At 38.3% G+C, this 576,716-nt stretch overlaps 3 protein-coding genes across 6 annotated transcripts in view; all 3 read left to right on the top strand.

The window, feature by feature from the left end:
* Positions 1-11,656, top strand: part of MOB1B (MOB kinase activator 1B) — a gene marked incomplete at both ends in the record, with an annotated part of 18,888 nt that extends 7,232 nt beyond the window's left edge. Inside the window, 3 exons of the mRNA XM_080697061.1 lie at positions 3,229-3,362; positions 7,418-7,581; positions 11,579-11,656. Of these exons, the coding sequence (XP_080553187.1) occupies positions 3,229-3,362; positions 7,418-7,581; positions 11,579-11,656 (376 nt within the window). The remainder of the gene's footprint in view (positions 1-3,228; positions 3,363-7,417; positions 7,582-11,578) is intronic.
* Positions 11,657-19,414: 7,758 nt separating this feature from the next.
* DCK (deoxycytidine kinase) lies at positions 19,415-46,654 on the top strand (the record flags this gene model as incomplete). Its single annotated transcript, XM_080697341.1, has 7 exons — positions 19,415-19,505; positions 23,216-23,331; positions 35,960-36,153; positions 38,246-38,393; positions 41,287-41,402; positions 44,003-44,093; positions 46,628-46,654. 7 exons carry the CDS (start codon positions 19,415-19,417, stop codon positions 46,652-46,654), a joined length of 783 nt encoding a protein of 260 aa, XP_080553467.1.
* A 179,138-nt stretch (positions 46,655-225,792) lies between these two features.
* Positions 225,793-518,763, top strand: SLC4A4 (solute carrier family 4 member 4; the record flags this gene model as incomplete). Of its 4 annotated transcripts, XM_080697459.1 has the most annotated exons (26): positions 225,828-225,910; positions 226,264-226,337; positions 246,142-246,321; positions 321,086-321,221; positions 330,053-330,213; positions 337,868-338,047; positions 347,748-347,843; positions 374,182-374,258; positions 408,220-408,377; positions 414,844-414,931; positions 417,883-418,037; positions 418,651-418,764; positions 421,386-421,560; positions 436,699-436,832; positions 442,069-442,340; positions 452,804-452,871; positions 462,942-463,133; positions 479,591-479,704; positions 481,947-482,108; positions 496,706-496,884; positions 498,000-498,072; positions 506,126-506,194; positions 509,198-509,371; positions 511,919-512,080; positions 516,160-516,256; positions 518,720-518,763. In XM_080697459.1, the coding sequence occupies 25 exons, from the start codon at positions 226,265-226,267 to the stop codon at positions 518,761-518,763; spliced, it is 3,333 nt and encodes a 1,110-aa protein (XP_080553585.1). The 4 variants fall into 4 exon arrangements, with proteins under 4 accessions (XP_080553586.1, XP_080553585.1, XP_080553583.1 ...); XM_080697460.1 differs by lacking the exon at positions 347,748-347,843 and having other exon boundaries at positions 225,793-225,910; XM_080697457.1 differs by lacking the exons at positions 225,828-225,910; positions 347,748-347,843 and having other exon boundaries at positions 226,160-226,337.
* Between the last annotated feature and the right edge of the window lie 57,953 nt (positions 518,764-576,716).

The following is a 576,716-nucleotide window of genomic DNA, read 5'->3' as shown; positions in this document are numbered from 1 at the left end:
TTTTATTTTTAAAAAGCTAGGTATACTGCCGGGTGTGGTGGCACACGCTTGTAATCCCCTCACTTGGGAGGCTGAGACAGGAGGATAGCACAGGTTCAAAGCCAACTTCAGCTACTTAGTGAGACTCTCAGCAACTTAGTGCGACCCTGTCTCCAAATAAAATATAAAAATAGGTCGGGAGAAAGCCTCTGGGTCCCACCTCCAGTACCACCAAAAAAAAAAAAAAAAGAAAGAAAGAAAGAAAAAAAAGGTAGGTATACCTTTAAGCTACAGCCCAAGCCCTTTTTCCTTTTTTTTTTTTTTTTTTTTTTAAAGAGACAGGATCTTGCTAAGTTGCTGACAGCCTCACTGAGTTGCTGAGGCTGGCTTCAAACTTGTGATCTTCCTATCTCAGCCTCCCAAGTAGGTATTACAGGCTTGCACCAACTTTTGCCTGTTGATAATGCTAAGATGTAGTTTTGAGGGTTCTTTATCTTTCCTAGTAGAGGCATAGTTGTACCAAGGAGATGCATTTGTTAATAGAAATTTAGTATCTCTTGCCCAAAATACTTGGGATTAGAGGAATTTGGCATTTTTAAAATTTTGGAATATTTGCATAAGCATAGAGTTATCTCAAGGATGGTATTCAAATCTTAGCATGAAATTAATTTGTATTTCATATATACCTTACATATATATTGGCTGAAGATAATGTTATACAATATGTTTAGTACATCTTTGTTTTGACTGCAACTATCACATGAGGTCAAGTGCAGAATTTTCTGCTTGTGGCATCTTGTTGGAAGGCAAACAGTTCCTGATTTTGGAGTATTTCAGATTTTGGTTTGAGTATTTTCAACCTGCTTAATATTTGCCTTTTAAAGTTGTATTGAATGATGACTCACAGGATTTGTTCTCAGTTACTGTTTATTATTATTAAAAAACAAAATGGTGAATGTTTTGGAGTTGTAGGTTACAGGCTCATATCATGATGACAAATAAATTTCAAAGAAAATCGCCTGTCATAGGTGCAATTTAAAAAAAGGTGCAATAAAAATAGTTGGGGGCAAAACAGAGCTACAAAGTGAAGAAGTCATCTTAAGTATATAGGTAAAAGAAAAAAGATTAGGAAATCATAGTTGTAAACTTTATAGGTATAAGCAACCTAGAGTTATAGGTATAAAGCTTTTAAAAAAAGCTTTAGGGTATTGAGTATGATTTATTGTTTACCATGCCTCATTTTGATTTTACATTTGAAAATTAATATCAAAAACCTGAAAATCAGCTGGGCATAGTGCCGCACACTTGTAATCTCAGCATTTGGGAGGCTGAGACAGGAGGATCGTGGTTCAGTTCTCTGACAGCCTCAGCTACTTAGTGAGACCTTCTGCAACTCAGTGAGATCTTGTTTCAGAATAAAGAATAAAAAATGGGGCTGGGGGTGTAGCTCAGAGGCAGAATGCCCCTGGGTTCCATCCCTACTACCACACACACACACACACACACACAAAAAAAAAAAAAAAAAAAAAAAAAAACAACCCCCCCCCCAAAAAAAAATCCCCTGTAAATCATTAACAAGATAAAGAACATTATTGTGAGGGAAGAGTAGAAGTGTTAAGGTTTCTTAACAAGAGGGCTAAAACATGGATGAATTACTGTCTCTAAGTGATGAGTAATGATGATTAAAGTTCTGCTATCCATGATCTGTCTCCTAAGAGGATCAAACAAGAAGAAATAGGCTTAAATTACACTAAGAACTTTAGTGTGTGTGTGTGTGTGTGTGTGTGTGTGTGTGTGGTACTGGGGATTGAACCCAGGGGCCTTCTACCTCTGAGATACATCCCTCACCTATTTTATGTTTTATTTGGAAACAGGGTTTCACTAAATTGCTGAGAGCCTCACTAAGTAGCTGAGGCTGGGAACCTACAGAATCCTCCTGTCTTAGCATCCCATTATGGGTGTGTGCCACCATGCCCGGCTAAAGACTTTAATTTTTTTTTTTTTTTTTTTTTTTTTTTGCAGTACTGGGAATTGAACCCAGGGGGATTCTACCTCAAAGCTACACACCCAGCCCTATTTTTAAATTCTTTATCTTTTTTTTTTTTTCCATACTAGGGGTTGAACCCAGGGGCATGCTACCAGCGACACTCCCAGAAGTAATAGAATGCCCCTGTGTTCAACCCCCAGCACCAAAAAAAGTAATTTAAAAAAATACATCTTTGCCAGGCATAGTGGTGCATACCTATAATCCTAGTACATTGGAGGTTGATACTGGAGGACCCCAAGTTTGTGGCCAGCCTCAGCAACCTCATGAGGCTCTCTACAATTTAGTGATACCCTGTTTCAAAATAAAAAATAAGCCAGAGGCCCAGCATGGTGGCACACACTTGTAAGCCCAGTATTCAGAAGGCTGAGAGAGGAGGATCGCAGTTCACAGCCAGCCTTAGCTACTTAGTGAGGTCCATTGCAACTAAGTGAGACCCTGTTTCAAAATAAAGAATAAAATATAGGGCTGGGGGTGTAGCTTGGAGGTAGACTGCCCATTGGTTCCATACTAAGTACCGCAAAAAAAAAAAAAAAAAAGGCCAGATATAGTGGTGCATGTGTCTAATTTCAGTGTTCCGGAGGCTGAAACAGGAGATTGCTGTTTCATAGCCAGCCTCAGCCACTTGGTGAAGACCTCTGCAACTTAGTGAGACCCTGTTTTAAAATAAAAAAGAAATAGGGCTTGGGTTGTAGTTTGGAGGTAGACTGCACCTGGGTACTGCAAAAATATAAAAATAAAGTTGGGAGTGATGGCTCATGCTTTTAATCCTAGTACTTGGGAGGTTGAGACAGGATGATCACAAGTTTGTAGCCAGCCTCAGCAATTTAGTGATTCCCCTTGTAACTTAGTGAGACCCTCTTTCAAAATAAAGAACAAAATAGTGCTGTGGGGTATAGCTCAGAGGTAGAATGACCCTGGGTTCAATCACCAATACCACCCCCCCCAAAAAAAAAAATAGGGCTATAGGTGTAGCTCAGAGGTAGAATGCCTCTGGGTTTAATCCCCAGTAAACACACACACACACACACACACACACACACACACACACACACACACACACACACACTACATCTTTATTTGGCAAAATAGATTTTTAGAACATATTTATGTTTTAATAACACATGAATCTGTAATATAAAAATGAGTATACTTTATATAATTGCATACTGATATTCTTTGTGATTTTTATCTTTCCATTGCAGATATGAGTATCATTGGGCAGATGGAACAAACATAAAGAAGCCTATTAAGTGCTCCGCACCAAAGTATATTGATTATCTGATGACTTGGGTCCAGGATCAGTTGGATGATGAGACATTATTTCCATCAAAAATTGGTATTTTTTTTTTATATAATTGGGACCCATCATAGTTTATCAAATTTTATGGTTCTAGAATTGTCCTTACTCTTCCTACTCTATTAATTTGGATAATTCTATAGAGCTATGTTGATATATGTGTATATTGTGCAATTCCCAAGAAGAGGTACAAAAATTTGTTAACAGTCATAAAATAAGCAACATATTTCATGTAAATTAATTTTTTTTGCCTTTTAACTTAGTGTAATTAATAGAATAGGTTTATTAGAAAATGAATATTGTATTTCTCTTGACTTAAGATAATTGTTTTATATGATAGATTTTTGTGATATTAAATAAAGATTAAAAATTATTGGATTTACTTCCAAAGAGGGCTTTTTTGGAGGGATATATATATATATATATATATATATATATATATATATATACACACACACACACACACACACACACACACACACACATACATATGAATTATGAAGCTCAACCCTTTCAGTAGAAAGTTCAAGATACAGGCTTATTACCATTTTAGGAACCACACTAGGTGACCATATCTACCAAAGTAGTTCTAAACTCATGCATTCATTTGAAAGTGTCCTCTCTTAGTCGGGCATGGTGGTACACGCTTGTAATTTCAGCATTCAGGAGGCGGAGACCAGAAGATTGCAGTTCAGGGACAGCCTCAGCTACTCAGTGAGGTCCTTTGCGACTCTCTTAGACCCTGTTTCAAAAATAAAAAGACCAAAAAAATAGGGCTAGGGGTGTAGCTCAGAGGTACATTGCCCTTGGGTTCCATCCCCAGTACTAAAAAAAAAAAAAAAAAAAAAAAAAAAAAGTGTTCTATCTTCTTCATGCCAAGTTTGTCCTAAACATCAAGGTGAGCTTCTAATTTCAAATAAACAATATATTCTTCAATTTGTAGGTCTTGTTCAGGTTTTTCATGTGTTCTGAGTAATACCTTTATAGTTAAAGAGAAGTTTTAATATTTGTTTTCATTCAGTTGTGTTCTTTCTTTTAGTCTTTTTAAATCCATGAGATGTGTATTTTAGTCCTTTTTGCTTGCTCATTCACGACATTGATAGTTTTTAATAGTGTTTTGTTTTGTTTTGGTATTACAGGGGATTAAGCTCAGGGGCATTTTACCTCTGAGCTACACCTCCAGCCCTATTCATTTTTTATTTTGAAATGAGGTTTTGCTAGGTTGATGAGAGTCTTACTACGTACTGAGGCTGTCCTTGAACATGTGATCTTCTTGTCTTAGACTCCCAAGTACTGGGATTATAGGTGTGTGCCACCTTGCCCAGCTTGAAATTTTTTTTTCCTCTGTACTGGGGATAGAACCCAGGGTATATTCTACCCCCCGAGCTACTCTCATCCCTATTCTTTTATTCTTTATTTTGAAACAGAGTCTCACTAAGTTGCAGTAGCTAAGGCTGGCCTGGCACCTATGATTGATTATCCTGCCTCAGCCTCCCAAGTACTAGGATTATAGTTATATATTATCATATACCCAGTTTAGAATTTTAGGGGGGGATAGTGGGGATTGAATCCAAGGGCATCCTACCTCCAAGCTACAACCCAGCCCTATTTTTTATTCTTTATTTTGAAACAGGGTCTCACCAAGTTGTGGAGGACCTCACTGAGTTGCTGAGCCTGTCCTTGAACCTGCAATCCTCTTTATTCAGCCTTCCAAATACTGGAAGTACATGTGTGTCCCAGCATGTTTGGCCAGTTTAGAATAATTTTAAATGAGCAATGGGCAACATCATGACATTGAACCTGGTAGTATCAGTATTCAGCTGTTTTGCCAGTTTAGATCATTTAGTCAGTTTAACAATGAATATAGGATTTTGTATTTTTTTTTTAATACTAGAGGTTAAGCCCAGAGGCATTCTACTGAGCTACATCCCCAGCCTTGCTTTTTTTTAAATTACTTTTCCTATTTAATTAATTAATTAATTAATTATTTTTGTGGTACTGGAGATGGAATCCAGAGGCATTCTACCTCCAAGCTATACTCTTAGTCCTATTTTTTATTCTTTATTTTGAAACAGGGTCTCACTGAGTTGCAAAGGGCCTCCTCACTAAGTAGTAACTGAGGCTGTCTGTGAAGCACAATCTTCCTGTCTCAGCCTCCCAAATGCTGGGATTGCAAGCATGTGCCACCACACCTGGTTTTGTTTTTTATTTGGAAACAGGGTCTTGCTAAATTGCTGAGACCTCACTAAATTGTGAAATCCTCCTATCTTGACCTGGGATTACAGGCATGTGCCATCATGCCCAGCTGATTTTGTTTTTTTTGTTTTTTGTTTGGCGGTACAGGGGATGGAACCAAGGGACAGTCTACCTTCACACTACACTCCCAGCCCTATATTTTATTCTTTATTTTGAAGCAGGATCTCACTGAGTTACAACGGGTCTTGCTAAGGAGTAGCTGAGGCTGTCTTCAAACCACGATCTTCCTCTCTCAGCTTCCCAAATGCTGGGATTACAAGCATGGGTCACCACACCTGCCTCTTAATTTTGTATTTTTTTAAAGGATAAATTTTATTATATGTATTTAAGTTATATAACATGGTAAGATTTTGTGCGCGCGCGCTTGTGTGTGTGTGTGTGTGTGTGTGTGTGTAAATGGTTATTATGGTGAAACAAGTGAACACATTCATGATCTCAGTTATATATTACCCCATACACCTTGGCAAAAGCAGCTACAACTTATTTAATAAAAATTCCTGATACAGTACACTATTAATAGTTACAGTCTTAATATTGTACATTAGATTTTTAGACTTCGTCATCCTATGAATCTGCTACTTTGTATTCTTTGACCTACAACTCTTGGTAGCTTACCACATTTTTATTCTCCTTTTATTTAAACCCCTTCCCTAAATATAAATGAGATCATGCAATATCTTGTTATTATTATTGTTTAATTTATACTTAGTGTAATGTCCTCCAAGTCCATTCATGTTATAACAAAAGGCAGGATCTTTTCCCTTTTAAGACTGAATAATATTTTTGCATACATGTATCTCAGTTTCTTTATACATTCATCCATTTATGAACATTTAAGTTGTTTAAATATCTTGGGTATTATGAATAAAAGTACGGTCCACATAGGAGTGCAATATCTTTTTTGTGTGTTACTGGGGATGGAACCCAGGGGCATTCTACCTCTGAGCTATTTTTATTTTTTACTCTTTTTTATTTTTTTAACCCTATTTTTTATTCTTTACTTTGAAACAAGGTCTCAGTGGGTTGCAAAGGACCTCACTGAGTAGCTGAAGCTGTCCACGAACTGCGGTCCTCCTGTCTCAGCCTCCCAAATGCTGGGATTACAAGCATCTGCCACCATGCCCATCTGGGAGTGCAATATCTTATGTTGTGATGATTTCATCTATTTTAAATATATACTCAGAAGAAGGATTGCTAAGTCATATTGTAATTTTCTTTTTGATATTTTTAGGAACCTTTGTACTGTTTCCAAAGTGGCTATACCAGTCTACCAAACAGTGTATAAAGGTTTTCTTTTCCTTGCAGGGACTTTGTATTTTTCTAGTTTTGTATCTATTTAATGCTGTAAAAGTGTTCTAGTTCACAAAACAAGGCGTCTAATTGAACAGAGACTGCAGCTGATTTCAGCGCCAATATAGACCTGGAGTAGTAATAATGAAATAGTTATATAGAAAAAGTACAAAATGTAAGTACCTTAAATGGAAGTAAACATGGCTCATACATTATTTATGTTCACATACATGTGGAAATTTGAATATCTAAGTGTGGGTTTTTAGCTTTTTTTCCATCTTAGGTGTTTGTTTCATTTTAGTAAAGTGGTGATGTGTTAGAGGCTTACTAGGCTTTGATAAAGATTAGTTCTTATTTTGTAGAAGTTCTGGAGTTTCCATTCACAGCTTGAGAATTCTGAAGGGCATAATGGATAATATAAACTAGTAATTTGTAAAAACTACTTTTCACCCTTATCTTAGTAATTTATGTTGCCATTTGCTGTCAAAATCATGTTGCCTTGCTCTCTTTTTATTTATAACAAAGGGTGTTGTTTATTTCTTTACTAGGTGTTCCATTCCCAAAGAATTTCATGTCTGTGGCAAAGACTATACTCAAACGTCTCTTTAGGGTTTATGCTCACATTTATCATCAACATTTTGACCCTGTGATCCAGCTTCAGGAGGAAGCACATCTCAATACATCTTTCAAGCACTTTATTTTTTTTGTCCAGGTAAGTTGAATTAGGGGGGCCTTAGCTGCTGAATGTAAAAATTTTTCCTTAAAATTCAGTGATGAGTACTGCTTATTTACTGTCAAGACAGAATTTGACATCTCTCTATCCTGTATCTTCTATACTTTCCATGATGATAGGAACTGGCCTTTTATTTGTGAATTTTATGTGTTCAAGTTGAGGGCAGTCAAGTCTAAAATGGATCCGAGAGGCTTTGTCTTGGATTTACTTTAGTTCTTAGGCCATATGGAGTGGCTGAATATGAACCTGACTAGTTGGGTTGATTTGTAGATAAAATTGGTCTCTTGACTATGCTTATACTCCTACTTTCCTTAACCCTCTACTTTTTTCTGTTTTGTATTATTGTTGTTGTTGTTGTTGTTGTTGTTGTTGTTGTTGTTGTTATTATTGTTGTTTGTGTGTGTGTGTGTTACTGATGATTGAACCCAGGGGCATTCCACCATCTGAGCTGCACTCCAAGTCCTTTTAATTTTTTATTTTGAAGCAGGAGATAACCTGTATAATAGCCTGCTGGCCTTCAACCTGTGGTCCTCTGTCTTGGTCTCTCAAGTAGTAGGATTACAGATATGTACCCTGATTCTAGCCCATCCTTGATCTTTACTAGTAGATTCCATCTTGGAAATACACTTTTTTGAATATTTTCCTCTTCCCCTTCTTTATTTTTGAGGGTCTGGGAATTAAACTCAGGGGCATTATACCTCCAACGTTCACCCTTGGCTTTTTTTTTTAATGTTGAAACAGGGTCTCGTTAAGTTGCTGAGGATCTTACTAAGTTCCTAAGGCTGGTGTCAAACCTGTGATCCTCCTACTTTATTCTCCTAAGTACTAGATTTAAAGGAGTGTACTACCATTACCTCTCCCCCCTTTTTATTATTTTGTTTTGAAATAGGGTTTTGCTGTGTTTCCAAGGCTATCCATGAATCTGTGATCCTCCTGTCTCAGCCCCTCAAGTACTGAGATTACAGGCCTGTGCTACCATATCCAGCTTCCCTTACCCTTCTCTTGAGAACACATTCTAAATAATTTCTAAGTTAAGGACCACCCATCATGTCTGAGGGTAAAATATATCAGAGTGTTTCTGTTCTATAGGTCTGTTAGTCTTCAATCTGACCTGTAGCTGATCTCCTCTTTGTTTAGTCCTCAAATAACTGGCCTTAGAAATAGAGACTAAGAGCACTAAAAAAATATTCTTACTTAATTCTCTAATTAGAGAAATAATAAATGAAAGTTGGAATTGACTGATCTAGCCAGTTTTATTATTTACTTATTTTTGTAGAGGTTAAAAGAAGGAGGTGATGGAGAGGAGAAGCCCAGGTTTGAATTTATGAATATATGTTGTTTTGTACATCTGTGGGCATGTTTATAAATGCCTCCTTCACTTCCAATCTCCTTTGAAGAAAACTGTCCCTTTCCCCTATTTATATACTGCTCACACTGAAGACATACATTTTATATCTCAATTTCTCGTACATCAACACATTTTAGGTGACTTTAATTTGCCAAAACTGTTGTTTTAATATCCCCTCTGCAGATCCATAGAAATGTAATTCTTAATTTTTCATCTTTGCAAAATTTGTACTGTGGTTTAAGGCCGAATATAACTCTAAAAGTTAAGGCTTTGGTGTTTTAGGAGAGCATGTTCTCCCAAACAAAGGGTTAGTTTTACTTTATTTTGTAATCCTTTTTTTTTTTTTTGGTGGTACTGGGGATTGAACTCAGAAGCATTCTACCTCCAAGCAATACCCCTAGCTCTATTTTTTATTCTTTATTTTGAAACAGGGTCTCACTAAGTTGATGAGTTTCACTACTTGCTGAGGCTATCCTTGAACCTGTGATCCTCCTGTCTCAGCCTCCCAAGTACTGGAATTATAGGTGTGTGCCACCATGGCCAGCTTTATTCTCTGATCTTAAAAGTATACAGTTTCCTAAATCCTAATACATATATGGAGATCAGTGTGCTTAATTTATAACATCTGATCGCACTTACACTTCAGACTTCTGTGAGCTTCTTATTAATTACATAGTCTCATCCTTTGTTAATGAGGGATATCTAACTTGGCCCCACAATTTTTAGAATCTTGCTCTGTCCTTTCTCCAACTGCAGCTCCTCCCTACAGAATGAGAGATCTACAAGGCCAAGAACCAGATCTCTTTTGGTGTTTATACTTTTACCGGAGACTCCAGAGTTCTTTGCCCACCTGGTCCCAAGTGCATTGCCAGGATCTCTGTGGATCTTTTCCTTGAGTCTGTTATTGGGAGAGCAGGCCATATCTCTGATAGGTATACTTGTCAGTCTGAGGAGTAGCCTGATGACAGCTGTTTGTAAGGACTTGTGGATCATCTTACCCATATGTGCCAGCCAAGGTGTCTCCATTCATTCTGTGGTACAGAATGGAGCTAGCGGTTAGAAGAGCACTTGAGGCTGGTTCTCCTTATGTCACTGCTTTATAATGTAAGGAGCAATCCTGAGGCATCTTGAGAATTTTAAATTTGAGTCTGCTTTCCTGGTCACTATAAAGGTATATTTGTCAAGGTAGGAGGATAGATCATGTTTTATTTAGCAAGATTAGATTAATGTAAGCGGGGCGTGGTAGTATACCCTTGTAATCCTAGTACTTTGGAGGCCGCGGTAAGAGGATCACAAGTTCAAAGCCAGCCTCAGCAATTTAGTGAGGCTGTCAGCAACTTATTTCCACTTGCTGGGGCTGTAGCTCAGAGGTGGAATGTGCCTTGGTTCAATACCCAGTATACCCCCTCTCTCACATACACATTAGATTAATATAAAATTTAATAATTAAGTCATTGATATATTTCCATTTGTGCCCAGACCCCACAAGTCTTAAGTGGCAAGCTTTTGAATGTCTCCTAATGCTTCTTGATAATTCTCATTGTAGATTTTTGACACCTAATGGATGCTCATGAATTAATTATGTTGGAAATTGAGAATGCTTCATCATGGCAGAAGCCTGGAAATATAGACATCCCTTATTTCTTAGCCTTATAGTTAGTAATTCATGGGAATTCTGTTCAGAAGTAGATTTCAGAATGATATTTCAGAACTACTTTATTATTATTATTTAGGGGTGCTTAGGGTTGAACCCAAGGCTTTGTACATGGTCTTCCAACTTAGGGGTGGAACTTTTAAAGAAGCACCACAATTTAGGGTTGGCAGCATAGATTAGTGGTAAATGTGGGAGGCCCTGGGTTTACTCTCCAGCACCTTAAAAAAGGCACAAATTGAATCCAGTTGTTCTCATTTGTTTTTTTCAGAATTTTAATTATTCATGTTACTTGTATACTGTATCTTATGATAGCCTATAGATCTATTAGTTTACAGCCAAGCTTTTACTCTTCATATAATGCCCAAGTTTGCCTGCTAAGCTAAATATTTTGATCCCTGTTTGTTTTTTCTGTACTTAAAATGGTGCCTAGGTTATTGCTTTCAACAGGAAGAAACAATTACCATTGATTGATTTACTTCATGCCAGATATTACATAAAATGGTTAGCATCCATTATCACATTCAGTGTCCCCACAATATTTTAATGAGGTAAGGATTTATCCTACTATTAGAGATGTAAAAATATAACATCAGGCAAATTAAGCCAAAGACACAGAGCTAGTGATTAGAAAAAATATATCAAATCTATCTTTACTTCAAGCCAGGTAGGGTGGTGCATGCTTTGTAATCCCAGTACTTGGGAGCCTGAGACAGGAGGATCACAGGTTTGCAACCAACCTCAGCTACTTAGTGAGGCCCTCCACAACCTAGTGAGACCCTGTTTCAAAATAAAAAATAGGGCTAAGGGTATAGCTCAGAGGTAGAATGGTCTTGGGTTCAATTCCCAGTACCACAACAAAAGAATAAAAATCTATCTTTATTTCAAAAACTAATTTCTAATCAGTTAATGGTAATCTGCTTTGGGATGAAACACAAATTATATGTTTTTGTTATTTCTTCTACCTTTTTGTCTAGGAGTTCAACCTTATTGATAGAAGAGAACTTGCACCACTTCAAGAACTGATTGAAAAACTCACCTCAAAGGACAGATAAAAGGATGCAGAGCTGTGCAAATTGTTCCTCAAATGAAGCTGTGTGGAGTGTGTTTCTGTAAAATTATGTTTTTAATCTAGATTGTTTCATCTTAGGTTTGGGGGGCTTGTTTGGGTTCCCTTTTCTTCATTCTGAGTATTTGAAAACATATTCTATTGCTAGAGGAAGCCAGGAACCATTCTCTACATTTAATAGGGGGGTAAATTTTGTCTTTGTGGCCTACAGTATTGCTTTTAAACTGGTTTTGGTTACTTGAAGAGTTTTTAATAATACTGTGCACTCAAAGAAAATGCTTACTTACTGAATTGCTGATGGATTTTGTGTTGTATAAATTGTAGCCCATTTTGAAGTCCCCAAAAGACTTATGTTTTTAAGTGCCTTGGCAGGCTCACATCTGAGGTGCAAAGCACAGACATGGAACTGAACAGGGCTTGAAACTATTAGGATTACTACCCAGGGCACTTAATGGTGCATGTTGTAAAATAATCTACGATAAAAGCCATAGTTTACCTAAATTGGTGATCTTCAGCTTTTACTACATTGAAGAATCATAATTTGTAAAGGTGTGCATGTAGAACATAAAAATTAGTATTTCTTAATTATTTTTTATATTGATTGTAATGTATTCTCTTCAACAAATGCTTAAAGTTCTACAAGCAGATCTTTCTCCATCTCTTAATATCTGTGATATTGAAACTTGAGAATGTTGAAATGTAATACTATTGCATTTTGGCTTCTTTCTCCATGTTAACTGCACTGTAGGAGTAAAACTTCAGGTTATATATAGGATTGCCATCTTCAGAGGTGATGCTGAACTGTGAGGTTTCTTAGCAATTGCCAAATGAGCCATAGGTCGGCAGAATCCCCTTCTGATTTGAAGAGGAGAGGATAGAAGAGTGTGTTTGATTGGGGAGGGGGATTAGTTTGTGTGGGGAGTCAAGTTCTAGGAAGTCTTGTTTTTAAACCTTTGAATAGAATGGCAAGATTTTAATCAATTACTTGTAAACACAGTCTTAGAGACTTCCTTTTAGGGATCAACTTCCATGAGAAGTTAAAAATAAATTATTAATTGTAGGTACTGATATTAAACATGGAATTTAAGGACTGGGGAAATTGATCACTTTTTAGCATTTCCATTCAGTGAATGGAGCTGGTGTTTGCCTATCATTTTAAAATGATACAGTACCTTCTTTGCTTATTATAGGCCCAGTTGAAGCATTCTGACTTCTGATTTTTCCACTGTGAAAGAAATCTTTTTCTTTTCAGTGAAAATACTAATTCAGTAGTTATTAACTCTTTAAATTTTATTTGCCATGACATTCTAGTGAATTATTACCATCAATAAGTTCAGGAACTTAGTTTTTAGAATATATATTATTTTTGTCAGTTTTGTTCTTGAGATTGAGAAATGCCCTTTTCAGACTTGCATTTTTAATTTTGTTGATTTTTGGTAATTCTGCTTCTTTTAGTTAGAAATACATACCCTCCCTTTAGTTAGAAACATATACCTTTTTCCTTATGGAATAGAAATTTTTGCTTTGGAATTATATAGATTACAATGTTTAGTGTGGAAAAGAATCTAAAATGAAATAAATTTGTTTTTGTTATAACAAGTAGAGCAGTGGTACAATTTAACACCCTTACAATTATAAGCACTAGGAACTGCCTTTTTCTCCACTTCATTTCTAGCAATTATTTGTCAAGTACCAACTGGTATTAATGGGAGAGCCTGGTAGTGATAAATATATTGGACATTTACTTGTAGTTTTTATTTATAAACCACAATGAGAACTGGCTGATTTCCTTAAAATGAATAGTATCCAAGTGAATAATATTATCCACTATAGGTTGATTCAATTTGGTGATGTGATTGAATCTTATCTATATAGGAAATAATGAGCATGATTACTCAGTGAGTCTTCCATATAGCAGTTGACTTCATATCAACTTACAAAGGAGTTGCAGTAGTCAAATACGGGGAAGATAGTATAAAATTATTTTAGTTCTTTTAAGCCTTACATTTTAGTATACTGTAAAAATAGAAAAATATTTCTATAAATTAATATTTGGTGATAGGATTTACCATATCATTTATTTAGGTAGGAGTTTGTTTTCACTGTGCCAGAATCTCAGGTGCCTGTTTCTGAGTATTCATTTAACCAGAGTTATTGGGAAACAAGGAGATAAGTACGCATGTATATATGGTAAAAGTATAAATGTTTCAGGGAAAGAAGCCTGGCATTGTACATGGTGTTATATGGCTACAAGTAAGAAAACACTCACCAAGCAGATGAGAAAACACTGATTTCATTAAAAGTTGTTTGGATTTGGTAAGATGCCTTTTATAAAATATGTGTCCATGTCTGATTTTGCAGCAGAGCTTGCTTATAAATGTCTATTCTTTTTACATCTCTTTATTTAACTTATAAATAACTCAAATAATTATTTCCCCTTACTCTTTATACAGATTATAAAGCAGAAGTTGATTTTCTCTTCCTTTGATAAAATTATTCTATGAAATGTAAAGTAGTAGTTAACATATGATTGTAACTAACAGTGCTTTGGTTGATATGAAGCAAGTTGATATGAAGTTTTAGGAATGACTTTAATTGATGAAGGAGAGGAATAGTGGTAGTGTAGAGAAATAACAGAAAGGTTTTTTTGTGTGTGTGGTACTGGGGATGGAACCCAGGGACATTCTATCTCTGAGCTACACCCCAGACCTATTTTTTTTCTTCTTTATTTTGAAACCGGGTTTTACTAGGTTGCAAAGGGCCTCACTAAGTAGCTGAGGCTATCCGTGAACCACGATCTTTTAGTCTCAGCCTCCCAAATGCTAGGATTATAAGCGTGCACCACCATACCCGAAAGATAAATCTTTTTTTCAGTTAACAGTAGTAATGGACTTTATCATTTCATTTCCTATAAAAACCATGGAATTGGGCTGTTCTAAAAGCACACAAGTGTGTTAATGGTGGCTTTGGAAGTCAGTTTACCTTAAAATGAATGGTTTTAGATTGCTGTCTCTTTTTTTTCTTTTTTTTCCTCCTCCCTAACCTACCCTCCCTTTTTCCTTTCTCCCTTCCTCTCCCTCTTTTTTTCTGAGGATTGAAATTAGGAACAGTCTACCTCTGAGCTACACCTCCAGCCCTATTTTTTTAAAAACAGGGTCTTCTTAGGTTGATGAGAGTTTCACTACTTGCTGAGGTCGTCCTCAAACTTGTGAGTCTCTTGTCTTAGACTCTCAACTACGGGGATTACAGGTGTGTGCCACCACACCCAGCCCTAGATTGCTATCTCTTTCTACCTTCCCTATGTTAGTCATTTATAAATTATAAATGGTCAGTATAGAATGGTAACAGAAGACATGTTTAATGTATAATATATTTCAGGCACAGTTACTGCCTTTTTTTTTTATCAGAATGGATAAAGCACTAAAATCTCTTAAAAAATAGAGATGAGGTGTATATTTATATTTTACTCATGTACTCTCCAGACCCCATTTTATGTATTAGTATTTTCCTTGCTTATGGGAAAATAGAAAAATGACAGATTTCTTTTATAGCTTTTTCTACACCCTCTCTGAGAGAGGTTAGTTATAATGACTGAAATGGCAGGCTATGTGAGATGCAAATATTAAGTTGTAGAACTTTCATATTAAAGGTATGTCATGCTCGTACCTTCGCATCCAAATGAGAGTTGATCTTCATAGTAGCTCCCCTGGGATCATTTCTTATTCCAGCTATGCTGTAGAAGTCTAATGATTTTACAGGTTTTTTAGAGATGCCATGAGAATTGGCCTGTAACTATGCAAGAAAATCAGTTTCATCATTTTATTTGCACAAAACTTTTTTGGCAAATTCACACGACCTACCCTAATCACCAAACCAAGTCAATCATTTGAGTGTTCTCTGAGAACTAAGCCTGCAAGGAAGTTCAAAAGAATGTGTCATAGACTGAATCTGTAGAAGAGAATGTTTTAAGCATTGATTGCCTCACTGAATAAAAAATGGTTTCCCAGTGTTACTATTTTGAATAGTATCATTTGGATGTGTAGGTTGAATTTTTAAAATTCAGTTTAATTACTTTGTAGTTAAATAATCATTTTTTTAACCTTAGGTATTTTCTTAGAACTTGTTTTCTTCCTTCCTTCCTTCCTTCCTTCCTTCCTTCCTTCCTTCCTTCCTTCCTTCCTTTTTTCCTTTCCTTTCCTTTCCTTTCCTTCTATCTTGACTACTGTAGGATAGTTTTAATTGAATGGATGGTATGGGAAAATGGATCCAATACTTAAGATAGAAGTTTAAGGAAACAGACTTTACCTCCATCTTTTTATTTTAAGCATGTTTTCTCTCAAGTGAACAATTCTACTTTAAAGTCGAGCTTATTGTACAATGAAATTGGAGTAAGTTTTATGTTCTAATTAATTATGCTGGATTTTAAGCCTACATGTCACAAATAAAATATTTAGAATTGTGTAGCTATTTCATATATCCTAACTTTAAATCTTGTCTTTTGGAAAAATGGAGGCCAAAATATATTTGTAATTTTAAAATGTGACTTCATATCTTATTTTGAAACTTATCTGGGTTATTAAAGAATATGCTAATTCTCAGAAACACAGATCTACACTTTAAGGACCATCCCTAAAATAATTCAGATAGTTTTGTTATGATACTGAGATTTATAGGAATCACTGGTTGTTGAGCTCACAGCAAAATTGTATATGAGATGATAAATGGTTAGCAGTAAAACTGTGTCAACATTAATAGAAAAGTTTAAATGTCACGAAATTCTGACTGCAGATGATTTGAGTTTTCAGGGCTTTCCTTTAAGTTAATTAGAGTTCTCTCTCTTTTGGTGATACTGGGTATTGAACCCATGGACATTCTACCTCTGAGCTACTATCCCCTTGCCCTATTTTATTTTTTAGTTTGAAAAAAGGTCTCACTAAGTTGTGGAGGGCCTCACTAAGTTGCTGAGGCTTGCTGAGAAACTGTGATTCTCCTGTCTCAGCCTCCCAAAACTGGGATTACAGGCATAAGCCACCATACCTGGCAAAGAGAATTCATTTTGAAGTTATAAAACTGTACTCCGTCTGCCACTCATAGATGAAATGATTTACATTTTCACAAAAGAGAAAATATACAGATAAAAATATTAGCACTCAATTTTACAAGTGCAATTTGGGTTTGTTTTTTGCATATGGTGTTATGGAAAACTTTGGACTATAATCTTAAAGTTACTATAATAAGCCTTTTCCAACTATATGTTTTCCCCTTTTCATCTTCTATTTGAAACACACATACACACTCACACACACACACACACACACACACACACAGACACACACACACCAGTGAGGTTGATTTTTGTAGGTATTCAGTGTTAGTAATTTTGAAGTGCTTAACTGTCATTTTTTAGGTTTTGGTTTGTTTTGGTTGACAGCTTTCTTTAAATTATATCACTGAAGCTAAGATGAGTGATATAAAATTAAACTCAATATTTAATTTATCACATATTAAATTCTTATAAGTGGGTGTTTCTTACAGTTTTGCACAAGTGTTTCTGAAATACTTAATTGTGCAGGTTGTAAAATAGATTAGTGCATTTTCATTTAAGAACTCTTAGATTGTTCTGCAGAAATAACTATTTTTAGGGAAAATAGTTTTTTATAGCCACTAAATTGTATTTGTTATTTTTGTACATGCATAACCAGGGTGGTAAGGTCACTAATCTTTTAGGGAATACTTTGTTCTATTGAATTTTTTCTGTATATTTAAGTTACTACTTAAAATTACCGCTAGGATCAGTGTCATGAAGTCCAGGTTGTGAGAGAAAACAGTACATATGAGAACACTTAAAGTTTGAATAGAAATAATTTTTGAAGACAAAAGCAGGGAAATACTGCCACTGCTAAGTAATGGTAGCATGAAGATAGATTCACATTGTGCAGGTATTTAGGAGAATGCACAAAGATGGCGATCCTGCTCAAGTAGCTGGAAGGGGAAAATGGTCTAAAATATGAAGTGCAACACCAGAGCTATATTGTAAGCTGTGCCAAGATTATATACAAATTGTTTCTGATCAAAGTCTAACTGCTTCATCATTTTTAGTTGAAAAGAGGATACTGAATGTCAGAAAATCTGTAATAATGTTTTATTTGAAAGATGTAAATAATGTATACTTGTATGTGATGGGATGGGGAGTATATAAACTAGGTTTTTTTTTTTCCAAAGGAAGAAACAATGTTTATAAGAAAAAATTAATAAATAGTTATGTTTGGCCATGACCTGACTTTGCACTAGTATTTATTTTTACTTTTAAGTATTCCATTACACATTCCAAGGGAAATTAAAGATATATGGAGTATGATAAACATTACAAGTTTGGCAGGTTATATTTTCTGCAAAGTTAACAACCCTGGAAGTTAATATCTCATGTCTTATGTTACTAGAAAACTAAATCTCAGAAATTGTACAATGATTGATTTGGTCTAGGTTAAACGTATATGGCTGAATCTGAAACTGTGGGGTTTTTTTTCTTCATTTTTTGGTATTGGGGATGGAACCTGGAGAAAATTCTATCATCAAGTTATACCCCCAACCCGGTTTTATTTATTTTGAAACAGAGTCTCACTAAATTGTCGAGGTTGACTTTGAATCTGTGATCTCCCTGTCTCAGCCTCCTAAGTACTGGGATTATAAGCGTGTGTCACCAGCCTGGCTTCTTTTTCTCCTTTACTACATACTATTACAGTGAGAACAGTTAGGAAAAATAGTGAATTATTTGTGGGCCATTCAATCTATTAACTAATACTTGTCTTCATCATAAGGAATATTAAATATTGGAGAATCATTTATCCGGATACCTAGGTCCCAAAAGGGAATGTGGCAAGTGGCAGCCATGCTTGGTGGTGCACATTTACTTGGGAGACAAGACAGGAGGATCTCAGGTTCGCCGGCCAGCCTCAGCTACTTGAGCCCTCTGCAATTTAGTGAGACCTTGCTTCAAAATAGTAAATAAGGCTGAAGATGTAGCCCCTGGGTTCAGTAACCAGTACTGAAAAAAATGTTTTTGAAGTATTAGAACTTAGAGGTATTTAGTTGGAGGCTTTGTCAGATGTAGAGGGGTAATGGACATCAGGACAGGCTTTCTGTGAGCGGCTGACCTAAATTCTCATGCCAGTGCCACTGGCCGACTTCGTCAGTGCCTGTCTGCTAAGCTCAGTCAGTGCCCGCCCGTCTGGGGTGCTGACGGGCACTGGGCTGCTCGCTTGTTCGTGAACCGCGCTCAGCACACTTCCGGCACACTGGTACGTTTTCCTGGCCGCGCTTCGCTGATGGGTCTTCCAGGCGAGCAGAATGGGGGTGACCTGTTTGATTTTTCTCTCCTGACGAGAAAGCTTCATTTATTCCCCCACGAGCCTCACAGGAGAAGCGCGTTCACCAACCCGGCCCGCCTAGGTGGGTGCCCGCAGGTCCCGCGCCGCCCGGCCCGCCCCACGGCGGCCCCGCCCGGCCCTGGCCCCGCCCCACGGCGGCCCCGCCCGGCCCTGGCCCCGCCCCACGGCGGCCCCGCCCGGTCCTGGCCCCGCCCCGCGGCGGCCTCACGTGACGCACGCAGCGGGCGGGCGGGGCGTGGAGGGGGAGGGGCCGCGGCCTCCGCGCGCCAAAGTCAAACGGGCCGGCCCCCCGCCGCCGGCTCCCGCGGCGTCCCGGACGAGGTCGGCCCCCGCGCGGCGGCCGCCGGAGGACCAGGATGGCCACCCCGCCCAAAAGAAGCTGCCCTTCTCCGGCCAGCACCTCGGAGGGGACTCGCATCAAGAAAATCTCCATCGAGGGGAACATCGGTGAGGAGCCCCGCCTGCCCCCCGCGAGCCCCTCGGCGGCCGCCGGCGAGCCCCCCGCGCCCTCCCGCCGCGCCGGCCCCCCGCGCCCTCCCGCGCCCTCCCGGGCACTTCCCGCCGCCTCCCTCGCAGGCCCGCGCGCTGGGGCAGCTGCAGCCTCTTTGTTGGCAACTCGCAAAGCGGGGATTGTTTGTTTTTTGAGAGGGGCGAATCGTAGCCCTCAGGCTCATTATGATTATTATTGTTGTTGCTATTATTATTTTTAGTAGTAGTTATTAGTATTTTTGGTCCTGGGGATTGAACACAGGGACATTCTACTTCCATTTTGAAACAGGATCTCACAAAGTTGCCGATCCTGGCTTCAATCCTGAGATACTCTTGACTCAACCTCCCAAGTACTGGGATTACCGGCTGTTTAAATTCATCCATATAAGTGTATTCTTCCGTAAGGTTTCGAAAACATAATGCCGTTTCATCACATCAAGATTGAGAACATTTCTGCCACCTGTCAAAGTTCCTTTGTATTTTTTGTAGTCACCTTCCTCTCCCTACCCGCTGGCAACTACTGACCTGATTTTTTTCTCTTTAATCCCTGTAAGTTTTGCTTTTTCCATATTATATAAGTAGAATCAGAGTGTCTAGCCTTTGTGTCTTGTTTCTTTTTCTCTGCTTTTGAGATTTATTCACGTTATTTCTATAATTGGTTCCTTTTTATTGTTGCGTACTATTGCACGGATATACTGTCTCAATTCCCCAGTAGATGTTTCCAGTTTTTGGCAATTATTAATAAAACTACTACAAGCCTTCAAATACAAGAAAACGAGGGTTTTAATTATCTTATTAGAATGTAATTTCTTCAACCCCCCTATTGCACATTCAAGTGTACTTTGGGTTGGTTAAGATTTAAAGAGATGAACAAATAGGGTGACCTAACTGATGGGAATGGGAGAGAAGAAAATTTTCGAATGTACATCATCTACATTCACAAATACATCAAAGTCAGTCACTAAGCCAAACATGAGGAGGGGGAGAGGGGATGAGGTGGGAATTGGGTAAGGGCTAAATGCATGATGGTGCATGTATGCCTCTACCATCTTGTACCCCATTTAGATGTATGACTACAATGCACCAACAAAAATAAAGAGCATTAACATTTCTGTTCTTAATCCTGATGGGGGCAAACTAAATCATGCATGTCATTTTGCAAGGTGAACATGAATTTCTGACTCTTCTGTATTTCCTACCACAGGAAACCTACTCCTAACACTTCCTGTTTTGATATAAATTTTATTTTTTTGGCTGCAGGTTGGGTACTGGCCACCCATGCATATAGAATGTTTTTAAAATTTTTACCACATTCAACGCACTGCCCCTTTTTTAAAAAGGCAAGGTAAGCTGGTACCTTAACTGTTCAAGTGAACAGAAGAAAGCTGAACACACCCTCAAAGAGGATTTATAATATTGCTTTTCTTCCTCTTAGCAGTATAATTTTTTTTTTTTTTTTTTTGCTGGTCTAGGGATGGAACCTAGGGGCATTCGCCCTCTGAGCTACATCCCCTGCTCTATTTTTTATTCTTTACTTTGAAACAGGGTCTCACTAAGTTGCAAAAAGCCTCACTAAGTATATGTGAACCACTATCTTCCGGTCTCAACATTCCGAATGCTGGGATTACAAGAGTGAGCCACCATGCCCAGCTAGTAGTATGAATTCTTTGAGGATGTATGTTTACTAGTGTGAATCCCCATAGTCTCTGGTGGATAAAGAAGGCCATATGTAAAGACAAGAGAAAGTAGTTAACAAAGCTGTAAAAATATATTTGAATGGACAACTCTACAAATCAGTACCACAGTGGATTAATCCCCTTTTCTCTGTCAAATCCTGTTAGGCAGCATATCGTATCTAGAAATCTACTTTCCTCTGAGCGTCTTTTATCTTCCCAGCACCTGAAATAATTTCCTGTTGTGTCACTCCATCTCCAGTTTCTCTTAATTACTTCCAGAACGGTCATTTATATATAAATGGAGTTATTCCATGCTTAAAATTTCTCACTGATTTCCCTATTACTAAACCCATGATGGTGCTTGCTTGTAATACCAGCATTTGGGAGGCTGAGACAGGAGGCTCACGGTTCACAGACAGCCTCAGCTATTCAGTGAGACCCTGTATCAAAATAAAGAATAAAAAATAAAGCTGGAGGTGTAGCTCAGAAGTAAAATGCCCCTGGATTCCATCCCTAGTACTGCAAAATAAATAAAGAAATAAAGAAATACAGAAATGAATGAATAAATAAATGAATAAAAAATGAAAAAATAAAAATTCTTAGACTTCTAATAAACATTTAGATTCTTTGCTGCTTATGAAAACTGGGCCTACTTTTCTCTATGACGATAATTGATGTTTAGGTGGACTATGTTCCTCAATATTTATTGTCTCTCTTATACTGAGGCTTTGTCAGTTGCTGTTTATTATTCTTATACTGTTGTTCATGTCCCCTCCACCTTAACTTGCCATATCCAAACAAGCTATCAATGTAGAAGACTATTTTGTGATTCTCTATTCTTCCTAGAATTTGTCTGAACTGTTCTGCATCACCTTCTTAAGTATTCCCCTCCCTTTTGCGCTGTATGATCCTTTTAAGTTCTTTCTTTACTGGGAATTGAAACCAGGACCTCTTGCAAAACAAAGTGTTCTGCCATTGAGCTACATTTCCACTCCTTTCTCTTCTTTCCTGTTGCCCTATGTAATGTTGGAGTTTAAATATAATTCTGCAAGTCAAAGGTAAGTTTTTTGTCCCTCTTTTGGTCCAATTTATAAGGAAGAGGAAGCTTTGCTTGTAAATATACTTAAGTACTGTATCATCTGTGTGTGTGTGTGTGTGTGTGTGTGTGTGTGCACGCATGCATGAGTGTGTAGAGTGCAGAGAGCACGTGGGTGTGTGCTTTATGCTGATCATTGATGTCTAATATAAACGCATTGGTGACTTCAGATAGAAAGGGTGTGGTGGTTTTTAGGGGTATTGCTGCACCCTGTTAGATTCTAGGTCAAGACTGTCCCTGATATATTTCTGAGTAATTTTGACATAGGGAACACAATTTGTCCTAATTACACATGAAGTATTTTCCTCATGAAATATCTTAGAAATAAATGAATGATCAGAGAAAAGTAAAATACATTTTTTTAAGGGTTTGGTAGGGTGCACAGAACCATGATAGTAGACAGAGAAAACAACTATTGTTTGTAAGGAGTGCTTTGCAGAAATGCCTTATAATTTGTTAGCCATAGTGCTTATTGTCAGTAATACTTTTTCCTTTTCTAATTAAAACTTGGCATTGGGTGTGTCTATATTTATTTTATAGTTGCTTATTAATTGTTTTTAGATAAAAGAGAACTGAACTTCTTTGTGGACTGAGAAAAAGGAGTTAGTAGAAAAGAAAGATTTGAAAATATGAGAGCCTGGAATGATTGTCACTGTAATTAGTTTACTGGCTATTATTTGCTATTGTAAATCTTATAAAAGCTGATGACTGTTCTTTCTTTTCCTTTCTTTCTTCCTTTCTCTTCTTTCTTTTCTTCTTTCTTTTCTTCTTTCTTTCTTTCTTTCTTTCTTTCTTTCTTTCTTTCTTTCTTTCTTTCTTTCTTTCTTTCTTTCTTTCTTTCTTTCTTTCTTTCCTGACAAGTTGCCTTTCTCAATTTACCTTTCTTCCTACAACAGCTGCAGGGAAGTCAACATTTGTGAATATCCTTAAACAAGTGTGTGAAGATTGGGAAGTGGTTCCTGAGCCTGTTGCCAGATGGTGCAATGTTCAAAGTACTCAAGATGAATTTGAGGTATGAAAATAAAACTTAGGTGAATAAAATAAAAACCTTTTGAGTTTGGGGGAAAGCTTTTCCAATAAAACTTTCAAGTCTGGCTTTAAGTCTATCTTCAACTCAATTGTAGTTAATGGGTACATAGGTATATATGTATCTTAAATGCACAGCCCAACAAATCTTTACACACACACACACACACACACACACACACACACACACACACATGCACTATTGCAGCTAAGCAAAGTTTTAAAAGCTTAATAAAAGTTTAAAAATTGAAGTTTTATAAAATCGAATTGCAAGTTAAATTTCTTGAGTGACTTTTTATATTTTGTTTAAAAACAAGCAAATAAGAAAATTTTTTATTAGTTTATCTTTCAAGTCTTTTGTAATAGAGAAAATGATTTATCCCTCATTTCTTTGCACCGTACTCTCATTCTTGGTAGACTTGGGCACAAGTTATTTTCCCAGCACTTTTACACTGCCTTACAAATGAGAGAGGAAGGTAGTAACAGTTACATTGAATTTTTTTAATAGCAGAACTTTTGGTTGTATGTGTATGGTAGTGATTATTAAGATTTTCATTTCTGGAGAAGTAGAAATTGAAACAGAAGTAAGATTTTTTTTTTTTTTTGTATTGGGGATTGAACCTAGGGGCATTCTATCTCTGAGCTACACCTTCAGCCTTTAAGGTTTTTTTTTTTTTTTTTTCAGTACTGGGAATGGAAACCAGGGGCATTCTACCTCCAAGCTAGACACCCAGCCCTATTTAACTAACTTCCTTCCTTCCTCCCTCCCTCCCTCCCTTCCTTCCTTTCTTTTTTTTTTTTTTTTTTTCAGTTCTGGGGATGGAACCCAGGGACATTTAACCTCCAAGTTACACCCCCTGCCCTATTTTTTAATCTTTATTTTGAAACAGGGTCTTGCTAAATTGCGGAGGGCCTCACTAAATAGCCGAGGCTGTCTGTGAACCGGGATCCTCCAGTCTCAGCCTTCTGAATGCTGGGATTACAAGCGTGCGCCACCACGCCTGGCTTTATTCTTTATTTTGAAACCGGGTTTCACTGAGTTGCAAAGGGTCTCACTAAGTAGCTGAGGCTGTCCTTGAATCAGTCTCAGCCTCCCAAATCCTGGGATTACAAGCATGCGCCACCACACTTGGCTCTCTTTTTTAGTTTTTATTTTGAGACAGGGTCTACGTTGCTGGGGGCCTTCCTAAATTGACATAGCTAGCTTCAAACCTATAATCGTCCTGTCTCATCCTCCCAAGTACTGGGCTCATAGGCATGCACTACCATGCTTGGCCAAGAAATTTTTAACACTGGAAATGTGCCCTAGAAACTTTGTTTCATTTGAGAAGAACAGAGGATTGAAAAATATTTTTATTTCTTTGTTTACTTAATTTTTGGTGCCTGGGATTGAACCCAGGGACATTCTATCTCCAAGCTGCACCTCCAGCCCTATTTTTTAATTCTTTATTTTGAAACAAGGTTTCACTACGTTTTGGAGGGCCTTACTAAGGCTGAGGCTGTCTGCAAACCTGTGAGGAGCCTCTCTCAGCCTCTTTTTTAAAGTTTAGGTATTGTTATGAGGATTTCTGGGAATAATAATTGAATATTTAAAATGTAAATCACAAATACAAGGAAGAATCACTAGTAGGATACTCCTAGACTGAGAATATATGGTTTTAAATTAATAAGAACATTTTTTCATGAACCTTCTATTTGATAAGTGTAGTTAACTAAGCGTGTGTCCCAGTTAAGTATACTTAAACTTTAATCTTTGGCATATCTAGAGCTAATACCTACATAATTAGAGTATCTAGAACTAGATATTTAAGATATCTAGGACTAAACTTTAAAGGGACTTTCCATTTTTTAAAAAAGAAATGTATGTTTCTGATATTTTGGAGAGACAGGGTTAGCCTTAAGTTTTGTTTTTTTTTTTGTTTTTTTTTTTGTGGTACTGAGGGTGGAACCCAGGGGCTTTTCTACCTCTGGGCTATACTCCCAGACCTATTTTATACTTTATTTGGGAACAAGGGTCTCAGTAAGTTGCTGAGAGCCTCACTAAGTAGCAGAGGCTGGCTTCAAACCTGTGTGATCCTCCTGTCTCAGCCTTCCAAGTGCTGGGATTACATGCATGTGCCACAGTGTTAAGAATTTTTGAAGTGGATAAATATATTTGTTTCTTTCACCATTTTTAATTGACAAATGATATAACTATAGATAAGTGTATGAAATCTATGTATATTGTTTGAATAACAATTTTAAAGCTATTATCTTTGTAAACATGATCTAGACAATACAGTAGAATACTATCATTTCAGAAATCCCTGTTTGTTCAGTTACATCTCTTTGAACCAGGGCTCAAATATCTGAAGTAAAATTATTATTAATTAAAAATTATTGCTGTAGTCAGTCACTGTTACTCTTGAGAGTATATTGAACTCTTTAGTTACATTGCAGAGTAGAGGTTGGAAACATTATAATAAATGGAAACATTGCATTAATATACTTGGGAAGATAGTTTATTAATTTACTTGGGAAGATATAAGGTTGTCTGCTGAATTTGGAATCAGTGCAGAAGAATTGGTTAGATTATATTAATGACTGACATCATTACATCATTAGACTATAGTACATTGATATATCTGTCTTTATTTTAAAACTTTGTAGTACATGAATCTGATACTTTTGTCTATGAGTTGGGCCTTTTTAAAAATAACCAGCATACCCATGATCCTATTGGTGTTATTATTAATAAATTCTTTTTTCTTTTTTCAGTAACTGGGGATGGAACCCAAGGGCATTCTACCTCTGAGCTACACCCTCAGACCTGTTTTTTATTCTTTATTTTGAAACAGGGTCTCACTGAGTTGCAGAGGGCCTCACTAAGTAGCTGAATAGCTGAGACTGTCCATGAACCTCGATCTTTCTGTGTCAGCTTCCCAAATGCTGGAATTACAAGCATTTGTAATTCTTTCAGCCGACAATCATTGTAATCTGGTCATGTCCTTTTGATGCTACTGTTTTATTTCCTTTGTTGAATTTTGAATTTTGATGCCCTCGTTAGACATTCTAGCTTAATTTTTCTTGTATATTTTCAAGGGCTGTTATATCATTATTTTTCTTACTTTAAAGCAGTGGGAACAATATTTTGGGGATAAGATTGTAGAATGTAAGGGGGATGGGTAGATGGATGGCTTCTCTATGTCTTTGGATATTTTCTTCCTGAACTTCCATGAAACTCAAGAAGTAGAGTGTTCTTCATACTGGATTTTTTCTTAGTCTATATTTTAAAATTATAATGTGAATCATCAACTCTTTAAATCTCAGTTTCTTAGAATACCATCAACAGGGAAAAGTGGACTGTTTTTAGGCTCAACCCTGGTGAGTCCTGTTTTGGATGTTATCTATTAGATTATACTTTCTGGTTGTAGAATTGGAAGAGTTGGGCACTGGGTACCTTTTTCATTTCCCTAGCACACTTCCATACAATTTAGTTTTAGCTATTTGTTTTTTTGCCTGCCACCTAGTGGCTGAAATGTTACTGTACTATTGATGGGCTACCATTAATTTTGCTATAGTAACAAGAGGCAAAATGTTGTGTGTGTGTGTGTGTGTGTGTGTGTGTGTGTGTGTGTGTGTGAGAGAGAGAGAGAGAGAGAGAGAGATAGAGAGATAGATAGATAGATAGATAGATAGAGATAGATAGATAGATACTGGGGATGAAACCCAGGGGCTTTTCTACCTCCGGGGTATACTCCCAGATCTATTTTTTTTTATACTTTATTTGGAAATAGGGTCTCACTAAGTTGCTCAGAGCCTAAGTATCTGAGGCTGGCTTCAAACCTGTGTGAAACTACTGTCTTAGCCTCCCAAGTGTGAGGGACTACAAGCCACCACACCCCACCACTCCCAGCGAGGCCAAATACTTGAAAAGATAATGTAGGCCATCGTGGTGGCGCATGCTTGTGAGAGGCTGAGACAGGAGGATCGCACAGATTCGGAGCCAGCCTCAGCTACTTAGTGAAGCTCTCAGTAACTTAGTGAGACCCTGTTTCCAAATAAAATATAAATAGGTTTGGGTTCCAACCGCAGTACCACCAAAAATAAATACATAAATAAAAGATAATGTAGTCTTCTTTCTCCTTCTCTTCCCTCACCTCCTCTGGCAAAGGTGGTTTTTTTTTTATGTTTTTATGTGTGTGTGTATGTATCAGGTACTAGGGATTGAATCCAGGGGCATCCTACCTCTGATTTACACTCCTAGCCCTTTTAATTTTTTGTTTTTCAAACAGATTTTTTTACTTTATTTTTTTGTTTTTAAGACATGAGGAGCCTGCAATTTATCTGTCTCAACCTCCCAAGAAGCTAAAGATAATCTTTAAAACTTAGCACCCAGATGATTATCATTATCAATCTTTACATTAAAGGTTCATTTCAAATACTAATGTATTTTATGCTTTTATTTAGGCCCAAAACTTGTATTTAATTATTTCTTTTTATTTTTGAGATATACAGGTCCTGAAGGATCATCTCTAGAGTCCCTTTTATTAAATAAAAAAAAAACATTAAATATACAAAGTGAAAAACTATAATATAAAAGTATTTCACATTTTTAAGCAAATAATACCTTCTAAATTACTTAACAGAAGATAGAGATCCACATTCCTTTATCTGAAACCAGAATTATGAAATTCTCAGATTTTAGAAACATATTTCAAATACATACACCATCTATAATAACTCAACTATGGCAGCACCCCTTTCCCCCAAATCAGACACATTAATATGGCAGCAAAATAAATGAATATTCACACTAAATGGGATAAGTAGATTTCAGTGTCAGTTTAGATTTGTAAGCAAATGAATTGTGTCACCAAGCTTATAAAACCTTGTTTTCAGGACTTCTTAGATTTTGAAATTACAGTTAAAAGGGAATACAGACCTTTATAAACTTGTGTAACATAGTATGAGGCTTTTATTTTTTTTCCAGTACTGGGGATAGAACCCAGGGGCATCCTACCTCTACGTTATACCCCCACTCTTAGTTTTTATTCTTAATTTTGAAACAGGGTCTCACTGAGTTGTAAAGGGCCTCAGTAAGTAGTAGCTAAGGTGTCCATAAACTGTGAGCCTCCTGTCTCAGCCTCCCAAATGCTGGGATTACAAATGTGTGCCATCACGCTTGGCCATAGTATGAAACTTAAAAAAAAAATTTTACAAGTTGAAAAAAATATTTTAAATATATTTCAAATTAACATACACATTTGATATTATTAAATGTACATCTTAAATACATATGCACATAGCATATGATTTATGACAGTCAACTGGCATTCAAGGCGCAGATACATAGCATTATCTATAAGAAGGCAATATGGCTAAATGTGCAATAACAAAAATGAAATTAAGCCTATCTTTTCATTGCATGAAAATGTACCTTTGGACCCTTAATCTCATGCCTGGTAAATGGCTATAGATGATACAAAAAGGTGTATATCCAGCAATATATTCAAATATGATCCCAAAGCTCTAATAATCAACAGTGGCTGTGTAAGGATTATTTTCAAGAGTTCTGGGGCCAGATACTGCATTCTTCCCACAGACTATTTCCAGAAACTTCCCTGATCAACATCTTTGGCATATCTCAGATCACATTTTTTTTGTGTGTGTATTATCTTTCTACCAACATCCAGAACTGGAAGGTTTTAAATTTCAATGTATAATTTTATTTTAGTGCAAATATCAAATCAGGCCCTGTAACACTTATAAAAAAATTCTCTGACTTTAAGTCCACAATAGTTTTCTGGTTTGTTGCATAGCTTACATAGATCTCCAGAAAAGTATTTCATTGCTAGAAGGGGTAGATCATTAATCAAAAAAATTCCATTCAGCCGGGCTTGGTGGTACATGCTTATAAACCCAGCACTTGGGAGACTGAGAAGGAGGATCACAGGTTCACAGCCTCAGGTCCTTAGGCCCTAGGCAATTAGTGAGACCTTGTTTCAAAATAAAGAATAAAAGCCGGGTGTGGTGGCGCACGCTTGTAATCCCCGCGCTTGGGAGGCTTGGGAGTCACTGCAATGCGGGCTGCTTTCTTTTCTGGTCTCTGGTTGTTCTTCTAGTCTTTTTTTCTGCCCCTTGTGTTTACATTTTTTATTTCTCTGCTGATAGTGTTTTCTGGCTATGAAAAGCGCTGATTTTGTGGAACTAGAGATAGAGTGTTAACAGGACTCGTAAATGCTGCTTTTCTCAGTCGCCATCTTCCCGGAAGTCCCCTTATTTTTATTTTGAAACAGGGTCTTGCTAAGTTGCGGAGGCTGTTCTTGAACTTGTGCTCTTCCCGTTTCAGCGTCTCAAGTACTGGGATTACAGGGTTGCACCACCATGCCTGGCTATCATTTGTTGATTCTTGCTGATTTCTGGAGCTAGTGGAATCCTGTTCAGGAAGTTGTTTCCCATCTCTACGTGTGTAACATGTTTTCTGGTTTTTTTTTCTTTTTTTTTGTGGTACTGGAGATTGAACCCAGGAGCATTCTACCTTCTAGCTAAATCTCAGCCTTATTTTGTGTTCTTTATTTTTGAAATAGGGTCTCACTAAGTTGCAGAGGACCTCACTAGTAGCTGAGGCTGGTTGTGAACCTTCAATCTTCTTGTCTGAGCCTCCTAATTCTGGGATTTACGAGCGCCTGCCACCACACCTTCCTGTGTTTTCTCTTTTCTTCTATCAATTTTAAAATTTCAGGTCTTACCGTTAGGTCTTTTATCCATTTTGGGGTTGATTTTTGTACAGAATGATCGGGATCTAGTTGCAGTCTTTTACATATGGATATGCTGTTCTTTCTCCAATGTATGTTTTTACCTTTGTCAAGAATCAGATGGCAGTTGCACAGGTTTTTCTTTCTCCTCTGTGCTATTCCATTGACTTATATGACTTTTTTTTTTTTTTTTTTTTTTTTGCCAGTACCATGCTGCTTTTGTTACTATTATTTTTTAGTAGTATATTTTGAAATTGGGTATTGTGATAATTCAAGCAGTGCCCTTTTATTGCTCAGGGTTATTTTAACTATCTGGGATTTTTTGTGTTTCCATATGAACTTAAGGGTTTTTTTTCTCTAGCTCTATAAGGAATGTTATTGATTTTTTTTTTTTTTTTTTTTTTTGTGGTACTGGGGTTCCTGGAAGCCCTTCTACCTCCGGGCTACACTCCAAGACCTATTTTTACTTTTTTTTTTTTTTTGAAACAGGGTCTCCTAAGCCAGTGCGCGTGGCTGGCTTCAAGCCTGTGCGATCCTCCTGTCTCTGCCTCCCAAGCGTGGGGATTACAAGCGTGTGCCACCACGCCCAGCTAATGTTATTGATATTTTGATGGGAATTACATTGAATCTATAGATTGTTTTCAATAATATGGTCATTTTAGCAATATTAATTTTGCCAGTCCCTGAACATGGGAAGTTTTTAATCTTCTATTGTCTTCTCTAGCTTCTTTTTCAGTTATTTTATGCTTATCCCTAGGTATTTAATTTATTTTGAAATTGTTGTAAATGAAATTTTTGGGGGGACTCATTTTCTTCTCTTTTCTTTTCTATTTTGGTGGTACTGGGGTTTCTGGAAACCCTTCTACCTCCGGGTTACACTCCCAGGCCTATTTTATATTTTTATATGGAAACAGGGTCTCTTAAGTCAGTGCAGCTGGCTTCAAACCTGCGCGATCCTCCTGTCTCCGTCTCCCAAGCGCGGGGATTACAAGCAAACGCCACCACGCCTGGCTGGGACTGATTTTCTGAGTTTATTATTGGTACATAGAATAGTGATTGATTTTATGTTGATTCTATGTTGACACTGCCACTTTGCTGAATTTGTGAGATCTTTTAAAAGTCTTCTAGCATAGAATTATATCATCTACAAGTAGGAATAATTTCACATCTTTTTCTTTTTGTATCTTATTTTTTCTCATTTAATTGCTTTGGCTAAAATTTCAAGTACTATATTGAGAAGAAGTAGTGAGAATGGATATTCTTGTTTCATTTCTGATTATAGAGAAATTGTCTTCAGTTTTTTCCCCTTTAGCATGATACTTGCTATAGTTGTCCTGTATAAAGCCTTTATTATGTTGAAGTATGATTCTTTGATACCTGTCTTCTTCAGGGTTTTCATCATGAAGGGATGCTGAATTTTGTCAAGACTTTATTGAGATGATCATGTGACTTTTATCTTTGACTTGATTTATGTGGCATATTAGTTTTATTGATTTGTACTTGTTGAATCATCCTTGTCTTCTTGGAATGAAACCAACTAGATCATAATGTATGATATATTTACTATTTTGTTGAATTTAGTTTTCAGGTGCTTTACTGAGAATTTCTGCATATATGTTCATCAAGGATATCGGTCTGTTGTTTTGTTGTTGTGTCCTTTTCTGGTTTTTATATCAAGTTGAAACTGGCTTTGTAGAATGAGTTTGAAGCATTCCTACTCTATTTCATGGAACAATTTGAAGAGCACGGGTGTGAGGTCTTCAAAGGTGGTAAAATTTACCAGTGAATACATCTAGTCCTGGGCTTTTAATTATTAGGAGACATTTATTAACTGTTTCAATCTCTTTGCTTGTTGTTGATCTTTTTTTTTTTTTCTATCCTTTTGGTTCAACTTTGGTGGGTCATAATGTATCTACTAGAAATTAATTTTTTCTTTTACTGATGTTGGGTTTGGTTTTTTTTTTAACACCTTGAGATGCATCATTAGGTTACTTATTTAGATTTTCCCAATTCTTTAATGTAGGGCACAATAGCTATAAACTTTCCTTTTAGAATTGCCTTCCCTGTATCTCATAGATTCTGGTATGTTGTACTTCCATTTTCAGTCAATTCTAGGAATTTTAAAATTCTCTCATTTCTTCAGTGACTCATTCATTATTCAGAAGTATTATTGCTCAAGTCTTCTGTGTTTGTATAGTTCCTGTACTTTTTCTTGCTGTTGGTTTTTAGTTTTATTTCATTATGACTTGATGAGATGCAAGAAATTCTTACTTTTTGCTTTTATTAAAATTTGCTTGCCGGGCATGGTGGTGCATGCTTATAATCCCTGAGCTTGGGAGGTGGAGACAGGAGGATCAAGCAGGTGCAAAGCCAGCTGCACTGGCTTAAGAGACCCTGTTTCCAAATTTAAAAAAAAGTATAAAAAGAGGTCTGGGAGTGTAGTCTGGAGGTAGAAGGGTTTCCAGAAACCCCAGTACCACCCCCCCCCCCCCCGCAAAAAAATTGCTTTATGGTCTATTTTGGAGAGGTTTTCATAGGCTGCTAAAAAGAATGTGTATTCTGTTGTTGGATGAAATATTTGTAGATGTCTGTTTAGTTTCTTTGGTTTTAGTGTAGTTTAACTCTGTATCTTTGTTGATTTGTTGTTGTTCTGGATGATCTATCTATTTGTGAGAATAGGGTATTGAAGTCATTCACTATTATTGTGTTTGTTCCCTATATGTCCCTGTATGTCTAGTAGTGTTTGTTTTATAAAATTGTGTGCACTGATGTTTAGTGTGGATATATTTATAATTGTTATATCTACTTGGTGGATTGTTCCCTTTACTGGTAGGTAGTGACATTCTTTGTCTCTCCTGACTAATTTTGGTTTGATATCTTCTTTGTTAAATATGAGTGTATTTATTCTGGCTTGATTTCAGATTCCATGCAATTTATAATTTTCCATCCTTTTACTTTCAGTCTGTGTGAAGTGTGTTTCTTAGAGGTAATGAATAGTTTGGCCTTGTTTTTAATCCAATTGTCCAGTCTGTATTTTAATCATGAAATTAAAACCATTTATACTCAGGATTATTATTGAAAGGAATGTACTAATTCCAGGCATTTTGCTGTTTTTCTGATGTTTGATTCTTTCCTAATTCCCATGTTCTATTGCTTGTGTTTGTCTTCCTTTTCTGTGTATATATTTAAGTATCTTCTGTGATGCTCGCTGGTTTAGTGGTCATGAAATTCTTTATACTTATTATGGAAGATCTTTATTTCTTTTTCAATTCTGACGGTTAGCTTTGCTGGGTATAGTAATCCAATTTTACATTTTTTTGTTTTATTTTTTTAGGGCCTGAACTACATCATTCCATACCTTCCTGACCTTTCAGATTTCTATTGAGAAATCCACTGTTATTTTGATAGATTTGCCTTTACAAGTGACCTGGCACTTTTATCTTGCAGCTTTTAAGAATTTATCTTTGTTTTGAAATTTTGGCATTTTAGCTGTACTGTGTCATGGAGAGTATGTCTTTTCTGGTCCTATCTATTTGCTGATTCTAAATGCCTTCAGTACCTGAGTGTCTATTTCATTCCCAAGATTTGGGGAATTTTCTTCTATTTCACAGAATGTTTTTCTATGCCATTAACTTATATCTCTACTCCTTCCTCTAGAGCTATGTTGTTCCATAGACCTGTATATTCTGTTTTTGGTTCATTATTTTTTTTCTTTATTACTATTTTAATTGTTCTGCTTTGTTCACCTTGTCTTCAAGCCCTGAAATTTTCTCTTCTGCTTGATATAGTCTATTGGTTAAGATTTACACAAAAGTTTATATTTCACTTACTGAGCTTTTCATTTTCAAAATTTCTCTTTGGTTCTTTTTCAAAATTTTCTTTATTGAATCGCCTATCCTGTTTATATTCTGTATTGTCTTCCTTAATTTGCTGAGTTGTTTTTCCTAGTTTTCTTAGAATTCATTAATCTGGGGTTTTGTTTTGTTTTTGTTTGTTTGTAATACTGGGGATTGAACACAGGGACATTCTGACTCTAAGCTACACACCCAGTCTTATTATTTTATTTTGAACAGGGCCTCATTAAGATGCAGAGGCGGGCTGCCGACCTGTGATTTTTGTGTCTCAGCCTCTCAAATACTGGGATTGTAAGCATGCCCCCACCACACTTGGCTTATTGATCTATTTTGGTCTTTTTAGTTCTTAACCTGGTATTTCTTCTACTTCGTATGTTGGGAGTCAGTTGCTAGCAAATAATAATCTTTAAGAGGAGTCATGCTGCCTTGTTTTTTCATACTTCTCATATTCTATTTTGAGATTTGTACTTTTTTGGGTTAGATTTTTCTTCCTTTATTTATTTATTTACTTTTATTTATGGTACTGGGGGTGGAACCCAGGGGCTTTTCTACCTCTGGGCTATACTCCCAGACCTATTTTATACTTTATTTGGAAACAGGGTCTCACTAAGTTGCTGAGAGCTTCACTAAGTAGCTGAGGCTGGCTTTGAACCTGTGCAATCCTCCTGTCTCAGCCTCCCAAGTGCTAGGATTACAAGTGTGCACCACCATGCCCAATGTTCTTCCATTTTTATATGAGGGCCTTTTTAGGGAACTACCTTCTCTTGATAATATGTTGTGGGATATCACATTATTGTTTATGTTGGCTGTGTTTCCAAGTGGATTTAATAGTATAGTTTCCATGTTACTTTTTTGGTGACAGTTAATGCATTTTGACAGTATATATTATGTTAGAGTCTGAGAATCTCACTTTCTCTGTAGGTTGCTATAGGTCACAAGACAGGAGTTCCTTTAGTGGATCAGGCAGTTGTGTTGTAGACTTGAGTAAACTCTTTGTGATCACTCCTCTAGACTTGTTAATAGTATATATTATGAGGGTGTGGGAATGACCTATGCTGAGGCCCCTCATTGCTGTTGTGTCCACAATCTTTGTGTTGTCTTTCTCCTATTGATGTAGGGGTGGATGTCTAGGAGTGGGTCTTCAGGACCCCTTGGCCATGCTTATGTTGTGCCTGGTCATCAGCTGGTCTTTATTAAGTTTCCCATTAGTATTTAAGTATTTACCAAAGTTTAAGTGGGGCTGGGATATGTGTAGAGCAAGATGTATTGTCTTTTAGCTGATCTGGTAGCTCAGTAGCAGAGCATCTACCCAGTGAACTTAAGGTGTTCTGCTTAATCCCTAGCACCTTCTGTACCTGAAGAATAAGGCTTGAGTTTAGGATTTTGAAAAACTTTAGATTGCAGTCAGAGGAATGTAGCTCTAACAATAGTATTGAATTGTAAAATTATTGAATCCTAAAACCTATTATTGGGGTTACAAACTCAAATGCTTAAAGCATCTAGGCAGCAACCCCGACTTACAATGGTTCAGTTCATGATATTTTGATGTTATGATGGTGTGAAAGTGATGCATATTTAGTATAGACTATGCTTTGAGTTTTCAATTTAATCTTTTCCCAGGATAGAAATATGTGGTATGGTACTCTCTTGTGGTGCTGAGTAGCATCAGTGAACCACAGCTCCCAGCCAGCCACATAATTTAGAGGGTCTCAACCTATTCACTACACTGTACCATTTTACTAAGCTGTAAAGTTCAGGAGCTGGTTTGTATTCAGTACATTTTCAGCTTAACAGTATTTTGAACTTATAATTGACTTATCTGAAGGAAATCTAGCCATGAGGTATGAAGACCATCTGTTAATCAGGTCAGTTAGAGAATCATCAGGAAATGATGGGAAAAGTCCCATTTAGGTCAAATAAGTAATTTCTTCCATAGGTTATTAGTTTTTTGAGCCTTTTAAAATGTTAAAATAGCTCTATTACTAATTAACTTTGCTTTTTTATTTTTTAAAATTCAAAATAGGAACTGACAACATCTCAGAAAAGTGGTGGGAATGTTCTTCAGATGATGTATGAAAAACCTGAACGATGGTCTTTCACCTTCCAGTCATATGCCTGTCTCAGTCGAATACGAGCTCAACTTGCCTCACTCAATGGGAAGCTCAAAGATGCAGAGAAGCCTGTATTATTTTTTGAACGATCTGTGTATAGTGACAGGTATATATAAGTGGCATAAATTTGGCTGTTTTCAGTCTTGGCTTAGAATTGTACATCTCTTTTTTTAATTTGTTTATTACAAATCATAATGCTAGAGATTGAGTTGGAGATTTGAGTTACAGAATGACACTTAATAACCTCAGCATTCTAGCACTAGTAGTATTAGGAAGTCCTAGTATTTATAACCTCTAGCTTCCATGGAAATGGTAGGGAATAAGTGGCCATCTAATTCAAATTTGCAGGAGTTTTTCCCTCCAATCCTTTTTTAAATTCTATTTGCTCTGTTTAAACCAGGTGATAAATCTTTGACTTGTACCTGCAACAAGGAGATAAAATTCTTTTAAGTGTATTTAGAATTTCCTTGTTTATTATGCAAGGATTCTTTTGACTTTTTTCCTTCCCTTTTTTTTTTCTTCTTGGTGGTACTAGGGATGGAACCAAGGGGTGTTCTACCTCTGAGCTATAGTGCCAGCCCTATTTATTTATTTATTTATTTATTTATTTATTTATTTATTTATTTATTGGTGGTACTCGGGATGGAACCCTTCTCTGGGATACACTCCCAGACCTATTTTGTATTTTTATTTGGAAACAGGGTCTCTTAAGCCAGCAAGGCTGGCTTCAAACCTGCGCGATCCTCCTGTCTCCGCCTCCCAAGCGCGGGGATTACAAATGTACACCATGTCTGGATATTTTTTTATTCTTTATTTTGAAACAGGGTCTCACTAAGTTGCAGAGGGCCTCACTAAGTAGCTGAGGCTGGCTGTGAATCAGCAATACTCCTGTCTGAGCCTCCCAAGTACTGGGATTATAAGTTGGTACCACCAAGCCCAGTGATTCTTTTGACTTCTAAAGTTAGCTTAGAACAGAAGTTTTAAAACTTTCAGTCTCAGAACTCTTTCCATTCTTGGTAATTAGGAGTCCAAAGAACTTTGTGCTTTATTAATGCTTATGTTATTAGAAATTTAGATTATAAAATATAAAATTTCTTAATTTATTTAAAATTAGTAATAAGCCAGGCATGGTGACTCACGCTTGTAATCCCTGTGCTTGAGAGGCGGAGACAGGAGGATAGCCCAGTTTTGAAGCCAGCCTTGCTGGCTTAAGAGACCCTGTTTCCAAATAAAAATACAAAATAGGTCTGGGAGTATAGCCTGGAGGTAGAAGGGTTCAATCCCCAGTACCACCAAAAAAAATAAAAATAAAAATAAAATAAAATTAGTAATAAATTTCTTATTAGTATTGATAACATACTTTTGAACTTCTGATAGATTTTTTTTAAGACAAAAAGCAGTGTTTATATTTGACTTAAGAGATTTTTATTCATGCTCTATATTTAGTCTGTTCTGATATCTTTTTTTTTTTTTTTTTTTTGCAGTACTGAGGATGGAACCCTAGGCATTCTACCTCTGAGTACACCCCAGTCCTATTTTTTAGTCTTTTGGGATTTTTTTTTTTTTTTTTTTTTTTTTTTTTGGTGGTACTAGGATTCCTGGAAACCCTTCTACCTCCGGGCTACACTCCCAGACCTATTTTATATTTTTATTTGGAAACAGGGTCTCTTAAGCCAGCAAGGCTGGCTTCGAACCTGCACAGTCCTCCCGTCTCTGCCTCCGAAGCATGGGGATTACAAGTGTGAGCCACCATGCCCGGCAGTCTTTTTAGTTTTTGAAACAGCATCTCACTGAGTTATGAAGGCCTCGCTCAGTAGCTGAGGCTGTCCGCATCCTCCAGTCTCCGCCTCCCGAATGCTGGGATTACAAGCATGTGCCACCACACCCAGCCTGATGTCTTCTTTGGATTGACATATGATTGTATATGAAGTAATATAATCTCTCACAGAACCTCTGGAGGGATCTTAGAGACTTCCAGTGATCCCCCCCACACAGTATTTTGAAAACCACTGGCCAATAACATATTTCCTATAGTTGAAGAGATTCATTTTTTGTTTTGTTTTTCCTGCTATGTGAGGCACCATCTGCCACAGGACTTAGAGTGTTTCATGCCCATTTAATAGATTCATTTTTTTCTTTATACTTAGAAAAGAGTTTTTAAAATAATTATATATGTATTGATGGAGACTCTCTTTCAGGTATATTTTTGCATCTAATTTGTATGAATCTGACTGCATGAATGAAACAGAGTGGACAATATATCAAGATTGGCATGATTGGATGAATAATCAATTTGGCCAAAGACTTGAATTAGATGGGATCATTTATCTTAGAGCTACTCCAGAGGTGAGACCCAATTAAAATTTGTTCCATTTAATTTTTTTTTTTTTTTTTTTTTAGGTATTGGGGATGGAACCCATGGCGCATTCTGCTTCCAAGCCACACCACCCCCTCCCAGGCCTATTTTTTATTCTTTATTTTGAAATAGGATTTCACTGAATTACAAAGGACCTCACTAAATAGCTGAGGCTGGCCATGAACCAAGATCCTACTGCCTTAGCCTCCTGAATGCTTGGGAGGCTGAGACAGGAAGATTGCAGGTTCAAGGACAGTCTCAGCAAGTAGTGAGATTCTCAACAACCTAGTGAGGCCCTATTTCCAAAAAGAAATAAACTTGGGCTGGGAGTGTAGCTCAAAGGTAGAATGCCTCTGAGTTCAATCCCCAGTACCACACACACACACAAAATTAGAAATATTTTTATGTAGTTCAACTTTTCACATCTGTACCTCCAAATTTATTACTGGTACAGATAGAAACATTTTATTTTCTTAGAAAACTACATGACCAGACTTGGCGGGTTGCTCTATTAGGCCTTCCTCAGGAATTTCCTGTAGCAACTTCTAAAATATATGCTTTAGCTGGGTGTGGTGATACACACTTGTAATCCCAATACTTGGGAGGCTGAGACAGGAGGGTCACAGGTTCTTGGCCAGCCTCAGCTACTTAGTGAGGCCCTCTGCAACTCAGTGAGACCCTGTTTCAAAATAAAGAATAAAAAGTAGGGCTTGGGGGTGTAGCTTGGAGGTAGAATGCAACTGAGTTCCACAAAAAATAAATAAAATTTGAAACACACACACACACACACACACACACACACATACACACACACATATATTTTGGCTTCACAAGGTGGGACTATGGATATTTTAATTGCTGTTGAATTTCCAGTTCCTATACCAGGATCTAGGTGCGATATAGGAGCTTGATAAGTATTGCTGAATGACTGGTAAAAAGTTGATGGAGGTTCATTTCAAGAAATCTTTTATGGTTGTTGGTGACTTGAAATGACTGCATGGTGGCAGCTGCAGTTGTGAAGAGACTTAGAGGGCTTGTATTTTTCAGTTATATGGACTCCCCTGAAAATATGCCTTTTGTGATAGGTTGTAACAGCTCTTTTGTTCTTAAATATATTTTGTAATGAGTCCAGGAAACTCATGAATGCCTTTTATGAAACTAACATAAATAATTAGTTCTTACATATAACAGAATGCACTTTGGTTTTGATGCTTGTGTCTCCTTGTGTGTTTTTAAATTTTTCCTATTTTTTCAGGAAGTGGCAAGGTAGAATTTGATGAATATAAATGTCATAACTTCTAGCATGAAATGAATTAGAATACTGTGTTACGATTGAAGCTAAATTTTCAAAGAAACTAGATTTCTGGTTCCAAGATCATAGATGGATGATCTTATTCCTTCTTCTTCTTCTTTTTTTTTTTTTTTTTTTGCAGTACTGGGGATGGAACTCAGAGTCATTCTGCCTCCAAGCTACATCCCCAACCTTATTTTTTTTACTCTTTATTTTGAAACAAGGTCTCACTGAGTTGCCAAGGACCTCACTAAGTAGCTGAGGCTGGCCACAAACCATGGCCCTCCTGGCTCAGCCTCCTGAATGCTGGGATTACAAGCGTGCCCCACCACGCCCAGCCTTATTCCTCTTTTAATATGTTTACTTTTGCAAAGTATCTTTGTTTTTTTATTACAAAACTAGTAATACAAATGTTTAAAAAGAACATAAAGAGTACTAATGATTTCATTCTGCTGGAACTATTCATGGGCTATAATACAAACTTTTTTGTCTGTAGTACTAAGGATTGAACCTAGGGCCTCATGTATACTAGGCAAGTGCTTTACTGCTGAGCCACATCCTCAGCCTAAACTACTATTTTTATCAATATTATTTATGATATCCTTTGACTAAAGAGTAATTATTGAAAAGAAAATAAATAATAGACTTTAAAGGACCGTTTATATGCTGCCATGGTCTTATGCATATTGTTTAGGTTGGAGGTTTCCTTTTATGGTGTTAGGAATCAAACCCAGGTCTTTCTGCATATGCTTTACCACTGAGCTAGGGTTGGAAGGTTCTTATATGTTTGGAAACATGAATAAGTTCCTAAGGTAAATGCCCACAGTTATGTGACATTTTTAATGTATGTATATTTTCAGGGGAAAATTATATTGAACAATACTGTCCCATGTGACTATTTAAACTTACGGTTATAAAAACTAAACTAGCCAGACATGGTGGTACACGCTTGTAATTCCAGTACTTGGGAGGCTGAGACAGTAGGATTGTAAGTTTGTGGCCAACCTCACTTACTTAGTAAGGCCCTCCACAACTTAGTGAGGCCTTGTTTAAAAGTAAAGAATAAAAAATAGGGCTGGGAGTGTAGTTTGAAGGTAAAATGCCTCTGGGTTCAATCCCCAGTAAAACCCCAGTAAAATCCCCATTTCCTTTTTGGTTGTGGTAGTTTCAGCTTTCATTATACTAAAAACTACTATCTTTAGTGATTTTACATTAAGTGAATATAGACATTTTATAGTCAAATTTGGTAAACAACAAAGTAGGATTGATAGATTGGCATACCTTTTAGCTCCTCTAAAAATTTTAAGCAGATGTTTAATGAACTTTTCTTCCACTTTTAACCAAACTTATATTAGTTAATATATATCATGATTGGATACTGAAAATTAATCGTTATTTTATTTTGAAAGTACTATTTAATTTACAGCCACCAAATGGCTGAAAAAAAATGTGGAAGGAAAAATGAACTACTACAACTTACTAGAAAAAAGGAATATTTGGCTAGCATAACTAAAGAGACACTAGGAAAGAAATTTTTGATGGCAGCAGAAAATGAAATAATTGTTTTTTGTCTTTTTATTGCTTGCTTTTAGAAATGCTTAAGTAGAATATATTTACGAGGAAGAAATGAAGAGCAAGACATTCCTCTTGAATATTTAGAGAAGCTTCACTATAAACATGAAAGTTGGCTCCTGCACAGAACACTGAAGTAAGACTTATTTTTATTTACTATTTTTTTGAATAACTATATCTTGTGTGTATGTGTTGGGAGAGGAGTACTGGGGATTGAACCCAGTTGGATTCTACCTCTGAGCTATATCCCTGGCCCTATTTTATTTTGAAAGAAGCTCTCATTAATTTGCTCAGCTGGCCTCAAACCTGCATTCTCCTATCTCAGCCTCCTAAGTACTGGGATTAGTCATGTGCCACCACACCTGGCCCTATAAAGATGTAGTAGTCCCCCCTTATCTGTGATTTTACTTTCCACAGTTTGTTACCCTCTATTATATTTGGTCTGAATATATTAATGGGAAAATTCAGCCGGGCGTGGTGGCGCACGCTTGTAATCCACGCTCTTGGGAGGCTGAGACAGGAGGATTGCACAGGTTCGAAGCCAGCCTCAGCTACTTAGTTAGGCTCTCAGCAACTTAGTGAGACCTAAAATATAAAATAGGTCTGGGAGTATAGCCCAGAGGTAGAAAGCCTCTGGGTTCCAACCCAAGTACTACCAAAAAAAAAAAAAAAAAGGGGAAAATTCAGATATAAACAATTCATAAAATCCTCCATTTAAAATTTTTTTTTTTTTTTTTTTTTTTTTTTGGTGGTACTGGGGGTGGAACCCAGGGACTTTCCACCTCAGGGCTATATTCCCAGACCCATATTTTAAAAATAATTTATTTGGAAACAAGGTCTTACTAAGTTACTGAGATCCTACTAAGTAACCTAGGCTGGCTTTGGACATGTGTGATCCTCCTGTCTCAGCCTCCCAAGCATGGGGATTACAAGCTTGTGTGACCACACCCAGCAAAATTCACCATTAAAAAAAAAATTTTTTTCTGAGCTGGGCGTGGTGGCGCATGCTTGTAATCCCAGCATTTGGGAGGCTTAGAAGGATCGTGGTTCACAGCCAGCCTCAGCTAGTTAGTGCAACTCAGTGAGACCCTGTTTCAGAATAAAGAATACAAAATAGGGCTGGGGGTATGGGGTGTAGCTCAGTGATAGAATGCCCCTGGGTTCCATCCTCCGTACCGCCAAAAAAAAAAAAAAAAAAAAATTCCCCATCATTCTGAGTAGTGTGATGAACTCTTGTGCTGTCCTATCTGTCCATCCTGCCTTGTACAGCACAGGAAATGAATCATCTTTATCCAGTGTATTTATGTTGTATACACTACCTGCCTTGTAGTAATTGAACAGCTGTTTCTCTTATCAGATAAAAGACACAATATCACCGTGCTTGTGATCCATTAATCCTTGTTTTACTTTATAATAGGTACAAACTGGGAGTGCTGGTGCATGCCTGCAATCCCACTACTTGGGAGGCTGAGACAGGATTGCAGGTTTAATGCAGCCTCAGCAATGTAGCTAGACTCTCAGCAACTTATTGAGACCCTATTTAAAAATAAAAAGGGATAGGTGTGTAGCTCAGAGTTAGAATGCCCTGGGTTCAATCCCCAATACCAAAAAAAAAAAAAAAAAAAAAAAGCCCCAAAGTGTATGAGAATAGTATGTTCTTAATAAGAAAAGAGAGAAAAACAAAAAACCACTTTAAAGATGTACCTAAAGAGAAAATCATAGTGTATATGGCCATTTACTGGGATCCTTGGACTATTTTCTGCATGAATAAAGTTGGGGGGTACTGTAATATATTTCAAATTTGTTCCTTAGAACATGATTTGGGAGGTAGTGTAACATAGTTGTTGAGTCAGTAGCATAGATTTTGTCTTTAGCCAGCTCTTGGTTCAAGTAACTTCTCACTAATTAGTGTGTAACCTTAGCTGCTGGGCTTCAGAATGGCTTTTTTGAATTTTAGTTTTCTCTCTCCTTTTTCTCTCTTTTTTCTCTCTCTTCTTTCTTTTGGTGGTGTTGGGGATCAAAACCCAGGGCCTGAGACATGCTAGGTAAGTTCTCTACCACTGAGCTACATCACCAATCCTCCTCCTCTTTAAAATAGAAAATTTTCAACTTTATTATATGACTTTTGTTGTTGAGAATCATATGTCACAGTGCCTGGTTTTATGTATTTTTGTAGCTTAATATTTTTCTTTACATATAGTAAATCTACATGAGAAGGAAGAGGCTTGCAGTTTTATTACTTACAGGGTAACTTTAATATAAAATGATAACATTTTTATTTTTCAGTGACATGAGTTTTTGTTGTTTGTGGTGCTGGGGATTGAACCCAGGGGCATTCTACTACTGCGCTACATCCCTAGCCCTTTTTTAAAATTTTTATTTTGAAACAGGGTCTTGCTAAGTTGCTGAGGCTGGTCTCAAACTTGTAGTCCTCTTGTTTCAGCCTCTCAACTACTGTGATTACAGATTTGTGCTACCATACCCTGCTAAGAATGGGTTTTTATAACTAGACATGGTACTACATTCCTGTAACCCCACCTACTTAGGAGGCTGAGGTAGGAGGATTGCAAAATCAAAACTAGTTTGGGCAATTTAGTAAGACTTTGTCTCAAAATAAATTTTTTTAAAAAGTTGAGGATTAGTAGGGGTAGAGCATTTTTCTAGCATGTGTGAAAAGTTTTAATGTTTCTCTTTTTCTTACTGCTTTTTTGATTTTTTTAATCTCTTTTTAAACAGAACCAACTTTGATTATCTACAAGAGGTGCCTGTCTTAACATTGGATGTTAATGAAGACTTTAAAGACAAACATGAAAGTCTGGTTGAAAAGGTAGAGTTAGGCAAAGACTGCAACAATATTTGTTTTGTGCTAAAAAAAAAAAAGTACTGAACTTTCGAGAACATTTTCTAACAGAAAAGCTTCCATAAAATTACTTTGAGAGATAGTTAGTAGCTTTCGAGGGCTTCATACTGTTTAGATTTTAATCCTGACTTTAATTTCTAGCTTTGGCTTGAGTAAAATAAAATAAGAATCTTATCCTTTTGATTCTTTATAAGACAGATAATTGCAATAATGTATTCTTTCTCACTTCCTTCTCACTTTGTCCTTTTTCTCCCTACTCACATCACCAATATTTAGATATCTTAATGATAAACTGTTTATATAGGATTAGATTTTTTTTTTTAACTTAATTCATTATGGGGGCTTTTTTTGTGTGTGTGGTACTGGGGATTGAACCCAGGGCCATTCTACCTATGAGCTACATCCCCATCTCTATTTTTTATTCTTTATTTTTGAAACAGAGTCTCACTCTGGAGGGCCTTAATAAGTAGCTGAGGTTGGCTACAAACCTGGGATCCTCCTGTTTCAGCCTCCGAAATACTGGGATTACAAAGCATGCACCACCATGCCTTTCTATGGCGGATATTTATTTTATTATTATTATTATTATTATTATTATTATTATCATTATCATTATTATTATTATTTTGTTTTGGTGGTACTGGGGTTCCTGGAAGCCCTTCTACCTCTGGGCTACACTCCCAGACCTATTTTTTTTATACTTTTTTATTTTGGAAACAGGGTCTCTTAAGCCAGCGTGGCTGGCTTCAAACCTGCACGATCCTCCTATCTCCACCTCCCAAGCGCGGGGCTTACAAGTGTGCACCACCACGCTCGGCTTATGGGGGATATTTAAAGTTGTAGGATATAGATCTCATACAGTTTTAGCTGAAGTTTTGAGATTAAGAGATTTTGAGTTTTGTTTGTAACCATGTCAGTGGTGGTTGACATTACCTAATCATTGTCTTAAACAAAATTAATTTATCCTTCAGTCAATTGGAAGTTGAACATATTCTAAATGAGTGGTGCCATATTGATAAAGGTATGGGGAGAAAATTTATTATGAGCATTTGAGACAATAGTAGAGGAAGTCATGTAATAAATAATTCCTATACCCACATATTCTAAGATAAAAGATACTTTTTTTGTTTAGTTTTGAGAAAAACTTGTCTTGTCACAAAATGTTTGCTGTTTACTGTAATAGGGACTTGATATTTGTAGGGTGTATTTCTCAAGAGTTTTGAAAATTTCAGCATTTTACATTGGTACAGTATATGGTTGTTTTTCTCATAAAGTAAAGCATATCTAAAAAATTCAAGTGATTTTTTTTCTATTAGTGATGTTAAAAATATAGAAGAGGCTTCATTTAAGATACTACTAAAATAAATAAAATTATTGGTCATTGTACTAACAGCCAATCATCAATTTACCTAAATTTGTAAAAGTATTTTTAAATTTTCGATACTAGAGATTGAACCCAGAGGCATTCTGCCTCCAAGCTAAACCTACCCCCAGCCTTTCTTAGTTTTTGTTTCAAAACAGGGTTGAGCTAGGTTACTGATCATCTTTTAAGTTGCTGAGACTGTCCTTGAACCTCCAGTGCTCCTGTCTCAGCCTCCCAAGAACTAGATTTTAAGCATATGTCATCCTGCCTAGACTGTAAAAACTCTTTTTGATTTTATCTCTTTGTTTGACTAGGAATTCTTTTATATTGCCATTTGTCTTTAATAATAAAAAGCAACATTTGGCTTTCTTTCTTAAGGTGTTTTACAAGGAAATAACCTTTGTGTTCTCAGGAGAATTTTTGTGTAGTCTAGAATACACAGAGAATATGAGTATTATATTATGGTGTTGGCCAGCTGGTTAGATTCATTTAGAACTTATAACTTCTTTTATACACTAAAATTGCAGAGTGTAGGCTGAAATTTGATTCAGAAATGTTAAAATTCTATTATATGTCTCATCTTAAAAGTTGTTTAAAATATTGTAGTCATTATCAATATTATAGGTGGGTATGGTTATACATACTTGTAATCCCAATACTTGGAAGGCTGAGACAGAAGGTTTGTGGCCAACTTCAGCTACTAAATGAAGCCCACCTCAACTTAATGAGACTCTATTTCAAAATAGAGAATAAAAGAAATAGGACTGGGGGTGTAGGTTGGAGGTAGAATATCTCCGAGTTCAATCCCCAGGACCTAAATAAGGAAATAAATATATAAATAATCAACATTAAAGCTGTACATATTATTGGTCTTTGGTATTTAAGTAGAGTATAAAAACCATGTTATGGCTGTTTTAGAACTGTATTAATCTTAGACCTAAATTAAATAACTTCTGTAATGACCCTTTAGGCTACTCATCTTTTACTATAGAATAATTTAACAGTAGTTCTTTGGAAAGGCTATAGTCTGGTAATAGTTACTTAGACAGTTGGGTCTTCATCTGTTATATGCTCTTACATTAATATCAGATATATCAAATTAGTCAAGGAATTATGTTAATTTTTTTTCTTCCTTCAGGTCAAAGAATTTTTGAGTACTCTGTAATCTTTCCGAAGACGGCCAAAATGTTTCCAGATCCTTCAGCCTTGTGTGTCTTCATAGCTCTTCATAGCTCCAGACTTGCGTTTTGAACTATTTTTAATGAGTCCTATGTAAAACTTTATGCGCTCTCCTTTCTGTAGTTTTAAAAAAAACCAAATACAAGTAATTATCTCTCACAGCAGAAAGTCTGGAGGTAGATGGTTCCAGAATCAGCTTAGTAGTAAACTACATAATAAAAGACCCAGGCATCTCCTGTCTTTCCCCTCTGTTTCCTGGTACTTCTCACCTCAGGGGTGACCAGTTTCTTAACTAGAAACATAATTATGTTACATAGTAAATGGTGTGTGTCCTGTGTAAATTTGTGTACCTATTTATTATAAGTTGAAAAGTAGAATTTAAGAATTCCTAGAATTAGGATATGAAGTTTTTTTTTTTTTTTTTTTTTTTTTTCCTGTCAGTGCTGAGGTTTGAACTCAGGGCCTCATGCTTGTTAGGCAAGTGCTCCACCATTGAGCCCTATCCTAATTCCTGAAGTTTTATGTTGAATGTTTTTGATCAAGTGCCTCCCCTTCCACTCTAATTTATGTTGAAGATAAGACCAGGCTTACTATTTAATTACTTCATTGATATTTATTTGTGTCTTTAACACATTTATGGAGGAGCAGGTTACACTTTGTCCCAGTTTGTTGATGGCATAACCTATCATTCATATATATGTATATACCATTTAATCTTAACTTTGTTTCTTCATCTACATATGGGAGATACTTTCATCCTTTTACATGGGATTTTGGAGGATTAAGGAGAAAATTGTTCTATATTTAAAGGTAGCTGAAGCTGGGCATGGTGGTGCACACCTGTAATCCCAATACTTTGGAGACTGAGACAGAAGAATCATAGGTTCAGTGTCAGCCTCAGCAGTTTAGGAAGATCCTATTTGAGAACAAAAAAATAAGTAAAAAGGGCCGGGAATGTAGCTTAGAGGTAAAATAACCCTAGGTTCTATTCACAGTACCACAAAAGAAAATTAAAAGGTAGATGAAAAGTTATTACCTGAGTATAAAAATTTAGTTTACAGGGAGTTTAACTAGGAGTTTAATTCAGATACTGTTTTGGAAGGGAATATTCTTATTATTTGTAATATGAATATCACAAATATAAGAATATTACAAATTGTAATTTGTAATATGTAAGTAATATATTCTTATATTACTATATTAAGATTGTCCTAAATCACATGAGGCAGAAGTATATGTTTCCTTAAATTTCTCTTCATTTTTTACTTTTTGTGTGTGGTTCTGGGAATTGAACCTAGGGCCTTGAACACAGTAGGCAAGAGCTCTACCACTGGGTTATAGTCCCAGACCTTTTCATTTTTATAAGAAATGTTAGTGGAACAAGTGAGTGACAAGTTTTTATTTTCCATTCTTGCACTGGGAATGAGCAGAATTTCTTTAACTTTATATTTGTTAAGAATTCAAAAGAGAAGCCGGGCGTGGTGGGGCACGCTTGTAATCCCAGCATTCAGGAGGCTGAGACCAGAGGATCACAGTTCGCGGACAGCCTCAGCTCCTTAGCGAGGCCCTTTGCAACTCAGTGAGACCCTGTTTCAAAAATAAAAAGACCAAAAAATAGGACTGGGGATGTAGCTCAGGGAGAATGTCTCTGAGTTCCATCCTCGGTATTAAAAAAAAAAAAGAATTCAAAAGAGAAGCTGAGGCCAAAGTGGGATATTAGCAGTTAAGACTCACCCCTTATTTCTTCCCTCATTCTGCTTTGCTTACTGTCTGGATTAATTAAGCAGTCTGCTAATTTAAAATTTAAATGAAAGTCACGCATTTTGACTTTGAGAACATTGTGGTCACTCTATGCTTCATAGTGTACTTTGCTTTGTAGGATTTTGCCTTAAGTTTTCCCCATCTTTCAGAGAAATTACTGCTAAAAATTATCTTGCTTTATATGTAATGTATCATGAAAGCATTATCACTTTTTACTGAGCTAGGAAATAAAATTAACATACAGGGAGTCTGAATGCTCACTTATCTCCATACTATATACATGGATAGTTATTATGCATGGATTAATCTTAGGTCTGATAAAATTAAAGTACCTTTTTTGCTTTTTTTTAAAGTTAAGATGTGTAATATTTTTTCTGTGTAATTAACCTTTCTATTTACATTTTAGAAATTTTTTGAAATGAGAGCATTACTTTCATTCTGAAACTAAATTCTTTCTAAAATGTCAACTTTTGCTTTTGTTATTAAAAATGAAAAATTTGTGGTTAATCAGTCCTTATGCACTGATCTTTGAAAAGGGGACTTGATTTCAAATATGATAACCATAAATATTTAAATTGTCTCATGATATGTATGAGCTTTTTGGTTTTTGTTTGGTGTAAATGAATTTGTGTACTTTAATATTTGTCAATAAATAAATTTAAATCTCATGACTTGCACTTGAGGTAAACTCAGTATCTTTTTTAAAATTAAAATTTACTTTTGAATAAAAATTATGAATATAAAAAGATGAAAATTACATTATATTGTAGAGATTAATAATTCACTTATTTTCAGTGACTGAATGTTTATTGACTTTATTCTGTAGAATTTAAAATAAGCTAATAAATTTTTTTATTTACTTGCCGAGATTAAAAATTTTTACTAGTTTGTTAGGCATATAAGAATTAAGCCTAGTGGCCTATATTATATATTGGATCCCATTTCCCAAATATCATCTCCCATTAGCACTTATTTATTGCTTTTGTTAGTTTACTTTTCTGAGGAAATAATAATGCAAGACTTATTTTCCTCATTCAGAATTTTCTCTTTTGCTATACCTTAAAAAAGTGTTATATACTGAGTCACCTAGAAATTAGGTCTGTCGTATTTAAATGACAAAGTCCAGCCAGGTGTGATGGTACTCACTTTTAATCCCAGTATTTGGGAGGCTGAGACAGGAGGATCAAATGCTTATAACCAGCTTCAGCTACTTGGCCCTCCGCAACTTAGTGAGACCCTGATTCAAAATAAGAAATAAAACAGTGCTGGGGGTTTAACTTGGAGATAGAATGCCCCTGCGTTCAACAACTGCACCAAAAAAAAAAAAAAAAAAAAAAAAATCCTAAAGTGTTCTTAAAATAGAGATGAAAATTTTATTACCTCAAGAAAATGTCTTGATAAGTTAAAACATTAAAATGTTTGCAAATCTTGGGGCTGAATGTATAGCTCAGTGGTAGACCACATGCTTAGCCGGTACGAGGCTCTGGGTTCAATCCCTAGTATCAAAATAAAGAAAAATTGACAAAATGTGGTAAATAACCTTCATTTGGCAGATTTCTCTTATTTATTTATTTATTTATTTATTTATTTATTCATTCATTTATTTTGCAGGTCTGGGGATGGAACCCAGGGGCATTTGACCTCTGAGCTATAGCCCCTACCCTATTTTTTAAAATTCTTTATTTTGAAACAGGGTCTCATTAAGTTGCAGAGGGCCTCACTAAGTAGCTGTCCAGGAAGTCTCAGTCTTGCAAATGCTGTGATTACAAGCATGCACCACCACTCCTGGCTCTTTCTCTCTTTTAAAAGAATTGTTTTGATAGCTGGGTGTGGTGGTGCACGCATATAATCCCAGCATTTGGGAGGCTGAGACAGGAGGATCGTGAGGTTTTCCAGACAGCCTCAGCTACTACTTAGGCCCTTTGCAACTCAATGAGACCCTGTTTCGAAATAGAAAAATAAAAATAGGGCTGGGGGTGTAGCTCAGAGGTAGAATGCCTCTGGATCCCCCCCCTCCCACCATACACGCAAAAAAAGAATTGTGGTTGTTTTTTCCTTTGAGGTACTAGGGATGGAATTCAGGGCATTGTACCTTCAGGCTACACCCCCAGCCCTATTTTTGTCTATTTATTTGTTTATTTTATTTATTTATTTATTTATTAATTATTTTATTTTTGGTGGTACTGGGGTTCCTGGAAGCCCTTCTATCTTAGGGCTATATTCCCAGACCTATTTTATATTTTTTTATTTGGAAACGGTCTCTTAAGCCAGCACAGCTGGCTTCTAACCTGTGTGATCCTCCTGTTTCTGCCTCCCAAGCGCGGGGATTACAAGCGTGTGCCACCACGCCTGGCTATTTTATTTATTTCGTGGTACTGAGGATGGAACCCAGGGGCATTCTACCTTTGAGCTACACCCCTGGTCCTATTTTTTAGTCTTTTAATTTTTTGAAATTGGTTTGCGAAGGGCCTGACTAAGTAGCTGAGGCTGTCTGCAAACTGCGATCCTCCGGTCTCAGCCTCCTGAATGCTAGGATTACAAGTGTGCACCACTATGCCCAGCTGAGAATTGTTTTGAAATAATTTCAGAGCTGGACATAGTGGCACTTGTAATTCTAGTACTTGGGAGGCTGAGAGAGGAGAATCTCACGTTCAAAGTCAGCCTCACTAATTCAGTGAGGTCCTCCCTAGCTTAGCGAGACTCTGTTTCAAAGTAATAATGGTGGCACACACTTGCAGTCCGAGCGCTTGGGAGGCTGAGACAGGAGGACTGCGCAGGCTTAAAGCCAGCCTCAACTACTTATGCTCTCAGTTCCACCCCCAGTACCACCACAAAAAAACAAAAGAATAAAATAGGGCTAATAAAATAAGGCTCAGAGGTAAAATGCCTCTGGGTTCAATCTCCAGTACCACATACACACAACAAATTTAGACTCACAAAATGTTGCCAAAATATTGAAGTCTCTCTACTCACCACCCAAATTTTTCCAATGGTAACATTTTACTACGTAGTCATTGTATTTTATCAAGACCAAAGTTAATTTTCATGCACTCTTAACTAAATTACATATCTAATTTGGGTTTTACTTCTTTTTTAAAAAAATTAGTAAACCTCTTTCTGCTTGCTCCAACAAAATCCATCCTCTCTTCCTGGTTTCAGAGGTTTCAGTCCACAGGGCTAGATCCAAAGCATGTATGTCAGCGGCCACGGTGGCAGGAAGCTGGAGGCATGCTGCTCCCACATCGTGGAGGACGGAAGCCAAAGCTGTTGTCACATCATGGTTGCTGATTTCTTTTTAAGGCTGAGTAATGTTTTATTGGATGGATATACCAGGTTATCTATTCACCTAATAAAGGGCATCTTGGGTGTTTCCAAACTTTCACAATTTTTTTTTTTTTATATGTGTGTGTGGTACTGGGGTTTGAACACAAAGACATTCTACTTCTGAGCTACACCCCCAGCTTTTTTTTTTTTTTTAATTTTGAAACAGTCTAACTAAATTATGCATGCTGGTCTCAAACCTGCCATCCTCTGTCAATCTCAAGTACTGGGGCCACAGACCTGTACAACCCTCCTGGTGAGTTTTTATAGTTTCGAATAATGTTCCTGTACACATCCATGTGTAGGCTTTTGTGAGAATATAAGTTTTTCAGCTCCTTTGGGTAAATATCAGGGAGCCCAATTGCTGGATTTCACATTAGATTGTTATTTTATTGTTTTATCAGAAACTGCCAAACTATTCCAAAGTGGCTACTCTACCTTGGATTCCCACTAGCAGTGAATTCAGGTACCTTTTGCTCCACATCATTTTCAACATTTGGCATTGCCAGTGCTTTTTAATTTTTTTCTTAATTTATTAAAGATAATTGTAATTTTCCTTATTGTAGTTACAGTTGCATTGTAATTGTATGTTATACTGAGGTTCAAAGTGACAGCCATGCACGCATGTGGCACTTGATCTATTTCCCTCCAGATCCCACCCATTACCCACCCTCCCTGTGTACTTGCAAAGTTTCTGGTCTAATTTCCAGGTTTTTGGTCCATCTTGAGTTGACTGTTATGCAGGGTGAGAGATAGCCACCACGCCCGGCTTAACACTGCAATCTTGTTGAACCAATAATGTATTAGATCTAAGCATATTTTTTGCTGTTTATTTTGGCTTTCCTACATAAATGATCATGTTATCTGTAAACAGATATATTTTTGCTCTATTCTTTCAAATCTATCTTTTTTCTCTTGTTTTATTGCATTCACTAGGATTTCCACTGTGAAATCAATTTTGCATACCTAGGGTTAATCCCACTTGATCATTGTGTATATTTTTTATACATTGTTGGATTTGATTTGTTAATACTTTGTTAAAGACTTTGCATCTATCATTATGAAAGAGGCATGTTGATCTAGTTTTCTTGTAATGACTTTGATTTTGATGTTAGAAAAATACTGGCTTCAGAAAGAATTAGGACATATTCCCACTACTCTGGAAGAGATTCTACAATTCTATTGTGTCTCAAGAACTAGTGTTATTTTTTCCTTCAAATGCTTAGTATTTAAAGTAAGCAGTATTAGCATCAGCAAACTAGTCTGGGCCTGGTGCTTTATGTCTTGGAATTCAATTTCTTTAATAGATATAGACTTATTTACATTGCTTATTTCTTTTTATAGGAGTTCTGACAGATTGCATCTTTCAAGAAATTGATCTATTTTATCTAGTTTTCAAATTCATTGGCATAGACTTGTTCATAATATTTTTGTTATCTTTTTAATACCCTGAGGTTTATAGTGATGCCCACTCTTTCTGATATTAGTAATTTTTGTCTTCTGTTTTCTTAGTTTGATTAGAGGCTTAGCAATTTTATTTTTATTCTTTCAAAACCACCTTTTAGTTTCTTTTGGTATTGTTGATTTTTCTCTATAGACTCCCTGTTTTCCATTTCAGTAATTTCTGATCTAATTTTGATTGTTTCTTGTGTTTACTTTGAATTTAATTTGCTCTTGTTTCTATGGTGCAAATCTAGACTATTGATTTAGTTCTGTGTGTGTGTGTGTGTGTGTGTGTGTGTGTGTGTGTGTGTGTGTGTGTGTGTGTGTTACTGGGGATGGAATCCAGGGATATTCTACCTCAGCCCTATTTTTTATTCTTTATTTTGAAACAGGGTCTTAACTGAGTTGCAAGGGACTTCACTAAATAGCTGATCTGCAAACCATGATTCTCCTGTCTCAGCCTCCCAAATTTTGGGATTACAAGCCTGCACCACCACACCTAGCCTTTAGTTTTTAAAATAAATTTTCTTTTTTTAATGCTGGAGATTGAACTCAGGGGCATTCTGTCTCTTAGATACACCCCAACTTCTTAAAATTTTTTTTTTTTAAATTGGATCTCACTAAGTTGCTGAGGCTAACCCTGAACCTATGATCATCCTGTCTCAGCCTCCCAAGTATTGGGGGTCACAGGTACCACACAGGCTTAGTTCTTATTTTTTAACATGATTATATGTCATAAGTTTCCTTGAAACCACTGCTTTCACTCCATTCTTTTAAAATGTTTATCAACTAATACATAAAAATTGTATTTATTTTAGGGTACTCTGCCAATGTTTTGATACATGTATATATTACATAATGTTCAGATCAGAATAAATATACTTATGTCCTCAATTTACTGAATGTTATACATTTTGGTAAGTTGAGTTTTTGTTTTCATTTAGTTCAAAATATTTTACAACTTGAAATTTTTTCTCTAACATATGTGTTTTTTAGAAATGTACTTAATCTCCTGTGCTTTAGGAGTTTCCCAGCTATCTTTCTGTAATTGATTTCTAGTTTAATTCCACTGTGGTTTGGGAGCCGACATTGGACCCAGGGTCTTGTGTTTGCCAGGCAGCACTTTACCACCGAGCCACATTCCTAGCCCCTTTTGTTTTTATTTTGAGACCGAGTCTCGCTATGTTGCCCGGGCTGGCTTTGAACCTGCAATACTGCCTCAGGTTTCTGTGTAGCTGGGATTACAGGCATCCGCCACCACTTCCATATGATTTCTATTTTTAATTTTGGTTGAGATATATTTTATAACCCCAAATGTAGTCTGTCTAGATGAATGTTCCATTTCAGAATAAGAAGAAATGTGTATTATGCTATTGGATGAAGTAGTCTATCAATATTAATTATATCCAGTTGATGGATAGTATTGTTGAGTTCAAATATATTCATAATGATTTTCTGCCTGCCGGATCTGTCTGTTGTTCCTTGAGAGGTGTTAAAATCTCCAGTTATGGCTGGGTTCAGTGGCATACACCTGTAATCCCAGCTACGCCAGAGGCTGAAGCAGAATCATAAGTTTGAGGCCAGTCTGGTCAAGTTAGTGAAATCCTTTCTCATAATAAAAATAAGATAAACTAAAAAGGGCTAGATATGTAGCTCAGTGGTATAGCACCCAGGGTTCAGTCACCAGTACTTCCCCCTTCAGACACACACTAAAATAATTAAAATCTCCAACTATAATAGAGTACACAACATATACTTGGGTTTTGTTTTTCACCCACTCTGGCAGCCTATCTTTGGTATATGAAAACTACTGACATTTAAGGTGATTTTAAAATTTGGATTAATATATACAACATTTGTTATTTGAAAAGGGTTCCAAGAACAGTCTGAAAAAGGTCTTCAGGAAAGGGTGTTAGGAAAACTGGATATCCACATGCAGAAGATTGAAATTGGACCTTTGCTAAACTGTGAAGGTATAAAATTTCTAAGGGAAAAAAAAAAAAACAAGAAAAACTCTGATATTGAGCCTGGCAATGAGTTTTTGGATTTGACCCCAACAGCTAGACAACAAAAGCAAAACTAGAGAATTGTGGTACCTGAAGCTAAAAAGCTGCACAGCCAATGAAACAACTGAGTGAAGAGACAACCTACAGATCAGGAAAAATGATCTGCAATACATACATCTAACGGAGTTAAGACCCAAAATATATAAGGAATACAATTAGATAATAAAATAACCCAATTAAAAATGGGCAAAGGATCTGGATAGACCTTTTTCTAAAGAAGATTTATAAATGGCCAGCAAAAACAATACCAAAAAGTATAATGTCAGTAATCATTAAATAAATGCCAATCAAAATCATGAGATATAATCTCATACCTGTCAGAATGGCTATTATCAAAAAATCAAAAAGAAGTCAGCCGTGGTGGCGCACACTTGTAATCCCAGCATTTGGGAGGCTGAGACCAGAGGATGGCGATTCTTGGACAGCCTCAGCTCCTTAGCAAGGCCCTTCGCAACTCAGTGAGACCCTGTTTCAAAAATGAAAAGACTAAAAATAGGGCTGGGAGTGTAGCTGGGAGCTACAATGTTCCTGGGTTTCATCCCCGTTATTGCAATAAATAAATAAATGAATAATTTAAAAAATTTTTAAAAGTAAAAAAGAAGTAAAGATGTTGAGTGAAGGAAACTCGTGTACATTAGAAGGTTGGAAGGTAAATTAATATAGCCATTGTGGAAAACAATATGAAATTTCCTCAAAAAATAGATTTATATGACTTGGCAATCTTACTTCTGGGTATAGAAATTAGCATATTGAAGAGATAATATGTACTCTCATTTCATTGCAGCATTCACGGTATTTAAGATGTGGAATCATCCTAAGTGTCCATCAGCTGATGAATTGTTAATGAAAATGTGGTATATATACATAACTGATTACTATTTAGCTTTTAAGAAGAGGAAAAGGAAAATCCTTTCATTTTTGACAACATGGATAAACCTGGAGGGCATTATATGAAGTAACCCAGTCAAAGAAGAGCAATAAGTGTCACATGATCTCACTCACTTGTGGAATCTAAATCAAACTCAGAAGTAGAGAGGAGAATTCTGGTTGTCAGAGGCTTGAGGAGTAGGAGAAATGAGGAAGTGTTGGTCGAAGGGCACAAAGTTAGCCAGGCATGGTGGCGCTTGTAATCCCGTGCTTGGGAGGCTGAGACAGGAAGATCGCACGGGTTCGAAGCCGGCCTCAGCTACTTAGTGAGGCTTTCCGCAAATTAGTGAGACCCTGTTTCCAAATAAAATATAAAAAAAAAAGGTCTGGGAAGATAGCCCAGAGGTAGAAAACCCCTGAGTTCCACCCACAGTACCACCAAAAAAAAAAAAAAAAAAAAAAAAAAAAAAAAAAAAAAAGGGCACGGAGTTTGGACAGGAGGAATATATTTTTTGAGATCTGTTGCTCAGCAACGGTAATGTATATTTCAAAATTACCAAATAAATTTTAAACATTCTCACTACAAAAATGTTGAGTATTTGAGGTGAAATGTTAGCTTGATTTACTCTTTCTATACATGTGACATCACTTTGTAGTGTAGATATATAGAGTAAGAGAAAATAAGTGAAATTCTGCTTCAGCAGGGAAAAGTCAGTAGTAGTAGTTGTAGTCACTTGCCACATGAGGTCATTATATACTTGATTCTTTACTAAGCTCTGGCAATAATCCAAGTATCATGATGATGAGAGGCTGGAAAAAGATAGAAGCCAGGCCAAAAGCTTTACTAATAAACATGTCATTGAGTGGGATTTTATGTGTATAGATGCCTGGGGAAGGATAGAATGAGCGGTTAGACTAAATATAAACAATAAAAAGATAATGTCTTTAGAATTGTTTTTTGTTTGTCTTTGTAATATTAAGCATAGAACTCAGGGTCCTTTTACCTCTGAGATATGGCCCCCCAGCCTTATTTTTATTTTTTATTTAGAAACAGGGTCTTGCTAAGTTGCAGAGATCCTTACTAAGTTGCTGAGGCTACCTTGAAATCTGAGACTGACTTGATTCTCCTGTCTTAGCCTCCTAAGTAGGATTACAGGCATGTGCCACCATGCTAAGCTTAGAATTATTTTAATATAAGAAAGTCTACTACAGACTTCTAGAAGATTCTCTAGGAGTTAGATTGAATAAGATTATTTGGGGATTTTATGGGATAGTACTAGATTAGGTAATTATGCTTAATAAGTTGCCAGAAATGTAACATCCTAATGTTCCCTCATTAGACTGCATAGTAAGGGCTGTCCTGTAAAACTGTTTACTGTTTACTTCACAATAATGCATGCAAGAGGCTTCCAGTTACACCATTCTATGGAATGACATGGAGCTTGGACAGGTGTTTCTTTTTCCAGGAAAAAAAAAAGTTTACTCAAAATCATGACCTTGGAAGTGGTTCAATAACAGAGGTGGGTGAAACTTGATCTTTCATTGACTGAAGAATATGTTCTGAAACTTAATGTCCTATAACAATCCCTGGTGTCATTTCAAAATGGGGGTGACACTGCTTTTTGGGTGATATTAAATATATGTATGTGTGTATGCCTGCACTACTTTTATTGTTTGTGCAGTTATCCTCTAAATAAGGTTCAGTCAGAGGTCAAACATATGCCATTTTGTCCTTGTTACTGTCAGCCAGAGTAGAATCAGTTTGTGTTAAGAGTACATTTGAAGCTGGGTGTGGTGTCACATCCCTGTAATCCTAGTTCTTGGGAGGCTGATATAGGAAGATTACAGGTTCAAGGACAGCCTCAGCAATGTAGTGAGACTCTCAGCAATCTAGAAAGACCCTGTTTCAAAACAAAACATAAAGAGGGATGGGAATGTAGCTCAAAGGTAGAATGTCCCTGAATTCAATCTCCAGTACCACAACCACACACCAAAGAAGTACATTTTAAAGTTGACTAATGCTATAAAACAATTTAAGATCGTGGATCGACAACACTATTTGGATATACAGTACTTATAGCTATCAGATTACTGGTTTGGGAACAGAATAATCTATACGGACATAAAGTCTTAGAGAGTTAAGGGTCATATATTTCTCACTAATATGCATGAGGAGGGTGGAGGGGGAAGGGGTGGGATTTGCAAGGAAACACACCAAGTGAGACATGCATACACAGATGTATCACTCTGAACTTTGCCATGTTGTATGATTGCAATGCATCATAAAATAGTATTTATTTTAAATACTTTTATTGGCACATTATAATCTCACATCATATATAGTTCATAGTGATGGTGACAAGACAGGCATACAGCACTTGTGGGCTTTCCCCTCCAGCTTCCTCCCCACACCCCTCCTTCCCCATTCAGGGTATTGAGATTGACTTTTGTATTCTCACATATGTGCATAATGTCAACGGAAGTGATCCCTTCATCGATCCTCTGTTTCCCTCAGAACACCTCCCTGGCTGCACTGAAGTTTCTCCTCCATTATCTGAAGTCCCTCTTATATCCGAATTTTTCCCTAGCTTTGTAATCCACATCTTGGCTGGTTCCATAGTTTGGCAATTGTGAATTGTGCAGCTATGTACATAGATACACATGCATTAGTTTGGTAGTTTGGTTTCCTTTCTTTTGGGTAGATACCCAGAAGTGATATTGGTGGATCAAATGGTAGATTTGTTCCCATTCTTCTGAGGATTCTCCATACTGTTTTCCCAAGTGGTTGCACTAATTTGCAATCTCACCAACAGTGTTTCAGAGTTCCCACTTCTCCACATCCTTGCCAGCATTTGTTGCTGTTTGTGTTTTGAATGGTTGCCATTCTAGTTGGAGTAAGGTGAAATCTCAGGGTAGTTTTGATTTGCATCTCTCTGATTACTAATGATGTTGAACATTTTTTTATGCACTTATTGGCCATTTAAATTTCTTCTTTGTGAAATGTTTATTTAGTTCACTTGCCCATTTTTTGATTGGAGTATTTGTTTTCTTAACAGTGAGTTTCTTGAGTTCTCTGTATATTCTAAATATTACTCCTCTATCAGAGGAATAGTTGGTAAAAATTTTCTCCCATTCTGTTGGCTCTTGGTTGAAGTTCTTGATAGTTTCCTTTGCTGTACAGAACGTCTTCAGTTTAATGAATCCCATGTATTGATCTGCCTTTTGGTTTCTTGTGTTTTTGCTTTTGCATATGAGAGAAAACAGGACCCTTCACTTTCTGTCACTAGCTAATTCATTTAGCATGATCTTCAAATCCATCTTTTTTCCTGCAAATCACATAATTCTGTTCTTCATTGCTCAGTAGAATTCCATTGTGTGTATATCTCATACTTTTATAATCCATCTGTTGATGGATACCTGGGTTGGTTCCATAATTAGATTATTATGAATTTTGCTGCTATAAACATGGATATGCACATATTACTATAATAATCTGATTTCATTCCCTTTGGAATGACACCCAGGAGTGGTCTAGCTGGATCATATGGTGGATCCATTCCCAATTTTCTGAGGAATCTCCACACTGGTCTCCATAGCTACTGCACTAATTTTTCTTTTTTTTTTTTAACTTTTTATTGGTACATTGTAGTCATATTTCTTTTTTTTTGGGGGGGGGTCTGGGGATGGAACTCAGGGGCATTCAAACTCCAAGCTACATCCCCTGCCCTATTTTTTATTCTTTGTTTTCAGAGTCTAAGTTGTGGAGGGCCTCACTAAGTAGCTGAGGCTGTCTGTGAACCATGATTTTCTGGTCTTAGCCTCCCAAAAGCTGGGATTACAAGTATGCACCACCACACCCGGCTGTAGTTATACTTATTAATGGAGTACAAGATGGTGGAGGCATACATGCACACATCACCCAATTAGCCCTTACCTAATTCCCACCCCATTTCCTCCCCCCTCCCTCCTTCTCATTTTGTCTTAGTAATATGTTTGTTAAAGTATATCACGTGTATTAGAGGATTTCCCTCTTCCCCTCTCCCATCCCTTCAGGCTGCCTTATTTGCTATAGTATCTCCTTTTTCATCTAGAGTTCCTCCTATGATCCATTTTCTCCCTAGCTTTTGCATATTAGGGAAAGCATCCAATTTCTTGTTTTTTTGACTGACTAATCTCACTAGCATAATGTTCTCCAATTCCATCCATTTCCCTGTAAATGATGTAATTGTGTTTTTCATTATGGCTGGGTAAAATTTCATTGTGTACATATCCCATAGTTTTGTAATCCATTCATCTGTTGATGGATATCTTGGTGGTTCCATAGTTTGGCAGTTGTGAATTGTGCAGGTATGAACATAGACACACATGCATTAGTTTGGTAGTTTGGTTTTCTTTCTTTTGGGTAGATACCCAGAAGTGGTATTGCTGGATTGTATGGTAAGCTTGTTCCCATTCTTCTTTTTTTTTTTCTCTCTTTGGTGGTACTGGGGTTCCTGGAAGCCCTTCTACCTCTGGGCTACACTCCCAGACCTATTTGAAATTTTTGAAACAGGGTATCACGCCAGCGCGACTGGCTTCGAACCTGCGTGATCCTCCTGTCTCTGCCTCCCAAGCGTGGGGATTACAAGCGTGCGCCACCATGCCCGGCCTTTGTTCCCATTCTTCTGAGGATCCTCCATACAGTTTTCCAAAGTGGTTGCACTTATTTGCAATCCCACCAACAGTGTTTTAGAGTTCCCACTTCTCCACATCCTCGCCAGCATCTGTTGTTGTTTGTGTTTTGAATGATTGCCATTCTAGTTGGAGTTAGGTGGAATCTCAGGTAGTTTTGATTTGCATATCTCTGATTGCCAGTGATGTTGAGCATTTTTTATGTACTTATTGGCCATTTGAATTTCTTCTTTTGTGAAGTGTTTATTTAGTTCACTTGTCCATTTTTGATTGAGTTATTTGTTTTTTTTTTTTTTTAGTACTGAGTTTCTTGAGTTCTCTGTATAGTCTAGATATTAGTCCTCTATTGGAGGAGTAGGTGGCCAAAATCTTCTCATATTCTGTTGGCTCTCAGTTGAGGTTCTTGACAGTTTCCTTTGCTGTACAGAAGATCTTCAGTTTCATGCAATCCCACATATTGATCCACCTTTTAGTTTCTTGTGCCTTTGGGATCTTGTTGAGAAAGTTTTTACCTGTGCCTATGTGTTGCAGTGTTAGACCTATTTATACTCTTCAAGAAGCTTCAAGGTCTCTGGTCTAATTTCCAAGTCTTTGATCTATCTTAACCTTACTCTTGTGCAGGGTGAGAAAGTGTGATTTATTTCCATTTTTGTGTATATGGTTAACCAGTTTTGCCAACACCATTTGTTGAACAGGCTATTTTTTTTTTTTTTTAATGGGTCTGGGGATGGAACCCAGGGGCATTCGACCTCCGAGCTACACCCCTGCCCTATTTTTTATTCTTTTTTTGAAACTGGGTCTCACTGAGTTGCAGAGGGCCTCATTAAGTAGCTGAGGTTGTCCGTGAACCGTGATCCTCCAGTCTCAGCCTCCCAAATGCTGGGATTACAAGTGTGTACCACCACACCTGCCCAGGCTATCTTTTTTCCAGTGTATGTTTTTGTCTCCTTTGTGAAAAAATCAATTGGCCATAAGTGTGCGGATTTGTTTCTGAGTCTTCTATCCTGCTTCGTTGGTCTTTGTATCTGTTTTTGTGCCTGTACCATGCTGTTTTATTTTTTTTATTACCATGGCTTTGTAGTATAGTTTAAAGTCAGGTATTGTGATTTCTCCTGCATGGTTTTTGTTGCTGAGAACTCTTTTGGCTATTCTGGGTTTTTGTGGTTCCAAATGAATTTAAGGACTGAATTTCCTATGTCTTTAAGGAATGACCTTGGTAATTTAATGGGTAGTGCTTTGAATCTGTAGGTCACTTTTGGAAGTATGGTTATTTTGATAATATTTATTCTGCCTATCCATGAAAATGGAAGATCTTTCCATCTTCTAAGGTCTTCTTGGATTTCTTTTTTTTGATGTTTTATACTTTTCTTTGTAGAAGTCTTTTACCTCCTTGGTTAAGTTTATTCCTAAGTATTTTATTTTTTGTGAGATATCCTGAGTGGAAATGTTTTCTGGATTTCTTTTTTAGTGAATTTATGGTTGGTTGGAAAAGCTTCCAATTTTTTAAGATTGATTTTGTATCAAGACACCATGCTGAATTTGTTGATCAGTTCTATAAGCCTTTGGTTGAGTTTGTTGGAGGATCTAAGTATAGTATCATTTCATCTGCAAATAGTGAAAATTTTAGTTCTTCTTTTTCTATTTGTACTCCTTTGATTTCCTTTTCTTACCTTATTGCTCTGGCTAGAGTCTCAAGTATTATATTTAAAAGAAATGGTGATAATGGACATCCTTGTCTTGTCTTGTTTTGGGGGGAAATTCTCAGTTTTTCCCCATTTAATGTTATGTTGGCTGTGGACCTATTGTAGATTGCCTTTATGATGTTGAGTGTGTTCCTTATATTCTGATTATCTACAGTGCTTTTAGCATAAATGGACATTGGATTTTGTCAAATGCATTTTCAGCATCTATTGAAATAATCGTGTGATTTTTGTTTTTGCTTCTGTTTATGTGATGAATTATATGGATTGATTTTCATATGTTGAACCAGCCTTGCATCCCTGGGATGAACTGTACCTGGTCATGGTGTATGATTTTCTTGATGTAGTTTTTAATGCATGTTACTGGTATTTTGTTTAGCAGTTTTGCATCAAAGTTCATCAATGATATAGATCTGTAGTTTTCCTTCTTTGAGCTGTCTTTATTTGATTTTGGTATTAATGTGATGTTGGCTTCATAGAATGTATTTGGGAGAGTCCTGTTTTTTTTCTATTTCATGAAATAGATTGAGGAGTATTGGGATTAGCTCATCTATAAAAATTTGATAAAATTCACTTGGGAAACTTTCTGGTCCTGGGCTTTTCTTTGATGGTAGGCTCTTTATTGCTTTTTCACTCTCTTTGATTGCTATTGGGTGGTTTAAATTTTCTATATCTTCTTGACTCAGTTTAGGAAGATTGTATTTATCTAGAAAGTTGTCAATTCCTTCCAGATTATTCAATTTTGTTGGAGTATAGTTTTTCAAAGTAATTTTGGATAATCCTCTGGATTTCTACCCTGAAGCTGTCAGTGGTAATATCACCTTTATTCTCTACTTTGTTGTTTTCTGCTCTGATTTTAATAATTTCCTGCCTTCTACTGGCTATGGAGTTAGATCTCCCCACCCACACACACTTTCTACTCATGCAGAGCCTGAGTCTGTCTGAACCTCTGCTATGCCCAACAGCAGACTCAATCCCCACCTTTGCTGGGTTGAACCACAACGTCTCAGACCCAGGAAGTTTATCATGGCTACTGAGTCCCTGGGAGTCCTGGGCTGTGTGGTCTCCCATGGGGACAGCAGCTTCACTTATGGTGTTGCTGAGAGCCAGTCTGGATCTTTGGAGGGGTGGTGAGCTCAACTGCCACTGTTACAAGTTGTAGCCAGTGTTTATGCAGGAGGAACTGATGGCTTACATTTCCAATGATCTGCAGCTGCTTTCTTCAGGTCCTTGTTGTTTTCCTGTTCGTCTCTAGAGTTGGGTTCAGTGAGGCAAGATGGTGCTGCTGTGGTGCCTGTGGCCATGAGGCAAACAGGTTTTTTTCCTGGTTTTGAATGGCACTCTGGATCTCTGAGGGTGTGGTGAGCTCAGCCATCACTGCTGGAAGTGGTAGCCAGTGTTTGCCCAGGAGGAACTGATGGCTTACAGTTCGGATGATCTGCAGCCACTTATTTCAGATCTTTGGTTATTTTCCTCTTCGTCTCTGGGGTTGGGTATAGTGAGGCAAGATGGCGCCACTGTGGTGCCCTCAGCCATGAGGCAGGAAGGCCTCTTCCCTGCTCTCAGATCAATCTTCTAGCCTTCTTTTCCTGCTGCTTTTTTTTCCCTTTTAAAGTTGTGTTTTCTGGCTTTTGTAAAAATGTTGTTTTTAAGGCAATGGAGGTCAGGTGTCAGCAGGACTGGTATGTGCTACTTCCCTAGGTCACCATCTTCCTGAAATTAAAAATTAGATGCACCAATTTTTAATCCCACTAACAGTGTAAAAGAGTTCCTATTTTCCCATATCCTCATAAGCATTTACTGTTTGACATCTTGATGATTGCCATTCTAGCTATGCTTAGATGGAATCTCAGTGTAGTTTTGATTGCATCTCCCTGGTTGCTAATGATGTTACACATTTTTTTATATAATTATTGGCCATCTGTATTTTTATCTTTGTGAAGTACCTATTTAGTTAAAATGCCCATTTCTTGATTTGTTTTTAGTGTTAAGTCTTTTAAGTACTTTGTATATTCTAGATATCTGTCCTTTCACAGAGGACTAGTCCACAAAATCTCCCATTTTGTATGCTCTTTAAACACTTGATGGCTTCCTTTCATAAACAGATGAAAAGTTCTCTCATGCTCTTTGATAGGCAGAATAAATATTATCAAAATTTTCATTCTACTAAAGCAATCTATAAAGTCAGTGCATTCTCTACAAAATAACCAATGTTATTCTTCACAGAGCTGGAAAAATCAATACTATATTTCATACAGAAAAACAAAGAATTCAGAATAGCCAAAGCAATTCTCAGCAATAAGAGCCATACAGGAGACATCACAATTTCTGACTTAAAATTATATTACAGAGCAATAGTAAAAAATCCAGCATGGTATTGGCATAAAAACAGACACAGTCAATGGAACAGAATAGAAGATACAGAAACAAATCCAAACACTTATAACCAACTGATTTTCGACAAAGGTGCCAAAAACAAGTTGGAGAAAAAACCAGCCATTTTAACAAGCAGTGTTGGGAAAACTGGTTATCCATCTGTTAAAAAAAAAAAAAAAAGGAATTAAATTTCTACCTCTCATCCTGCACAAAAGTAAACTCAGGATGGATCAAAGACCTGGAAATTAGACCAGAGACTTTGAAATGACTAGAGGAAGGCATAGATTTAACTCTCCAGCATATAGGCACAGGTACTTTCTCAACAAGAACTCCAAAGCTCAGAGAATTAAAACAACAATAAAATTACATTTAAAAAAGAATAGAAATTGGCTTTTTCATAGTTCTGGAGGCTGGAAGTTCAAGATCAAGGTCCTAGTAGGTTTGGTGTTTGGTTAGGGCACAGTCTCTGCTTCTGTGATAGCCCTGGGCTCTGTATCCTCCATAGGGGAGGAACACTTTGTGTACATAGTAGAAGGGATGAGCGCAAACTCACTCCTGTGGCCACATGATCTTAAGCTGCCAATTAAATATTGTCTTCTTCAGAATAGTTACTTTCATGTACCCTTTGTTTATTTTAAGCATTCTACCATTAATCAAAACACTTCTGGATCTGAATTTAAAGTCCAAGATATATTTTTAAAATGTGATTGTGTGTGTGTGTGTGTGTGTGTGTGTGTGTAAGCAGATGTGCATGTAATACTTTAAAAATAGCCATAAATCATTTAGTGACAGGTTAATGGATAAGATTGTGTATCAAACTTGAAAAAAGCTGCTTTAGGCCATAAAAAGGTAACAAGAAAGCACTTAGATCTATTTTCTGGTTCAATTTATGAAGTATATGTGATATTCATATTTGTTTTCTGAGTTGATTTGGTTTTGACTAATGACAGACTCTTAAACTAAACATATAACCTTCCATATGGTTGCTTTGAAACCACTACTAAGTATATAGAAATTCAGGGAGAGTTAAAAAACATCCATCCATCCATCTATCCATCCTTCCTTCCTTCATTTCCTCTTCCTTCTTTTCTCTCTCTCTCTTTTTCTTTCTTTTTCTCTTTTCTCTCCTTCTTCTTTTGTACTGGGGACTGAATCCAGGGGAATTTACCTCTGAGATGCATCCCTAGTCCTTTTTATTTTTTATTTTTTATTTTGAAACAGAGTCTCACTAAGTTGCTATGGATCTTGCTAAGTTACTGAGGCTGGCCTTGAACCTGTGATCCTTCTGTCTCAGCTTCTCAAGTACTGGTATTACAGGCATGCACCACCACACCCATCTGAAACATGTCCTATTATGTTTACATTTGGTATATACCAGCAGTCATTGTTAAATAAGAATTTATCTTTACTACTTTTAATATCAGAGAAGTGGTAATAATTAAGAACATAGGCTACCATGACAAAATGCTGGCTGCAAATCTTAGCCCTGTTAATCACTCTTTAACCTTGGGAAATATGTTTTCCAACTTCTTTATCTATAAAAGGACCATAAATAATAGTATCTACCTATAAATCACACAGTTTAAATGTGAAGTATTTAGAACGGTGCTCATAAATTTTAGCCATTACTATTATTATCATAATATTTCTTAATGTCTTGGCTGATGAAAGTATCTGGATAATTGATAAGTTTGTGCAGTTATTAAAATAATTAATAAAGTAGCATTATAGTAATATATTCATTATAGATTTTGTTTTGGTGATACTGGGGATGGAACCCTTCTACCTCTGGGCTACACTCCCAGACATGTATATATATGTGTGTATATATATATACATACACATACATACATACATACATACATGTATATATAATTTGGAAACAGGGTCTTTTAAGCCAGCGAGGCTGGTTTTGAACCTGCACGATCTTCCTGTCTCCACCTCCCAAGCGTGGGGATTGCAAGCATGTGCCACCACACTCGGCTATCCACTATAATTTTAAGAGGAAATAGCTATTATTCTGTTTTCCTTTCTTTTTTCCAGTGATATAAAGATAAATGTGTAGAAAGAGTTTAACCAGCTTTTAATTGTGGAGTGGGACTATTGTAGTGGTAGAGATTCTTAGGAGCATGTGGTTGGTATAAAAATTAAACAGGAGCTGGAAGTGGTGGTGCAGCCTATAATCCCAGGACTTGGGAGGCTAAAACAGGAGGATCACAGGTTTCAGGACAGCCTCAGCAATGTAACAAGACTCTTAGCAGCCTAATGAGACCCTATTTCAAAACTCAAAATAAAAAAAAATAAAAAAGGACTAGGACTGTAGCTTAGAAGCTTAGACATAAAATGCCCCTCAGTCCAATCCCCAATTACACACACACACACACACACACACACACACACACACACACACACACACACATACACACACACTCACACACATTAGGCAATTTGCTGGGCGTGGTGGCATATACCTGTAATCTCAGTACTTGGGAGGCTGAGACAGGATTGCAGGTTAGTAGTAAGCCTCAGCAATTCAGTAAGGCCCTCAGCAACTTAGTGAGATCCTGTTTCAAAATAAAAATTTATAATAGAATGGAAAGTGTAGCTTAGAGGTATAATGTCCCTAATTAAATCCCCAGTATCATAAAACAAACAAACAAAGAAACATTAAGCAATTCCTTTAATGTTTAATTTCTTCATTTGACCTAGTGAAACCCTGTTTCAGGATAAAAATAAAAAAATTAGGCGGGCGTGGTGGTGCACGCTTGTAATCCCTGCACTTGGGAGGCAGAGACTGGAGGATCACGCAGGTTTGAAGCCAGCCATGCTGGCTTAAGAGACACTGTTTCCAAATAAAAATATATATAAAAAATAGGTCTGGGTGTGTAGCCCGGAGGTAGAAGGGCTTCCAGGAACCTCAGTACCACCAAAAAAAAAAAAAAAAAAAAAAAAGATTAAGTTGCTACCCATATTCTTGGCATTTTCTTAATTTTTTATTTTTGTACATTATTCCTCAAATGGTGTTGAATATAAATATTTTTATATCTCCATTCTTTAAAAAATTATATCTATCTATCTATCTATCTATCTATCATCTATCTAGCTTGTAATCCCAGCATTTGAGAAGCTGAGACAGGAGGATTGCAGTTCACAGCCAGCCTCAGCTACTTAGTGAGGCCCTTTGCAACTCAGTGAGACCCTGTTTCAAAATAAAGAATAAAAAATAGCTCAGAGGTAGAATGCCCTTGGGTTCCATTCCAGTACCACACACACATACACAAAATTATAGGTTTTCCTTTGTGAATGTAAGAATTCTAATTTCAAGTAAAAAACTACTTAAAAACTTTGTTTTAACATTATAAAAATTATAAATATTTGTTACATAAAACTAAGAACTTGATGATTGATTCTTTAAATACAAGAGATCTTTCTTATCTTGGGAAGTCAATGGGACTAATGATCTGCTGTGATTTTAGTCTGTTATTTGCAAACAATATACATAAAGATCCACAAGGCCCAGCACCCCCAGCCCTTTTTATTTTTATTTTGAAACAGGGCCTCACTTAAGTGCACACTGTCTTTGAACCTACAATTCTCCATATTGAACATTTAAAATTTATCCTTAATCTTTGTTTTCTAATTTCTTTACTTTTATTTATTTATTTATTTGCTTATTTGTTGACTAAATCCAGGGCACTCTATCAGTGGGCTACATCCCTAGCCCCCTTTCTGAGTCTAGTTGAGTTGCTGAGGCTGGCCTTGAACTTGTGATCTTTCTTCTTTAGCCTGCATGTAGCTGGAATTGCAGGCATGGGCCATCACACCTGGCTTTTAGTCACTTTTTGCTCCTTTGTCTCCAACTAAAGCAATCGGCTTTCTCTTCTAGTTAAGAAAATTTTCATTCTTTCTTTTTCTTTTTCTTTTTTTTTTTTTTTTTTTTTTTTTTTTTTGCGGGTCTGAGGATGGAACCCAGGGACACTTGACCTCCGAGCTACACCCCCTGCCCTATTTTTATTCTTTATTTTGAAACAGGGTCTCACTAAGTTGCAGAGGGCCTCACTGAGTAGCTGAGGCTGTCCGTGAACTGCGATCCTCCAGTCTTAGCCTCCCGAATGCTAGGATTACAAGAGTGCGCCACCACGCCCAGCTTCATTATTTCTTATAGTTGCCTACTATAATTAGCAGACATTTTAATATGTAGAAGCTATGCTAAGCACTCTATAAATCACCTGCTCCCTCACTCTTAATGTGGGATCAATATTTGTGTTTCAGCAAATCACAATTTATTACATATTTTGTGTGTGTGTGTTTGTATGTGTGTGTAACTGGGGATTAAACTCAGGGCCATTCTACTGCTAAGCTCCAACCCCAGCCCTATTTTATTTTAAAACAAGGTCTCACTGAATTGCTGATCCTCCTGTCTTAGTCTTCCAAGTACTGGGGTCATAGGCATGCATCACCACTCCTGGCTAATTCATTATTTGTTAAGGGTTTTCTGAGTTGCCCTCCAGTTGCTGAAATTTTAAATGTTAAATTTTTAGGCGTCATTTATGTTGGAATCTTTAGGGAGATTTTGTGTGTGTGTGTGTGTGTGTGTGTGTGTGTGTGTGTGTGTGTGTGTAAGAGAGAGAGAGAGAGAGAGAGAGAGAGAGAGAGAGAGAGAGAGAGAGAGAGAGAGAGAAAGGAGAGAGAATTTGAAGGATCTGCCTCTTATTGACCAGGGCCTTGGGGCCAGCTTTATCTCCTGTGGGCCTTGGTTTTCCCATTTTTCAAATTGCAGTGCTAGAACCTTTCCAAAGCATAGACTTGTTATAGGGAGCCAATAAGATAAAATCTGTGAAAGGACTTTGTAAATGATGACACGTACAAATGTTAATAGTTATTATTCAAAGAGCTCCAGGAAAGGGGAGTAAAAAGCAGAGGCCACTCTTGATCTCTGTGGTATGGGTCGTTCTCCTTTAAAGACAGACAGAAATCTGGTGTGGGAACCTTCCTATAAGAAATGCAGAAAGAACTACGCCCTGACTCTCACATGTTCCATAGCGTAGCATAAATATTTTCTAACTAACCATTTCTCAAGATCTTAGGGCAAGAGGGAATATAACTCTTGTGTCTGTGTGTGTGCGGGTATACCTGCACCGGGGATCGAACCCAGAACCAGCCACGTGTGAGGCAAGTGCTCTTCCGCTGAGCTAATGCCTGGGTGGAAAGATGATTTTTTTTTGTATTGCATTAATTTTGAAAAAAAGCCATGTACCTTAAATCTTAGGGAAAGAGAGAGAACGAGGGAGCGAGGTTGAAATGGTCTCTCTGTCCACCACCTCCTGCTATTTTTAGGTTGGCGAGGAAGCCCTGTTTGGCTGCCTTTGCCCGTCTCATTTGGCAACTCTTGAGCTTGCATCTTTCAGGAGATATAAGAAGCTTAAAAGGTGGAAAAGTGGATTTCTTTGATTTTTCCAGACATCATTACTGAAAGCAAAACCTCACCACAGAAAATTGTCAAGACATTGACTGTAAGTAAAACATCAAGTTTTCATTTAGTGTGGTGGGCATATGTGTCACAAGAGACATAATGTTATTTCTACCTTACTGTCTTAATAGGGGGGTGAGGAAGCGACGGACCTTCTGTCCTAATTTGGTTTTCGTTCATTGTCAAGAGAAATATTAATTTATGGAAAGATGCAAATATCTCACATACACACACAAATACATATATGCTCATACGTTTTCATGGACTTTTAGAATAAAATCCTTTAGAAAAGAAAGGGAAACATTGTGAATGACAAAAGAAAAGGAACACAGAAGCAATTCTGGAAATGACAGGTTTTAAGATTAATGTACTAATTTGGATGGATGAATTTGAAAACTAAAGAAATACAAGGTAAATAGAGAAATCTAATTTGCACTTACTGTTATACCTATGGATCAGTTTTAAATGAGCATATATGTGGACATTTTAAAGATAATGATATTTAAATAAATTTATTTGTAGTTTAAATAAAGTATTCTGAAACACTGTTATTATTGGGTATAATAACTTACCAAAATCTCTGTTGTCAGGTTTATATGCCACACACTGCTTTTTTTTTGCTTATTTTATTTTATTTTATTTTATTAGCTTTCTACACTATTTTTATTGGTAAATTATCATTTTTCTATAACTAAAGAAGTTTATTAAATGAGTTAATAAATGGTAAGTGCTTAATAAATATTTTTCTTACGTTGATTGTATTTGGTATTTTATTTTATTATTATTTTTTGTTACTGGGGATTGAACCCAGGGGCATTCTGGCATTCTACCTCTGTGCTATACCCCCAACCCGATTTTTTTATTCTTTATTTTGAAACAGGGTCTCACTGAGTTGCAAAGGGCCTCATTAAGTAATTGACGCTTCACCAAGTAGCTGAGGCTGTCCTTGAACCATGATCATCCTGTCTCAGCCTCCAAAATGCTGGGATTATAAGCATGAGCCATCACACCCAGCTTTTATTTAGTATTTTAGCATGTGCAGAAATTCTAATAATATTATATTAGAAAATCCATTTAAAGCTAGCCCTAAACTAATTCATATAATAATTTTATGTATCTGTGCACTTAAGATGAAATTCACTTTTTCATAGTTATTTCAAAGTTGGTATTTTCCTCTTCCAAAAGAGCTTAAAAAAACTTTTTAAGTATAGCCTTATGTATAATTGTAATATAAAACAATTTTGCCTATTAGGAAGGGTATGGATATATTGCTCTATTTAAACTTGTAATTATGAAATCACCGATATATAAAGGAATAGGAACTTAGGATGACTTAAATGTTAAGTTACATTTAGCTTTACAGGTCAAACTTGGCTTATAAAGAAAGTTTAGGGAGCATTTGTAAAGTAATTTATTATTTATAAAGAACTTTTGCATACTTTAATATTTAGTACTCATGATAACTCTGTGAGGTAAACAATTTCCTTTCATAGGTGAGGAAACTGAATTCCAGAGAGGTCACATTTGTACACGACAAGCCAGGAGTATAACAAGAGACTGAATCGTTGGAAAAGATTTTGTAGAGATGATGCCTACACAGGGAGGGATGATAAAAGATCCTATAGGCTCCTTTGATATCCACATTTCTGTGATTCTGATAGTTTTAGAGAGGCAGTATGCTATACTAGGAGTTCCACCAGAAGACCTGAATTTACTATAGCCTGGCCTTGAGCAAGTAATTCAGCACCTGAAACTGGATTCCTCCTCTGTAGAACAGGGACATTTTTAAATAACTTGCAGTGCTACTGAAAAGATGAAATGAGATAAGATATAAAAGGGCCATGCTCTTAACTACTTAGTGCTAGAGCTGTTGTTAATACATGTAGTTCCAAATATAGTCACTCTGCCAGTCTCCCACAGTTGCTATAGCTCAAAAGAGGAGTGTAATGCTACTCATCGGCAAATGTGTTTGGTGAATTAGGTAAGTGAATGGAGAATGTATTGAGGATGGTAAGCACAGAGTTCAGAATTGGATAAAATAGAACTTGCAGAGATATTTTGAAATAGAAACCCAAATCACAATTTAATGTGATATAGATGAAAGGAAGAACACCTCCGAAGTAAGAGATACAACAGGATCCAGCTTGAAAAAAAGACGTTTGAAACCTGCCTGGCTGTGCAGTTGCAGGACCAACCATGTATCTGGGATGCTTCCAGTGACCTCTGTGGTTTGTGTATCTGGAGAGACCTCTGTGGTGGTGTCGATGGCATGGAGCAGAATGACTTACATTGAACACGAGCTTTACTGTCTGAAAGTACTAGGTTAAAATTTTGGCTGTGCCACTGACCGGCTCTCTGATCTTATACTGGTTATGTAAAATTCTCGTGTTTCTTTTCTGAAAAAAGGTGATAAATTTTATCTCGTGGATTTGTTTTGAAGATTCAATAAGAGACACATGTAAAGTGCTATTAACTTTTGTTTTGTTTATTACTTCTTCCTCTGCCAACAAAAATATAAGATCTCTGTGGGCGGGACCTTTTTTTCTGCACCTGGCATATAATATGTAATAACAGATCCTCAAATACTTGTTGAATGACTGAACAAATAAAGTTATTAAAGTGTCTGTATATAATATCCAAATACCTAGCTGAATGTGAGGAAAATTTTCCTAACTTGCTATGGTATATGTAAGATTTTTATTGTATCTAAGTTTCTATCACATTTATTGTCTGATCACTTAAAATATTTAACTACTTGCTGCTTTATATCCTTATCTTTTTTGTGTGTGTGGGTCTGGGGATGGAACCAAGGGGCATTTAACCTCCGAGCTACACCCCCTGCCCTATTTTTTTTCCTTTTATTTTGAAACCAGTCTCACTGAGCTGCAGAGGGCCTCACTAAGTAGCTGAGGCTGTCCGCCATCCGCGATCCTCTGGTCTCAGCCTCCCGAATGCTGGGATTACAAGCGTGCGCCACCACACCCGGCTATATCCTTTTAGTTGGACCATTAAGATCATTAAGAGTAGAGAGTGGTGTTTGTCCATTATCATCCCATGCAGCGCTATATGTTATAAATTTACCAGGAATTTATACTAGATAATGATGATTGGTGAATGAAATTTGTACGTGATAATGGTAGGATTTGGGCTAAGGATGAAAAGATATTTTTAAGTCTGATAACATGATATTAATAGTTGAGAAAAAGAAAGATCTTTATGAGAGTATTTATGTTCTAATCACAGAACAAAGTATGTGTTGGTGGGTTTTGAGATCATATTTGACAAACATGATCTCTCTTGAGTTTGGACCTCTGTACATGTCTTTGTCTAAAAAAATTCTTTACTCCCTCCTCCTTATTTGCTAATTGTTCCTCTCAGTTTTCACTCACTGTCATTTTCTCCAAGAAACCTCTAACAAACCTGTCTGGATGAGGTGTTTCTCCCCTAGCACTGTATACATTCCATGTGAGAATACGTAAAGAAGTGTGTATGCAGCCAGGAGTGGTGGCGCATGCTTGTAATCCCAGCATTTGGGAGGCTGAGACTAGAGGATCACACTTTGAGGACAGCCTTAGCTACTTAGTGAGGACCTTTGCAACTCAGTGAGACCCTGTTTCAAAATAAAGAATAAAAAATAGGCCGGGGGTGTAGTTCAGAGGCAGAATGCCCTGGGTTCCATCCCCAGTACTGCAGAAAAAGTATGTGTGTATGTGTATGTGTGTTTCCTCTCCTAGATGATAACTCCTTGAGTATACAAGTTGTAAATATTTTATTCATCCTTATATTCTAATACAGTGCCTGGTACTCAGTATTTTTTTAAAAATAAATTTATGAAAAATCACCCATGAGAAAGGGAAAACCCTTAAAGTAAAAGTTGTCACTTACTGGGTATCTTTTAAGCAATTAGGCCTTCATAGATGTTAATATTTAATCCTTGCAATTATCCAGGTAGGGCAAATGAGGTTCAAAGAACTTAACTTGCCCAAAGTGATACTACTTAGATTTGAACCACTATCTCTCCGAATCCAAAGCCTCTGATCTTTCTACTTGGTGATATTGCCTTTCTCAGACTTTACATCCGTGTAGGTTGTTGCAGGTTGCAGAACTTCTTTATTCTTTAACAACCTTGTGAAGCTAGGTATTACTCCCTGTTTTTTCTCTAGTAAGCGAAAGCCACGACTTTCAAAATAGATATTCTGGATGCAAGTGTATTCACTTTCCATGACAACACGGCAGTCTCATTCTGGAGAACTAAAAAGATATTAAGGTCTTAAAAAATGGTTACATGATAAGAGTTTAAAAATTAACAAGGAGTTTTAGATTCATAAATACAGAAGCAAAGATGGATGTCTTTCAGCAGGGCTAAAACAAGTTCTGTATTTGCTTTCTCATTTTTCCAAGATAAATTAATAAAGCTGAGAATAATTGATATGAATACTAACAAGTTCTTTCTTCTTCTACTTCTTTTGTGTGTGTGTGTGGGGGGGGGGTACTGAAGATTGAACCCAGGGATGTTTTACCTCCAAACTATACCCTAAACCCTTTTAATTTTTTATTTTGTTCTCAGTTCTATTCATGTGGTGAATAAGTTGCTGAGGGCTTTGCTAAGTTCTGAGGCTGCTCTTGAACCTGCAATCATCTTATCTCAGCTTCCCAAGTTCTGGGATTACAGGCATGTGCTGTCATGCCCTGCTCTTCCTTTTCTTTGATGTCTGATTATTTCTTGGCTTCATATTGCTGGGAGCTTAGAATTCATAGAATCCCTACAAAAGAGATTAGTGCTTATGGATCAAAATGATGCTCTTAGGTGCATCTGATGCAGCCCCTTCCTACCACTGGCCTCCTTGCAGCACTTTCTTTTGCAGTTCCTTTGCTAAGTACATATTCTTCAAATTGCAGCTTCTGGCAGGAGGTGGCTCAGTGGCTTTGCCCCAGAGGTCGTTGACTTTGGCTACCCTTGGCCTATGACTTGGCTTGCTCTTTACCCTCCCACAAATAATTACTTCTGTTGTGAAGTAAGGAATCAGGAATAATGTGTGGTTTTTTTTTTTTTTTTTTTCTGAAAGAAGCAAAGGCCTAGATCTAAGGAAAGCAATTCTCCTTAACTCCTTCCCCCAAATGGAGAAGTCTCTCGTGCAGGCAGAGAAAAGAAAGTTAGGTGAAAAGAAATTCAAATCTATTTTCTTAGTGCTTCCTAATATTTGGCCACTATGTTAGCACATATAGATCACTGGACTATAGAACAATGGAAATACAAAGTCTCAAAAATGAAAGTGTAGTGTTTAAATTTTAAAAACATTTTAAAAAGCAGATTATTGTTTTCTAAAACTATAGTTACCCAAAAGTTTATGATAATCTCTTAGCAAATATTAGATTTTAATCAGAGACTTAAAAAGCAATTGCTATGTGAAAATAATTTTGTCTAAAAACAAACGTAACCCTAGCATATATCTTGAATATCGTCTATTTTGTTCTGCCTTGTTCTGTTCTGTAAATGTTTGATGAAGCTGAAGCTCAGTATTTACTTTTCTTTGATCTCCCACCAGCTAAAAATATTTGTGTTTCTGTTTTCCTTGTGACTTTGCATTTGTGCTATCTGGCATTGGAATTTTGTTGAATCTGTGAGTTTGTTTGTGGGAGAGAAAGAGAGAAGACTGGATAACATAGACCCAAGCATGTTGTGGTTGAATAAAAGAAAATCTCAGATTAGCTTTTTAAAAATTGAAACATAATATATACAAAGATTATTAATAACTCTAAAACAAATATTTAATATATAATATATCTAATCACCACCCAGATCAAAATACAGAATATTTCCATAACTGTAAGAGGTGCTTTGGTGTGCCTGTGTGGGCATTACCTACTCCAAAGGTTAACCACTATTCTCATTTCTATCACCATAACTTAGTTTTATTAAAAAAAAAAAGCCCTTTTGTTAACACTTTTTACACAAAACATCATGAATGGGGATGATTCATAGAGAGTTTCTGAAGTGGGACTAAGTTCAAATTCCTCAGCATGATGCTGGGCGTGGTGGCGCACACTTGTAATCCCAGCATTTGGGATGTTGAGACTGGAGGATCGCGGTTCGCGGACAGCCTCAGCTACCTAGTGAGGTCCTCCGCAACTCAGTGAGACCCCGTTTCAAAATAAAGAATAAAAAATAGGGCAGGGGGTGTAGCTCAGAGGTCAAATGCCCCTGGATTCCATCCCCAGACCCACAAAAAAAACAAAAAGAAATTCCTCAGCATGAAGTCCATGGCAGTTATGGTGTGTCCGCAGAGTCTCCAAACGACAGTCCCTCCCAACTGGTTCTATTCAGTTCCACATTGGCCAGACAACAGAATTTTTCCTTTAGTGTAGGCTATCCAAGTGCTCCACATTAAGTCCCATTCTCTCCTCAAGGGATACTTTATAAGGGCATCCAGTTTTATTGGATGGCTAATGTTCACAGGTAAATTATCAGCATGGGGTCCACACTTGAAAACAAGTCTTGACTCAGTCCACTTTTCTCTGTTCCTGGGTCTTCTTTTCCTTCCCACTTTGAAAGGGCTCCCCGTCCTGAACCCTACCACTCGATTCCTCTGGCTCCAACTCTTCTTTGCCTCTCTTACCATCATGTCTCTGTGATGGAAGTGTATCAAGCTTACGGTTCTTTCCAGGCTTTACAAAGCTCTTTCCAGAGTGCCTCATCATTTCTACTTCTTCCCAGCTAATTTCTGCTTCATCCCCAAGATCTAAAACGTTTCTTTTTGGATAAAGTTTTCTCCTGTGTTCCCAGGAAGTTGATTGGTGTCTTCATTATTATATCAAAATATTTTGTTCACATAACGACTATAGCTATTATCACTTAGCTTTAAATTATTTGTTTATGTGTTTCTATTTCAAGCTATATCACAAGTTCGTTGAAAGCATGGACCTTTGGACCTTTTCTTAGTTGTATTATTCCCCAATGCTAGCACAATGCCTTGTGGTACGTAATACTGTACACTGAAATTGTTTTGATTTGTGAGTGCATCATCTGCAGGTTATCTATGGACAAATAGAGTTAGTAACAAGAGGACTATATCTTTTTTGAACATCCCTTTCACTTGTTGAAAATAAAAGATACTTCTGAATAATAAAAGTTGACTAAAAACACATAGTAGAAAATAAAATGTGTATCTTTGAGGCCTCTATTCTTGCCTCTCTCTTAAATGTTATCATTCCTTATAAATTTTTTTTTAGGTACTGGGGATGGAACCTAGGGGCATTCTACCTCTGGGCTACACCCCCAGCCCTATTTTATAATTTATTTGGAAACAGGGTCTCACTAAATTGCCGAGAGCCTCACTAAGTAGTTGTGGCTGGTTTTGAAGCTGTGCGATCCTCCTGTCTCAGCCTCGTAAGCACTGGGATTACAAGTGTGCACCACCATGCCCAGCTTAGGGTTTTGTTTTTTGATGTTGCCTTAAGAAAAAAAAAGCTTTATATATGCTGTCTGTGACTATATTCATTCCTGTGTTTTCAGTTACTGTTTTTGTTTTAGTGATATTTTTTAGGCTGACTCAAATATTTGTCTATACAATATCAGTAGTCTCTATTTCCTTACTGAGAGGAACCATTATTTCTTTCAGGGCAGGCACATCAATAGATAAAATATGCACTGCCCCCAAACTTCATTTCAAATAAAAGTAGTTCTGTAACTAGTTCCGGCTAATAATATGAAAAGGGAAATATGTGGGTCAACAGTCTTTCAAGACAACAACAAAGCATCTCACAAGAATCAGACATTTCGCCGTCTTGCCTTTCTGCATGGAACATGAACAAAGTGCCCCAAGGTACCTAATCAACCTAGTGACCTAAGGACAAAACCCCCTCCGTGTTAAAGATGACCGAGGGAGGGAAAAAAAAAGAAGGAAGTCATTTCCTTGACAACATTTTTGACAAGCTGACTGGCTTTCGTCCATTTATTTCTGGGTTTCTTGCCACAAGAGGAAATTAAACTCTTCTCTTGTTAAATTACTATTTATAGGGTTTTCTGTTATTCACAGATGATTGCATTTCTACTATATAGTCCCCAAATCCAGGGCTCGATTGAGACCATTAGCGACCATGGTCTAAAATATTATGTTATTGAAACAAGTTTTTCTTAACATCTTCAAGTCACCTTATTTTTATTACATACAGTGGCTTAAACCCTAAAACACGGGTTGAAAACCCTTTAGCTTATTTCTACTTTGTAAATTCACAACTGCCTTAAACTAGAACAGTGATTATTGATATCCCTATGTACTCACACAACTCTTAGTTTCTGAAGAGTTCTCTCTTCCTAAAAGTTACATTTAATTTTCTTAAAATTAGTTTTATTTTCTAGAATCAGTATAACCCCTTTCAAACATCTATAGGGAAACTAAGAATTGGAATGGGAACCAACCTCTTTCAGGATTTCTATTCTCATAATCATTACAAATCTGTCATTAGATAAACTTCAGATCAAAGAATCAGAATACTTCGTTTTCTATGTTCATGTTTATTTTTGATCTCCCGTTTACTATTATTTCTTTAGAGTCTCTAGAGAATTAAATGGCACATGGATAATATTTAATATTTATTAAATGAATGATTTAGTCAACTAATGAACTTAGTAATATAAAGAGTAATAGACTTCTGTGTATCAGCCTGTATAGGTTAAGTGACTACAAACTACAGAATTAACAAACTATTAACACACTACAGAATCTGAATGTCTTAATGAAAGCTTATTTCTCAATTATATTCTGTTCCAAAGTGGCTTCCATTAGGCCATAGATGAAGGAGCCTTTTCTTCTTTTCTCTCTCCCCCCCCCCCTTCTTCTTCTGGTGGTACTGGGGTTCCTGGAAGCCCTTCTCTGGGCTTCCCAGACCTATTTTTATACTTTTTATTTGGAAACAGGGTCTCTTTTTTTTTTTTTTTTTTTGGTGGTACTGGGGTTCCTGGAAGCCCTTCTACCTCCGGGCTACACTCCCAGACCTATTTTATATTTTTGAAACAGGGTCTCTTACGCCAGCGCGGCTGGCTTCGAACCTGCGCGATCCTCCTGTCTCCGCCTCCCAAGCGCGGGGATTACAAGCGTGCGCCACCACGCCCGGCGCTATTTTTTATTCTTTCTTTTGAAACAGTGTCTCAGGAGTTGCAAAGGGCCTCACTAAGTAGCTAAGGCTGTCTTTGAACCACAATCCTCCTTTCTCTGCCTCCCAGATGCTAGGATTACAAGTGTGCACCACCACACCTAGCTGGTTACATATATATATATATATATATATATATATATATATATATATATATATATATATATATATATATATATTTTATATATATATAATTTTTTTTTTTTTTTTTTTGGTGGTACTGGGATTCCTGGAAGCCCTTCTACCTCCGGGCTACACTCCCAGACCTATTTTATATTTTTGAAACAGGGTCTCTTACGCCAGCGCGGCTGGCTTCGAACCTGCGCGATCCTCCTGTCTCCGCCTCCCAAGCGCGGGGATTACAAACGTGCGCCACCACGCCCGGCAGGAAACAGGGTCTCTTAAGCCAGCACGGCTGGCTTCCAACCTGCACGATCCTTCTGTCTCTGCCTCCCGAGCGCGGGGATTACAAATGTGCACCACCATGCCTGTCTTAGGAGCCTTTTCTTTATCAGGTGCTTCTGTAATTGCCAAAGTTAAGAAAATATATAGACCAGTTCTGAAAGACCTCTTCCTACAAGTGACATGTAACACTTATACATTTTATTTGCCAAGGTAAGGTACATGGTCAATCGCCAGGTCATAGGGAAGTGAAATGCTATCCTGAGCAGCAACAAATAGTTGTGTGATTAATACAAAACTAGGGATAGGATACTGACTTATAAGTTTAGTTTCCAGCAAGTGAGCAAGGTTGTTCATTGTAGTAAAAAAAAAAAATTCTGACTTCAATATGAAATAGCTCCTGAATGCTTCCACAACCAAAAAATAAAACAAACTTTCAGGTAAAAGAAAGAATGAAGGTGAGAACCACAAAGAAGACTACCTTTTGAACTTTAAGGTGCTAAGAGGGGTAGAAGGTTGAAGGCAGAAGATCCAGAAATCTTTAAGAAGATCCAGAAATATGTAACTAAAAAACAAAAGACTACCCAGGCTTTGTGAGTAGCTATAATCTGTTGCGTAAGTTTCTCAGAAAGTTTTAGAAATTCAGAAGCTAGGAAAAGTTCAGCCTTTAAAAATAAGTTGTTTTGGTCCTCAAGTTTGGCAGAAAGACCAGAATTTAACTTTCCCTTTTCTTGTCTAGCGATTTAAGGAATATGTTTCCTTTACTTGAAGAGTGTGGGGCTATTCATAAAGAGAATTTTTAATAAACATAATTGTTAGTTTTAACGTTGAAGCATTAAAGTGTTTTTATTTATTTATTTATTTGGTGCTGAAGATCAGACCCAGGGCCTCATGGATGCTTTGCAAGCATTCAACCACTCAACTACACTCCAGCCCAGGATGTTATTTTCTTTATTGTTGGGGGGCAGTTAGAGAGTCCTGGGTACTGAACCCAGGGCTCTCTACCACTGAGCCACATCCCCAGCCCTTTTTATATTTTACTTTGACACAAAGTCTTACTACGTGGCCCAGCCTGGCCTTGAACTTTCCATTTTCTACCTCATGGCTGTATGCTACTACACCTGGCTTCTTTGTTTTGAATAAACTCTATTCATGCAGTAAAAAATTCACAACCCATAAATGGACATAAGTGAAAATTAAATCATTTTTTGTTGTCTGCCCCTAGTTCCCTTCCCAGGAGCAGACTTTGCCACCAGCTTTTTAAATGTCCTTTCCAGAGGTGCATGAATGCGTACATACCTTTCCAGGGAGAACTTTCCTGCTCCCTGTGGAAATTTGAACCCTCTTCCTTCCTAATCTCCCTTCCTGGCTCATTTTGTGTCCTTAATTGGCACTTATCACCAGTTCATAAATTGTATATTTCACTGACTTATTTTTATGATGTATGTTTGTTTTCCTCTGCTGAATGGAAGCTTCATTAGAGCAGAGATTTTTGCCCTTTGTTGGGTAATTCTGTATTTCTAACACCTGGAATAATATCTGACACATAAAAAATTCAATAAATAGCCGGGTGTGGTGGCACATGCTTGTAATCCCCGCGCTTGGGAGGCTGAGACAGGAGGATTGTGCAGGTTCGAAGCCAGCCTCAGATACTTAGTGAGGCTCTCAGCAACTTAGTGAGACCCTGTTTCCAAATAAAATATAAAATGGGTCTGGGAGTATAGCCCGGAAGTAGAACGCCTCTAGGTTCCACTCCCAGTACCACCAAAAAAACAAACAAAAAAACCAAAAAGAATTCAATAAATATTTAATACATGGAATTTCCTAAGATAATCCAGGAAAGGTATAAAAACAGAGATTTGCTTGCTTCCAGTTACATGTCACTATAGAATAAGACTTAAATTCTGAAAGCACTTGGGATTAAAAAAATTTTCTGTGACATCACATTTTAAAATTTCAGTTACCCTTGCTGGGCATGGTGGCACATGCTTGTAATCCCAGCATTTGGGAGGCTGAGACCGGAGGATCATGGTTCACGGACAGCCTCAGCTACTACTTAGTGAGGCCCTCTGCAACTTAGTGAGACCCAGTTTCAAAATAAAGAATAAAAAATAGGGCAGGGGTGTAGCTTGGAGGTTGAATGCCTCTGGGTTCCATCCCCAGACCTAAAATTATATATATATATATATATATATATATATATATATATATATAATCAGTTACCTTTATCTGCTTCTCCATGGAAATAAACCACACATGAGACTTTTCAAATCTCAGCCTGGGGAGATTAGGATCCAGGTGGTGGTAGGCACAGGGAGGAAAAGAAGCTGAAACTTAAGGTCACACTAGTGAGAGTTCCCTTAATGGGTCTCTGACTGGCATCTGTTTTGAAGAAAAAAATATTTTTCATCTGTTTTGCAGAAATGACTTCTCTTTCACTAGAAAGAGTTTGATGGGAGAACTTGAGCTCTGTACAACAACTATCACGTTGTTCAGAAGAGATGTTCATTGTGCCCAATTCACCATTAAAATCAAACACAGCAGGGATCTTTTATAGAAGCATAGAGAAGTTCTTTCTAAAGGACTTGGGTCTTGGATGCAATGATTTTTATAAAGAAAAAGAAAGCAGGAAGGGGAAGGAAGAGGGAAAGAGACTGAGAATGAGGGAGAAAGGTAGGTTGTGAGATTTAAGCAAAGTAGCCAGTGAACCTGTTGGGAAATTGTCCTTGTGGCTTCGAGGTGGGAAAAAGAGATGCTCACTGGCAAAGTTACTTCCTGCCCAGCTAGTGCTTGGCAGTTGTTTGTCTGGATTCTGGTTTGGTACGGTGTCAGTACCTCTCTTTAAAGTTTACTCACCGCCAGAGAGCGATTAATCTGAACCTGGAGGGCATGTAGCAGGCTTAATTCAGGAGCAGAAACTGGGATCTCTAGCTCAGAGGCATTCTTTACATTTGTGCTATTATTAGCACCGTGATCAGGCTGAATTTAGACTGACATTCCTGACTCACCTGGTGGGAAAATAGGAGGTTACTGTGTTTAGACTGAAGGAAATCACAAATGTCAGCCTCCTTTGCGCAATGTTTTTGGACAAAAATTGCAAGAACCTCACGCTATGTATGACCTTACAGTGACTTCGCAGTGTTGTTCAGGGTTCTTTCTTCTTTGCTTGTGATTGTGAGTCCTGTTAAGGTATTGCTTTCCTTCCTTCATGTAATCCCAGGAGGAAATCAAGTTCTGCCTTCTTTGTGAGCAAAGGAAATGTAACGCCAGTTTTTGTCTTTTATTTCAAGCAGAAAAAAGACAAAGACCTTGCTTAACGAGCTCTTAGAGGGCCTTCCTGATCTCCAGCTTCACTCCCCAGCGCCCTCCTCCTCGCTCATTTCACACCAGCCAGGTGATAGGCTGCTCTTTGACACGCCCACCCTGTCTCAGGAACTCTGCCCTTGCCACGCACTCTGCCTGGGATCCTTTCCCCACATCTCTTCATGGATCGCTGCAGCACTTCCTTCCTGTTTCTGGACAATGTCATCTTATTAAATAGGCCTTATCTGACCACCCGATCTAAAACAGCAGCCCCTCCACCTGCCTCTGTCTCCCTCACCCTACCGCATGTTTATTGGTTTTGTCATCACCTGGCAAGTTACGTGTGCATTTGCTTGTAGTCCATAAGCTTTAGAGGATGTGATCACCGCAAGGACCGGGATTTTCTCTGTTTGCTTCTGTCTTCGAGGCACCTAGAATGGTGACAGTAAACGAAGCAGACACTTGATAAATATTGGTTAATGAATGATCTACTTTAATCCTTAGCATTTTAGAATACAGATTTGCTTGCTTTATTTTTCTGTAATGTGCTTAATTCTTCTGTGGCATATGGAAATGTATTTGTCACTTAGCATTAACCATCATTTATTTTTTATTTTTATTTTTTGCAGAACTAGGAATTGAACCCAGGGACATTCTACCTCCGAGCTTCATCCCTAGCCCTATTTTTTATTCTTTATTTTGAAACAGAGTCTCACTGAGTTTCAAAGGGCCTCACTAAGTAGTAGCTAAGGCTGTCCGCGAACCACCATCCTTCTCAGCCTCCCATATGCTAAGATTACAAGCACGCACCACTAAGACTTGCAATAGTCATTTATTTATGTAAAGTGTCTTATAAATATAAACTTAAAAATACAATAGGATATGTATGAAGGTTTCATATGAAGTTGGATGTTAAAGAATGTTTGGAGTTCTCAGGTTATTGATTTTATTTTTAGTTTATTTTTGTGGTACTGGGGATGGAACCCAGGGGCATTCTGCCTCCAAGCTACACCCCCAGCCCTATTTTTTATTCTTTATTTTTTTGAAACAGGGTCTCACTGAGTTGCAAAGAGCTTCACTAAGTAGCTGAGGCTGTCCCAAACTCCTGTCTCAGCCTCCCAAGGCTGGGATTACAGGTGTGCACTACCACACTCGGCTAGTTTCTACATTTTTCTATCACATTTTATGTTACTTAGGTTTAATTATGCCTAAGAATTTGAAAGCAAGATTTGCCACAGATTACTCTCCACCAGTGTTTCTTCCTACTGCACTCCCTTAGTTTCTTCCAACAAAAATAGATTATTCAGAGTTTTATGTACATTAACAGGCAAAAGGATTTCTATCCAGCATGTATACCTGTTGAGTAGATATTTATTATTTAGAAAAACCAATGCAAATATATTTGTTGAAAATCAAGTGTGAGTCTCAAGAAAATGCAAGTTCAGAAAGGGTGGATCTTTTTTTTTCATTCCATTACTTGAAAAAGTTTTGAAAAGAAAAGATAAAATTCTAGGAACAATCAGAATAAATAGTGTATTCTATGTAGAAAGATGGCACAAGAGTTGGAAATAGGGATATTACCATCTCCTGAACAGGTTCTGGAGGTTATCCAACACATTGTGGACCCTCAAAATGCGCCAAACTGTCTTTGAATTTACTACTAGAATTTATTTATTCATTCACATATTCATTTATTTATTTTTATTTTAATTAATTGATTTTTTAGTGTTGAGAAATCAAACTAGAGATTCACGTGGTAATGTACATGTATAGAGCTTGTAATGATATAATGTGTTGATCAAACTGGGGTAATTAGCATTTCCATCTTCTTAAACATTCATCATTTCTTTGTGTTGACAGTCTTTCACAAAAATAGCTCCTTTCTTTCAGTTCTATTTGTGTGTGTGTGTGTGTGTGTGTGTGTATCACTAGGGGTTGAACTCAGGGAGGTTCTACCACTGAGCTACACTCCTCCCATATTTTATTTTATTTTTTATTTTGAAACAGGATTTTGCTAAATTCCTCTGCACTGGCCTTACACCTGTGATACTCTTGCCTAGCCTTCCAAGAACTGGTTTTATGGCATAGGCCACCATACCTGTTTTCTTCATTTTTGTTTTTGTATTCTACCTCTGAGCTACACCCCCAGCCATTTTGATTTTTTTTTTTTTGAAACAGTTACCCAGTGCTGGCCTTGAATTTGTGATCTGCTTGACTTATCCTCCCAAGCACTGCGATTGCTGGCATGCAGTACAGGAGATTTGCACTCCAAGTCCAGGCTCAGCAAGTTAGTGAGGCCCTGTTTAAAAAAAAATGTGTATGTGATGGCTTCTTCTAGTTTTTTATAAACTATATAGTCAATTGTTGTGAACTATAGTCACCCTACTGTGCTACAAAAGTCATTCCTTCTATCTAATTCCATGTAGGTAACTATTTTCTGACCTCTATCTCATCCTACCCTTCCTACCCTCTAGTGACCATTATACAAATTGCCAGCAAGTATATGAAAAAAAATGTTCAACAAGACTAAGCATCATAGAAATGCAAATCAAAACTAGAATGAGATATCATCTCACCTGAATTAGAATAGCCATTACCCAAAAGTCTAAAAATAAATGCTATTGAGGATGTAGAGAAGGGGAAAGTGTCATACATTATTGGTGGGTATGTGAATGAGAATAGCCATCATGGAAAACAATATGGAGGCTACTTGAAAAACTAAAAATAGAACTACCACATATACAGCTCTTCCACCACTGGGTACATATTACAAAAGAAATAAAATCAATACACTAAAGAGCTACCTATGCTTCCGTGTTTACTGCAGCACTATTCACAGTAGACAGGGTATGGAATCAACCAAGGTGTTCATCATAAAATCAATAGAGAAAGAAAATGTAGCACATTACAAAAGGGAACACTATCCTAAAGAGAACAAAATTCTTTTGTTTAAGACAACATGTCTGGAACTGGAAGATGTTATATTAATTGAAATAAACTAGACACAGGAAGACAAATACCACATGTTCTAACTCATATGTGGAAGCATCATTCATTCATTTACCAGACACTACCTAAATGCCCACTGTGTGCCAGAATTTCTTTTCTCTTTTTTTATAGGGGGTGGAACCCAGGGGCATTGTACCTCTGAGCTACACCCCCAGCCATATTTTTTAGTATTTTTATGTTTTGAAACAGGGTCTCACTGAGTTGCAAAGGGCCTCGCTAAGTAGCTGAGGCAGTCCATGAACTGTGACCCTCTGGTCTCAGCCTCCTGAATGCTGGGATTACAAGCATGCGCCACCATGCCCAACCTCAGAATTTATTTTCTTAACACCTAAGAATATAAAGTAGAGCTGGGCATGATGGTGCATGCCTATAATCTTGGTACTTGAGAAGCTGAAAAAGGAGAATCACAGGTTTGAGACCAGCTTTGGCGACTTAGTGAGATTCTCAACAACTTAGCAAGACCCTGTTGCAGAACAAAAAATAAAAAGGGCTGGAGGTGTAGCATGGAGGTAAAATGCTTCTGGGTGCAATCCACAGAATCAATGCTAATGCTGCTGCTGCTGCTGCTGCTGATAATAATAATAATAATAATAATAATAATACAAAGTTGAGTAACAGGCCCTAACCTCAAGTTGCTCAGAGCCTTTTAAGGAAGAAAAATGCATTGATGGGTAAGTATACTGAATTCCTTAGAAGTCTATACAAAGGAGCAGAGGGAAGTGGTAGTGTTGGCGTGAAGAAGGGAACTGTCAACTCATATTGGTTGGGGGTTTGTCTGAGGGGCACACAGAGGAATTCTTCATTCAGTTCACACTCCTTCCCGCTCCATGGAGCCTTGTCTGTGTAGGCAATGCCTAGAAGTAAAATCTCCAGGAGACGTGTTCATGGAACTCTTGGCACATTAGGACAACAAAGTGCTGCTGTTCTGGGGCCCATGTAACAGTCTAACCTAGGGTCGTGACGCGCACCTCTGGTGGAACTGCGATGTGCCGTTTGCGCTTTGATAGTTCAGGGTGGTTCTCTGGCAAGGCTGGGAGTCCCTGAGGTACTGGCCGTCATCTCAGGGAGCCAGAAAGCAGGAAAATGGTGTTTGTTGTGTGGTAGCTGAGAGAACTGTGATCGTTGTTACTCGTGAGCCACCTCATGAGGAGGAGAGAGGACACCTGGGGTCTTGCAGTGTCCGGGCACAATCTACACACCTGTCGTTATCTGAGGCGGGGGAAGCACAGGACACAAATGCAACAGTGTGGGGACAAAAAAGGCTGTAGGAGGGACACGCCCTCCTGTGCTTCAAAATTCAGGTATTGCATTCAAATTTGTAGTCAGAATGATCTCCAAGAATCTTCAAACCCTCAAGTCTTATGGCTATAGGATTTGGATCACCAGATCCCTTTTCTGAAGGCCAGGCCGTTGGCACATTATCGTGTGCCTCTATCTGGAGACAGACCCCTCTGTGAGTACTGATGACTGTAAGCAGCAAGAAGGTGTGAAGTCTAAGGACAGTGGGGCTGTGTCACCCACAATAGAGAGGTGTGAGGAAGGGGCTCTCCTGCCTCTGTGATGCCGGCCACACCCCTCTCTAGAGGGATGGATGTATTGACTGGCTCACTAGAGTTCCGTGACCTAGGGGGAGAAATCTAGTTAATCCCTTAGTTTCTCTGAGGGCAGGCCCTGAAGGATCCTGTTGCCAGGAGTCGAAGGTAATTGTTACCTTGACAGCAGGAGCACAGCATGCGTGCGTCTTTCCTGGTCCCTGTGTGATCCTTCGCTGTGGCGCTTATGTTTGCACCTGTGCACCGCTCAGGGAGGTAGAGGCAGCCACGTGCCTCCTATGTCCTCTTCAGGAGGCAGGGCCTGGCCCGCTGGGGTCAGTGTGAACGTCCTCTCTGCCGCTCTCCTGGATGCCAATTGATGGGAACGCTTAAGCCAGAGGGGCTCTCTCAGGGAAGACAGCATGATTTCTGATAAGGACAAAGTGCTGGGTAAGTAGGAGTACCTACACGTTCTTTGAACCAGTTGCTAAAATGCTTCTCGGTGTAGGGCGTGAGTAAGATGAAGGGCATTCTCTCTCTCTTAGTGGCTATTGCCAGTTGCATCAGAATGCTCTCAGGTGTTTCCCCACCATTCCTGCCTTTCTTATTCTATTGCAAACTGCAGACTAGAATTCTAGCTACTTTAAAAAGCTCCATGTTAAAAAAAAAAAGCTCATTTTACAGGTTGATCATGTTTATCAATGAAGATACTGTCATCATAGAATATTTATTAGTGGGTATATTTAATCATTTGCTGTCTCTTCCACCCTATCCCTATATCCCTTCTTTAATTGAAAATCATCTTGGATTCCATATCTTAGAGAGCAATATAAAAACATTGGGAAGAATGATCTGATTCAAACTTAATGTTTTATTTCATGTTGTTTCTTTTTCTTCTGAAACACAAAAATTTACAGAAAAATGCTATCTTTCACAGCAGCCATTTACTGTGACTTGATTATTCCAGCCTTTCCCACGCTGGGAGCACAGAAGGATTCAGGTCTTCATTGCTATGCACCCCACCACCTACCCACTACATTTCTTCTGTGGAGTGCTTTTCTTCAAATATTTGTGGAAATTCTCCCACAAACTGCTTTTCATTTATCCACACAGATCCTGGGCTCAAGCTCACCACTGGCACTTCCTAAAACTGAGTGGTCACAGCTGCTGAAACTGGGACTCTGCACTCTCGCTGCAGATCTCAGACCAAGCTGAGCCCACTGCCGCGCGTCGTCGGTGCTGGCATGCTCAAAGTGTGGGATAGCATACTGTGTTACAGTATTACTGAAGGATTCTAGAACAGGGTTGGTTAGCCTCACAGCATAGTGACCACAGAAAGCTTCCTCCTGGCCGAAACTGTTTTGCCCCTCGCTGTAGCCAGAACTACCAGCTGGAACTAATCTAGTTGGAACTCTGACATTGCAGCTGCCTTGGGGGCTGGTAAGCTAGGACTTTGCTACCACCAGCACCTATTCATTTGGGATCCCTGCTAATATCTTGGCCAATTTTGTTTTTGAGGATTAAAATAAAGGAATGTTTCTTTGTTTTTGGGAATGGTGGGAAGGCTCATGCTCCAAAGTTTTTAAGTTGTGAGACAGCTGTTAGTTCACATACAGTAGGCTCAAATACACAGAGGGGAGGCCTGGGTCTGCTCATGGCTAACCTCTCTGCCCTCCAATGCTTAGGTCCTTTAGCTGAGATTATTGTACCAGGCATCTTTTCCCTTTGGTAAAGTTTCTGTTGTCTCTCCTTCTGTCTTATTGACTTGGCTTCCTCCAATTAATCAGAGATAGCTGTCTGCGCAGAACCTAATCGACGTCAGTATTTAATTATTTTCCCAGGAGAATCTGCAGTCCCAAGTGATTCCAGCTTATTCCAATGGAGTCTATGACTACAGCAAGGATGAAGGGTTGTGTATCCTCTTCTTCTCCCCAGCTTGAATAAGTCTGGGTCTCGGCTCCAATCCGACCCAGTTAAGGCTCTCTCTATTTGCAGCCAGTGACAGTTCAAGTTTCTAACACTTTTTATGAATAGTTCCCTGCACCCATAGCACACTCTATCCTCTTACCACTTCCCTTTCTCCTCCTTCACTCTGTCTAACCCTTACTCTGACATCTTCCCCTTCCCCAACGAGCCTGTGAAGAATAGTCACCAAACCACTCCACGTTCAGTTAGTGGCCAGCGATCAGCAGGGGTGGGGTGGGGGGTTCTTCTGTCTTGCTCTTTCCCAGGACTGATTTGCTTTTTCCTGAGTCAGTCTCTAGCCGCCCCCCCCAAATATTCAGAAAATTATGTTGAAGTAAAAATTGTTTCCAATGTTCTGGGAACTACAGATTAATAAGACATATAGCATGTAGCCACCAGCTACACTGAACAGAGGTCAACACTTTGCCAGCTTTGCCTTGGATTCCCCCACCCCTTTTCTTGTGGTTCTGGGGATTGAACCCAGGGGTGTTCTACCTCTGAGATACAATCCCTGACCTATTTTATATTTTATTTGGAAACAGAGTCTTATTAAGTTGCAGAGAGCCTCACTAGGTTGATAATGCTGGCCACGAACCTTCAATCCTCCTATCTCAGCCTCCCAAGTACTGGGATTATAAGCTTGCATCATCATGCTTCATATTTTTAGATTAATGCAATACATATATGTAGCCAAAGTCCTCTGTTTATCTCTCTCAAGCTTATGGCCCTTAAGTCCCTCAGAAATAATTCTTCATTTCTTAAGTAGACTTTTTCCTTCCTTTTCACTGTTTTAATGCATTTTGCATGTCTGTGTGCATACCCATATTATTATAAATATTATTTTAAGGATTTAAAAGTTAAAGTTGTTGGAGTCTCAGTACTTGGTAGACTGAGATTGGGGGATTGCAGGTTTGAGGAGAGCCTCAGCAATATGGCAAGACTCTTACCAACCTAGCAAGACTTTGTTTCAAAACAAAATAAAGATAAGGCTGGGGGTGTAATTTACAAGTAGAATGCTCCTGAGTTCAATTCCCAGTTACCACACACACAAAAATAAATGCATAAATATATTAAATAAATTTGTGCTATCATTTAGTATACAACATATTCCAACTTGATTTCTCCATTCATATATAGATTTTTCAGATTTTTCCATGTTCATGTGTTTTATGTAATTCATTGATTTTATAACTACGATAAATAACTACACTTGAAACCATTATAAGTAATCCATTTCTCCATCGATAGGTCAAATTACTACTTCAAGTTTTCTTTTCCCTACTCTTTAAACTTTTGACTAAATATCTCTGAAAAATCATGATTACTTCCTGAATCTGGTTATTAATTAAATTCTAGAAGCCTCTTACCTTATTTGGCTCTAATATTGAGGGAAATAGATTAATATTAAACCTCAAGACATGGAGGTGTAAGGACAAGAATAAAGTAGAGTTATGAGCTCTGAAATAATTATTGAGGATTTTTCAAGATTTTTAAAAAATGAGATTGGTCAAGATGCCATGACTGTGGCAGTAAAGATGTGAAACTCAGGGGTAAGAAAACTTGAACTTGAAATTCCAGCTTCACTCCTTTCTAGATGTATGACTCTAAAATACTCTATAAGACTCAAATTCCTCATAGATAGCTTATAGAGTATAAAGTGAAAAAATTCATCTAAAGCTTGTCATGCAGTGCTGGGCACATGGTAAGCTTGCTGTTCACCTTTGTTATGAGTAATGGGCCTTTGCTTAGTTGAAGGCACACACTCCCGTTTGGTAATGGGGTTGACAGAGGAATCTGCCGCCTTGTGGCTTTAGCTGTGTGTGTCTCTGTTGTATTTGCATGTTCAAGAAGGAACGGGATGGAGTTGCTGTAAAGCTTTTGTAACTGCAAAGTTACACGGAAGACCCCTTTACTTCTGCTTTAAAGGCAAGTTGGACTTCCTGATGTATTGAAATTTCTAAACTAATTTCAAGGAAATTAATAATGAGTTAGCTTCCATGTTAATTTAAGGGAATTCATATAGAGTTAACTAACATCTTCTAAGAGCATTATTAAGAAAGGGATGTAGCTGGGCGTGGTGGCGCACGCTGGTAATCCCTGCGCTTTGGAGGCTGAGACAGGAGGATAGCGCAGGTTCGAAGCCTGCCTCAGCTACTTAGTGAGGCTCTCAGCAACTTAGTGAGACCCTTGTTTCCAAATAAAATATAAAATGGGTCTGGGAGTATAGCCCAGAAAAAGCCTCTGTGTTCCACCCCGCCCAGTACCACCGCCAAAAAAAAAAAAAAAAGGATGTAAAAATTGCCTTGAAATATATTATATAAAAATAAGTTGGCGGGGCGTGGTGGCGCACGCTTGTAATCCCCGCGTTTGGGAGGCAGAGACAGGAGGATCGCACAGGTTCAAAGCCAGCCAGGCGCGTGCGCTGGCTTAGGAGACCCTGTTTCCAAATATAAAATGTAAAAATAGGTCTGGGAGTGTAGCCTGGAGGTAGAAGGGCTTCCAGGAACCCCAGTACCACCAAAAAAATTAAAAAATAATAAGTTGAGTAATTCCAATACGTTAAATACAATTTAAGATGGTCTTTTTATATGTATATTTTAGCTTATCTGAGGCCTCCATGAGCCTAGTCAATCCACTATTTAAATCTACTTTATTTCTTAAGTGACACTTTTTTTTATGAAGTAAAAATGAATCTATGCAGATACAGGTAGTGAGAGGTTATCAGTTTGGGTGGGGAAACTTTGTGGCCTGAAAGGATTTTGGTGACTCTATTTTCATTCTTAACAGTTTTGAGTTCTGCTCTTTGCAAGCATCATTCAGTCAAACACATACAGATACTAAAGAGACAAGGTTTGTTGTTTGCTGGGAAAAACACTGGGCTAAAAGTAGAATGGTAGAGCTAAAGGTGGAACCACTTCAGGTTGGATTTTTCTTTCCAAGTCTAAAATAATGTTGGTCAGATATTGGCTCTCTCAAAGGGTTCTACTAAGACAAAACCGTTATTGTGATGATTATAGCCAGAGATATAGAAAGAAGTGGGGCTAACTGGGGACATTCAACATGAGGAGAATTCACACAGAAAGCTGTTCATATTGAGGAAATAGTTTTAAATATTGGTGTACCAATCCTGTGGATGAACTGAGGGGGCTGTGTTGGTTAAGTCCCAAATTCTCATGTAGCCAATAATAGGGTCATGACCTACTCACAGTTAGTCAGAGTTATTAGTCTCTTTATTCTATGAGCATTCTGAAAAGTTCATTTCTTTTGCAGGGACAAAATAAAAAGATACAGAATTTGGAGAAATATTGCATGTCTCTTTTAGGACTTGGCTCCTACTATTAATTTTGTACTGATTTTCCAAAACTGCACACATTGTGCAAAGACTTCCCTCTCCCAAATAGAACAATATCTGTAATAAAAACATGAAAGAAAACCTGAAAAAAATCCTATTGGATTTGTACAATAACTTTTAAGTCCATTAATGGACTATATGTAGAATTATTAAGTAAGGCAATACAAAGATGATTTTCATTAAGAGACACAAAGTAATATAAACTTGAAGTCCACTAAATGAGGATAACTTGGACACAGTTTATATTCTAAGCCTGATTTTAAGTGTGATTTTTGTGTGTGTATGTGTGCATGTGTGGCACTGGGGATTGGACCCAGGTGCATTCTACCTCTGAGCTACAGTTCCAACCCTATTTGAAACAGGGTCTTCTCACTAGGTTGATGAGAGACTTACTACTTGCTGAGACTGTCCTAGAACCTGTGATCCTCCTGTCTCAGCCTCTTGAGCACTAGAATTACATGTGTGCACCACTATGCCAGCTCTAAGTGTGATTATTTTTCAGGGAATTAAAATCCTCAGGGTTGATCGATTTTAATAGATTTTTATTTTTCTATATTTCAATCAGATTCTATTTTTCTCTCCTTTTTATAAGAAAAGTTTAATTTTTTTGCGGCACTGGAGATGGAACCCAGGGCATTCTACCTCTGAGGTACACCCGCAGCCCCATTTTTTATTCTTTATTTTGAAACAGGGTCTCACTGAGTTGCAGAGGGCCTCACTAAGTAGCTGAGGCTGTCCGCAAACCGTGATCCTCCAGGTCTCAGCCTCCCAAATGCTGGGATTACAAGCGTGTGCCACCACGCCTGGCTAAAAAAATTTAATTTTGATGAACATGTAAAAAGAGTTATTTATATTTATAATTTCAAATCCCAGTAAGAGATTAGTAGATGTATTTATAGATTTTTCTTAAGTGGCCATTTGCTGAAACAATGTTTTTATACATTTTCTAAGAAGAGATTTTTGATTTTAAGTTACTTTGTCAGTTAAAGAGAATTTGCATATCATACAGATAAGCAATAACAGTGCAGAAACCTAAAAATAGAATGCTGAGAATAGAACCTACAAGAGGGGCAGGAAAAAGGTATTCTTATTTAGGATCATATAACTCAAAATTTTTATATTGTTTGAGATTCACAAGTAATTGCTATTTTTCTTTTTATAGGTATCCACACTTGTTTTATAACCTCATCTGGCTATACAGCTGAGCACCGATGCTTGACCTACTGTAAGTCAGAAAGTCACGTATGAAAAAAACCAGTCTTGTATTTGAACCTCTTTTCTGTCTTTACTTTAAAATGATTTAAGTTATAAATGGTTAGGAACAGAAAAGGCTTTTTGTTCTTGTGAGCAAATGTTCTGACCTTGTTCTGAGTTGATAAACTGCATAAGTCTAGCTTTACAATTTAAATTCCCAGAGTTCCTCTTGTGATACTGGTGGTTCTCAATAAATCATTGCTATTGTTGTTGATGATGAATATAGGTAATAAAAGAGTGTGGAGATGCATTTTCCCTTTTGTGGCTTGATAAAAAAATGTCTTTTTCAAATTACTATAGGGAAATATCTATTTGTTGGTCTTACAATGGTGTGTCATTTATGCATCTTATTGTAATTTCATCCAAAATACAATAGTTTTTATCTTCAAATAGAAACAAATTAGAGAGAAAATAATGAGACACCATTTGGGATTGCTGGCAACTTGAAATGTTCAAAAAACCAAAATCACAAAAGCAAGAGAACAAAAAGCCTCATCCTGGCTGATTAGATGATTTAACCAGCAGTTGGTATTGGCACCAAATTGTCAGCCAGACTGGTAAAGAAAAATCCTTCAGCGGCTGGTAACTCTGTCCTCTGGGGGAAAGGATCTAAACGTGTCCCTTATTAGACTTTTTGGTACTCAGATTTCCCTTATGAATTTCTCATTGGAAAAAAAAAATTCCTCTTAAGATGGCATTGAAAAGAAAGCCAGGACACTCAGTAGTTGGATGTGGCCATCTCTGCAGTTTGGGAGGTGGTTGGAATATCAAGTCTTGTGTTATCAGGATGTCTCATCCTGCCTGGATTTAAGAATCCGTGGTGGTGTTCACATACTGAAGTTTCGAGGGAAAGGCCCTAGGAAAAATGGATTGGAAAAGTACTTGCCTTTATTCTAGGAGCCTGTGCAGTGTAGCATGGCACGTATAGCTCTGTCCCAAACATTAAGTACTGTGAGTCTATTTTTGGCATTACATTATAAATAGAGCTCATGCTTATTATGAGACAGAAAAAAACACTTCCAAGGAAATTTACATTCAGCTCTACCTTGCTCTAACACTTAAGGCTTTAAGTGTTATAACAATGTCTTTTTTATAGGTAAAGCTAAATTGCTAGTGAAGTCTATTAGCTCTCCAAGTCTCTGTTGCTACTTAGTTCATGTAAGGATATGTGGCCTGGGAAGCTTGAGGATCTTCTCAGGCAAACTCCAGATCTTCATAGGGATTGTCACTCACACACACAGTGTAGCTTTAGTGAGGATCGCTAGTTCCTGCTTAATTTTTTATTTATTATTTCACACTGTTAGAGTATAACAAGAAGCTCGATTTTTGTTTGTTTTTGTTGTTTTGGTGGTCTGAGGATTGAACAGAGAGGCATTCCATCCTTGGGCTATACCCTAATCCCATTTAAAAAAATTTTGAAGTCTTGCTAAGTTGCTGAGGCTGGCTTTGAACTTGTATTCCTCTTGTCTCAGCCTCCCAAGTCCAGTTTTTGTTGTTGTACTGGGGATTAAACCCAGAGGCATTCTACCTTCAAGCTACAACTTGATCACTATTTTTTAAATTTTGAAACAGGATCTTGCTAGGTTGCTAAAGGTTTCACTAAGTTGCTTAGTGCTTGTCTCGAAAGTCTAGCTTTACTAATTTAAATTCCCAGAGTTCCTCTTGTAGTACTGGTTGGTACTCAATAAGTCATTGCTATTGTTATTGATGATGAATATAGGTAATAGAAGAGCGTTTCCAATCCCAAAGCACTGGGATTACAGGTGTGCACCGCTGTGGCCACTAAACTGGATGTTTTGTCCTAAAGTATATGCCCAGTTTATGTAAGAATTATCATTATACTCAGATATGATAGAGTTCTTCCTTTTCCTGGAGTCTTCAATGAAGACTCTACCCTTTATCAGCTCGATTGTGTTGCTTTTATTTTATATATGCCCCTCACTTTTTAATGGTCAGGTTAAAAGTTAGGCAATTTTTTTTTAATCTTGCAGGATTGGACTTGTTTCAAATTGTCAGTAAAACTATATGCTCTGGTTTTACATGCTCTATTGTATGAGCATTCTGTCTATCAGCATGATGTTTTCTGAGAGTACTGGAAACCTATGTTGAAAAGATGTTCTAGACTTTTTTTTTCTTCTTCTTCTTTTTTTTTTTACGAGCTTTGGGGATCTGGAAAACTTGAATCTCTTCCCTACTGCTATGTAAAGCCATTTTGTGCTACTGTTTGGTGAGATGCAGTTGCCAGCAAACAGCAAGTAAAATCATGTATCCTGGAAAAAATCAATGGGCAGAACATTTGATCACAGAAGAACAGAAATGAGTTTCAGGAGGGATGCCATAGGCCAGATGGTCCTGTAGGGTCTGCCAAGATGTACAGAGGCCCCAGGACAGCCAAGCCAAGCCAACAAAAAGGCTGTGTTCTGCCTGTTATATGAGCAGCACTAGTCATATGAGAAGTTCTGGTTATTTAGCAAAAAAAAAAAAAAAAAAAAAAAAAAAGAAGAAGAAGAAAAGATGAAACCAGTATTAAGAAAAGAAGGGGACTTCCTAATTAGCTGCTTCCTACTGGGAGCTGGACTTTGTGATCTCTGGCTTTGCTGTGTTTTGCACATTTGTTCAATTGCTCAGTACTGTACAGTTGCTGTTTGAATGGGATTTGATGTTCACTGGTGGCTGCTTCCTTGCACAAGCACTTATTGAATGTCTCTTCAGTGTGAGGCACCGTGTCAGGGCTGAATCTACAATAGTAAACAAAATGGAGCATTATGGTCTAGTGGGGAAAATAAAAAGTGGAATAAATAGTTTTAGTGAGGCATAATGAGGGATCTGAAAGGGAAGAAGGTAGAGGATTCCTATGCCTGCACCTAGTGGGAGACCTAGTATAGGGGTCAGAGAAGATCTCCCTGGAAGGTATATGCAGACTGAGACCTGAAGGGTGAGTAGAAGTTTGTTGGCAAAGCAAGGCAATATTTTATATAGTTAAGATAGTGTGTGGGAAGTTGTGAAACAGACTGTGGCATATTTGAGCAACTTGGAGGGTGAAGCGGCAACAGGATGAAATGGAGGGAGGATCTGGAGGATGCATGCTGCCTTTCCCTTCCTACATGGTAGGATATAAGCCAGGCATGAAAAAGGTGGAGAGAAGATTTTGGTGAGTTCATAGGTTTAAATTTTGGCAAGATAGGGTGCTTCATTGAAAGTGGAAAGTCTATCTCTGAAAACGTGTCACAGGAATAGGAAATGACCAACCCACACAGGTAGGAGATTGGGGTAAAACGGGGTTGAGGTCTCATTGTATGGCTGGAGGGTGTAGCAAAGGCAAAGCAGTTTGGGAATCAATAGAATTTGGAAGCCACTGGGATAACCCAGATGGCATGTGTAGGCAAAGAGGAGAAGTCCTAAAACAGAACACTGGAAAAACACTGGTATTCGGTTGACTGACAGACAGCGGGAAAAGTGCAAAAAAGACTAGGAGAGTTTTAAAATGAGCAGAAAAGCCAGTAAGCTGTGGTACTGCAGAAGTGAAAAGAAGAGTGTCTTTCAGGGCTGGGGCTTGCTTTGGCACAAACTTTAAGAGAGTGATAAAAGCTCAGTAATTAAGATAAATAACATTATTAAAACCAGTTAATGCAAAATATTCCATGATGAACAAAACAAAATTTAAAATACAGATAAATTGGAATTCCTGAATTTTCGCTTTGCCTCAAACTCCAGTATGGCTGATAGGGCACTATTATGCTGTTATATTTAGAAATCACATATTTTGAAGTTTGATATTTTGTCAAATAGTGCTAAAAATGGCTGAGAAATCAGTCAAAATAAAGGCTGAAATGGGTCTATTGGACTTAGGAGAAAGCAATTGTTATGGAATCTTTTCTCTATTTTGTTTTAATCAACCTTGATAAAAGATATATTACTGACTCAGCAAATATAATAATCACTTCTATAAAAACTGACTTAAAGGATTAAATAATACTATGCATATTTTTTTTTTTGTGGCACTAGAAATTGAACCCAGACACATTCTCCCTTCAAGCTAAACTCCCAATACAATTTTATTTCTTATTTGGAAACAGTTGCAGAGGGCCTTGCTTAGTGGTGGAGGCTGGCTTTGAACCTGCGATCCCCCTGTCTCAGCCTCCCAAGTACTGGAATTACAAGTGTGCACTACTATGCCAAGATTTAATATGCATATTTCTTTTTTTCGAATTTTAATTGTGATACAATGCCCATAAATGAAATTTTCCATCTTAACCATTTTAGGTATAGAGCTCAATGATACTACATATATTTGTATTGTTGTGCAGTAATCACCACTAATCATTTCAGAATTCTTTAAATCTTTCTTTCTTTCTTTCTTTCTTTCTTTCTTTCTTTCATTCTTTCTTTCTTTCTTTCTTTCTTTCTTTTTAGTGGTACTGGGGTTCCTGGAAGCCCTTCTACCTCTGGGCTACACTCCCAGTACCTACTTTTTATACTTTTTTATTTGGAAACAGGGTCCCTTAAGCCAGCGTGGCTGGCTTCAAACCTGCGCGATTCTCCTGTCTCCGCCTTCCAAGTGCGGGATTACAAGCATGCTCCACCATGCCTGGCTCTCTTTAAATCTTTCAAAACAGAAACTCTATACTCATGTATGCTTTTTTGATTTAAAATCATTTTTTGTTAAATAAATTTTTCTTGGTGCATTGTAGTCATACATCTTTTTTTTTTTTTTTTTTTTTTTTTCGGGTCTGGGGATGGAACCCAGAGGCATTTGACCTCCGAGCTACACCCCCTGCCCTATTTTTTATTCTTTATTTTGAAACCGGGTCTCACTGAGTTGCAGAGGGCCTCACTAAGTAGCTGAGGCTGTCCTTGAACCATGATCCTCCGATCTCAGTCTCCTGAATGCTGGGATTACAAGCGTGCGCCCCACGCCCGGCTGTAGTCATACATCTTAATGGGATAAAAAACTTGTGGAGATATACATGCACACATCACCCAATTAGCCCTTACCCAATCCCTAACGTTTCCCTCCCCCTCCCTCCTTCTCATGCTTGGTTTCCTGACTAACTTTGATATATGTTTTTTTTTCTTCCATATATGGTCAAGTTATTTTTGACAAGGTTTCCAAGAACATTTGGTGAAGAAAAAATAATCTCACTAAATATTGTTGAAAAATAATAACTACATGAAAAATAATAAAATTGGGCCCTTACCTAATACCATATACAAATATTAACTCAACATAGATAAAAGACCTAAATGTAAATCTTAAGACTAAAAACTTTTAGAAGAAAACCAGGGTCATAAAGCTTCAAAACATTGAAATTGGCAGTGATTTCTTAGATATGATTCCAAAGGCACAGGTAACAAAAGAATAAACAAACAAATTTCATTAAAAAATAAAAAATTGTACATCCAAAGACAATGTAAACAGAATTTAAAGTAACTGATAGAATGGGATAAAATATTTCCAAATCCTATATCTGAAGGTATATTAATATTCCAAATAGAAATCCTAAAAATTAGCAACAATAAAAGCAAACAATATAATTTAGAAATAGGTAAAAGACTAAAATAGATAATGAATCTCTAATGATTTTTACATGACCAATAAACACATGAATATCACTCATCATTATCATAATATAACTAATATTTAAGGAAATACAAATAAAAACTATACTGAAATACTACTTCACATTTTTTGGATGGCTACTTAACATGAATTATCTTGCTCTACCCTTTACCTTGAGTTTGTTACTATCTTTACTTGGAAAGTGTGTTTCTTGTAAGCAGCAGATGGATGGATTCTGGTTTTTAATCCATTTTGCCACTTTATGTCTTTTTATTGGTGAATTGAGGCCATTTACATTCAGTGTGATTATTGAGAGATAACTTTTAATTCCTAACATGTTAAGTTATAAATTATGCATTCATTTTTGGAGTGATCATTTTCTAGGATCAAGATTCTATTCTCCATGTGGTCTAATCGATTGTTTATAGTTTGAATTGATGCCTTTACTTCAATGATTGCATCCTTTATTTCTTTTAGACTCTCCCTAAATTCTTTTCAAAAGTCCTGTATTATTTCTACAGTTATATTCCTGATTTGATCTTCTGGAGATCTCTGAATTTCTGTGTTATCAGGTTCTGATATTATGGGTTGTGGGCGTGCATTGGTCTATTGTTATTCCTCTTTCCCATGATTTTAGAAGTTTGTGCCTTCTCTGCGTCCTTCCCCGGGTCACCACGACTTCACTTAGGGTGCTCTACATCTCAAGTTTGTGGTAATCTCAGCCACTATTCCTTTACTGAGTTGTATCGTAAAGACTCAGACCCAGGGAGTTAATCGAGGTTGCGCGAGACCTTGGGGGTGCCAAGCTGGGTGTTTTCCCACAGGAAGCTGTGACTAGGGTGTGGTATCTTTGCCACCACTACTCCTTCACTGGGTTGGACTACAAAATCTCAGACCCAGGAAGATCATCAAAGCTGCACAAGTCCTTGGGGGCGCAGTGCTGGGATTTCTCCTGTAGAAGCCGCAATTTAACTTACAGTTATTGTGCACGCTGATCTGGAGCTGTCACGGGTGTGGTGAATTCGCTGCTGCTGCTGCTGGCAATGTGGCGTCGCTGCCATGCCCTCGGCCGTGAGGCTGGTGTATTTCTTTTCTGGTTTTGAGCTCTGTTCTGAGTCCCTGGAAGGCATGATGTGCTTGGCCTCTGGAGTTTTAGACGTTCTTTGCACTGAAAGAACTGCTGAATTACACGAAATGATCTGCAGCTGCTAACTTTAGCTCCTTGTTTAGCTTTCCTCTCTGGAGCCTGGTGCTGTGAGGCATGATGGCAGTAGTGTGGCTCTGCAATGTGGGGAGCCTGGTGCTGTGAGGCATGATGGCAGTAGTGTGGCTCTGCAATGCGGGCTGGTTTCTTTTCTGGTCTTCTAGTCTTCTTTTTCTCTGTCCCTGTGTTTATATTTTTTATTTCTCTGCTGATAGTGTTTTCTGGCTATAAAAAGCACCGATTTTGTGGCAAAAGAGATCGAGTGTTAGCAGAACTCGTAAATGCTTCTTTTCTCAATCGCCATCTTCCCGGAAGTCTTGATTTAAAATCTTTATTGTCTATTATTAGTATAGCAATTCTGTTGTCTTTTGGTTCCTGATAGCATGGAATATATTTTTTCATTCTTTAACTTTGATCCTATTAGTGTATTTGGATCTAAAGTGAGTCTCTTGTAGATATTATGTAGTGGGATTATGTGTTTTCATACATTTTGCCACTCTGTTTTTTGACTGAAAAACTTAATCCATTTATGTTTAAAGAAATTGCTAAAGCAGGTGTGATGGTGCATGCCTGTAATTCAAGTACTTGGGAGGCTGAGACAAGAGGATCATAGCTTTGAGGACAGCCTCAGCATTGTAGCAAGACTTAGAGCAACTTAGTGAAAACTTGACTCAAAAAATAAACAAAATAGGACTGGGGGAGATGTATGTAGCATGGAAGTAGAACGCCCCTGGATTCAATCCCTAGCACCAAAAAATTGCTATATATGTGTCCTTAATTAAATTTTTTTTTGTGTGTGGTACTAGGGTTCCTGGGAGCCCTTCTATCTATGGGATACACTCCCAGATCTATTTTTTATATTTTTATTTGAAAACAGAGTCTCTTAAGCCAGCACGGCTGGCTTCATGATCCTCCTGTCTCTGCCTCCCAAGCACGGGGATTACAGGTGTGCACCACCACGCCCGGCTGTCCTTAATTTTTTTACATTTCTGTCTTCTCTGTGCTTAGTTTATTTTATTTATTTATTTATTTATTTATTTATTATTTATTTACTTTATTGGTGCATTGTAGTCATACATCTTAACGGGGCACAAGATGGCAGAGGCACACATGTACACATCATTCATATAGCCATTCCCCACTTCTCATCTCATTACTTCCCCTCTCCCTCCTTCTCATGTTTGGCTTAGTGATTGACTTTGTTATGTTAGGTCACCTTATTTGTTCATCTAAGGCTTCTCCTTTGCATAGAGTTCCTTCTATGACCCATTTTTTTCCTAGCTTCCAAGTATTAGGAATGACTAATCTCACTTAGCATAAAGTTCTCCAGTTTCATCCATTTCCCTGCAGATGGTATAGTTTTGTTCTTCTTCATGGCTGAGTAAAATTCCATTGTGTATATTTTCCAGAGTTTTGTAATCCATTTACCTGTTGATGGACATTTTGGCTGGTTCCATAATTTGGCAATTGTGAATTGTGTGGCTATGAACATAGATGCACATGGATTAATTTGTTAGTTTGGTTTCTATTCTTTTGGGTATATACTCAGAAGTGGTGTTTCTGGATCATATGGTAGGTTCATTCCCATTCTTCTGAGAAAACTACATACTTTTTTCCAAAGTGGTTGCACTAATTTACAGTCCCATCGAGAATGTGTCAGAATTCCCACTTCTCTACATCCTCACCAGCATTTGTTGTTTGTGTTTTTAATGATTGTCATTTTAGTTGGAGTTAGGCAAAATCTCAGGGGAGTTTTGATTTGTATCTCTCTGATTGCCAATGATGTTGAGCATTTTTTCATACATTTATTGGCCATTTGAATTTCTTGTCTTGTGAAGTGTCTATTTAGTTCATTTGCCTATTTTTTTGATTGGGTTATTTTTTTCTGTAGTGCTGAATTTCTTGAGTTCTCTGTATATTCTAGATATTAGTCTTCTATCAGAGGAGTAGTAGAAAACAATTATAGCCTCTTGTTACCCCTGGGTAACATGAATGAAATCACCCTCTGTTGAGGTTCTTGATAGTTTTCTTTGCTGTACAGAAGTTCTTTGGTTAAATGCAATTCCACATATTTATCCACCTTTTAATTTTTTGTACCTTTAGGGTCTTGTTGAGAAAGTTTTTTATCTGTGCCTATGTATTGCAGTGTTGGACCTATGCCCTCTTCTAGGAGTCTCAAGGTCTCTGGTCTAATTTCTAAGTCTTTGATCCATTTAGAATTGACTCTTGTACAGGGTGAGAAAGTAGGATTTATTTCTATTTTTTTTTTTTTTTTTTGCATATGGTTAACCAGTTCTGCCAACACCATTTGTTGAACAGGCTTTTTTCCAGTGTATGTTTTTGGCCCCTTTGTAAAAAATAAATTGTCTGTAAAGTGTGTAGATTTGTTTCTGATCTTCTATTCTGCTTTATTTTTCTATGTATTTGTTTTTTGTGTCAATACCACACTGCTTTTATTACTATAGCTTTGTAGTATAGTTTGAAGTCAGGACTTGTGATGTCTCCTGCATGGTTCTTGTTGCTGAGAACTACTTTGGCTATTTTGTTTTTTTTGTTGTCCCAAATGAATTTAAGGACTGATTTTTCAATGTCTGTGAGGAATAATCTTGGTACTTTAATGGGTATTGTGCTGAATCTGTAAATCACTTTTGGAATAATGGCCATTTTGACAATATTTATTCTGCCTATTCAAGAGCATGAAAGATTTTTTCATGTCCTAAAGTCTTCTTTGATTTCTTCTTTCCATGTTTTATAATTTTCCTTATAGAGGTCTTTTATATCTTTGGCTAGGTTTATTCCGAAGTATTTTCTTTTTTGTGAGATATCATGAGTGGAAGTATTTTCTGGATTTCTTTTTCAGTGGATTTATGGTTGGCATACAGGAAAGCTTCTGACTTTTTTTTTTTTTTTTGGTGGTACTGGGGTTCCTGGAAGCCCTCCTTCCTCCGGGCTACACTCCCAGACCTATTTTATATTTTTGAAACAGGGTCTCTTACGCCAGCACGGCTGGCTTCGAACCTGCGCGATCCTCCTGTCTCCGCCTCCCAAGCGCGGGGATTACAAGCGTGCGCCACCACGCCCGGCAAGCTTCTGACTTTTTAAAGATGGATTTTGTATCAGACACTCTGCTGAATTTGTTGATCAGCTCTATAAGCCTTTTGGTTGAGTTTGTTGGGTCTTCTAAGTATAGTATCATGTCATCTGCAAATAGGGATAGTTTTAGTTCTTTTTTTTTATTTGTACTACTTTGATTTACTTCTCTTGCCTTATTGCTCTGGCTAGAGTATCAAGTACTATATTGAAAAGAAGTGATGTTAATAGACATCCCTGTCTTGTTCCTGTTTTTACCTGAAACTTTTGCAATTTTTCCTCATTTAATATCATGTTGGCTGTGGGCCTATTGTACATTGCCTTTATGATATTGGAATATGTTTCTTCTATTCTGATTCTCTGCAGTGATTTTAGCATGAATGGGTGCTGAATTTTATTGAATGCTTTTCCAGCATCATGTGATTTTTGTCTTGATTCTGGTTATGTGGTGAATTTCATAGATTGTTTGTTGTAACTGAACCAGCCTTGCCTTCCTGGCATGAACCCTACTTGGTCATGGTGCATGATTTTCTTGATATAGTTTTGAATGTGTTGCTAATATTTTGTTTTACAGTTTTGCATCTATAGTCATCAATGATAATAGTTTTCTTTCCTTGAGCTTTTTTAAATTTGGTTTTGGTATTAATGTGATGTTGACTTTGTAGAATGTATTTGGGAGAGTCCTGTTTCTTTCTATTTCATGGAATAGATTGAGGAGTATTAGATTTAATTCATTTGGGAAACCATCTGGTCCTGGGCTTTTTGTTTGATGATAGGCTCTTTATCGCTGCTTCAATTTCTTTGATTGCTATTGGTCAGTTTAAAATTTCTGCATCTTCTTGACTCAGTTTAGGAAAGTTGTATGTATCTAGAAGTTGTCAATTTCTTTTAGGTTTTCCATTTTGTTGGAGTATATTATGTCAAAGTAGTTTCTTATAATCCTCTGAATTTCCATACTGTCAGTGATAATATATCTCTTTTCATCTATTATTTTAGTAATTTGGATTGATTTTCTCTTTCTTTTGGTTAAATTGGGTAGTAGTTATCTAGTTTTTTTTTTCTTTTTTAAAAAAATCTTTTGGTTTTGTTGATTATCTCTATTTTTCTTTTATTCTTTACTTCATTAATTTCTGCTCTGATTTTAACAATTTTCTGTCTTCTACTGGCTTTGGCATTAGACTGTTCCTGGTTTTTTAAAATATTTTATTTGGAAACAGGGTCTCACTAAGTTGCTGAGAGCCTCACTAAATAGCTAAGGCTTGCTTCGAACCTGTGCAATCCTCCTGACTCAACCTCCCAAGAGCGGGAATTATAAGCATGCGCCAACATGCCCAGCAGACTGTTCCTGTTTTTTAAGAGCTTTGAGGTGTGTCATTAGATTATTTATTTTGTGATTTTCTTTTCTTATGTAGATATTCAGTGCTACGAATTTTCCTCTAAATACTGCCTTCAAGGTGTCCCAGAGGTTTTGATATGTTGTGTCTCTATATTTGTTTGTTTCTAAGAATTTCTTAATTTTACCCCTTACTTCTTCTATGACCCATTTCTCATTCAGCAGTGTGGTGTTCAGTCTCCATGTGTTTATGTGATTACTCTAGGTCATCTGATAGTTGATTTCCAGCTTCATTCCATTGTGGTCTGAAAAGGTGCAAGGGACTATGTCACATTTATTTGAATTTGCTAGTGTTCACTTTATGGCCCAGGATGTGATGTATTTTGGAGAAGGTTCTGTGAGCAGCTGAGAAAAATGTGAACTCTACTGTAGTTGGGTGGAATATTCTCTGTATGTCAAATAGGTCCATTTGGTTTATATTCTTCTTTATGTCTGAGGCATCTTTACCGACCTTTTGTCTAGAAGATTTGTCTAACAGTGTGAGAGGAGTGTTGAAGTGTCCAAGTATTATTGTATTAGAATCCATGTGTGATATAATGCCACAAAGAGTTTGTTTTATGAAAGTGACTGCGCCTATGTTTGGGGCATAATTATTGACTATTATTATTTCCTCTTGCTGGATTGTTTCTTTTACGAATAAGAAATAACTTCCTTTGTCTGTTCTGATAAGCTTAGGCTTGAAATCTAATTTGTCTGATATCATAGTACTACTCCTACTTGTCTTCGAGTTCCATTGGCTCCAGCCCTTCATCTTTAGTTTGTGACTATCTTTACTCATAAGGTATGTTTCTTGCAGGCAGCATATAAAAAGATTTTTATTTTTAATCCATTTTGCCACCTTATATCTTTTTATTGGGGGAGTTGAGGCCATTATATTCAGTGTGATTATTGAAAGATGAATTTTAATTCCTAACATTTTTTTTTTTTTTTTGCAGGTCTGGGGATGGAACCCCGGGGCATTTGATCTCCGAGCTACACCCCCTGCCCTATTTTTTATTCTTTATTTTGAAACCGGGTCTCACTGAGTTGCAGAGGGCCTCACTAAGTAGCTGAGGCTGTCCACCAATTGTGATCCTCCAGGTCTCAGCCTCCTGAATGCTGGGATTACAAGCGTGTGCCACCACACCCGACTTAATTCCTAACATTTTGAATTTTAACTTCTGTTTGAGATAGCATTTGTTCTTCTTTGCTTAGTTGTTTGTTTGATGGAAATTGTTTCTCTGTTTCTGGCATTTATTATTTCTACTTCACAATTAATCTCTTTGATTACAGGAGATTAATTTTACTTACTTATTTTCTCTTGTGTTCATTTGGAAGACGTAAATTCTTTCAGATTCTGTTTGTAAAAGATTTGCATTTCCCCATCAAATTTGAGAGGTATTTTTGCTGGTTAGGAAAATTTTGGCTGCAAGTTTTAGTTCTTAGAACTGAGGATTGAACTCAGGGATGTTTTACCTATGAGCTATACCCCAAAGCCCTATTTTTATACTTTTTTGTTTGGAAATAGGGTCTTTTAAACCAGTGTGGCTGGCTTCAAACCTGCGTGATCCTCCTGTCTTTGTCTCCCAAGCATGGGGATTACAAGTGTATGCCATCACACCCAGCTATTTTCAGTTATTTTACCTTTAGCTACAGAATATCCTGTTGGGTTCTTTCTTAGACTTTCTCTTTATTGATAGAGCCATTTTGTTCATATATTATTTTCTTGACTTTCTCCTTGTTTTCTCTTAAGCATTTTTAAGGTACTTTTGTGTGTATGTGTGTTAGGTGCTAAGGATCAAACATAGGGCCTAGCATGTGCTAGGAAAACACTTTACCACTGAGCTATAACCCAGCCCTAAGAGAGTTTTGTAAATGTCTATTAGACCTGCCACCAGGTCTTTCTCAGGGAGTTTCTGTGTGTTCTGCCAGGGCAAAGGGGCTTACTGCGGTGGAAGGGGTGGCACAGCAAGAATGGCCACTGTTTCTCTGTTGTACTTCTGGAACCAGAAGTCAACATTTTCTTTGAAATGGATAATACCTTCCTGTTTCTTTATATTCCTTGTGATTTTGTTGGCGAAATCTGGATGTTTTAATTAGTAATGTTGGGTGTGGTTGTGCACAACTATAATCCCTGTACTTGGGAGGCTGAGACAGGAGGATCACAGGTTTGTGGACAGCATTCATGTAGCAAGACTCTCAGCAACCTAGTGAGACCCTATTTCAAAACAAAAAAAACAAAAACGTTTGGGCATATAGGTTGGAGGTAGCATGTCCATGGGTTTGATCCATAGTACCACAAATAAATAAATAAATAAATAAATAAATAAATAAATAAATAGCATGGTATCTCTGGAAGTGACAATCTCCCCTTCCCCAGAATTGGCTGATTTTTGCTTGATTTTTATTTTTAGCTTGTTGTAGGCTGTCTCTGTGCTAAGAATCAGCCCAAGGTGTAACCTTAAGGTTTTTCAAGATTTTTTTTCCTGAACCTTTATCCTATTCTAGGCATGCATGATGGTGTTCCAATTTCTTTTTTTTTAAAAAATATACTTTTATTGGTGTGTTGCCAATTTCTACCATATATACAGTTCCTTTTGAATGTTTTAACCTTTAATGTCTGCCTCCTGAAAGATGACAAAGGGAAAAAAAGAATGGGGAAAAACGAACCTGTCCTTTAAATCCCCTGGAAGCCAAGAATGGCCACTGTCTCTCTGTTGTACCTCAGGAACCAGAAGTCAACATCAGTGGCCAGAACACAGCCGCCTCATATTTGGAGTACAGTGTCCTTTACGCCTACCAGGGTTTCCACACACTGTGGGCAAACTCCTTCAGAAACACATGCACAGCTTTCTGTTAGGGAGTAGGGGTGGAGGAAGATAGGTAAAGCTGAACTGGCCAAAAATAATTAGTCATCCAAGCCTTCTCTTAGAAGTTACCTTCAGTAGGTTGGAGCTGTGACACTGAAATGTCATAGTGTTCTAGTATAATGTCTGGGTGGAGAGAAGGATTCCTGGTGTTTCCTTTTCATCTGTCATCCAAGAATCCTCTTTCAACAAATGTACATTTTAAACCTCATGGCTATCTTTCATATTAACTTTATGGTGAAATAAGACAGTTCCTTAATTTTATGAATTAATCTTTAGAAGTTCTCTGGATGGATCCTTATTCTTTCCTAAGTGCACGAAGCAGGTATTTATGAGGATCAGAAACAGAGGTGGAAAAGCCAGGTAACTGGTTGTAATTGCTAATCAAATCCATGTTTACCTCTGAGAGAAGCCAACTGGTATTTTGTTTGTAGATCTTTTTATCTGTTTGGGATGTTCTGTATTCTTTTTAAATAATTTGCTTCCTGACGGACTCTTCAATTTGAAGGACTATAGATAATTCAGTTCACACCTAACGTATTCAGCTCTTTATACCCTTTATTCAGCTCACACCTAATTTAAAAAGGTCAGGTCCTTTTACTCTCTGGTGTCATTATATGTTCTGATCATGGTCAATGATACTTTAGCATTTTGGAAGTCATTTGTCATGTCTCAGCCACCTGTTCAAAACTTTTAAAATTTCAGCTTTAACTCTCAGTGTGTTAAAAAGGCTAGTTCTATTTACAGGGTAAACATACTTACAAATGGAACCTCTGGCTTTTTTTGTGTGTGTGGTACTGGGGTTCCTGGAAACCCTTCTACCCCCGGGTTACACTCCCAGACACACACACACACACACACACACACACACACACACACACACACATATATATATATATATATATATATATATATATATTGGAAACAGGGTCTCTTAAACCAGTGAGGCTGGCTTCGAACCTGCGCAATCCTCCTGTCTCCGCCTCCCAAGCGCGGGGATTACAAGGGTGCGCCACCATGCCCGGCAACCTCTGGCTTTAAGATGACCAGTCATCCTAGTTCTCAGACTGTCCAGGTTTTAGCACTGAAAATACGATGTCTTGCAAAACCTCTCAGTTCTGAGAAAACCTAGACAAAGGGTCGCCTAGAAATTTTTCCTGCTTCCTTTATTAAAGCCACCTAATCCACTGGGCGTGGTGGCACATGCTTGTAATCCAAGCATTTGAGAGGCTGAGACCCCAGCTACTTAGTGAGATCCTCCACAACTTAGTGAGACCCTGTTTCAAAATAAAGAATAAAAAATAGGGCAGGGGGTGTAGATCGAAGGCCGAATGCCCCTGGATTCTATCTCTAGACCTAAAGTCACCTAATCCTTCCAGGGATGAGTAGCAGGTGACTTTGCTTATTTTGCATTTCAATATTGCTAAATTTCTGAACGTGTTGGACTCCTGGCAGTTTTTAGAAAGAAGGGAATTGAGAGATCTTGCACTACAACTATTTCATTTACAGATGAATAAAGTCTAAATTGCACTGGCAAGATTAAGCTGTCTTTATTCCACTCTGGCTGCCACGATACCAAATTTCTGCAATGTCTTCAAACATCTCCTTCTCACTAATTAAAAACAAACCATTATGTTGGAACATCAGCTACAGTAACAGGAAAAAGTAGTAGTCAGTTAGTTTTAAATTGTCCAATAATCTTTTTCTAATGCCTCTATGTGCGTCATAGGCATTTCAACTTCCCTTGTGTCTAAAGTTCAGCGTCTCTCATGGATTACGCATATTATCTGAGTGTGAAAATAAATATGGTCAGGTTAATTAGCATCAATTTTAATAAGATCCCAAAGTAATTTTACACAATGCTTCCTGAGAAAAAAAGAAATTAAACTTGGTAACTGAGATGATGGGATCTAAAATAGAAGCTATGCATGAATGAAAGAAAATAAGCAGAGTAATGGGAGAACTATATTGCAGTATATGTGGTATATAGATAAGGGCTCCTTTTTTGAATCACACAATGGGGCTTTGTTATTTTGCCTCCAGAGGAAGTCAGAGTCTTGGTTCTCAGAAGTAGATTGACCTTGAGAGCTTGTTGCGACTTCAAATACCTGGCTCCTTACTTGGTCATTCAGTAGGTCTGAACTAGATCCTGGGAATCTCTATTTTTAATGATCTTCAAAGGTGATGCAGGTGCCTTTGGTCAATGGAGTGATGTCTGGGAGCCATTGAACTAGGTGATTTGAAAATCCTTTCCTGCCGGGCGTGGTGGCGCACGCTTGTAATCCCCGCGCTTGGGAGGCAGAGACAGGAGGATCGCGCAGGTTCGAAGCCAGCCACGCGTGCTGGCTTAGGAGACCCTGTTTCCAAATAAAAATGTAAAAATAGGTCTGGGAGTGTAGCCCGGAGGTAAAAGAGCTTCCAGGAACCCCAGTACCACCAAAAAAAAAAAAATAATAATAATAATAAAAATAAAAAATCCTTTCCTACTTTTAACTTGGAGAAAAAATATATCTTGTGGTCATTCCTGAGACTTGTTTTGAGATGGCAAAGAGGAGAAAACTGAAGAAGGCAGAGTCATATTTTAATGTAAAAATATGAGAAATAAGAATCGTTACCTCGCCATCTCACCTTGAAGAATACTTCAAGGTCCCGAAACAACACCTGCTATAAAGTGTGAAGGTGAATGCAATCGGAGTGTGTGTGTGTGTGTGTGTGTGTGTGTGTGTGTGTGTGTGTGAAGCAATTTGTATGTTTTACACTTTATTATAATAAGGAACCAGAGTATGGATGGATCCCAGATATGTCTTAGAGTCCAGCATTTGTCAACCCTAGAGAGACTTGCACTGTGGAAATTGTCCAGCCCTGATCAGGTAAGAGAAGAGATGGTTGAAATCTTTCCTGTTTATTACCTGGTATGGAAGTACTTCTTACAAAGTGTATGTTTACATGGCCAGGTACACATACCCACGCACCCTGAAAAATCCTCTGGGAAACTAACACAATGCCCTAAGTTCTTAATTAACAGAGTAGATTCCCCAGCTCTGTCACCTAATGGTATAGCAGAAGAGGTGCATGGTAATTAATTGGATGAGCTGTAAAACTGGAATCCTGACCACTTGTGGTCATTAAAGATCCCAGGATACTTTCCTTATGGCAGGTAGAGTCCTGAACAAATTCCAACTCTGATAATTAAATTACATTCTGCCCAGCTTCCTTGTATACTTTCAGTTGGACTCTGTTCCCTTTTTATCCTTAATTGCAGTGGACTTGTACATTAATAGAAAACCCCCGGATGCCTGCAATACGCTAGCAATCTCACCTAACTTGTGGAGTGAGATTCACTGGGTTAGTGATTGAGAGGCACAAAAGGGAAATTGCTGAATTGGTATCTAAAGATATGGGGCCACTCCTGAAAAATTTGGTCTACTAAACATTTTAGTACATAATTAAAGCTCACATCCTGTTAGCTTTTAGAAGCCATGTTTTGCCTATTCTTTTATGGAAGAAATCTTTCTATAAACAAAGTAATTAATAGACATACTTTATTAAAAACTAAATCTGTATGTTTAAAAAATCATACAAAAATAAAATGGCTGATATCAGTCACTAGAATACAATTAAAGAAAAGAACAGTGAGATATACTGGGAATCAACTGAGTGAGCTGAAATTTTTTGATGTTGAACTGAGTGAGCTGAAATTTTTTGATGTTGAATTTGTCCTTATGTGTTACACTATAAAGAATTAGCCTACTTCTAATCTACTATGTTTTTCCAAAGTGAGGATGTTTGAAGAGCAATGTGTTTTTTCTTAACTGTTAGAGTTTGTTATTATTATGAGTTGTTTTATAGATATAAATGCTGTTTTTTAAATAAAACTTATTTTGTGTATTTAAGGCAAAAGACATGATGTTATAAGATATACATAAAATAAAATGATTACCATAATAAAATGAGTTAACATCATTTCACATAGTTGTCTATGTGAGATGGATATCCATATCTCACATTTCTCTCCATAAAAAAACGAGGTATAATCTCATGTCATAAAAATTGTGAATATACTACTATTAGCTATAGTCTTCTGTTGTGCATTAGACATTTTGACTTATTCATCCTATATATTTTCTACTTTGTATCCTTTGACCTAAATCTCTCCTTTACTCTTCCAAATGCTGATCATCATAACTACTGTTTTATTCTCTATCTCTGTAGAGTTAACCTTTTAAAGATGATTCTACATATAAATGAGGTCATACAATATTTTTTCTCATATGTCTGGCTTTGTTCACTTAGCATAATGTCCTCTAAGTCCACCCATGTGCTGACAAATGGCAAATTTCCTCTTTTTAAATGGTATATCATATTCTATTACTCTCTCTCTCTTACACACACACACACACACACACACACACACACACACACACTAGTTTCTTTACCCATTTGTCCACTGATGAATACCTAGATACCTAGGTTGTTTCCATATCTTTTAGCTACTGGGAATAGTGCTGCAGTAAGCATGGGTGTGCAGATGTCTTCACAAGGTTGTGATTTCATTTCCATTGGCTATTTATCCAGAAGAGGGATTACTGGGTCTTAGGGTAATTCTGTTTCTAGTTTCTTTAGGAGTCTCCACACTGTTTTCCATAGTTGCTGTCCCAACCTATGTTACCACCAACAGTGTATATGGAAGGATTCCTTTTCCTCCACACCCTCACCAACAGTTATCTCTTGTCTTTTTGATAAAAGCCATCCTGGCAGGTGTGTGATGGTATTTTATTGTGGTTTTTGTTTATGTTTCCCTGATGATAAGCACTGTTGAGCACCTTTTCATATACTTTTGGCCATTTTATGTCAATTTTGGAGAAATTTCTGTTTAATTTCTTTGCCCATTTTAAAATCAGGTTATATGTTTTCTTGCTCTTGAGTTGCATGAGTTCTTTATAAATTTTGGATATTAACCCTTTGTCTGGAATATGATTTGCAAGTATTTTTCCCAATGCATAAGTTGATTTTTTTCACTTTTTGCTAGTTTACCTTGCTATGCAGAAGATTTTTAGTTTGAAGAAGTGCCACTTATTTACTTTCTTCTTTTGTAGCTTGAGCTTTTCGTGATCACAAAGAAAGCATTGCCAAAGTCAATGTGGAGGAACAGAAATAAATTTAACCATGGAAATGAAAGATCATTCACTGAAAACTATAAAACATTGATGAAAGAAGTTGTGGAGAACATAGAGGGAAAAATAGTCTATGCTCATGGTTCAGAAGAATTATTATTGCTTAAATGCCCATACTGCCTAGGTCAATATATAGATTCAGTGTAGTCCCTATCAAAATCTCAATGGCATAGCCAGGCATGGTAGCACATGCTTGTAAACCCAGCGTTTGGGAGGCGGAGACAGGAGGATTACGCAGGTTCGAAGCCAGCCTCGCTGGCTTAAGAGACCCTGTTTCCAAATTAAAAATATATAAAAGATAGGTGTCTGGGACTGTAGCCCAGAGGTAGAAGGATTACAAAGAACCCCAGTACCACACACACAAAAAAAAGTGTGGTGGCACACACTTTTAATCCCAGTACTGTAATCCTCCCAGGTTGAGAAAGGAGGATCCTGAAGGTTTGAAACCAGCTTCAGCTACTTAGTGAGGTTCTCAGCAACTTAGTGAGACTCTGTTTCCAAATAAAATAGAAAATAGGTCTGGGAGTCTAGCTCGAAGGTAGAAAGCCTCTGGGTTCCATCCTCAGGACTACAAAAACAAAACAAACAAACAAACAACAAAAGAAAATAAAACACAACTCAATGGCAGTCTTCACAGAAATAGAGAAACAGTCTTAAAATTTGTAAGGAACCACAAAAGACTCTAAGTAGCCAAAGCAATTCTGAGTGGAAAAAACAGTTTGAAGCATCACACTTCCTGATATAAAATTTAGTTACAAACCTATAGTAATCAAAGCAGTATCTTTCTGGCATAAAAACAGACACAAAAACCAATGGAATGAAATATAGATCCCATAAGTAAATTTAAATATATGGCTATAATGGCTAGTTTTCAATTACCAAAAAGACACACGGGGAAAAGGATAGTCTTTTAAATTAATGGCACTGAGAAATCTAGATTTTTACATGAAACAAAAGAACTATACAACAACCAATCTCCATTGCCACAAAATCAGCGCCTTTCATAGCCAGAAAACACCATCACCAGAGAAACAAAAATATCACCAGGCTCCAGAGAAAAAGCGGACTGAGAATAGAGCTCAGAGCCACAGAGGAGATAACCAGCCTCACGCCCGAGGACGCGGCAAGAGCGCCATACTGCCGGCGGCAGTGGCAAATTCACCGGACGGCTACAGTAAGCCGAGGTGAGCCGCTGTGGAACAGCCAGGCGGGATTTCTCGCCGCAGGTAAAATCTAAAGCTCCCAGTGGCTGAGCTCAGCACACGCCGCAGGGATTCAGAGTGGAAATCAAAACCAAGAAGAAATACGCCAGCCTCACGGCCAAGGGCGTAGCAGCGGCGCCATATTGCCACCGGCGGCAGCAGCAGAGAATTCACCGAGTCCAGTACAGCTACATCTGTGTACTCAAGAACAGTGAGTCAAATTGCGGGCCACAGAGGAGAAATCCCAGTACTGTACTCCCTGGGACTTGACCCAGTGGGGGAGGGGCGGTGGCAGAGATATCACACCATAGGAGAACGTGCAACCTGGCACCCCCCACAGTCTAAAGCAGCCTCTATTGACTCTCTGGGTCGGAGACTCTGTGATACAACCCAGTAAAGGAGTAGTGGGGTCTGAGATACTACTGACTCGAGATCCAGAACACCTTAAGTGAAGTCATAGTGAACCAAGGGAAGAACCCAGAGAAGGCACAAACTTCCGAAATCATGGGAAAGAGGAATAATACTGGAGCAATTAATGCCCACAACCCCACAACATCAGAACCCGATAAAACAGAAAATCAGAGATTTCTAGAAGATCAAATCAGGAGAATAACTGTAGAAATAATAGAGGTGCTTCGAAAAGAACTCAGAGAGAGCCAAAAAGAGATAAAGGATGCAATTAATGAAGTAAAGGCCTCAATTCAAAGCACAAACAACCGATTAGACCACATGGAGAACAGAATCTCGCTCTTAGAAGATGATAATTCCAAAAATGAACGCATAGTTTCTAATCTAGGAAAAAATATCCGACAGCAGGAATCTGATATTGAAGAAATATGGGCCTATTTTAAGAGAGCTAACCTAAGAATAATTGGAATAGAGGAGGGAAAAGAAAGTGAAACCAAAGGGATCAACAATCTCTTCAAGGAAGTAATAGCAGAAAATTTTCCAAACATAAAGCAAGAGGTTGATACACAGGTCCAGGAAACTTATAGAACTCCCTTTAGACAGGATCGGAGAAGAGGATCCCCACGCCACATAATTGTCAAAATGACCAATGTGGAAGCCAAGCAGAGAATCTTAAAGGCAACAAAAACAAAGGGCCAAGTGACATTCAGAGGCAAGCCAATTAGAATCACTCCAGACTTCCCAAACCAAGTCATGAGAGCCAGAAAGGCTTGGAGTAACATATTCCAAACTGAAAGAAAACAACTTCCAGCCAAAAATTTCCTACCCAGCAAAACTTTCTATCAAATTAGATGGAGAAATAAGAAGCTTCCATGACAAACAGAAACTGAAGGAATTTTTGTCTTCAAAACCAGCACTAGAGAAAATACTCAAAGAGATTAACTACAAAGAAGAAATAGGTAACACACGCCAGAACCAGAAAAACAAGAGTTTCCATCCAACAGTCAACTAAGATTGATTATCTGTGGAGATTCATTACTTATGTTAGTCTTTTACCTATCTCTAAATGGTATTGTTTGCCTTTATTGTTGTTAATTTTTAGGATTTCTAGTTGGAATATTAATATACCTTCAGATATAGCATTTGGAAATATTTTATCCCATTCTATTAGTAACTGTTAACTCTGTTTACATTGTCTTTGGATATACAATATTTTTTTTTATTTTTTAGGGAGTTTGTATACTCTTCTGTTGCCTGTGCCATTGAAATCATATACAAGAAATCACTGCCAATTTCAATGTTGTGAGGTTTTATGACCCAGATTTTCTCCTAAAAGTTTATAGTCTTAAGATTTATATTTAGGTATTTTATCTATTTTGAGTTAATATTTGTATATGGGATTAGGTAAGGGTCCAACTTTATTCTTTTCCATGAAATTATTATGTTTCAACAATATTTAGTTAAAATATTATTATTTCCACCACCAAATGTTCGTGGAAACCTTGTCAAAAATAACTTGACAATATAGGGAAGAATTTAGGTCTAGGCTTTTATTTAACTCCAATGGTTTATATATCTGCCTTTAGAATAGTACTATACTGTTTCAATTATTGTAGCTTTATATGGTTTGAAATCAGAAAATATATATCTTCTAGCTTTGTTCTATTTCAAGATCGTTTTGGGTATCTAGAGTCCATATTCCATATTAGGATAGAGTTTTTTTCTGAAAAATAAATATATAAATATATGATAGTTTCACCTAAAAAAAATAGAAAAAAATATTCTCTGGTAAGAAAGAAAGCAAAAAGAAATATTGAATGTTATCTTTAAGTCATCAAAAGCTTGGTATCAGACAAATGAAACTGTTATGTGAGATTATCATTTTTAATTTTGGATAAATTGCTATAATACTAGATGTCAACCACTAAGCCAAGCATGGGAAGGAGGGATGGGGAGAGAATGGGGTGGGGATCGGGTGGGGGCTGACTGGGCGATGTGTGCATGTATGTCTACAAAAGTTTGTATCCCACTATGATGTATGAATACAGTGCACCAATAAAAAAAAAAAGAACTATACACAAAAATTCAACTCAAAGTGGACAATAAAAGACCTAAATGTAAGAACCCAAACCCAAAAAACTCTAGGAAAAAAAATCTTTTAAAAAAGAAGAATTTAGTGAATTGCATACTTAATGATATGGGAACACTTTATATATGGTGAACAAAATCATAAATTATTATTTATAAGATTATCTGTTTCTGAAATAAAATATTCTCCAAAACATTTGAAATATATAAATGTGATATTACTTTTTCACTGTTGATAAATTTTTACTTAAGAAGTATTTAACGCATACTCTGTTAGTGGACCAAAAAAAGCCCTTTATTTGGTACACTGATTAACTCATCCATATTCAGGAAAGCAAAATGTACTTCTCAGTTTATGTGGTTCGTCACAGTTTGTTTGAGGATAAGTCCAATTGGAGATTGTTTTTGTTTTCTTTTGTTATTATTGTTAAGCTAATTATTTTGTTTCAGATTATATACCTAGCTCAAACTTTTCTGCCTTTAATGCAAAATGAGTCGACACACTCCCCCACACCCATACACAAAATGCTTACATTTCTGTGCACCTGTTTTCTGAGCCATTATAAATATTTCTTACTTCAATTTTATTTACAAGGGGAAAAAAAGAAACCAGAAGGCAGGCAATGGCTGGTTTTCATCATAAGAAAACTGGTTTTATAGTCTGGTTTAATGTGAAAAAATTTCTTGGAACTATATTAAGAATGCTTATAAAATGTTTATGGCCGGGCATGGTGGCGTGCGCTTGTAATCCCCGCATTCGGGAGGCTGAGACCAGAAGATGGCGGTTCGCGGACAGTCTCAGCTACTTGGCGAGGCCCTTTGCGATTCATTGAGACCCTGTTTCAAAAATAAAAAGACTAACTAAAACACCTAGGGCTGGAGGTGTAGCTCGGAGGTACAGTGCCCCTGGGTTCCATCCACAGTACCAAAAAAAAAAAGTTTTTTATTTATTTTCAGGCATGGTGGCTCACGTCTATAATTCTGGTACTAGGGAGGCTGAGACAGGAAGATCATAGGTTGAGGCCAGCACATGATAACTGTCTGTCTGTCTCTCTTACACACACACACACACACACACACACACACACACACACACCTTCAGAAATATACTTTGTAAATGATGTCCTGTGCTTGAAACAAAATATATGTAAGTAGGAATTATTTGTCTGTTGGCCTTAACTGTAAATTTTACAATGCCTAAAGAAAGGGAAAAAGGAAGAAATACTTTATCATATTGTGCTGTTTGTTATAGAGGACTAAAACGACTAAATGTCATTGTGGCTATTTGTGGCCAGTTGCAATATGTTCACCTCCTTTTCCTTTAGATATATCTAAAACTAAAGTAAAGAATAAAATCTTTTTATACCTACAGTGTCAAAGAGGATGAGATAGAGGCCGTTATCTTCTGGGAGGGATTCCATGCTATTAATGTGGTCTGGGGCTCTATCCTTCTAAGGGTGAACTGCTGGTCCTTCTAAGAGGTGTGTTTACATACATATATATACACATATACAACACCAAATATATATATATATATATATATAATATATATATATATAATCTTTACCATATGATCATTCAAAATATTTTCTAATTTTCATTGTTTCTTCTTTGACCCATGTAAAATTGGAAGTTTTTTTTTCTTAATTTTTAAACATTTTTTAGTTTTTAATTCTAACATTACAAAGTTCTTAGGACACCTTGGCCATATTTATCTCACTCTTATCTTACATAGTATTGCCATGAATTGACTAAGCGCAGGATATTATTAATTATTATTATTATTATTATTGTATTATACAAATAATGCTTATTTGGATTTACACACACACACACACACACACACACACACACACACAGTACTGGGGATTGAACCCAGGGCTATTCTAGCTTCAAGGTATAACTTCTGCCCTTTTTAAATTTTTGTGTTTGAAAGAGGATCTCACTAGGTTGTTGAGAGTTTCTCTAAAATGCCGAGGCTGGTCTAGAACTTGTGATCCTCTTGTCTCAGCTTCTCATGTACTGGGATTACAGATGTGTACCACCATACCCAACTAGATTTTTCTACATATTTACCCCTTTATTTTACTCTTCGTTTCTTTCGTTTGCTTTAGCATGCTATCTGGTAGTACATTTCTTTTGCTCAAAATACACCCTTTAGAATTTTCTTTGCCAATGATCTATTTATTTATGATGAAATGTCTTCATTTTTTGTTTGTCTGAAAATCTTTGTTTTGCTTTTATTCTGTTAACATTATTGGATGTAACATTCCAGTTGTCAAATATTTTCCCTTAGCATACCGAACATATCATTTCAGAAATTCTACTTTTATTTTGAAAAATGCTGGTCACTTTATATCCATATTCTGTAGCTGCTCAAGACTCCAGGGACAGAAATGTGCAAAGGCTTTATGGTCTGCTTTGAATTTAGCTTGTTCTAGAAGAATAGACAAGGTGTGTCTGGGGAGGGCGACGAGGGCATTTTAGGGAAGCAGAGCGTCAGAAGATAGGACTAGAGAATATCATGCTGAGTGCGAGCACAGACAGCCAGGGCTCATAGGTCTTCTCATAGAGGTGGAAGCTAGAGAGAAAATAGAAAACAAAAAGATATCAGCCAAATGAAGAGAGAGACCAGTGCAATAGCAGAAGGAGGAGGAGAGGGAAAAGAGGAGGTTTGGTGGAAGTAATAGTTCAAATAATTCTATCCATGTAGGAAGGCATCACTACCGATCCACTGACGTGCACACGGGGCGGTAGGGACCTGGAGGAAAGCGCGCCAAGTGCTGTGCGCGCGAATGTTTGTATCCCTTTGAATCTCACTATGATGGGTATTTACAACGCACCAAAGTGCGTAAAAGTGACTGGTGCACAGAGGATGTTCTGGCTAGTAAACCTCTTCTGTGTGATGCAACAGCGGTGAGAACATATTATTACCCACCCATCTAAAGCACGGGAAGTACTCCACTAAGAGTGAACCTTAACGTAAACTTCGTAATAATGACGTGTCAGCGGAGGTTCTTCCGTTGTAACATAGGGTATCCCTCTGGCATGAGAGGCTGCTAGTGGGGGAGGCCATGCATGGATGGGGTCAGGAGAAATACGGGAGCCCCTAGACTTTCTGCTCAATCTTACTGGGCAAAATTGGCCTGATAATTGCTCTAAAAATAGTCCGTTAAAGAAAAAAAAATTTCAGCTTTCTTTTGGCTTTTAGACTCGGCTATTGTAGAAGTTAGCTGCCATCTTATTGCTCCTATGTAGCTAATTTCCTGTGCGGAGGGGTGGGGTGTGTTAGGGGTTGAACTCAGGGCCTCCTCAAGCACTTTGCTGCTGAGCTGCACTCCCAGCCCTTTTATTTCATTTTCAGACAGGGTCTTACGGAATCGCCCAGGCTTGCCGCAAGCTCGCAATCCTCTGGCCTCATGCCCCGAATAGCTGGGATTACAAGCATGTACCACTGCTCCCGGCAGTTAATTTTCTTTGAATTCTTTGAAAATATTTCGTGGTAGTTTCAGAAATATTTTGTTGTAGTTGGGGATTCTGCAGTTTCATCATGCTGAATGTCAGGTTGAACTTTTTCTTGCTTGAGATTTGGTTGGCTTGAATCTTTCATTGGGTCTGGGAACTATTACTTCTTTTTCTCCATATCTTTTAAATTCTATAGGAAGTTTAGTATTTTTGTTTTTTAAGTTGTGTGTTGTAACCATACATTTGAATGCAGCTCAGGGTGATAGAAGCGTGCTTGTACACAGAGCCCATCGAGCCTCCCCCAGTCCCCACACTACTCTTCCTCACCTTCCTGTGCCTAGCACAGTGATTGGCTTTGATACATTTGTATGTGTGCATCATGTTGTTGGAAGTGTTTCCCCCTCCAAGTCTTCCTCCCCGCTCCGTCTCCCTCAGGTCCCCTCCTTCACTCCACTTAGGTTTCTCCTCCTTCGTTTGGAGTCCCTCTTGTGTCCCAATTTCTCTCTAGCTTCCACATATGAGGGAGAACATCTGACCTCACTTTTTGACTGATTAATATCACTTATCATACTATTCCCCAGTTCCATCCATTTCCCTTCAAATAATATAATTTTGTTCTTTATGGCTGAGTAGAATTCCATTGTGCATATATTTCATAATTTTGTAACCCATTTATCTGTTGATGGACATCTCAGCTGGTATCTTAGTTTGGCAATTATGAATTGTGCAGCTATAAACATAGATATGTATGCATTACTAAGAAACTCATTGCAAAAAAAGCCTAATAATACAATAAAAAATAGGCAAGTGAACTAAATAGACACTACACAAAAGGGGAAATACAAATGGCCAATACATATAAGAAAAAGTGTTCACCATCATTAGCAATCAGAGAGATGCAAATCAAAACTACCCTGAGATTTCACCTAACCACAATTAGAATGACAATCATTAAAAACACAAACAAGCTGGGCGTGGTGGCCCACGCTTGTAATCTCAGCATTTGGGAGGCTGAGACAGGAGGATGTGGTTTGTAAACAGCCTCAGCTACTTCCTGAGGCCTTCGCAACTCAGTGAGACCGTTTCAAAATAAAATATAAAAAATTGGGCAGGGGGTGTAGCTTGGAGGTCAAACGCCTCTGGGTTCCATCCCCAGACTTGCAAAAAAAAAAAAAAAAAAAGAAAGAAAGAAAAAAAAAAAAAGAAAAACACAAACAATAATAAATGTTGGCGAGGATGTGGAGAAGTAGAAATTCTTATACATTGTTGGTGGAATTGCAAATTAGTGCAACCACTTTGGAAAAACATATGAAGGATCCTCAAAAGAATGGGAATGAACCTTCTATATAACCCAGCTATATGACTCCTGGGTATCCCGGAAAGTGTGTAAGTGTGTGTGTGTGTGTGTGTGTGTGTGTGTGTGTGTGTGTGTGTGACTAGGGATTGAGCCTAAGGCCATTCTACTGAGTTACAGACCCGGTTCTTTATATTATGAAATGGTGTCTTGCTAAGTTGCTAAGGCTGAACTTGAACCTGTAATCCTCCTGTCTCAATCTCTCAAGTACTGGGATTACAGGTGTGTGCCATCATGCCTGGTCACTTTCATCTTTACAATTTCATCTTTTTAAATAAATTTTTCTAGCTATATCTCTTTGGCTTTGTTTAATCTTCAGTTAAATTAGTCCATTGGCTATTTTATTTTTATTTTTAGTCAGTCTGAAAAAAATCAACAGAAAAACCCCCTGTAAAACAAAAAGTCACAAATATGGAAAATAGGAGAGGAGAGATATAAAGCCAATTAATAGGTATTGTAGGAAGATACATACAGAAGAAACGGAGAGAAGCAATTTATCAAACATGTAGGGTGACAGCTAAAGTACAGCAGGTTGCAAGATCAAAAGGGCACAGAGATGCTTTAAAAATGGATGAGAAGAGCTCCTATTAAAGCACACAACGATTGCTTTGCAATTTGCTGGGGAAAAACAGGAGAAGTTTCCAAAGAGTACATTTAGCTTACTGTCAAAGTATAAATACTTAGAAAATCATTGCATTTCTCAAGGCAGCACTAACTGCTAGAAGAAAACAGAATAACTCCAACATTAGAGAGAAAATTAATTCAGACTTAGAATTCTATACCCAGTTACACTATCAATAAAAGTAGGGTAGAATCAAGACTTTTTAAGATGCCCTTAGTGAAATTATATACTATGCACTCTTAAGAATTTTGTCAAGTATATGTTCTAGTAAAACAAAAGACGAAACTTGAGAAAAAAGATTTGGGATGTAAACAACTAAAGAAAAGGCACGAATTTCCTAGGAAAACTGCTCTGTCATAGTCCTAGGATATAATCACACATTTCAGGAAGATGCCAGAGGAGTCTGGGAGGGAGTTATTTTTCTCCACATCTTATAAAACACTCTAGTATTTCTGATACAATGGAGCTTTTAGGAATAAAAATAAAGAATTATTATAGCAAAAATTCTACAGGAAAAGAACAATTAGAAGTGTAAGGAAGAACGCTGGGCGTGCTGGCGCACGCTTGTAATCCCCGCGCTTGGGAGGGGGAGACAGGAGGATCGCGCTGGTTCGGAGCCAGCCTCGCTGGTTTAAGAGACCCTGTTTCCACATAAAGTTAAAAAATAGGTCTGGGAGTGTAGCCCGTGAGAATGTAGCCCGGAGGTAGAAGGGCTTCCAGGAACCCCAGTACCACCACCAAAAAAAAAAAAAAAAAAAAAATGTAAGGAAGAACGCCGGGCGTGGTGGCGCACACTTGTAATCCCCGCACTTAGGAGGCTGAGACAGGAGGATCGCATGGGTTCGAAGCCAGCCTCAGCTACTTAGTGAGGCTTTCAGCAACTTGGTGAGACCCTGTTTCCAAATAAAATACATATATATATATATATATATATATATATGTATATATATAGGTCTGGGAGTATAGCCCGGAGGTAGAAAGCCTCTGGGTTCCACCCCCAGTACCACCAGAAATGTAGGAAGAACAAACAACTAACCAAGAAAAAAATATACCTGGTTTTTCAGTGGATAGTTGTATGTTTATATTATGCAAATACTATTAATTTAACAAAAATAATTATATAACCATTTATCTACTGATAAAAACTGAACAAAGAACTCCAAAATGCATACATTTATATACATGCATTTATTCTAAATTTTACTTATATAAAGGACATAGAGCCCACACAAAGTATAGTAAATATGCAAAGTTTTCCTATTATAAATTTTTTATAGTAATCAATTCTCACATAATGTTTTTATTGATTTTTGATCAATTCTTGGGACCAATAACTATAAATGACAATATCTCTGATGTAAATTTTAGTTGATTTTTTTGTTTATCTCAACAAGTAATAAAAATGAAACAATGAGGAAATATTTAGACCGTCACTCATTTTCCAATGATAGGAGCAAATTATTTTCTGAAATAAATAATAGAAAAATTTTCCTCATTGTTGTCTTATTTATACTTTAATGGGTATGGGCATAACATGGTTTTATGTTTTATTTACCTGAATTATTAAAAATTTCTCTATCATTTTTCTGAGTCTAAAGTCAGACAATCAACAAAACCATCAATCAAGCTCAAGTTTAGGGTATTTGCTGATTTCTGTGGTAAAATTCCTCCAACCATGATCAAAATCACACTCTAGTGTGGTATCACTGAACACAGGAGCAGAAAGATATGCATAGTAACACAGTATAGTATTTCTTGCCATATAAATGTAATAAACAGCCAGGCATGGTGGCGCACACTTGTAATCCCCACACTTGGGAGGCGGAGACAGGAGGATCACACAGGTTCAAAGTTTCCAAATAAAAATAATATAAAAAATAGGTCTGGGAGTGTAGCCTTGAGGTAGCAGGGTTTCCAGGAACCCCAGTACCAGCAATAAATAAATAAATAAATAAATAAATAAATAAATAAATAAATAAATAAATAAAATGTAATAAATATAAGTAATTTCAAGAATGTAGATAGTAGTAAAATTTAGTAATGTATGGAATGGTAACTTAGCAAGGCCCTTTAAAAAATAATAAAATAGGGCAGAGGGTGTAGTTCAGAGATAGAATGACCCTGAGTTCAATTCTCAGTACCACAAAAGAAAGAAAGAAAGAAAGAAAGAAAGAAAGAAAGAAAGAAAGAAAGAAAGAAAGAAAAAAAAGAAAAAGGGCTGGGAATATGATTCAGAGGTAGAATGCCCTTGGGTTCAATCCTCAGCAAGCACCCAAAACAAGCAACAAATTGGTAACATAATTAGGAAGTGTACATTTTGATTGTCATCGTTGTTTTAATATACTTAATTTTTTCCTAAGTTTGGGCAATTTTTAATGACTTTGTTTAGCAACTGGTTTTTAAAATTCTTGAAACAACTGGCTCTTACAAAGTCTTACAACCAGGCTCCAACCTATCACTGACTGTAGCTCTGACTGGTAGATTGGGGAAAACTAGGTTGGACGTAATATGAAACAGATAAATCCTCATTTCTCATAGCTTAAAGAAAAAAGATAATGATTAAAGATGTTAAATGATAAATAATTTTTTTCTAAAGAGTTTATATAATCACTAAATTATTTAAACATAATTACAGGAAGAAGGATGGAAAGCTGAGTACTTACAAAAAGGGATAGAGCTTTTATTTAATATTTATTCCGAAGTATGTGCTGATTAAAAACAATTAGTAAAAGTAGCCAGGCACGGTGGCACATGCCTGTAATCCCAGTACTTGGGAGGCTAAGACAGGCTGATGGCAGATTTGAGATAAGTCTCAACAATGTAGTGACTCTTTAGAACCTTGGGAGACCCTGTTTCAAAACAAAAAATAAGAGAGCTGAGGGAAGCTGGGCATGGTGGCACACACTTGTAATCCCAGCATTTGGGAGGCTGAGACATGAGGATCGCGGTTTGAGACAGCCTCAGCTACTTAGTGAGGCCCTTTGCAACTCAGTGAGACCCTGTTTCAAAATCAGGAGTTAAAAACAGGGCTGGGAGTGTAGCTCAGAGGTAGAATGTCCCTGGGTTCCATCCCCCAGTACCGAAAAAAAAAAAGGGGGGGGGACTGAGGGTGTGGTTCAGAGGCCCAGTACTCCTCTCCCTAAATTTACAAAGGTAAAATACTATTTTTTGGTGGTACTGTGGATTGAACCCTGGGTCATTCTACCTCTGAGCTACACCCCCAACCTTATTAAAAATTTTTTTTTTATTGGTGCATTGTAGTTATATATCTTAATGGGGTACAAGATGGTGGAGACATACATACACACATCACCCAATTAGCCCTTACCTGCCCCATTCCCTCCCCCTCTCTCCTCATGTTTGGTTTAGTGATTGACTTTGATATGTTTGTTAAAGTATATCATGTGCATTAGAGAATTTCTCTCTTCTCCCCTTCCATGCCCTCAGTTAGGTTGGCTTATTTGCTCATCTATAGTATCTCCTTCTTTGTCTAGAGTTCCCTCTATGACCCATTTTCTCCCTAGTTTCCACATATTAGGGAGAGCATCTGATTTCTTATTTTTTTGTGACTGACTAATCTCATTTAGCATATGTCCTCCAGTTTCATGCATGTCCTGTAAATGACAATTATGTTTTTCTTTATGGCTGAGTAAAATTCCATCGAGTACATATCCCATAGTTTTGTAATCCATTCATCTGTTGATGGACATCTTGGCTGGTTCCACAGTTTGGCAATGGTGAATTGTGCAGATCTGGACATAGATATGTAAGCATTACTTTGGTAGTTTGGTTTCCATTCTTTTGGGTAGCTACTCAGAAGTGGTATTGCTGGATCATATCCCAGCCCTATTTTTATTTGTTCCCTTGAAACAGGGTCCCACTAAGTTGCAGAGGGCCTCACTAAGTAGCTGAGGCTGTCCATGAACCTCAGATTCTTCTGTCTCAGCCTCTTAAGTAATGGAATTACAAGCGTGCACCACCACACCTGGTATAAAATACTAATTTCTAAAAGAGTTTAATTGTTTATGTATATCTTGAATAGTGAGATGGCTTTCTGTCTCATTTTGTCCTGTCTTATTTACTGCTCTGGTATCAAGAACAATAGTCTAGTTCACTGAGAACTGTGCATCAAATCATTCTACACATCTTAAATTTGAACATTAAAGTATTTACTAATTTTTGATTGAAAGCCTCCATTGGGATATCTTTGAGCAGGTTTTTCTTTGGGTGTCTAATTTGCTGCTTCCTTTTGGCAGTCACTGAACTTTTACAGTTTAAGTCATTGTTGGCTCACTAGGATTTTAATTAGGCAGCTGAATTCCATATGTTTATGAACACTGCTTTAAATTTTTTACTATGTTTATTTTGGTTGTTATGGCACTTTGGGACCCTGTTTTCCCAGGTTGTGGCACTTTGGGACCCTGTTCCCAGGGGACACACACACACACACACACACACACACACACACACACACACATAACATACAGAGTCTGGTCATTTGAATGTGCTATAACCACAGGACATATACTATGTCATATTATACAGTATCAAATATCCTAGTCCCACCTCTTCAAAGCCTAAATGGTAAATGAGCACATTGTAAATTATGCACATTCTTCTTATCAGATCAGTCACTCTCGTTGTTCCTCCTTTTTCATTCTCATTTCCACACTACTACTAATTTGCATTCACAGCACCTCATATTTGCATTGTTACACTAGCCTCTTAACTCATCTTTCCAACTCCCAACCCTAGCATTCCATCCATCCATCTATCTTTTTCTTATAGTATTGGAGTTGAACCCAGAAGCAGTCTATCTTTTGAACTACACCCCTAGCCCTTTTTTCTTTTTTGAAACAGGGTAACACTAAGTTGCTGAGGCTGGCTCTGAACTTGAGTGTCTCAGCCTCCAAAGTACTGGGAGTATGGGTATGCACCACCATGCCCCAATTCAATCCATTTTGAATAGTATTGTTAAACTTAATTTCTAAAAACATTGATTTAATGTCTCTCACTGCTTTAAAATCATTAATATATATGGTATAATCAAATTAATATTCTGTTGCATATATTGACTTATTGATAAGTACGTAAGTATAAGTTGAAAGTTTTGAATGAAACTAGAAATTTTGTCATAGGAATGTTTTGTCTTTATTTTGCTATGTCTGTGGCAATTTTGCACGCCACTCTATCTAGAACTGTCAGATTTCATCTGAATGAAATACTGAGACACGCTAAGAAGTGTTCTGAAACTGGGATACATAAAATATGTGACTCTACATGTAGATATACTCATTGATTGTAGTGTTGTAAGAGGCTTTGTGCCTTAGAAACACAGGCATTATTTAAAAATTTTGTCTCATGCAATTATAATAAAAATAAAAATAAGAAATTTATGACTTATTTCAAACTGAATATGTTTGTAGGAAAGAATTTCCACCAGAACCAAATCTCTTGCTTATAATGTTACCTATCTGATGCCTAGAAGTTCTCATGGACTGGCTTTTGGTTCCCTAATTTCAAACTTTCTCTTCCACTTCCATGTACCCTTGGTCCTACATTTCATAGACAATGTTCACACATAATATGACCTATAATTCTGTACCTTCATGTCAAAGCCTCAAAAGGGTCAGACCCTAAAGGATCCCACGTCTTCAGCTAGCCCGAGTCATTCCCAGTCCCTAAAACAAGTCTTTGTATTCCTGTGTTAGTGTCTTTACCCAAGTAAATGCTACTCCAGCCCCCAACCTGGAATATCTCCTCTTCCTTTGGTTTACTCAAATCTTACCTGTTTTCAGGGACCTATTCTCCCTAACCTGTTCAGTTTTCCAGGTTCTCTCATTTTGTGAAGTGAATAGCACTTACTGTTTTCAGTATGTTCTTAGCTCCAAGAGATAATCACACTCTAGGGCATCTCTTTTACTGTATTATTTTATTGTATTTGTTCTAATACATATGTATCTTATTTTTGCAGCTTCTCAAAGGCAAAACCCTCTCAATATACTCTTCTATCACCCACTGAACCTAGCATAAGTCTATGCAAATATCAGATCCCCTCTGAATATTAAGGAAAATCAGTACCTTTTTTGGAAAAATCATGTTAAGAGGAGGTATCCTTGGAGTTCACAGAACCCTCTGTGGGAGAAGAGCATGTGAGAGCAGTCACGGTGACGGCCTTTCGCCCCAGTGACAGTGGGGGAAGTTCTCCTTTTTACATGTCTCTCTCATGCTGAGAATCATCCCCAGGATGAATATCAAGTACGGGGTGTATCCGAGAATCTCAAACTGCGACGCTAAAGGGAAAGAACGATATTATTTAGCGGTACAACGCAACTGATATATTCTCCTGCCCAAACTAGATCATCGCATCTTCTCAATGACTTATCCTTCTGCCTTGTTCACCATAAGATCTCATTTGCTGACAATGGCAGATGGGAGATGGGAGAGTGGGGTGTGTCTGTCCATCTTGTGTGGATCTGGCATATCGGCAGAATGAAAACAAATGGAAAACAAGGAAGTCCTGCTTCCTTTTTCGGTATCTGTCTGGGAACTCGTTTCCTTTCACCTTTCTGAAGCACACTGCCACTGTTCCCCTGAAGATGTTGGTTCTGTTTTAACAGCAGAGGTCCTCCTTGCTCAGCAGTCCTCCAGGATCAAGAAGCTACTCATCCTAAAACCATGAGCTAGTTAGGAACCGGGGGACTTAAACAGACGATTAAAAAGCCATTGTCTGTGCTGTAGCAGGGTTTCCGATGTCTTTTTATCTCAACACCTGCCAACATCTCAGGGTTCTAATTAGCTGCCAATCAGGAGGAGAAGCTCAGAATAAGCAGCGTTGTGCCTGGAATCACTGGGTTGGAAGTGTATGCAAATTACTCAGGTTAAAGATAAGAAAGAATCTGTACTGCTGAGAATGAAGCGTGATATTAATCTAGGATTATCAAACTCCATTCAGCCTATTACTGACCTTGTCGTGATGCCAGACAGAATAATGCGATGACCCAGAGACAGGCCAGATCTCCCGGACGAGGGTATAAAGCACGTTGGCCCTGACCTGGCTCGTTCCACTTGAATAGCAGGGAATGGAAAGAACCGAAGCCCGTGCTAATCTGCGTGTGGCTGGAGTCCTAAGCCCATGAGATCAGGACGAGCTCTACCCTGTGCCACCCACCTTTTTCCATCTGTAGCCATCTCCCACTGTGCTATCAGACGCTCCAGATGGAGCTTCCTGTGCACTTGTTAATTATTATTATTATTATTTTTATCCCTTCACCCATAATGTCTCTAAATCTTCTGGCACTGCAACTGTTGTCTTTGTTGGAAAGAGATGATAGCTGCCTGGAATGGGGATGGTGGCATTTCTTTGTGAGCTCTCAGGAGCAATGTGGGTGCTATTTAAGTTTTTTTAAAAAATAATAATTATGTCCTGACACTTTTTAAAAAGTGAATTTCTTTGTAATTAGTTCTAGTGTTTAAGATTGCTTTGAAATTCACTAGGGTTCTTCCTTGAAACAAGGAGAAAAGATTCAGCCTGTTTCACTTGTTTGGGATTGTTGGGGAAGAGAAGTACTATAGAAACGTAAGCTATTATTAACCCACCCCTTCTCCAGACACATGCTGAAGGGGGTTCTGAAATGTGTATCAGCTGACGGTGAGTCTTGGCTCAAAGGAAGCTACAAAATTATTTTTAAATTCCTCCAAGGTTTGTCTATTTCTGTGGAAATAGAAGTGGCATCCTGTGGCTGAAGCCCTGCTGGTTTTCATAGTTATAGTGGCTTCAACTGGGCTGCTGTTACATCCAGAACAATAACACTTAATGCTTTTCCTTAAACGTTTTGCATAGCAAGGGTAGGGAGTAGGTTGGGTTATGCGTTTATGCAGAGGAGTAATCAGAGAGATCTTGCATATTTCCTCCAACATCTTGCAATCCATCAGAGCACCTTAATAACTGTCATCTCATTTGCAACTGCATGCTGACGTCGCATAGTAAGGAGAGAAAATCATAAGGTCTTGCCCATGTGGCTTTACCAGCTCTGCCTAGCGGGAATTGTCTGAATAGTACTTCCTTTTCCAGTGCTGTCTTACAGCTGGTTGTTGACTGACTCTGTTTTCTATGATCTGGAAATCATGGTCTCTGCTATTGCTGTCCTCTGAGGGATAAGTTCCTGTGTGCATGTCCACTGTGTAGGTCACTGCATATGCAAGGCAGAGAAACAACGCAAGACCACTCCAATATAGCTGGTTCTGTGGGGAGTGTGGTGGGAACTGGTAAGCTCTGCACATCAAAGCAATAGACGTACAATTGTGCGCTGCATTCCAGCTCAGGTGCATGGATTTAGTGAATTTCTATTTTTACTAAGGTGAGATTTGTGGGAGTTTGTGGAAAATTGGAGCATTTTCATTATAATTTGGAACCAAGTGATAACACCAACCCCGTTTTCAGTTCCTGTCCCTGAACCCCTCAGGGAGATATTTTAGGAGCCTTAGGCTAGTGGAATGAAAAGCATAGAGACCTTATCAGGCCCCCGATTGGGACATTATTTCCTAAATAGCTCTGTGAAGCTAAAGCTTTACCATGTTTCGATTCCGTTATGAGTTCTCCTCAAAGCTTAGTGGTTCCAGCAACAACATTTATCTGCTCTGATTCTTCAAGTTAGCTGTGGCTCAGCAGGAACAGTGTGAGTCTGTTCCATGCAGTGCCAGTTCTCGAGACAACCAACTAACATGGCTGACAAGTTTGTGCTCAGCTGGGTGGTTAGCCACGGGCACCTTGGCTGGCAGGATTCCCAGGTTCTTCTCATGTGGCCTCTCCATGTGGCCAGTGTGGGCTTCCTCGCAGCAAGCTAGTCCAGAGGTCAGGCTACCTTCCCCCCAGGGAAAACTCAGAAGCTGCCAGATCTTGTTTAAGCCTCCTCTGCACACTAGCGCGGATTCTAACAGGTCACAGGTGGCTGGATTCGAGGGGAGGGTCCACACAAGGATGCAAGTAGCCGAGGTGTCATTCATCCAGGTGATCAGTTTGGTTCCCTGGCTCTCCTGGCTGTCCCTGCCCTGATACCTCACTTGGCACCTTCATTGCTCAAAGTTTAAAGGGCCTGCCTTCTTCCTAGAACTCCCAAGGACTGACATTCTTCTTTTTATTTACTTATTGAAATTCTCCTTTTTATTTTATTTATTTATTTATTTATTTATTTATTTTTGCGGGTCTGAGGATGGAACCCAGAGTGATTTGACCTCCGAGCTACACCCTCTGCCCTATTTTTTATTCTTTATTTTGAAACCGGGTCTCACTGAGTTGCAGAGGGCCTCACTAAGTAGCTGAGGCTGTCCGCGAACCGCGGTCCTCAGGTCTCAGCCTCCCGAATGCTGGGATTACAAGCGTGCGCCACTATGCCCTGCTGAAATTCTCCTTTTTAAACATTGGGCTCTTGGTAGCTACCAAAGCCTTGCAGGCATTGAGCCCCCCATGAAGTTTTCCGGAGGCTGCCTGCTTGACTGCCTGGTCGTCCTATGCCTGATTCCCAAAGGCCTGAGCACCTAGGTATTTGGACATGTGCCAAAGAGTATGGGGAACTGTGAGACATGTATGAATCATCTTCCCTGAAAGTTGATTTTACTTGAAAATGTAGCTTAAACAATTCTCATTGCAATAAATTATTTTTATATAAAAGCTTTTATGTATATAAATTAATGTGAATATGTTTTGAATAAAACATGGAGTTTTATTGCATTTTTTTATGTGTGTGATACTGGGGGATGAATCCAGGGGTATCCTACCTCTGAGTGACACCTCCCACCTCTATTTTTATTTTTTATTTGAAACAGTCTGTCTAGGTTGCTGAAAGCCTTGCTAAGTTGATGAGTCTGTCCGTGAACCTGTGATTTTCTTATCTCAGCCTCCCAAGTATTGGAATTACAGGCATGTACCACCATACCTTGGCTTTTATTTGAAAAAAATTTTTTTTTGCAGTACTGGGGATGGAACTCAGGGACATTCTACCTCCGAGCTATACCCCAGCCCTATTTTTTAGTCTTAGTCTTTTAAAATTAACTAACTAATTAATTAATTAATTAATTAATTTTTTGGTGGTACTAGGGTTCCTGGAAACCCTTCTACCTCCGGGCTACACTCCCAGGCCTATTTTATACTTTTTTATTTGGAAACAGTGTCTCTTAAGCCATCACAGCTGGCTTCAAACCTGTGCCATCCTCCCGTCTCCGCCTCCCAAGCACGGGGATTACAAGCGTTCGTCACTGTGCCCGGCGTTAGTCTTTTTATTTTTGAAACAGCGTCTCACTAAGTTGCATAGGGCCTTGCTAAGTAGCTGAGGCATCTGCAAACCGAAATCCTCCAGTCTCAGCTTCCTGAGTGCTGGGATTACAAGCGTGTGCCACCACGCCCGGCTTCTATTTGAATTTTTAATATTGGAAACAAGTGTTCCAGGACATTTGAAGCTTAGTGTGTTTGCTTAAAACTATGGCCCAGATTCCTGGGATATAGGTGTGTTCCCCCCTCTCGCTGCAGGTCTGCTCAGTTTTTATTAGTAGAAAGTCACCTTCTAGCCTGGCTTATCCTACCACACATCCAGGTCCGGATTACAACATGAGCCTGGACTGTGGTACTTACAGTGCTTGCCATCGACACCAGCTTTCTTGTAAAGGGAGAAAGCCATGTGGTGAAGGTGGAGGAAATGTACATTTTCTCTGCATCCTATTCCCGGGGTGCAAACTTTGCTCTAAACTTTGCTCCACTGACACGAATTTCGCTGTCTGCTTGTGTGCCTCCTTTACTGCCTGCTTCCCCAGCCTCTCCGTATCACCGAATGCCAGAGTGTTGCTTTGGTGGGAGCCGCAGAGGCTGCGGGTGTCCTCTGCCGCTGATCTCACTGTGGCTGAGGTGCTCTGGCAGAGCTGCGGGGACTCCAGCAACTCCTCCATTCTGATTCCCAGTCTTCTGTGAGGTCTTTGGGGCTGAGTTGGTAACGTAGACCCCAGTCCTACTTCTCTAATAGGTGGTTCTTGGGGGTCTCAGTGGGGAAGAGGATGCAGGGCCTCAGGAATGCTAGCAAGCTTTAGCTCCGCTGTGTGCAGCAGGGGCCGGGGCCTTCGGCTCTGCATGTGCCAGGACTCTGAGGCCTCCTCCTCAAGCCGGTGGACCATGATCAGAGCTTGCTGGGACAATGGCTGCCGTGAGTCCACTGGAATAAAGTGTGTGTGTGTGTGTGTGTGTGTGTGTGTGTGTGTGTTACTGGGACTTGAACCCTGGGGCATTATATCTCCAAGCTACACCCCCAGCTCTTTTCATTTTGAAACAGGGATTTCCTAAATTGTTTGGCTGTCCTCAAACCTGTGATCCTCTTGTCTCAGTTTCCCAAGTACTGGGATCATAGGCCTACCAACTGTTCTTCAACAGGTCTCAAATCTTAGCCCAAGTTTTAGGGTACTTACTTATGCTCTAAGTTGCTATTTTATTATTTCTTCAACTAACAAAATTATATATATTTATTGTGTGCAACATGTTTTAAAATGTGAATATATTATGGAATGGCTAAATCAAGTTAACTAACATGTGTACTACCTCACATGTATAACTATCATTTTTTGAGGTGGGAACAATAAAATATATTCTCTTAACAATTTTCAAGAACACATATATTGTAGCCAGGCATGGTGGCTCACACCTATAATCCCAGTACTTGGGAGACTGAGACAAGAGGACCTCGCGTTTGAGGACAGCCTCAGAAAACTAGGGAGACCTTGTTTCAAAACAAAACAAAACAAAAAAACAAAACAAAAGAAGGGCTGGGGAGAGTTTATCTTGGAGGTTCAATGCCCCTGGGTTCAATCCCCAGTATCATACAAAACAAAGAATATGTACATTATTATTAACTATGGTCACTATATTAGAAGATACACCTCTTGATCTTATTTCTCCTATCTAAACTGAATTTTTTTTTGCCCTCTGACCATAAATTTCCCACTCCTACGCCAGCCCCACGTAACCACCATTCTACCCTGTGTTTCTATAAGTTTTTCTTTTTCTTTTTTGTTTTTGCAGTACTGTGGATTGAACCCAGGGGCATTCTACCTCGGAGCTATAAACCCCCAGCCCTATTTTTTATTCTTTGTTTTGAAACAGGGTCTCACTGAGTTATGGAGGGCCTCACTAAGTAGCTGAGGCTGGCCATGAACCTGTGATCCTCCTGCTTCAGCATCCCAAGTACTGGGATTACAAGTGTGCACCACCACAACTGGCTAAATTCATCTTTTTAAGATTCCATATATAAACAAGATCATGCAGTGTCCCATGGTATTTGAATCTTGTCCCATCTGCACTGAATCCCAGAGGTGAATTAAGGACTTTCCTTCTCTGAGTCCAGCCCAGCAAGTCTTCTCTATTAAGAACTTAGTACTTATCTGGGTGTGGTGGCACACACCTGTAATCCCAGTACTTGGGAGGCTGAGACAGGAGGATTTGCAGGTTCAAGGACAACCTTAGCAAGCAGTGAGACTCTCAGCAACCTAAAGAGACTTTGTTTCAAAATAAAAATAAAAAGAGGGCTGGGGGTGTAGCTTAGAGGAAGAATGCCCCTGGTGATTCAATCCCTGTTACCATGGGGTGAGAGAGAGAGAGAGAGAGAGAGAGAGAGAGAGAGAGAGAGAGAGAGAGAGAGAGAGAGAGAGAGAGAGAGAGAGATTATAGTTACTTTGGGTTCAATGGAGATTGTCAGTGTTTTTTATGTTGTTCTGGTTAAGTGTTCAAACCCTCATCACGTCTCCGCTTGTGGTTCATAGTGCTGCAGAGACAGAAGTAGGCAGCCTTTACGATCTTGAAGCTCCTCACCTATGGTCTTGCACGTTCGGATGAACAGCTCTAGAGCCTGGTCCAGCCAAGCCCTCTGTAAACACAGGCTCAGTGTTAGCTGCAACCCTGTTTTACTGCTAATACCCAGCGTTAGTCTCATCTCAGGCCCTTTTGCTGGGAATTCTGTGGCCTGGGAACTTAATGCTGTATATATCCTGATGACCTAGAGACCAACAGAACTGAATTCAAACCCAGTGGGCTAGAGAAGAAGCCTAATGCATAGCTGGATGCTTTTCTCGCTACTCTTCTGTGGGAATGTGTGTTCTGAGTTGAGAGGTGTGTTCACCTGCCACTTGGAACAGAGTAGAGCAGAGCTAATTATTCAGAGAAAAGAAGTAGAAATGAATAGAAGAGCTGCAGCTAAGGTTGGTGCACTACGTGGGGGAATATTTCCCATTTCTCTTCGTTCTGCTCACAGTTTAAAGGCAAAGGACTACTTTAATGAAAAGTTTCATTTGCAAAGTAATTTCATAAAATTGACTCCATACTTTAATTGGTGAAGGAGGCTCTTGATATACAGAGAAAATACACAGGGTTTTTGTTGATATTGGGCTCTAAGAGAAAGATCATGTTAGCTTTTCCTAAGACTGTTCCAAGGATGTATTTGCCAAAATGCACTTTTATATTTAACAGTGTTACAGAAGGGCTCCCAGAGATAGACTTCATGTGTTATGTTAGTGTGCCCTTGGAATGACAAACCAGGTAGTTAAGTTGATTAATGGAGATGTGTTTATTCACCACTTTGAATGCAATGAAGTCAAAGGGGTCAAAAAGTGAACTCTTTGTGGAGGCCAGTGTTATCACCCCTATTAAAATATTAACATTGTCCATTCCCTGGCTGCCTCACTAATCAATTCTTTTTTTTTTCATAGTCATTTAGTTTTCAGGCTGAGTTTTTTTTTCCAGAGTGTGTCCAGGAAAACAAGATAAATCATAGGTAACAATCACATCAATTGATCGTCATGATTAGTGTCAACTTTCTTGGAATACTCCATGCAGGGTCCATGGGAAAGAACTGTCCTTTGTTGGAAAAGAAGGCCATGACCAAGGTCACACCAAGCCTTTCCATCGTTCCGGCTTGAGAAATCACTGCACTGTTAAATCTCACTCAATTCCCATTATCTCCAAGGATCTGTACAGTCAGTGAGCAAAGTTCCCTTGAACAAGCTAATCTCAAGGTTCACAGATTATCCAAACACCATTTCTTTTCTGGACTGACTATCCTTCCACCTTTGTCACCGTGATTTACACTTCCCTGCCAGGGAAATTGAGTTTTCTATTTTGCAGGCAAAAAGGGGGCTGGTGGATTTATTGGGGAGAAGGGTCAGGTAAAGAATCAATGAGTCAATGATTGATCCATTTTCCTCTATTTAATCACAAGGGATCATCCAGTTGGGAGGGCAATGATGATTAATCCAAGTCATAAAGCTAAGCTGCCTGGTTTTTATGTGTTTCTAGCTTTGGTTGGAAAATAAGAGTCTCTGCACTTATTACCCACACCGCCCCTTCTATATCGATTAACAACGCCTGCCTTGCCCTGCCCCTGAGAACTGAGGCTGGGTGCCACTAGAATCCTGGCTAATGACTAGCAGGACAATTTACAATTTCTAGAAGCCAGAAGCTCAAGTCAGAAGGGCTTCGACCCTGTAGGCCTCTGGTAGATGTAGTGAAGCCGTGCCCCTAGACTTTCCCCTATCCCTTTGTTCCACCCACCTCTAGCCTCAGATTCTCCACCTCTGTACGGGAGGTTATTTTTTTCCAGAGCTCTGTAGGTCACTCTGGCCATGCATATACTAAACTGCTTCTTTGTGTGTGTGTGTGTGTGTGTGTGTGTGTGTGTGTGTGTGTGTGTGAACCAGAGTTCTAATTTCGATGTCCCCCTTTTCTTGGATTTTCTAAAAATACCTTAAAATTTTTTAATAATTTAAAAAATAATTTTAAACTTTTCTAAAAGTTTTAGTGAAACTATTTTGTTATTATTATTATTATTTTTTTTTTTGGTGGTACTGGGGTTCCTGGAAGCCCTTCTACCTCTGGGCTACACTCCCAGACCTATTTTTTTAAATTTTGGAATCAGGGTCTCTTAAGCCAGCGCGGCTGGCTTTGAACCTGCGTGATCCTCCTGTCTCTGCCTCCCAAGCGCAGGGATTACAAGTGTGTGCGCCACCATGCCCGGCTAGATAGTGAAACTATTTTGAAATGGGTTGTTTTGAATACATCATAGAACTTAATAAAAATAAATATACTCACTGATCATGGGGCAGGAGGATATTATCTGGGTGCATGCTCCAGTACTGCCAAAAAAAAAAAAAAAAAAAAAAATTGAGCCAGGCGTGGTGGCTCATGCTTGTAATCCCAGCATTTGGGAGGCTGAGACAGGAGGATTGTGGTTCCCAGAAGCCTCAGCTACTTAGTGAGGCCCTTTGCAACTCAGTGAGACCATGTTTCACAACAAAGAATAAAAAATAGGGCTAGGGTGTAGCTTGGAGGTAGACTTCCCCTGGGTTCCATGCCCAGTACTGAAAAAAGAAAAATCACTGCTGAGGACTTAAAAATTTTTATCTCCAATTTGACTTCTCTGTCATCTCCAGACTTCTGTATTAAATTGCTTTGGATTTTCAATTGCATATATAACAGGCACTGCAAACACATTGCTTTGATTATTTTCCTTCCAAAGCTGCCCCCTACCAATGCCTCCGCCTGCCTCAATGGCACCATTTACATGTCATTAAGTTGCTCAACCCAGTCATCGCACTCCTTCTTGAGTTCTCTCTTCCTTTCTCATAGTGTGGCAACCTGATGGGTTACTTCCAAGATACGTATCAAATATGAATAATTTTTGTTACCTCCACTGTAGTTCAAAACACTTCTAATTATCTCGATTTTGGACTATTGCAAAGTCTCTTAAACTTTCCTTCTTTCCCCCTTTAGTACAATTCTATTAGCCAAAGCAGCTGTGCCGCTTCCTTGTTCAAACCTTGAATGACTTCCTGCTGCAACTGGAACCATGTGTGCAAGGCCTGTATGATCCCTCAGCCGCCGCTGGGGATTGAACCTGGAGGCATTCTACCTCTGAGCTACATCTCAGCCCTATTTATTTCTCACTTGGAAACAGGCCCTCACTACGTTGTCCAGGGTCTCACTACATTGCTGAGGCTGCCCTCCAACCTGCAACCCTCCAGTCTCAGCCTCGAGTACTGGGATCAGAGGCATGGCCACTGCGCCTGCCACCCTTATGATCTTTTAAAGTTCATTTTCTACTGTTCTTTCCCCCAGTCATACTTATCACCTACACGGCCTCAAAGATCTCAAGACTGTGTCCCTTTCAGAGTTTCTTCTCTTGCATCACCCTTCCCTCACGTGAGCCTTTGCCTGGCGCAGTCTCTCTCTCTCTCTCTCTCTCTCTCTCTCTCTCTCTCTCTCTCTCTCTCTCTCGTCATTTTAATCTCTTCACCCCTTCAGAAATGTCTTCTTCATTGTTGTGTCATAAAGGAAGAAGACTGGCCGGGCGTGGTGGCGCACGCTTGTAATCCCTGCGCTTGGGAGGCGGAGACAGGAGGATCGCGCAGGTTCGAAGCCAGCCGCGCGCGCTGGCTTAGGAGACCCTGTTTCCAAATATAAAATGTAAAAAGAGGTCTGGGAGTGTAGCCCGGAGGTAGAAGGGCTTCCAGGAACCCCAGTACCACCAAAAAAATAATAATAAAAATAAATAAATAAAGGAAGAAGATAGTGCCTGGAACATGTTATTCTTACTAAACAGTGCATGATTGAATTCATTTGTGTCAACCAGAGAGGATTAAATTAAAGATGAGGAAAGCTCTCAAGCTAGGTTCAGTAATAATAACAATAAGTGAGTGAATAAGGAAGAAGACAATACTGGATGCTAGATAGCTGCTATCTGACATTTCTCATCTTTTTAACTTTTATTGTTATTGTGTGGCACTGTGAGTTGAAACTAGGGACATTCTACCTCGGAGCCACATCCCCAGACAGACCTTTTTTATTTTTGGTTTTGAAACAGGGTCTCACTAGGTTGCTGAGAGTATCTCTAAATTGCTGAGGCTGTCCTTGAACCTGCGATCCTCCTGTCTCAGCCTCCCAAGTACTGGGATTACAGACATGGGTCACCAACCTATCTTTTAATCAAAAAAGCTTAAACTAAAATAAAAGTTTTAAAAATAAAGTAGCATTTACTGATTTTCTTGTCTGTTGCATGAAAGCAGTGAATACAAATTGCATAATATAAGATCTCGTGTGTGTGTGTGTGTGTGTGTGTGTGTGTGTGTGTGCGTGTCTGGGTATATAATGGGGCAGATCTTAGTCAAAAAGGAGCAAGGAGCTGGGCGTGGTGGCGCACACTTGTAATCCCAGCATTTGGGAGGCGGAGATCAGAGGATAGCGGTTCATGGATGGCCTCAGCTACTTAGCGAGGCTCTTTGCAACTCAGTGAAATCCTGTTTAAAAAAAAAAAAAAGACTAAAAAATAGGGCTGGGGGTGTAGCTTGGAGGTAGAATGTCCCTGGGTTCCATCCCCAGTAACACACACACACACACACACACACACACACACACACACACACACACGGAGCAAGGAAACTTCTATGAACTACAGATACTCTTTGCTTTACAACCAGACCCATTTTGCAGCAATTCTATAAGATATTTTGCAGCACGCAGTCTAAGCTCTAGGACATAGCTTCTCAGTGAGCTCGACAGTGACAGGTCCCCATGAGTAGCCTCCTCCTTTGACTAAAATTGAAGAAATTAAAACTAAAACTAAGTATTATGCATAAAGGGTGTGGGAAATACGCTCCAGAGGAGAGAGAGATTTGTTGGACTCTGCTGAGAGTCCTTCTAAACGTACTGGGGACTTAGTGGGGCCATTTCCAACCACACAGTTTGGTGTTCAAGCTCAATTCGTGAGGCTCTTGCTATTTTAGTTGAAGACAGCGCCTCATCAATGTTACCAATATCGGTCACTCACCCATGACGTAGCAAGTTTCCATTCTGTTACTGGCAATTCACCAACCTGAGTTTTAGTTTTTTGGGGGCACCTTCTCATTTCTCTCCTTGGAGATGGTACCTAGCAGTTGGAAATATGGTAGAGTGAACTCAGCTCTCTTCAGACATTTGAAAAGACGAAATTTTATTAATATAATCATCATATTTTTGTAGAGCATTATGTGGAGTTTGGGGATTGTGTGGGTTCCATTGTCAGTCATATTGTCTCTTGTTTGCCTTTCAAATTTTTCCTCTTAATTTATTAATTTTTCTTCCTCCCCCGTGTGGCGTTTGCTTTTTCTCCTCCCCAACTGCTCCTCCTGTCTTTTATTTATTTTTTCCCGCTCTCCTCACCTCTGTTGTCTTCTCCCCTAACCCTCTCCAGTGGTGGTTGGTGACATCACTGAGTAATGTGCAGCCAGAGAGATGGACTCCAAGGTCAACTCTGGGAAACCAAGCCACACACCACAGCGATGCTTTTTCTTCCTCTCTTCTTGTGCTTCTTCTCTGGATGGACCAGGGACCTGGGTTTTTCTGCTAGTGCCCAATGATGGAGTGGAATCAGAGAAAGAGGAAATAGGAAACAAATGGGACTTGACTTAATCACACCAGGAGCTTGGTTGTCAGAATACCAAGTTAATTTATACTCTCGTGACACAGATCATTGTATTTCAGGACACAGAATTAAATCCAGTCAGATCTGATTTTTCTGATAGAATCTATCTGAGGAGGGATACCTATGGAGGCCTTACAACCCTCTGCCTGTTTTATAGCCAGAAAAATAGCCATTTTCCAAATTTCCAAGGCTGAGTTTGTTTTGGCTGAACTCCATGTACCTGGTAATAGACTGGTCTGACCTGGTCGTCCAGAGGGAGGATCAAGTACTTCCCACAAAATGTGACTCTAGAGGGATCTGGGCTGGCCTCAAGGAAACTGTGCCTGCCAACGAGAGACACAGTTCTTTCTTCCAGTAGTGGTTCAGGCAAGTGATTAGACTCAGAGCTTATCTCCGGATCCTGGGATGCGACTCATGGACTCTTTGATGCTTAGGACTAGAAAGAACTTTAGAGGTCATTTATATTTTTGTTTTCTACTTCTTTTTTTTAGCTAATACACTTTTATTGGTGCATTGTAATTATATATCACAATGAGACCCAGAGTGATAGGGACATACATGCATATAGTCCTTGGTGTGTTTCCCTCCAGATGCCCTCCCACTTCACCTCCTTCCTCCCTGTACATATTATTGAGATTGGTATTGATAATTTCACATTTATTCTTAGCATTACCTAAATTGTTTCCTTTATCTCGTCTCCCCGCCTCCTCCCCCAAACCCTCTGCACCTTCCTTCTGTTATCTCTCCGTCTTTATCTCAAGTCCCTTCTGTTTCTCCATTTCTCTATGGCTTTCAAATTTGAGAGAAAACATAATCTTCCACTTTCTGAGACTGGTTAATCTCACTTAGCATAATACTCTCTAGTTTCCATTTTTCTACAAATTACATAATTTTTTTCCTTCTTCATGGCTAAATAAGATTCCATTGTGTGCCTATGCCATGGTTTTATTACCCATTTATGCGTTGACGGACATCTAGGTTGGTTTCATAATTTGGCTATTGTGAATTGTGCTGCTATAAACATGAGTGTGCATGTGACACTATAATATTCTGGCTCCAGTTCCTTTGGAAAGATACCCAGGGGTAGAGTGTTACTCCATAAGACCTCTAACGCTCATGAAATTAAGACAAGAATTAATAAATGGGATGGCACTAAATTAAAAGGCAGCAAGTAAGACCGTCAAAAATTTAGCCGGGCGTGGTGGCGCACACTTGTAATCCCAGCATTCGGGAGGCTGAGACCGGAAGATCGCGGTTCGCGGACAGCCTCAGCTACTTAGTGAGGCCCTCTGCAACTTAGTGAGACCTAGTTTCAAAATAAAGAACAAAAAATAGGGCACGGGGTGTAGCTCGGGATTGAATGCCCCTGGGTTCCATCCTCAGACCCTCAAAAAAAAAAAAAAATCTAAAGAGCTGGGTGTGTGGCACACACTTGTAATCCTAGTACTTGGGAGGCTGAGACAGGAAGATCACGGGTTTGCCACCAGCCTCAGCTACTTAGTGAGCCTCTCCACAACTTAGTGAGACCCTGTTTCAAAATAAAGCATAAAAAAAGAGCTGGGGGTGTAGCTTGGAAGTAGAATGCCCCTACACACACACACACACACACACACACACACACACACACACACGCACGTTTAAAGAAAGCTGACGGAATGGGAGAAAATCTTTGCTAGACACTCCTCTGGTAGAGTACTAATAAGTAAAATACACAAAGAATTTAAAAAGTTTTCTACTTCTGCTACAAGGCGACTGGGGTGGTGTGTGTGTGTGTGTGTGTGTGGGGGAGCATACCAGTGCTAATAGTTTCAGAAACAGCTCTAACAATCGGAAATCCCTTTTTGCTTTTGTGTCATTCCCGCTCTAGTAATTTTCCCCATTGGCTGTCACGTCCCTCGACCAGCGATTAAGACGCAACACGAAGCTCTTCTTGCAAGCCGTTTATTCAGGATACTAGTAATGGCGGAATGGCAGAATGGCATGGCCTGGCAAAGATCTGCCTTGCGCAGGGGATTATAAACATTAACCCTCCCAATCACTCCCTGCCACGTCTCACTCACTCATTGGCTCATGCTCGTCAGGCCACCACCACGTCATGCGTTACATAACCTTAGCCTCCAAATATGGAGTTGCTTCCTGCACAGCCATGTGTCAATCAAGCTCAGAGGCAGGAAGCTGGCGCCATTTTCTAGTTCAGAGGCAGGAAGCCGGCGCCATCTTCTAATGGCGGCTCGCCACAATTGGCCTCTCTCTAGGTTCTTCTAGGACCCTCTGAAATAAGTCTTGGGTACATCTGATAGGGAGCTGCATCTCTTACCCCTCTGAAGTAATCAATTCCTTGAGGTGCTCAGTAGAAAGAGCTGTGGACCCTTGAAGCTGATGTATGAGGGAGTGGTCAAAGCGAGATGTGTCACGAAATCACTGAGTTTAATGAGGAAGCATTATTCTCTTCCTTGAATGTTCTCACTATTAATTCTTTAGGAGTTTTATCATAGAGACACTCTTGTTATTATTGTTATTATTATTATTCTAAGTTGAAAATCAAGGGCTTAAGAATAGATTCAACACTGAGAAAAAATTATAAGGAAAGCCTCCAAATGACTATCTTTTTCTCATAGGATTTTGGACCATTGATTCACAAAGGTCATAAAAATAAGACAGCTCTTCTTTAGCAGGGAGCAGGATGTCATTTATTTATTTTGTGTTAAAAGCCCTAGATGGCCGGGCGTGGTGGCGCACGCTTGTAATCTCCAGGCTTGGGAGGCGGAGACAGGAGGATCGTGCAGGTTTGAAGCCAGCCTCGGTGGCTTAAGAGACCCTGTTTCCAAATAAAAAATATAAAAAAATTGGTCTGGGAGTCTAGCCCAGAGGTAGAAGGGTTTCCAGGAACCCCAGTACCACCACCAAAAACAAACAAACAAACAAGCCCTAGAGGTGAGAGCATGAGAGCATTAAAATCTTTCAGCTACTAGAGAGGAGTCCTCTAAATTTCTATCAGGTGTGAATCTGAAATGCTAAAACTACTTTAGATACACAGAAACTTTCTACTCTTTCTCATTATTTATTTGTTTAACAAATGTTTGTTAAGCACCCATCACGTATCGGGCACGGTGCTCTATGTGGGCGGGCTGGAGAGGGGCACTGGTCTCCTCTTACCTTCTGAAGCTTAGCTTGGAACTAGTGTCATCAATTCTGCTGATAGGTTTGGATGAGATGCGCTGTTCACTAATGGCTTTTCTCTTCCTAGGGCTATGAAAATGCAGGTGGGGCCAGAGTTTTACTGGCCTACTTTCAATAATGGCATTATTTTTTGATTCATCAAATGGAACCCCTAAATCCAATTAACCATCTGGCTTAACTTAATTGTTCATCGATTAAGTGTGAATTTATTATTACATATGAATGCATATACTTAGAAATACGTATCTACCGTATCTGCTTCTAGACCATTTTAATGCTTCAATATTCCTTGAATTTTATGACCAAAAAAGAAAATATGTCTCCAATCTTAGGTATTGTTATGAAAATAGTTACTGAGCCCTGAAAATCCTTGGCGTGTACTAGCAGCGAGTTTCTGTACCTAGTGTTGTTGCCTGGGGAAACACAGTAGCTGGAAACAGAGAAACCAAATTGGAGTTGGGGAGGGGGAGGTAGCAACTAGGATCCATGGAGAACCAAGGGCCACGAGGCAAGACGTGGCTGGTGAAACAGATGCCCTTCTCCTGGGTGGAGATGGTCTGCAAGCCCCATACCTTTGGGACCCAAGGTTTAGCTTCAGCCAGAAACAGTGGTATGGAAACACCCTGATTCCCTCATGTGCAGGCAAAGAACTGAGCCAGCAAATGCAAAGAGCCTTTTTTTTTTTTGTCAGCAGAAAGCAAACGAAAGCTCAGTTAAGTGTGTTACCTAAATGGATAGGTAAATTCAATTTGTAAAATGCTATGAAGGTCCTGATATTCAGCATGACAAGCAGAAAAGATGATTTAAAAAATGAAATCCATTGCCTTATCCCATCAGTGGCATCCAATGAGTAAACTCTTCTAATAAGTGCGCAGAGATCAAAAGGGGAGGAGCATAAGTGAGCATGCTCTGGAGCCGTGACCTGAATTCTCCTGTGGCAGCTTACTTGTCAGTCAGGTTGCTGAGTGTTCTGGGATCACCTGTGCCTGCCCATTCCACTCATTCATTCATTCATTCATTCATTCGTTTTTGTGGTACTGGGGATTGAACCCAGAGACATTCTACATTCAAGCTACGCTCTCAGCCAAATATTATTTCTTATTTGGAAACAGGGTCTCACTAGGTTGCTGAAAGTCTCACTGCTTCCTGAAGCTGTCCTCGAACCTGCGATCCTCCTGTCTCAGCCTCCCAAGTACAGGGATTGCAGGCATGAGCCACCATGCCCGGCTTATTTTTTATTTTTTAATATACTTTTATTGGTGCGTTGCAGTCTCACATCATAACATAGTTCAGAGTGATACATGCACATAGCTCTTATTCCCTTTAGCTCTCCTCATTTTTCTTTCGTGTTTCTTCTTCTTCTCATGAGTCTGAAGGATCCAGAGATGATGGTGGAAGAGTTATGGGGCGATCAGGAGTGTTGGGGGGATCTTTTGCTGTGTGGCAGTCCATGCCTCAGATTGTTCTCACATGGTTTTGTTTCATTCCTAATCATGAGATGAGGATATTCTACATTGTCCATCACAGTAGCCACTAGCTACTTGTGAGTATTTATATTTAAGTTTCAAGTAATTCAAATTAAATTAGAGTTTCCATTCTGTAATCACTCTAAATCACTTCCAGTGTTCAGTAGCCACTTGGATGTGAGAATATGGAACATTTCCAGGATCCCAGAGTGTTGTGGACAGCACTGGTAGACTGTGTCTTCCAGAGATACTAGTTTGTTGCTAACCTCTTCTATTTCCCTATATATCCTTTGAAAAAACTTTTTCTCAAACCTGGCTGTAAGTGTCTTGGTATTTGTGTCACCTGTATAGTTTCTTCTTTCTCTTCCTTCAAAAACATGTGCATGCACACAAATGCACACACACACACACACACACACACACACACACACACACAGTCTATTCAACTGTACGTATGTGTGTGAAAAAGATTGCCTTCCTATCAGGTTTAAATTGAATCTATGCCAAAAGGAAAGGTTGCTTGAAAATACATTGAGAATTCAGAAAGTCTTACAACACATGACTAACATTTTCTGGGTGTTCAACTTGCACATGCATTCCTAATAACAAACATCTTACTCACTTTAACTGAGGGGTGAGTTTTATGGCTTACTAATCTCACTTCTCCAGAGTACTGGAAGCAGTGGCTGGATCGGTGATGTGCTCTTGTTCTGCCCAGCTGACAACTTCTCAGACGGTTTAAGGTGATTTCAGAAATCTTCATTTTCTCTTTCTCACATAGCTTCTGTCATTTGAATATTTATGACATATTTTTAATGCCACCTGCTCTTTACTCTGCTTACCCTTTCCTTCCTACATTTTAATTCTTTATTCTCTGTGTGTTTGTGTGTGTGTGTGTGTGTGTGTGTGTGTGTGTGTGTGTATGACTGGTACTGGGGATTGAGCCCTGGGGTTCTTCCTCTGAGCAACAACCCCAGCCCTTCTTATCTGTTTATTATTATTATTTTTATTGGTGCATTGTAGTCATACATTTTAATGGGGTACAAGATAGTAGAGGCATACATGCACACATCACTCATTTAGCCCTTCCCCAACTCCCTCCTTCTCATCTTTGGCTTAGTGTTTGACATGTTTGTGAATGTACATCATGTATATTAGGGAATTTCCCTCTTCCCCCTCCCATCCCCATCAGTTAGGTTGCCTTATTTGCTCATCTATGGCTTCTTCATCTAGAGTTCTTCCTATGACCCTTTTTCTCCCTAGCTTTCATATTTTTGGGAAAGCATCTCATTTCTTATGTTTTGTGACTGACTAATCTTTCTTAGCATTATGTTCCCCAGTTAGATCCATTTTTTGCAAATGACATAATTTTGTTCTTCTTTATGACTGAGTAAAATTCCATTGTGTACATATCCCAGTTTTTTAATCCATTCATCTGTTGATGGACATCTTGGCTGGTTTCATAGTTTGGCAATTGTGAATTTTGTGGCTAAGAACATAGGTAATTGGCTTTCCATTCCTTTGAGTAGATGCCCAGAAGTGGTATTGCTGGATCCTATGGTAGGCTCGTTCCCATTCTTCTGAGGATCCTCCATACAGTTTTCCAAAGTGGTTGCGGTACTGGAGATGAAACCCAGGGCATTCTACCTCTGAGCTACACCTCCAGCCCTATTTTTTATTCTTTATTTTGAAACAGAGTCTCACTGAGTTGCAGAGGGCCTCACTAAGTATCTGAGGCTGTCTGCGAACTGTGATCCTCCTGTCTCAGCCTCCGAATGCTGGGATTACAAGTGTGTGCCACCATGCCCAACTTCGGAGTAGTTTTGATTTCCATCTCTCTGATTGCTAATGACGCTAAACATTTTTTATACATTTATTGGCCATTTGAATTTCTTCTATTATGAAATATTTATTTAGTCCCCTTGCCCATTTTGATTGGGTTATTTGTTTTCTTAGCAGTGAGTTTATTGAGTTCTCTGTATATTCTAGATATGAGTCCTCTATCCAAGGAGTAGTTGGCAAAAATCTTCTCCCATTCTGTCAGCTCTCTGTTGAGGGGCTTGACAGTTTCCTTTGCTGTACAGAAGTTCTTCAGTGTAGTGCAGTCTCACTTAGTGATGCTTCTTTTAATTTCTTGTGCCTTTGAGGTCTTTTTGAGAAAATTTTTACCTGTGCCTGTGTGTTGAAGTGTTGTACCTATGCCCTCTTCAAAGAACTATAAGGTCTCTGGTCTGATTTCAAAGTCTTTGATCCATCTTGAATCGACTCTTGTGCAGGGTGAGAAAGTGGGGTTTATTTTCATTTTTCTGCATATGTTTAACTAATTTTTGCCAACATCATCTGTTGAAGAGGCTATCTTTTTTCCAGTGCATTTGTTTGGTGCTTTTGTCAAACATCAATTGGTTATAAGTCTGTGGATTTGTTTCTGAGTCTTCTATTCTTGCCTATTGGTCTATGCATCTTTTTTGTGTGAATACCATGTTGTTTTTTATTACTATGGCTTTGTAGTATAGTATAAAATCAAATATTGTGATGCCTCCTGCATAGTTCTTCTTGAGAACTACGTTTGTTATTCTGAGTTTTTTGTTGTTTCAAATTAATTTAAGAACTAAATTTCTATGTGAGGAGTGGTGTTGGTAATTTAATGGTTATTGTGTTAAATCTGTAGATCACTTTTGGAAGAATGGCCATTTTGATAACATTTATTCTATTAAGAACATGGAAGATATTTTCATCTCCTAAGGTCTTTTTCAATTTCTTTTTTCAGTGTTTTATAACACTGAACGGCAGCACATCCCTGCACCACTGCATTCCCTGCTCTGAGGGGTAACCAGCATTCTAAATTTTGTGTTAATATTTCACTTTATTTTAATACCTTTGCTACATAGATATTGACCTATAAATAATATAGCATACTTTTCACTACATTTTGAATTTATATATATTTATGTACATGCTATATACTTCTTCTTTACTTTTTTTTCTTTGCTCAACATTACATTTGGGGAGTTCTTCCGTGATGACATGTTATTCTGTGAGACCTGGTTATTTCACCCAAAATTAAATTTTTGAGGATGACAAGTGTTAATATGGGTGCCCCGAGTTCATACTTTTGTATCTATCTGTGAATCTATCATGTGAAAATACTACACTTTATTTACCCTTCTTACTCTTGTTAAGCATTTGGGGTCTTTCCAGTATTTCTTTTGCCATCATGGTGTTAGGCACTGTGGTGCTCAGATGTCTTCAGGTGCGGGTGTGCAGGCCCCTGGAGGATGCCCGATGGCTGGGCCTGCTTCTCACTTTCTTTGGGCTCATTTCACCTTCACTCTTTCTTTTCTGCCCACTTCTATACTGCAAAGTGCTCTTCATTTACTCATTTATTAAATACAGAGGATAATTATTTTCTCAGTGTCACTTTGGAAGAAAAGACTGGACTTTTAGGAAGAACTAGGAAATGGGGAAAATACGTGTGTGTGTGTGTGTGTGTGTGTGTGTGTGTGTGTGTGTGTATTGGGGATTGAAGCCAGGGACATTCCACCTCTGAGTTAGACCCCCAGAATTTTTTTTTCCTTTTTCTTTTTTTTTTTTTTTTTTTTTTTGGAGTACTAGGGATGGAACCCAGAGGCATTCTACCTCTGAGCTACATCCCCAGCCATATGTTTTTTTTTTTTTTTTTTTTTTTGGTGGTACTGGGGTTCGTGGAAGCCCTTCTACCTCCGGGCTACACTCCCAGACCTCTTTTTACATTTTATATTTGGAAACAGGGTCTCCTAAGCCAGCGCGCGCGGCTGGCTTCGAACCTGCGCGATCCTCCTGTCTCTGCCTCCCAAGCGCGGGGATTACAAGCGTGCGCCACCACGCCCGGCTGTTTTATTCTTTATTTTGAAACAGAGTCTCACTAAATTGCACTAAGTACCCGAGATTGTCCATGAACTACTAGCTGGGGCTGTCCACAAACTATGATTCCCCTGTTTCAGCCTCCCAAGGACTAAGATTACAAGTGTGCATCACCATGGCCGGGTTACCCTCAGCACTTTTGATTTCCTGTTCTGAAACAATGCTGAGGCCCTTAGATTCTTGAACCTGGATCCTCCTGTCTCAGCCGCCCAAGTCTTGGGATTACAGGCATGTGCCACCACACCCAGCCACTTCTGGCTTTCAATCCCATTTATTCCATCTATAAGACGTGTGAGCAGCATGGACTAGTCATTTGCCTCACTGAGCTTCAGTTCCTTTATCAGTGAAATGAAGGACAGCAACTTTTTCAGAGAGAGACATGAGGATTAAATGAGATAACTCATGGGCAGCCTTCAGTACTCGCATGGAGGCGAATAGGCAGTCGGTATAACTTGGCTTTTCTCCTCCATCCTTGTTAGAAATAAAACATTCCATCATGTGCCTTGTCTTACACGGAGGCCAGAGTTCCATCCAGTCCCCTGGTCAGTAGCTGGTGAAGAGGCAGACGTGTCCTAGTGCTCCTCAGTTGCTGTGGATCCTCTCCTGACCCTTTAGTAGGCGCCTCGCTCCGGCCACCGGTCACCGCAGGCACAGTCGGGTGTCAATGTGTGATGTGGAGCATCTCCAGAAGTGGGTCTGGTCTAGGCCAGGAAGGATGACGAGGCAGCCGAGTGATGCAAACAATGCCACACACTCTTGGATGTTCAGACCCACGAGGACCAGTTGGCGGGGAATTCCTTCCAGGACAGGTGAATGCCGCTTTAGCCTCAAGGCAGGGGCTGGAACAGCCAAAGTGAGGCATGCTTGGGAAGGTTTGCGATTGTTCAAGGACCTTTGCCTCTACTGATGTGGTAATAATCTTTTTGCCTCGTTGGAAATGAGTTTATGCCTATGGTTCTTCAAAGGTTTGGGACCACGAGGGCGGGAGAGCCAGCTGGGCCAGGGCTGCTGATGCTGACCTGAAAGCATGTCGGTCATCCGTGCTGCCTGCAGTGAGAAGGAAAGATGCTGGTCATGGGATGGGGTGTGGAATCTCCCATGTGCAAGAACTGTGCTTTAGCCAGGCGTGGTGGTGCACACGTATAATTCCAGCATTTGGGAGGCTGAGATAGGATTGCAGTTCAAGGACAGCCTCAGCTACTTGTGAGGCCCTCTGCAACTTAGTGAGACCTTGTGTCCAAATAAAGAATAAGATAGGGTTAGGGGTGTAGCTTGAAGGTAGAATGCCCCTGGGTTCTGTCCCCAGTACTGGAAAAAAAAAAAAAGAGAGAAAGAAATACACTTCACTTAAAAAGATATTTCCTATCACTGATGTGAGAGTAGACACCAAGAGTAGAATTTCTGGATCACTTCCAGATTAGAAAGATTATGATAGCTTTCCTTCATGACAGCTTATTTGTTATTGTTTTTTTATACAAACTCAAGCTCTTGACAAAATTATAGGGTAGGTTCATTAGCTCAAAAACTAATGAAACTGCATATTATGAAATGCTTCCATTTTTGTTAAGCTTTAGTTAGGGAAAACAATACATTATTTCCTTGAAATTGAACCTCTTTTCTCCCATTTACAGGATATTAGGGATTACTCTTTTGTGACTTGCCAGTTAATGTCCTTTGCTATTTTTTTATTAGGTTATTTTTTCTTATTAATTAACTAAAGATTTCTTCAGGATATCATTGTGTGTGTGTGTGTGTGTGTGTGTGTGTGTGTGTGTGTGTGTGTTATAATTCAGTAGCTATTTTATTGTCTAATATTTTTTACAAATACATTTTACTAACTTGGGAAAATATTTAAGATAATATTAATTGAAATAAGTATGTAAATCTGGGTGTGGTGGTGCATACCTATAATCCTAGTACTTGAGAGGCTGAGACAGGAGGACAGCTTCAGCAGTGTAGCAAAACTCTTAGCAACCTAGGGAGACCCTGTTTCCAAACAAAAAAAAAAATAAAGACTGGGGGTATGGCTCAGAGGTAGAATGCCCTTGGGCTCAATTCCTGGTAAAACACAAACACACACACACACACACACACACACACACGAACAAACAAACAACAACTACAAAAACAACAAAAACTGTGAAAGCTTAGAAACACCCAAGTGAGTAGATAACCAGATCTAATAAAAAGAAATGTGGTTTGCTGCTATTATTATTGTTGGTATACATATATACTATATACATATGGGTCTATGCTTGAATAGTTTGAAAGCCACCAACACAGAAGATTTCTCATGGATACTTTCAATGATTCACTACATTAAACAATTTGAATTCTATAGATGGAAATAATTTTGTTGGATTTCAGATAGGTCTTTCATCTGGGAATAGTATTGCTTTCTATTGAGTAAAATTTAAATTAAGGTGTTTCTATTTTGGACTGCAAAAAGGGTGTTTAATTATTAAAAAGCCAAATAAAGAAGAAATACCATTGGTCCCATCTTTAAAATGTTCCAGAAAGCTGGGCATGGTGGCGTACATTTAATCCCAGCATTTGGGAGGATGAGATAGGAGGATTGCGGTTCGCGGACAGCCTCAGCTACTTAGTGAGGCCCTTTGCAATTCAGTGAGACCCTGTTTCAAAATAAAGAATAAAAAATAGGGCTGGGGGTGTAGCTCGGAGGTAGAATGTCCTGGATTCCATCTCCTGTATTGCAAAAAAAAAAAAAAAAAAAAGTTCCAGGGGTGTGGAGCTGGTAGCCACAGTTAACAGGAAGCTCCATGATATGAAATTATTTCTTCTCTATCGTTTCATGGCATGAGTTTACTAGATTTGTTTATTTAATTAGGGGGCACTCTTAAGTGTATGTTAGAATAAATGAATAAATGTCTGCAGGTATTTTCTTTTTCTTATTATTGAGGATTGAACCCAGGGATATTCTACTTCCAATCTACACCCTCAGCCCTATTTTTTTAATTCTTTATTTTGAAACAGAGTCTTGCTATGTTGCAGAGGGCCTCACTAAGTAGCTGAGACTGGCCAGGAACCTGAGATCCTCCTGTCTCATCTACTCAAGTACTGGTGTTATAAACATGTGTCATCATATCCAGCCACACGTATGTTCTTTTGTGTATGTGTTGTACTGGGGATTGAACTCAGGGTTGGGGAGAGGTTCTATCTCTGAGATATATCCTCAGCCCTTTTGTTTAATTTTTTAATTTGAAATAGGCCCTCAATGCTGAGGGCCTTGCTGAGTTAATAAGTTATGTTATAAAATAATGGTAGCAATTAATATTAGTAATAGTATGATAACATATAAGCTCTAGATTATGATTTTCAGCTTATTTTAATGTACCTGTGTCACTTTCATTGAAATATTAGCAGAATTAAAATCTTGGGACTTAAAAAATTAATGTGTTTGCAATAAGACCAAACTGGTAATTGGAAAATACCTTTTTGCATAATGTGAATCAAAATTGTTATTAGAATATTTATTTTAATTAAATTTTCTAGATTTTGTATATGAAGTATACATTTTATTTACATACAAAAGGGTGACAATTTAGCACAAGTAATATTTTATGGACTTTGCATTTACTACTTTTGTACATATTGCAGAATGTAATGTACAAATTCAAAGTTCTAAGATTAGAAAATTCTGAATAAAATGTGATGTTCTAAATGCATTAACTCAATACATGACATTCTTTTTCTTTTTGGCACTGAGGATTGAACCCAGGGTCATTCTACCTCCCAACTCTTTTTTTAATTTTTATTTTGAAACAGGGTCTCACTAAGTTGCTGAGGCTGTCCTCAAACCTGTAATCCTCTGTCTCAGCCTCCCAAGTATCAGGATTACAAGTGTATACCATTACACCTGGTTCCTGTACTTTTTAAAATTCCATTTGGACTTACAGGTATTGCAGACATTTCTTTGCATTTTTTGGTAACAAACATATGCATAAACTTGTATGTTTTATAGAGCAGTCAGTACAGAATTTACAAGAATACACATGATCTTTGCTGGCATTTTACACACTAATTTAATAATCAGGAGCCCAGGCTGCCCTTCCTTATTATGTTCCTTTGCTATTCTCCATAAAAGCCCAGTTTTGGGCTTGTGGGAAGGATGATGCACTGTCTCAACAGGCCAACGCTGTGGCTCATAATTCTACAGAGTGCTGCCAGCCAACTGCTACGGTGGGAAGTGGGTTAGGTTTCCTGAGAGCCTGTTTTCATCAAGCATTGGTCAGAGATTTTGGTGAACCTCATAAAGGCTTCTTGACACCTGACCTCAGTCTGGTGAGGTAAATGAGGTCTTTTGATCTGCAGCCCTAACAAAAACTTCATTACTATGTTTTTTCAGTTTGTGCATAGTTACGTGTATATGTCATGTACACACAACATGTATTGGGGATGTCCTTATCATCTTTGGCTATTCCATAGTCATAAATTTTACAAGTAAAATCAGAGGGTTTTAATCGTGATTGACTGATAGGATTAAACCTATTGGTATAAAGACAGTAAAACTATACTTTGAGAGAAGTTTGCTATGTCCAAATACACATAAAAATGCCACATCAAAAGTGATGCAATGGCCCTGAAGTGCAGCCATCTTTGCCACCACTGATATTCTTCTCTGGTTTTCTTGTGTTTCGTCAGCAGTAGTTTTTGGCCTCATTTTAGCAATGCTGAAGCAACATTTCCTTTCTGCTCCAAACCCTTAACAGTTTTAATTAATAGTACTTATTCAGCTCACGCATAGCAGTTTTATTTTTGCAAAGTGATTTATAATCATTTTTATTAGTTACCCTAAATTGAGGTTTAGAATGGCATGGCATAAAGAAAATGCTTTATGTTTGATTCCTACCCAGCATTTGTCTAAATAGCAAAATTATGACTACATTACTCACAGATTGTTTTATTATTTATTCCTTAATCTGTAGATGTAAACACACCACTCCAACCTACAATTATGAAAGGTCTGCGAACCTGAGTTGTGATGTTCAACTGATTCTTATAAGAATTCTGGGGCCCAAAATGAGGATGTGTCTATAGCTAAGACACTTTTAAAGATAAGTTGGAGTGATGATATTAATTACCAGACACTAATGACAATTCAAATTTTGTACTGTGTAAAATGAATCCATGCCATTTAGAGACTAAGAGTATCAAAATAGTGTCCTCACTTTTACTCATAAAAGTGTACAAGTATAATAAGAATCAGCTTATTTTGATCCGTGTGCCAGATGTGCAGCACCTATAAAAACTTAAATATAGTGTACAATGTGATTATATAAAATAAGAATTATAACACAATATTAATGTGATAACATATAAGCTCTAGATTATAATTTTCAACCTATTTTAATGCATCTGTGTCACTTTCTCTGAAATAGTAGCAAAATTGATAACTTGGGATTTAGAAGTTGTTAAGGTGTTTGCAACAAACTAAACCAGTAATTTTTACATGATATGAATCAAAATTATCACCAGAATATGTTTTTTTCCCTTTTTTTTCAATACTGGGGTTGGAACCCAGAGGCATTATACTTTCCAGCTACACCCCATCCCCATTTTTATTCTTTATTTTGAAACAGGATCTTACTGAGCTGCAAATGGTCTCACTAAGTAGCTGAGGCTGGCTGCGAACCGAGATCCTCCTGTCTCTGTCTCCCAAATGCTGGGGTTACACGCGTGCGTCACCATGCCCGGCTACCAGAATGTGTTTTTAATGAACTTTTCTAGAGTTTATATATCTAGATCTTTTGTATACAAAAGGACAAAAATTTAGCAGACATAATATTCTATCAACTTTGCATTTATTATTTTTGCATACATTATAGGATATAATGTACAAATTCAAAGCTCTGAAATTAGGAAATTTGAAATGAAATGTAATGTCCAAAATACATTAATTCAGTACATAATTTTCTTTTTCTTTTCTTTTTAGTACTAGAGATTGAAATCAGGTTCATTCTACCTCCGAGCTACAGTCTCAGCCCCTTTTTTATTTTTAATTTTGAAGCAAGGTCACTAAGTTGCTGAGATCATTCTGTCTCAGCTTCCCAAGTAGTAGGATTATAGGTATACTCCATCATATCCGGCTTAGTACATGATTTTCAATTGATTTTTGATTATTGAAAGACTTTTAAATTTTTGAACGATGTGTATGTTAGTTTGTCTTTTGTCCCTGACTTTCAGATATGATATTATTTATGTAAGAATCTTTTCAAAAGGAAGCTTTGAGGACATATTTACCAGCTTCCTTGCTTACTTATTGGTATTTCTTTCTTTCTTTTTTTTCTTCTTTTGGTGGTACTGGGGTTCCTGGAAACCCTTCTACCTCCAGGCTACACTCCCAGACCTATTTTATATTTTTATTTGGAAACAGGGTCTCTTAAGCCAACGAGGCTGGCTTTGAACCTGTGCGATCTTCCTGTCTCTGCTTCCCAAGCGCGGGGATCACAAGCATGCGCCACCTCGCCCGGCTACTTACTGGCATTTCTGACAAGGAAGGCAATTGTGAGAAGAGAGAAATAAAACCAACTAAAACCCTATATACCAGGGATCTGTCACTTACTTGATTTAAAGCCTTATTTTCAAAATTTAAATTCAAATTTTAGCCTATCAAATGGTGAAAAATGGCCAGGCATGGTGGCACATGCTTGTAATTCCAGCATTTGGGAGGCTGAGACAGGAGAATTGAGGTTCAATGACAGCCTCAGCTACTTAGTAAGGCCCTTTCAACTCAGTAAGACTGTTTCAAAATAAAGAATAAAAAATAGGGCTGGGGTGTGGCTCGGAGGTCGAATGCCCCTGGGTTCCATCCCTAGTACTGAAAAAAAAAAAAAAAAAAGGTGAAAAATGGGTTTTATAAAAATTTTCTTTTTCTTGTTATTGTAGTGTTTATACCACCCCCCCCCCAAACAATCTAGGGTTTATGGGAATAGACCCAATTAAAGAACAAAATGTCAAGCAAACACATCCTTGGCTCAGTACCTCTCTCTCTCTCTCTCTCTCTCTCTCTCTCTCTCTCTCTCTCTCTGGAACAAGTAATATAAACATGTAGACACATAGCATCTGCATAGATATTAAATATGATAAAAAGATTGATGAATGTTCAACTGTGACCTGACTGAGAGGGCATGTCTAAACACAATGGATCCAAATTTCTGCTTACACTGGCAGAGAAACCAACTACGGTGCCTAAAAAAACAGTTTAATTTTATTAGCTAAATAAACAGACTAATCAACACTGCCGATCCCGGGATCCCATTTACTCAAAGCACTTTGAAAAGCTGGGATGTTTCTCAAAGGCGGGATGTGGGTTTCATATGGTGAACTGAGGTTTTATCCACTCCAGGATTCAAGTGATGTTTCCATGGTGACCTTCCCTTGGCTACTTACTGGAATGGCAAAGTACTTTCCCTTCAGATACCAAGTCCTCCCCAAGTCCCTTTAACCTTGTAGTCCTGTGCTGAGAAAGTAGCCGACTTTGGTGTTGGCAGGTACTTATTGCATGAGAATAGATCTGTGATTCCTCATCAGACCAGTTTCTGGACATTAATGAATCTCTGGCTCTCTTGGCCACCCATGGTGTTGGTCTCTGGTCAGGGCAGAAGGAGAGTATGCATCATTTGTGAGTGCGCCGGCAAAAGATGAATTAGTTTGTGCGTGCTTTCCAGATTGCAAGTACCCGAAGGTGAATCTGATGTGAATTGGAGAAAGGAGTGCGAAAGTGGCAGCTTTCATTATTTTTACCTGGGATACCTGAAAGGGCCAGTCTTTTCATCTGTGAAACATCTGAGTGGATTTCTTAGTACTTCATAGGTAGTTTAAAAATATAAACATGGCTTATTAAAAATGAAGTAACCACAAACCCCAAGATTTATTTAAATTATAAAAACATAAAGTGTGTGTATGTCTATGTATGAGTGTGTGTGTATCACTTTCTATCTATATAATGAAAATAAACCTGACATACATACCTCCCTGCAACTTAATGCTTTTTCTTAATATTGCATTGTGGATAGCTGAAAGGATGGGACATATATCATATTTCACTGGCTCTCAGGTAATTTTTCAGTTTTCTTATTTTATAACTTCAAACAAAGATGCAGAGTCTGTCTTTGTGTGATATTCTTTCTCTTTCTTGACTTGGGCAAATGTTTCCTAGGAAAAGTTCTTAGAAAAGGGATTTCTGGGTTAAAGATGTCATCTTTATCGTTGCTCTTTCCATTAACTATGAAGACACAGTACATTCTGTAAATGTCTTTTTTGCTAAAAAGTGATCAAAAAGACTATGTGAAAACCTGTGTTTTCCAAGACATACTATTTTTGTAATGTTAGGGATCTTTAGGAAAGAAAGATCTGGATTGTTGTAATTTGGAATCTGCCATAATAATAGCTAACATTTATTGAATGTTTACTATGTATTAGATACTGTAAGCACATTATGTCTATTTAATTCATCTATGTTGTATAACAAACTGACGAAGTAGATACTTTTTACTAATGTGGAAACTGGGCCACTGAGAAGTTAGCTCACATTGACCATGATCACACAATTAGCAAGTGAATATATCATGGGTTAAATCAATATCATTTGAGTCTAGAGTTGACAGTCTTAATCACAACCTAATATATCCTCTTGTTGATTATTTTTTGTTGGAAGAAATTAAACACATTCTTTATTATTTTTTCCTACGTACATGTTTAGGTAAATGTTGACTATAGGCTTTAACAACAACAACAACAACAACAACAACAACAACAACAACAACAACAACACAGGGAAAGCCACTGTAAATACTATTTAAAAAAAAAATTTTGGTACTGGTTGTTGAACCCAGGGGCATTCTGCCTCCAAGCTATGCCCCCAGGCCTTTAAAAAATCTTTTTTTGGTGTGTGTTTTGTTTTGAAATAAGGTCTCACTACGTTGTTGATAGTCTTGCTTTGTTGCTGAGGCTGGTCTTGAACCTGCAATCCTCTTGTCTTAGCCTCCCAAGTAATGGGATTACAGGCATGCTCCACCATGCCCAGGTAAATGCCTTTTTTTTTTTTTTTTTGGTGGTACTGAGGATGGCCCCCTTATACCTCTGGGCTACAGTCCCAGACCTATTTTTTTTTTATATTGTATTTGAAAACAGGGTCTCTTAAGCCAGTGAGGCTGGCTTCGAACCTGCGTGATAATCCTGTCTCCACCTCCCAAGTGTGGGGATTACAAGCGTGTGCCACCACGCCTGGCTAAATGCCATTTTTAATGCTATTTTTGGGTGCTTGATAAAATTGTAATTCTTCTACTATACACTGAGTTGTTCTCATGTTGAACTCCATTTTATTTTATTTATTTTTTGTTTTTTGGTGGTACTAGGGATGGAACCCTTCTACATCCGGGTTACACACACACACACACACACACACACACAACACACACACATATAATATATTACATATATCACACTTGTAAAATAAATAAATAAATAAACAAAAAGGCTGATACAGTTTTTAAAAGGGTGTTGTATTAATTTCTCTTTGCTGGCATATAATTCTTTCATTAAAACCTCATTTTAATGAACTCTGAGGATGATCTATATTTTGAAGAAGTAGGGTACCTTTAATAATAAATATTTACCCTCCAGATCAATATAAAAGTCTTAGGAATACATAAAATTACAACTTCCCCCTCCCCCATATTTCTGCAATCTTGATTGGGGATCTATGCCTGAATAGGGATATGCCAATCCAGGGCCAAAAAAGGGAGAGACCTTCAGTACTTCCAACTTGGCTTTCTTTCCTTGAAGAAGATGAAAACTGAGTGAGCCACAGGGTTGTGATGAAGACATCAACCTGGGCTCTTCTCCACAAAGGGAGCAGGCCTCTCACGGTGCATTAAATAAACCATTTGTGTGCTTTCCCTAAAGGCAAGTACAGTGTTACAGAGTGAGAAAAACTGTCATGTGGCAGTATGATTATTTCATTAATTTACTCTACAAGAACATTTACTGCCCCACCCAAGTATCACCATGCACATCCCATTGTTGTGTTTTACTGAAGGGATGATGTCAGTGGCAGGGAATGTGGAGATGGGAAAGCTGTCTCCAGTTGCCATCCCTTTAGGTACAGAGGCCACAGCTCACCAGACTTCCACAGGGTGGATCCGCAGCAATTCTTTTCCAGTGCCGACTGTTGTCTAACCTTATTTGTCACTACTGACTTGCCTATTTGTGTATTAATACCGATCTTCCTTAAGAAGCTCAGTGAGTACAAGTACCATACCATGTCTTTCTGCTTGCTTTTTGGCACTGGGGATTGAACTCAGGGGCATTCTTCCTCTGAGCTAGACCTCTCAACATCTCCGGATTCCAGCTCTAGTTTATTTTTATTTTCAGAGTCTTGCTAAGTTGGTAACTGGCCTTGAACTTGCAATCCTCCTAGCTCAGCTTCCCGGGTGTGACATGAATTTTAGGTGTGCCCCACCAAGTCCTGCTCCTGTACCATGTCTTATTGACTGCTTAGTGCCCAACGTATGATAGACTCTGCAAGCTGTTGAGTGAATGGAAGCTGCCCAGCAGCATTGGAGCATGGCAGGGGCACAAGAGCACCACTGGCTCTAAGTCCAGCATCATGCAGCTAACTTTGTTAAGACCTTTTCAGAGATGAGAGGACACGTGACACAATGAGAGGGAATAACATAGACCTACAGGGGTTATTCTGTTTTCGACGTTTAAGAAGGGAACAAAGAAGTGAATAAACAGAAATGAATCTGTTCCTCTCTTCTGTAATTCTGACCATTCTCCTGCTCCAATGAATTAACAGGATGTAGGATTACAATGAGGTTTTCAGTTCCATAGGAAACCAGATAAACTTAATAATGAAGATTATTACAGCCATTATTTTGATGCCAAGCAATGGCCTTAATCCAATCAACACCACAGAAGAGATAATAGTCTTCGTGTATGCAACTGAAGATAGGAAAAAAAATACATTCAATATATTTGGTGGTACTATACATAATTTGCTTTGGTACTACAAATTGTGTCTTTACAGGCTCACTTAAATACTAGTACCAGCACTAACATTGCCACCACCACCACCATAATAGAAGTTAAGAGAAGTAAGCCGGGCGTGGTGGTGCAAGCTTGTAATCCCACATTTGGGAGGCTGAGACCAGAGAACTGTGGTTCACGGACAGCCTCAGCTACTTAGCAAGGTCCTTCACAACTCAGTGAGACCCTGTTTCAAAAATAAAGAAACTAAAAAATAGGGCTGGGGGTGTAGCTCAGCTCAGAGGTACAATGCCACGGGTTCCATCCTCAGTACCAAAAAAAAAAAAAAAAAAAAAAAAAAAAAGCGGGGTTGGGGAGTAGTAGAACCAAGCTTTGAGTCCAGGGTGTTTCGACTCTAGTGTTTGCACTTTTTCTATTCTTGTTGCAAAGTATAGTCTTCACAGGCAGGTCATGTAAGAAGGATAGTTATACTAGTTATACTCCATTTGATATCATGACGGTCAGTTATGTATGTGAACAGCTGGTAATCTGGTAATTCCCAGGTCTTAGTGATCCAGTTTCAAGGCTACACAGTAGAACACTGGAGCTCAGCTTCTGGTCTTCTTGTCCTGCTCCCTTAACGTTCTTTGGTGTTTTATCTTTTAAATAGAGTAATAGTTCACGGGAGTGGGGTGTGAACCACCGATGACTAGAGCACAGGGAAAGCAGCTTCAGTAGAGTAGCTCAGGAGAGAACTGTAGATTACCACTTTTAAAGAATGTATTATCTTGAGCTGGGCGTGGTGGCGCATGCTTGTACTTCCCGCGCTTGGGAGGCAGAGACAGGAGGATCGCATGGTTCGAAGCCAGCCTCAGCTACTTACTTAGTGAGGCTCTCAGCAACTTAGTGAGACCGTTTCCAAATAAAATATAAAATAGGTCTGGTAGTATAGCTTGGAGGTAGAAAAAAGCCTCCTCTGGGTTCCCACCCCCAGTACCACACACACAAAAAAAGAATGTATTATGTTCATGGTTGAGTTGGGACCTAGATGTGTTCAAACTTGGAGAATACATTCCTTATGGCTACCACATACAGCCAAAGTTTTGTTATATAAAGTTAGGAAGATGAGTCACACAAGGGCCCATCAAACACACTTATGTGAGATTTCAGTTACACTTCTTTTATTGCTCTTGACTTTGTTGTATATACTACTCTTGATATACTTTTTCATTAAAACAATTTTCCTAAAAGTGTGCTATAGTTCTTTATCAGGAATAATTTAATCTTTGGCAATGACTAAAAGTTCCAAGAGCTAGAAATAAAAATCACATAGGAGGTAAAAGGGAGATGACTCTTTTTTACTTTGTATGTGATGTGTGTGTGAGTATATATATGTGTGTGTATTTGTGTGAGTGTGTGTGTGTGTGTGTGTGTGTGTGTGTAGTACTGAGGATTTAACACACTGATCTGAGCTATATTCCCAGTCCTTTATTTTTTATTTTGAGAGAGGGTCTTGCTAAATTGCCCCAGCTGTTCTCTAATTTGTTGTCCTCCTATCTCAGCCTCACAAGTACTGGGATTACAAATGTGCGCCCTTGTGCCCAGCAGGAAATGACTTTTTCAAAAAGGAGTAAAATGATAGCAAAAGGCTTATTACACTGTGAAAAATACCAGTCCCCTTCCACAAGCTCACTGCCATTTCTTGGCTCACATGGGAAACTATTTTCAACTAGTTTAGTCACTCCTTTTGGTACTTGACTTTTGAATTATTTATTTATGTGACATAGTTATTAATGTTACTTTTAGATGCTTTGCTTTTAGGCATTATCTAATGACTTCCTATGAAATAGTAGAAATTAACTTTTTTTGTTTTGTACTGGGGATTAAACCCAGGAGTGCTCTACCACTGTGCTAAGCCCCTAGCCCTTCTCAGTTTTTTATTTGGAAACAGGGTCTTGCTAAATTGTGGGCCAACCACATCTGGTAGAAATGACTTTTTAGAAAATGATAGTAACATTGATAAAATATCAGACCAGGTTGATATCAGATGGATCATTTGGCTACAGAATTATATACTTCCCAGAGTATAAAAAGGAGGCCCTTAAATACTTTTTAATCTTTTAATCTACTTTTTCTCTTCACAACGAGAATGGTTAGGGCATGGCCCTTTGTCACTCTGTTTTATTGGGGGTAACTGAGGTGTGATTGGCCACTTCACTGGGTGCAATCTGAGTGCCTTTGGGGAGCGTACCCCATGCCAGCCCTGCTCACTTAGACATATCTGTACAAGCTAACAGATGGCTTTGCTAAATATTCTATTTTTTTTTTTTTTTTGCAGTACTGGGGAAGGAACCCAGGGGCATTCTACCTCCGAGATACACCCCCACCCCAATTTTTTATTCTTTATTTTTGAAACAGGGTCTCACTGAGTTGCAAAGGGCCTCACTAAGTAGCTGAGGCTGTCCGTGAACCGTGATCCTCCTGTCTCAGCTTCCCGAATGCTGGGATTAAAAGCGTGCGCCACCTTGGCTTTGCTAAATGTTCTGAACTAGTGTTTTTATTCCTTCCTCCCACTCTGAAATACCAGATACAGTCTTGTACTCTGTTTCTTTCTTCTGCAGTGTCCCAGAGCAGTTTTGTAGCATTCCAATCACTGACGTAATACAGTAACTGACTTATCTCAGCCGCTGCAATATGGGAGGTTGGGGACAGGCATGGCATAGTCTTAAATAGAATAAAATAATAGGTATAGAGACTAGTGTATTTCAATAAATATAAAAGATTATGTTTTAATATGTTTAGTCATTCCTATATGTTTAGTTATTAAATTAAGAATTATTATTATTTAATCCATATTCCAATATGTTTTTTTTTTTTTTTTTTGGTGGTACTGGGGTTCCTGGAAACCCTTCTACCTCCGGGCTACACTCCCAGACCTATTTTATATTTTTATTTGGAAACAGGGTCTTTTTATTTTTTTGGTGGTCCTGGGGGGTAGAACCCAGAGGCTTTCTACTTCCGGGCTATACTCCCAGACCTTTTTTATATTTTATTTGGAAACAAGGTCTCACTAAGTTGCTGAGAGCCTCATTAAGTAGCTGAGGCTGGCCTCGAACTTGCGCGATCCTCCTGTCTCAGCCTACCAAGCGCGGGGATTACAAGCGTGCACCACCATGCCCTGCGGAAACAGGTCTCTTAAGCCAGCGCAGCTGGCTTTGAACCTGCACAATCCTTCTGTCTCTGCCTCCCAAGCGCAGGGATTACAAGCGTGCACCACCATGCCCGGCCCCAATATGTTTAAATAATGTAGTCTTCCTTAGTATATATTTCATAGCGGGAAGTGAACCCAGGGGCCTTCTATCTCTGAGCTGTACCCCCAACTTAATTTTTTAATTTTACTTTTTAATTTGAAACAGGGTCTCTTTTTCTTGAAGATAGGGGAAATTATATATATATATATGCATTCAACTAAGTTGCAGAGGGCACTGCTAAATTGCTGAGGCTGGCTGCAAACCTTTTATTCTCCAGTCTCAGCCTCCCAAGTATGGAATTACAAGCATGCGCCACCATGCCTGGCTTCCTTTAGTTTAAACCAGAGGTTGTCAAAGGGTGGCCCTCTGGCCAAACCTGGCCACACCCGCCATCTGCATAGCGCCTTCCTGGCTTTCACACCACCACTATAGAGGTGAGTAGTTGAGACAGAGAATGCAAATCTGACAAAGCCAAAAACATCTGACTCTTTACAGGAAAAGCTTCATAACTCCCAGTTCAAATAATTTCTTATAGCTGGCTGGGGTGGTGCACACTTGTAATCCTAGTACTTAGGAGTCTGACCAGAGAAGCACAGTTTTAAAGCCAGCCTTGTCAATTTAGCAAGGCTCTCAGAAACCCAGTAAAACCCTGTTTCCAAAGAGAAAATAAAGTCAGTCTGGGGTGTAGAGTTAGATCACCTTTGGGTCCAATCCCCAGAACCAAAAATCAATCAATCAATCAATCAATCAATCAATCAATAAATTCTTATCCCATTTCTTATTATGTCTACATTACTGAAAAATAATTTCCTAAATCCAAAGTCTTCAGAAAACAACAAAAAACCATTTCTTTTATTGTTAGTTCTTGTTTAGTACATCACTTTAAAAAAAAAAAAAAGAGGTGGTCCAGGAAGTCTCAAAATAAACATTTCCCTATGGTAGCCAGAACAGTCAGAGGCTTTAAATGAGGCATGTTAGTTTATTTCCTTGTAAAAAAAAAAAAAAAAAAAAAAAAAAGATAAAATATTTAAGCACATGTGGTTACTATTTTCAGGGAGGAAGATGTCTAGAATCTTAAGACAGAATAGAGAATGCCAATGTTGAGATTATCCATAAGGAGTGATAGTGAGAAGGCAGAAGTGAGCCGAGAGCACGGAGTTCACTTTATTTTGTTCAGAAATGCCAAAAAGGTTTATATTGATTATGCATCTCCAGTGGTCATAAAATTCTATTGGCTTATTTAGGAGTAAAACACTATTAAATAGCAGCTCTGTCAGAGCCAGGAGTCAGTAGCTAAAATCACTGTTGTCTTAGGGAATACTGTTTATTATCAACTCTTGCTCATATGGAGTACTTACTCGCTTACCTCCCTATTACTGATTGCTGTAAAGGAAAAATAAATGGATTTGATTCACTTCTGGCATAAAAGCTCAGAATTCCTAGGAAAATAATTTACTTTCAAATTTTAATAGGTTGTGATAAAATAGTACTCAAAGTTTCTTTTTTTTTTGTACTGAGGTTGGAACCCATGGGCCTTCTACCTCGGGGCTACACCCCCAGACTTATTTTATTTTATTTTGTAACAGGGTCTCACTAAGTTGCTGAGAGCCTCTCTAAGTTGTTGAGGCTGTTCAGACCTGCAATCCTTTCTGTCTCAGCCTCCCAAGTACTGGGATTACTAGTATGTACTACCATGCCTAGCTCAAAATATTACTTTCAAAAAAATTATAATAACCAAGGCCAAATTCTTCTCTTTTACACTTCTTTCAGAAAGGTGAAGAGAAGATATTGGGTGTTAAAAAGAGAAAAATAGAAAGGGTTGTTTCTGAAAACAAAATGACTTTGTGTTTCAATTCCCTAATCATCTGCTGTGCATAGGAATTTTATCCATAAGCTGTGGATTCTATTTATGGCTCCACTTATGTGAACTTAGAGATATCTGCAGGAAAACTGTTTGTGGAATGTAAGGGAAATCACGAGATTTAAAATATGCATCAGGGTTTTATAACATGCTTTCCTTTGATTCTAGCTTTTATTATACTTGAGTATACTTTATTATCAAACTTTATTTTATCAAGAAGAATTAAGTGCCAATTTTATGCCTGAACTTCGGATTCCTTGTCTGTTTCATAGTTATCACTAATACTTAAACTTCATTTGAATAGTGAAATGACATTTCGTTTATACGTCTTGTTGGGGCTTGCATGTTATTCTAGAATCTAGTGTTGAGCTATACATGCAGCAAAGTGTTAGGATTATACCTTAAATGAATTTATTATTTTAATGTTTGATTAATCAGCTGCTCTGATTAGTTGCTGCTCTGATACTATTGCTACTTAATGAACTGTGCCAAAATGTAGGGGCTTACAACAATAATTATTGTATTATGCATGTGGATTTTCTGGGTTAGGACAGCTAGATAGCTTATCTCTGCTCTACAGTGTTTAGGATTCCAGCTGAGAAGATGTGAGGGCTGGGGTGATTAGATGGCTGGGGGTTAGAATCATCTGGGGGCCTCTTTGGCTCACATGTCTGTGTTGAGAAAACCTGAAGACTAGGACTGGCAGCCATTCTGCCTACAGGTGGTCGCTACTCCATGTGGCCACTCTAAGTGTCTTGGTACCAAGAATGGCAGCCTTAGGGCAACTGGATTTCTTACATGGCGACCAAGGCTCCAAGCATGACGGTTCCAGCAAGGACAGGGGTAGCTGCAGCAGCTATGTGACACAGCCTTTACTTTCATGACGCTCTATCGGTCAGAGCAGTCTCAAGTTCACTTGGGTTCAAGGAGAAGAGAATTAGAAGATGAGGAGAATGGGAGGAGATGTCACAGACACTCTCTTTGGGTATAGTCTGTCACACTGGCCAAGGAAACAGTGAGTACACATTTGGGAGAATGTGTTACGTTAACAGTGAAATGTTAACACTTTTTTGTGATGTTGGTTGTTTATTAGAATTGGATGTCAAAAAGATATACTCAAAATGTTCAAAATAGTGTTCTTTGTCTTTTTCAAAAATCAAGATAGCAACACCATCAGTGCTCACCTCCTGTCTTGGTCTGTCTCATGCTGCCAGAATAGAATTCCTGAGAATGGCTAGTTTATAATGAACAGATATTTGTTGGCTCACATTTTTGGAGGCTGGCAAGACTAGAATCAAGGGTTTGGCATTTATTGAGGGCCTTCTTGCTGCATCATCATGGGGTGGAAGGTAAGAGAGCAAGGGATAGCCCGAGGGGCCAGAACTCGCTCTTTCAAATGGTACCAATCCCACCCTGAGGGTGGAGTCCTGGTGGACTATTTTTCAGTCTTTATCTTAAAACAGGGTCTCACTAAGTTGTGGAGGGCCTCACTAAGTAGCTGAGGCTGGTTGCAAACCTTTGATCCTCCTGTCTCAGCCTCCCAAGCACTGGGACTACAGACGTGCAGCACTACCCCTGATCTATTTGAATTTTGAAGACTCTGGGTGTGGTGGCGCATGCTTGTAATCCCAGCACTTGGGAGGCTGAGACAGGAGGATCGCACAGGTTTGAAGCCAGCCTCAGCTACTTAGTGAGGCTCTCAGCAACTTAGTGAGACCCTGTTTCCAAATAAAAATATAAAATAGGTCTGGGAGTATAGGCAGGGGGCAGAAAAGCCCCTGGGTTCCACCCCCAGTACCACAAAAATAAATAAATAAATGAATTTTGGAGAGGACGAGCATTGAGCCATTGCCTGCCCTAACTCCCCAATTTTTTCTCCATTCAGTTCTAAGTATGAACTGTCCAAACTTGATCATGTGACACTCTTGCTTCTAATTCTTTGGTAGCTTCAGAGTGAGATCTTAACTCCTTCCTGAGCTACAAGGCCCTGTAGGAGCTGGCTCCTGCTTCCTTCTCCAAACCTCCTGTCGGTGGGCTCTACCTCACCAAGCTCCTTTTCCCCTCAGTCCTGAAGAGTCTTTGAACTGGCTGTTGTGTCTTCCTGGATGGCCTTCCCCACAGCGCCCTGCACATCTGGCTCTTTTACGGCCAGCTAGCTCCTCCCCACGCCTTCCCAGGCCAGTGTTAGCTAAAGGGTGTGATCTCAGTACTCTCTCCTTTACCTTCCCTTTAACATATACAGGAACATTTACCTTATCGTTTTATGTTTACTTACTTATTACCACTTTTCAACTAGAATTTAAGCGCCCTGTAGCCAGTGGCCTTGCCTATCTTGCCCATCTGTGTTTCTTTAGTACTCTGCTAGATCTTGTGCATAATAGGCATTCCATAAATGTTTTCTAAATGAATAAGCCAAAATAGTTTTAAACAAGGAGAAAAATGGATGTTTAAGTCATAAAAACTTATGTTTTATTCAAGTCCATGGCTGGACCCAAAAGATGGCTTTTACATTAATAGCCACAGAAAAATAAAACTTTCCAAGTGTTTTTTGGGCTCATTCTGACTTTACAAGGGAGTTCTGCATTTGAACTAACCTGTGTACTGACTTGTACTTGCTATTAACTAAACCTAAGCTTCATTTATTCATGTGGCTTTTAACAGGTCACTGTATGCATGAGACTGCACTAAAGGAGATTAAGCAGTGTAAGAGTGTTTTAAACACATTTGCTACCTTTATAGAGGCTACAATTCAGTGGGAGAAATAATGAAAGTATGCCGAAAGCCCCATGCCTTGGTGATGGTGTAAGTGACATGGAAGTGACACAATCTGCATGCTATCAGTTTGGAGGAGATAGATGTCTCTAGGGTAGAAGGAATCAGAAGAGATTATCTGGATTAGAGACTTGGGACTGGATGCTTAAAAACAAGGCTTTTGATAGGTGGAGGAAACAAAGCATTCCTGGTAAAATAAATAGCATGAGCAAGGGACCAGGACCTGGAATATAAAATGCCCAATGAGGATCCAGGCGTGGTGGCGCACGCTTGTAATCCCCCACGCTTGGGAGGCTGAGACAGGAGGAACTCGCAGGTTCGAAGCCAGCCTTAGCTGGCTTAAGAAACTCTGTTTCCAAATACAAAAAATATAAAATAGGTCTGGGAGTGTAGCCCGGAGGTAGAAGGCCCCTGGGTTCCATCCCCAGTACCACCACCAAAAAAAAAAAAAAAAAAAAAAAATGCCCGATGAGGAAACGGTGAGAAGCCTGGGTTGCGTGGAGAGCAAGCTGCAGAAGGGATGAGTGGCAGGGACGGCAGGTCCAAGCCAGGTCCTGGAACGTTACATCCTCCCAGTGAAATAATGTGGACTTCTTTCAATAGCTGATGAAGACGTGCCCAAAGTTTCTTGTTTGTTGGTTTGGTTTGGTTGTTTGAGGGAGGGGAAGAGCTTAAGAAAGCAGTGTTTTAGGGAGATTAACCTGGCGTTGTGTGCAGGCTAGACTGGAAATGGGGGTGTGCCGAGGAAGGGAATGTGGAGGTGAGGCAAGGTATCTACTAAGGATAAAGTTTGGTACATGTATGACCTGAGGCCAGTCACTTGATATCTCTGAGCCTGCTTCTTTAGTTGTAGGATAATTATATGTATATAATTATTGGTTATATGGTTATATGATAGTGGGGATTGAACTCAGGGGCATTCTTCCTCTCAGGTACACCACCTGTCATATTTTATTTATTTTTATTTTTTGCAGTACTGGGGGTGGAACCCAGGAGGATCTAACCTCCAAGCTACACCCCCAGTCCTATTTTTTATTCTATTTTCTTTTTTCATTTTTTTGGTGGTACTGGGGTTCCTGGAAGCCCTTCTACCTCCGGGCTACACTCCCAGACCTATTTTTTCTTTTTATATATTTGAAACAGGGTCTCTTACGCCAGCGTGGCTGGCTTCGAACCTGCGCGATCCTCCTGTCTCTGCCTCCCAAGCGCGGGGATTACAAGCGTGCGCCACCACGCCCGGCCTATTCTTTATTTTTTTGAAACAGGGTCTCACTGTGTTACAAAGGGTCTCACAAAGTAGCTGAGACTGTCCTCAAACTGTGATCCTCCTGTCTCAGCCTCTCAAATGCTGGAATTACAAGTGTGCGCCACCACACCTGGCTTATTTTATTTTAAATAGAGTTTCATTAAGTTATTGTGTGTTGGCCTTTAATCCGCAATCCTTCTGTCTCAGCCTCCCAAATACTGGGATTACAAGTGTGCACCACCACACTTGGCAGAATAGAAATAATTTTTAATCCTATTGTGCAAGGCTTCTGTAAGAATCACAAAGCACTTGACAGAAATAGCTATTACTAATTACTGAGTGTGGCCTGGAGTTTATTGGATTACATTTTTAGTATTATACTAGACTATTTCAATTTCCCTTGACTAACGGTCTATGCTAAAGGAAGACCATGTGGTTTGTTAGTATAGCACCACTACACCTAGTAAGTAACATTTTCTTCAATATTCTCTGAAAAATCACCTCCATCCACTTGATTACTCTGCTCTTTATTCCACTTAGTAGCTGCAGTGTCAGCGGAAGCTTTTGCATAGTTGTTTCTCTAAATGGAATGTCTTTTACTCTTGCCAGAATAGACAGAGTGTTAAATAAACAGTCAATACTTTTTGTATTTTAATCAAAGAAGCAGTAATGGAGTTTGAGGGCCACTGACGGGGGTGGCACAAGTGGCCCAGCACTCTTTCACTTTATGCCATTTGCTTCTTATTCCTTCTTCCTCTTTCCAGTTTATTTTAATATCTTCCCAGACTAGGAGGCCAAGTTATTCCTTCAAAAGCATCACTAAGCCTATGAAGAAACAGGAGTTCTGAGTAATGATTTGGGGCTCAGTTTTCTTGGAGCAAAGTTGCTCCAGCAATTAGATGGAAACGAGGAAAAATGAAATCACCTGTCAATAACTTGAGACTGATTTTCTTGTTCCAGCTTCTGATTTCTTATTACATATGGTAGCATGGATGTATTCTGGCCAGTTTTTCCTAAATCCTAACCTTCTTTAGGTTTAATTAAAAATTGCAGACTAAAAGGAGACATGTTGGCATTGTTCACCAATTTTGGTGTAATTCTGAGTGAAATGTCAATAGGTTTTTGTAAACAGAGATAAAAGCCTTAAAATTTCATTTATAAATGAAGATTGCCTGTATTGGGCCCACTACTCAGATGTCCAAACAATAATAACTGCAGAGCACCAAGAGGATTTTTCTCCCCTATTTCTTTTAAAATGCAAAGTCAAGTCATTAAAGATTTATGTGGTTAAAGATTAAGATTACTATGGTGCTACTCATTCACTGAACATTACTAATGGCCTTCAAACCTATATGTTGTATATATATATATACTGTGCGCCCTATCGGGACTGTGGATATAAAGCACATAAACATAATTTCAGTTAGAAGAAAACACCACTAAAATCTCATTTTAAATAGTGATGATAGTCATGCTAAAAAAAGATATAGTGTCTCTAAATTTCAAAATTCTGCCTTAAGATAGCTGAACTCTGAGGAGTATACATAGGTGTTGATATAATATATATATATATATATATATATATATATATATATATAATGTTATGTTGTATGGATTTCCTCAATACTTAACTAAGTCTTTTAGATCAGATGTTCAGGTTCCCAGAGAAAGACCAACTTCAACTCTACAATTCCTGAAATATTGAAGAAATCTAAAACAGTTTGCCATGAATGGAAACTCAGGGAGTTCTGAAAGCCATGGAGCTTCTTCTGAATGGAGGAGTGATACCACTACCAATAATAGGATATTATGAATATTAATTCCATTTACTAGAACATGGTAACTCAACTGTAGGTGTGGCAATTGCTATTATTATTGTTAGTAAGGGTATCGATGTTTTTATTGCCAGATAGTAGAAACTGCAATTAGAGACCAATTCCATTAGAATTTTCATAAACAGAAGAAGGACAAATCTAGAAATGTTTGAGAGAGAAAAGAGCACAGCAGCCTTTAACTGGATTTAAAAAGATGAAAATAAATTCAGATTAACCCTTTTTTTCCCCCAAATGGGACCAAATTCAGATTAAGCCCTTTCCTAGTCCTATTTCTTAAAACTTGTGTTTCATGCCAAGAGAGATTATTCTTATTCAAAATTAGCCTCAGTGACCACACTATATTTTCTATGTAATATGATCAATCATCTGGAAATCACAAATATAAATTATGCAAAGAAAATAAGCCAAATATTAGTAGTCTTCTCTGAAAGACATTATTTTCACTATCTTTCATCTATTTCTATTTTAAAACTTTTTTGTGTGTGATACTGGAAATGGGAATACCCAGGGGCATTCTACCTCTGTGCTATATCCCCAACCTTATTCTTTATCCTTTATTTAATTTCATTTTATTTGGTGGTACTGGGGTTCTTGGAAACCCTTCTAACTCCGGGATACACTCCCAGACCTATTTTTATTTTTTATTTGGCAACGGGGTCTCTTAAGCCAGTAAGGCTGGCTTCGAACCTGCGCGATCCTCCTGTCTCGGCCTCCCAAGCGCTAGGATTACAAGCGTGTGCCATCACGCCCCACCATGCCCGGCTTTATCCTTTATTTTGAAACAAGGTTTCACTAAGTTGTGAAGGGCCTCACTAAATTGCTGAATCTGGCTTTGAACCTGCAATACTCCTGCCCCCGCCTCCCAAGTACAGGGATTATTACAGGTGTGTGCCACATGCCTGCTCAGCTGATGTCTCACGTTTGAGCATGAAAGGGCGTGCTCTAATCATTACATAGTGATAACTGGGCAAACTGACACCTCACATGGGTAGCTGTCCACACTATGCAAAGTATTTACCACTCACAGCATTCAGCATTCCGAGATAATATAAATGATCTCGTCCATTTATCTGTTTACTTGTCAGCACAAAGTATGAGCTTGGCGCGCTTTAGGAATCCCTTCACCTAGAAGAGTCCTTGACGCAAAGTAATTAGGTTCTTAATAAATACTTGCTGACTCTATGGATGGACCAATTGTGTTCCACGATCAGTGTGGAACTGAACAGCCGTTGGTCAGCAGTAAGACAGTGGAGAGCCAGAAGGGAAAATCTGCTCAGAGTGTTATTTCTCTAAAGAGAGGGAGGAAAAGAGGACAATTTCTTTAATATTCATATTTCAGTCTTGCAGTGTCTCCCAAAAGGACATTTATCTGCCAGATGTGAACTTGGAGAGTCAGTTGTTTTGTTACTCACAAGGAGACCCAGGTGCTGCGGTCTGGGTAGGAGATCAGTGGGATGTGAATGGTTTCAGCCCAGTTTGATCCAATGGTGGTTGAGTCTGCGGGGAAATCTGTGTCCGAGCAATGGAACAGCTGGATCCACATGACTCAGTTCACAGGCAGAAAAGGAAGAGCAGCTTTGGAGCAGACTGCCATCTGGAATTATTCATCTCTCAAGGAGGTGGGAGGTCAGTGCAAGACAAAGGAACAAGCACCTGTCTGTATCTGGGTTGTGGCTGGTGTGAATCAATCTCTCTCTCTCTCTCTCTCTCTCTCTCTCTCTCTCTCTCTCTCTCTCATAGGATCAGAGACCATTCTAAAAGAAAAGTGTGACACAATTCTGTACCATCTTAACCTAAAACCAGACAATCTTTTTAATCGGGAACATAGGTTTTAATGGCATAGCAGCTCCTTTTAAGTTTTCCTTTCCCTTTCCAGACACAGAGGCCTGTGTCCTGTGTTATTCGGATCCATGGGAGAATTCCTGTAGGAGGAAGAGGCTGAAACACTGGCCTGAGGTTACTAAACAGAGCACTCAATAATAAATATGCCAATAACATTTCTGAAAGATTTGCATGTTTCTCTATCACTCCATTGTTCAGGTTTTATTAGAGGAAATTATCCTCTTATCCCATTGGAGTTATTGAATTTGGATGTAATTTAAGCCCCTTGATTTTTCTACTGATGGAAATGATGCCCAGGAAAGGTAGAATATCCCGCTTTCCTTGACATTAACAAAGACAAGCTCCTGTTTGTAGAAGTCAGAGTCTCTAATATTTAATTTGAGGCATGTGTTCCAAAAATGACAGTTGGGAGAACTTAGTTGTTAAAACTGTGAAGCAACTTATGACACATGTTTAACCAAATAATTTTATTTTTCCCAGCTCATGCCATACTGGCAGCTTGCAAAAAAAAATTTGTTCCCCTTTCTTCTTTCCTCATAAAAAGGGGCTGCAGCTATTTTTAGACTTGGGTTTTGTAGAAGGGAATATAGATTATGAATCTAGGTTAGTTAAGTTTATTCAGGAAATTTTCAGACTGAATATGAATTTTCTGAAGTATAAGTGAAATAAATGTTATTATAATAACACTATATATAATATATAATAAATATTGTTATTATTATATACTGTTAGTGATCTATCTATCTATCCACTCTTTTATCTATCTTTAGTTTCATCCCAGGCTGATTGCAGAATGAGAAGAAAGTAATTTTTTTCCTTACACTTATGTAATAAAGTCATTGACTAAGTTGATGCGGAGGGGCAACTTTGATGATTATTCTGTTGCAATATTATTTAATAACCAAACAGTTCCTAGTCAAAACAAATAGCATCACAAAGATAACCTTTATTTCTTTATTCTGTATAGCAAAATATGTGTCAAGCTTTCACAATGAGCCGCATATTTAAAAAGGACTTGATACTGAGAAACATTTCCAATCATTCTTTGAAGTTTACAATAACAAGACATAAAATATCTACTACTACCTTTCTATTTAGGCTCCAGTATGTGTATAAATGTTATAATTTTTATAACTTCAGGATAAACATCAATGTTTTCACCTTTTTGTCCTAATAAAGTGAAATAATAAAGAACCACTCAAATATGATAGTTATATTTATGGCTTCAGCTGTGTTGAACACAGTGCTTCACTACTTTACTAGTTAGCAGTGCTTTACTAATTTACTACTTATCTAGTGGCAAGCCATCATTATTCTTATTTTATGTAGTGAGGAAACTTAAGTATAGAAGTCTTTAGGACCTAATCAGAATTGCCCACAGATTGAGAAAATTCTATGGTGATAATCCTATCTAGATGGGTGTGGTGGCGCTTGCCTGTAATCCCAGTACTTGGGAGGCTGAGACAGGAGGATCACAGGTTCAAGGCCAGCTTCAGATACTTATGAGGACCTCCTCAATTTAGTGAGACCCTTTTTCAAAATAAGGAATAAAACAAGGCTGGGGGCACAGCTCAGAGGTATAATGCTCCTGGGTTCAATCCCCAGTAAAACACAGACAAACAGACAGACACACACACACACACACACACACACACACACACACACACACACTTTGCAGTTCAGACCTCCACTCCACTTTTATTTAATAATCAGTACAGGACCTATTGTGTTATTTTGCTACATACAACCTTCCGTGTTAGTCCTAGAATGCCATGTGTATGTGAGACTGGGACTGCTTGGACTACTTACTCAAAAACCCGTCACATAGCCGGGCGTGGTGGCCCACGCTTGTAATCCCCGCACTTGGGAGGCAGAGACAGGAGGTTCGCGCAGGTTCGAAGCCAGCAGCGCGTGCTGGCTTAGGAGATCCTGTTTCCAAATAAAAATGTTAAAAAAAAATAGGTCTGGGAGTGTAGCCCGGAGGTAGAAGGGCTTCCAGGAACCCCAGTACCACCAAAACAAACAAACAAACAAACCCCCGTCACATTCCTTCTGGTAGAACAGGAGACCTCAGGAGACTTCATCGCCTGCTACCACTAGGTGGTGCCTGTCACTGAATCAAGGTTTCTTCCATTTTTCTAGTTTGCTTAGGTGCCTATGAGGACTTTGGGTGATAGGAAAGAAATTTGAGTAATCAGCTAAACAGTGGATGGATACTCCTGAAAGTCATTAAGCACAGAGAGTTATTGATTAAAGAGTAAACAAGCCAGTAAGGATTACTTCTACTGTTTTCTCTAATTCTGTCAATTTTTCTGTTCATTCTTTTTTTTTTGGTCACCAACCTGAGTGAAGCCCAAGACAAAAAGAACAACAACAACAACAACCTTTCTTTGGGTTTATAAGGAAAATAACCCAAGTTTTAGGATAAGTGAAAAAAATCAACAACTCAGGATTAATTGTTCTCACCTGGAAATAGAACCGGAAAGGTGGCCACATGCAGAGTTAACAAGAAAAGTTAATCAATGACTCTACAAAGGGAAAACACATGAATCTCAATTACGGACAATAATCAATAGGAAAAGGAATGGAACATGCTCTTTTAATGGTGGGACAGCAAATATCAAGTAGTGAGAATGATAAGAAAGGTTGCTGGCTGCTGGCTCGTGGCCAAAGACAACTCTTTTTTTCTCATTAATTTAAGCCAGGCACAAAATCTCACCCCATGGTACTCGAATTTTCTCTCTCCCTCCCAGCTGGCTTGCCAGCTTTACACCCCTTTCAGGGTACAACTTGGCCAGTGTTGATAGTAAAATGTCTCCAGGAATTACCTTTCTAGCTTGTGTAAAGGACACTTTGACATACTTTGCAGCAGAATGCATAGAAAATGTGTTTGTTGTACTTGTGAGATATTGCCAGTTATGTTGAAATACATAATCCACAGTGTGAAAGCCTTCTGAACGGCAGTGGCAAATTCTTAATACAAAAGTGATTTAACCTTTCGTCTCATATTTCCCATGTCACTGCAGTGGTAATAAAAAACGTGTGAACATATATTTGAGCCAGATGTGACAACAGCCAAACACATAACATGAATACATTTTAATTTCATACATTAGGCAGCTTGGGGTGGTTCCCAGTGCTTTCAGAGCACTGACTAGGGAGTTTGTACATAGAAGCTTTTTGTGGTACTGTGGATTGAATCTAGGAACACTCAACCTCTGAGTTACATCCCCAGCCCTATTTTTTATTCTTTATTTTGAAACAGGGTCTCACTAAGTTGCTGAGGGCCTAAGTAGCTGCAGCTGGCTGCAAACCTGCTATCCTGTTTCAGCCTCTGAAGTACTGGGATTACAAGCGTGGATCACCACACCTTGGCCACACACAAGGTTTCCAAGGCTTTGTTTGTTTGTTTGTTTAACTTATTTTGGTACTGGGGAGTGAACCCGGAGCAGTCTACCTCTGAGCTACATCCCCAGCTCTATCTCCCCTATTTTATTCTTTAATTTGAAACAGGGTCTCACTAAGTTGCTGAAGCTGGCCATGAACCAGCGAGCCTCCTGTCTTAGACTCCCGAGTACTGGGATTACAAGCGTGTTCCACCACGTTGGGCTCAAGCTTGTATAAAGCACCATGGATCTCTTCTCGTTTTATACACTGAAAACAAAACTCAGATTTATCTCTGTTCTCAGATTTATATCTCCTTACCCCCCCCCCCCCGACTTATTCGCCATAGCTTTATATTGAGGAAACAGCGAGTCAGATGTGAAATCATTTCTCTTGGTCTTGTGTGTTTGGTGGCTACCACTGAAAACGCAGTTGGACCTGCGACTTCCACGCATAGATTATGGACTGTGCGTTAGCAGGAAGTGCAGACACACTTCCATCAGATCCTGTGTGGCTCAACTCCATGGAGTGGCTACTCTGTAGCAGTTTTCAGAATTAGATGGTGTCTGTGGCGACAGTCTGTTCATATCTTAATGGCTTTTACTTAACTGATTGTAATGGTGCTGGGTCATTGATATATTATTATTTGCTTGGCAAAGCATACTTAAATCTCATTAATTAGACTTTAGGAACAGAGTATATATACTCATGCTCGCTTTACAGGCTCAAGACCCCCCACCCCCCACCCCAATGACGAAGGGTGTTTTCCTAACTCCGGAGGAAGACAGAGAAGCCTTTGGCGACATCAACAAAGGACAGAGTGGAGAACCGCGAAGTCCCTAGACATCCTTCGCTTTAGCAAAAGAACGCGCCTGGTCTGGCCACGGCGCGCCGGCCGCAGGCTGCTACCCACACGCCCAACTTTCCTAAAGTGGCCTCGGGAGCGACCCGGGGCTGGGCGAGGCGCGTCCGCGGGGCCCCGCCGGCGGGTCCGGAGCGGAGCGGAGCCGGGTCCGGGGCGGCGCGGGCGGGGGCGGAGGCCAGGCCCCTCCCCGCGCGATGCCCGGGCTGCTGACGCCGAGCGGCGGCCGGGCGCGGCGGGGGCCGGGCCGCGGGCGGGCGCGGGCGAGGGCAGGGCCGGGGGCGGCCGCGGCCACTCGCGGCTTTAAATATGGATCGCGGGCTCGCGCTCGGGGCTCCGCCGCTGCCGAGTCGCCCGATCCCGGGCTAGCGCCGCGGGCGCCCCGCAGCCCAGCGCCCTCCCGGCTGCAACCTCGGGGATCCCCATAAATATGCAGGCGCCGCAGGAGGCAAACTAGAGTAGACACCCGCGCCCTCCCCGCCCGCCGCGCCGCACGCGCGCGGTGTAGACCTCGCCCCGCGCCAAAGTTGTGACTTCTCGGAGCGGGGGCCGGCGCCGCGCCCCCCACCCCGGGACCCCGATCCGATCTCCCCGGGACCCCGCCCCCGCGCCTCCCGGACCACGATCCCCCCCCCCCCACCGGGACCCCAACCCTCCCCGGGCAGCGCTTCGGTGGCGGCGGCCGTGGTGGCGGCGAGGGCGGCGGTGGCGGCGGCGGCCGCTGCAGCCCCACACTCGGCCGCCAAGCTGGAGGAGCGACGGAAGCACGACCCCCGGAGGTGAGCACGGCCCGGCCGCGGCGGGGAGGGTCGGCCGAGCCCCCCCCGGGCGCGCAGGCGAGGAGGGAGAGGGCAGCTGCCGGCCGGGCATCCCCCCCGGCTGGGCGCCCGGCGCCTGCACAGTCCTTGGGCGGAAAAGTACTTTTTCCGTGTTGGTGTCTAGAGCGGACTTTGGGTGGTCCCGATCGCGCCCCCCCGCGCGGGGCCGGCGCCCTGGCCGGACCCTGCGGCCAGTGTGGGCGGCGGGCTGGGCTCGCGCGGGGACACGCGTGTTCCGGTGAGCCTGGGTGGTCGCAGTGTGAGCGGGCACCTGCCCAAGGGGGACCCCTCCCCAGCTCCACCAGCCGGGGAGAGTCGGTGCCCTCGGGGCCGCGGCCCCGCTCCACTGACCGCTCCAGGACGGAGCCGTCACCTCGCGTCCTGGCACGCCGAAGGCGGGGGGTGAGTCAGGCGGATTTCTCTGCAAGTGGCACACACACATTTATTTGCAATGGATCTGGGAGCGAGAGACAGAGGTTAAACTGGGATTTGTCTTGGCCGGCGGCAGCGAGCTCCTCCTCAGGTGCTGGGCAGCTCGTGCATCTTGGCAGGCACAGGTGATTTCTTTCTTCTTAAGTGCATTTCGCTCAGCCGTTGCCAGTCTGTTAATAACAGGCACTGAAGGAAGGCAAGAGTTGGGAACTACATCAGCGAACTGCAGCAAGTGCGGCCACAGGAAAGTTCTTGAAGAACAAAAGGAGAAAACCTGCACTTGTGGAAGACGATGAAGCCAGTTAACTTTGGTCCCAACCTTGTAGCATTTTCCAGTCCCCCCTCCCCACCTCAGCCTAATTGCCTGCAGCAAGCGCTTTCCAGTTTTAACACCAGAGAGAGGTAGCCGCGCTGTGAGTTACTCTCCCCTCTTCTCCCATAGCTGTAGCGGTGGAGAAAGTTGCTCGAATGAGAATTCTAGGACCAGGGTGGTACCCAACACACAGTGTCTCAAACCCTGGAACTCTTCTCTTCTGCGAAGGCTGACCCTCATTGTACTGAACTTCCCTTGTCTCTGTATCTGGGGCTTAGAGTTGGAGTGGTACCTGAATTAAAGTGTATCTTCCTTGTTAGGGTTTATTTTTATTCTGATTTGAATAGATTTTCCCCATGCAGTCAGAACAGTGCTTAGAAGCTTCTGATAGCCAGTGTAATGCCTTTTGACATCCTTCCTAAGAACTCTTCCTTCCCATTAGCACTTAAATAATTTTTGTGGTCATTCTTGTACTTAGGTGGAGGTTGTTAGTATAACTTCATTCAAATGAAGTGTGCCTGTTTATTTTTCTAATAGCTTTCATAACTGGGAAAATAAAAACTTTTACTTTCATTTTAAAGTTAAAGGTAGCGATAGGTTTCTGTATCCGACCAAGCACTGTGTGCATGTATATCCTCGTCAACGTGATTTTACGTTATGAACTGAGACTATAGGGCACCAATAAAAGCACATAAAAACCCAAAGAAGAAAAACCCTCGACATTTCATTGCTTTAACTTTGACCCAGGGTTCTAGGTAAAGTGACACAAACCCTTCCATGTACATAGATAGGAACAGAAAAGTAGCACTGTTCTGTACGGACTGTTGAGGCACAGGGCTCATAGGAATAAAATCCATGGCCGGTGTTGATAGAATAAGATTGGGATTGGAGAGAATCTTGAGGAAAACGTAATGATAAAGTTCCTAAGTGGCTTCCTATGGCAAGAATCAGGGCACATGATTGTCGGGATGAGGAACGCTGTAATTTTAGGATTGGAGGTGGGAAGGATCAGATGGGACATTCTGATAGTTATAAGTATGTTTGAGAAAGCAGGAAGCTGCTTTGGCATCCCCCAACATTTTATAGTTGAGAGATTTGCAAGATGAGGTGTCCCGTGTCATTTGCTGTTTTGGGGTTACTTCTGGACACTTACAAATGTGTACGTGACACCTTAGCCAATCTGAAGGCCAGAATGCCCTTCCAGTTTTGAGTGATACGTTCCTTTTAGTTCATCTTGTCAACACAAAATAACTTGAAATGTGTCAGTGTTAATCCCTTATTTCATTCTTTTAAATGATTAGGGGACGGTTTGGATTTACAAAAATATTTTGCAAGAGGAATATAGGCAATTGTATTTAGAGAGAAAATGTGTTAGAAATAGGGAAGCCTTCGGGACAACTTCCAGCATGCTCTTGGTAGTAATCTCATTTTTTCACTGAGCTCTGGCAAGTACAGTTTTGACGTTCTGATCCCTTGTTCTGATAACAAGCAAGATAGTCTGGCCATAGCTTGCATCTGAAAACACAACACTCAAGGGAAGGAAACACAGGTTAGTGGGTGAGACATGTAGATCATCGGGTTTCTCTGCCTGCCTCTGAGGGCGCTGTAGTCCACCAGGATTACTGTTGGAGAAAAACATTCTGGGAGAATTCACCGCTTCTGAAATGGGGCACTTCATAAGCTTCTTTTCTGTTGTCTCTTTGTGTTCATCTTAAACAATAGAGACAAAATCTAACACTGGGGTTGACAGACAATAAGATTGGGTTTGGAAAGAACAAACTGAGAGGAGGAAAATCTAGTGATGATTGAAGTTTCTAAGTAGTTTTTTGTTTTTTAATGGTTAATGGCAGGAATTCAGGGTACCTGAGTGTTGGGAAGCTGTAAGCAGGACGTGTGTCTCAGTTGACCCATTTTCCAGGACATTTTATGATATATAAACTTTATGTAGCTTTTAGGAAGTCATTTAGCAAAATGGATGGTTAAGGACCATCTTGGGAAGTTGGAGACTTTACAAAACTATATCTTACTACTTTTGCATATAGGGATTTTAGAGAAGGGAAGATTAATGTTCCTTTCCTGTAAGATCAGGGCTAAGTTGAATTCCAATACCTTTGGCCTTTGTTCCCCTATTTAAACACTTGATAGACTTGTGTCACAAATTGGAAACTATGCCTCTGTCCTAACAAAGATATTTTATATCCTCAGTAATGCCTGCCTTTAGTTATAATTCTCTTTTGTAGAAATACACAAATTGGTAGAGGTGGCCACCTTTATTTTAGCTCAAGCCATATTTACTGCTGACAATGGCCTTGTGGCAGTGAGTTTTAGTGCATTTCTATAGTCCCAGCAGAGCAACGACCCTTTAAACAAGGCATCAGATGGACAATGAGAGTATGGATCGTGGTGGCTCTATTTACCTCCTGTGGCAACTTTTCTTCCAATCTTCTTTATATGTTCATCATTTTATTCCTTCCTATGTTTCACTTGCCTCTGAATTAAGTTGTATATTCCAAAGAGATGGTGGTAGAAATAGTAACGGTGAAACCATGTTCATCAGTAGTTGTTCGCCTAAGTCCAAACATCATGTCTTCGTTCCTAAAAATCAAGTGTATGTAAGGGAGGGATTATTATGCTCAGTAAAGGAAAAACTAAAACACAGAGAACTTTTTAAAAATATCACTTTAAGCTGGACATGGTGGCATACACTTGTAATCCCAGTACTTCAGAGGCGGAGACAGGAGGATCTCAGGTTCAAGGACAAGCCTCAGCAAGCAGGGAGACTCTCATCAACCTAGAGAGACCCAGTTTCAAAATAAAAATAAAATAGGGCTGAGGGTGTGGCTCAGAGGTAGAAAACCCCTGGGTTCAGTCTCCAGTACCAATAAATAAATGAATAAATAATTTTGCTAGTACATTGAAATTAGGCATCATAGTGCAGGTGTACGTGATAAAAGCATGCATGCTTGCTATGTATGTATTTCCCTCCATGTCCCTCCCTGCACACCCCTTCTTACCTTCTCATGCAAATCAGTGATATTGGTAGTCATGCCTTCACTTAATGCCGCAGTATTATTTGAAGTCTTTTCTTCTTCAGTCTCTCCTCTCTCCCTCCTTAACTCCCTTTTCACAAACTTAAAACTATTTGTGGAGGTAGGAATGAACCCCGTATCTGTTGATTAGTGTGATTCATGATGATTGAGTGACTGTCATGAGATGGACGAATGCCCTTTTGGTCACAGCAGATGGTACTAAAGCAGATAAAAGTTATCCACTTCCAAGCGATGGTCTCTGTTCCTGGGTGGCAGATTTTTGCTCAGCGGCAGCAGTGCCCATGTGTCTCAGTTTCATTTCAAATCCTGCAGTGTGTTTCAACTAGTAAAGGATGTTTAGGTTGGGTGCATTAGTTGTAGCTCCAGTCTTATTAACAAATTAACACAGAAGTTAGGTGAAATTGGAATGGTTATAAGAAGTAGATATTACCAAGTGAATGGATATGTGTGTGTGCACCTATATCTGGATAATTGTGTGGAAAAAAATCTCAGTTGAACTTGAAATTTTATATTAGAAACCTTAAAAGAGATTTAGCTGGGTGCATACTTGTAATCCCAGTACTCGAGAGGCTGAGACAGGAGTATCACGCAGGTTTGAAGCCAGCCTACTTAGTGAGGCTTTTGGCAACTTAGACTCTGTTTTCAAATAAAATATAAAATAGGTCTGGGAGTGTAGCCTGGAGGTAGAAGGCCATGGGTTCCATCCTTAGTACCACACGCACACACAAAATTTTATCTAAATCGATAAAACTTGTATGATACTGCCGGGCGTGGTGGCGCACACTTGTAATCCCTGCTTGGGAGGCAGAGACAGGAGGATCGCGCAGGTTTGAAGCCAGCCGCGTGCACTGGCTTAGGAGACCCTGTTTCTAAATAAAAAAAATGTAAAAATAGGTCTGGGAGTGTAGCCCAGAGGTAGAAGGGCTTCCAGGAACCCCAGTTACAACCAAAAAACAAACAAACAAACAAAAAAACTTGTATGGTTTTTTTTGGGGATCTTAAAAATGCATTACAATGCAAAATGAGAAAGGTACACATTGTGTTTAAACTATTGGGTTTAAACTGTTGTGTTCTGTGGGTGATAAAACTAGAGAAGCTGTTCATAATGTCTTCAATAAGAAGTTGGCAGTAGTCGGGCGTGGTGGCGCACACTTGTAATCCCCGCATTCAGGAGGCTGAGACCGGGGGATCACGGTTCGTGGACAGCCTCAGCTACTTAGTGAGGCCCTCTGCAGCTCAGTGAGACCGGTTTCAAAATAAAGAAAAAATAGGGCAGGGGATGTAGCTCAGAGCTCGAATGCCCCTGGGTTCCATCCCCGGACCCGCAAAAAAAAGTTGGCAGTTTCTTTTTTATAAATATATTTACTGATTAATATTCTCCTTTATACTATTTGCAAATAAGTAAACTTGAGGGACCTGTTCTTTTGTGTGATGTGAGGTGCTGGGAATTAAGCCCAGAGGTGTTTTACCTCCGAGGTACACCCTCAGTCCTATTTTATTTTGAAACAGGGTCCCACTAGGTTGAGGAGAACCTCGCTACTTGCTGAGGCAGTCCCTGAACCTGTCTTGCCTCCCAAGTACTGGGATTACAGGCATGGGCTACCACGCCCCACTGGACCTGGACTTCTATGGCCTGGAGAGCTAGTATTAACTGATAGGATCTAGTGACACACTCATCTATATGACATATTCTCCAGCATAAAAAGCCTCTTTGCAGGCAAAATAAAGGTCAAAAAAGGACATACATTAAAGAGGATTCACTTTAGTCTTAGGAGATCCGTCATAGTCTCCTCAATTTTAACACACATACGTTCTAATATGATTGATGGTAAGGTTTCTTATCTTGTAGCAAATAGTGACTATAAAATAGAAGGTAGATAAGTAGAAAAGGGCTGATGTTGGTAGAGACCTGGAAAACATTGAAAGGTGCCAGAGGATGGCTTGGTAGTAGAGGAAAAGGTAGAGCCCTGTAAGCAGGAGTAAGACTCAGCCCAGTGGGGAGAACTGTGTAGGTGGAGGATGCAGAGCACCACTTCTTACATTTCCTTCTTCCTGCCTTTCTCTTTTTCTCCTTCTTTCTTTTCTATTTACATTTTTATTGAAATATGTATATGGGAAATTTCAAATGTTTTCAAATAATCAGTAAACAGTCCACTGATTTACTAGAGTAAATACGTCTGTGTCACCAGCACTAAGACCAGGGTGTTAAACTATTGGGCACATAGGAAGCCATCCCTTCCCCCTCTTGCAAGTCAGCATTTCCTCCTAATGTAACTTCTCCCAACTTCTGAAACTATGTTACCGTTACCCAGTTTGTTTATTCTTATAGTGCTATCATGTTTTACTTTGAAAATCAATCCTTTCCTCCTCTCCTCTCTTTCTTTGCATAGTGGGGATTGTACCCAGGGGCATTCAACCGCAGAGCTATACCCACAGCCTTATTTTTATGTGGAAACACAGTCTCAATTTCTGAGTATATCACTAAGTTGCTGAGGCTGTTCTCAAACCTGTGACCTCCTGTTTTAGCCTCTTGGCTACTGGAATTACAGGCTTGTACTACCATATGTGGCTCCACTTTATTCTTTTTTTGTGTGGTACTGGGGTTCCTGGAAGCTTTTCTACCTCCGGGCTACACTCCCAGACCTATTTTATAGGTTTTTATTTTTGGAAACAGGGTCTCTTAAGCCAGCACGGCTGGCTTTGAACCTGCGCGATCCTCCTGTCTGCGCCTCCCAAGTGCGGGGATTACAAGCCTGCGCCACCACGCCTGACATTCCACTTTATTCTTGATGGACGCTTGAGTTTCCAGTTTGGAACTGTTATGAATTACATTGCTATGAACATTCCTGCATCTATCTTTGAGTAAATGTGGGAATTTTAGTTGTGTGTGTGCTGTTAGTCGATTTGCTAGGTCAGTTTAGGTAGACGGCATCTTCCTTCAAAGTTGGTAGAAATTCACTCCTTCCAGCACTGTATGGGAATTTTGTCTACTCAACATCTTTATAAACAGTTGTTATTATCTTTTCTAGCCATTCTGGTAGATGTATACTTGTATCACATTCTGATTTTAATTTGTATTTCAGGGTGCCTTTTCTTAATTGGTTATAGTCTTTGTGATATACTTGTTCAGATTTTTGCTCATAAAGTATTTGTCCAATAAGTTATCCTAAGTAAGGAAGATTGTAATACCTAGGGGGTTAACTTCTCCTATTTGTTTAGAAAACTCAGCTAACCAGGCAAATTCATTTATAACTTTGTCCATCTAATATGCAAAGTAAGAAATTAGATATATTTCAACTTAAATATTATAGTCTAGGTATGTAAAGCCCTGTCCTTTCAAAATTAGAAAACCTAAAAATCAGCTTTAACACAACACTTAAAAATGTGCAGAACTTGAATTCATTTTTTCTCTGTAACAAGATATGATATTTATTATTATAATCAGACAAAGGTTGAATGGACTATTTCATTTTTAAATAAAACAACTTAATCATTTCAAAGGTCAAGTAACTTACCTTTATGAAATAATTTCCTTTCCTTTTTTTTTTTTTTCTCGTATTGGGGTTGAACTCAGGGACATTACTCAGAATTATACCCTCAGCCCTTTTTTACTTTTTGTTTTGAAAGAAAAAACTTGGTTGCTGAAAGTTTCACTTTGCTGCTGAGGCTGGTCTCTAACCTGGGTCTCACCAGTCTCAGCCTCCCAAGTACTGGGATTATGGGAGTGTGTCACTGTACCAAACTTGAATTTTCTTAACAGTTAAATTCTCATCATTTTTATCTCTCAAATTTAAGTACTGTACTCTCATTTTTAATACCCATAACGAGGTGTGCTTACCTATTTTATTGAAGCAAAATTATAAGAATTTCCTTCTAACTCTAGGGTAGAACATATCGGAACTTTGCCTTTGGACGTGAGTTGAAGACCCAGCTGTCATAATTTACTCATTGTCTGACTTTGCAAATTTAAAAGTCACCTGTGTTTCTATTTTGTCAATATTAAAATGACTGCAAAACCTAATTCACAGAGAATTTACACGGGACCGATACAGTGATCTTTATAAAACCTCGTTTCTAACTGTAAATGACCACACATATGTTAGTTGTTATTGTTGTACAACATTCCTGACTCCTGAGTTGAGTTGTACCTACACTGAGAACAGTTCCTGGCATATTAATAAGTGTTTATTGGCTGAATGAATGAATGGCATATTTGACCATCTTCTTAAGCTCTTACTCTGAGTGACTCAAATTGTGTTTTCCATTTTTTCCCCTCTAAGACTCTTAATTTTTTAAGCTAAAGCTGGGTTGAGAACAGAGTTTGTCAAACGTTAGACTGAAAAATTGAGACTAATAGCCAGCAGTTTGAGATCACCCGTTCCACTATATAGTTCACATTAAAGCTGTGCCCCCAGGCGACACAGAGCAGACCTGGAGAACCCTTGAAGATGATTACACTGCCCTTCACTCCATGGGTGATCCCCCGAAGCCTACGCACTGAATATTTTTAGCCTCTCTAATTAGAGTGCTGGCCAACGACTATCCAGATTTAAAATATTTTAGTGGGTTCTCCAGTGCCGATACCTTGGAAACCATGTTTCTTACAGAATTGAACTTTGATGGGTGAATAATAGCTTAAAACCGAAGCTTTTATAAAGCCTTTTCAGCTTAGTATGGATAAGACACTTCTCAGATAATGTTCATTATAATATCAAAGTAAATAGCCAGCATATAACTATATGTACATTTTTGTAAAGCAGCAATTCTTAGCCCTCTGAAAAGTCTAATTCTCAGCTTCAGTTGATTTGAATTTGTGATTTTTTTGTCTTCATCTGAAAAGTGGTTTAGTGGCATATTTTAAAATTAAATTGAATTAAAAATTGTTTTTTTTTGGAGAATTACATGATATTCCTTTAAACAATACTGAGTATCTCTGCAAAATCAGGCTGTGGCAAAAGGAACATGAATTTTTAGGTGGAAATCGAATTAGATTTTTTTACCTAAAGACTGGTATCTTTTTTTTTAAAATTTGAGTCATTCATTCACATATTCATTCATAAAGCTGGTGGTGGTCTCCGGTGGTTTGCTTTCATTATGTAAGTACAGCTATTTTATGGTACTCAGAGTACTGAGCAGGTAAGACATTACTTCAGGATAATATGCCAGTCTGTGTTGTAGAAGGAAGTTTACATTTTAGGAAGTATACTCCATGTGTGCTTGGTCCAAATGTAGCCGATTAGTGGAAAATGGAATCATCTGATATAGTAGACAGCTTTTGTTTTCTGTTACAGACATAATGCTATAGAAAATTGATACACAAAGGGTAATTATGGAAAGGATTGTCAAACTTCTGTTTAAAAACTAGTGCGTTTCAAAAAACCACATTTTTGTTCTGGGCAATTTCCTTCCTTTGAGAAGTTACATTGGGTTGTTTTAAAACAAAGGCTCAGCCATGTCTGGATACTGCTGTGCTTAATGCTGAACACAAGGTTCCTAATTTTGATGTTCACTCAGGCCGTGGGACATTAAGAAAAATTGGTCTCATGGATTTAGGGAAGAATACTGTTAAAAGAAAGGAGTCTTGCTGGATGTGGTGGCGCACGCTTGTAACCCCAGCATTTGGGAGGCTGAGACAGGAGGATCGTGGTTTGAGGGCAGCCTCAGCTCCTTAGTGAGGCCCTTTGCAACTCAGTGAGACCCTCTTTCAAAATAAAGAATAAGAAATAGGGCTGAGGGTATAGCTCGGAGGTAGAATGCCCCTGGGTTCCATCTCCAGTATCGCAACAAACAAACAAAAACAAAAAACCCAAAAAAGGAAAATCAGGTCATGACAACCACAGAATCTCAGCTGCTGTCGGAAGGGAATGGGGTTATAACTTCCAAATTCTCCTGCTCTTCAGCATGGAAAGCTGTTGTTTATTGACTGGATTGAAGTATTTCTGATGTCTTTAATACAAATCGGTTTTTGCGCCTCCTTCCCTAGGAGGATCATGAATGAAGTCTTGACATGGTTACCTGGAGGAGCACGCTCGTTCTGAGTGAGGACTCTGAACACCAGGTGGACAGAAAGCTGGGTGTGACCTTGCGTGTGTGTGGATGGCTGCACCCTGGGGGGCCTCTTCTCATGTGTTGCATGACTGGCTGCTGCGAAGCATTGCAGTTCAACTCTGTGAATTCCCTCCATTCCTTTGACCTCTAGAGACCGTGTCCTTAGGAATGTGCGATGAGCATGCATGATGTTAGCTGAGAGTAGGGCCTCCTGGTTGGGAGTTTGCTAAACTACTGATTGCATTTGCCTTTAGAAATGACTGGGCATGAACAGATTAAGCAGAAACACACAGCTCACACATTTGCACTTTTCCAAGTTGAGTTGCTATGCCAGGGAAAAGTGAGAAGGTGGATAGGAAATGTCTCAAAAGATTTAGATAAATGAGATCAGATAATTTCCCTTGAACAATTAAGAAATGAAACATTAAGCATTAAGAAATGAAACAAAAACACTCATCCAAAAACATCAGAAGAAAATATAGTTCAAGCACTCAAATGTGTTTACTGCCAAATCTGGAGGCAGTGAGTTCTGTACTTGAATTGCTCTCTTCACACTGCTTTGCGCTGCCCTGTAACGGTTTCCTGTGTGTTCCTCTCGAGCCCCAGACTCTCCCTGCTCACGGTCTGTGGGCATGTCGTGTCCAGTGGTCCTCACAGTGGCCGGCATATTCTAGAGCATACTGGAATGGTACTTAGTCATTTCAGAAATCTGGGCAGACCAAGCAGAGAGGCCCAGTCATCTCTCCCAACTTCTTCTAAACTCAGTTTCTTCTGGAGATCTTCCCCCAGTGTAGTAGGCCCATGGATCATTGTCAGGCCCTTTTTAGACATTTCTTGTTGTGAAGTTTGCTGTAATGAAGTTTGAAATAACCAGTAAGTCTGGGGAGAAGCTTTGATATACGAATCTGTGATATGTTACAGTTCCTTGAAAAAATTACTTAATCTATTTTGAAATGACTGTATTTTATCTGTGCATAATTTTACTGACTATTCATTTGAGGTAAAAATGAGTTGATAGCAGTTTTCTTTTTAAAAAACTTTATAGTTTTGAAATAACTGTAGGTTAAAAAGAAGTTGCAAAAATATAGTATTTTTTTCACATCTTTTATCTAGCTTTCCCTAATGAATGCCACTTTTAAGATTCCTAAAGACCATTTATCTAAAAAGATTTATATGGGCTTACATAATTTTTATGTCTGCTCTGAAGAAATACCTTTTAATAATCATTGATTATGTATGAACACTTGATAATCACTGATATGTATAAATAATCACTGATTATAAAAATGCAGAATTAAATATACCTATGCTTGTGGGTTTCAATGGAAATGGATGTTTATGTAATAGGCAAAGAACGAGAGTCATGAATTCCCTTATTTTTCCTCATCTCTGTGAATTTTGTGTTTGCTGCATTCATATTATTTTTTTATTGATCACATTGAGCTAGAAGTTTTAAATTCAAATGTTGTTCCCATAACATTTTTGGAAGCTATATTCCAAACATAAATGAGTGAGAACAGAACTCTTTTATGTTAATACCAGATTTTATGTATAGTTGGGAGAATATTATTACAAAATATGTGAAAATACAATATACTGAGATGTTTTAGAACAGGTACTTATTACATACAGGCACTACTTACAACTGAATTAGGTTTAGCATAAATAAAAAGGTTGTATGTATTGTAGGTATTTGAGTAGGTTTTCACCCCAAGAAGAGGAACTAACACTTCCAGGAGGAGAGGGTTCAAAGCAAATCTTTATGTGAGTTACATATTCATACAGTTCTAAAGAGAAGGTGAGCATATTTGGCAAATAAACCTAGTCTTTCATCTAGGTTCTCAATCAGGGGTCCTCTTTTTACACAACTTTGTTCAAGTCGCCCCTCCTGTTCTTTGATGATACTGTCAGATGTGGTTGCGAGTTGGCCTAGGAGTCTGTGGGTCTGACCCCACACGACAGTCCCTGTAAAAGTTACCTGCCTTGGCCTGTCTTATCTCAGCTCTTGACCTTGGTCAGGAGGCACTAGTGTATGTACCTTGTTACTGTGAGATTATACAAATGAGCACTTGGACTACTTTGTAAAATTTCTCTAAATCAAGCCTACTTTGCTACTGATAAAATGAGATTGGATATTATTTGTGGATGGAAACCAACACTTTTGTCTCCGGGTTCATTTGAGATAACCCCACTAATCAGAAATAGTTTGTTTTCTGAAATAAGTTAAATATGTTATTTGATGTGATTTAAAAAAAATCCTTGTGTTGTATAACTTTTTTTTCCCCATATAACACTATGTTTACAAATTAAAGAGAGGGTCTGGAAGTCTAGTGCCATATATTCCCGTTTGGCCTACAGCTTTTTAGGTTCTGTAATGGTTGGGCTGCAGTATATAGGCTTGAACAATATAGTGTCCTTCATATAAAGACCAGAGTAGTAGAAAAGAGCAGTTCAGATACCACCTGTTAGCCCAGGTTCAGACAGGTTGCTGCTTCAGTTGGAAGCTGGAGAAGTCATTTCTTAGTCCTGCGGAGAATTCAGTTGTAGGTCCTGAGGGATTCAGTTCTAGGGCATTCATCCACAGAGATGGGGTTCGTGGAAGGCCAGTCGCTTGGGGAGTGGCGGAGTAGGATGTGAGTTACCAGGACAAGGTCCCAGGTAGAATCTGTGAATCAGGGAAGGAGAAATTATATGTTGATGCACAGGAAGCTGTGAACCTGTCTCCTTCAACTGCAAGAGTGATCCATTTATCTGCCACCACGAGAGTGTGAATATTCACTTGAGTAGAATTTTCTGATTGCTGAAGCTTAACGAATTAAGCGTACAAACTAAAATGCTCTTCAAATATTTTTCAATATACAGCATTCCAGAATATATTTCACATCCTGAATATGTCTTAGTGACATATTGGGTGTATTTTTTCCTTTTGTTCATCTATCTTGGTCTTCGTCCTATGATTCAGAGAGGATCACCAGGCTGGAGATACATGGTCTGTTGCTCTCCATCAGGTACTCCTTCTTGGTAGGTCTTAATCCCCGTGTAGACAGCTGTGCCACCCTCTTTACAACACAGGCAAGAGTGAAGAGTCGATAAGAATAGATAAATGTATCCTGGGCAGAAAAGTGGCATTCTCCTCTGATCCCACCAGGTGTGCTAGAGCTGGGGAGACCCTTGAGTTGCACCCCTTGGAATGGAGGATCTGGGTCATTTTAAGCCACATCCACCACTCATGAGATGCAGCTGCCTCTGGATAAGCGTGTGACCTTGGGTCAGGTGTTCTCTTTGGCTAAGGTAATTTCTGATACAAAACTGAGCTCAGCCAAATGACCACCCTCAGTTCTGAAGGGGAGATCTGGGCAGCTCAACGTAGCACTGAAAGACTGTGAAATGGGTGACTCTTGGCTTTCGGTTCTTCACCTGAACCTACCTCACTTCTTTGGGCTCAGGTAAACTAATGTATGTGTAATGCTTAGAAAAGTGATGTGTGCATGTATGCTTCTATCATCTTGTATCCCGTTAAGTTGTATGACTACAATGCACCAATAAAAATAAAAGTGTATGTACAATTTAGGTATTTGTGTTCATCACCATATCTAGCTTATTCAGCCCTACCCTTTATAATGTGGATCTTCTAATTGCTATGAGCTTAAAGCTAATACTCTCATTATCAATTTCTTCTAATTCTCTTTCCAAGAACAAAACATCTGAAATAATATTAATAATACATAATAGAACATGTGCTTTAGTATTTATATTTTAAGATTTTTACTGGAAAGATGCAAAAAGAGTAATTATTGGTGGTGAAAGTTGAAGGATTTGGACATAGAGTGAAAATTTGTGTGTGTGTGTGTGTGTGTGTGTGTGTGTGTGTGTGTGTATGTATGTATGTATGTATGTGTGAGAGTTCTAGGCTTCCCTCAAAGAAATACAGATAGTACTTTCCAAAGCAATGGGGCATTGGTCCGTTGACTGCTGTTGATTTGGGGGCAGATGCTACAAAAGGAGTTTAAGGCCAGGCGACAGTGTCCAGTGAAGAAAGTCCTTAGTCTTTATTTCCACCTTACATACCATTGTGGTTCTAGATCTAAGTATTACCACATACAGCCAATAAATGGAACACTGCTGGTTAAATTGCTACATTTCTTAAACATTCTAGAATCAGCCATTTAAAGGTTTCAGTATTTAAGTTCCATAAATGCAGAGCAGGACCACCTAGAGTGTTTTAAGAATTTGGTTTTGATTCAAGTAATGTTCTCATGGAAGTTTAGCCGCTGCCAATTCATTTTGTATTCACTTGTACTCAGTTTATGTGGCTAATTTCCTTGGGAAAGTTTTCTCTTTCATACTTATATACATGCAAAATACTTTATTTGAAATGACTAAACCCCTTTATGGTAAACATTTATTTATTTATTTATTTATTTATTTATTTATTTATTGGACTGGGAATTGAAACCAGGGGCATTCTACCTCTGAGCTACACTCCCAGCCCTTTTCTAGTTTCTGTTTTTAAAACAGGGTCTCACTAGATTGCTGAGACTATCACTAAGTTGCTGAGGCTGTCTTTGAGCCTGTGATCCTCCTGTCTCAGCCCCTCAGATACTGGGATTACAGGAGTGTGCCAGTGTACCTGGCCATGTGGTTTATTTTTAAAGGACTATCATATTGCACTGTTAACAAAGTACTTCTTTAAAATGAAGTATGCATATTTCTTCTGTTTGTACTGATACCCAATTACTGGCACACCCTAATAATGCCAGAAGAGATAATGACATCTCCTTTCAAAGATTCTTGGGGAAAAAAAAAGACTTCTCTGAATACACTTTTCTCTCAGTTTTAATTGATGTTGCTTTTACTTATTCTCAATTTCTTTCAAAGTAATGAGAATGTTAGAAGTGAACCATGAAAAATAGTTTATCTACATATTTATTATGCAACTATGTTTAAAGATGAGGGTTATATGAATACATAGTATTAAGCTGAGTCCATGAGAAATTTTAACTTGGCTTAAACTTCTTTGATATTGGCTACATATTTGAGTTAAATAGCATTTTGTGGGTTCTATACAGAATTCCATAGTTAGGTGAAACAGGAACCTAACAGATTTTCTTCAGCAACTAGCAGTTTTTTGTTTTCCTCTTGAGACTGGGAATGTCTCATACATTTTAAGATTTCATTTCCATATTTGATTTGGAATGTTTTTGCAAGGAGGAAATATGAGTCAAAGAATTACTGTTAGCTAATAGATATGTGAAAATGTATTAATGTTTAAATATGACGAATGGCAAAACTCATCACATAACAAATCCTTTCTAAAAGCAAAAGTGACTTCAAAACTGTGCATTTTGGGGATTAAAATACATAAACCCTCTTTTTTAAAAAAAACATTAAGCTTGATATAATTAGAAATAAGTTCAGATCCAAGAAGATTCTGCCATTATACCTTTTAATTCTAAAAACCAAGATATTATGTTTGTATAACTTACCTTTCACTGTGTAGAAGATATGAAGTAAAAAATAGTATTTGGACAAAACTATTGCCTCCAAAATGGACATCGGTGATGATGATTTCTGCTCTTGTATATCTAATCCCAAGTGGGCACAATTACTGTGTAAGGACTTTGCAGAGGGCTTGCTCGTGACTCCTCATTTTAGAAACCACTTACTAACTTCTCCTTTCTTTTCCCCTTTTCATTTCTTTGCATGAATGCAAGTGAAATTTTATGTTGTCTTAGTTATACATTGGTAAAAAAAAAAAAACCCTCAATCTTACACCATACTTATGAGACTTAAAATGAATAGATGCAAGCCAGGCGTTGTGGCGCACACTTGTAATCCCCGTGCTTGGGAGGCGGAGACGGGAGGGTCGCGCAGGTGTGAAGCCAGCCTTGCTGGCTTAAGAGATCCTGTTTCCAAATAAAATATAAAATATAAAATAGGTTGGAGGTAGAAGGGTTCCATCCCCAGATCCCCAGTACCACCAAAAAAAAAAAAAAAAAAAAAAAGAATGCAAACTAGAATGTATTGTAAGAAAGAAAAATTATTTATCAAAAAAACTTTGTATTTAAGTAGAATGGCTTATTTTCATTTAGAGTATAATGGTTAATTCTTATTTGTACATGTAATGCAGCCATGGATACACAAATTTTGAACTGGTATAGAAGTATGGTAAGCTATATTTTAACTATTTACAAAACTTTACAAGTGAAGTATTTAGTTCATTTTATTACATATCTTAAAGGCAGATGAGGAAGTATAACTAATCAGCAAAACACTCTAAATTCTAGCCAAAACACAGTATCAGAATTTATATTTTCTCCAAAATTCAAGAACTAGTTTTTCACCTACAGGACACTCAGAGGTTAGTCAAAAGGGGAGGAAGGTCTCACATGGGGGCTGACCATTTGGTCTAATGGTCTAAATGAAATGGAAAAAGAAAGCATAGGCTTATACTAATGGTTCAGTTTCCCACAGTAAACCTGGCGAGTTCACTTTCAGTGTGGTTTCCTGAAAATTGATGGTGATTTTTAGCACTTAGCATCTTATCTTCAAAGCACTTTCCAAATGTTGAATAATTAATTGCCATAACTCTCATGTGGGGTTAGAATAGCAAACATGTCTTTCTGTGTACCAGGAAACCATTATGGCAGAGCCTGGAATTGTTGATTTTTATTTTTAGAGGCGTCTTTGCTTTCCAAGGTGACCGGATTTTTCAGTGCTGTCCTGGTTTCCAATCACAGGGTCTTGAGAAAGGTAACCAAAGATATTGAATATTTGAAAACCTTTTCTTCTCATTGTTTCCATTTAGATTTCAATGTTCATCCCACTTTTGCCTGATTGTCATTTTGCAATGCTAGTTTTTTTAAAAAAATGACACATTAAATATTAGCAGTTCTAGAATTTGCAACTAGTATAGTCTCTTTTGCCTGTTAGATACAGAATTTGGGGAACTTGATGAAATTATGTGGAAATTAAGTGGTCTTCCCTCAGAAATCATATTGAAAAAGACTTTTAGCAAATTAAAGAAGTGAATTGTTAAAGAGTAGCTTTTCTAGCTTTGACTTAATCCTGTAGTCTGAAGACTAATGAATGTAGACTATATATGTTTAGATTGAGCTATATTAAAACTGAGCTATATTACATATAAACGATGATGAAAAACTAGAGGACAAGAAAGACTATAAGAGAGGTTAATTAATTTTTTAATTTTTTATGAAACTAGGAGTTGAACCTAGGGGTATTCTACCTCCAAGATACACCCCCAGCCCCATTTTATTTTGTTTTGAAACGGGGCCTTGGTAGGTTCCTGAGGGTCTCACTAAGTTGCTGGGGCTGGCTTTCAACTTGTGGTCCTCCTTTTCCAGCCTTCCAAATACTGGGATTTCATGGTATATACCACCATGCCTGGCTTAATGTATTTTTTAAAAAAAACGTAATTGGGTTGAGACAGGAGTATCACAGGTTCTCAGCCAGCCTCAACAATTTATTGAGGCCCTCCACAATTTAGGCCCTCTTTCAAAGGGCTGTGTGTATAGCTCAGAGGTACAATGCCCCTGGGTTCAATCCCTAGTACCCCACCCCCAAATTTAGTTGACACACCATAATTATTCATATTATGGGATACAGAGTGATATTTCAACATACACACACATATCATCTGTGATCAGAGCAAGGTAATTGGCATGCCCATCAACTCAAACATTTATCATTTCTTTGTGTTGAGAACATTCAAAATCTCCTCTCCAAGCTGTTTTGAAATATGCAGTTAGTTGTTGTCGACCATAGTTACCCTACTGTTATAGAACACGAGAAGTTATTCCTCTAATCCGATTGCACCCTTGTATCTGTTAACTATCTTTCTCCATCTGTTTCCCACAACCTTTCCCAGCTGAAAGAGACTAAATTAGACTAAGTATCAGATAAAGTGACGAGATGTCAGGCTGGACTCTGTGCACATGAACAAAGCTTGAGAAGAGAGGTTGTAAGTGAAGGCCCAGGGTCTCAAGGAAGGCAGGTGGGTTGGAATTCACGAGATGCGCGGTGACCGTGCCCTTCTCGATGCCTACATTAGCCAGACTAATTCCTGGCTTGTTTGTGTCGCCAGCGTCAGGATGTCTGCTGATTAGCTCTCTGGAGAGACTCAGAATGAAGTCACTGTGGCAGATGCAGAAGGCCATCCATCCCCCAGGTTCTCAGCCTTTGAAATAGGAAATAGGAAATAGCCACAACCTTACTTGGTGAGCGGTCAATCCCTTTCTGCTTTGAACAACCCACCGGATAATGGGGTATGCTTGGTAATTATTTCTGATGAAGGCAGTTTCTTTGAGTATGATGAACACTTTCTAGGCAGAACAGATTTAGATTCTTCATCATTTTTAAGGAGATGAAGTCCTAGAAATCATAGTAGTCCTGTCTCATACTTGTTTTCTGAATATAGCTATAGGTTATTAATCATCAGGTTTTAGGGACCATAGCTGGGCTTCAGGGAGGCCCTGGAACACCCCACGTATTATATACCGAATTTGTGTGTGTGCATCTTATATTATACATTGAACAATACCTGTGTCATGATAGGGATTGACACACACACACACACACACACACACACACATATATATACTAATATATATATATTTTGAGGAGTGGATTCATAATATTGCTAAAACTTTAACATACAAAAAGCATTTAATATGGACTAGTGTGTCGTATGTTTAATGTAAACCCCTCCAAATAACAGAACACGATACGAGCATCTAGCTTCCATTGCGCCAAAGTCTCTGTGGAAAGGAAGTGAGAACCTGTCTGCTCCAGGACATCACCTCTGAAAGATCCGACATTTTTATGCTATCTGAAAGAGCAGTGATGCAATCAAAACTAGTGAACAAGGTTATTTAACTACAGTCCATTAATCTGGGAAGGCAGTGATCTAGCCTATCTCACCTGTGGTCAGTCATGAGAATTTCTTACTGTAAGATACGAAGGCGGCATAGGCAGCTTCGTGTGTGTTTCTGACTTGGCTCACTTTCAGATGCAGGGTCCTTTGGTAACGCGTTTGTGGGAAATTGCTCACTGATACGTGATGAATCTCATAGAAAATTCTTTGCTTCTCTTCTTCCTATAAGTAATGTAATAGTTTTCCTAAAAATTTGTATATTAGTTTAATATTTGTAAGATCAGCATTTTATGTTTATGAGATTTTGTAAATAAGATCATGATTATCTTATTAGGTTCCTGGAAGTTCAGTATTGATAGAAATATTACAATATAAACTGGGCGTGGTGGTACACCCTTGTAATCTCAGCATTTGGGAGGCTGAGACAGGAGGATCATTGTTCGAGGACAGCCTCAGCTACTTAGTTAGGCCCTTTGCAACTCAGTGAGACCCTGTTTTAAAATAAGAATAAAAAATTGGGCTGGGAGTATAGCTCGGTGGTAGAATGCCCCCAGCTTCTATCCCCGATATTCCCCCCTCCCCAGAAATCTTACAATATAAGAGAACCAGTAAATATGTGATACAAGACCAAAAATTAGGGTTCTTTACTTGAAGTTCATGGTTGGTGTTTAGTATATGGTTCAGTAACCCCCTGAAATTAGAGCAACATTTAATTTTATTTCAATTCAATTTTGCAGCACTGGGGATTGAACCCAGGGGCATTCTATCTCTGGGCTATACTACCAGCCCTATTTTTTTTATATTTTATTATTATTATTATTATTTTTTTTTGGTGGTACTGGGGTTCCTGGGAGCCCTTCTACCTCCGGGATACACTCCCACAGGCTACACTCCCAGACCTATTTTATATTTTTTATTTGGAAACAGGGTCTCTTAAGCCAGCGGGGCTGGCTCCGAACCAGCGCGATCCTCCTGTCTCTGCCTCCCAAGCGCGGGGATTACAAGCGTGCGCCACCACGCCCGGCTATACTTTATTTTTAAAACAGGGTCTCACTAAGTTGCGAAGGACCTCACTAAGTAGCTGAGGCTGTCAGCGAACCTGAGATCCGCCTGTCTCAGCCTCCCGAAGTACTGGGATTACAAACGTGCACCACCATGCCCAGCTAGAGCATCATTTAAATTATATATTCATATATCCATTTCGTTTTGAGGTAGAGCTCACAGCTTTCATCAGATTAAAAGAAAAAAATCTCTTCCCTCCCCCTCAAAAATCTACTAAGGATCATTAGCTTCTAGTACCAGTCTCTCATATATACTTATCTAAAAATAAGCTGTCTACAATTTTGAGGATTTTGTAAAACTTTAGAACTCTAAAGACAGGTTATTGGTAAGGAATAAAATGATACAACAAGAAGAAGTTAAAAAATGTTTAGGGCTGAGTATACTGCTTGATAAAGATTAGAGCTAACAAATGCATAGGGAGATAAACCATGACAGTTAAACCAGTAACTCTGAATTAACAGAGGGCCTGGTACTGAATCTATACATAGCCCATTGATCTGATTAAAACCAGAGGTTGGAGCCATTTCACCATGTAATTCTCATTTATTTTTATTATTGCCAAGAAAATAAAGGGTATGTTTCTGATTCTAGTGATTGATTTGGTTTTGTTACTGTAGTTATCTACTGAAGATTAATCGTGCGGTAGTTAAGTATTCAGGCTTGGCCATCATTCTGGATGGTGATAATTGCTTTACCCCTTAGGATTGTGGTCTCAGCGGATTCACTCACCATCCTGCTGCCTCTCACTTTTTTTTCCAAGCATCATAATAGTACTGATTTCAGAGGGCAACTGTGGAAAACCAAAAGCTGTCATATCTGTTAAGAACAATACCTGTATCATGGTTAAGGACTTGATAATTTTACATTTCTTATTGCTCCTGTAGTGATGCCTGATAATAGATATTGGGACAGAAAGGACAGTAAGAAGAAATGAGGCATGGGGTAAATTACAGACACCGGTTTCTTGAATAAATGAGAATTATTGGTTTATATTATTGACTAGTCTGAGGCCTCATGGAGATGTTTCATTTGATTTAGTCTGTCTAGACATGTGGGTCTTCAGAATATTCCTAAGTTTATTAATTCAGAATTATAAACATTATTAAAGTCTGTAACCACTTGTGAGGATAAATTCCTAAGATAGGCTTCTGTGTCCTCAAAGGAAAGTATGTCCAAGGAGTACAAATCCCTTGTTGATTTAAAAACTGATTAGATATCTTTTCCCATAATTTTGTGAGTATTTAACTTTCTTCTTTTGTTCGCCAGAAGACTAAGTGAAGGTCTCTGACAATGAAGTACATTAAAAAATCTTGAAACCAGATCTCTTTGTGATCGAGGTGAGATGATCGTCTTTCTGCAGTGGTAAAGGAAGCTTTGGGAGGGAGAAGATGCAGAACTTTACATTTTCCTCTGTGAATTGCTTCTTGCTCTTCCAAGAAACTTTGCATTTCTAAGAACTGCATGAAGGCTTAGTTTCTTTATGGAGAAAAAAATAGTACTCGAAATCTATTTTTTTTGTTCCTTTCATTTATGTTAGAGTTTAAGGAATTTTTGGAAGATGTCTTTTCTTTGAAAAATTAAAATAATATGATGTAAAAATTATTACAGAGCTCTGGATACATTATAGGCCAGTCAGAATTAGAACAATTATTGGAAGTGAAATGTGATGTTGTAAGTTTATAACATTGCATTAATTAATATTAATTAATTGTAAATGTATTATAATGTGTGGAAGCAAACTTGGTTCTTTTGTTATGTACTAAAATGTCACCTCATTTAATCATCTATTGATTATTCTTTCCAACTGTGGTCTTTTATTATTATCATTTGGACTCTATTATTATTATTATTATTTTTGTGATACTGGGGATTGAGCGAGTCCAGGGGCCTTCTACTTCTGAGCTACACCTTCAGCCATATTTTATTTTCCCACTAAGTAGCTGGGAGCCTTGATTCATTGCTGAGCCTGGCCTTGAACCTGTGATCCTCCAGTCTCAGCCTCCCAAGTACTGGATTATGGGTGTGTACTGTCACATCCAGATGGACTCTTCTATTTTAAATCACCTTCCTGCTTAGGACTGAGAGGAAAGCAAGTTAATCTAATTAAATTGTATGCCCGAATCATCTCTCAGGCCATTTGTACAATTTTTGATGCCCCTACATGATATTCAGAGATGACCCTCAATTGAGCAGCCATGGCCAGAAGTTTTCCATAAAATTAAATATTTTTTCTTGTTTCTAGACTTGCAATTGGCTGGTGATTACTTGGAATATTTCATTATGAAAATTGACTTTAGTTTTACCAGAGACCTTCTGGTCTTCAGAATGGTTCAATGCTCTTTATGCAATGCTGAAACTTCTCAGAAAATTCACTCCAAACTCTCTTGCACGATCAGGATGAGAATGGCCTCATGTTACTTATGTGACATGGACATTTACTTATACTCAATGAAATATGAAAATCAAAAGGTCCCCATGTATAATTTGTGTTTTTGAACATAATATGTTTTTAACTTCTGAAATTAATAGTGGCATTTTATTTATTTATTTTTTATTTTTATTATTATTATTATTTTTTGTGGTACTGGGGGTGGAACCCAGAGGCTTTCTACCTCCAGGCTATACTCCCAGACCTATTTTATACTTTATTTGGAAACAGGGTCTCACTAAGTTGCTGAGAGCCTCACTAAGTAGCTGAGGCTGGCTTTGAACCTGTGCGATCCTCCTGACTCAGCCTCCCAAGCGCAGGGATTACAAGCGTGCACCACCACGCCCGGCTAATAGTGGCATTTTAATAGTCACTGGTTGTTTTGAGCATGTTAGGAAAAAGAAGCCACGTGGCTATGCCCACCACGATGTGTGGCAGCCTATCAGGGGAGACAATTGAGACACATTGAGCTACAGAATATTCTAAGGACCTCCTAAGAAGGTTCTAGAGAGTAGAGGGTAAGTGAGGTCCACAGTTGCTGAGACAGTTGAAATATTCCTTTTTAACCTACTTTTTTGTTTTTTTTAAATATAATACTTAGATCACATAGTTTCAGAATAATCAAGATGCATTCTAGAATATGGCTATCAGTAAGCTCTATGTAGTGGATTTTGGATATTAGTGTATTTTCAGAATATTACAGGAATTTCAGCTTGTTAGTACTTCTCTGCAGTTACATATTATATACACTCAACTTGCTCAATCTCTGATTTTCAGACATATCCCCCCCAGTATTGTGAGAAACCACAATAAATTTAGGTTTTAAAAATAGCTGACTTTCCTATTGTGGGTTATCTATGTCCAGTAATGAAAAATAATTACAGATGCTGGAAATGGGAAAAATAAATTATGGCTTATTCTTGGATCAATAATTATTTATAGCTTCCAGGAGATTTCAGAGTTTGATTTGGTTATTATTTTCAATTGTTATTAATTATTTTACTGTTATGTATTTTTGGAGGAGTTTTCCATTAATATCTGTGATCTATGTCCATTTTTCCTAAGGTGCTTAGCTATGAAAGTCTCTGAGAACATTTATACATTTTTCCCCCCTAGGAATTTTGTGACCATGTTTTTCTCTTCATTTCTGCTTACTTCTCACCGTGGTCACCTGTCTTTTGAAGACTGCTTTGCCAACATTATGCTCTTGTTTCTGGTGTTCTTTTTAACTACCATATGGAGTCCTGTGTAACTGGGGTACCTGTGTGAGCACACCTGGGCTCTGGCCTGAGCCTGACTAGTGTCCTAGGGAAAATGTCATTGACTGCTTCCTTAGGGGAAGCAGATGCTGAAGGTTTGGACCCTGTAATTTCTAGAGTGAGCGAAGTCATGGGGTAGCACTGCCTTACTCTTGGGCTGCTCAGTAGCCTTTATCTGGTTTAAGGAGAAGCCATGACATTTATAGTCTCTGTGGAAAGAGGAAATGACTTTAGCATACTCAGTAAGTAGCGAGGGCCAAAGTGACAATTGTCAGAAATGTTGATGAAGTTGTCTCTTCTTTCAGCAAGTTTAGTTTGTGGTCTGTGTCATGTATTAAAATAAGTAACCATTGGTAATATTTTGGAAACATTTTCTTGTGGGTTTTTTTTTTTTGCACAGAAGAATATATTTGTGATCTCTCTTTTCTACACCCATCTCTGTCACCCTCCCATGCCAAATAAAAGCCTAGAAAAATTAATCCAACAGAGGAGGAGGCTCTCTTCTTGCCACTGTGAATTCTGTGTTTGTAGAGAAGAAGGTTGGAAGAAATAGCTCTGTTAAATTTTGAAAAGGTGTGTTTCTTTCCTTGGAGTTTGAAGGTATGCAAAATTACCTGTTTACATATGTTTCTTCCTCTTCCCCTCAGCAAAGTGGCTATATTTTTTATATTACCAGCCTCTGGTGTGGACTGGCACAGAGTAGGTAATCAGTAAGGAGTTGTCCGAGTGAGCAGACCCGGTGTCATGCAGCTGGAATTACAAAGATGAAGAGTGGAAGAGAAACAGTATTTGATATTCAGGGTTCCAAAGGATTAGCTGAAAATCTGAACAGATTTTAAACTAAAATGACAAAGGAAACTCACCTTTCAGAATGTCTTTCATTATAATTAATCTTGGGAACATTTATTCATTTGTACATCCATGTGATTTTTAGATTGCTTTCAAATAATAATCTTTGTATGCCAGGGTGACTACATCATATACTTTTGCCATGAGACACCTTAAAAAACAGTTAATATTTTTATAATTACTTTCCCTCTTTTCCTTTGCTTACTCCTACAGATTTTGGGCTTTAGCTGATGATTTTAAAAAGATTTACCACTTATTTTCTTTTAACTATATCAAGGCTTAATGATTCTGGATACTGGTAAGTTTGATCTGTCATTACCGTGCTTTATTTAAAAAAACAGAAGCTTTTGTGTATCCCCTCAGAAACTCCAAATAGGGTGTAGAATTAAAACATAATGGTAGATGATAGCTTATACCATTCCTGAGGTTCTTCTGCCAGGGGATAGAAACATATTTTGAGTCTATAATGCAAAATATAAACAACAAATCATTCTTTAATTCTTTTTCTTTTATGGTATTGGGAATGGAACCCAGGGGCATTCTGCCTCCAAAATACACCCCATCCCTATTTTTTTTTTGTGGTACTGGGGTTCCTTTAAGCCCTTCTACCTCTGGGCTATACTCCCAGACCTATTTTATATTTTTTTTATTTGGAAACAGGGTCTCTTAAGCCAGCGAGGCTGGCTTCGAACCTGCCAGATCCTCCTGTCTCTGCCTCCCAAGCGCAGGGATTACAAGCATGCGCCACCATGCCCGGCATCAGCCCTATTTTTTTTATCTTTATTTTAAAACAGGGTCTCGTTGAGTTGCAAAGGGCCTCACTAAGTAGCTGAGGTTGTCCTCGAACAATGATCCTCCTGTCTCAGCCTCCCAAATGCTGAGATTATAAGCGTGCACCACTAAGCCTGACAAATTATGCTTTATATTATTCAGAATATGCCAGCATTTAAGCAGAGGCCATGTATTGGTGTGTGTGTGCTGCATGTATGGATGTATAATGAGGGTAGTTCGAGCAGATCTTAATATATTGCTTTATTTTGAAGTCTTAAAACATGTGGGTGAATTTCATCTAACTTTTTGATTTGAATGAGCATAAACTTGAAGAGCTGGAGGCCTGTGCTCATGGGGCAGACAAATCTCACAAATTTCTCTTGCAAAAATGTGGAGGATTTGGCAATTTAAAGTCATGTTCTCCATGAGCTGGGATTAGACACATGTTAGTGATAGTATCACTTGAATTTATCTGATGGCTTTTTTTTTTTTGTTATGTGAAGAGCTCGTAAGTGCTTCACAGATATTGCCAGAACCACATAGCATTCTCAGGCTGGAGGTCATACAGAAGTCTCTTGCAGCTGAGGAAACACACACACACACACACACACACACACACACACACACACACCCACCCACCCACCCACCCACCCACCCACCAGGGACTTATTCAGGGTTACCTAGGTCAGGGGTTGTAAGATTTACCAAATTCATGGATTTGAAGATTGCAGTGCCACATGACTCAGGAAGTCAGCCAACTGTCAGGACGTCTTGTTGGCTGTGTGTGGAGACAATTTAGATGCCATCTAAGGAAATCTAACCCTCCAGCCTTTGCTTGCACAAGTGTGTCTGCCCTAAGAGGGTCAGGCTAGCTTTCTGTCTTCCATCTGCAATGATAAATTCAGGTCTAATGTCAAACTGATCTAACTTCTCCCTCAAGTTTTGAGGTCCATATCTTTATTATCAGTGGTTATGGTTTGGAGTCCTTTGGCTTTTCCCCTAATGACCCATGTAATAAGCTTAGGTTTTTCACTTGATTATTTGCAAGGTTATTTTTTGATATAGTCACCATCATGGGTTGAATTCTCTGGATGAAGAATGGATCCAGGTAGATCATGCCTGGCTGGGAGAGCAGTCCTCTAGGCCGGGTAAAAGGCCCTTGCTTGGAGGAGAGGGTAAATATCAGTGCTGACCTACCACTGGAGGGCTCACCAAAAACGAGTGAGAAGAGCCAGGAGGTCTCTAGGACCAGAGCTGGGACCACAGGGCAGAGCCATGAGATGTGAGAGCATGAGGCAGAGATGGAGACCAGATGGGCCAGTTGGTGGTTGGCTATTTCATAATTGCCCATATGGCCATGTGCTGGTGCGTGTGTGCTGCAGGTATGGATGTATAAAGAAGGTAGTTTGGGCAGGCCAGGTCATGGTGAGGAGCTTGGAATGGGATCAGTAGCAGGAAGCCAAGCACAATGAGTACCATAGGCTGCAACTCTCCTGGGCAAAGTTATGATGAGAGCTGAGAACTGATGACGTCTCAAGAGTTTTGTTCTCTCTTGTGTGCACTGTGTTGTTGACATACACGTTTGTACCTTTCTTTATTTTTATGATCAGTTGTAATCCTGAATTTTGCCTCGTAAAGTACTGGCTTGTGATTACAGCTCTTGACATGTTACAAGGGGCTAGTAAAGCAGAAACAGGGCAGCCTCTGTTCTTGTTTTTGGAACTGAAGCCACAAGAGAGCTCTGCTTCCCGGCCGGTGGTCTTGAAGGCAGGGCTTATTTGGCCACTGCAAAGCCTATCCTACCTTGGAGTACTGAGTTTTCACTATTGCTATCTCAACAGTTGCTTCTGTAGCTACTGTTATGATTATACATCTTACTGAGTATTGGCAAATACAGTGAGCTGTTGCAGAGGTCAGAAGGAGATCTCCCTTCATGGACTGAATATTTGTGCCGCTCCCATATGTTAAAGCCCCAATCCCCAGTGTGATGCTATTGGAAGGTGAGGCCTTTGGAAGGTCATTAGGTCAGGAGGGTGGAGCTATAATGAATAGGGTTAGTGTCCTAGTAAGAGAGATGGTCTCCCTCTCTGCCACATGAAGATAAAATGAGAGGATGACCTTCTGCAAGGTAGAAAGAGGGCCATTGCCCAGATGGGAATCATCTAGTATCTTCATCTTGGACTTTACAGCCTCTGGAACTGTGCAAAGTTAAGGCCTGTGGTTAAGCATCCAGTCTGTGGTCTTATGTTGCAGCAGTCTGAGCTGCTGAGACCTGCCCTCTTCCCTGCTGCCTCTTAGGCTGTCCCTCACGGTATCTTTGAGTATTTCTTTGGCATCAGTCATTTTTCTTGAGGGGGCCTCTAGGCACCCGTGTGCATTGGGGTTTTGTGGTGAATTGAGTGGAGAACTGAATTTGTGAACACTACCTTAGTCCTCAGGTGATCTGTACTGAGGGATACAGGGGTGCCCCAGCTGTGGCCTCCTGACTTGGTTTACAGAGTGCTTTGGTGTGTGCGTCACCCTCAGCCTGGGATGATGCCAGCCAACTGCTGTTGGAAAATTATAGTCTCATGGGGGCAGGAAGAGGACTAAAGGGAAATAGTTACTGAAGCAATGTAGGCACATTGTAGGCTTTCTAGGCTGTTGGCATTTCTTGATCAAAAAAATTGGCAAAATGATAGGTTCATCTACTAAAGTTTCTGAGTCTTCTTCATGTCACAGAATGCTTAAGGAGAATATTTGTATGGCACACTAGGTAAGTGGTATTGACCTCCTGTAGCTGGAGGCAACTGGATGGACGCTCTGGGCTGTTCCTGACCCTTTCTGGTAGCACCCAGGAGTTGAACAGGGACATCTCATCCCACCTGAAGCTTGTTCCTCATACTGGCTGAGAGCTGTCATGATCCAAAGTTGACACCTTAGCAGCTTTATCCAGCGAGATCAATTCTAGATGGGGGGGGGGCTGGGTTATGGTTTTGCTTCTGTTGTGATTTCCTCGTAGGCTTTTGAACCTTTTGTCTGAATTGCCTGATCTCCAACACCTAGACTCAACATAGTGCATATCTTCTTATTTAGTTACTAGGCATGATGGTAAAATAAATAGTGTGGAACTCTATGTGGAAAGCAATACCCTCTACCCCTCACTGTGGCGTCACAAAACTCTGGAAGTCACTGAGTGTGAACTCCTGTCCTCTGCCCAGTTTGGTTGATGGAGCAGGGTAGGCTACAACACCACAGATGGGCTTGTTTTTGTTTTTTGTTTTTCTAAAGTCACTAATTTGCTTTTGACAGTTTTTTTTGATTTCCTAAGAACTTTGTATTCTGTTCGTGTCCAGGGTGCAGATGGTTGTGCTTTCAAAACACCTTATTGTCATAACTGCACCCGTTTAAACTCATCAATGCCCTACTCTCGTTCTCAGCACCATTGATTTGGTGCCGAAGGAGCCGGTGAGGCGGTCCACCGATGCTCAGCGGAGGTTTTGTTCACCTTGTTGCTCCTTCCTGGGGTTCCTAAGGGCAGCCACATCCAGTGAGGCGGCACGTGGGTTTTGGAGTCAGGCGGATATGAGTGTGAATTTCCCTTTCCTCTCAGACTCTGCATCCTAGGCCCTTTGCGGGGTGGCTCAGGGTCAGAATTCCTCCTCTGTAAAGTGGAGCTAATAGTAACCACAGGGCTTGCGAGTCCTCGTGTAGATCACCAAAGAACCACCCCAAAGGGGCTGGCAAGCACGAGCGCACAGAGCGTATGTCTAATTCTCATTACTGATAGCTTGCCACAGCGTGGTAAGTTGTTTTATTACACAAGAGCAATTATTATTGCTCACCTACGCAGTTTTTTTTATCCCTATTTTAGGACATAGTTGGTTTTAGGAAAGTAGTTATTATTGTAGTGAAGACCCCAGGGACACATTTTTTCCTTCTCTCCTAGCATTTGTCCCTCTGTCACTTCTCTTTAAATAATTTCCCTTATCCTGATTTTAAAAAGTTGGCATGTGGGCTCATTTTCAAGTAGCCATAAACATTACACAAGCAGTGTGCGTTTCCCAGGGTGACCACCTTTCAAAAATACCCTGCGGGCTTCTTGCCAGTCCTCAGCACGCTTTCGGCCAGTCCTCTTGAGAATTACCAACAAGCTGAGAAATTTGACCTTTGGTATATGAGCAGGTATATGCCCGATTTCTTCCCTCTGTCCACCTGCATTTTATTTGTAGAAGAGGGGAACGTCTCTTGCCCCCTATTCCTTGCCTACACCTTGGTACTAAGCACATCCAAACTCCTTTGGAAGAGCTGTCTGGTTATTCCTCTTACTGCGTGCTGAGCAGACAGTGGAGGGAGTGCTGGGTTGAGGCAGAGCTGGGGTTTGCTTTGCTCTCTGCCACTTGTTACCAGTGTGACCGTCATGAACTTTTGCCTGTCGGGGACAAATGAAGAACCCCACTGCATAAGAATATTGGCCACGTGTGTTGTCTACCTGCTTTTTGCCAAGTACCTACCACGCAGGGTGCTTTTGGTATATTACCTCATAGCCTCTCCACAGTTGAATGATGTAGGTATTACTAAGCCCATTTTTCAGATGAGAAATTTGAGAATTGAGAGTTAAGAACTTGAATTACATTCATTTTTATAAAAATTCTTTATAATTTTGTTCAAAGAAATTATGTAGGTGGAACAAGTTTGGGAGAATTATAACTGGACAAGAAGTGCCACTTCAGATTTGCCTAGACAACAAAATTCTTAGTATATTTGGTACTGGGAAGTGAACCCAGGGACATTTTACCTCTGAGCTATACTCCCAGCCCTTTTTATTTATTTATTTTTCTTTGAAACAGCATATCACTAAGCTGCTGAGGCTCTAAGTTGCCGTGGCTGGCCTCAAATCTGTGATCCTCCTGTCTCAGACTCTCAAGTACTAGGATTATAGGCATGCATCACTGAACCTGGCTACAAAATTACCTTTTAAAAGAAGCTCAATCTTTATTGAGACTGAATAATAAAATATTTCTACTAATAAGTGAGATAACAGCCCTAGTGACGAAACAGTGCAAACCAATAGTAGTGTAATGAAGCAATAAAAGATTTGGCTACTAACAGAATGTCATTTATACAGCTTAATGAGTAATTTTTATATGTAAGGAATATATATATATATATATGTATATGTATATGTATATGTATATGTATATGTATATGTATATGTATATATATATATATATATATTTTGTGGTACTGGGGTTCCTGGAAACCCTCCTACCTCCGGGCTACACTCCCAGACCTATTTTTATGTTTTTTATTTGGAAACAGGATCTCTTAAGCCAGCGGGGCTGGCTTTGAACCTGCGCAATGTCGGGACTTATTATATGTCTGCTTTTCAATGATAGTTATAAACAAAAATGATTCTGTACTGTAACAAACAAGCAAATCAAGGTCAGTTGCAGCGAGAGTTCTGTCAGGTGCGCCCAGCTGCCCTTTGCTGATGCCTGTTGCTGTACAGGCATAAGCAGAGGCAGGAAGTCTTCCCAAGCTGACTTGAAGGCCTCCGCCGAGGCTGGAATGTGACAGTCTGATTTTCACTGTTTTGGGCTCTTTTTCCTTTTCAGCTTGGCTGCAGCTGGGAAGCTGGGAGGACTGTCAAAGTTAAAACAAATGGAGATTGCAGGGAGAGTAATCTGAACTCCTTCTAAGACACTTCTTGGCAAAGAGACTTTCCTTCTGCTATTTAAATGAGGAGACAATTTTTCCTTTGTCACTACATAGGGGCTTGTGAAATGGATTCAAGTTGGTAATCATTCACCAGCAAGTCCCAAACCTCCAGGAAGATGTCACAACACTGCGCAGAGCTTTTGGAGCCTGGAGATGTTTTACTTTGGTCTTTAGCTGTCTCTGTTTATCCAGATAAATGATTTTTGAGATAGAAAAAAACAAATACAGAAAGTTGCCGTAGACAATATACGTGCATAGTTTATTCTTAGAGTCGATTTGCCTCAACTGATTATGGTTAATTTTATTTGTGACTATCTATTAGAGACACCATCTCTAATTTCAGTTCTTCAATTCCTCTTCTACATAAACATGTACTGCTTCCAACTTACTTTTGGAATGCCATTGCTATATATATATATTAGTTAATTCTTTGAAACTCAATGTATTTCCTCATAGAAAACAGTATTGGAATTGGAAATAGCTTAGGGTTTTGGTTCCATTCAAACTCACACACATCTAATTTTACCCATAAAATCCCCTGGAAAATACTGTTAGTGCTGTGCTGTTAGTAGTAATTTTGATACTCCTTAGCTAATAATCTATATGGGCTCATCACTTAATGCTGTGTGACCTTGATAGCTTACTTACATCTTTGTCTCAGTTTTATCATCTATAAAATTGGGACAATAATTGACTTGCTTCATGGCAGTGGGGTTTCAATTATTCATTTAAAGCATTTTCATAAGCTTTTAGTCCATCTATAATTTGGCCACATTTTCAGTAAATAGTTTTATGAGTTGACCTCGGAGCCTAACCAACAAATGTAATAGTATTTCTTTGGGAAAAATAGGTGTCCTATGTTTGATAAGAGGGAAATATAGGTCACCAAGAACACCTATCTTTCTCTTTTCCAGAGATATTGTGGATTTGCACAGCCAGTCCTGACTTTTCAGAGATTCAGCTTTAATACAAACTCTGCTTTGGTCTTTAAGAACCTTTCGAGTCACCTCTCAGGTCCTGCTTTTGTGCCTTGGCTGAGGAGCAGAGGGACACATGGTGGCCTCAGGGTGGCATCGCACACCAGCCTGCGTTGTGGTTTGGTGGGCATTACCAGGATTGTTTGTGCCTCACTGTTTGTTGCTGAAGATATTTGGGGGCCCCGCTGCATTTTACCATTGGAATACAAATGAAGGAAAAAGAGATGCTTATGTTCATGCTAAGAAACATAGGTCTCCTAAACGTCTGTTTCATTTTGATTAAGATGGAAAGCATTAGGTAAGGATTCATTGGATGAGAGCCTGGGTACTAGGGTATTAAGGGAAGGAAAAAACACTGTTGAAATGCTTAATATACATTTTTATTTATTATGTATAAGATGAGGGATATGGGTGTGAGCTTTATGGTTTTTAATTCTTGGGAACAAGACCATTTTTATAACATGCAAGTGTATTTGTTAGGATTTGTATTCATATGTGTTTTCTGGGATGCACTGGGCATCAAAGAAGAGGGAAGCTTATATGTGATCATTTAAAATGAAAAAAACCATTTTATTTTGGAAAATATAAACCCTGAAACAAAATGAGGAGAAAATATTACACAGTGAACAAACCTCTGTGTATTCCCTACCCAGCTTCAACAATTCCTCACACAGCTTCAACCTGTCAGTCTTTTTTCTTATTCCCCTCCTCCCCATACCTTTTTCTTTTGCTGGAGGATTTTAATGCAAATCCTAGATCATAACATTTCACTAATTAGTTCTTAAGTGTATATTTCTAAGAAAGAAAGACATTTAAAAAACTTCAATGCCAAGCCAGGTGTGGTGGCGCACACTTGCAATCCTAGTACTTAGGAAGCTGAGACAGGAGGGTGACATGTTTTAGAACAGCCTCAGCAATTTAATGAGGCTCTCAGCAACCTAGTGAGAGCCTGTTTCCAAATAAAGAAAATTGGTCAGGGGTATAGCCTGAAGGTAGAATGGCTTGGTTAAATTCCCAGTACCATAAAAATACCCTCCAATGCCATGAGCATACCTAGTAAAATTAATAATATTTCCCTCGTACCATCACATATCCAGTTAACACCTAGTTAACTTTCAAGTCCCCATGATTGTGCCTCCAGTTTTTTTGAATAATTGATTTAGTTTGAATTGGGATTTTAGCCCACACCTTGCATTGGTGTTTATATCTTATAGGTGTCCTTTAATCTACCAGAGTTAAAAGGAATTTTTTTTTTTTTTTGGTGCTGGGATTGAATCCAGATGCATAATACCTTTGAGCTACACCCCCAACCCTAATTTTTATTCTTTACTTTGAAACAGGGTCTCACTAAGTTGTGGAGACCTCGTTAAATAGCTGAGGCTGGCTGTGAACCTGATTCTCCTGTCTCAGCCTTCCAAGTACTGGGATTACAAGTGTGTGCTACCATGCCTAAAAAAAAGTTTATAAGGTGGGGTGTAGCATCTTTCTGTAGTATAGATCACTCCTTTATGTACAAACCAGCTATTAGAGCCCAGAAAGCATTTATTCCATTCTCATGTGAGGGATGACAGGCTGAAGGTATTTCTTCCCCAAATATAGTAACTACAGAATATATAATTTCCCTGTGTCCTTCTTCTCTCTTAAAATTCATCCAGAAAACTGAGTTAACTTCAAGTACTTTCTTTATTTTTATTTATTTATTTATTTTGGTGGTACTGGGGTTCCTGGAAGCCCTTCTACCTCTGAGCTACACTCCCAGACCTATTTTTACATTTTTATTTGGAAACAGGGTCTCCTAAGCCAGCACGCGGCTGGCTTCGAACCTGCGCGATCCTCCTGTCTCTGCCTCCCAAGCACAGGGATTACAAGCGGATTACAAGTGTGCGCCACCACGCCCGGCTCCTTTCTTTATTATTTAAAGTATAGATTTGAATGATAAAAATCAGTGGATCGCCAAAGGACGTGGTGGTGCAAGTTTGTAATCCCTGCACTTCGGAGGCAGAGACAGGAGGATCGCACCGGTTTGAAGCCAGCGGCACTGGCTTAAGAGATCCTGTTTCCAAATAAAAAAGTATAAAAGTAGGTCTGGGAGTGTAACCTGGAGAAGGGTTTTCAGGAAGGAACTCCAGTACCACCAAAAAAAAAAAAAAAAAAAAAATCAGTGGATCAATTCCATGTTGTTCGCATGGCTGCGTGTCAGTCTCCAGTGATGGCACTGCTGGGACTAATTTAGGGGAGGATTTAGGGGCAACTCCTTGAGTCATGAACTTGAGGGCTGTTCTGACAGAAGTTAATAAAGATGATATCAACAAGTCAATGCAGGCTGCCCTTTGCTGGGAGCACCGAAAAACACTGTTCAACACCTTCTCTAGGCAGAGTCCCCATGAAGGCTGAATACCGGGCTAAAGTCTTGGCAGGTGTGCCGCTCTGCTCTTGGGTAGCAGATGGGGAACTGGGCAGGTTCTGCCCTGGTGCTGGAGGAGGCTCACCTGGCACCCCCTGCCTGTGCCTGCTATGCTCCACGGCCAGTGGCCCCCGAAAGCCCTTCTGTGTAGGTCCAAGGAGCATCGGAACGGAAGTGATCATAGAGTGGCAGAGATGTAAGAGGAAAGGTGACAGTACGCTTAAGGGAATGTCACTCTGCCGCTTAGAGCCCCCAGTTGTAAGTCTAGATGTCAAATGCTCCCTGGATCCCTTTACTCCTCTGACCTTGTGTCCTCTCCTTCCTCACTCTGGAAGGCTCTGGCCACTGGCCGCCTTGCTGTCCCAAGAATCTGCCAGGCTCCTTCCCAGGGCCTTTGCTGTTTCCTCGTCTACCCTCACAGCTAACGTTGTCACCTCCTGCAAGTCTTTGTTCCACAGTGTCCAGTGAGGCTGTCCCATAACTACGTACCTAAAACAGAACGCTTGTGATCCCAGTACTTGGGAGGCTGAGACAGCAGGATCGCAGGTTCATGGGCCAGCCTCAGCAGCATATGAGGCCCTCTGCAACTTAGTGAGACCCTGTGTCTCAGTAAAGAATAAGATATAGGGCTAGGGTGGAGCTCAGAGGTAGAATGCCGCTGGGTTCAATACCTAGTACCACACATACATACACACACACAATTCCATAAAAACACAAGAAACCATACCCTCTTGCAGTCCTCCCAGATTCCCCCAAATCTCTTCCTGACTTATCTTTCCCCATAATAATATAACCTACTGAAGTATTAGAACAGATAAATCAGGCTCTGGAAAATTTTATCATAAGGAGACAGAGATTCTTTGGGGAAAATGAAGTCTAAACTTTGAACAGCATTGTGGAAACAGATGTTTGGTAAGAGAATAGACACTAGAAAAGTGTGTGCATGGTTTATGTGATAGAGAACTCTGCTCATGAAGTTTATGAGATGAAAGATTTTCTCCTCAGCCTGGTGAGAAGTGACTGTTCTGGCTTTTGACCCAGTAGAGCCTTGTGAACCTAACCATTGTGCTCTCAGCTGTTTGCTGGCAGCTGTGCAGGGCCACATATCCAGTGGTTGGTGCTCTTGGAGACCCACATGGGGAGCCTAGACCCAACCCCAAGGACCATTTCCTGTGCCTCAGGTCATCCTGGCTGCCTTTGTTTCCTTTAAAATTTGGAAACATGTAAAAAGTTATACTTAAATATATGCTGTGTCGAGCCGGGCAAGGTGGCGCATGCTTGTAATCCCCGCGCTTGGGAGACTGAGACAGGAGGATTGCACAGTTTCAAAGCCAGCCTCAGCTGGCTTAAGAGACCCTGTTTCCAAATAAAATATAAAATAGGTCTGGGAGTGTAACCTGGAAGTAGAAGGCCCCTGGGTTTCATCCCCAGTACCACCCCCCAAAAAAATATATTTATATGCTATGTCAGAAGTGATATACTACAGTAATGTTTGTGAGTTTGAGCATCTATAACACAGGCTTAGGGTGGGACTATTTCCTGAATGCCAGGGGTCTCTATACCCTTTAGGTATTCTGGTGAATCTGCTATTCCACTCAAGATCTATTTGTTTGTTTTATTTATTTGTGTATTTCGGTACTGAGGATGGAACCCAGGGGCATTCCTCTATATTTTGAAACAAGGTCTCACTAAGTTGCAGAGGGCCTCACTAAGTAGCTGAGGCTGTCAGCGAACCCCCATCCTCCTATCTCAGCCTCCCAAGTACTGGGATTACAAGCGTGCGGCACCACGCCCAATCAAGATCTGTTTAATACATGTGATTCTATGTTCCTAAAGACGTTGGAAGAGCTCAGTGAAACCAGCTAAAGAGAGGCAGTGTCATATTGAGTAGGTTGGCAAAGACTTTGGACCAAACTACCTAGGTTTGAATCCTGACTTTGACAGTTATTAGTTCTTTGATTTTGGGGGACAAATTATTTAACTTTCCTGTACCTCAGAGATGATAAAAAAAATTACTGTGAAAAGTAAATGAGTTACTAATTATAAATAGTTATTATGGTGGTTGTACCTAAGGTATTGTTAAATAAAGATAAAGACATTAATTTTGAAAGGCTCATTAGGGGACACTTCAACCTTTGGCACATAGGCACACCAAGGTAGGGAAGGGGTGATATAATTCAGAAATACAAGAAGGTGTATTTAAGTTCAACATTGTGAAAAATAATTCTTGAAAGTAATTTTGGTGGGTATAGATTAATTATGAGGAGGTAGAGTGGTGAAAACTGTGGTCTGCTGAATTAGACTGCCTGGCTGTGCTCGTCATAAGGAGCACCAAGTAACCTCAGGCAAATTATTACAGTTCTAAAATGAATATGTGCAAAGTCTTTACATCATGGGGTTGTCATAAGGATTGAATTAAATAATCATTTTAAGATGCTTAGCATAGGATCTGGCATGTATTAAGTGTTTAAAATGTGACTTGAAAAAAAAACACATGAGAGCCGGGCGTGGTGGGTGCATGCTTATAATCCCAGTACTTGGAAGGCTGAGACAGGAGGATCATGGCTCTCCAGAATATGGTGAGACCCTATTTCAAAATAAGGAATAAAAAATAGGGCTAGAGGTGTAGCTCAGAGGTAAAATGCCCCTGGGTTCCATCCCCAGTACCAAAAAAAAAAAAAAAAAAAAAAAAAAAAAAAAAAAAAAAAAAAAGAGAGAGAGAGAGAACTTATAATCTTCATTCCTTGTTATTGGTATTTCAATCCAGTACTGTCAGACAAAGTCTGACATGTGCAGAATGAAGTATAACTAACTTCACATGTGAAGCTCATCCCACTGCCTGGAGCATAGCGAGAATTTAAGATTAAGGACTTAAACTTAAGGACCAGGAGCTTTATCCAGGCTGGGCGGGTGGGTAGTGGTTCTGGATGGAAGGTGTAAACTCTGTGGCTGCCATGCTGGGGAGAGGAGGGAAGGGAAGGTACTTTCTCTGATGTCAATTCCGTGTGTCCGTGCCAGAGGTAAGTAGGGCAGGGGGTATACGTGATCAGGTGCCATCCAGCTGGCTCCTACCACTGTGTCCTGGGAAAACTCTTGCTTGCAAGTCCTCATCCATCTGCTACCCTTCAGTTAATCTGAGACTGCTATAAAATCCACACTAAATGTACATGGAATCACAGACCAAGAGGAATATGAATTAGTTATGTATTTTAGTTTTTGGTGCTGTCTGTGGACTAATTACTATAATTTGCCACTGATTATGTATAAAGTCAAGCTAAAATTAGTAAAGATTAAGGTTTATATTGACATTCCAGATTCCAATTTCCTTTCCAAGTAGCTTCCCATCTGGCTTCTTTATAGGTTTACTTAAACACATCAGAGTTTTATTTGTCCAGTTGAATGCCCAAGGAGAAAAATTGAGCCTTCTCATAACTTCTTAGGTTGTTTAAAACAATTTATACTGAAATTCATGTTTAAGTTCACTCATTTACCTATTCATTCAATAAATATTTGCTTGAAACCTACTATGTGGCAGGTCTAGGTACCTCTTAATTTCTTTTTAAATCAGGGGAGGAGAAATTCTCACTTGAATGTTGCCACTACATATTACTGCACAGTTATGGTCTATGAGAAAGGTTAAGTTCTGTGTTATAAGGAGGAAATTATGTAGTTACTTATCTTTGAAGAGTAATTTACCCAGCCATAATACCATTCAAAGGAGTACAACATAGCTACTTCCTCCTCTTTAGCTTTGGCAAAAATTCCTGTTTCATCAGTTGGAAGTACCAGAACATCAGACCAAGTGATTGGAAGTATGCGTGTTTAAAGAGGGCTGTGCTTCTATGATGTGTAGTATGTGTGTATGTGTATGTATATAATTTTACTGATGCATAGTAGTCTCATAATATAGTTTAGAGTGATAGGGACACACACCCACAGCACTTGGTGAGCTTTCCCTAGGCTCCCTCCCATTCTCCCTTCCCCATAAATGGTATTGAGATTGGCATTAGTAATTTCACATATGTACATAACATTAGTGGAAGTGTCTCTCCATTGTTCTATTAGGGTTTCTTTCTTATATCCAGATTATTCCCTAGCTTCTACAATATGACCCCTCACTTTCTGTGATTGGCTAATCTCAACATTCTCCAGGTCCCTTCAAATGACATAGAGTTGTTTTTCTTTATTGCTGAATGGAATTCCATTGTGTGTATGTCACATAATTTTGTAATGCATTCATCAGTTGATGGACACCTAGGTTCTATAATTTGGCTACTGTGAATTGTGCTGCTATAAACATGGATATGTATATGTCACTATAATATTCTGATTTCAGTCCCTTTGGGGTCTAGGCTTTTTGAAAAATACATCTAGGGCCTTTAAACTTAGAGATGCACTTAACAGTCACTTTCCTCATTTCTTGTTGGTTGATTGACTCATTTCTTTGTCAGCATTTAGTAAGCAGTTTCTTTGTGCAGTTGTCATGCTGGACACTGGACATAAGAAACAATAGCAAGATGATATCTCCCTTCAAATAACTCGTAATGTTGAGCCACTGTCATGATGCGTGCATGTCCCATGGAGCGAGGGTAGGGACAGCGGTGAGCATGATGACGTGCCGTGTGGGGAGCAGATGTTCCGGCAGCCAGGGGAGAAGGGAGGAAGGAGGTGGCCCTGCTTGAGGGGCATGGCTGAGAAGGTGGAGGGGTTCCTGGAGAGCTCATAGCTGAGTCCTGAAGGATGGGCCAATTCAGATGACATTTTATTTAGGAAACACGGGCACGGTGGTGTGTTCCGAGAGAGGGGTGGTGTGGGGATGGCAAGTGTGGAAAGCTTCTGACAAGTCTTTATACTTGGACCTCATCTTCTGTATAATGTAGAACAACTGAATGATTGTGCGTGCGCACACGTGTCTGCACATGTGTCTGAATGCGTGCTACTGGTGACTTAACCTGGGGACGTTTTTACCCCTGATCTACATTCCTACCCCCTTTTATCTTTTTGTTTTGAAACCAAGTCTCACTAGGTTGCTGAAAGTCTTGCTAAATTGCTGAGGCTGGTCTCAAACCTGGGATCCTCCTTGTTTCAGCCTTCCCAAAACTGGGATTACAGGTGTTCACCACTGCATCTGGCTCTGAATGATCTTTAGAGGAGACTGATTCCGTGTTGTGGTTGGCACATGGATGGATTAGGGAGGAGTGAGTGCAGAGCCACAGAGGCGGGTTAGAAACTGCTGGTGGGACCCTGGGCTGACAGCTGCCTCGCAAGAGGCTTTTCAGCTACCAGTGCTCCTTTTCCCCACACCTACTCTGGGGCACCCTCTCCCTTTGCTTGTACCTCTTACTCTGCTGCTGTCTGGGGTCTGGTGGGTTGGAGAGCTGGCTGTGGTGGGGAGGAAGGGCCACTCTGTCCTCGGCCCTGGCTTCTGATGCAGCAGCCCGCCCACTTCTTGCTTGACTCCTCTCTTTGGACCTTCCTGGCTTTCACACAAAAGCCATTGAAGGGAGACAATGGAAAGTTATGAGTTCAGGAGCGATCCTCTTTTTCTCATCCCTGCAGTAGAAACTGAGAAAACTTTCAAAGGGCAAAGTGCTTGGTTTCTGATAGAGGAACGAGACTGCTCTTTTCTTCAGCAAAACTGGGGTCAGTGGCAACATACCACGGCCACAGGAGCACACCTGAAGGCCCATTAAAAAGAATGAATAGCACACACAGGCGTGGCCCGAGCCAGGAGGTGTCCAAGATGTCATGCCAGCACCCCTTTTCAGCACTTAATTTGTTCCCCCCAGCAAGTTCTCCCTGCTGCCATGCCCCCGAGCACCACAACTTTGCTCTCCCAGACACCCCGTCTCCACCCTCCTTCCAGTTCTTGTCTTAACCTTTGTTCTTCAGCCTGAGCACAAGGTACAGGAGACCAGGCTGTAGCATGGAGAAGATACGGGGAACGGGTTTGATCCCATGAGCTAGAGGGGCTGCTATCTGGGGTCTCCCCAGTTGACATGCCATGCATCTTCTCATGGGGCAGAATAACAGCCTTCAGGTTGGTAGAAGTTTTGATGCCCTCCCTGCTGGATTCTCTGGGCCCTACAAACTGCAGATGTAGATTTAACGGAGATCCATTAGATTTATTTACTCTGGGAACTTATTAAGACCCCAAACCAAATTCTGAATGCTAAGGGTGCTTCAGGAGACTTACACTCAGTCTTGCTGGATTCTCAATATGTGTCAAAGGACTAGCTTCTGCTACCTGACCATGTAAAGTAACGTTTCTCCTAGAGGAAGTTCAAACGATGAATTTATAAGTGAGCTGGCTAAACTTGAAGTTTTTGAGATCATTGCAGATTCAAATGTATATTTGAGAAAAACACAGACTACTTGTGGAAAACTCCCACTTTGCTAGTTTTCTTCAGTGTTAATTCACGTTGTACACAAATATATGTCAAAACTAGCCCTGAAACAATTCACTGACCTACTCAGATTTTCTGTTTCATTTGTTTTCCCTAAATTAAATTCTGTACAGTTTTATCACCTGTGTAGATTTATGTTTTCACCACCATCACAGATAATATACTGAGCAAACCAAGCACCTCGGGGAGCCCTGTATTGTCCTCTTAAAACCACAAAACCCTCCATCTCTAGCTCTTGGCAACCACTAATTTTTCGTTCCTAAAATTTCGTCATTTCAAAATGTTATATAAATGGGGTTATCCAGTCTGTGACCTTTTGGATTGGCTTTTTACTCCAGCATAGTCCCCTAGGGATTCATTCATCTCAGTACCAATAGCTCATTCCTTTTTATTGCCAAGCAGTATTCCATGCTGTGGACGTACCGTAGTTTAACCATTCACCTGTTAAAGACATCAAAACTAATTCTCCTATTTGACTATTAGAGATAAAACTTACAAGCATGCTGTGGAAGGACCATAGTTTGTTTAACCAATCACCTGTTGAAGACCTCTGAACTAATTCTCTTGTTTGGCTATTACAGATAAAGCTTTTGTGACACTCATGTGCAGGTTTTTGTGTGGACATGAGTTTCTACTTCTTTGGGACAAACGCCCAAGAGTACAAATGAACTTTTAATACAGTTCGTAAATCCCGTGCTGGGTTTGGTGTGACTCTGCTCTGGGTTGCATTTTCACCTTTTATCCAGTTACATTTTCAGTTTTGTATCCAGTCTAGCTTCATGTGGGGCCGTTTCCCCCTGGCTCCCGGCCTGTGTAAATTTCCAGGCTGATTAGAGAGCTCCTGGACTCTGGGAAGGGGATTTGCTTCGCTTCGTTGCCTGCTGATCTCCGGGAGTCGCTTCTGCCATTAGTCATGGTTGTCAGTTTTGCTGCACCAATGTCTCTCTTCCCAGTCCGCCTGTCCAGAGCTCCAACTATTAGCTCAGTGAGGCCAACAACTATGTGCTTCTCCCATACTTCCTGTGGGGATGAAAGGCCCTCTTGGGGCCCCTGTGAACTTTCCAAGGGCACTTTTATTTTTTCCCCCAGTTTTTCTTCATTGGCTCTGCAGTTTCCTGTAGTGAACACATGTTGCCAAAAGATGGCAGTGCACTTTGCAGCCACTACTTTGCAGCCACTGAGGTGGCTTTCCCCTGCCTGTGTCCGGGACATTGGGCCCCTTTCTTTAGGTGCATGTTGGAAATGTGGTAAGCAGATTTTACAAAGCAACAAAAGCAGCAATCAATGCTATAGGTTTAAAATGTTTAGAACGTTATATGTGCAAAGAGCTTCTAAAGAAAACGATTCCCAACCTCATAGAAGGGAGTTAAATAAGGAACAGAATTTAAAAATGTGTGTATAATTTTAGATATTAGTACTGATTGTTGCATTCTGTATAGCTCCTGAAAAACCCCATGGAATGCTAATTTTTGCTTTCCATCTGATCCAAGAGCAGCCAAAGTACAGGAACAACCTAGTTTTGAGCTCTGAGACTTCAGATTAACACCTCTTATTCCTCAAGTAAAAATCCCATATATATACTTTATAAATACAGTTTTCATGGCAGCAATGGCTAGTAATAAAAAACTCATTTCTCAGTATATGCCCACTGCCTGCATTTGTCTGTGTGTATGTGTGCAAGCATGCTGTGTAAAGAACTGTTTAAACATTTGCTGTGCATAGAAAAGCTGTTGTAAAGTGAGATTACGGGGTTCGTTGGATGTCATAAACAGACCAAGCTAGCAAGGATAAAGTGGGATGAGTTTAAATACAAGGTTAACTAATAAACTTTAAGCTGTGTGTACAGAAAGAAGCAGTGATGTCAAACTCCTGGTATGGGCATGTTTAAAGCTGCAGTGGCGATGCTCCCTAGGGTGCCATCCCTGGTGTCCTTTCGGAAGCAGTCTGGAAGCCCTCACTAATCTGATCCATGCACCAGCCCAGCTCGGTGGCACGCTGGGCGAGGACAGCGGGGCTGCCTCTGGACGGGGGCCTACAGGCCCGAGTGGATCTTCTGTACACTGGTCGGCATGCCAAGGCTGGAGGCTCTGTTCCACTCTCCCTGGAACTCCGTGCTGCAGTTGCCTGCTGTGAACCTACAACTCCCAACACAGCCACAGCCCTGGGGTGACAAGGGAACAGGTGGCCCCACCTCAGGCAGCAGCCTTTTTGCTGGTGCATCCTTTGGCAAAAGCCTTGGGGTAGGAGAGAACCATGCTGTAGATAGTTCTAACCCTGAAACCAGATGCTGTTACCATAGAGACAAGCGAAATGCTGCCGTGGGGAGGCGTCACAGGGAGGGGAGGGGGGAGGGAGGGCAAGTGAGGCGAATCTGAGGGCTAGTGTGCCCGGAGACCTTCCACCTTTAGCAGCACTGTGACGGGCAGGCTTGCGTTCTTGAAACTGCTGGCTGGCCCGCTGCTTGCTGACTGGCAGAGTGGCAGCTGCTTGCGCTCTGCAGACTAGCTGGTGAGCACGTTGGCAGTTGGCACGGGTTCTGGGGGTGGGAACTCAGAGGGTGGAATGTCGATGGGTGCTCAAGGCCCAGTGGCCGAGAGTTTTGCACAAATGTTTCTCATGCCGGGCTTAAGTCGCCCTTGGGAGCCTTCTCGGTGATTAGGACCGGCTGTTGAAAGCCGGTTGGTTTGGCAGCAGATTGGACATGTGTTACAGTTAAATCATTTTGGTGTCCAAGAATAAAGGAGAATAAGAAAAAACCTGCAGTGGGTATGGATTTTTGTAGAAGAGCTGTGACTTCTATTGTCCCAGGTCCCACTGAAGGAAGTCAGTATTGGTCCCAAGAGGATTTTATACTAACTGGTGTGACCCTTATCCTCATGACGTTGGTGAGAAGCTTCCAGATCTATGCTGAACTTTGCCCCATGATGGTGATGTGAGCAACCCCGGGAGCAGTTTGGAAGCTTCTTTCCTCCTTTGTTTTCAGCAAATGCAGGGCATCTGAAAGGACTATTTTGAAAATGGATTTGGGGGTTAAGTTCAGCCCTAGATGAGTCCATTTCTTCCTACTGGTTGACAGAAAGGGAAACTGGTTGGGTCCAGTTTTATTTGAAAAGATATCTCTGACTTACTAATAATAGCAAGCAACTGCAGAGAGGACTTGAGGTAAAGGGACACAGATGCAAATAATTGACATTTGTGATGTAAGGAAAGTTTCCGCAGAAGCCCAGGTTCACCAGGTTGGACTTGCTCTTGGGAAGAGGGAGGCTGTACTGGGGAAAGCCACTGTGGCTGTCCAGGTTTTATAGTTTCAGTTTTCAGTTGCCTTCCTTTCACTTCCTACAGAGAAGAGGCTGCTTTCAGATCTTCTGCATGGTCGATCAGAAAGAACTAAGTTTCTAAAACTACTTGCTATCTAGTATAGTCTTGACAGGAATGTGATATATGCATCAAAGACCACAGAAATGCAGCCAACATTACTCTCCCTCTCTATTTTACATGGAACACGGTGACAGTGCTTCAGTAAGGCTGGGTGGGATTGGCTCATTAACTTTTCTGCCTCTCCCTCTAGTTGTGACTGTTTTTTTTTCCTTCCTCTTTGGTTGCATGCAATTTCATGAAGAATTTAGACATAAAGGCTAGGTCTTTTATTTAGGAAACAAGTTAAAAAAATAAGGCTTTAGGGCCAGCTTGGTTAATGATGAGGTACAAAAATGATGTTCTGTATGATATCGTGTTGATGTGGTTTGCTTGTAGAACCCAAAAGGATTAGTTTTGTGAAGAAATATATACTCAACCACCCTGATTTCCAAAGGGGACACAGTATAATTATGATATGTTCAGTGGTGCAGGAATCTTGATTTTGTGCCTCTCAGGTCTTTTAAGAAAATTCCCCATTCTGTTGTCATCCCTAACTCTCTCTGCAAATGTTGCTTCACGGATGGGTTCTTGCAGTTTGGACTCCTCTCCTCAATTGTTAGGGAAAGACTTCAAGAGGGTGGATGTGATTGCTCTTAATTCTTTGTCTGTCTTCTTGTCTGTCATTGTTTTTCTGGTGTCTTAAAGTATGCCTGGTGCATAGTAGGTACTCAGTTCAGATTTACTGAGTGCATGAATGGAGCAGGGTAGAAAAGAGAGAAGGGAACTGCTGAACTCCCTAGCCATACCTCCCACGTGGACTGCGCGGGGTCTGTTTCAAGTGCGTTGGTCATAGTCACTAGTGTTTTCCATATTGCCAGTTATTCCTCCTCCATCTCCATCTTTCTCAGCCTCTTAGCTTCCTTTTCGTGTGATTGTCTTGGCGTCCCTGTTGCCTGCTTACAACTTTGCTCTTTTTGTAGATGTTGATGTGCCTCTGCACTTGACCTTAGGCCTGCTCTCCACATTGGTGCTCTCTTCCTGGATAATCTCCTCTAGAAATACTTCTGTACCAGCCTATTCACTTATCTCTAGCCCTGAGCTCCTGACCTCCACACCCAGGTACCCAGTGGGTATACCTGATGGCTACTTTTTCCACACAGGAAAAGCATCTCTGCCTTAACGTATGCAAATCAAACACTTGATTCCTTCCCAACAACCCAATTCTCCCTTAGCCTCTCCTGATTTCTTCTGAGAGCTTCCTAGTTTCTTTTGTCCTCTAATCATTCATTTTTCACATACCAGCCACAGTGATTCTTTTTAAAAGGTAAAACTTCTCAAGTCACTCTCCATTTTAAAACTCTTTAGTGACTCCTGTAACACAAAAAACTCTGACTCCTGATAATGGTCTGCATGTCCCTAAGTCCCTGCAGCATCGTCTCCTACAGTTGACCTTCTGACTCTTATCCAGCCTACCTGGCCTTGTTTCTGTCCCTGGAACGTGCTGAATTTGTTCCCACATTAAGGCCTTTGCACTTTCTGTTCCCTTTGCCTAGAATGCTCTTTCTCCGGATTTTCACAGGGCTGGTATCATCCTATAATTCTTGTTGCTGTTCCTAGGTCACCTCAGCGCCTCATCAGAACCCCCTGAGGCCAAAAGGCCCAGCCTTATTTTAGTCTCTGCAGAACTCTTGTTTATCTAATCATCATTGACTTTTTTAAGCACCTTTTCTGTCTGATTCACAAATACATTCCTCTCCCTCTGAAGAGTACAAGGAACCGAGCAGGCAGCAATAAACACTTGGGGAACCCATGATCATGTGGTATCATTTCGTCTTCATGGGAACCTGTGGCTCAAAGTGATGATTGGTAAATGCCTTGCCTTCTTAAGTCGTGAAGGCATTTTTTTCCCACCAAAATCCTGATGGCTGACCCACGTCGTGTTGTATATATTTAGTTTGAGTATGGAGAAGAAAAAACCCTGATAAGTGCCAGGATGAGCCATTACAAACAAGGTCCATATCCTTGAAAGAAGAAATCTTGCCCCTGTCCAAAGTTATTGAATTTCTCAATGGCATTGTTTACCAGTTGTTGTTTGGGATAAAAAAGAAAAAAAGGATGGAAGGAAGCTTTTTTATTAACATAGTAGTATATGCTAGTATATGCTAGGTCCTATGCCGAGGACTTTTAGGTATGTCTCCTAATTTGAATCACAAAGCAATCAATACAAGGTTGATATTATTGTGTTGAATCAGTGCAAGGTTGATATTATCACCCCAATTTTATACATGCAAAAATTCAGGTTCAGAGAAGTTAAGTACTTTTCTCCAGGTGGCATTGCTATCTATCTAAGCGATAGAGCTAGATTCTTTTAAACCTGGGGCTACCTAATTTTTTGTGCTAAGATGGTTTCTTTATGAGATAGATATGCTCCAAAATAGGAGGAAATTAAGAATTTAGTGTATATCCACATATATTAAACAAATATCTGAAGCACAAGAATAAGTCATACAGACAATATGGAAAACAGACTTACCATATTCAGTGCCTGAGCATGTAATTGGATAAATAGAATACAGAGTGAACATTTGGTTCTCTGGCAAGGCTCATGTACGGTATGACATAGAGCAGCTGTCCCCAGAGAAAGTTCTTTGTTTCTAGACCGGTACTACACAAGCAGCATTTGAGCAGTTCTGGAGTTCTTTCTGCTTTCACTATAAATAGAGTTCATGGAATTCTTTATATTGAAGTTAATGCAATGAAAAGGAGCCATAGAGTATGGAAATAAACCTTAACTCATTCTATAAACTAGAAACATGCTTGGCATCGGGAGGCTGTAAAAACGCTGTCATTCCTTGGATGGATTCTGAGGTCTTATTTAGCATTTGAAACTGCAGAGTAGATCCTATTATGTAAGGAGACAGGAGGACGGCATAATGTGGTTACAAAATGAAGAACTTTCAGGGAAGAGTTAACAGGGCAGATATACAGAGAGACGTGTGCTAAGAACGTGGGAAATGAATGAATGGGTGGAATGTATATGTGCCTATGCCAAAGCCCGGTTGCTGGATAATCCTCAGATGTCAGATTTCCGTAAGGCCAACATGTGACTCAAAGCTTGCCACTCAACAGAGAATACTGGGCTGTGCTGGTATTAAGAGGCTGGCTGGAAGCTAGGCTCCCACTGTGCATTAGCCTACCTCCCTGTCGCTCTCTGCGTGTGGGTGGGTGTGCATGTGCGTGTGTGAGGGTATACATTTTGTGCAGTGGGTGTTTAAAGAGCTAAGCACTGAAACTGAATTTCCACAAACGATCATCACGAGCACTCCAGACACACCAAACTTCTTCTCTTGGTATTTTTTTCTTTCATCTTTTTTTTTTTAAACAAAATAAAAAAAATTTTATTTTGCAAACCCCAAAGTGGAGAGAGCCTTCCAACCTCCAGCCTCCAGGATTGGGATTATTCTCTTACCTGTCCGTGTGGGTGCCCTCTCAAGGTTAGCCCTGAAGCTATGTGGGACCGGCATATTCTCCAGCACCAGAGGAGAGGAGCTGCGTGAAGGAGTAGCTGCCATCAGAGGAAGAGCGACTGCCCTGTTAACATGAACAACAGCCTGCAGGTTAACCTGCCCAGAAGCTGGGCTGCCACCCCTGGCTCACTCCAGGAGAAGTCTGAGCATTCTTTTTTTCTTTTTTATTACTATAGGATGGAGGATGAAGCTGTCCTGGACAGAGGGGCTTCCTTCCTTAAGCATGTGTGTGATGAAGAAGAAGTAGAAGGTGAGCTTTTTGGGTCTGGGAGAGTATAGATTCATATATATTAGTCTGTCTCTATGGATAATGGCATTCATACATTTAATATAGTTTACATCTTTTAAAGTTAAAAGCCAAAGCTTGTCTATGGAGTTTCTTTAATCTCTACATTCTGTTTCAACTTCATTGGACTCTCAGAGCCTAAATCAGTGTGGTCTTACCTGTGTTTTTTTTTTTTAAGTCTTAGTTTAAAGCACATGCCTATGTTAGCTCTGCCTTTCCATCAAAAAATAAATATTTTATTAGATAATATTAACCACTTTTTAGTGACTAATTTCAGGGAGCTGCTAGATTTATATAAATGTTTTTTGGCAGCACCTTATAATATTTTTTGTAGCTTGCAAGGGAGAGAAACAGATGTTGTAGAGAAGAAAGATATCATTGTTGTAGGAAAAATGGGTCTAAGCCAAGGATATTAAGAGTGGTTATCAAGGATGAGTCTCAATTAAAGAACAATGGAGAAGCATTTTTGATTTAAGAACCCCCCCCAGGATCTCTTTCACCAACATTACCCATTGCCTGCTAAAAATCAAAGAGTTCTATTTTAGCTGGTGCTTGTGAAACAAGCCTTCAGTATATTTCTTTCTCTTGTCCCTTGACTTATCAATACTGTGGGAATAACGCTAATTATTTGTTAGTGAGAAGGTGGGGCTTCATTAATATTAATTAATGAAGGCATCACAGATATACCATTTATTATTGGTATTTATAATATTTTATAAAATAATCAGGGTTGTAGGTAGTACTCAAAGTTAAATGAAACTTTCAGATGGACCATGTGATCATTGCTGCCTGTTAAAGTTACCAGAGGGACAGTTCATATGTGTTTTGGAAACTTAAGTCTGATGGGTAAGCATTTTAGTGCCTCCCCAAATTTTGGGTCAGAGGGTGGTGGGATTGAAAAAAAGAGGATAGGTTTTGTGTGTTTGGGAATGATCTCTAAGCAGATAGAGCACTGGGTCCAGGGCAAGTAATGCTCCTGTGACATGCGGGACACCCAAAACTGGACTGATGTGCTATTTCTCAAGTTTCTTTGCTTATGTAGTATGGAGGATTGGTGCCCCCCCCCACTTCCTGCATTTATAATCTTGAGACTGACTAATAAGAATTTGATGTCTAAGTTTCTTAGGAAAACGGAAACTACAGTATTTTCTTTCATATTGTTTTATGGGTTCCTTGCATTTTTACAACATGATTGTGGGAAAATGTCAAGCTGGTGAAGGAAAATTGCAAAACTTTTGTCTTAAAAGTCTTGTAATGCATGTTGAATCTTCATTGTAGTAATGCTGTCACTGTCCCTCTGTGAAAGAAAAGATAAAACTATTAAAGTTATAGCACATAGATGTAAAAAATAATATGGGCTTGAGTAAATATTCTACAGTTTGGAGACAAAGTGGAAAAAATTTGGGATATGAGATGTGCTGTGTGTGTTTTCCTTTGAGAATAAGGTCTCAGCTAAGTTCACAGGAGATGTAAATTTTGAGTTTATAAGGTCTGTAGGATTGACAGTATACCACTGTAGTAGAACACAGTTTTTTTTATGGCTTTGACTAAGAAATCTATTTCATGAATCATTCTTTTTTATTTTTAATCACCGAAGTAAGACAACATAACGAGTAGCACACAATTCTGTATCTAGGTTTCTTTGGGGAGAAACAAAGACATCCAAAGATGATATAAATGCATATAAAATTCAAACTGTAATGTTGACTTTGTGGAGATCAAACTTGGTCTTATAAGCTGCCTATATTAAAGTTACTATTTGTCATGTTGATTGGTGTCTGAGCTGATGACAGTTCTCCCAAAGATAGTTAGTTTCCTGTTGCTGAATCCTGAGGCTGTACAGGATGCTTGTTGCTTGGGGCATCAATATTTGGTGTAGAATGTCCAACGGTAGAGGTAGCCCTACATAGAAGTCTGGAAACTACAGCTAGGAACTGTTAATTTGTAATTCAGTGCCCTTCCAGTTGACACTCCCCTTTTATCATCTGGTTTCATCTGGTGGAAATGGGAGGACTTAAATTTGATAATGACTCTAGGTGCTGGTGTAAAGAAGTTGAAATGGACATAGTTTAAGCCAGGCATGGTGGTGCACACTTGTTATTCTAGTACATGGTAAGCTGAGACTAGAGGATCGTAGGTTTGCAACCAGCCTCAGCAACTTAGTGAGACCCTGTTTCAAAAAAAATGCTCCTGGTTTCAATCCCTGGTATCACCAAAAAAAAAAAAAAAAAAAAAAAAAAGAAAGAAAAAAATGGTCATAAGTGTGATGACCTGCCCTTAGTTCCAGTGACTGTGAGGAAACCAGTGACTTGGTTGTTAAGACTTCTTAAAAAGATTTATATTTCAGGAGGAGTGCCTTTCTCAAGAATGTGAGTTCATCTTATATTTTTAATTGCATGGAGAAGGGTATATTTGAAGGAAAGCGAAATGTTATCTCTGTTTTGAAGGTCTTAGTTTCTGGTAAGTTTATGATAGAAGTGAATGCTCCAGTGTGAGGATTAGAAATTCAAAGCAAAGATAGCTGGAACACCTTCAATGCATATTTTTTCAATTATGTTTCCTCTTGTCCAAGTAGATTATTTCTCTTGCCTCTAGGAAAAACATGATTAAAGTATATTGCAGTATAACTGACAAAAGTAAATTTAGGATAGAACTGTTTTTTTTTTATAGTAATCTGCACGAAAAGATGTATTCCAAATAAGTGATTGCTAAGGTGACTTGGTTCCAGCAGCTCTAGTTACTTTGAATGTTCATGCATTAAAATATTTCTTAAGATCCCCTAATTTGGGCTGACTGACTTCAGCCCAACCTGCAGCCCAGAGCCAGATGCTCTCTCCTATTTCCTTCTAACTCTGTAGTTCTGAGGAAGGGAGAAAGACTGAGACTTGAGACCATGCCTTCAGTTCACCTTGTTCAACTCTACTCTCAGTGGGTGGCGTGGCACTTTTAATGCACATTCTAAAAACTCAATAGAAAACATCAGTTGCAAAACCCACTAAGAATAGAATGAGTCAGAAGAGGAATCATCTTTTGTTTAAGTAATGGATTTATCTATGTGCTATATATTTAAAGACCTAAATCTTGTTTTCATATAATTTTCCTCATGTGTTAATAACTTAGAGAAACACGCTCTCTAAAAAGGAAACCAAGTGCCAGTTTTAATTTTTAAAATAAATGCAAGCTTTTAAAGTCTGTTCCTTTGGTTACCTTTTGTAGGATTTTTAAAAGTGATTATTGTGGGCAGGGAGCGGTTACTACACATCAACTTCTCTAAAAAAAAATGTCGCATTTTGGGATTAATATTTGCTCTGCCCCATGAGGATCCAGTTTTTGCCCAAGCACTTACACAGACTTGGTCTGCAGATGACAAAGTGACTTTACTGGAATGACCCGTAATGTTGATCATGAAGAACACAGAGGTGGAAACTTCCAGGTTTTTTTTCTTTTTTTTTTTTTGTTGGGTGAGTCAGGATTGAGATAGGAAGCAAGAGTCTCAGGTAACTATTTCCAAATAGGAGGAAGTCGTATGGATGTTTTATTCTTTAAAAAGTCAGCCTGAATTTTGGATCTGTATGATATAAACAGATTACTTAATATTCTTTAATTTCGCAATAGGGGAAAAGAGCAAACTCCACCTTATCCTTTGAGATAAGGCCTTGGCTCTACAAGGCTAGGTAACTCCCCAGTGGCCTTGGCAACTGTGACTTCATGAGGAGGGGCCTCTTCTTAACATCCAGGCCAACCAGCAACTCAGGAAACATAAAGTACAGCAAGACAATATGGGCTGAAATATGTCTCCATTTCTGGAGCTCGTTCCCTGCTCTCTTAAAGCAGTTACAATAGATCATGGTGGTTTCCCTCCTTCCTTCAAAACTGAGTCCAATGGGAACCATTACTCTCCTCCTACCAACGTAAAAACAGTTCTACACATTCCTGTATCTACTGATGGTCATTAAGAGAATAGAGTTGCAAATGCTTAGAATTTATAGGAAGGATCTTTTGAGAAATAAAAGTAAAAAGATAGGACAGGGTTTAGGACAGAGTTGATACTAAATATTTGTTAAAATAATAAAAATACATAATAAATTCCAGATAAAGCATATATAGAATTATTTTTATACTTCTATTGGTACATTAAAGTACCACATCACAATGTAGTTTATACAATGATAGTGACATGCGTACACTATTTTTATAAAACTCTCATAGGTCTTTAAGGTTTTAGTTAGAGATGTAGTTCCTTGGTACTTTGGGACAAATTAGTTGACATAGTTTCTAATTATCTTATCCTTGGTATCAGTTCTCTTTCATTTTTTAAACATTGTTATTTTTATATCATCTATATATTTAGATGAATAAGAACAAGAAGTCCCCAAGACACCTCTGTCTTATCCTCTTTTCATAGTTTTGCTACATCTTTTGAAGAGAAAGATTAAAATGAAGCAATGGTGGCTTTTGTCTTTTTGGAGGTCAACATTTTATAGACATGAAATCATAATGATATAAACCTATTTTTTACAAGAGGATATGATGATGTTCTACTCATGAGTATTGGAGGAGGTGGTAGCCTAAAGAACAACTGGGGCCTGATAGACATTTGTTAACAATTACAATGGCTGAAAAACGTACTTGCCAAGAAGGAGTGAATGAAAAACTATCGGATGGGAAGGAGGAGCCGAGCCGGGGACGGGGCTATTCTGAGCGCTGGATTTAAGTGTCCGGTTGCATATTGCTGACCTTCTCTGCTGTTCACTCTAATTGCTCAGAAACAGTGTGTACAGCGGAAACATTGGGGCAAATTCTGCTGAAGGAAAAGCCTCCTTACAAGAAACAATGCATGTGCATATTGGAAAACTTTAACACAAGGAGGTGTTTAGAGGTTGACACTGGAGTAGCAACTTCATTTTCCCAAGCAGGTTGAGCCCTTCCAGACTTTTCTCAGCTGCCTGTTTCTTTCTCCTCATGGGTTCAGCTGAATGCTTGCCAGAGGTCCCAAAGCCTGCAGCACTTAGCGCTGTAGCTGCCTGACACCTCTTGCTGTGTCAGTGAAGTTAAAGATTAATATATAGATTTCTCTTTGAGGAAATCTGATGATAGTGCCATGGATTTTTAAAACCAAAATTAGTCATCATTACTTCCCAGAGTTTTTATAAAGAGTTCCCTGTTAATATAGCATGGGCTGATGCACTCTTGAGTGTCGACGTTCTTTTAGGGCAATAAAAGCCATAACAGATTGACCTTGGTAGTTGGAGTGTTTTGCAAGTAATAATGCACTTGGTGCAGTTTTGTCTGTCGACTGAGTTTCATTTTAGAAGCGTCTTATCTGGTCAGATCAGCGAGACGTACTGTTTCATGTTTACTTTTGCAAGTGTCTACCATGTCTTTTATTTATGTGTTGGTAAAGCAGGGTGGCTGAGCCTGAGTTGAGAATAAAAGCTCAAAGCTTACTCTGGATGAATCATTGCATAAATGAAGGAAGCAATTTATAGCTTGGCTTTTGGGTTTCTCTGTGGAATGAGAGCAGAGGGACATGCCAGTCACCATAGAACTTTCAATAACTCTCCACCCACCCTCTCATGGGGGTTCTATAAAAGAACTGAAAAAGCTGCAAAGATTCTCTTGCTCGAACACCCTCCACCCTTTAAGATGGCTTGCCTTTTCCCTCAAATCCCTTGCTTTCCTAAATAAAGCTCTGTCTTTTCTCTGGAAAAAAAACTTGTTCCCACTGTACCTGGCATTAAGAGTCAGAGTGCTTTATACCACACCACTCTCTGTTCTTTTTCTCTCTGATTGAGACAGCTTCACCAATCATTTTCTCCTCTTTTTATTGGTGCATTATGATCATATGTAATAGTAAGATTCATTGTTACATACTTGTACATGCACATATATAATTTGGTCTGTATCATTCTCCAGTACCTCCACCTTCTCACCAGTACTTTTCAATGGTTATCTCTCTGAACTTTCTAACAGGGCTTAATTTTTTTTTTTTTTTACTTGCTTAATTTCTTTCAGCATCCACCATATACCTTCCTAACCATGCTTACCAGCTTTTCCTGAACTGGAAAGGCAAATCCAGAATGGTCAAATTAAAACTGCCTGGGGACTGTTATCTGCTTCTCTTTGGACCTATTCAGATTCCCTTTAAGCTTGGGTATAAGATCTAATTTTCATGGTTAGATTGCTTTGATATATACATTGACCTCAATTTGTTTAATTGTCTTGTTTTCCATGAAGAGGCACATTAAATCATAATTGTATACAGGGTAAAATACAAATTCTGGCCTACTAAAGCATTTGCAGTACTTTACAAGGCTATAGTATTGTTTCTTTTGGAAAAAAGACTCAAGTATGTAGTGTTGTTGGACCAATAAGGACACAGAAATCTAATAGATGTAAATGTATATAAACATGCCTATTTCCCCCCTCTGCAGCACAGACTAGAATAATTCTGTGTCTTACTAGATATTATGTAATTTAAGTGCCAATTAAATGAGGTTATGCAACTGTAGAGAAATAATGCTATGTATTCTAGCTCGAGTTAAATATCTTCCCATTTTTATTATGGCAAGATTCAGAATCACTGCAGGGATTGAAAATTGGTCCTGATGAGGTCGAGGAAGAGTTAAGAACAGAGGAAAGATCAGTTGAGGCCCTCTTGTTACTGTGGTGAGCTTGCTGGTGAGATTTTACTTTGCATTTGATCTGACTTTCCTGTCTGGCAGGGAACACTAGGATGAGAGCCTACCATTACGGGTTCATTGGAGGTTCTGAACATTGTATCCCTGTAGCTGCTGATTGCCAGGTGGGATGAAGGTGAAGGTAGTGAGGGTGGTGAATGACATCCATTGAATCAGCAGTATAGGTGACTTAAATAATTCCTTTCTCTGAATAGCTGAAAAAGCTTTTTAACCTGGTTAATTATTTTTACCTTTCCAGGGAAGTTAGAAGGCAGCTCTCCTAAGTGCAATATCTAATATGTTCACCTGTCTTCTGTGTTTAAAAGGAGAATAGGCTCTACTCAAGCTCTGGGAGACAACAGGGAGACACAATTTAATTGAATATTTTCATGGTGAAATATTAACTTTTTTTGTTGTTGTTGTTTGGTCTGGTAGAAACCAGGGGCATTCTACCTCCGAACTATACTCCAAAACTCCTCCCCCATTTTTGTTTGGAAACAGGGTATCATCAGGTTGTTAAAAGCCTCACTGTGTTGCTGAGGCTGTCCTTGAATCTGCAATACTCCTGCCTCAGTCTTCCAAGTACTGGGATTATAGGCATGTGCCACCACACCTAGTTTCTCAATAACTTTTTTTTTTTTTTTTTTCGGGCCAGGCTAAAACTTTGGAAATGAAAATAGGCTTTGAGTTTTAGTAACATTGGCCAATAAATGAGTTTTAGAGGGTCAGAAATACATATTTATAGATTGCTTAAGTCATCACCCAAGCCTCCAGTTGATTATTAAATTTTCAACAAGAAATTTTATCTGTACTGTAAAATAAAAAAAAAACATGTCTTTGATGTAGAATGAAAGCTCATAATCAAATCCAATGGATACATGTATTTGGCAAATTAGATCAGTATCTGATTGTTCAGGTTTTCACTTGCTTTTGTTCAGGCTGTGCTGTGGCTTAGAGAACATGGGGGTGTATCAGGAGTCTAAGGACCTATTTCTATTCCTGGCTCTGCCATCATCTTTCTGGGTAACACGAGGCAAGTCATTCTCCTGTGGTTATGGTTACTTCTTCCAAAGTGCAGTTAATGGCCTATTTCATTATGCTCCTACCAGAGATGCCGTATGGATTCTTGGATAATACCTGAAAGATACTTTGATATTTACAGTAAGCCACTGGCAGATTACATAATTTCTGAATTTCAGGGGTTTTTGTCTGCAGAAAAATAGCACTTGTACCCCTATCTTCTAGTTTTGCTACAAATATAAGTAAAGACATTTGAAAGTCCCAGGATAAACCCTATAAATTTTAGATATTATCTCTCTTGGATGTAATCCTTGCATGTATAATTTATACGCAGTACTTTCTCACCCGTGGTTGCCATAACTGCGGAACACTTTCAGATTAAAGCTGAAATGCTGATACCTGGTAATCAACAACTTAGTCAATTTGTATTTATATTAACTCTTACTAACTTTAACTGGAGGTTAATGCTTTTTTTTTTTTTTTTAGACATCAAAATGGGAGGAACAATTGCAGGAATAAACTCTTAGAACATGTTACTTTTCCAGGCTTGAATATATTAATGAATATGAAAACATAGCTCAGTTAGGCCACGACTAACACTGAGCCAACAATCTAGCCATTAAGTTAAAACATAAAGTAAGTTGATAGGAAAACCTGGAGATTGATCATGTGCTCGGGTGAGATTCCATGAGAGGCTAGGAAGTGTATTTTTCATAGAGTAGCATTAAATTGAGACCAAAAGGATGAATGGGAATTTTCTAGATGAGGGATGAGGGAAGCATCCTTGGCAGGCATGTGTGAAAATGAGTGGAGAGAGTGGTAGGCACATTTGAGAAGCAGAAAGGTCAATATGGCTGAACGGCTGAATCATAGGAGGAGAGACAAAGAGAAAGAGAGAACGACAGAGACCGAGACAGTCAGAAAGGCTGGCAGGTACAGGCAGGCCTGAGGTGAGTAGGACCCAGATCATTTGTGGCCTTTTGCTATGCTAAATATTTGGGATTTTATCAAATACAACTAGAAATCTATTGCTTAAAGGATTTTAAGCAGGGAAGTGACTAGACAAAAATGTGCATTTTTAAGAAAGATTCCATTAGCTGCTGGTTGGAGAGAGCATCTCTGGAAGGCAATGACAAGGAGACTGGTGCCAGGATCCACCTGAGATGCTTTTGGGGGGGATAAAAGAGATGGTGATGAATGGGGTCAATCTTAAGGATTTACAAAGATCAGTGGATACACAGGTGGACAGGTGGATGGGGGTAGCTGCTTCTGGTTTTCTGCTATAAGAAATTTGGGAGATCATGCACCATTTTGTAAGAAGAGGAACACTGGAGGGAGAATGATAGGAGTTCAGCCTTTTAGATGTACTCAGTTTGAAGCACCTGGGAGATACCCAGATGGAACCATGGGGTAGGCATTTGGCCATACCAGATGGAGCTGAGAAGAAAGACAGTGTCTATCACTGTCTTTTTCCTGAGCACCTAGCTAACATTTATAGCCATAGGAATGGATGACATTGTCCAGAATGAGAGAATAGAATGAGAAGGGGACAGGGCTGGGCTTTGTGAGTGCCAACCGTTAGAGGCCAATGAGCAGACATAGAAGTAGACAGGAAACCAGCAAGAAGGTGAAGCCTCTGTGGCCAAAGGAAGAGAAATGCAAAAAGGATGTAGGGAACAGCAGTGCTGAAAGTTGCTCAGAAATGGTGTAAGAGGAAGGCTTAATGGTAGCCAGTGGATATGGCAGAAAGCAGGAAGATAGGTGGCAGTTGTTAGCAAGATGGGTCTAGGTGAGATTCAAATTGAAGTGAGTTGAAGAATTTGCAAGAGAAAATTATCATGAGGAGTTGATAGAAGACTTTTAGTCTTTCCTTTTGTGTGCTTCAGTACACTTGGACAGTTAAAATATTTGGACTTGTTATAGAATTTTTAGAACTAGGAAAGATCTTAGAGAAAATCTAGTTTGTTGTTCTTGCCTTACAGATGGACAGATGAGCCACGGATAAGCTAAAGGGGTTTGGTCCAGGGAACACTGGTAATAGTTGGAATAACTAGGGTGAGGTCTTTCCCAAGGCTGTGCTTATTACCCAAGAGTGTGCTTTAGGCCTTTTCCCTCTGGAGAGGGAGAAGATGAATTAGCCCTGAAGCACCTGGAAGCATGGAAGATGAATGAGCAGGGAGATGATCGAGCACTCGAAACACCTGGGAGAACAGAAGTAGAAAGAACCCAAAGAAGAAAAGGAGTTGGAAGGGCTATTGGGAATGTCTGTGAAAGGTCGCACCACCTCCAGTTGACCTTATCATATGGATGACCCCAGATTTAGATACGCAGGAGAACAAACGTCTCAGTCCTAATGTCTTTATATTCTAAGGCGGCAAATTAAGGACTGTGAACTTAAACTTGTCATTTTGTGATAGAAACACTTCCAAAAAATCAGCAACTCCCTTTTTTTCCACCACTAGGTAATTACTAAACTGAGAGGACTAATAATTGTTTCTATTATTTTTTTGGCTATGTTTTGCAGACAGTGGAGGCTGGGAGAGGAGGGGAGAAGGTGGGGTGTGATACTATGGTAGTAGGAAAGTGAGAGAGGAAGGCATATGTGTTCATCCATAATGATGAGGAGTCATGGTCTCTGTACATCACTTGGCTTTAGTTGATTCACTGGAAAATGAAGACAAGTGTACCAGGTAATGTCTGTGGTCATTTCAACTCGATATGATTATGTGCTGCTGTGTCAGTGAATGTAAACCTTTTCTATTCTGAAAAAAAATACGTAGAAAGCCGCAGTCATAAAGATTCCGGGATTGGGCTTAACTAGCAGCCCAATGTGTCTTGCAGCATTTCTCCTGGTTTGTGGTGGTTGCTGGAGCCCCATGGCACTGTCTACACCTCATCTATCTCTGTACAGAGTGTGAGGGAAGGGGATATGTGGGTTCATATTAGGTGTTTTATGCATGATTAGCCTTGAGTGCAGTACCTATATTGTGGATTATCTGTCTATAGCAACTAAAGACTGTGCTTCCTACTGCCCAGCCAGGGTTTAGGCCTCTGCAAAAAGAGAAGCCATAGGGGTCAGAGATGGACAATGTGTTTGGAATGAGGGTATGAATGTGTGCATTTGTGTGTCTCTCTAAGCTGCCCCTCTGGCTGCAATCGCAAATCCATTTGTTGGTGACTATTGGATTAGTCACTGTTTTGTGTCTTCTAACTCTGCTTCCCATTCAGTGTCAAATAGTGACCACGGGAGAAACAGTGGAACCTGTCAGGTCTCTGTGTTTGGCTCACAGGTGGATTTTGTCTGACTGCATATCTACTGCACATTAAAAATCCAGCAGCCTGTATTGTGGGGTGTCAGTACGAGCCAAGGTTCCCTTCTTCCTATCGCAGGGCTCCTGCGCCCTCTCAGCACTGCCCTATCTCGCACAGGGCTCTCCAAGTCTTTTGACTGCTCAGCTCTCTTCAGGCAAGTAGAAGGACAGGCAGACCTATGGCTAGGGGTTGACACTCACTGTGTGAAAGCCTGAGGAACCCTGTCTGGAGCAGGGTGGGGGTTGCCAGGTGCTTGACTTGGTGCAGGGTGTGGGAAGATTGAGGTTATGGAAGGTGTTGCCTTTACTGAATGGTTAGACTCTGAACAGGGGCTAAAATAGCTGACCGAGGGGCCAGATGAGGCCCAAAGGTGACTCTCCTGCCCTGCTCAGGGTGAATGATGTGGAGAACAGAGAGAATTCCCAAGTTATTAACAGGGCCTGAGAGGGGTGGGAACAAGGAAAAGTAGTGCTGTGTGTTTTCCCTTTTGCAAAAGAGAAGGGAGAAATAAGATCAACATTTGTGGACGTGTGTACCAGACACAGGGGGAGGGGCTTTTCCATCCAGATTGTTTATGAAAGTTATATCTAGAGTTCTATAAAGATAGACATTTAAGCCGGGCATGGTGGCACACGCTTGTAATCCCAGCATTTGGGAGGCTGACACCAGAGGATCGCAGTTCGCAGACAGCCTCAGCTACTTAGGCCCTCTAACTCAGTGAGACCCGGTTTCAAAATAAAGAATAAAAACATAGGGCAGGGGGTGTAGTCAAGGGTAAAATGCCCCTGGGTTCCACCTCCAGACCCGCAAAAAAAGATTAAAAATTTATATTTACGGAAATATATATGGAAATAATTTTGTTTGAGCAAAGTTATAATTACTTTGGAGAATTAACCTTTCAATTGTGAATCACTTCAGGAACTACAGTGCTTTAAGGAGAAATTCTTGTTTTTTTTCTAGCCTAGATATTTTAAAATACTTTATGGCCACTGAACATCATAAAGTTATATTTCTTTGAAAATATTCACTAATTCAAACTTCTGTTGTGCTAGCCAGATTTTATTTTTTACTCTCAGACAATAATAATGGAAGTGGAATTTTAGTGTGGGCTTACAGTCCTCATCTTTACCTAAAGACTGTAACTAGAAGTCTTGCTAACAGGAAGACTTGGAAGGCAGATACACAAGTTTTCTGAGCTAAATGACAAGAGTCTAGTTAACAACCATACACTTGCCTCCTCTTTGACATATTTTCTATGTAGTCGTTTGTTCTTACCTAAAGATTGTTACTGTCATCATCATCATCATCATCATCATCAAATATTATATATTAAAAGTACTATCTCAGAAAACATCAGGTAATGAGTTGAGATATCTTATCAATCTTACTTGGGGAACCTCAGGGTACTTTGAAGATTTCTGGGAGGCTTTTTTTTTTTTTTTGTGGTACTGGGGTTCCTGGAAGCCCTTTTAGCTCCGGGCTACACTCCCAGACCTATTTTACACTTTTTTATTTGGAAACAGGGTCTCTTAAGTCAGTGTGGCTGGCTTTGAACCTGCGCGATCCTCCCGTCTCTGCCTCCCAAGCGCGGGGATTACAAGCGTGCGCCACCACGCCCGGCATGGGAGGCTTTTACTGTACAAAGGATTGAACCCAACGGAATTCTACCTCTGAACTACATACACCTCTAGCCCTATTTTTTTTTTTTTTAACCTTAAAATAGGGTCGCTGGGCGTGTTGGCGCACGTTTGTAATCCCTGCGCTTTGGAGGCTGAGACAGGAAGATTGCGCAGGTTCAAAGCCAGCCATGCTGGTTTAAGAGACCCTGTTTCCAAAAATAAAAAAGCATAAAATAGGTCTGGGAGTGTAGCCCAGAGGTAGAAGCGTTCATCCCCAGTACCACCAAAAAAAAAAAAAAAAAAGAAAAAAGAAAAAAAGAAAAGAAAAAACAACAACAGCAGGGTCTTACTAAATTGTGGAGGGCCTCACTAAGTTGCTGAGGCTGTCTTTAAGCCTGTGATCCTCATTCCACACCTCCTAAATTCGACCTTTGAGCTACATACCCTGCCCTATTTTTTTAATATTTTATTTTTTAAAATTCTAATTGGTGCATTATCTTCATACATCCTATTGTTTTTATTATTTTTTGAAACCGGGTCTCACTGAGTTGCAGAGGGCCTCATTAAGTAGCTGAGGCTGTCTGCGAACCATGATCCTCTGGTCTCAGCCTCCGGAATGCTGGGATTATAAACTTGCACCACCACGCTTGGCCCTTTTTTTTTTTTTTTTTTTTAAAAAAATAACTTTTGCTATTTGCTTACATGCTTGATCCTAAGTATAATTAATTGCATTAATATTAAAATAAATTACTCAGCAGGACTCAGAATTATCTATAAATAAATCATATATGTAATTATCAATAAACATGTATATTATTTTCTTCTCTGTAGAAAATGGTCCCTATCCAAAATATAAAAATAGAAATCATCTCTTAGTCTGAGGAGTAGTATGTACTTAAAGTCTGGACCTTTACTCAAACATTTTATAATGGGCTGGCTTACCCCCTGTTAACTGTGAAATTACACCATTTCTTTTGAAGGGAGTCGTCTTTTCATGAGCTGCTATTTATGCCCCAGGAAATTAGCAATGTTACTTTGATTATATCTTACAAGAGCTGCCTAAAGATACTCTTATGGGTTTGTAAATAATAAATTTCTTGTGCTTCATTTATTAAATATTTAGGATTATGCACACTAGGCTATTTCTTATTATATAAAGTGCCAGACACACAGCCCCCATGGTGTCTGGATTTGATGTTGTGGTTCCAAGTTTACTTGTGCACATACTTCTAATTGAGTTTTTTTGGTCTTAAGAAGTCTTTTTTGCAGCATCTTTTTATAATCTATCACTCATCCTGGATCTCCGCCTCCTCTCCTACATTTTTCTTTTCATAATTAAAAAAAGAGTAAGTCTCTCTGAATTTTGCTTCCCCTGCATTCCTCTTGGCAATAGCTACAACATGTTTTAGGCATCTTGGCATAAAACCAGGTTACATTAGATAAGCCAGGGAAGGCAGTGTTTAACTTATATTTTGAAAATATTGCCAATAAGTTCTGAAAGAATGATATAAAGTGCCACGTGTCATGGAATCCTGGCTTTGAACTGGAGAGAACAGAAATTCAGTTGTTTAGAGATGTATGTAGGAAGCCAGGGGAGTAGATGAGGTTGGCTGGAGGGAAAGGTGTTTTTCTGGGCAAATATTTTACCTGTGATTCGGCGATCCTTTAGTTAGAACATAGTACTGAAATCTCAACTTTAGTACCATTTATATACTGCCTCCTCTCAGGCTTAGGGTGAAGTGAAAATGACAGTTGAAAAATTGGAAGAATGAAGGTTAGTATATAGAATGCATATCACATCCAGGCATGGTGGTGCACGCTTGTAATCCCAGTACTTGAGAGGCAGACACAGGAGGATTGCAGGTTTGAAGCCAGCTCCAGCACTTTAGTGAGGCTTTCAACAACTTAGCAAGACCATGTTTCCAAACACGAAATAAAAACAGGTCTGGGATTTTGCCTGGAGGGAGAAGGCCCTTGGGTTCTATCCCCAGCACACTCCCCACAAATGCATATCACAAATCTGTGTACTCACTAGCCTTAGCCTGATATTTGTCTCCTTTTTTTTTCTCTAGTAGTCAACATGAGGAAGGAAAAATAAGTAGTTATAAGATTTATAGCATATTTATAATGTAATATATAATATGTCATAGACATATGGGTGTGTGTGTATTACAAAAAATCCTCAAAAAAAACAGCAATAAGGCTCTCAAAGCTACATGTTGATATTGACCCCTTAGAAGTATGTCCTCTCTGGGATTTTATGAAGAAATCATGTGGATAGCTGGTGGGAGCACCTCGATTTCCCCGCCCTTGCTTTCTGCACCTGTAAGATGGGGATAATAGCAGGACTGCATGATAGATGTAAAACAGCCAGCAGTGCCTGGCGTGCTTACAAGCATTTGTTAAACGGTTGCCTTTTATCTGCATGTAGAGTAAACACTGCAACGTATTTCCCAGGAAGCTAATAGACCCATCTTGCATATGGAGACATATGTTGTCAGCCATCAAGTCATTTATAGAATTTTTAATTTGGCTGGTGAATTTTTAATTTTGGGCCTGGAGGGGATTAACTCTCCCAAGTTCTAAATCATCTTTGGTAGCGAAGTGGATATTTAACTTGGATGGCTACAGAGTTAGTAAGCATAAGAGCTTTCTCTGCTTGCCAGACAATGTTATAGCAACAATCAGAAGTATGTAGTTAGATTAGACATAGCTTAGGAGTTGGGAGAATTGGCTGTGTTAGCTTCTCAGAACATCCTGCTTGTCAGGAGGGTGGAGCAGGGGAAGATGGGGGGAAACAAGGATCATGTGGTGATGGTCAGAGACAACCAGGGAAGCTAGGTTTTCATCCTGGTAGTTGGGGCTGGATTGTGAGATGGTCCCACGGCATTTAGTTTGTTGGGAACTTGCCCCATCTGTCAGAGAAAGGCATGTGGGGTATTTATTTGAACACAGGATGTCAAATCTACTGCCAAATGTAGAACCAAATGCCCTTTGACTTCACACATAAGTGAACACCGTTTCATGTAAATTCCAGCAGTTTTACTTTATGGTTTTGAGTGGCAAGAATGTAATTTTTATTTTATTTTTTATTTATTTGTCTTGATGCTGGGGATTGAACCCAGGGGCATTCTGTATCTTAAGTATACCCTGAGCCTTCTTAATTTTTCATTTTGAAACAGGATTTCCTAGGTTGCTGAAAAATCTTAACTATGTTGCTGAGGCTGTCTTCAAAGCTGCAGTCCTCCTTTCTCAGCCTCCCGTATGCTGGGATTATAGGTGTATGCCACCACACCTTGCTGTAACTTTTACTTTTAATAATAAATATTATTAAATGCTATTTTAAATGAAATGATCTCTTCTTTTTTATGAGTTATAGCTATTTTATTTTTTTTGTGGTACTGAGGATTGAACCCAGGGACATTCTACCTCTGAGCTATACCCCCAAGGTCTCATTATTTTGAAATAGGGTCTCATTAAGGTGCTGAGGCTATGCTAAAACCTATAATTCTTCTGTTTTAGCCTCCCAAGTACAGGGATCACAGGTGTGTGTCACTACACCTGGCTGACTTATAGCTATTTCAAAAATATTTCTTTCTCTTAGCCAGACTCTTAGCAAGCCAGTGAGACCCTGTTTCAAAACAAAAAATAAAAAATGTTGGGGTGTAGCTTGCAGGTAGAATGCCCCTGAGTTCAGCCCTCAGTACCACTTTCCCCCCAAGACAAGTTTTTTTTTCTTTTTTCATTATCTTTGGAAACAGTTTTTCTTGAAAATTTTAGCCAAGATTTTTCCCCCATAAGCCTAAGATCTCCCTTATAAGAAGCAGACTGCTATCCCTAATACTTAGAGCGTCTTACTATTTTGAAGATTCTTGCAGAAGGGAATGCTTGTCTGTCAAGTTTCTCATTTTATTTTTACTAGTAAAACATCACATCTTCAACTTTTGTGGCTCCCCTAAGAGCCTGCAGTAATATTGTGGGTTATAATATAAAAATAGCCATCAATCTTCATGACATAGCTCTGAGACAGGTAAAGGTATTTTAATGGAAATAAATAATGAGATCCACTTCTGAGGCTCACCAACAATCGTGTGTTTTTGGCAATACTGCATGCAGCTCCCGTTGATCATGAAGACGGCTACTGGGTGGAGGCAGTAGGGATGCTTCTGTCTCAGCTTACTTTTCTTTCAGTATTTTTGTTCCGTATGGCTTATTAAATATTTAGTCACCACTTTGAGAAAGCATGCAGTGGTGAGCAGTTGGGAAGAAGTTAGGGAAGCAGTAACACCGGCCCAGAGATCCTAAAGGTCTTCTTAGCCTTGGAAACACATTCCTTCTCCTCTGCCTGAACATAAGACCAAATAGGGAAATTTAGTTACAATAATATGAGGGAGGGGAATGATGATGCTTTGAGTTTTGAATTGCTTGGTTCAATGCACTGATTTCCTCTGGCAGTTCCTGGAAGGCAAATATCTTTCTCACAGGGAATATTTGATTTTACCAGGCTTTGAGGATCCCCACAAAAGACATAAAGCCATGGGAAAGAATACTAGAGAACTAGGACTTCCCTAGAGCCATCCCCAGGAGTGGTGCTATGGGACAGGTTTGGGCACAGAGGACGGATGCAGATGGGCATGAGGAATCTTTTTGGATTGGTAGAAAGACTCTAAAATCAGATTATGGTGATGGTGTACAACTCTGTAAATGCATGAAAATCATGATATTCTTCAAATAAGTGAGTTTTATGGCCTGTCAATTATACCTCAGCAAAGCTGTTAAAAATAATGCCTGAAAGTTGGGCTGTCTCGAAAGAAACAACATTTTCACCTGTTGTCTGGGCACCACAGCTCTCTGGAGCTCTTCCACTTGACAGAATGAACAGGGAAGGTGTGGGATGTGGGAGGAAGAGCTGGAGGAGCTGGGGCAAGCAACATCTACTGCAGGGAGAGAGCCTGTGGCCACAGAGAACAAAGGGCATGGGTACTGTGATGACAGCTCAAGCCACGCTCTAAGAGCTGAGGCTCACTCCCCTCCAGAGTTTGGAGGTGCACTCTCTTAATCACCACAACACCTTCATCAGGTTGACAGCAGGCTTCCTGGCTGGAAATCTTACCTGAACATCCTGTCAACCGATACAGGCTGCCTTTTTAAATGGCTTGATCAAATGTCCTATCCAGATTTGGTAAATACATTAAATTTCCTTACATAATGTCAACATGACTAATATAGGTCATTACTTTTTGTTTTTTGCTTAGTTGCTATTATTTGATAAGGTATAGAAAATATTTAAGGTAGTAAAAAATCCTATCTCTTCATTGTGTGTGGTATATGGTGTGTGCGTATTTGTGTGTGTATGTGTGTGTAATGTTTTCCTAATTCCTGAACAAAGGCAGCCAAGCTTCCAGCGTTTGATTTACTAAAAAAAAATTGGTTGGCAGTTGCTGACTTGTATTGTTGAGATTTGAGATCAAGCTGCAAGACTCTCTCAGTAACTGGAGCGGCAGGAAACAATTGACACTGTTTCTTAATTCACATTGTTTCTGAGACATTTCCTACTTCCTAGTATAATATAGCTTTCCCATGAGAACAATTTGCCTACAAATGGTTAGACATGCTAAGTTTCTCACTGGCACACATTCTGAGGGGAGAATTTCACTGTTTCTCTGTAGTGTAGCACTGTGTGTGTGTGTGTGTGTGTGTGTGTGTGTGTGTGTGTGTGTGTGTGTGTGTGTTGGGGATGGAGGGGTTCTGCTTTGTATAAAGATGCCTTCGATTTCATTCCAAGCCTTTCATTTGAACACTCACCTGTTTACTTAAGGTTCTCCATTGCTTAGCTGGAATTTCCTAACGGAGCATATAACTCTTTAACCCTGCCAATGTAAGGAAATGCTCCTGAGAATGATGGTGTGTTTAGATATGCCTGATGAGTTACCGTGGAAAGTAGTGCAGAACAATTTATGGCAGAAAGCTGTAGGCACGTGTATTGCGTGGCTGTATGTGATGCTATCTGTGGCATTGTAATGTGCCAGCACCATCAAGCATTAATTCTAGAAGTGGGAAATGAAACCCATAGATGAGATAATCTAGTAGAATTTTCAGTTTAAAGAAAAAGTGTTCCCATTGCTTCCAATACAATGATTCCTGCATTCAGAAGTTATGTTGTGTATAAAATGAAAGTAAAATTTCCCAATTAAAAAAAGATGTAGAACTTCGAGTTCCTTTTTTTGTTTTATCAGATTTTATAAAAATAAAATCTGATAAACCACTTGTCAGTTTTGCAGCTTCTTCCATCTACAGAGCTGAAAGCATTTCACAATCTTTTTTCCTCATGCCCTTCTCTGCAAGGCAATTTTTTTTTGACTGGGCTGAGTTTATTTTTATCATTGCAACAACCAGTTTTTAGAAACTTTTGGAAACGAAAAAAGAAAAACGAGAATGGCACTGTAGCTGACATTCATTTTAGCTGTTTCCTAGTGTGAACATTTGAGTATTTCTAAAATCTTCTCTCCAAGTATGTCTTATTTTTCTCAGTTTGTCCCAATTCAAAGTCTCCGTTCTGCTGATTGGGTAAAAAAAAAAAAAAAAAAAAGTTATACTGTAAAACCTTATCCTGAGAAAAGTGACTTTTTGAACTTTGAGTCAGATCCTTATCACCGGTGCCCTAACAGTTCCTTTTCCAGCTCGTAGTCAATATAATCATAAACTCTTGGAAGGTCAGAACAGAAAAGGCCTCTAGGGGTTATCCAATTTAAGCCTCTCATTATATAATGATGAGGTTGAGGCCCAGAGTGTAAGAAAGGTGCCCAAGGTCAGAGCTAATTAATGGCAGAGGTGTGGCCAGGATCCAGGCTTCCTGATTTTCATGTTGGTATTCTTTGGTTTCCCTACAGAAAAGTAAACGATCTAGACAGAACTAGAGTGCACCTTCACAGAATTCTAGTGCCAACCAACAGGTTGGAATACTCTGTGGCTAAATGAAAATTGGGAGGAAATTCTAATTTTCCCCATTTGGTTTGTCAAGTATAGAGTAATGCCATTACGTTCATAAACATTTTCTCTGGCCTGTGGGTCATTTGGGATTTGTGTGTAGCAGAGAATATGATTTGAAATGACTGGTGACTTATGTACCTTCCCTAGGCCACCACACCATCTACATTGGGGTCCACGTGCCCAAGAGCTACCGGAGAAGGAGACGTCACAAGAGAAAGACAGGGCACAAAGAAAAGAAAGAAAAGGAGAGGATCTCTGAGAACTACTCTGACAAGTCGGATGTGGAGAATGCTGACGAATCCAGCAGCAGCATCCTGAAGCCTCTCAGTGAGTACCTTCTGGCCTCAGTGCCTCTGCAACACTCCTATCCTCGGGAAAGACACTGCCTAGAATCTTGCAAACCTCTTGCATGTGGAGGTGTGCAGTACTATGGGATGGTCTGCTCTAGAGGGAGCTGCTCTAAAAGTCTTTGGAGATGTTTTTCTTGTGTTGATAGGTTTATCAAGCAGGCTACCTAGAAGATTCTGAGCTGATTGGAGAAGATTTGACAAAGTTTAGGCGTAGTTATACATTTCATTCTTTTTGACAAGAAATAGGTTCTCTGTAGCCAGGCTTGGTAGTACATGCCTGTAATCCTAGTACATTGGAGGCTGAGACAGGAGGATCTCAGATTCGAGACCAGTCTCAGCAATTTAGCGAGACTCTTACCAACCCAGTGAGACCCTGTTTAAAAATATAATAATAATAATAATAATAATAATAATAATAATAAAGGGCTGAGGATGTAGCTCAGAGGTAGAATGTCCCTGGGTTCAATGCCCAGTACAAAAAAGGTTCCATATTCATGTATCTTTCTAAATGCAAAAGTTATAGGTGACATTTATAGATTGTGGGCCAGGTCAATGATTTAAAAAAGAATCATGGAGAAGTATCCTTTAACTGAGAAAAAATGTAGAGGATATAGCTCTTGAAACGCTAAGCATAGTATCTATCATGCATTGCATAGAAAAAGTTATTAGGAGCAGAACAGCAGGAGGTCCCAGAAAGCCCTCTAGACTTTGGTGCTAGAGTAGACTGTGTGCTTAGCATATGTTTAGTTTGCTTTTTGTTTCTTTTAGCGTGGAGGATATTTGTCTCCGTGGATAGTCTTGTGGCTGAAATGAGAATGAATATGTGCAGTAGCAACACATGCCAATTTTGGGAGATTCCCCAACAGGAGTTGCACAGTGACAGCTTTTCATGTTGGCAGAGCGCAGTACATTCTTCATCTCTTTCCTGCCGTTGCAGAAATAGGGACCCTGCAATAAAGTGCATTATGGGTGGCACAGATAAAGATCGAGTTGAATCATTGCAGGTGATGATGGGCCAAATTAGAAGGAGCAGCTCAGGGGTGTTGAAAAGTGAGTTTACGGAGTTAAATCAAAAAGGGTGTGAAGTGCAGAGAGGCAAATCCTTTGTAGTCTCTCCATTGTAACTGAGCAGGTGGCTTAGGAAGCTGGAGAAGTACTCTGCTGAGAGGGGGCATACAGATGGGCCACTGAATTCGAGATTGAAGGTTGGAGGAGAATTTGGAGATGGAATACTACACTGAAAAGGTGTCAGAACAGGAGACTAAGGCTATGTACTTTATTTTTATTTTATTTATTTATTTTGCGGGTTTGGGGATGGAACCTAGGGGGATTTGACCTCTGAGCTACACCCCCTGCCCTATTTTTTATTCTTTATTTTGAAACCCGATCTCACTGAGTTGCAGAGGGCCTCACTAAGTAGCTGAGGCTGTCCTTGAACTGAGATCCTCAGGTCTCAGCCTCCCGAATGCTGGGATTACAAGCGTGCGCCACCACACCCGGCTAAGGCTATGTACTTTAAATTGGAATATTAGGGGAAAGTCTTTCTCAAAAGGGATCCTTCAGGTATCAACTAAAATAACAGGATCTGTTTTGATTGGATTCCTTGAAATGCACATCAAAATGTCACAGCTAGTAGGCTGGAGGAACAAAAGATAGCATTGTCTTTCAAATAAGTTACTACAGTTTATGTATATTATCTGTTTTGGCAAGGCCTTAGCCAGTATCAAAGAGGATTTTTTTATTGTGGGTCTGGGGATGTAACCCAGGGGCATTCAACCTCCATGCTACACCCCCTGCCATATTTTTTATTCCTTATTTTGAAATAGGGTCTCACTAAGTTGCAGAGGCTGTCCATGAACTGCAATCCTCCAGTCTTAGCCTACTGAATGCTGGGATTATAAGTGTGTACCACCACACCCAAAGAGGATCCCTCTCCTTCTCTCTCTCTCTCTCTCTCTCTCTCGCTCTCTCTTCCTTTCTTCCTCTCTCTCATTATCCCTTGTTCATTAAGAACAAGAGTGTATCATGAATATGTTAAATAGGAAAGAGATGTTCACACAGACATATGGGCCAAGGGATTTTAAGAAGGTAACTATGCGCCAGGTTTTTAGGAAGGGCAGTGGGAGCAGTGCCCAAAATACTCAGGTAATTAGGAATGAAATCAGAAAAATGTGGAGTCTGTGTCAACCACAGAATACTGTTGCTCTCTGTGGCATTTGGGGATCTGTTTGAGATTACCATGCAAGTAAATAAACCAGTTTATTTAGAGAGTAAACCCTCAGAGGTCTCCTCCTGGAGATATTGTTCTAAACTAGGTTTCTGATTTTTTTTTTTTTTTTTGTGGTTCTGGGGTTCCTGGAAGCCCTTCTACCTCCAGGCTACACTCCGAGACCTATTTTTTTAATACTTTTTTTTTTTATGTGGATACAGGGTCTCTTAAGCCAGCGAGGCTGGCTCCGAACCAGTGCGATCCTCCTGTCTCCACCTCCCAAGCGCGGGGATTACAATCCTGCACCACCACGCCTGGCTTCTGATGGGTTTTAATGGAGACACAGTTATTTAAGAACCAAATTGTTCAATGATTGTAAAGATATTATTTACAAATTTGCAATATGTATTTAGCTTTTCCCTGTTGGTTCATCGGATATTTAGTAATATACCTTCATTTTTTTGTGTGTGTAGTGCTGGGAATTGAACCTAGGGATGCTCTACCTCTGATCCATGCCCTGAGCCCTTTTTTATTTTGAAACAGGGCCTTGCTAAGTTACCACATGCTGTTTTTGAACATGTGATCATCCTGTCTCAGCCTCCCACTTACTGGGATTACAAGTGTGTACCACCATGTCCAGGTCATTCATTTTCATACGAAAGTCCTCTTTGAAATTGCCAGTACTTTTCTCTGCTTCTTATCATGGAGACTAGCTGGGTTGGTAGTTGATTCTCCTTAAACGTCAGAATTGTTGCACCTAGATATAGAAAGAAGATATTTAATCCTGACTTCAGAGAAGCTTCAGAGCTCTGACACCAATGTGGAAATAATATTCTTGGGCAAAGACTCACATAATGAAGTATCTGACTGATAAACCTTACCATCTTTCAGAAGCAGCTACACACAGTTGCTGTTATTCCTGCACCAAGGATGTTCGAGTTACTTAGATTTACAGGTATCTGATCACCTATAGACAAGATTCTTACCTGGACCAAACAGCGCATCATATAACACTTTTATTTTCTGAAAAAAAAAAAAAAAAAGCCTAAGCAACTCACATATAAATAGTAACTTGATGAGAGTGATTTTTTATTCTTTTCTTGCTTTCATGCTCATATGCAATCTTTCAGTGACTTCTATTGGTTCTACTTCTAAACTATTTCTGAATCTGTCTACTTATCAGTTAGTTACTAAGGAATTGTTATATTTTGCTTAGACAATTGCAACTGCATTTGCTTTTGAAGTCTTTATGCAGAGGCAACATTGATCACGATAAAGCTTAAATCAGAAGGGACCATTTTTCTGCTGAAAACTTCCAATTGATCTTAGAATACAATCTCAGTTTGGGTGTCCTAGCCTCCATGTTCCTCCAGTCCTGCGTCGTGCCATTCTCTCTTGACTCACTTAATTCCATGAACACTAATGTTTTAGTTCCTTGGATCTAAAACCTTTGGTCACTCAGAGTCTTTGCATATGCAAGCCCATGTTCCTGCAGTGCTTTCCCTATTCTCATCCTGGTCAACTTTTCTCTTTGTTTTAAATTTGACTTCTTCAGAAAGGCCTTTCCTTACCACTACATCTAATGCAGGTCCCCTAGTGTTATTCTTTTCCAGCTCTTTATTTCCTTCATAATGCATAGTTTCAACTCGCAACTTCGGTCAGCCTACAGTTTTGTCTGGAATTAGTGTTGGATTGTAAGTTCTGTGAGAAAAAGGATTGAATTTGTTGTGTTCATTGACATCTCCAGCCCCAAGCACGATGTCCAGCACATAGCATGTGCTTAATGCATATCCATTGAAGAGTAATTGGAGAAATGGATCACTGAAAAGGAAGACCGAAGCATTACTTTATTGGTACAGATATTTTCCTAATTTTAGATACTGGTCCAACTGATTTTCTTGTTTTTGAGCCATGCATATCATCTTTCTACTTATCTGTCCTTCATTCCTCCCTTGAAATGTAAAATCTGGTCCTGACTTTTAATTATTCCACTTTGGAAAGTGCCTCATTATTTCAGTTATGCCAAAGTGGTATTTTGGTCTGGTTAGATGACTCCCTAGTGTGCGGAGGTGCTTGTTACCCACAGATGATAGAAGAAGTTGATCCACAGGGCACACACATTCATCACCTACATTTAAATATGCTTGCTGTTCCACATGGAACACAGGCAGCTCTGCCAGTTGCTTCATTTCTAAGAAGAAATAAGCCAGATAACTTCTGGCATTGAGGCACATCAAGAAGATAACATAATTAACAGGTGCGTTTAGTTTAGAACAGAGATGCTTTCTCTTCTTTTCGGCATGCTGGTGTCAAGATAGGGTTTATAAACTGAAGATGTGCGTTTGATCTTTACACATTTGGAGCTTTGAGGAGGCAGCCAGCTAGCCTGCTGTCCTTTCTGAGCTCGGCTGCAGCTTCAAGTCCCCACCCAGCTGCTATTCGCAGTGTGGCGGCTCAGAGCTGGTGTCCCAGCTGGAGACACAGAGAAAAAAAACGTGTGTGAGAGTGTGGTACACCGAGCAACCAGGAGGGAGAGGCTGGGGAAGCAAAGTGAACTGGAAGAACAGGCAGGAGGAGAGACGAGGGAATGAGGAGGTGGTGTGGTGTGGGTGGTAGAGAGAAAAGTTAGATTGTGCTCTTTCTTAAAAATAATCCTTTGCCTCCTCCACCATGCACTTTTTCCCCCCCTGAGTTAGCAGCTGCCATCCTCCCAGGGTTGCCCAAAAAGTGAGTGGGAAGATGGTCCTGGCTGATAGGATCTGGAGACACGGCTCCACTTCCCGCCCTCGGTGGTGGTGCCTCTGCACTTCTCTTTCTGTTAGTGACCTGGAATATTTATCACAGGCCACTTGTGACTGCAGAGACCCTGAAGATGTGTGAAATGTTAGGAGGCACAATTACAAACAGAATATCCTTTTCAGCATATAGATCTGCTGTTGTAGGTTTGTTATTTTGTGGTTCTAGGGATTGAACCCAGAGGTGTTCTACCTCTAAGCTACACCCCAAGCCCTATTTTATTTTTTTAGTTTGAAATAGGGTTTCTCTAAGTTGATGAGGGCCTTGCTAGGCTGCTAAGGCTGACCTTGAACCTGTGATCTTCTTGTCTCAGTCTCCGAAGGAGTGGGATTGCAGGGGCGCAGCACCATGCCGGGCCTGTGTAATGTATTTCTGGATGAGCTTGAACAAGCATGAGGGCTTGTCGGTGCTACCTACCTCTAGAACACAAGTCTTATCTGTTGTGGCATCATGGTGCTAGGTAGGCGCATACAGACACTCATTCAGTCTTATGGTATTCTTTTTTAGCTCTTTGGATGTGTACCAGAACTTAACGAGTTTTTGCTATTGGACATTGTTCTGTGAGCCTGAGACAATGGGTGCCAGTTAGTGATCCAGTTATATGCAGGAAACTGAAACAGAGAAATGGGCAGCTGCTTTTGTTTGGGGCTTCTGAGTAACTGGACAGAGTAGCTTTTCATAAGAGCCAAAAATATTTGTCATTTGACTTCCCCTTTTCCCAGTGCACACCCCTCTGCCCTTCTCCAGCCTGACCTCATGTTTCTTGGTACATTCTTACTTTTTCTTGACATTTTAAATGTTTTAAGGTAAGACCCTTAGTTTTGCCACCACAAAGAAAGACTTTAAAAACATTTCCTGTATGTCACTGACGTATCCTCAAAATGAATTGCTATGCAGGATGGAAATCTTTGGAATGAGGGTAAAATTAGGTATCTTTGTCCCTGTTTAAAGAAACACAGGCACAGAAGAACTAGCCTGTCCCCTTCATTCACATCTCTATTTTTTGCCTTAGAGAAGTAGAAGGAAACATGTTATCTTTGGGTCTGAGAACAAAAAGTTTTCAGGTTAAATAATTGAAAACTTACACTTTGTCTTCTTAGAAGAGACCCTTGTGGTATAGTACTACTGGCAGGGCAGTGGATGAAACATTTAAGAGCACATATTTGAGCCGGCTAACTCAAGTTAGAATCCCAGCTCATACCAGTAGTGTAGCCTTGGAAATCGATTAAACATTTTTGTGTTCTAGTTTCTTCATCTGTAAAAGATGGTAGAATTTAATCACATGTTCTGAATATCAAATGAGTACTGCATTTGGTCAGCAATCATTGGTTAGCAATCATTATTTGGAATTACTCTGAACACCTCCTTCAACCTCATTGATTGTCCACTAGCATCATGGGAGTCAGCAATAATTATTTGTATCACACACACGCAATATTGTTGAACCAATGCAGTGTCACCAAAAACACAAAAGCTAGAACATTTTCCCTCCTGCACAACACTGCCTTCAAATTCCCATTGATTGCATCCAGGCAATGCCAAAAGTTTCAGGCTCAAAATTTGTAGAGATTAACTCCTTATAAATAATTATTACTCTCTAAGCTTTTTTTTTTTTGTGTGGTACTGGGGTTCCTGGAAGCCCTTCTACCTACAGGCTACACTCCCAGACCTACTTTTTTATACTTTTTATTTGGAAACAGGGTCTCTTAAGCCAGCGCGGCTGGCTTCAAACCTGTGTGATCCTCCTGTCTCCACCTCCCAAGCGTGGGGATTACAAGCGTGCACCACCACGCCTGGCGCTTTTAAAACTGTTTCTTGCCATTGATTCTCATGGCCTTGCTTCCTGGCTTCCCGTGGCAACTTTAGGAGAACCAACCCAAACTTGATCTCATAACTTGCCATTGGGTCTGGATGTTGGCTGGCAGGGGAAAGGACCAAGGAAATGGAGACTTCAAGGGGTGGCACAGACACGTATAGAGCTGCCCTTCTGTGTGGGACACTGCCTGTAGCAAGTGGCTCTGCTTACCCAGTGTGTCTTTGGAACCTCTAGCTTGCACCCTTGCAAGCAAATAGTTTGTTTCCTCTTGCACAGAAAGGATGTCTTTTAGGCTTTTTCTTTGTGTTTTCTTTCTCAGTGAAATCAATCTGGTTTTGACCAAGTCAGGAATTTGAAGGCAGTGTTGTGCAGGAGGGAAAATGTTCTAGCTTCTGTGTTTTTGGTGACACTGCATTGGTTCAACAATATTGCGTGTGTGTGATACAAATAATTATTGCTGACTCCCATGATGCTAGTGGACATAGAAAGGCTGGGTCACAGTGCTTCTGTCTTCTTTAGCCGGTTGACTGTGTCAACATCTTATGGATCCTTGACTTTTTCCAGTGCAGTTCTTTGAAGTCACCTCAGAGTGCCCTACAACTGGCGGTTCGTTGCCACTGGCTACTCTAGTTCGCTAGTTATTCCATGTTACCATGCCGTGAGATGTTATGAATAGTGTGTTTACGTGTGTCATGGGAGAGTTGATGTTGCTGCTATTAATAGCAACTCATGAGTTCAGGAGGACACACAGGGTTCTAGTATGCTCCAGGTGTTGGGTGGACATAGGGCTAAAAAGAGATCATAACTGGGAATGGAAAATGGGGGAAAACCAGAGTGGTGTGTGTGGAATTTAAGATGTGAGATATTCTGTAGGGAAGTAAACAGGGCCTAAGTGACAGTCTGCCATAGGCATTACCACCTTAGCAGAAGATATAGGACACATGCTGAGGTATGGGGTACATTTCCAAGTCGGGGCACTTGTGTGTGAGTGCGTGTGTGTGTGTGTGTGTGTGTGTGTGTGTGTGTGCATGCACATGCCCATGTATGGTTGGAATGCACATGAAGGTTGACAGATATTGGAATGGTATTTTGTTTGGGAAGTTTTTCATGTAGAAGGAAATAACTTTTAAGGGACATGTGTTCTTAATATCAGGGATTTAAATTCAGGGTTTTGTAAGTGTGACCTGTTGGTGCTGATGTAGTTGTGGTGAGGGGCCATGGGTATACTTTATAAATAAGTTCTCCAGAATCCTTCTGTGACCATAATTTGGAGGCAGGAATGTTAGGTTATTTTAATAGCTTTCCCATACCAGGAGCCCTGTTTGACTTTTGGTCACAATTGTAGAGGTCTTGTGAGCATAGAATGCCCATTTTCCTGATGGCCCTGGAGTCACCATCTTACTTATCTGTGGCTCGTCCCTCTTCTTCTTAGCCAGGAACGTGCTGATTCCTTCTGAGTTTTCCTTTGGTTTCTCTTGTGTCTAGATCTGCCTTTGGATTCCTTAGGCAGTATCTTCCTATTTGGGATTTCAACGTTTAGGGTCTTCCTTGAAATAAAAGGAAGTTAATTTTAGACAGGCTGCCAGATAGCTACAATTGTTCCATGTAGTCTCTCTTTAATGATAAAAACAAGCAGTGGACAAAGACTCTTCTCGTTACTACTCATTAGTTAAAGCAGGTTCCTAACTTAGGGCTCCTAAATGTCTAAGAGTACATAGAAAAGGTAATGGAGCTTCCTTTATGACTTCAATACATGATTTAATGAAAACTGTAGGCTTACTCTGTAAGGTCTCTTTAAGCTCATTTATATGAACTCTCAATGCTTCTTCTTTTTCTTTCTTTTTTTTTTTTAGCATCTACAGTATTATCTATGTTCCACATGCTGGTACCTATTTTCCACCTGTTGTAATGCCTCTAGTGGTGATTTATCTTTCTTTTTCAGGTGTGTCTAATTTTCCCACTAGTATAATTCAGTCCCCTCAGGGGCAGCAGTGATGTCATATACATCTTTTGAATTGTGTTCTATAATAACATATCCTTTGAATGGATAAGTAAATAAAATGTCCTAAAGTTACTTATTATCTTAAAATAGTCTAGTATGTTCAAGAAAATATAAACAGGAGAGGCACAGTTTAGTACTTATTCAATATTAACAACTATCTTGGTTTAAAAAATGCTACTTCCAACCTTAATTCTTATTAAAATGTGATTCAAGCTGGGCGTGGTGGCGCACACTGTAATCCCTGTGCTTGGGAGGCTGAGACAGGAGGATAGCGCAGGTTTGAAGCTAGCCTAAGCTGGCATAAGAGACCCTGTTTCCAAATAAAAATATAAAAAAATAGGTCTGGGAGTGTAGCCCGGAGTAGAAGGGCCCTGGGTTTGACCCGCAGTAACACACACACACACACACACACACACACACACACACACACACACACACACACACACACAATGTGATTCAAGTAGAAAATCACTGAAGAGCTCTCTCCAATTGGGTGAATTGAATAATGGTGAAATGAAAAGAGAAGGCCAGGAAAAGTAATTTTTCTCATTCCTACAATTCTGTGACTTAGTTTTGTAGTTACCAGTTTGCACATAAATAAAACAGAAGTTTTCCACGTTTTCAAAACAGAGATAAAAGTGCTACCCTGTGTGTAGTTTTTCTCATGGGGAAATGTTAAAATATTAAAATTTATGAAAATATTCAGGCCAGTGTAAGCATGCAAAATATTATTTACGACAGAATTTCTCTTAAGAAACCATATAGTCATCCCAACAAGCAGGGTTGGGATATGCCTGCTTGTGTGGTTGACTATTTATTTAGGGTTCACGCTCCCTGGTAGAGAGCGGCGAATGTGATAGGGAGATTTCTTAGTTGCTGGGTGTGTCCCATGACTGTTGGTGGAGTTTCTTACAGAGGGAACTTTATATTTTTCTATTTGGTACTGGAGATTGACCCCAGGGCCCTTTGACCTCTGAGGAACACCCCATCTCTTTCTACTTCTTGTTTTTGAAGTAGGGTCTCTTGCTATGTTTCTCAGGGTTTTGCTAAGTTGCTGAGGCTAGTCTCCAGCTTGCGATCCTCCTGTCTTGGCCTCCCTAGTACTGGGATCACAGGTATGCACCGTTATGCCTGGCTTACAAAGAGAACTTTAAGAATTGGTTCTGTATATCTGGGATATGTAGATAAAGGCTTGTATTGCTTTCAGAGACAAATTTAGATGACCTTTATACATGCTTCTTAGAATTATGACTTAAGGATTCTGAAACAGGAACACCTCTGGAATCATGTATTCTATTACTGTTTGCCAGTTAAGCAGAATTCTTTTTTTTTTTTTTTTTTAAGAATGATGTACCTGATACCCTTATTTAGACCATGTCTGGTGGTAGTGGTATTGTGACCCAGCAATTTGTATGAAAATTATCTTTTGTCAGCTACTAAAATTTCACCACAAAGGCCATGAGCAAGAGCAATTATCTTTAATTGATTTTGCTTCATTTATGAGGCTTTGGGAAAGAATAATTTAAATGTTATGGAAAATGTGCTTTCTGGATTCAGATTTACCATAAACATGTGAACTGTAAAGCTAGCTGTGTTTGTTCAAAACTGAAGTTGTTTTCATCGGAAAATAGAGTGATTTCTGTTACCACGGCAGGGGAGTAGCATTTCTATAGCTAGAAATTCGGTACACATTCATCCGACACCTAGAACATATGCATGAGTAACTGTAAAATTCGAAGTCAATTTTGTGTTTAATTGTACTTTGTTATTTATGCAAGTACTGAATGCCACAAAGGAATTGAGCAAATGGGCAAAAAGTTTCAAAAACATTTTGGCTTATTTTTTTTATTGATGTTCTTGCACGTATATGGCTAATACTCTTCTTTAGCCCTCCAATTCCTAAATATCAATTTTGAACAAAGATATATTCTGGTTAGGAAGGACTGAAGATAAGTAACTGATATTCCAGTGTCCCCTTCAGTTAGATCAAATGCTGACCAAAATTTGAAAAGTCATGAAGGTATGGCTTGAGGAAACATCTTTGAACTTTTGTTTGCATGCAGCTTACATTGGGGTTGTAGATTTATTTTCTCCATGATACTGGCTTTAGGAATCTCTCCATACTATGTCCCCTTTACGCTCTTAAAAAAATTAAATGCACGTGTGTGTGTGTGTGTGTACAATGTTGGATAATTTTATAGAATCAGAAGTTTTGCTCCTTCTAACACTTATAATTTCTTTTTGTTGGAGACATTCAAAATCCTCTCTTCTAGCTATTTTTAAATACATGGTAAATTATTAATGATAGTCTCACCACTGCACCATGGAATAATTATTCCTCCTATTGTATTGTTATACTAGTTATCCATCCTTTCTCTCTGTGCCCCATTTCTCCTCCCTTTTCAAGCTTGTGGTGACCTCTGTTCTACTCCCAACTTCTTTGAAATAAATCTTTAAGGTCAGCCGGGCGTGGTGGCCTATGCTTGTAATCCCAGTACTTGAAAGGCTGAGACAGGACAATTGCAGGTTTGAGGCCAGCCTTGGCTACTTAGTGAGGCCCTCTGCAACTTGTGAGACCCTGTTTAAAAATAAAGAATAAAAATAGGGTTAGGGATGTAGCTCAGATGTAGAATGTCCTGGGTTCCATCCCATGTACTACAAAAATAACAATAGCAACAAAAAAACCAAAACAAAAAAGTTAAGATCCTTTTATTTTATCATTTTATGATTTTTTCTGACATAATTAGAACACCTGAGCAATGAATATAATGAGATAACTTTGAGGAACTTTATGTGTTTTTGTATAAAGGCAGAAGCAGCAGAGATGCTTTCCTGGTTGGGTAGGTTGGGATAACGTTCTGTCTGTAATGATTAGGAATGGGAAGCCTTTAATTTCATAAAGGGCCTTTATAAGCTTAGATGAAAAAAAAATCCATCAAGGGCAGTGTATAAGAAGAAAAACCAATCTGGAGAATGTATTAATGTGTTTGTTTTAAAATAGCAATTGAGTTTAAAAATTATTACTGAGTTTTGAATTATGTCCATTTGTGGGGAATAGAAGGGAGAAAGGGCAGTGATGATGAAATGGGAGAAAGAAAAGATACAGCATAATCCAAGAAAAGAGAGAGTGAAGTGACCACAAAGACTGGTAGAGGGATAGAGAACGGGGAAGTCATTTGGGTGAGTGGCAGGGGCTAACAACTTACCCTTTGGAAGAGAGTACCATAGCTTACCTGGACCAGGCTACTACTTCTCTGTTCCAATCAGTTTCAAGTGGCCTTACAGTTTTCTAGAGCTAGATAATTATAATCTGTGTAACTAAGTTTCCTTTCATTCTTAAATTCACACTATCTCTTTGTATTGGCTTTAGAATCATTTCTATCAGACATCACTCCTATAAGGAACTCAGGCTTTGTCTTGTACCTCTGCTAGTTCTTTTTCTACCACAGTTTTTTTTTGTGTGTGTGGTACTGGTGACTGGACCCAGGGGCATTCTACTTTCGAGCTAAACCCCCAGACCTATTTTTTATTCTTTAATTTGAAACAGGGTCTCACTAAGTTGCAGACCCTGTACGAACTGCGATCCTCCTGTCTCAGCCTCCCAAATGCTGGGATTATAGTGTGCACCACCATGCCTGGCTCCACCTGTTTTTAAATTTAATTTAAATTTTAATACCAGCATACCATAAACAGTCTTTGCTTTCTAAAAATTTCTTTGAAATATTCTTTAGTATATTCAGGCTTGCCTAGCATGCATGAGGCCCTGGGTTTGATCTTCATCACTGGAATTTTTTTTTCTAGTTTTCTAACAGGTAATTATTTTAACTTTGTAATTTAATTGATACTCCTTATGGGAGATTACCCTGAAGCTTTATTCAGCCACAAGACAAAGCTGGACAAAGGTCTTCACGTTTTACACTTCTTGCAAAGATGCTATCCTGATTGTCCACACCAAATCCAAGGCTGGCCCCTTAGTAATTTGCCTGATGACAGTGGAATTTCAGAGTGAGGCAATGAAACTTTTTTGGAAGACAGCTGGGTCTCGGGGAATTTTTGTAGGCAATGAACCATCCTTTAATTGAAACCACTGGATGTGGTTAGTAGTTTATTTTAAAAACACCATATGCTAGTTCATTCCTATAGACTGCGACAATCATAGTTTCATCAAAAGCTGCTTGTGACATTTCTGTTTAGTGTTCATAAAAGAGTGGCTTGCTTCCTTGAAATCCTGAACTCTGTGCCAAATGCCAGCACATTGACAATTACAGTTTTGCTCTGAGGCAGTTGTGCAACTTATTGAGTATGTGGTAGGTTTTTATTTATTTTTGTCACTTTTACTAATTTGTCATCCTCTTCAATGGAAAAACATTTTCTCAGCCTTTTGTTTGGTAAACAAAACTTTTACTCCTTTCTCCATGGTTCCCCTGAGAGGAAATAAGCTAATATAACTGCATTCTGACCCTCCTTTTTGGCCAGAGAGCCACACAAATGCATGATCTCATTGAGACATGATCTATTTGTATGAACTGTAAGCTTGTAAGCTTGTCATCATCCTTCAGGGGACTGGGGCAGGCACCCTGTAAGCCACCATAATAGAGTGAGAAAAAAGATGTAGCCAGATCCCTGAACCTTCGACTCAGCAACGCACAAGCCAGTTCCGTTCAATCCATTTTGATCCAATCCAAGCACTATTTATGGAGCACTTCTTGTCAGACATAGTCTTGGACACACTGGGCTGCAGAGATGAAAATGTCATAAAAACAGACAGTTTAGTGGTAGAAATGATGCCATCAGACGAATGTAAAAAAATGATCATCACGCAGGTTTGAAGCCAGCCGTGCTGGCTTAGGAGACCCTGTTTCCAAATAAAAATATAAAGATAGGTCTGGGAGTGTAGCCCGGAGGTAGAAGGGTTTCCAGGAACCCTAGTACCACCAAAATAAACAAACAAACAAACAAATAAATAAATAAATAAATAAATGTGATCATCGCTATGGTGGTGTTAGAGCATAAAGAAGGAGCCTAAGTTGGTGGGAGAATTTGGGGAAGACCTCACAGAGGAAGGAGCACTGGAGTTGAGATCTGGAGGAGCAGGAGTCTATTACTGGGCCAGGAAGGGAGCAAATGAGTTATTTTGGGGGGGCTCCTTTAGCTGGGAATGGAACACTACATTCATGCTTCAATTGGTAAACAAACTGAGGTGCTTTTATTAAAACATACCTTACCTCTCCTTGTAGGAGGAATTAATATGGTTGTTTTATTTCTATATTTAAAGTGACCATGAGCTGGGCGTGGTGGCGCACGCTTGTAATCCCCACGCTTGGGAGGCAGAGACAGGAGGATCGTGCTGGTTCAAAGCCAGCCACACTGGCTTAAGAGACCCTCTTTCTTGTGACATTTCTGTTTAGTGTTCATAAAAGAGTGGTTTGCTTCCTTGAAATCCTGAACTCTGTGCCAAATAAAAATATAAAATAGGTCTGGGAGTGTAGCTCGGAGATAGAAAGGTTTCCAGTACCACCAAAAAAATAAGAATAAAAATAAATAAATAAATAAATAAAGTGACCATGAAAGTTAATTTGGGGACACTGCTTAGCATCTGCCTACTAGCCAGTCTCCTTTTCTTCTGTACCATCAGAACTCTCAGCAGTTTTGAAGATAAGCTCAATCTCTTTTGATCTAATCTGAGAAACATTTATGGATCACTGCTTTCCAGACATAATTCATAACATTCATATGCCAACCCAAAACCTTGGTTTCCCAGGTTTCCTTGTGGATAGGAGCAGTAATGTGACCTAGCCCTGACCAATGAGATATAAGCCTGAGTTTATTACATTGTACTTGGGAGGTGAGGATTGGTTTCTGACAGAAGGAGATAGGCAGCACCCACACATGTTCTGATGGATAGCGTGAATGGATATTTTGGTTCAGGTATTTTCACTTCTGGAAAAAAGACCTGGCATGTCTTAACTTTGTCATTGTCACTGTTGAGCCTGAGTAGCTGCTTACATTTTCTAGGTCTGTTTATACAGTATGTCTATCTGTTCTTTATTTCAACGGATACAAAGGAGTGATATGAGAAGAGTGAATCTGTGCATAAGGCAATTTGAGTTTCACTGATAAAATAATAATATAATAATAAATAATATTCAGTGAACATAAGCTCTGGTCTAGGTACTACACCAGTACCTAAAAAAGTCCTCTTCAGTTTTCTGACCAAAACTCTGAGGGTGATGTCCTCCTGTTTGTTTATATCAAGGCTCTTAAGCTCAAAGATGAGTGGCTGGACATTATGTGGTTGGCATATAGTCTTGCAGAGACACAGACCTGGATCTCTCTGACTCTTGGTGACTATGAAAAAAGTTGGATCAAGCTTCTTGACAGCTTTGTGCTAGAGTGAATAGAATTTGGCCTTTATATGTATCTCAGTTTAATTTGTATCATCAGTACTAATTATCTACTTAGATTACATTGTAGAGTGATACTGAAACTAGGCAGAATGGTTGACGAAGACTTCTCTCCCCCTTTCATGTTTAATTCAGAAATCTTAGGATCAGAAATCATATAGTATGTGTTTTTTTGTTGTCACTGATTTTCCAATTATTAATTATATTTGTTATTAGAAAAGGTCAATAAAATGAACCATAACCAAAATGGCTAAAGCTGAATAGATGAAATGGGTAATGTGACTAGGTTTTACCATGGACTGATAAGTTTTCTATCAGTCTGTTTGTTAAAACCTACTCACCTTTCACTTGTATGTTCATTCACACAATTTCTTTTTTTAAATTTTAAAGTTGTAAAATTTGGTGAGTTTTCTTGTCTGCTCCTCAGAGGCGTGTTTTCAAAACATTTTGGTTTCACATGAGTTTACTCTGTCACTCAAGCTTTCTTGCTGTAGGACAGTCTTTACCACTCCAATTTGTTCCTGTTGAGCAAACAAAGTCAGAAGAGTTATACAGTACAGAGGACTAAAGTGCATAGCACTCTTTAATACCCAGGATAAAGTTGGTACCAGGAGGGATGAGCTGCTTCATTATTCCCTCTCTCCCACTCCCTCCCCTTATATAAAATATCTGTTGAAGGTCTACTATGTACCAGGTGCTCTGTTAGATTCTGGGATTATGATAAAGAACAAAACTGAAGACCCTTTCTACTCACAGGAGCTTCTAGCCTGACATTTACTAATCAAATACCCCCACAGATGCTTAATTGCACCTGTGGTAAGTGCTGTGCTGGAGGGTGGCTCATAGACTTGTAAAATTTGTTAGTCAGTGGGATTGCTCAAGTTAGGGAAGTCAGGAAATGTTTCTCTGAGAAAGTTGTGCTTGAGTTGAGTTCTGAAGGATGAGAAAGAAAATTGGAAAAGGCTCTAGAGAAGAACACTGCAGGTTAAAAAAAAAAAGATTTGGGGCAGGGGAAGCACAAAAGAAGATTCTTACCAGGAAGAAGGATGATGATCAGGCTAATCTAAGATGTTTCATTAACACACATGGACCAAGTAAGGGGAACCTCATTGAGAACTGATCTAGAAAATAATTCTGCTTCCTTTGACTGACTATAAAAAATTAAAGTACTGGTTTCAGGTGGATTATTAGGCATATATAGAATTTCCAGTGCATGATAAATACACATTTATATTTAAGGCACACAGTAAATTAAAGCATTATTTGTGTGTGTGTGTGTGTATTACTGGGAATTGAACCCAGAAGCATTCCCTCTGGGATATATTTTTCAGCACTATTTTTAAAAAAGTGTAAAAATTTTAATTTGAAGTGGGGTCTTACTAGGTTGATAACAGTCTTAGTACCTGCTGAGGCTGTCTTTGAACCTGCAGTCCTCTTGTCTCAGCCTCCCAAGTACTGGGATTACAGGTGTGCGCCATCACACCCAGGTTAGTTTTCGTTTTTAATATAACTTGTAATGAAACTTTCATGTTTACTCCATGTTCTTTATCTGCTTGAACCATTACCAACTTGTGCTTATATAATTAACTTTGCTTTATGCAAATCTTTCTTCCTACAATATCAGTGTGTCAAATAAAGTATTTGCTTCTAGACCACTTGTGAGTCTCAGCAGAAGCATTTGGCCTTGGCACGAGAGGGTGCATTCCCTAGTGGCTCCATGATTTTTGTCTACCATGACAAACTCCCTGGCAGTCAAGAAAAATTCCTGAGAATACCAATTCTACAATTTAGACGTGGAGAAGGATGACGGGCAAATCATTCCAGATGGATGTTCAGTAGCAGTGAGTTTAAATTATACACAGACCTTTTCTATCCCTGACTCACATGATGAAAGGAAGAGGCGGAGGATCAAGTGACGGGGTCAGGAAGACACGAGGCCTCTCAGCCCTGCTCGGGCTTACACGGTGACTTCCTTCCAGGATGACTCTACACTTCTCACCAGTGCAGAGAAGGGTGTCTACCATGGTGACTTACACCATGGTTTGTTCTGTTAGCTTATTCTGCCATAGCCAGGGCAAGGAGAGAGATTGGTGAGGCAAGGGGAGATTTTTAGCCAGAGGTGTTTCGAAACTTTGTGAACTAAGTACACCAGTGTATTTTTGTTCATTGTACTTTTGAAGTCTGTGATCAGAAAGTGTTTTCCCTAAAAAGAAATCAGAAAAGGTCCCAGGAGGGCCTCACTGACTGTAACAAAATATGATTTTTAGAGCACTTTTTATGTTTTCACACTTTTCTTTTTTCCTTTTGCTTCAGCTTGCATTTTTCCACCGGAGTTATTTTGGAAGGGATTGAAAGTTTTCTTTGGGCCCTTTGTGTACAGTTCAAAGGGCATCCAGGGAGTGGACTTAGCCCCATTGACCATATGTCCCCAAACATTTTATTTTTGTGTGGTGCTTAGAAGCATTCATACATGGTACTCAAATTGTCCCGTAATCCTTGATGCAATTATAGTAACCATTATCTCTGTGTTAGAAATCTAAATCAGAGGTTACCACGGGCCAAGTAACTTGCCTGAGGTCACGGTTCCTCTCTTGGTGGAGTCAGGATTGGACCAGGTCCTTGGACTGTCTGGCTGTCTCTATTCCATATCATGAAGCTGCAGTACTGGAGTGATTGGGCTAAAAATGAGGCGCATTCGATGGAGTGCAATCAAATCCTGGAGGGTTCCATTATTCATCTCTCCAAAGCTCGGTATGTTCAAAATTAGAAAATTACAGCTATGAATAGTTGTTTTCCACTTGATTGGTCTAAAGTCAACTGAGTCCTAGAGGAGCCTCTTTGAAAGTGTGTTGCCGTGGAGATGGAGGAGCAGAGCAGCGCAAGAGCTTTGAGAGTACAGCAGTTTGGTGGCAGTTGTCTTTCTGAAGGGTGTGCGCGGATGCTGAGCGGGCTTTTTCCCTTGCTCATCAGCTCGGCCGTGGCTGCCCTTCGTGACAGAGTCACTGACTGCCACAGATGTCTTTTAGAAGTCTTTTTGTTGTCGTCGTTTCTTTTCTAAGTTCAGAATACCTGGAAGCCACTTCTTTTTGGTGTATCGCACGGCCCGTCCTTGACCTCCTGGCGGTTGGCGTTAGGAAATGCATACAGATTGGGCTGGGAGTGCCCGGCACCTGTGTTGTGCTTTCGACTTTATAAAAGCTGTCACTTCTGCGATTGTGCTTGACTTCTTAACAACCGAGTGAGAAATCGAATGCCAGTATTATTATTCCCTTATTTTACAACTGAAGACAGCCAGATTTACGGAAGCAGTATCTTACAGTGGTTAAGACCACCGGAGCGCACCATCGTCTGCGTTTGCCTCCCACCGGTGCCTTACCTGGTAGCTGTGGATGGGGGCAACACCCTTGACAGCTCTGAGTCTCAGTTCTTGTAATCTGTAAAATCAAGAGAGTAAGATATGTACCTCATCAGGTTGCTGTGAGTTTTTAATGAATTCTAATGTTTCCAAAGGGCTCTGGCAAGGAGTAAGGCTGGGTGTCGATTAGTCACTTGATTATGTTCACACATTAGCCAGGGGCAGAGCTGGGCTTTCTAGCTTTACCTCACACCTTGCCATCTCTCCAGATCACCAGCAGTCACTGTCTAGTCCTCCCCTGTGGGCCGGCAGCTGCTGCAATGAACCGGGAGTGAGGGGGGTGGGTTTCAAAATAAAAGACTTAGAGGTTCTGTAAGAACATCTGAATTCTTAGAATAAGTTGGCAGATTATTCTAAAAATGGAGAAACACCTACCTCCGTATTAATAAGTGCTGTGCTTGGCTCTGGCCCAAATTTGACTTAAAAACAAATCCCTCTCTCTGGATCACACTAATAGTAAATGAGTACTTTGGGATGTAGCTGTTGATAGGGTGTACTCACTGTCATTGGGAGGACATTGAAGAGTGGCGGTGGAGTCCCACGCGTGCGCCCTGCCGTCACCCACACCCTGCTCCTGGGCCGAGTCTGGGGGGGCTCACACACTCACTGGAGAACAAAGCATATTCTCATCTCCACTGTCTTCCAAGCAAATCAGTTTCCATCCAAGGTCAAACAACAGATTGCTTTGAGATAGTTACTGAATTGAGACTGTCCTTTGGAGAATTTACATTTGCTTCCATCAGGGCTCTTTTCCACGGCATCCTGCTAGAGCTTTCTAGAGAGCATAGCATGGTGGGGCGGTTGCTTCAAAGCCCCTCAGCACAGGGCTTCCATGTTGGCCTGCAGGGGTCCTCAGTGCTGCACCAGTCTGTGTGTACGCCTTTGCTCTGGAACATTCCTCTTCCGATTATAGAAATTAATAATGTCTGGACCTTATTAGCACTTGATAGTTTACACAGCATACTCATGCACATAAGCTATTCTTTGAGATACTTAGAGATTTTTATTTCTACTCTATATGAGAAAATATAGATCTGCATGGTGAAATGAACTGTTCAAGGGGAAGAAAAATATGTGAGAAATAGGACGTGAACATCCCTAGACTGGTGCTTACAATAACTGAATTAATTAGTTGGTTAGATAATAGCTTTTAGGTATCTTGAAATAAGAAAGTATGGGGAAAAATTGAAATAAAAACCGGGGGTACCACATATGCAGAACCACTAGTACTAATATTGTTCGTAGAATTGCATTTAATCTGTCTCTGAGCTTCCTGGCAGCCAAGATAAAAAGAAATAAAAATTTCATATTCCTTATGAGGATAAGAAAAGCATGCTAGGAGAAGTAAAGATTGCATTTTAAAAGGATTGTTTCACATGAGGCTTTAGCTAAGGGGCAATAAGGATAATTGAAGATAAATGCTTTTTTTTTTTTTTTTGGTGGTACTGGGGTTCCTGGAAGCCCTTCTATCTCCGGGCTACACTCCCAGACCTATTTTTACATTTTTTTTATTTGGAAACAGGGTCTCCTAAGCCAGCGCGCGCGGCTGGCTTCGAACCCGCGCGATCCTCCTGTCTCTGCCTCCCAAGCGCGGGGATTACAAGCGTGCGCCACCACGCCCGGCGAAGATAAATGCTTTTAACACAATTTTATAATGATACAATAACATAAAATTGCGTGTGAGGGGACCGACACTTGTTGAGTGCGTCTTGTGTGTTTGGCACTTTTACTAGAGACTCTGCATGCTTTATTTAATCCTCATAAACATTTCATTATTACAACTATCTATCATTTAAAGGTATCATTTTATTCATTTCATGATGAAGAAACCCAGGCTCAAAGAGTTCACACTGCTTCCTCAAGGGCACATAGCTAGTTAGGAGTAACCTGCAACTTAGTTCCAGAGGCTGTTGGGTTCCAGACCCCCAGCTCTCTCTGCTGCCTCCAAGGTGCACAGCTGGTAAACAGCTGGCTCATTGCTCTGCTCTCTATATATGGTGGATCAGGTGAGCATACTTGAACTCGCTTCTCTACTTTAGAGTACAAATGCAACCAGCGCATATGCCAGTACTTCTAAGTTAAAAGTAGTAATTAAAAATAATGGGAGCAGGAATGTACAAAAAGGCATAAAATTGTTCACTTAGTCGTGAGAATACTATTCCTGGACAGTGTAGTTCTTACAGTGGGGTGAATATCAAAAGACTGGCATCTTTATTGAGATCATATAGTTTGGATCATAAATGGTTTTAGTGCACATAAGCAAAAGTTGGTTCCCGGTTCAGAAAGGCTCCATCTTACTGTGTTGCTCTCAGTAGGCTTCCTTACAAGGAAATGCGCACTGTTTGAATTACTGATGATAGGGAACTGGACTGAAGTTCAGTTGCTCCTTAAACTCAATATTGGAGTGAGGATTCTAGAGTTCTTTTTATTGACAAAGCAAAACTGATGTAAAGTTTTAAAAGAATATCTAAGTACTTAGGCGATGGACAGCTGTGAGAAGCATGCTTAGTAAGCCTCGTGTACTAAAGTCAGTTTGACCTGGATTCCCTGTGTGGTCCTGTTGACTAACTTCTGTGGGTACTGATACCTAACTCATGGTACTGCTGTGATGATTATATGCTATAACCAGTATGAAGTGCCTGGTGATTGAATTTAACTTCGAACCTATAACCATCGTGTGTAATTGCCTATTTAAAAAAGGATAAACTATGTTTTGAGTCCATTTGGATAGAATCACCCATGAAGAATTAAAGCAAACAGCTTGACAAAGACTGGGGAATAAGGATTTCCTTTGTTCACCAAAAAGCACATTCCTAGGTAATTTCAGTGTCAGAAGTTAAGTTCCCAAATGAAGTTTATGTCTTTGGAGCACTTTGAGGCTCTGATGATCAAGCCCTGGAGAATTTTTTCTCAGTCTGAAAGAAATGAAGGCGGTCTTGCGGTAGAGCAGAGGACCAGTCAGCCGTGCCACTTACCAGCTCATTGATGTTGGGCCACATGTAATGTTTCTGAACTTTAATTTACTGATCCATGGAAGGAGAAAATAGGTGTGAGTAATCTTTAATTTTTTTTCTATTCCAGCTTTCATATATATATATTTTTACTCTAAGTTTAGGTCATCTGAAACTAGATAATTTCATCAGTTAAAAAGTTCCCAGAAAAGAGCCCCCCCCCCCGCCAAACCAAAAATAGTCACAAATAAAACAGAGGAAATAAATGCAAAATAAAACAAAAACCCCAAAGTAGGTTGCTGGAAATTCTGTTTTTCTCCCTTTGGGGCCAAATGACCCTTTTATTGTCTTTCATTGATTTCTTTGGAGAAATGTCCTCAGCTTATTCACAGGCTCAGAGGATCCTTTGCTTCCTTCCTTGATTGAAAAAAAATTCTTTTAAATTCTTTCACTGCGACAGCAGGAGTGGCCCCAAAGGATGCAGGCACAGGAAGTGCCTTGGCTGCGATTGTTGCCAGTACCAGTGCAGCCCTTTCCCAGTTGCCCTGAGCTGTCACCGGAGTGAATATGTGAATGAATCAAATGAATAAGGAAGATAAATCCAAATAACAGAGCACATTTTTTTTTCCTCTCAAAGAACGCTTTTGTCTTGAGCAGAGGGTCCCTTAGCTGAAGATGCAGGGGGCAGGGCGCCTTGGAAAGGCTCCTTGCTTGCTTTCTCTGACACTTGCCGAAAAGTTTCCCTTTCATTTGGGACTCATTCAAACTGGCTATTATTATAATTTTCCTTAAAATGATGGGAACAGGGTAAGATGGCGAAGTGTGGGATACTTTCTAGAATTGATTTTGTGCCTTTCAAGGTAATAATCAGAAAAATAGCTCTTATTTTTCTGAATAATCAGAAAAATAGCTCTTATTTTTCTGATTGTGGTTTGAGAGCCGGGGTATTTACGGCACATGGACATATTACAGATCACCTTGTTAAACCTCTACGTTGAACGCACGAAACATCTGAGGGACAGTGGTGGCACAAACAGTTAACTTTAGGCCTCGAGCAGTGGACCAAGTGTTTTCTCCACCACACCACATTTCCTTCCTGTATTGGGCTGTGGCTTCCTGACTCTTACATAATGACTGGAGTTGATGACAGTGGTAACCATCACCCACCAACATTAGAACCTGAGAGGAGTGGAAGGTTTTTCCATGTTTCTGAAGCTGTGTTTCTTAGTGAGGTTGTGGGGTAGAGACTGACCACTGTCAAATCCATGAGGACGTGGCCACCAGGCTCTCCCGAAACTCAGGTCAATAGAGGAGCAGAGGGGAAAGCATTGTAATTGAACTATAGTTCCCAGGACTATATGAGCGAGCTCTACCTGCAGACAGGGGACCTATCCACAGGAGAGACGTTGGTCTCCCCCAGTCTGAAGGAATCCTGTAGCAGTGCACGCTGGTAGGGCACACTAACATATGCAAGTATTTTTTCTACTTTTTATTTGGAAAAATTTGGAGACTTACAGGTAGTTGTAAAAGAGTACAGAGAGGTCTAATGTGCCCATCTCTGTTTTCCTAGTAGTTACATGTTATGAATTAAAATATAATATCAAAACCAGGAAATTGACATTGTACAACTAGTGAATATTGTTATTTTTTTTATCATTTAGATTCCTGTAACCACCACCACAGTTAAGATATCACAGAGTTCCATCACCACAAAGATGATATTCCTTGTTTTTTGTTTTTGTAGTTAAACCCTTTCCTTTTATACCACCTTTAACCCCGGCAACAACTTACCTGTGTTCCAAATCTCATTTTGTCATGTTGCAAATGCTACATAAATAATATAGTATGTGAACTTTTTAATCAGTTTTTTTCTTGTAGCATAATACCCTTGCATTCTAGTCAAGTTGTTGCAAATCATTTTTTTGTTGTTTAGTGATACCCCATGGTATGTGTGCAGTGCAGTTTGTTTAACATGTATCTACTCAGAAGCATTTTGGTTGTTTCAAGTTTAGGGCTATTATAAGTACAGCTGCCATGACCAGTTGTATATATGCCTTTGAAAGGTCATTAGTTTCAATTTCTCTTGAATAAATGGAGTACGATTGCTGAACCCCATAGTAAATGTACATTTAATTTTTAGAGAAATTGCCAAAGTCTTTTACAAAGTAGTTCTACTATTTTAATTCATATCAGCAATGTGTGAGTGGCCAAATTTCCTTTGTAGTCTCACCAGCATTTGGTATTATCACTACTTCTTGTCATAATTCTAACTTTCATTTCTCTGATGGCTACTGGTGTTGAATATGTTTTTCATATCTTATTTGCCATCTGTGTCCTCTTTGGTAAAATGTCTTTCTATCTTTTGTTCATTTTCTAGTGTGATTTTTTTTAAACTATTAAGATTAGAGAGTTCTATTTTTGTTGTGAATATGAGTTCTTTGTCAGAAACATGATTTACAAATATTTTCTTCTAGCCTATCACGTACCTTTCTTTCCCTCAGCTTTATTGAGGTAAAACTGACAAAATTATATATAAATCTTTTATAATAAAATGATTTGTAGACTTACAGATTTTGAAAAAATCATCACAGTCAAGTGAGCTGACATCTATCAGCTCACCTACTCCCTGCCTTTTGTGTTTATGTGCAAGAGAGAACGTTTTAGATCCTTTTTATAAATGAAATCTTGTACCCTTTGACCAACATCTCTCTCTTTTGTTCATCCCTCAGCCTTCTCTCCCTACTCCTGGTAACCACCATTCTATCCTTTGCTTCTATGAGTTCAGCTCTCTTAGGTGACTTACTTCACTTAGCATTTACCCTTCATTCATATTGTCCCAAGAGGCAGGATTTCCCTCTTTTTTTTAATAGCAGAGAAGTACTCTATCTGTTGTGGGACATGTTGGTTGTTTCCATGTCTTGACAGTTGTGACTAATGCTGCAGTGAACATATGGGTGTAGCTAGCCTTTTAAGATACTGATTTTTTTTTCTTTTGGATAGACAGAGGTAAAATTTTTGATACTTCGATGTTTGATTTTTAATGTTTTGAGGAAAATACATACTGTTTTCCATAATGGCGGTGCCAATTTACATCCCCACCAACAGTGTACATAGGTTGCCTTTGGCCATATCCTTGCCAGTTCTATCTTTGTGTGTGTGTGGTACTGAGGATGGACCCCACGGACATTCTACTTCTGAGCTACACCCCAGTTCTATTTTTTTATTCTTTATTTCAAAACAGGTTCTCACTGAGTTGTGAAGGGCCTCGCTAAGAAGCTGAGGCTGTCCGTGAACCGCAGTCCTCTGTTCTCAGCCTCCCTAATGCTAGGATTACAAGTGCGTACTGCTACACCCGGACTATCTTTTCTTTCTCTCTCTTTTTTTATAATAGTTACTTTTATTTTGATTTTAATTTGCATTTCTGTAATGGTTAGTGTTGTTGAGCATTTTTCCATTTACCTGGTGGCTATTTATGTGTCTTCTTTTGAGAAATATCTAATTCAGGCCCTTTGTCCATTTTTCCTTTGCTATTGAGTAGTATGAGTTTTTTTTATCCTACCCCATATCACATCTACCAATTTTTTCTCCCATTTCATGAGTTGCTCTTTCATTTTGTTGGTAATTTCCTTTGCTGTGCAGAAGCCTTTCGGCTTGATAGAGTCTCATTTATATTTGCTTTTTTGGCTTGACTTTTGGTGCATATCCAAAAAATCATTGCCAAGCCCAATGTGAAGGAGCTTTTTCCTTATGTTTTCTTCTAGGAGTTTCGGGTTTCAGGTCTCATATTTAAGTCTTTAGTCCACTTCAAGTTAATTTCGTGAGTGGTGTTAAGATAGGGCTGCAATTTTATTTTTTCCTGATCTGTAACTTATTTTTACTCTTAACATGGTCTTTCACTGAGTTTTAAGTTTTGATGAAGTCAAATTTAATGATTATTTAATGAATAACACTTTTTATATCACATCTAAAAACTTTTCACTAAGCCCTGGTCCTAAAGATTTTTTCCTCTGATAAAAATATTTTTATATTACATTTCAATTAATTTTAATTTTTATAGAAAGTGTGAGGTTTAGGTCAAGGTTTGTTTTAACATTAATATTTGGCTATAAATAAAAAGGCATTTTCTGCTCAAAAATACACATAACAAATCCATGTATGATTATTATATTGCCCACTTTTTATAGCAGACGGTATCTCACAGGGAAGTAGTTGCAGGAACGATTTAAGAAGAAGAAAATTAATATAAATGTGATGTTTTTTAGGAGCTGAATATTTATTTTTTTATTGATGCATTGTAGTCTCACATCATAATGTGGATCATGTTGACAATGGCATACATTCACACAGTACTTGGTGCCCTCCCCCCTTCCCATTTCCCTCCCCCCTTCCCATTTCCCTCCCTCCCAATACTGAGTGTCCAGGTTAACTATGTCACATTCACATGTATACACATATTTGAATGTAGCTTTTCCATTAATCTCAGCCTTCTTCCTCCCCTATTCCTTCTTTTAGGAGCTGATTACTTAAGTAAATGATAGTAAAGAGATTTTAGGTAGAACAGGCATTCAAGGAGTGCACTTCCAAACCCGACTGTGTTTTCTAAATCCATTTGCATGTGCAGCACTTAGTGTGGATTAGACAGTGGATGGTAACCACAAAACAGATGCTAGAAACTGTGTTTGGCATTGAAAGTCTTGGAATGGGCCTGGGTTGCAACTCAGGGCTCTACTTGAGGGCCGCAAAGTGGGCTCTGAACCCACCTTCATATTTAACACAGTCTGGAAAATGACTGGGTGAGAAGAGTGAAGAAAACAATTTAAGAAGAAGGCACTAGGGTGGGAGTCGGGAGACCTGGAATCTAGTTGCATGGTATTTTATAATTTGTTAAATATAAATCCTGGTTTTGTCCTTGGGTTTGGACTCAATGTGATTTCTGAAGCATCTTCCAGATTTACATTTTATGATTCCTCGAAAAAAATGGATATATGTATATAAGAGGAACTATAATGTGATAATAGTCTTCATTTTCTCTTAATGATTAGTGTATAAAATTTTGATAGGAGAAATGACAATTGGTGTTTAATGTTGCATTCAAGTATAATGTGTTATAGAAATGATCCCTTTGATATAAAATATGTTTTATCTTAAGTGATACATACATTCAGTGCTACAGTGGGTTCCTTGTTTGATGGATTCTTTCTCTTTCAAGAAATAAGTGAGCCGGGCATGGTGGCGTATGCTTGTAATCCCAGTACTTGGGAGGCTGAGGCAGGAGGATCACATAGCTTTGAAGCCAGCCTCTGCAACTTAGTGAGAACCTGTTTCCAAATGAAGTATGAAATAGGTCTGGGAGTATAGCCCGGAGGTAGAAAGCCCCTGGGTTCCATCCCCAATACCACACACAAAATATTTTAGGTATTATAACGACATGTTAAATATTATGATATCGGCTGGGCATGGTGGCGCACACTTGTAATTCCTGAGCTTGGGAGGCAGAGACAGGAGGATCACACAGGTTCAAAGCCAGCCGCACTGGTTTAAGAGACCCTGTTTAAAAAAAAATAATATATATATATATATATATATATATATATCAGGTCTGGGAATGTAGCCCACAGGTAGAAGGGCTTCCAGGAACCCCAGTACCACAATAAATAAATAAATAAATAAATAAATAAATAAATAAATAAATAAATAAATATTATGATATCTTAATATTGCCAATGAAATGTGAGCTGTTGACTTGTCTTGAATAATATACAACATCAGTGACTGAAGCAGCAAGGGGCATTCGACTGACTTTCTTGCTGTTCTCGTTTTTAATTTTCTGAATGAGGTGACCGTGTGATGCAGGTGATTACGTCCTTATATTACTCACATGATCTCAGTTGTTGCTCACTGGCACAAGTTCTGAAAAAGAACATTTGATTATTTTTAAATAAAACCTATTTAAAAGTCTTTAAATGTTTGTTTTGGAATTGAATAGAAAAGGAAGGGAAAAGTGATCTGAATTCTTAGGAAAGAAAATGCAGCCATTGCTTTCATAAAACTACAAGGAGGCTCAGTGGGAAGCCAGGAAGTGACTTGTTTGACCAGTGAAGGAGAGTTCATGGCAAGTGGACAGGGAGCTGAGTTAGGGCATCCAAAGGCTGGTTTTGACTGGACCCTTGCTGTGGGAATCTGTAGTAGAATGGGACACACTTGTGACTTGTGATTGTATTTTTCAAAAATGCAAAGAAAAAGGGACCTTTACATTGAAAGCTGAGGTCTGACGGTGCCAAGGAGATTTAGTTTATAAATTCTACAAGCAAAATGTTATTATGAAAATAATAATTGTGTGCCCGATTATGCATCTCCAAAATGGCACTTTTTGTCTTTTTATGATATCCTGAATCTTTTACCTGTTTCAGTGTAATGACAATGGCCATAGCTCTGTGGATTTGTTTTATGCGTATGAACATTATTACAGCCTTCATTCTTCCACTTCCTTCTTCCCTCATCCTCCTTTCTTTCATGGTCTTAAGAGGTATTTGAGTGAAAACCCTGTTGCTGTCTTCATGTGCTCTTTTACGGTGACATTTCTTGGACTGGAAGGATCATCTAGGGACAGAGTCTGCAGTAGCTGAACTATGTGCAGGCCTGACATTTGATACACAGAGGAGCTTCTCTCTCTTGTCATCAGAGTCTCAAGGATGGAACTAGGTCTGCCTCAGGGGTTTTGAATACCTTGGTCTTTGAAGGTGAGAAGCCAGCAGGATATTGGCAGAATTTCACGTGAAGGCCTCTGTTCTCTTATACATGTATGTTGAGAAGCTCTTGACCTTCATTTTCAGCAGAATTATCAAATGTTAGGCTGTCTGTGACTTTTGAATCGGCATTATTGCTGTGTGATTCCCACTTTTGCTTCTTAAAACTCCCAGCTGGAGATGAGCATTAAGAATTAAGAATTTATTGTTATTTGCAGAAATGGGAGACCAAATCAAGTTGAGTATGTAACTTTGATTACTTTCCCTCTCCCAAGTTTCCACGGGTTGTGCGCATGTTCCAGGTCCTGGGAACTTCCCTGTAGAGTTCACTGTAAGCTGATCTGAGGCTGGTCCATGGTGTCATCCTTTCAGACCCAAGTGCTGGGTGAGCTTTTTATAGTCCTCTTGCTCCAGATCCCTCTTCCTTTTACTTCCTCATTATGCTAACTGAGGAGAGCAAATGATCTTAGAATTTTTTCAGCAGACACTTTTTAGGAATACATTTATTTTTGTTTTCTTTGTCTTGATTTCTAAAGTCTATAAACTTCTGTTGGAAATGACCCTCCATGATAAGGGTAATAGAAATAGTACTAGTGGTACTATGATGTCATTGGTAAAAATAAGCCTCTATCAGTTATATTTCCCAGAATGGAAATAAAGGGCTTCTGCGTGTAATTTAGACTGGGACCATTTTAGATGTCACACTCTTTGCCAGTTCATTACTACTGCTTTGCTTTAATGGTAGAAAGCATTGGATTCTGCCAGAAGTATTTTTTTTTTATAGAATCAGGGTATTAAAGTTTAGGGAAAGTCCATCTGATCTCTCTTTCAGCAAAGCAGAGATTCTTGTTACGGCTTTTCTGACTGGTCGTAATTTACACTCCCAGTGCCAGGGAGCTTAGAGCTTTGCATGGTGGTCCATTCTATTTGTGGACAGTTTTAATTGCTAAAATCCCTTTCAATGCATTGAATCAAAGTTAGCCTTTTTGTGATTTTGACCCTTTGGTTTTAGTTGTGTGCTTGATAATACCATTAATCCTTTTTCTACATAACAGCCCTTAAAAATAAAAAAGAATTATAACATCTCTCAGCTTTGGGTGACTTGATGCTTTTATAAGCTATTTCTGTTTATTTATTGTCTTCCAATTCTGGGCTAATAGTGTCAGATAAAACAGTGCATTACTTCTTCAAGCTGATCTTGGCTCTTTAGTCAACTCTACATTTAAATCTTTCTGCCTCTGCTTTTAATCAAGGAGGATGATCCCAGTGTGCCCTGGTCCTGGGCCCTCTTGCTATCAACTTTCTTTTTCTGTATATATCTATATTCTTACCTTTTGAGTGCTGCTTGTTATTTCCAGTCTTGTGTTGTCCTTTAGACATCTCTGGCTTTCTGGCATCTCCTGCTTCAGCCGATTTGGTTAACTACCTGCCAATATCAGATGTTCACTGATGGCCGTCCGATTGATGCCTTCCACAGGCAGTCTTATTAGGCTGTTGTATAGTCCTGGAATCATACTCCTTAGAGTAAGCATTCTAGCCTCAGTAGTGGATTACAGTTGTGACGAGAAATTAATCTCCACAGTTCTTGGGTAACTGGGTGGGGCCTTGGTGAGCCCATGTGTTAGGTCCCTGGTGTGAAATAGGTGCCTTCTCCTTCTGCTCCACATTGGGCCAAAGCCTGAAGCTCCGTGTGGAGAGATCGGCATAAAGTACTGCTAAGTTGGTGAGGGAATAGGGTTAGATATTTTCCTTAACTCAGCATAAATGATACAGTGATTTAATAAAAAAAGGAAATGATGCTTTCTTGGCACAACATTTTCTTTGCGATCTCATCCTGGGTTCCTCCTGGCATCCTTCGAGATTGGAAGCTGTGGTGTGAGTGTGCCTGGTGCTGTCAGGGGGTTCGGGTGGGGATGCCCCCCACGGGCTAACCTGGGAGTCTGAAGGCAGATCGCCCGTGTTGATTACCACCCTCTCATTAGATGTCTGGCCTCAGAGAGCCGGGTGGTGGTATTTCAGGCAAGTTCAGTGGAGGCTGGGGCTTGATGAAGCAGTGTGACTTGGAAGTGTACTGATTTTCAAGCCCTGCCTGTTGTGCAGGCACAGGCAAGTGGGCAGGTGTTAGGAGAAGCAACTCCAGTGTTTGGCGTGTGGAGAACGCTGCCTGTGCCATAACAGTCAGTTGTAAAACAATTCTTGTATTACTCTATGGGATGTCAAAGAAAAAACGAAAAAAGGCAAAGTTAAAGATTGATTTCTTTGAACTTTGTCTACTCTGTTTCAAAATGTGTACTTAGATTAAACTTTAGTGGAGGGATTTACTTCCTTCTTTTTTGGTAAACATTTTCCATAGTTGATGAGTGCTATCTATCTATGCTTATGACTTTTTCTTTTCTTTCTTTTTTTTTTTTTTTTTTTTTTGCGGTACTGGGGATAGAACCCAGGGGCATTCTATCTCTGAGCTACACCCCCAGCCCTATTTTTTATCTTTTATTTTGAAACAGGATCTTATTAAGTTGTGGAGGGCCTTACTAAGTAGCTGAGGCTGGCTGCGAACCTGCGATCCTCCTGTCTCAGCCTCCCAAGTACTGGGATTAAAGCATACGCCACCACACCGGGCCGGCTTATGACTTTTCTTAACAAAACTTTGAAGCAGCAATTTTCAAGCGTAAATGACACCTGAAGCCCTTGGAGGTCTTGTTAAAATTCAAATTTTGGAGCCTTACTCCCAAATATTTTTGCCTAAATAAGTTTAGGTGGAGCCCAGGGACGTTTTATAGAAGCTCCCATGTGGCTTGTCTTGCACGTGGTCAGTATTTACTGAGCAGCACTGCATGTAAAGAGCAATGCTGTTCTGCTTACCATTTGGGGGATATTTTGCTTCATATTGTCAAAGGATCATTTTCTTTGGAGACTTGTATATTTTCCCCTGGCAGGTGTCTCTTCTTGTGCTTTGCTGAAATACAGAAACACTCGGCAAAATTGGAGTCATCACAAGCACACATTTCTATAGCTTTGTGCAAAGTTAGGGCAAACATAACATGGAGTCTTCTAGTTACGGAGTTTAGAAAACACTCTGTATAAGCTGGATAGAATAATGCTGCCTTTTATGGATAGCTCTACTAATAATCAGTCTTATTTTTAAACTTTTAATGGTGCACTGTAATTATACAGCATAGTGAGGTTCAAAGAGATACAAACCTACATGCACATAGCGCTGGTGTGTTTCAGATTCTCATAGATAGTACTGAGATTGGCAGTGACACTTTCATACCTGGATGGAGCATTATTCCAACTTTTTATTTTCACTGATATCTCAATTTATCTTTTAAATAATTTTGTGTGGTTAAACTTATACATGAGAAAGTTTAAGGTTACAAATAGAAGTGGCACACTAACCTGTATTCCTACTACATAAAAATGAGGCGGGATTATTGCCAGGCACTGGGTATGTGCCCACAAGCCAAGTGACTCAGGAAGCTGAAGCTGGAGTATCATAGATTAGAGGCTATACTGAGAAATTTACCAATACCCTGTCTCAAAATAAAAACAAAAATGGCTGGGGATATAGCTCACTGGCAGATTACCCTTGGGTTCAGTTCCCAGTAAGACAGACAGACAGACAGACACAAACACACACACACACACACACACACACACACACACACATTTATTGTGTGCAAGGGACTATATTGTACATTCTGCATTCTCCCTTTGAATATAAGAACACTGTGGAGTATTAGAACTATTTTTATTATTATTGTCAAAAGGTTTATTTTTTAAAGCTGACTCTTGAGAAGGTTAAGTAATAGTGACTTCTTGAGGTCATGCCTTCCACCAATGTCAGAGCCAAGATTTGAGCTAGGTTTGTCTGACACCAGAGTTCATGCTCTTCCTTGGGGTAGTGTGAAGGCAGTTTGCCTGGATTGATTACAACCCTCTAATTAGAAGTCTCTGTCCTAAGAAGGATGGTATTTCCAGGCAAGTTACCAGTACATATTACACAAGTTGCCGGGTATACATTGCATAAAACCATGTTACAACTTACTCCATAAAGAACAGAAAGTAACCAAAGGATCTAAGAGGAAGGGAAAACAGACATTCAAAGTATTGCAAGTAAAGCCAAGTGAAAGGAAACAGAATTGTGCATTTTTAGAGAACTTGATAAAAAGAATGTTTCACATTCTTCAGACATGGAAAATACAGAGTAGGAAAGGAATAAATTGTGGTCTACATATATCTTGGTAATGTTAGCCATTCTTCTTGAGGCAGTAGGCTTGCCCTGTGTTTTAAAAGCTTTTGAATGTTGTTCCGTCTTTCATTTATGGGATCGTATTTCCATTACTAATACCAGCTGGCATTTAACCTTTCACACTTATGCTCTTGGCAGAATTGTCTTAGTATCTTCAGTGTATATATTGGTCTTTGTGTTTTAAACCAGAAGTTTAACTTCTATCAAACATGTCTTGTAGTACTGTGCTAGTATTTTTCTTCCATTGACAGGAAAGTCTCACTGATGCATTTTTATCCTGGGTGTCTATGAAAATACAAAATTAAAAATTCTTATTCTTGTATTATTGTTTATAATCCAATAATCACTCTCAACACAGAAGTAATAATGAACTTATTTCTTGCTCTGTGTGTGTGTGTGTGTGTGTGTGTGTGTGTGTGTGTGTGTGCCTTTAAGGTACTCTGGACTATCAGACAAGCCTTTAAGGTACTCTGGACTATCAGACAAAACAAGTATTTTTTTTTTTTTTTTTGGTGGTACTGGGGTTCCTGGAAGCCCTTCTACCTCCGGGCTACACTCCCAGACCTATTTTTTACATTTTCATTTTGGAAACAGGGTCTCCTAAACCAGCGTGCGCGGCTGGCTTCAAACCTGCGCGATCCTCCTGTCTCTGCCTCCCAAGCGCGGGGATTACAAGCGTGCGCCACCACGCCTGGCTAACAAGTATTTTTTTATTAATCAAGTTTCACCAAAGACTCAGTTTGAATAAGTGACTTGCAGCATACTTTGTATCCCAAGTCAATCTTTTATCATGATATCTCTTTGCCTATTACTGATGGTGATGAGCATTCTCAGGAGCTTCTGTTGTCTTGTCCTGACATTTTTTTGATCCTTTATCCACTTTATGTGTTTAATTGGCTGTTTGCATCTGTCTGACTTCTAATGCCTCCCAATTACATCTTAGTATCTCTTGGTCCTAGTAGTCTTACCATGCTGTTTCTGGAAGGCCTAACATTTGCTATAACCTGTACAGTGTTTGAATTGATTCTGTTCTGCATGGTGTCTTACTTGAAAACTATGAGTGAGAGATCTGGGATGGGTCAGTTCAGGCCCATGTTTTCTAAATGCATTTCTTTTGAGAATACCCTAAGTATTTTTATTTTCTTTGTACTGGAGATTGAACCCAGGGGCATTCTGCCTCTGAACTACCACCCCACTCCTTTTTTATTTTTTGTTTTGAAACTGGGTCTTGCTTAGTTGCTGAAGTGGGCTTTGAACCTGTGATCATCCTGTCTCAACCTTCTAAGTACTGGAATTATACCACCATGCCTGGCAGAGCCCTGCTTTTTGATGGAGGCAGTAAGTCCATGCAGCATTTAGATCTGGGCCAAAAGCAAGGAGTCAGAGAACAAATGTAGGCAGGGGTTCTGGAGGGCCTGAAGAGTGCCTTGAGCCATTGGGCCAGTATCCTTATATGAAGTGTCTTGTGCAGTGCAGTTGTTTATCCAATTAATAAATGTGGAAATGATACACAGCATTGTATGCTTTCTCCCTCAACCATTTCATGAGTTAGAGAAAGTCCATTTAAAATTTCTTTTCCTTAGTCATTGGCATTAATATATGTATAAATTTGGGCTTTTTGAGTAAAATGCAGGCTGCTTCCTGACTTCTTAGGGTGGCTGGCAGAATTATGTTTTAGGTTGTCAGATGTTAGGGACTTAAGCCGAGGCCTGGGCTGACCTTGGGTATGTGCTCTGTTATGCCTCTGGGAGTAGCACTGAGCAAAGCAAGTTGTAGAGCCAAGATTCAGACGCAGGCCAGGAGTAAGCAATTAGGTTAGGTCAGAGTGGATTCCCTTTCCCTCCAGCAGGTGGACAGCCAACAAGGAGAACACGAGAAGGGAATAATGCTCATTGGAAAAGAAAAAGGGTCTATCGTGGAAAAATTTGAAGCTTTTTATTGAAGAAAATGAGCTCTTCTTTGACTGTTGGGTGAAATGTGCTGTCTTAGATGTGTGGTAATTCTTGTAAGATTTAGGTATAGGAGTATGACATTAACCAGTTAATATATGCCAACTATTTTATTGCTTAACAACTAGTTACATGATACCAGCTGGTAAGGTGTTGTATGCAGTACCAAAATGCTCTAAATAGTCTTATATAAGAATTAAAATATTTTTTTTATGTAAGAAAGATTCCCCTGCTTCCAAGAAGTTTCATAATCTAGCAGGGGGGTAGTGTGTATATCTGACACAAGTTGAGAGTACTCACAAGGTGATGAATCAAAAGTGGGGAAAATTATAGTACAAGTTTATCTTAAGTGATGAGTGATAAAGGGTTTGATGCTAATGATGTGGGACTGGTAGAGGATGGATCTGAATTTTTTTTTTTGGGGGGGTGGTACTGGGGTTTCTGGAAGCCCTTCTACCTCCAGGCTACACTCACAGACCTATTTTTAAACTTTTAAAAATTTGGAAACAGGGTCTCTTAAGCCAGCATGGCTGGCTTCGAACCTGTGCGATCCTCCTGTCTCCGTCTCCCAAGCGCAGGGATTACAAATGTGCGCCACCACGCCTGGCTGGATCTGAATTTTGAACTGGGTAATGAAGAGAGAAGCATAGACTGGTAGATGAGGTCCACTTACATTCCAAATGGTAAGAAAGGTATGTGAGAGGACACAGTGTGGAAATGACAACAAACAAATCGTGTGGTAGTTGCCCAGGCATGCCAGCTTGGTTGACGTTGCCATGACAATAGGGAAGTCTTGCTGATTTTGATTATTGATTTGATGCAACAGACGATAGGGAAGTGTAATGGATTTTTGATTATGTACAAGGTGCGGAGAATGGTAGATACTGATAATTATTTAGGCAGCTGTAGCTAGAATGGATTGGAGTCATAGAGCTTCAAGTCAGGGTTAGGGAATGTTTTCTTTTTTATATATACTTTTATTGGTGTAATGTAATTATACCTCATAATGAGTTTCAAAGTGACACAAACACACATGCATACATTACTTGGTATATTTTCCTCTGCATACCATCCCTCCCTTTTCTCCCTTTGGTGAGATTGGTAGTGAAACCTTGTATGGACATTACCTTCTCTCTCCCTTCCTCAATCCTTGTTTTTATTTTTGGTTTATTTATTTATTTATTTTTTTGGTGGTACTGGGGTTCCTGGAAAGCCTTCTACCTCCGGGCTACACTCCCAGACCCATTTTTATATTTTTATTTGGAAACAGGGTCTCTTAAGCCAGCGCGGCTGACTTCGAACCTGCACGATCCTTCTGTCTCCGCCTCCCAAGTGCGGGGATTACAAGCGTGCGCCACCACACCCGGCCTCAATCCTTGTTTTTCCCTTCCCTACCTCTGTCTTCAATCCCCTTCCATTATTCTGTTGGCTTCTCTAGCCTCATTTAACTGAAGTCCCTTTTGCTTCCTATTTTTGTTCTAGCTTCCACAAATGAGAGAAAGCATATGACCTACGGGCTGTTTTCTAATGCGGTTATAGAGCATAGGAATTTGATACAGGATGCTGGGAATGTCTGTGTAGCCGGGGTGGGGTTGGGGGGGCAAAACAAAACAACAAGGACAACAAAACAGGCTCACATTCTGAGCTCTTGCCTTTCAGGTGTTAGGAGCCACAGCTCGAGATGACCAGTTCATAACTAGCTACGGCCACAATTTCAGTGTCCAGCCTTGATCACTGAGGTGTGTGCAAAGTGATCCTTGAGGAATGCTTATGGCCTCTGCTTCACAATGGTGAATACCAAGGGAGAAACACAGGAAACCAAGTGCTGAACCTTCCTCCTGGTGCCAGCCACGGGGGTGGAGGCAGACAAAAAGAATAGTCAGCAAATGAGACAAAGAGGTTGCAGAGGAACACAGAGAACACCCAGGGAAACCATGCGAGGAGAGAATTTCAACAGTGCTAACTGAAGCATGGAGGTCAAGGGGATTGGAAGACTTAAGAAAGGCCTGTTGGATTTGTGGAGGGAAAGGTCTTTGGAGACTTAGGAAAATTTGTTCCCAGTGAAGTTGCAGTGCACCAGTGAATGGGGGATTTTTTTAGGTACTCCACATGACGAGAGAGGGATTAATGTTTAATAAATAAATCCCTCTGTAATTGCTTTAGCACATATGACTGGGTATCTAGGTCTTTAGTATTTCAAAGTAAGTTGTGAGGTCACCCTAGAAAGGAATGGAGGTTAGATTTCTCATATTATACTAACTAGTCAGGTGATTTGTGTATTATATGGGAGAGAAATTCTCAAAGCTGAACTCTTGGACTTATTTGGATATACAAGATCCCAGTGGCTCTGATGAGCCTTTTGGGAATGTTTGGAAGCCTTCTCCCCACTAGCCCTAATGCTAAAGGGTGAGCTTGATGTATTTGTTGCAGATGTTAAGTTGTGGAAAATAATAAGAATGTGATTATAGTTTACCAAAATAATTCAAATTAATTTATATGAAGGTGGAGGCACCAAAAAAATTTGTCATCCAAGAAGACTGCTATTTCGTGAGAAATAACAGACTAGTTGGCTAAATGGAGATAATAGGCTAGATATAATGATAAAGTCAAATTTTATGTCAGGAGACACTTCCTTGTGACTCAAGGGGAAATTTTGTGGAAAAAATAAACTTTAATTTATCTTCTGTTCAGCTAATTAGCAATAGTCTTAATGAAGAAACTGAGACTGTAACTGAAATATCTGTTAGGTATAATTGCATGGAAATCTAGTACTTTTATGGTGAGTTTTAAGTATGTGATTTTGAGTTTATAATCATATTTCAACAAACTAGTTGAGAATGAATGATGGAAAAGATAGAATTACAAATTTCTTTCTTTTTCTTTTGGGGACCTTAGCTCCTTATTCTGTATGTTTAGATGGTAGTTGCCTAGACTCAAGTTGGGCTAAATACAGTTTTGTTATAGTCAAAGCTGTGACTTTAATGTGTCAACAAATGTTCATATCTCTTCGGAAAAACATGAATTTCCTCTGTTGTTTCTCTAATACAAAATGTAATTTTTCAATGTGCAACAAAATTTACATTAGATAAGTAAATCTACAACTATCTATATAAATATGCTTGATAATTATGCTTAAACTTGGATTGCATGGGATTCTGAAATTTTCCTGATTATTTTTCTGGCTATGCTTGACTAGATAGTCCTAACAGTAGGTTGCTTCTTGATTTTTTTCAAGTTGCTATACAGTTATAGGATATATATATATATATATACACACACACACACACACACACATACATACACATACATACATATATACATATATGTATATATATTCTTATTCATTTGAGCCAGTACTTTTCAAAGGGTCTAGAATCATTTTCAAATTACTTATTTGAACTCTATCTTTTTACCAGGAAAATTTAAAGTGAAATTTGAAATAAAATATTATATCAACTAAAAAATTAAAAATACATTATAAGTTAGTGGGAAAAATGGAGGGAGAAAGAGACTTGGAGTCAGGAAAGAACAATAGTGAAATAATCATGGTCACATGCTGTGTGTGTGTGTGTGTGTGTGTGTGTGTGTGTGTGTGAGACTTTTGTATTTTTCTACCTGATGAGCAAAATATGAAACTTGAATTACTTTCTTAGTTTATATATAGTCCTTGGCTGTTAAAACACATACTTCAGAGAAATTTAAATATTATTAACATAAAATTCAAAAGGAAATATGGAACATTTTGTATAACACAAGCAATGATACCTTTAACTTCATCTTGACTGGAGACCAATCAGGTTCCCTCATCTCCAGTGAGCTGGCTCCGTGAGTTCATAGTCGATGGTGTTACATGAAAAGGTCCTTCTGCAAAGTCAACTCAGTGGTAGGTCTTCAGGGTCAGTTAGATAATTCTTTTAGTGCTTATATTTGGTGTGACTATTTTTCTTTCCACCTCATGTGTTTTGAACTTTCAGGCCATACATTGAACTCATAATATACCCCTGTGGCTTTGGTGTGAGCACTCATGTTGAGTGCATTCAATGGGTGAGCTGCCCCCTTCTTGGGAGCTGGCAGGAATGCTGAATTTGCCTCTTTGGAGGGTCAGGTAATTATTATACAATCAGTCTTTGGAGTACATGATAAAGGAATTCCAAGGAAAAAGTGAGGGTCTTCAGTTCACAAGGATTTCCAAAAATAGTTTTCATGGTCCCTCTCCTCCACCAATGCCAGAAACACACTATTTTTTTCTGGAATGAGGTGGAACATTCTAAAAATGAGTAAAATATTTTTATGAATTTGAGAGAGAAGCAAATTGCCCCAGTGAAGAAAGTTTTTTTTTTTTTTTTTCTGTGAAGCTGACTGGACTTGCCACAGACCACATTCCCACCAGCAGGTGTGGAACTCATCTTGCTCTGCAGAATTGCCTGTTCATTGTATTTCCCTTGGCATGTGATCCAGCTGTTGGAGACCTTGGTAAACTTATCACATTAGATCATGGGTTGATGCAAGTTCATGTTTGGATGTTTTTTAACTTGGTTGGGACCTGACTAGGGGAAGAATGTATGTCTACAGCTGGCCTGAAAGAGAGAAAACATGTTTGAAATGTTTTTTGTGGCAGTAGAGTGGGCCGTAATATTTCTTTTGCAGTGAGCTATCAAGTGTGCCTGTTAGGAGAGCATTCCTGGATACGCAATGAATCACAGGATGATTAGCTCAGTTCAAGGAAGGGATCTGGAAACTGTTGTGAGCAAGATGTTGCCACTAATTATATAAAACGCATATGCCACCAGGTGAAGCACTAAAGACAGGAACTACCCCTTACTGAAATGATGTTATTGTGTATTCTCTTCTAATTTAAACATTAGGACTTGCTTTAAAAGTTGTTGTCTGTCTTCAGCCAACTACCATTCATGTAAAAAATGAATGGTACCTAGACTATTTATAAATATTTTATATAGAGTTATATTGAAAACATGACAGTTCACCAGTTAAAAAGACAGTTTGGCTTTTTCCCCCTCTGTCAAACATTGTTTTATCCCATAAAACAGATAATGATTTTCTTTTTGCTTTCCTGAGACTACTTTATCTTTGTATAATCTGTTGAAGGTAAAATCTGCTGAAGGTAAAAGGTATTCTTATTCCGACCTTAAGTTTTTAGGTAGAGTTGTTTGGGGTAAATAGTTTCAAGGATAGAAGTGGTGGACAGAGCTCACTTCTGTAGGGGGTGATGATTGGAATTTCAGGCAATTGGAGATGAAGGACCGAGCCTTAGGAAAGTCATGGTTGTAATTACGGGCATAGGAGTTACCTACTTAGATTTCGAGTCATTTCTCCTTGTACCTTAACATGCAGACTGGGAACTGTGACTGTGGTTCTCTTTCCTTAGGGATGGTGAAGGATTGTCTCTTGTTCCTAGGGGACAGTTTAGAGCCTGGAGCTGCCATCCCTAGGTGTTTATCCAGCAACCTCTGGATTGGTGTGCCTTTGCTTTGAAATATACAGATCCTGCTTAACACCCATGTAAGAGGTTTTCAGGGACTTCAATTTTCTTAAAAGGGAGACAGTTATAAAATCTAATCATTCTTTTCCACAATTTTTCAAATTGATAAGAGAAAATGTTTGCAGCTCCTCCTGCCATTTCACATTGAGGAATCTGAGTGATGTCACTGATTTACAGTACTCACATCACTCGCCACAGCCGTCCGCCTGTCATTTCCATGGCATTGTATCATTTGTTGGCTGTGTTCAAGGCATTAATGGTCCTGATGCAAGCCAAACTTTTTAAACTCATTTTTTCCCATTTTATTTTTAAGTATAATACAAATAAAAGTTGAATGTGCTTTTATTTCCACAGTTCAGACATTATAGAGGAAAAAGTGATAAAATACAGCATAAATTATGGAGAGGAAAGTTGAAGCCAGTATCCAGCCCTTCACCCTTTTATCCCGCTCCAGTGGTCTTCTGTTCCTTTCTCTGTGAATTTACATGCACCAAAATGTTCATGTAGAAAAATATTTATTTGTGTTTTCCAAAAGATCCAATTAGAAGTTCACCTATCTCATATAAAAATAAGTGAACTGCCAGACTAAAAATCAGATTGTACCTTTTAGTGGAATGTAGCATTTCTGTGTTATATAAAATGTCTGGGAAATGGCACATTTCTTGCTCTTCAAGTTTGTTTGTTTATTTATGTATTTATGTATTTATTTTATTGGTACGATGGATTGAACTTAGAGGCATTCTACCTCTGAACTATATTCCTATCATTATTTTATCTTTTATTTTGAAATGAGGTGTAAGTTGTAGAGGGCCTCAAGTTTCTGAGGCTGGACCCAAATCTGCAATCCTCTGTCTCAGCCTCCAAAGTACTGGGGTTACAGGCGTGTGGTGTAATGCCCAGTTTAAGTTCATATTTATTCAAATTTATATATTGTTGCATTTTCAATTTGGGGGTCATTAGTTGGTTTTAGACATATTAGACTAAGTTGTAATGTTTCAAAAGTTAAAAATACTCAGGAGGCCTGAGATATGATTATTTCTTCTGATTATATGTTGTAACATCTTAACATTTTTTTTTATTGAAAAAAGTGGTTTATTGCAAGCTGGGCATGGTGTCACATGCTTGTAATCCTAGCATTTGGGAGGCTGAGATAGGAGGATCTCAGTTTTTGGACAGCCTCAGCTACTTAGTAAGGCCCTTTGAAACTCAGTGAGACCCTGTTTCAAAGTAAAAAATAAAAAAATAGGGCTGGTATAGCTCAGAAGTAGAATGCCCCTGGGTTCCATTCCCAGTATTGCAAAAAAGGGGGATCTGCTCATGTCTATTTGGCATATTTTGGCGTTGATACTGTCAAATAATTCTTCACTTATTAGAAATACTTAAAATTCTGCTCTCAGGTTAAAAAGGTAAAGTCTTCTGTTTTTTGTGGATTTGTTGTTTTATATACTTGACCAGTTTTCCTGTTGATTTGATAGTGGAGAATAAAAGATAATAAGCAATGGCTATTAGTTGGTTCTCTCACCTGGATTTTAAAGTCTTATTGGGAAGATATATCCCCTAATCATTTATTAAAGATAAAAGACAAGGTCTTACAAAGTATAGGTTGTTTGCAAGACTGAAAAGCATTGAAAATGTGCTTGGCTCAACTTGCTGGCTACCAGTGAGAGCCACTAACACCAATGGCCTCAACTAAGTTGTGTTCAGTGGCAAGAGACGTTCTGAGGTTTCCCATGTATTGGGAGGGGGCCCAAGACAAAGAGGTCCTTGTACAACTGTGCTAGAGGCCTGGCCAGGGGACAGAGTCCTTGAAGAATCTGCATTAACTGTGCCTTGCCCATGGTGTGCTGCTGCAGTTCATGGGCTAGGAACCGTCAGCATCGTGGAAGGAATTTGTTTCTCCAGGCATACACTCCAAGCCTCTTTTGCTTACTGGTCCTCCCTGTTCATCACCCCAGAGCATTAGAGCTGCCCTGTCATATGTTTTCTCTGCAAAGAAAGATGTATGTCACACATCATAGATTCATTGTTAAAAACTCTGCTCTTTGTTTTCTCATGTGTGATTGTTTCTGTAGAAGAGAATTTCTTATCTTTACATCTCTGGTTTGACATAGCATATAAATGTGTACACAGGCACACACATGAATAATTCACCAATGTGCTAATTTCCTCTTCCAAAGTAAAGCACATAGGTTTTAGAATGAGAAGATCTTGATTTAAGTTTATGCTCGCCACTTAATGGTAGTATGACCTTTCTGAGGCTGTTTCTGTTTTCATTTTCAGTCTTGGTTGGGACTTGTAGGCCTCAAATCAGGCAATGTATTTAAAAGTATTTTGTGAAGTATAAAGTGACACACAAATGTTAATTATTGTTATTATTTTAAATGCATTGTCACCAGTATAATAATATATTTAGTAATGAATGCTCCATGAGTTATCTTTTTCTTGGTACTGGGGATTGAGTCCAGGAACATTATCCGTCTGAGCTACACCCCTTTTATTTATTATTTTTATTTCGAAGCAGGTTCTCACTGAGTTGCTGAGGTTGGCCATCAACCTGCGTTCCTTCTGTGTTAGCCTCCCAAATACTGGAATTACAAGTGTGCACCACCGCTCCTGGCTTCTTGGATTGTCTCACTCCCAGAAAAGACATAAAAACTTAATGTACTCTCCTTTGGCTATCAAAAGGCCTATTTATATAAGGGCTATTTCTAAGTAGTGAAAATCACAAGCATGCAGATTTTGTACTGTGGATCTGCAAGCAGCACTGGGTAGAGAAAGGAGAGGGGCAGAAAGTGGAAATCAATGAAGGTCTGGTTTCTGCACAGCCTAGCACAAGACTGCATTTTGAAGGATTGAGCATAATTCTGAAGGTTGATAGTATTTTATAATCTATTTTATATTAATAAGGCATAGCATTTATCAACTTCTAAAAGAATTTTGTGAGTCGCCAAATTTATAAACATGGCCAAATGTGGATTACAGAGATGATCTAGTCTTTTGGGTAAAAGGGAGAATCCTTTGTTCAAAGGGTATAGGAAAAACCATTGAGTGTTTCCTTAGGTGAGTGTTCCATTCTGGAATGTATTTCCTTGCTTGGACAGTGGGCCATCTTCAGGTTTGAAAGTGTCAACAGGAACTAGCTCAGGTTCAGGTGAGGGCAGGTTTCACGTTTCCCAGTTTGTATACAAGTGTTTCTGATTATTAGTTGGGACTTGGTCTTCATTTATCCAGCCTCATACACGAGTGGCCAGTTTTGTGTCTTTCTCTAGGTTCATTTTTCAGTTATTTGCTTGTTCTTTCTGTTGGAAACTCCTGTAACTTTTTTTTTTTTTTGCTGAAAATATTGTCTGGATTCAACATTAGAGAAATGTTAGTATATTTTATTTATTAGTCTAGCCATTTTGTATGTTCTTATAACATTTTTTTTCCAAGCAGGGCATCTCATACATTTAGAGGCTTGTCATGTGAGCATCATTCATTTTTTCAGATGAAAGTTTCATCTTGGGTTTGAATGAACTGCTGAATTAGCTGAGTTAAGAGATTCATTTTTGCGGCCCATAAGGCAGAAGAAAAGTGGCGAAGGATATGCGACTTCAGCCAACTGGCTGCTGACCAGCCTCCCCGTTGTCTAGAACGTAGGAAATAGGGCACTGGGAGACAGGTGCTAAGGAAATGAATAGCACTTACTATGATGAGTCTGACACAGTCCCAGTTTTGTTTTCTATATTTGGTGTTTGGTGCTTTTGTTGTATTACAGATGGCATTGCTTAGCAAGGTATTATTTTATTTGTTTCAAGGCAGAAATGATGTTGATTGATGTAGCAGGGGGGAGGAGGTACACAGGGAGTTGGAGTTGTGTTTTGGGCTTTGGAGGTAGTGATGATTTTTCAGTCTAAGCAAAAAAAAAAAAAAATCTTTTTTTTTTTTCAATTTTGTAATCAGCCAGACTATTGATAAAACATATTGTAGTGATAGAAAGAGCACTATATCTGATAATAATGATTTTTTAAAAAAGAATCTTGGCATCCAGGTGTTGTGGTCATGCCTATAATCCCAGTACTTGGGAGGCTGGGTAAGGAGGATCAAAGGTTTGAAGACAGCCTTAGCAACTTAGGGATACTGTCAACAACCTAGTGTGGCCCTGTTTCAAAATAAAGAAAAAACCAAACAACCCAAAGAAACAAAAAATAGGCTGGAGTATGGCTCAGAGGTAGAATATTCCTGCACTACATTCAGAAAAGAATCTTTGCTTTACTACTAGTAATTTTTGAACCCAGATAAGTCCCTTAATGTTTCAGAACCTCTGTCGATAAGATGATCAGTGATGCTAAGATTGGAACACTGCAACCATATAGGAAGAGAGGACGATGCTGTATCAGACCTAAGTAGGGCATGTGGGGGATGGGCAGCATCATACATTCTGTCCAAGCATAGATTTTGGTAAGTAAATTTTAGTCAAAACATTTTTTCAAGCTCCGTAACACTTCTTTAAGCTTTTTTGCTTTTTGGTCGTTATCATGGTTTTCCTGATGTTTGCAACACATTCTATTATAAATGGAACCTACCATCTGCCATAAAGGAAAGTATGAAAATCAGGCTATGTCAGTCTTTTTCTCCTCCCCTTCAGTATTTCCATTAGACCTCATTTCCCTCTGCTTTAGTTTCTCCCATGGATGTGGTGTAGTGATCTTGAGTTGTGCAGCTCACAAAGGTGCACTATATTATGAACTTAAGGATTTGACAGGAGGGAGGGAGGAAGGGAGGAGGGAGGAGTGAATGGTGAAATGGGATGTGGGGAGTAGATTGATTATTCATGCTCTGCTTCTTTGTCAGCAAAGAATAGCAGATTGGTTGTTTATAGTAAAATTTAGCCCAAATGGCATTTGCACAGTTATAAATTTCATTTCATAGCAATGCAATATGTCTATTAGCATTTCACACATATCTCTGTCACTCTGTCAAAATGTTTGTAGATTAATTCGTTGTTCATACTTGAAGGCGCTTTTTGTCTTCAAATATCTATCCCATGGTCCACCTCTTAAAAAAAACCTCTAGTATATTTTACAGTTTTAATTTGGAAATAGTGTCTCTTAAGCCAGCGCAGCTGGCTTCGAACCTGCGGGGATTACCAGTGTGCGCCACCACACCCGGTGTTCTCATTTCACTTTTTGATCCACCCCTTTCTGTGACTATTGGCAGGGAGAATAAAATCAGAGGTGATAATTTAGCGTCCTAATCTAGGATCACAATTGTAAGATTGTGTCACCTTGAAGCTTGGCTATTCTTCCTTAACAAAGCAACTCCCTAGATAGGTGTTATAATTTCTTTTTCTTCTCCTCCCTTCTTCTTTCTTCTCTGTATTCTCATCATTTGCAAGAAAAGGAGCAGCAATACCTTTATGCATCTCAAGGTTTGTAGTTTCTCTGGAGAGCTCCAGATTCAGTGTATCTGCATCTTCTGGTGCCTAGTATATTCTTGGCTTTATGCTAGGTCTGTCGATATGCATTGCCTTATTTAATCCCCATCCCCATTCCATTGATGAGGAAACTTGGGCTTAGTAAGTAGCAGAGTCTGAATCTTAAATTAGGTCTTCTAAATCCTTTTCTACTGGGTAGAAACTCAGTTTCAGATGGGAAGTTGTATTCATCAGGTTCTCCAGAGAAACAGAACCAAGAGTGTGTATGTGTATTTGTTATGGGAACTGGCTAACCTGATTATGGAGGTCAAGATGTCCCAGTGATCTGCTGTCTGCACACTAGAGTAGAGAACCAGGAAAGCCAATGGTGTGATTCAGCTTAAATCCAAAGGCCTGAGAATTGAGAGGGGTGGGGGTGCAGGAGGGGTGGCGCAGGAAGGAATGATGTAAGTCTTAGTCTGAGTCCAAAAGTGCAAGAAGCAGGAACATCGAGATTTGAGGGCAGGACAAGAGGGATGTTCCAGCTTGAACAGAGGAGTGAATTTACCCTTCCTTTGGTCCCTCAGCAGATTGGATGATGCCCAGTTACATTGGTAAGGGTGATGTTCTTTACTCCTCTACTGATTCAGATTCTAATTTCTTCCAGAAACATTCCTATTAACACACTCAGAGATAGGACCTCACCGGCTCTCTGCACATCCCTTAACCCAGTCAAGTTGATGTATAAATTAACGATCACAGAAAGGTTTCCAGGAAAGTGCTTAATGTTGAAACAAGCATTTGAATCACATTCTCATTTAATCATATGAGAACAACATGAGACTAAATTATGGTTCTAGATTTCCAATGACTGATTCTGTATTGGGCAAGTTTTACCTTTGTACTTTGTACTAATAAGTGTCTCTACTTATTAAATAGAAATAGTAAACATTGTCTTAGAAAAAAATGTCAATTTATAGTTATTTCTCCTTACTGTAGAATCTTGGTTTTATTTGTGCTTTTAGTTTTGTGGAACACTTAGAACTGCTAAGTTGGGTCATAAATCTCAACAAAGTTATCTTTTTTTTTAGCACAGCATTTAATAGAAGTTTTATTATGTAAGTCAGCTGGTAAAAAACATGTTTGAGTTACTAGGCAGTCTGGATATTTAATGAATTAACCAATACGTATCTGTCAAATACCTATCATATGACTGACACCTTGTATTCATTATCTCATTTAATCCTTATATTATTTCTTTGAGCTTTTAATTACTAACCTCTCGGATGAGATGTTGAAGAGTTAAATAATTTCCCTAAGGTCACTAACTGGTAAAGTGTGGACTTTAAATTTGGATATTCTAGAACACAAAAATAGCATCATTGTTACTGGTGTGGAATTTAAATCTTAGTGTGTCTCTTACTGGCTGTATAACCTTGGGCAAGTGACTTGACTGCTCTGGACCTTCATTTTCAGATCGAGCTACTTTGAAGGGCTGTTGTGAAGATTAAATTGCAAGTGTGCTAGTAGCATGTTCTGATAGTAACTGTGGGGTGCAGGTTTACTATGTTAAATGAGAGATGAAACATGTAGATGATAATATGGACAGTTTTATGTGTTTCATAATATGTGATAAAATGTTAACTCATATCATTTTAGCCAAAGAGAAGACTAGTATGGTATATGTGCTATGTTAGAACTTTGGAGTAGGAGAGGAATACACAAACCTTTTCCCATCTTTTTCTCTAGCACACTAAGAATCATGGAACAAGTTATTTTACTTCTCTTCTTCTCCTCTTGTGTTTCATCTGCTCTTGAATTTATCACGAGAGACAGTCGTGTGTCCAGGCACACTATAATTGGAATGTAGATGCTCCAGAAAAACTAAGATATGATGTTTGTTCCTATCACGGGCCATGGAACTTACAACTTAATAGGAGGAGAGATAGGTATATGTGGACTTAATTATAATGCGTTGCAAAAAGAGAAATAATAGTATTCTGAGTTGGAGAAGGCTTTATGAAAGAATTAAGCAAAGAAGATGAGAGGAGATTACATCTTATTTGTCTTTGTATTACTGTTTCCCTAAAGCAAGGAGTCCTGTGCCTAACACACCTAGGTAGGCCCTTAAGTGAAGTGGATGCTGACTTGCGATACTGATTTGTTTCAAAGGCCTATTTTTTCTGTTTCTTGTCACAGCTCTTCTACCTCTTTGAAGCACAGTTTAGGCTTCTGATTCTCTTGGTGTGTCTATACCAAGGGTTAGTTAAGCACATAGACTCTGAAGTCAGACTTTCTGATTCAGTTTCTGTCTCTGCCACCAATTGGCTCTTTGACCTTGAGCAGGTTACTAATCTCCATACTTCAGTGTCCTTATCTATAAACCGGGTATGATGATGATACTTCACATTATTAAACGGAAAAATAAATGCAAAGAGCTTAGAATGTGGACCAGTACTAAAAATCGCAATTACTTCATAGCCTATTGGCAATTTTTATTTTTCATTTAGATCTATCTACCTTGAGTTTATTCATCAGTAATATTTCCTCACAAATACTCATTGTTACCAGCAGGGAGAGAATTTTCTTGTCTATTTTGTAATTGACAGTGGATAAGAGAGAAACTGGCTTATTTTAGGTAGCATGGTATTTATCTATGGCCTGCACTTGGTTTAAAACACATATTATAACCTCTTGGTTAATACTACAAGGAACTCACATATATTTTGCTACCGATAAGTCATGATTCTTGGTGGTACCTTTAACTGTTAAAATGACCTCAGGTTCTGATTTTTCTCCACTTTTTACTAATAGTTAACAAATAGTTATATGCACTGCAGGAAAGCCAGGTAAGCCTGAAGCATTTATAAATGGCAAGTGAATTAGTTGTAAACATTAAACAGGTGGCAATTACTTAAAGCGATTGCCTGAATTTCATTTAAGTATTTAAGAGAAAAATATGCACTTAATGCTGCTTTAATTAAAAGGAACTCATTAGAGAAGCTTCGATCTACCAAACTTGCCTAGCTCGTACGTTTACCTGGGGAATCTGAGAAAAAAATCCAGATTCCTCCTTCCTTCCTCTGTTAAAATTCAGGAACCTGGTGTTTAGTGTTTTTAATGACTTCATGTGAATCTGAGCATTGGGCCTATTTGTAAAACACTGCTCAGGTGTTGTTGGTATAAAAGCTTGTCTTAGGTTAGCTTTGAATAATTGGCCAAGCACTCAAAGATCCTTTAGTAAAATTAGTTAATAGTTGTGAATGTGACCGTGCCTGGTGGTGCACACCTGTAATTCCACTACATGGGAGGCTGAGACAGGAAGATCACAGGTTCAAGACCAACCTCGGCTATTTATTTATTTACTTATGTATTTATGTATTTATTTAATTTGTTGCGGTACTAGAGATTGAACCCAGGGACATTCTACCTCCGAGCTACACCCTCAGACCTATTTTTCATTCTTTATTTTGAAATAGGGTTTCACTGAGTTGCAAACAGCTTCACTAAGTGGCTAAGGCTGTCTGCGAAGTACAATCCTCCTGTCTCAGCTTCCCAAATGCTGGGGTTACAAGCGTGCGCCACCACTCCTGGCTCAGCCTCAGGAATTTAGCAAGAATCTCAGCACTCTAGTGAGATCCTGTTTCAAAACAAAATAAGAAATATGCAACAACAGAAAGGGCTGTGAGAGCCGGGTGCATGCTTGTAATCCCCTCGCTTGGGAGGCGGAGACAGGAGGATCCCGCTGGTTCGGAGCCAGCCTCGCTGGCTTAAGAGACCCTGTTTCCAAATAAAAATATAAAAATAGGTCTGGGAGTGTAGCCTGGATGTCGAAGGGCTTCCAGGAACCCCAGTACCACAAAAAAAAAAAAAAAAAAGAAAAGGCTGTGAGGAGCATAACTTGGAGGTTGAATGCCCCTGGGTTCAGTCTCGAGCACCACACACACAAACACACAAGTGGTGAATGTGAAAAGAGCTGGCTGAGAAAGGGGAAACCTGTGACTTTTTGAATTGTCTTTCAAAGCCATCGCCAGCAGCCACAGCACCACCACCATTTAATGGGATAGGGCAGGAAATGCTATAGCTATATTTGCCCCAGGTTACTTTAAATTTTGTAGGTAAGTTAAGAGTATGGATGCAGTAAAAGAAATTTTCTCGGCTTGTGTCCGGTGAGTGAAAGAGGTGCATTTATGAACAGAGTTGCAAAAGAATGCTGAGAACATGTTTGAAGCAGGTGGGCCTAACCATAGACTGGAGAAAACAAGCATTTTCAAAGTGTTACCGCTGAGAAAACAGATACCAAGATGGAAAGGGCAAGTGGCTTGACTAGGGTCTATAGTGGCTGGTCACAACTTTACAGGTTTGTTCCCTGTGGAAAGCCCTGCTTAATACTCTCCACCTCCACCCACCTACGAAGGCATTATCCTACCGAGCTGTCCAAAACACACGCGTTATTTTGCCACTTCCTCTGAAGCCTTCCATCCTTCTCTATTGACACTGAATAAGGTCTAAAAGCCCTATTAGAGTCTAGAGGGCCATTCATGGTTTACCTCATATCTATCTTTATGATATTTCTCTTCTCTTGGCATGTTTTCGTGCTTTGTGTTCCAGCCCACTGAACCCTATACCTGTGGCCTTCCACAATACTCTGAGCAAGAATCTCCAACATTATGTTACAGCCCTTAACATAGTCCCTAGTAGGGGTATTCAATATATGTTTATTAGATGAGCGAATAAATACAAATGCAAGTACTTTAGTTAACTCTTTACATATGGGACTTTTTCCTTTTGGGATATAAGCCCACCCTGAGCTCTATAGAATATGTACTATTTCTGGCACATGATAAATACTCCTTAAGAATTTGTGAATGAATGAATCAGTAGCCATATATTGTATTGCATACTCATAGTCAACCCTTATTTATCCATGCAATTGAAGAGAGATTGGATAAGCCAGGCATATTAAATAATTGATTTTCTTGGAATTTAGAAAATTACCAAGCCAAACAATGACTATCTGAATCTTGAGAGACTGGAAATTTGGCTGACTTTTCTAGGTTCCTCCCTTTCCCACAGAATTCTGTTTTTTTCCTCTATTCTGTGTCCATTGGTATCAGACCTATGACTCAAGCAAATACCATGGCAAAGCTGACCAGTCCAAGATTGCTACCCTCAGAGTGCTAACGTCATGTAGAAGAGAAGGCAACTAAGTGTTTCGAACTGTGTGAGGACTTTGTTTTGAGTTGTTTCCCAGGGAAAGAACAGATAAGAGATATCAAGTAATTAATACATGACTTTAGCTTGATTATGACAAAACACAGAAAGGAATGCCTACACATTAGTCACACTCACCTGGAGTGAGGTCCAGCTATTGCTCACATTGGTGTTGAGACCTTCAGTAGAGACAGAGATGATGTCCTCAGACTGGGCTTCAGCTGCTTCCAGGGTAGAAGATAGGAAACTCTATTTCCCTGAAGCATTCTTTTTATTTGTACATTTGGAAAGATGTATTTTTTTACAGTAAAACAAACATTGAACTATTCATTTTAATTACAAATCTTTTCTTGAAACTTAAAAGACAAAGCACAGAGTTAATAGAGGTATTCTGAGGCTGAGTGAATGCCTTGGTTATTTGACCTCATAAGATTTGAAGAACATATACATTCGACTTGTAACACACAAGACTTAATGACCACTGACAGACATTTTCAATGAAAAGTACATATTTGATGCCCTTTAAAGTCTTTTTTTTTTGTGTGACTACCATGGAATGAGGCTATGATGTTCCCATTCACCTTCTCCTGGGCATAAAGGACAGTGTTATAATCTTCAGCTTCACCTCACTAAAGGAGACGCCAGTTTATAGGATCCAAAGATGCAGACAAAGCTGCCGTTGAGAACAGTTAAATCATAAAGTGCTTTATCTGGGGCCAGTTGGAGGTAGCATGCTGCTGGCAACTCCAAACTATTTCAAAAACAAAAGTTATGGTTATTAATTTTTGAAGCCACAAAAGCATGAATCAACATTATTGCAGTGTCAGTATCTCAGTAGGAACTGGTTTCAACTGAACTGTGGCAGCAACATAAACGCTTGCAGATTGTTTTGACAGACTGTCATCCCCCAGGCTTCAGTTTATTCGCTAGCAACCTTACTTTTGAAACAGAGCTGTGGTACTTGAAGTCGACAAGAAAACCATCCCTTCGAACATTCTGGACCTTAGCAAATAACTCTATCTGCAAGCATTTGTAATGTCGATCTGCGCAAATGTTCTCAATAGGAATGGGCTATGTTGCTAGGAGATGTGCTTCTAAACATCTTCCTGACATATTTCAGCACGACTGAGATCAGGTAAATAGGTCCATAAAGCAAAGCGGTCACCTGGTCACCATGGTGGCACAAGCAATTTTATTAAACACGTCACATGTGTTTTTTTTAAAGTTCTCTAGACAGTGGAAAGTGGAAAGGTACTTCTTCAGCTAATATACTGAATTATTTTAAGCATTACTGACTCATAGTAACCTTAAGAATCATAATCCTCCTTGGTTAATTTTATGAGATGCTTTTTGTTTGTTTAGGCTTCTGACGTTGAGTATATTTGTGCTGTTAGTTTATTCTAATTTTTCTAGTTTCTTCCCATCACTAAAGCTTACACACATATACACTTGAGAGGTTAATTTCCTGGAATGAATGCCTTTTCTGTGTCTTTTGAAAATTGAATTGGTGAGTTTGGAAGAAAATCCTTTATTAAAGCAGTGACATCCATTTTCCAGGAAATTCTTCTCTTATTTGTTTGCATTTTATCTAACTCTTAAACAGATCTGTTACCCTCAAAGTTAAAGCTGACAAGTTTATAGGTTTAGTTATTTTAACTCTGGAATGAATTTAGACAGCTCCTAAAGCCATTTAAAATTAGAAGTAAAGTAAAAGTAATAGAATAGATGGCCTGTTGAAAAGTAAAGGAATAATGGCTGAATTCCAAACTTGGGGTAGAAAAAGTTTAACACTCATTGGCAGGCAGCTAGCAGTATATAGTCCTTGAGTACTTTAAATAGAAAAATAAAAATTAGCTGGGTGTGGTGGCGCAAGCTTGTAATCCCCGCGCTTGTGTGGTGGAGACAGGAAGATCACACAGGTTCAAAGCCAGCCTTACTGGCTTAAGAGACTCTGTTTCCAAGTAAAAAAAAAAATATAAAAATAGGTCTGGGAGTGTAGCCCAGAGGTAGAAGGGTTTCCAGGAATCCCAGTACCATCACCAAAAAAAAAAAAAAAGAAAGAAAAATTATTTTCAAGATTATAGTATGTCTCCCTTAATGGTAAGATGTGTTTTGAGATATGGATAATGGGCATTTGAAGGATTTTGTGTTCATAAGTAAAGTAGAAATAAAGGAAGAAACACTCTATAACAGAAGAAGTATGGACTTTGTGTCAGATGGATCTATATAACTATACCCTAACTCTGTCTTTCTTTATTCCTAGATATATGACTTGTGTGATGTAGATAACATCCTTGAACATGTATGAATATAGAAATAGTATGTAAATTTGGGAATATTTTGGGGATTAAAGGAGATTAAGGTATTCTTAATAAGTAATATTTCTAATCAGGTACTCTGATCAATGTGAAAATCACAATTTAAATTGCTTAGCCACATTTAAATTCACATTTATCTGAAGGTATTTTTTACATTAGTATTGTGAATATTCAGCAGGACAAATTGAAGATCTTAAAATTCACCTAGATTTCAAGCATTTGGCTGACTTACCTCATAAATGTAGTGATGAGGTTTGGAAATGAAAGGGAATCGATAAGTCCAGTCCATGAGACAACTTGATTTTCTATTTATTTTTAACTTACATAATGTTTATATAAAACAATACAGCTTTTTTGGAGATGTTAAAATGGATAAGGTTAAACATAAATTATGGGCTTTGCCTTTAATGAGTAAGTTTTTATCGCCCATTTTTCTTGGTATTGCTACATTTTTCAGTATATGATTATATATATATATATATTAATTGTGGTAAAAAAAAATAAATTGCTTGGCCAGAAGGAATATAAGTTGAAGATCCTCTGCAGTGAGCTTGTGAACTTTTTGAGGAGGCTTGCAAAATGGCAATCAGGACAGAAGACTAAAAACTTAAGGTAGTGGAAAATAGAAATGTAAATTTTGGAGGAAAAGGCTGTAGTGAGTGTGTAGCTCAGTTGGCACACACCCCAAAATAAGATTATAATCCAAGTTATTCTTAAATTTTTTGATCATTTAAAGTGGATTCAGGATAGAAGAGAAACTGAATTCTTCAGTGAGTTAGATTTCAGCATATCAAAGGATTCCCTCCCTCTCTCCCTTTAACACTCCCTCCCTCAAGCTCAGCTCCAAAATATACTGATTTCATAGGCAAGTTAACCAATTATTATTAATGGTGTGACATACCCTATAGAATCTCAAAACAATTTTAATTGCAGTTGATGTTTATGATGTGCATTCATGGACATAACATCTATATGACCTGAATGAATCACTCTATTGGAGAACATTGTCAACTGATTTACTCTCTAAAGCATAAATTTTAATATGTAGGGCTATTTTATATTAGTGACTAATGTCATTAGAAACTGATTTTTAGAATTGTTTGGGTAATTTGTTTAGCTGAGATAACAAATAATTATTAAATAGTATTTTTGGTGTATTTTAAAGTAAGGTTAGATGAAAATAGTATACAGGGCACAAGCTTAAAGTATGCTTAGTTATTGTACATTATTTTTATATAATCCAGTAATGAGGGCAATTTTACCTCCAAGCTACACCTCTACCCTTTTTTCAAAGGAATAAATAAATGGAAACATGTCTTATTAAGTTGCAGAGGCTGGTTTTGAATCTGTGATCCTCCTGTCTCAGGCTCCCAAATACTGAGATTACAAGCATGTGCCACTTAGCAAATTGTGACTTCTTTTTTAGCAATATGGCTAAGGACTGATTTACACATATTTTAACATGAGTTTTGTTCTACTGTGTATGTTTGTGAAACATCATGCATGCCTTTTCTTTCCTCCTGTCTTTGGAAATCTCCATTCTTATTCAATGCTTTACTTCTCCAATGAAGTCAGTTTTTTTTTTTTTTTTAATCATCCCAAATACCCAGTGCTTACCTACTTGTTTATGTGTCTTTAACCCTTTAGGCCACTTTGAGTTTTACTTTTGTTGATGAGAGTTCATTGCAAAATCCATTGATTGTCCAGCTCCTTTAAGTAGTTGGTGTGTAATTACTGTTAATAGTGCTTACTGCACATCACTCAATAAAAAAGCAGGTAAACAAATGGTGAGAATATTGTTGAGATTTTTTTCCCCTCCAAGAATGTCAGATGCAGTATCTTTCAACCTTTGAATTGAAAAGTCTGTGGGCATTAATTCTCAAAGGGAAAGAAAAAGCCAAAGTGCCAGAGGATCATTTAATATAATAGCACTATGTTGTATTTCTGAAAAAGATTTTTATAAGCCAGAAGAACAGAATTCAATTCCATCAGCAGTTGGATAGACCTTCTGTAATCTCTTTACCCTATCTGTTGTTATATTTCAAATAGATGGGAAAGTTGAGTTAGAAGAAGAGAGAATTTGCTCAGAATTGGTACTAAGTACAGGGTTCAGGTCTTACAATGCAGAACCCATTGCATTTGCAGATCCCACAACATCAGGGTTGTGTTTCTCATGAAATAAATGCTCCTGCTGCCACTGGATATGAGAGCATGTGCCAAAACCCATCCTTTGTCATGAATCTGCAGTAGGTGATGAACCATTTCTCCTGAGGATGTGAGCACTTGCTGTTGCAAGTACTTCTTTGGTTATGGAGGAATTTTGCCAATGTACCAGTGAGGTTTGGAGGGCTTTAGAATCTTATCTGAGTCCTAAAATTTATTGGGCACAGCTCATTCTGTCCTCACTCCACCTCACCCCTTACCAGGGGTACTGCTTCAGCTCATTTGCATATTAATAGACAACTTGGGTGTTTTTATTTTGCATTTGCCTTGACCTTTTAGGTCCTACTGTCTCACCAACAAATCAGCAGTGGGTGGCTTTCCCCTTCCATTTAGTTTCTCACTCTGAACTTGGCAACTTACCCTTGAATTTTCCTTTTGAGTCCCTTCACATTTGCTGGCTCTGGAGTTTGTACCTTGGTTTTCTTTTATGGATTTTGACTTACTTGTTCATCCGGCCCAGAGCACCTTCTATTGCTTAAATAGGAGTTTCTTGACTCCTTCTTTATGTCATCTGATAACTTTATAATTCTGTTTCTGGCTATGCTACTTTGTGGGTTGCTCTTTGCTCCCCCTCCTACAAAAGGGAGGTGGCAGAGGGATTTATGCAATTTTTTCAGGCAAATGCCTAATCTCTGCTTTATAGGATTGCTAAAGCATTTATAAAATGTGTCACTAGGCCACTTTGAGGTTTTCTTTTTGTTGACCATCATGGGTGAGAATTCATTGAAAAATTTATTCATCGTGCGGCTCCATTAAGTAGCTGGCCTTTAATTACTGCTAGTTAATGCTCACTGCACATCATTTTTATTTTTTATACTTTTAAAAAATTGCAATATTGTCTCACATAATGTACTACACATCTTTGGCTGAATAATCAGGTAAATAAATTGTTAAACTCGTACAGGTCTTGAAAAGTGTCATAAATGAGCACATGTGTCTCTAAACTAGGTCGATCCTTGATGGATCTAAAGGAGGAGGGGGTTTTTTGAGAAGAAGGCAAAGGAGCTCTATTTTATGGCTGATGTTCAATTAGTTGAGGTTCTGTTCCTAATTAAGGGATTGCCATGCCTTGCACATTACCACCAGCTTTGGAAGTGACAACACTTTTTCTGCAGGTTCATTCCAAACAGGAAGCTGTTAATAATCAGTCTTCTTTGAAGTGGCACTCGTTTGTCTCACCCCTTACGAATGGAGGTTGTCTCCAAATGACTTGAAGTGCCACATACAGGTTTTTCATATAAGTAATTAAGAAATGTTGGACAGACTGATTATGGTGAAAACATACTACTGTGTTGAAGGGGGTGAATGCTTTACTTTTGTTGATATTACTCTGTGGAAGACACGTATTGTGTGTAGCACACTTTAATAGGAAATTTAACTTCCTAGCCAGCCCTCATGCCCACTCTAATGTATTTTCCATCTGCTTTGAATAGTTTAATGATATGGATAATTTAGACAAAGCTTATTTCTTTAAAAATTTATGCTCCTCTCCACTAAAAAATGTGTCAAAAATAGTTACCATCTTATATATATATATTTGTGTGTGTGGTACTGGGGATGAAACCCAGGGGCCTTCTACCCCCAGCCCTATTTTTTTATTCTTTATTTTGAAACAGAGTCTCACTGAGTTGCAAAGGGCCTCACTAAGTAGCTGAGGCTGTCCACGGATAGCGATCCCCCTGTCTCAGTCTCCCAAATGTTGGGATTATAAGTGTGTACCACTCCACACCCAGTTTACCATCTTATTTTTAAATAAAAATGAATTTAGCAAATTTCTATTGATACATTAGTAAGATACTTAATCAAACAGCATCAAAACTTTTTGGGTGTGGTGGCACATGCCTATATAATCCCAGGTACCTGGGAGGGCAAGGTAGGCAGATTGTAAATTCAGGGCAAGTCTGGGCAATTTAGTGAGACCATGTCTCATGATAATAATAATATAATAGTAATAATAGGATGGGGATGTAGCTCAGTGATTGGATACTTGCCTAACATTGTGATCCCTAGTACTGCAAAAAAAAAAAAAAAAAAAAGAAAGAAAGAAAGAAAGGCTTGCTTGTTTATATTAATTAGACTTGTTATCCATATGCCATTTAAATCAAGGTGTTTTGTGCTGCCAAAACACAGTATCACAGACTAATATGTAGTTTATAGTGAACAGATATTTATTGGCTCCAGTTCTGGAGATGAGAAGTCCAATATCAAGGCATTGACACCTGGTGTCAGCAGCTTTGTGACCCATTATGACCCATTATGGTGGCAGCATCACCTGACAGGAGGGCAAGGAGAAGATGAAAGGGAGAAGGATGGGGAGAACCCAGCTTTGCCCTAACTGCACCAGTCGCTTCTTGAGGGCCTCCCATGGAGCCTGCACCAGGGCAGTGGCAGCTCCATTTCAACACGAGTTCTGGAGGGGAAAAACACTTAGCATAAGGCAAAAGAAGTAGTGTATTGTCTGAGAACAGAGCAGATATACATGTCAAGCGGGGAGTGTTGGAGGATCTGTTATGCATTTTTTTTTTTTTTTGCAGAGAGTATAATTAAACTTCTCAGAAGTTGATAATCATTGCCACTACTTTTGGACCCTTGACTCAGAACATATCTAAATAAGGTAGAAAAAAAAAAAGAAGAGCTTATTGTAGAATCTTGTTGCCGTTTCTATATTGCATTCGGATGTCTATCAAAATCTTTAAAGCAGTATATCTGTGAGCAGTGTCATTTAAAAAAATTCACTCATGTAATGTTTCATGATGCCTCTGTTCCCAATTCTTATGAAAAGTATATTTTAAACCACATCTTGCTCTCCAGGAAAGATGCGTAGAACTTTTTGGCAGTGTGAGCATGGAGTCAGAGTCCTGATTATTCCTTAAGGCTTAAAGTATTTCTATTCTCGTGCATTTTAAGAGTCTGTAGGAAGGAGGATGTCTTCTTTTTGTATCCACACACAAAAAGGCATCTAATGGTAGCATTAGCACGATGGTTGTGACACTAATACTGGAGCTATAAATTTGGCTACTTGGTATAGAAAATAGTTGTACTTGAGCAAATCTGTAGAGTTTATTTTGGGAATCTTGAATATTTCCAAATGTTGATGAGAATTGAGTCTGACTTTAGAAACCTTGGGGTATAAATTGTGCTGATAATTGGTATGAGTTAAACCTGGAAAAAATGCTGATGTGTTCACTCTTTGGCAGAGTGATTCATCATCTGAACCTTATCATGGACAGCTCTGGCTGAGCAAAGAGAAGTGAAGTGGGAAGGAAAAATTAAAGGGAAATGGAAATGGTAGCAATGACATGCAACATGCAGGGGAACTTCTGGCTCTTTTAGGAGAAGGTTGCTCGGTGGTCATATTGTTTATCATTTTAGTTACCAGCTGGGCCCTGTTCTGTTTGCAAGGAACGTCCTGTCTGAGGTTTGTCTGAAATCTCCCATCTCCTTTCTGCCCATGCCACTGCTTCGTGGCTGCTCAGTCCACTAGCTTTCAGAACCATGTGCAGTCCTGTGACATGGATCAGAACTGGCCACTCCAGCCCTCAGGTAGCAGTAAAGCCAAGTGTTATAGGATTGTGTATGTGTTGGACATCTTTTGGGAAAGATAATTGAGATTCTGTAGCTTCAAATTTTTATTTTATTTTATTTTTTGGTGGGGATTGAATCCAGGGACATTCTACCTCTGAGCTATATCCCTAAGTCTATTTTATTTTTTGTTTTGAAACAGAATCTCACTAAGTTGCTGAGTTTGTCCTCAATGCAGTTTAAAAATTTTAGCCAAGTGCCTGGCACTAATTTTACATGACTGTTCTCAATTTAGCAATTAACAATCTGTAATTGGTTTGTTTTCTTTATAAATATGACATGAATGGAAATTTTAGAAAAGTTAGGACTTACATATAAGCAAAATGAGGAAATGAGAATCATCAATAATTCCACCATTTAGAGATAATAATTGTTACCACTTAGGATATATGCTTGTGACACTTATTTATATATGCCATTTATAATGATTTATATATACAGAACAGGAGTCTGTGAAATTGGTTGTTACTGTTTCTGTAAGCTCATATACCATATAAATTAGTAACTGTGGTTGTAAGTGCACGATACCCAATTGTAACCAGAATAAATATACAATAGAAAGGATTTGTTGGTTCACTAGAGGAGTCTGGTCTTTGGAGAAAATAATTTGACCAGAAAAAAAAAAAAAAAAAAAAAAAAAAAAAAAAAACTAGAGGAGGTTAAAAACCACTGCTTATCCAGATAGGTAAGACATTGAGTTCTTTGTCATTTCAACAAGGCAAATTTGCCCTTGTGGTGACATGTGGCTGAGTGGAGGTGGTTGTAAGAATTCCTCTTTCTTACTTGAATCCTTACAGTTCTTTTCTTCTGGGAATTCCCTGGAATGTGGCAGGTGTTACATGATGTAATTTAGGACTCCTGTGGGGCAGCAGCACCTTGAGTCCTGCACTGACCCACCACATCACCAGAATCTGTCATGTCTGTCTAGACTTGCTTGTTTTCTGCTTTCGTCTTTCCTGCTGTGCTGTCTTGGGACCACGAATACTGCCTCCTTGGGAACTGGGAGTTGATGTCTTGGCAGGGTGCGGAGAGTGTTATCCTGAGCTCTGGTGATGGTGTCTGTAATGTGGAGCCCAACCCTGGGAGACTTTTGCAGACAGAGAGCATTAACAGGGGCAATTTTTTTGGGGGGGGGATCAGAATGATGCATGCATGTGAAACATCCCTTGAGCATTTAATAGATACTTGGGAGTAGATTTATTAGGGAGATGTGGTCTTGTGATATGCTGATAGAACAAAAGTCTGTAAAGTTGAGTTGTAACTCTTTCTGTGAGCCCATTTTTCTTTTCTCAAAGATAAATACTCTGCAAACCTAGATTAAGAGAAGTAGGAAAAGTGATACAATGTAAAGCCCAGAAGAAAAATGTCAAAAAGTTCAGTTTTATTGTTAGTTTAGTTACTTAGTTTTAGGCTACCAATGAGTCTTCTAAGAATCAAATGACTGATTTGAATTTTGCTTATCTTTCCAACAGAAATTCTTAAAATATCAGAATAAATTAATAATATAGGTAAACTAATTTGGAATAATAAAACAATTGGCAGGCCCAAAAGGTTGCAGACCAGTGGTTTTCAATATGATCACTAGAATTTCACAAGCCAGATTTATTTGACTGCTAGACTCTCATTGAGACATTTTGTGAATGGTTGAGCAACATATAAAATAGATGCCTATTAATATTACTACAAAGACCATAATCTTTATACTTAACTCATGTTGGCATAAAGTATGGAAGGAGACAAAATAAGTTAGAGAAGGCAAGAAGGACTACCTTTTTGTTCTAAAAAATTATTAACATCCTACAGATATAACCCAAGTGCTGCTAACATTTTTTTTGTAATTTTTTTTGTAAACCCTAGGTAAATTGTATCATTTACATTTTGAAGATAAGAGGTAAAGATACAGCTCTTTCTCATAAAAGTCTGAGTAAACTCATTGAACTTAATCTGATCCTGAGAAATAGTTTAGTAGGATTCTGAAATCTAGACTCTTAGTGCTGTTCATTTCTCTATAGTTGAATAATAATGTCATGAAATATTAAGGATAATTGTGATAATTGACAGCTTTTCTTGAGTGGGAGTTTATTAATACATGGATACCTACGTATATTTGAAATTATCCACTTTAATGAATGCTATTTGGCTGTTTCATTTTCTTGGCTAATTTAAAACAGAAAAAGTAACCATCTAATTTACTTGTCTAGTGCCTGCTAGCATGTAAGTTAATAGTAATTTTCTGGATTGGTTGAAATAAAGGTAGGTTAAGGCATAGGGAAAAAAAAAACCTAGATGACTTGTACGAATCACTCCAGAGTTTGTATTCTATTAAAAGAAAAGTTATTTAATGCAATTAATCTGATGATGTACCTAATATATGGAAATTAGCTCTATTCTAACCTATTACAGTGGAGTCATAGACGTGGATATCAGCTTGCCTTTGGTCCCAAGTGGCATAAAATTTAGCAAAGATTTCTTTAAAAGAGAATTATTATATATCTAGTGTTCGGGTGTGGCTGGATCTAGATGTTTAAATCATGGCATGAGGACCCTGTCTCTACCTTGGTTCTGAGTTCTTCCATATTTACTTTATTCTCAGGCAGCCTCTTCTTTTAGGGTTGCAAGTTGTGGCCATATGCACTTCACAGCTTTTATTACCATGTTAGTCTCTCAGTATAAACTGAAGATTTATTTTCTAATAGTTCCAGCGAAAGGCTGACACTCCCTCCCCCGCCCCTCTCCAGCTGGCTTGGATTAGGTGAAGTGCCCACTCAACAACAAATTGCTGTGGGCAGTAGTTGTGATATTCTCATTGCCCGGCTCCGAATCACGGGGGATGGGTCTGGCCCAGTGGATGAAGCCACAGGTATAAAGATGGTTCTCCAAAGGAAAACTGGGTGCTGTAATCAGAGAAAGCAGTTAGGGGTGCTGAGTGTGCAAGACTGATAGACAGCCACTGCAGCAGATGTGTTAAATATTTATAGGTTTATGAAATTATTTATTTGGTTATTTCTAATCTCTCATGTGAAAATGAAGTTTGAGGATTTTATACATATGTTCAACTGTATTTGTAGAGCATTGCAGTTGTGTGATAATTAGATGAATGACAGAAGTTTTAACAACCATGGTGTCTTCCTATAAACCTTTGTCTCAGATTGAAGGACAGAAATGAATACTTAAGATGATAATTGTGAAGCCGGGCATGTGGAACACTAGTGTAATCCCAGTACTTGGGAGGTTTAAATGGGAGGATCAAAGGAGCATGGGTTTGAAGCCAGCTTCAGCAAATTGGCAAGATCCTGTTTCAAAATAAGAGAAAAAGTAGGGCTGGATGTATCACTCAGAGAAGTAGAATGTCCCAGTACTTGTCCCCCCCCAAAAGATGATTATCATATAAACCAGTTGAAAATAGTATATTGAGACTGTAAATAATTATTTTTATGCTTTGGGTTGCAGCTGAGCTTCATCAGATTGTGAATTTTGCTAAGGGGTAAATACAGTATCCAGGAGTTCTAATTTAACCCACTGAAGGGAATTTATATGTCAACTTATCCTGCTCAATATGAATTGTTTATTATGACTTTTGCTTCTAATACCATTTTTTTGGTAGCCTGCAGGGTGGTCTTAGAGGGATCTTCCTGGACTGAAAAGGACACATTCACAAATTGCTTTTTGGTGGATAATGAACCAATTGTTCAATATTTTGCTTTAGGACTATTTTATATACTAGGGTGATTTCTCCTCTTCTGAAATCTAGAACATTTACTGTCCATACTGTTCATATGGCAATCTGACCATATTTTTCTTTTAATTAGTTTATAAAAATAAAACACAATGAGCGCATGATAGCTAAGAAATGGTTCTAGAAATAACACAGGTGGATTTAAGGTTAGATTGTTTACTGGTTGTGTGATCTTAGGGAAGTCATATACTCTCTTAAAACCAGTGTCTGTCTGTCTGTCTGTCTGTCCGTCTGTCTCCCCCCCCCTCTTTTGGTGGTACTGGGGTTCCTGGAAACCCTTCTTCTACCTCTGGGCTATGCTCCCAGACCTATTTTTATTTGGAAACAGGGTCTCTTAAGCCAGCATGGCTGGCTTCGAACTTGTGCGATCCTCCTGTCTCTGCTTTCCAAGCGCAGGGATTAAAAGCATGCGCCACCACACCTGGCGTGTGTCTCTCTTTTTAATATAGGGTGTGTAAAGTAAATCTTGTAATAAATGAAAAGTATTTAACACGATGCCTGATATAATGTAACCAATAAAAATATAAGTTATTGCATATTATATTTTTATTGGTATCATTTTCTATAGTTTGTGTCATCTCTCCATCCATAAATTCCTGAGAACTGGAACTTGATCATGAAAGAATTATGTGATCATTCAAAAAATAGTATAGAACAGTATCATATAGTATAGTACATATACTAAGAGCCAGTAAAGATCAGCTTTTCACATCTGTGATTTTCACACTGAGTTTTTTTTTGTTTGATGATTTATTTTTTATCTCCAAACCCAAACAACTTTAACATTGTGAATTTGAACAATTCCACTTAAAGTCAGATAATATAGAAAAACCCAAGAAAGTGGTTTAAAAGCCTTTATCTCACTGAGCAGAAATAAATCATTGGTACATTTTGGCATTTTGGTAAGGCTTTTTCCTCATTCATGTGCATGTGTATAACTATACTATAATATAGATTTCTATATATAGTGTATACAATTTTAACCAATAATGGATTGAAAATCTTTGGAAGCCTACGATAGTGTGTCTGTACAGACTTTTCTCATGTCATTATTACCCCAAACAATACACTGTAATAACTATTTATATAGCATTTGCATTATATTAGATATTACAAGTAATACCTAATTGTGTTTGATTTATAAGTAATAGGAAAACTTAATGTCTTCAAGAGGATGTGTGTAGGTTATATGCAAATACTGCACCACTTTTCCTGAAGGGACTTTAGCATCTCAGACTTTGATATCCAATGGGTATGTAGGTGGGGAAAAGCCTGAAACAGTGTCACATAGTGCTGGAGCCAGCCTGCAAAAGTACGGGTTCCGAAGAGAGGAGTGAGGATGAAAGAATTCAAGCATGGGAGGGCCACCAGTCACTATTAGCGCCAAGTTTATTCTCTGATGGCCCTTTTATACAGTTTCTAGCTTTGGGTTGCACAGGAATGCAAGAAAGGCAAGTACAGGGTACATACATCATGGGCAAGTCAAATACTCTGGTACAACATAAACTTAACCTTATCTAGCAGACAGAACAATTAGCATCAATCATTCTGAGAGGGTCTTAAGTACTTTGAAACTCCCATGACTTAAAACCTTGTTGACTCTGGACGAGGGAAAGTCAGAAGTACACTTTTTTTTTTTTTAATTTTGGTGGTACTGGGGTTCTTAGAAGCCCTTCTACCTAGACCTATTTTATACTTTTTTTTTTAATTTTTGGAAACAGGGTCTCTTATGCCAGTGTGGCTGGCTTCGTACCTGCTCAATCCTCCTGTCTCAGCCTCCCAAGAGTGGGGATTACAAGTGTGGCACCACCACGCCCGGCTGAAGTGCACTTTTGATAAGGTAAAAACAAGATAAGGTAAAAACCTTAATGGCTCTCCACAGCATAGGTACCACAGGACAGTTGTATCAATCGTGCTACCAAATAGTAGTGTATTGTTAAGCTTCTGTTTTGTTAAGTCATATCATTATCTAGGATACACTTAAAAAGTGTCAGAAACCAGAGAATTGCGGTTTTGCAGACAACCTCAGCTACTTAGTGAGGCCCTCACAACTCAGTGAGACCCTGTTTCAAAGTAAAGAATAAAAGGGTTGGGGGTGTAGCTCAGAGGTAGAATGCCCCTGGGTTCCATCTCCAGTACTGCCCCCCAAAAGTTTCAGAAGAATGAGGCAGAGAAAGATCTCTTCTGCAGAACTGGGGTAGAATACATATTGTTCATTCATTCATTCTCTTACCTATTTTGACATCCATTATTTTTGTGAAACTTCATTGTACCCAAGGCAGGTACCATGAATAATTTAAGTAAGGAATGAATCAGGTGGCTTGCTTAGCAAAAGCATAAGAAGTTAAGTATAGCAGCAAATAAAATCCAAAGCAAATGGATATAAAACTTTCTAATAGAGGTACAGAGTGAGTGTGGTGGTGCCTCTGGATGGGGGGAGATCTCTTCTAGAGAGAAAATTAGCTTAGCCAAGGTGTTCATTCTTTTATTTGAAGCTTACTCAGTGTTGAATGGCTGCTGTATTTTGGTTACTCAGAGCTAAGGTGAGGAGGATTAAGGATAAAGGTAGGTTAATGACAGTGTTCAAACTTAGATGTTTTTTGTTTCACAGTTCTTAATGTACCTGAAAATAGCCAAGAATTCTTCAGCCATGTCTGATTTTTGAATTCAGTATTTAAAGTTATTATGTGTTGGTGTTTGAAGAGGGCACCATAAAATCCAGAGCCTGCCTTCCGGTTTGGTGGCCCAGCTAGAAAGAGAAGCTCCCTGTACAAAGTTAGGTAAGATCAAGCAGGCTCTGTTTTTATTTAAGCCTCAAGAAGTCATCCAGACACTCAATGTTATGGTTTGTAGAAAGGAGAGCCCCATGTTTCTCTGATTGTATAGTGTGGGATATTGGAAATGATAGGAATCCTAACTGAGAAATCAAGTCAGAGTTAGAGGGGAGAAAAAAGGGTATTGTAAGGTTCTTATTAGGAAGTGTGGGAAAAGATCACCAAATGAGCAGTCACATTCTTCTGTGGGTCAAGACAGTTTTGTCTGGGGACAAAGTTGGGAGATGAGCTTGGACAGTTTGGGGCCAGCCTGACATGGGAGGCAAACTGAGAGGGGACTGTTTGTAGTCAGAGGTGGGAATGGGGCTCCATCTCCAGAGCTGCTTCTGATGGAGTGGTGTAAGATGAACTCTGAGGTCAAGTTCAGGCTCAGAGGGAGCCAGTGTGAGAGGTGTCAGCAGTGTCTCTGGAGGTGTGGAGAGTCCTGTGGTCAACATTCTGGCCAAGTGTCCCCCCCCCCCCCCATCAGTGGGGATGGGAGTGCGGCATCTGCCACTTACTCGGACAGACCACTTTGTTGTCCTGCATGTGGACACTGGTTGGAGGTGACCACATTGATGTAGGACCCTCCAGGAAATTCTACAGCTACTCAAAAAGTCAGAACACATTCTGAGCCAAGGCCAGACTTAAAAGGAAAATGGAAGCTGATTAGAGGCACTAACTTGGCTTTGATCTCCGGGCTTTCCTGGCAAAGGTGATTGGATGAATTTGGTGATTCTCCCTCCCTCCCTTTGAACCTTTTTTTTTTGTCCAGCGTCTCCTTTACAATGAGGTTAGCGTAAAATTATAATCTACTCATATTTAACGCAGGTCTGCTTTCTGACCTACCTCCACCCAAGTGATAAAGTGAGGTTCAGCGGGTTTAGTTATGCCCTCTTATTTTCAGTTGTTTGAATGCATGCAGGTACCCTTTGTGTTCTCCTCACTGCAGATACTTAATTCACTGAAGTAAAATAGGCACGACTTTTGGCTATTTTTCTTACCGTGTATACTTTCAACGTGAAGCAGCTTTCAAGGCCAATATCTGTGAGAATTTTCTTTCTTTTAAGTTAAGTAGGTTTTGCTTATAAAATTTGGTGTATGAGCCAGGCATGGTGGTGCACGCTTGTAATCCCAGCATTTGGGAGGCTGAGACCAGAGGATTGTGGTTTGTGGACAGCCTCAGCTACTTAGTGAGGCCCTTTGCAACTCAGTGAGACCCGGTTTCAAAAATAAAAAATAGGGCAGGAGGTGTAGCTTGAAGTTCGAATGCCCCTGGGTTCCATCCCCAGACCTGCAAAAAAAAAAAAAAAGGGTATGTGTGTGTGTGTGTGTGTGTGTGTGTGTGTGTGTGTGTGTCTGTGTGTATGTGCATGTGTAACTGGGGATTGAATCCAGGGAGTGGTGTACCACTGAGTCTACATCCCCAGCCCTTATACTTTTTTTTTTAAATTTTGAAACAGGGTCTTGATAAGTTACTGTGCACTGTCCTTGAACCTGTGATCCTCCTCTCTCAGCCTCCCAAGTACTAGAATAATAGGTTAGTACCACTATGCCCAGCAGTACAGGTAATTTTTTTTTCCGTTCTGGGGATGGAACCCAGGGCATTGTACCTCCAAGCTTTGTCCCCAGCTTTATTTTTTAGTCTTGTTATTTTTTGAAACAGGGTCTCACTAAGTAGCTGAGGCTGTCTGCGAACCGTGATCCTCTGGTCTCCACCTCCTGAATGCTGGGATTACAAGCATGTGCCACCACCCCCTGGCTAGCACAGGTAATTTAAAAAATTAACTTGAACCTTATATTGTAGATACTACAGTGATAATCATCACATCAGTTTGCAGGTAGGGAATTTAAACGTAGAGGGATTAATTAACAGGTCTCAGGTCACACAATTAAGTAACAGTTAAACCCAGGGAGCCTGGCTCCAGAGCCCATACTCTTATCAAAGTGCAATGCTGTCTCTTGTATTTAGTCCATTTCTCTGCGTGATCAGAGGTTATGGGAAATGATAACTTCTTGACATAGTTCATTATGGGGACTCTTACTCCGTATTATCTTTGTGTTAAGAGTGATGGTAGCAACTTGGAAGGGTATCTGCTAGCCACAGAGGATGGTCCTCCCACAAGACATTGGTAGTAAAATTACTATGGCCTTTTTTTACTTCCCAAGAAACTTAGTAGTGTAGTCAGCTAGATTATGACACAGGATTTTGGAATTTTACTCCCCAAACGATTATTATACTGATTGTTCAGTAGCTTGTATGTAATTAATAAGATAACCTATGAGATGTGTTAGGCATGGTGCCTACAGATTAAGACCTGGTGGTAATGTTACATTCTTCTTCCATTATGTTTACCAGAAGCCACCTCTGAGTTGATGTCTCATAAAGAGTGACTGGTGTTTTTCTAATCTTAGATTGCCAGACAAGAGAACAGGCCTCTGTGCAGTAGAGCCCAAAAGACATGCGTGCAGTCTATGCAGGGGAATCTGCTATTTAACATGGAGAAAAATTCTTCTCTATTAGAGGTGGGGACACACCTATGTTTCATTTTTAGAAATGTACAAAAGTTGCTGGGCGTGGTGGCACATGCTTGTAATCCTAGCGCTTGGGAGGCTGAGACAGGAGGATCGCACAGGTTTGAAGCCAACCTCAGCTATTTAGTGAGGCTCTCAGCAACTTGGTGAGACCCTGTTTCCAAATAAAATAGAAAATAGGTCTGGGAGTATAGCTCGGAGCTAAAAAGCCTCTGGGTTTCACCACCAGTACCACCAAAAAATAAAATAAAATAAAATAAAATAAAATAAATGATAAAATAAAATAAATGAAATGTACAAAATTTGATTGTCTAATTCTAGACTTCTCCCTTCTATTTTTATTTCATTTGTTGTGGTACTAGGGATCGAATCCAGGGGCATTCTGCCTCTACGCTGCACCCCCCAGCCCTATTTTTTTTATTCTTTATTTAGAGACAGGGTCTCACTAAATGGTGGATGGCCTCCAAAGTAGTTGAGGCTGGCCATGAACCTGCAATCCTCCTGTCTCAGCATCCTAAGTACTGGGATTATAAGCGTGCGCCACCACACCTGGCTAGACTTCTCCCTTCTAAAAGCTACTTCTGCCTTAGGGATCTTTGATGTTGAGTGCTGATAAAAAGTTGATCACACTTGTGATCGCTGGTTTCACAACCACCATGATGATTGAAGTAACTAAATTTTCAGTACTGTGAGCACTCTACTCCTTAGGAGTATTGTTCAGATTCTAAATTCTGCTCATCATGGCTTCATTTCCATGACATCCCTGATCAACTAAAATTATACACTCCAGTTTCTTGATTGGGAATGCTTTGCAAGTATTTTTAAACAATTCCTGATGTTTTATTTTTATTTAAAAAATTTTTTGTAGGTCTGGGGATGAAACCCAGGGGTAATCAACCCCCGAGCTACACCCCCTGCCCTATTTTTTATTCTTTATTTTGAAACCGGGTCTCACTAAGTAGCTGAGGCTGTCTGTGAACCGTCATCCTCCAGTCTCAGCCTCCCGAATGTTGGGATTACAAGCGTGCGCCACCATGCCCAGCTCTGATGTTTTAGATTTTTTTCTTCTAGAGATATTGAAAAATTTCAAAGCCAGTATTTTAAATTATAGAAATAAAACATGTTAATTGTACCCTATAACAATATGTTTAGCAAACATTTATAGTGTTAATGTTCTGCAAACAATTATAGTTAGCAAATGATTTTTTTTTGTTGATGCACTAACTTATTGATTCACTTAACGAATTAATTGCTGAGTTACTGTTTATTTCCCCTACTGTCATGAAAATGACAGGGATTTGTCATGTATTATCTTTCATCTTCAGAGCTTAAAACCAAGCTTATTTAGAGCAGTGACAGTGTTTAATAAATACTGCTGAATGAGTACATGAATGAATTATACACACTTCAGAATTTATTGAAAGGTTAATGGAGCTCTGAGGAATGAAACTGACCAAATTGTGTTATGTACATTTAGAATATGTAACAACTTATCCCATTATTGTACATTATGTACCAACAAAATATGAAAAAATAACCTCCCTGAAAAAAGAAGTTAATCATGTAGGCATGGTGGCACATGCTTGCAATCCCAGCATTCGGGAGGCTGAGACAGGATTGTGGTTCAAGGACAACCTCAACTATTAGTGAGGCTCTTTGCAACTCAGTGAGATCCTACTTCAAAAATAAAGAATAAGAAACAGGGCTGAGGATATAGCTTGGAGGTGGAATGCCCCTGGGTTCCATTCCCAGTATCGCAAAAAAAAAAAAAAAAAAAAGTTAATCAAAAAGAGAAGCCCTAGAAATAAACTCATAACATTTAAAATACACTTGTGTATTTAAACACAACTGTATATTTAAATGACATATTTTCATCATTGTTGGCCAATTCCCTCTTTTGATTATCCATGTTGTGTGGATTTACCATGGAGCAAGAAGGCAACACAGATACACACTTTTCTGTCTGTGTTTGAACAGAATCACAAGCCTCAGTGGCTGGTCACTGACAGCATGAGAGGAGTGCCATGATTGGTCAGCGATCAGAACAAACATTTGTTAGTTACACAGTGATCACTGGACTTACCAGCTAGTGGCAAAGTTTGTACTTTATACAATTAGTTAATATACTCTGCTAACTGAAATTCCAACTGTGTTGTTGAGGGACTAGTGTTACTTATCTGTGGTAACTGATACACACACATATGCTGAAATTGAGAAAAGTGAGGGCTGCCTCGATTCTAGACTTTTTTTATGGATACACATGTAATTTTTCTTCATTGCTTATAGGCAGACTTTATGCCTAGGCTTATGTTTTTATTTAATTTTATATATTTATAAAAAATGGCAGTCTTCATGATTTGTGACTGCCTGGCATTTTATAGTATATTTGTACTATATTTTTTGTGTGTGGTTTATATATATATTTTTTTATTAGTGCATTGTATTCATATATCATAATGGGGTAAAAAACTTGTGTAGACATAGATGTTCATACCACCCAGCCAGCCCCATTTATTTGTACTATTTTAAAAAAATCTTTGAAAATTACTTTATTTTGATGCATTGTAATTACACGTTATAGTGAAGTTCAGTGTGTTAAGAACATGTAGTCATGCAGCCTTCTTGTATTTTCTTCCACCTCACAACCTGCGCCCTGCTCTTCCCGTCCCTTGCAAATTAGTGAGATTGGTAATGGTACCTTCATGTATTGCCCTAGTAGTATTTGAGCTGTTTTTCTTCTGTACTCTTTCCTTTTCCCTTGCCTAATACTCAATCCTTTATCCCTTTCAGCTACTCTATAGAACTTTCTCTGCATTATTTAAAGTCTGTTAGGTTTCATATTTTTTTCTGTAGCTTCCAGAAATGACCTTCTGAGACTGACCAATCTCACTTAGGATAGTCATCTTCAGTTCCATCTATTTTTCTGCATATGACATAATTTTGTTCTTTTTTTTTTTGGTGGTACTGGGATTCCTGGAAACCCTTCTACCCCCAGGCTACACTCCCAGACCTATTTTATATTTTTTATTTGGAAACAGGGTCTCTTAAGCCAGCGAGGTTGGCTTCGAACCTGCGCGATCCTCCTGTCTCCGCCTCCCAAGCGCGGAGATTACAAATGTGCGCCTCCACGCCTGGCTTAGTTTTGTTCTTTTTGACTGAGTAAAATTCCATTGTGTGTATGTATCACATTTTCTTTATTCATTCATCAGTTGATTAACACCTCAGTTGGTTCTATAATTTGGTTACTGTGAATTGTGCTGCTATGAACATGGATATGTGTGTATCATTGCAGTGTTCTGATGTTACTTCTTAGGAAAGCTACTGAGGTGTGGTATAGTTGGGTCATATGGTGGTTCCATTCCTAGTTTTTTGAGGAACCTCCATACTGATTTCCATAATGGTTGTGCCCATCACCAGTGTATGAGTTCCTATTTCCCCGCATCCCTGCTAGCATTTTTTGTTTGTATTCTTGATGGTTGCCTTTATAACTGGAGTTAGGTGGAATCTCAGTGTAGTTTTGTGTGTGTGTGTGTGAGAGAGGGGGCGTACACACACACACACACACACACACACACACTCACTTGGGGTTGAACTCAGGGACATTCTACTGGCAAGCTACACCTCCAGCCCTTTAGTTTTTTTTGTGTGTGTGGTACTTGGGGTGGAATCCAGGAGATTTTCCATCTGGGCTCTACTCCCAGACCTATTTTTTATACTTTATTTGAAGACAGGGTCTCATTAAGTTGCTGAGAGCCTCAGTAAGTAGCTGAGGCTGGCTTTGAACATGTGCAATCCTTCTGTCTCAGCCTCCCAAGCGCCAGCCCTTTAGTTTTTGAAATAGGGTCTTGTAGATTATTACAGAACTGTCCTCTAACCTGTGAGCCTCCTCTCTCAGCTTTCTGATATCGGTATTACAGGCATATTCCACTGTGTTCTGCTCAGTCTAGTTTTGATTTGCATTTCCCTGATTGCTAGTGATGTTGAACATATTTTTAATATATCTTTTGGCCATTTGTATTTCCTCTTTTGAGAAGTATCTAGTTCTGTTAGCCATTTTTTGATTAGGATATTTGTCTTTTTAAGTTATTTATATATTTGATATTTTAATCCTCTACCAGAGGAGTACCTAGCAAATATTTTTCTTCCATACTGTAGACTATCTCTTTAGGTTCCTGATTGTTTTCCTTTGCTGTGCAGAAACTTTTAAATTTGATGCAATCTAGAACAGAGTTGGTGGCTCAGTGGTAGAGTGCCTGCCTAGCATATATATGAGGTGCTGAGTTCAATTCCCAGCACTAAAAAAAAAAAAAAAAAAAAAAAAAGATCTTAGCTGGGCATGGTGGTGCACGCTTGTAATCTCAGCATTTGGGAGGCTGAGACAGGAGGATCATGTTTTGTGGACAGCCTCAGTTACTTAGGCCCTTTGTAACTCAATGAGACCTTGTTTCAAAATAAAAAATAAAAAATAGGGCTGGGGGTGTAGCTTGAAGATAGAATGCCCCCGGGTTCCATCCCCAGTACCACACACAAAAATTAATGCCATCCCATTTATTATCAGTTTTGTTTCCAGAGTTTGAAAGGTCTTACTGATAAAGTTTCCTCTAGTGCCTACATGTTGCAGAGTTGGTCCTATGGTTTCTTCTTGTAATTGCATAATTTCTGTTCTGGTTTCTAGGTCTTGATCTATTTGGGTTGACTTTTGTACAGAGTGAGAGATAGGAATATAATTTTAGCCTTCTACATATGGCTATCCAGTTTTTCTAGCACCACTTGTTGAAAAAGGCTGCCTTTTCTCCAGTATATGTTTTTGGCTTCTCTGTCAAAAATCAGCTGACTAAATGTGTGTAGATTTATTTCTATATCTTCTATTCCATTGGTCTCTGTGTCAGTAGATCAAAACCCACTGTTTTTTTTTGTTTTGTTTTGTTTTTTTACTATATCTCTATACTATAATTTGACATCAGGTATTGTGATGCTTTCAGCATGGTTCTTATTGCTGAGAATTGATTTGGCTATTCTGAGTCTTTAGTTCTTCCATTTGAATGTAGGATCATTTTTTCCTAGGTATGGGAAGAATGGTATTTTAGTATTTTGATAGGGATTGCATTGAATTTATAGATCACTTTGAGATCTTTCTATTCTGTTTAGTTATAAATAATGCTATCATAGTCACCTCTATAGCAAAGTCTATGAAGTACTTTTATTTATTTGAAATGATTGGATTTTTAGTGGAAGAATTTCTGGTTTATGGTTTATAGGACAGACTTTTAAAACATTTTCGCATCCTTCCACATTTCCCTTTAGAGAGATATTTCTATTTTGGTTCCTACCAGCAATCAGAATAGGGAGACACTAGTATATTGTTTCTAAACATTGGGCATTGTCATTCTTTTTCATTGTTGGCATTTTAATAGGTAAAACATACATTTTATTTTATTTTTAGGATAAGCATAAGGGCTATGTAGCCAAGAGAGTGGACAGTTTTACGAGAGGAAGCCTTGTAGCTGGGTGTGGTAGCACACATCTATAATCTTAGTATTTTGGAGGCTGAGACAGGAGGATCACAGATTCAAGGTCAGCATGAGCAATTTAATGAGATCTTGACCTAAAATGAAAAAAAAGACCTGGGGATGTGGTTCACTGGTAGAGTGCCCCTGGGTTCAATATCCAGGAACACACACTCACACTTACACATGTGAGCGAGAGAGACAGACAGACAAACAGAAAGAGAAGAGAGGCAGCCATGTTAGAACGATAAGAATATGATTCATTGTGCAACAGTCTGTTACAGAGCAGAAATGACCTGTATTTGATTTTAATAATTAGTTTCAATTGCTAATTAGATTGAATGTTTTTCATAGGTTTATTTGTAGTAAGTTTTGATTCTCTATTACTAGTTTTTAGATGGTAGGGATTTTCATGCTTTCTGAGGTTTTTGTACATATGTTTCTACAAATTTGTGAATCTATTCATATGTGTGTGATATATATGTGAATTGCATTCACATGTGTATGCCATTTGTTTTTATTCAGGGAATATAAAAGTATCCATGGTTCTTAGTTTTGTACTGTGACTGTTGATTTCCAAAAGCTTCTCTCTCTCTCTCTCTCTCTCTCTCTCTCTCTCTCTCTCAAGGAAAGAACCCACAACTTGGGGGAAATTCTAGTTAATTTTTCATTACATGATTTCCAGGAGATGGGGTCAAAAGGAGCTAGTAGGGCATTCAATTATGTGCTTAAGTGTGTTGGAAGACTTTTTCCTTGAGGTATACAATGTTTTACTTGGACTTGTTTTTCAAGTGCACTGAAGCATGGCTAAACATTTTTGGGTACTGCCATTATGTAAAGAAGAGGGCCAATCTTGTTAACTATTCCTCATTGACTTCGCATTTGGCCAGTGATAGGCAGTGAGGAGCCAGCGAGGGCATGGGCTTAGACATTGGACAGAAGGAGGTTGGGCGGGAGGTGGGGACCCGAGGAAAACGCAGGATTGGGGTGCTCTGTTGTCCCTCCCATTGCTACAAGACTAAGTGATTGGTTCAGCTGATTTCTGTCTTAAAATTTTGGATAGGTCATAAGTGAGGAAAAAGAAGTTGTACGGTTAGACCTCAGTTCATCTGAGGGCTCAAGGTTCTTCCTCACAAGCCACACAACACTGGAGCGCTGTCCTGAAGAACTGAGATACAGCCTGGACCAAAGGAATAGAGACAAGCTCTGATTTCGTTTTGACTTTAGATTGGGGATAAGGGAGACTCAACAAGAAAGATGTCTACTGAAAGCGTGGAGGGGAAGCCCAACAACCCTGGAGAGAGAGGCCGATCCCGGAGCAGCACGTTCCTCAGGGTTGTCCAGCCAGTGTTTAACCACAGTATTTTCACTTCTACAGTCTCCCCTGCTGCAGAACGCATCCGATTCATCTTGGGAGAAGAAGATGACAGCCCTGCGCCTCCTCAGCTCTTCACTGAACTGGATGAGCTGCTGGCTGTGGACGGGCAGGAGATGGAGTGGAAAGAGACAGCAAGGTGAGGCATGGCTGTTTGTGTGCAGCCTGGGAAACCAGCAGAGGCCAAGTACCATGAGCCCGGGCATGCCTTTCTCTAGCCTCAGAACTTGGAAGGGCTGAGGGGTTGGTGTTGACCATGTTGGGGTGTGAATGACTCTTTTTTCTTTCCGTTTACTTTAACGTGGATGCAGGGTGCCCCTTATTTCACTACTGTTTCATTGCTCTGTGGTGTTATCAATTTGACTTTTATAAGGAATGAGAAGTTTTAAAATGTCAAATTTTCTGCTATTTAATCATAAAATATCTTAAAGGGATGATAAACACAAGCACCCAATGATGATAGCCAGGAAATAGCCTCATATCTACAGGGTATCTTGTGAGATCTTGTCCAACATGTTACCTCATCCCTGGTAGGAAGGAGATTGTGAAGACAAGGATAGTTATAAGACAAAGTTGATATAATTTCAGATGAAACCTGTTACCTTCTGAATATCCAGCTGAGAGCAAATAGAAGATTCACCCGGATTTGGAATTTAGAAACTTTAGTTTATATTCTGTCCCCTCTTAGCTGCATGATACTAAGCTTTGTAGAACTTTGGTTTCATTATCAATAAAGTAGATAATAATTCCTGATATATTTAATATATATTTAAGCTATATAAATAAAAATATACAGCAATTATTATTTATATATGGGTGTGTGAAAATGCTTTGAAAATTATTAAGTACTCCATGGGTATCTAAAGTTTCAGGAGTTATGTAATTCCTGAAATTATGTAATTATGTAATTTCTAATAGAGTTTTTTTTTTTAATGTATGGATTCAGGTATATAGTGCAGACTAAATCTTCTGGAGCATATAACAATCATGGTAATATAAAGACTTTGATATGATGCTGTTACTGGTATCGCATTGCTACTATCACACAGAAATACCAATGTAATTTATTTACAAAACAAAATAATATTAAGATATACTTTTTACAATATTTAATTTAATTCAAATCAATTCACGTAGTGCATTTTGAACCAGTAGTATATGCATCAAACACTGTTTTATGTACTAGGAATGAGACAGTGAGGGGAAAAACTGTATAACTTGATTTCTGTATTTTACTGAAAAGTTTGAAGTGAGTCTAATATAATATAATCTAAGTACTACCAATTGTTATCCAAGAAAATATGGCAAAATAAATAATGGTCTTCTCCTGTAGCAGTAAATAGAAAAGAGACCTATGTCTGCTCTTCTGTTCTGGATAGGTCTTTCTGGAGTGAGAAAGAAGCTATTATTTTTATCATGTATAATCAGTAAGAGGAGATGAACTATAAAGAAGCAATAACTCAAAGTCTTTTTTTAAATGAGGTCTCTTTTAAGAATCAAAGGAGGAACTTTTTATTTTCTGAGACATATCTTAAAAGTTTCATACATTATACCATTTATAACCAAGTCTTTATCAGTTGATTGGATTTTTATAGGTAAGATACTCATGTTTATGTTTTATAGATTTATGAACTTATTATCTCCACTTTTTTAAGTTCTACTGAATGCATTCAACCATTTGAAATTTTTAATACTGGAGAACCTTTATAAATTAATTCATTTGATAATAGTGGAAAAGCTTTTATTCTTCACCAAGAATTTCCAGGCAGCTTGGCCTTGCAGATATATCTGCTTTAAAAAAGTTTAGTAGAACTCATGAAGAATTTCTTTTCTTCTATAACTTAAACCATGATCTGAAAAGAAAAAAAGAAATTCAGGTTTATTCATGACCTTACAGTAGTAAAGACAAGAGACCCAATTTTAAAATATTTTATTTTCCATTTGTTGGGTAATTCTCTTTCTAATAGATAATTTTAGTGGGTATGCTTATTTAATACTCCTCCATTTAATAGCTAATTAATATTTTCTTCTCTTACCCAAAGAGCTTTCGGTTACTCATTTCTAGTTCATCTCTAAAGCTCTGTTTTGAGGCCCTTTATTCTTTGCTCTTTGGGGTCTCTTTCTATGATATAATAATTATCTTTTATATTTCCCTCTCAGAATCAATAACTTGTGTACATAAAATCTTCCATAAAGTATAATTTTAGTTCACAAATCATCCTCTCTAAATAAAGGCTTGGAAGGCAAAACTTACTACTATCTCGATTTTTTTTCCTTCTAGAGCTGCCTCAATGAACTGTGGGAAGATTTTGGTCTAATTTTGGCTTTGCTGCTCATTAGTTGTTTAACTTCTAACGTATCATGTAGTCTTCATGAGTGTTTGTTTCCTATTCTACCAAATGATGGTCATATTGTGTTTTATCCTAATATCATACATATTTTATTTCTCTAAAATTTTATTCCTGTGTGTGTACTGTTGTAGTCAGCTATGGGCTACGTTGATTCTTATTTTCATTGTGCAATTCTGTATGAGTAGTTATCACACAGTAGAATGTATGAGTGGTTTTCTGTTTTTTTATTTCAGTCACATGTAGACTAAATTTCATTTTACATGACCCCTAGTCATGTAAGGGTGAAGAAATCACAGTTCATTGTGTAAGTAACAAAACATTGATTGAGATGAGCATAATATTTCCACTTAAGATTATTAAAGATTAAGATGATCTTGAATTCTTCATTAAATATTATTTTCTTTGGGAGAAGGAGCACATTTGCCATTTTATTAACATAATTCATCTCTCAGAGAATGTACTACCGAGAATGAAGGTTGCTGGTATGCTGTGTGTCAGGGAAAAGCTGTCCAGGAAGAAAAAATACCCACAAATAGTCTATATTTTATAACTTCTCTTATATAGGACTTGCCACAGTTACTGTTAGTTGTATTTGTGATACTGTTTTTATTTAGTTTTCCTCACTGCACTAATTCATTTAAAGTCAGGAACACCATTTCTATCTGTTCAGTAGGGTTTTCTATTCAATATGCTGGTGACATCGGCATTTCTACCTCTAACCTAGACTTCTTATTTAATTGGAATCAAATAATTAGAACTTAGGAGTTTCAACATTTGTTCAGATCTCTTCCTGAGGTTTACCATGTCAATGAACACTTCTATTCTTTTCGTCATGTCAGCCTGAATGTGGGGATCTCCCTTGCCTCCCTCTCTCTCTATTCTGTTTTCTGATCAATTGGCAAATTCTATTTCTCTCACCTAGATATGGAGGTATCTCACCACATTTCACATTCAGTACTTCCACAACTCAGGTTTAAACCACCATCATCTCTCACTTAGATGTCTAATTGGCAGATACTGCCAACTAGTGGGTCTCCCTGCACCTGCCCTTGTTTCTATCATGAACTGTCCAACCTGATGATCTCTTTGACCTTATCTTCTGTGTCCTTTCCCCCTTGTCCCATCGGTTGGAATCATGCTACTCTGTCAGGACTTTTTACTTGCTGTCCCCTCTGTATGAAATGCTCCGTCTTAATTCCATGGAGAGGTTTGGAGGTGGCTATGCTTCCAGAAATATTCAGAACTTAAGCAATCGTTACTTCTTTCGACATACTCCCCTTTAGAATGCTTTTGCAGTAATTTATGACTTTCATTTGTGATGTCCATTTTTAAGACTTGATAAAAATTTTCTGTTAAAAGTGCTCAAACCTACCAGACTAATAAAAGTTTAGTGCTGAGAGGAATCCATTTTTAATATGAAGATAGGCTTAAGTTTTTTTCTAATTATAATTTCTTTCTCTAAATTCTTTATTTCTTTGAGTTGAGAATGTCTCTGCAAAAATGGTCATCAGCTTTTAGTTTTTCCTTCAGTAAATTTTTAGATGGACAGTGCTGGATTTCAACATTGTTGAATGAATATATGTTAAAGATCACTCACTCAGTGTAATTTAAATATTACTGCCAAACCTGGGTAAAAAGGAGAGGTGTCACCGTTTCAGCAATCCCAGCCAACAAGGGAAAATGTTATTGATGTTTTATTTCCCTTTAATGAGATAACACAAATGAACACCTATTTGTGTGTCTGTTGGGCAGATTGGCCCACCTCACCTCTGTAGCACCCAGTTGAAGGTCATGGCCTTAGCACATGAACACGTGACATTACTCCATGGTTTTTGAGTGAGACTGCTCCCTTCCCAATCTACACTGATTTTTCTCTCTTCTCTACTGGTTAACTTGGGGAAATTCCATTGCAGACCACTTGTTTTCCTGTAAGAAAAAGGCTTGAGAAATGTAATCATCTGTGTAATTACATGTAGTCATATCTAGGTAATTATGTAATAACTTTCACAGTTGGTCTAGAAATTTAAGAATTCTCCTTAAACACACACACACACACACACACACACACACACACACACACACACATTTTCCAGGTACATACTGGCATGGACTTCTTTTTTGTATGATGAGGCACTTATTAATTAGCAAGAAATTTTTTATTATCTCAGTTTTACGTAGTTGGATTGTATTCTAGAACAAAGGTCATGTCTATTTTCCACTGTCAAACTGGCAAGTTAGAGGTCTTGTCTTTTCTTAATTATATTTAATCATATGATTGGAAAGTTGCAAAATTCAGTGATTCCCAGTGGGTCTTCTGTTTCTTCTACAAATGAGTGAAATGTTGTTGGGTTGGCAATCCTCAAAGTGCATTAAACTGCAAAGTACTTTATCATTATTCTTCTAAGACCTTGGAATAAATAAACTTCACCTAATAAACTCCTCTTCCAAGGGTACAACAGTTTTGTAATTGCAAGTGCTTAAAAAGCCAACTTATGAAATTAATTTTCCTGTAACATGTCACGTATCAAAACAAGAGACAAAGTCAGAAACTTATTGCAAATATATGGTTATTCATAGTCAGTATGAAGGGTACATAGTGGCTTTTTGTACACTCGACAATAAAAATATGTTTTTTTTTTAAAAAAAACATAATTGCATGGTTGTAAAGCACCTTTACAGATCTGTTGGCATTTGGATAGACTGAACTTTGGTACCTTTGCCTTAGCCTTCTCTTAATGGGCTCTGATTTGAATTCAGTAGTGCTCAGCTTCTCCCTCTAACCCTAAGTTTGTCCTTGATATGCGAAGAGGATAGGCATAGCATGTGGAGTTTCTGGAATAGAACCATCTGCAAACAGTCAATTTACATGGGAAAACCATTATTTTATGGTTAAATACATACCTTGAGAGTATAGCGATGGTTCCTTGAACAATAAGAGTAATCCATTTTAAAGGAATTTAACAGGTATTATCCCAGAGTAACTTGTTATGCTGTTAGCTGTGCTGTAACACCATCACAACATTCAATATTTACTGAACTCAAAAGTAGATGCTGAAGTGAGCTATGAGGTACTACTTATCCCTTAGGACTATAGATTCTAAACAACTGCCTACTATCGAGACTTTACATTTCTATTCCTTCATGGGTAATCTTGACCTAAAAGGACTGTTGTAACCCAGAAGGATGAGTAATGCTGTTCCCCAAGTCTGACCCAGTTGAGATTTATGATTTCTAAATGTATTTTTAAAGCTTGTTCAAATTCGTATTTTAAGTCTAATTAGGTTCTTGCAGTATAAACTATGGAGAGGAATACATAAAAGATAGCCCACAAAGGAATTCAGTGATTCTGCTTCTTTTTCTTTTTAATGAAAAGTTTATTAAATTTATTTAGTTTGGACAGTTGAGGATTATCTTAACCTATTCAGGCTGCAATAACAGAATACCAAAGTCTAGGGAGCTTATAGTCAAATACTTATTTTTTTTTATAGGAGAAATTTATTTCTCTTAGTTCTGGAAGCTGGGAAGTCCGAGAAAAAGGCAAGAGTGGATTTGGTGTCTGATGAGGTCTGCCCTCTCATATCTGGTGCCTTCTGGCTGTGTCTTCACATGGTAGAAGCGGGTGTCTGTCTACACGGGATTTTTTTCTCTAAAGGCATTAATTCCAGTAATGAGGTTTCCACTCTTATGATCAAATCACCTTTCAGAGGACTGCCTCCTCTAATACCATCAACCTGGAAGTTAAGGTTTCAAAAAGGATAATGGCAAAAAAGAGCCACTTTCACATACTGTATATAATTGATGCCTAGTTTTCTTTTAAGGAATAGGTTTAGCAATACAAGCTGATGGCAACAAATAGAAGGGATAACTCATTTAGGAAAGATAATAGGGAAGCGAAAGTTATATCAAACATTTAATTTTAAAGAATTTCCAGTCAATCCTTGTCATTCCTCTTGCACTTAAATTCTCTCAGCTAATAAGAATACTCTTAGAAATAAAATACAAGTCACTACCTTCTTTACAGATTATATAATTCTATGAAATCCTGACTTGATTTTATGTACTATGAAATATGTCTTCTGGAGTCAGCTCTTGAGTGATAACTTATAATATCAGGTATAAATATGGTTCATATAACAGTTATCAACAAACATGGTTTATGATTCTCTGAATAGGCAGGAAAAGATGATATATTTAAAGTTAATCACTGTATTATTGTCCATAAAATGATTCTTCTCAAAATAACTTCAGTCACCTGAATTATCTTTTATTATTTAGGTTACACCCATAGACTTCTATAAGTGTATGGTATAAAATTGTTATTTTTTTCCTCCCAGATTCTTTTGTTTCTCTGGCTGTAATTCCAACCAAAGTAAAGAATACCAATTCACTCATACACACAAGCATTCAAACCCACATGCGAATATCCCATACAAGAATATTAAGAGTCATTTTTTCTTTTTTTGGAATGTATCTCAACCATTTTTGTAGAAATAAACTAGATTCTGCTATGACATTTTAGAACATCTTTGGTGGTGATGTTGACTTTTAAACTCTTGTGGCAAACATTTAGAAATTAGTAAAAAATTTACTCTTGCATTTTAAGGAAGATTGGAGAAGAACAAAGGCCTTAGAATTGGGGATGGGGTTACCATTGACATGTAGGAGTCACTTGGCTATGAGAGGCTTCCTGAGAGGGATATGGAGGGAGAGTTGTTGCATATGGCATAATACTTCTGAATCATATGAGTGTTGGCTTTGTTTAAATTCTAAATTTTATTTGACATTGTGGTTGATCTCTTGGTCTATTTTCACTCCTGGTCTACTGATGTGTTTTTCCCCCTCTTTGGAGGTTGGTAAAAATTCTATAAATAATGCCTTATGTAGAGCTTCCTCTGACCTCTGCCCTTTGTTCTCATTTTTAGTGAGTTAGGTGAATGTTTAGCTTTTCCTGGGAAAACATTTTTCAATCATTAAAAATTGGATGAAAAAATGTAGAACAAAACTATTTTTAACCCCCTCTTTATCTTTTCCAAAATCTTTCAGAAGGTTTGAATTGAAATAAAGAAGCATTATCAATTTGGTAGGGATGGATAGCAAACAGTGATGCCTTCCTGTTGCCTTAACAGTGCAGAAAAGTCTAAGACATGGGATAGAAAAGGCTGCAAAATGTGTTTTGCTCTCATTGAACTTTTTATTTCTATATTATTGCTATGTTATCAAAATGTCTAGGAGTCTTAGGAAACAGAAGCTATGAAGAGGGTTTCCATTGCTAAGGCTAATAGAAGATCTATTATTATCAGAATAGATCTGTTGTTCATTGAGCTTTTGTGGGCTTTTTTTTTTTTTTTTTTTGGTACCAGGGATGGAACCCAGGGGCATTCTACCTCCGAACTACACCCCCAGCCCCAATTTTTAGTCTTATTTTTTCAAACAGGATCTCACTGAGTTGCGAAGGTCCTCACTAAGTAGCTGAGGCTGTCTGCCAACTGCAATTCTCCAATCTCTGCTTCCCAAATACTGGGATTACAAGAGTGTGCCACCATGCCCAGCAAGTTTGTGGGTTTTTTTTTTTGTTTTTTTTTTTGGTGGTACTGGGGGTGGAACCCAGGTGCTTTCTACCTCCGGCTATACTCCTAGACCTATTTTTATATTTAATTTGTAAACAGAGTCTCACTAATTTGCTGAGAGCCTCACTAAGTAGCTGAGGCTGGCTTGGAACCTGTGTGATCATACCGTCTCAGCCTCCCAAGGGTGGGGGTTACAAGTGTGCACCACCACGCCCAGAAGAGCTTGTGTATTTTTAAACACATGTGGAGCCAGACTTGAAGGGTAAGGCTTCTGTTAAAAATCTCAATGAAAAGCCAGGTGTGGTGGCGCACGCTTGTAATCCCCACGCTTGGGAGGCTGAGACAGGAGGATCGCGCAGGTTCAAAGTCAGCCGTGCTGGCTTAAGAGACCCTGTTTCCAAAAACAAAAAAGTATAAAATAGGTCTGGGAGTGTAGCCCGAAGGTAGAAGGGCTTCCAGAAACCCCAGTACCATAAAAAAAAAAAAATCTCAATGAGAGGGGAATATGTTAGTTAAGGAATCTATATTAAATGAAGTGAAGATACATAACAAATAAGGTGAACCTCCTTTTAGCATCAACGAAGGGAAAATTTTACATTCATTTTACCACATTCCATGTTGAGTTTTCCAAATGTTTAAGATAAATATTAATTTGTCACTGCCTTGTGAAGTCACAATGGATCCTCACAGTGGTGCCTATTTTATACATTATAGGCTCTTTCCGCATAGAGAATTTTGAATGCACATTTTTACCTTATTTTTAACATTTTAGTTAAATAATCATTCTTAGGGATTTGATGGTTACATGTAGGCAAATAAAGATGCTTTGGATTTTTTGTTTTCTTTTTTCCCCTTTAACTTTAGGGGAAGGAATGGTCTCTTGACTATGGGTGTATTCCTAAGGGTAAAGCAATTAATGATCTAATAATCTATTTAGACTCTAAAAAGGGGGACACTTTGGAAGTGCTGGTGAGGGTAGAGATGAAGGGGTTGGCAGTGACATTTCTAGAGGAGGTTGGAACACTACTAATTCATGAATCTCTTCTTCCTAGGTGGATTAAGTTTGAAGAGAAGGTAGAACAGGGTGGGGAGAGGTGGAGCAAGCCCCACGTGGCCACACTATCCCTACATAGCTTATTCGAACTGAGGACCTGTATGGAGAAAGGATCCATCATGCTTGACCGGGAGGCTGCTTCCCTTCCACAGTTGGTGGGTAAGTATGCTGTTTTAGTTTCTTATTATTCTTTTGACTTTACAAATCTACAAGTCTCCATTAATGCATATATCAGTTGCTGTGAGCAGAGTTGACTCTTTTATTACATTTATTCTTTCTTTTTTTTATATTGTGAAACTGGTGTGGTTTATTGCAGAGAATTTGTAAGATTCTTACAAATATTAAGGAAAAGAAAATATTCTCTGTAATATCTTTTTCTGGTCATAGCCTTTGGTAACATTTTGAAATACTTCCTTCCAGATTTATTTTCTAGCCTTTTATGCTTTTTATTTTTATGATATCTTTTCATTACAGCTAGGGTCATGTTGTTTGTGTGCAGATTTGTATCTCTTTTCTTCACTTACTGGGATGAGATTAGTATTTTGAATATCCCCTCTTATCCACAATCTTAATTCTATCAGACTGGACGTCTGAACAGTAGATTTCTAGAACTCTTTCATCCTATACATTATTCTGAGCTTCTCTGCACCTCAGTTTTATCATCTGCATAGTAAAGCTTAAACCTTCCCGAAGGAGGGAGTTCTTAGGTTGCCTATCAGGCCCTTTAACTAGGTGTAGAGAAAGGTTGTGAGAAGCAGGGGTCACTAGGACCTACAGGTTAGTGACTGAATCGGGTCACATTTGTTATACCAGAACTTGTAGAACTTCTTTACTGAACATTCTATTAGCGGTTCATTCTATTAAGCCCAGGGTTTTCCCTCCACAAAAATATGCATATTCCCTGGAAGGGACAATATGCTAATTCCATGAGATATAGATTGATATCACAGAAGGAATATGGGGTTTCAAGTTGGGAGAGGAGCTCTAATTAAATTTACCTCTGCTAGCCTGTGCCTGTGAACAAAACTACTTAATTCTTTTGGAGTCTTGGTTTCCTCATCTGTATAAACAAGATGAAGACAAGATATTTTATAGGTGTTATGAGAATTAAAGAATATCTTTTGTGGTTTTTATTACATACTTTTATCCAAATATAAGTGGCTTCAGCTGTAAAAACATGAAGGTGGCTTTTTCAGAGTTGTGAATGATCATTTGCTATGTTACATATTTTTTTTTATCCAAGGGTAGGTATAATTTACTCAGATCTTTCTACATGTTCCCTAGCAGAGGGCTGAGTGAAGACCAATTGAGTCAGATAGAGGAATTTCATGAGCAGGAGAAAAGATTCCAAACGGTGTGGTGGACAGAACAAGGGACAGTGAATAGCTTCTTTGCAGTGCTTGGAGCAGATCAATAAGGGTGATGAAAGAACTGAATTACATATTTGTGCGTTTCTTTAAAGCTATCTTAGGGGTCTTCAGCACGAGAAAGCCCTACTGGAAGGATCCTCAGCAACTAACTGAGTTGCTTTACAGGTAGCAGAAGACAAATTCCCACACTGGGTTGGAATCTCTTTAGCCAATGGCCAAAGAGGTTTTTTTAAAAAAAGGTTATTGGAGCATTTTATGTGCTTGCATTAATTTTCCATTACTTTTTATTATCAGCTGTGAACTTTTTCTCTAACCTCCATATATTTACTTTCAAAATTGTCATTACATGTTAAAATTAGACACTGCCAGGTCACTGTGAGGTATCATCACTCACTAATATGTTGGCTCCACAGTTCTGGGGGAAGTAGGCAGAGAGCCAGTGCCCTCATTCCTGGAGCTGATAATACAGGGAAACAGTTCAGAGGCAAAGCGCACATCAGGAGCAAAACAGAGGGAGGAGGAAAAGGGCCTGTTCTGCAGACACCTGGAGAAGCACTTGAGTGAAAGAGGATAGTTGCTAACAAGAAATAATTACAAATCCTCAGAAAGAATCTAAATGTTACAGAGGGAAAACATGAAGAATAAGAAGCCCTCATTCCGTTTTAAGTGACAGAGACAGCACAGGAATCTGTGGCGCTCTAGTAATTATTTAGTTATTAAGGAAATCTTTTTCTCACAGAGGGTAAAACAGTTGTTTTGTCCTGAATCTTGATGATAATTTCAAGTTGAGAATTACAAACAGCTGAGTCGCAAGATGCATCGCCTCCCCACCCCCATTTTATTTCAACAAATGAAAAGAAAAAGAAATAATAGCAATAATAGCACGTGTGATTATATCACACAAACAATAGCATGATTTCCAGCTTTCTTCAAAGTCCACCTGTGACCACTTCTAGTCAGCTTGCCTCTGGGAGGCCACCCACCTGCAGACTCAAGGGCATCCCCCCCCCCCCCCCCCGTCCAGGGGCACAGGCCACCCGGGCATTGAGTGGTGGGGGACTGGGCAGGTGTCATTTCTCACAGTTACAAAGTTCAGCTTAATTTTGATTCCTCTCAGGTCTGCTGTGCGCTTTTAGTTTTTTTATGAAGAACCCCTTCTGCATGCTGATAAAAAATTATCTTTAAAGTATTACAGAGTAAAACATCATTTTTGTGGATTATTTTAATGGTTTTATTATTAGTATCATCATTGTAATTCTACATTTAAAGAGTGTCATTCACAGTTGAAACCAAGACCATGGGAATTTTCCTCCTCTCCTAAGTTAAAAAAAAATTATAAGCCATTTCAGGTATTTTATTATGATGAAAAATGTATTAGGAAAATGTAGCTCTATTTTTGGACCTCATTTTTATATGTAAAGGCATGCCAAAGCTGTTCTTGTTGGCAGATGTGTGAGTTCTGTTGTCTCTTGCTTTTATACCTTTGGTGTGTGTGTGTATAGGGGAGATTGGGGATTGAGTGAGAGGTACCTCAAGAGTTATACTCCCAGCCCTATTTAATTAAATTTATTTACTTATTTATTTATTTATTTTTTGCTGTACTGGAAAGGGAACCCAGGGGCATTGTACCTCCAAGCTACACCACCAGCCCTATTTTTTAGTCTTTTTTTTGTGTGTGTGTGGTACTGGGGGTGGAACCCAGGTGCTTTCTACCTCCAGGCTATTCCCCCAGACCTATTTTTATACTTTATTTGGAAAAAGGGTCTCACTAATTTTCTGAGAGCCTCACTAAGTAGCTGAGGCTGGCTTCACCTGTGCGATCCTCCTGTCTCAGTCTCCCAAGCACGGGGATTACAAGTGTGCACCGCTATGCCTGGCAGTCTTTTTATTTTTTGATATAGGGTCTCACTGAGTTGTGAAAGTACTTGCTAAATAGCTGAAGCTGTTCACGAAGGGGATCCTCAATTCTCCGCCTCTTGAATGCAAATGCTGGGATTACAAGCATGTGCCACCATGCCTGGCTTTTTTTTAAAAAAAAAAAAAAAAACAGGATATCGGTTGCTGACACTGGCCTCGAACCTGTGATACTCCTTTCTCAGCCTCTCAAGAATTGGCATTTATAGGCGAGTCCCATTTCACTCAGCTTATATTTTTTATGTTTTCAAAGTGGCCCAATCTTTTTTTCTAATCATAAGACTGATTATATTTTCTAGAAATATATAGAAAAATATAACCCATGAAAGTGAAAGCACCCACAAAACTTTTCAGAGCTGCCCTCTCTGCATTTCTTCTGTGCAGTCTGTTTACACACATGCAGGTCATTTCACAAAGTGGGATTGTGTTCCATCATCTTAATCTGCCTTTTCTTAAATTTAAAAAGCTGGGCGTGGTGGTGTACGCTTATAATCCTAGCACTTGAGAAGCTGAGACAGGAGGATTGCACAAGTTCGAAGCCAGCCTCAGCTACTGAGTGAGGCTCTCAGCAACTTAGTGAGACCCTGTTTCCAAATAAAGTATAAAATAGGTCTGGGAGTATAGCCTGGAGGTAGAAAGCCTCTGGGTTCTACCCCAGTACCACCAAAAATCAAACTGAAAAAACAAGACTTTTTTTGGGGGGGGTGGTACTGGGGTTCCTGGAAGCCCTTCTACCTCCGGGCTACACTCCCAGACCTATTTTTACATTTTTTATTTGGAAACAGGGTCTCCTAAGCCAGCACGCGGCTGGCTTCGAACCTACGCGATCCTCCTGTCTCTGCCTCCCAAGCGTGGGGATTACAAGTGTGCGCCACCATGCCCGGCCAAACAAGTCTTTTTTTTTTTAATGGTACTGGGAATGGAACCTAGGGGCATTCTACCTCCAAGCTCTACCCCCAGCCCTCTTTTTTACTTTATTTTGAAACAGGGTCTCACTGAGTTGCAAAGGGCATCACTAAGTAGCTGAGGCTGTCCTCAAACCATGATCCTCCTGTCTCTGCCTCTCAAATGCTGGGATTATAAGCATGCACCACCATGCCCAGCTAAAAACAGAAATCTTTTCTTATGTCATTAAATATAAACATAATTTTAGTGATTGCAAAGTACTGAATAACCCATTATTGGGCATTTAGATTGTCTTCAAGTTTTTATTGCAAAGAAATGACCTTTTGTGGAATTGTTTGTCTAGTATAAGTTTATAATAGGATATTCAATAGTTTGAACACATTAAAGGGTATATATATATATATATATATATATATATATATATCTTTGTACAATGACCCTCAAGAAAGATTGTACTCATCAGTATTATCAGTGTATGGAATTGCCTAATACATATACTGTTAACACAAGAAGGTGCTGATTTGTTTTAATTTTTATCACTTTGATAGATTGAAAATACTTTATAGTTTATATTTGCATAAAATTTTAAAATTGTCTTTGCTAATCTTAAAGCTGAGTATATGTTTTTGACCTTTTTTTAAAAAAAGAATACCTGTTTATGACCTTTGTCCACATTTTTCTGTCACATAACTATTTTTAGTTTTTTTCTTGGTTTGTAAAAGGTCTGCATATATTCTTTTTTTTTTGTGTGTGTGTGTATTACTTTTTAAATAGAGAAAAATACTGTATGATGTGGCGAAAGATCTAAGCCTGGCATGATGACACACAGCTATAATCTCAGTACTCGGGAGACTGCGAGAAGGATCACAGGTTTGAGACCAACCTCAGCAACTTAGCAAGACCCTGTTTCAAAAGAAAAATAGGCCTGGAGATGTAGGTCAGAAGTAGAACACCCCTGAGTTCAATGTCTGTCTATTTGTCTGTCTCTCTCTATTTCTCTCTGTCTTTGTCTTCTCTGTCTGTCTCTCTTTCTCTCTCTTTCTTCCTCTCTCTCTCTCTCTCTCTCTCTCTCTCTCTCTCTCTCTCTCTCTCTCTCTCTCTCACACACACACACACACACACACACACACACATAAAACAAACAAACAAAAAAACAAACCTAGATCTAAACTGTGAGTCAGTAAACTTGGTTTTGTTTGGTAGCTTTGCCTCTAATTAGCGTATGTCTGTGTGCAGGTCATGTCTTCAACCCTCTCTTTTCTCACCTGTATAAAAAGAGGTTGAACTTGGTACTTATTGAGGTGTTTTTTTGTGTGTTTTTTTTTTTAGCTCTGCTAAAAATCTAGAGTTGGCACATTTTCTTCCACTTGGTAGCGTCTGTGGGGTTCTCAACACTGAAGGCTTAATTTCAGTGTAGCGGTAAAATGTTACTGCCCCCACTTTCCTTTGAAAGGTTTTGGTAGCTTATGCTTAAAGAGATCTCTGTAATGTGGGCCATTTTAATGGAAACTTAATGAAAGGCATAAGCCACACAGATGTTTTAACCTGTTTTAACTGGTGATTTCCAGGCATTAGTAACAGAGGCCTGGTTTTGCTTGCATATGGATTGGTTTGAAATTTCAAGGGAGGGCAAGAGTAGAAGGAGGCCCTGCCAGGAAGGGTAGATAAGAAACACTTTAATCCACAACCCTGGAATTAGAGTAGGAGTTTGATAACACTTGGAGCAGATATGCTGGGGTTGTTTATTTTTATGGTTCTTCTGTAAAATGGACTTTCCACATAGAGCAAGACTTAAAGGGAAAGTAAAGGGCTTGTGTTCTGTAGGCACCTAATTATTTTACTGTGGAACAGAGGGCTAATTGTAGTTTCAGGATCAATTCTGAGAGTTTTACTAAGTGGTGTTTGTGTAGTTAAAAATACTCAGTGCTAAAGGCCATACTCAAACCAAAACAATCACAAGAGAGACTCTTCCTGCTTTGCCTGGGCTCTCTCCCAAGTGATCCAGTGTTCTGTGACATTTATGGCATCTGTGTAAGGCATATATGATGAACAGTCCTGGATTTGGCCTCTGTTTGGCTTCCAAATCACTCATTGTATACTATGTAAATTGCCAGTTTCTTGCTATAGGCTGTGAGACCAATTCTGTGTGTACTTGCTGTAAAGATGGACATATGTGAAGTGCAGTCGTGCCCGACCAAAGCCCCTGAACACCTGTAACTTCTCTTCATGAAGAGGTGGGGATCCTTAGGGGATGTCATTATCCAACTGAGACTCATCAATTTTCTGGTCACACATTTTTGCAGAAGAATAGCTTTTGTTCTCTTTTCTATTTTTTTTTATATTGTATATATTTTCCTCTTGAGCTTGCCCAAGGGGAAAATATGGATGTGAGCTAGATGCATCTATATATGAGAAAATATAGATATATGCTAGATGCATCTACATATGAGACACATCTATATATCTATTTAGGTGTGGGTTCATTTCTCTGGTGATGAAATACAGAAGATGAAAGCAGTAATTGCTCACAGTGAGGTAGCTTCTTGCCAGTCTCGCTCAGGTTTTGTGCAGTGTTTTTGATTTCATCTTTGTTCTGGATGGACATGAATGTTGGTCTGACATGTAGATGCTAGAGTAGATGTACCGCACTATTGACATGCTTACTTGAGGGAAAGAGGGTTTCTTATTTCTGTTAGAGTAAGAACTTGTCATCTAGCAGAATCACCCATGGAGCAATTAAATTTCTTGTTAAAAGTAAGACTAAAATATTAAAATTCTATAAAAAAAGTATTCAGGTTATAGTCTAACATGTCCAGTGGAAATATGTCATCCAGACTGTAGTTAAACAGGAAGAATAAGCCAACTCAGAAAAGACTAAGGCATACTTTGATGATTTAATCTTTCTTTTACTGGATTAACAGATTAACTGGTGTTTAAATGACCTGGTATTGATAAAGGCATTGTTTCCCTTTACTTTTTACACTTTTGATGCACATTGTGATCGTATTTCAGTGATACTCAAAGTGATACATACTCAAGCACATCACTTGATATATTTTGCTCCATATTCTGCTTTGTTCCTTCTTCTTCCCTCCCCATACATATTAGTGAGGTTACCTTTACCTTGATTTCTTGTAAAGAAAATATGATATTATGGGAGAACTGACTAGGAAAATTGACTAAAAAGTCAGTAACCCCACAACATTAAATTTTCTAAATTCTCAAGTTTTTCATATCTATATTTCCACTACACAATAGAGTACATAAGATTTTTTAATCTTCTTTCTTTAGTTAAAAATGCAGGTTATGACTTACTGTGCTACTCAGAGAAGAAGAATGTGATGTATGTGAATGCATTATAACTTGGACAGGAAGAAAAACACTCAACAAAACAATTCTACCTCTTCAATAACACATGTAATACTAGAATATTTATATAATTCTTACGAACACCAGTATCTTTGTACCTTGTATCTGTAGCCTTCACATAAACCGAGAATGTGGAAATTTGGAAAATAACATATTGATCTTAAATTTGAGAGTCATATCCATAAAGCTAGTGTAAAAATATTAATGTCTTATGACTGAGCTCTGTTTTTTATTTTGCTTTGTTTTTGTATCAGAGATGATTGTTGACCATCAGATTGAGACAGGCCTATTGAAACCTGACCTTAAGGATAAAGTGACCTATACGTTGCTCCGGAAGCACCGGCATCAAACTAAGAAGTCCAACCTGCGGTCGCTGGCTGACATTGGGAAGACAGTCTCCAGTGCAAGTAGGATGTTTACCAACCCTGATAATGGTAATGCAGGGGCCAGCTGGCTGCTGCTTCTCTTACCCGTGCCACTCACCTTTACTCCATCTTTTGTCATCTTTTTTTAACCTTTCTCCATATTTATTCTTCTTTCAAGTTCATATGCCACAGTCATTTCATGATACATTTTATTTGTTTGGGTAGGTTTACAGGCTTCCTGGAAGGATTTCACTGCTGTTGTAGGTTGGAAGTAGCAGGGTGTCCCGCTTGTTCCATGTTCTTCTGACAGACTGGTATGGTTTGGTGATACAACGATGAGGCCACTGCGTGTTACATGAATCAGTGAGTTTAGAGATCACTGAGTATCTCAGGAATATGTTTCACCATGATGGTTTGTGAGAGTTTGAAGAATACAGTAAGATGTGATAAATGCCTTTAAATCTCATACGACAAAGTGTTTGCTTGGAGTGTGAGGTAGTGTCCAGCCTACAAAATAAGACTTGACACTATTTTTGCTACTAAGAAAGAACCAAAATCTGTTTTTTTTTTCATATAAGATGATAGTCAGATGGGAGAATAACCATTCAAAATGGGATATTAACCCAATTATATAACAGTAGGAAAGTCACTGTGTCCTTTCACAGTTTACTGTATTTATGAGTTTTTTTTTTAAGTCTTAACTTTTGTATCATTATTTTTATTTCAGATAAATTTTATGATTGGGGGCAGCCTGGGAAAGGAGAAGTCAGTTTCCATGAAATGTGGGAAATGAAAATGTGGTGGACAGAGTTGCTAAGCAGTGCACTGTAGAGCTAGGTCTACACTCCCGTCCTGCCTTTCTATCTTAGTATTAAGAGAACTAGTGGAGAAGGGAGATTCTCATTGTCTTCAGCTGTCCTTTTGGAATAACATAGAGCTTGTCAGGGAAAAGGTGGGTTAAGTGAATCATATAAACTGAATTCCAGATCAGCCACCCTCTTTTCTAGAAATGTGGTTTTCTGATGTGGTATTAAATGATTGGAAGGGAACTTACTATAAACAAACTTTCTCAATTATTAATTTTAAGCTAAACTAGTTATAAATAAATGATTAGAATAGGAATTCATGCTCTTTACAAAAAATTCACAGAAAGAGAATCTAACCTAGAATATTCCTACTATATTTCAGCAGTTTTGCTGTTACCTGGAATATTGCTATCAATAGGAAATGTTTTGAAATTTTTCATCTTCTCTTTATTTTTCATTGGGTTCTTGAAGAGAAGGGTTGTTTATTGACTGGGAAGGTTATAGGCCAAATAACTGATCACAACTGATGCTGTATATATTTCTCTGTAAACAACCCATAGTTTTTAAATCATGGAAATTAAAGTTACTCTTTTATATGTTATGTAAAAAATCTTTCTCATTATAAAAGGAAATGCCAACAGTTAAAAATCCTTTTTTTTTTGTAATTACAATTTTTGTGGTAGTATAAACAGGGAAGGAAGTGCACTGCCTTCAAATGCTGTATTTGTAAAGAGAAAAGGAATGGCTTTCACAGCTAGGGTGCTTCCTATTAAGGTGGTGAGCTTGGAACTGTGGGCAGAATAGAAATTAGGAACAGATGAGCCTTGGAAACCAGTATCTTGTGGTAACTTGAAATTGGCCCTGACGGTAGTAGTATTGACCATCCAGAGTATCTGGATGTGGAACCACTAATCGAGTTAATAGGGCTCGCCATTCAATCCTTCATCCTATCAGTAGATCTCTGTACTTCAGAGGAAAGTTGGAATTGCCCTGGTCATTCACCTTTTCACTTGTGAAATGTTATATATGCTGGGCAGAAAGCAGATAGGAAGGGCAGTCAGTTCTTTTCCGGCTCTTCAACTGATCAGCTTACACCCTGAAGCATGGGATACGATTAGGTCTTTTCAAACATGTTATTATTGGCCTTTCAGTTACCTAACTCCTTTTAAAACATCACAGGCAAGATTTGGCTTTGAGAGCTTTTCTAGCAATGAATTTCGTGTGCCTCCAAGGTACATTATTAGAAATTATCAGATGGCAAATTTTTGGCTTTGTAAAGGTGCTTGTTCTTGACTTGCAAGTTTACACAGTTGCCTTTGTATCTCAGGGTTTAATCACTTAATATCTTTAATAACTAGAATGTTCCTAGAATAAATTCCTAAAATAAAGAATTATATAACTATTGCAGCTATTTTAATAAGCCAGAATCTTCTATAGTAGTTGAAGCTAGATTCTAATATCCTCATCTAAGGTCTAGATAAACTTAAGTCACCTTGATCTTCTATAATAGATTAGAAAATAGACCTAGTGGTACTGCCAGCTATAGTTATGCTAGCAACAGTGTGATAAATAGATGAAATTTATGGAGATGCCTTAGCACTGAGAACTTTTTCATTTTCCAGAGATGTGCTGCAAACAGCTCTTATCTACTCACAATAGCCAGTTGTTTTCGGGTATTTTCCAACCTGATTGTTAAATACAGCTACTATTAAAAGTTAACTTATATAAATGTATAATTAACTATATTAACAAAGGTAATAAAGACTCATAATGCATCACTTCCTACTTATTTTTAATCTGTTCTCTTGAGGTAATTTTCATCAAGTGTGAATCTATGATGAAAATACTATAAAATGATCTGTGTTTGGGAGGCATTGCGCCCCATCTCTGCATTTGGTAACTGTATTGGTAGTTTTAAACTGGCTGTGATGGTGGTATTTATACCTTAGAAATCAGCAAATGCTACAAATCAGGACTTAGTATTTGGTCAATTATCTCTAGGCCTAAAAATGTGATTGAGAAAATGCTAATAAAGTAGATTTAACTTTGAAATATTTAATGTCCTTAGCTGTTAAAACATGTGACTAGCACAAAAAGTTGAGGAAATACTTTCTTGGTAAGCAGAAACTATCCAGTTTAGCAAAGAAGTCACCCACATCATTGCTGAATGACCAGAGTCTGAAACACCTCTTCATGGTTTCATTTTTGTCTTACTGGCTTAACATACATGATAATATTAATCAACACTGATGTTGAAACTATGCCCATCTGCCAGTTGCAATTATAAATTGGCTACTGAGGCAAGAGCTTGACAAATATCAACTAAAGCATTCTACAGGAACAAACTGACTATATTTTATTGTTAATTTTGCAATATGTGCAACATATCTTTTATATCAGTGACATTCACAACACACACACGCACACACACACACACACACACCATCATACATCTCCACTGCACCCCATAGCTGTTTTTCAAACATTTACACTACTAGCACGTGACTGTCTTTACTCATTGCTACCAACTCACATCTTTTAGTGTCCTAATGGGGCTTGAGGTTTATGATGATTTAGTGTTTTTATGAAGAAACAAATCAGAGATTCCTTTTACTTGTAAGAAGCCAGGGGAGATCAGACTAACTTCCATGGTTTTTATCCTTATGAAATTAGTACTCCTCTGAGGCAGTGAATTCTGATGGCTAAGCCTGCCGTGTACCTAATTTTAGAAAAGTCCTTTAATTGCTTGATATATATTAAATGAAGAACTTAAATAGAGTTGGTGTGGCATGAAGAAATAAGGTTTTAGCTTCCTCCAGTGTTGGGTTTCTCTTTATTTCTAAATATTAGATTGAGCTGTATGAAATTGCCATTTTGATAGGTAAAATTGACAGATTCATAGAGTTCTACCTGATAATTTGGCCTTATATGCTTTGATAATAACTTTGTATTATTTTAGTGCATGTTTAAAAGCATAATATTTAAGCTTGGGAACAGTGAGTGGTAGTATTTTTTTAAACAAATATGATATCTTAGAAAGTAAAAGCAGAGTTTATATCTAATCAGTATTCATTCAATAAACATTTAGTAAGGTGATTATGAAAAAGTTCACTGATAAATTTGTTTAAAAATCATGACTTGATTTTTTAAAAATATCATTTATTGTTTAAATTAATACTTTTGATATGCATCATCTTACCCCAGAGCTTACAAAAGATGAATCAGACTCAACGTAAGGATCCAAATCACCGAGGAACATTCATTTGAATATTCAGCTTTACTACCTTGTGAAAATTTGAGTAAATCCATTATCAATTTGTTCCTCTTGGCTTCTCCATTTCTTTCCCTTAGACTAGTATTGAAGCCAGTTCTCTGTTCTTCATGGTTGGGAGTCCAGATATCCTTTGAGATGTGACGTTGGTAATATAACTGGACCTAGATTTTGAATTTCTTTTTCCCCAAATCCATTTTCATAACCTTATTTTCCATTGGCAAAAGTTGTTTCTTTTTTCCAATAAAAAATTGGAAAGGTAGTTTCATACTCAGGTTTTATGTCTATAAAATGGAGACCACGAAAGTTAAATTACATATATGTGTATATGTGTATATATATGGATAAATGTTTAGAATGATGTGTTTCTCTTTGGTGCTGTGTGCATGTATGTTTCTATCACTCTGAACTTCATTATGATGCACCAATAATATATTAAGAAATGTTTAGAATGATAACCAACACATAGCCAACACTTAATATATGTGATTCAGTTATATTTTATATATTTAAGCACAGTTAGGGAGGAAGACTCTCATAGAAGTAAGAATGGTTTCTGGAATGATATTGACTTTGTAGCTTACTATAGGAGAAGAAACTAATGTCATCCTGATTTATTTCTGCTGCCTTTTGGTAACTGATGCCTATACCCTTTTGTTAGCAGCAGGAGGGGATAGAGCCCCTCTCAGCACAACTCTCCTGCAAAATAGGCTTTCCCCTTTGCTGGTTTTACTCTTGACTGAATGACTGCTGGGGAGCCATAAACCACACTGAAAATGTAAGGTTTACATCTCCTGATTCATCAAGTAGATAAGGCATTGGAGAAGGTGGCAGCTCCAAGCAGGCATTTGGCTCCAAGGGACCCATTCGGCTCCAGCTGGTGCTTCAGGGCCTCTTCTGTAGGTTTAGATGCCGAAGACCTGCCTCTATAGATTGAGCCTCTGAGTTCTGTCTTCAATTCACTGCTTCCCCCCCTTTTTTATGTCAAGTTTGAGAAGTGTGAGCCCCTTTTATTTACCACCACTTTTATTCCCACTTACTCTAGAACCTGGACTCCCTTTCACAGTTTTCTACCAGGCAGGATTCTGGTTCCGAATTCTCTCCTGTATGATTGCTTTGGCACAAGCACAGAATAAGGTATTTTAAGAAGTATTAGATTGCTATTACCTACCATAACATAGACGGTGGTTAACAATGCAGAACAAACAGTGGAAAGAAATCATGTGGTTGTTGTTAATCATAATTCTAGACTCCATAGAAATGTAAGTGGGGTTAGTTAGGCCCTTGTTACTTTGAATCTGGTTGGAGATTAGGCCTATACAAATGGTCCAGTTGGAATATCAGAGAGCTTGACATTGGCATGTGTTGGATCTGGCTGGGACCCTACTAGAGCTGGCATTTTCCTCAGTCCCTTTTGCAATTCTTAGCTTTGTGTCTGGCTTTGGTGTCTAGCTTGCCCACTTGTCTCTGGCTGGGTTCTGTTTTCCTAACCCCACGGCCCCCAATCCATGCTGTTGAATTCAGACATGGTCCCTGCAACGATAGGTAGGCGGCATTTCCCTAAATTTCCTCAAAGGTTCTGCTCCTCTGAAGCAGGCCGGCATGCTTCTCTAGTTGTGAGATTTTCAGGTGAACTCTCAAATCTGCAGGCCCGTGGCTCCTTAAGATGAGAGTCTTTTTTCCAAGGTTCCTTCCGCATGCATCTCCTTCCACAACCAACAGCACAGATCCATCTGTTTGGTTCTGGACTCTTAATTCTCCATGCATTTGCAAAGCACAGATGAATATCCTGGCCAGAGCCCAGTGAATGATTAAGCTCTTCCCAACCTGAGAATAAATGAACCAGTCCATGGATAGTTTCTAGCAAAGTGCCTGAATGAAATTATTCTTTAATAGCAGCAGCTCTTGTGGTTATTGTTACTGATATATTTCCAGTTCGTCTACCAGGCACCATTCTAACTTTCTTTTTCCCCAGGCAGTGACTGATTGTCCAGATCTATAATGTTCAAGTTCTTGTGGAACTAATTTTTCTCACAGTCATTCCTTCCCAGGTTTTTTTTTTCCCCGGTACTGGGGATGGAACCCAGGGGCATTCTACTTCTGAGCTACACCCCCAGCCCTCTTTTTATTTTTGAAACAGGGTCTCACTGAGTTGCAAAGGACCTTGCTAAGTAGCTGAGGTCACCCCTGAACCATAATCCTCCGGTCTCCACCTCCTGAATGCTGGGATTACAAGTATCCGCCACTACGCCCGGCATCCTTCTCATTATTTTCTAGTCTGTTATGTTCTTTATGGAAATTAAGAGTCAGACACAAGATATAGAACACAAGGGAGTGTTTAATTTTGATGTCAAGCTGGGCATGGTGGCACATATTTGTAATCCCAGTACTTGGGAGGCTGAGATAGGAAGATCACAGGTTCACAGCCAGCCTCAGCTACTTAGTGAGGCCCTGTGCAACTTAGACCATGTTCCAAAATAAAGTATAAAAAATAGGGCTAGGAATGTAGCTCGAAGATAGAAAGCCCCTAGGTCCCATTCCCGGAATTACACACACATAAGAAATTAAATAAATAAATTTGATGTCAAAGGCTCAGTTCACAACCTTCTTCTTGAAGACATAATGCTATATTTTCCAAAAGCTTTATTCAAGTCATGATACTATTTAGTAGCAGCCTGATTTTAAGAAATTGATATATTCTTAGTTTTTATATTTGAGAAAAAGGAAACTGATATCTTATTATATAACCAGAAATAAATAAGATGTCTTTGTGAAAAATATTTAAAAAGCCTAATGTGAGATTCTATTATCAAGAAAAGCTATTAATCAGATTTTTTGTTTTGTTTTGTTTTTTGTAGTACTGGGGATTGAATCCAGGGGCATTTTGCCTCTTAGCTACATGCTTAGCCCTACTTAAACATACAACAGTGTACTCCCAAAAGAGCCATAAAATTGTACATGACAAATATTTATTCTCTTCTTAATAATATTGTTTAAACCCCATTTTGCTAGAGAAGTTTCCTTGGTTTATTTGCAAGCACGATTCAAGTAGAGTCATGCTCACTTGAATAGATTTAGGATCGATGGCTTTGGACAAGTTTATTCCCAAGAGGAACATGAATCATTAAAACTCTTTTTTTATCCCTCTTACAACACCATTTTGTACAATATAGATATTGGAAACCGTCACTCAGAAATCTTTAGAACCATATCTTTCCTCATCAAGTCACAGTGATACAAACCAATTTCTACCTTGTTTATGCCCAAAGTCAGGCAAGTATGATTTAAATAGAATGCATGAGATGGTAGCAAAGCTAAGTTATTTTGCAACTCAAGCACAGAAGAGGTACAAGGAAAGCATTATTTGTAAAAGGTGCACATAATATATCATTATCATGGTCTAATTATAGAGAGTTTGTTTCTAGCTTTGGGAACAACCTTTTAAAATGTGATATTTTCAATAAATTTATGAAAAGAGAGGGAAATAAAAAAGCAGTATGAAAGGGTTATAGAGTCTGTATCTTCCTGCACAGAGCACAGAGGGTCCAACAAATCAGAATGTTGGCATTTGCCAGTATAAGTAATGGATGCTGCGAGCCTCTCAGTTTTCATGAGGGGAGGCAGCCAGATGGCTCCAGTCAGATGTTGCTCAAACACAGGTGCCAAGTCTCTATGGGCAGCACCATTTTCATGCTTGTCTCCGGAGCCAGGTTCTTTGCTGGTATGTGCCAGGCTTCATTTCTCTGTCCCCTGGATGGGGAGGCTCTGCAGCAGTGGAGGATGTGAATGCAAATAGGAGTTTCCAGCTTCTTTTCCCAACAGATAGCACACTGGCATGTGGAGGGAAGTGGAGGAGAGGGAAGCTGTTGGGGGAGTATTAGTTATGAGCTTCTTGGTTTCGGAGTAGCTGCTGACCTCTTGACTCTCACTTACATAGCAAGCAGTGATATCATTGATCGAATCTGGGTTGCTACATACTCAGAAACCAAAGGAACACGAAGGCTCCTTTGAGTTGACTTCGCATTCCCAGTCTCTATTCATCCTCACTGACCTGGCATTTCAGCAAGTCCTGCTTTGGGCCTAGGAAAGCTGATGCCAGTTGTTTACACTCTTCCTTGTCACTTTGCTAAGCTTGCGGGAGTATTGGCTCCTTTAGCAGGTCACTACATTGTTAAAAGAAATAGGACGTGAGACTTGGTCAGTATGATAATATACATTTCTAAATGTCTCCCTCTTGACAAAGGCAATTTTGGAACAGTCTCTACTGGTTCATTTCCCTTTTTCATTTTTCTTAGTGCAATAAAAACTTGCAAAGAAGTTCAATTATGGGAAACAATTAAAAATTCAGATTGCAAAGAGAAGACATCAGATTTGCCTCAAACAGGTGCTGGCGCAGATGGCCTGCTCACAAGTCCTGGCTTTATTTACAGCTTTTAAATGCAGACAGATAAATTGACAAAAATGTTTCTGGATTTTATATTGTGTTCAATGCCCAAATTTGGCCATAAAGTTACATTAATCTGAAAGTGGTTCAATTTAAAACCTGACCTCCCAAGTCACCATTAATTAGCCTTTTAATGTCTGCTCTATCTTTTGCATACTTGCAGGGATATATTGTGATTTTGTTTGGATATATTTTAATTATTTATTGCTTTGATCATGTTAATATCTTTATTATTAAGGAAATATAAACCTCTCAAGTTAAATTGCATGTAGTCTGATGGTTAGGTGAATCAAACGTCATTGTTGGTCCTTGAAGGATAATTATTGCTGTCTGTTCTTACTAGCCTTGAATCTTGGTATGTCATGAGATTAGCAAAAACTAATGACACACAGCCCAAAGCTCAAAGGTAATTCTCCTCAGAAAGAAGTTGACAGTGATGTCCAGTTAATGAAATGTACCTGAAGGAACCATATTGTATACTTAGCCCACATCATTTTTACCTTTTCTGTGTGTCTTAAGATTTGGTGTAAGTGTACCAAGTGTTAAATTATAGTCAAACAAGTGTTATAGTAATTATTGAGAGGTCCCAGAAAATGAAGACTAATATGTATTTCTAAATGGGTTTATATTAGGATATGAATTTTCCCTATCCCAATGTCATCTTGCTAGAAGGCTATAAAGCAGAAAATTGAAAGCTAGTTTTGTATCCATCAAGGAGGATCTTTCCAGAAGTGGAAGTGTGAAATGTTGCTTTCTGCATATCCATAGAAGGATCCGCTGGGTAAATCATTAGAAAGCTGCTTACTAATAGGAATCCTCCCCCCTGTGCTTTACAGAAGTATGTGTAACTTTCCTCTGTATGTGCTCCTGTGCTGCCAATTTATTAACAGTCTTCATCTGATATCTTGAGATTAGTGTTCGCTATATAACTCCTTCTGCATATAATCCATGTTTTGTGTATTAGGACCGCAGGGTGGATCATCCATCGATACTTGGAGAACTGCAATGATTGAATGTAATTTTTTTTTTTTAGTTGTTTTTCATTCTGTGTTGGGATTTGTTCTATTAACGGGTGCAGGGTCACGGGAGGGGACGTGTGCCATTGTAATGTGTCATTGTTCTCCTTTAACCCGCTTGTGTGATTTGCTTTAGTATTTTTTCTTCTTAATTAATGCTCCCATCCTCATCCTTGCTGTGGCTGCTCATGTGTCCTCCTCCTCCTCCTGTCTTCTGCTTCTGGCACTAAAGCCCGCAGCCCGCTTGAGAACTCAGTGCCCTGCCTAGCAGCCCGCACCTTGGACGATGACCCCCGAGTGCGGCGCACTCCCAGCGTGGGATGGCTGAGTAAGTGTATGCTGGGGAAGGGCAGGACTATGGTGGGGGGAGAGGGAGGGCCGGAAGTTGCCTCAGCAGTACCCAGTGGAGGGCCCCTCAAGAGCGCCTGAGAGGGTCAGACATAGGATTCCTAAACTCGTCCATTATGGATTGATCCCTTCTGCTATGGCACTAAAGAATTTTCCGGGTGATCTGCTGACCTAAATTCAAGTACCTTGTGAGGTACTTGGAAGAGAGTGAAAGGCCACCTGCATCACCTCTCAGAAGCTTAGTTCCTCAGGGTGATGCTGGACCGTGTCCCTTCAGAGGGTTGTGAGGAAGGTCACTAATAGTCTCTTATGGTGGCTTGAAAGCATTCAAGTGCTAAGGTGGAAGAACTTTCCTAGTTAAGGACCTAAATCCCTCAAATACTCAAAACATGCCAGAGAGACAGAAGGAATATAGGACATTAGATAGCATCTTTAACATCGAGCCACATCATGTCTAAAACCCAAAAAGAAGAAGACTCACACAAGAGAATGCATAGACTTTCCCTGAGGATTTCTACATTTTATAAGGATTTCTATAGATGGCAGAAATGTTCGCTAGTTGTCAGGAAGCACATCTAAGGTGAAATCATTAGGTTTTAACTGTATTGTTTTCTTTTACGTCATAAATCTATTGACTTAAGACTTACTGTTCAGCATGAGAAAAATTCACTTTCTGGGGAAGATGTCTTTTTCAGTTGGTTTAATGGAAAGTGTTTAAGTTCATCCTAAAATAGTTTCTGTTGAGCTGTGTTCTTCCAGGACTTCTCTTGGTATAAATTTGTCATTTTAAGAAACTGTAATAATCATCTCTGTGTCTCATAAGACTGACCTACAGCTCTACACATCCCAGGTGAGGTATGGTCGTTGAATACAGAGATGAATGAGGCAAATCACTACCTTCAGTGGTTTTCTTTCTAATCAAAGAGACTGAGCACAAATGGCTAAGAGTTGTTATAAAACAATGAGGGAAATGTCTGAAAACACACAAACATGCACACCCACCCACACACACACACATGCGCACGCACACCCACACATACACATAAGATTATGGGAAATCTTGGCCTAGGAATGATGATGATAGAAAAAGCTTTTTGACGAGACACTTTTTGGTCTAGATCCTAAAGGAAAAATATGAATTTTGTAATAGGAGAACTGGGGGAAGAGCCCATTACAGATTTGAAACTTTGTAATAATAAGGTAGGCCTAATGAACTTGAATAATTTTTTCTTGAATAATGGCAAAAATTGTAAAAATTAATTCATTACTATTTACAAACTGTTAGCTAACACTGTTTAGTTTTTAGAGCAGTCCTGTGAATAGGCCAATGCTACTATCCACAATTTATAAATGGGTCAAGTAACTACATATTATTTTTTGCTGTCTTCTGATGTCTCATTGTAGTATTCTTTTCAATTACATAAAAAGCTTGATTAGGCAGGGGCTGTGTCTCTCACAGAGTAGATGGCTTCTTAAAACATGAATGTTGCTCAATACCTATGTTCTAAAGTGGTTTTTGATGCCCCCCTTATTTTATTGAAAGCAACCCACAGCCCAGTTTTCATCAGGCTCCATCATGGCCACAGTAAGCCATTAACCAGAGTGAATATTATTTACCGGCAAAGCTGTTTCCCCGTATTTTTGTACAACCCGATTCAATGAATTTGATTGTCAATTCTAATAGCACAGAATTAATTTTTAAAAATTGCCAAAATATCAGCTAATAATAGATTTGTAACAAGATTTTATGAAGTGAATCTTTTAATATTTTTAGCAAGATATTTTCAGGCTTAATGTAACATGCAGTAACTAACTACTTTTAAAGAGCTGCCTTTCAAGGCGCTTCTGAGGAGCAAGCTCTCTCATTTCCCATTGTGTGCTTCTTATCTTAGTTGTCACCTGAGGCAGATGTGAGCTTGGAGCTCTTATCCATTTCAAATGCTGCCAAGGTATTGAATTAGAAGTTGGAACAAAACCAAAAATGATTTTCTCTCACAGATCTTACTGGCAGGTCTGAAACCAGCCCGGGCCACTGAGAACAAAAGGGAAGGAAGCCTTCACCTCCACTTTTCAGGACAAGTTAATACCAACCTAAATGCTTTGCCATTATTAGATTGTAAGAGCATCCCCTATCTTGGGACATTCAGAATGGCTCTTCACGCGGGGTGCTTATCTGTGAATTCAGTTTGACATCCAACGGCCAGCGTCATTGGAGCCTAGAAAGCACTTGTGTTGCTTTGCAGTGAGTGACAGTGGAGACCAGCTGCTCCAGACTCTCAGGTCTGAGCTTCATAGGAGAAAACGGGGTCGAGTGGTTTCTCTATCATCTTCTGCATGTTCCAGGCGCCCGTTTTCAGTTTGCTTTGGGGTGTGTCTGTCTGGCTTTTTTGTGCATCTCTTGGGCAGGGACCTTGGCCAGTTCACTTTTTAAAAAAATTTTTCATCATAGGTATTTATCCAGGGTCTACTACTCTTGTCATTATCCTACATGTAATAACTAGGTAAAGCTTATTTATTTATTTATTTATTTGTTTATTTATTTATTTATTTATTTTGGTGGTACTGGGGATGGAACCCTTCTACCTCCAGGCTATACTCCCAGACCTATTTTTTAAAATATATTTTATTTGGAAACAGGGTCTCTTAAGCCAGTGAGGCTGGCTTTGAGCCTGCATGATTCTCCTGTCTCCGCCTCCCAAGCAGGGGGTATTACAAGCGTGCACCACCACGCCCGGCTAAAGCTTTTTTTTTTGTTTTGTTTTTAATTAAGTCACAGTGATTTAACTTGAGATTCTTGTTTCATCTTACCATGATTCTGCCTACATAGTTAACACTAGAATTTAAAGAACTAAATTGCAAGTGGAATATATTTAAAATTTCTTTTTGGAGCATTTCTGGAATTAAGCAACTCAAAACTTCAGCTTTGGGAGCATTTATTGACCAAATAAAAATTATAATTTTATCTGGCTCTGAAATTCTATTGAAAAGGTTTGGAACTTCTTTAGGGAAGTGGTGAATTCAGAGAGTTCACTTTAGCAAGTTCAGTTTAACAGCAACTCCCTGAGCCCTATTCTTCCAGCTACACAGTCACTTTGGAGGAAAGGAGATGAAGAAAACTCATAGTTAACAGTGATTTGAGAGAGGCCTTGGTAAGTGCCACCAGGGGAGCAGAAAGGAAGACTAGTTTGTCTACAGCTTGTAAAATAGCACTGTGTTTTGCCCTCTGAAATGCTGATTAGAAAAATGGACGGTGGTGCATTACAAAAGAATTAGAAAAAGAGTTCTTAGGGGAAACAAACTCTTCAGTGGGCTTTAAAGAAGGATCAGATTTTATAAATGGAGATTGTAGTAAAATCTGGGTGAGACATTGAAAGACCATAAGAGGCTGCGAGAGAAGTACAAAGGTAATCAGAAAGTCTGAAAAAGAGTTGTACAAGGTAGAGTAAGGCAGCACATCAGATTGGTAGAGAGGCTGTGAGAACAGGACACTGGGGAGCTAAGGTCCAGAGCAATCGGGCCACTTTGCCGAGGGCCTATGAAAGCTTCTTAGCATAGAAGTAGAATCATCGATTTTTGACTGGGGAGAGTTAGTAGGTGATTGTAGTGGACCAGAGATGATCCCGGCTTAGGATTGTGACTCTGGAGGTGGAAAAGAGGGGGTAATGCAAGAATTGCTGTGGGGAAGGCTCCTGAAGGCCTTGACAACTGAGAAATTGTCGGGAGAAGGGAGAGAAGGAATCTAGAATGACTGCAGTTTTAAGCTTGCCAATAGGAAGATGATAGGAAAAGTGTTTGTGGAAAAAGGTGATGTGTTTACAGAACAGGCCTGGTAAGATTTCTGTCCTCTCACTGCCACCATCCTGTTGTAGCTATCTTTGAAGATGTATTTCACTAGGAGATGTTTAGGTTATTTACTGTGGGCTAAGACTCCACTTATATTTCTGCTTCATTGTCACGTTCTTAGCTTAGTTTTTCTGAGCTCCTTCTAAGCCTGCCTTTGGGATGGAGCATAACTACCACTTCGCAGCTATTTAGTGCCCGGTGAATTTAGAGAATTTTCATTTTGATTTCAAGCATATCACTTTCCATCTCTGTTTCTTTCTTCACCAGGTTCAAGATAGAGGCTTGTTCTCCAATGGGAATATTATTTGGGTCACTTATTGTACAGTTCCTCATGTTTTTGGCCTTTAAAAACCAAAGCGAATCCAAGTATAACTTTAAAAGTTCCTTCAGTGTTGCCATTCCTAGTCATAATTTTCAAAAGACTATAGGGAACAGGAGATGGCTTTTGGCAACCTAATATCTATTTTCAGAATTTTTAGTTAACATATGACATTCAGAAAACTTCAGTACTATGCAAGAGAAAGTTACCGTGTTCTTAAAATAGACAGTTCTAACCACTTAAAAAAGGAGTTAGTTACTCTTTATACTGAGTTCCTGAAAGAGGTCTCACAAGTTATATAGTCACTGATATCTAATATTGTATTTATAATGGACTAAAATATGTGCTGATTTTAAGCAGGTATAAATAGAATAAAGATGGGGAAATATTAGAAATTCTGTTAACTTTTAGACTAGGAACTTAGAGAAAATTTCAAGAGGCATAGATCTGGAAAATAATTTGACAGTCTTCTGAAATTAAAAAATAGTTTATTTTATTAACTTTTTTTTTTTTTTGCCAGCATAGGAGTTTGGGATTTTCAAGGATTTAAAGTCATGTTTGACAAAATGGCAACATATGTTTATAATCAAATGAGATTCATCAGTGAAGACCTTTCATCACTGGATATGTCTCTTTTTCTGACTTTCCTGTTGCCTCCATCCTTTCCTTTCTCTCCGACTTGGAGAGCTAGGGTCCACTTGGATTATTGTCTCCTCCTCTACCCGCAGTGAACCACTGAATCCGTCCAGTGGTTGCTTCAGTAATGCAGTTTGTCTCTGTCTCCTTCCTAGTCATGCTGCCATTGCTTCTGTTTAGGTTTGTGTTTCTTTCTGCTTAGTCTGATCCAATAGCCTGTTATCTGGGGTCACTGCTTTTAGTTGGGTATCTGCAAACACATCTTACACTCGTATTAACCTTATCCTGTCCTAAGTTACCTCCTTAGGAGGTGATGTCTGGGGCACCTCAGTGCATCTAAACAACATCCAAACCTGTGCCTGACATTCAAGGCCCATTGCACAGTGACCTGAAGCTGAGTCAGCAGTGTTTCACATTAGTATACTTCACTTTATGCTGCTTTTCAGCAGCTATTTATCACTGCATGAATTTGCTGGGCACTCCTCTCTCTTATTGCCTATGCCCTGAATTTTTTCTCTGCTTGAAAAATTCTCCTTTTGCTGAACCCTCCTATCAAAAATCCACTCATGTTTTATTCCATGAAAGCCTTCCCAACTTAAAGTATTTTCAGCTGACCTTGAACCCTGAAAGCACCTTTTCTGAGACTTCTCACATGACATTTATCTCTTTCTATTTTGTACTATAGTGGATGGGTACAAGTATTACTGCATCTACTAGATATAAATTTTGTAGTGGCAGGACCCATGCCTAAGTCACTTAGGTATGCTCTGTTGCAGGGAGGTATAACTGGCTGTAGACCAATTCATCCTGTCACTTGGTCTTATAAATAAAGTCTTGTAACAAAGCCATGATCATTAGTTTACATGTGTTGTTTGTGACTGCTTGCAGGTTACAATGACAGAGTTGTGTAGTAGTTGCAACCACAGTCTTAAGGCTCACCAAACCTAAATATTTACTATTAGCCAGTAAAAAGTATTCTTACCCTTTCACTATTGTCCTGGTTCTCATAGTTGGAATTGAGGAGATCTGTATCTCTCCAAGACTTTTTCAGATGGTGTGAAGGGTTCTAGAATTTTCTCTGTATAAGTCAAACAACACAATATTTCTCAACATATTGGTCACAGGAGCAAACATGATAATTTGTTTCATAAAGAGAAACAAATTTTGTATTAGAGATTTATAAAAAAAAACCAGCGCCATTGTTTTTACTAATTTTTTTTGTTTGGGATATTATAGTTATTTTTCATAAAACATATTGTGTTACCATAGAGAATTTTTATTATTATGGTCATAAAGTGAATAAATATTTTTTAAAATTATAGTTCTAGTTACTGATATGGAAAAGCTGGATGTAGCGGCACATGCCTGTAATCCTTGGGAGGCTGAGACAGGGGAATTACAGGTTCATGGCCAGCCTCCGCAACTTAGTGAAATGTCCCATTACTTAGTAAGGCCCTGTTTCCAAATAAAAATTAAAATAGGATTGAGAGTGTAGCTCAGAGGCAGAATACCCCTAGGTTCAATCCCTAGTTTGAGTGTGTCACAGTGGACAGGAGTCATTGTGACACACAGGCTGTATCTTAAACTTGTGCCAAGAACAAAAAATTTATTAATATGGTAAATTGGTAGATATAACTCTCAGATAAAAACTTTTGATGTTTAAATATGTAGAGGAGTTCTTAGACCAAAAAGTTTGACAACTATTACCCCATTTGTCAAGTAAATCAATAAGTGTAGAATGAATAAACAGAAACAGGTGATTTAAATGTGAAATTAGATAAAGTATGGTGATAATAAGTATTGAAAGGAAGGATAAATAAGAGTCATTAAGGAATGGTGGCTATGGTTTGTGACTTTAATTTCCCCTTGGCCTGCCAGAAAACATCAATAAGGGATAGTTGCCTGGGAATGAGTTTTTAGGAATAAGAACCGATCTTCTTGACCTTTCTTTTCTGTTTTGATGACAATTAGTTAGGATGAGCTGAGTTTTGCTACATTGACAACTAACTTCACAAATCTCAGTTGCTCAACACCACAAAAGTTTCAGTGTTATTTATGCTACCACATATCTAATGCAGGTCTTCATGGGGCTCTGCTTACCATCCTTAGCATCCAAGCTCATTAACAATCACTGTGGCAGTGGACAGGAGTCATTGTGACACACAGGCTGTATCTTAAACTTGTGCCAAGAAGTAATAAAGGTCACTGTTATGTACATTTCATTTGAAAAAGGGAGTTGGGTGTCCACACCTAACTTTAGATGATGCTCAGAAGTCCTTGGTGGGTAGCACTGAAGACTATTACACGATCACACAGGAAATGTATAGTCTTGACTTTGGAGTGTGTTCTTCTTGGTGAGCCTGAGAGCATTGTGAAGCTATGCACAGCCAGTGTGCATAAACTTGTCTTTCTCTGTATGTTCTTATGGATGGAAGATGATGGTTTTGTCATAATGAAGGACAGTTGAGTTTAGCAGTTAAAGCTCTGCCAAAGAACCAGTTGGACTTTGGCTATTCAGAACACTTCTGAAGTAGACTATATTAATTTGAAACTGATGGAGAGTCTTTCATGCAAATATAAAATAAAGTACTCATATTAGGCCAAATGATGTCTGATTTTAATTATTGAAGACAGCTGAAGACCTACCTACTTGAATTAGCACGTCTGTGCACACATGGGCATGAGAGATGGGAACTAAACAAATGCAGTCTTCTAGCTACAGATATCAATTTCAAAGTTAATAATGAAATTTCTTCTTGGCAGCAAACAGTGGAATTTTACTTTGATGAAAATTGCTGGCAGAAATTTCAGAAATAGGGCTTTTCTTTCTGTAGTAAGCTCTATCTTCAGGATGGTTACAGCTGTCTTACTAACTCATATCTCAGTTCTTAACTTTTGTGGATACTCATCCATCCCCCTGCCTGACCAACAAGCCAGTGTCATCTTGGATTCCTCCTTGCCGTCATCCTCCCTACTCTTCTGATGTTGTATTTATTATTCTTTTTTTTGGCCCTTCCCTGACTCTGTATAGCAGCTGCTCCCACTTCAGAGCCTTATCTTCTCTTTCATGAACTATTTATATAGCCTCTTTTTCTCTAGGTTTCTATTCTTTCTTCTTTAAATTAATTCTTCACAACTTCCACAAGAACCTATCTAAGCTACAAGTATGAGCACATCGATCCTTCTACTCAGAAAACCTTTAGTGAACTCCCTTTTATTATTAAGCCCAAGCTCATGTCCCCTGGTCGGGCAGATGTTTGTGACATCAAGCCCAGGGTTTTTTTTGCCTGTAAGATGCTCCTTGACTTGGTCTCTGCTTGACTCCCTGATCATCTTTTGACATTGCACTCTTGTACTATCAGCTCAAGCAATTTGGATTCTCACATGCTTAGGTTTCATGCTTTCCAACCTCTGTCACTTACTCTTTCTGTTGCAGCTGCCCCCACTTGATATGACTAAATTTAACCTATAATTGAAGCTCTTATTTCCTTCAGGAAACTTTCTTCCATAACTCTCGCCCTTTTTGCAATCCTGCCATATGCCTCTCCTTCATTTCTGCTCTTATAACCCAGGTCACCACCATTTTGATGTATCATCATACCTTCGTTGTGGCAAAGGACCGGAAGAGCCTGAACTGCATCCTGTTCATCTTTGTATCCCCAGTGCTGAGCACAGTGCCACACACTTAGTGTGTGTTCAGTGAATATGGGCTGGACCAGTACATTCACTTGATTCTCACCATGGCTAAGTTTTTTTCTATCCATGCACTGTCAGTGATGTTTGTATCTCCTTTATTCCCACTAGGTTTGTATAGACAAAATTTTACCTGAGTGTCTTCGAGGGCTTAGTAAATCTGCAAATAAGTAAGAGAATAAATAGAATATGTAGCATCTGCTGGACATGGTGACACATTCCTGTAATCCTACTGCTTGGGAGGCTGAGGCAGGAGGCTTGCAGGTTCACAGCCAGCCTCAGCAACTTAACGAGGCCCTTCACAACTTAGTAAGGCTCTGTTTTTTAAAAAAATAAAGTAGGGCTGGGGGTGTAGCTCAGAGACAGAATGCCCTTGGGTTCAATTCCTCTTCCCCCAAATGTGATATCTGCTTAGCCAGAATATGTAGTATTTATTAGCCTGAGAGAAAACCTTCTAAATAATAGTACCATATTTGTTTTTGACTGTTGCACAAAACAAAGTTTGGAAGGAATTATGACAAATTTCTCAAATTTGTCTAATTTTTTTTGTTTGCACGTGTAAACTCTATTTTGTTTGCTTGCTTGTTTGTAGAGGTGGTGATGAGGAACTGTTTTGGGGGCTGAATTGTGATTCTTCTTGCATGTATTGGGGTTTTTTTTTGGGGGGGGAGAAGAAACTGATTGGCTCAACAACCAGGGTCTAACATCATGCTGGACACAAAGATACTACATAATACTTTGTTGATGAAATGAAGATGTAACCTGAAATTGAGAGAAAAGATGAGGAAATATAGGAATGTGGGAAGGGATTATTTTTAGGAATTTATCAGATCATTATTCTTAACATCTTCCTCAAATTGACCAGCCTCACTGCCATGGGGAGGCTCTGCTGAATTTCTCTTGGCCAGGACTTCCATTTCCTGCTGACTAAGTGGTTCTATCCTTGACTGAGACATCATAGTCAGGGCAACTCTCCAGCTATCATTTATGCAACTGATCCTCACAAAACATTGCTATGAAGTGAGCACTACTGGCCCCTTGTTGCTGAAGACACTGTGGTCCAGCGACACATGTTCACAGTGGTCACTGGAGTTATGATATTCCAGCTATCGCTTTCTGGGCATGTAGGAGGACTTTACTTCCTCACTCACCTGAAGTTAGGTGTGATCACATGAATTGCTGTCGCCAAGGACATCTGAGTAGAAGTGCTGGGTATCAGCCCCAGGCAAAGCTTCAAGAGGCACTGCCTACTGCTTAACTGGTCTCTCTTCCCTCAAACCAATAGTGAGTGCTAGGTTATAAATAGGTAGCTGTTACACGCATCCGGGTTCTGGAAGAAGTACAGACACAGAGCCAGAGCCCTGTCAATCCACAGCAGCCCTTATCAAGAGTAAGAAGTAGATCCCTGTAGAATGAAACCATGAGAACAGAAAATTGAGCTGGGTATGGTGGTGTATGCCTGTGACCCAAGCACTTGGGAGGCCGAGATAAAAGGATCACAGGTTCAAGGCCAGTGTGTGGCAACTTAGTGAAACCCTGTTTTAAAATTAAAAACAAAATAGGGCTAGAGGTGTAGCTCAGAGATTGAACACTCCTGTGGTCAATCTTGTATATATGTGTGTGTGTGTGTGTGTGTCTGTGTGACAAAGAGAGAAAGAGATAGTGTGTGTGTGTGTGTGTGTGCTTTATTCTAACCTTACCTATCTGAAGGGGAATGTTTGAGGTCACCCAATAGGTGGGGCAGCCAGGATCTCAGGTTTTCAGATTCCAGATGACATTTCAACTTTCCATCCATCCCTATCTCTGCTTATCATCATTCTCTGCCCTCAGGTCTCCCTGCTCTCCATCCCAGATACCCCTCTTGTCTGCTAACAAGACATATGGACACTGATGACTCAGAGTTTCGCTATTTTAAGTCTGAAGATGAGATTCCTGGTGTCTCTCAATGAGAGGCAACAAGTCAGCATTCCAAAGTGTCATTTTTCTGAGATGTTTCTGTTTTCTAGGGCCAGTTCTTTTCAACCCCAGGAAATGGTTGTAACACACAAAGTAGTACTGGCTGGATCAGCGTTTGCTTTGGAAAGAGCCATGTACTATGATGTGTTCTACAAGTAGTAATGATGGCTACAAATCAACATACAGTCTCATTAGGTAAATGTAGTAGAGAGGCTAATATCAGCCTGTGTGTGTGTGTGTGTGTGTGTGTGTGTGTGTGTGTGTGTGTGCGTGCGCGCGCATGTGCCTGCATGTGTGTTTTATTGGGGATTGAATACAAGGTCATTCTACCACTGCTTACACCACCAGACCTCTTTTATTTCTTATTTTGATACAGTGTCTTGGTAAGTTAGTTTGTGCTGGCCTCATACCATCAATCCTTCTGTGTCTGCCTCTTAAGTTCTAGGATTACAGATATCACCATGGTGCCTGGCTCAGCATTCTTTTTGAGAAAGAATAGAATATATCCAATTCTAATGATAAGTTTTTTTCCTCAAAGTCTTAAATCTAGTACACATTTAAACTGGGGTCTGAGTTTTTAGAAATTGATGCGTTTTTCAAGGTTGAATCATTTCTCCAATTTCCAAAGGACATCTTTGAAAATTTTTTTTTGTCTGGATTTCTAGGGAGGTGCCCAGAACCTGTAAGAAAGAATAATTTCCATAGCTAGTGGCTCAGGCTGCATAGGTTGTTATAATTTGCAATAATGTCAATAATAATTTTGACTATGATCCTTAATAAGAATGATTATTATAACCTTGGGCTGGGAAATGTTCCTTTCCCTTTTACTGGTAAAGAGCTTATTATTTCCTGATATAGTGGTATAGCTTGGGAGTATTACAGTAACTCATTGAGATTGTAAATTCATTCATTTAAATATATATAAATATATGTACATACATACACACAAACACACATGGGGTTATAGGGGCATTCTGCCTCTGAGCTATACTATTAGCCTTTTTATATTTTTAATTTTGAAGCAAGTTATCACTAAATTGGTGAGGCTGGCTTTGAACTTGTGACTCTCTTGTCTCAGCCTCCAAGAACGGATTACAGGCATGTACCATGGTGCCTAGCTTCACTTAAATATTTTTGAGTACCGCTTTTTGCTTAGTTCTCACCTAGGTGCTGGGAATATATAGTGAACTAGCCCGCTACTAGTGAACTAGTCCCGATACAGTAGCTACCAGTTAGACCTGCCTTTTATCAAGGGAAGGGTGATATTTATGATAATCTGAGCTTATCCGGACCAGAGTGAGAGGTCCTTGTGGATAAGTGGTCCACCTCTGAAGGAGAAGCATGAGAACCTAGAGAACACGTAGGAGGTGAGCAGGTACTGAGAGGTCGAGCCACAGTCATGCGTAGTTGGTCCAAAAGAGTGGGCTTAATACAAATATGTAGAGAAAAGCAGAAAGTGTTTGTTGCTTCAGAGAACAGAACTAGGACCCAAAGATGGTCATCTTAGTGAAGAAAATGCTTTCTTTAGACTACATATGTTTTTGGATAAAGATGAAAATGTCATTTTTAGAGGCCTCTCATTTTTCAAGAGGACTGATGACCAGCTGCAGGTTTTAGTATTTCTAAGTTCAGGCTGCTAAAGCCCTTTTGGAGAGGATTTAGGTCCTTTTCTCTCATATAAGCATTCAAGGTTTGCCATCAAGGAACCTTTATACACTAGTTTAGGGATTAAGATGACAGAGACTAGCCTACCTAGTGCTAGAGAATAGAAAAAGATAAAAAAAAGCTCCCATTCTTCATGAATTCTTAGTTAAGCCCGAGAATATAGGAGGTTATGCATTACTTATAAGAAGATAAATAGTAATCTCTAAGTGGAAGCCAGCTCTTCCTGAACAAGTGTGTGCTTTTTTGGGTACTCTGAATATAATATACATCCTGACTCTTGGTCCCTCCAAGTGAGCCTGCCTACTTGGGATATGGAGGCAGTTTACCACATACAAGAATGAGCTTTACTACAGTAAAATGAATTGCTTCATTAAGTGGTAAATTTCCTGTCATCAAAAATAGTAGATTAGGAATCTCTAATGTTACAAGAGGAAACTTGTTTGAGTGAGAAGTTGGTTCCATGATATCCAGGTGCCCTTGGACACCATCGTTATATGAGCCACATCTATAATAACATACCCAGCCTTCCAGAGACTCTTTCCAGGGACATATGAATTTATTGTATCCTCTATACTGTATTTTTGGTCCATGGAGAATATATACCTATGAGAAAAACTTCAGTAGTGCTGTATGGAAGGCATTTTGAAGCCACAGTTTTGCTTCTGATTCAGTTCACTTCTGATACATGTTTCTCATTATCTGCTTCTTTTTTCTTTATCTTGGTTCAGCAGAAAATAGATTTCTTTTATAAAGTACCTTTGCCCACTGACAAAACAATCTTTAACTAGCATAACTAGGCCCAGTGAAGCATTCTCAAAATCTCTGCTTTTCTTTGCATAACACTTAATATGTTTTACCACTTATTCCATTCCCACTTCATTCTCCAGACCACTTCAGTACCAAACTTTAAAAAGTGTTTATTGAGCCAGGAATGATGGCCCATGCCTGTAGTCCTAGTACTTGTAAGGCTGAGACAGGAAGATGACATGTTTAAGGCCAACCTCAGCAACTTAGACCTGTTTCAAAATAAAAAATAAGCCCGGCATGGTGGTGCACTCTTGCAATCCCAGCACCTGGGAGGCTGAGACAGGAGGATCGCACAGGTTCAAAGCCAGCCTCAGATACTTAGTGAGGCTCTCAGTAACTTAGTGAGACCCTGTTTTCAAATAGAGTATGTAATAGGTCTGGGATATAGCCCGGAGGTAGAAAAGCCTCTGGGTTCCACCACCAGTACAACACACACACACGCGCGCGGCTGAGTGTAGCTCAGAAGATTATATATATACACACATATATACATATATGTATATATATATATATATATACATATATGTATATATATACATATATGTATATATATACATATATATAGTATAAATAATAAATGTAGTGCCATTCACTCAGAATGACAACAAATACCAAAACAAGCAAAGATCACAGTTTTCTTTAGAGAATATTGGAGATTACTATTAAAGAACTTTCTGTACCCACAATGTAAGATACATAAATAAGATAGATTCTTATTATGTAGGTTTCTTAAGTAATTTCTAATGATTTCTATACTTGATGAGATATCTAATACTTTTGCTAGAAGCCATCTCATATATGTGTGCTTGGTGTGACCACACGCCCCTCCCCCCATATCAGAATTGCAACCTCTTAGTTTTCTTAACTCATTGACTTGGGCTAGAAAATTACAAATAACGAGTGGTTTCAGGGCCCCACTGTGGCAAGTGTGGTTCACAGTGTCCTGAGGACCTGGAGTATTTAGGGAATTCATGCACATGATTGCAGGAGAAAATGAAAAGAGAGCATGCTAACATTTATTGAATATCCAAGCAGAGTACTTCATGTGTTTCTCTGTTCATTCATTATAGCAGTCCTATAAAGGATCATTACCCCAGTTTTCAGTCTTTCTTTACTCTTATTTTGTCTTTTCATGATAACATACTGACATAATGCTTTTTGTATTTCTCTCTATGGATTCAGTAGGTTCATTCTAGAAAGGTGAGGTGTGAGCCACCATTCTCTCTCTCACCCCAGCTCACACTTAGTTAAAAAAGTGATGGTCATAGTAATTTATCTCAGGCAGGTCTGGGAGAGTCTCTTGTGACTTCATAGAACTAGATAAGTAGAAAAGTAGATATGATTTAGAAGTAGGATTCTATTAACTCAGAGCTTCAAACATCTCAGTTCAGCTTTAGCTTTCAAAAAGGAGGAAATACTGGGCCCATCTTATTTCTAACCAGAATTCCCTAGGGTTCCTTAAGCATCACTGGAAGATTTGAAGCTGTCACACCATTCAGACCCTAAATGTCACTTTGGCTAAAAATTAGCATATGAACAGGTGCATACCAGGCAAATTGAGGCCTATCTTTGTTCTCTTTTAGACTTAGGACCCTTTAATCTGGAGAGTCTTCAGGGTGATTATGGCTCAGTGGTGTTTGTGCCCTTCTTCCCTGGAGGCTGCTCCCTGAGTTGTGGGTGACCTGTAGTCATTGTTTGTTCAATGACATCAACTAAGGAGATGTGCAGTCGGCAAGGCTGTGAGTAGATAACTGCATGGGGAAGCCAGTTTGAATAGCCTTTCCCCAGGTTATGTTTTATGAGCCATAAATCTAAAGCAGTAAGGGGACAGTACTACATGTGTAAGTGGAGGCTCAGAGAATGTGTCTGTTATACCTTTAAAAATTCTGTCTGTATCTTTACATGTGCCTATATGTAGTGTATGTGTATATATGTGTGTGTGTATGTGTGTGTGTGTGTGTGTGTGTGTGTGTGTATATATATATATTTACTTGACTACACACACATATATATATATATATATATGTGTAGTCATATATATATTTACTTGACTACACATGCTGGATTTCACTAAATGGCTTGCTTTTTTTGGCACATATCTATACTTTTCAGGTATGGATGTTTTGGGTAACTAAAACTATGGATTAATCTTTGATAATTCAGACAGCTTTCAAGAAAAGACTCATAAATTTAAATAGCACAAGTATTTCATGGATCATGTTAAACTACTTAAAACTAATTCTATATTCTTTTTAAAGTTTTTAATCTGTTTATATTAAAACTTGATTTAATTAAATCCTCTAAGGATGGCTGCTAGTTGCCATTGTTTCCACTTAATCTCAGGTACTTAGAAATAATACAAGTACAATTAATACTTACATGATATGAGATAGATGTGTAAAGTATATTTTTACTAAATTATTATGTGCAAATGTTACGAAACTGAAAGCATAGGAAGACTTGTAATGAAGAACAAGCTCTTTTGTTTCTTTTTCCCTCTTTCTAGCCTGTCCTTGTAGCAACCATTGTTAACTCTTTAACTAGTCTCTTATTTTGTCTTTCAGTTATTTTCATGGTTATCTTTATTTTGTGGTACTGGGGATGGAACCCAGGGGCATTCTACCTCCAAGCTACATGCCCAGCCCTGTTTTTTATTCTTTATTTTGAAACAGGGTCTCACTGAGTTGTGAAGGGCCTCACTAAGTAGCTGTCTTTGAACCTGTGCTATCCTCCTGTCTCAGCCTCCCAAATGCTGGGATTACAAGCGTGCACCACTACGCCCGGCTATCATGGTTATCTTCTTATCTCTACACGAGAAGCTAATTTTGCTAGTTCTGATTTTTAATCTTAGATACTGTCTATTATTTCTTAACAAAAATTCTCTTATTTATATACTTTTTCCCCTCCAAATATGTTTTTATCATTATTTTTAGTTCCATTATAGGTTACATGAACCTGTGCTTTGGCTTCTTATTTGTAGCAAGCAGGCTCTTTTGACTTCTTTCCTTGTAAGAGCACCCTATCTTTCTTTGCTCTCTTCTCACTGTGGATGCTTCTAGACTTCTGTCATTGCTTCTCTTATTTTTATTGTCAGTATTGGTTAGATTTACATTCTCGTCTTCATCTATAAATAAATTCTGTGCTTTCTCTGTCAATTGATTCTAATGCTAGAAATTCATAAATAGAATGCATATTATGACTATGTGAATGTAGTTCACGGTAAAGCTTTGTAAGGAGCTACATGTACATTTTCTTTTGTGAAAATCTTTTTTAAACTGAAGTTTTAGATTGTATTAACAATTACCTATTTTCAAGCTCTTTTTTGTGTGTGGTACTGGGGATAGAATCCAGGGGCATTCTACCTCTAAGCTACATTTTCTGCCCTATTTTCTATTCCTTATTTTGAAATAGGTTCTCACTAAGTTGCTGAGGGCCTCATTAAGTAGCTGAGGCTGCCCACAAATCTGTTATCTTCCTCTCTCAGCCTCCCGAGTACTGGGATTGCAAGCGTGTGCCACCATGCCTGGCTTGCAGCTCTTTCAGCATTTCAAGGATGCTGATACACCTGGCGAATGCCTTTGGGTCACCTCTGGCAGATCTGTCCCTCCTCCTTGGCTCCCTCTCCCCTCTACCACCTGTGCTCCATGGAGGCTGACTGCTTTCTAGGCCTGTGGCACAGAGGCATTTACTAGTCTTGCTCCTCCTGAGTGGGTGATCGTGCTTTCTCTTTTCTTAGTTATTCTTCCATCCTGTTAAATCCCATCATCAGGTAACTTTGTATAAAATAATATATTGATGTTAACTTTTCAAAGAAATATTTTGCCCCAAATGTTATTTATTATTTGTTTCACAATTAGTTGCTGATTTAAAAGGGCATAGAATGCTTAATTGAAAACAATTTTCTTCTAGGACTTAGAAAGCGTGGTTTCACGAGCTCCTACCAACTCAACATTGAATACTTTTTTGTAATCATATGTAGATATATGCATATATTTAAGTTAATTATTTGTTCACTGTAAAACCATTTCCTTATTCCATTTTTAATAGCATCTCATCTGTGATTTGTAGACACAATAATGTGTTACACCTCTTTGCAAGAATTTAAGTTTTATAAATTGTATTTCTCTTTCTGATTTTTTGACTATTTCTTTAATGGGGTATCTCTTAAATGTTTGATTTGGTCTGACTTCCTCTTTGAAAAGTCTAATGGTCCTCTGTTGTCTGTTTGTATATAATAGCATTTGCTTTAGCAAGAGGTGGAGAAGGAAGCATTGTCCTTGGGTGTTCTTTGAATTGTAGGGTTCAGAGGGCTTTGTTCTGAGGTACAAGCACCTGTCTTACTGTCTTGGTCTTTGCTGGTTTCCTCTTTAGGAAAGAGCCTCGCAATGTAAATGTCTCCACTGCCTAAGTCCTCTGTCCATTGGGGTGGTGGTAATTCTCTGTGCGTGGGACTTCCATGAAGTCATCCCTTTCAATCTGCACCTTCTGTTTCTACTCAAGATCTTTGAGGTTGCAGCTTCTTCAGAAGCAGGGGCTCTTGTGACTCCATTCCCCTCTGCGAATATTTGACATTATACTTTCTAAGTAGTGTCATGTTTCACTACTATTGCTTTTCTTCTTACAGAGTTTTGAAGTCTCTTTTCTGTGTTGATCTTTTGCCAGTTCTTTTCATCCATGTGGCTTTGTTCAATATTGTTATTTTTATTTTAAAGTATTTTTTGTTAGAAGTATCTAGGAAGGATCAAGCTTTCTTAAAATATTTTAAGTTTAGACACTTCATCCTAATCAGAAACTTCTTCCATTATCTTATTAGTAAAATTTTACTCTATCTCATATCTGGTGTGTACATATAGATGCAAGACAATAGTCCAAACTTATCAAATCACTTACTGGTACCTGTGTTTGGAATGATGTGGCTGCAGGAAACTACTAAAATCGTTCTTTAACTTGGCTTAGGGACATTTAGTGAAAATTACCTTGAGTCAGTGTCTATTTGGAATGAAGGCAGGGAAATATTCATTTACTTTTCTCAGATTCTATAGTTGATAGGCCTTTCCTGTTTACCCCTTTACTAGATAACATGGGTTTGCTGGGGATACTCCTTTTTTCTCTTTTTATTTCTGTGAGATAAGCCCAACACTTATTTCGTGTATGTCCTTATTTTTGGGTGAAATTTTCTTAGTTTTATATTTTCGTGCATGTGGGTCTGTGTATATGTGTGCCCTTGCATGCATATATGAGACATAAAGCAGAGAGAACTGTCACTGTCAGAGAAGCACAGGTGCCACAGACACAGGAACCACAGTCCTTGATGTACTTGATAGGGACTTTGCTGTTTAGTAAATTTTCCAAAGATGTCTGCTTTTTAATGTTTCCTCAGCTGAGTAGTGATTTTACAGTGTGTGTGTGTTTCTGTGTGTGTGTGTGTATGTGTATGCATGTGTATGTGTGTTTGTGTGTGTGAGAGAGAGAGGAGGGGGTAATGTACTTTCCCCAAAATTAAGATACTTATTTTAGATCACAATAAAAATTAAATAGCCAGATAAATATTATTAGAATAGGAGTGAGTCATCATGAATTAGGGTGTTTTGCTTTAGCTGGTTGATATTTAACAGAATGAGAAGAGACAAACCTTGTGTATTTGACATTGAGATGTCCAAGACTTCACATTGAAACTTGGAAAGAGCTCACAGTGTAGTCAGAAAATTAAAAAAAAAAACAAAAAAAAAAAAACAGGAGAGAAGCAGAACTGAGTGAAGGAAGTTGAGATGAGTTGGCTTTTCAAGGGGAGGTGGTTAACAGAGGTCTCAGAGAGTAGAGAATGGTCTTTAAAGGAAGAGGACAGTATTTGGTGGCCTTGTGGATAAAGCTGTTGGTTATGCAGCAATCTGACCTCAGTACACCTCATCTCTCCACATGAGGACATCTTCTGCATATGAGGATTCTTTGTCTCATACGTTAGGAAAGACCTCAGCTTTTGATTGTATTTCACTCACATACTTTGATAGTTATTTAGGTCCCCCCCCCCTTGGTACTATTAAACCAAGGGGTATTATACCTCTGTGCTTCACACCAGCCTTTTTTAGTACTTATTTGGAAATAGGGTCTTGCTAAGTTGCTTGGGCTGGTCTCAAACCTGCAATCCTCTTGTCTTAGACTCCCAAGGTTATCTGGGTCTTTTAATATGTTCTTCTTCCTTCCAAATTCATCTACTTTCCACGTCAATCACACCCTTCCAGGTATTTCAGTGCCCTGGGGGTCTTCTCTGCCCCAGGCTCTCCTTTTCTTTAGCTGAGGTCCTTACACCCTGCTTCTTTTCTCTTGCACCCATACCTCCTGCTTCTTGCTTTGCAAGAGGTTTCTCTTTTCCCCCTTATCAAATTCTGACTTCTATTCCCACTGGCTAGCAGGTGTTTGGCCAGCTTGGCACAGTCCTTTGGTTATGTTAGTTCTGGGCCAGCTACAAACTTCTTCCTTATTTACTCTCAGGCTTTCCAGGTCTGAAGGCTCTTGGAGGGTGCACACGATGTCTTTCTCCATAGGAAATGGACTTCACAGTCATGTTTACAGGAGTAACTCCAAGTGGAGATCAGATGGTACCCACTCACATATTCATTCACAAATATTTTTAAAGTGTCACTAATGCCAAACTCTGAGGCTGGACTTACAAATAGGACAAAAGCAAGCATCTTGGCTCTGGGCTCTTAGAATTTACATTGTATTCAACCATGAACAAACAAACAATAAAAATATTATAAACAAAATTAAAAATGAATCAAACTTAAATACCCAGACCAATTTTCTTAGTTATAAAAATTCCTTCAAAAGGCTCCTAATGATCAGTGATATTTTTATTAGTATAATATTTATATTTTAAACATTTCTACATTTTACTTAAAGGGTGGAGAATGGATTGGGAGAGGTCTTAATGAGCTGCCTATTGTTGTTTTTGGTAGGAATAGCTTTTTATAACCCATTGCCATGTAAAATTAAGGCATTATTTCTAAATATTCTCAGTCAAACTAAGTAAATATCCCACGTAATGTATTTCTTCTTTTAGTGGTCAAAATGGGGAAGACTTATAGCTAGAGTCAAAATGTGGAAAACCAATTCAGAAGTAATGGAGAATTGGCTGTATATTTACAGTACGAGGTTTTACAAACACTTGGCTATGACTGAAGATGAGGAATTCAGGAAGCATGGTATTTCTATAATTATTTTGTATTCATTTTGGTGTCCTGTATTTGTCACAGAGCTATAAACCATTGCTGTTTAGTCACAGTGGCAACAGAATAGCTGAATTTCATATTGTCCCCCATCTTTTCTTTATGAAAATGAAAAAGTACAGACATACTCCATTTTGGAGAACAACTAAGTTGGAAACCAAAGACATATTTGTCTTAAACACTCCTAACAATGTTGTACTGCACACAATTGTCAGGGAAATGTATTTTTATGGTTGTACAGTATATTTTCTCTTTCTAAGACATCATAAAGTTTATGAATTTATTTTTATAAGTAACATAGACCAGTTTACTTTACAGAAGAGGTGGGATTGTTTTTAAGAGATCCTAGTTGAGCTGGGTGTGGTGGCACATGCCTATAATCCCAGTACTTGGGAAGCTGAGACAGGAAGATTGCAGATTTGAAGCCAGCATCAGCAACTTAGAAAGATCCTGTTACCAAATAAAAAAGTAAAAGTGCTAAGGTTATAGCTCAGTGGTAGACTGCCTCTGGATTCAATCTCTAGCACAGCAAAGAGATAAAGAAAAGGATATCTCAGTTGAAATGATGGCTTTAACACTTGCTTGTGTATGATCATGAACTTAACTTTCTTGGTGTTTATTTATTCATAAAGTGATAATAATACTTCCAATGTTGACATGAAGACAAATAGTATTAAATTCAACTTAAGTCAAAGTACCTAGTATTCAAAAATATTAGATGACTGTTAATCTCATGGCTATGGACATCTTCTAGTGAATTTTTGATGCCAGTACAGGGGAAAGTGTATCAGTAGGTCAGAGGGAGTGTAGGACACATCGACTGTGTTAGTCACATTTCCATCACTGTGACAAAATATCTAACTTATAATGAGGAAAGACTTATTTTGGTTCATAGTTTCAGGTTTAGTCCATGGTCACTTGGCCCTATTGCTTTGGGCCTATGGCGCACGGTACAATCTGGTGGGTGGTCATGGCAGAAAGTCTGTTTACCTCACAGTGACTGGGAAACAAAAGGGTCACACAGGAAGGGCAGAGTCCTGGAATCCTCTTCAAGAACACGCCCCAAATTGTTTAGTTTCCTTTCTCTAGGCCCCACCTTCTAAACGTTCCACCACCTCCCAGTAGTGCCGCAGGCTAGGGGAACCAAGCCTTCAACACCTGAGACTTTGGGGAGGCATTCCATATCTTAACTAAAGCACATACATTTTTCTGAAACTATGTATATAATTAGTTTTGTGGACATAAGCAAAGCAAATCAGACTCATATTCCTGAATTTTCTAACATGAACACCCAAATTCACTTAAATGTCTATTATATGTTACCTTAGTTATTTTTTATATTGAATTATCATATAGTTGTTCTACAGATAACCCAAGTATATTTTATAGGCCATGAGCTCTCTGTTTTAGCTCATTCCTATGTTCTCTGTTGGCTTATTTATGGAGTATGAGATGAGGGGATAGGTATGTGTCATTGTATTACATATTCATATTTTTATGTAAACATATTATTCTCTTTCTTTGATATACATTTTCTTCATCCCATTTTTATTGTATCTAATAGAAATTTTTTATAATTGTTTTTTATTGGTGCACTGTGGTCATGCATCTTTTTTTTTTTTGGTGGTGGTACTGGGGTTCCTGGAAGCCCTTCTACCTCCGGGCTACACTCCCAGACCTATTTTTACATTTTTATTTGGAAACAGGGTCTCCTAAGCCATTGCACGCGGCTGGCTTTGAACCTGCGCGATCCTCCTGTCTCTGCTTCCCAAGTGCGGGGATTACAAGGATGCGCCACCACGCCCGGCTGTGGTCATACATCTTAATGGGATATAAGATGGTAGAGACACATATGCACTCATCACCCAATTAGCCCTTACCCAATTCCCTCCCACTCCCTCCTCATGTTTGGCTTGGCGAATGGCATTGATATGTTTGTTAAAATATATCATATGCATTAGAGAATTTTCCTCTTCTCCCCCTCCCATTTCCTCAGTTAGGTTTCTTATTTTCTCATATAAGTTTCATTTTCTTTCTGTAATGTACATTTTCCCTACTCTCTTTTCAGTGTAGCTAATAGAAATTTCAAAGGACTTTATGACTTGCTACATGTATGCTAAAGAATAACAGTGATTTTTAAAGAGTACAGAATGTAATTAATTTTTATAGAAACATTGTGTACCTGCCAAATGGGTACTTTTAAAATGAAATAGTTTCTGATTGTGTAAAACTGCTTTGAAAATGTAGTTCTCCATTTCTTTCTTATGGCCAGAAAACAGTGATATAAAATTAATTATGACTATGCACTCAAGACTACTTCTCTTTTTAAAATCAAACTTAAAAACAAATCCAGGCATGTTGGCACACACTTGCAATCCAATACTTGGGAGACAGGAAGATCACAGGTTTGCCACTAGCCTCAGCAACTTAATGAAGCCCTCTGCAACTTAGACCCTCTTTCAAAACAAAAGATAGGGGTAGGGGTGTACCTCAGAGGTAGAATGCCCCGGGGTTCCATCCTCAGTAATGCGCGTGCACGCACACACGCACAGACACACAAAGTTTCTTTGGACCAAGAACAATGATAAACTATTCCTATGCTCTGGATTTTAGATGGAAAGGGCCCACTAAGGCTACCTGTGAGTGGATCACCACTTGTCCCTAGAAGGAACATACTTTAGGTTACCCGTGTGTTTCATCTGTTTGGTAAGAGATGACATTTTTTTTCGAGTTCTAGTTCTTTCACTCAGGTTTGCAGTATAATACATTTATATTAAAGGCCCAAACTCTAAACAGAAAGCACTGGCTAATTCCGACAATGGGTCTTCTGGTATATAGGTTGCAAAATGTACATGATAGAACAGCTCTTAGGGGCCTGTTGTATAACAGCTTCCTGAGTTTGCAAAAACTACACACAAACTTCTGGTTTCCATATATAATTTGACTAGTTATCTCTTTTGGCTCTCGTTCTGTCATCATCTTTGATTTGGGTAAAAAGTTTCTAGAAAAGTCTGATCAAGCAGTGCATTTTCAAAATGAAGTTATTTATTTGGTTGTATAGGTAAGGATCCAGAGGAAAAACTGTATATGATTCTTTTTGTATGTTTATATAATGAAGATGTGAATTTATTGATTTTCTTGAGATTGTGTAGTTTAGAAAGGTGTTTGGAGGAAGGCAAGTTATCTGAATTACCCTCTAGGTAGTCTAATTTACATGTGCTCCTTATCTAATTCTAAGCAGGTTACATCCTGTTGAGATGACTTTTATTTTGAGCGATGGTTCTCAACACTTCAGAACCACTTGGAAGGTTTGTCATGACCTGCAACACTATGCTCCATACCAAGAATTTTGGTAAAGTTGGTCTGGGGAGTGCCATGAGAATTTTGTCCTTTTAATAAGTAGTATCCAGGTGATGCAGCTTTTACTGGTATAGGGACCATACTTTGGGAACCCTGATTTAGAGCACTGGGAAGCTTTTGTCTCTTGTTTGGGGTGTTGTGAAATATGACTGTTGAGTTAATAAGGAGAGAGATGGGAAAAGATTGAAGAATGCCAGTCATCTTGCTTAGTTATCTGAAAGAGTTGACTTCTCAGCTCCTAGAGTATAGCAAAAAGTCAAATGTTAGTAAAGCCATTAATTACTTTTATAACTTAGTATCAGATAATTTAGGAGGGACAATAAATTTGATTGTTTCTTAACATCAGCCTTCTTTCTCCTCTGTTTCACGCATCTTTCTTTAGACTATGCCTTTCTCTCACACTCATAAGGTATAAATAGATAGCAGTACTGTAACTATCTTTTAGAAATGAGGTAACAAATAGACAAGGTTATGAGGGTTTTTAATATGAATGTGAGCTTTTTTGGAACTGTTTTCATATCAATCAAATTTACCATTACAATAAAAACTTCATTTTTTGTGGCACTACAGATTGATCCGAGGCGCATTATACCTCTGAACCAACACCCCCAGCCCTATTCTATTTTTTCTTTTGAAACAAGGGTCTTGCTAAATTGTTGAGGGTCTTGCTAAGTTGCTGAGATGGATCTTGAACCTACCTATGATCCTCCTGTCTCAGCCTCACAAGTACTGGGATTATTGTTTTGTAGTAATTAGGACAGTGATTGGCTTCAAATCTACCTTTACAATATTTGTACTTTCCAAAGCAGATAAATACATTTAGGCTTTTGTCCAGGAAATTTAACTTAAAGAAAAATTGCTTTCATATTATTTCAGTACTGCCACTAACATATAATAGATTGATAATTAGAAATTAATCTGATCTCTGTCTACACAAGCTGCTTTTGACTTGTAATTATGATTAAGATTTTTTTAGGAATATATAATTTAGATTCTTCACTTATTCAGGCAAAACTTTCACTCTATTAGTACAAGAAATTGGTTTTGTTTTTAAATATAAAGTGCAAAAATTTTACCTGTTCACAGTTATTAGTTTTTTTTTTGTTGTTGTTTTTGTTTGTGTGGTACTGGGGTTCCTGGAAGCCCATCGACCTCCAGGCTACACTCCCAGACCTATTTTATAGGTTTTATTTGGAAACAAGGTCTCTTAAGCCAGCACGGCTGGCTTTGAACCTGCGCAATCCTTCTGTCTCTGCTTCCCAAGTGCGGGGATTACAAGCGTGCGCCACCACGCCTGGCCAGTTATTAGTTTTAATGTCAGTATTATTCAGGGGCATTTGAGTTTGTACCTGATGTCTTTTGTATTGAGTGGATGGTAGAAATCTAGATGTAGTTCAAAGCAGCAAATGTGGCCTTCAAAGGAGTTCTTTTAATTTGCTTATGAAGCACTTTTCCAGATGTTACTTTCCTTTAAATAATGCCTTGTGCTCACATTCTCCTAGAATAAAACACCCTCCCAGGTAAAGGGTTTAAAAGATCTAGGCCATGCTTACTCAATGAAATGCAGCAGAGTGGAAAATACCCTATCTTTTCAGCTCAAGAAAACTATGATTTTTCTGATCGGGTAGTTAAAGGCTATTACATTATTTAAAAACTGCTTTTAAATAGCTATTTACTCATTTTGAGTAGATTCTAGTCTCTTGTAAAATTAGGTCTTGGAGTTTTTATCTAAAGGAATTAATGTCTGTAATCTGAAGAATGATTTAGAAGCCAATGTGAAGCTGTGCTTGAACTTCAGTGCTCCCTTTCAACCCTTGTCCTCTTGCTGTGAAGACTAGCCTGAGTCAGAGCGTTGAGGATTAATAATGAATGCATTGCTCAGCACCCTGCAGTGGTTGGGTCAAACACCCTGGCTTTGAAAAGTTACTCTTTTGCTTAGTAAGCCTAGAAATTTCAGGTCCAACTGCAGAATGAAAACTCAGTATCTGTTGATTAACATGCTCTATGGCTCTTCAAGATATCCTTTCTCTTTACTTGTGGATAACAGTGTCTAAAAGGATAAGATGGGCCAACAATGAATTTAATTAACAGCTGCTATTTTGCTGGGAAGCCTAGTTCTTACATAGCTTCCTTGATAAAAATTTATCCTTTGACTTGAAGGAGAGGTTTGAGATGTTAAGGAGAAAACAGAGGTATGCTTATTCTAGACTGGGAAATAAAAATGCAGAGAAATAAGGGAGCTTGTAGTAACACTATCTTGAGACAAAGGAGGATGATTTTGGACCTCAAGTACCCACTAAGGAGAAATACTTGTGATCCAAGTGTGTGCCAGAGATGGGAAGACAGGTAGCCTTTCTGGCTGATCAGAAAGATCAAGGCCAAGGGGGGAGGAAATCAGACTTGTATTCAGGGCTCAGCTCTGTTGATACTGAGGAAGGAGCTGGTTTCTGCATGCCAGAAGAAAAGGAAAAGAAACCAGGAGGGTCAGCTTGTGTGTAAGAAGGCAGTGACAAAGTGAGCCAGCCCAGGAGAAAACTTAGTTTTGTGCTTATTGTTTTAGAAGTTTCTTTCAAAATTGAACTTATCTTGAAAAAACCCAGGCAATAAGACTTAGAGTTTGGGATTTTACATCCTTTCCATTTAACCATGTTTGTTCTCCAACCTGAACTCTGGAAAACTCTTTAGAACAATCCCAATGTGGTAAAAATGTCATCACCATTTTCATCATCGTCTATTAGTGTCTATGAAGGATACGGCCAAAGTCTGATTCTTGAAGAAAAGTCTTTAATCAGAATTCACTTGTGTTTTTCCAGGTAGCCCAGCCATGACCCACAGGAATCTGACTTCTTCCAGTCTGAACGACATTTCCGACAAACCAGAGAAGGACCAGGTAAGCAAAGGATTCTTGCCTCTTTGAAATGCAGTGTGTCTAAAAGATGCTGGGAGACAATTAGAAATGATGGCCATGTCCCATAATGTGGACCATTATGTATAGATGGCACAGGATATGACAGTTGTTTCACTAGCTTTGTATTTGTTTGTCTATTAAAAGTAGTTAGCAGCCTATTTGAAACGAAGAGCAATTGGGTTTTGAATCTGTTTTCTTTCTTTTGAAGAGAGTGTAGTGCAAACTGGACCATTTCCCAAGTTCAGGGCTGGGAAAGATATTTCAAAATATAGTATATTGATATTTACAAAAGAATGCTTCCTGATAAAATAAAACCTTAAAATCTTCAAAGAAATAAAAGTGGTGTATTTTTCAAAAATGAAAGAAACTCTAGCCTGTTTCCCCAGGATTTTAGGGGAAGTATCTTGTATTGGAAAGCCTAAAGAACATGAAACAAGAAAAGCTGGTCTAGGTACTTGTTTTATAACTGGCTCTCTGTGTGATAGATACTAGTTTTCTCTTTTGTTCGATAGAAGCAATAATACGTAGCTCACTTCAGAAAATCAAGCATATGATTCTTACTCCTAGAACTTTTTTGTCCTTTGATATAGTAGAAGAGTGTGCTACTAGTTGGCTTCATGCTTGACATGCTAATTGTGTATCATCTGTGTGATTTTTTTTCTTTCTCTTTTAAGTAGAGTGACTTTTAATATACCTTTTTTCACACTTTGCTATTTTTCTTAAAAAGCAATATTTATTTATGACAGTGTTCTCCTTAACTGGCAGCACTTGAAGTAATAACAGAGGGTTATAGGCCTTGGTGAGTTCTAAAAAGTACAGGAAAGGTAAAATTCCACTTTTTTCTTATGAAATGGATCTTGGAGTTATTCTGCCTTCTCCCTCAACCAGTGCTTCCCTGATAGGGCCTTCTTCACTTCAGATCTGGATTGTTAGAGAAATCTTTAGAACTAATTTTTTGTCTCCATTTTCTCTCAAGTCCCGGTAGTTTCCATATTGTTGTCTTCACTTTTCTACTCTGGGTTCAGTATTTACCATGGCTTCCTATCAAGTTTACTTCAGGATTTTCTGTATGACTTTGAAGATCCTCTGAAATCTGATGTTTTCCTTCTCATCTTCATTTATTTATCTGTGTTCCCTAGAAGAGAGACTCCTTGTTGTGACCGGGGCTAATTACTTTCCTTCCCCTTTCCCTCGAGATTCTTGACTCCTTGAGGTGATCCTCCTTCAAGTGCTGGTGTGGATTATTCCCCTCCCTTCCATCCGTCCACCTCTTAAAATAATCTGAGAGATGAGGATTTGGAGATTGGATGCCTTAATAGAAGTGGAAGAACTCAGGCTCCTGGAATTTTCTTCAAAGCTACTTTGCACATTTTGGCTCTGTTTAGTATTTATCAAGCAGTGTTGATTATTTATGTTTTTTTGCCAGGGCTCTTAAAATTGGATAAGGCAGTACATTGATTAGCATTAGGCATAACTACTAGACAGGTTTTTTGTGGAAACTTGTTTTTATTAGGGATAACCCTCCTCTAGCCAGGAGCTTGTCAGTATGCAGCTGGTAAATGCTGGCTGAGAGAAATTGCTTATATTCTTGGGTTTCTTCATATTTGGGCATATGTAGAAGAAATTTGATGGTTTATGATGCAAATTACATAGGATTTTGATTCTAGTCATAGAAGAAACATGTTGGAACATTATGATTTTGGAGTGTTCATTTTGCTGTAAGATCTGTGTGATCAGGTTCCTTCAAACCATCATCTTCATCATCTTTCATTAGCTTCTAATGGTCACCAAGGTCCAAGTTAAAGTGAAACTAGAAGATTGAACTTGGGAGTTTTGTTGTTTGTGTTTTCAAAGTCAGCTAGTGAAGGCTGATGAACACACCATCATGAGAGCAACTGTCCATTGAATTGTATCTGTGACAGTCGTCATGTTCAACTGGACAAATTCTTCCACCCAAGAGGAAGAAACTCGGTTCCTTGCTTCCTGCTAAAGGAGTCTAAAGAGGAACTTTGTAACTGATCAGTGTTCTCTTCTACAACCAAAGGTAGGGGAGGAATTCAAACTAATATTTTTAGTCTCCATACCTTCCCTTTTAGTAATGTCAAATATGAAAGTTCCCAGATTATTTTATTTATTTAAATTTTTTTATTAGTGCATTGTATTTATACATCATAATGGGGCAAAAAAAAAAAGTTGTGTAGACATAGATGTACACATCACCCAGCCAGCCTCCACTCAGTCCCCACCTCACTCCCTGCCCACCTCACTCCTTGCCCATCCCTCCCTCCCATGGTTGGTTTAGTGGTTGACTTCAATATGAATAAGTATATCATGTGCTTTAAAGAGTTTCCCTCTCCCCCCTCCCAGATTATTTTATAATAAAGAAGAAAAGTGGGTTTACAAATAAGATGAAGCTATTGTAAATTAGGATTTTCCTTTTTTTTTTTATTAAACCTGTCTTAACACAATGAACCTGGGCTTTTATTTTCTTAACCTGGTTTTCCTCTGTTGGAAAAGGGATTGAAGGGGCGATGGTTGCCAGGCTCAAATTTGTTTTGAAAAAGCTTTTATAATTAATTAGCCAATGTCCTGGAAGTGAGCTTGGCAGTAAAGTCAAACTTGTCCTGTATGCTTGTCCAAGTTGGCCCCAAAAACTTCCATCCAACCACGACTGTCAATTCTGATTGACTGATTATTCTGCCTGAATACAGTTTGGCTTCCTGGAACTATAGAACTTCCCTGTAGCACAAGGGATGGTTTTAGTGTTCAGAGTTAAGAAGAGGAACAGAATGGATCTTTCTGACAGCTACATACTGACAAAATTTAAGGGCATTTTTTTTATGAGATTCTGTTTTGGGAAAACAGAAGAAACAAATCTGTGGACCACTTTTTCTTTCTGGCTCTGCCAAGGCTATGTATTTATGATTTCAGTAGCGGCTGTCTGATTGAGAAATAGCTCAAAATAGTTAACAGCAGAAAGAAGAGCATAGCCAAAACTTAGGTGATTCAGTGCTTCAGCAATACTCCAAATTGGATGTTACATTTATTAAGCATAAAAACACCTGTAGAGAGTAAATTAAAAAATACATCTGGAGCTCATTTGGTTGTAAAGCTACATAAATAATATCTTCTATTTTGTTGCCATGGAGTATTTTCTTTTTATCCAGTTATCTTCCATGATTATCCTAGATTGATTTGCTTTCGTATCTTATTTTGTTTCATTTCTGATGTTTTACTAATACATATAAGATGGGTGTGCATCACATAAGATGTCTTTAGTAGTCATTTTTCATGTGAGTATGAAATCAACTGAGAAAAGGTTTTCTCATTTTACTTATTTTTTTAAAACTCTTATAAATGTACTGTGCTTAGTGGTGCAATAACTTCAAAAGGGATTCACCTTTTTTTCTTCAGATTATCAATAGTGCAGTAACATTTCACAGTGTATACATTCAAGACTGCAGTGGATGCTATAGGTATAGGAATACCTTACAAATTCTCAGGGAGACACACAAAGATCACATAACCTTATAACTGCTTATCTAGTTATCACTTTCATGTTACTTATTATTTGACTAGCTTCCCTAAGAATTTATCCCATAGATCTCCTGGTGGAATTTGGCCTAAGATTTGTAAAGTATAGTATAATAATTTTTTAGCTAGGTGTGGTGCTGCATGCCTGTAATACCCGTACTTGGGAGGCTGAGAAAGGAGAATTGAAGGTTTGGGACCAGTGTGTGGTAACATAGTGAGACTCTGTTTCAAAATAAAAAATAAAAAGGGCTGGGTGTATAACTCAGAGGTAGAATGCCCCTGGGTTCAATCCACAGTACCACAAAGAAACAAAAAAAAATTTTTTTAGCATCATCTGTTATCTATTATCTTTAAATATACTTGGCTGCCTTGATAGTTTGTTTTTGTGGAAATAGACCTAGCACACCAAGTGCTGTGTGCATGTATGACGCTATCGCTGTGAGGACATTATGATGTGAGATTATAATGCACCAATAAAAATAAAAAATATATATACAACTTTACCCAGAAAAAATAAAAAATTTTGTCAGGAGTAAGAGGATGAAATGATTAAACCACATATAAATCTGAAATTGCTAAGTCATGACTGCTGTAAAATGAAGTCTAGAAGAAAACATTTAAAAACGGAATGACTCCTAATCCTTTCCCTGTATGTGTATGATATAGGAGCTGGTCAACCCTAATCAACTAAGAAGACTTTCTTGTGCTTTTGAAGATATATCTTCATCCATGTGCCAAAAGAGTGGCACATGACCATAATCCCAATACTTGGGAGGCTGAGAAAGGAGGATCACAGTCTCAGTGCTTGGTTTGGCAACTTGGCAAGACCTTGTTTCAAAATAAAATAGTGCTTGGGGTGTATCTTGGAGGTAGAATGTCCCTGGATTCAATCCCTAGTACGCAAACAAAACCAAAAAACCCACCCAAAATATCTTCTTTTCTTTTCCATGACTCAGCCAAACAAGCCTGAAGTTCACACTGAATATGGGTGGTCTTGCTTCATCCCTTAAGGGAGGTGCAGTGGCTAAGAGAAGCTCCGTTTTCTGAGGTCATTACACTTGTTGAGCCTGTTTTCAGGGACCGAGGAGGTGCTGCTGCATCAGGAGAACTCCAAATAAAATCCTCTCTGTGAACACCTGAAAGCAAAGGTGTGTTGTGAGGAGGCAGTTTCAGGCCTTAGCTGTCCTTGCCAGCACAGGGGTGGTCATTGCCATGAGCGTCTACATGGCTTGGTGGCCATAGCTTTCCTTTAGCTATGTATTTTTGAGGCGAACTTGCGTGGCCATGACTGTCCTCAGGCCCCTTTCAAACAGGATCAGCTTTCATTTAGATAATTAACAAAAACTGATGCTTGTTATCAACTTTTCTCTAATAGAAATTTAACTTAATATAGCTTCCCTTTCCCACTCTGGGCGCTCTCCCATGATCTTGAAACTTTAGCATTATGTTAGTAGTATTTGAGAAACACTAATCTAATACTGATTCAATAACACATGTGGTCTCTCCCTCTTTATCTCTTTTTTTTTTTTTTTTGTGTGTGTGTGTGTGTGTGTATGTGGTACTGGGGATTGAAACATGGGGCATTCTGCCTCTGACCTATACCCCCGTCCTACTTTATTTATTTTGAAGAATGTTTTCACTAAGTTGCAGAGGGCCATATTCAGTTGCTGAGGTTGGCTGTGAACCTGTGATCCTCTGGTCTTAGCCTCCCAAGTACTGGGATTACAGTCATGCACCATGACTGGCTAATCCATGTGTTTTAAAATTGGGACAGTTGGAATTTTTCTTTTTATTAATGCTGTTCTTTCTCTTCCCTCCCTCTGTCTGTCTGTCTGTCTGTCCCTCCCTTCCTCCCTGTTTGTAGCACTGGGGAGCTACACCTCCAGCCTATTTACTATTATTACTTTTGTGTGTGTAGCATTGGGGATTGAACCCAGGGACATTCTTCCTCGGAGTTATTTCTTCAACCCTATTTTATTTTTATTTGGGGAACAACGTCAAGGTCTCAGTAGGTTGATGAGAGTCTGACTACTTGCTGAGACTGTCCTCAAACCTGCAATTCTCCTGTCTCAGCCTCCTAAGTAGTGTGATTATGGACATGCACTACCATGCCCAGCTTATTTTTTTGTTTAGAAACAGGGTTATGCTATGTTTCTGAGAGTCTTGCTATGTTGCTGATACTGTCCTTGAAAGTACTGGGATTATAGGCATGTACCACTAAACCTGGTTTAATGCTATACATTTTTTTTTTTTTTGCACTACTGGGGATTGAGCCCAGGGGCATTCTGCCTCCAAGCTATACCCTCAGCCCTATTTTTTATTCTTTATTTTGAAACAGGGTCTTACTGAGTTGCAAAGGGCCTAGTTAAGTAGCTGAGGCTGTCCTTGAACCATGATCCTCCTGTCTCAGTCTCCCAAATGCTGGGATTACAAGTGTGTGCCACCACACCTGGATTAATGCTATACATTCTTGAAAGCCATTTGTCTGGATAAAAAATGTAGGATTCATTTAAAAGCAGGTTTCATATTCACTTTAAAATGAAGCAGGTAAACTTTTGTGAAGTAAACCAAGTGGCACTTGTTAAAAAACCAGTATATAGCTATAGCATATGATGAGTACCCAATAAGCATGGTTAAAAACACTTTATAATAATTGTTATTAATGCAAGAAATCTGCTGTAGTCACATGTTCTTATCTGTACTGTACAAAAACCTTAGTCTTTAAATTCAAAACTATATAAAATTGCTGTAAAATTTAAACAAAGCAAGCATGAATAAAATAGAAACTAAAATAGAAACTAAAAATTCTTAAATTTCAACTCTTCAAAATAACCACTGTTACCATTTTGATTTAGAATAGAATCTTCTGAAAATTTTTTGCATATGTAGATACATATAAAGTAAAAATGGGATCATATTGTTTGACAACTTGATTTTTTTCTAATTGAATAATACTCCAGAAACTACCTTGAACTACCAGAAACTCCAGAAACTACCAGAACTACTTTGTTCCTCAAAGCTGTATATAGTACCCATAAATAAAATTTTATTGAAATGTCTTATATTAATCAAGACTGAGTTATTTTCAATTCTTTGTGATTACAAATAAGGTCAGAAGAAATAACCTTACCATACTTTCTGTTTTCTTTTATGAGTGTTTCTAGAGGAAGAATTTTTCTAAGTGCAATTGCTAGGTCACCGTGTATTGCCAATCTGATTCCCTAAAGATATACTCATCATGCCCTAGATTTTTTAAACACCTTAGTAATCCTCCACCACAAGTAAGATATGGTCTGCTACACAGGTTTGAATTCTTCCTTTATGATTCACTTCACTCAATGCTCAGAGACTTGTTAAAATGAAAAGAATCCCAGTAACCGCATCTTTCTCCCAGCTCACTTTGGGGTGTTTTTCAGAAACGTAAATCATAGAGGTTAAAACTAAGTTTATTCTCCTGGTCTCCCGAAGCTGGTGAGTCACCTGTTTGCTGAGGCAGTGGACAGTGTGCTGGCCGTAGCATTGGCCACCATTCCCATGGCCTCAGATAAAGGTGTTGCTGTTCCCAGCTCTGAGAGCTCTTCAGGCTCTGCAGGAATTTCCTTGGCAACCAAAAATGGCTTCCTCTCAAGAGCCTTCTTGGTGGTCAGCATTTGGAACACATACTCACACACATACAAATTACAAGATGAGCTGGACGAGCGTTCTCTTTGAAGCGTTATTCAACACATTTGATATTTGGCTCTTCCTCTTTTTCCTTTCCTTCCCCGTCCCCCAAGAGAATTTTAAGTGAGCTGATGTCCAGACTGTGTGGTTGGTTATCTGGAAGTATTTTAGTAGGAGCTTAGGAGGAGTGCTGTCATCTGGGAGAGCTAATAGATCAGCTGGCTGGCCTTGAACTGGCCAGCTCCTTGCAGATTCTGCTGCCCTCCCTCTCCCCTTAACAAGGACTCTCTGCAGAGTAGATCTACAAAGCATTTCCAGCATGCATCGAAGTTGCTCCCGCTCTTCTTCAGAAAGAGAAAGGCTTCCCACTGTCCTTGGCTCACTCCTGTAATTGATCCAGAGGCTAGATGATTTGTGATTTCATCAGTCACCATCAGTGGTTCCTGACCTGTCCATGTGTCACCATCCATGGTCTGGTGTCACTCTACACACCCGAGTGAAACTGAATCCAAGCAGAAACAACAGTGCTTCTTTTAATTTGCCCCCATATTAAAGGGGCAGCAGTGGTTTTTCAATAATCTGAGAGCCAGTGGTTAATCATCCCAAGCAGAAAGTCCTGCCTCATTGATGTCCTATGCATACACCCCTGTGAGGGTTGAAAGTGAGTAACTGAGTCGAGCCGGGAGCCAGGTGTGGTGATGTATGCTCGTAATCCTCATCCTTGGGAGGCTGAGACAGGAAAATTGCGGGTTTGCGGCCAGTCTCAGCTACTTAGGTCCTCTGCAATTTAGTGAGAACTTGTTTCAAAATAAAAGAATGAAAAATAGGGCTGAGGGTATAATTTGGAGGTAGAATGACCCTGGGTTCAATTCCCAGTACTACCAAAAAAAAAAAAAAAAAAAAAAAAAGGTGAGTCATCACATAGGCAGCCATTGTAATCTCAGAACTTCAAAACTAATGGCACTGATCATCATGTCCTCTCCCTTCCAGTAAGAGACAAGGGTCTGCTTGGGAGGATACCTATTAACTCCACTTCCACTTAAAGAATAATTACCAATGGCTAACGTACATTGGAAACCTACTTACACTAATGCCTTCGATTTGGTACTTCCTATTTTATAGTTATTGGCAAACTTGAGGCCTGAAGAGACTGAGTTTCCTAGAGTTAAATAACACTATGGGGTAGGTTGTGTTCTGATGTGCATACCTGTGCTCTTCATCAGGGGGATGAATTCTGCCTACTTAGAGTAGGGTTTCCTGGAGATTTAAAGCCACGGTGAGACAGACAAGTATCCAGTTGATAGTTTCTGGCCTTTGGTTTACCTCTGAGCTTCATATCATACCAAATGGGGTGATTACCAGAGTTATTAATAATTTAAACAGTTCTTAAGGGGCTTGTGGTGACTGGACATTTCTTGACAGTAATTAAAAGAGTCAGTGCTGTATCTCTACTGTTGGTGGGCTTGGTGGGGTCGGTGAAAATAGGCATTTGTAACTAAAGAACGGTATATGCAATCTCAGATTGTGAGTTTTTATCTTGTTGGGGAGACCAAATAAACTTTGTGGTGCTAGCAATAAAATGCAGCAGGCGTTCTGTTAAAGACAAGGTAAATGTGTGGGCTCCAGCTGTCAATCAAAGAGAAACGAGGGACTTGGGAAGCATCTTTCCAATTTAAAGTATAAATAATAGAAGATAAGAGCTTTAGTCAAATGAAACATTCTTCCCTAGATAAAGAGTTAGGTAAGAAGTGGAAGAAATACATTTTCCCCGAAAATCTGGAGGATTATGTATTTGAATTAATTATCATCGCAATCTAGCTATATCTTTTCTTGATTCTTTTGGGAGAGAAAAGTTTATTTTACCAATCACCTCTTTCCCATGTTTTCTCTAGGATATATAACACTGAATCTTTTAATCACTACAGAAACAAAAATGTCCAACCAGTCACCATAGGGCCCTTAGTTTTAGGGTTTTTTTTTTTTTAAAACTGTTAATAGTAATTCTGGTAATTAGCCCATTCAGCTTGATGTATAACTCAAAGGCAAACCAAAGGACCAGTAACTATCAGTTGGATACCTATATATTTGTTGTGGGTTCAGAACCCTATCACTTTCCACTATTCTACTACTCTCCTCAATTATAAAGTCCCTTTGCTTTCTATTTTTTCTTTAGTTCCCACATATGAGAGAAAATATTTGCCCCTTGACTTTGAGACTAGCTGATGTCAGCATAATATTCTTTAGCTCTATCTAATTTACTGCAGATGACACAATTCTGTTCTCTATTGCTGAGCAAAATTCCATATATATGGAATTCTGTGTATGTCCATATATATTTATATATGGAATTTTACTCAGTAATATATATTATATATATTATATATTTATATATATTTATATAATATGTATAAATATATATATCCTGAGTGTGTGTGTGTGTGTATGTGTGTGTGTGTGTGTGTGTGTGTGTTTGTGTCTCACATTTTATGTGTGTGTGTGTCTGTCTCACATTTTATTTTGAAACAGGGTCTCCACTAAGTTGCTCAGGGTGGCCTCAAACCTATGATTGTTCTGTCTTAGCCTCCTAAGTATTGGGGTTACAAGCATGTACCACCAAGCCTGGTGGTATTAATTTTTATAATTCATTGTATATTCTAAATATTAGTCCTCTATCAGAGGAATTTCTGGCAAGGATTTCTCCCATTCTGTAGAATTTCCTCCAATTCTCTCTTCAGAATTTTTATATCCTTTGCTGTACAGAAGTTTTTCAGTTTGATGTCATCCCGTTTATTGATTCTCAGTTTTATTTCCTGAGCTTTGGGGGTCTTATTGAAGAAGTCTCTACCACTGTCTATATATTGGAGTGTTGGTCCTACTCTGCCTTCTACTAATTGTACAGTTTCTGGTCTAATTTCCAGTTCTTTGATACATTTTAAGATGACCATTGTACCTGGTAAGAGATTGGGGTCTAATTTCATTCTTCTACATATGGATATCTAGTTTTCCCAGTACCATTTGTTGATTGAAAAGATTGTTTTTGTTCTCCAGTATATTTTTTGGGATCCTTCATTAAATGTCAACTGGCTGTAACTGTGTGAATTTGTTTCTTTATCTTCTATTCCATTGATCTATGTGTTTTTGTGCCAAAACCATGCTGTTTTTGTTGCTTCAGCTCTGTAGTATAATTTGAAATCAGGTTTTTATTGGCCAGAATTTCTTTGGCTATTCTGCATCTTTTGTTTGTCCATATGAATTTTGAGACTGTTTTTCTAGCTCTGTGAAGGATGACATTGGTATTTTGATAGGGATTCCATTCAATCTGTAGATCACTTTTGGTGGTATAGCCACACTGTGATAATATTTATTCTGCCTATTCAAGAACATGGGAGGTCTTTTCACCTTTTTAAGTCTTTAGTTTGTTTCCTCAGTGTTCCCATAATTTTCACTGGCTAGTTTATTTCTAAAGTTTTTTTTTGAGGCCATTGTGAATTTTTTCCATATTTCTTTCTAATTAGATTTGTGTTTGGTATGTAGCAAAGTTAATAATTTTTGTAAGTTGATTTTGTCTGTCTACTCTGCTGAATATTTTATCAGCTCTAGACTTCTGATTGAGTTGTTTGATTTTTTTTATGTATAGGATCACATCATCTACAGAGATAATTTTGGCTCATCTTTCTCAATTTGATAACTTTTTATTTTCCTTCTCTTATTACTCTGGCTAGAATTTCAAATACTATATTGAAAAAGAATAGTGATAGTGGGCATCCTTGTCTTATTACTGACTTTAAAGGGAATTAATTTACTTTTTCCCCATTCAATATGATGTTGACTAGCATGGGTTTTAGAATATTTTAGAATACACTCAGAACTGCCTTCTCCACAGGACTATTGTGTAAAAAGGCAATTGCTTAATACAATGTAATGTATTTGTGTAATAGAAAGTATTACACACAGTTTCATTATCATTGTCATTTTTATTATTTAAGTAAGCTATTGCCTTTTATTTTTGGTTTTGTTTTGTAGTGAGTTTGGGTGGGATGGACATGAATTTCACTTTAGATATCATTCCCCATTTTCAATTTATATTTAGTCTCTTTAAAATTATATTAATAGTCTCTTTTGTACTATTCTTCTCTTTACTTTTTTTAAAATGAAAGATGTTTGATTGTCTTTTCCATGAATATTGTTACTGCAGACACATTTCCATTGCACCTGGAAGTCTATTTTCTTTTACTTTCCCAAGTTTAACCTTTAAGACATTTTAAGTGCTTCTTTTTCTTTACATCCATTATTGAATATTATAGCTGATGTTAATGATTCCTATCTTGAATTTCTAACACTATTTGGCACTTACTGTTTGTATCACTAATTGGTCCTTTGCGGATTTTTTTTTAATGTTTGTGAATGTGTCCATTTTCTCTCTGGGGGAAGAAGCAAGAGTCTTGTGTCTGATGGTGGTAATGACGATGATGATATGATGATGATTAATTGGAGAGCATAAATATCTACTTATCTTTTCTTTTAGGGCTTTCTTTATAAGGCTAAGAATAGGACTATGACAATTTCTCAGAGAAAAGTGATTTCTCAAAGTATTGTTATTTTCTTATGTTTCATTCTGGCAATTTTTAAAAAACTTTATTGGTGCATTGTAGTCATATATCTTAATGGAGTACAAGATGGTGGAGTCATACATGCACACATCACTCATTTAGCTCTTCCATAATTCCCACTCTATTCCTCCCCCCTCCTTTCTCATGTTTGGCTTAGTGATTGATATGATTGTGAATATACATCATGTACATTAGGGAATTTCCTTCTCCTCCCCTTTTCTCCCCCTCAGAGCCTTATTTGCTCATCTATGGTTTCTCCTTCCTTGTCTAGAGTTCCTCCTATGGCCTCTTTTCTCCTTAGTTTCCGCATATTAGGAAGAGCATCTGATTTTTTACTTTTTGTGACTATCTCACTTAGCATAATGTTCCCCAGTTCCATTATTTCCCTGTAAATGACATAATTTTGTTCTTTATGGCTGAATAAAATTCCATTGCATATATATATACATATATATATGTATGTATGTATATATATATATATATATGTACACATACATACATACATACAATAGTTTTGTAATCCATTCATCTGTTGATGGACATCTTGGCTGGTTCCATAGTTTGACAATTGTGAATTATGCGGCTGTGAACATAGATATGCATGCCTTAGTTTGGTAGTTGGGTTTCCATTCTTTTGGGTATTATTGCTAGATCATATGGTAGGTTTGTTCCCATTCTTCTGAGGATCCTCTATACTGTTTTCCGAAGTGGTTGCACTGATTTTCATTACCACCAACAATGTATTAGAGTTCCCACTCCTCTACATTTGTTGTTGTATAGTCAACATATATGCCTCATTCTGGAAAATTTAAAAGTAGTAGTATTCCTAGCTGGTTGTGGTGGTACACTTTTGTAATTTTATTATTTGGAAGACTGAGACAGGAGGACCACAGGTTCAAGCCCTTCAGCAAATTAGTGAGACCCTGTTTTAAAATAAAATTGGTCACCTTATTTGCTCCTCTATAGGATCTCATTCTTCTGCTTAGTATTGTTCCCCACCCCAAATAAATAAAATTGGACTGGGGTTGTAACTTAGAGATAGAATATCCCTGGGTTCAATCCTTAGTCATGTACGCGCACGCGTGCACACACACACACACACACACACACACACACACACACACACACACTGGCAGTGTGTTTTATTATGTTAACCAGTTGCTTGAAATGCACATTCTTGCCCATCTTATACATTTAAATTGTTTTTCACTTAGGGCAGTCATGTATATGCTGACATCTCAAATACAGTTTTCCCTTTCATCTGTTAAAATCCATTTACACATTTTTCTTGTAAGGAAAACTGAATGAACATAGTTAATTGGCTGGCATGGTTTAAAGAAAACACCACTGAATCTTTTTTCTTTATTTAAACAATGTGTAGTGTGTGTCCCAAGGATATATTGGAAAAGCCAGCTGTCAGCACAGAAAGATGCTTTGCTGCAAGATGACTTGGCATTGCTAAGTTTACCCAAGTATAGCACATTTCAGATCATGGGCCATACAGCATTCTGCTTTTGGATTTGAACTACTTCATTATTTTGTGACATGAAGTAATATAAAATTAGGGGTAAGACAGATGAAAGTTTGAAAAAATTTATTATCAAATAGAATTTATGATCAGAATTACTAGTTCTATATATTATAATGTTATCTCACTTGTGCATTTTCCTTATAGTTTAGATTCCAAGGACAGCATTGTGGTAATGATCCAAGCATATAATTCAAAATAAACAAGAGCAAATTAAATAAAAATTCAGTTATGTATTAGAATGACTTGTTTTAGAACTCTTTGGTTAGAGATGAAATAAGCTTGTCTTTTCTCATTGTGTCTTTGATTCCATTACTACTTGTTTCTCAGATGAAGCATACAGACACAGCTCCTTCCAATAGAAGCTTACTTGAGATACTGAGAAATAAATAAGAATTCCAGAGATTTTATTAGCATCTTGCATGAAGCCTTTTTTTTAATAAAGAAAGACTAGGTTAAAGAATGTACTGGCTTATTCAGTTGTGATCTCCAAGAAAACATTTCCAGTCAGTGCTCTCTAGAAAGAAGATCTTCTTTAGAAAAATAACAACTGCCACTACTATTTAACATAGTTGTGAAATTCTTTTTCACAGAAAAGAATTCTCATGGAGTATCCCTTTTCATCAGGGCATTATAAAAACCTCTGTAAAATGTATTGTGAAAGGATTTTCATGGGGAGACAGCAGAGTTGTTCCTATTTGTATGTGACTTTGTGAAGCTCCCTGAAGGATGGATGTCTTGCCAATGGAATAGGATGCAGCCAGCTCTTTCAAAAGGCCTGGATCCATGTTCATGCTTTGGCTTTCATTAATACTTAATCAAAATCTTATATGGTTCTCACTTTTAAACAGTATGTCAAAGTAATACAACATGTAGATTTCTTTTTTGTGTGGGTCTGGGGATGGAACCCAGGGGCATTTGACCTCCGAGACACACCCCCTGCCCTATTTTTATTCTTTATTTTGAAACAGGGTCTCACTAAGTAGCTGAGGCTGTCAGCGAACCGCGATCCTCCGGTTTCAGCCTCCCGAATGCTGGGATTACAGGTGTGCGCCGCCACACCTGGCTGTAGATTTTTTAAAGTAAATAACAAACGAAATAAGAGGACTATTTGAAGATTCTCCACTTTCTAATATAGTTTTTCTTCTAGGTTTATATGTTTTTAAATCTGTGTCTCACATACGATGGGCTATCCTGTCTTCATTTTAGCTGTATCTTCTTGGTCTAGTCTCTCCAGTTTGTAATGCCTCAGTATAGAAAGAAATGAATAAAAGTATTTAAATCAAAGGATAGACAATTTAGAATTATCTCAGAGTTTTTTAGATTTTTAGGTAATATCTTTTACTTGATGTAGTAGGTAAGTTTGAATTTGATGATCCTAGGGATCTGGGTTCAAAGCCTTGCTTCCCTCCTTACTGACTCATTTTGTACAGCACGTACATCTCTGAATTTCACAAAGATACTTGTACAAAACAAAACACCTCATCTCTTTATGTTCCTATGAGAGTAATAGGAGATAATGAATGTGAAACATACTAGGCACAGAGTGGATGCTTAACAAATATTACTTCCAGGGCGCAGTGGTAGAATGCTTGTCTAGTGTGTGTAAGGCCCTGGGTTTGGTCCCAGCACTAAAAGAAAAGAAAAAAAGAGAGAATTTTTTTCCCATTTTCCCTGTTCCTTAAAAGTGGAGTAATAGGATAAACCATGAAATAAAGCAGTTGGAGAAATGTAAATGAGGCAGCATATTTAAATTTTTTGGAGTGGTTCAAGAGATAGTGGGAAAATAGAACCCTGGTGTAATTTTTGTTTATTTTACATGATTACAATGATTCTACATTAGAGAGTTCCATAAGAGTATACAGGCAAAATTTTATATTGGCAGTATGTTCCCTTTTCCCTCATTAAGCATGGTTTTGCATTCATACAAACCACTATGATTTTTGAGCCAGAGAACATAGAAAGCTGACAAAGCAGTATAGGGGCATATAGAAAATATAAGACAGATTTTGGATGAAGGAGAGCACCTTAAGTGTCATCTACTGATACCTACTCATTGCCTTTATGATAAAGCCCAGATCTTTGACATGACCTTCAGAGTCCTCATTACTCTACCTGCCATCTCTCTCCCCTGCTGACTGCTCTTTCAGCTCTACCAACCTTCCAGTCTCCACCCAACCTTTGCACATGCTGTTTCCTTTCATTAAATGCTCTTCCTGTCCAGGCCACTGATGTTTACCCACTCTTTCTACGTAAATGTTCCTTCTTCAGGGGGGTTTCCTGTGACCTCCAGTCTAGACTAATGCCTGCAGTTTAAACTCTCATTGTACACTCTGCTTTCTTGTAATGACCTCTCCCACAACTGTCATCCAAAAGTTGCATGTGTTAGTTTTTGGTTAAATTATTTCTGTATGAGTCAGCTTTCCATTACTGTAACACATATCTGAGATAATTGACTTTTTAAGAGATAAGGCTTATTTTAGCTCACAATTTCCAAAGCTTTATTGCATGATCTAGCTTTCAGGCCTGTGGTGCGGCAGGGTATCATGACAGGAACATGTTGTAAAGCTGTTTGTCTCATGACTGGGAGTAAAAGAAGAAAGGGTTAGGGTGCCACTAACTGGCAAAGACATGCCCCCAGTGAACCAAAGACCTCCAGTAGGCCCTGCCTACCATGGTGCCCAGTTGGCACCATGGGGTGGACACTTAGCCTTTAAGTCACTGGCATTTGGGGGATACTTAAGATTCAAAGTATAGCATTTGTTCTCCAGTAGGCCATTTGCTTCAAAATTAAAGAGATGATGTCATACAAACTATGGCGCATGGGCTGTAGACTACCAGTTACTTTTTTTTGTATGTCTGGAAAGCTAAGAAGAGCTACAGTTTTAATGGGACTTAAAAATATGGGAATACGTGGCAGATATTTTATGTTGCCCATTATTTACTTGCCATTTGACCTTTCACAGAAAACATTGGGCAATCTGTGGTCTAAGTGGTCACTACCTATGTTGAATAGAAGAGCATGAATGTATTCATAGACCGTATGTTCTTTTCTGAGCAGGACATTCAATTGTAGCGAGGCATCCAAAGAGTCCTAATGATGTTGTAGTGGGCACTTTGATACACTGAGGGCTGTGTGACCATCAGAGGGTTTGTAACTGGATAGACAGTTAATAGCATTAATAGCCAGTGTGACTGTGGGAGCACTCACTGTTAGTTTGTAATGCTGTGCTAAACAGACTTGTCAACAATTTGGATTAGGACCCAGTGCATGCTTATTGGATTTTCAATTGACCTAAAACTGACAAGACTAGCCATCTTAAGTGATGGAATCAACATGGATGATTCTTTGATAGGCTTGAAATCACAAAAATATGGCAAGAATAAAGATAGACTTTTTTGAACAAAAGTTCAAAACTTGACATGACTAAGAACATGTGAAAAGTGCTACTTTATTTGGACAGAAAGTTTGACATTCATCAGATTTAGACTTTTTAAAGGTGTCCATTATCTGAAAACAGTGGAAGGTATGTGATTAAAGTAATTAGCACAGTCAGATTCCTAGGCACTAACCTAGAAGAATACTAAGACTCAAAATAACTCATCTAGAAATTTCATAGGCAAGAAGGCTAGAGGGGTAGAAAGCTCACCAAAGTTGACTTCCACATAAGACAGAATAGCCTTATTGCCCATTGTTACAAACGTAAAATTGCAATAGTGCGTGGATGCTTCATGAAGGCAGTTTTTATTTCAAAGTAAGGATGCATTATGTCGTAAATATTATCACTAATTTATTCTTATGCCCTCTACATTGTACTAAACAGTGCATTAGAGACTAAGACTATAAAAAATTTGGTACAGCCCCTGCTCAAGGGCTTCTTGTTATAGACTAAAAGGCAATTTGGTAAATAATGTCAGGTGTTAATGTTCTAGTTCAGAAAGGGGAACATGAATTCTGCCAGGGAGTGGGGACCGGGCGGGTATGACATTATAATTCATTTTTGAATGAATGTTGTTTCTTTCACTATAATGTTCAAGAAGAAACAAATGACTATATGTTGAACATAATTGTTGAATTGAAAATTGGACTAGATAGTCTTTGAGTTCTTTTTGGATTTTTTTGATTTGATGAATATCCATGAACAGCACATGGAAATTAAAAAATCGCAGGCAGGACTTTGGGCTGGAGTGTACCCAGGAACAAAGAGGCACAAGGACCTTCAGTCTCAATTTTCACACCAGTTTTGTGGTTCTAACCTTGTGGCAGCTCAGTGAGAGCCCCCAGTTACAGATGAAGAACCTCTCAGGGAAACTTCTGTGGTTGTTGCCTGCCATATGCCAGAGGCTTACTCTCCCCTCGATTCCCTTTCTCTGCTTCTTCAGTAATCTCTATTGTTCTAATTTGGTACATGTTCTCAGAGACCTCAGTGAAGGGTACATGAAAAAAATCTGCTAAATAAATAATAGCGTGACTACTACAGATTTAATTATAGCTATACAGCTGCCTGTTTGAAGTGTTCTGCTGGGGCCATATGGTCCCCTGCATATCCCAACCCTGGAAGAACCTGGTTTTAGTGCTTTGCAGCTGATAGTACTGAATTCTCATAGATCCACTTTCAGTCATTGGGAAGTCAGTAGATGGAGTGCTGTATCTTGACTCTCCTTTCACAGATGGACTTCTTATTGACTTCCTATTATTAGACCCCAAGCCATCAAATATTACAGTACTCACACAGATACATTCTAAGAGTTGTATATATTTACTAACCTCAAGGGCTGATTTATATTAACACTTTTGATGTGCTAAGTAGAAGTACTTTTATACTTAAGCACTTCAACTTCTCTTAATATATTTAAGTGGGTGATTCTCTTCACTGTTTTCTTTCCCAGTAGCATGGTGGCACCAGGAGCAAAGGAGGGCACTGTTATAGTAGTGTGACCTGGAATACATATTTAGCTTTTATGGGTCTCAGGAGAGCCTTGGGTCTCAGGTTCAGCCCTTCAAGGTCCCTTTCAGTTTCAAAATTATGTGATGAGGAGTCATCTGGAGATTGTGCTCTTGCTAGTGACACACTTCTGAAGTTTTTTTCTTTTCTCACTGTGGTACTCTCACTGTAGTACTTCCCCTAGTGCTTTAGAAAGCTCCAATTCCTTCCTTCCTTCCTTCCTTCCTTCCTTCCTTCCTTCCTTCCTTCCTTCCTTCCTTCCTTTTTTTTTTTTTTTGGTGGTACTGGGGATGGAACCCTTCTACCTCCAGATTATACTCCCAGACCTATTTTTTATATTTTATTTGTAAACAGGGTCTCTTAAGCAAACGAGGCTGGCTTCAAACCTACGCAATCCTTCTGTCTTTGCCTCCCAAGTGTGGGGATTACAAGCATGCGCCACCACGCCCGGCCTGAAAGCCCCAATTTCTATTTGTTGAGTCACAAAAATCTTCCAGTCTGAATAAAGGTCTAAGTCTTAGAAAGTAATAGTGTGGGGCCAGGCGTGGTGGCGCACGCTTCTAATTCCTGCACTTGGGAGGTGGAGACAGGAGGATCACGCAGGTTTGAAGCCAGACGCACAGCTTAAGAGACCCTGTTTCCAAAAATGAAAAAGTATAAAATAGGTCTGGGAGTGTAGACTGGAAGTAGAAGGGCTTCCAGGAATCCCAGTACCACCAAAAAAAAAAAAAAAAGTAATAGTGTGGGCCTTTATCATATGTGTTTTCAGTTTGGAGACATCTAACGTAGTGGTCCTTATGCTTTCTTCACATCAAACATCCATTTGTCTGGATGCTTTCACCAAACAAATGCACAATAAATACAAAGACTAAGAAAGTTGCATATAAACTCAAGTTGCCCATGGACTACCTGGGTTTTCACCAGGAACATTAAATTAGGATTTGCTGCTCTGTGCTTCCTTAGGAGTCCTGCCATCTCTATTTGTTCTGAGCAAAGAAAACTGCCAGGAAGCTGGGTGTGGTGGTGCACCGCTTGTAATCCCCGCACTTGGGAGGTGGAGACAGGAGGATCGCGCTGGTTTGGAGCCAGCCTCGCTGGCTTAAGAGACCCTGTTTCCACATAAAAAAGTAAAAAAATAGGTCTGGGGCTGTAGCCCGTGGGAGTGTATCCCGGAGGTAGAAGGGCTCCCAGGAACCCCAGTACCACCCAAAAAAAAAAAAAAAAAAAAAAAGAAAACTGCCAGGAAGGTTGAGTTCACCGAAATGGAAGGTACAAGACATGGAATACCAGCTCTGGGGTTCAGGTGGGGCCAAGGTCAGAACTTCTTGGGCACATGGACTGCAACAGGGTAGCAGAGGCTAGGGGAAGGGGTACATGGTTCTTACTGAGTTCTTGCACAGGGAAAATATTCTGCATAGGTGCTGGCCACACCATTAGCTTTCAGCTCTTAGTGCCTACATCATCTCTGATGGTTCCATCCTCCCATTCTCATACCCTGGATGTTTTCTTTTTTGGAGAGCAGTCTGTGTTTTTTATTAGGTACCCTGACTGAGATGCACACAAAACATTTCTCTTTAAACTATAATTTTCTCTTGAAGTCACTAACCCCACAATACTAATTGTTTATTTGTTTTGACTTCCATTGGCTGCTCTTTCTGCAACCTTTCTCTCCTCCTGGCATCTGGAGGTTGTGGGGCAATCGAAGAAGTCCTATGTTTAGGATCCTTTTTTTTGGGTGGGGTCAGGAAGACTGTCAACAAATACTGCTCTTTAAATATTAATAGGTAGGGCAAGAGTTGGGAATTACGTATTTCATGTTTTGTTTTTTCTTTTCTTTGCCCAACACAGTCGTTCAAGGACAAGTTTGTCATTCAGAGGGAATGCAAATAATTAGAATGGTGCAGTTATTGTGAGGAATTATATTTATTTTACACTAAACTGCTGCTGAACTGCCCATGCTCACCTCAGCCTTCATTTCATCTGACTTTGTATCCTTACCCTAGGGATGCTCTCTCTGCAAGCTTCTCAAGTTAAAACTCATGAATCCATTCCCTTGGCAGAATTAACCTATCCTGGAAGGTACTATCTCTCTGGATAGACATTTTAAGTCTGTAATACAAATTGGGGGAAATATTTTTTTCCTAAAATTCAGAGGATTATATATTTGAATTAAAATATGATGGCAATTATAGCAGTATTTTTTATTTTTTATTGTGGGAGAGAAGAATTTTACTCTACCAGTCACCACTTTCTCATTTCCCTTTACCCTAGGATTATACTAAAACTCTAAAGAAATTTTAAGTTTTGTACTTATATTGAATATCTACTATTCTGGCTCAGGAACTGTGCTGGAAGCTTTTTGCATGTTATCTCTAATGTGGCATTATCATCAACCTTACTCTGCAGATGGATAATCTAAATAAGATGGCAACTGTGGTCTTCTCAGCAATTGCTCCATACGTTAAAATAAACTTTCAGGCGCAGATATTCTTAATGTCAGTCAAATGTTCACTGATGTATCTGTTAATCACTAGTATTGCTGAAATATTTGCCTTTGATGTTGGAGAGCACTAGGCATTTGAAGAATTCCAGATCTTGCTTTGTATATCATGCTGGATACTTCCTATTTCTGTGCCCCTTTATCTGTATGGCTAGCAGGCCCCGTTTGTTCTCCCTTTTAGTTTTTCTCAAATCTGTTTTCAACATTTGGTCTCTCCTGATGCTCTCTTGATTTAGGGCCTCATAATATTATCCATTTAACACTTTTGTTGAGAGGTCTGTTATTTGATCTGCCTTGTGCAGAAATAATCACATAATTATTCCTCTTAGGAACTCTATAAACTCCTCACTTATCCCTATTTGTAAATAGGGATTAAATTTAGCTTAAAGAAAATGAAGTATTTTGCCCAAGGTCCCACAGCGAGTAAGCTTATAATTCTGTCTGATTCCAAAGCTCTTCTTTATCCCTATTTGAATTTAAAACAATTGGGTAACAGTTACCAACCTTAGCCTGATAAAGCTTGGACATAGATAGAGGCGGCCTTTGGTTTGAATCCTTTCCTGGTTTCACCATCTTAGGTTATGTAATCTCTACATCTCGCTTTCCATGTAAGTAAATGGAGGCGGAAATCATAACTTGCTTATAGAAATGTGGTATTTAATGTGACGTTGCATGCAAAGTTGCTGGGCCAGTGCCTGTCCAGAGATCATTGGTTTAAAAATGCTATCATTATTAATCTTAAAATTATTACTGAAGCGCTTTGTGCCTCTTGATAGCAGTCTTTAGAATTCAGTTTTAACAATATGAGATTCAAAATCTGATGTTAGGAAGGACTGCAACATGCAGCTAATCTCTGCGAACAGGGCTCTCTCTCTCAAGCTCACCAAGGAACCCTGGACAAGGATGATACCTTTATTCCCTGGGGCAGCGGTTTGTTTGAAATAATGGATGGTGGCAGTATGTGGCTGCGAGGTTTGGAACCAGCAGAGCCCCTCTACTTATTATCTGAGACCTTCCTGCAGTTTGCCACCACCAAGTGGAGCACCTTTCTTCCTCAGTGGTCTTCACACAGAGTATATTAAGGCCAGCACATGGCCGTGACCATGTGGATTTCATGTGTTAAATGTTTCCTGAGCACTTACCACAAAGCTGTGACTTTATAAGGCATCAGGGAATCAAAGTTGAACAATACGTAGTTTTTTATTATAGAGCACTTTAGAGCCCTCTTTAAACTACCCGGTCTAGTAAGAGTCACAAACAAGTCAGTCAGTGAGTGCATAGTGCTTCATGTAATTGGGCCAGGGAAAGGCAGGGATCATGGGCCAAGTCAGGGCCTGCCATCCCTTCCCATGAGGTCTGGCTGGAGTACAGGGACATAAGTGGAATTTAAGTATCTAAGGGTCAGGGTAGGGAGGAGTGTGGGCATGTAGGCAAGGGGAATTTCTCACCAGATAGAATAATGAGTATTTAAAGTCTCCTTCCTTGAGGAATGGAACAGGTGACCTTTATTTACAGACAGGGAGTTCATGATATAACAATGAAGGAAAAACTTTAGGCACAGTTGTCTTACTTGGCTAGCACCCAGAGCTGGCAGATTTTTTTTTCTTTGGTGGTACTGGGGTTCCTGGAAACTCTTCTACCTCCGGGCTACACTCTCAGACCTATTTTATACACTCTCTTAAGCCAGCGTGGCTGGCTTCGAACCAGTGCGATTCTCCTGTCTCCGCCTCCTAAGCACAGGGATTACAAGCATGTGCCACCACGCCCGGCAGATTTTTTCTTTTCTTTAAATCTTTTTTTTAAGTGCTATTCTCTGAATTTGGGGTTTTCTCCCTTCCCTTGCTCTTTCTGAATCATCTTATTTTATGCAATTAAATACCATTAAATACTTTTAAAATGTGGCCATTATAATTTTTTTCTTTTTTTGTGCTTTTATTGGTGCATTATAGTCTCACATTATAATGCAAATCATGTTGACAGTGTCATACATGCATATGCTCTTATAATTTAATGGTTATTTGTAACAGAGCCTAAATCAATGTAGATGTTTAACTCTGGTTTGCTGTATGAAAGGCCCAGAGACTTCAGGACAAGAACTTGTAAACTCAAGATAGAGATAGTAAAATTTGTTCATTAGACATGTGAGGATTTCACAGTTTACTAAAGTGGATGGAACATTAAAAATTTTAAGGTCTGAATTCAAGTCCTGGACTAGCCATTTAGCTATATGAATTTGACAAAGACCCTTAAACTTTTAAACTTAGTTCCTTCATCTGTGAAATTGATACAGTATGACTTTTTCACAATCTAGCTGTAAGAATATAGTTAAAAGTTGCATATGTGAAAGTATTTAAAAGTTAAAAGTCACCACATACATATTTGAAAACATTTAATAATATGAGGCATGAACGTGTGACTTAGAGATTTGGACAAGTTAATTTTTCAAACCAGGTCATTACTTTTCATTCTTTTAGGAAACAGAACTAAAGAATTACACTTAATTTTATATTTAGTTTAATAGTCATTTGTAAATTTGCCACTTTGCAGAATCATTTGTGTTAATGGTGGTAAAATGTCTAAATTTAGAAGGAAAAATTTTAAAATAAAAATTTCACCCTCAGGGGACTGTTTCTTTTGTAGTTGAATTATATAAAAACAGAAGTAGAAGAGTACTCAAAAATAAAGATATAACCATGGAGCCTTTTGGCATCTTGTCTGATTTAATGACTGTACTCTTTCACATTTTATACCCTGTGGAAATCTCAGACCACATCGTAAATGTTAAGCACCAATAATATTATAAGTGATTGTTGAAATTTTGGATTCTATGGGCTATCATGTAATAGCTCTCTTTAGGCATCTTAGATATTGGCCAATTAAATTCAGCTATTCTTCTAACTATTCTTCTAAATTACAGTTTGAAGATTAACTAGAGGGCAATCAGAGCTTCCATTAACAACAAAATAAAAAAGTTCCTAGTAATTATTCTAGTAGTTTTCTCTATCACACCAAAAGAAGTCCAATCCCACAAATTAAAGTACACATAAAAATACCCTTTATCTAACAGGAAAATTTTTATTGTAATTTTTCTTAAGTGATCTTGGATTAAAGATAATACTTATTAAGCATAGGAAACAGATTCTTATTTTTTTCCATTGTCTACTATTTCCTAGTTGGGTAATCATGCAATTTTCACTTGAGAAATGTATACTTGTATGTGTTATATTGTTTTTAGTAGTGGAATATTAGTGTTTGCATATCACTGGAGGAGGAAGGCAGGAATACATAACCACAGAGAGAGGCCAGGTGCAATGTGTACCTTCATGAACTCACACCCTCAAGCACTGCAGGAAGAGAGAATGAGTACTATGATCTGAAGAGAGAAGGAGGACTGGTCTTTGTGTTGGAGAAACTACAAAGATTCAGAAGACTAGCTTCATTTCTTTGTGTCTTACTAGATATTTAGTCTCTTGTAATCTTTACAAAAGTACTTACATTGTGAGTCAGAGAATTGTGGAATATGATTTTAGTTTCTCATTGTCTTTTATTTCTTTTAAGGATTTCCTGTCAAGGGTGTATTACATGTATGCCAGATTTGTAACAAATAAGTTGTTTATTAAGAAACTAATTATAGTATAATTGTCTTATTAAAGTAAAATGTATGTGTATCATAAGTACAAATCATAAGCTTACTTCAGGATTTTTCACAGTGTGAATACCTCTGCTGTGGTTTGAATGCTGTTGTCTCCTTAAAATGTGTGAAAGTTGAATCTCCAGTTCAACAGGGTTGAGAGGTGTGTGTTTTTGGGTGGTTGAATGGAATTAGGTACTCTTATAAAAAGACTCAGTGGAGGAAATATTTTACTTTTTATCTTCTACCTTCTGCTATGAAAAGATATATTGCTCTTTTTTTGAAGAGGATACAATATTCAAGGTACAATCTTGAAAACAAAACAGACTTCACTGCTGATGCCTTGGGTTTCACTGCCTCTAGAACTAGTTGAAATAAATTTATATTAATTATAAATTACCCAGCCTCAATCATTTTGTTATATACTCCATCTTCCTTCTTTGAATTTCATTTGCTCTTTTTTAAAACTACATTATGTATATATTTAGGTCATTGAGCTCTAGAATTTTTTTTGTAATGTTTGCAGTTAAGGCCATTAATTTTACTGAACACATATGGTTAGCAACATTCCATAGGTTTTAATGTATCATATTTTTGGATTATGAGTAATATTTATTTCAACAGTTTATGATACATATGTTAATCTCTAACACATCTTTTTAAAAATAGATTCTGTTGAAATTCCAGAACTCACAATCAATACTTAAAAAAATATTACAAAGTTATTTTGAAGTCTAAGTCTTATAACTTTAGTGTGTAGTTCTCTTTTAATGTTGTTTCTAATTTCTAGTTTTTGTTTTACTCTTGATTCTAGGCCTTTGATCTTACCTACTAGTATGCTTAGTAATTTTTGATTAAATGTCAAATGTAGCTGGGCGTGGTGGTGCACACTTGTAATCCCTACACTTGGGAGGCAGAGACAGGAGGATCGCGCAGGTTTGAAGCCAGTCTCGTTGGCTTAAGAGACCCTATTTCCAAGTAAAAATATAAAATAGGTCTGGGAGTGTAGCCCAGAGGTAGAAGGGTTCCATCCCCAGTACCACCACCACCAAAAAAAAAAAGTCAAATGTAACATATACATAGTAGAGATAATTTGAGGCTGCAAATGATGTTTTTTTTGGGAGGTTATTTCCTTTGCTTTTGACTAATATTTAGAGTGGGTATAGATCATCTAAATATTCAGTTCAGAGTTGAACTAATTGGAAGCTAGCTTTCTGTAGTTCACCAAATATATAGCTCCAGACCTATACCTACTCACACAGAATCTAAATCCTGAAGTTTAGATGGTCTAAGAGACAATTATTATGACATAGAAAAATAATTGAGCCCATGATATAGATTGAATCTACTAAGTAGCCCCAGGAACATGTCAAGTCTCTTTTTGTCAGTCAATTGTCTTGCTGCAAGAAAAAACAATTAACTTGCTTCTTGTGTTCAGGTACCATAACCCTTCCATTACACAAAAAGTCTTATTGAATTTTTCAAGCTCTTATTCATCAAATTGTCTATTTTTCTGAATTGTAGATAGAGAGAATGGGTAATGGCAGAAACCCAGGAAGGTGAGGGGACACTTTTTTCCTACCTTAGCAGTTACATTATTACATGTATAGATTAAATGAATAAGTCCATACTCAGCATAAAGAAATTACTAACAGGCTGTTTGATTCAGGCTTCTTAAGTTTCCTTGAAGGCTAAATTTCTACAGCATGTAATTTTCTTCTAACATTCTATCTTAGGCTCTGATCAAGAACCAATCTCAGTAAAACTAAAATATAGGGGATCTATAAAATTTTTCATTTAGACCAAGATGTATTTGAGAATTAAGAGGTACTACTAATAATTATGCTAGAACAATATGATAAATTGAGACTGTTATGAATAAACTTATAATAAGCATGGTAATCCTTCTTTGTTACTAATATTTTCTTCACTGGAAGGATATGATACCAGGGTGACATATAATGACTTTAAATTTACCAGATGATCTTGTTTAGGGAAAAATATAAGCCAGAAATTCCTAAAGGAAGATAAAAAAGTAATCTTAAAAAAAAAAAAAAAAGGAAAAGAGCCGGGAATGGTGGCACACACTTGTAATCCCAGTATTTGGGAGGTTGAGACAGAAGGATTGCAGGTTTCCAGCCAGCCTTAGCCACTTAGTGAGGCCATCTGCAACTTACTGAGACCCTGTTTCCAAATGAAAGAATAAAATAGGTCTGGGGGTATAGCTTTAGAGGTAGAATGACCCTGGGTGATTCAATCCGAGTACCACCACCACTACCAAAAAAAAAAAAAAAAAGGAAAAGACAGGAAAGAACATCAACACATCAATGAGCTATCTTTTTTTCCTAGGAAAGTGGGTACATTTTAGCAGGTGGACATGAGACAGAATGAACTGAGACTAAGTATATATTAGGAAATTAAAGTCATTCTCATATAGAGAAAAAGTGTATAGAATGTGGTAGTAATAGTTTACCTTTGTAAAAAAATGAGAAAATACACTAAAGTATAAATGATTTTGGAATATCACTTATAGTAAGGACGTAGAATTGAATGCAGAATCATCTCCTAGTAAGAAGTATTCAAATGACAAACAGTAAGTTCACTTGCTTACAAATCATGCTTTATTGTAAGCCCAATTATTTTAATGTCATAATAATGGCAAAGAAAAGAAGTAGGGTTTAAATATCTGCCTGGTGCCTGAGGAAGGTGATAGCTTAGATCTACTAACCAGATAATGCTATAGCTCTGATGGCAAAGAGGAATAGGACACAATGTTAATCAAGTGGTTTTAGTAGTGAGTTAATGTTGATTAGCCGTTAGTGTGGTAGGTCTCTAATGTAATGGGTCTCTTGGGCAGACTGCTTTCAGAGAAGTGGGTAGGAGAGTCCAAGACGTTAAGTGGAGAGTGGAAGACTCACTTTCTTAATTAGATATGGTGCTTATCACTTGTGTATGAATAGCTTTCTTATCACACAGAACTAACATCCCATGTAAGTTACTTGTTCCTACAGTCAGTCCACTTGAATAGCTTTATCCACTCAAAACTTGTAGTTTCTTGTCATACAAACTCTGTGGTCACTGGGTTTATAGAAAATCATTCTGAAAGCAAGGAAAGGTAAGAAATTGTCATGGCAGAGGGTGAGATGTATTTCTAAATAATTAGAGCAAAAAATATGGAATAAAAGATTCTGAAAACCTGCACATCTGGATTCACAGAGCTTGTGTTAAAACCTGGCAAAGACAAAAAAAAAAAAAAAAAAAAAAAAGGTCACAGAATTGCTAAGCTAGCCAAAGTATCTTTTAATGATTATAGCTCCACAAGGCAGCCATTTGAAATCTATTTCTCTGAAATCAGGGTCGGCTAAAGGAATTTTTCTTCATTGTGTGTGTTCTTACAGTTGACCCTGAATAATATCCAGGCTGGGTATCCCTTGGAGAAGCAACTAATGACCTATAAGAAAGGAATGTTGAGCTTTATCTTTGGAATTCAATCCAGATGATTTTATTGGGTCATTTTCATCCTGATTTGAAAGCCTTAGAATCTGTTCATGTTTTTATTATCTTTTATTGCTGTTTGTAATTCCCAAGTCTATTCTTTACCTTTTTGTTTAATCTTTATTCTTTTATTATTATTCATAGTTTATTATGTAAACTCAGAATTGGGTTTCCTATTTCATCCATTACTTTTCCCTTTATCAGATATTATTGGTCTTCTTAATAATGATGACTTTCTGTGAGTCAGTGCTTGATGAGCCAAAATTATAGGAGAGATTTTAAACTTTGACTCAGAGAAGAACCATCTCCAAACTCTGTTACTAGGCGTAATTGCTGTTTTGTGACTTCCCATCACACTGTGTATCTTTCATGATATTTATGCTTCTTTCTTGCATTACAACTGTTTCTATATTTTCTTCTTTTCCATTGCTCTGTAAATTTCAGGCGAGTAGACTCTGTCTCCAGTGCCTATGCCCAGACCTTGAACATTGTAGGTACCCATGCATTTTGGAGAATAAAGTGGAGCTGAGAGTGGAATTAGATGAAAGATGAGAAAATTCTGTACAAAGCAGTGTTTTCTAATCTGATTTTATGCCATAATGCGCCTCATCTCTTAGTGGGAAATACAGCATTCCTGGGCATACAGGCATATTAAGGACTCTGAGAAAGTCTGTAGTATAGAAACTTACTTAAATTTATTGAATATGCTCTTCCTCAAAATCATCTCAGAAACACACTTTTGTATCTGGACTCTGCGGTGGGTAGATATACACTTGATTTAAATTTAAAGTTGGACTTAGTGGCTTATGTCAGTTGGAAAATTCCTGGGGAAGCTATAGAGCGTCAGAGACTGGGATGGGAGATTCAGAAATTTCTCCCTCTCTACCTGGTTTCTCTCCTGCTTTTGTTGATTTCCTTTTGGGTGTTGTCTTTTTTTACCTATTCTGGTGAGTCCTGAAACATGCATTTTTAACATGGTAGTAAATAATCCCTGGTGAAAGGAAGAATGATGATTTTTACACATATAAATAGCAATTTTTCCATTGGATTTGGTCTCTGTGTGGGTTGTACACCCACCTTTGAACCAGTCACTCTTGTCAAGAGAGTTTAGTAGGAACGGGCAGTTTTGTCCACTTTTGCAGCCTGGATGGGATGTACAGAACTGACTACTTGAAGAAGAGAGTTAGGAAAGCTTATTGAGAAGGGCAGAAATAATAACCCCCATGTGCTCAACAACTGTTATCCAGCCCTTCTCCTCAAGGCACCCTTGTAGACACTGGAGACATGACACTGAAAAAATGAGGTGGATATTTCTCTCTCAGAAGAGCTTATAATCTAGTGGAGAGGCATCTAATAAAAAAGACAACTAACACCTACACTATGTATAAGTACAAGAAAGTAAATGTGGACAAGAGGAATAAGAAGTGACTGTGGCAGCACAGTTCATAGTAGCCAAATTATGGGACCAACCTCCTGGTCTATCAACATATAAATGGATAAAGAAAATATGGTGTATGGTATACACAATGGAATTTTATCCAGCCATAAAGAACAACAAAAATAATGTAATTTGCAAGAAAATGGACGGAACTAGAAAATATTATGCTAATTGAGATCAGCAGTCTCATAAAGTCAAGGGGAAAATATTTTCTTCTATATAGAAGCTAGAGAGAAAATAGGAAACAGAAGAGATAAATAAGGAGAGACATCAGTAGAATAGCTAGGAGGAGGGATATGGGTATAGTAAAAAAAGAAATGATGTAACAGTTGAACTTAGGCTATGGCCATTCATTAATGCATTATACCAATCTCATGTTTATGTAGGGAGAGGGGTGGGTAGCTCGGGGACCTGAAGACCTGTGCACATAGTGAGGTCTTTGAACCTTACTATGATGTATAATCGCAGTTCTTCAATGGAAGTATATGTTTTAAAAGAGTCTGTAGGGAAATAGTTGAAATTTTAACTAGTGTAAAATAAAAAGAGAGGATTCTGAGAGTGTAGCCCAGTGATAGAATACTTCTGAGGGTTCAATCCCTAGTACCACAAAAAATTGGAGGTGAGGAGGAAATGAAGGTGAACCCCTGAAGGACAGACAGCAGGTGTAAAGATCCTGAGGTGTGTATATCTGGAGTGTCTGGGAGGGCGTGGGGCCAGAGAGGTGGCCAGAAGGAAGACTGGAAAAGACTGGTAGGAAACGAGGCCAGGGAGCTGATGGGCAGCTGGATAATGGTGGAACTGGGGACTGATGTAAAGACCTTGAGTTCATGTAGTTAAATGGCAGCCAGTAGAGCGTTTTGAGCAGGGAGTGGCAGAATCTGATTGCCTGCTCTCTGCATTCCTTGGCCAATAGACTGGGGCAGGGAATAACAGGCGATCCAGGCTGGAACCAATGCTATCATCCCCAGAGTGATCAGAACAGGGCCTGGAGTGGGAGTGTGGCTGTGAAGGTGGCGATTCTGGATAGACTTGAAATGGAGAGCCACTGGACTTGCTGTTAGAATGGACATGGGGTAGGGAAGAAAGAAGATTCTGTCCTGAGCAATGGAAGAAGGGAGTTGCCATTACGAGACAGGGAAGATGGCAGAAAGAGCTGGTGTGGGGAGATTATTAGAAGGGCTTATTTTGGATACATGAAGTTTGAAATGTATATTAGAAAGCCAGGTGGAAGTGTTATAGGTCTGGACTTTAGGGGAAAGATCCTGGCTGAAGATACAAGTTAGTAAGTCTTTGGACTTGATAGACAAGAAAGATCCATCCAAGGACTGAGTTTTGGTGGTACCGCAGGCACTAAAGATTTCCATTTTAGAATATCTATGAGTTCCTCTTAGAATATTAGTATTTCACAAACATATAAAAAGGTAAACTAAAAGAACATGTCGTTACAACTATCTCTCTTCAGGGTGTATAGGACTTATTTTCTTTGACCTTAAAATATTACTTCTAATGTTCCAGAGTGGGAGCAGTCATCTTATTAAAGGAACTATGGTACTAGTAAGACACTTTATGAAATATATAAGCTGTAGGATTCTATACATATTTTTAATTGGGTAGATGCTGTGATTGAGCTTAAAGAAAACCTTTCGCCGGGCATGGTGGCACACGCTTGTAATCCCCACGCTTGGGAGGCGGAGACAGGAGGATTGCACAGGTTCGAAGCCAGGCTTGCTGGCTTAAAAGACCCCGTTTCCAAATAAAAATATAGAAAAATAGGTGTCTGGGATTGTAGCCCCAGAGGTAGAAGGGTTTCTAGGAATCCCAGTACCACCAAAAAAAAAAAAAAAAGAAAAAAAAAAAAACCTTTCAAACTTTTTGAAAGATTTTATGGTCTTTTGACTGACTTTTAGTGTTACAGTGTACATTCCTCTTATTCATGTTATTTATTATAGATGAGTTATGTACAAAGTACCAATTTCATTTATTTAGAATAAACTGCTCTTATCATCATGAAACTCAGGGGTGGTAGGGGGACAATTTATACCTTGGCAAAAGTGTGATTCAGAAATGAGTAATTCCAAAGTTCCCAAGGGAGTAGGCTGAGATGGTAGAGCATCTTATGCTGAGCTCTGAAGGATGTTTAGAAAAGGTAGAAATGGGGAAAGGACAATATATGATAATGAGTGTGAAAATCTAACAGAAGGGGATTATGGTCAGATGGTAAGGAGTCTGCTGGAGAGAATGGGAGGCAAAATTGGGTACTGCACAGATTTGTGTTCCTTGCTGGCAAAGGAGAACTCTCTTTGGAGAGTTGGAGGAATGGTATTTTGTTTGGCCACTGTGCCACAGCCCCCACTCAACTTTGTGTTAAGAACAGTTCATTATTGCAACTTTTTAAGGTGATAACAATTTTGGCAACTTAGTGATTTTGACTCTTTGACTGCTGTTTTCATATTTGGAAATGTAAAGATAATTTTTTTAATATTAGCATTTCTTGGATGACTAATGGTAGAAATCTTGGGAAATACTACTTAGAAGTGGCATATATCAATGATTGATTGATTGGTTGATTTCCACTAAATTCTCAGGACAAAGGTTTGAGCTTTTTGTCTGACATCTTTACTCTTATATGAAGTATTAAATTAAAAGCAAAAATCCTTTAACAGTACTACTGAAGGTGATGGAGTTCTAGGAATTACTCTTCATGTTGCTTATTTTCCCTAATTAAAAACTCTTAAAGCTGAAAATAAAATGATGCTATAAACTTTGTCTTTGTGGGAGAAATTGGGGCATGATTATCACTTCCCATTTCAGAAATATCTCATGACAGAAAATACTAAACTCATTGGTACTTTTGTTTTGAGGGAGTAGGATATTTATATTGGATGATAAGTATGTATTAGAAGTCCTTGTCTTTTGTATGGTCTTAAAAAATTCTTATCTTGATCCTTTGACAATTGCTAAAATGTTTTCCTTGGGTTGTAGGAAGGAATAATGCCTACAAGATAAGCTTTCAAAGTGCATGTGTTAAGCAGCTCTCACTCTCTAAGAAAATCATTTTCCATCTCTCCTCTCTCCTCCATCCCACACGGCTCCCTCCTCCTCACCTTCAGCTCACTTGTGTTTTACTGCAAAAAATGTGAGTCCTCAAATGTCCTCTTTGTCACTACACCTAATCTCTCAAAAACATTCACCTTTGAACCCATTATAGCCTTCCTTCTCTGGAAAGACTGATAAGCTGTGTTCCTATCTAAACCTGGACCTTCTACTTGTGATGTGGCTATGTCCCTTCTCAGTAGTTCAAGGTTGCTTGAACCACTTTTTACTTGAATCTGTCCCTACTACACACATTCCTAAATGGCACCATAGCCCCATTTAAATCCCTGATTTTTATGCTTTTGTCCACTGACCTTCCTACTTCTCATCTTTTCTCAGTAGGAATATTTCTCAAAATAATGATCTCTACTCTCTGTCTCTATGTCTTCACGTCTCATTGTTCACTTGGTACCCTGGTGATGATAACAGTTCTTGTCAAGACTCCCCAGAACTGCCATTTTGCCAAGATCATTGGTCCACTCTTCTCTTCTGATTTGAACTTTCCTTATTTGAGGACACACTTTCCTTTTTGAGTTTTCTCTTTACCTCGCTGTTGGAGAAGTCCTGGGTTTCCTCTCTCTATATTTTGCTGCTCTTTTTTAGTGCCCTCCACAAATGTCTTCTCTTCTTATGAAAGGCAGAATGATGGCCCAGGATAGGGATACAGGAAAGGGTTCTTATCCTTTTTCTGTATCGACATTCACACTGAGAGTTGTATCATCCTGTTCCTGGACTCAAATACTGTTTACCTGGTGGTATCTCCCAGATTAATGTATTTCTGTTCCACCTTTTTACTGGGATTCTTAGTAGACAGTGTCCTCCTAGCCAAAAATTTTAAAATTCCTTTCTGTGGCCTTCAGGGCTCTATGACCTAGTTCCTCTTACCCATGCAGCTTCATTACTGCTTTCTCTTTTTCCTTCCCTCATCCCCACCACACTTCTCATTACTCCCAACATCCTTTCTGTCTCGGAGACTTTGCACCTGCTGTTCTCTTTGCTAGACTGCTGTGTGCCCAACTCTTTGCATGACTTGTATTCCAGGGTCAAGTAGATTTCTGCAGAGACTTTCCCTGTCTGCCTTGCTTTAAAAAAAGAACCTTCTTACCTGTTTTACTTATTTTCTTAGTGCTAATCACTACTTTAAATTATGTCTAATTCTTCCCCATGGGACTATAAGCCTGAGCAGAGCATGGAATTAGTCTGTGTTCCCTGTATCCCACTCATAGTAGACTCTCATTAAATACATTTAGTGAGTAAGTAAATGAATGGAGTTATACTGTACATTGCATTGTTTTGTACATAAACCATGTCATGTCCTCGCTGTTTTTGAATCCAAAGTATAGCTAAATGTTTATTTTAATGGAATGGTTAACATTCTATAAAGTTGCTTTCCAGGGGAAGTTGTATGAGACTCAAATGAAGGGATTGCTACAAGTTCTTCATATCATATCTCCTTGTTTTCCTCTCTGGCTACACATTTCACTTTCTTGTCTTTTCTCATGCAGCTGAAGAACAAGTTCATGAAAAAGCTGCCACGTGATGCCGAAGCATCCAACGTGCTTGTTGGGGAAGTCGACTTCTTGGATACCCCTTTTATCGCATTTGTTCGGTTGCAGCAGGCTGTCATGTTGGGTGCCCTGACTGAGGTCCCCGTGCCCACAAGGTAAGCTGCTCTCCTACCTGCTGGGGTCCAAACTGTGCCTATGGGGATAGAGGGTCACAGAATGACAACACAGCCCATGCACTGGCGAGGTTGCATTTGAAATAATGACCAAGTCTTCTGCATTTTATGCTATCATATTAACTGGCACCTATGTAGTCATAACCGTAGCGATTATAATAACCTATTAGGATAGTTTCTTCTAATGGATTATACTATTTAATCTTTACATCACTATTTTAATATACAAACTAGAGTATTAAAATTTTATAGATGAAGAAACTGTGTCTGAGAGTTCAAATCAGTTGTCCAAAGTGATAGAGTTGGTAAATGGTCATAGTTGCTTTCATTTACTCTGTTTTATCAGAAAGTTCGTAGTAAGTTCATACCCACATATATGTACACACATATTTATAAAATTCTATAAGGTTTATACCTAAATTTGCACCCTTTATAGTTGTCTGTTAGGGCGTAAATTTTCGCTTTAAAAGGAAGCATGTCACTGTTTTAGAGTCATGAGCTCGTTACACTGCATAGAACCTTAGAGGTCATCCTTTTTGTTTCCCTCTGAAGCTGAACTCAGTAGCATTAGAAAGTTTGACTTATGGAGTGCAATTAGTTGAGTAGAAGTTAATGCTTCACATAAACTTGAGTTTAAAGAGAAGCTTGTATCATCAGGTTGACATCAGAAAATTATCATAGGAAAGGATTTTTAGGGGTGCTTTCTGTGGGTCCCAGGACAAGAAGCAGTGACTTTTGCTCCCTCCTGCTTTTTCCCATGTGACAGGAGGGGAGGGTCATGAATCCTCCTCAGGGAGCCCAGCTGGTACTAGCATGATTAACCAACAGTGACAAGAGGCTCAAGGTTGATTTTGAGCTGGGTTAGGAGGAAAATTAGGGGAAACTTTTCTTAAGGCCTCTCAATTCAGGCCTTCCTCCTAATTATACAAATATAATTTTTTCTTTACCTATTTTTGGATTTCCTAGACACTTAAAATAGGAATAATGCATAGGGCAGTCATTGGACAAATAGTTGTGGAAAGATGATGATCGTTGCTTATTCATTTAATGGGATTATCATGATTTGTGTTTTCTGTAACTTAGCTTTCTGCTGGAAAACATTCCAGCAGAGCCTCACAGTTCTGTCTGAGCAATCACCTGGCAAACTGCTGACTCAGGCACTGGCTGAAGTCCAGCTCAGTGCCCCAGTGGCTTTATGTATGTCTCTTTGGACTAACTTTACTGGGGCTTGAAAGAAAAAAAAAATCATGCCAAGAAGTGTTAAAGAAAATTGCTCTTCTCTTTTCATTTTTATTACCATTTTTCTTTAGAAACTACAAATAAAAATATTTAAAAGGCTTTTTATTTAACCACAGTACACACCCACTGAGTAGCAAATCATTACCATTTTTGTATCCCTCTTATCTGTTCCTGTCTGGTTCATTCTTTTCTTTTTCTCCTTCTTCACTGGAGGGAGGGTATTATTAGTTTAGAGGTGAAATACAGCATCATTTGAATTAACAAGCAGAGCCAAGCAATTCAAGGGAATGGAATGTAATTCAATAATATAAAACTATTTCAGGACAATAATCTGAACTATATATCCTTGCATGTTAATGTTTTTCCAGGAAATAGTTTTATCCATTTGCTGTCCTCTGAACCAGTGCACACTCTAATCACTGGGTAGGGAGTCTCATTAGCTTCTTTTGGTTGCAAGTAATGTGAGGCTATTTACAATGGTTGCATCCTGTGAAATCCAATAAAGGAAATCCCACAAGGAACGTGGTCCTCATTGGGAAGGACTGGTTTGCGTTCCACAGTGTGTTTTGAATATGCATGCTGCTCTGTTGTACAGCAGGAAACCTGAGAAGTCTGTTTTTTTTTTTTATACATCTTTTCGTGGTCACTTTTCTTTGAAAGGTTGAGGACAGTTATGCTGTTACTTTTATCCCGATGATGCCTGGTAAACAATATTATTACCACCTGTTTTTTCAGACGCATGTCTCTAACAGCTCTTCTTCCTTGTGTAGAATTCACAAGCTCCTCTTACTCTGTTACTAGTCCATCTGTTGTACACCACTACTTGCAGCTGCATGCCTGTCAGCTGGGTGGGTGGATGTCTGTGTGTGGGTCCTTCTTGCCATTGATGTGAAAGTGCACAGACCCTAACCTTTGGCATTAGGTAGCGGGGAGGGCGTGTTGATTTTCCTCCAATCTTGCAGCCACTTTGTTTGCTGTCATCTTCTGGCTGTTCACAGAGGCAACCTGACATTCATAACTACGAGTTATATATGGGATAAATGTTCTTATTACCATCTTATACTTGAGAGATGGAGGCAAAGGGAAGATTCACCATCAGGGCTGGAAATAGAACTGCAGATTTCTGACTCAGGCCAAATTTTAGGGAGAGCCTGGGGAGATATCTAGGACGGGTTAGAATGAAATGTCTTAGAAATTGCCCATGAAGAATAATGAAAACCCTGGATCAGTTTGTCCTTTTGTGATCTTTGTTTGCACATCTGAGGCCAGTGTTTGTTCAGAAAGCTTTAGTCCTTTCAAATATTACAGTATTTACCTTCTTAGCATTTCTATAAGTTGATATGTATTGTGTGGTGTAAATAATTGCTTGCCTAAGAGAAATAGTTTGTGCTTAATTGTTAAAACCATTAAAGAAGCTATTAGAGGGATTGGGATAAAGGTCCTGCTGGTACATTTCTATCCTGCCCACTAATCTAATTGCTGTCTGCTGTGTAGTGCTCATAACATGGTTGGTTATGACGGGTATGTGGTCCTCATGAATCTGTTGTGGAAGATACAGTTTAGCCACATTTCCAAAGCCACTGAACATGAGTAATGAGTTATTTGATTTTCAGAGAAGGGAGTAAGGATTGGTACATGCTGAGTTTATTCCAGAAATAGCTGTGATGTATCGGGAAAGGGGGGTACACATCCTTTTGGAAAAAAAAATTGAGTGGTTTAGGAAGGCTGGCTCCTTTTCTGATATTGTGTTCTGTTTCTGCCTATAATTATTTTGTGAATGTGAGTATAGGCCATTGGTTCCGGACACGGATCATCTGGTACTTCTTTGTGTTGTGAATGCTGGAGGCATCCTCTCCACGCATAATTAGTTATTTGAAAAAGCTCACAAAAGTAGAAGGGGCCTCACGAAGGTTCTTGAGACAACCAGGCATTATTACAAACTCTAATTCTGACTTATTTCTAGTTATGAGTGAATCAAAGGAACTCGGAAACATAAATTAATTTTTCTTTGAGCTGTCAAGATGGGCTGTGCTTTTCCAGCCACACAAATGTGATGTTTACTCTAATTTGTTAATAAAGAAAGAAGCTTCTGGTTAAAAATAACATCTGTCCATTGACAAAAACCAGCTTGGGTCATGAAAGGGGTTTTCAGTACATTATAAAAGCCGAGTTTGGCAGGATGTACTTCGATCATAAAAGTTGTGTAACAGCTTTTGCTTTTTTGAGGGTGAAAGGGGAGAGAACATGTTTCAGGCAGAGGGAACTTCATTGTGCTGGGTTATTATGATTCTGTTAGAGTCCTCAGGTCTCTCACTCAGATTTTCATAATGCAGGCCAGATTAGAGGCTGCTAAAGGAGCTCTGTTCCATGATGAAATCCTGGGCTTGAAGCTGTTTCCCACGGCATCCGGTGTTCAGATTCCCTTTGTGTTCTTCCTGTCTGGAGTAATATGAAAAGTTTAACTGCTACCATGTTGTTTCTGTTTGGCACTTGGGAATATTTTATTAATAAAGAAATATCTTTAAAAAAACTAAAAATTACTTGGGAAAGAGGACTACTGACTGAATATCAAGGCTATTAAACCAACAGAATTCTTCTATACTGGGTTTATTGTTGAGGTCCATATTATAGACACCCTTGAGCTACCACTTCCACTCATTCTTTGATATTTTATTTAGCAGAGACCAAAGAGTAAATATTTGTATCCTCTGCCAAAATCTGTATTTAAGGACTACTAGTGACTGGAATGTTTTTTCTCTCTAACAAGACTGTTTTGTTTTTGTTTTTTTTCCCATATAGTCAACCTGATGCTTAACTTATGTGTCTGTTGATACATTCCATACTATGTATTTGTAAGCTGTTGTCATGATGGGGGTACTAGAGAGGAGAACAGAGTGGTTCTGGAAATGTTTTAATTATACACTACTAAGAAGTTTAATATTTAGATACTCTGAATTAATAAAAAAAATAGCAGGGATTGGAAATCCATTATTTAAAAATGTACAAGTAAAGGATCCAGATGTCAGATATTTTCTCTTATGGCACTGCACCTGCCCATTTTGCCTAAAACTGCACTACACCCTTATTGTCTTGCTTGACAGCTGGCCATCTGTAGACAGGCAAATAAACTTGGAACGTGTAGCCAGCACTAGTGTTTCTTAGTGGGATTTATATTTTGCTTTAGTGGCAAAATATTTTTTGCATGTGTTGTACTTGACTGTGATCAAGCCCTTCAAAAAAACCCACTTAATTTCCATAAAGTACTGCTCTGTAATGCTGCATGTGGTGGTATAAAATTATATATGAAGTGTTCAGCTTCAAAGGAAAAAAATTCTAATTTCAATTGACCTTCCCTGTTAGAAGAACTAAAATTCAGTTTTAATGATGACTCCATACAGAACAGACTTTGATGCCAACTGATTACATCTGTGGTTCTGTTCCTGTGATAACACTTGAAAGTGAGCATGCCACCTCAGTTCAGAGCTGCTTTCTAGCGAATCAGTGCTGAATGATTTTATGGTTGTACTGGTATAAAATTTGGCCAATCACATTTTTGACACTTTTTTTATACTCTTGATTTTTTATCTCCTTTGGATTGAATTTTATTATGAAAAAAATTATACATGCAGGAGCAAGTTGGAATAGACCTCAACATTTTATAGAGTGTTTGGGATAAAACTCTTTTTAGTTTAAAGTTAAGTATAGAAGTAAATAAGTAAATAAGTAAAAAATTAAATTTGGCAAAGTACTAAGCCATTCTTTTTACCTTAAAATCATGCCTAACTTTTCTTGTCCCAAGTTAAGAATACACAAATTCATATCAGGAATGACCTATGGAAGTTATTGCTGGATAGTGTTTTTCTGTTCAGTCACAACCCTGGCCTGTCAATTGAGTGGGATATTAGGCAGAATTATATGATGAAAAGAACAGGGAAAAAGAAGACCCATCTATCTGAACTCTGTCACTTACTTTTGTTTTTGTTTTTGTTTTTTCTTTTTGTCCTGGGGATTGAACTGTGCAGAGCCTGCACTTGGCCACTGAGCTAGACCCCAGCCCCTGACATTTACTAAGCAGGGATCTCGGGCTCAAGCATCACCTCCTTTGACCTCAGTGTCCTTACCATTAAACAGGGAGCATACACCTGTCCTTTCTGCAGAGGGCCGTACAGAAACTTAAAGAAGGTGATGGATGTGAAGAACTTTGTAGAATTTCAAAAGCTGCATAAGCATACAGGGTCATCCTTCTTATTGCACTCATTATCCCCTTTAGATAAGATAACAGTATCAAGGCAGAGATTTACCCAGTGTCACCTTTTGTATATTTTTTCTTATTCACTTATTTATTGGGTTCCCTCCTCCCTAGTAGGGGCATGCATCTTTGTCTTTGTGATTTATGAGGGATTTCCTCCAACATAAGAAGTGGGAAAAAGTTTATTACTTCATATTTCAGGACCTGTTTGCTCTGGAGCAATAAATTGTATAGTATCAAGAAAACAAATTTTGGAAAGAAAAATGGGAACACCCACAAAAAATGTTAACTGTGTGTGAATGATTATTTATTTTGAATTTCTTTCACATTTTACTTTCCTTACTTTGGCTATCAGCATGTGGCTTGCTCGTAGAGATTTTTTTTCTGACTCACAGTCTGTTTTTTTGCTTTTTTTTTTTTTTTTTGGACTGGGGATCGAACCTAGGGCAGTGCACTTGCCAGGCAAGCACTTTGCCACTGAGCTGCATCCCAGCCCTCCCAGTCACTTCTGAATAAAATTGTTTTTTGGAAGTATGAGAGGATAATTTGTCACTGCCAATATTGAGTAAGGTAAAGTCAGAGAAAGCCAATGCTATACTATGTCTTTCTAATAATTATGTTTAACTAGTTTACTCAAAAGATTCCAAAAGTCAATAGAAAGGGAGAAAGAAGAAAGTTTAAAACAGAAATATGTAATGTCTCATAAAGTACTTAAAGGTGAGCCTTCCTGCTCAGTGGAGGAGTTTCTTGGTTTTCGGGCCTGATTCTTCTTTGCTGAAGAATGATTGATGTTTGATAGTCGTGTGAAAGAGCACTTTTTGTATCGCTAAGACTGTATTTACCTTTGTCTTAAAGATGAATTCTACGCCTAACCATTTTATGAATATGAACTGCGACATTTCTGTTTTGTGACCCTGATGAAATGCATGTTACAGCCTTTGCTTCTTTCTTTTCCATTAGGTTCTTGTTCATTCTCTTAGGTCCGAAGGGGAAAGCCAAGTCCTACCACGAGATTGGCAGAGCCATTGCCACCCTGATGTCTGACGAGGTAGGGAGCCTGGAAGATGCGGTTCTTTGATTGTCCTACTTGTGTTGATTTCATCCTGTGAATTGCATGTCACAATTTATTCGGTTAGCATTATGCGGTTGCCAGGCCTCTTCATAACATGAGGTATTTGTTGTAAATAAACTCATACTCCCCATAGAGTACACTTTTCAAAAAATAAGACATGCATTTTAGTTTTGCATTGGATTCTAAATTCTGTGTTGGAATAAAATCTATTTTAAAGGTAAAACCCTATTTTTTTTAAAACATTTTGAAATTTTTAATATGATTTTTATTGATGCATTGTAGTCACACATCATATTGAAGTTCAGAGTGATAGGAATATTTTTAACAATGTTTTTAATTAGCACACAACTGTGTCGGGCTTGATTGAGCATGCCTGTAATCCCAGTACTCGGGAAGTTTAGGCAGGAGGCTTGGGGCAGGTTTAAGGACAGCAACTGAGCTCTACCCTCAGTAACTTATCAAATCCTTCCGCAACTTAGTGAGACCGTGTTTCAAAATAAAAATTAGAAAATAGGGTGAGGGATACCTTAGAGGGTATATTGCTCCTGAGATCAATCCCCTGTACCAAAAGACAAAAATTGTAAGAGAAAAGAAATTAATACATAATTATACCTGTTTACAGGTTACAGTGTGATATTTCAGTGAAGTTGTATACAATATGTAGTGATCTGAGGTACAGTAGGATAACTATGGTGGACATACTTCAAAATGGCTAGGAAAGAGGATTTTGGATATTTTCAAGAGAAACAAATGATTGGTGTCTGAGGTGATCAATATGTAATTACACGTATCTGATAATTACATATTTTGAATTAAAACTGATGGATGTTAAAGATTCTTTTAAAAGTTCAAGGTTATTAAACTAATTTTGTCTCTTTGATTCTGGGAATACAGATGCCTATGCACTGTATTATTTCAGAAGTGATGTATTTTGTAAAACAGTGCATAATAAAATGGGTAGGGTGTTTTTTTTTTTTTCTTGGGTATCAATAAGTTCGTGTTTTCATGGTTTTCTTACTCTGTGGGAGTCATGACACAAAGACACATGACACCTGTCACTGCAGAGCAGCACGACAGCTCATACATTGCTATATGCATTCTAGGTATGACAAAACTCTGAGTTAGTCTCATGATAAGAGAAGTACTATTGAAAAATAGGTTAATTAACGTCTGCTTCTGTGTTTTCTTTTTTACTCTTTCCCCAAATGTTTCACTTTTGCTTCATTGCTGCTTTGTCACTTTTTCTATGTGTTAGGTGGAAAGCAAGGCGCTTTCCTCCTTTTTATAGATGTGTGGGGATGGCTCAGATGGTTGCTTTCTTAGGTCTTTAAGTGTCGAAATATAGCTCTGTTTTTGTCCCCCTTTTGAAGGAGCATTTATTTCCCTCTTCATTTAATTTTTAAATATTGATAATCTGCTATTTAATTTTTACATATTTATGGTAGATGCATCAGTAGTGGTGATTTAGGCTTCAAACAACCCAGGATTTATTTTTTTCACCCAATGAAAATTTAGGAGGTAGGTAGTTGCTGGAATGGGTCCTGTATCTTCCCCTTTTAGAAGGTGGTGTACAAGTTTCCCTGACAGCCTTGTCCTGTACCTCATTGATGGGAACTGTCAATCTATGTCTGCAGGGTTGGCTGGGAGGTGACTATGACTCTCCAGTCTCAGTAGTGGAGCTGGTGAGAAGAAACGAGGTTGAGGACAGCAGTGTCTAGCATGGAGGATGGGTTGGCACTTTTTATTACCTTTCCTTCAACCTCACTACTCAAATACCATAAAATATTATTTGATGACAGCAGGAGAAGGAGGGAGAGGGAGGAAATGGGCTGGGAATTGTGGAAGGGCTAAACGAGTGATGTGTGCATGTGTGCCTCTCCCCATTAAGATGTATAACTACAATGCACCAATAAAACATTAAAATTTTTTTCCAGAAGAAGAGCTTCTGAAATGTTTGAGAATAGGTAAGGATATAAAATAGGGATTATCTCTTCTGGAAGTGAAAGATTTAGATATACTAAATATGAAATACTTGGATTATGTGCAAAGAACTTTCAGACTATTAGTTCAGAAGAATGGAGTGGTTGACATAAAAGGCCTGGGTCCTTTTGAATGTGTATAAGAGACACAACTTTTGTAGAGTTGGGGGTTTAGATATTCTCTGGCCCAAAGATAGACAAACTATCACTTATTTGAATCCCTTTCCTTTGTGTTTTGCCAATATACCTCAGAATTTTATTTTTTAGTTATTTATTTTTGCAGTACTAGGGATGGAATCCAGGGGCATTCTACCTCCAAGGACCCATAGTCCTGTTTTTATTCTTTATTTTTAAACAGGGTCTCACTGAATTGCAAAGGGCCTCACTAAGTAGCTGAGGCTGTCTGCCAACTGGGATCCTCCTGTCTCAGCCTCTCGAATGCTGGGATTACAAGCTTGTACCACCATGCCCAGCTTGAGTTTTATTTTTTTAATGGGTCACATTATTTGTATATTTGATAACTATGGTGTTTGAGTCTTAACCTGATCTTTACACTAAGCTTGGATTTTTCCCTTTTTAATTATCAGTAGTTGTTTGTCCCTGTAGCTTCTATTTCAGGGAGAGACATATTTTTCCAGGCTATTTTCATCTGGTTTCTGTAGTAACTGTATCTGTAATGATGTATCAAAGGGAGCTAAAAGGCATATTATTTTACAGTATTGATAGAAAAAGAAATACTCAGCTGTTTTCTCATGCCTCTACATATATTATTTGAGATCATAATCTGAAAATATAAATATTTGAAAACGAGCGGAATAGTACAAAATATGATAGCATGGTTACAATGATATTATAGTGGATTATGGATAGCATTATTCAGATTTGTATGGTATGAAGCATTATGAAATATTCGCATGTTGGATCAGCACATCTCTTACTGTTCTTTAGGTGTTCCATGACATTGCTTATAAAGCAAAAGACAGGCATGACCTGATTGCCGGCATTGATGAGTTCCTAGATGAAGTCATTGTTCTTCCACCTGGAGAATGGGACCCAGCGATCAGAATAGAACCCCCTAAAAGCCTTCCGTCATCTGACAAAAGGTAAACTCTGGGGCAGCTGGGGAATTTCAGGTGCTAGGGTACCCTTGAGAAGGAGATTGTGTTTGGAAAAAGGAAGTGGGGTCAAGGCTACTGCCCTAATATTTTTAGGTCTTTATGCATGTAGCACCTCAGATTAATACTTTATGTGCTTTCTTTCATGTGTCATTGACACTGAAAAAACATGTTTTATGTTTTGATGTTCTTTAGAGATTACAAACTAGAGATCTCAGATAATGGTGTCAGAAGGCATCCTTTGGAGAGTTTTGGGGATTCCCTGAACATGTAGAAAGATCAGTTTTTTCAAGATGAGTCCTTGACAGATTATAGTTAAAAGGTAGTTCAGGATAAATCATTTCTTTGAAATTGATTATTTTTCAGGTGAAACAGCTTTCCTCTTATAAAATATGCAATTAGTTCAGTTTTACTATTTATCTAATCATATTGTTTGGCTCTAAGTGTAATACTTTAAGAATTGTCAGATCAGGACAGCAGAAGTAATGTTCTTTCTCCTAAGAGATTCACTCCATCTCTCCATTAGCCAGTGCATGTTTCAGTTAAGAAGGCAATGCATAAAATAAACTAACATCCACTTGGGTCCTATTTTCTTGCTTAGAAAGAACATGTACTCAGGAGGAGAGAATGTCCAGATGAATGGAGACACACCACACGACGGAGGACACGGAGGAGGCGGACATGGGGACTGCGAGGAACTGCAGCGAACCGGACGGTAACTGATGGGTCTTTGCCATTCATGAGAAGGTTTCTTTTAGATCTAAATTTCCCTTCATCTTTCTAAATTTGCTTTCAGCGTTTTGTTCACTGACTTGTTCAGCCAACAAATATTTATAGCACACCTATTAGTCACAGGCACTGGGGAATATAACAGTGAATTAAACAAAACCCCTGCCCTTGTGGATCTTATTGTAGAGATGGGAGTCAAATGAGCAAATGAATAAATGTGGTGACAGGTTAATGTTGGAAAAATGAAGAAGAAATAGCAACTTTTGTGATGGGAGAAGGGTATTGGGTTTTAGGCAGGGTGATAAGTGAAGGCCTTTCAGAGATTGGCAACGTTTGTGGGAAGTGGTGAGGTGAGGGCAGACCATGGGGTGTGGGCAGGAGGGGCGGTAACAGAGTGCTGGGTGCGGTGGCCTCCAGGCCATATGGCGGGTGGAGTGACTGAGAGTGAAGGTCATGGAAGGTGAGTACAGGTAGCCAGAACACTGGCAGTGGACTAGTCTTTCCCACATGGCTTTCATAAGCCCATCTGTCTTCGGATGTCTATGTGAAAGAAAGCAACATTCCAGACATAAATGATCTGCAGACCAGAGTTCTGTCTCCACGGCCTGCAGCTGGGAATTCACGTTTCCCAGATTGCTTCAGTTCATTTCTTTACATGATAGTTCTTCCCTTTTCACTATTAGGCCGTTCATTTCATTTTGGGGTGGCAAATTTTTAAGTAGGATACTCACTTCATGAAGATGTGGCTTTTTAAAAAAACACTGGAGGATTTTCTTTAAGTGTGTCATTTTAATATGCAACTGAATCTTAATGAAATGGCTTCTCCTCATGACCCACTTGGGTTTCCTCTCCCAAGTTAAGAGGAAATGATTTCCCTTCCCATTAGTCTTAAAGTTGAATACAACGCCTCTTCCCCCTCCCCCCTTTTTCTCAACACAGTCAGTCATGCATGGCTTAGTAAAGTGACAAGAGAATTGCATCATTAGGCGATTGTGTTACAGTGGAATCATCATGGGGTGTCCTTACATAAACCTAGATGGTCTAGGTCACTCCACATGGCCTCATGATGCAATCAAGAGAGGAGGTAAGATGAGAAGCACAAGGTTGCTGCCAGTATAACATGGTACACTGCTTTACAGCGATTTCTTCTTTGTTAGTTGAAACTCAACATTCTAAAATAACGATAAAAGTATAGTGTAGCCAATGCATAAACTAGTTAGACAGTCATTGATTACCCTGATCAAGTATTAGGTACTGCATGTAATTGCATGTATTGTGCTTTTATGTGGCTGGTTTATAGGTTTGTAGACACCAGCATCATTACAGAGTAACTCAGTGAACTGGCGAGTATTTACATGGCTAATGAGGTCATGAGTTGATAGGAATTTTTCAGCTACAATATAATTTTATGGGACCACCATTGAACATGTGGTCCATCATTAATCACAATGTCATTCTCTGGTGCATGTTGTAATTCTTCACAAACAATTTACATTAGAAATATCTTTTTTCTTTCTGTTCATATCCCAGGCATTCATCTTGGGGTTTGAGATTTCTAAAAAATTTATACCATAATTTTACTCTACTATATTTCACCTTTTATAGAGGCACTGAATGTCTACAGTGTGCTTGTGCCATGCATGGCCCTTGGATACTAACAAAGCAGCAGTGGGGCATTGAGTGTGTGCTAAGGTCCAACCGCAGCCTAGACAGACAGACAAGGCAGACCAGCCTGATAAAGTTTCCAAGAGTAGAAATCTTGGCATTGAAATTAGGGAGCTGCGGCACTTGGGAGGGGAAGGCCAAGGTGTGGGGTTTGGTTGGGAGGGTGAAGGTACAGATTGATGCACTCTTGAGTAGCTGACCTGCCGTCACTTGGCATGAGCTCAGCTTGCACTGTCTAGCCTCACACACCTGTATGCCTCCCTCCCTGAGTCCCTTCAGGTCTTCCACAAAGTCACCTTCCCAGAGGCCTGTTTTGGTGGCCACCCTATGTAAAATTTCAAATACCTCTTCTTCAGTACTACATAAGGCCCTTTCCCCATTTAATTTTCCCCATGATTTTTAGCACTCTGCATTTTACTTATTTACCTTTTCCTATTGGTTGTCCTAGGTCCATAAAAATTAAACTCCACAAGGGGGAGGCTCAGGTGCCTCTGTTGTTCACTGTTGTATCCCTAGCACCCGGAGGAGTGTAATAGTGTGGGCATACCACAGGCACACACTGAGCATTTGTGGGATGAATGAATGAATGACGGAAGGATGCTATGTCAGGATTATATGGGGTGTTTTATGATTTACTTACATATTTGGATGTTTTCCTTTAGGCAACACAAATTTTTGACTCATCTCTGCAGGTCACATTCATCTGAAGACCAACTGGCTAATCTTTAGGGAAGGTGACACCTAATTTAGAAACTGAAAAAGAGAGATAGAAGGAAATGGATTCCTCCCCAGTTTTCTGGTCTCATGTTAAGTGATTAAATAGTATGATTGGCTTAAGCATTTTAAGAACTTTTATTTTTTTTGCATGTGGTTTAGCGAATTACCTTTTGATGGAATTGATGGTTATTTATTTCATATTTGATAACATGTCTCCCTTCCCAGGTTCTGTGGTGGATTAATTAAGGACATAAAGAGGAAAGCACCATTTTTTGCCAGCGATTTTTATGATGCTTTAAATATTCAGGCTCTTTCAGCCATTCTCTTCATCTATCTGGCCACTGTAACTAATGCCATCACTTTTGGAGGACTGCTTGGGGATGCCACTGACAACATGCAGGTGGGTATGGTTTGGTGAGGACACAAATAGTACGGCGCAGATTGTCTTCCTCACCCCTACGGCTCAGTGAGGAGCAGATGGCCTTTCAGTTACTCAGCGTGATTTTCTTTCTTTTGCTGGATGCTGCATTTTAGTTCGCTTCTGGCTTGCTGCTGTATTTCCAGCATGTTAGTAACTACAAAAATAGCTCGATGAAATCTGACTTGAGTCACAAGTGGGGAGAAGAAGGAGAGGAAATGAGGATCCACAATTCTATTTGGGCAAAAGCATATCAGCTGCTTTAATTTTGTGCAGTGCACAGGGTTTAGATCTTCCACTATGCTCAATGCACGAGCCATTTTCTGTTATAAATGTGGTCATTGCACTCTCTTTGGGAATGCATGATCACCTTGTCCCGTGTCTTACTTTTTTCTTTTGCTTTGTGAATAAGTAGAGTCATTGAACAATGGGGTGCTTTGCTCAAGGCTGGATTTGCCAGGTACCAGTAGATTCAGCCGTATTGACCACATGCCCAGCCTTGGTTCATCTATACCTGGACTTGTCTCTCAACAAGCCGAAATGACTCTGGTGTGGCTTTTGTACCATTAACCATAATCATAAGCACACATTTTTGGTTACTGTGAAGGTGGTGTTTGTCTTCTTTTGCATCAGTAATGCTCCAGTTTAAGTGAAAGAAAGATGCTTTTGATTCTCCTAATCAATCAGAACAATTTGTGCAAAACTTTTAGTTGATCCAGTCATTATAAAAAATAGGGGTGCTAGGTTAATTGCAGAGGAGTAAATAAAGCTGATATTCCTATGAAAATAACCCAGTAGAAGCCCTTTCAAACTTTGCCCTTCCACTTTACAGCTTATTAATGTTTACCCAATGTGACATTCATAAGTGCTGTCAGCTAGCTTATTTACTTTTTTTAAATGCGATTCCCCAAATTATTCTCCTCTCACTTCAGTTTTTGTCCCCAGGTACATTCATGTTCTAGATTTCTTTCTAAATAGAAAAATAAGATGGTGATATAACATTTATGTTGTCCCAAGCAAAAAAGGAGAAACCACTTAAAACAATTGTGTTTTAGTCATGTGCACTTATCTTTTAGCCCTTATCTATTCTGCAGAGCACATCACCCCAGAACGTGGAGACTTTAAACAACTGTTTTATCCTCTTTCATGGTTTGGTAGTTGGTCAGCTCTGCTGAGTGGTCCTCTCTGGTTCTTTTTCAACTTTGCTATTGGAGGCATTTTACTTGCATGCCTAGTGCCTGGCCTGGGGTATATTGAAAAGGCCTGGGGACACTTTGCAGGACTTCTCACACAGTTAGCTTGGGCTTCCTCACAACATGGGGCCATATGAACCTAAGAGCTCATGCTCCATTGGAGAGAGGCAGTTGCTCATCTTTGCGGGTTCCCATATGAACATGTGCCCAAAGTTGCCTTATATTCTGTTTTTTCAAAGAGAAGCTAAAAATTCAGACTCTTAGTGAAAGTAATGGCTTTAAAATATTGACAATTGATAAGCATTTTGAAAATAACATTGTGCTAGCCAAAGAACATGTATCTCTGTATTCCCCACGGGAAACCTGCAGCATGGATTATAGAGTCCACATGTGTGATATACAGGGGTGAAGAACACGAAGAGAGTATTCCCTGCTTCTGACCACCTTTTTCCTCATTTAGAGGACAGGATTGAATAAATGATAACAGTGATTTTAGCGACAATCTTTATAAACTCTATAAACTAAAATATAATAGTGATGTCAGTAATAGAATTTTCATAAACTCTGATCTGTATCCAAGTTGGGCAGCTATTCCTCATCTAGATGACAACATAGTGAACACATGTTCAGATCATTTAAGAGAACATATAGACAAAAAAACAGTGGATAAGCCCCCTGTGGCCAGCACAAAGAAGATAATACAGCCATCCATGTGTTAAGAAAGTAAAAGCAACTGTGTTTTTGACAGGATGGTAAGAACAAACCAATTTTCTCTCCATTAGAATGTATAGAGACCTCCTTTAGTGCAGATAATTTGTGTGTGTATATATGGTGCTGGGGCTTGAACCCAAGAGCAATCTATCTCTGAGCTATACACTAGCCCTATATCCTTTTTTTATTTTGAAACAGGATCTCACTAAGTTGCTGAGGGCCTTGCTAACTTGCTGAGGCTGTCCTTGAACCTGTGATCCTCCTGTCTCAGCCTCCACAGTACTGGGATTATAGGCATGCACCACCATGCCCAGCTTGTGTATAGTTTTTAAACATTTTTTTTTTCACGGACATTTTTCTCATTGAAATGGGGACTGTCCTTATGTGAGTTTATTGTCTTTGGAACTAAATTGCAGTCTTTATACAATCTCGTAAGACTTAGCTTTTGAACGCAGCCACTGAGACTAGGGGAGGAATATGCTGAAAATTGTTTTTATCCCTTCTGTGCAAATCAGTTTCTATCTGAGTGAGTCACTGAAGAAGTAGAGGACTCTGCGGTATAACATATATAGGTGACAGGGGTCACCCTCCTCTCATCCCATGGTATATGGTCCAGAGAAGGCCTTGCTATTTGAAGTAGCTATTCTCTGGGATGTGAAGGTTTTAGGAGACAAATAGTTTATTGCATCTGGATGTTAAGTATTACACTAAACTAACGAATCACTGGATATTATTCTTGGGAATTAACTATTCAAAGCAATGCAAACCTATGAGGAAATTTTCCAAATATAATTTGATTATTTTATTAACAGATTTTGTAACTTCCATTGATAATTTTTATTGAAACTGTGAACACATTGTTTTAAAGGTTTCTGTGAATGAAAATATTGAAGGAACATTGCAATTTTCTTCCTTTAAGAACTATGTTGGCGAAGTCCTCTTAGACTACAATTTGGTACATGTAGGAGTCATGGTGGGTGGCAGAAACACTGAAAAAGGAGAAAGAATGACTTTTTAATCTGTATAATCTGCATTTATTAAATTGAAATTTAACAGTTTTGCCTATTTTAACGACTAGGGAGTGAGGTATTTTAACATGTTGAAGAGTATCTGATTATTAAAAGGGTATATACTTTGCCATTCAAAAAGTTTGATGTCCCCACAATAGAAGTCTTCTTGACTTGGCATCAGTACAAGAAAATATCTTATGGATTTGGTGCTCAGGCCCAGGTCAAATAAGAGATCTAGGCTAGAGGTTAATTCATTCCTTTGCAAATATTTATGGAGTGTCTACTATGTATCAGGAACTATTTTAAGTCCTAGGAATACAGATAGGTGAGCAACACAGATAAGAATCCCCGGCTGGTGGTATTTACGGTCTAGGGTTTTGACGAAAGTAATCTCTTTCAATGTCCCCAAGAAGTACCAGTAGTGGTATGTGGTGGGTGGGTTTATTTAGGGGGTGAGGTCTCTGGATTCATTTGGCTTTCTAAATCCCAGACCAAACAGAAGGGCATTGGCAAGGCCTGGACCTTCAGTTATCACACGCTTTCATAAATGTGGCAGTGGGTTATTCTCAAAGGCACAAGCAGTTCCAGTGCATCAACTGAGAGCAGTATCCTTGCTTTTAAAGGCAGACAGCTCAGAGATGGTTCACATTGGTGCTTTTATTGTCAGGCTACAAATAGACATGGGTGCTGGGTAGAAACATGTTATGAAAACACAGATGAGTCATGGCACGGCTGTTGTCTAAGCACACTCTTCTGCCAGGCTCTGTGCAGGAGGTCTTGCCTGCTGGAAGACAGGGATTTTCATTTAGGCATCTTCATTAAAAGCAGACGATCTTGGGTGCTATGTTGATAATTTCCCATGGAACTGTGTTCAAACAGGGGCTGTAAGGATCTAAGTATAATTAAATTATAACGCCAATGTAAATGACGGCATGAATTTCCCAGCTTTGGCAGATGTATATTGCCCATCAGGCAGCTCCAAGAGTACTCTGAGGATTGGGTATTCACAGATTCCCTGTGAAATGTGGGCACTCAGAGTGTAGCTTGGCCTCCTACTTTGCGAAGAGCCAACCATACACTCATATAGGATCCAGCCCTGGTTTGGGACTATTTTCTGTTCTTAAAGCTTAGCCACGAAATACTGGAGCATAAACCTTCTGAAGTCCAAGCACAGTGGGGCATTGTTAATAGACTATTAAATACCACCCACATACTTCTCTGCTCTCCTGGCCATATTGTCAGGTAAACCAAAGCTTTTTAGCTCACTGTTTTAACATCATGTCCCTTCACGAAAGAACTCTCTGGAACCATGTATGCGAGCTCATGGCATTATTTTTATATTCTTGGTTACCAGACAAGTATCTTGATCTATGTATTTAGTTATTTCTAATTAAATTGTTAAATGTTGATATATAAATTTATTCTACCAGAATTTATTACAGTTATGGGGTTTTCACTCCAGGTACTATCAGGATAAGAACCTTGCTATTAAAATAAATCAACAAAGATTTATACATTGCTTAGTTGTTGGGCAAGACACTAGAATAAGGGATACTTTTTGATTCTTTGTGGCAAGTCATATGTTATTTAAAAATTGTGTTTTCTAGCTATATGGAACACAAGAAAGTAATTTAAATCTACATTTGATTGTGAATGACTAAACAGTCTAGAGTGAAAACTGACTGAAGAAAGTAATTTTAATTTTTTTCTGGGAGTAAATATAATCCTATTTTCACAAACCTTTTAGCAAAAGAATGCAGTAAGATTTTTAGAATTCTGTGAATTTTGTGATATTTATGGAGCTTAACAGAGCACATTTTAAGGGAACTTGTCTCATAATAAGGAACATTTATAGCTGGCATCTCCAAATTTGAAGCTTTATTTTAACATACTGCTGTGCTGAGAATTTTTAATCAATCTGCTTAAGTTAGAAATATATAATTTCTTATGCACATATTCCTCGAGAAGATAGACATTTCTTTACAAAGCCTATCATGTGCAATTTATAACAGTGATATTAAAGCAACATGACAATTACTATATTGAGAACTGTACAATAATTTTAATTAACCTGGGTGTTACACTTTGACACTAAAAATAATGCAGTTTCTTCTTTAAGTGAAATTACAAAGTGGCATGTTAATCTGTGCTACCAACATGTTTTAGTTTCAAAAAGTTAAGTAGGAATAGTCTGTTGGAACGATACAATTTGATTATTTGGTTATCCAAGCAACAATGTAGAAAGTCTACATATTTAGTGACAAGTTGAATTGGCATCACTTAGTTACTGTTGAGGCTTATTGGCTGTTGCTTCTTCCAGGAAGGAACTTTATTTTTTAAATTAAATTTTATTGGTGTGCTTTACTTGTAATCATAGTGAGATTCACAGTGGTGCAATCATTTGATCTGTTTCCCTCCCATACTCCCATCTCCTTCCCTTCTCCCCACACACATGCTTCTGAGATTGCCAGTCATCCATGCACATAGGCACATATCATGATTTGGTCTGTTTTCTCCCCCACACCTCACTTTCCCTCCCCTTTTCCCACCCCCTGTCTCCCACTACTCTGCCAGTCTCTCTCCTCATTTTCATGAAGTGTCTGTCTTTTCTTTTTTTCCTCTCTAGCTTCCACCCATAGGAGAAAACATGCAGCCCTTCATTTTCTAAGCCTGGCTGGACTCACTTAGCGTGATGTTCTCTAGTCCATCCATTTTCCGGGAAGAAGCTTTAACTTTAAATAATGTGCTTAACATGTACACATTCTCAGTTTAACTTGCTTGAAGCTAAGTAACATATTGTTTGTTTGTTTGTTTGTTTGTTTGTTTGTTTGAAAGACCTTTGTCAACTGCACTGTCTTGGTTATCAGAAAGTGAAAGTGATCCGGAGAGTCTGGAATGGTCTGGGAGTCCCCAGTGATGCTAAATTCTAAAGTTATTTTGTGTTTTGCTTGAATTTATTTTGAAAAACCTTTATGTAAGAAAATATAACTGTGTGTTGTAGAAAATTCAAACAATACAGAAAAATTACATAGATGGTAATTTTGTTCCTAAAACTAATTACTAACATGTTCATGGCATCATTTCATATATATAGCAATCTCTTTGTATGTAGATAGGTCAATAGATAGGATTTTAGTTTATTTACTTTTTTTCTATGTGTGTGGTGCTGGGGATGGAACCCACGTGTATTCTACCTCCAGTCTATGTCTCCAGCTCTATTTTATATTTTATTTGGAAACAAGGTCTTGCTAAATTGCTGAAAGCCTTACTAAGTTGCTGAGGCTGGCTTCAAATCTGCAATCCTCTTGTCCCAGTATCCCAAGTACTGGGATTACAGATGTGGGTCACCATGCCCAGCTATATATAGGATTTTATATTGGTGAGATCATATTTGTATTATTTTATAAAACTACTATCTTTTCTACTTCAGTTGGGTCTTTAATGCAATTTTTAATTTTGTTGGGGGTGGAACTGGTGTTCCTGGAAGCCCTTCTACCTCCAGGCCACACTCCCAGACCTATTTTATACTTTTTTATTTTTGTAAACAGGGTCTCTTAAGCCAGCACGGCTGGCTTCAAACCTGCGCTATCCTCCTGTCTCTGCCTCCCAAGCATGGGGGATTACAAGTGTGAGGCACCATGCCTGGCTGCAATTTTTAATTTTTGAACATGATACATATGCTGTAGTTTATTTAATCTATTAATCTATTACTGGACTTTCAGCTTTTCCCAATTTTCTCTATTATAAACAATACTATTGTGATTAACTTTATTTTCATTCTTCCTTAGGGTAAATTCCTAACAAAATGATTATGAAGTTTTCTTGTTTTATTTTTTATTTTTTTGCTACTTATTTCAAATTATACTCCAGAGACTCTATACTAATTTAAACTTTTCATTAAAAATAGACAAACATGTCCACTTGTTCATACCCTTGCAAAAACAGAATTTTGTCCTGTGTTCTGATTTTCATCATTCTGTGGGTTGAAAGGATGCCTTGTTCTTAGCCAATTAAAATGTCTTTGATTTTTACTGAGGGTGGATATATTTCCACGTATTTATTGATCATCTATATTTCTTTATATTTCTGTCTTTGGTATATTTTTCTGACAAGTCATTTAGTTTTTCTCAGTAATTAGTAAGAACTTTCTATAATAAAGGTATTTTTCCCTTTCCTTGTTGGAAATATTATATATTTTTCCTATTGCTACTGACTGTCTTTTTAACTTTATGATTTCTTTTGCTGTACAGATTTTATTTTATGTGTGGTCAAAAATCTTCATTTTTTATTTTCTTTCTTCATGATATATTTAGAGAGGCTTTTCCTACCCCATGACTAGAGAAATATTTACCCACATATTTTAGTTCTTTTATGTTTTTATTTAAATTTTTTATGCAGCTGGAGTTGATTTTTGTGTAAGGTTATACTGGCATTTGATATTTCAGATACATGTTCACAGCTCTTCAAACAAAATATATAAGGCCTCCATGTCTTTCCCATCCATTCCTTTTGACTAGGAGTTGACTCTGCTGAAGTTTTGGGCTCATGCTTTTCTTCAAGCAGAGAGATAATTTGTCTTTCAAGTCCTCCTTTTTTTCTCAGTTCCTGCTGGCAACATAAACAGAATCCCTGCTTGTGGCAACACCATTAAGCAGAGTGGGTGGCAGAGAGGTTTGGGGGCCTATGATCTGTTAGGAAACAAAATTCCTGGTTTATAGGCTGTAGCAACACAGGTGAAATAAAGAACAAGGTTGTGTACCCAGTCTTTTTCCCCAGGGTAGGTGGTCTGTGAAAATGCTATCTTGGAGGAAGAAGGAAATTGTTTGAATGGGTATATCTCAAAGTTGGGCCATAGGAGAATCATTGAAGGAACTCTGAGAAAGTTTTGATCATCCAAGCCTCATTCTCAGTGATCTGGATTCAATTATTCAAGGTGTGTGTGTGTGTGTGTGTGTGTGTGTGTGTGTGTGTGTGTGTGTGTGTGTAGAAAGAGACAGACAGACACTGACTTTGTCTTTCCCAGTAATTCTTAGGTGACCTAAATTTGATTTAGATTCTTCTTAAGTTTTTGTTATGGTTTGAGATGATATGGTTTTGGGGAAACTGTCCCTGAGGACCCCTGTTAGGGTTCTGGACACAATTTCCCTCAAAACACACACAAAAAAACCCCAAACAGAAAAACCGCGGGTTCTTGTCCTGAGCTAAGGATAAATACACATTAGCCCGGACTTTTGCTAAAGATTTGAAGAAGTTCATTAAAAAGATAGAAATACAGAAGACAGTTAAAGCTCCATGCCATTCAGAAATGACACAGGTGGAGGGGGGGGCGGTTCAAGTGAATTCACCAAAGATACAACTTGTGGAGCTTTCTTATAGGCCACCTGACCAGATCTGGGCAGGTCCTTTGATATGTAGATGTGCTGCTCTATCTCTAGCCCAGGTATCCACTCTGTCTCCAACCCAGACAGATCCACCCTCTCTGAGGTGGGAAAGGGGGAGGGGCAGCTCTGTCTCTAGCACAGACCCCCACACCTCCAAAATGTGTTAAGTTGCTTCTCTGGAATGGGGATTTCCTCACATCCCTAAGGAACCTTGCCTCCCTTTACAAATGTAAAAAGACCCTAGGCTTCTTCTATTCTTTTGCTAATTCTCCATGGAGAAATCTGTTGGCCCTCTGCCCACAGCTCCTGGCTTTCTTCACTACCAAAGATATATTTTTAAAATTGGAAATCTTTCCCAATACTGGTACATTAATACATTTTGAAACCTCTTCCCAATCCTGGTACAGTTTTGATGATGTGACTTGGCCTATGCTATGATAGACCACTGACATCTAAACTCACACAGGCAATTCAGATTTGACTGCCTATTTCCAGTGGCATTAGGGTGCCTTTTTTTTCTTGGCTAAACTTCATTTTCAAAGATTCCACTAGAGAAGTTTGATTTAATTACTCAACATGCTGCACAGTTCATATAAATCATTACAAACATAGGCTAGAAGTTCTCTTTATATAGTTAGAAACAAAAGCATTTTATAAACCCTAAATTATCACAATAATATTGTTAAATACTTTATCATTGAATGCCACCAAATTTTTATTTTTCAAGTTTTTCTGCCTTGTGGACTGTTAAAGAAATAGAGAATTTCTTGTTTTCTTGGGCAACTGTATGACTTTTTGCCTTAGCCTTTCCTGTTTTTCTTCTTCTGTTCTTGCTACCCAGCCTCCTTTAGCACGATTCTAGCTACTAATCCAAACAATAAGGTCCTTAATAAAAAGGACATATATCAGCAAGAGTCATTCTTTAGTGTTATGTAAAGACATTAAATAGCAATGAAGTAGATGGCATGCTTTTTTAAGTTTTAACATTCAGTTCTCCTGAATGTGCCTTGCTTTACATCAGCCATGACAGGAAACGGTGGCCCTTATGTCCCCTGTCATAAGTAGCTCAAAGACATGAAATGTTGGTATTACAAATTATGGTTGGATTTCAATATTTTTAGAATCTTGCCAGTGTGGTCTGATTTTCTTTGATGCTTGCTATTTGAGGATGTGTCCTAATTTTTTTGGTTGTTATAAAAGGCAGGCCTCATCTTTAATTTCATATTCTCATGCAAACAGAAAAAACATTTGCAAATCAATTTCGATGTGGGCTTGGATTTCACTGTTGTAAAATAAACTACTGTGCTTATTATCCTTGATTTTAATGAAAGATGCAACCAGCCCCAAGGCTTCTATTGATTTGTAATTTGCTTTGGAAAACCCTCAGATGTCAAGAGGTTACCCCTCCCCGCACCAATCCCCTTTTCTCTGAGGACTCTTCTTCTCATACCACTCCTTTTGACTTTCTGTCATATCCTTCCTCTCTTGAAGGAAGATGGGAATAATATTCTGGCTGGGAAGCAGGGGATGAGAAGCAGCAGAGGATAGGATGTAACATTACATCCTAGTCTCTGCTTTGTCCTTGGCCTTAATCCTGAATTCCTTATATATTTTTGTTTCATTTACTCCAAATAATTATCCTATGAGTTAGCTATTGATTTCACAGAAGAGAGAATTAGGATTTAGAGAGATTACTGGTGAAGCTGAAATTTAAACTCAGAAATCCATGACTCTAAGACATGCTCTGTGCTGAGCACCTGGGCAAGGTCTTGGAGATCATCTAGTCCAACTTTATCTTGTGTCTGATCGAGTGCTTTATGCGTGGAGTTACTATTGTTCCAAAAAGGTATCAACCATCAGAGACAGTGCTGAGTAAGCACTTGACATGCATTCTCTAATCTAATGTGCACACCGACCTTATCAGCCATAGGGAGCTTAATAAGTAACTTGCTTAAAGGAACTTGATTAGAGGAAACCCTGCAGTCTAGAAGTGAGTTCAGGATTGTCTGATTCCAGATTCCATTACATTATTTTCAACCAGTCTCTTTCTCTTTCCCTCACTCTTAATCTCAACCCACTCACTCTCATCTTACAGGAAAAGTTAAAAGAGGGAAAGTGATGAGCCTCACATTTTCAGCTCTCTGGGGGCAGAACAGAGTTGTGGCTTTCAGATTTCCTCGCTTCCAGTTGCTTGCTTTTTCTGTTAATCTGCAGTGGGCATCATCTGCCCAGACGTGGAACAAAATGAAGCCTGACCAAAGTGTCCTGGAGTACTTTGGGACACCTGCTTCTGACACACCTCAGGCTCAGCCTTCTGCACATTCGTGAGTTGCTAGGGAGTTTGTTCCTCTAAGAAACCGTGTCTAGAAGTGTCTGTATGACTTATGGCTATTAAAAATACACATGTCCATGTGCTGTTTCCTTTTTTATATCAGTGAATATTAAATACAATAAATCAAAACAGGGCTTTCTGATAGTCCCCTTAGAAATTGCCTCAAACTCTAGTTATAGCTAAAGCCATTCGTTTGCATGAGATTATGTTTAAAATTTCTGTACTGTGAAGAGGAACATGTCAAAATGTGGTGGAAATAGTTCTTAGAAACGCTGGAAGCATCCCGGAATTTGAGCAAGTTTCCAGTGCAATGTGTATAATAAATCACCTGTCTATGTTTCAAAAATCATCAGCCGTAGCATGGAAACTGTAGCACTTACCAAAGGGTCAAATACTGAAATGAAAATAATCTGCCTTTGAACGGTCACACGGCCACCATAAATCAAAGCTATATTCTGGAAAAAATTCTTTGCTATCTTTACTAAACGAGTGACACTGGCCATTGACCTTTGGCAAGGGAGCCTAGGGTGTCGCTTGGGCATGTCTTCTCTGGTTCCTTTAGCATTTGCAGGGCACCTGAAGAGCACATGTGAGGGTGGCACATAGCATGCCGGGAGGAGGAGGAGCAGGGAGGACTCCAGAAGACACTGTTCCTGCCCTCAGAGAGATTAACACCTGTGTCACGTAGGGAAACCTCAATCTCATACTCCTCTTTTTTTATATACTCCCTTATACATAACCTGCTGGAGTCATGTTTCAGTCTTGCAGCAATGATGGGAAAGAGGCCTTCCTCAGTGCTTGATAAAGAATGGTGCAGTGTCTTTGCCCATCATGTGTACCTAGGGTGTGGCTTATACTGCTGGCATGGGAGAAGGATCGATCCCTCAACTCAGTATCTTGCAGGGTCCTTGGCTTATATGATGGAAAAGAATTTCAGCACGAGCCAGTCAAAGATATAATTAAAGGTTTCTTTGGGAAAGTAAAAAATACATGTTGAAGGGAGTATGGGGGCTACTTCCCAAGTGAGAGAGATGTGCTTTGGGAGAGCAGAGCTCTTATTTTAAAGGAAGCTTTGTAAACGGAAAGCTTGAGAGGTGGAATTTTCAGCCTGCTGATTGGATTCCTTTGATCATGGAACACAGAGCAGGTAGCGGCGGTCTGGTTATTCTTGGAATCTTTAGGTTGACAGTGTCAGTTTGGTGGATAGCATGTGGACTGTACTCATATCATTGTGCCTTGAACAATATATTTTTCTGGACTTCTTTGATCATTCAAAAACCAGAATATGTATGCACAATTTACTGGACTTATAATGTTTTAAGATTTATTGAGCTGACCTTCAGGTAAGAAGTAAGAATGAAGACCATCATGGATTTTCTGGACTTAAAGCTAAAGTCTTCCTTTTTTTTTTTTTTTTTTTTTTTCTATTCGTCTCTCTTCCACCTATTTATTTTTTCCTGTCCTACCCCACTGCCACATGGAGCATCCAAGTCCTTAAGCTTTCATGTAAGTTGCAAAAGAAGGAAGACAGATTATAAAGACATAAAAATCCTGCTGTCTGTACAGGAAGTGTGCAAATGCCTCTCTAAGGAAATCCTAGCTGAAGGCACACCTTTTATCCTTGCCAAGGATGAGGTGTGGTTGGTCAGGCAGGTAGTTCTCGTCCCTCATTGCACATCCATATCATCAAATTTTCTGAACCTCTGTATCTAAACATTTAAGACATCAAGGCAGGTGCTATTTTAGGGGCAGAGGGGAATCCCTTTCTTGTCTTTTCTGTGTACATGCATCCTGGTTCTGTTAGCCTTGCTGGCTAATCAGATTCCATTCCTATGAGGAAGAATGAGCCGGATTGGCTATAAATGATGAGATGCCATGCGTTCCAGTCATCCTCAGAGCTCACATCCATGTGAGCCTGGTCTCTACAAGACACACCTGGCAGACTTCAGACGCTGGCTTTGACGGGCACGTGCTGTCTGCCTTGCTGCAGGGCGGGTCCCCTTGCCAGGACAGAAGCCAGTCTCACCATGAGCATGTGTTTCTTGCTCATCCCCACCCATCATTATCTAGTGCTGCTCTAAAGGGTTGTCATCTGTTTTCTGAGTCAAACTCTAACCTTCAAAGAGGAGGATTTGCTAAGGCTAATGTCACCCTCAGGAGGATGTTGCCATCGCTGAAGCAGTTTAAAAGTCATTTTTATTAGTCACCACAATAAGGGTCTATTAGGATAGCTTTTGAGTGGGGATAGAATCCAGTGTGCTTGAGTTCTGCAAGTTGGTCTTTAAAAGCCACTTTCTTCAGAGTTATTTCCTTTGCGTTTAATTTTCTCTAAAAATGATAAGTGAACGAAAAGTTGCTGGGGAACTTTTTGAGACAGTAGAAGGAGACGAGGCTTCTAGCTGGATAGACTACTCGGGGGTGGATTCAGAAAACCAAAGAAGGATACCTCAGTTTCCCTAGAAATCAACACTCTTCCAGTCAGAGGTGGTTTAGATGAAGAGGTATGTTTTATGTAACATAAACCGTACTTCTAAGAACTGGTAGTATATTAATGGAGGGGGAAACATCCTGGAATACCTAGTTTAAGTATACATACAAAGTTGCAAGGATCAGATAAACTTACTTTACTGTGTAAATTAATACACCACTAGCTAAGTCATTCATTTTAAAGCTAGAATGTATTTATTAATTTGCAAATTTTTATTTTACAAATTTTAGCGTTCAAATTTATAACTTTATGTATGAATAAAGGGTCTCTGTCATCTGTTCACATTTTAAAAATCATGCATTGGCAAGGTACTATTTTATGTTTACAAAAAGACCTTTCCTATAATAGACATGTGCTATTCTAACTTGATGTTTAAATGATGAAAAATATAAGAAACAGGCCAGTTTATCATCACAGAAGTATTAGTCTCTTGGGAGGCTGAAAAGGAGGTTCACAGATTTGAGGCTAGTGCAGTAACTAAGTGATACCTTATTTATTTATTTATTTATTATTTAAATGATGTATTAGTATTTTTTAATATATTTCAGTAACAAATACTAGCATAGATGAAACAGAAGTAGTAAAATAATGATTGTTATTGAAGCTGACTGATGGAATATTTGTGATCATCTTAACATTCTTTCTGCTTATTTTGTATGTATGAAAAATTGTTGAAAATAATTGTAGTAGATGGTTTGTGAAATACAAGTAGTGTAAGTCATCTCACTTCTCAGCATTATGCTACTTAAACAGTGGACAAGAATGTTCAATATTTATTGAAGCATTGCATGAAAATAATAACCTCAATATACAAAAGAGATAAAATTTGGTGATACCTTATTTAAAATAAGAAAAATTTTAGAGAGGGCTAGGGGTGTAACTCAGTGGCAGAAGACCCCTGAGTTCAATCCTTAGTAACACACACACACACACACACACACACACACACACACACACTCTGACAAAAGTGTTAGTATTGACATGATTTGGAAGTTTAGACCCATTTTGTAAGTTCTGGATACTTGATGACATATGTTTCTTTATTTTTGTTATGTTAAAGGGAAATAATGGATTGATTTCCAGAACTCTAACTACAAGGTGATGTGGCCATAATATTTAGCTGTTCATGTCCCTGGCACACTTATTTCTCCTAGAGATGAAGTCAATTGAAGCCTTTGTAAAATTTACATTGGACAACAATGAGTATGTAATGAGAATTTTTTTTTAATTGGTGCATTAGAAATTGCAGGATGGAGTATAAATCACTTTTTTTACATCCTTTTTGCTCCCCTCTCCAATTCAAAAGCTTTTCTCTAGGAAACCAAAAATGCCTGTGTATAAAATACAGCTACATGAAAGTGCCTTCTTTGTACAAGGTGAAATCAGGGTTAAACAACAACAAAATCAAGCTAAATAAACATTTCAAAGTAACCACATGTCTGGTATGATAGTGCATGCCTGTAATCCCATTACTTGTGAGGCTGAGACAGGAGGTTCACAGGTTTCAGGACAGTTTCAGCAACATACTGAGACTCTCAGCAGCTTAGTGAGACACTGTTTGTAAACAAAAAACAATAAGAAGAATGTGGGGTATAGCTCAAAGATAGAAGAAGAAAGATAGAAAAGTAACCACAGGAGAAAGACACACCTGAAGTACCAAATTATTTTTACCCATTTGGTAGATTCATAGAATGTTCTTTTATTGCTAGAACCACCAAGTAATTTTTTTTTTAGTAAGATCAACAGCCGCCTTTTGCCCTCTATACACCAGTCATTCCAGTCAATAAGTTTTCTGGAGCAATCCAACTCCAGGGGTAGGGAGAATGCTGGATTGTATATGAGATGAAGTCATGGAGGCAGGGTGTGGGTTGGTAAGTTTTCATTCTTGTTGTTTGCTTCGGACCTCATGGTAACATATTCCTGTAGCTTCATTGTCCTGCTGACATTACCAATGGGAAGAAAAGTAGATGCGTTTTACTCAACGTCTGCGTCTTCTCTCTTGCAGGGCGTCTTGGAGAGCTTCCTGGGCACTGCCGTCTCTGGGGCTATCTTTTGCCTCTTTGCTGGCCAACCGCTCACTATCTTGAGCAGCACAGGACCTGTCTTAGTTTTTGAAAGGCTTCTATTTAATTTCAGCAAGTACGTATATACATATCTCATCATAAATTAGAATGATTTGATTGTAGAATATTTATAGTCTGGATAAAGCACAGAAGAGCAGCTAGGTAGATCCAAGAGTCAGCCAGAATCCTGAAAGGTTAAGACTTAAAAGGTTGAAAATGCCTTTAAAATTGTGTAGTCCACCACTCATTTTACATTTGTTTCAATCTAGGCTTAACCGTTGCATTTTTTTTTTGCTTTCTCCTTTCCTAATCATTCTCTTCCCTTATTGTCCTGCTTAGTGTCCTTGGGGTCTAAGGGACACAACCCCATGCTCATTGCCTTCCTGCTGTGTTTGGCTAATGGGGAGCACCAGCAGGATAGCGCAGAGCCCTCCCAGTATGCAGACCTCTCCCAGCCTCCTGGTGTCTGCTCTCCAGGCAGTCCCACAGGGGCGTCTCCCCCAGGATGTCAGCCTGTGTGCCATGGCTTCTCTGGCCTGGTGTGGCCCTGACCAGCGCCTGGAGACTCCTCTCCTTCCTGCGTCTTCTCAAGCCTCCAGCTAGTAGTGCTTCCTGGTGACCTCCCCGAGTGCCTTGCCTTTCTGTGCTCCCTTCTGTAAATAGCCCCTTTGTTCAGTTTTCCTCAGAATCCCCTTTGAGAATAGCATTTCCTGCCACAATCCTAACTGACACATTAAAGAAATGAAATGATATAAGGTCACGTGGCTCATTAATGAAAGAGAGGGGATGCTATTTATCTGGCCACAGATCCTAACCCCAGCTCCAATACTCTTTACTGAAGATAGCTTTTCAAGACTCAGCCGAATAATAACTGGCATTTATTGAGGTTGATCATGTACCAAGTATTATTTTAAGCACTTTTCATGTACTAACTCATTTAATTCTTATAGCAGTTCTGTGAGGTAAGAAATGTATCCTCTTGATGGAGGAGAAGCAGCCATGCAATAAGTGAATTGCCAAATGTTACATCACCTGTAGGTGGTAGGGCTGGGGTTTGAGTTTTTGCTTTCTGACTCCAGAGCCCAGGCCTTTTGAGGAGTCACTAGGTGTTGCCAGGCGGCATTACAATAATGGTATCAGTTTTTCTCTAAGAAATTGGTGGATTGTTCTAAGAAGTTGAGTTAAGTGAATTATACAAGTGGCCATATAGCACAGAAATAGATTTAAAATAAGAATGAGTATTCTGGTCTGTTTCTAATATATGCGATACCCTTAGGAATTATCTTTACTAGTACTTCTCAATCCTTAGATTACAGGATTTCATATGACTTGGTGGCACTCCTTGTTAGAATTTCCTTATTCTGATACTGTCAAACATTTTCAGAACTTTTACTTTAGACATTCTCTACACAGTGCCTTCTGGACTTAAGAACTCATATATAACTTTGAAACTTTACATCATCAAAAATGATCACAAGATCAGGGAAAGAGTAAGAATTTAAAACCAGTTTTTTTTTTTTTAAAGTGGGTTGAAAACATCAGCAAGAATCTTTTGAGAATATGAAGTTCTAAATTTAAATTATGTAAGTTTTCCATAAGTCGTTACTATACATCTCTCCTCCTTATTACTTCTGAGAAGAACATAGGAAGGGATTTTATTCTTGTCAGTTTATAGGAAGAGTCAAACGGTTTTTTATATGTTTAAGAAAACATTTTGTGAGACAAGCAAGTCTTTGTGGAAAGATTAAACAAGCATGTACTATAAACAGGAACTAACATGCAAAACCTTTGCAGAAAGATTTATGGGATGAAGTGTGATCAGAGCCTTTATCTACAGAAAATGTTTGCGTCCTGGTTTGCTTGAAGTAATTGTAAGATAGAGATGATTTCCTTTCACCAAGCAAGTTTCTTTCTCACTTGCCTTCTGTCTCATCATAATTGGTACTGTTAAATAGTTCCAAGTAATTTATTTGAAAGGAGTTGTAAAGCAACAGAAACATCTGAGAAACAATGCTTTACATCCATCATTGCGTAGCATGCCATGAAGGTTTCATTCACAGTGCTATGAATTTATTCATTTGCTTTTCTCATAGCAGCGGTGCTAATATTTTGTTTAGATACAAAGCATTTTGCGAATAATTATTTCTCAAAGTATGTTTTATGCATCACTAGGCCCATTAAATGCTCCGCGGGGGCGGGGGGAGCTTTTGCGCTCCTAGTAAGTTTGGAAAGTGCTGTATATTACATCCTCCTCTTGGTATTTCATGCTAAAGGGTCTGAGAGGTCATTTAGGAAAGAAACTGTTCTACATTGTTTTGCCCAGATTTTTTCCCAACATATTTTACCATTTCTGGACATGTAGGTAGAGCCTTGTTTTATAAGCTCAAGTTCATCATTTCAGATCATCAATTTGTTTAAAACTTTCTCATCTCTCATTTCTCTTTTTTCTTACTGTTCTAAGCACTACTTTTTATACATATATAATGAAGGGCCATTGGTTTTATTTGGGTTGTTAACATTGAACTGTTCTGGGAGTATGAAAGTCCCTTAGATAGCTACTTTGATATATTATTTAGCTTCTAATATTTAAGTTTATACATGTATTTCTCTTTGTATCCAATCTTATGGTATTTCTAATCATTAACTAGTTCATAAGTTTGTTTTTCATTCTGTCCTATAAACATCAATTCTGTAACAATCACTAGCATTCTTAGAATAAATCAAGATTTTTATAACTTTCAATTTTTTAGGGAAGTAAAACTAGTTATCTGTTTTAAAGTTTTAAGAAGAATCTATTGGCTCAAAAGTATTGAAACAATGGTTGTTCACTTTTATTCTGAGAATAACTCACTGAATGATATCAATTATCTAAAATTCCTAAAAATAAAATTCCTAAAACCTAGCTTTTTCTATAATGTACTTATATTACAAGAATATATATAGGATTAAATAGTAGTAATGTAGATATAGAATTGGAAGATAATCAAAACACACTTAAAAAGTCTTGGAAAATCTATAGAAGGTAACTTTCTATATCGTTGTTAATACTCTGTTATTGAATTCCAGTTCTTGTAATTTGATGAAAAGGAGACACAAAGAATAGTAACATTAATGCCTCCCCTATCTTGAGCTAAATATAAATTATAAAGGGGAACTGTGGGATAATTTTTAAAGGACCAGTTCAGAAATCAAGATATTTACTTTCTGATCCAACTCTGCCATTAAAACCTTGACAGTGGCTGAACAACTTTTATTGGCTTTGATGTCTTATCTATAAAATGAGGTATAGTTGACAAATTTGTGTCCGTATTACTGTGTTCTCTAGAGAAGCAGAACCAAATAAGATTCATATACAGAAAAAGGTTTATTATGAAGAATTGGATGACATAATTTTATGGGCAAGCCCAAAATCTGCATAGCAGGCTGGAAACCCAGGAGAAAAAGTGTTGAGTCTGAAGGCTTTCTACTATAGAGCCAGGAAAAATTGATATTGCTTATGAAATTCAAAGATAGTCTACTATTGAATATTTTATTACCTTTGGGGAGACCAGGTTTTTTTTTTTCAATTAAACCTTTACCTAATTGAATGAGGCCTGTCTGCATTGTGCAGGATGATCTGCCCAAAGCCTACCAATTTAAATGTTACTCTTTAAAAAAAAAAGAAAGAAAAAGAAAAGGAAAACATCATGACATAAACACCCAAATCAATGCTTGGCCAAATATTCAGGCACCTGCAATCTGGTCAAATTGACAGAAAATGAACCATTATAATTACTAAGGAACTTTGATTTCTCATGTTTGATAATTTTCAACTAGCACAAGATCAGTCATCTCCTGGTTCCATGTGATAGTTCATAGACTAATGTCAGTTACTGGCTCTGTCTGGTCTTAAGCTGCCATCGGGCATTCATTCATCCACCACGTCCTTTTTGGACACCATCTGTGGCCAAGTACTAGGCTAGGTAAAGACTGAGTTTTATTCTAGAAACAGTGGGAAGCCAGGGAAAGATGGCTTTTGATGAAGTATCTGGTTATGGACAATAGCTTTGAGTAGGGCAGGCATAGATATCAATGCAAATAATTAGTTCAGAGGTTCTTATCAGACAAATACTTGCTGGTGGTCCAGATTTGGCTTTCTGGTAGAGAAAATGGAGATGGTGCCTTTGGGAAAGTATTAAAATACATCACTGGTAGTTGTTAGAAACCCATGGTCTAAAATCAAGGCTGAAGAGCTTCAAGCATGTATGACATATGGTTCCTGGGCAAGAAATGTTCCTATCTGCTTTTATTTTTTTAATCACAGATAAATATTTAAAATTATTGTTTTAAAATGTTCTCCACATAATTTTAAGAGAATACATATGAAATAATAAAGTATCAAGACTTGACCCATCTTTTCCAAGTTGTGAATCCTGAACTAAGTTGCTTATAAGAAATAGAAAGGGCATTGAAAGATAGAGGATACATTAGATGGAGGTGGCCTATTCTAAGCTGGATGAAGGATAAGAACAGACAGAAAAAAATGTGGTCACATGGTACTTCACACCAAATTTCAGCAATAGGCTAAAAGGGAAACCGCATGGTGCCTGGTCACATATGGCTGCAGCATGGCAAGATGGCCTTTCTCCATCTGGCAACAGCCCCCATTTCCATCGCTGCCTCCTCTGTTGGTGGTGCTCTATCCACAGTGAGCTCCGCATGCCATCTTACGCCCCAACCCTTTTTAACAGTTTTGTCTTCCTGGCTTGACCCTCCCTAGTCAGTCTGGAAAGCTCCTGCTTACCCTTGAATATCTTGAATTTTTTCTTCATCTTCATCTCTCCACCCTGTCAGAATTACTCCTTTATCCGTTATGCTATTTCTTTAGCATTTTATAATTATTTTTATCCATTTGTCTCTCTCTGTAGATTGCAGTGACCTGGGGTCACAGAGCACATTGATCTTAGTGTCTTCATTGGCCATTAACACATGTATCACATGCATGCCAGGTACCAATATTATGCTTTCAGGTTGTTTACTCTGCACACTTCAACAGTATAGAGACCATGTTTTTTGAATGCGGAAATTAACGAATTAGTCACATACACGTGGTGTCACCACTTTCCCTGTGCCTTTCCAAACTTCTAGACCCTGCCTAATAATACCACTAAGATAAATCCTTACATTTTAAAACTGTCTAGAGAAAATGGAGCTGTGCTTCCAGCTGTTAAGTGATACTGTACTTTTAGTAATCATTCTGTATGCATTTGGTAGATTTACCTTCTGTGTGTTTCACTGGGAAGGAGTCTAACTGGTTTTCCTCTCCTCCGCAGGGACCATAACTTTGACTACTTGGAGTTTCGCCTTTGGATCGGCCTGTGGTCAGCCTTCCTGTGTCTCATCTTGGTAGCCACCGATGCCAGCTTCCTGGTTCAGTATTTCACTCGTTTCACAGAAGAGGGTTTCTCTTCTCTGATTAGCTTCATTTTTATCTATGATGCTTTCAAGAAGATGATCAAGCTCGCAGACTACTACCCCATCAACTCCGACTTCAGAGTGGGCTATAACACTCACTTTTCCTGTGTTTGTATGCCACCAGACCCAGGTGAGGACACCTACTCACTGCCTTCTCTTTGGCCTGTGTGTGGCGGAAGGTATAGAGGTCATGCTTGGAAATCTTCCACATGGTATCATGATCCTCAGGAAAGAACTGTCTCTTATTTTCTCTGAGACACCGTCCTCCGGAATTTGAAGCCTGAGTTTTCTTTGCTGTGTGATTCAATCAGAAGTTGAAATTAGAGCTTGTATTGCACGTTCGTGCAATGTTCACTTTAGCTATGCATTCTGAGGGAGAACGCTTTTTATATTTATAATAAAAAAAATGGCTATATTGCAGACCCAGCAAAAATGCTGATATATGTAAAAGATAAACAAGATGCTACAAAGAATTTTCCTGATATCAGAAGGCAGTGTCAGATTACTCCGAGATGTGCTTGTGGTGCATCCCATTCTTCCCTGCCACCTGGGTGGAGAAGTCTGAGGAGCTGCATCTGGGAGATTGAGAGAAAAGAGAACAGAATTTTCCCCAGTGGGACAGTCAGCTATACTGATGAAATGATAGGGTGGGACACTCACAGATTCTTTTTGTCTTGATTAAATAAAATCAGTATACATTAAAATAAAGCCCATGCTTAAAAGCATAGTAGAGAGAGGTAAAAAGTGGAATTTTTTTCTTTTTTTGATGGTACTGGGCTTCCTGGAAACCCTTTTACCTCCGGGCTACACTCTCAGACCTATTTTTATATTTTTATTTGGAAACAGGGTCTCTTAAGCCAGCAGGGCTGGCTTCGAACCTGCATGATCCTCCTGTCTCCGCTTCCCAAGTGTGGGGATTACAAGCGTGTGCCACCACGCTCAGCCAAAATGGAAATTTAAAGGTTCAATTGTCTCAGTGTTATGATGGCCTAGTAGTGCTAAGATGTATACTGACTTGAAATATTTCATAATTAAAAAACTTGTGACTAAATGGGCATGCAATACATGTTCGATTTTATTATTACAATCAATTAAATGTGCTCTCCAAAGAACCATAACCAGGTGGTGCTCTTCTGGGAGAGTAGAAGGTAAAACCCTCTGTAGACATTCAGCCTACATTCTCAGGGAAGTCTAAACATTCAGAATATTGGATTCACAGACATATTTAATTGTGGTATTTTGCACTTTCCATTTCACTAATTTACTTCGGGAAAACTATTTAAGCTGATATCTTGGGCAAATCTGAGTCCAAATCCACCAAGACTATCTAAAGAAAAAGCTTACCAGCCCTTCTGTGGTTTGCGGTGTTCCCAAAGCCAGGTGAGGACTTTTTCGGCGCACTTGTCTCAAGCCACAACTATGCCTGGTATCAGCCCCATACCTACCCCAGGCTGATGAAAACTTGCAATCATTGTTTTAATTGTTTGCTGGCAAAGAAGATAACGTGGAACCAAGGAAGACACGCCTGAATGTGTTATAGTTAAAAAAGATTTTCTATGCAATCTCCCTTCCAGAAAGGATCTTTGTTTTGTTGAACAAGTGATATTGAGGACTGAACCAGTATGACATATGCGTGGCAAGTGTAGGCTTTAGAGGTAATAGCTTTTTCTGTGACCTGTATTCCCCAGGTGTCTGAAAACTCAATCCTAAATAACCAAAGTGTCAGCTCAGAAAGGAACCAGATGATTTCTGTGTGCTTTAAGTGGTACCAGTAAAGTAATAGAGTATGGCTTTTGAAGTCAGAAAATCTTATATCTACGTCCCAGGGTGGCTAATGCCAAACATGTGGCTTTGGCCAAGTTCCTTTCCCAAGGTAGCTTGGCCTCATCTTCCTTGTTTGTATAATCGGGTTAATAGTAGTATGTACCTAATAAAATTGTTTCAAAGGAAAAAGGAAGTGGTCAGAGTACACAGGGAGTACTTAGTGTGTCTTCTAATATGTAACAAGTTGCATTATTAATGACTTATGTTAAAATTTAGGAAGAGTGTTTAGCTTTCAGGTATGAATGACAGTGCAAACAGGCCTGTCTTCACTGATTTTCCTTCTAATCCTACATTGTTTGCCAGTTAGTCTATCTGCAGCCAGACTCTTGGTTGTACCCCTTATTTCTGGAGTGGTTCAAATGAGAGGCACTCGTGAAAGGTATGTGTGTGAACATGAGGGATTTTTTTTTTTTGTTTTTTATCTACAGAGGTGAAACCCATAGTTGGTTTGGAAGAAGGCAAACAGATACTTGCATTTTCAGAACAACCTCCTGTTTTACAAAACCCGATAAGATTAATGATCGTTCCTTTGCCACCTTAATACTGTATGACAACATTAATACTTTCCCATAATCTTAATAGTTTTGGTAGCAAATTGCAGAGATCCATCATAAATGTAGTACCCCTCGATAACAAACTGAAAAATGCTAGTGAGAGAATAATACAGAGCACATACAGCTCGGGGAAGTGTTCTAACAACAACAAAAGGCTGGCCTTTCATCGCAACATGCACTCTTAGGAAAAGCATTCAATCAATGAGTCAATAATATTTAAACTGGCGGATGGCTTGTTTTTCAACACTGGGACAGTATGTAACAACGAACCAGCAACTGCACAGATGGAGTCGTGATCCTGCAAATGAGACACGATTTTACAGAAATGGAAAGGGGTCACTAATCACTAAGAAAACTCCCTTCATGCCCTCCATATGCTATGAATTTTTGTTTGCCTCTGCAAAAGCAATTGTCCGTCTATTCCTCCTCCTTCTTGATCTTTCTGGTTCTCACTTGCCTCCAGAAAACTTAGTCACTTCTGCATCTTCCTTTACTTCACACGCTTTTTCTCCCGTCCTTTTGGCCCCAATTATTGCTTGGTACGCCATGTATGTCAGTTTACAGAAGAATTAAGAAGGAAAATCAGCCAGGAAGTTTGACATTCATGGGTAGAAACATGGCTTTTAGACTAAAGTTTTCTTTAGTGTAAAATTTTCTCTTTTCTTAGAAATGGGATGGCTATTAATTAATGGAGGAGCAATAGATGTTATATTTCCCACCCTGCCTTGATAGTTACATAGCAGAAACATGGCAGAAAGAAGATACTTTGGTTCAAAAGCCAAAAGTGAAAACAAAAATATCCAGTTGAGGGATAGCTCACCATATTCCAGTTAATTACTAGAAATTTATTAGTATAATAAAGTATAAAACATATGTGCTTTGGAATAAAAGGAACTGAGTTTGCATTTCATCTCTCATACTATCTAGCAATGTGAACTTGAGTTAGGCTAATTAATTAATCTCTTTATTTCGTAATCTGTGAGCTGCATTTGAAATTGTGCCTACTCTTTCAGTGGTCATTGTAAATATTAAAATGACATAACACATGTAAAATTGCTTAGCATTTAATGGGTGATGAGTAAAAATGTTTTTTTTTTTTCACATTTCTTACTGTCTTACAAAGGATGTCCTAGTCAGTACTCCAAGTGCAATCTTTAAAAGAACTCAAACATTTAACTTTATTTTTCAGATTTTTTTCCTAGGGAAAGATAGATTAGACTTTTACTGTAATCCTGTCCTCCACAGTAATTACAAACCAGTACGCTATTATAGACAAATATGAAACATCAAAGCTATATTTAAGGGGGGGAAAAGTTCAGTTCATGTAATCCATGAAAGCTCAAGACTACAGAAGTGCTGTACACTACACAAGTTCATGTATAAAAAGGCTTTAAGGTGTTAGAGGCAAGGCATTTTGTTCTTCTAAGTGGCATCTTTATCATTCTTTCAAAATTATAAGTGCTATAATTTTGTAAATAGGAAGCAGGACATGCTACCTTCTCTTCCCTACCCTTTTTCCTTTCTCCTTTGTCTATCATCAAACATAAGCCAAAGGTCTATTTCATTTCTTTTTAAGACTTGTGCTACTTGCAATAAATATAATACATACATATACATATTTGTACATATTTTTATATAAGATGTTATCTTCTAAGTAGTATTATTTTCAAATAACTAGAGGTCAAATTCACATTTGACCTAGACTTTAGGAATAAATGCATTATATTCCAGTATTTCTCTTCATTTGCCTAATGTATAAAGGTTGTAGAGACCATATTCTCAAGGTCACATTAATATTTTAGAAAAGACCAAAGTAAAATTTCTGACCAGGTGTTGGTTTCATATCTGGAGGAGAAAGAAGCCTTGCTAAAAATGATAAATTATAAAAGCAAGAAAAAATAGCCTCAAGGGGATAGACACTATATTGTTAACAGAGGGGATATATTTTATTGATTTGTTTGTTGACTGTTCCAGAGAGAACATGCTTAATAATGGATGAATGATTAAGAGGAGGAAATTTTTTTTCTCAGGCACCAAGTGTGTCATTCCCTCTAGTCTAAGTAAAAGTCACCTTTTTCCTGTTGTGAACCTATAAGGCTATGCCAAGTGATTATAAAAAGTAGCAGTAGTATCTGTTTCTATAGCTTTATTTTATTTACAGCAGGAGGAGGCTTCCAAATACTCCAAAACAGTTGTTACTAAAGTGGAATTTTACTGTTGTTTCTTTCTATATAATCTTTCTATTTTCCTAATAAGTGAGATACATCAACATGTTATAACTGGGCCTGGTGGAACAGGCTGGAAATCCCAGTACTTGGGAGTCTGAAATAGGAGGATCTCATGTTTGAACATAGCTAGGTTTTAGCTAGTTTCAAATTTAGCAAGACCCTGTTTCTAAATAAAAAAATAGCCAGGCATGGTGGTGTATGCTTATAATTCCAGGAGGCTGAGACAGGAGAATTGCATTTAGAGGACAGCCTTAGATACTATTTAGTGAGGCCCTTTGCAACTCAGTGAGACCATGTTTCAAAAATAAAGGATTAAAAAATAGGCCTGGGAGTGTTGCTCAGAGGTAGAATGTCTTTGGGTTCCATCCCCAGTACCGCAATAAATAAATAAATAAATAAATAAATAAAAGTTTAAAAATTAAATAAAAAATAAACTAGAGCTGAAGTATAGCTTGGAGGTAGAACACTTCTGGGTTCTATTCACAGTACCACAAAACAGCAACAATGAAACAACTATTGAGTATATCTCCTGTGGCCCAATATGATAGACCATATGTCTCATAGGTAGCTTATTAAGAGAAAATTAGGAAATAAAAATCATCCTAAATTATCTCCCATGAACTATACCATACTGCACGCAATGGCATGTGCAAGTTTACTTTTATGGTGTGCCATCCCCCAGAGATTGAACCTAGAAGCATTCTATCCCTGAGCTACACCCCTAGGCCTATTTTATTTTTTATTTGGAAACAGGATCTTGTCAATGAGTTCTTGAGGCTGGCTTTGAACCTGTGACCTTTCTGTCTCAGCCTCTCAAGTACTGGAATTATGGGTATGTGCCACCACACCTGGCTTAGTTTCATTATCTCAAAGAGTATTCTTAAATCTTTTTTTTTTTTTTGCTTATATCAGATTAATCAGTTTCACAGTATTGTAAACCTTAGAAGCTATATTGAGAATAGAGATTCAAATTAGTCTACTATTAAGTGCTATATAAAAAGCACATATTTTACTAGGGTATTCTAATAACACAATATATGTATACTTAATCATCACAAAAGCCTGTAGAGGCAGCTGAGTGAGTTCTTTCTGCAAGTCATAGAGCTGGTAATAACCTTAGCATTATTTATTTAGATCTTACCTAATACTGGACACTTTGCTAATAGTTAGATATTGAATCTGCCCAATAACCATATGAGATAGATGGTTTCAAGTCCAGTTTCACCAGTGAGAGACCTGTGGTCACGAGAGTGGTGTCCTCAGGACTTGGTGAAAGAATTTGTGTTTGGGAAGTGGAAGAGTCAGAACTCAAGCCCAGTTCACCCAAATACTCCCTGTTCTGTGTTGTGATGCTCTGGTCCATCAAAGCAGACAGTTCTCCACTCAGTGACCAATTGCTGCTCATATTTGACCTCATGGCCTCAGGTGAGCTTGTGCGTATTCCTGATGGTACAGTTCCTGCTCATATGTAAGCACGGGAGCGATGGGTAGCTCCTGGTACCAGCCAGTCCACTGGAGGACAAAGAGGGAGATCTTTAACTGCAACTGATAATCCCTATGCAGGAGGTGCGCTGGCACTGACACAGGGATAGCACCACCTTTCCCCACTCATAGCTTCCATAGCTGAAGCCACACTGCTCTCCATGTTCTTTCTCTTGGTTCTAATTAATCATAAGGAAGAAAAGGCCAGCTGAAGATGGAAAAAGTCTCAGACTCACTTTAAAATGTCTACTACTGACAAAATTCCCCCATTCAAAAGGATCGACTACAGTTTGATACACAGGAAGTGAATGAGAAGTGAAAATCTAACAGAAAAGGAATAACCCGTGGAAACTCTCTGAAATCAAGGATCGAGCAGAGACTATCCTAGTGACAACTGGACAAATCTAAATTAGCCAAGTTCTTAGAACAAAGACTTTCTTTACTTTATAAACCATGATGCTGAGCAAATAGTAAAGACAGGATGCAGTGTGTTTTGGCTTTGTCATTTGACCTTTTCAGAATTCTAATTAAGGATATTGCAAATTCCATATAAATGGATAATTCTGCCATTGGTTGCCAAAGTATTTGCCCTGTATTTCTGAATCCAAGTGGTGACCAATGGTTCTTATAGACCAAGTCCCAGTTGTAATTGATCATTTTCTTGTCTGTGAGCCTGAAGAAATCTACTTTTAATCTTATTTATGGACTCTACTGGGCCCTGCCAATACATATTTATGGAAGAGCATTTAAAATATATTTATTTTGAATTCTTTCTTTTGAAACAGCTGCTTATTAAAATAAGTAGTGGGCTGCGCGTGGTGGCACACACTTGTAATCCCTGTGTTTGGGAGGCTGAGACAGGATCGCACAGGTTCGAAGCCAGCCTCAGCTGGCTTAAGAGACCCTGTTTCCAAATAAAATATAAAATAGGCCTAGTGTACCCCAGAGGTAGAAGGCCTCTGGGTTCCATCCCCAGTACCACAAAAAAAAAAAGAAAAAAGAAAACTAGGGAAAGTAGCACATATTTTTTCCTGTGTCTTAGGTGCTGATCTTCTGGAATTTTGATAGCCAATGTGCTTTAATAGTTTGTCTCAGAGAAAAATGAAAACATAAAGGAATTAAAATAAGCAGACATGATGTGTATCTAAAACTAGAATCCTATTTTAATATAATGCTGGTCTTTAGTATCCATTATTCACTTCATAAAGAAGAAGCTTTTAAAATCTTTTCCCCAACTCCTTAACCCTTGGTTTTTATGCTTTTTTTAGATTTTATTTTTTAAATATATATTTATTGGTGCATTGTAGTGAAACATCACAATGGAATACAAGACTTGTGAGGATATCCAAGCACACATCATCCAATTAGCCTTTATCCAATCCCCATCTCATTCCCTCCCCCATGCTTGATTTAGTGATTAACTCTGATATATTTATTTGTTTACATACATCATGTGTTTTAAAGAGATTCCATCTTCCCCCATCCCATCCCCTCTGATTGGTCACCTTAATTGCTCCTCTATAGGTCCCTTTCTTCAACTAGATTTCCTCCTATTACCCATTTCTTCCTAGTTTTTGCATATTAGGGAAAGCATCTGATTTTTTATTTTCTGTGATATTTCTCTGTGTATGTTGCATTGCAAGTTCTGATCCTACTCTTGAAGACCCCGGCACTGGCTTGGCCACCCGTCAGACTCTGATCCTGGCCTTGTTGGCTCCAGCACCGGCCTTGGCTCATGGCAGGCTCTGATCCTGGCCTCTGAGGCCTCAGCACTGGCCTTGCCTTAAGGCAAGCTCCTACCCCGGCCTCCCTGGCTCCAGCTATGGCCTCACTGCATGGCACACTTTGATCCTGGCCTCAGAAGTCCCAGCACTGTCCTCGCCACATGGCAGGCTCCGATCCTGGCCTCTGAGGCCCCAGCACCAGCCTTGCTTCATGGCAGGCTCCAATCCCAGCCTTGCTGGCCCGGGCACGAGCCTCACCCCTTGGCAGACTCTGATCTGGGCCTTGGAGGCCCCAGCACCAGCCTCACCCCTCAGCAGGCTCTGATCCCGGCCTCGCTGGCCCTGGCACTGGCCCTAACCCTTTTTTTAATGCAGAAAAAAAAGTGTCACAAAAAGACCTTTAATGTCTTATGACAGGAATTGAAGAATCTAGCTCAGGAATCACAGGCATTTAAGTACTGGCTGTGATCTCACATATGCTGTTTCTCTTCAAAACCTCAGAAGGATCAGACATCTCAGCTCATAGTTTAGAGTCACATCATCTTAACATTGATGAATACTATCCCACCTTGAGTTCTGTGGCCACATACATCATCTTGATTTTGGTGGTTAGAAACTGGGTAGGATGAGAAAGAATGCTGAAGAAGGTCTTGGTACCAGCTCTGCTTCTGATTGACTCTGTAATGCTAAGGAAGTGACCTGTCATGTCTTCCTTCAGAGTCTGTCCACTATATAAAACAGGGATAAAAGCATACCTGTGGGTTGGGAGTGGTGGTACACACTTGTGATCTCTGTATTTGAGAAGCGGGGACAGGAGGATCATGCAGGTTTGAAGCCAAGAGACCCTGTTTCCAAATAAAAGTATAAAATAGGTCTGGGAGTATAGCCCAGAGGTAGAAGGGTTTCCAGGAACCCCAGTGCCAACAAACAAACAAACAAACAAACAAACAAACCTGTGATCTAAGGTGTTTTAAAATGAACAAACAGAGCAACATAATGTACTTTAAGATTTTAAAACAAATTGCCCAGCTGGGTGTGGTGCTACATGCTTGTCATCTGAGCATTTGGGAGGCTGAGACAAGAGGATTGCACAGGTTCAAAGCCAGCCTCAGTTACTTAGTGAGGCACTTTGAAACTCAGTGAGACCCTGTTTCAAAATAAAGAATAAAATATAGGACTGGGGGTGTCGCTTGGAGGTAGAATGCCCCTGGGTTCCATCCCCCATACTACAAAAAAGAAAAAATACCAATTAAGAGCCCAAGCTTTGCTAATGAAAATAATTTACTAATGTTTTGTTTTCATTTTCGGAATGAATTCTTGTTTAATTTTATTACTTGGGCCAAATGGACTCTAGCGTATTTTCATTTTCTGTGTGTGTCTGTGTGTGGTACTAGAGATTGAACCCAGGGGCATTCTATCTCTGAGCTATGCCCCAGCCTTATTTTGTTTTATTTTTTATTTTGAAACAGGATCTCACTTAGTTGCTGAGGCTGACCACAAACTTGTAATCTTCCTGTCCCAGCTTTCTAAGTACCTAGATTATAAGCATAGGTCACCATGCCCAGCTCTTTAGCCTGTTTTTTACTTGATTCTTTCTTATTAGTAATGAAACAAGAAAAAATAGCATGCCCATATTAGGGAAGCCCTGGCAGCTGATTCCTTTAGGTTATTAGTTTCATAGAGGTTTTGAAGATATGTTAGATATGATTTAGAATGGATTTCAAAATAGAGCAGAACTAAGACTCAGGCTAAATGTTTTATATTCTTTGTTTTCCTTGTTTTATCTTCTTTTGCCTTTATCTATTCTCATTTATTTTCACTCATAAAACACTGATTTACCTAACTTCCTTTATTGAAATTAAACAAGTATTTTTGAGTTCTTGTTAGTTAAGAATCAGACTTAGTTGAGTCTGGGGAAAAATCAGGAACAGTATTTCTCTGTTTTTTCCAGCATGGATCTCATATTCTAAATTTTAAACATTAAATAAATCTATGTATTTTTTTATTAAGGTTTGTATAGGTGGGATCTGAAACATGGCATACTACAAAGAGAGTTTAAGGGCCTAGATTGGAAGAGATGGGGCTCAAACATTAAATTGCAATTTAAATGTTAAACTATTTGATGTGTGCATGTATTTATGTACCTTGAATTTCACTATGATGTATAATTACAGTGCACTAATAAAAATATAAAAAAATGAAATTTGTGATTCTCAAAGACAAAAACATAATAAGATTTTTTTTTATAAACTAAGAATGTTCTGGGTAACATAAGTCTTCTGATAAGAGGAAGAAACGTTTTATCTGATACATAAAAATGTTTTAATAAAAACATTAATTTTTAGACCCATAAAATAAAAAATGAATGTAATATTTTGAAGGGCAGGATTGGCTTAAATAATTTATTCTGTAAGTGACATCTTAAATCTAACCATGTTGCATTTTACGAAAATAAATTTTAGATTAAATATTCATTCCCATTACATCATTTATTTAGTACTTTTTTCTTTCCATACATTTGCAAAGATAAACTTTCTCACATCCAGTATAAATTTCTTTTTTCAATTTTTAAATTTTTTTGGATTAGAGTACAACAAATAGGTTTAAATCTTTGATTATTTTATTCAAGTGAAAAGTGAACATAGTTAAATATTTTTTATTGATAGGTTATTATTGAAGATGTTTTAAATACCTGGCCCTATTTTAATTTTTGAAAACCTCATTATGTATTTAGGTTGTTCATATTTTACTTTTATAGTAAAAATTGTTCTTTTCTTACAGTTAATATCTCAATGTCTAATGATACCATGCTGGTCACAGAAGATCTGCCAACTATTTCTTCTGACATAGTAAGTGACTTAATGTTCCAGACCACTTTCATATTGATTATATATCATACACTTAATTTATAATAATATCATATTATCAATTATCATTCAGGAACTCTAGCATAAACACATATTTAATAATCAATGGTACTGGAAACGCAGAAAAAGAGCACTTTTCTTTGCTCTAATTAGCTGCCTTTTTCTTTTTTTCTTTCTCTCTCTTTTTTTTTTTTGCCTTTTGAAAAGAAGTTGAAATGAGCCTCAAATAACCTGATTTTCAAACCTTAGGACTTCTAACTCCTATAAATTGTGACCTTGAAATATTTTCATAAGGGAAGATGAGAGTCCCGGAAAAATGAGAGCCTGGTATTCTCTGTGTTTCTAGCTCAGTAAATAATTCTTCTGACTGGCCAAATGGTGCTGTGTTTTCCTCACTAAGGGTGATTGTAGCAGGACATTTTCCTTGCCTCTTAGAAAGGACTGTGCCTGTATCACATGATATCCTTTCCCATGGCTTGTAACCAAGGATCTTTAAGGCACTGGAACCAAGCTTTAAAAATGAGCTGTTTTGCATGGAAGGTCACACACTGGAAGGAGACTTTTGTATTGGAGAAAAGGGGGAAAATGCTGTTTCAGGCTTCTAATTGTGTTTTTTCTATGCCAAATATGGAATCTTACCAAAGAATATCAATCTCTCAGTTTTAAAGACAGACAACATAATACCTTGTATTGAGAGAGTGCCCATCTCTCAGGAGACCAGAACACTTCTGCAGATATTATGTAGTGAGTGCCCATAACATCCCTTTCAAAGATGATGTTTTGTATCCTTTCTGGGCAACTCTTGCATTTTTCTCTTTTATTTTCATATTATGTGCCCTTCTTGACTTCTTTCCTGACTGTTAGAGTTTTGTCTGACTTTCTTCAAACTTTAACTCTATTTTTTCATACTTAATTCTGTGTGTGAAAGAGTACATATATGTGTTTTAAAGACCATATGTAGAAAAAAGTTCAATTTCAGCTAGCCAAAGGTAATCGCCTAAAATATAGGGAAATATTTCCTTCTAGACTTTAAGTACTTTTAACTAAAACTCTGTTTGTGGTGAAAAGGGGTGGGTAATAAAAAGCATATGTTAATATGCAATAAAAATAATAAAATACTCACTTCCATTGACTTAAAATGCATGGTTTTCTAACTTAAAATTTTTTATACATAATCAAGGAAAGTTTAAAATTAATGGATTTTTAAGCTGCATTTTTGACCAAGTCCTGGAAGAGACTTCAGTAAATAACATGTGATTATAATAAGATATCACCATAAGATTCATAATATATAAGAAGAAATTCTGGTTAATTTCTAATATGTCTATGACAGAGGACGTAGATACATAATCATTATGATTTTGCTACTGTTTATAGATTGCATACTAAAAACTGATGTTTTGCACATATTACAATCATTATAAGCCTTACCATGTATTATAATCATTAACAGAAAATATCCGACCCAATTATGTTCATTTTATAGTTGAGACACGCTGAAGCTCCAGAAGGTGAATAACCTTTCTCACTCTAGGTCACATAGTCACAAATTAGTAGAACAATGATTTGAACTGATCGGTTCCACGACCTGTGCTATTTCTAGCCCATCACAATACACCAGTGCTTCTTCACTGAAATGTTTACCCGTTCAGTTCCTATGGCTGTTCTCTACTCCAGGACATCAGGTCCCTTGTGTATGTATCAGTTAGATCCATTAATTAAAATGTTAGGGTGCTGTGGTCAGCCCCTCTAGGGAAAGAAGTGAGGGGAAAATTTGTATGTATGTGTGCACGTATGCTTATTGATATTATCATGAATGACAGTTCTTGTTCTTGTCTTCATTTTTATTTCATTCATATAAGTACCTTTGTGTGTACTTTGTACATGCATGCATGCATGCACACACATGCATATACTATCCATGGATGATATAGGTAAAGGATTCAGAACTGAGTAGAACTTAATAGTACTTATTACCACAATAATAACTATAATTCATTGAGCACCTATTAGATACCAGGTTCTTCTCCTTAATTATCTATAATTTTCACAATAATTTGATGTTATTTTATTGTGTGGATAAAACAGAGGCCTAACAAGGTAACCATCCTTCCAAAGGCCATATAACCAGTATAAGGTAAAACCAGACCTTGAACTTGGAGCGTTCTGCTCTGGAATCTGCATGATGTTTTATGTAGAAGGACTTAGAGAGAGTGAGTTCTTATGTCAGACTACCTAGTTTCAAGTGCAGGACCCCATGACGTCATAGGCTGGGGATGCCTCTTGGGGTGCCATCTGTCATATGGCGATGATAGGAATATTTACAAGTACCATAGAGTCAAATTAATAGATAGGCAGTACTTAGCAGAGTAGCACCTAGTCACGGCTCAGAGAGCGTTAGGTACTATTAATGTTCTCTTTATTATTACCATTATTATGCTACCTCCGCAATGCAGAAGGTTAGTGGGAAGGAGAAATTGGAAGCTGCTGCTTTTGCTGGGCCACTCAGTCCTCTGTTTGCTGGGCCATGCTAGCTCTGCTACCCTGAACCTTTCCTAGGACAGACAGTCATCAGGACTTAATTCCCTTCCTTTCATCTAAGCCATAATTAGATTATGAGAGAAGGTGCAGCAAGAGTGACACACAGCCCCCTGGGCCAGCCAGCCCTCCTTTCACAGGCCTGAGAACATCCTGTCAGAGGGAGGGAGGCCTTCCTCCTTTAGCTTCATTAGCATGACGACAAGCTTTCTTCCTGGTGCAAGAAGTATGTTTCAGGGAAGAATGGGGGGGGGCATTTAAGCATCTAGAGATTAGAAATCTCAGAGATTAGAATAACCATACCTCAAAAAGAAAAGGTAGGTTTTTCAGAATTTCCATTTATTGTTGAATCCATTGTGTTTTTATTTCTTCTCATCTTTGCCAATTTTCCCCTAGATCTTTTACTTGTTATTTCCCTTTAACCCCGAAGCAACATTCTTTAGGAGTTTCCTCATGAGGTAAGATTGAAGATGACTACAAATCTAGCTCACCCACTGGGGGAAAAGACCCAAAGTACATCAACTACTTAACCTTGAATCTTTTGTTTATAGTAGCACCCTCTATTGTATTTAAAAAGGCATATATTTTTACCTGCCGATACTCAAAGAGAACAGTGTAGAATCTTTATTTATTGCTCATTATATTACACAGTGAAACATATCATGTCTACATGGAGATGCTTTTAATCATAGGGCTAAGAGCTATTACAGTCACATAAATTCTGCTTGACAGTCAGACATGGAAACAAAAATGGTTTGATGGGATGTACCTTCCGGGTGATTCTAGGAGTTAACATTCATTTTCATGGGAGATGGGATGTCATAATAATCTTCTTGTGCACAACATCCTTGTGATTTTCTCTCAATGAGAAATTCAAGTGTAAAAACCGTTCTGTCCTTAAACCTCCTTGAAGATACACATGCTCCTACTTTTAAAATTATTACAGAAAATTTCAAGTACTAAGTTACTAAAACAGGATAGTACAGTAGACTCCCATATACACATCACTTGGCCTCAACAACTCAACACCTGCTCATCCCATATCAGATGATCCTCACTTTTTTATTGGAGAGGATGCTATAGTAGTTTAAATTTTAAAATTTATCTATCAGTCTATATATATTCTATTCTTAGGAATTTGAAGCACATCCACTTAGTATAAAGAGGATGATTCTCTTGAAAATGAGATCCAGAAAAATAGATTGCTTGAAACCTCTTTTCAGGAGCTTGACCCCAGTTAACATCCTCAGCAACATGGTCCCATTTCCTTTCCATATTTTTTTCCTCACAGTCAGCTGCTTTGACCCATCTGGTTCACTCACTGTTAGCTCCTCCACATGGTGAGCATACATACATTTTTATTAAAGGATTTATTGATGAAGTGAATGAAGTGTTGTGTTTCCCCGTGTCAGCATCTTTACTCATGGTGTCTATCTAAACCTAGTCTCTCTATCTAAAACCTATCTATCTCTAGCCATTCTTTCTGCTCATGCATAAAGAATTATAATCCAGACCCCATTTGGAACCAGCCAGATGCTGAAAACCCAGGCAATGGCTAGCATCCTAGCCCAAGTAGTAGACAAGGAGAATAGAGATAGAAGTCACTGAAGGAAGGAATGGGGTTTTCTATTACAAGACTCTTTTAAAGAGGGAAGTTGAGACTTTTAAAGTCATTTGCATTACTAAAGGCATTTCCATGCTCAATCTCTCAACTTCAGGAGAAAGGGTAGTATTATTATTTCCATTAGCAGTCTCCTAACTATCCTAGTTCTCAGCTCCCTAGGGAGGGGCTGTCCCACTTTGTCAGGTGGGATCCTGCCCTCTCCTGCTTCACATCCCTCACAGGGTGTATCCCTTCCTTTCCTATGATGGAAGGGAATCAAAAGGGGTCATACCAGCCTTGATCCCTAAACTTCCAGAAATGTCCCACTTCTGCCTTTTCCTCTCCCCACAAAATGAGTAATATCCCTGGCACGTGGAAGTGTATATACTGCTACTGAAATATTTAAGTCACTCCCTAGAGGAGGGGCAATAAGATGCCCTCTGTCTTTTTTTGCAACATCTCATCTCTTTTTTGCTATTGCTTTTTCTCTTACCCTTGATTTTGTCCAACCCTATACTTCAGATTTCTATTTGTGTTGAACTTGCTGCTTTATTTTTTATCTGAAAAGATGACATTGCCCATGAGCCAAAAATAAATAGGAGTTGAAAACAAACAAACAAATATATACCTAAAATTTGTCACTTGAGTTCCTCTGTCTATTGGCTCTGTTATTCTTTCCATCATTTCATGGTCTTGTCCTGCTGCTCCTCTTCTCCCTACCATGTGCATGAGCCTCTACAAGGACCAGTACTGGTCTCAGGGCTTAGTCTAATTTCATTTTTTCTGTACTCAGTAAAATTGATGACTCCCTTTTTTTGTTTTCCTAATCTCTCCATCACTCATTTACAATGTTTTTTTTATGGTCATCTATTATTAGTTAATATTCTAATGAACATATTTTATATAAGGAAACTTTAAAAATTGTCATTTATTCATCTTTATCACTCTCCTAAAGCTTATATTACTTCATGAATGCAATCAGGTCACAGTGCATTTTCTACCCTTTTGTCTTTGTTTTTCTATTTTCCCGATGCTATTTTTAGTCAAAATAGTCTGTATCTGATTGGGATTGCCAAACTTAACAAATAAAGATATCTTATGTGCACTTACATTTGAATTATAGGTAAATATTGAATAATTTATAGTGCAAGTATATCTTAAAAATTGTAGCTGGGCGTGGTGGCGCATGCTTGTAATCCCTGCACTTGGGAGGCTGAGACAGGAGGATCGCACAGATTCGAAGCCAGCCTCAGCTACTGAGTAAGGCTCTCAGCAACTTAGTGAGACCCTGTTTCCAAATAAAATATAAAATAGGTCTGGGAGTATAGCCCGGAGGTTGAAATCCCCTGGGTTCTACTCCGAGTACCTCCAAAAAAAATTGCATATGACATACTTGCCATAAAAGTATTATTCATTGTTTAGCTGAAATTCAAATGTAACTGGGCATCCTATATTTTACCTGGTAATTCTAAATTGAAAGTTTATTTTACTTTAACTTTGTCCTCCAGATAGAAAAGAAATATGATTTGTTAGGTCTATTCCTCTAATATACTAAATATTACAAACCTGATGAAAAATTCCATGCACTCAGTTAAATAAGATTTCGTTGGTTTCTGCTGTATCCTAAATTGAACTCTGCTGTTCTCTTGGTTGCTATTTTCTTTCTTTCTTATTTTTTAGTGATGCAAGTCTCTTAGGTCCTGAGGCTCTCTACTTTTATAGTTTTTAGCTTTTACCCATCCCTAGTTCAAACAGTTGCTAAGTGTCTGTCTTTCTGTCTCTTTGATCTTTCTTCTTCATTCTTGTTCTCATCACCTCCTGTTCCCTTTCATCCCTATTCTTAATCATCCACCACAAATACCACAATTCTTCACCAACTCTGAGAAATTTGCCTTGACCTTGCAGTGTTCCTGCATTCTAGCCTATTCTTTGCTACACTGTTTCTTGGGGTGGGGGGGGGGGACCACAAAAACAAAACCTAGCCTGTTCCTGCTATTGCAGATCGTTAGTTTCCACTCACTCCTCAGTGCACTGTGCTCCTCCTCTCCCTCTCATGCCTTCCACTGTCCTCTGTGGCATCTTGACTTCCATTGTTGATGCACTATGTTTTACACTCCTTTTTTCCCTTCTGGATATTTCTCTTTGCAGTTGTAGTAAGTCTAATTCAGAGATCAGCCCTTTGCAGATGACTAAGTCTGTATCTCTAAACTTGACATTTCTTCTGGATCCAGATCTCCTGATCCACCAGAATGTTCTCTCAGTAATTCCAAACTCTTACCACTAGAAGGGGGGCTACAGTGTCATTGTAATAGGAAATTATAAGTATCCCAAGAAAAAGTGATGTGCTGTAAGAGTTCTAACAGGCAGAGAGGACTTCTGGAGATTATGTTTCCATTTGTCTTATTCTTAACATTGTTATTTCAGGCTTAAGCACTATGTGCAAAATTGCACATAAGAAATAAAGATCAAAACTATCAAGGTGTGAGAATTATCTTTCAAGGGGTACAGGCCAATGTCAGTGACATGAGTTGAATGTCTTGAATTAAACCTGAGGGAGGTCATGGTGGCAGTGTCTGTCTTAATCTCTTCATGATACAGTTCTACCTAAAATTATGGAGTTAACCTTCACCAACATCAGTTTATATCAAATAATAACACTGAAATAATAACAATATAAATGTCTTTTCAATGATATTTAAATAAAATTGTGTTTTGGTATCATTTAAGTTTTATGGGAGTGGAAATTTTTGTGTACAGAAATGTTATATATGCTAAGATATATATGCATGCTGCCTAAAATTTTTAAACTTAAGTCCTTAATGAAATATGGTGTTTGTAGACTAAATTTTGGTAAAATGATACAAAGAATCACTGGGGCTTACAAATGACTGATATTGTTTTATGTTAATGTAAGCAAGAGAATATCTATCATTTACTTCATGTACATCTGCATAGTTTTGTTTCAACTTGAATTTTATAGGGAAATTAATAGAACTGCCTATTGGAATTTTTAGTGAACTTTTTCCTTTTTGGGGAAATCTAGTTGTCAAGAAGGATTCTGCTGATTATTAAAGTGTGGAAGCAAAATTAGGGTACATTTTTACTTATTTAAAAACAAATCTGTTACCTATTATGACCTCTAAGCTTGAAATGAATTCTTCTGAAAGTACCCATATGCAGAAGTCTAAAAACAAAATGAAACATGATTAATCACCTTGCAGAAGCAGAGTTTGATAAAAGAGCAGTTATGCAATTCAGCTGTTTACAAGTTAAAGTTAATATAGAAAAAAATATTTCAAGGAAATGTTTAAAGTTTACTTTTTATTGACTTATATAAGCACTTTACCTTTTGAGCTCTATAAAAATATGAACTCTTTCTGGCCAGAGTGTCATCTTTTATGACTAGATTGTTCAGATCAAGAGAATTTATAGAATGGTGAAAGATGTTGATGATGTGTTTGGTGTGAGGTAGAACCCTTGCCTACAAAAGACAGTGGAAATTTATTTATGTTTTATTGGTGCACTATATTCAAACATCATAATGGCATAAAAACTTGTGTAGACATACATGCACACATCGCCCAGTTAGCCCCTACCCAATCCCACCTCATTCCCTCCCCATCCCTCCTTCCCATGCTTGGCTTAGTGGTTGACATCTAATATTATAGCAATTTATCCAAAATTAACAATGATAATCTCACATAACAGATTCATTTGTCTGATATCAAACTTCTGATCACTTAGAGATAACATTTCAGTATTTCTTTTTGCTTTCTTTCTTACCAGAGGATATTTTTTTCTTTTTTTGTAAGGTAAAACTATCGTACATTTTTTTTTCAGAAAAAATCTATCCTAACATGAAATATGAACTCTAAATACCCAAAATCTTCTTGAAAAAGAACAAAGCTAGAAGATGTACATTTTCTGATTTCAAGCCTTATAGAACTATAATAATTGAAACAGTGTAGTACTGCTATAAAGGCAGATATATAAACTAGTGGAGTAAAATAAAAAGCCTAGAAATAAATTCTTCCATATATGGTCAAGTTATTTTTGACAAAGTTTCCAAGAACATTTGGTGAAGGAATGGAAATTTATCTTTACACATTCATTTGCAAGGTGTTTTCAAATAACTCTTCAGCTAGCATGTGACATACTTATTAGCCCTGGACCCATGAAGGATATAAGGTAGTAGTTATTTAGTACTTTTCTAAGCTGAGACACCCAGCCACACTGGCATTCATTTAGGCAGGAAAGATTTTAAAAATCTTTCTCCAGGAAATGACCGTAACTATCACAGTTTGCAAAAACAAACAACCCCAAAACTCTCTGCATAGCAAAAGAAACTCACTTAAAGGATATATATATATATATAAGAAGGCTCAAATATAAGAAATATCTGTAAAGAAATTTTGTTAAGCAAAGGAACCACTTATCAAGAAACTGCTTATCACAATAAATGTTCAAGGCAACAGTGGCCATCTTTCAGGACTATTGAATACTAGCGGTGAGAAATCTGGTGAAATGATCTCTGAGTTTCCTTCATTTTATAATATTTTAGAAAAAGTTCTTTAGGCTTAGAAGCCACTAACTTTTGGTTAACAACTCTTTCAAGTAAGTTGGCTAGCTCAGAAGCAGATTCGGCCACAGGAATTTCAGGTGCACATAATTAAGTAACAGCAGATTCTCCATAAAATACGTGAGAGAAGCATTTTAGGACAGGGAAGAGTTAAACAGAACGTGATCTCAGCTGAGTGGAACATCAGCCTGATTCCCTGGCTAGCTCTGGAGCATAAATTGTGCCATAAAGTTGTTCCCACTTATTTTATTTTAGACAAAAGGAGTAGTTTATACCTGCTGCTGGGGTCCATCAGTAGTAACTGGCTATCAGAGATCATAGCATTCCAGGTTGAGTAGCTCCTGTGTGGCTAGCAGCAGTTCTCTAGGGGAGGAGCTAGTCATGAGCAGCTGTGCACAGGTGCACTGGCCATGTCTGCTGTGCCAGCAGAAATGTCCTCCTGTGTATTAGGAATGGAAAATAGGAAGAGGTGTGATCTGTAAGAGAGAAGCAGAGCGTGGGTACAATAGCAGTATGTGACAGCTGACCCATATGCTTGAGTCTAAGTGACATGAGGGTGGGTGTCCCATATACAATACCACAGCCTCAGATGTATCCCGGTTATTCCAATCATGGATGCCCATTTTGCTGACCTGAAGTCAACAAGAAGTAAAAGTGCACTATGTTAGGATATGCAATTATAAGTTTGTCACTGTCCACATTTTTATAGGCAAATTCCTTCAATCACCAATTTCTAGCTAGAAAAGAAATATCCTATTTGTAAACATGCTAGATGGGTAGTGAACCCACTATAACTTTAAGAGCATTAACAGGGCCACCAGGCAGACACATAAGAAGCTACGTGCGACAAAATTAAGTGGTTTTTTTTTTTTTTTGAACAATAAGGGAGTTTCAAAAAATCTTACAGTAGTCTTACAGTTAGGGGTTTAGGATATTCATACATCTCAGTTTACTTTCAGGAAGTTGATAGGAAAGAAGGACTTTGTGGTTTGTTTCCATTGAACAAAAGGGTGACTGTAAGGCAGTAGCCCAAACTCAGCAACGGATTGCCTCATTCTCAATGTACGTTCAGTAATCGCTGGTCTCTCCCCCCACCCTTACCTGTTATTCCAGGAACCACTCATCAAGTTTCATCCTCTAGTGGTTATTTCAGTTTTTTTTTAATAGAAACATTTACTGTAATTCCTCTATTGCTATTCATTTATCAAAAGCTACTCTTGTACCATCTTGTACTCTATTAAGAAGTATGACTACAGTGCACCAAAAAAAAAAATAATAAGTACTTTTGATGCAATAGTGTTTTCTGAAAATCAAATGTTTTTTCTTTTCCAGTACCATAATACGACCTTCGACTGGGCACTTTTGTCAAAGAAGGAGTGCTCAAAATATGGAGGAAAGCTCGTGGGAAACAACTGTGATTTTGTCCCTGACATCACACTCATGTCTTTTATTCTCTTCTTGGGCACATACACCTCTTCTATGGCGCTGAAAAAATTCAAAACTAGTCGTTATTTTCCAACCACAGTAAGTACCCAAGATTTAACGGTAATGCACTTATATAAAACAAAGATGGCACCCATAGTTCAACCTGTTGAATATAATTTTGTACACTTTAAAAGTTAAATTCTAAGATGGATGCATCTTAATGCATTAACATCTCAAATCCCAATATTTGAGAGGATAAAACAGGAAGATTACAGGTTTGGGACCAGCTTCAGCAACTTAGTGAGATCAGGTTTTAGAATAAAAAATAAAAAAGGATGGGGGTATGTCTTGGAGGTAGAATACCTCTGGGATCAATCTTCAGTAACACACACACACACACACACACACACACACACACACACACACTACATTCTAGTCTTTATTTATATGGTTATATATTAAGCACAGTTATTGTCCAGCTTTGGAAAACCTTCCCAAGGTTTTGTCACATAGTTCTGTCATAACTCTAAATGTATTGAAGAGAAAAATTGGGATATAATTATCTAAAAGTAATAAGAAATAAGGTCTTTAAATACATAAGCAAAATCCAGGCATGGTGGCACACCCTTGTAATCCCAGCATTCAGGAGGCTGAGACCGGAGGATCGCAGTCCGCATACAGCCTCAGCTACTTAGTGAGGCCCTTTGCAACTCAGTGAGACCCAGTTTCAAAATAAAGAATAAAAACAATAGGGCAGGGGATGTAGCTGCTCAGAGGTCGAATGTCCCTGGGTTCCATCCTCAGACCCACAAAAATAAATAAATAAATAAATAAATAAATAAATAAATAAGCCGGGCATGGTGGCTCACACTTGTAATCCCCGCGCTTGGGAGGCAGAGACAGGAAGATTGCGCAGGTTCAAAGCCAGCCATGCCGGTTTAAGAGACCCTGTTTCAAAAAAAAAATGTATAAAATAGGTCTGGGAGTGTAGCCCAGAGGTAAAAAGGTTTCCAGGAATACACACACACACACACACACACACACACACACACACACACACACACATATATATGTATATATATATATTGTGTGTGATACTAGGGTATATATATATATGCGCAAAACTCTTTATATTAATCAGAAATTTTAATATTGTGGGACTTCTTATCAGCATTTAATAGTGTGGGATTTTTTGTTTATCAGCATTCCTTGTATATTAGTATTTTAGTATTTGAATTATGAGCTGTAGGAGTAAACTTGAACCGTGCTGTTGTACCAGTATTGGTATAAGGCATGCCTGTCATATGAGCCAAACTTTTCTTCCCGTATGATGAATGCTGGGGTACTGATAACGGAACTGGGTTGTACAGACATCCTGTCTCCCATTACTATGCTTGGGTGCATTTAAAGACAAAACTAATTGTTTGAGAAACCACAAGATAAGACCAACATTTAGTTAATGGTATTTTTTTCACTTGGAGAGTGAGTCTAAGATAATCCTTTGCTTTACAGCTCGATTCTTGAATTGATTAGGATGCCAGTATTACTTAGGTAACCCTGATTACACATGATTTAAATACTACTTTGCTTTATACAGCTGCATCTCGTGGAAACTCTGTGTTTTGTACAAGAACTATAGAAGATGAGATGCATTTGATGGAAGTCTTTTTTCAGTTCCTAGGAAATTAAACTTAAAATTAAGATAATCACTTTTACCCAGGAAATTTTACATTTTTTGATTCAACTTTTTAAATTGAGAATAATGGGAAGATTCAATAATAAAATGTCTAGAATCGAATGGCCCAAGGAATGGAAAATTTCCACGAAGGGAAATATAAAAGGAAATATTCAACCTAGTTTGCTTAAAATGGGCAGCGCGCGCGCGCGCGCACACACACACACACACACACACACACACACACACACACACACACCTCCCTTCCCTAAAATCTGCACTTTGAGGCAGTCTTTGTCTTCACAATGCCATGTTGTTTAAGACTCCCCTGCCTCATAACACACCATATTTGAGATTGTGACCCCAGCTCCCACACCGGGAGAGGTGCTGACTTAATCCACCTCTTCAGCTGGATTAGTTTTAGATAAAACAGATTCCCTAGTAAAAGTTTTTGAAGAAAATTTCTTTATTGAGGTTTCTCTTTTGTAATTATTTCTCTTGGCTTCTTGGTTTTTTTGTTTTGTTTTTTGGGGGGCTGGGGGTGGAACCCCAGGGCGTTCGATCTCTGAGCCACACCCTCTGCCTTATTTTATATTCTTTATTTTGATACAAGGTCTCACTGAGTTGCAGCGGGCCTCACTAAGTTGCTGAGGTTGGCTGCAACTGCGATCCTCTAGTCTCAGCCTCCTGAATGCTGGAATTACAAGCGTGCACCACCATGCCCAGCTGTGGCTTCTTGATTTTTTATGGTTTGTTTTTGTTGATTTTTAAAATATATATAATTATATATAAATATGTATATTTATATACATGCATACATATACAGTGGGCATGTGTGTTTGGGGGGGGGGTACTTAGGATGGAACCAGGGGCTTTCTACCCATAATAGGTCTGGCTACACCCCAGATCTGTTTTATTTTTCACTTGGAAACAAGGTCTCACTAAGTTGCTGAGAACCTCACTAAGTTGCTAAGACTGGCCTTGAACCTGCAGTCCTCCTGTTTCAGCCTCCCAAGAACTGGGATTACAAACATGTACCACAATGCCCAGCTCTAAACTTACACTTTTAACATCACTACTACCTTTCAAAGTCTAATGTCATTTAGGCATGGTAGGTAGAAAGTGGAAAATTTGTCAAGTACTTGTAAATTGTAATTTGCAAAATAAACATTTTCCCTTAAGATGAAGAGAGATCAATTATTTCTTCAATTGACAATAATACTTGTATATATCTATGGAGTACAATGAGATGTTTGGATATATACATATACATATACATATACATATACATATATATACACACATATGTATCCACACACACGTACACTCATTGTGGAATGATTAAATCAAGCTGTTAACATATACTCTCACATAGTTAATCATGATTTGTGATTAAAATATATCCTCCTAGCAATTTTGAAATAGAAGATATACTGTTATTAACCATAGTCACCATGCAATGTGCAATGGATGTCAAATATTTATGAATTCAATTTTTAAAGTTTCACATATAAGTGAATCCACATAGTATCTGCTTTTTTCTGGATTTGGCTTATTTCACTTAGTGTAATGTAATGTCCTAAAGTTAATAGAGGAAGAAAACTGTCATTTCTAAGGATCAGCGTGTCAATGTGTAGGATTTTAGTCTGTTGTCTCCTCATACCCTTACTTCACAATTACAGCTAAATAATACATAAATATATACATATTTATAAATGAATCATAAGAGCATCAATTTTCTTATTTGCCAAAGGAGGTTGGATTGAATGCAGGGGCATGCTACCTCTGAACTGCATCCCCCAACACTTATTATTTATTTTTTGTTTTCAATTAGGGTCTTGCTAGGTTACTGAGAGTCTTGCTAAGTTGCTGAGGCTGTCCTTAAACCTGAGTTCCTACTGTCTCAGCCTCCCCCAGTACTGGGATTATTGGTGTGCCCATCAAACCAGGCTTAAGCTATCATTTAGAAGGATGGTTTCTGTGGGTAAGAGCAGATAAGGGTATAGATTGCTATACTTGCATATTTTATAATTAAAACATTTGCTTGAGCCAGGCATGGTGGCGCACACTTGTAATCCCCGCGCTTGGGAGGCAGAGACAAGAGAATCGTGCAGGTTCAAAGTCAGCTGCGCTGGCTTAAGAGACCCTGTTTCCAAATAAAAGTATAAAATAGGTCTGGGAGTGTAGCCCGGAGGTAGAAGGGCTTCCAGGAACCCCAGTACCACCAAAAAAAAAAAAAATACACACTACATACACACACACACACACACACACACACACACACACACACACACACATATAATAGGATAATAGGTCTGGGAGGGTAGCCTGGAGGTAGAAGGATTTCCAGGAACCCCAGTACCACAAAAAATAACAACAACAACAAAAAAAAAAATTGCCTGGATGCTCTAGAATAATCCTTTACTGCTGTGAGAATAATCAAGACTGTTTCCAGCTTCTCACTAGTACCAACAATTCACAGGAAACCTCTTAGAACTCAGAATGTTAATTCTGAGTGACAGTGCCCTTGTCATGCAAAATGTCCTCCCCTTCTTTAGCTTACACAGTCATTTCTTTTTTGTACTCTCATTTTTATACATTCCTGTGGGTTTTCGGTCCGTTAGGACTGTAAACTGCCTGAAAACTCTTATGCTTCTCTTTTGTGCCTAGTGTCAAGCATCAGGATATTGGCTGCAGACCAGGTGCTCAGTACTTGTTGACAAGTGGAAACCAGTCAAGTACAGAATGCATTTTGTGGGAAGAGCACAGATGTAGGAGCCCAGAAACTGTAGATCCCAGTGCCAGCACTGCCATCAACTGTATGCCCTTGGATAGCTAACTGCAGACTTTAGTTACTTCACCTACACTACAAAGGGAGAGAGCTCATATGATAATTAACACCCTTACAAGCTCTAGTACTTCTGTAATTTTAAAGAGTTTTCTGGCTCCATCTCCTAAATTATTTAAGTTCTCTGTATATCATACCAGTGCTTATAGCAATGATCAATTCTTACAAACTTCGAACAGTTAATTTTCATCTCCATCTTTAAGCCAGGTTTGCTTTTGCAACTGCTGCCAGTCCGTCATTCTGGATGATTCACAGTCACTGTGCTTGTGAATTTGGAGCATGGTTTACTTCTTTTGTGGTCGAACATATGCATCTCCTTGTATTTCTCATCTCAGCCAATAATATAAACTCTCCCTACAGCCTCCCAAATCAAAATCTTAAAGTCATACTTAGTGTATGGGTTCCAGCGGGAAGTAAATAATACACTTGAATTAGGATAACTTGAGAGTTTAGTAAAGGTATTATTTACACAGGTGAAGTTAGGGAAACCATAGGAGAGATTATGGTATCCTTGTACTTGTAACAGCAGGGTGGTTACTATCCCGGATCCGAAACCTGTGGGAAGGGAGTAGTGACTGGAGCCTGGAAGGAGAGAAAGTAGAGTTGTCTTGAGAGATGATGTGACCTTGGATTGCAGGATTAAGCCAGCCTGAAGCCATCTCACAGGGATCATTCTGGGACAGTCAATACCCTGATCTTACTCTCTCTCCCTGATGGCCTCCTCTGCCTATTATTGGCTTGACTCAGGTGGAAGCCCGAAAGCAAGAAATCTCATTGTAGCCACACAAGTCATTGTCTCAAGGCAAAAAGCATGATACAGAGGGGTAGAGAATGGGTCTGGTGTGAAAAATGAAGATATTGATCACATGGCATGCTTCAGGTGTTGCTTTTCATGTTGATGGTGACAGTTCCCTTGATTATTCTGCTGTAGTTGTTCTTTGCTCCTTACACTTGTGTTCACTTCACTTTGTTAACTTAGATTTCCTTTGCTCATTGAGTTTTGTCTAGACCAGGATTGGTGCTCACTATCCTTCAGTCTCTGATGGACTTCAGTCCATCAGTATGAGCTCTTAAGATGAAACAGACTGCCTTTGCTAACCTCTCTGTCGGGTATTTAATTGGTCTATCAGCCCCTTAGCTTATTTTTTTTAAAAGGGGGTCTTTTTTGCTGTTGTTGTCTTTTTGAACTAGGGATCAAACCCAGGGTGGTGCAATTGCCAGGCAAGCGTGTTGCCACTGAGCTACATCCCAGCCCGTATCAGCCCCTTCTATAGAGTCAGACACTCAGCAGACTCATGGGTAGAATACCAGTACTCCATTGATTGTCTTTTTTTGTGTTTCCCAACCATTTTAGAGGGGCATGCTCTCCCATACTGTGACTGGCCTGTTACATCAGCCTCAAGTCTTTAGTCAAACTATTTTAGCATCAAAGTTCTAGTAGGAACATCACAGCATAATCTGTGATCTTCTGTGGCAGATGGCTCAAAGCATTAACGTGAAATGTTCTTCCAGGTCCCACACCACCAAATGATCATAAGCAGTGAACAATGATGCTATCACTGCATATTGATAGCAAAATAAAAACAGCTTAAAATAGAGCAGAATTGTGTGTGGTAGACATCAGAAAGCCATAGAACCTTATGAAGTATACAAAATTACTGGTACTGTGGTATAGACACCCCCAGCATGGCTGGCTGATATATGTGAGAAGACATGCCTTAAGGACTGCTCCATTTCCACATATACCCCCTTAGGAATGAGTTTCAATTCTAAATATCACACCAATTGGTGTCACTGTAAATTTATTTTAAAAATATACTTCCCAGTTGTTATTGTCCCTTAAAATCTTAAAATTTCAGGTAGCATGCACAACTTAATACCTCTGTACTATCTGTACATAATGCTGAACTACAATTCTAAATCTTATAATTGGCATAATAATTCAATATTGAACCAAAATTATTGTTCTAATGTGTACTTGATACAATACTAGATGATAATATTGTATATAATAATATAGAACTACTCTGTAAAGACAAATAATAGACCTATCATAGTAAGTGATTAATACAGATTTGTTGAGTAAGTTATATTTTTGTGTTTTCAAAGAAGGATGACTCATTTTGATTCTTTTGCCCCATACAAACGCATTATTTCCTGGGAGAGCATACTTCTCTCTTTGTGACTTACGTAAGTTGGTAGTAGTTTTTGAGAAACTGGTTTTATGAATTAAAAAAATTCAGAGCTTAAAGATTTGTAATGAGAACATAATAAACATTTTAGTTAGGTGAAACATTTTGTTTTTATCCTTGTAAAATACAGAAAAGTCTAGGACTCTACAAGTAGTTATATTTTCAGAACCATATTTCTTGGTTGACATTTGGTTTGGGACAATTCTATTAAAATATGTTTAGTTTTGTAAATAACCCTTTATACAAATCTGGTGACATTCCCCTTCTATTTTCCTTTTTTCTTAGAAACCTTCTTGTTGAATGGCAAAAACTGTCAAACAAATAGTGTATTTAAAATGAGTAAGAAATAGTAGGCGTGCATTCTATGGACGGTTTTCATCTTAGTAATAATAGGTGACATTTGTCTGGCTCAAAATATCAGACCTCATCATGCCATTGAAACTCATGTAAAAATGACTTTATGAAAATGGCAAAGGGGTGTTTAGTTATGAACACATACTAGTAAACATTTAACATATTATGTATCAGTTCTTCTATGACAAAAATATAGTCAAGATGAACTGAGCCTTGATAAAAATGAGATTGGAAGCAGTGATTGGCCAAGACATTGTGAGAGAGTTTCTAATGATGCTAGAGAGGCCGTCTATGAATAGAAGTAGTTTGACCATGATACCCTGTTGGTCCAAAGCACTTTCAGATTGCTTGCTTATCATAGAAAAGTCAACAGCACTGAAATCCATGCACTAGCAGGAAATGTTTTCCTATCCTAATCCTAGGTTGTCTGATGCACATAATGTACTAGTTATCTAATTTATGTCCATAGAATGCATTATGTCCATAGAATGCATCTTTTTGTAATCAATCTTATACCCTAAAATAAGTTATATATATCCATATTCCTTTTTAGGTCCTAAAATCTTTTTTATAATGGGTTGAGCTATAGCCCAAAAGACCCTAGGACAACACGGTCAAGGAATTTTGATAATTGGGTTTTAATCAACAAATTGTATTATTAGGACATTGAATACCATCTAATCTGATATTGCCTCTGAATTTCTGACAAGTGGTGGTCTTCATGCTGCTAGAATGCTTCCTGGAATAGGAACTTGGTATCCCACAGGCATTCCTGGTAGGAACACAAATCTGCTTTCCCTAGCCTCTCCACGGAGTCTGCTCTTGCCATCTGGAGCTCATGGACAATTGCATCCTTCTTTCCTATGACAAAATTCACATGTTGGAAGATAGATTCTGCTGATGGCTTCTTGAGGCCTATCATTATTTTTCTTGTGATGTGTTTTCTAGATTCCTACTCCTCTGGTTCCCCTTCTCTAGATTAGCTCCAGATTTTCAGTTTCAATTTATGAGTGGAGAGCAGATTGGGACTTGATACTTCCCATGTGGTTTGATCATTTGTTTCTGGCACATGCTTATCGAGTTTCTTGTTCTACTGTAGTTTTGTGGCAGGATGGAAGGCGAGATCTGGTAGTGATTGCCAAAGTCTCAGCATTGCAGCAGAACCATCTCACTAGGCCACTCCTCTTCTAGGAGACAACCTGGTAGCTCAAAGCTCCACCCGGATCAGAGGTCCAGCCCACTTCACTTCTTTCCCAGGCCTCCCTGACTTGGATCTTATAGCATTTACATCTTAGAGTCTAAGCCAGACTTCCCTTTTATTGAATTCTGACATAGTGGGTATTACTGAATAAAAACATACAGTGGATTTAGATTGCCATGAGTAATGTTGGTACTTATTTCTTTTACAGTGCTTTATAGTAGCTACTAGGCGGATCAACTTTCAAAATTATCATGGCATTTTGAGGGTTTTTTGTTGTGATCACCCAAAGGCACATATTCGTTTGGTGTACTTTTTCTTCGTTTAGAATAAATGCTTTTTTACACTGTTGTTTAGCATTTTCCAAGCACCATGATCATTAGAGGAATTGACATCATGAATTAATATTTGTTGAGAGCCCCTGGGGTGCCTGCTGCTGTAGTTGTCTCTTTGTAACAGCTCCATCAATTGAGAGCTGCTCGGCAGGCCCATGGCCCTTTCCCCCCAGTTAATTTAGGAGCAGCTGCAGTCCTTGCAAAGTGGAAACCAAATGTCCTCTGGGGCTTGCGAAGAACCAAATTTATATCTCCCCCCCTGTAAATTAACTAGCTTCTCACTGTTGGTGTCTCTATGATTATGATTCTCTCAATAATTAATATTATATCACCCTTCATAAAGAATATTTTATAATAGATTTATGAGGTTGTTTTTGACCAAAAGTAAGAGAACAGTGTATGGTTACTTGAATTGCCTTTCTCATCCACTTAATTTCTTTTTTGCTTTAGTAGTTTAAATTTTTAATCTGGTTGTTTTTTATTAATTGAGATATTGTCTCATTAATTCTGCAGAGAAAAAAATATTTTTCTCCTCATCTTTCTAATTAAGAAACAGGAAACAAAATAAGAGCTCAAAACTTGTCCAATATAAAAAGAGACATTACAGTCTTTCTTGAGGCATGCACCTCTTCTTCTGTTTCATAATTTGAGGTAGGAATTATCATAGATCATAGCATACCCGTGTACTATTAAAAAAAAACCTTTGGACAAACTCCTGCTGTCTACAAAATATCTTAATTTGTATTCTCTCAGATTGTGATAATTTGTATTGTCAGAATACTGAAGTTTAACCTGGAGAGAATTAACATTTGATTTGGATGGATACTCAAGTGATGACGTTAGTCCAAACTAAACTTGAGGTCTCTGAATCCACAGGACTGGGCATGAAATCCTGTGGGAAAAGATTTTCTCATGAAAACTTTGGCACTTCTAATTATTACCAGTAATAGCTAGTAGAGAATTAGGAACAACGAGTTTCTAATTTGATTCCTTTAATATATTGAAAGAGATCATGTTTGATGAAATAAAAGGGAAAAATAAAATAATACTTTACTTTTTCTAAATGTGTTTGGAAATGTGAGAAGGACCCAGAGAAAGCAATTCTTATCTCCTTAAAATCAGATTAAAAACTACTGTGCACAGACCCAAAGTGTACCTTGTGGGATGTTGTACATATTGCTTGACATCCTTAGAGCACTTTCTGCTTCTACTGTACTGGTCTTGCCTAGCTCAAATTAAAGTTTAATTTTAGTATAGAGTAAGATATGAATAGCCCACTAAAATGCATCCTACCTGCCTTTTCTAATTAGAGTATTTAGAATTAAGTTTTAGACTGGCTGGGAAAAATCAGTTTCCTTAACTATAATGTTTAAACTGGATCTAGTATCTTAGAAATGATGCCCTAATAATAACACTCTCCAGGAGATATTTCTCCTGTAACTGAACTCTATTGTACAAATTTTCTTTTTTTTTTTTTTTTTTTTTTGCGGGTCTGGGGATGGAACCCAGGGGCATTCGACCTCCAAGCTACACCCCCTGCCCTATTTTTTATTCTTTATTTTGAAACCGGGTCTCACTGAATTGCAGAGGGCCTCACTAAGTAGCTGAGGCTGTCCGTGAACTGTGATCCTCTGGTCTCAGACTCCCGAATGCGGGATTACAAGCGTGCGCCACCATGCCCGGCTTATACAACTTTTAAAAAGGTATGGGAAATAAAGTGAGTGTACTATGTAGAACATATCACCCTGGCTGTGATTTTATTGAGGTTAAACAGCATTATTACAAGGATAGCTTATTCCTTCATAAATGTGTGTGGTACTGGAGATTGAACCCAGAGGCATTCTGTTTTTGAGCTACACCTCCAGCCTGACTCATTCACTCTTTCTTTCTTTCTTTCTTTCTTTCTTTCTTTCTTTCTTTCTTTCTTTCTTTCTTTCTTTCTACAGGGTCTTAATTGGTTGGTGATAGTCTCACTACTTGTTGAGGCTGTCCTCAAACCACATTTTAAGAATTGTAATCCTGACATTTATTAGCATTTATCATTTTACCTACTTCTTTATGTATAGTATAATAGTGTCACACTTAATAGACTCTATTACCCATGTCCAAACTGTCTTTATCATGTATATGGCATATATTAATAGTCATATATGTGAGTACATGTATGTGTAAGTATGTATAGTAATCAGATGTATACTAGACATATACATACCTATCAGTTTTATTAGTTATTAGTTTCTATGGTTATCTTATCAAATTGCCACAACCATGCTTGGTTTAAAATTGGACGTGAGTGGTCAGATCTGGAGATCAAAATTGAGATAGGGAGGTAAGAAGTCTAAAATGGTCCTACTGGGCTGAAATCAGTGTGTGGGCAGTGCATTCCCTTTTGGAGGCTCTAGGAATAATGTACTTCTTTGCCTCTGTCACCTTTGAGGATCTGATTCCTGGATTCATGGCCCCTTTCTTCACCTTCAAAGGCAGCAATGCCTGGTCATATTTTCCTTTCACTTCATCACTCTGACTCTCCTGTCTCCATCTTTTACTTATAAGGACCCTTGTGGTCATGTTGGGCCCACCTGGAAAATCTAGGGTGATCTCTCCAATCTCAAGGTCAACTACTTAGCTACCTTTATTCTATATCTACAACTTTCTCTCTTGCCATGTAACAGTGTATAGATATAGGTTCTGGGAATAAGATGTGTGAACATTTTTAGGGCATAACATCATATTTTATCCTACCTACCACATTATCTGACCTAAATTTTAACATGATTACTCTGGGTGCTGTTGACATTTTGAAGAGGAACAAATGTAGAACAGGAGACCTTCTAAGAAGCTGATGCAGTGACCCATTTGAGATACGGTGATTACTTAGAAAGGGTAGGTCTAGCAGTGAAATTGGTGGGAAGTGAAAAGAGGCTAGATGTTTTTTCAAGATAACTTTCAGACTTTTGACATAGTAGAGTCCAGGGGGTTTCAAAGTTTTTGGCTCAGCAATGGGAAAAAGAACTTAGCTGCCATTAATTAAGATGGTGAAAACTACTAAAAGAATGGGACAAGGGCATCAGTAGTGGGGCAGGCTGGGCTGGGGAGGAGGAAGCAGAGTGAGGAGATCAAGCACTTCCTTTTTACATAAATTTATTATGGTTATAAGAAATCAAGTGGAGGTATCAGGTAATCAGACCAATGATTCTGGGATGTAGAGTAATGGTCTATCCCAGAGATACAGATTTTTTTTTATTCTTCAGCATATAGATGATATTTTGAAGCATGAAACTAAGTGAGCTCACATATAGCAAGAGTACTGGTAGATGAAACCAAGTTCTGAACTCCAGGAAACTCTCAAGTCAAGAGTTGGGAGGACGTAGAGAGAAGCCAGCAAAGAAGACTTCATGGCCTGTGCAGTAGAGTGAAAAGTAGATCCACTAGATCTGATATCAAAAATGCCTTCAGAATACCAAAGTACTCCTAGGTCAGAACATGGTAACTAGTGTATTCCAGTCAATTGCTTTTGAAAAATTACACTGGCTGGCTGCACTCTTCCCATACAAATATTCTATTAGAGTGCACTCTGTATCCATTAGGAGTTCTGTGTTTACTGTCACTCCATATAATATTTAGTTTGTGAAGTTGAATGAGATGCTTTTGAGAATACATATTAAGGCCATCTTTTATAGAGTGGTGTATTCATATAGGATTTACATTCAATATAAAAATTCAGAATGGAGCAGGAAATTCAGTTGTTTCATTAAGCTATAGAAATTATGTTTATAGACGGGCGTGGTGGCACACGCTTGTAATCCCCGCGCTTGGGAGGCAGAGACAGGAGGATCGCGCAGGTTCGAAGCCAGCAGTGCTGGCTTAAAAGACTCTATTTCCAAAAATAAAAAAGTATGAAATAGTTCTGGGAGTGTAGCCCAGACGTAGAAGGGCTTCCAGGAACCTCAGTACCACAAAAAAAGAAAATTATGTTTATAGGAGTTTTGATTATTTTATATTCTTTTGAATACTCAGTAGTGACAAATTGATTTCCTTTTAAATATGGATTTAATTTTTAATAATATTTATTATTATTTGTATGTTGTTGAATAAAGTGAAAATTGGTAAATCGATATAACATTCTAGAAAGTAGTTTGGAATTCTATATCCAAATCCTTAAAATTTTGTATATACATTAATAAAATAATATTGCTAATAAAAATGCATTCTAAAACAATCTTAGACACATAAAAAGATTTCTTTATGGTTTTATTATGGTGAAACATTGGAAGAAATCTAAATAGTATGGTATTAGAAAATAAGATTTGGGAATATCCTTTGAGGATAATACTACAGAGTCATTAGAGCTTACTATTATAGAAAACATTAAATGAGAGAGAAAAACATGAAAGGGAGATATAAAACAGTATGTGAAAAACTCTAAATGCATACATAAATAGGAACAGACATATATACAGAGATGAATATATTTATAAATATTAAAGCTTATTTCTAGGTAGTGGGATTTATTTTATTCATTTTTTTGGCAGGTCTGGGGATGGAACCCAGAGGCATTTGACCTTCGAGCTACACCCCCTGCCCAATTTTTTATTCTTTATTTTGAAATAGGGTCTCACTGAGTTGCAAAGGGCCTCACTAAATAGCTGAGGCTGTCCATGAACTGCGATCCTTGAGTCTCAGCCTCCCAGATGCTGGGATTACAAGCGTGCACCACCATGCCCGGCTAGGTAGTAGGATTTAAGATAATTTTTCTCACCTATTTTTTCTAAATATTCTCATGAACATATATTAATTTTGAAACAAGAAAAATAAAAATTTTAAAGATGACTCATGGATCCTTCAGGCATATGGTCTGGTGGTTAATTTAGCTATACAATCAATCTTTGCCCAAGAATAAAATTATAAAAGGAATTGTGGAATTTTTTGAAGTGGTGGCAGTGCTGTACAAATAAATGAATAGCTTTCCCAGGGAAAACAGTGTGAAAGGCCACACTAACACGGATTTGGAAGTTCTGTGATGTTTTGTGGAATGGAGGTTTATTTTAAATTGAGGTATAGAGCTGGGCGTGGTGGTGCACACTTTTAATTCCAGCATTCCGGGGGCTGAGACTGGAAGATCATAGTTTGTGGCCAGCCTCAAATTACTTAGGCCCTTTGCAACTTAGTGAGACCCTGTTTCAAAAATAAAGAAACAAAACCAGGGCAGGGGGTGTAGCTCGAAGGTCGAATGCCCCTGGGTTCCATCCCCAGACCCGCAAAAAAAAAAAAAAAAAAAAAAAAAAAATTAAAAATAAATAAATATAGGTAAAACTTAGTAAAATGCACATATTATAAGTTTATAGTCCACTCAGTTTGGACAGTTGTGTATATTTGTAAAACAAACACTTAAAATATAGTTGGTGTGAAAAAGTTATTTTCTCTACACATTTTCATACCTTTACAAAGTTCTTAAAGCAATTCAGAGGGTAATTTTTCACATGCCCTGAAGTTGCTGTCTCATGGAATATATGAGACCAAGTCAAAAGTACCAGGGTGGGCTTTCCATGATGACATCCAGTTTGTTGTATTGCTGTTGTGAGACTTTCACCCAATGGAAGGCTGAAAATGCCTCTTCTCTCACCTAAAGCAGCAGCATTGACTAGGTGCCCGATCTGTCCTCTAGCAGGGCCAGAAGTGTGGGTCATAGAGAATTTCTGCCAAGAATCTGTAGATTGGATTCATTTGATGCCCTCTATTTCCCTTCTGTTTATTTAAAAAAAAAAAAGCAAAGCAAAGAAAGAAAACTATCTCTTTAATAAGTCTTTACTCCCTTTGAATAATTTATAGGATATTTAGTCTTAAAGTTGCTGGATCAGGATTTGGAGAGTAATAAATAAGAACTAACTTCCTTTTGCCTTTGCAGTGACCTCTGGTCTTCTAGCGATTTATGACCTATTAGATCAGGGGGATGGTTATGACATCCTCATGTTCCTGAAACTGCTTCATATGACCATCTTTTGCCAGTCCATCTTGAACTGCCAGTGTCAACACTACTTGCACAAAACCTTAAAAAAATGAGTGTTTCTTCCAGTAGTAAGGCCCTGAGAAGCATCTTTTTTTTCTACAATAATTCCAGATACTTCCAACCAAAATTAGCTCTGAGCAGTAGTTCCATATTATTGCTGGGCTTTTATTTCTTGATTTGTGGAATTGAAAACTCATTTACAAGACCTCTTGACAATAAATCATTTTCTTATTCTAGTGGTTTCTGTGGTGGAGGGACCTTCTGGAACATGGACCATGAAATAATAATCATTAATTTGTCTAGGCATCAGGTTAAGCACTTACATGACTTATCTTGACTTAATTCTTACAACCAACCAATGATGTTGTAGGTATTCTTTTGGCTCTCTTTTGCAAATGAAGCAATTGAGCACTGGAATTCCATCCCAGGCAATCTGACTATTATACCTATGCTTCCAATAGCTGCACTGTGTTTTCTTTCAAAATGAATCTTTGCCATCTATGAAGTTATGTGTCATTGATGTTGACTTGCCACAAGAGGTCCTAAAGCTGGCCTTTAGTGTCTTGGTTGTACTTCTCAAGAAAGGTAAACTTGAATCTGGCCCTCCAAATGGGAAAGAAGCTTCTGCCCTGCCCCTCCCCCCCAAAAAAAAAATCCTGCTGCTTGACATCCAAACTCTTGACATCTGATAATGGTCAACAATCAATCACTACAGCCTTTAGAATACACCCCCTTCCAAGTAATCTCCGTCCCTTACTTCAGTTTCTGTTGAATACCTGGCTATCATAGTTATGCTTCTCTTATAAGAGACTCTCTGTCCTGACAACTATGTAGCCATTCAGCCCATGATTGATCTCACATCCATCCGTAATCTAGCTGCATTAAAAATTTTGACTGCTCTCCCTGAGATAACGTCTGAGTCACCCCTGTTATTACTTAGGAGGAGGTTTTCTTGAATGTAACTTGGCTCTGAGCTTCCTGAAGACATGATACATGTTCATTCTATTCACCATGGTATCCTTTGTACCAAGCAGAGTATTAGGAATTGAATAAATCCTTGATGAATAACCAAATTGTGCCCTACTATATACCCTTGAAATGGGGATCTCATGTACCTGTGCTCTAACAATGCCCTTAGGGCCTTGGCAATGCTACTAGGGCATACAGAGCAGCCTCCAAGCAACAAAATGATCCTATGTGCCCCTGAATGCTTGTAAGTGGCCATTCTATACCCACATAATGGGAAAGGACATGGGTTAGTGCTGCATATCATAAGGCCAGATCTTGTCCTGACCAGAGACAGGCACTTAGGAATTTGAAGGGTGACAAAATAATGGTAGTCCCATTTGAGAAGTAGTAGAAGAGAGATGCTCCCTGCACAGGAGGCTCTAGGCAGTAGCCTGGAGTGAGGAATATTTTCTTTGACAAAGCTAGTGCAGACCTCGCTTTTCCCTCTTCCATCACTTGACACTGCTCTGATCTTGATTTTTTTACCTCACTCGGTGAACTAGAACTTGTAACCCTTCCCTGAGAAATCTGTGGTGTTTTCAGGTTACCTTATAGGATTTGCTATTTTATTTATTATAGCACTGCCTTCCAAGTAAACAGAATCCTGTTTCTTTGTGCAGTATGTGCTTAGATTTCATTCTTATCTAGGTGTCCTTTGTATTATATATAGGGCAGGTGCTCATATAGTAGTTCAGGAGTGTATTATATTTGGTTAACCTTTCTTTTCTGCCTTTACACACACAAACAGACACACATACACATGCACACACACACACACACACACACACACACACACCCCTGCTCTATGGGATCTGATCATGTCCAGCCATGTGATAATTTAAATTGTTAGCAAAGACAGGATTCTTTGTTAATTTCAGTCACAGGCTAATATATGAATCTGGTGCTAAAATGGTCTTTTGTTTCTTTTTACTTTTCCAGGCGAGAAAACTGCTCAGTGATTTTGCCATTATCTTGTCCATTCTCATTTTCTGTGGAATAGATGCCCTGGTGGGTGTGGACACTCCAAAACTAATTGTGCCAAGTGAGTTCAAGGTAAGGGAATGTCTCTTTTGGTCAGAACTCTTTGACCTTCTCTTATTTCCTTTCCCCTATTCCAGTTTCATGTGTCTCTCAGTTTTGTACAAGCCCATCCTTATTCTTTATTTCAGAAGAATACCTTGTTTTGCTTATTTATACAGTTAGTCTGATTTCTTCACTAAAATTAAATGCTAAGACTAGGATCAAATGCAACTTCATGTTGTATTTATTTTTTACTTTAAAATAGAGCATAACATTACAAACTCTGCCATATATTTTAAAATTTTTTTCAAATTTTGAGGTATTTTCCTATACCTTATCACCTTGATTCATATAATAATTCCAGGAAGTATGCAACATAACTAGCATCATTCATATTTTATGAAGTTGAGATTGAACCTCATAAAAATTAAATAAAATCCCCATGGTTATTTAACTAGTAGTGTCGAAGAGCGAAATTAAACTGAAACTTCTAGATGCCTAATTCAATTTTTATACTTCCATATTACTGGTTAGACACATTTACACATAATATGAATCTTAATTGTTACAAAGAAGATATGATTTTTTAATTTTATAAACATATATATATATATATATGTATGTGTATATATATATATATATATATATATGAATACTTGCTAAAATCCATGTTTCAGTCATTTCTGAGTATATCACTAGCTAGTTTTCTATCACAAGTCTTTTACCTACTTTTTAGAACAGTCCTCAGTTTCTCCCCGTTGAGATCATGTGTGTGCTAGGAAATGTTGTGCTGATGGTGGCTGTAGTATAATGCCTCTGCACTGAAGAAGGGATATGCATGTGTGGTACAGCAAACAGTATTTTTGGCATTGTTAGCACAGTCATCAGCAAAGACAAGTTCTTGTTCATTTATTCATTAACTCACTTAAGTCAGTATTTATTAAATGTTTGCTTTGAGCTAGACTCTGTATTGGGGATTTGAAATGCATTAATGAGCAAGAAAAAGTACTTTCCTTTAGGAACTCATAACCTGGTAAAGGTAGTAAAAGGTAGATAGATTCAGTGATAGAGTTATAAGCAAATGAGACCAAGAATGGAAATACCTTCAGAAGTGTCACTTTCTTGATTAAAAAATATGGAGAAAATAACTCATAGATAGTATTCTATTTTTGTTTAATTATTTGTGTTTCCTTTTTTGTGGCACTGGGGATGGAACCCAGGGGCTTTCTATCACCAGGCTACATTCCCAGACCTATTTTATATTTTATTTGGAAATGGGGTCTCATTAAGCTGCTAAGAGCCTCACTAAGTTGCTCTGGCTGGATTTAAACTTGGGAGATCCTCCTGTCTCAGCCTCCCAAGTACTGGGATTACAAGTGTGCACCACCACACCTGGCTTTGTGTTTCTTTAATTTTCCTTAAATTAAGGAAAAGTAGATTTATTTTCTATAGTAGACAGAAAATGCACTGAGAACTGGAAAAATGATCACTTTTCCCCGAGCTTTCTGTAATATTTCTGAGGATTTAACTAGTGCTTCTGTATCATTTTCATGTATGAAATAAGAGATTGAATGTTTAGTTTAATTGTAACATACATAAATATTTATAACTCTTTAAATGATGATGCTGTTAGAACTTGGTAATAGAAACAACTTCAGTATAATGGGTAAAACCCATGAACAAAATTCTTGGTGGTTGTGCAACTTCTCGCTACTACTTCAGTGAATATTATATTTGGAGTTTTCTTCTGGCTACCTCTTAAATTTAAAATACTTTTTCCCATATTTTTTTTTTTTTTTGAGGAACTGGGGATGGAACCCAGGGGCATTCTACCTCTGAGCTACACCCTCAGTCCTATTTTTTATTCTTTATTTTGAAACAAGGTCTCATTGAGTTGCAAAGGGCCTAAGTAGCTGAGGCTGTCTGCGAACCATGATCCTCCTGTCTCAGCCTCCCGAATGCTGGGATTACAAGTGTGCGCCACCACACCCGGCTGCCTTTTTCCATCTTAAAGCATTCCAAATATAAAAATTGTGCCTTCTGCATTCTCAACAGCCATATTCTGTTTCTCCTTCCTTTAAACATTTCTTCAAAAGTATAATTTTTGGGGAAGATTTTTGGTAAATAATCTCTCTTTAGCCTATAACTGTTTCTATTTTTTAAATATGTTGGCTCTCCATTAATAAAAGTCTGTACTCCCCATTGATTTCCCACCAAGTAGTGTATATTAATTCTTGATATTGTTTTGAACGTTTTTCTCTCTCTCTGCTTTAAGCCAACAAGTCCAAACCGAGGTTGGTTTGTGCCCCCATTTGGAGGAAATCCTTGGTGGGTGTGCCTTGCTGCGGCTATCCCTGCTCTTTTGGTCACCATTCTGATATTCATGGACCAGCAAATCACAGCCGTGATAGTAAACAGGAAAGAACACAAGCTTAAGGTACGTGTCTGTAGTAATGGTCATCATTGTTTCTACTGTCTTTGTAGTACTGGATAACCATGACTGATTCAAAACCAAGAGAGCTTTATTGGGCATTTCACCATAGCTAATGCTCCTTAAGACTCAGCAGCTGTAGAGCACTGTGTGTTGACACAGGTCCTTACTATGATACCTTAGGAAGAATTCAGTGAAATCTGAAAATAATGTGTCTCATCATGTTTCCATGACTACCAAAGAGTAAATACAAACAATTGTTTGTTAGCTCCAGCTATACTACTGACTTTAATGGGGTAATGTCCTTAATAAAGAAAATGTCAAAGATTTAACTGATGTTTACTATGCACTTTTTTCTGTTTATTATTTCTCTATTTATTATTATTATATTTATTCAAAATGTTTGTTAGGGACTGGAAATGTAGCTAAGTGGTAGGGTGTTTGACTGTTATGCATAAGGTCCTAGGTTCAATTCTCAGCACCAGAAAAATAATTGCACTTACTTATGGGTTCAGTGTGACAATTTAATGTATATAATGTGTATTAATGTTCAGATCAAGGTAATTAGCATTTCTATCTCCTTTAACATTTATAATTTCTCTGTGTTGAGATTTATTAAACGTGTGTGTGTGTGTGTATGTGTGTTATTATTGGGGATCAAATCCACAGGCATTTCATTCTACCTCTGAGTTACATCCCAAACCTATTTTACAGTCTAATTTATTCTTTAGTTTGAAATGCGGTCTTACTAAGACTAAGGGCTTGCAAAAGGCCTTGCTAAGTTGCTCAAACCTGAAATCTTCCTGTCTTAGCCTCCCAAGTACTGGAATTACAAGCATGTGCTACTATACCCAGCTTAAAGTTTGATTTTTAAAGATTATTCAGGTAGTTCATGGTTATAAGCTTTTGGTAAACATTTACTTTTTATATCTCTACACATTTATCTCAGGGTATTATATATCTTAAAGTATAAAAAATTAATTTCTCTTTTTTTACATATTGGCTTTTAAAATGTTATTAACTTTTTCATTAGTCTAAAGAAAATACTTTAGTGGCCTAGGATATATTTCAAGAGAGCTGCCTAAAATGTTCTTACTCTATAAGACATTTCTCCAGTGCTCATAACTTTTTATGACATAAATTTCAAAAATACTATTTGGGGAAATGAGATATTAATAACAACACTATTTTTAAATTTTTTTATTGGATGCATTGTAGTCGTACATCTAAGTGGAGTATAAGATGGTAGAGGCATACATGCACACATAACCCAAATAACAACACTATTTAGAACTATAATTTAATAGATGCCTACTGTGAATCAGACCATGTTCTAATAACCATATATATTAATGTACTTACTTTTCATAAATGCCAAATAAGGGAGGCATGAAAATAAATGAGAATCAGTAACCCAGAAGCAGGAGAGGAAATTCAGCAGAGAAGGGGCGGTAGAAGGAAAAACCCAGGAAATCTAGATTGTTGAACTCTAGAAACTTACCAGGCAGAAGAATAAAAAAGATGAGGATGGAGGGATTCTGATGAACTTCCCAAATAGAACTGTGGATGGTGAGAAAGGAGCCAATTCTACAATAATAGGATGAGGAAAAGGAGAATAATTGGTCAAAGAGGAGAGATGTTTAGATTTTGAAAGTTTTAGGAGAGAGAAAGCTAAGAGTGATGAATTGATCCAAAGCATGTGATTAGTTCCTGAAGCACACTGTAGGTGACGAGATGACATCCATGGAATCTTAGAAGTCCGTTGCTGAAAGCCTCCTCTGCATTTTTTTGACATTATTGGATGACACAAGAGAGGAATATTCTGGAATTCTTGCTGATGTAAAGAAAGCATGTATCTGTCCTGGGGACCAGCATATTTGGGGATATGGAAGGGTGAAATGAAGATTAACTAAGCTTCAGTAGAAGACAGTTTATAGGATTATGAAAATTATACATATTCCACCTGATGTGAGAAGTTAGAGAAATATATTTTTACTAAAGAAAAAACATTTTCATGGAATTACTGGTACAAAAAAAACACACTGGTTTTCAGTTATGATCAAAGAAAGGTTTGAAAATTCATTTGGAAACTTACATTAAAATGATTCTCCATCCAACCTCTGACATCAACAGAGAGATTGCTACTTTGAGGCAGTTTTATTTTGAAGATTGTTCTTAGACTGCTTATATACTTATGCCTTGTTTTCCCAGATGAATGGTAAGTCCATAATTCATATATTCATTGAATGCATTGTAAGGCCTGGCTTTGAATTTTATATTCTATACTTACTCAAAGGTATTTCTCCTGTGAGCAATTAATAAACAGAATGAGGGAAATTATTTTTATTCTTGCCATCCTATCTTCTGTTGTTCATGATTTTATGCCTAGGTGTTTGTTGTTCTTTAGAAAAGTGAGTCTTACAAAATTAATATATCACTTTTAGCATTTTATAATTCAGAAAGTTTCAAACTATTTTTTAAATTATGAGACTACTAAAGCCTATGAAAATTTTATGTAACTAATAATTCAAATTTAATAGGTTAGGAGAAAATAACAAATAGCATCTTTTCTTTATAAAATTTTCTTGTATTTCCAACTTTCTTTTTGGAGTATTCTCCTTCAGACTAAACTATTTCTCATTCATAGTGTTTACTTTACCAAGCTTTTAAAAATTCCTCCCACTGGGATATTTGGGTGATAAACTCACTCATTTTTCTTTACTTGAAATGTTTTAGTTTCACCCTCATTCTGGAAAGGTAGTTTCTCTGGATATGTAATTTCAGGTTGAAAGATACTTTTTTTAGTATGTAAAAACTATTTTCCATTATTTCTGATTTCCATAAAAATGAACTACTGGTATAATTCTCACTGCTTTATAAATAATCTGTCTTCTCTTTAGTGATTTTACGATCTTTTATGTCTTTGTTTTTGAGTTGTACAATGTTCACAGGCATTGATTTTTATTATGTATTGTACTTATTTGGCTTCTTGAATATGAAGATTAGTATATTTTCTCAATTATAGAATTTTATAAATATTTGACCCATTAAAGCTAATACATCCTTCTGGAATTCCACATAAAGATTTATTGTACAATTCCATCTTGTTCTCCATTTATCCTAACCTGTTTTTTAATACTTATTTCCTATTCTTTGTTTTCTCTGTAATATATTTTGGGTTATTTCTCAGATCTTTACTTTATTCTTTTATTGTTCCATTATACTATTGAGATTTTTTTTCAAGAATTATATGCCCTCGTTTTAGAATTTTTTTGTCCTTTCCTAAGTCTTTCTTATCTATATTATGATAGTCCTTGGCTTCTTTATTATCCTTCCATATATTCATTTATTTATTTTACATATTTACTGTCTTTGCAGGTTTGGTTTTGAATTTTGTTTTCTTGGCTGATTTCTTATTCTTCATACCTTCCTTTCTCATCTGTTTTCATGCCGTTGTTTTGTTGTTGTAAAGTGTGAGCTAATTTCCCTGTGCCCAAGTCTATTAAACAAGCAAATACTTAATTTCAGGCATCCAGAGATTACTTGCTTTCGCAAAGCATATGAGAGTCCTACAAAACTGAGAACACTATTTTTATTTATTCCTACATGTTATGAAAAGCTTGAAACATATTTAAGAATAAAAAGAATGGTAAAATAACTAGAGGTATTTATCACTTCATTTCAATATTTATCAACTCATGGTCAAGATTGTGTCATGTAAGCTTCCTTCTCAAATCTCTCTCTGGTATTTTTATTTATACTTTTATTAGTACATTGCACATGTACACCATAGTAAGGGTCAATATAATACAAATACACATGCACACAGCTATTGGTGTTTTTCTTTTGCATCTTATCCCATTCTCCCCACCTTGTCTACCATACATGTTAGTGAAATTGGGAGCAATACCTTTATATGGTGCCACATTATTTACTTACATACTTACTTATATATTTATTTATGATGTTGGTGATTGAACCCAGGGGTGTCCTACCTCCAAGTTAACCCTCAGCCCTATTTTATTTTTTATTTATTTATTTTTTGGTGGTACTGGGGTTCCTGGAAGCCCTTCTACCTCTGGGCTACACTCCCAGACCTATTTTATACTTTTTTATTTTTGGAAACAGGGTCTTTCTTTTTTTTTTTTTTTTTTTTGGTGGTACTGAGGTTCCCGGAAGCCCTTCTACCTTCGGGCTACACTCCCATACCTATTTTTACATTTTTTTTATTTGGAAACAGGGTCTCCTAAGCCAGCGCGCGCGGCTGGCTTCGAACCTGCGCGATCCTCCTGTCTCTGCCTCCCAAGCACAGATTACAAGATTACAAGCGTGTGCCACCACGCCCGGTGGAAACAGGGTCTCTTAAGCCAGCATGATCCTCCTGTCTCCGCCTCCCAAGTGCGGGGATTACAAGCATGCGCCACCACGCCCGGCTTTATTTTTTATTTTGAAGCAGGGTCTTACTAAGTTGCTAAGTCTTGCTAAGTTTCTGAGGCTGGCTTCAACTCTGTGATCCTCCTGTCTCAGCCTCCCATGAATTGGGCATTATATTAGTCTAGACAACATGACACATTATTTATGTATTTTAGAGAATATATACTTCTAATTATGTGGTCTTTGAAAGTGGGGGTGGGAGGGTGATTGTCCAGGATAGCTTCTTCACTCACATGTCTCAGTGTTTAACTCCTTGATACTGCTTGAGTTGTCTGCCTGCTGTCTCCATCCTCTGCAAGGCTTGGGCTTCTCACAGCATGGTTCCTGAGTTATTTGCACTTGTTACATGGAAGCTGACTTCTAAGAATTAAGACGTGGAAAATGTTAGGCAATTTTGATGTTTACACTTCTGCCTTTACTTATTTACATAGCTTTCCTTTGCCTTAGTCAGTTGCTCAACATAACAAGGGGCACTCTCTATTCAAGGAGATGAGAAAGAACACCATCTTTTTTTTTCTTCTTTATGGTGGTACTGAGGTTCCTGGATGCCCTTCTACTTCCGGGCTACACTCCTAGACCTATTTTATATTTTTATTTGGAAACAGGGTCTCTTAAGCCAGCGCGGCTGGCTTCGAACCTGCACAATCCTCCTGTCTCCGCCTCCCAAGTGCGGGGATTACAAGCGTGCGCCACCACGCCTGGCAAAAGGACACCGCCTTTTGGTGGTGGAATGGCAAGATCACCTTGTAGAAAAATGTATGAGATGGGAGGTATTTTTCAGCAATTTTTAGAAAATAAAATCTGCCACATTTGTACTGAAAATGTTGCCATAGTCGGCCTTGGTGATTGCTCTCCCATGATCTCATTCATCATGTTCTTTTGTCTTCTGTGTTTTCTTCTAAATGGCTCATTGGGTTTAAAGCTTCATGAGGGATAGATTTGATAGTGTATATCTACCACCAATAAAGATGGGTAGATATGAAGTGGGGGCACAACTAAGGCCAGGACAATTGAAAATCACATTTTTGTCTAGGGATTGTCCAGGGCACAGAGGTAATGTGAATTCCAGCCCCAAAATCAATTGCAGATTTATGGTTAGGAATATCCTTGGCGATTTTTTTTTCTTTTCCTTTGGCATTATACCCAGTGGCAAGGTTGAGAGAAGACTTTCTCTGTAGAGTAACTTTCACTGACTTTAGAGTCTTTTTTCTAATTGGCTAACTGAGCATGCTGTTAGTTCATAGTATCCTAGTTTTCTTTTAGATAGTGTCCCCATCTTTACCCCTGCCCTGTACCTCTAGCATTGGTTCCTGTCCCAAGAGTTCAGAGTTATGAACTCAGGCCTTCAGGACCCCAAGAATTGGCACAGTCTCTAGTGGCTTTTCCAAGTTCTGGGGCTTAATGACCTTTTGTGTTTTTTTTTTTTCTTTCACTTTCTATTATTTTTGTCTCCAGATGTTTCTCTTTCTTGCAGATGAGACATGATTTTTAAGGTTTTTTTTGTGTGTGTTTTTAGATGTTCTCTATTGGGAGGATTTTTGGTATTGATTTAGCTCACCAAAAACTATAAATTGGTGTTGGCTAATATATTTTTGTTCTGAAAAAGACTGGAAGCCAGGGGTAGTGGCACAGACCCGAAATCGCACTACTTTGGAGGTTGAGACGAGGATCTCAGGTTTGTAGCCAGGCTCAGCAACTTCATGAAGCCCTCCACAACTTAATGAGACCCTATTTCAAAATAAAACATAAAATAGGGCTAGGAATGTAGCTCAGAGGCAGAATGCCTTTACATTCAATCCCCAGTGCCACAAGAAAAAGCAAGAAAAGGAGAAAGGGAGGGAAAAGTAAAGACAGGGCTGAAGACAAATTCTTAATTTTAGTCTATGATTGGTCAGATTTGCTATGAATTTTTGGAGGTAAAAGCCTATTTTTTGCTCATTAAGTTTTCTTATTAATAAAATTTAGAACTTAGAGCCAGGATTGGTAGCACACACTTTTAATCCCAGCATTAAGGAGGTTGAGACAGGAGGATCATGGTTCCAGTACAACTTCAGCTATTAGTGAGGCCCTTTGCAATTCTGTGAGACCCTGTTTCAAAATAAAGAATGAAAAATAGGACTGGGTGTGTAGCTTGGAGATAGAATGCCCCTGAGTTCCATCCTCAATACCGTTAAAAAAAAAAAATTTAGAACTTAGCAAATTGAGGGCTGGTAAAGTATAAGAAACTTTTATTTCTCTATTCCTCATAGAAAACATTAGATAATTGAGCCACATTAGTATTTGCTTTTTGAAACTTAATTATAAGTTTTAATCACTTTTGGACTTGCTTAATTTGAAACCATTCTTTTGGATGTGATAGTTAAGAAATAAGGGCCAGTCTTCTGTCATAAATCTAATGATACCAGTGGACATCTCATCTAGAATCAAAGGCTTTTCACGCTGGACATGGTTTCATTCACATTTTTCTAGGGAATGGAAGCTGTGGAATATGAAAATTGGATATTCTAATTGCTATGAAATTGATTCAATAGAGAAACCTGAAGCAACATGAGAGATGGAGGCATCCTGACATTAACAGCAGCAGCGTGATTCTGGGTGGCATTTGCTTTGTCTCTGTCAGGTGGCTCTGGCTGTCTGCCCTCCTTGGGATGGGATCCACCTTTCCACTCTGTTGAGCAGCTCTGTATTGATGCAGGAACACCAAGGCCCTTGGCTTTTGGGAACCATCATTTGGTTAGTTATGTCTGCAATATCCCTGCAAAGTGCTCAAAAGCAAACCAGGTCCAGCAAGATCATGACTTCTCCAAGGTCACTCCCTAAGCCATTGACAGGTAGGAACAGAGTCAGCTCAGACTTCAAAACTAGAGATATCTCTCATGTGAAAAAGAATTTCAAGAGTGTTGTCATGGATTGGATTTAATGATGAGGGAGAAATCGTCTAGGACAGGTATCTAAAAATAGATATTGGATAGTTGTGACAACTAATTTTCTCTGATAACTTTTATGGCAAAACCTTTAATTTGAATGTCTGCGTTTTGTTTGAATTCACTCTAAAATGGCTGCATTACTATCTCTGTTTTTTCTTTCTGTTCCTACTGTCACAAATCTGGATCCAGTCCTCTTATTTCATGCATATATTTTTTGAATGGTTTAATTAATTAGTTAATGGTCAACCTCCCTTGCTTCAGTTCAAAAGCATTAATTTTTTAAAAGTGTTTTTGTATGTCTTACATTTATAAACCTTCCTACCTTGGTCCTCCAAACCTTTTCCCCTCAAAGAACATCCATTTACCTTAGTCTCAAATTTAAGAGACCTTGTGAGATGGCTTCAACCTACATTTAAAGTGATTCTTAGGCCAGACAGAAGTGGTGGTTCATGCTTGTAATCCCAGTACTTGGGAGGCTGAGACAGGAAGATATCAGGATTGAAGCCAGTTTTAGCAACTTAGTGATACTCTCAACAACTTAGTGAGACCCTGTTTCCAAATAAGATATAAAAAAGGGCTGTGGGTATAGCTCAGAGATAGAATGCTCCTGAGCTCAATCTCCAGTACCAACATAACATAAAACATAACATAACATAACATAACAACATAACATAACACAATTCTCTCTATACCACCAGGTGCTCTGGTCATTGTTTTCTTTTCAAATCTGACAGTTTCTTCTGTTGAGTACCCTGGCTAGAAATCTCTCTTTCCTGTTCCTCTCTGATTGCTACTTATCAAAATCCTCTTTATCCTTTGAGACCCTTCAAATATAAAACTTCATGGATTAACTTTCCTTCATTCCTGGTATAATTCATATTTCTTTTGTTTGTTTATTGTTGTTTTGTTTTCTCTGCTCTTTTATTATTCTGTGGCACTAGTCACACGATATTGTGCAAAATATTTACTTTGTGTCATTTACCTTATTTATATTGCTAGGCCAAAATATGTTCAGTGTAAGGTCCGTGACATATTCTGCATTTTAGCTCTTAGATGGTCCATCACACTTCCATATAGTAGAATCAATAAACCCCGGTACCCGAAGAGCTTATTGTCTTTGGTGGCCTGGCTCGCAATGTTGTTGGCTGTGTGAGGTGGTGGATGACTGAAAACACACACAAGTTGATATCCAGTTCTCCATGAGATGACTCATGTTGTTTGGAACCCTGCTGAGATGTCCTGGGTCCTCTTCAGGCACAGCTAAACACTTCATCCTAAGCCAGATGTGGTGGTACACACTTGTAATCCTAGTACTTGGGAGGCTGAGACAGGAGGATCACAGGTTTCCGGCCAGCCTCAGCAACTTTCGAGGCCCTCTGCAACTTAGTGAGACCCTGTTTTAAAATAAACAATAAAAAAGGTCTGAGGGTATAGCTCAGAGATAGAACAACTTTGGGTTCCATCGCCAGCACCACAAAATGGACAAATATAAAACCACTTCATCCTCTGTACTCTCGGGTATCTTTTCCCAATCTGTGGGCATGTCTTTTTAGAGTGTATTGTGATTTTCCCCTAAGTCAGAGTCCTCCCATCTATTGTGAGCCCCTTGGTGGGAGGCACCATGTCACAGCTCTTCCTGTCCCCATCAGCCAGCACATATCTGGCTCCTGATGCTCCCAGCATGAACATTTACTCTGTGTCTCTGAATGTGTGTACTGCTCCTGACTCCTCTTTTGTATTACCCCCGACCCCATCTTTGCACCAGTGCACACTTTAGCTCACTAGGTTAATCTTTCCCCTCTGTAGATTTTGATTTCTGTGGACTTATTCCTAAAGTACTTTTGTTCTGTATTTGCAAAGCATATACAGTTTCAAAGGGAAATAAACGTTCACTTCCTATCCTTGTACTTAAAATAATCTCCAGTTTCAGAAAATAGACCATCCTCTAGGTTTATATTCACAAAAAGAAGGATGTTGCTAGACTGTGAAGGGCACACTTAACCTTTTGAGCATATATTGAGTGTTTGCTATGTGTGGAACACTTGTGTTAAATGTTGAAGGTAAAAGTTGTTCTGTGCTATGGTTTGTGCCTTGAAGGATTTTGGTAGACACTGCAGATAATGGAGGAGATCTTTAGTGGAACCAGGGAGGAAGGGTAGGGGAGAAAAAAGGCTGAGGTTCATGAATGGAAATGCTACCTGCAACTCTGTGAGTGCATGCAAATATAACATTGTTAACCTGGACACTCAGTATAGGGAAGGAAGGAAAGGGGGAGACGGGGTGGGGGGCATCAAGTACTGTGTGAATGTATGCCATTGTCAACACAATCTACATTATGATGTGAGACTATAATGCACCAATAAAAGAAAATCTCTCTTAGCTATCTATAGTGTCTTTCCATTGTTGTTACTTTAAACAGCATCATATCACTCCTGGATTGTGGCATGTTCTCATATCTCTCCTGTCTCTAGTCTTGACCACTGCTGGTATATCTTCTCTAAACCAGCAGAGGATCCTTCTAAACAGAAATCTGATCATATGTATTGCCTGCCTGACACCCTTCAGTGACTTCCCATTGCTCTTATGATAAGAAATTTGAAAGTCTTTTGCAGGACACCAAAGTTCTTAACTTTATTTTTATTTCCTCTCCCCATCTTCTCCTTTGCACCAACTCAATTTTATTTTCTCAAAATGATTGCTCATTTTGCCTAGTTTTTCTTCTTTGTCATCATATCTAATTTCCCAGTTGGTTATGGCTCACATTCTAGGACTCAAATTAAGTACCTAACACCTTCTGTCCAAACCATCTCTAATTTTGGGATGAATTTGGGCCCTCTTGCCTGCTCTGATGGCACCCCAAGCTTAACCCCCACTGGAGATACTGTTAACACCAGAGTATTACACATGCATTTTGATTGCTCAGGCTCTGTCACCACAGTAAAGCACTTGAGGAAAAGGACTATGCGTTATCTGTAATTTTACTTCCAGGACCTAGCAAAGCACTGCTAGATGAACGACTACTCATGCATTCATTTACCCATCAAACATTTATCGAGTGTCCAAAATGTCTGGGACACTGTGCTAGGTGTTGGGATTTTAGTGGTGAACACAAGCATACCTGGCCCTGTCCTTATGGAGCTTCTGGTCTATAAGGGAGAGAGGAAGAATTCAAATAGTCATGTAAAATGTGATAGTGCCAGATGGCGGGTGCTGTGAAAAGAGGTGAGGAGGGTGGGTTGAGAGGGGCTGATCTAAGCAAGAAGGTACAGAAAGGTCCCCAAGGCAGTGGCACTGGTACTGAGATATCAGGTATTTAGTGAGAATTAGCTAAATGAGGCTGGATGGGAAGATTGTTTCAGGCAGGCAAAGGAATCACTTGGTGTGTGCAGGCTATGTAGTAGAGTAGGTCACCTGGTGAGGGTGGATGATTAAATTTTCCATGCAGCTGCAGTGAGAGAAAGGGAGTTGAGGCTGGAGTGGGTACAGAGGCAGACCAGGTTGAGCTTTTAGGTCATGATGATTTTCCCTGCTAAATCTTCAGAACATCCAGGGGTCTCAGTTTGGCTAAAGGGAAGGAAGACTTTTTGAAGGAAGTGATGCCAAAGGGCAAGAAATAATTATGTCCCTATAATTATTTTATCCCAGAACTTTTGTTATTTGGTGATTGTGCATAGTTACCTACATGTTCTATGATCTCAAATCCTCATTTCACCCTCTTTAGTATTATATGGTCCCTTTATGCTAGACTCAGTGTATCTAACTCAGACTTTGTAAAATAGATAAAGAAAAAATAAAGATGGCACAGAGTGTCCTGCATGTCTTTTTCCGCAACAGATGTTCTTTCAACCATTGCTCTCTTCAGTGCACACATCTTTAAATTATCATAGATTCTCTAATAACATAATTTAGGAATTCTACCTATAAGTTATGATATTGGTGCCTCTAGCATGAATTTAAGTGATTGAATCTAAGTAAGGCTTGAAACTATATGATCATAAAGGTGTTAACCTCTGTGTGTCACAAAAATATTTTATACATCTACGATTAGCAAGAAAGTTTTCTTTTTTGAAGAGAAAAACTCAGTTGCTGAGTCTGGTGAACCTGTGATCCTTCTGTCTCAGGCTCTCAAATACTGAAATTCCAGGCATGAACTACCATGCCCATCTTCATCATACATTTTTAAAAATAAGCCTTTATTGAGAATTGGCTATGCACCATGTACTCTACTAAGATATTCAGAATAGAGAGGGGAAAAAGACACAGTCTTGGTCCTAAAACTTACAGTTCAATGTCAAAGATAGATAATACACATACATTTTCAAAAATAATGTGTCGTAGAATAGAGAAAGACATAACATAAAAAACAGGGGAGCATAAAAGAGGAGAACTAATCTGACTCGCCAATCTCACCTAGCAGGATAAACTACTGGAAAAGGTGAAAGCTAACTTAAGACTTTAGAATGGACAGGTCAAAGCCAACAAGGAAAAGGAAGAATACAGCTTATTCCAGGTCAAAAGGGCTAGATGGGGAGAGACACAAAACCCACTTGAGGAATTGCATGTTATTGAAAGGGGTATTGGATTCAAGCAATGGACAGGCATAGCATGAGGCTGTAGATATTGGTACATCATCTGTAGACCAGATCATGAATGTTCTACAGGAAGGTCATAAGACATTTTCATGGACAGAAGAGAACTAATCCTGTAGGCATGATCCTGAAGTACATCACAAATTCAACCACTTCTCACACTGTGGTTGTAATCACCACCATCACTTGCATGGCTTATGGCAATAGCTCCCCTCCCCCCAAAACAACTGGCCTCACTGTGCTCAACTTTACTCAATGCGTTTCTCACATAGCAATATTTAGAACAGAAGCAAATCATGTAACTCCTCCATTTAAAACCCTCCTGTGTTTTCCAGTCCTACTCAGTGTACAGGCCTAAGTTCTTATAGTTGTCCTTAGTACTTATTACTACGTAAGCTATTATATAGTCTGTTCGTGTGTGTTTGTTGATTCCCTTCCTAGGATGAAAACTCCATGAGGGCAAACAGCTTTTTAAGAACCATACAGGAGGTATCATGTTACCTGACTTTAAAGTATACTACAAAGCTATAGTTATAAAAACTATATGGTATTGGCACAAAAACAAACACATAGACCAATGAAACAGAATAGAAGACTCACACACACCACTTACATCCAATTGATATTGGATAAAGGTGTCAAAAAACATACGCTGGAGAAAAGATGGCTTTTTAAACAAATGGTGTTGGTAAAGCTGGTTATCTATTCATAGATAAATGGACTTAAACCCAACCTCTCACTCTGCACAAACATCAACTCAAGATGGATCAAAGACCTGGAAATTAGACCTGAGATTTTGCAACCACTAGAAGAGGGCATAGGTCCAACACATAGGAACTGGCTGTCTGCTTTCTTCAAGATGTGTTACCAGCAGCTAGAATGGCACCTGCTACCAAGCTGGCAGTCAATATTTGTTGAAAGAATGAATGACTGAGATCCTAGATATATCATGATACTCACTTCATTTGTCACTAGTCATTAGTAGAATACATTTATTTCTGTTCTTCTACAGGTGTCTCTTCTCCCCGCACCTGACCAAACTCACACTATTACCTTTTTCTGAAATGAACTGTGCATATATATATATATATATATATATATATATATATATATATATATATATCAACCTCTTTGTCTCCCAAGATGATTTTTGTTTTCAGCCAGACCTAGACTAAATGAGTACATGCTTTTCTTCCTTTGTCAGCTCCCCTTGCCTGCTAGGAGTTCTCAGGGAGCATGATTAGACCCATGTGTGCAAGCCAGGGATACAATCTTGGCATTTCAGTGAAGAGAGCGTGTTCCATCAGCTGTAACAGGATCTGAATGATAACAGTTCCCGGGTTCCTAATGGAAATCACTAGGCTTCGTTTCTAAAGGCCAGCCTCTGGCTTCCCTCCATCGGTCATCCTCTGACTCTTGGTGCTGCCGCTCCCATGCTGTGAAAATGGACTGCTCTGTTTTCTCAGGCTCCATAGGGGCATTAAGTGTTTGATTTCTTCATAAATAGAGCAGAGAAATATAACCATAGAATAACATCATGGACACATTCAACAATATTTATTTAGTGAGTAAAAGACCTAGAGCTTTTGTTACATTGTCTGCTCTTCCAGCCAGTAAATGTTATTGTGATCACTGGATGATGTTTGGAATCAACCCATTCTGATTTAGAAGGCATTAATTACTTTAATGATGATGGGAGATAGGTTGTTAAGTAGTTATTTTTATATGGTATGAGAGGTGAGAAATGTTCTTCTGCATACCAACTCAAGATTACTATTAGATCTGTAGTCTACATATACTCAGTACCATCTTGATAAATACCATACTGTAAAACACCATTGGGGAAGAGAAAACAGAATGCCTGCTTTTGTTTTCTAATATATTTTATTGGCTCCTTATACTTTATAATGAGGCTAAGAGTGGTAGAAACATACATGCACACAGCACTCGGTGTGTTTCTTTCTGGATCCACCTCATTCCCTCCTGCTCCCCTGTACATATTATTGAGATTGGTATTGATAACTTTATATATGTTCATCGTGTCATTACAAGTGTTTGCTTCATCATGTTGCCCTCTTCCTTTCCTCCTCTTCTTCTCCACCCCCCTTCCACTATGCTATTGGTTTCTCTCCTCATTTATCTAAAGTCCCTTTTGTTTCTCAATTTCCCTTTAGCTAGTATGCTTGTTTTTAATGTGCTTATCATACCTACATTAACAATAACAGCCAACACAGTACTGCTACTACTTCAATTTATTGAGCTCTTAGTATAACAACTACTAGGTTTCTACTAGATATTTTGCCTCTGTTACTTCATTGAACCATCCTGATGACTTTTCAAAGTAGTCTCCTTTCTCTATTTTCTAATAAGGACATTGAATGCAGAGAAGTTAATTAACAGTAAACAGATACTCAGCGAAACTGTGGCTTAAAGTTATCCAGAGTTGTGGTAGAAGAGGTTCTGCTATGGTGGCTGTAGGAAGTGGCTACTTGGCGTAACTGCTAGGGATAATTCCCTTCCCTCAAGGAGCTTCACTTTCAGTAAATATTTTCTCAAGCAAAATGAATCAGTTTCTCTTAATTTCTACTCAGAAATACAACTAGATAACAAAACAAATATTTATTCCCCCTTGTTTTGTTCTCTCTTTCTACAGAAAGGAGCTGGATACCACCTGGATCTCTTCTGGGTGGCCATCCTCATGGTGGTCTGCTCCTTCATGGCTCTCCCGTGGTATGTGGCTGCTACTGTCATCTCCATTGCTCACATAGACAGTTTGAAGATGGAGACAGAGACTTCTGCACCTGGAGAACAACCAAAGTTTCTAGGAGTGAGGTGTGTGTTAAAATAGAGGGAACTGACTCTACAAACACCTTATGATTGATACATGTATACATCTATGTGTCAACCATAAGGAAATAGGCAGATTTGGGGGAGATAGAGTTGATAATAGTTAATTTGTAATTTTTTATTCTAGAAAGGTCTTTTCATCAGAAAAAGAGTTGTTAACAACTGTTTTAGTTATATTCTTACAATATATAAATTTCCTTTGGTTAATTCAAGGTTCATTGATACAACATCAGCACACAATCAGGTTATTCATTTTCTTTAACAAGCAGGTGATTTGGGCACTGTAGTACTTACTTTAATCTCAGTCATATCTAAAGGCCCTATAACATCCTTGAGTCTGCTTATAATTTTGAATATTTTATGAATGAAAGAAATTTTTATTTTTCAGTTCATTTTCTATCCCAATAAGCACGGAGAAGCTTTGACTTCCAGCTGTTAAATTTAGTGGTAGAAGAAGACCTTTATACTCTATTGAATGCTTTTTGTAGCAAACCCTGCTCCTAAGCACTTGAGTGGATAGCTCACAGGACAGAGCTGTCATTTCCCACGCCTCAACAGTGGGCAATTCTTTCTTGAAGGGTGGGGGAGGGGTGTTGGATGGGAATCATATTTGTTAAAAAGTGCTTCTGTTGTTGTAGATTTGTAAATTAGACTGGTGTGATTTATTGCACTCATGAAATTTCCCTGAGCTGTTTGTTAATTAGAATGTGGGACAATGTAATATCTGTCTCCTATGAAAGAAGGTGTAATTACACAACAGGACAAGTTGTTTAAAAAATAAGGGCTTCAGAGAGGCCAGTAATTGATGGTCCCAGAGCAAGTGATTTTTCTTTCCTGACTCTAAAAGGAGAAAAATCTTTAGCGGAACTATTTCTTTTTTTTGTAAATTTAAATCAGATATTGCAATAGTCTTACAAGTTTTTTTTTAATAGTTATGTTGAGTTCATATGATGTCTTTGAGGTAATAATTATATAATACCAACATCTTTGCTATTTTAGCCACACATTGATTTGGTCAATGTACGCCTTTTTTAAAGTAAAAAGATGAGTATGTTTATGAATATAAGAGGTATATTGGTAACCTTTTGATTTGGTTTCAGGGAACAAAGAGTCACTGGAACCCTTGTGTTTATTCTGACTGGTCTGTCAGTCTTTATGGCTCCCATCTTGAAGGTAAACATGGGGAACACTCACCTCTTCCTCCCCCTCAGAACACAGAATTAATTAGGCATGTGAAGACTAAAATAGTTGTGAGATTCTGATCCGTTTTTTAGCACATGTATGTAGCAAGAGAATTTCTAAAGATGCTTATTTTGATTTCCTTCTCTCCCTGTTACCCCTTCCCTTATCAGTATTTTTCAGTTATTTGGTTAAACCAAATTAAATTACTAGTATTTAACCTTTTGGACCTATGAGAATGGCAGTTTTTTTGCTGTTCAACCTGACTGATCTTTACCTCCACAGACACAGTTTTTACTGTCTTGTCTTTTTATACATCTTTTCTTTTATAAGCTCCATCACTTACATGCACCTAAATCCATTAGACTTAGTGATTCTGGATATGAGTGATTCTGGATGGCCATTTTGAATTTTATTCTATTCTCAAAAAAGAATTAGAGCAAAATTGCTTGTTTATAATAAGAAAATTTTTTAGGAATGAACTTTTGAGGAAGAAAATGTACCTGAAGAAAAGGTAGACTATTAAGAAAGTTAGGAGTCAACAGCGGTTTGATTGATGAGATGATGGATGTCTGCCTAGACAAATATAAACCAGATGTGGAAGCTTACTTAAGAGCAGAAGTAGGACCAAAGAGGGTGGTTAATAAATTTCTGCCTGTAAAGCTTCCAGTGTTTTTTGTGACATATCTTATTCTTTTTTTCTACTGTAGAAACAATGCTAAGCAATTATTGATAATTTATATTTTATGTTTTATACCACAATACAGAGTTTGAAAACTGCCAAAGATCTAACAACTCTAGACAACTACTGTTAGCAATATCTTTCAATTTTTTCTGAAGATTTTTATTTTAAAACAATTTTAAATTTTTAAGATTCTTAAAAGTTCTCATTTAATTACACAAGTAATAGGACAGTACATTTTTGTAAAGAAATCAAACAATTCTATAACAGATAGAGAAAAGGAAAAAGAATTCTCTCCGATAAGCAAATTTTATTGTTTTTTTTTGTCAATCAGATGAATTTTAGAAAACAGAATTATAATATCTTAACCTGTGAGAACAACTTTGCCTTTAGGGGATTTAAACTAATGCATATAATAGATACAAAATACTTGGAAAACAGTTAAAATATTCAATGATTCCTCTTTTGTCCTGGTTTCTGCACTACCATATGTCTGGTTGAATTAATTTCTGACTAGATGCAGGAAGGACTGTGTTTCTCAGATAACAACATTAGATTAAAATAACTTCAGAGAAATTATTTCTGGTTATGTACAGAGGGCCTTAAAAGACTATAGTGCTTGTGTTCTTTAGGAACAGAGGGAAATCTGTTGCCACCTTTGCCCATGCAAAGGGGTAGGTTTGACGGTGCAGTGAGTTTCACAGCATTGGTTCCTCTGCAAGAATGCTTTCTGTTCCTCTGTCCCCCTGTTGACACAAAGCACATCTGCTGGTGGACATGCCCAACGACAGCTTTCCTCCCCAGGCAGAGACCTCATTCACTCAAAGTCTTAAAGTTTGTTGTGGGCAATTAGGACCCCAGACTCTGGGACGCACCACTGGGGGATGCTCTTCTCTTCCCCACTCTGGCTTCCTAACAGCGTGTGATACAACTGCAAGATTTCTTTTATGGAATCACTGAGTAACCAGTGAGAGATACACAGATGGGAATATTTTCATCAGTCCAGATGTACTCATCCCACCCAAATATAATGTAATTACATTTATATTATTTTACTTTTATATGATTGTCATCGATACGGTTTAAAATCCTAATTCACGGATGCCATATGTGTTAAAAAGTTTTCTTTTTTGTATGTTATGCCAAAGTGATGTTAATCATAGAGAATCTGTCAGTTGAGTAATCATGTATGATTTTAAAGGGATGGAGAATAGGTACTATATAAATTGTTATTTTAAGGTAGATTTGCAAAACTCATAACTCCTCTTTTTAACCACAGTTTTTTCCTGTACCTACATACAGCTGTAATCAAATTAAAGTGGAAAGCCCTTTTGTGCTTTACAAGAATTTTTCCCCCTGAAATGCAAAGCACTTTAGTATCTACAGGAAAAGATTAGAATGTAGAGAAAGAAGCCAGAAAGACGAGGAGGGGAGAGAAATCAATGAACATGAGTTTGCTTTTACTTTAGCTTTCCTTAAATAATCCATGTTGATAAGCATTCTGCTGCCAGTAGCCATGATTATAGTTATTTCTACCTGGAAACTTTGGGTTAACCCAAAGGGTCAGAATCAGTGGAAAAGATAGTTCAGTTAAGGTTTTTGTTATAGAAGCTTTTGTCTCAAATGTTGGAAATGAAACTTTTTGTCAATATGCTCTACAGCATATTTATAATATAGTCTACAACAAATATAGGGAAACCTATATTTAAAAACAAGAATAATATCCAGGCATGATAGCATATGCCTATAATCCTATACATGGGAGACTGAGACAGGATGATCGCAGGCTGGAGACCAGCCTCAGTAACCTAGTGAGACCCTCTGCATCTTAGCAATACCTGTTTCAAAAGAAAACATAAAAGGGCTTGAGTGTAGCTCAAAGGTAAAATGCCCCTTGGATTCAGTCCCCAGTACTAAAAAGAAAAGAATCCCAAGAATAAATTAGCCAAGCATGGGCTATTGAGATTTTTTTATTTCATAAGTGAGGCTAGTCTCTACTTCAGGAATTCTGTCTCCTGAAATGTCAGCTAAGTTCAGATCACACTCCCTTCTTGCCACTGAAGCTCGCTGAGGTTTGTGCACTCATCAGTCCCTTGTTTGGTCATCAGAAAAGTCAGCGCAGAAGGAGGCAGACAGGGAGCGTGTAGTTTAACTTAAACTTAACTTGCAACTAAGGAAAAATCATGATTAATAATTAACATCAGAATTCACACAGAAAGTGGTGTCAGGGGTTACCTGAGGGGAGGGAGTTTTTCTTCCTCCTTGATGTGACTGCATTTCTTAAAGAAGCAGGTAAGAACTTCCAAGAATAGTTTTACGCAAGTCTGTCTTGAGATGCAAATCAAATGAATGGCAGTAAGAGAACTGTGCAATATTTACTTTTTAAAATGAAATGGCTGAACACATTTCCTACCCAATTCCTTATTTCCCTCACAAGTGTAATGGTCTCTGGTGAACTCAGCAATGGTGTCTCATACATGAAGCAGTACAGGTAGTGGTGTCCCCTGGCCACTTATGCAGGCTTACTTATGATGTTTATAGCCTTTGTTTTTATCTCTGTGCCGAACTTTGTTTTTATGTAGAAGAATGTAAGGAATTAGAGTGCACCAGCTTTAAGTTCATGGAGAAACCCCTTGACCCTAGCCAGCTGCAGTCCTACATACCGCAAAGCACTGATTCTCACTGCTGAATCAGTACAGAACTGCTGGGAAGCAGGAATAACTGGCTTCCCAGGCTGGTGCACTGGTTTCCGTGGTGTTTCTGCAGTGGAAATATCTCCTGCTCTCCCTAGCACTCTGTATGGGGAGGCTGGGGGAGAGCAAAGGGCAGCAAAAAAAATGAAAGGCGGTTCCTTGAGCTTACTTTCTCCATTTTTCCTGGCAAGCCTCAGGAAACATAGATCAAATAAAGTTCACTGTTACATCTGCTGCCTTTGCTTCAATTGGTTTATCTTTAACATGAGGAGTGGCCAAAATTTATCTTTAAGATTTGTTTAGTGTTCTAAAGTGTAGAAGATAGCATTTCATTTGTATTTGGCAGATATTTGTTGAGCTCATACAATATGCGTGATCTTCTCTGCACCAGGAAAACAAAGAGGAATGATGGCAGGGTGTTGGTGGTGGTGGTGACGATGATAGTAGCTACTATTTATTGTGTTCGTCATTGGATTGAGCTTGGCACAGATTTTTAAAAATCATTTCCCCCAGTGACATCTACAAAAAAGATAGTAATAATTATTTTATGGATGGGAAAATTTATGAGTAATCCACCAGGTCACAAAGCCCTTGTATAGTAGAATCAGAATTTGAACTCAGTTCTGACACCAGTGCCAATCTCATACCCTCCATGGGTTGTCTGTCACCTTTTGAAATAAATCTTGCCCTCAAAGAATGCAATCCCTTTCATTTCCCATGAGATGGGCTTCCTCAGCTTCTTTGATCCTCTGTTATGTTTCAAATCCTTTCTTACATGGGGTAAATATGGCATTTTCACAAACTCATCAGACCCCATTTCAGTTTCGATAGGGACTAGGTTGCAAGTCAGCAGCATCTTTACCAGCTTTAACTTTTGAGGTTTAAGGGAATCAGGATATTACGTGTGTGTGTGTGTGTGTGTGTGTGTGTGTGTGTGTGTGTGTGTGTGTTACTGGGGTTCCTGGAAACCCTTCTACCTCCGGGACACTCCCAGACCTATTTTTTTTTTTAATATTTTATTTGGAAACAGGGTCTCTTAACCCAGCAAAGCTGTCTTTGAACCTGCACGATCCTCCTGTCTCTGCCTCCCAAGCCTAGGGATTACAAGCGTGCGCCACCACGCCTGGCCAGGATATTACTTTAATAACATGTTTCCAAAGAGAGTTACTATAACTGAAAGGGCAATATGATAGAAATTAAGTGAAACAGGACTTCAGGTCTGATCTTTCAGCCATCCTTCTAGTCTGCGCAGCACCACCTCTTTCCTCTCTCACTGAGGGCCTAAAGAGAGCTGGCCTCAGCAATTTCAGCCCCATTGATGTCATCATTATAATGAACACCCTGACTTACATCAATGCCATGTTTATCATTTACTGGGTATCTAGTGTGAGCCATTTGACTATATAGTTTCTTATATGTAATCTTTATCATAGCCACTTTTTAAGCAAGGATACTGAGATAAGAGAAGTTAATAATTTTCTCAGGGTTATACAACTAGTAGCTAGAATTGGGACACAGATCTAAATTCCATAACCCTGTGCTTTAATCAGGGTTTGTTTCTGTGATTCATATTCTCATTCATATATTTTCTTTCTCTCTCTCTCTCTCTCTCTCTCTCTCTCTCTCTCTCTCTCTCTCTCACACACACACACACACACACACACACACACACACACACACACACACATTTCTAGGAGCTCTCTACTGCTTTCCTGAATTCTCTCTGTCTGGAAGTAACAATTTCCTTTTGTTGTTAAAATTATTCTTTTTATACTTTTCCTTCCGGGAATATTCTATCACTATCAGAAAATCAAAGAGAAATACAGTTGAAAAAAGTATAAAAAACTATAGAACTACATTTATCAGAATTTGAAAATTTGGTGACATCTGATTATGTTAAATCTTTGATTTGCTATCAATTACAATATTCTACTTGGATATAGGATCAGTCACTTTTCTTATTTTTAGTGTTTATTGAATGTAATTCAACCTTATAATTATGATTTTTGCCTTTGTGTGTGTGAGTGTTTATTGAATGTAATTCAACCTTATAATTATGATTTTTGCCTTTGTGTGTGTGATTGATTATATAATTTTCTTTACATAATTTTATCATTTGGCAATTTTCAATTTGCTATAACTCTGATATACCTCATTTTTTTTGTGGGTCTGAGGCTGAAAACCAGGGGCATTCGACCTCTGAGCTACACCCCCTGCCCTATTTTTTATAATTTATTTAGAAACAGGGTCTCACTAATTTATGGAGTGCCTCACTACGTAGCTGAGGCTGTCTGTGAACCAGGATCCTCTGGTCTCAGTCTCCCGAATGCTGGGATTAAGTATGCACCACCATGCCCAGCTATACCTTATGTTTTTTATGTTTCAATTTCTCCAGTCTTACTTTCTAAAAATGTCTAGCTACAGTTACCATATATATTATACTGGTCTAATTTAAGATGGGGCCTTATCTTCTAAAAACACAATCTTCCTCCTTTGGGAAATTCATTGTGATAAATAAATCTAGTGTGATTAATTTTTTTGGATTAACCTTTAGATGTGACTCATGAACCAAATTCAATAAAACACCCTCTAAACCAATAATTCTCTCAAGTTTCATCAAGAGTTTCATACAGGCATATTTTTATTATCATATTGTATTATTGTTTAAAAGAATGGCAAATTTCATAAGACATTTATATCACTTTGATGTTGACCACAAATTGACTTCATATAAACCTTCCTTATGGGTATTATTTCCTTCCCAATAAAGAATATTTTTAAAGAAAATTCTTTATATATAAAGTTATATTCCTCCTCATATGCTATGACTTTCTATGTTAATAATACCTTCTGATTTTATTTTGTGATTGGTTTGGTTGATAATCTGTAATCATAAATTCAGAGAGAATGGACCTAAACCCCCAGACACAACTTTCATTCATTTTGGCATTAAACTACATTAGAGGAAATATTTAGGAGACTAGGCCAGGGATGGACCCTTTTTGTCATTTCCTTTCTAGCTAGAAAAATGTTTTACCAGAATTAAAAGGTAACTGCTGTAGGAATTCTATCTAGTTTTTTTCGTGAATGAACTGTTTTTTCTCTTTCCCCTTTTACTTCCTTCCAAAGTTAAAAAAGAAATAAAGAAATTATCAAAGTGACCAATAAAATGGTCACTTTGTTATTTTTTTTAATTTTACATAATCGTAAGGGATAGAAACATTCTGAGAGGCCTGTGTGGAAACACAAGTGGCTTGGATGTAATGTGTTCACCTCTCTGTGGTGACTGCTGGGTATTACAGCACGCTGGCTTCCCCTCCACCAACATCTCTCCCCTATTCCCTTCAACATTCAGGTCAGTCTTTCTGAGTTTAGATCAAAGTCGGTTACATTAGAACTGTTAGTCTTGTGTAGAAGAAGCAGTTGCTATTTTATAGAAATAAATTTATTCCACAGGAATCTAATTATTCCTCTGGATAACCAGTTGCAGTTGGAGACAGTCATGACCCGTTTTAGGATCCACTAGTTCTCTCAAGGTGGCCAAAAGATGTCAGAGACAGAACCACTTTAGACAATGGCAAGAAAAGCTCCTAGGCATAGGGAAGTAACTGAGTGGTAGAGTGCTTACCTAGCTTGTGCAAGGCCGCCTTCAATCCTCAGTACCACAGAAGGAATAAAGAAGCTGATAGAAATTATGCTTCACTTAATTAATATATGCGATACTTAAAAAAATTACTCTGAGGCCATACTATGTTTTCTGGTTACAATCACCTCTTTGAGTATATGTGTAAGACTGGCCTTAATTAAGTTGTGGTTTTAGTATTTTTGCTTTGAAAGATCCTGAAATTACTTGAACTCCTTTTCAATATCCAAGCCTAACATCCTTCTGTTGTCCAGACAGAAGACTCCCTAGCATCCTAACTAATCCTGCTCCATATACTTATGTCTCTGAGGTCTCCAGAGAAATAAAATGTACAGACATCACATCAGACCTTATCATTATTAAAACACTTTATACTACTGTAAAAGATTTTTTGCTAAATAATGCATGAAAATGTATTAATTGGAGTTTTAAGAGATGGATATTAATCCATGTGTGTAGTTAATTGCTTCCAGATGTTCCATGCTCCTTTCAAGCTGTGTTCTCATTAGCTTGTCCTCTTAATATTCCTGAGAGGAAGAAAGGGGACAGTCATTTGATATCTATTTTATTGAAAGAGGCATTTATGCACCAAGCTGATAGATCATTTGGCAAAAATTATTAAGAGAAACAGACTGTTATGGAGGGACCTTGGTCTCCAGAGTGAGGCAATCAGCTGCTGCTGACTCAGCCTCACAGTCCGCACTGCATCTGGGTTGCATACTCTATGGCTTGTAAGGGCAAAGGAAAACAGAAATCCCTCCTCCTTAATTAAAAATATAGTATTAAGGCCATGTATGTTCAATGTTTAAAAAAGCAGGCATCAAATGAAAATTGAAAATCCCCATTGTCTTCCATTTATTTCTAGGACAGAGTCTAGAAATTCATCAAGTGACCAATAAAAGCACACTAATAAGAGGCCGCCATGTTGTTGTATCTTTTAGTTTCAGATTTAGTCTTAAAACATCCCTCTCCCTTTATGCTTTTATTTTGGTTGTTCTTAACCTTTATCTGATTTTTTTTCCTCCTCAGTTTATTCCTATGCCTGTTCTGTATGGTGTGTTCCTGTATATGGGGGTGGCCTCACTTAATGGTGTACAGGTAAGTTTTCCATTGCTGACCTGTCGCTAGTGCTTTTCTAGTAACAAGGTCCAGTAATAGACCTTTGAAGAAAAGTGCATCATTAGCTGTTGTTTTTTGAAAAATTTTTACTTTCTACTTTACCACCTTTTACCTAATTTTTATTTACGATTCAGTGAACAGAGTTAGTTCATGTTAAAAAATGTCATTGTAAACCCCATTCTTGAAATGGGCTGTTAAAATTCACGTGACCAGGAAAGGAGAGAGTAATAGTCTTTCTTTCCCTTCCTTTCCTCTTTCTTTATCTGCAACTCTCCTTTGCCCCCTCTTCTTTTCTTTTGTTCTCAGAGACATCTAACTTTTTCAGTGTGCTCTATAATGCAGTGTGTAACTACTTGCCTCAACCTTAGACTAACCACAGTCTCTTCTTTCCTTCACCTGCATTCCACATGGCTGGGCTCAGTGATCAAAAATCTTCACACCAATAAACAGTGGCAGTCTATGTGATCTCTGTATTGCTTTGTCAAAAACTTGGGCTACTCACAGCTTCTCTAAAACCAACCCCCAGTTTTGGTCACTGTTGTTTCTTTTCTTTATTTCTTTTCATCCATTCATCCATTTATCCTTCCTTCATTCCTCCCTTCCTTTCTTCCTTTCTCCCTCCCTCCTTGTAACCTTCCCTCCCTCTCTCCCTCCCCAGGGCCTTGCCCATGCTAGGCAAGCCCTCTGTCATTGAGCTACATCCCTAGCCCCTGACCCCCATCTTAAAAAAAATCATTAGGGAAAACTTTGTAAGGAACTTTGTCTTTCAATTGAGGTTTAATTTAATTGACACCAGGAAACTAGAAGCTCTGCTGCTGCTTTCTGGCACCTTGTTAATTGTAGCTTTATTTAGCACTCAGTAATGTTTTAATGGGAAAAGACTGCATGTTCTGTGAACGTTGTAAGAATTTATTTGAACTTCAAAATAGTTCCTTGCTTTCATTTATCGAATTTAGATTAACTTGGTTTTAAAGTCAGATGGGGCTGGGCACATGGCCAGACCACCCCCCACCAAAGGGAAAAGGCCACTTTACCATTCCCAGTTTAGGTCCATTGAGTAGTTCTTCACCACAGGGACACTTGTTACAAATTACAAAGTGTTTTTGCCCAGGCTGCACTGGATGAATGTGAACGTGAGTTTGTTTATAACCATGAAACTTTTAGCAAGTATAAATTTATCAAAACTATTTTAATCTGTCATTGTACAAATTCTTTATTCCTCTAAACGGAAAAACATAAACGCAATATGACCCCCAAACTAATAGTTCTAATTTTTGTCTGCCCTGAATGACCAAATCTGGATTCAGAGTTTGATTCTGTGTGCTCTAGATACTTTGTCAATGGTTGAAACTCAGTGTATATTGATTAAAGAATCAACCACATCATGATGAAAGGGGAAATATATGCTAAATGGACAACTGGTCAACTTCTTAAATTCTACAGGTGTTGACCCTAGTGCCTCCTCGCCTTTCCTTATTTATTCCTTGATTCTCTTCTTAGACCCTTCTGCAAGATCAATTTAGCAAGAAATTTTGTAGCCCAGTCTTTATAAACGAGAGCTCCACTAGTCAAAAATAGCTCTAACAGCAGAAGGAAAGAAAACTCTTTAAATAGGAAATTACTCTGGAGAAGATTGTCCATGCTAGTTTAGTTTACTTTTACATTTCTTTCTGTCCAGAAAGAAAATAGTATTTGTGAGTTCCCATAATTAGTCAATTCAATGACTATTTTCTGATTATTTTCCTCTGTAAGATCCTCTGATGCTTTCTTTTTTTTCTTTTTTCTTTTTCTTTTTTAATTTTTTTAATTTTTTTTATTTTTAAATTTTTTTCTTTTAACAATTTTTTATTGAACATAAATAGTATGCATTTAAATTATATTTGGTGCCCTCACCCCCTTGCCCCCGTTTTCCCTTTCCCCCTTCCACCAATGGTTGTCCAGGTTAACCATGTCTTATTCATAATTTTATACATGTTCAGATGTAGACCCTCATTAATCAAGATCAGCCTTCCTCCTCTCCTATCTTTCCATTCAAACTTTGCTGGTATTTCCCCTCCATTATCTGGAGTCCCTCTGGTATATTCTGTGTTTCCTAGTTTGGGCATATTAGAGGAAACATATGTACCTTCTCCTTCTGTGCTTGGCTGATCTCACTTAACATAATGTTCTCCAGGGCTTTCCATCTTCTTGCAAATGATATAATTTCTTAAATACCATCCTATTCACCATCATCAGTATCATCTCAGCAGTTCTTTGAAGTACAGCACTTGGCACATAGATGTGAAATCATCATTTTAATACCTGTTTATATATGACTTTACACTAACATCTTTTAGTTTCATATATCTAGTTGTATATATATTGAAACCCACTATCATGTTCATGTGGCTCTTCTCTAAAAAGAAGTGGTAATACATTACTAGATATATCAGTTGAGTTATGCTGTAGATAAGTAATGTGGAATTTATGGAAATATCAGTGCATTCCATTTTTAAACTGGATACTTCTGTTAGATTCTTAAAACATTCCCGAATGTGTATGATGCGTAATATCATCTCTTCTTTTTCCAGGTAAGACAAGTGAGGCAGAGAAAGATGTATGAATTAGATGTCTTCCTTCACCATATCATTACTTAAATAGAAGCAAGCTCTCTCTCCTGAGACTCAGATAATAAAAAATGGAATACAAGGAGATGAACATCTAGAATTTATGGGAATTCTTTGTGATTTTTATTATTCAGTTGCCATTTTATCTCATATCTGCATAAAATTCCTACAAAATAACAAAAATGAGCAGACTTGTACTGTGGTCTGACTGTGCTAGATAAAATTTCTGCACTACCTGACCAGTGCTTTGTCCTTTGAAAAGGACACTGCTTGCCTAAATATAAACCACTAGTGGTCAGTTAGGTAGAGTGGAAATGGCCTGGTAAATCAGCTCTTGAGGTAATGCAGTTGGACTCTCTTCTCCTTTCCTCTCCAGTTCATGGATCGTCTGAAGCTGCTTCTGATGCCCCTGAAGCACCAGCCAGACTTTATCTACCTGCGCCATGTCCCCCTGCGCAGGGTCCACCTGTTCACTTTCCTGCAGGTGTTGTGTCTGGCCCTGCTCTGGATCCTCAAGTCAACAGTGGCTGCTATCATTTTTCCCGTCATGGTAGGCATTCCTTTCATTGAACCCACCTATAAGGTTATACTGATATGTGGTTGTTGTGATATGGAAGATACACGTCTGTTAGGTGTGGTTCTAATATTATCTAGCTTGGATCCAGCTTTGACAGTGTAATTTATGCTTTTCATGTCCAAGGCTGTCTAGGTGAACTTTAGAAGCAGGTTCACTTGAGTCCAAATACTGTCTCTGATTCATGCCAGGTTCTGTGAACCTCCTTGAGCTGCCACTAGCTAATTCATCAGTGGAAGGGAGTGGAATTGTTAGGAGCACTGTCAATAAGCATCAAGTGTACAAAACACATGAGGATAGATACCAGTGTGCATTAGGTATTTTAAAAATATTGTATGACAGAACCAATCTACCTAGGAGTAAAGGATATTTATATCCAGGTAATAGAAGTGTTGGGAGACTGGTGAGAAGTTATCCAGTGCATTAGAGTGGGTTTAAGTGGAATGAAAAGTCAAGCTTTTGAAGTTCTTGTGTTTTGCATCATGCCACATTTAAGAATGAGCCTGGAATCTCTGCCTTACCAGGATACTATCCTAAGAAACAAGGTCAAACAACTGGAATTCCACTCTAAATCCAGAAGTAAAAAAGGGAAAGAGGAAATGCAAGGTCTTTGGTCTCATGACTAAGTTTTATATCTTCCCCTATCCTCCTATTTCTTGCAAAAATTGCACATACTTTGAGGGAAAAGCTAGTGATGATTGAACCCAGGGATGTTCTACCTCTGAGATAAACCCAAGAACTTTTTATTTTTAATGTTGAATCATCGGGGTCTTGCTAAGTTGCTGAGGGTCTCACCTAATTACTGAGACCAGCCTTGAACCTGTGGCCCTCTTGTCCCAGCCTCAAGTACTAGAATTATAGGAATATGCCACTATGCTCAGTTTACATATACTTTTTGTTGATCTGTTTGTGTGGTACTAGGGATTGAGCCCAAGGGAAGCTACAAGTTATATCCTCAGCATTAAAAAATATTTTTTTAAATTTTTTATTTTGAGACAGGGTCTCACTAAGTTGCGGAGGCTGGTCTTGAACCTGTAATCCTCCTGTCTCTGCTTCCCAAGTACTGGGGTTATGAGCACATTACCACCATACTTGTTTTGACATACTCTTAAAATGGGTAAGAAAATCATCTCACATCTCTTTTATCTCCCTTATAATTTTGGAAACAAATTCCATATACTCACTACATTTTTAATTTTTTTTTTATAAAACTCTTCTCTTTGCCAGAAATTATTATTATTTAATTGTATGTATATTTATAGTTTCTAAATGTTTTTTCTCCCATGGACATAGCAAAAATGATCAACAAACAATAGTGATATATTTCTTGTCATATTTTTTCTTAATGTTTCCTTATGTTTTTTTCTTAAACTGGATCAACTTATAGTAAAATACATTGAATATGAGAAATGACTCCCTTTTTACCTATTAATACTACCTATCAAACTGCTAGTTTTTCTAAAACTTGAAAATGTTGAAACCAGACCATAATAAATTTGAAATAAATCCAGCAAATCACTTATTGCTTGTGCTAATTAATAACTAAAAATGCTTTACCTTTACAAAGTATTCTTATTTTTTCAGAGCTCTCACTTGGTCACAAAACAATCCTGTAATGTCAGTAGGACAGATGTTAGTAATTTCTCCAGGAAATGAAGAAACTGGCATAGGGGGAGGGCATGATGCGGATAAAGACAACTATTTAATTTGAGGCCAAGCCAGGACTCCTGTAACTAATTGCATACTAAATCTGTTGTTGAGCAGAGATATCTTTAATGTAACTTTAGATTGAAAGAGGGAAAAAGGAATTTTTATTCAAAAGCAATTCATAGACCAAAGACACAGAAATCAAGAATGCTAGGTTTAGAAGTAGACCACTAGGACCCTTTGTTCATCTAGTTTCATGGCTTCATAGAACATACATAACGTCTCTAAGCTTCACTTCCCTCAGCAGGAAAATGGAGATAATGATAATCTATTTTTTTGGTAGATATAATAGTAGAGATAATATTGCCTCAGAGTGGAGCACAGTATTAGGCATGTGGCAAGTATTTAGTTAATGGTATGATTGAAATGGCCTAGTAAGTAACATAGTCCACTCTGTCTCAAGTACTACCTTCTTGAAGATGTCCTAAGTGTGCTGTGTATTGTACATATTTTCTTGATTTTCAAAGACCTATATAATTTTAAATGTTCAGTCATTTGAAATTATGAAGGTTCTTGTTTTACCCTTTAAATTTTTAGTTATTGAAAAACTAACATGAAAGGTAATGACTCTAAAATAATCCTTGCACATTTAAACTATTAGTTGAATGTGATCATACATTTCAGTTATAACAAAGTAAGCTCCAGCTGCAACTTTTACAAAACAACTTTCTCTATGAGTCCAGTCGGTCAACATGAGTGTCATACTCCAGCCTTATACAAAATAGGTTTCTGCTAACTTTGATGGTACAGCATCAACACTCATTATGACTTTGTCTGACATGGTTTCTTCTATACGTTTTATATTTGCCCTTCCAGATCTTGGCACTTGTAGCTGTCAGAAAAGGTATGGACTACCTCTTCTCCCAGCACGACCTCAGCTTCCTCGATGATGTCATTCCAGAGAAGGACAAGAAGAAGAAGGAGGATGAGAAGAAAAAGAAAAAGAAGAAGGGAAGTTTGGACAGTGACAATGATGATGTAAGGAACTTTCCAGAATTCCAAAGTTAATCTAGTTAAAGAAAGAAATGTGAGGATGCCTTTTTTATGCATAACATGAAAAGGAGAGCTGAGTTCTAAGGTTATCTGGCTGTGTGACTTATCACTTATTTTATCTTCATTTGCCATTAATTTTTCTGCTTTGGTTTTTTATATTTTCTAAAGTTTTTCTGTAATCATCAATACACTAATAATAACATGATGACTTCTTAAAAAAACTACATCTAAAGATCTCTAGTCTCATAGACATAAAGGAAGATGTTTTGTAATGCTATAATTCATATGTTATTGATAATCCAAGATTTATGCTAAAGATAATTACTCAATTTTGTATAAATTTAAGCTTAATGTGGACAGATGTCAGTGATTTCACCACACATGATCTATGTGTCTCTATTTGAACAGGCTCTCAACTCAAGTCTTGTACAGTTGTATTTAGCAGTGTATTTATCCTAAATCATCTCTGTAACTCTTTAAAAAAAGAAATAAAAAAGGGAATTGGAGTTTGGGGTTTTTTTTTTGTTGTTTTTTTTTTTGGTGGTACTGGGGTTCCTGGAAGCCCTGCTACCTTCGGGCTACACTCCCAGACCTATTTTTACATTTTTATTTGGAAACAGGGTCTCCTAAGCCAGCACCTGCCACTGGCTTCAAACCTGCGAGATCCTCCTGTCTCTGCCTCCCAAGTGCGGGGATTACAAGCATGCGCCACCACGCCCAGCAGTTTGGGCATTTTTTTTTTAACCTATAGTTATCATGTCACAGTCTAGACGGTCTACTTGCAATTAGGCAATTAGGTTAAGAAATGAAATAATTGACCATTTCTTTTCTTTAGGAGACCACTTCAGAGATAGATGGATATTCTAATAGGAATCTGTAATAAATGCCAAGAGAAAAAGCTAGAATTAGGTTTTCTTTTACACACACACACACACACACACACACACACACACACACACACACACAGCTTATCACAGGAACCTTTTGAAATGATTGCCAAAGTGTTACTTTCCATATGAAAATTAATTCTGGATTTTTACCAGGTAGTATCATAAATGGTGTTTGTTTGTGTGTGTGTTTACCTATTCTAAAATAAGAATATAGTTATATAGTTAATTTTTAGTGTCTACTCTGAACTTGATAACTTTGACTATGCACACTCTGTCCTTGATTGTCAGAACTTCTCTTTAAAATGTATATGTTTGTTCTCACTTTATAGATGAGCAAATTTAGATTAAGAAATGTTTTGTCATTTAAAATTTTCAAAAAGGTAAAAATATTTCAGCTTTATTGAGGCATGATCATCAAATCAAACTGTATATTTAAAGAGTACACTGTGGGGCTTTGCTATAGGTATTTAAGTCATTTTTCTAAATGTGCAGCAGCCATGAATGGCAAGGCTAAAACGTTAATCCAAGCCTCTCTGCTTATTTCCAAATGATTAGTCTGTCTGATTGTATTCGTTTTGTTGAACTTGGAAATGGTACAGTGCAAGAAGGCAGCAGACAGAATTAGATTTCAGATAAATTGATCCAATAAGAAAAGGCAAAATATATGAGGCACATTTAGCTAAAGAGAAGGAGTCTGAGGGAGCTTTTTATGACTGTCACCATCCATCTTAAATGAGAGCAGGTATATAGATTTTCTGTTTCCAGTGATGGCAAAAAAGGAGAGAATGTGTTTAAATCACAGCAGAGATTAATATGCAGCATGAAGAAGAATGATGTGCTTATATATTGAATAGAAATCAAAATTTCAAATGAGTTTCTGTACCATTTTTAAAGAAAAGGTTACCTGAAAAATTAAGATGATTAAAGCAGTATTTCATTATGAATTTTTTAAAACAAGTACCTCAGTTTCTGTACATGGACACCAAACTAAAAATTCATTACTCACCATAAATGTATGGAGTAATATCAGAATCCTTTTCTCTAATGGTTTTAAGAAAAAAATAATGAAATACCAACCTTGGGAAATATTTTAAATTTACTGCTCTCTAGTGACATAGTTGGAATCAAATGAATTCCTAAAATGTTCTTAGACTTTTTAGATATGGTTTTCAACAAATCATATTTGCTTTAAGCAATGAGATTGTTTTGTTAATATTTACCACCTTCAGCTCCATATTTTCAATAGATTTCTTAATCATAGTGTGTGATACTTGTTTCTGTTCCTCTTCCTCTTGTCCACTTCTCCTTTATCACAACAAGCAAACAGATATATTTGTTCCTAGACAGTGAACCCAATCAGGCAGTTTAGAGCATATCTCTGCAGTAAGTTCTATGAATTGAGCCATTTTTTGAAGACTCTGTATTTGAAGAGTGAATCTCCAATGTTCACCTGATAGTCGAATGGTGTGGGCTGTATGAATACTGGGAGCTACACTGGGACATGAGAATTAAAGCTTACTTTATGAGTAGAAGTCATAAGTCATGAAAATTATGGCTTGTCAAAGTTTTGAGCTACTTATGGTCATTTTTGAACCTGCCTGGTGAGCTGTGATTAAGAGGTGGTTGCCAGCTTCTTCAACTGTCAGTGCTATTATAATTTTGAAAAAAGTTTGAAATAAAACTTACCATTCTTGGTATTGTCAAAAAGTAGGCATGTGTGGCATCCTAGTTGTTTCTTGTCAATTTAAATGCATTATCTTAGTTTTCTGAACAGATATTGTAACTTTTACTCTGTTTAGACTCACCAGAAAGGAATTTTCAATATAGGTAGTAAGTTTTATGTTAAAACTCATTTGTATTTTAACACCTAGTTCTCATCTATTTTTTTTAAATTTTAACTAAAGATTGATTCCTTGGTACTTTCATTTAGGAGATGAATTGGATGTTTCAGTCCAAATATAGACTTGGATTCAACATGATGGTTTTTTTTTCTTTGCTGTACTAGGGATGGAATCCAGAGGTATTCTGCTTTTGAGCGACACCCCCAGCCCTATTTTTTATTCTTTATTTTGAAACAGGATCTCACTGAATTGTAAAGGTCCTCACTAAGTCGGAGGCTGTCTGCAAACCACGATCCTCCTGTCTCAGCCTCCCAAATGCTGGGATTACAAGTGTGCACCACCATGCCTGGCTAATGATTATTTTTTAAAGTAGTCTTGTGAAAATCTATGATGGTTTGGGCTGCGTGACCTGTTCTTTAAGCAATCCCATGAATACCTACCTAGTTTTATCACTTTATTCTGGTAATTAATCTCTGTATATATTAATCTCTGTATATATTAGACCATTATATATAGTTCCTCATGATTTAATTTACTCCTCTTTGCTTATGTTTTCAAATATCTTTGATAAGCAAATTGAAATCAAGTTTAACCATAAATTAGTATCTGGTAGAGTTTTAAAGTAAAAGAGGAAGTTTTATTTTTGAGTGTGTATAGAGGGCTCCTTGATTTGGATGTTAAACAAGTCGTCTTTTTTTTTTTTTTCTACCTCCGGGCTATACTCCCAGACCTATTTTATATTTTATTTGGAAACAGGGTCTCACTAAGTTGCTGAGAGCCTCACTAAGTAGCTGAGGTTGGCTTCGAACCTGTATGATCCTCCTGTCTCAGCCTCCCAAGTGCAGGGATTACAAGCGTGCGCCACCACGCCTGGCTCTTCTCTTGTTTTGGAAGGAAATACAGGTCATAATTTTCTTAAAGACAGAATCAGAGTGCATAAAGAAAGAAGAATTTTAAGGCCATATCATAGTTTTGTAAGTTTTCTAGGTTTAATGTGTTCTTGCAGTGAGAGTATTTGCTTCCCATATATGACAGCCCATGTTTGTTGAATAGAAACCTAGCTTGTAGAGTGCTTTATAGGTAAATTGTAGTACTCTCCATTTGATGTGATTCTAGATTCAATGGACTCAATCCCATTAACTCAGAGGAGAAGAAACCAAATGTGAAGGGGAAAGAGGATGCAGAACTTGAAAAGTTAGCAAACTGGAAAGTAGTATATCTAGGGCTTTTCTCCCTAGTACCATGAATAATAGCTAGTATTGATCAAAACTGAGAGGTAAGAGAGGCGGAATAATAAAAATGTTCTAAAAACTGTTGTACATTTTTTTCACAGTCTGACTGCCCATACTCAGAAAAGGTTCCCAGTATTAAAATCCCAATGGACATCATGGAACAGCAACCTTTCCTAAGTGATAGCAAACCTTCTGACAGTGAGTAGAACTAACCTCTTGCATGCTTGCTTGAATATGATTTGCACCTGCAGAGAAAACACTTTAAAACTCTCTACATTCACTTACCCTTTATTTTGTCTTTATTTTTTCTATATGAACATTTATACTTTTTTTAAGATTTATACCAAATTCCTAGGAGACTTTACTTTTATATTACTAATCTTACTCTTTACGTCTTCTTTTTCTTCATAACTTTTTAAAGTTTTGTTTGGTAGTCTTTTCTCTCCCCCAAGTCATCACCAGCTTTTTGTTTGTTTGTTTGTTGTTTTCTTTTTTTATTATTTTTAAACCTATAACCACGTTTTTAATTTTCTTCATCCCCCACCCCCACCCTGCTCATACTTAGAATTGCAGCTTGTAGTACTACATCACTGTCTGTTATTGTTTGTCTTCCTTAGGTGTCAACCAATGATCAAATCAGCTCAAGAGAAATTGCATGATGGGTCTCTCAATGACCATTGGGTCAATTGTTGACATTTACTATTTAAAATAATTATTGTCAATTAAATTGGCCATCATAAACATTAGCCCAGCTTGTTAGGTGCTTTTTCTTCCTAATTTTTTCACTCCTGTTCTATTTCAAAATTATCATTGTAACTGAATTGGTTTATCTGGGGTAATAGCCTGGTAGCTGCAGTGTAATGGTTTGTGACGTGCCATCTTTTCCTTTGTAATTGAGTTAACAGGCAGCAGCTTGGTAGTAACAGTCATGAACATCTCAAGCTTTTCTAATAGCAAGAAGCAATTGCCTCCAAACTATTTTACACTTTAGTTCTCCTCTGAAGAAAATGTATTCTTTTAGCTCTAGATGCACTTCAAAGTACACGCATCTGTTATAGGAAAAGAGATAGTTGAGACATTTCCATTGCTCTTAGATAATACCTCTTCAATTTCAGTAAGAGGTTATTTGTTACCAAGAATAGTTTGAAATGAATGATTCTTGATAAAATATGGGTATTAGATATAATTTCTAAGTAACAAATTACCACAAAACATAGCAGCTTAGTAAAAACAAACAAGTATTTTTTTTTTACATGTTTCTTGACTTTGGGAAATTAAGGAGCATCTGACATGGTGGTTCTGGCTCAGGATCTCTCATGAGGTTGCACATCAAGCTATTGGCTGGAACTGAGTCTCTGGAGGTTTGATGGGAGCTAGGATCTGCTTCCTGGCCTCACTGACATGGCTCTTGGCAGAGAGTTCCAGTTCCTTGGCCTGTAATAGCGCTTTCCCCATAGCCAGTGATAATCGAGACAGAAACCAAGACTGAGGCAGCAATCTTTCATAATCAAATGTTATAAGTGACAAACCATCACTTCTGCCACATTTTGTTGGTTGTACAGACCCACTCTGTTGCAATCTAGGAAGGAATTACATATGGACATAAATTCTGAGCGATGATAGGGATCCTTGGAATCCATGTTGAAGGCTATCCATCTTAGACTTAAAGAACAAAACAGTCATACCTTTTTTGTCAACTTGTAGTTACAACTTGTGACTGAGTCTAATTTTCCATATACTCTTATCAGTGGTGCTTGGTTAAAATATTTTGCATCGAAGCTCTGCAAACTATGTTCTGACTTCATTTTTCATCTCTAGAGAATTAATGGCAAAAGAAAACCAATGCACATTACACAGAACATATGTTTCCTGTTGGTGTTGTAACTTGGCATAGTCCCTTTAAAGTATTTTTTTAAATCACTAGCTAGGGCTTGTGATAAAAGTTTATGTGCCAATTGTTCTTTATCCTCTCAAAAACCTTTTAGCAGTATAAATTTAAAGTTGATATGATATTGGAAATTGACTGAAGCAAAATACACATGACTATTTTGACTAAAAACTTTTCTAAATATCCCAATAATCTTCTTTTTTATGGTATTTGGACTTGAACTTAGGGACATGCTACCTCCTAGCTATTCTCCCAATCCTTTTTATTCTTTGTTTTGAAACAGAATCTCATTTAGTTGCTTAAAATCTCATTACATTACTGAGGCTGTTCTTGAACTTGCCATCTTCCTATATAATTTTCCCAAGTATTGGTTGTGCTCCACCACGAGCAGCTCAAAAAAGTCCCCCCTCCTCTTGAATGACAGCTGAACAAAATAGTGAATGTTGAAGATGGAGGGACATTCAGGGGTAGGCATCAGACATTAAGAAGCTCCTGCCACCAAGTAGAAATTATTCCCCTCTTATTCTTCTCACTGGAAAGAGAGCAGTGGTCCATCCCGGAAAATGTAAAATAGAAGAAACAAGTGATTTTGGTTTCATCACACTACTTAGACTCTTAGCTTAGCTTGTTGGAATTGCCTAATCTTGCTTTTCCTACTCTTTCCAGTTGTAAAAGATGCGTCAATTTTTTTGTGGAGATCTTTATTTTCATTCTAATTTTATACTTTACCAGAGGTCTACTACTTTTGATTTCAGATTTGTTTTTCTTTCCAGGAGAAAGATCATCAACATTCCTTGAACGCCACACATCATGCTGATAAAATTCCTTTTCTTGAATCGCTGGGAATGCCAAGGTAAAGGAGAGCCCAGTATTTTCCCTTGTTCTGTGAAGTGATTGCTTTATAGAAACGTAGTCAGTGGTGGGTTATTGGCAGAACTCCGTGTTCTCTTCCCTCTCTATGATTTATCCTAAATAAATCACCTGAGGACCAAACATTACCCTAGCTTTTACTGGTAAGAAGCATTCTAAGAGACCTGCTTACCAAATAATGGAATCTTTCATTATCATTAAGTTAAGGCCCAGGATGAGTATTAGCTCTTATAATTTCAGTGTCATGCTTAATTTAATGGCAACTGATGTTTCTTGGCAGTTTTTATCCATTGCTTTCCTTCCCTCTAACAAGGTTCTAGAGATGATAGGTCCATCTTGATTCTCAAAACATTGGCATATCTGAGTGTTTTCTGCATGTCACTTTTGTCCTTTAATTTCTGATAGTATTATTCACCAGGTAGACATTCTTTTTGGTGTTTTACAGGTGGGGCTTGTTTTTTTTATAATCTAGGTGTCAGATCTTATACAATTTTTACTTGAATATCTTAACTCTCATGCCACAGTCATTCCATTTAAAAATGTCTCTTTTTAATACAAGAAAGAGACGGGGGAAAATAGTAAGAATGGACATGTGTGAATTCAGATTTGCTTAATGTTTCTTTTCTTTTTCTTTCTTCTTTCTCTCTAGTCCTCCTAGAACTCCAGTAAAAGTTGTGCCTCAAATTAGAATAGAACTTGAGCCTGAAGACAATGATTATTTCTGGAGGAGCAAGGGAACAGAAACTACATTGTAACCTGTTTGTTTTTCTTAAAACTAAGTTTTGTTGTTAATGTTATTTTAATTTTTTGTCTATTTTATAATTATTGTTTGGTCACTGGCCAAATAACACCACACACTCTCTCTGCTTCTCTCTTGCATAGGTAAAATTGAGACAATAGTGCACAGTTCCTTAGAAACAGCATCTGAGGAATTTCCCTTTTGTTCTTATGTTTTCAGATATATCCTGTGACTACCAAATTTCTGTCACTCCAGACATGCACAGATCCTGTCCTTTTCTTTATTAAGCAGAGTTCAAAAGTGTTAAGTATTTTATAACATCTTTTATTAAAATATTGAAGGAACTTAAAACTTTAGCTTTGGGGCTGTGCTTACTGGCTTGTCTTTGTCTGGTAGAACAAACCCTGACTTCCAGACAGAGTCCCTTCTTGCTTATAGAGCTCCCCAAGACTGGAAAAAGTGCTGCTATATCTCACTTGCTCTTGCTTGTAAACCCTAATCTTAGAGTTATCAAAAGAAGAAAAACTAAAGGTACTTTATTCCCTATAGAGAAACCATTGCCATCATTGTAGCAAATGCTGGAATGTCCCTTTTTCCTATGCAACTTTTTTTAACCCTTTAATGAACTTATCTGTTGAGTACATTGAAGAATATTTTTCTTCCTAGATTTTGTTGTTTAAATTATGGGGCCTAACCTGCAACTTATTTTTTGTCAATTTTTTAAACTTTTTTTTAATTACTGTAAAGAAAATGAATTTTTCCTGCAGCAGGAAACATAGTTTTGAGTAGTTCTACCTCTTATTTGTAGCTGCCAGGCTTTCTGTAAAAATTGTATTGTATATAATGTGATTTTTACACACATACACACACATGCCCACACAAACAAAAACACAGTCTCTAAGGTAAGCCAGAAGGCTCTATCAGATTAAGAAAACACCATGTTTTTAAGTATCCATTTTTTTCATTTCCCCCTTTCTTTAAAAGATATTTAACTGTTCTATGAAGGAGCTTGAGGGAGAAGAGAGAAATTCTTATATAATAGGAGTAAGTAATGTTTGATAATGGTAGGATCCAGGCACCGATAATGATCATATTACCATGTCAGTGTCCTATGCAGTATTGTTAGTTATTTTTCATTTTGAAATATTTGTGTGTTTGTGTATGTGCTCTGTGTTTGGCTGGTGTACATATGTGCAAAGTTATAAAAAGAAAGAGTGACAGTTGACAAAGGGCAAAGATATCAGGCCTCGAGTGTCAGTTTCCATAAAACCCGAACCATATATAAGAAATCCATCAGGGGCCAGGATGTAGCTCAGTGGCAAAGCACCTGCTTTGCAGGTGTGGCGCTTTGGGTTCAATCTCCGGTTCCAAAAAGCCCAAAAAAAAAAAAAAAAAAAAGAACCCCTTTAAAAAGTCCATCAGGGGATCTATGAAATTTACCATTACGTAAATAAGGGAAAACATATTTTATTATACAGATACTAGTATCATTGATACAGCACCCCATATTTAGAGTAAAAAATTTGTAGGAATAATAACAGCCCATTTACATGCCTATCAAGTGTTACTGAAACACAGCTCTGCAGAGGTAATCTGATGTGCACTTTAATGGAACTTGGGCACACATTTTGGGGTGATGAAGAGGTAGTTTTTTTGTGGTCGGACATACATATGTGTATATATGTATGTGTGTTTCAAAGTACCTTGTTGAAAACTAGACCTTTATCAGTGAGATTTATCATGGTATTTAAGTGTCATGTTTTAATGAGTTACATTGTATGTATTTTTAAAAATAACATTTCAAATATGAAATCTGTAATTTGGGGTTCATATGAGTTACTATTGTAAGAGACCCTCATTGTAGCTGGTTTTTGGAGCACTAGACACAGAGAAAAATCACTTACTTTGGTTTCATAATATGCACTTACTGATTCCCGCTCACTAATATTAAATTATAATTCTTGAAATTTTATTATCCTTTGTTGATACTTTTGAAGTATCTGGTCATCTTAAAACTTTTACTTTTATAGAAATTAGACCCATTCGATCCAAAAATTTAAAATGATAGTGGCACATCATATACCATTGTGTTAAAACTTCCATTGTCAAATTTTGACACCACAAATTTGCATTTAGAGCTATTCAGAAAATGATTATTCTATAGTAGTTTTTCTGTTACCCTCGTATAAGTCTAAGACATCTCACCTTTTTTCTTTACTGATAGAAGCATCAGTAAAATGGTTGAAAGCTGTGCATAGAAAATTCACACTTATTCTAGTGTTAAGTTAAAAGCACTTTGTATATTTAAATGCCCTAGTTATAATACTATTTTTTCTGATCATGAATCAAGTGTTTGGGGATTCATGTCCCTGTTAATACATTCAAAGAACTACAGCAACTTCAAACATCATTTTAGCCTCTGAGTAGATGAAATTCTACTTGCATTCTGATTCGTCCATATTCTCTATGGGACAGAGTTGGGATTTGTGACATCACCACAAAATAATATAACACATTTGCTGCAAGGAACAGTTAGAAGCAAACTCTTTCAATATTGTTGAACCCAAGAAAATTTTTAGTCATTATTTTCAGAGGAACAGAGGTAGTTCCTACACTCAGCAGCAAAACCTAAGGTCCCCATGGAACACTCACATTATTTTATCTGAGTTTCATTATTGGCTGAGAACTAACCAATAAGGATGGGATAGTTTTGCTTATATGTAAACTGAACACAAACAGAATAGTCAAGTATTTCTGCCTTTTCTCTCTGATTTGAATATGGACATACAAGATTTATGTTTCCTGAAGCAAAAACTAATTGTACTCAGTTGTTATCCAGGACTCCTTTCAACTTAGAAACTGTTGGAAAAAAAATAGATGATAGGTCAATAGTCTGCCTCTCGTGCATTCAAGAAAAAAGATCTTGGAGACCCTGTTTTCCTAGAGAAAAGTCCTCTTCTTGACTTGGAATCCTAATTATTTTTTGTGCCATGGGAAGTATTGTTGTTTCCTCTTCCAATCAAGGTTGAGGGATGGGTCTGAGGAGGAGATTTAACTGAGTAGAAAGTAGGAAAACAGCAAGCTCCCTCCCCAGTCCCCTTCTCAAGGAACAGGGGTAGAGCAGTTGTCCACTGTCAGTCATTCGGTTTGTGTGTATTTTGTGCACATGCAGCAACATACATGGAGTAAATCTTTTATCACTTATATATATATTGATGTTTAATATAGAGAATGATTGTCTTCCGAGTTTTTTTAAACTGTGTTAAAGTACTTGAAATGTATTGACTGCTGACTATCTTTTTAAAAAAAATCTGAATTGTATTACAGAGGTTGCATTGTTTAGGGATGGGACAAAGCTTTCTTCAATCTTTCACATACCACTTAATGATTTTGGTGCAGAAACCTGAGATATTCTTATTTATATTTTACAATATATCACATCTGCTCTCATGGCATGAGAATGAAGCCCTGTGGCATCAAGTGGCTGGAGCTGATCAAATAATAGCAGTCCCTCACTCTCTAAAGGGCCACGGGAATCTTCAGAATCTGATTTTCTTGAGCTCCCTTGCATCCTGAAATTAAGAAACAAAACAACAGCAACAACAACAACAACAACAACAACAACAAAATGAACTTTATTATGTTAATCAGTCAAGTTGTATTCTGACCAGAGAGTTGGGTATATCTTATTTCTTGGCTCATCTCATTGTGCTCTATGGGTACATACACAAATCCTGAATTCTGTTTCCTAAATATTGCAACTCAGGGCTAAAGTCACCCACTGAAACATTGGAGCCAGAAGTAACTTTGTCCCAGTCCTACAATGTGAACAGAGTGATTAGTTGCCTCTTTTTAGCCATTTTCATGGCTGGTACATATCCGTACACGTTGCTTTTCAGAATCAATACGCACTTTCAGATATTCTTATTTTTATTCTCTCAAGTCTTTATTAACTTTGGAGAAATGATGCATCTTTTTATTTTAAATGAAGTAGATCAACATGGTGGAACAAAATGATAAAGAACAGAAAACATTTCAATATATTACTAATAATTTTTTCCAATATAAAGCCTAAAATTCCTATAACATTATAGTATTTTACAGTTTTATGAAGCTTTCTATTGTGACTTTTATGGAATTACGAGATGAAGAAGATGAGATATTTTAGCATTTATATTTTTCAAAATTAAATGTATACTTAAAATAAAGTAACTTTATGAATTTACGAGTGTCAAGTGCTTCTCTTCAATGAATTGTTAAATGTCCTTTTTTCTTGGGTGTGCTGCAGGGATGAGTTCAAAGCTGCATAAAGCAGAGCCCCTGTCCACGGGCTGCTTTCAACCCTCTAGGCAGTAGGATAAAGTAAGTGCCAAAATTATACATGATCATTAAGAATTATATATTTGTCAAGCCAGACGTGGTGGTGCATGCTTGTAATCCCAGCATTCGGGAGGCTGAGGCAGGATCACAATTTGAGGCCAGCCTCAGCTACTTAGTTGAGATTCTTTTCAACTCAGTGATACCCTGTTTCAAAAAAAAAAAAAGGCCTGGGAGTATAGCTCTGAGCTATACTGGGTTTCATCCCCAGTGCTGCCCCCCCCCCAAAAAAAAAAAATCAGCCGGGCATGGTGGCGCATGCTTGTAATCCCAGCATTCGGGAGGCTGAGACAGGAGGATTGCGGTGCGTGGACAGCCTCAGCTACTTAGCGAGGCCCTCTGCAACATAGTGAGACCCTGTTTCAAAATAAATAATAAAAAAGTAGGGCAGGGGATGTAGCTCAGAAGTCAAATGCCCCTGGGTTCCATCCCCAGATCTGCAGAAAAAAAAAAATTATCTCTTTATCAATGAACTACTCTCATGCAGAGGCTCAAAATAAGAAAATACGTGTCCAATTAAGAATAACAGGAATGGTATTACAGAGAATAAAGTATTGCCATTCATCTTTTATAAAGTTAATGACATATAAAATACTTTATTGAATTTAGGATTATGTAAATACTGTTATTAAAGCCAACAAAAAAGCTACTAAAGCATTTTTTTAAATAGTCAAGTATACAAAATCCCAGAATGATTTTTCATGCAGAAATGATATTTAGAAGACATATTATGCACACTTCAGCTGAGCCTATCCAAGCCTTTATCTGCTACTTAAAATTCTATAGAAAACTTCGGTTCAGCCCTAAGTCATTATCAGAGAGCAGTGCTGGTGGAGAGTGAAGAAAAGAGTAGAAAGTATGTGAAATAACCACTGGTTGTAATAAAAATTTATGTTGAACAAACAAAGATAATAAGGCAGGAACACTGGCTAAAACAACCTGGAAACAATAGAGCGGTAATATCTCAGCACCTCCATTCTAGTGGTGTTAACAGGGACAGGGAAAAGGGTTTGGATTTTATTGCTCAGCTAGAAAAAACAGTAGAAGCCACAGTCAGATGGATCATTATATGGGAAAATTAGAAAAACTCTTCAATACACTCAAGGAGAATTTATTAAGAATTTCCATGTGTAACACAAGTGACTCAAGAAATTAGGACCAAAAAAAATACTTATTTGAGAAATTTACAAAAGGAATATATGCTAAAGTACACTGTAAGTATATCCAATGAAGTTGAGATAAGGGGAAGTATTTAAAGGTAAAAATGAAGGGGATTACATAAGTTATTCTGAAACAATGATCACAAGGATTTGTAATGAGGTGAGGCTAGTCTGCAGGTGAACAAATGTTTTGTGCAGGGTGGAGACGTTGGTGATGACTTGTTATTATCAGGCAATTGTGGGTGACAGCCCTTCCTCTGTAACCTTTATTTTTTGTTCGAGTTGACACAGTGACTCCATTTTGGTTATGTTAGCTACCACATAATGAAAAGGAATATACTTGACCTTCCTGAGAACTAGAAAGCAAAACACTTAGCCTTGTGAGCTACCAAACCTTCTGTCCCAAGATTGAAGCTGGAGCTCAGTTCCCCACTCATAATCTACTTATTTTATTCAAAATGCTAGCAAGCTTGCTCATTTATAGATTTCTCAGAACATAGGAAGTAAGACACGACAGAGAAAACTATTGAAAGGAAAACTCAGAAGAAGATGTAAAAGCCTGTATAAAATACGCTCGAGAACTTAAAAATCAGGTTACTTAGGACAGAGGTAAGTACTACAACATATCTTAAAAGCAAAATGTACTGATTTTAAATTGATTCAAATCTGTTGTTAAACCAGGCATGGTGGTGCATGCTTGTAATCCCAGCACTTGGGAGACTGAGGCAGGAGAATTGCACAGGTTCAAAGCCAGCCTCAGCTACTTAGGCTTTCAGCAACTTAGTGAGACCCTTTTTCCAAATAAAATACAAAAAATAGGTCTAGGAGTATAGCCTGGTGGTAGAAGGCCCCTGAGTTTCATCCCCATTACCCTTCCCCCCAGATCTGTTGTATAAAGTACAAAATTGATTAAATATCTTAAAGATAAATATGTATTACAGTTAGTGATCAGAATGATTTGGAGTTGAGACAGAATTAGATTATGTTCTATTTTTGTGCATTAATTTTTGTAAACTGAATGGAGTAGTTGCTGGAGAACCAAAAATAAGATGTGCTTTCTAATTTTAAGTAACTGATAAGTGAGAGGGACATGTATAATGACTAGTGCAATAAAAAGTTGGAAATATTATGATAGACATATGTTTTGGGTACAGTAGATGTCCAAATGGGAAACTTAACAATTCCTTGTGGGAATAAGAGGCCAAACTTTCAGAAAGTTTTCTGAAACAGTGAGTTTGTGTAAGAAAATGTTTACCAGAAAAAAAGGTATCTGCCATGGAATTAAGAATGTAGGTAAAGATAAAACAAAATAGTTGCAGGTAAAGAATGGCTGTGTGTTAGGGTTTGACTGTCTGCCTTAAATTTTATGTTGAGCCGGGCGTGGTGGCGCACGCTTGTAATCCCCACGCTTGGGAGGCAGAGACAGGAGGATCGCGCAGGTTCGAAGCCATCCATGCCCTGTCTTAGGAGACCCTGTTTCCAAATATAAAAATGTAAAAATAGGTCTGGGAGTGTAGCCCAGAGGTAGAAGGGCTTCCGGAAACCCCAGTACCACCAAAAAAAAAAAAAAAAAAAAAAATTATGTTGAAATTTAAAGTGAGAGACGGGAACTTTCAGAGGAGATGAGGTCATGAGTGACTGCCCTTGTGAATGGGTTAATGTTGTTTTTGCAGGAGTGAGTTAGTTATCTTAGGAGTGGGTTCCTGGTAAAACGGATGAATTTGGCCTAATTTCCTGCCTATCTTGAATGTGCTTGTTTCCTTCTGCCATGTTACAATGCAGCAAGAAGCCCCTCATCAGACACTGCCCCTCAGTCTTAGACTTCCCAGCCTCCAGAACCATGAACCAAGTAAATCTCTCATAAATTATCTGCTCTGGACCCCTGGTATATACCAAACTCTTTGCTTGGATAAAGCAGTGAAAAAAATAGACATAGTGCTTGGCCTAATGAAGTGAGTGAGGTAAAAGAAGAGATACATGATGAATGAATCAACAAATGAAAACTATAGACTTAATAAAAATGTAGACTTGTGATAGGTGTTGTAAAGAAAAAAGATGGTGTTAATATGACGAGAGAAAAAAGATGAAAGAAAAGAAAGAGGAAAGAAGGAAGAATTGTGATAAGTGCAGTACAGGAAAGGAATGATGGTAACAGAATAATATGGAGTTACTGGTTGTGGGTGGACTGAAGGCCTGTGTGGAGAAGCTGGGTGGATGGCCAGGGGCAATGGCAGTGAAAAAGGGGCTGAAGGATGAGAATGTTGAAGGTCGAGGTAAATACTGAAGGCATCAGTATAATAGGAATGACTGACTGAACATCCTGACTGGTTAGGAGATTGTGGCCTGAGTGGAGATGGCCTAAATGAGGTTTTCAGAGATGAACAATTTCTGAGGGAAGGAAGGTCCAGCATGCATTTATGCAAGGTTGGATATCATAAGACCCTTTTTTCAGTTCAGAGTTTCGGCTTGCAGTAAGGCAAAATGGCAATCCATTAAGAGTATTGAGAAGGGAAATAATTTGCCAGAATGAGGAACAGATTAGAGAGACTAGAGGTGAGGGGACCAGTACAAACATTTAGGGCAAACCACGCAATGATGACAGTTGGGCCATTCCACCTTTGTCAGGTGGGTGCATAGGATGAATAGCACAGTTCTTGGCCCTGTTTTCTCATGTATTTATTCCTAAGTCTTAGATTTTCATGTCTTTTTTTTCTCCTCAAATATTAGTGTTTCTTAAGGTTCGTCTCCTCTTTCTTCTCTGTTGCCTCTGCAAGCTCTCCTTCCTCTTCTTTTACTGAGTCACCATGTTTCCAGATTCTGCCTGTGGTCTGGATCTTCCTGTTCTGCCGCAGCAATCATATCCATTCTCCTGGCTTTAGAAAATGCCAATGTACTGGTAACTACCAGACCTGCAACGTCAGCCCACGTCTCCTAAGCTGCTGGCTGGTAGATGTGACTGACTCTAGAACGTTTGGGCCTAATGACACATGTTAATGTATCTGACTCAAACTTGCCCATCATTCCACTGAAGCACACTCTTGCATCCCCACTATCACAAAGGAACCATCAGCCATACAGTTCCTCAAGCCAGACACCTGAATGTCTGACTGTCATCCTTTATTTTTACCCCTTGCCTACTTCACTCCTTCAGTGAATCATTAATTCTTTTTTATCTCCATAACACATCTAAGTCATCAACTTATTATAAATAGCTTTATGACCATCACACTAATCTAGACATCCATCATATATTACCTGGTTTATTGAAATAGCTTCTCACTTGCGTACATGCTTCTAGGGCTGTTGAAAATATAGTTCTTATACTGCCTGTAAAAGCTTTATTTATTTATTATTTTTATTTTGGTAGTACTTGGGATTTAACCCAGAACACTCTATACTAATCCCTTTTACATTTTATTTTGAGAGAGTCTCACTAAACTTCCCAGGCCGCCCTTAACTTTATAATCCTCCTGTCTCAGCCTCTCAAGCATCTGTATGTTACTGGGCCCAGCTGAAATATTTTTCTCAAAAACTCTAAAGCTGATTTCTATACAAATTAATAAACCAAGACTTTTCTGTCCCAAGACTTCAGTAAAATGGGACTTAGTGAAAACATGAAAGTGTCACAGGTGGACCAGAGGAGACTCCCACAATGTCCCAACAGATGGAAGATAAATGCAAGCTTAATGAAGAAGCTGACTGTGGCCTGGAACACCTCCAAAGTAGGCAGCAGTGAAGGCCATAGATGAGTGGCCAGGAGAATTTCCTTAAGGTTTGGAACTAGACATGCAGGTAGGACTGGGATGGGAATGGGAAGCAGGGCTGGCTGAGTGGGGATACTGAATGGGATGTATGGAAGTTGAACAACTTCTGCTTGTCAGTCAACCCAATGCCAGGCTCTTGTCCTTAGGTAAAAATTCAGAGTGTTTCTCTCAAGGATAACTAGGAAAATTAGGAACTTCTGTAAAAAGTACTTGACTTTTCTGTGCATACAGCCAAGGCCTGAGAGTCAACAAGACTTACCCACAGGCATGAAGCTCTCTGCCAAACATTTTCCTTATATTCAGTCACAAAAAGTAAAGCAATCAGATGTTCTCTCTAATATGTGGAAGCTAGGGAGAAAAGGAGTCATAGAAGGAACTCTAGAAGAAGAAGGAGAAACTATAGATGAGCAAATAAGGTGACCTAACTGAGGAAGATTGGAGGAGGAAGAGGGAAATTCCCTAGTGTACATGATGTACAATAACAAACATAACAAAGTCATTTAGTAAGCCAAACACGAGAAGGATGGAGAGGGGAGGAAATGGGGAGGGGGTTGGGGAAGGGCTAAATGAGTGATGAGTGATGTGTGCATTTATATCTCCACCATCTTGTACTCCACTAAGATGTATGACTACAATGCACCAATAAAATAGTAAATGCATAGGTATGTGTATATAATTCAAATTACAAAACACTTAAAGAAGCCCCTTTAAGCTTTACTGAGATTAAGAATAATAAAAATATAAACTTCAAAAATAAATATTTCAAAGACTTAGAAATAAAATTATTCTAATTTTTATTTGCTTTATATTTGAGAAACATGTCCTGTGCAAAATTTGAACAAGATAATTTTTTTTTAAAATAATGAAACAGATGCTTGAAAATTTTAAATGTAATTGTAAGTTATAAATAAAAATAATTGGAAGATAAAGTTTATGAAATATCCAAAATTATTAATGATTTTTTGGAAAGAGAAAAGGAGATAACAGTATTTTAGAAAAGGCATAGGGTGTCAATTGAGGAAATCCAATACCTACATTAGGATTTCTATAGGAGAATTCAGGGAAGATAAAGAGGAATATATTGTCCACAAAATAATAAAAATTTGTAAGAAATGAAGGAAGATCATGGTTAGATACAAAGCCGAAAGCATTTAAAAATATGTATATGTAGCATTGTAGAACTTCTGATTACAAAGAATAAAAATTTTGTAACAAGCTAGGCGTTGTGGCACATGCTTGTAATTCCAGCATTCAGGAAGTTGAGACCGGAGTAGAGCGATTCACAGACAGCCTCAGCTACTTAGTGAGGCACTTTGCAAATCAATGAGACCCTGTTTCAAGATAAAAAATAAAAATAAGGCTGGGGATGTAGCTCGAAGGTAGAATGCCTCTGGGTTCCATCCCCAGTACTGCCAAAAAATTATATTCCAGAAATAAAAGAATACTTTATATTGCCCAGGAAATGAAATTACCCACAAAAAAAAAAAAAAAAAAAACAGAACCAAATCATAACAGTCCTCTCAGTAACAAAACATCTTTTTTTCTTTCTTTCTTTTTTGGTGGTACTGGGGTTCCTGGAACCTTCTACCTTTTGGCTACACTCCCAAACCTATTTTATACTTTTTAAAATTTGGAAACAGGGTTTCTTAAGCCAGCGAAGTTGGCTTCAAACCTGCCCGATCCTCCTGCTTCCGCCTCCCAAGTGCGGGGATTACAAGCGTGCACTACCACGCCAGGCTCAGCGCAGCATCTTAAAAATTACTAAGGGGAGCTGAGCGTGGTGGTGCACACTTGTAATCCCCACTCTTGGGAGGCAGAGACAGGAGAATCCGGCAGGTTTGAAGCCAGCCTTACTGCTTAAGAGACCCTGTTTCCAAATAAAAATATAAGAAATAGGTGTCTAGAAGTGTAGCCCAGAGGTAGAAGGGTTTCCAGGAACCCCAGTACCACCAAAATAAATAAATAAATAAAATTATATTAAAATTGTAGAACCAACTAACCTATCAGTAAAACATAGAGCAAAATAAAAATATTCAGAAATTTAAAAATTCTAAACAGTTCATCTTCTATTCACCTGTTCTTTGGAAATTACATTCAGTGCATGAGGAATTTAACTGAGCCAATGAGTTGAGCTCACAAAAAATAAATGGTTTAATCTTTTTGAATAGTAAAGTCCAAAATAAGAGCTATGCAGCAGGCTTAGAGAATCAAATAATCAAAATTAAAGGAAAAAGCTTGGGCAGGAACATTTTTAAAAAGGTACCTCAGAGCCGGGCATGGTGGCGCATGCTTGTAATCACAGCATTTGGGAGGCTGAGACAGGAGGATTGCTATCTGTAGACAGCCTCAGCCACTTAGTGAGGCCCTTTGCAATTCAGTGAGACCCTGTTTCAAAATAAAGAATAAAAAATTGGGCAGGGGGAGTAGCTCGGAGGTCAAATGCCCCTGGGTTCCATCCCCAGACCTGCAAAAAAAAAAAAAAAAAAAAAAAAAAGGCACCTCATAGAGTAAATAAAATGACTAAAACTTGGAAAACTTAAGTATTTTTTTGTTATTTGTATTCTGTGTGTGTGTGTGTGTCTTGTGAATTGAAAACCGGGGCATTCTATCTCACCTACATTCCCAGCTCTTTTTATTTATTTTAATTTATTTTGAAACAGAGGCTCATTAAGTTGTTAAAGTTGACCTTAAACCTGTGATCCTCCTGTCTCAGACTCCCCATTACTGTATTACAGGTATATGCCACAACACCCAGCTGTCATTTGTATTCTTGGTCCTTGCAATGCTAACTGGAGTGAGGAGGAATCTTAATGTAGTTTTTTTGTTTTTTGTTTTTTATATTGGAGATGGAACCCAGGGGCATTCTACCTCTGAACTATACCCTCAACCTTATTTTTTTTTAAATTATTTTGGTATTTTTAATTAAATTTTTATTTTTATGTAAATCATGTTGAAAATGGCATACATTCAGACTGTGCTTGGTGCTCTTTCTTCCCCCACCAACCCCTTCACCCCTCCCAACAATGAGTGTCCAGGTTGACCATGCTATATTCATACTTTTACACATATTCAGATATAGCTCCTTCATTAATCAACCTCAGCCTTTTTCCTGTTCTACCCTTCCATTCTAGCTTTGTTGAGGTTTCTCCTCCATTATCTGGAGTCCCTCTGGTATTCCTAATACTCCCTAGTTTGGGCATATTAGAGAAAACATATGACCCTTCTCTTTCTGTGCTTGGCTGATCTCACTTAACATAATGTTCTCCAGGTCTTTCCATCTTCTTGTGAATGACATTGTTCTTTATAGCTGAGTAGAATTCCATTGTGTGTATTTCTCATAATCTTGTAATCCATTCATCTGTTGATGGAGACCTAGTTTGGTTCCATATTTTGGCTATTACGAATTGTATTGTTATGAACATGAGTATGCATATGTCACTGTAGTTCACTGATTTCAATCCCTTTGGACATGAGTAGTATAGCCAGAGCATATGGTGGAATCTTTCCCAGTTTTCTAGGGATCTCCACACTTATCTCCATAGCGGCTGAACTAGTTTGCTTTCCCTCCAACAGTGTACAAGAGTTCCTCTTTCCCCACATCCTTGACAGCATTTGTTGTTATTTGATTCCTTTATGCTTGCCACTCTGATTGGGGTTAGATGGGATCTCAGCATAGTTTTGATTTGCATCTCCCTGATGGCTAATGATGTTGAACTTCTTTTCATGTATCTATTGGCCATTTGTATCAATTCTCTTGTGAAGTGTTTATTTGATTCAGCTGCCCATTTCTTTATTGTATTATTTACTTTGTTGTGTAGAGTCTTTTGAGCTGTGTGTGTGTGTGTGTGTGTGTGTGTGTGTGTGTGTATATATATATATATATATATATATATATATATATATATATATATGCTGAATATTAGCTCTCTATTGGAATGATGGCTGGTAAAGATCCCATTCTGTAGGCTTTCTCTTTAGGCTCTTGATAGTTTCCTTTGATGAGCAGAAACTTTTTAGTTTGATGTCATCCCACTCGTTTATTCATGTTTTAATTTCCTGCGCTTTGGAAGTCTTGTTGAGAAAGTTACTGCCTGTGCATATATGTTAGAGTATTGAGCCTATGCCCTCCTCTTATAAACTTCACAGTCTCTGATCTAATTTCTAAGTCTTTGATCCATCTCAAGTTGATTTCTGTGCAAGGTGAGAGGTAAGAATTTAGATCCATCTTTCTACAAATGGATAGCCAGTTCTCTCAGCACCATTTGTTGAAAAGGCTGTGTTTTCTCCAGTGTATGAGTTTGGCCTCTTTGGCAAATATCAATTGACTATAGGCGTGTGGGTTTGTTTCTGTTTCTTCTATTCTGTTCCACTGGTCAGTATGCCTGTTGTTATGCCAATAGTTTCTGATAATCCTTTGAATTTCCCCACTTTTTGTGGTGATGTCTCCTTTTTCATTTTTGATTTTAGTAATTTGAGTTGATTCTCTCTTTCTTTTGTTTAGGTTGGCCAGGGGTTTGTCAATCTTATTAATCTTTTCAAAGAACCAGCTTTTTGTTCTGTTGATTCTTTGAATTGTTTTTTATGTTCTCTATTTTATTTATTTTTGCTCTGATTTTAATAATTTCCTGTCTTCTGTTGGCTTTGGGATTACACTGTTGCAGTCTTTTTAGGTCCTTGAGATCTGTCTTTAGGTTGTTTAATTGGCAACTCTGTTCTTATGAGGGCACTCAATGCTATAAACTTTCCTCTTAACACCGCCTCAGAGTGCCTCATAGATTTTGGTAAGTTGTGTCTCTATTTTCACTTAATTCCAGAAATTTATTTCTCCTATTTCTGATCTTATCCACTTATTCAATACTGTATCACTCAATCTCCATGTATTTAAATAGTTTATTTTGGTCTTCCTGTTGATTTCTACTTTCATTCCATTGTGGTCTGAAAAGTTGCAAGGAATTATATTACATCTTTTGAATTTGCTGGTGCTTGCCAGTCTATGTTTTTGATTGGTGAGTTAAGTCCTTTGATGTTCAGAGTTATTATTGAAATATGAATTTTGTTTATTGTCTTTTTGTGTTCTATCTTCTGATTGGCATAATGTTATTTCTTCTTAGATGCTCCACTGATCTAAACTTCATCTCTTCTCTGGTTCTGAAATTTGCTTCTTTTTTCTTCTTTATTTCTTGAAGTATTTTCTCTAGTATTGCTTTGAATTAATGAATTTTTATGATTCTGCTCATCTTGAAACACTTTTGTTTCTCCATCAATTTTGAATAATAACTTTGCTGGATATAGCCATTTTTGTTGGAAGTTGTTTTCTTCCAGGGTCTGGATCACATCATACCTACCAGTCTCTCCTGACATTCATGACTTCAGTCCTATAGTCTGGGATGATTTTTATTGTTTTATCCCATTATATGTCACCCATTCTTTTGTTCCCACTGCTTTTAAGATCCTTTCCTTGACCTTTATGTTGGTCATTTTGTTTATTACATGATGTGGGGAGGTCCCTCTTTGATCTTGTCTTAATGGCATTCTGTATGTCTCCTGAACATGTAAGTCCAAGTCTCTTTCCATATTTGGAAAGTTCTCTAAAGAGTTTGTGAATACCCTTGGTCTTTACCTCTATCCCTTCTTCAATGACTTTTATTAATAAGTTAGGACATTTCATGTTGTCCCATAGTTGGATATTTAGGTTTTGTTGCTGTAATGACTTCTGTATGCTGTTGACTGTGTTTTTGGTTTTGAATGAACTGCCTTCTAACAGTTATATTCTATTTTCTATTTCGTCTAATCTTTCAGAATTTCTATCTATTTATAACTTCATTTTATTTATTGACTCTCTCATTCCAGACCTCTTTCTAATTCTTTCTTAGTGTCTCAATTTCCTTTTTCATTTGCTGTACACTTGCTTTGAGGCATATCATTCTGTTGAAGATCAGGATTTGGAATTCTCCTTCTTGGATTTCTTATAGGTCAGTATTTGTGATTTCTGTTATTTCTTCACTGTTCCTAGTTCACATATGTTTATGGTTCTCAGGCTTGTTTTTCTGATGTATTGTCATCTTGTTTTTGTAGGAATTATATCTGATCCAATCTTAGTAGTAGGAATTTAGTGGTACCAGCAGGTAAGCAATTCTTTTTTCAATGGTGAGGGCTGGGTAATGGGGGAGGAGCTATTGTGATGGGTACATGAATCAGGTAAAGTAAAGAATATGATTAGGTTGAGTAAGAATTTAAGTATAATAAGGTAGTATCTGGTTTAGAATGAGAGAAGTTTAGATAGTAGGATTCTTGTAGTTATTAGAGTATTTAGGTTTAGAGATATGAAATACCTTGAATATAAAATAAGGAGATACAGTAAGGGAAAAAAAACATTTTTGAGAGAAGAGAGTAGATAGGCTAGAGTGAGGAAGTTTTTAAAAGGGATGGGGGGTTGGAGCAACCAAACACAAATAAAGTAACAAAACAAGTTACAAAACCTAACAATTATAATTCAAAGACAAAAAACACACCAAAATTAAAAAAAAGATTAAGAAAGCAAAGAAAGAAAAGAATAAAGGACAAAAATAAAAAGAACTAGCAATAGTGTGAGAAAAAAAAACAAAGGAAAACAAACAAAAAAGAAAAGAAAAAAAATAAACAATCCTACTAATTTATGTATATATGGCCAGGCCCGTATAATATCTGTATGTCTGTTCACTGTGGTAGATTCTGGAGTATATTCTAATGTCTCTTATTTGCTCTGTAACCTGTTGTCAACTTTTGAACCCACTCTCTGAGTAATTGCGCCCCTCTTTTGCCTCTGACAGCTTTGAGGTTAGGTGTCTGGGCATTGGCTGTCACTGTTAATGAGTTCTGTGTAAGTCCAGGGATCTGCATTTTTCTTTCCTGTGTTCTGAGTGCCCTCAGACCTCTCTGCTCTCTGCACTGTGCTCAGGCCCTCTAACCTGCCCCTTGTTCCCTACTCACACCAGTGAAGGGCAACCAATGTAGTCTTGGAGCAACCCTCTATGATCTTGTTTAGGTCCCACACCTTGAGCACCTTTCCTGTATCTCTGGAGGCTCTAACTGGACTAGCTCACTGGGTCCCATGGATGCTCCAGGCAGTCTTCCATCAAGTACCAAGTAATGCAAGCAGTTACCTAGTCCTGTTGCAGAGTCTCTGGAGGGCTTGCTATACTGCTGCCTCTGATGAACACATGGGATTTTGGATCTTTTTCTGTGTCCCTGGTCCCTGAAGCATCCCTGTGCCAGTCGTTTAAGATGCTGGAGCTCAGTGGCTGCTTTTAAGTATTTGAATTATTTTTCTGAATTTCTTGGGGCTGCTGTGTTGGCCAGAGCCAGAATTCATGGTTTGGGCTGGTGGCCCACAATAGTGCTGGTGGCCAGGCTGTGTCCACAGCAAGTCAGTTACACGCTGGGGCTTTTTGCAGTGATTCTTGCAGTTTAGAGTACAGGATTCCTTCTGCTGTGGTTCCTGGTTCTGTTTTGGTTTGTAAGCTTTATTTATTTTGTTTGTCAAGACGCTCCCTTCTCGGTAGTTGAACATTATTTGTTTCAGCTACTGAGATGTGCTGTGTCCATCCCACAGTCACCATTTTGATTCCCTTCATAAAAGCATTTTTAAAAGGCAATTGAAAGACAAAATATTCTACAAGATAGTAATGAACAAAATACTATGAAACCATTTAAAATTGAAATAGAATTAATAGACTTTATAAAAAAGGATGTTTTGGATTCCAACAACCAATAGTAATCTGGAGATATTAGGAATATAAAGAATATACATGCTTATTTTTCCAAAAAAGAAAACACAAGCTATCAGAAACTCCAGGAAAAATAAAGACAATACTGTCTGAGCAGCAAATACACCAAATATATAGTAGACTTAAATTTGAGAAAGGTAATTCATTTGAACTTGACTTTCTCCTTTGAGTGACTCAGATATAATTATATTGGCCATATAATTATAGCATACTGCTTATTCAACTAAAATATGAGCATAGCTATAATATTAACATAGTTACAGTTACTCAGTAGAAAGTATTGATTTTAATATTCAGGAATCAATTCATCCACCTATCACAAAATAGGAAAAAAAATGGGGGAACTGGATAAAAATGATATTACCCTTGACTGTGTAAAAGGCAGTTATTATAATATTGGAAAGTAGAAATGAAAGAAAAGACGGAAAGAAGTGTGATGACAGGATGTGACATGTTTTACCTTCCCCTTGAGTATCTGATGTTAGAGTTTGGCCCTTGTCCAGGGTGTAGACATCGTCAGGGTGGCATCTCTGTGAGTCTCTTGGTTGCTTCATTCATGCTCAGAAGATGGATGTGATGTTCTCAGCTGTCACATCAAAACAGGAAGACACTGGTAGATGAGCAAAGGGCATTTGCATAGCTAGGCTTTGACTTTTTATTTGAAAAGGCAACTTTGCTGGGTAGATTTCCCCTTACATCTTCCTGGGCAGAAGAATCTCCTGCCTACACTTGGGCTAATCATCAAATAATGGGAATTTTATTAGCATCTTCTGGACTGGTCTGGGCATGGATTCTATTTCATTTGAGTCCAGAGTACCTCAGTCCAGAACCAGAACAAATTGGAGTTGGAGTTATGGAGTGTGAGGATACTCGATGCTAAAAGAGAAGAGAGTGCCATAGTATGGGCAATTTTGAAAATGAACATCCTTGTTTTCAAATGCTGTTGAATGCTGTTGTCTTCTTTTGTTCTGTGTAACTTGACGTTGTGTCTCAGGCCAACCACATAAAAATTTAGCTTACTGAGATATTTCAAACCTTGAGATTTAGTGGTAGAATTGCGGGGAGGGAGGGTGCATTAGTTGAGCATTAGCAGTTGTAGAGTTTCAATTATTAAGTTACTCAATTGGCAGACATAATTGCTGACTTTGGGCAGAACTACAAGTAACTATGAATTAGGGGATTAGTGACTATGCATAAGCTGTTTTTAAAAGATCAGTTTTTTTGAAGGCTGAAACTGAGATCAGAGGTTATGATTAGGGGAAAACATTTTGGATGCAATTCAAACTTATTTTTAGTATTCAATATTTAGTATTTAATATTTAGTATTCTCATAATAAATATATAACTTAATACAAATGTACCAAGTATCTTTTAAAAATTACTTGGATAGTTTATACGTTGAATGTTCTCCCCAAAAGCTGCTATGTTAAATGCTTGGTCCTCAGGGGCCCCACTGGTCCTGGGAGGTGGTGAAACCATTAGGAGATAGGGTCTCATAAAAATTCCTTGGGTCATGGGGTCATGCCTTTGAAGGGGACTGTAGGACCCCAGTTTCTTCCTCTTTCTTCCTTTGCTTCCCTGCCAATGAAGGGAAGAGTGTTCTATAGGACACACTTCTGCTGTGATGTGCTGCTTTACCAGAGGCCCAAAACAAGGGGGTCATTTGATGATGGACTGGAACCTCCAAAACTAATCTAAAATAAACATTTTTCTCCTTTCAAGTTAATTATCTCAGCTATTTCATTGCAGTAGTGTGAAGTTGACTAATATACTGTGCAGGCTCATATATTCGTCATAAATACAAATTGAATTCAGCACTTTAGTATCCTAATTACTTATTATCTGTGATGAGAAGCTTGTCTTTTCCATTAAGAAGTTGCAAGATGCTGCTGCTGGATTATTTACAGATCTCTAAGGAGGGTAGCACTGGTAGCTGACATTTTCCTTGAGTCAAATGGTTGGAAAATCAAACAGGTAATTTGAAGATTTGGAACAGCGGAATTTATACGAAAGGTAGTAAGTACATTGGTTAAGCATTGAACTTTTGCAGTCAGTTTATAATCCCAGTCTTGTAAACCCTCCTGAGTCTCAGTTTTCCCTCTGTACCTAGGTAATGACAGTATAGGATCTATCACTTACAGTGGTTATAAAGAGGAATGAAAAAAATGAATGGAAAGAGTTTAGTAGAGTACCTGTCAAAAATTATACTCCTTTAATTCTTATTTCAGGAATCTAAAGTATATAGTAATTTGAATAAAATGTAGGATAAACTTTCTATTAGCATGATTGTTAAAATGTAGTTTTCAAGAAAATTAAGACTTAAAATTTTCTTGGAGAACTTCTAAACTGCTTGATAATTGTTTTCAAATATATTCTGAAGCACTTTTGGAGTGACTATCCCCAAAGAAACAATTAATAAACCTATTATAAACCTTTCTGTTTGTTAAAGCATATTTTTGAAAACCTCCACTGGACAGGTATTTATTTAACAAGCACTTATATCCCCTTATTATGTAATTTGCAATGTGCCAGGTGCCTTACAAATATTAATTTATCTTCCTAATAGCCCAATGAAGTAGAACTTTCCTTTGATGGATGAAGAAACTAAGGGCCAGAGAAGTTAAGTAATGTCCTCCAGGTAGTGTGGTGCTGTAGTACACATGCCAGCATTATTTCCAGAGCCAGGCCCTCATACCCTGAATATTGGCTGCTGAGAGTCAAGGTGAGTCCTTCTCTAGGAATTTCCCCAAGCCCAAGCTTCACACAAGTTTATTCCCCTTCAGTAGCAATCCACAATGTCCCTTTGCCCAATTCAGGACCCCTCTGACACTCCATTCTGGCTTTAGGTAGAGTCAGCTGATGTCTTTTTGCACCTACATTTCAATTCTTCTTTTCCTTTTACCTCTCCCTATTCTTATTCTCTCACAAATGTTGATTCCTAGAGCTTACCAGTAAGCCTCCTGCAGGGAAACCTCTGCCCCAGAGCCTGTGTTCTGGAAGTGTTACCTAAAACAGGCATATACCTGAGACAGGGTAGAGCTAGCAGAGGCCGTCAGACTCTAGCGTCAATCCTTGTGCCACTGCACTGTGCCTGTATGATCACAATTTATTTTAATAATGCATTTTAGAAAGTATGCTTACCGCCTGAAGATCTTCTTTCCTTCCTTCTTTCCTCCCTCCCTTACTCAATTCCTTCTTTTCTCCCTTCTCCCTTTCTTTTTTTTCCGTGTGTGTGTGTGTGTGTGTGTGTGTGTGTGTGTGTGTGTGTGTGTGTGTTACATTCTACCTCAGGTCTATACCCCTGGCCCTTTATTGTTGTGGCACTGGGAACTGAACCCAGGAACATTCTGTCTTCAAGCTACACCCCCAGACCTATTTCATTTTTGAAATAGGATCTCACTAAGTTGCAGAAGGCCTTGCTAAGTTTCTGAATCTGGCTACACACCTATAATTCTACTATCTCAGCTTCTCAAATACTGGGATTATAGGTTTGTACCACCATGCCTGGTTCCCCCAGTCCTTTATTAATATTTTTATTTTGAAACAGGGTTTCACTAGGTTTCTGAGTCTTGTTATGTTCTTGATTCTGGCCTCACACTTGAGATTCTCCTTTCTCAGCCTCCCAAGTACTTGGATTACAGGTATGTGTCACTATGCCAGGTTTCACTTAAAAATATTCCATTAAATATTTTTTAGTAATATAGCCCTTTACTCCATTTGCCTAGTAGCAGGTTTGTTGTTATTTCTTCTTTTTATAAATATTCTGAGATCTTTTAGCTTTGTTATATCCTACATCCCACTAGACCAACAGGCCAAAATAGTCCACAAATGGCTGTCAGGATGAGATGATTAATATGTCCTTTTAATGATAGTTTAGAAACCAATAAATTAAGAAACTGGCTCTTACCCTAGAGGCTTCTGCTTAGATACTCAAGCCTCCTGAGTATCTGATACCATGAAAATAACTTCAATTTTTCAGTTCAAAACAAGCCCAGATATTATATTGGTGGTTCTAATCTTTTAAAGTAGGGTTTTGAAAAATAATTTTTGAGCAGTTCTCTAGGAATACATCCTGATGCCAAGGCAAAGTAAAAACTTGCTGAGCTAGGCTTCCACACATCTATTTCAAACATAGTAATGCCAACCTCAGTGAGGTCATGAGAAAATGAGAAAGTAAGCCTTCCTCCTCCGACACCACTTTGTAGCAATTACTCTTGTGGCACAATAGTGCAACTCATCTTCCCTACCAATAGCAGAAGCATTCGCTTGGTGGGGGTGAGAATACTTATGAAACTCACAGAGTTGAGTGCTTTTAAATGGTCAGTGTGTTCAGCAAAACACATAAAGGGAAGAAAAGATGTATTGATCAGCTCCGGCAAAATTACATTGAGATAACAAAGGTTTCAAAAATACATAGGCTCATAACCACAAAGGTTTGTTTCTGATTTGTGCATCAAGTCCTTTACAGGTTGGCTGAAGCTTTGTTTCATGTCATCTTTGCCCCAAGATGCAGGTTGAAGGGGTACGACTATCTGTACATAGCTGCATTCATGGTTGAGGAAAAATAAAGCAAGAGAGAACTATTGATGCCAATGAAAATGTCTCATATTTCATTATCCAAGGCAAGTAACATGACCAAGACTGAGATCAAAAGGAAGGACATCAAATTCCTCCTTAGAGAAAGACAGCAAATGAAGAACAATACCAAAACTCCAACACAGTTCCCAATGTTATTCACAAATATATGCTTCCTTCTGTATACTAAAGATACACATTTTCTTCCCCAGCAGAGAAGAATTCAAAAGTCTGGGAATGGCATCAGAGTGGAAGATGATTCTGTGAAAGAAAGTCAGACTAGATCAGGTTGACTTCATCAAGCATGAAGCCAAGTCAAAGTTGTCCCTACACTTAAGAATCCAGAATTTTAAACAACTGGAACAGTTGCTCCCCCAGGTGCCACAACCAAGAGAGCACCCTGTCTCAGAAAACCTCAGGCCTCCATCTCTCTTGCACAGTCTCCCTCCTCCCCCCATTCTGCACCAGTGTTGAAACAGCCTTTCTGCTCCCTGGGGCTCCAAGCCTCCAGCATATCAGAGCAGTCATTATATTAGCTGATACCACAGCTAATATAAGGCCACTGGCCAAGGAGTCCAGAGGCTCTGTCGATGGGGAGCAGCCAACAGTTCCTGAAACTAAGTAGATGCAGTCCCTTGAATCTCAATAGGAACCTTGGGCTTTGCCATCCCACCCGTCATGCCAAACAACTGCAGCCCCTAACCTACTTGGAAGTGGAGTCACCCCAACATTCTGAACTGCTGAGGCACCCCTCCACTCCAAGGAATGGTGTTAACACTGCATCACTCCCAGCCCCCTGGAACCCAAGCCACAGTGGCATCAGGTATCATACCATTTCTAGATTCTTGCTGATCCTATACATGGTCTCACACAGCCAAAGCTACTACCAAATCCCACCATCCAAGGATCCAGGGTATTTTATTCACCAGAGTCTTAGCTACCACCATGCCCTGTTGGTTCTGTGTCCCAAACTATAGCTGTTCCCTAATCACGAGGTGCTAAGCCTCTGGAGCACTCTTTCTTCCTGGGAGACATGTCAGTGCTGTGCTCTGACTCTCTCAGCAGAAGCACAGCCACATTTCAGCACTGTGGGCTTGAAGTGTGCCTCAGAGTACAGACTTTGACTTTGCAGGGAAATTGCATTCAGTCGTGCTTTGAAGCATGTGCTATGTCTCCAGTCTTAGGCGCTACAGTGCTTTTTCAGCACCCTAAGCCCAGAAATTCAGCTCCACAGGAATTCTGAGCACATGCGCTCCCAGTCCTACTGTGACTGTGACACATGTCAGACTCAACAGGAGAAGAGATCCCCTCAGATAAGACTCCCCACTGTTAAAAAGGCAAAAACAGGAGCAACTCTAAAGTCTTCACCCTAACAACTTAGGCAGTCACCAACTCTGCCATAAACTGCTCCATCCTGGACCACTGAGGCACCTGTTAATCATTGTAATGCTGATCACCATGACCACATGAAACCAGAGCACCATACTGTGCCTGACTGGCACTGTCAGCCCATCTGCTTGTGCAAATCTTCCCCTAAAAATGCCATTCTGTAAAGTTTAAAGAAAGAGACTATACTGTAAGAAGCAGAGACATTAAAACAGAGGCATGCTTTAAAATAATCAAGGAAATGATATCACCGACAGATCCCAATAATTCTCCAGTAACTGATCCCAAAGGAATGGAAATTTCTAAATTTCATAAAAAATAATTCACATTAATGATCTTTAGGGAATTCAATGGGATATAAGAAAACAATAATAATAGACAATTCAGTGAAATCAAAACAACAATCATGATCTGAATTAGAAACTTAGAGATATTCTTAAAAATGAACAGAAATAATGGAGTTGAAGACTTCAATAGATGAAAAAAATTGAAAGTTTTGACATCAGAAGAAAGAATCTGTTAACTTTAATATAGGTCTTATAAAATGGCTCAGTCAGAGGAAAAATAGGAATGAAAATGAGTGAAGACAGTCTGTGGGATGTATGGAGCACCATTATGCCAAAAGATATTTGAATTATGGCTGTTTCAGAAGGAGAAAACATACAGGAACAGAAGGCTTGTTTAATTAAATAATTGTTGAAAACATCCTAAAGGTTAGGAGAGACATAGACATCCAGATCCATGAACTCTAAGATACCCAATATATTCAACCCAAAGAAGTCTTCTCTGAGGCACACTATAATCAAATTGTCAAAAGTCTGAGACAAAGAGAGAACTTAAAAGCAGTAAAAGAAAACCTTCAAGTCATATATAAGATGATATTTATTAGCCTAGTAGTGTATTTTTCAGTAGAAAAATTGCAAGTCAGGAGAGAATGGAATATGTCCAAAGTGCTGAAAAAGAAAGTACCAGCCAAGAATATTATATTGAGCAAAGCTGTCCTTCAGACATGAAGAAGAAATAAAATCTTTTTCTTTTTGTATTTTATTTTATTTATAAGTGGAACACATTGAAAATGGTATACATTTACATTGTGCTTTGTGCCCTCCCCTTCATTTCCCTTTCCCCCTCCCAATAGTGTCCAAGTTAACCATGTTATATTTATACAATTACACATATTCGGTTGTAGCTCCTCCATTGAACAACCTCAGCTTTCTTCCTCTCCTATCCTTCCATTCTAGCTTTGCTGAGATTTTTCCTCTATCATCTGGAGTCCCTCTGGTATTACCACTATTCCTTAGCTTGGGCACATTAGAGAAAACATATGTTTCTTCTTTTTCTGTACTTGACTAATCTTACTTAACATAATGTTCTCCAGTTCCTTCTATCTTCTTGCAAATGCTATTATTTTATTATTCTTTATAGCTGAATAAAATTCCATTGTGTGTATTTCCCATAGTTTTGTAATCCATTCATCTGTTGATGGAGATCTAGGTTGGGTTCCATATTTTTGCTATTATAAACTGTGCTGCTATGAACATGGGTATGCATATGTTAATGTAGTTCTCTGATTTCAACCCCTTTGGAAAGATACCCAGGAGTGGTATAGCCAGATCAAATGGTGGATCTATTCTGTTTTCCAAGGAATATCCACACTGATCTCCATAGTGGCTGAACTACTTTGCACTCTCACCAACAGTGTAAAAGAGTTTCTCTTTCCCCACATCTTCACCAGCATTTGTTGTTATTTGATTCCTTTATGCTTGCCATTCTTTGGGGTTAGATGGAATCTCAGGGTAGTTTTGATTTGCATCTCCCTGATGGCTAGTGATGTTTAACATCTTTTCATGTATCTATTGACCATTTGTATCTCTTCTTTTGTGAAGTGTCTATTCAATTCAGTTGCCCATTTCTTGATTGGATTGTTTGTTTTGCTAGTGTAGTCTTTTGAGCTCTTCGTATATTCTGGATATTAGCCCCCTATCAGTATGATGGCGGGTAAAGATCTTCTCCTGTAGGCTTCATCTTTAGGTTCTTGATGGTTTCCTTTATTGAGAAGAAACTTTTTAGTTTGATGTCATCCCACTTAATTCTTGCTTTAATTTCCTGTGCTTTGGATGTCTTTTTGAGAAAGTTGGAGTGTTGATCCTATGCTTTTCTCTAGTAACTTCACAGTCTCTGGTCTAATTTCTAAGTCTTTGATCCATCTCAAGTTGATTCCTGTGCATGGTGAGAAGTAAGGATTCAGAGCCAACTTTCTACAAATGGATAGCCAGTTATCCCAGCACCATTGGTTGAAAAGGCTCTTTTCTCCAGTGTATGAGTTTGGCCCCTTTGTCAAAGATCAATTGACTATAGATGTGTGGGTTTGTTTCTGTATCTTCTATTCTGTTTCACGGGTCAATCTGCCTATTGTTGCGCCAATACCATGCTGTTTTTACTACTATTGCTCTATAGTATAATTTGAAGTCCAGGATTGTGATGCCTCCTGCCTGGTTCTTGTTGCTGAGAATTGCTTTGGCTATTCTGGGTCTTTTCTTCCTCCATACAAAATTCATAACTGATTTTTTCAGGTCTATGAGAAGTGTTGTTATTTTAATGGGAATTGCATTGAGTCTATAGATCACTTTTGCAGAATGGCCATTTTGATATTTATTCTGCCTATCCATGAGCAAGGGAGATCTTTCCATCTTACAAGGTCTTCTTCAATTTCTTTCTTTAATGCTTTGTAGTTTTCTCTGTAGAGGTCTTTTACATCTTTGGTTAGGTTTATTCCTAGGTATTTTATTGGTTTAGATGTTAAAGTAAATGGAATAGTTTTCTTTATTTTTTTCATTGTGGATTCATTGTTCGCATAAAGAAAAGCAACTTATTTCTTTAGGTTGATATTGTATCCTGCAACTTTGCTGAATTGGTTCATTAGCTCCAGAAGTCTTTTGGTTTTCATTGGATCTTCTAGATAAAGAATCATATCATCTGCACATAAGGATAGTTTTAGCTCCTCTCTTTCTATTTGAATTCCTTTGATTTCCTTCTCTTGTCTTATTGCTGTGGCAAGAGTCTCAAGGACTATATTGAAAAGGAGTGGTGATAATGGAGATCCTTGCCTTCTTCCTGATTTTAGAGGGAATTCTTCCAGATTTTCTCCATTCAACATGATGTTGGCTTGGGGTTTATTAATGATGTTGAAATATGTTCCTTCTATTCCAGTTTTCTGCAGTGTTTTTTAACATAAATAGGTGTTGGATTTTGTCAAATGTTTTTTCAGCATCTATTGATATGATCATGTGGTTTTTGTTCTTAGTTCTATTTATGTAGTGAATAACATGTATTGATTTGTGTATGTTGAACCAGCCTTGCTTTTCTGGGATGAAACCAACTTGGTCATGGTGTACAATTATCTTAATATGATTTTGAATGTGTATAGCTAGTATTTTGTTTAGAATTTTTGCATTTATGTTCATTAGGGATATTGGTCTGTAATTTTCTTTTCTTGAAGTATCTTTATTTGGTTTGGAGATTAATGTGTTACTGGCCTCATAGAAGGAATTAGGGAGAATTCCATGTCTTTCAATTTTCTGGAACAAGTTGTGAAGTATTGGTATTAGTTCTTCACTGAAAGTTTTGTAGAATACAGTTGGGAACCCATCAGGGCCTGGGCTTTTCTTTGTTGGCAGAATTTTGATTGCTGTTTCTATTTCTTTGTTTGCTATTGGTTGGTTTGGGCTTGCTATGTCCTCTTGGATCAGTTTAGATAGGATATATGTGCTTAGAAATCTATCAATTTCTTCCATGTTTTCCAGTCTGTTGGAGTATAAATTCTCAAAGTAGTTTCTGATAATCCTTTGAATTTCCCCTATGTCTGTGTTGATGTCTCCTTTTTCATTTCTGATTTTAATAATTTAGTTGATTCTCTCTTTCTTTTGATTAGGCTGGTCAGGGGTTCATCAATCCTATTAATCTTCTCAAAGAACCAGCTTTTTGTTTTGTTGATTTTTTAAAATTTTTTCTTGTTGTTGTTCTCTACTTCATTTATTTCTGCTCTGATTTTAATAATTTCCTGCCTTATACTGGCTTTGGGATTAGATTGTTGCAGTCTTTCTAGGTCCTTGAGTTTTGTCATTAGGTTGTTTGCTTGGTGACTTTCTGTTCTTCTTATGTGGGCACTCAGTGCTATGAACTTTCCTCTCAACACTGACTTCAAAGTGTCCCATAGATTTTGGTAAGTTGTTTCTCTATTTTTATTTAATTACAGAAATGTCTTTATTTCTCCCCTAATTTCCGATCTTACCCACTTGTCATTCAATAGTGTATCATTCAATCTCCATGCATTTAAATAGTTTATTTGGGGTTTCCTATTGTTGATTTCTACTTTCATTCCATTATTGTCTGAAAAGATGCAGGGAATTATATTAGATCTTTTGAATTTGCTGGTGCTTGCTTTGTGTCCCAGAATGTGATCTATTTTGGAGAAGGTGCAATGGGTTGCTGAGAAGAATGTGTATTCTGTTTTTCCTGGTTGAAATATTCTGTATATGTCTATTAAGTCAATTTGGTTTGTAGTTTTCATTAGTTCTGAAGAGTCTTTACTCATCTTTTGCCTTGAAGGTCTACCAAGTGGTGTAAGAGGTGTATTGAAGTCTCCCACTATTATTGTATTTGGGTCTATTTGAGATCTTATGTCCAAGAGGGTTTGTTTTACAAATGTGGCTGCACCCACATTTTGGGCATAAACATTTACTATCATTATATTTTCTTGGTGGATTGTTCCTTTTAATAAAAGGAAGTGCCCTTCTTTGTCTTTTCTGATGTGTTTTAGCTTAAAGTCTCTTTTGTTGGGTATCAGTGTTGCTACTCCTGCCTGTTTTTGGTCCCCATTGGCATGATATATCTTTTTTCGTCCTTTCACTTTCAGTCTGTGAATGTCTTTGGCTGTTAGGTGTGTTTCTTGCAAACAGCATATATTTGTATTATATTTTTTAATCCACACTGCCAGTCTGTGTATTTTGATTGGAGTTAAGTCCTTTGACGCTCAGTGTTATTATTGAAATATGTTGCTTGTTTCCTGTCATTTTGTATTCTATATTCTGTTGGGTATAGTATTATTTCCTTTTACTTAGATGCCCTGCTGATCAACTTCATCTCTTCTCTGGTTCTGGAGTCTGCTTCTTTTTTCTTCTTTATGGTTTATTTCTTTAAGCATTTTCTCTAGTGTTGCCTTAGAATTCATGAATTTTTTTAGGTTCTGTTATCTTCAAACACTTTTGTTTCTCCATCAATTTTAAATAATAGTTTTGCTGGATATAGCAGTTTGGGTTGGAAATTATTTTCTTCCAGGGTCTGGATCACATCATACCATTCTCTCCTGGCATTCATGACTTGGGATTTATAGTCTGGAGTGATTCTTATTGTTTTGCCTCTATATGTCACCTGTCCTTTTGTTCTCACTGCTTTTAAGATTATTTCCTTGACATCTATGTTGGTTATTTTAATTATTATATGATGTGGGGATGTTCTTCTTTGATCTTGTCTTAGTGGTGCTCTGTATGTCTCCTGAGTGTGAAGATCCAAGTCTCTTTCCATATTTGGAAAATTCTCTGAAATTATTTCTTTGAAGAGATTTTGGATGCCCTTGCTCTGTACTTCTATCCCTTCTTCAATGCCTTTTATCCACAAGTTATGACGCTTCATATTATCCCATAGTTGCTGGATGTTTAGGTTTTATTGCTGTACTGACTTCTGTATGTTGCTGACTATGTTTTCGGTTTTGAATGAACTGTCTTCTACGAGTGATATTCTACTTTCTATTTCATCTAATCTTCCAGAATTTATTTCTATTGCTGTCTTCATTTCATTTATTGACTCATTTTATTCTAGACCACTTTCTGATTCTTTTTTAGTGTTTCTATTTCCTCTTTCATATTCTGTAGACTTGTTTTAAAGCCTTTCATCATATTGTAGATCAAGATTCTGAACTCCCCTTCTTGCATTTCTTGTAGGTCAGTATTAGTGATTTCTGTTGTCTCTTCATTATTCCTGGTTCTTGTATTTTCAATGTTCTCAGTCCTGTTTTTCTGATGTCTACCCATCATTTGTGAGTATTATGTCTAATCTGATCTTAGTATTAGGAATTTAGAGGTATCAGCAAGTCAGCAGTGCTTTTTCCAATGTTGAGGGTTGGGTGATGGGGGAGGAGCCAGGTTGATGGGTACAGGAGTCAGGTTAGGTAGAGGATATGTTTAGGTTGAGTAAATATTTAAGTATAATAAGGTAATAACTTATTGAGAACGAGAGAGTGTTAAATAGTAGGACTCTTGTAGTTAGTAGAGTATTTAAGTATAGAGATATGAAATACTTTGAATATTAAACAAGAAGATATAGTACGAGAAAAGGTTTTGAGAAAAAAGAGAGTAGATAGGTTAGAGTGTGGAAGTTTGTAAGAGGTATGGGGGGAGGAGCAAACAAACACAAAGTATCAACACAAGATACAAAGTTAACTATTATATGATCAAAGAAAAACAAAACAAAACAACAACAACAAAACAAAACAAAACAAAACAAAAAACAGTCCTACTATTTACGAATATGGAGTTGGGTCCATATAATATTTGAATGTCTGATTGCTGCGGTAGCTTTCAGAGTATAATCCAGTGTCTATTGTCAGCTTCTTAAGCCACTCTCTGGGTGTTTGGACACCTTTCTTTCCTTTGACAGCTTTGGGTTTAGGTGTCAGGGTGTCTGGTGTCACTGTTAATAAATTCTGTACAAGTCCCGGGTTCTGTGTATTTCCAGCCTGTAGTCAGTACGTCTGCACTCTCTACCCAGACTCAGGCCTGTGCTTCCCTACCGCAGGGGTGGAGGATGTCCAAAGTAGTCTTGGAATCTCCCCTCTGAGGCCCTATGCAGGTATCGTGTCTTGATGACTTTTCCTGTGTCCCTGGAAATTCTAACTGGGCTAGCACATGGGGTCCCAAGATGCACCTTGGGCAAAGGGTTTCTATAGCATTCCTGGGTGCACACAATTACCACCCAAGTGCTTTCAAGTCCCAGGGCATGGACTGGGTACATGGCTATCACTGGACCCAGGCACGGGTGGTTCCAAAAGCCTAGTGCCTAGTCCTGGGCATGGGAAGGATGCACAGGGCTAGAGCCTGACCCAGGGCACAGGCTAGGCACTCTAGACTAGCACTGAGTCTCCAGGTGTGGGGTGGTCACAGATAGTGATTGCTAGAAAGGGTGGGAGTAATGTAGGGAAGTATTTCAAAGGACCCAAAATAATAGATATGTAGGGTGAACAGATCTAGACATCTAAAGTACAACATGATGACTCTAGGTAAAAAACATTATACTTTACATGGCATTCATGCTGGGTAGATTTTAGCCATTTTTTGATGTAAAAATAAAAAATTGGAAACTCTGTGAGATGAGATGATTAGCATATGAATTTGCTTCATTACAGTAATATTTTAATATATATCCTACAGCATAATGCTATATATCTAAATATACATTTCAGGTTTATTTTTAAAAATAAGAGATAAAAATAATCTACATCTTTTCCAAATATACAGTTACTAAAATTTTAGAAATTTTAAATGACTTTAGCTTATTTATTTATTTATTTATTTATTTGCATTGTGGGATTAAACTCAGGTACACAGGCTACATCCCCCAGCCCTTTTCTCTTTTTTGAATTTTGGAAAAGTATCTTGCTATGTTGCTGAAGTGGCTTTGAATCTGCTATTCTCCTATCTCAGCCTCCCAAATATTGGAATTAGAGGCATGTGCTATTATGCCCAGCATCTGTCTCTATTTCAAGAAAAATTATGTACATGGTATGAGGTAAGACTCAACGTTTGTTATTTTTCCAATAGATGACCAGTTTTTCCAGAATCAGTTATGAAAAGACTGCTCCTGTTCAAGAGAATTGCCTTACACCTTTGCTAGAAATCAATTGAGAACAAAAGTTTGGGTTCTTGTCACAAATACCATTCTATCTTGATTATTGTAGTTTTATGGAAAATCTTCAAGTCAGATGGTATAAGTCTTTTTTAACTCTATTATTCTTTTCCAAAACTTCTCAGTTCTTTAAATTTTTGAATGGATTTTAGAATAAGCATGCCAATTTCTGAAACAACTTACTGATTTTGTTTTTGTAGTACTGGAAATTAAACTTGGGAATTTTACCTCCAAGATATATGCCCAGTCCTATTTTTTATTCTTTATTTTGAAGCAGCATCTCACTAAATTGTAGAGGGCCTTACTAAATAGTTGAGCCTCTCTGAGAACCTGTGAACCTCTTGTCTCATCCTCCCAAGTACTGGGATTACAAGCATGTGCCACCATGGTCAGCTCAAAATACTGATATATTTTCATTCCTGTCATGTCAAATCTATAGGTAAGGAACAGTTCTACTCCTAGTAATATATCAAAGAGAAATTTATTCTCATTTTACTAGGAGACACACACAAGAATGCTCATATCCGTATTGTTTACAGTAATTCCAAGTTGGAAACAAATCAAATACCTAACATTATTAAAGAAATGTGTACATAAATGAAGAATGAAAATGAAACAGCTACATGTACATGCATCAATATGAATAAATAAATTTCTTAAATGTATGCAGAAGGAAAGAAGCAACCCACAAATAATAAATCTAGTATAAATATGTTGATATAAGTTGTAAAGCAGGCAAAATAAACTATAATTTTAGTGATGCTTGTATAGAAAAAATAGTGATGAAAGATGCCTAAAAATCAGGATTGTGATTTAGGATAAAATGAAGGAAATATAAATCAGTGCCTTTTTATGGCAGTGGTGATTTTTTTTTCTTTTTTGTTGTACTAGAAAATTCTACCTCTGAGCTACACCCCCAGTCCCATTTTATTTTATTTATTGTGGTACTGGACATTGAATCCAGGGGACTCCACTTCTGAGCTATATTCCCTGCCCTATTTTTATTTATTTATTTTTTATTTTGAAACAAGGTCTTACTAAGTTGTGGAGGGCCTCACTATTTGAGGCTGGTCACAAACTTTTGATCCTCCCATCTCAGTCTCCCAAGTACTGGGATTACAAGCATGCACCACTATGCCTGGCCCTATTTTATCTTTTATTTAGAAAATAAGATCTCACTAAGTTATTGAGAGTGTTGCTAAGTTGTTGAGGCTAGCCTCAAACCTGAAATCCTTTTGCATTGGCCTCCCAAGTGTTGGGATATCTCATAATTTATTCACCTTGGTGGTAGCTACAGAATGTTTATTTTATAGTCATTTAACACACACATGTGTATGTGTGTTTGTGACATATTTTCTTGACATATATCATTTAGAAAAGAAAAAAGTTATTGCAAATCTATGAGCATGATTTGCGATTATTGACCTATGGGCTTCATGGCCAGTGGACTGGGCTATTTATGTTGGGACTTTAGGTCTCGTCACCTGTGAAACTTTTCTCTCAGTGTGTCAGATTTATCCACAAGGGAATGCTTGATTTGGTTGGGAGTCCTCACAGAGACAACAAAAGAAATGAGCTGAGATGTTTCACTAGTTCGTAGTGCTTCATTCAAATCTCCCATTTTTAGAACAACCATATCCTTACCTGAACCTACTGTTCCTGATTCTACAGTTGAACTTCTTTGTAAACACATAGTCTTGTGCTTGTGTGGGGAGGAAAAATATCCTAGATGTGCATGGTGTGGGAGAGGAACTAGAGACCTAACTGCTCATTTCATAGATTTTATCCGCTCTCCTTCCTTCAACCCACCTGCACTCCTACTTCCAGAGCTAGCTTATGTCTTCAGTTCCAAGACTTTCTGGGTTTCTGTCAGTATCAATTGGCTTGCTTCTATGTTCCCACAATTGCCAGTTTCCCTTTTATTTTCCTCAGTCTGTTGAGTCACTTTCCAGTTGGCCAGTTGCTTTCTAGCTTCTGCTAATTTTAAGTAGCAATCTCTTCTCCTTTTTTTTGACTCTTGTAAAAAGTGCTTTATCTTAACATTTAAGCACATTATAAAATGCTCATACTTCAGTTTCTCTTATGGTCAGATATAGAATGTTCTCTGAAGAGCTCATTGTCGATAGTTAAGTCATGAGGGTTGCAATTGCATCTGTAGATAAATCCACTGTAATCTGGGTCTTAACCTAGGCCTGGTGGGATGTGGCTGGAGAAGGGTTCCCTGGGCTTCTGGCCTTAGAATGGTGTTTGTATCTTCAATCAGCTTACTTGTTTGTACTCCCTTTCTTCTAGCCTCCCTGATGTGAGAGCAGAGCCTCCCTCTCTCCCTCCCTTTGCTTCTTGCCGCTATGCCCTGAGCTCCATACCCTGTATGGACTGAACCTGAAATCTACAAGAAACTGTGAGAAAATCTTTCTTCTAAGCTCTCTGGTTAGTTGTTTTTGGACTATGGCAGTGAAACTGTTGACAAAGACAGTTTCTAAATACCATTTTCCAATCAAAGGAAAAGATAACCTTGAGGAAATGGCTGGCTCTAGGGCTGGCTTATGAATGATTCACAATGATCCTGGAGCATCCTGTAGTGCCAAAATAAAGTACTAAACTAACAGAACTGTTGGACATATCCAAAAGACACTGGAACTAACCTAAAATGACTCCCACTTGCTAAGGCAGGAACAATATGAGCAATAAAACAAATAATATATGATTTGATAATAAGCCAAAATGTTTATTACAAACCAAAATGATATAAACAAGTGACTGAGTAAATACATAGAAGATAAAGGATATATCAGTCCAGCAATACCATTTCTGGGTATCTACCCAAAAGAAATGAAACCAAACTACCAAACTAATATATGTGTATCTATATTTATAGATGCACAGTTCACCATTGCAAAACTATGGAACCAGCCAAGATGTCCATTGACAGATGAATGGATTACAAAACTGTGGGATATGTACACAATGGAATTTTACTGAGCCATAAAGAAAAGCACAACTACATCATTTACAGGGTAATGGATGGAATTGGAGGACATTATGCTAAGTGAGATTAGTTAGTCACAAAAAGAAATTGTATGCTTTCCCTAATATGCAAAAGCTAGGGAGAAATAGGCAATAGGAGGAACTATAGATGAAGAAGGAGATTCTATAGATGAGCAAATAAGACCTAACTGAGAGGATGTGGTGGGGAGAGGGAAATTCTCTAAACCACATGATGTACTTCAACCAACATATCAAAGTCAATCACTAAGCCAAGCATGGGAAAGAGGGGGGGAGGGAATGGAGCAGGAATTGGGTAAGGGCTAATTGGGTGATCTGTGCATGTATGTCTCCACCATCTTTTATCCCATCAAGATGTATGGCTAGAATGCACCAATAAAAAAAAGAATTCTAAATAATAAATGTAGATACTTGCCCATCTAAAGGTAAAGCTGAAGTCCTTCCTCTTTAAAGAGAAATGTGTTGGCTGAACTTATTGACTCCACTCTAAAAGATAGAATACGGAAAGGAAAAAGTAATAACTTTTCTGTATCTATTAGGCACTAACCCAACCAAGTAATAAATATAAACATCAATGATGACACGTCATGTTGATATCATATACCCCTGATTTGATGCAGTGAGAAGACACTTCTGTATTATTTTCCTCCAAACACAGAATTCTAATTTAGTCATTAGAAAGCCTCAAACAAACCCCAATTGAAGTTTGTTTTACAATCTACCTGCTACAGTCTTAATGTTTATATTCCCTCAATATTAATGCTATTGAGACCTAATCTCTAATGTAGTGATATTAAGTGTAGTGTCTTGGGATAGACTGAGCACTCGTGAATGAGATCAGTTTCCTTAGCCTGAGAGAATTTATTGGCCCCTTCTACCAAGTGGATACAGCAAGAAGGCGTGATCTATGAGGGGGAAGGTGAGCCCTCCCCAGGCACTGAACTTCTTGGTGTCTTGCTCTTGTACTTCTCAGCCCCAAGAATGGTGAGAAATAAATTTTTATTGTTTATGCATTCCCCTATATAAGGCATTTGGTTATAGAACTATAAATGGACTAGAAAACACTATCTGACCAATGCTTTCAAGATTGTCAGAGTCATGAAAAACAAGAAAGAACTTTAGAAACTGTCACAGATTGAAGGAGATTAAGTTAACATGACTACCATATGCATGTGACATCCTCAGTTAAATGCCAGATATAAAAATAACACCGGTTAGATATTCTTTGTTTATTTAATAATAAATATTTCTTATTTTAGACAAATTTCTTAGTTTAGTCAAAGGTATTATGGTCATGTGTAATCTAAACTTAAGGGGAAACTGGGAGCTCTCACTATTGCCTGGGGAACGTCTTTTTTGTAAATCTAAGATTGAGAAATTCATTGGAAAAAGTCTCCAAAGTGAAATTCCAAGTGTCAGCTATGCTTTTCCAGGCTTGAATGGGAGTTCATAATCCTGCCAACCCTTTTTTATTTTTAACTTTATTTTTATATTATTATTGGTACTTTGTAATTATTCATCCTACTGAGATAGAGAGTGATAGGGATCTACATGCCCACAGCACTTGGAGGACCTTCCTCTGGATCTTTCCCCTGTCCCTTTTCTTCCCTGTGTGTGTCATCAAGATTGGCATTGGTAATTTCATATATGTGCATAGTATTATTTCATCTGTTACTTTCTTTTTGTGTCTCTATCCTCTCTACTCCTCCCCCTTCATCCTTCTATCACTCCATTGGAGTCTCTGCTCCTCTGTCTGAGATCTCTTTTGTTTTCCAACTTCCATTTTGGTTTGAAGACTCAGTTGGATGGTGACTGTCTCTGAAAGCCTCCTCTAACTTCCCCAGACACAGCATTTCCATAGCACCTTGTACTTAACTTCTTTTTATAGAACTTACCACAGTGTCTCCCCTGTGGCATGGAGGATCTCAAAGGTAAGGATCAGGACCTAGTCATTATTTTCTGCTCAGTAACTGGAACAACTGCCTATGGGAGTCATACATACATGAAATAAACATGTGTGTTTGAGCTAAGCTGGTTGTGGAGTATAGGACAGCCATTTCAATGTAGGAAATGAAGAAGAGCCAACAATGAGCACTCCCTTGAAAACCAAATTGCCACTGGGATATTCCTTGCTGATAACTGCTTATTCCAAAGTAACCTATATTTCTTTGGTAGTAAAATATAGCCCACAACCACTGCTTCCTATCACAGGGAACTATAGCAACCAGAGCTAGACTGTGATGAAAAGTAAAGGCTTAATTAGCCTCGTTACAGTGACATTTTCCTAAATAGTAAACTATGCACTCTGAGAACACTCCCCCTCCTAATTATTAGGAAAATTATGCCTTGTGAAAGTAAACGCTACTCAGATGATGTTTAGTGGGCCAAAGAGGCAGGAAATATTTGACACCAATAGTCTCTTGGTACACTGTTTTCTTTTATCTTTCTGGTTTCTTTTTCACTAAATGATCAGAAAATTACCATGACTTTATTCCCATAGGCTGAAAATTAGCTTGCTAAGCTGAAGCCCAAATCAGATTCTGATGACTAAGAATTAATCTATTTTAGTGGAAGCATGTCTAACAGAAATCAGTGTAGCTTCTCTCTGCCACAGCAGAGCTGCCCTCACTGTCCCTGGTGATTGATGGGCAATAGCCAAATGTAGAAATCATTCAAGTCTGAATCCCTTTGTTTTCTGGCTAGTATTGATCACATTTTGTTTATCCAGAGTATATCTGTTCACATGTACAGCTTTCATAAGGTTAACAAAATCTTCATTTTGAAGATTACAAAGAGCTGTTTCAGTTGTGATTTCTTATCCTGATTTTATGATTCTGGATTACTCCAATTATTTGAAGAGAAGCTAGAAATTTGTTTTGATATTTAAATTCAATGTTAAAAATGTTTCAGGTTAAGTTTATATTTTAATATAGCACAGATTCTGGGCATGGTGGTGCGATCCTGTAATCATAACACATGGAAGACCGAGACAGCAGGCCCACAGGTTCACAGCCAGCCTCAGCAAGTTAGTTTGTACCTTTACAATTTAATGAGACCCTGTTTAAAACTAAAAAAATAAAATATGTCTGTGGTATAGCTCATAGGTAGAATGCCCCTGGTTTCAATTCCTAGTACACACACACACACACACACACACACACACACACAATCTCACAGGAAAAGGTTGTAAAAGATAAAACAATATGATAAAGAATTGAAATCTAAAGAACCTATAGAGAATTTATTCAAGATACATTCAGTGTTTGTTAAATACCCACCAGTGCTGGGCATGGTGGCTCATGCTTGTAATCCCCGTGCTTGAAAGGCAGAGACAGGAGGATCGCGTAGGTTTGAAACTAGCCATGCGCGCTGGCTTAGGAGACCCTGTTTCCAAAATAAAAATGTAGAAATAGGTCTGGGAATGTAGCCCGGAGGTAGAAGGGCTTCCAGGAACCCCAATACCACCAAAAAATAAAAAAAATACCCACTAGTGTTTAATTGTTGAGTATCAAGCATGTACCTAATAAAAATTAGTGTACAAAATAACTATGTCCCTGCATTCATAGAGCTTTCAGTCTGGAGAAAAAGCACTTTAAAAAGACATCCATGTTTGATTCAGAGTTGCTTTCATTACTGGATTCATCTACTATTCAATAATGTTTTCTTTGCTTCAGTAAGAGTCTCACTGTTAAATATTCAAGGAGAAACAATTATCCTAGTGTTGGTAAAAAAAAAAAAAGTAAAATTATTTAAATACATGATATGCGACTTCTGCTACTTTAAAAAATCCCTCTTCAGTCCAGGTTTGTCACTGTCTAATTATCCAAGGTAAGTAATACTCTTTAAAATGTAGCTATTCCCAAGAGAATTATAAACTGCTTCTTCTACTTTTTTCCCCCTTGTTACTGGGGATTGAACCTAGGGGCATTATACTTCCGAGATACAACCTAGCCCTTTTTATTTTTTATTTTGAAAGTTGCTAAGGAGCAATTACATCTTAATTTTTTGAGAAACCTACATATTAGTTTCCATAGAGGTTGCATCAATTTATATTCATTTATAAGAGAGTGTAAAAAAAATGTCTTTTTCTCCATATCCGCACCATATGTTGACTTTGGATTTTTGAGAATAGCCATCCTAACAGGTGACATCCCATGGTAGTTTCTATTTGAATTTTCTGATCATTAATGATGTTGAACACCCTTGCATATGCCTGTTGGCTACTTGTATACCTCATCTGGAGAAATATCAGTTGTTCAGGTCTTTTGACTCTTGTGTCAGCTTTCCATTTCTATAACAAAAACCTTAGATGATAAAGTTATAAAGAGAAAAGGTTTTTGTTGTTGTTGACAGTTTTAGGGATTTCTGTCCATGAGTAGTTGGCCTCTTGTTTTAAGGCTTGTGATGAGACAATATGCCATGGTGGAAGTATGTAGAAGAGCAAAACTGCACACCTGATAGTAAACTACACAAAAACAGAAAAGAAAAAAAAAGAGAGAAAAAGGGGCTGGAGTCCCACTCTTCCCTTTAAGAGTATACTACAGTGATTTAAACCCCTCCCACCAGGCTCCACCTCCTAAAGGTTCCACCACTTCCCAATGTGCCACAGGCCAAGACCAAGCCTTTAGCGAATGGACCATTTGGGGATGTTTATCCAAATCATTACAACTATTTTTGAATAGTTCTTTGTCTTTTTTTTGTTGTTGTTGTTTACTGTTTTACTTTGTTTTCTTACTGAACAAACCAGCTCTTGAGATGTTTCAGTTGCTTAATATTCTGGATATTATTAGATAAATGGTCTAAAAAATTCTCTCCCATTTTGTAGTTTCCCTTTTTACTTTGTTAATGATTTTCTTTGTTAAACAGAAACTTTTCAGCTTTATGTAATCACGTTTGTGTATCTCTGATATTGTTATTTGTGTTTTTTATGTCATATCCCAGAAATTACTGTCCATTCAATGTCTAGAAGCATTTTCTTTTTTTTGTCCTAAAAATTTTGTTGTTTCATGTTTTATGTTAGCAAATTAATCTATTTTTAGTTAATAATTTGTACATGATATGAGAGAAGGCTTCAATTTCATTGGTGTTGAATGTGGATATCTAATTTTCCCAATGCTTTTATCAAAGAGACTGTCCTTTCTCTCTTAAATATTCATGGCACCCTTATCAAAGATTGGTTGGCTCTAAGTCCATAGGTCTCTGTTCACTTTCTGTCTCTCTGTTTGCTTTGTTCTTCTTGTTCTTGTTCTTGTTCTTCTTTCTTTGAATTACTATGTATTGAACTTAGGGCCATAGACATGCTAGGTAAGGCTTCTACACTGAGCTACAATGCCAAACTGAATGGGTTTATTTTTGAGCTTTCTACTCTGTCCCATTTTTATTTGATTATATTGTTTTGATTAGAACTGTAATTTTTTTAATCCAGGCAGTCTGATAATTCTAGTTTTATTCTTGCTAAAAATTGCTTTCAAAATTCAAAGTTTTGTGGTTCCAATACTTTTAGGATGTTTTTTTGTTTGTTTCCCTAAAATGTGCCTTTGGAGAAGATATGAGTAGTAGTACATGCTGTCCCGTCCCTACGGCGTTCCCGGGTTTCGACTCCACTAGTCGCGACCCTAAGGCTCCGTCCTGCAGAGCCCCGGGAAAGAACACACAAACGCCGAGTCTGCTGATGATGCTTCCTCTTTAATGCTTCCCCCTCAATGCGCACAGCAGGCAAATATATATCAGTCTCATAACCCCTCCCTCATCACTGCACCAACCCCAAGCTTCCCACAGCTAGGGCATGCACATTTCTAACCCTCTCATAGGCGGGCTGGTGGTAGCACGAGGCGCTGCATCACTGATCATCTGTAGGGCACCTGATAGGGCTCACTGCGCAGGCTCAGGACACCGCCAGCCTCGTGAGCCTTGTGACTTGGCAACATGCCTAGGCGCCATCTTGAGCCACCGCCCCATCTCGGTCTAGCCAAGCGGGCCCCAACCTCTCCCCCTTTTTGTTTTATTAAAATTAAGGCTCAGGACCGTGCCTGTCTTAGGTTGTCGAACCTCAAGGATCATTCTTACCCGTCATCGGGAAAGCAATAGCATGATTACTCCCCTGTCTTAGGTTGATATGATCCCAGGGACGATCGTACCCGTCTTTGACTACCGATCCAGCATATTGAGCCATACGTGAGGAGATGAGCCAGCTTCAAGGGCAGCCAGAGCTTGCACCAGCATGTGCTATTGTTGCACAGTTTGTTGTCGAATACGCCTGATATATCCAACCAGGACACAGCATACTACCACCAAAAAAAAAATGCCCAGAATGCCACGCCACCCCAATCTCTTAAGAAACCCAATGTTCCATGTATTAAGTCCATCCATTGTTGTACTGTGGCGACTTCTACGTGGGTAGATTTGATCACAATGGACACTCGAAGTTCTGTCATAGTCTGTTCAAATTTATGGCTTCAGTTTCCCAGAAGCATTCTGCCTATCTGTCGGTATAGATTGCCTGCACAGGAAAAATTCTGATACTGCACAGAGGTTATGCATAATCCAGACAATTTTTGAATACATGGTACCATGGCCATCTGTCCCAAGATGTCGACCTGTTCTTGTAATAGGTCCACTCTTTGATTTACCATCATTATGCCTGCTTTAAGCTGCCCATTTCTTTCACTCCTCCCTTAAAAAGAATCTTACAGAGAGCCTCTTTGACTTTCATAGTAGTAACCTTAGACCCCATGATAAATCTTGCTTCATCGCAATCCGCGAGCTTTCTACTTTGTCACTAAATCCTGCGAACCTACACAGTGCTGTCCCTTCGTTGCTTACCTGCGAACTTATTCCACGGCGTTTCACGGGTTTTGGCACCACTATGTCGCGTCCCCGTACGGGCCACCACTTGTCCCATCCCTACGGCGTTCCCGGGTTTCGACTCCACTAGTTGCGACCCTAAGGCTCCGTCCTGCAGAGCCCCGGGAAAGAACACACAAATGCCGAGTCTGCTGATGATGCTTTCTCTTTAATGCTTCCCTTTCAATGCTTCCCCTTCAATGCACACAGCAGGCAAATATATATCAGTCTCATAACCCCTTCCTCATCCTCCACCAACCCCAAGCTTCCCATAGCTAGGGCATGCGCATTTCTAACCCTCTCATAGGCAGGCTGGTGGTATCACGAGGCGCTGCATCACTGATCATCCGTAGGGCGCCTGATAGGGCTCACTGCGCAGGCTCAGGGCACCGCCAGCCTTGTGAGCCTCATGACTTGGCAACATGCCTAGGCGCCATCTTGAGCCACCGCCCCATCTCGGTCTAGCCGAGCGGGCCCCGACACATGCTTGTAATCTCAGCTACTTGTTAGGCTAAGGCCAAGTTTTTAAGGCCAGTCTAGGCAATATAATGAGCGTCTGTCTCAAATAATAAAAAACATCCATAGAAATTTTTTTAGGAATTAGGTTTTTTTTGTTTGTTTTTTCTGACTTAATTCACTCAGTATAACATTTTTATTTTATTTTTTAATACAAATTTTTTATTGAACATAAATGGTATACATTTAAACTATACTTGGTGCCCTCTCCCCCGCACCCCCGTTTTCCCTTCCCCCCTCCCACCAATGATTGTCCAGGGTAACCATGCCATATTCATAATTTTACACATATTTGGATGTAGACCCTTATTAATCAAGTTCAGCCTTCCTCTTCTCCTATCTTTCCATTCAAACTTTGCTGGTATTCCCGCTCCATTATCTGGAGTCCCTTTGGTGTTCTCTATGTTCTCTACTTTGGGCATATTAGAGGAAACATATGTACCTTCTCCTTCTGTGCTTGGCTGGTATCACTTAATGCTCTCCAGGACTTTCCATCTTCTTGCAAATGATATGATTTTGTTCTTCTTTATGGCTGAATAGAATTCCATTGTGTGTATTTCCCACAGTTTTGCTATCCATTCATCTGTTGATGGAGATCTGGGTTGGTTCCATATTTTGGCTATTACAAATTGTGCTGCCATGAACATAGGTATGCATATGTTGCTGTATTTCTCTGAATTCAACCCCTTTGGAAAGATACCCAGGAGTGGTATAGCTGGATCATATGGTGGATCTATTCCTACCTTTCTTAGGAATCTCCACACAGATCTCCGTAGTGGCCGAACTAGTTTGCATTCCCACCAACAGTGTAAAAGAGTTCCTCTTTTCCCACATCCTTGCCAGCATTTGTTGTTGTTTGATTTCTTTATGCTTGCCACTCTGACTGGGGTTAGATGGAATCTCAGTGTAGTTTTGATTTGCATCTCCCTGATGGCCAGTGATGAAGAAGGGATTGTTTTAAATATATAGATTGTTTGAGGAGACATAAATATATTAACAATATTATTTTATCCAATCCATAAATATAAGCTTTCTTTCCATTTATTTGTGTTTTAAAAATTTGTCTAATCAATGTTTTGTAGTTTTTAGTATATATGTCTTATACCTCCTTGGTTAAATTCATTTCTAAATGTTTTATTCTTTTTTAGGCTCTTGTAAATGGAATACCCTTCCTTCCTTCCTTCCTTCCCTGTGTGGTTTTGGGGAATTGAACCTAGGGGTCTTCTACCTCCGAGTTATACCTACCACCCTCTTTTCTTATTTATTTATTTATTTATTTAATTTATTGTTTTGAAACAGGGTCTCACTAGATTTCTGAGAATCTTACTACATTGCAGATGCTGTCCTGGAATCTGTGATCATCCTGTCTCAGCCTCCCACGTACTGAGATTAGAAGTATGTACTACAGTGCCCAGCTGAAATTCTTTTTTCTTAACTTCCTTTTCAGATAGTTCTATGTTGGTATATAGAATGGTAACTGATACTTGTTTGTTGATTTTATATCCTGTGGGTTCACTGAATCCCTTTATTAGTTCCAACAGTTTTTTTTCTCAGTAAAATCTTTAGGGTTTTCTATATATAAGATATCAACTACAAAGAGTTTTAAACTTTTACTTTTTAATTTTGATGGTTTTTAACTTCTTTTTTGTTTCTTAGATGCTTTACCTAAGCCTGCTAGCATTGTTTTGAATAGGAGGGGAAAGAGGATAATTTTTCATGATTTTGGAGGAAAAGCTCCCAGTTTTGCACTCTTAGGTATGATATTAGCTATGGGATTTCCACAAGTGGCTTTTGTTTGTTTGCTTGCTTGCTTATGTAAGTTTCTTCTATAATTTGTCAAAAAGTTTTGTTATGAAAGAATGTAGAGCTTGTCAAGTGCTTTTACATCCATTGAGATGATTATATGATTTTCCCTTCACTCTATTAATATGATATATCATGTTGATTGATTTACATGTATTGAACCATTTTTACACCTCAGGGATAAATGCTGCATGGTCATGAGGTATGATTCTTTACATGTGCTATTTTATTTGGCTTGGTAATATTTTCTAATAATTTTTGTATCTGTGGTCATCAAGAATATCGGTCTGTGGTTTTCTGTGGTGTCTTTTTTCTACCTTTGGTATCAATATGATGCTGTCCTAAAAGTTGAGTTTGGAAATGTCCCCGTTCTATTTTAGGGAAGAGTCTAAGACACATTGCTATTGACTACACTTTAATTACTTCATAGAATTCACCTGTGAAGTCATTTATTTCTGAGCTTTTCTTCTTGTGAATTCTTGATTACTTCTTCAATATCTGTATTACCTATTAGCCTGTTCCGCTTTCTCTTCTTCTTTATTGAGTCTTGAGTACTTATATGTCTAATAGTTTCTTCATTTATTCTGGGTTTTCAAATTTGTTCTTGTATAATAGTTAATTAAAGCCTCTTATGGTAATTTTAACTTCTATGGACTCAATTATTATGTCTTTTCTATCATTTATTATTTTTATTTATTTGAATTTCCTCTACTTTTTCTTAACCTAGCTAGTGATTTTTTAAAAACAACTCTTGAGCTGGGCATGGTGGCACACTCTTGTAATCTCAGTACTTGGGAGGCTGAGACAGGAGGAATGCAGGTTCAAAGCCAGCCCCAGGAACTTAGCAAGACTCTCAGAAACCTAGTGAAACTCTATTTCCAAATAAAAAAATAAAATCAGGCTGGTGGCATAACTTGGAGGTAAAATGGCTCTGTGTTTAATTCCCAGTACCTAAAAAAAATTGTCTCATTGATTTCTAAAGTTGTTTTTATTCTTTATTTTATTTCTGTTCTGACCCTTATTATTTTCTTCCTTCCACTATTTTGTGAATTAGCTTATTCTTTTTCGCATTTCTTCATAATGTTTATTAGAAATATTTTAATGTAGGCATTTAAAAAAGAATTCCTCTTTTTTTTTTTTTTTTTTGGTGGTACTGGGGTTCCTGGAAATCCTTCTACCTCCAGGTTACACTCCCAGACCTATTTTTAAAATATTTTTATTTGGAAACAGGGTCTCTTAAGCCAGCATGGCTGACTTTGAACTTGCGTGATCCTCCTGTCTCCGCCTCCCAAGCACAGGGATTACAAGCGTGGGCCACCATGCCCAGCTTTATTTTTATTTTTTATTTATTTTTATTTTTTGATGGTATTGGGGTTCCTAGAAACCCTTCTACCTCCAGGTTACACTCCCAGACCTATTTTATATTTTTATTTGGAAACAGGGTCTCTTAAACCAGCGAGGTTGGCTTAGAACCTGTGCAATCTTCCTGTCTCCACCTCCCAAGCACGGGGATTACAAGCGTGCGCCACCACGCCCGGCATAATTCCTCTTTTATTACTACTTTTTGTGCATTCTATGAATTTTGATAGGTTGTGTTTTCATTTTTCTTAGATATATCCTATTTTTTATTTCTTGTATGACCCAATAGTTGTTTGAGAATATTTGATTCAATTTCTAGGTATTCAGAATTTTTTCACCTTCTCTTATTGAGTTTTAGTTTCATTACAGGGTTATTTAAAAAATACTTGGAATTATTTCAATCTTCTTAAGTTTCTTAAGACTTGTTTTGTGACCTAGCATATGGCTTTTCCTGGAAAATGTTCTACATGCATTTAAGAATAAATGTTCTGCTGCTACCTAGTGGAAAATACTAAATGTACTGCTGATGTTCACTAGATCCATTTGGCATATAGTTTTGTTTAGTTCTTTTATTTCTACCATTATTTATTTTTCTAAGTGATTTATCCATTGTAAATATTGGATATTATAGATGTATGGATATTGAAATCTACTATTATTGCATTGATATCTATTTTTTACCTTCATATCTGTCAATATTTTCTTTATGTATTTAGATACTTTGATGTTGGATGCACATATTTATATCTTTCTACTGAATTGACACTTAAAATTATGTAATGCTCTTTTTTGTCTGTTGTGACAATTTCTAATCTAAAGTTTGTTTTGTCTGATATAAATATGGATACCTCTACTTTCTTTTGGCAAACATTTTTACTTGAAGTATTTTTTCTACTTCTTCACTTTCAGCCTATTGTGTCCTTAAATCTAGACTGAATCTCTTATCCAAAGCATATGATTATGTCTTATTTTTTAGTTCATTCAGCCTACTCTATGTCTTTTGACTGAAGAATGTATTAGTCAGGTTTAACTAGCATAACAGAACTCACAAAATGTGTGTATGGTAAAAGAAGAGTTGTCAAATCAGCTTATAGTTTAAACCAGTGTAGTCCCAAGTGGCTGCCTACATGTGGAGAGCTGGAGGAACCAGCAGCTGGTTGAGTAGTCTAAGAGCTGGAGTCTCAGAAAAGAAGTGACCACTAATATAGTCCCAGTCCAAGATTGAAAGGCCAGGTAACTCTCTGGAGAAATGATGGTGAAAGTCTCATTTGAATAGTTGATGGCTGATATCCCAGGCAAGGGCAGATGTGCTTTTCTCAGGAAGTACCACAAATAATTCTCTTAGCCTTCTCCTATATCAGAGCACTGCTGACCACACCCAGGGCAGGATTTCCCCTTCAATCTGCCCTTACATAAACCAATAATTTCATCAATACACCCAAAGTCACATAATTTGAAATGTTTCATAATCCAGTCAGCTTGACAATCCAGACTATCACAGGGAATTAGTTTATTTACATTTAAAATAGTTTTTGGCAGGTAAGGGCTTTCTCATGCCATTTGGTTAATTTTTTAATGGCTATTTTGTATTTCTACTATCCCTCCCTTTTTCTCTTATTATCTTTTTGTGCTTTAATGATTTTAATGATTTTTTTGTTTTATGCCTTATTTTATTTATTTTTATGGTGTTGGGATTAAACCCAAGGCCTTTTGTATGATAGTTAAGTCCTCTATCACTGAGCTATAACCACAGTCCATCTTTTGTGCTTCAACTGTACTTATTATGTTTATAATATTATAACAATAGCAGTCTATTTTAAGTTGATAACTTATTGTTAATTTTATATAGAAACTCTCTATATTTATTTACAGCCTTTTTATGAAATTAGTGTTGGATTTTACTTCTTTCTATATTGTGTTTCTATTTAAAATTTTCTGTGGTTATAGTTTTTCTTTATATTTTTATTTTAACTTATATATTAGGGGTAAGCATGATTTATATGTCACCAATATGGTATTACGATATCCTGTGTTCGTTTTACATTTAACTTTAGGAGTGAGATTTATATATTCATGTGCTTTTGTGTTGTTCTTTAGTGTCTTCATTTTAACGCGAGAAACTCTCTTTAGCACTCTTAAGGCAGATTTGGTCATGATAAACTTTCTTAGTTTTGCGAGAAATGTCCTCACCTCCCCATCATCTTTTTTTTTTTTTTTTTTTTTTTTTTGGTGGTACTGGGGGTGGAACCAAGAGGCTCTCTACCTCCGGGATATACTCCCAGACCTATTTTCTATTTTATTTGGAAACAGGGTCTCACTAAGTTGCTGAGAGCCTCACTAAGTAGCTGAGGCTGGCTTCGAACCTGTGCGATCCTCCTGTCTCAGCCTCCCAAGCATGGGGATTACAAGCGTGCGCTACCATGCCCGGCCTCCCCATCATTTTTGAAAGACATATTTGCTTGTTAAATTATTCTTGGATGGCTTTTTTTCTCTTAGTACTTTATTGTCTCACTTTTTCCAGGCCTGCAGGCTTTTTAATGAGAAATTCACTGAGTGTATTAGAAACCCTCTCTTATATGTGACAAATTACTCTTATTGTGATGCTTTCAAAATTCTCTCTGCCCTTGACTTTTCACAATTTATTTATGATGTATCTCAGTGCAGACTTTACTGAATTTTACCCATCTGGAGATCTTTGGGATTTATGAATGTAAATGCCTATTTTCTTTTCTAGATTTTGGAAGTTTTCAAGCATTATTTCTTTAAAAAATATACCCCCCTTTCTCTCTTTTTTCTCCTTTTGGGATATCTATAATGCATATGTTAGTTTTCTTAGTGATGTTCCATATGTCTTCCAGGCTTATTTCACTTTTTTTTCTTCCTTAACTGGATAAGTTCAAGTGGCCTACTTTTGAGTTTGCTAATTCTCTCTTCTGTTTGATTGAGTCTGATGTTGAGGCCCTCTATTGATTTTTTCAATTCAGTCATTATATTTTTTAAGATTTCTATATTTAAACATAGTTTTTTCTTTCCTGGTTAAGCTTTCCATTTTTAATGAATTATTTTCCTGATTTTATTTAGTTGTCTATCTGTATTCTCTTGAAGTTCATTGATAAGCTTTAGGATGATTATTTTGGATTATTTTTTCGAATAATTCATATGTCTTCACTTATTTAGAGTCAGTTACTGAAAGTTTATTAGTTTTATTTGATGGCATAATGTTTGCTTGATTCTTCATAATCAAGAGCCTTCCTCTGGTATCTCTGCTTTTGAAGAAGTAGTCACTTCTTCCAGTATATCCTGACTTTTTCATCAGGTGACATCTTTCTTCTTTAAGGGTTCCCAGATGAAGAAGACTGCCTATGACTGAGGTCAAGTGGGAAGAGTCAGATCACAGAGATGCTTCTTTTTCTACAGTCAAGTCTGATGTTGAGGACATAGGCCATGTTACTGAGGTCACAGGTGGTGTTGTGGCTCCTATGGGGTCCCTGATCATAAGGGCTTGTTCTCAGGAAGTGTAGACAGTGGGATGGAACCAATTTAATTGGGGAAGAGGGGCTAATTCTGCATCTGTACTTGGGTTTGTGGTGGCAAGCTTGCTATATGCCTGCCTTCTCAGTGCAACTTTTCTTAGTCATGGGCTCACTGGGGCATTACAAGCCTCTATTTATGCCCCAAAGTGCCACACAAACACTTTTGTACATATATGACAAATAATCGCCAAATACATATTTCCCAAATCATTGTTCAATTTGGGTATATAATTGACATTCCTTATTCTTCCATCTTGCTGACATCATGCTTGGAAAATTTCCTGTGCTTTTAGGTTATAATTATAGCACATAAATTCTAGATCTTATAGTCTATAGTAATTTTAATGTGTTAATTATCTGAGGTTTACCATTATATTTAATTAAAACTGCTTCAGAATGCATCTTTTAATACTTTAAAGAATATTTTTGATACCAGGTTTATAATGCTCATATGCTCAGTTAAAATATATGGCAAATTAACCACAAATATTATATCAATATAGTTAAAGAAATCATTTTAAATCACAGAAAAAGGCCTGCAAAGACTCAGTTTAAACACAGAATGTGTTTAAAAAAATGTCCTTTCCACACTGTTGACCTGCTTCTTTTCATCTCTATAGACAAGATAGAGGGATATAGTCACAATCTCAGTAGAGAAGAGTCCTGCTTATGTTTCTGCTTCACTTGCATGCTGGTTCCTTAGTTTAGTGTATTTTTCTATCTTTAATGTATGTATGAACTAGTTAGAATAAAACTATATCCTAATCCATTGATTTCACTAAATGGAAGTATTATTGTAGGTTGCCATTATTTCTCTTCTTCTAACTTTGGAATCCAAGTTATTTAGGAATGAGGGGTGTGAGTCTGCACATGTGCACATACATGTATTCAGAAAGTAGATACTCTTTTGAGAAAGGAGAAGTAAAATGGTCAGCGAGATACTTGAAACACCTCTCTTTATTCTCAGAGTAAGGAAACCCCTGTGATCAAGTAGGGACATAATCCTCTCAATTAAATCCTTGAGAAGTGAGTACTTCATTCTCCTTCTCCACTTCTTTTCACAGGAGTGACTGGGGGAAGTTTGTATCTAATCTTGAATCTCTGCTGAAGACTCCAGGGATAATCTTGCACATGGTAAGCACTTGATAACTATTTGCCTGAATAAGAGAATTTGTAAATGTTTATGTAACCTCTTCACTCTTTCCTCTGCCTTTTCGTTTTTATATTCTTTTATTGGTGCATTATAGTCTCACATCATAATGTAATTTATTTGTGTGATAGTAACATACTTGCACATAGCACTTGTTGAGCTTTTCTTACTCAGAGAAGATTTTAAGAATGGACTCTGGTCCAGAATTACATAACCATGCAAATTGCATCCATTTACGATTAGACACCGTTTTTAACTGTTATCAATCACAATATTAGTGTTATTTAGAATACATTGTCACAGGATCAGAATGATTATCATGTTGTTCATCAATTTATTCACTCAGTATATACTATGTAACAGTCACTGTTACATAAAATTTCTTAATTTGTTAAACTTCTAATTAGTATCTGTGTGTACACCTGTAGTATATCTTTCACACATGGGGGAGAGGAGAGAAATATGAGACAGTGATAAATTAAATGAGAAATAATAGTACAGATTTATATAATATTTACTGTGTGCTAGACACCATTCTGAGGAACAACATTATGAAATAGTTTTACTATCCCTCATTTTAAAGATGAAGATTATGAAATGCAAGAGGGTAAATGAATTTTCCAGTAGTGCATGATTTATACAGTGGTGGAATAGGGAAGCTGACAGTCAATGCCAAGAGTGTGGAGCCAGAGTCTGGCCCTTATCATTAATTCTTGCAGGATCTTAGCAACAAACAAACAAACAAATGTGTCAAAACTGAGATTGGCAAAGGGAGGTGTGTTGTTTTAGATAATGAGGTCAAAGAAGGCTTTTTTTTTTTTTTTTACTGTGGACATTACATGTGGCCTTCTCATACAGAATGCATCATCAGGGCACTAACCTGTTATCAGCTTCTATTTATCTGTTATCTTCCAACCAGATTGCTTTCAAGGTTCTGGTCTGGGAGAGCTGTAGCCCTCAGCTTGGGTTATTGTACTTTAATGCGTTCTCATGTTTTCTCACCTTGTTGACTTGAGATTATCACTCCCTCTCGCTGTCACACATGTGGCCTTGTTAACCATTACATCAGACTCTGAGCACCCTCAAAGAAATATTAGGAAATGGGTGGGTTTAAACTATGATCCCCAAAGATTCATGGTTCCAAGAAAATGTACAAAGTGTTTTCCTGATCAGGGCCACTGATAGATGAGGAGGGACAGAGGCAAAGTCTCATTTCAGTCTCTTCACATATCTGCCAAAGGGCAGCTTGGGTCAAGCCTCTTCCCCACACCTGTGCACATGACACCTGTGCTACAGGGTTCTGGCTGCCTAGCAAGAGTCCAAAGCAAGATCAATAAGGCAGCAGCAAGCTGGTAGCTCAAGCAAGAAACAGTTCCCTCAAGAAAAAAGTCATTTAAAAATGAGGAATATCTGAATTTAACTGAGTTTAGATCTAAAGGGAAAGGGAATATTTGCATAAGAACTAGGGACGTGTGATTTCTCTTCTGAGGTGGGTAATTTTAAGATTATTTAGGGCACTAGATTTTAGTACCTTTCAGTAGCTTTACCCAATAACTATTCGTTTAGCACCTGCTGGGTTAAGAGACCTCCTTGTCAGCCAGGGGCTCCAGTCTATTGGGGGAAGATAGATCTGACCACACAATGCAGTGATAAGTAAAATTTATAATTTTATCTAGCCTAGGGGATCTAGGGAAGCCCTCAGCTTTACTTATTATTTTTAAAAACAACCACCTGGTTCAAATTTCTGGTCCACCAGTCTACTAGTGTACATTGGCATTTAAATGTTTATCTTGAAAATTTCCTGGGCCTCTTTCTAAGCCTACTGCCATTATTAAAGGCTCCCTCTTTCCCATTTCCCCCATCTTTCTCAGTAGCAGTTTCTCACCGTCACCTCATGAACTGTAACTGTTACTGGCAGCCCAGCTGGGGATCCTGCCTGCATCCCTCACTGCCAGGACCCAGGCGTCTGCCAGACTGAATAGCAAGCAGGCAAATGATGGAAAAAGAGAAAAAGTACATTTTATGTAGTTTGATCTAACTGAGGAGAAGCAGTTAGATTGTTTCTCCGCTGATCTTACAGAAGCAGTTATAACTTACAGAAACAAAATCGAGGAGATCCACAAATGTGGGTTTTTCTAGCTAGAGAAAGGTCAGTTTCAGTTTCCTTGATACCTAGCTGAGACCAGGAAGTAGTTTCTCAGTTTTTATTCTTAGCATGAGGAAGTTAAGGATTCAGAAAAGCAGTTATCAGAAAGTTAATTTTTATTTATTTATTTATTTATTTTATATTTACACTTTTATTGGTATAGTCTCACATCATAACGTAGTTCATACTGATAGTGGTGTATGTGTAGCTAGCACTTGGTGGGCTTCCCCTCCCTCCTGGCTCCTTCTCTGTTCTCTCCCCATTCAATTCACCATATAGAGTACTGATATTGGCGTTGATATTCTCACATATGTACATAATGTCCATGGAAGTGATTCCTTTCTTGATTCTTCCCCTCCTCTGCCCTTTCCCTTAGACCAACTCCCTGGCTCCACTGAGGTTTCTCCTCCATTATCTGGAGTCTCTATGGTATCCTGATTACTCCCTAGCTTCTGCATATCAAAGAAAACATATGACCCTTCACTTTCTGTGACTGACTTATCTCATTTAGCATAATGTTCTCCAGGTCCATTCACTTTCCTGCAAATGTCATTATTTTATTCTTTATTGCTAAGTAGAATCCCATTGTGTGCATATCTCGTAATTTTGTAATCCATTCATCTGTTGATGGACACCTAGTTTGGTTCCATAATTTGGCTATTGTGAATTGTGCTGCTATAAACATGGATATGCATACATTACTATAATAGTCTGATTTTAATCCCTTTGGAAAGATACCCAGTAGTGGTATAGTTGGAAGAATATTGCTTGGAATTTAAAAAAGGAGCTGTTTCAAACCCCAAATGTCATCCTCTCTCTTGATTGTTAAAATTCTTACTAATAAATGGGATTTACAGATAAAAGAGTTCCCCTGTGTTCAGGGACTCTACTAATCAGTTGCCTTGTTTTCCTAGGTACTTTTCCTTAAGCTTCTTTATAATTTTAAGGTTTCAAGGCGGCTTGAAGTAGCTAAGATGGTGGCTCCCTTCATATTCTTTGTTTTAAAAGAATATTTTTTCCCATTGATTTGAGAACTGACATCTTTGTTGTTTCTACCCAGAGGAACATGATGTACTGTTCCACATATTCATATTGTTTCTGATTTCGAGGGCTTTTTTCCAAGCATCAGTGATCATGTGTGGGAAGACAATGAGGAGATCTACATGATTTATTACTTAGATATACTCCCACTGGGGTCAGCCTGACAAGCACAGAGTTGGCAGAGCTCAGTGGCTCCATTTCCTTCTCTTTAGTTTAAAGGCTCTAGGTAACTCTTAAACTCTTGTCATGAAGTAAACAGTTCATGATATAACTCTTTTTCTGCATTGCAAAGCATTGCCCTAAATCCTACCCATATCTCACCCCAAGGTGAATGGAATAGATGTCTAAGACTTTGTCCCTCATCATTTTATTTTATTTGCATGTGTTTTTCTTATTATGAGGCTGTTATAATAAAGCTTTAGGTCTAGGCTGGGATAACTGAGAGTTGAACTTGTGCAGTGTGGCTTTGACAGATGCTTAACTCTGCTTGGTCTAAACACTGTGATTAAGAATATGAGTGATTCCAGATTCTGCTCATTTTCTCTCATTTTATTTTCCATTCTCTAAATTCTGGCTAGCTGGCACAATTCATTTTTGATTTATTAATTTTGCTCTTTCTATTTTTATTGACTGACATTGATGAACTTCTACTTCTCCAATAGATTTCCCCTCTGACATTCTTTCTGACAAAACTACTGGGTATCTGTGATGAACTCTACTGCTTATTCTTTGCTATTACCCTCAAATGTAATAGAACTTAAAGCTAAACATGGTAGTACATACCTATAATCTCAGTACTTAAGAAGCTAAACAGGAGGATGGTAGCTTCAAGTCCAGTCTTGAAAACTTAGCTAGACCCTTAGCAACAAGAGACCCTTTTCTATAAATAAAAAAATACAGGCCACATGGTGGTGCACACATGTAATCCTAGTACTTGGGAGGCTAAGAGAAGGATCACAGTCTGGGGCCAGCCTCAACAACTTAGTGAGGCCTTCAACAACTTAGCAAGATCTTGTTTCAAAATAAAAGTAAAATACAGCTAGGGTTGTTGCTCTTTGGTAAAAAATGCCCCTGGATTCAACTCATAGTAACACACACACACACACACACACGGCAACTCAATAAGGTTTGGAATGTAGCTTAGAGGTAGAATGCTTTGAGGGTCAATCCCCATTACCACGCAGACACACAAAAAAAGGATCATTCTAATACCATGTATTTGATATATCTGAACATTACAACCTCAATCATTTAAGGATGTTCCCTTCAAACTTTTGAATAACTAAACTTTTAACACATTGGAATAATTTGACTCTGCTGGTAGGTGCACACAGTGTAGTAGAAATGTACTTGAACAAAGAGTTAGGTTTGGATTTGACTCTCACCTCTCACAGTTATTGCTGGTTGCTTTGGAAATTTGTACACATTTCTTAAATTCTTTGAACTGCAGTATCATCTCTAAAGGAGAATAGTAACAGAGTTTGTATGCTGAAACTTGATGGGAAATACATATGCAAGCATGTTAGTGCATGACCTTGTTGCTAATATATGTTTGCAGTTGCTTGCATGAATTTTAGTGGTACACAAGAGTTTGATTCCAGAAAATTCTATTTGGTTGTTTTGTGACCTTGAGAAAGTTATTTTTTTTATGCCTCAATATTCTTGCATGTTGAATGGTGGTGAGAATTTCTGTCTCATGAAGCTATACTATGTTGTAAGCAACACAATACATATAAAGTGCTTAGCACAATGTGTAAGAAGTTAGTAATTCTTCAATAAATGCTAGTTGTGATTATATGATAATCTGTTTTTTATATATTTAATAGCTGTTCAGTAATGAAGTTACATTTAAGTTTGACAAAAGAAGTTTCTCTCTTGAAAAAATTTCCTTTTAAACAAACAAGCAAACAAATGCAAACAAACCAGCAAACCACAAGGCATTGCACATTATAGGAATAGAAAAAATGGACTGCATTAGGCAGTCTAACCCATAATCATAAGGCATTTTATGAAGGACTTCCAACAAGGCTTAGAAATATCAACACTGAGAAAGAGTCATTGAAGTTTTCTCACTTTTATTCTTGCTTTAAAATGAAGCCAGAGGCTTGTATGTAGATGCTATTAAAATTTTATTTATAAAAATGAATTCTGTTGCAAGCAGGTATTTGAAAAAATTGAAAACATTTATGAAAATAAATCATTGCTTGCCACAGGTGGCATATATCAGAGTAAGGTGCTTTTCTTGGCAATGAGAGACCCAAAAAAGTCATTATTAAATAAATTATTTGTGGAAAGATGAAGGTTGAATATATAACAAGTAGGATATCATGGTATGCAGGTAATGTTTTCACAAATTATATGGATGTAGATGGTACTGTTCTCCTTTTCTGGGAACATGTGAACATTTATTTTCCTGTATTTGAGCACTGGTGAGGTGAATAAATGCTATGTGAAAAACAATTCCAAAACCCTGCTTTCTATACTTCTAAGAGAAGTATAGAAAGTGGAGTTAGAAGGTGAAAAATTTTAAAATCCTCTTTTATTCCAATATTCTATTCATAAGAAAAATCATTGCAAAGGTTGATAATATTCTGGTTTTATAAATATTACTTTTTGTGGAACTGAAGATTGAACTGAGGGGCATTCTAGCTCCAAGTTACACACTCAGCCCTTTTAATTTTTTAATTTTGAAACAGGGTCTCACTAGACCTAAAAGTCTTACTACATTGCTGAGGCTGTCCTCAAACTTGCAATCCTCTTGTCTCAGCCTCCCAAATACAGAGATTATAGTCATGTATCACCATATTGGCTCTAAATATTAATTATTAATTGAACTCACAGATAACAAATGAATTGTACAGTAGCAATACTATTTCTACCTAGCATTCCTCTGTATCTTTGACTCAAGCTTTTAGAAGAAAGGTGCCTTTTCAGGAATTTCTGATAAGTACTTAACAACCTGTTCCTAGAGAAATAGAAAAAGCCTGGTTTGTAGCATATGCTGATTTCTGTCCTGTAAATAGTCTTAGCATGGCTGATTTTAAACTGCCCCCTTGGCGTTGGGAAGGAATGCACACAGTCAAGTCAAGAAAGCTAGATATAAGGTGGTTCCAGTCCCTAATTCCTCCAGTCCCTACCAGAAGTGTGACTCTATAGGGTGAAATTAGCATGACTCCCAGAAAAAATGGTAAACAGAGCCAATCCTTGTGCCAAATCTTTTTGTCTCAGGTATTAGCTCAAGGGTATATTTAACTTTAAGTTTGGCTCATCCAGGGTTTAAAAATATTTTGATATATTAATGTTGGAGAGAATATTTTTCTTTCTTCTTGAAAAATGAACTGTGATATCAAAAAATTAGAACTTCTTAAACCATTTTCTTTGTGAGGAAAGCATGAGATCCACTGTAGACTGGGAGAGATGGAGAGATTTTCAGTGTATTTTTCTTTTAACTCTGTAGGCCCAAATTTGTTTGTTCCTTCCATTAACTTAAGTTTCTCTGATCTGCAACTTGGATGTCATATTCAAATAAGAAATATAATATTTATTTTTTTTCTTGGTTTTATTTTTTATTTTTTTATTTTTATGTGGAACATATTAAAAATGGCATACAGTCAGATTGTGCATGGTACCCTCTCCTCCTACCTACTTCCTCTTCCCCCTTCCCAACAATGAGTGTCCAGGTTGACCATGCTATATTCATACTTTTACACATACTCGGATGTAGCTCCTCCATTAATCAACCTCAGCCTTCTTCCTCTCCTATCCTTCCATTCTAGCTTTGCTGAGGTTTCCCCTCCATTATCTGGAATCCCTCTGGTATTCCTAATACTCCCTAGTTTGGGCATATTAGAGAAAACATATGTCCCTTCTCTTTCTGTGATTGGCTGATCTCACTTAACATAATGTTCTCCAGGTCTTTCCATCTTCTTGTGAATGACATGATTTTGTTCTTCTTTATAGCTGAGTAGAATTCCATTGTGTGTATTTCCCATAATTTTGCAATCCATTCATCTGTTGATAAAGACCTAGTTTGGTTTCATATTTTGGCTATTACAAATTGTGCTGCTATGAACATGGGTATACATATGTTACTGTAGTTCACTGGTTTCAATCCCTTTGGACATGAGTAGTATAGCCAGATCATATGATGGAATCATTCCCAGTTTTCTAGGTATCTCCACATTGATCTCCATAGCAGCTGAACTAGTTTGGTTTCCCACCAACAGGGTGAAAGAGTTCCTCTATCCCCACATCCTTGACAGCATTTGTTGTTATTTGATTCCTTTATGCTTGCCACTCTGATTGGGGTTAGATGGAATCTCAGCATAGTTTTGATTTGCATCTCCCTGATGGCTAATGATGTTGAATATCTTTTCATGTATCTATTGGCCATTTGTATTAATTCTTTTGTGAAGTGTTTATTTGACAGTTGCCCATTTCTTTATTGTATTATTATTTTGCTAGTATAGTCTTTTGAGCTCTTTGTATATGCTGAATATTAGCACTCTATTGGAATGGTGGTTGGTAAAGATCCCACTCTGTAGGCTTTCTCTTTAGGTTCTTGATGGTTTCCTTTGATGAGCAGAAACTTTTTAGTTTGCTGCCATCCCACTTGTTTATTCATGTTTTAATTTCCTGCGCTTTGGAAGTCTTGTTGAGAAAGTTACTGCCCGTGCCTATATGTTGGAGTGTTGAGCCTATGCACTCCTCTAATAACTTCACAGTCTCTAGTCTAATTTCTAAGTCTTTGATCCATCTTGATTTTATTTCTGTGCAT

The sequence above is a fragment of the Muscardinus avellanarius genome, assembly GCF_963383645.1.
Source record: "Muscardinus avellanarius genome assembly, chromosome: 6".
Classification (NCBI taxonomy): Eukaryota; Metazoa; Chordata; class Mammalia; order Rodentia; family Gliridae; genus Muscardinus; species Muscardinus avellanarius.
This window is presented reverse-complemented; position numbering and strand designations above follow the sequence as displayed.